The 576,716-nt window shown below is 44.6% G+C and overlaps 1 protein-coding gene across 1 annotated transcript; it reads right to left on the bottom strand.

Annotated features, from left to right (window-relative positions):
- Window positions 1-112,430: 112,430 nt before the first annotated feature.
- Window positions 112,431-566,101, bottom strand: PHLDB2 (pleckstrin homology like domain family B member 2). Its single transcript, XM_078657711.1, has 18 exons — window positions 565,940-566,101; window positions 484,381-485,736; window positions 443,820-444,182; window positions 419,533-419,697; window positions 399,189-399,326; window positions 374,577-374,705; window positions 357,495-357,650; window positions 304,364-304,474; window positions 282,616-282,714; window positions 244,075-244,215; window positions 206,649-206,748; window positions 203,219-203,263; window positions 193,728-193,932; window positions 163,946-164,036; window positions 149,721-149,867; window positions 119,545-119,764; window positions 113,502-113,587; window positions 112,431-112,832 (listed from the first exon to the last, which is right to left on the bottom strand). Exons 2-18 carry the CDS (start codon window positions 485,719-485,721, stop codon window positions 112,692-112,694), a joined length of 3,678 nt encoding a protein of 1,225 aa, XP_078513837.1. The 5' UTR covers window positions 485,722-485,736; window positions 565,940-566,101; the 3' UTR covers window positions 112,431-112,691.
- Window positions 566,102-576,716: the final 10,615 nt, after the last annotated feature.

Raw genomic sequence — 576,716 nt, 5'->3', positions numbered from 1 at the left:
CAGGCAGAGCCAGGCCGGGCACCGCGCTGCGCGGCAGGGAGTAAGTGAAGGGTCAGGGATGCAGGTGGGGGCTGCATCGCTCCTCGGAGTGAGTTCAGGAGACTGAAGCTTTAATCTGGTGTCCGGGCCCTTTGAGGCCTAGAAACGGGGACAATGCGGTGAATATAACTTGCACACTGTAAAACGTGGCAACATAGGCCTAATACTCGTTGCTTTCACGAGAACTGGAAACTGGCATACTAGAGTTGGACACAACTATAATTGCGTCTTTAATCGATCATAGGGGGATATATGCATATCGATCATGCACATATAACATAGGATGGGGAACACGTAGGCACACATGACAAGGCAAAATTCAATTTTCCTCATTGTGGAAGCTATGATCTGATGGGCCTGGGTGCTACCCCCTGCCTTTCTGTGACATGTCTCTGGCAGCAGCTGGCCCTTGTCCACTTACTGGTCTGGGTTCTGTGCTCATGAGGTCTGGTCTCCAGTGTCTTCTACAGTGCCTGCCCATCACCGGCTTTCCACTGTCCTGTGAATTCAAGCTAGGGGGGAGCTGGCCTCACTCAGTCCTGCGCAGCAGTTTCCCCTGTCCTGCTTGGCTTCTGGCCTCACTCAGTTCTGGATCGCAGAGTCCTCTGTCCTGCTCGGACTATTCCCCCAAGACCCCACATTCCAGCCTTCAGCACACGTGGTCCAGGGTCTTGACTGCCTTTCTTGACTGTCGTGTTGTAGTATTCTTTGTCAGAATGTCTGTGTGTTCTTAGAATAAGGGTGCATGCGTGGGGTTCCAGGGAGGGACAGTTGATGAGGGAACGGCGATATGTTGTGATCGTCTTTGCGGTGCTTAGCAGAGTTGCCAATAAAGAACTTGTCAATGATCTTAGAGTAAGAGTCATCTCTACAATTTTGGCGACAGAGGATTGGGCAACTCTGCGTGGACCCACGGAGTTTGAAGAGAAAAAGTGAAGTGAAGTGAAAAGAAGATACGAGTTTGAGGAGAAGAAGTGAAATGAAGTGAAAAGAAGATACGAGTTTGAGGAGAAGAAGTGAAATGAAGTGAAAAGAAGAAACTGACGACCATTGAGAAAGGAATGCGTGATACATGAAGAGATAAACTTTTGAGCGAAAGAAGTTAAGAGGTGAGGAGGACGGGACAATTGAAAAATAATTTGATACTGATTGAGCGCATGTACATTAAGCTAGCGTACAACGTGATAAAAGCGGAATTGAGTGGCAAAGGGAAAAAAGAGAGGAACTGTACCTAAAGGAAACGTGTTGGCGCGTGGAGCGTGATTTAAAAGCAAACTTGAGTGCCATCGGAGCTGTCTCGTGCGCAGTCTGTGACGGAGGGATGCAAGAGCAGTTGTCACGCGCAAGCGCAAGGACAGCATAGAAGACGTCGCGTGGAGAGGAGGACTACGCGAGATGTGCAGCGTATGACATCATCGCGCTCGGCGGCCATTTTAGGGGTTTGGGAAGTCGTACATTCATTATACTAAAAAGTAAGACTAAGAAAAGCGATTTGACATCGGAAGAAGACTGATTTCAAGGGGAAACACATCAAGAACGGATTGAAGCTTGAATTCATATGTGTTGAAGGAGCAAACAACAGACAATAGAAGGATATCTTTGGTAATAAGATAATTTAGAAAGGAAACGAATGTTAAGCAACAGGGAAGCAGTTTAAGAATTGGAAAGTCGTTTAAAACACCGTCAATACCATTAGAGGCAGGAAACTATTGTTAAGCATCAGAAAAGCAGTTTAAGAGTTGAGAAATCGTTTTAAAGAATATAATTGCAACAATTAAGTAAAAAAAAAAAAGCAGAATAAAAGGAAGGGGAAGGAAGAACAAACTCTAACAAGGAAAGGAAGTTTATTGGAAGTGTAATTTATACTTTCTGAAATGTGTGCAGCACAAACGTTTACATTAACACCACCAATACCATTTTTAACGGAACCTGGTGAACCTAAAATAAGATGGCAAGAATGGAAAGTGTATTTCAATAATTATATGTTCACTATCAAAAATGAGGAAATGACACCGGAAATAAAAAAAGGAATTTTGCTACATTCCTTAGGACCAGAAGGAATCAGGCAATATATGCGGATGCAAAAGAAGGAAAGAGGTGAAGATGAAACGGATGTATATGAGAATGCGTTGGGCGACTTAGAGAGATATTATGCGCCAACTGTATGTGTGGCAATTGACAGATACAAGTTTTTCAGGAGGAAGCAAGAACAGGATGAGAAGATTGATGATTATTTGAGCGTATTGAAAAGAATGGCGGAGAAATGTAGATTTGGACAGATAGAAGAAGAGTTAATAAGAGATCAAATCATTATGCTCACAAACAATAAAAGGGTGCAAGAAAGATTATGGACAATGGGAGATGGAACATTGAATAAAGTGCTAGCAGTAGTAAGAAAGGCTGAAGTATCTGTCAGATGTGCGAAAGCAGCCCTGTAAGAAGAGAAAGGAAAAGATAGAGAAGAAGTGTGTGTTGTGAGGAAAACTATAAGAGCAAGCGGCGTTGGTGCAGAAAGGAAAGATAAATTTGATGAAGAGAAGACGGAGAAGAAATATTTTCAAGCAACAAAGAATGAATATAGAAGAGAAAGCACAACCAATTTAGCGTGTTTTAGGTGTGGAAGTTATACACATTTAGAGGACAGTCAAGCATGTAGAGCAAGAGATCAAAAATGTACTGTATGTGGATTAATTGGTCATTACACAAGAGTTTGTTATAGAAGAGATAAAACTACAAGGATAAAGTATGTGACAAGGGGAGAAGATGAGTTGAGGAAACAAGTTAAAGAAGACGATTCAGATGTAGACGATGACGTATTTATGATAAGAGATTTTATTTTGGATGAAAAAAGTAAAGGGAGGAGTAAACCCCAATGTGAAATTGAAGTGGCAGGGGTAATAGTGATGTTAGTGGCAGATTCGGGATCGCCATATACTATTGTTAATCTGGATATGTGGAAGAGGAAATTTGTGAAGGAGATTGGTGTAGATCTAATGAAAAGTGACATAAATCCAAGAGGATTCACTAGGAAAAGTATTCCAATGGTGGGGTGTAGAGATGTGACATTTGTGTTTAAAAGGAAGGTGGCAGAGGGAAGAATGTATGTTGCAGAAAATGGACCAAGTGTTTTAGGATGGAGAGATCAGGCAAGCTTAGATATAATACTTAATCCTAATGCAAAAGAGCAAGTTATGGTGTTGGGTGAGAATGATGATTTAGTGGAGGAAGTTAAAGATGATGATTTGACGGGAGAATTTAAAGGAAAGTATAGTGATATGTTCTCAGGAAATTTGGACGTGTTTATGGAATTAAAACATGAGATAAAATTAGAGGGGAATGCCGTTCATGTAAATTATAGAGTAAGGAACGAACAGTTTACAGAAAGGAATGAATTGAGGAAGGAATTAATAAGGTTAGAGACTTCAGGAATGGTGGAAAAGGTTGAGTCATCGGTATGGATGGGTGCGGTTTTAACACAAATTGATGGTGAAGGAAAAGATGTTGTTTTTGGATTTGCATCAAGGAGTTTGACACCAGCAGAAGGACTTAATTCTGCAACAGCAAGGGAGGCCCTTGGTTGTGTGTGGAAATTGGAATATTTCAGAACAGCAAGACCTTTAAAGATATTACAGGATTACAATTACGTGATTAAATATGTTCCTGGAGTACGAAGTGAAGTTGCGGACTGTTTGAGTAGATTGCCCCTACCGATTAAAGAAGTACCTAGGAGTGAGTGGAATGAGTGTCAAATTGTTGTGGTAGAGGAAGAGTTCGAGAAGTCAATTGAGTGGCTTCTGCATTATGGAAAAGATGGGTTGATGGAAAAAAAAAGATAAGGTTTTTGAAGGTTGGAGTGAAGAGAAACTGAATGCAGATGAAGGAAGGCGCTTTTGGAATGTGAGAGGTGAGTGGAGTGTAGAATCAAGATTTGTTTACGGAGGAGGGGAAGCCTTACCACCCAGAACCTTGAGGGGAAGAATAGTAGGTTTATGTCATGAAGGACATTTTAGAATTGTTAGGACAATGAGGAGAGTCTGGTGGGCAAGTGTTGAAATTGAGTTGGGTAGGATAGTGAGGGAATGCAGGGAGTATGCTGATTCAAATAAAAGTTTAACAAAGTAAAGACCATCTTTGTCACCTGAAAGATGTTTTGAGATAGAGTTCATGAGAGTTATGTTATGTTATGTTATGTTAATAACTTTTATTGGGCGCACAGCTGCCCCAGCAAAGGGGCGTCCTGGCGCCTGATCAAGTGCCACAACACAACAAATCGGTGCTGAAAAGACAGGGAATCAGTTAGCAGTGACGAACAAATGAGTTTTTATGGCACGTCTAAAGAGAGTTAGGCTGTTAAGGGCACGAATATGGACAGGAAGAGAGTTCCACAGTCCTGCCGCCAGAACTCGAAAGGAACGACCTCCCATCCTAGTCAGTCTGAACCTGGTCTTAATCGCCAGATGAAGAAATTCCGACCTAAGAGCCCGCGCAGGAACATAGGGGGAAACAAGACCCGCAAGGGCTGGGGGAGAGGAGAGTTTCAAGATCTTAAATGTAAGACAGAGAGCCTTAAATTTAAATCTCTGTCTGACCGGCAGCCGGTGAAGAGAGGTCAAGACTGCAGAGACAGAGCAGCGTCATAAGATGACATAAGATGGATGGATAGTACGTCACCGGAAAGAGTTAAGGGGAATGTTGTAAAAGCACTACAAGGGTACCAGAGAAAGTGACAAGGGGAGGAAGTGTGTTTCCCAAGTGTCTGTATGGCATGTGAGTCGAATAACTAGTGTAAAATATATAAAACGGAAGAGGAGGATGTTGGGGGAACTGCTATGTTAATTAGTTTAGTTTATTTTCCTTTGTTGTATATAGTTTATATATAGTTTTCCTTTGTTCTTTTATTATTGTTAAGGGGGAAGATGTGTCGTGTTGTAGTATTCTTTGTCAGAATGTCTGTGTGTTCTTAGAATAAGGGTGCATGCGTGGGGTTCCAGGGAGGGACAGTTGATGAGGGAACGGCGATATGTTGTGATCGTCTTTGCGGTGCTTAGCAGAGTTGCCAATAAAGAACTTGTCAATGATCTTAGAGTAAGAGTCATCTCTACATTGACCTCTCTGCACTCTTCGGGAAGCACACCGGGTCCCCCCAGAGCTGCGTCCTCTCTCTGTGTCCCCTTTTACCTCTCCTGCTTGCCGGGCCGCACCTTCGCCTCAGCGCTGCAGCGGGGAGGGGCCGCGAGCGTCAGCGCGCTCCTCTGGGGCAGGCCGCGCACCTGGGGACGGCCAGGCTCTCGACGGGGCACACCACTCACTCTTCTGCTGCACTGGTCTGCCCTCCAGGCTCCTCACCTGTCCTCCGCAGCCACGGGCCACCCCCACCAACACTACCACAGTAGTGGGGCCACGCGCAGCACCAGAGCGGTCCGCGGGGCACTTCCCTCGTGGTGCGGGGCCTCTGAGGTCCAGACACGCACCGCCGATGCCGACCCGCATTGCAAGGGCATGCGCGGGCTGCACACACCCGCCTCATCGCCAATGTAAGTTTGTGGGGGGCAATAGGGGTTTTGAAGGGGGAAGGAGCTCACACAGTTAAATGAGGGGCCTGAAAGACAGGGGACAAAGAATGGACACAAACACTCTCAGTTATGGTTCATGACGTAAGCCACGAGCGCTGAAGTCACCAGTTATTTAGCCTCCCTCGTCCGCGCCTGGCCCAGGGAGTTGTGGTGGCAACATATTACAGAAACCGGGTGGCTCACTACACTGTACATACCAGGCTTAAAATACTTTAGAGGCACTGTCTGTACTTCTGACACAAAGGTAGTGCAAAATCTTTTTTCTAGAGTTTTCAAAAACTCGTAAATCTGTATGCACTTGCAGTTTTAAGAAAAAAATCGGATTTTATTGCTCCACAATGTTCGTATTTAATTTCAATCTGAAATATTACAATATTTGAATATTTTATTCTGTGCCTCCTTTTACTATTGTATTAACATGAAAATATCAATAACACAAAGGGCCTGATTTAGATGGTGGTTGGATGAGCATCCGTCCGCCATGGTAATGGAACCACCTGACATGCAGTCGGCATTTCCACCCACCTATTTACAATGCGACCACCGTGTAGGCAGTAAAAAATGCCCCTTTCCATTGCGGCTTGTGCAGCAGCCCGGAAAAGGACTGCAACACAAGCTGCAATGGAGAAAGGCATTTTGCAGACATCCATGTGCCTGGCACACGGTGCATGGATGCTTGGCGGGGCACCACATATGCCGACCTGGCCCCATAGTGGAGGCCCATGGGGAACCTGTTAGGGTTCCCAAAGTCCCTTTCCGTCTGCCTTTACATGGCAATTGGACTGCCATGTAAAAGCAGAGGGGAAAGGGACATCAAAATCCTTACGGCTAGGCCTCCGTAGACACCTCCCCCATTGTAAGGATTACAGTCGGACTGACGCACTGAAGGCCTCCTTGACTCGGTCAGAGTTGTCGGTCGGCCGCTCCGACCGACCGCACCATAATACGGTGGTCGGACCACTATATTGGCTGATGGGCGGACTGCCAACTATGGCCTGTTAGTGGCAGTCTGCCCGACATCCTAATTGGGCCCAAAGTGTGCTAATTTTAAGTGGGAATAAATAAATCAGAACCCCCAGTTCATCACGATTTTCCAGTTCTCAATTTTGCCCCGAAATTAGCTGAGGTGTCAGATGCAGGCAATTGTCTACAACGAAGGAGCTGTACCAAGCAGATGAAATATTTAATTGTGTTAGTTAAAATAAGTAACAGGGTGGCAAAGTCAATGAAGTGCTCTAAAACATCATCTATGGGATATCTCATTTCCCACACACTGCATTTCCTATAAACACCGAGTGCAACGTGAGACTGACTTAAACCTTTAAACTACATTTCTTCGTTTCATCTAGTGTCAAAAGATTTTGCAATATCAGCGTTGACCACTTTAAAATATAATTCGAAATAAATATTATTTGATGCTACATCAAACAGCGCTTTTCCTTGCTGAAAAGTTGGGCCATGTTTCTGTAGGGTTCTGCCAGGATGATGTTGGAAGGCTACAGAAGCATGGCATTTATAAGACAGTGGTGTTTTCAAGTCTGATCATGACATGATGCCATGTATGGGGCTGCAGCATTCAGGTCCATGGCAATACATCAGATATTGAGCGTTTGGCAAATGTGGCATTTGTGAGGAAGGCTGACCACATGCTTACTGTGGTTTTGAGCCAGATATGAGGCTGTGGGGCGGTACTTGGGGCAGGACAAGGAGGTGTGTCACTATTTGGGGAATGGAGACTGGGAGGACAACCATGCAGTACAACAAGGAATGGCATAGCAGGTGGGGGATACATCCTTTACAACGCAACTTTTAGCACGCAGTGCCTTTACGACGCAACTTTTACAACGCAAACCATTACAACGCATTGCGCTGGGGGGCACTCTAGGATAGGGAATACGTTTAATTTACTGTCCAACACCTTCCCTAGTGTCCAGGGGACTGGAGTTGGCATAGTAAATTAAACTATTCACTATCCAGCACCCCAAAGCGCTATGCGTTGTAAAGGTATGCGATGTAAAAACCGCGTTGTAAAGGCATGCGTGGTAAAAGTATGCGTTGTAACGTCATACATCCAGCAGGTGGTAGTGGCAGGCCTGTGTCGAGGTTCCCGGAAAAGAAGTGTTATTGGGGGGGTGCAAGCCACCTGGGATGTTTTGCTGTTGGACTTTTGAGAGTAGTGTATAACATGAATTGTCTTCTTTGAGGGGTGGGGAAAAGAAGTGCAGATCGGGCAGGGTTTGTCACTGTGGGTGTCTGCAGCGAAGCTTAGGATTAGCCTTTAGAGAGTTGGCAGAAATATATTTATATCTAAAAAAAATGCTAGTTTAAATATACCTATTTGAAAGTGCAGTAATCTGCTGAAATAGTTTGCATCTTTGAAATGCTAAAAAGTAAGAAGAACTAGTGTTATGCTATATGTATTTGTATAGCGCTTCCTGCCAGTTGTAATGCCCCATAGTGCTTTGAGGGTTTTTGGCGCTCTTTATGCTCTGGGGTATTTATTGACCAGAGGGAAAGAGGCCAATTGACATTGTATTTGGTTGTGCCTCTTGTTTAGAGGTGAGTCATATTGTAAAAAGCCAGCGAGATTATAGTAGACCAGCATATTGTTTGACGGGTGGGCAGCTTTTACCTGCAGACCACTACCTGCAATGTAGGATTCTACTCATATGTAAACATATGAGAATGTGCATTACAATCTTAGTGCTTTCACATATTAGTGTTTTTCCCATAAGTCACATTTGTCAACTCACTAATTACTTATTCCTCACTAAGCTGGTCTTCCGAGTCCTTATGTAACCTATTAATATTACTGGTTATGCAGAATTGATGTGTGCAATATAATAAAACAATGAGCAATGATCATGTTAGTTTTCCATGTAAGGTAGACCCTTTGTGGGCCATAAACTGTCAGAGCAGTTATAGTGCCTACCTTTATGTCTTTACTCCAACGTCGCAATTCTGAGGTTGCCTCCAAATGTAGGTTGGTTCCAAGGCAGCCCTCCAGACCACTACACTGTCCTAAAATGGGAAACCTCCCAGACTATGTCACTACACAGACATCATTAATTTGCTCTATTCACAACAAAGTGTGACAGAAGGAAACAAAACGTATGTAAATAAAAATACACAAAATGCTGTAAAAACCCTATTGTGTGCTGCAAATATTGTGTATCTCCGGCACAAAATCCTGGAGGGTTTGAAGTACGTGACATGAACTGAGTGGCCATTCAGTTTATCAGGTCAAGTACCCAAAAGCAATGAAAAACAAAATAATAATAAAACATTTTATCATCGTTTTATTTTTCACTGTCTGCCAATGCTGCCGAGACCAGGGTGTGGCTAGCCTGTCTTAAGCAAGCCACACAGACGTGCACACTTAGAATTTCTCCACAACGGGGTGGAGAAAAGGCACGGGCTCCAAGTCCTTTTGTGAGTGCCTAATCAGGCCAATCAGACCAATCCAGGTGCTGCTCTCACAGCATGAGATCAGTGTCTGGATGTGGTGGTAAGTCTGGGAGCCTGTGTTGGCCCAGGGACTTCTGGAAGAGAGGAACACCGAGCGACCGGCAGGGGGAGCGGCAGCACGAGAAGCAGGTAAGTGCTGTTTTTTAGGTTTTGACCTGGCGATCTGCGCAAGAGGTTCGCGCAGGCGAAATCTATTGTTTACAATATTGGCTCTAGGAACGTCCCCCGGCTCCCATTGGCTAGCTCCATAAATGGAGGCTAGCCATTGGAAGCCGGATCTGTCCGTCAAGGCCTGACCAGATTCGGGGGCGTTCCCGCGATTTTTCCCCTCTCCGCCTCTGCGATGTCGTCATCGCGGCGGTGGGCGGAGTTTCATATTTTTTTTTAGGGTTTGTTTTTGTCATTCCATGCCGACCACGGCCGCCGGAGGAAGCGCAGGTGAGTGCTTGTTTTTAAATCTTGCCTTCCCGCCCCCTCCTCCCGCTGTCCGTGTGTCTGTTCCGCCCCCTCCCCGTGTGTCTGTTCCGCCCCCCTCCCCGTGTGCCCGTTCCCGCCCCCCTCCCCTTTCACTCTCCGTTGCTTGTTTTTAGCATACCATAGTTACACAGACGTGTGCACAAACGTTTGTGAGTAGTGCATCGGTTAGTCGATTTTTGTACTATAGTATGCCCAGATGTGTGCCCAAACTGCTTGTACTACAGTTATTTAGATTGCACATCACCGATATTGTCTTATGTCTGGAATATCTTGTCTTCCCACTCACACAAGATGCTCATTAGCAGACATGGATGGGCTGCAAAATGGAGTGGCATGCCTCGAGAGGAGCGCCTTACATTTGAGCATCAGGGACAATTTCTTCATTCTTGCCTTCCCACCCCCCCTCCCGCTGTCTGTGTGTCTGTTCCGCCCCCCTCCCCGTGTGTCCGTTCCGCCCCCCTCCCCGTGTGCCCGTTCCCGCCCCCTCCCCTTTCACTCTCCGTTGCTTGTTTTTAGCATACCATAGTTACACAGACGTGTGCACAAACGTTTGTGAGTAGTGCATCGGTTAGTCGATTTTTGTACTATAGTATGCCCAGATGTGTGCCCAAACTGCTTGTACTACAGTTATTTAGATTGCACATCACCGATAATGTCTTATGTCTGGAATATCTTGTCTTCCCACTCACAAAAGATGCTGATTAGCAGACTTGGATGGGCTGCAAAATGGAGTGGCATGCCTCGAGAGGAGCGCCTTACATTTGAGCATCAGGGACAATTTCTTAATTCTTGCCTTCCCGCCCCCCTCCCGCTGTCCGTGTGTCTGTTCCGCCCCCCTCCCCGTGTGTCCGTTCCACCCCCCTCCCCATGTGCCCGTTCCCGCCCCCCCTCCCCTTTCACTCTCCGTTGCTTGTTTTTAGCATACCATAGTTACACAGACGTGTGCACAAACGTTTGTGAGTAGTGCATCGGTTAGTCGATTTTTGTACTATAGTATGCCCAGATGTGTGCCCAAACTACTTGTACTACAGTTATTTAGATTGCACATCACCGATATTGTCTTATGTCTGGAATATCTTGTCTTCCCACTCACAAAAGATGCTGATTAGCAGACTTGGATGGGCTGCAAAATGGAGTGGCATGCCTCGAGAGGAGCGCCTTACATTTGAGCATCAGGGACAATTTCTTAATAAGTGCAGAGGGCTCCTAGATGGGAGTAAGGAGTCACTTCTCTGCGACTCGGCAGCCCATGAAAAAGTGCTCCCAGAATGAGAAGACGTGCACACATTGGCAGACTTGTCAACTCACCCGCATCTGACCTGTGCCAAGGTTTTTTCACCGCCTAACAAACAAAATGTTTCCAAAGACTTCACTATTGTTACTAATGACCACTGTCTATGAGGTTGCCCGAGTGGGCGAAGCAAAGGTATGCAGTCCCAGAGTGCTGCTGGAGAGTCATGGGGGCATTGCATCTACTTTGACTCTCATGGCGTCTGCTGACCAAGTTTTCCCCTGTCAGTTAAATACTAAACCCTCGCGCCCACCATAACAATGCAGGATGGGAGAGGAGTGGGGAGTGGCCAGAGCAGGTGGATTAATTTACAAATATATTCGAAATTCTCCCTTCTTTATTGATGTGAGCACAAACACGCATATACTCACAGCAATGCATATTGAAAAAGAAGAACTACTCAACATATGAGCTCTTACACCTGTTTTTTCGATTATCAGCCCTCATGTCTAACAAGTAATGGGATCTTAGGTGAGAATGATGGCAGCACATTCCTGGGAGAGAATAAAAGTGACACGTGGAAATGCTTGATTTACTCAAAATCACTAGCAGTGCATTCCATGCTATCGTTTTAGCTCATCACTATCATTTCAGAAACAACCAATCACTTGGGCCTTGGTTTTGCTCCTCGTCCCCCCCCCCCCCCCCATTTCTGTGTGTGTGTTTGTGCTCTGTGTGTGTGTGCAAATGCAATAGGTCTCGCATTTGTGAGAGATTAAGGTATTGGCATTGTAAATGACAATGCCATTTATTTATCTGTTTTCAAAACCAACACATAAATACAAAATTTGTCATTTACAATGCCAATAGCTCTAACTTTTACAAAGGCGAAACCGTTGCATTGTAAATGCTTGTTAATTATTTGCCCCACGCTGCCCCTCCACTTTATTGTGGCAGCAGCCACTGCTGATTTCATTACATACTGTCAAGAGAGACATCATGAAACGAAATCGCACTGTACTATGCAGCACTTTTTCAGTGACTCTCTTCATCCGTGCCCTTTCAAACCCACAAGTAAACAAGCATTTGCAATGCAATAGGTCTCGCATTAGGAAAGTTTGAGATATTGGTATTGTAAATGACAAATTTTGTATTTATGTGTTGGTTTTGAAAATAGCTAAATTAATAGCTTTGTCATTTACAATTCCAATAGTTTTAACTTTTGCAAATGTGACACCTAGAACATTTGTAATGCAATATGTGTTGTCCTTACGTGACAGATGTATTGATATAACAAATAACAATGGCTTTTATTTTTTTAATAATTAATACTTAAATAAAAGTTATTGTAATTTATATTGGCAATAGCTTAAACTTTTGTAAATAACTTTTGTGAAGATTATGTTCAGTGTATTTTATTGTGACGAAAATCTAAGAACAGAAGTGAAATATTAACATCTTTTTGTGACAGTTGTTGTTGAATGGTTGCACAGATTGATGCTGTGGCGGCGACGAGTGATGCTGTGGCGGCGACGAGTGATGCTGTGGTAGCGCATAGTGATGTTGTGGTGCCCCTGAGTGATGCCGTGGTGGTGCTGAGTGATGCGATAGATAGAGGGAGGGAGGGCGATAGATAGATAGAGGGAGGGCGATAGATAGCAGTATGCCTGGTGGATAATGATTTTTACCACTGGCGTTTCAAAGCTTAAGACTAATTAAATCCATGTGAAAACCAGGCTTGTTATTCTAAGCTGTCGCTCAGAAGTTGCATACAGAGCAGTCGGGACTTACTCCAGGGGGTGGTAAGGGAATTGGAGCTCGCATTCAGTGACAATCGTGTGATCACACTCAAACTCACTCAGTGTGCGGCTGATAAATATCTTTCAGGTGCACTGATTCAAAGGGGGTTTAGGATAAAACCCCTAAAATGTCTTCAAATGTCTCTGGGCGTGCAAAGTGTCACACAAATGTGATAATGTAAATGTAAATGTAAATGTAGTTGAGCTTATATAGCGCACAGCTACCCGCAGTGGGTTTCCCGGCGCTTGCTTAGGGAACCCTTCCTGGTATTCCCCTGTGAGATAGCAGGGTATCCACAAGGTGAAAGTCAGGCATCCCGCCGCGAGGGGCCGTTGTGGAGATTAAGCAAGCTATTGCCCAGAGTCGCAGAGTGTGAACCCGTGAGTCGAGGAGGCACCGGGGCGAGAATTATCGAGTCCGTGGAATTTTTAGCCCAAGACCCCGCCGAGGCGGGAAATTAAACCCTGGTCCAGGACCGATCTCAGCTTCCGGGTCTGCTGCCTCTAACCCCTGAGCCACACTTCTCCATAATGGAGAGCTGCCCGCCCTCATCACAAACGTGGGAGGACTGGCTCTGCACAAGTGGTTCACAAAGAAGGCCAAATAAAATCAAACCTGTGGGAGGATGTGGAGTAATGGTCAGAGCCTCCGACTTTGGACCTGGGGAACTAGGTTCGAGTCAGAGTGTGGGCTCAACATCCTGTGATTCTGGGCAAATCACTTTATCTCCCCGTGCCTACTAAAAAAATTATAATGTATACTAACGTAGATGGTGCTCATATAAAGTGCTCCAATACCTTCGGATCCAGTTCGTGATGAAGGGTTAAAATCACGCTCTACCATCTGATCACCAGAAAGAGCATCCCGTAGCTGTCTTGATAGCGAAATATCACCCATGGGCCTGCCACTGAGACCCTGAAATATGCTTAAAAACCCTCAATTCTTGCTAGGCATGATCAACAATACCAAATCCCGCTAACTACCTGAATTCTGGGGTTATAGGCCCAAGGCTGAGGCCCAGAAGGCATGTCTTGGCCTAGCAACATGCAATAGGCCACAGTAAGGTTAATAATACATTTCTCTGCTGCACTGAAAATAACATGGCGAATTAGCTTAAGGTGAAGTAGCAATTTTCCACAAAGGCCATCACCCACTCAACTCATGCACAGACTGGTGTCCGTTGGTACAGCTTCCTGAAGACATTGCTTAAACTAATATTTTGAAACATAGCTTGCACAAAGTGAAAAACGGCAACCTATCGCAATACTAAATGTACGTGACCAAAATGTACTTTCAGAAATGTACAAGTTGTTCTAGTTCAAAATGTACGTGACCATAATGTACTTTCAGAAATGTACAGGTTGTTCTAGTTCAAAATGTACCGAACAAAATGTCCCTTAAAAGAGGTCCATCCGGTGTCCTAGGACACTTGTGGTCAAACTGCCAACACTGAAAGGGCGTAGGCCAGTGCGTCACCATAGAACCTTGGTTCCTCAATTTCAGGTATTTCAGACTCAACTGTCAGATTCTAAGGCAGGACTTCCCTGCAGATGCCTGGCATTGAGCGTGGTTTTGTCCTCCGGCTAGCCGCCTCTCTGAGCTGGGACACCGGCGCCTCTCTCTCAGGTTGTTGATCTCCCAGGGCAGAGACCCCTTCTGCTCCTCTATTTCTCTGATCTAACCTTTTAGCCATCTCTCTCTCTCCCCTAGTCATTATGGGACTGGTCTCATTCCTAGAAACCACCTGACTCTGAATTTAATAGCAAAATGGCCTATTTTTGAGCTAATTCTAATTGTACCTTCCTAGCCTTGATCCACTCAGGGTCCTGATAAGAAATGTTTAACTTAATAATTATAGATCTGCCTTAAAATATTTTACCTGAATGCACCAGAAATCTACGTCAATGTGCTCAGTATCATAGGATCTTTTTATCAGCTGTGCTCATGTTCATTTGTATACATTTTATTCCAGTCTTGCCTTGAGATATTTTGAGCATTTGTCATCTAGCATTTGCCCCAGACGGAGTGAAGTCTGGATCCTTTGTAGTAACTTGCCTTAGAGACAGAATTAATATGCGTTTATCTTCCTGCTTGTAAGCTAATAATAAAATGTGCCACTCCAAACTTGAAATTCTGGTATTTTACAACTTTATTCCTCTCTCTCAGCGGAGTGCTGTGAGGGTGATTTGCGTCCACACCTGAGGTGGTGACCACTGAACTAAAGGGTCAAGAGCTACCCTTTATTAGCTGGCGCCCAACCCATCGTGCCTGAGGCCATTCCTGCGGTGGATCTGGTGAATTTCCACGAGCTACCTTGAGGGGTCCCCGTCGCAGTCACGTGCTTACCATTGGTGAGTCAAGGAACGTTTTATTTTTTCCCTTGAGCTTCCGTGGTGTTGGCTACTTGGCTGTGTGCGGTCCCCTTGTGGCTAGCTCTGGGTAGGACTCAGACCCCCCCCGCAGCATTGCCTATGGTCACGATTCACGAACCCTCTATGTATCTCAGTGGTCCCGTTTTCCACGCTTCCTCGTAAGGTGCCCTGCTCAAGTGCTATTTACAGTTCCACGTGTGGTTTGTGGCTTATCGCCTTCCTGCTGCTTCGAGCACGAAGGGAGCGAGTTGCGGTCTACTTTCCTGTGGTGTCACCTACCCCTACGTTCATGATCCCTCTCGGCAGTTCAAGTCTGTCAGCTGGGTGTATTCCGGCAGGTCCGGAATCGGGTTCAAGTCCCAGCCCCCCTCTTGTGGGGATGTTTGCGTTCCCTCCCTCAGTTTGAGTCTGAGGTGCTGGGTGTTTCCTGGGTGTGTCCAGGTGTTCGGCTTTGGGGTGTGGTTGACACGTGATTGTGTCGTCTTCGACATGTGTCGCCTTGGTCACATACTTCTTTTTCCTTTGATGCTGCTTGCCACCACCTACTGCGGTTTTCTTGCTAGTGCCCTTACTTCGTCTATGCTCCTGCTCTACACCTGCTTCAGCTCATTACTGCTCCTAAGTGCTGGCTCTCCACTATACTGCTCCTAAGTTCTGGCTCTCCACTGCACTGCTCCTAAGTGCTGGCTCTCCACTGTACTGCTCCTAAGTGCTCTCCATTGTACTGCTCCTAAGTGCTCTCCACTGTACTGCTCCTACCCTAAGTGCTCTCCACTGTACTGCTCCTAAGTGCTCTCCATTGTACTGCTCCTAAGTGCTCTCCACTGTACTGCTCCTACCCTAAGTGCTCTCCACTGTACTGCTCCTAAGTGCTCTCCACTGTACTGCTCCTAAGTGCTGGCTCTCCACTATACTGCTCCTAAGTGCTGGCTCTCCACTGTACTGCTCCTAAGTGCTGGCTCTCCACTGCACTGCTCCTAAGTGCTGGCTCTCCACTGCACTGCTCCTAAGTGCTGGCTCTCCACTGTACTGCTCCTAAGTGCTGCTCTGCACAGTACTGCTCCTAAGTGCTGGCTCTTCATCTCAAAAAACGGCCCAAACCCCCCCCCACCTCCCACTGCTCTGGTCTGTGAGCCAGCCCCGCCCTGACCTCCAATGTACGCCCCTTCTTCCCTCGACTTCTCTCACGATCTCTTCACCCATGGTCTCATTGTATTACTGTGCATCTCCATTCCACTCTTAAATGCCTTCTGTAAAAACACTCTGCCACTGCACAAGCCTCTGAAAGCCTGCCCTCCGCGCACGAAGGAAAAGGAAATGCTGTGTGCTATCTGTGGCACTGTCTCTGCATCGCCAGCCCACTTCCTGCCCTGGCGCCGCGGAGATCAGCTCCCCCGCGCACCCACCCCTCCTCCCTACTCTGACTGCACACGGTGCCCTGCCTCCGCAGCGCTGCCTGCCCTGGCGCCGCGGAGATCAGCTCCCCCGCGCACCCACCTCTCCTCCCTACTCTGACTGCACACGGTGCCCTGCCTCCGCAGCGCTGCCTGCCCTGGCGCCGTGGAGATCAGCTCCCCCACGCACCCACCCCTCCTCCCTACTCTGACTGCACACGGTGCCCTGCCTCCGCAGCGCTGCCTGCCCCGACAGCGCCGCCTTCTGCCCAACACCAGCAAACAGTCTCCCTTTTTTTTACACGCTTCTTCTATCTCTCTTCCTTGCATCCCTTGCATCCCTCCTCTCTAACTTGCCTTACACTGTCTCTCTCTCTCTCTCTCTCTCTCTCTCTCTGTCTCTTGCTCGTTCCTTTCTCTCTCTCTCTCTCTCTCTCTCTCTCTCTCCCTCTGTGGCTCGTTCCTTTCTCTCTCTCTCTCTCTCTCTCTCTCTCTCTCTCTCTCCCTCTGTGCCCTTCCCTGCCTCTCTCTCTCTCTCTCTCTCTCTCTGTCTCTCTCCCTCTGTGCCCTTCTCTATCTCTATCTCTATCTCTCTCTCTCTCTCTCTCTCTCTCTCTCTCTCTCTCTCTGTCTCTGTCCCTCTGTGCACTTCCCTGCCTCTCTCTCTCTCTCTCTCTCTCTCTCCCTCTCTCTCTCTCTCTCTCCCTCTGTGCCCTTCCCTGCCTCTCTCTCTCTCTCTCGCTCTCTTGCTCGTTCCTTTCTCTCTCTCTCTCTCTCTCTCTCTCTCTCTCTCTCTCTCTCTCTCTCTCTCTCTCCCTCCCTCTGTGGCTCGTTCCTTTCTCTCTCTCTCTCTCTCTCTCTCTCTCTCTCTCTCTCCCTCTGTGCCCTTCCCTGCCTCTCTCTCTCTCTCTCTCTCCCTCTGTGCCCTTCCCTGTCTCTCTCTCTCTCTCTCTCTCTCTGTCTCTCTCCCTCTGTGCCCTTCCCTGCCTCTCTCTCTCTCTCTCTCTCTCTCTCTCTCTCTCTTTCTCTTGTGCCTTTCTCTCACTGTATATCTTTCTTGCCACTCTTGCTGACGTTCCATCTCTAGTCTCTCTTGTTCAGCTTTGCCATGTTCCTGCCTCTGTCGCTTCCCTTAACGACGGCAGATTGTTGGCCTTACAGACTCTGGCGATCTCTACAGATATTTCTCTGGCGACCTCTACAGATATTTCGCGTGCGCCAGGCCTTTGTTCAGCGTCTATGCCACTTCGGACTTCTGTGTTCTTGCATTATGGTAATTTTAATACCTACATACTTGTGACATCTGTGCTCTGCCATTAGTGAGATTTTAATATCTAGCTCTTCGTTACATTTTCAGTTGGGACATCTGACATCTGTGTTCTTGCATTATGGTAATTTTAATACCTACATACTTGTGACATCTGTGCTCTGGCATTAGTGTGATTTTAATATCTAGCTCTTCGTTACATTTATCTGTGCTCTGGCATTAGTGAGATTTTAATATCTAGCTCTTCGTTACATTTTCAGTTGTGACATCTGACATCTGTGTTCTTGCATTATGGTAATTTTAATACCTACATACTTGGGACATCTGTGCTCTGGCATTAGTGAGATTTTAATATCTAGATCTTCGTTACATTTTCATCCAGGATGCATCCTCTTTATTTTGTTATCTGTTTTGTTGATTATTGAACGTGTTGACTATTCATCTTGTCTATTTTTATGTTTTATCTATGTTGCCCTGCTCCATGTCCATGTGCTTGCTTTATGTCAGCAGCAGCTGCTGTGCTTTGTGATTCCCCTAGGTCTTCCCATCCTACGTTCCATCCCTTCCTTCCTAGTGTCCCTCTGTCCCCACAGTTCTCTGCGTTGCACACTCCCTGCTGTCCCCTCCCTTCAGCGTACAACATTCATGGTAGCTAGCCATTTGCTCGTCCACCCCCCCCACCCCTGCATTGCGCTCAGTTTTGTTTTTGTTTTGCTTTTGACAATCATTCGCTTCACTGACTGATTGCCAAAAGGGGGGGAATATTACTCCTCCTCCCCTGCCTCCCTCTCTCTCCCTCGCCTACACATGGTATGCCTTATACCCCCTTATTTCCGTAATGACCACCACCCCCCCACCTATTCTTCATTGCACTATTCAGTTCCTCCACGGCAGGCCCGAAGTAATTCACACCACCGCTAACAACGAATTCACTTCCCTTAACGACGACCTCCGCACTATACTAACAAGCGCCTGGACAATTTTAGGAGTTAACCCTACGCCAGGCACACAGGTTAACATCTCTACCCAAACTCTTGACATCCTCCCAGACATATCTCTTACACCACCATCTCCAGACGCTATCGACCCTCAGCAGCTGTATACAGTGGAGGCATCTGATTTGTCAACTCTGTTCCCCCCTCTCTCTCTCCCCCTTGAATACCTAGGCTATCAAAACAACACAGCTAACACACCCATTCTCATCACTGACGACGAGTCTTCAGTAGATTCCATACAGTCAGGTGCTACATCTGAAGTAGCGTTTATCCCACAGGCAGAAGGGCAAAGTCCAAATTTACCCCCGGCCTCCGTCTCTAATTCCTACCCCTATCTCCCACAGTTTCAAAACGATACATCACCCCTTTTAAGAGCACTACTATCCGAGTACCCATAACATACTGAGGGCCCTGCGCTCTGCCACACCCACAGAACCCATCCTACTATCCCAACTTCACATAAAGGAATGAGTAATTATACAACTAACCATATCACGATATTCCTGATAAATAATACCGTTGTAGGCATATCGGATGGCCAACCATCTTGTTTCATCCATGTCACACCCCTTATGAGTTCTGTTCTTCTCACAATATTTCAGGCACTCAATATTGACTACGCCTACCCTCGCCAAATAACCCTAGCTCTTGCACCAGCATTTTCACGCCCCGCCGAGCCTGCAGTAAAGGCTCTCCCACACAAACAGTTTCACGCCCCACCGAGGCCATAGTAAGGGCTCTGAACAGTGCACCACCTGCGTGCTGCTCATAGGAAACAAGCCCCATGCAGGCTCTTCAGGCAGTATATGAGAAGAGAATATTCGGTACTTCTGTGCATAAAACACCAGAGTGGATATACATACGGATACGCCTACTATCCCCAGGCTTAGAGCTACCCACAGTATTCGAGTCCTCCTGGCCACGGAACCCGCTGCAAAGCAAAGTTCGCTATACATTTGCCCGTTATAATCTTGAGTTCCCTGACTTCTCCCCAGAGGGGAGATACAGAGGACCAGAAGAATTAGATTTAAGATATATACTCTATAATATTGTCTGTAATGAAATAGGAGAGGAACTTATCAGAGATCTGCATCCTCACGTCTGTACCCCTGAAAACACCCAGGCCGTGTTTGACTGTCCCTCCGTTCCAACCTCCGCCTGTACCCCACACAATGGTGCCCAGCATCAGCACATGCATTGAATAAGTTTATGAATAGGATAGTGAATTCAACTGTGTATAAGACACCCACGGGCTATTATATATATTTTATTTTGCGCCTTGCAAGTTGGGAAGGACCGACCATCCTATCTAGCATTTTCCCCAGACACCCACACCAATCTAAAATAGCTGACGCTTGCTTTGGAGGCCAACTTCTTTTCCCCGGGTGCACTCCCTTCCAGAATATTGAATTACAAAGCACCATATATGACTACATCCTTGAGGCAGTAGCAGGCGAACTCATACGGGACCTCTAGGACCACACAGGCCGCATCGTCCCCCATTGCAGAGCCCAACTTACTTTCACACAAATATTTCATTATGGCAACACCACTCCAACATGTCCTGAAAATGTTTAGTGGTCAGGAACAACGCATACTCAAACATTGTAGGGAACTTCACAAGCTTACTAAAAATATGACTTATCCATGGCCCTCAGAAGGGAGTTTTGACGTAACTATCCTTGAGCACGCCACCACCTTCCTAAACACCAAATACTCCGGCTCAAAATTACAGAAAAGGAAGGACACCTTAGCTCTCTGGCGTATTTTTAAAGAGGACAATACGCCACAACACGCCACCCAGCCCACGGCCCCTCCGGCGCCCCCACCGTACCAAGCCAGTGGCATGTACCCCGCAATAGTATCCGCTGAAAATAAAGAACTGGACCTACAGTGTACAACTAATGATATGGCAACTATAGGGTATAGTCAACTCCCAAGTGATTTCCTGAACACACACACCAATTTTGCACGCCACAGTGCCAGGGTTACCAGGGCAAATAAATGCGCAGTTTTCACTACAACTGAATCCCACTTCTGTCTCAGCCCTGCCTGTCGAGGAAGGAGAGGAGGCGACCAACAATGTGTCCGTCACCTCATCAAACAACTCACGCACGTTATCTCACCACTCATCCGACTCGCCTCGCCAAACACTCCCTCACTACCCCGATCTGAACAGCCTCCGTGACACGAATGCTCCACAACTCCCGGAGCAGGAGGCCACCTCGCGCTATATAAAATCGCAAAAAAAAGCATTTGTGCGCCCTCCAAAGCAGTAAGTGCACGAGTTTCAAGCCGGCTAGAGCACCGCCTCCTTTCACCCGTAAGTGGTTGATAGAATGCGTGCCACTAAGCGTGGTGTGTAAGCGCCGATCAGGTACCATGTAGGCACATTCCTCTTCCGTGGGAGTCTCTGCCTATTACTTCGGCTCGGGCTTCAAGAATGTCAACACGTTAAGTGCTGATGGCAGCGTTTGGAACTTTCCTTTGAAATTCAATTCAAGTGGGAGCGCAAGGTCGGAATTCAATACAAGTGGGAGCGCAAGGTCGCAAAACCAGACCGGCCTCTGGTTCATCGACATTCTCCAATATTGAAGCGAGGGAGGGTGTGCAGTAGCAGCATCACACACACAACCCGCTGGTTAGGATTAACATAAAATAATCAACGCCTGTCCGAAGTGGTATAATCTGGGTATAGGGCATTGAAGTGGCTTTACCCAAGAACTCGCTGTGAAGACAGCGGTGGTAGAGGATCAGGCGGAAGGCGCCATATCGAATCACACAGCGTGGAGGAGAATGCGAGTATTGACCCCACTCCGAGGGCGGCGCCTCCGAGGCGCCCAGTGAAAAGTTCCACTCTGACAAATAAATATTCCATCAGGGCGGGGGTGTCAGGGTCCGCCCGGTGCATCTTCATCCGGAGGGCCCGGTCTGGGCTCCCTACACCTCCGCTAGAGTGCTCGAGGTGCGCCCCACTGCCCAGGATAACACACTTGCTCGGAGACAGGCACCAGGAATTCCCCACGCCCGGTCGGGCACATTCCACAAGACATGTACGGTTTAATTGTTTTTTTTTTTTTTACCCCGTAGTACTTACACTGTTACTCCATCCCCTTAGATCGCTGTGGATGCCCCCTCTCCCCTTAAACCGGATCCCATCGTGACAACAGCTCGAGGCAACAGGACATTAAAGCTTTGCAATATGGATGAAATCGACTTCATCATTGGGCCACAGGTAATGAATTCTAAACACGGGAGACGGGATATGAGCAATCATAAGCAGGCCAGAGGCATTCCTCTTGGCATGCTAGGAGAGCTTCAGACTGCCAGCCAAGCGCCTAGACGCAATGCAATACTCGCAGGAAGATCTGAAAGGAAGGGGTGCAGTTCTGCAAGATTTTATTCTCATTGATCATACATTTACTCACAGCCTCGGGAGAACCTGCCACGAGCCTTCTGCATTAATTTCTCACACGTGTAGGCACCGCTTAGCATTGCAAGTCCTCTGCTGAATTAAATACGTGGCTTCATTACCACACTCTTTTTGTTCCTCGAATAATACTAGGTTTAAAGACACCGAAAGAAGGATGAAGTTGCGCTTAATCCTGTGGCTGACACAGGGCTCAGCTCCAAGTGCCCACTTTTCTAAGCGCCTCACAGATCCAACGCTACACCTGGTCCTCCACACCCACCTCATGTAGAACAAGTAAAATAACTTCACTACGCAGCACCTTCTCGGTTGCGCAACCCGTGGGTTAAGAGCCACCCGGCCTCTACCACGTCACGTCGCGCTCTAGTTCGCTGCGGTCCCATGACCAGGCGCGCACAGTCTCATCTCCCCGGATTCCTGTGCGCGCTCTTATCAGCCGTGGTGGTCGCTCTGACTGCGACAGACTCCCTCCCGCGAATAGAGGCTGCCTGAGGAGATTACCTGCCGAGAGAGGCTGCCAAGTTACACCCGGGCAGCGCCGAGGTCTTCGCTCCTTCCACAGCCCGAGTGAGTGGGTGGACGGTCACCGCGAGTAGTCCGACAGACCCGGTGAGTGGGGAGTGGGGGGAAGCGCCTGTGTGTCTGCGCGCGTCTGTATGTGTGCGCTCGAGTGTGTGTGTGCGTGTGTCTGTCTGAGTGCCTGCCTGCGTGTATGTATGTGTGTGTTTGCGCACCTCAGAGAATCTGAAGCAGGGGATGTGCACGGCGCCGGCCTGGACGTGCGCGTCCACAGACCCCAATCGGCGTGCATGTCCGAACCCTGTCTCAGATTCCCTAGAGACGGGCAACTATAGTTGTCGAGCTGGACAATGCTTCGCATTGTGCTCCAGCTCGACCTAAAAAATCATGGAAAGAATTCATCAAAGTAAACATGTCAGCCTTTGCCATAACCAATGGGGCAGTATTGCCTGACAGAGTATAAAGGGGAGAACAGGAAAGGCGACAGGTAACCAGCTCTATTTCCTTGCCCACGACCTCTCTGTCATGCAGTAAAGCATCCATGGTGGCAACCGTGCTTGTGCATGCCTTAGTGGCAACCACCAGGGCTTGTGTTGTCCCATGTGTACCAGAGTTTAGCCAAGTACAAACCCAAGTACTACCCCTGGGACCAGATTTTTCACACAGCTCCCGTCTGAATGGTCGAGAAAGTCAGCCAACCTTAACAGGCCTGTTTATTGCTCCCCCAATATGTTTCAACTAGGATAGAGCAAGCATGGTTCCACTCCGTGGTATCACTCCTTATCCACTAAGAAATATCCAATTATGAGTGGCCAAGAGGACCAATGTAAATATCCAGTAGGTTAGGCAGCAGTATATACAAGGTAAGATGGTGCAGGTTCTACCATATCGAACAGACAGCCCGGATACGGTAAGAGAAGAGATCCTGCATCACAATATAAGGACTCCGGTCAGCAAACTCATGGCCAGAGCCCAGAACCAAGAGGGGAGGCCTGCCCAGCTTTTCCGGGCTTGGATGGGCCCACCCTTTGCCCATGCACAGCTCACGCTTTGGTGGAAGGAGGGTGTCTTCAATCGTGTGGCACAGGAAAAACAGGGGCAGGAAAAACAGGTCATGGATTCCTCTGGATTCTGGGACACTCAGTACCCTACACCAACACCGGCAACCCAGCCGGAATTGCCAGACACTTACGTACACTGGGCACATCCGTCTAAAAATAATTCAACATTTATCAGTGAGAAAGCAGATTCAAAGTGTGCTTTTTTTAATGCATTGTGTATATATATATATATATATATATAAATATATATATATATATATATATATATATATATATATATATATATATATATATATATATATATATATATATATATATCGCAATCAAATAGTGGCTATTTCGGGTGTATTTTTGGAGCCCAGTTAGATAGTGGTTTATGTTCCATCTTGTTTAAAGTTGGTGTTCTAAAAAAGGAAACAACGTTTCAGTAATCTGCAATTTAAATACTTTCATGTGGTGTCCTATTATTGTCTCTTATAGCAGGTACTGATTACATGCACTTTAATTCAAAAGAGTGTGCACTGCTCAAGCATGGTGTACTTCTAAATGGCGAGTACGAGCACTTCTCAGTAGCAAACCAGAAATCCACACTTTTATATTTTCATTCAAGCTCTGCAAACGTGAACAATAAAAGGCGTGCAACTGCTATAAACGATGCGTTTTAAAAATACCACGAGTAAAAGAGGAATGTGACTTTTTTAAATTGTTATTGAAAGACTATAGCAGCCACGTTTAGGCACCAGTGTATTTTATTTGCTCCACGCATGCAAAAACATTTTTACAAAGTAATATCTCCTGCCTCCCAATACCGGTCCTATTGACTTTGCAAATACGGCCTCAGAAAATCATGACCACAAACACATTCCTAAACAACCGCCGCCACTATTAAAATACACCATAATTAAAACAATGAAGCTGCGAGCGTGCTTTAAAAAAAATATATTGGGAAATAAGAATTAATTTCTTGCAAGAAGAGGAGCTTCGTTTTCTGGCCTGGCTCCACCTATCTCTCCTCATGAATCGTCTTTGAAGCCACCTACAAATCAGAGAGTTTGAGATGGCTGCTTCCCCGACACGTCAGACGGGTCATAAACTCCCCAAACGCCAAGTGCGCAGACAGGAAAAACAAGCCAGCAACAAAACCATTCTGTACACAAACACATGCAATACTTAGAACAGAAACAGAAAGCAGCCCATGCTGATCGAGAGGGCGGGGGCTGCCCGCGCATGCACGCTCCGAGCCCCGGCGCCAAAGCGGAGTGCAGAGTGCGGCATCTGAAGTCCCGGGTCCCAGGAGGGGGCCCGGGTGAAGACCAGCGCTGCGGAGGAGACACGGAACACGCCGAAAGAGCCCGGGGGTGGGGGTGTGTACGCGCGTGTGTCTGTGTGTGTTCGAGTGTGTCTGTGCGTGTGTCTGTCTGTGTGCGCGTGCGTCTGTTTAAGGGGGGGTGCGTGTGTGTATGCAGTGTGTGAATGCAGTGTGTGTGTGCCTGTGTATGCGTGCGGCTGTGTATGTGCCCATGCGTGAGTGTGCCTGTGTGAGTGTGTTTGCGCATGAGAATGAGGCACGAGAGGGGCACGGCGCCGTGCGCGCCCACGAGGTGAAATCTGCGCTCTGCGCTCGTGCCCCTCTCGTGTCTACATTCCCAAATATGGCTGACAATAGGTCTTTCGCTACGCTCGACCTAAAAAGGTATCTCAACATAGGCAGTGAGAGACTAGCAAGTGGGGAGATAAGACCTCTGCCCAGCTCACTCCATTTCTGTTCAGAGACCAATGGCCAGCTGTACAATGAAAACGAGCTTAGGGTGGACTAGAGTCTTACCTTTGGTGAATTCCCTTGCACTGTGACTGCACTTCACTTCACTGAGGGACCTGCAATTTCTTAATTTCTACTACTGCTTTTATTGTATTATTATTTACCTACGCTTCTGCCTCCACATATATCATTTTTATGAAGAACATATCGGCAACTATGTTGAAGTATCAACTACGAAATCCCTAACACTTTTCAGGAGTTGTTGTTTACCAGTGTAAGAAAGAAAATTAGACATTTTGGCATCCATTGTGATATCAATGTCAAATAATCAGTAGCCATGAAAAAACACCTCATTCGCACTAGCCCCCCTCTGTGATTCGCCGTGGCTTAATTTGTAAAATGATAACTGCCAGGGCCCTTGTCAGGAGACCACTTCCTCTTACACCACCCATTGCTGCTGTCAGCACTGCCAATTACAGTGACAATATAATAAACTAACCATCTCAATACTACAAGTTTGGCAGCTCTAACTATTCCAGGCCCCCAAAGCTATAAGAATGGCTTTGACTGCAAATATTAGGCATTTTTAATGTATAATGAATTAACAAATAACTGTTGTTGTTCTTCTCTCTAAGTTAGAAAAACAGTGCCACCATGTGGCGGACTGTCATAAGTGCTGGTGTTGATAATTAAGTGCGGGTGCGGGGCACCGGAAACCACCAACTCAATTTAAGCACTGCCAGAACACCAGTTTTAAAAAGTGAATCTTTTACAGACTCCATACTTTGTTGTGTTTCCCTCGATAGCCTCCGGATTTATAAATGGTTGCCTCAAGTACCATGCATCATCAGACCTAACTGCCCATGTACTATGCCTCCCTGTTTCACCAATGTCCCACTTTGTAATTAGCAATCCCAGACTGAGGAGCATTTTCAGACCCTGATAAGCCTCTACATCCTCTGGAAGACCAAAAAGTGCAGTAATAGGGATTGAAGTCAGTGTCTATCCGGCACATTGGTTAGAGGGCTCAGCAACTTCCCTCTAGATTAATTTGACAATGTGAAATACAGTGAGAAGGAAGCCTCACTGCCAGAGAGGCATAGGCAGCAGTTAGGAGAGAGATTATGTCTCTTGTTACACAACCACTGTTGTAATAATTCTGCTGAAGACAGTCAAATTGTACCAGCCCTACCTTTGTTGAGATTGCTAGTTCTTTGAGAGAATCCTTGCATCTCTCCATTTTTCCTCATTAGCTTCACCTACATCCATCTCCCAGATGCTACCCAGCCCTAGAAATGAGTCTGAGTAATTAACTCTAAGTGACTTATTTTGAGAAAAAGTGGTTTATTGTATGGTGTGGTTGTGCAACCTTACTGTGTGATAAAGACCCGGGGCCTTATTTATGAAGGCCTTGCGCCGCAGGTGCGCCACTTTTAAAATGGGAAAAAGTGACGCACCGGCGGCGCAAGGCCTTCATAAATAAGGCCCCCAGTTCCTAATCATATTCTGTAAGGGTAGTATGCAAAACATTAGCTCAGTCCTGGGTAGCTGTGGCTCAGAGCAGTCAGGCTTTGAAGGAAGGAACAGGGGTAAAGCATTTGGACGTGCCATAACACTTGAATAAGAAAAAATGCAAAAGAATACAAATATGACACTCATTTATAAAAACAGGTTGTATTTTTATCTTTAAATAGACACCTCAACAACAAAAATCCCCTGGAAGGTTCCAGAGTCCTCTCTAGTGGGTGCTGCCTGAGGACTGAAGACTCGACTGAAGACTCAAGCAGCTTTTTTTTTTTTTTTTTGGGAGGAATTGCTGGCAATTGCGCCCTCATCCTTCGGTGTTTTTTGGTTTCTCCCGGACGGGTGGCAATCTTCTGGAGCGATTTTAGGAGCGGCTGCGGGCGTTCCCTGTCACTGGTTCCGGTGTGGAGGAGGAGAGAGTTTTCATATCGGCCCGGCTGGAGCGGGCAGCGCAGGCTGTGCATCTGAGTCTGGACGACAACAGAAGTACATTTGCTCCCTCTGGTGGCTGGTTTGGAGAGTGCGGGGAGAAAAGAGGATTTGAGTAAATTCTTTTTGGATTGAAGCATATAGCGCAAAGGGGGAAAAAACGGAGCACAGAACTTGAATGTGAGGCTGTAAGAGCAGGGCCGTTTCTAGGTGTTTTGCCGCCCTAGGCGAGAATTGAAAAATGCTGCCCCCTCCCTTTTACTACCATCACTCTCTCCCCCCCCCCCCCCCCCCACGCCATCCAGGCTAGAAGAATCAATTAACAGGTGAGGCTTGTGAGTACCAAGGAACATCACTCCGGTTCTATGCATGCTGATAAGCAGGTGACGCAGCCCAGATATAGTGTACCGAATTCACCCACCATAACTTGAATTCACTTTATTTTATTGAATGGGCAATCATTGAACTACAAATACAGGGCCCTATGACGTGGATGCGTGTTCGTGCAGGGTACAGATGTGTGTTTGTTTTTAGGTGAATTTATTGTGACTTTTAAGCTGGGGACCAGGTTGGAGTCTGGCGGGAGGCCCAATCATCCTGTGAATCTGGGCAAATCACTTAAGGGCAGATTTACAATTACTGGCGCATCCCTGCATATCGGCAGGGATGCGCCAGTAATTGTGCGCCGCAGCTCCGCCACCCTTGATGCGCCGCATTTACAATGTGGCGCACCATGAGGCGAAAACGGCACAGATGCGTCACGCATGTGTGCCGTAAAAGCGGCGCATTGCTGGAGTTGCATCATAAAGCAGAGACAGACTTACCTAAAAAGTGGATCTGTCTATAATCATTCAAGGACCACCAATATTGGTAAAACAATGGGGCACCTGGTGCTGTTTCATATATGTCTGAATTTGGAGTAGTTGCAAAACATGTCCTAATGAAAACGACAAAACCATAATTTAGAATGAAGAATTGTTATGCCATATCCCCAGTAAAGTCAGGGCCGTTTCTACCATTAGGCAGGACTAGGCAGCAGCCTAGGGCGGCAAAAGGGGGAGGGCGGCAAAAACATGAGTTTATGCTGACCCAGGCTGGTTCATTTGTAACCAGCGACGCATGTAGCCTGTGCTTGGTAGAGAAAGCGTTTCTGAAAACATAATGTAGTTAACGAAGACTTTAAAAGGGGCGACACAGGAATCTGCAGACACCAAAACTCTGCACGGTCCTTTGTGTGCCTTTTATTTAATAGAGTTCTGTTTTTTGTACAGTGTCTGTCAATAAGCTGTTTATGATATAAACAAACCAAGATGCCTTTCGAACCGTTGAAAACTAATATATCTAAAGGACAAAACGTATTTAGCTGTAGGCAAAACATGAGGTTTTCTCTTTTCATGAACAGCGCGGACATCGACGTGCCTGTTGATCTCTTAAGAGATTCCTTACATTCGAGACACAGGTAAGAACTAGGCCTTTAGGGTGCGCTCGCTTTTTGCTCACATGTGCAATTTATATCGAGCTTTCAGGTCACTATCATCATGTTTAAAAGCAACTCTGTGGGTTTTGGTGCTTTATGAGCATTTCGAGTGAGGGGCTTATGTTTGGCAGCGGTAAACAAAGTTTTGCCTCTATCACTACGCTCGCATGTGCAATTTTTATTGAGTTTTCAGGATGCTCCTATTATGTTCAAAAGTAACTTTGGGGGTATTGTGCCTTACGAGCATTTCAAGTGAGTGGCTAATGTTTGGCAGCCTCGGTAAACAAAGTTTTGCTTCTATCACTACGCTTGAACATATAGCTGGTAGGCAGTTTTCCAACATAATATTTATCTCTCTGCACAGCCTAGCATTGTGAGCCATTGTGCTTAATTAGTTTTTCCAGTGAGGAACACATGCATGGGTGTTTTTAGGAAGCAAAGTTTCGCTTCCACTACTTTGCCTGTACATATGGTTTACGTGCAGTTTTCCATCTTATCTCAGCACAGGCACAGAGCAACTTTGGGGTTGGAGTGTTTAACCATTAAACATCCACATCCCCGTATTCTTTTGTGCATGACATTGAGTAGGTATCTTTATTACATTTTAACAGCTGCGACATATAGTGTCATTTCTAGATATCTTCATATGTGTAGACTACACAATAGGAAACGTTATAGCAATTGATCCAGCTGTTTAGCATTTGCATACGTATGGTGTCTCTGAAAATTTTAGGTATATATAATAGTCTCATGACCTCCGTTTGCTTATGTTTGGCGTTACAGGCTCGAAAAAGGAAGAACATTTTCTATGAGAAATAGGTTATAAATTTTGCAGTGGGCCTCATCAAGGAATTACCCTATTTTTGAAACCAGCCAGCGGGATAACGAGTTTCATATTTAGGATTCCCAATAAGTCTCAGAAAGGTAATAGTTGGTCAGAGCTCACTTTTGTTATTGCCTAATTTTTCTTTGTAAGGCTCTAGGCTAGATTCTGTTTCACTTTTGCTTTTACCTTTGTTGCAGACTCACATCTTTGAGCTTTATCGTTTGGAGACTTAGCAGCAGGGCACACAGTCATCATCTTATGATCATAGGACAGTACTTTCATTCAAGCAGACAAATTGATCGTCCACAAGCACTAAGGTAATAGCCAGGTGCAGTCTTATTAGCTGGACTTTACTGGGATATGGCATAACAATTCTTCATTCTAAATTATGGTTTTGTCGTTTTCATTAGGACATGTTTTGCAACTACTCCAAATTCAGACATATATGAAACAGCACCAGGTGCCCCATTGTTTTACCAATATTGGTGGTCCTTGAATGATTATAGACAGATCCACTTTTTAGGTAAGTCTGTCTCTGCTTTATGATGCAACTCCAGCAATGCGCCGCTTTTACGGCACACATGCGTGACGCATCTGTGCCGTTTTCGCCCCATGGTGCGCCACATTGTAAATGCAGCGCATCAAGGGTGGCGTAGCTGCGGCGCACAATTACTGGCGCATCCCTGCCGATATGCAGGGATGCGCCAGTATTGTAAATCTGCCCCTAAGTGATTTGCCCAGATTCACAGGATGATTGAGCCTCCCGCCAGACTCCAACCTGGTCCCCAGCTTAAAAGTCACAATAAATTCACCTAAAAACAAACACACATCTGTACCCTGCACGAACACGCATCCACGTCATAGGGCCCTGTATTTGTAGTTCAATGATTGCCCATTCAATAAAATAAAGTGAATTCAAGTTATGGTGGGTGAATTCGGTACACTATATCTGGGCTGCGTCACCTGCTTATCAGCATGCATAGAACCGGAGTGATGTTCCTTGGTACTCACAAGCCTCACCTGTCAATTGATTCTTCTAGCCTGGATGGCGTGGGGGAGAGAGTGATGGTAGTAAAAGGGAGGGTGCAGCATTTTTCAATTCTCGCCTAGGGCGGCAAAACACCTAGAAACGGCCCGAGTAAAGTCCAGCTAATAAGACTGCACCTGGCTATTACCTTAGTGCTTGTGGACGATCAATTTGTCTGCTTGAATGAAAGTACTGTCCTATGATCATAAGATGATGACTGTGTGCCCTGCTGCTAAGTCTCCAAACGATAAAGCTCAAGGATGTGAGTCTGCAACAAAGGTAAAAGCAAAAGTGAAACAGAATCTAGCCTAGAGCCTTACAAAGAAAAATTAGGCAATAACAAAAGTGAGCTCTGACCAACTATTACCTTTCTGAGACTTATTGGGAATCCTAAATATGAAACACGTTATCCCGCTGGCTGGTTTAAAAAATAGGGTAATTCCTTGATGAGGCCCACTGCAAAATTTATAACCTATTTCTCATAGAAAATGTTCTTCCTTTTTCGAGCCTGTAACGCCAAACATAAGCAAACGGAGGTCATGAGACTATTATATATACCTAAAATTTTCAGAGACACCATACGTATGCAAATGCTAAACAGCTGGATCAATTGCTATAACGTTTCCTATTGTGTAGTCTACACATATGAAGATATCTAGAAATTACACTCTATATGTCGCAGCTGTTAAAATGTAATAAAGATACCTACTCAATGTCATGCACAAAAGAAGACGGGGATGTGGATGTTTAATGGTTAAACACTCCAACCCCAAAGTTGCTCTGTGCCTGTGCCGAGATAAGATGGAAAACTGCACGTAAACCATATGTACAGGCAAAGTAGTGGAAGCGAAACTTTCCTTCCTAAAAACACCCATGCATGTGTTCCTCACTGGAAAAACTAATTAAGCACAATGGCTCACAATGCTAGGCTGTGCAGAGAGATAAATATTATGATGGAAAACTGCCTACCAGCTATATGTTCAAGCGTAGTGATAGAAGCAAAACTTTGTTTACCGAGGCTGCCAAACATTAGCCACTCACTTGAAATGCTCGTAAGGCACAATACCCCCAAAGTTACTTTGAAACATAATAGGAGCATCCTGAAAACTCGATAAAAATTGCACATGCGAGCGTAGTGATAGAGGCAAAACTTTGTTTACCGCTGCCAAACATAAGCCCCTCACTCGAAATGCTCGTAAAGCACCAAAACCCACAGAGTTGCTTTTAAACATGATGAGAGTGACCTGAAAGCTCGATATAAATTGCACATGTGAGCAAAAAGCGAGCGCACCCTAAAGGCCTAGTTCTTACCTGTGTCTCGAATGTAAGGAATCTCTTAAGAGATCAACAGGCACGTCGATGTCCGCGCTGTTCATGAAAAGAAAAAACTTCATGTTTTGCCTACAGCTAAATACGTTTTGTCCTTTAGATATATTCGTTTTCAACGGTTCGAAAGGCATCTTGGTTTGTTTATATCATAAACAGCTTATTGACAGACACTGTACAAAAAACAGAACTCTATTAAATAAAAGGCACACAAAGGACCGTGCAGAGTTTTGGTGTCTGCAGATTCCTGTGTCGCCCCTTTTAAAGTCTTCGTCAACTACATTATGTTTTTCAGAAACGCTTTCTCTACCAAGCACAGGCTACATGCGTCGCTGGTTACAAATGAACCAGCCAGGGTCAGCACAAACTCATGTTTTTGCAGCCCTCCCCCTTTTGCCGCCTTAGGCTGCTGCCTAGTCCTGCCTAATGGTAGAATCGGCCCTGTGTAAGAGGAGATGTGGAGGGAGGAGTAAGGAGATTTCAAGACTCAGAGGGGAACTGTGTTCTTTTGGTTATTCACCTACCGGGTCGCACTGCATCCTGCCTGCTTTGCGGGGGTCTTCATAGCCTGCACACACTCCACCGGGCCGCGCTGCATCCTGCCTGCTTTGTTGGGACTCCCATAGCTGGCGCCATCACACCACCGGAATACCACCCCCAGGACCGCTTGCGGAGGTGCTGAAAAGGACGCTCGGTCCGCTGGGCCGCCTCCTTGACATTTTGTACATCATACTATTGTTGTGGTGAGCCCTAACAGCTCCTACCAATATCATCACTTGTGCATAATCCTTTTTTGAGATATTGCTAATGGCCAAAAGAAAGTCACTTACAGGGAAAGGGGTGGTGGGCACGCTAGATGCCTTCTTGAACAGAGCAGAGTCAGTCCTAATGCATGAGATTGCCAAAACAGAGCGAAGGCTTTCTCTAGATCCCCTGGTTACAGGGACACCAACTGCTTTGCATGCGCAGGAAGTAGACTCACCTACCACCCCTGTTGTTATATCTCCCATTCTTGACTGTCCAACACTGGTAGCTCCATCTCAAGATTTTGTTTATTTCAATAAAGAGGGCGCTAGACCTAAGGCTATCACCAGGGCCCAAAAAGCTAAAAGTTCACGCTCAGCCCAAATGAAACCTCCGGGCAAGAAAAGAAAATCAGTGAACAGCCTTGGCCTCCCAACAAAAGAAAGACTACGGGTACAGGTATGGGTTATCCTAATCTCCCCGAGCCGCCTTCACCTCTACCGCCCCCGGAGCAAGCTTTTGCCCCGGAGACGGCGGGAGTTGCTCTGGCCGCGGTGGGAAGCAAGGATTTGTGTTAAAAATTGGAAGACATAGTTAGGGTGATCATGTCCCCCCGATGGTGTCACTTGCTAATATGGAAAAAAGACTGGCCACTTTAGAAAAACTATGTACGCCCATTATTCCAGTAAATTCCCATCTGGGCTCAGTATTAACCATTGTTCCGATAGTCCCCTCAAGTACTACCGTCCAGCATAGAGTCCCAGGGTTTCCTCCATGGCTAGGTAATCCCCCTAATGCTATTGCTTCCTCGGCTACTAGTGGAAAGCCTGTTGAGAATACTCCTTTGCAGCCTCCTCCTGGTGGGCTGGTGCCTTCAAATAGGAACGGCTACAATGGCCAGCAACAGAGGCCTTTGATCCCTGAACATGTTACATCTAATTTTGATCGCCCTGCATCAAGTAAAGAGCTAGCCACTCAATCAAGGATGGCCCAAGTGCAACAGAGGGCAGATATAGTGGGTCTTAATGCTCCAGGCACATTCCATTTGCCGCCGGAAGCTAATTCATTAACTGTAGTCCTAGCAAATGGTCCCACTTTACGTCAAGGGGAATTTGAGCACTGGTCAACTTTGCGTAATAGATCTCTTCATTTTCTATCTGGGAGGATGGGCCTGTCAAACAAGCTTTTTTCTAACTTTAAGATGGCCCGTAGGATAGACTGGGAGGGTGGTTCTGTAAAATCTTTGGAGGGGGACTGTTTTGTTCTCACTTTTGCCTCACCTCTGCTGGTTCGTACAATTCTCAGTAGGGTGGCTTTTCTTCCAATAAAGTCGCAGGGGGTCAACATAGTATCTTTGGGGTTTTTCTACAAGCCTGACAGATTTCAACAACCATGTGTGAGGGTGCTTGACGGTCCTTTGCCACATTCTGGTTATTCTATACCAGTTAGAAACTTTTACGAGCCACTTTGTAATCTAGATGCGGTTGACTGACTGTTTATCCCCACCCCTATTCAGTGCGACATCGCGGTGGTCACTAGAAATAACTCGTGTGTGGGACCCCCCCGAGGGGCAGATTGAGAGTTTGGAGCATCATTCTGAAGCTTCTAATATAGTTTCTAATCATCCAACAAGTCCAACTCATGGTAGTCTAGATGCTATCTTGCGCAGGATAGAAAAGAGATCTGTCAATGCTAGAATCAATCCAACTACCATGGGAGGGTTGTTCAGCCGTAGAAAAGAATTATCTGACATTAACATCATCTCTTGGAATATTGCTGGGCTCCGTGAAAAGGCTACAAACCTAGTATGGGCTGGATATATAGAAAAAAACAGATATCATCTGCCTTCAGGAAACGTGGGCGTTGGAACCCGTTCATATTCAGGGTTATTTGACTTTTAATACTCCGGCCGTAAGAGGTCTAGGAGGTCGGCCCAAGGGAGGATTGTGTACGTATGTATCCAACTCATTATGTCTGGACAAGATCTCAACTAAAGGGGGGATTGCTACCATCAGATTGTTGAATTTTCAGTAACAAGCACAAAAAGAATCCTTATGGTGAACTTTTATAATAACGTTTCTGCAGAGAATATGTGGGCCGAGTTCTCTTGTATTGCCGAGAACCTGGATGCTATTTGTACCCTGACTACTGTGGACTCTACTATTTGATGGCTGGGGGATTTTAATTGTGCATTATGTAGACCATTGAGTTAAAAAATCTGTGGGTACCCGATGGATCAGGGGGTATCTAATTGTCATTTTATACATTCTACGCTGGGCGACCACCTTAATTATCTGATGTCTCATTACTGTTTGGGTTTCGCCAATGAAATAGTTTCTTCTCCTATTCCAATGTCTGCTACTTTTAATGGAAGAGGCTTATCCTCTATTATAGATTTCATTTTGGTTTCACTCACATTTGCCTCTAGTCTGCTATCTTTTGATATAGGGACTGTGGTCTTGAGCGATAATTACCCGCTTTGCCTTAAGTTCCACCTGCAAGCTTTTGGGCCCGTGAGGAATAAAACTGTTAAGAGTATGTCGGGCACACTGGAATTGAATAGAATCAATGGATATGCTATTCGCTGGTCGAAGGTTGAACCTGAAGTATTGACCAAGCGGCTAATCTCTACCCATAAAACTGCTTTTGATATCTGCCTCAGTGAGTTCTCCTTTCCGGAAGAAATCACCTCCTCTTTTAATGAGATAACTAATGAGGTCAAAAAGCTATTGTCTGTCCAACGTGGTTCTTCCCCTAAAACAACTGGTTGGTTCGATAGCGCTTGTACTAAAGCGTATTCCAGTCTTAAACTGGAACTTCATAAACAACCCAGATCACAACGGGAGGTAAAGAGGGCAAGAGCCACTTACAGGAAAGCAATAGCAGATAGAAAGAGATCACTGAGGGAAGAAGCGTGGGGGGAGTTACATGAGGCCGCACAAAAAAAGGACTTTGCGGCCTTGTGGAAAATCTTAAGAACTTCACCCATGATAGGGGATGGGAGACCTACCATTGAATTGGCCATTTCAGAAAAGGACTGGATAACCCATTACTCTGCCCTACATAATGGTCCATCTCTTAATGAGTATCCACTTCCGCAGTCCCCGTCCACATACAAGGGCAACCTTCATGTTACTCTGGAGGAAACTATGTTAGCCCTTGAGCGTAGTAAGGGGGGCAAGGCCCCTGGTCCCGATGGGGTTCCAGTTGATTTGTTTAGGTCAAATGTAATGTTATGGGCCCCTCTTTTAACACAGCTGATTAATACCAGTGACGGCTCGACCTTCCCTAAGACTTGGTCTGAATCTATCATCGTGCCAATCTTCAAGAAGGGAGATCATCAAGATCCTGTTTGCTACAGACCGATCTCCCTTCTTGACTCTATGGTAAAGGTGGTTGGCCGAGTCATCCTCCAACGGTTACAGGATTGGGCAACTGAATTCAATGTTTTATCTGAACTGCAGTATGGGTTCCGGGATATGTTCCTTACTGTCGCTACCTTACATAATGAAGGCAAAGGAATATATTTCATTGCCCCGCGCTGTAATTTTCGTCACCCTCCCCACAGTTACCACTTATTGGTGGGATGACATACGAATAATAGTAATTTTTCTTGACGGTTGCATTGATAGAATGAAGATGTTTCCGTTTTATTCTTGAGCTTAATTTGATGAAGTTGATACCGTACTTAGTATCTGTCACTCTGTGACCGTGTATATGAGGGACAATAGCCAAATTGATGCCATACTCATATAGGAATATGCACTCATTTTCCTTAAATATGAACCATCGTTATGAGTATCTATTCACTTATCCTGCTGTGTATGGTTTCCTACCAACAAGTCGTATATAAGAACAATTGACTTGCCGCTTTAGCATTAACACAGCAATACATGTCCTACTTCAATGGACTAAACAGAATCCCCTTATTACCTATACAGGTAATTGGGAAGCATAACCTTTCACCATCTTGTTCTGTGCCTATTTCGAATCCATAGGATCCACAAACTATAAATAGGTGTGTAAGTCGTAAGAAACTTTTTAAATTTCACTGAGAGAATGCCGGAATTAATTATGTACAGTGTAATATAATATCTGTACTTTTTACCTTAATGTTTAGATAACCATTATATGGTATTGTGGACACGTGTGAAGGTCTGAGGTCTCTGTCTGACCCGCCAAAAGGTAAAAAACACTTCTGTTAATACCTATAGGCAGGATCATTAGACATAGACAAATGCCTCTTGCCATAACTTTAGCCGCTAGGATGCAAGTTCAGTCATCCTTAGTTTAAAATATCTATAGACCTGATATTGGGTTGTAGCTAATATATAGTGAGGCTGTCCCTTATTTTTCTATGTTATAATCTTGAGAAGGGGTTTAATAGTCAAGATTCACTGAGGTTTACGATCTGGTGTCTGTTTGTTCTGATTCTGATTGCTATGCAACTGACATATATTGATAAATGTGTTTGACAGTGAATAGAATGATTGAAAGTTTTGTCTCAGATTTGAGGACGCTGTATAGGAGCAATATTGTATATAATGATGTAAAAGTGTACTTTTTATTATTGTGTGTATCTTATGCTATGTATCATATTTCTTATTTCAGATATTTTATATGAGTTGTGGGAATTGAATTTTTAATCCTGAAGAAGGTGTTGGCTTTAAAAACAAGTGCTAAACCGAAACGCGTTGATGCATTTTGATCTGTGACACATTAAGTTTCTGGAATACAACTACTCCAATTACAATATTAGCATAGGATTTGGAGTTTGATTAGATTCTTTGACTAATGTACTCACCTCATTTTTTATTGGAATCATTTTCCTTATTATTTTTCCCACTGTATGTATATAATTGTATGTGTATTTTTATTGGTATAACACTGCATACTATGTTTTTTAATATATATTGAAATAAACTGTACACCTTTTAATTTATTATTATTGTTGTTATCATTTTGCTCCGTATCTGTTGCTCAAACTAATGTTGTGTGGAATGATGTGAATATAAGTGCTGGCTACTTGTAAGTTCATCCAAAGGGGAAACTTTTCTGACAATTTGGGTTCCGGGAGGGCCTGGGTACCCTTGAACAAAGTCTTAATGTTAGTCGGGAAGTACACACAAGCAAAAAATGGGAAACTATATTTAGTTTTCGTTGACTTGATTGCAGCTTTCGACCCTGTTGTCCATGCGAGGCTATGGGAGACCCTCGCCGATCTTGGGGTGAATCATGGCCTAATCGCTTTCCTGCACAGTTTTTATGAGAGAGCTTCAGCTAGTGTTAGATTTGGGGCGAAGGAGCAATGTACATCGGGATTTCCTGTTAGAAGAGGGGTGCACCTGGGCTGTGTGCTGGCCCCCTTTCTTTTTAACTTATATGTAAATGGTATGGCTGACGCACTTCTTAAGGGGGGCTCAGACTTTCCGCAAGTTGGTGGGAGAGGAATTCCTGCTCTCCTCTACGCCGACGACGTGGTCATCATAGCGCGCACAGGCATGGGCCTACAAAAAGCCCTGACTAGTTTTAGTGCTTTTATGGGTGACATGGGATTAAAAATAAACCTCTCTAAGACCTTTACAATGAATTGTGTATCTGGGTCTCGGAGCACTTCTGGCCGAGACATTTTTCTGGAGGGAAGCAAGATTGCTAATACAAGGACCTTTTCATATCTAGGTATCCTTTTTAGCTACAAGGATACTTGGAGCCAAGCAATCGCCCAGAAAAAATTGTCCTTTAAAAGATCCATTAGTGCCTTGACCACCTTTACCAAAAGATTAGGGAGGAAACCACCCAGGGAGCTTTACAAATATACAAGGCTCAGTGTGTATCGGCTGCGGTATATGGGGCTGTTGTTTGGGGCATTTCTAATCCCACCTCCCTGCAAACAGTAGAAAATCTCTTTCTTCGTTTTATTCTTAGTGTTCCACCTGGTACGTCTTCTTTTGTTTGCCATGAGGAGTTGGGTCTTTCATATAAAATTGATCCCATACTCCTTTGGCACAGGATTTGGTCTAGTGAACAGACCCAATTAAACCGCGATATCCTGCACGATTGCATGAAGCTAGATGGAGCATTGAAAATTCCTTGGCTCAGGTATATATTCCAGTTTGCCAAAGATCTTGGTCATCCTGTGCATTATTTAAAACCGAACTCAATGACCCAAATGTCAAGGAAATCCCTGAAGAAAGATTGTTTGGCTATATTGGGATCTGCGAGATTAGCGGTTAAAGCTCCAAAACCCACAGTCACCTACCATCAGCTAAGGCTTACAACCTTACTTAAATTTTGTCTCCAAAGATCATGACAGAATGTTATTAATGAGATTCCGGTTAGGAATAGTCCACAGAATCTTGACTATCCCGCTAATGAATGACTGGTCAAGAGAACTCCCTCGGTGTATGTGTGACTCTACATGAGAACAGTCTACCATTTACTTACGTACATTTTTTAATGAATTAAGGAAATTCTGGATACTTCCTATTCTGAGTTCCTTCGGTCTACGACAATGTCGTCCAGCCCTCGTGCGATTGCAATATTTAGAGAATTAATTTGTGGCTTGGAGGGTTTCTAGCTTTTTGAAGAAAGCTGTGTGGCTGAGGAAAAGAATGTTTTTCCCTTTTAAACCTTTTTTGTATGAATATTTTAAAATGTACAGTTTTATCATTCCCTTGAGATCTGTATTTTTATATTGTGATTTATCTTTTTTATAGATTTTGATGTTTGCTTTTATGATTATATGAATATGATCGAATAAAGCTCGATTTGATTGGTTCCAAAGATATGGATTTTTAAAGAAACAATAAATCACAGATTTTCAATTAGAGCAATAAATTATTGTAATCTACCTTGAATAGCACTTTTGGGTTATCCAGGACAAGTGGCTATAAATGGTTAGACAGGGAGCAACTCACAGGGATGAATAAAATCCGGTTGAAAAGCAGTTGAAGTAGTCTCTAGTACAGTTCCAGGGACTATGGGCGAATCGCAATAGGAATCAATAGAGTGGTCCTGATGCAAGTAATGCAGGATGCTGAAGACGCTCTAGGAGACTGAGCCGGTGTTGGGAGTCTTCTTGGGGCCACCCCTTTGTCAGAGAAAACAGTGTTGCGACTTTGGCCACAGGGGTCGATGCCCCTGAAGTCTGGCCACCCAAAAACAGTTATCACTGGTCCACTGGTCTCCAGTGAAACCAATGGTTCCTTTAACTAGCAGTAACTTCCTTGCAAGGCAACCAAACTGCACTCTATTCCGGGTCCAACAGACTCAGGTGCAACTTTTAAGGGTCAGGACTTAGTCTTCCAGGCAGAACTTTGGCTGCCAGCGGCAATCTAACAGTCTTGGCAACCAACTCACCAAGGCAAGATTCTTCAGCTTTTATGACCCTGTGGCTGTAACAGAGAGTCGGCCAACCAACTTTTGGAAACACCTTCTCTGTCTCAAGCTTGGAAGACTTTTCTGTGAGCAGGACACCATACGCACAGCCCTCTCTTTATTTATGTATTTATTTTTCCATTTTTTATAAAGCGCTTTCGTGTAGTTCCCATAAAACCTATATATGATCTGTGCGTTTAGACAACATACACTGTTGGACTGGTGTCAGACTGATTCTAGACACCCCCACCGGGTAAGTTGGCCTGTGTACCAGCTAGCTCACAGTGCCTCTACTCCTCTTAGCAGGGAGAGAATAGTTCTGGGCAACTATTGAACATGACAACCCTGATCCCTCAGGACCACGGAAACAGTGCACTACTTTTCGCTCAGTCACTCGTGCTCACTTAGTCTCAGAGAAATACACAGAATAAACTGTATGGATGCATTTATTGAACAGTTGTTATTCTAGTGTAAAATAGGTGTGCTGAAACAACCATTAGACAGTAATAGATATAAATGATTAGAAGCAGTAGGAAAGTAAAAGGATGGTAGATTTCTACCACATTGCTATAACCATGAATACAGGCAAGTATATAAAATACATGACAATATAAATGCGTACTCCTACGATGCTACCCTAACTAGATGTACCTAAGTGTACCTAGCATGGTGTTAAGCCAAGAACATCTCTAGGATGAAGTCAACCCCATTACCTGAAGAGAGAGAATGTGGGACCCAGTCTTGGTCTCGAGTTGGACACCCCCGCAAGGGATGTTAGACCACTGCGAGCTGGGGTATCTGCATGCAGGAACCTCAGCGTCTCGCGTCAGTGTGTGTCGGCAGGGAAATCCCGATGATGTCTCAGCAAGATGTGATGTTTTTATACCCAAAGGTCTCCCCGGGGTTCTACCTTGCTGTGCCACTTGTCTGACAGAGGATGATGTCGGGAATGAACTTTATACATAGTTATTATACAGGAGATGGTAGTCCTGCTGAGTTTCCAAGAATCCTCATGCATAATGTATGAGGTTTTTACCAGGGAATATCCCCTGTTCTGTGTGCAGTGTCGTATCTAGGTAAAAGGTTAGTCCCCAGGAACCGTTATGTGTGTAATGTAGGGGAGAGTATAGGTGAAAGGTTATGATGTTACCTGAGCCTATGTTCGAGTACCTATGTGGAATATAACAACCACTCGTCATCCAACTGGGTGACATAATTAAATTCTAATATACTATCAGGCTGTATAGGCACTGGTACGCAAACAATTACTGTAAAACAATAGTTCTACTAAAAAATGTTTTTAAAACATTACAAAAATTCTTTAAATTGTCACTCAAGCAATAGCTCTAATGTGCCCGTATATATCGTTCAAACCACTACAAGCATTTAAAAGCCATGCAGGTAATAAAAAGTGTCAATTTGTTTTGGAGTTCCAAATTGAGGTTGTTTAAAAAACAAATTTTTCCAGGCACAGGATGAGCAAAATATTTGTGTCCTGGCTGGTAGACGCAACATCGCTGTTTTCTGCCTTCGCAGACGACGACCCTTGTAACACCTCACAGATCATGTCAATTGAGCACAGATTATCTTCTGTACTGCCTGCAGCTGATGCTGGGGCAGCCTGTGCGCCATCGAAGGCCTTGGTGTCAGTGGAGGAGTCAGTATCCATTCCAACAGGAGCAGAGACTTCCTGTGGCGGCTCTAAGAATGCCACCATCAACATAGGAATACGCTGGGGACACTGCAGAACATGGGACGTTATCGGGTCCAGTAAAGCATCAATGCCCGGTTGCGCAACTGATGCAAGTGTCAGACAGAGATCCAACACGCACTCTTCTCCGCAGAACAGGCACCGGAGAACAGGTAGGATACAGTCCATCCAGACTGGTCTAAATGACCAAGAGGCGCTCAGTTCCCGTAGGCGAGGTGTGCCCAGATGTTGTACCATGCGATCACAATATTTACACTCTAGGAGTGCTTTCTCCATCTCTTTGGTGACTGGGACGTCCATTGCATAGCAGAAAAGTTACAGTCAGGATACCTGCTATTAGAAACAGGATCAGCGGAAGTCCTCCAAAAATGCTTCAGAATACAGAGTGTATCAAGTTTGCTATAACTCCGAGGACCGTCTGAAAGGTGCTTAACAGTCCCGAACCTATGGTCTTAAATAGGTGAACTATACCTGTCGTATCAGACATGTTAAAGATACGTGTGGACAAAGAGAATGAGTTTAGATTGAAGGACAGGAAGTTGTGGCGCTCAAGCGTGTGTGATTACTGAGTATGTCTATTGATATAGCAGTTACGCGGTGCAAACAGGTCAGGGGAAAACAAACCCAGACAACAAACAACCCCTGCACTAGTATGGGGAGGCCTATACCAAACAGGTTTCATATGAAGAGAAGATTCACACGAGGGGTGAATCCGGACGGGTGCGTCCCAGAATCAGAAGCAGGGATCTGAAATCAAACGAAGGACCGCATGGATCAGTGCGGGGAGTGACACGTCATGGCTCCAGGTAGCGGGTCTGATTCTGGGACGCACCCGTCCGGATTCACCCCTTGTGTTCTTACACATCTAGCAAGGCACAACCATTTCCACAATGGTTTTTACATTCAGCCGGCTGTGATTAGTTCACCGCCATTGCGATCACCAACACAATAGGATCTACAGCCCTGATGAGTCACATCTCCTACACGGTGTGACGAAACACTTGTCGGCTGGCTATTATCATATGTACTGATCAAGATTGACTTATAAATCTTCTCTACATACGAAAACCTGGAGTTTGACCTTCATTCATACTTATGAACATTGTTTCTAAATGTTGGGTTCTGACAACAGGACCGTTTACCATATAAGCGTGTGCACAGGACTTGGTTTTTATGTTAAAGATACGAGTGACCATTTCTGTGAAATGAAAGGGGCAGTTTGTACGCATGAGTGCCTGTATCTCAGCAGAGGACCTTGCGATCTGGAGATCAAAAGCCTCCCGGGCTGAGGTTAAGGGCAGGGTTTTCTGTAGAAGCATGGCTTTCATTCTGCTCAGAGTATCAAACCTTTTAAAGGAAACATTCAACGAAGGCCATAGTGGCGCCTCCCTGACTGTGTGTGTCAGAGGAAACAATACTTGCATACAGCAAGTAACCCTGGAGCTCACGGTGACGAGATATGCGATGCCCGGAAGCATCCCACAACAGCCTTGATCGTTCAGCATCAAGTAACTCCCCTTTGAAAGTAGCCTGAATACTGGGGTAATCACGACTGCTGGGGTACCCCTCAAGTGACAGGATAGGTTTGCTACTGAACCATTGCAGGCCCCATGCAGCATAATATCCTGGCATATGAGATCCACTTAAAGCGTTCTCGCAGTTTGTACCGCATAGAAACACTTCCAGATCCCCACTCCTGCATCAAAATCTGTACGGTAATTCCCAAGATTCCTTGATTAATCGCTTCATATCTGCCTGCCTGTTGTTGTTCTAGACAGTACTGATAACTGGAAAGTCTTGACCGGTAATGTTATATGGCCATGGATCAACCACTCTGTGGACGGTGATTCTGCCACAGTAAAAGGTCATTTAATCCAGTTTTTCAATACGCAACATTGTATATTTCACTCTCCTCTGTGCCATTTTCATCTGTTTTTCCGTTAGATTATTTGCAGAAAATAGTGACGTACTGTTGCTAAAACGCCACATAACTTGCGCGCAATGATTGCAGAGTCTAGCTCAGTAACATAATAGAACGTAATTGTGATTGCTCGCGCTGTCGTATGGACAAATGTTGCCCAGTGAGTAAATCCTGGAAGTTAACGTAGTCATGCCATTGTCAAGTATGGCTTACGCCTTTTCTAAATTAATCCTATCTATTTCTCTTAGTCTCTCCGCTGCTTCTTGTTGGGAGATTTTCCAAATTTCGTTATAGACAGCATAATAGAATTTTTTTTGGACGTGGCTTTCTGGGACCTAATAAAAAATCCCATAGGTCCACATCCTCTGTAAGTAAGGATAAGTGTTGTTTCACCTGTGTTAGTGTTGAGATTTTTAGCCATTCAAGGCATAACTTCCCAACACTGTATGATGTCACCACCCCTGGATGTTCTCTTTGTACATAGCGTGGGTCTGGCCTGTGGATACTAAACCCTTAGGTGGTACCCCTGAATCTTTCTTAACATCGGTTTGTGTCTGTGGGCCAAACCAACCATCTCTCCCAATTGGGGTCTGAACTATTGTATTGTAAAATGCCATCTAATGTAGCCCCTTTCCGTGATGTTAAATTACCCTCGGTATGTGAGCGTGTTGGAACCCGAGGTGTGTTCAAATCCTTATTCCTGGCTATTTCAAGACAGGAAATCTGTTGCACAGTATTGTTTAGAAATATCATTTGCCGAGGAATGAGGCATGCTCTGAATAGCGCTTCTGTTCCCTGGACTTGCCAATCTCTAGAACCCCTGACTGATTTTGAGTCTATAGTGTCTTTCCATAAGTCGAAACCCTGTTCAGACAGTTGGATAATAAAGGAAGCAGAGTAAAAATCTGTTTGGTGTTAGTCAGAATTTTTTTCTGAGCTTATGTCGGTGCAACTTTATAGTAATATGAGGTAGGGTCAGAAATTTTAAACCCTGAAAAATATGAACATTTCTGTGCACAAGTTTTCAAACTACTTTTCGGTGGTGTCGGGCCATGTTCCCATTGGTGATATGTGAAAACATTCCTAGTGGTACTGGATTTGTGTAAAAAATGATGACCATAAAGTTGCTAACAATACATTTCTGTTAAAGTCTGATGTGTCTTCTAATATTTCATTACTAGAAAACGCGGCAGATTGTTCAAAATCAGACAACATATTGTTCACAGTTTCAGAATCCCAATCATCAGAAAATGTACTGGAGGTAATGATATAATTTAAGGAAATTTTAAATAAATGAGGTATTTTTAAAAGTTTGGTCGGACCGAATATATCATAATCAACCTTGTCCCATAATATACTACCAGGTATAGGAACTGCTGTAATGTTCACTGATGACAAGTCTATTTGTTCACGATGTGATGAAACATTAGGTTTCAGGATAAAGTTCACTTTTGATGCAGCAGAGCTTTGGCGCAGATAAGTTCCATTAATAAGTAAGCAGAAAATAGTTACTAAGCCTATCCAGAAAAGAAAGAGCAGTATACCGGTGGTATTCCAAAGTTCTAGCCAAGGTGACACCAGGTATGTTTTTTTAAGAAAAATGAAGAAGTCTTTTATTTGTTGTTGACGAGATATTGAGGCTGGCGTCATTTCAGGTTCACTTGGATCCAACGAAAAGGTATCAAAGTCTATGAAATAGCCCAATGCAGTTCGATCTATTTTTGGTAGTTCCACAAGTTTTGTTGAACATGTAGATGGCTCTTGTTGAGGCATGTTCATTTAGACATCAGTGTTAGGTAGAATTGAAATTTGTCTTTCATTTTTATTTTGAATTTCTGTTTCAAGAGAAACAAGGTCCATGGCATTGTTGCAAAGTCCATCATTCCGTATAGGAGACTCTTCAAATGTGAGGAGCCTTTCAGTCTGAACTTCCTGTATAGTAGCAAGAGGAGGGCGTCGCCTACTCAGGAGCCCACTAGGCATACTATTCAGTATCGGCCACATAGTGTGGTTTGATCAGATCAATTGAGACAACTCTCTTCTCCTTTTTTCCGGCAAGAGGTGGCAGAAGTACAGTTCTTGTTCCTTCAACGGCCAGGACAGGTACAAGCTTTCTATACGATGGCCCAAATTCTTTTTTGTCCACTATTTTTTCCCTGACCAGATCCCCGACTTTAGGAATCCAGACAAGTCTTGCCGTGACTAACTTGACTTCCCCAGTGGTGGTCCACTTTACCTGCACATTACTCTGTAGTGCTGTGGATTCAATTCAGATCCTGTAAAACAGCCAAACGTTTATTGATGTCAAAAGGTTTTTCACCCACCACTGTGCCTTCACAATCGAGGTCAGGTACTCACATTCTTGTCCCAAAAGGGACCTCATAAAGAGTGACACCCCCTAAAGAACTTCTTGGCATGTTATTCAAAGCCCGTTGTACCCCATACAAATGATTGACCCAACTGCCACCTGCATCCAATACTCTAGCTGCTAATGATTGCTTTAAGTCCCGGTTTTTCCTCTCCACAACCAAATTTCCCTCTGGATGGTACAGTGAGGAGAACCGCAGTGCAACACCCAAACTTCCCATGGCTTCCTTGTAAGCCCTAAAGCTAATCGCGGGGTCCCGGTCAGAATGTAATGTGCCAACTGCATATGTCCCTGTAAAGACTCGCAAATCTTTGATAACAGTTCGAGCGTCACCCGAGTGCTGAGGCCATACCCATAGGAATCTCAAGCAGGAATCCACTGTAACCATGATCTACTTGTAAGCCCCTTCAGATTGAAAGGGGCCGCAGTGGTCCAAATGGACACACAAGAGTGGTCTGTATGATATTTGCAATGCTCTCTGTGCTGGACATGTTATGGTGGAGCCCTTCATCTGTTAACAGATGTTGCACTTTAAGATATAGACTTTGGTCTGCTTTGTTAACCCGGGCCACCAATAGCGCTGTTTTAGTAAAGGAACTGTTGCCATAACTCCCGCGTGTGCAGAACCCAAACCCTTGTGTGCAGCTAATATTAAGCCCAATCTGTAATACATGTTTGGTATTACTCTATCTCCCACTCCGGGAATATGAGCACATGGAACCTTGTTTCATCTAACTTGTAGGAGTACTTGAGTGGAAATGTATTCGGTACAGCCGAGTTATTGAGTGTAGCAATGACAGCAACCATAATGTCTCCGTCTATTCTCGTCTAGCTGGGGCTATACGTACAGCTATGGAAGCAGTACGTATAGCCCCTTTTGCAGCTTCTTCAGCCAATGAATTCCCTTCAACTTGAACGTCATCACTTTGATGACTCAGCGTGTGTATCACATGAGCTCTTGGTAGTTTGTTTTTCAACTCAGCTATCTGTTCCCATAGCATTTTGTGCTTAATTGTACCACGTTTTGAGCCCTTAAACCCATTCTGACCCCAGTAGTGAAGATATTCTTTGTATGATAGTACAGAGTAAAAAGAATCGCACACAATTAGTGTCAGGAATTCTCGATCTGTATTTATCAGTGCCAGTAATAGAGCTTTTAATTTTGCCAGCTGAGCTGTGCAGTCTCCTAGAAACTGTGTATTTGTAGAGCTTGTATGGAACTTTCCGTCCTGCATACGACCTTTTACAATCGCACATGCGGTGCTGTATTGTTGCTTACTTCCAATGGCAGGCTGAGCAGATCCGTCTGTAAGTTATGTATTCATACTGAGTTAGAGGCATTATTTCATTCGGGAGAGGATATTCTTGTTCATATTGCAAAAATGCTTGTGTTATTAGAGATGTTCCTGTGGTCATTGTCTAACTAAAAAATCTGGTCTTATGAGGTCGTAGAAAGGTTCAACCCTTGCCGTGTAATCCAAAATGTATGTTCTGCCGAAATTCAGGAATCCCAATAGAGGTTGGAGCAGCGCACACTTTTCTAAAAAGTTAGCTGCCAAGCTTTTCCCTTCAGTTGAGAGCTCATATCCCAAAAATAGGACATTAAGGTGGGCTATTTTTATTTTTTTTACGTTGAATTTGTAGTCCTCAGAGGCGAATCCCAAACTTATGGTGCTCACCCTGGTCAAGTGTTCCTCTAGGTCATCATCCGTTAGACAAATATTGTCTACAAAGGACAATGCCTCTTCATCCCGGTTCTGAAGTAACTAAGTTACCTTGTCTGTTCTTATACCCCAAGGGGAGTCGACAAAATTGATGATGGGACCAAAGCACTGAGAATGCTGTCAAATATCTGCTCTCAAGCGCCATATTATGGCAGAAGAATCCATTTGAGATATCAAGTGTTGTTTTATATTTTTTCCGCACATTGTTATTCATCAATGAGGCACTGTGTGTACGGCAAAGGTTTTTGTGTATGAGTTTAGATGTCAACAGTCTAAAACTAGACAATACGAGGTGTCAGGTTTCATTACAGGAAACAAAGGATTATTCATTGAAGAGGTGCAAGTTTCAATCACACCCTGGTATTCAAGTTGAGCTAAGATCTCCCTGACCTGTTCTTTCGGTTCCTGTTTTATTGAATACTGTCTGTAGAGTTGGAGTAGAGTTTAATGGTATCACATGGTGGGTTGAATCTTTATCCCATCCAACATGGTTGGGATATAGTGCAGGAGCAAGGGCCACCGCCCACTCCCGCGCCTATGTGTGCTTTAAGTATTGGGGAACAAGGTTGGAAAAAGCCAGCATAATTACCGTTTCTCCCTTTGAGCAATCGATAACAATAGTGGGCAGCCAATCTCTTTCAGCTAAAAGAATGTCGTAGCCAAAAGTCTGGTTCTCCCAAAAGAGACCTTTAATGTTTCTGGGCTTGTCCCCCTCCATTTGGAGTGTTATTTCATGTAAAGTATGTGGGACACTTACCCTAGTATCAGGCGTTTCCACTGTGATATGTTTACTCAAGTCTGCTGTCATACGAAATTCCATCAGTTTCTGACAAGCTATTGTTACTTCTGCTGCGCTGTCTTGCATCGTTAGAGCCCATTCCCCGTTCAGTAGTTGAGTCCTCAGAATTCTGGGCATGTCTAAATTTGAGATCTGCTACTTTCTTATTTTTGAATTGAGGCATTTCTTCTTTTTTGGGAGCGTGGTCTGAAGTGCGTTGTGCGTGTCTGGACTTTGTACGCTCTTCTTGTCTGTGTTCTGACCATCCTTCCCTCTCTGAGTTTTTCGATGAACCCTGAAAGGAACGAGAGGAACGTGTGTCAGTGTCCGGATACCTGTCAGGTTTTCTAATGTTGTCCCTATTCCTAAGGTTATACCTCCTTTCAGAGGAGACCTACCTCTGGATTGAGATCTATTCTTTTTATTCTTTTGTTGTTTGTTATTATCCCATTTCTTCTTTGAAGAAGCAGGTGTTTGCTCAAAGGTTTCCTTTTGGGGACTACCCATCAGTTGAGGTTTTATTGCTCTAGCCCTCAAACTGTCTCTGCCCAATTCTGCATGAGCAGTTTCAATTATTTTAGGTAATTCATGTTCCTATTGTAGAGGAGTGAATTCCCTCAGGCGCTGGCAAATTGCCACCGATGCTGCTTCCCTGTTAATATTTGATAATATAATAGCTGATACCTTGGCAAAATTACCTAGTAACTTCATCCCAAAGTTCAGAGCAGGTTCTGCTACATACTCGTTCTGTATTTGTCCTAATAAATCTGGTATCACTGCTAATTACGGGGTACCATGAGTCCTGGGATATAGGGCATCGAACACTGTACCACAAGAGGTATAATCCTCTATCTGGGGTGTTATCCCCATGAGGAAGCAAATTGTTAACATTCTGTGTTTTTCATGTGGGCTGGTGTTTGGAAATACCGCCTCTAGCTGTGTTATTTTTTGAGCCACCCTGAATAGCATTTCCTCACGTTTAGTGGGCATTTTACCCATTACCGCGAGTAATGTTTATGAAGTGCTCGGCTACCACCAACGGTGGTGTCCCGGCGCTAAAAGTAGCAGCGTGATCAGACAGGGGAAAGGAACTAGCTAGGGCAAATCAAACAGCCATGTTTTCAATACCTTCCTGAAAGTGGATTCAGATTCTGCTTTGCGCAGGTGATCAGGCATAGAATTCCAAAGAGCGGCTGTTCTTACTGCGAAGGCTCGCCTACAATCCTTGCTTTGCAAAGGGAGGAGTGTGGAGAAACATCTGAGAGTTTGATTGCAAGGTCCTGGTCTGGTGATATTTCTGAAGTCTCTGTTTCAAGTATCCTGGACCTCTATCTCTTGAGGCTCTATAGGCAAGGGACTGTACCTTAATTTGGATTCTCCTTTTCAATGGGAGCCAATGAAGGCTGCACAAATTAGGAGAAATGTGATGTCAGAGGGGCACATTTCTGTGTAGCGTTCTGGACTGTCTGCAATCTCTGGGTAAGATAAGCAGGGAGACCCAGGTACAAGCTGTTAGCAGTTACTAAGATGCAGTAAGGGTATGGTCTATTGTAGCCCGACAGTCCGTCTGCAGCAGGTGGAGGAATCTTCGCAAGGTTTTAAGTTTCAAAAAACAAGCTCTGGAGACTTGACCAGTCTGGGCCTTGCCCGACAGTTTAGAATCAAATTTAAGACCTAAATTTCTCACTGAGGTGACCGGGATGGGAGGGGGGTTCAGCTGCGCCGGCCACCAGAGATCTTCCCGTGGGGGTGAGGGTTGATTAAAGAACATCACCTCTGTTTTGTCAGCATTTAATTTCAGACAATTGTCTGTCATCCAGGAGTCAATCTTGGTGAGGCAATGCCTGAAGAAGTCAAATGCGCCCTTTGCAGTGTCTTTGAATGAGAACACGAGCTGCGTATCATCAGCGTATGAGATCATTCTCACCCCACAGTGTTCCACTACAGATACCAAAGGAGCAAGATAAACATTAAACAGGGTGGGGCTCAACGCCGAGCCCTGAGGTACTCCACATACCGTGGAGCAGGAAGAGGAGACATGAGGGCGCAGAAAGACCTGCTGAGACCGCGCATCAGGAAATGAGCGGAACCAGTTCAAGATAGTTCCCGAGATACCCAGCTGTGCCAGTCAGTCTAAAAGGATCAAATGAGAGACCGTATCAAAGGCTGTGGACAGGTCCAACAGCACAAGCATGGCACAGCTACCATGGTCAAGGGATTCTCGGATGGTTTCTGCCACTTCCAGCAGAGCAGTCTCAGTACTGTAGCCCGTTCTAAAGCCCGACTGGGATTCATGAAGAAGGTTATTGGACTCCAGGAAATCAGATAGCTGTTTCTGAACTTCCTTCTCCAGAATTTTTGCAGGAGCGGGCAGGAGCGAGATAGGCCTAAAGTTCTTAAGTATGCCAGGATCCGCATCTTCCTTTTTAAGAATAGGCAAACTATATGCTTTTTTCCTTACAGAGGGATAGCTACCCGATGTCAGAGAAGCATTCCAGATACAATTTAAGTGGGGATTGAAAAAAGGAGTCAGCAGTTTGGAAGATCTGGCTGGACAAGGATCAAGTGGCGAACCTGATTTGGTTCTTACCAGGTCTGAAAGGGACAATTTCGGACAAAAAGGCCTAATTCGGACCAGGAGCTAGGAGAATCGGGAAACAAAGAAGTGGTAGTATGAGACTCTGGCATAGAGAAGGAAGAGTATATGGATTGAACCTTCTCCTGGAAAAAGTTTGACAGATCTTTACATAAATTGGCTGATGGCGTAATAGTACTCACTGCAGCTTGAGGTTTCATAAAATCTTGCACAATCTTAAAAACTTTCTTGGAGGAGTTGTCAGACTCTTTAATTTGGTTGGCTAAATAATTCCTGATAGCCAGACGTTTGAGGGCATGACATTTTTTTAGTGCTGTTTTATAAACACTCCTCGCATCCGAGTTATACGTTTTTTGCCAGACACTCTCCAACATTTTGCACACGCTTTTCTTTAAGCGAAGTTCTGAAGAGAACCAGGGAGCGGAAGGCTTTTTTACCGTTTTAATAGGTGCAATGATATCAAGGGAGGTGGTAACCCACTCATTAAAGGTGGGTGCATCCACCCTGGGATCACCGGTCAGCAGAAGTGGGGTATTCTGAAGGGAGGAACCTATAGACTCGGTGAAACCCTGTTCCAGTTTCTCTTCTTCACATACTCTGGCCTAGAACTATATTTTCCACAATTTCACGACAGGCTAAATGGAACCAATCAATGGTCTGACCAAGTTAATGGCACGGGAGCCTCAACCTTAAGTGTGGGATCATTTGAAAAAATAAGATCCAACATGTGACCTGCCCAATGTGTGGGGGCTGTGACCAGCTGAGTCAAATAGAGTCCCCCAAGCATATCAGCCACTTGGAGTGCCACAGTTCAATCCACATTGTCCATATGGACATTTTAATTGGCAAGAACCGTAAAATTCCCATGTCTCAAAGAGAGATCGGCTATAATGTCACCCAACTTAGAAAGATGGAGAGAAGCTGAGTCCGGGGGTCGATAGACCAAAATGCCCGCAAGAGTCTGCCCTGGTGAAATTTTAATGGAAAATGACATGGCCTCAATTAACCCTATGTTCTCAATTTTTTTGCATGAAATCTCCCACATGTCTTTCAAGATAATAGCAAGTCCTCCTCCCCGCCTATTATCCGCATGATTGATCATGGAGATCTTAAAGCCTGCAGGTAACACAAGCAAAATGTCAGGGTTGGATGTCTCTCTTAGCGAAGTCTCTATTAGGAACATAAAGTCCCAGAGATTGGACTCAAGGGAGAGCCAAATGTCCTCTGTACGTTTGGGGAGCGACCAAGCAGGCTCTGATAAGGGGCTTATCATCACCAATACCAATAACTGGTGACTTGGCACCAACTACCTCTACACCCTGTTTCACCTCTGACCCCCAAACTCATAGGAGCAGGACTTGCATTGGTAAGCCTGATCCCAGTTTACCAAGCGGGAGTCGGGGCAAATAGGATTGGCACAGCGCATCACATTCAGAGCCAGTAGCTGCTTTCTTGTCCAAGTGGTTCTTAAACAAGGGCCATTTAGGGCAGCATGGCTGGCGCTGGCCGCAGTCCAGACACAGAAGGGTGCAGAGAGCAGAGTGCTCGCTGCAGGCGTCCGTGTAGCAGTGGCCATAAATAGGAGAAAAACCAGATCTGGCGAGTGACTAGAGCGCCAACCAAAATGGCGTCCATGAAAGGCCCTACCCCTGGTGGAAAGATGGCCGCCAAGTAGGCAGAAGAAAGAAAGAGAGGTTACAGCATCCTGCAACAGGCAGCGATGCCATGACAAAGGCACAGAAGTAAACAATACAAATTAGCAGCAATGGGTAGGTAAAACACAAATTTTAAAGCAAGTTTTAAAAGCAGTTAAAAAAGTGCATAAGCGCTGTTTGTGTCAAGGACAGAACCGATAGAACACTGTCAGCAAAAGCGTCTGCCCCAGCCCTACTGACCACTGCTGCACGTCCGCGTAGCAGTGGCCATAAATAGGGGGAAAACCAGGTCTCGCGAGCGACTAGAGCGCTAACCAAATGGTGCCCATGAAAGGCCCTACCCCTGGTAGAAAAATGGCCGCCAAGTAGGCAAAAGAAAGAAAGAGAGGTTACAGCATCCTGCAACACGCAGCGATGCCGTAACAAAGGCACTGAAGTAAACAATACAATTTAGCAGCAATGGGTAGGCAAAACACAAATTTTAAAACGTGTTTTAAAAGCAGTTAAAAAAGAGCATAAGCGCTGTTTGTGTCAAGGACAGAATCGATAAAACGCTGTCAGCAAAAGCGTCTGCCCCAGCCCTACTCACCGCCTGGGGCTGGGGCAGAATGTTTGTGGTGTAAATTTAGTTGTTGATGTTTGAGTCAGACCTGTTGGTGTAGCCGTTGCTCTCTGAACTGTGAGTGTCCTCCTCATGAACTGTGTCATGTTTCTCTAAAGTTGTATTAGTTCTTTATGAAGTGTAAGTAAGTCTCCTGCTGGCATTGTTTCAATGTCAGGATGTGGTGTATATTCTGCTAATACTGGCCATGTTGCTCCGTCTCTTCCGAGTGGACCGAGTCTTACTTTATTTCTTGTATGGGGTAGGGCGCCTTTAAACCAGTATAAATGCTCCTGGTAAGTGAGCAAAACTTCAATGTCCTCGTACGGACAATATTCGTTCGTTATGATAAAAATTGTGTTCCTCTATCAGATATGATTATCTGAGGGACTCCATGTGCACGAATTATGTGTTGATTAAATAGCTGTACAAGTTTGGGGGCAGTAGGCACAGATTTTAATGGAATGAAATGACTCATTTTAGAAAAGGAGTCTACAAACACCAATATGACTGTATTGCCCTGACTGGAAGGTAGGTCTACAATTAAATCTAATGACACGGTATGCCATGGATGTGGTGCATTGGGCAGGGGATGCAATAACCCCTGTGGAGCTTGCCGATTAGGTTTCCCTTTGATACATATCTCACAAGTTGAAACATACTGCCCCACCTGAGCCGCCATGCCAGGCCACCAAAAATATCTCCTGATTAACTCCAACGTTTTCTTCACACCTTTATGCCCTGCTAGCCGATCATCATGACACCCTCTCATGGCCTTCTCTTGCATTTCTTGAGTGGGAAGATTTTTCCCTCGAAGTATGGGAGACCATCAGTCACTGTTCTCTTGTCGTCCTGCTTGACCCATTCTTTCAAATTTTCATCGGAAAAGGCCTTTTGGATTTCCATTGTGAATTCCTCCAAGTGGATAGCTCCGATGATTTTGTTCGAAGGAATAATTGGTTCTTTCAGTGGAGTTCTCACTTCATCACATGAATTCACCCTGGATAAAGCATCCGCTCTTCCATTTTGGGCTCCTGGTTTGTATGTTATCACAAAGTTGAATTCTGAAAAATACAAGGACCATCTAAGTTGACGAGTGGTAAGGGTTTTGGCAGATTTTAAGAACTGTAAGTTTCGGTGATCTGTAAATACTGGTACACAATGTTTGGCTCCCAAAAGGTAATGATGCCAGTCTTGGAAAGCTTCTTTAACTGCTAACAATTCTTTGTCGGCTATGGAATAGTTGACTTCGGTATCAGACAGCTTCCTTGAACGATAGGCCACAGGATGGAGTTGTCCCGTTTGTTTGTTTCTTTGAGACAATATACCACCGGTTGCAAAGTCTGAAGCATCAGTTTCCACATAGAAGGCCTGTTCTGGGTCTGGGTGCATTAAAACTGGAGCTGTGATGAAAGCCCTTTTTAGGTTTTGAAAGGCCGTTTCCGCCTCGTTGGACCAATCAAACTTCTTTCCTTTTTTCAACAATTGAGTGATTGGCGAAACCTTGGTGGAGAAGTTTGGAATAAATCCTCGATAAAAATTGGCAAAGCCAATGAAGCTTTGTATTTCTTTCACACTTCTCGGAGATGACCAATCCTGGATGACTTTAACCTTGGACATATCCATCTCTACTCCATCAGCAGACAGGACAAAGCCAAGGAATTCCACTCGCTCCGCATGAAATGGGCACTTCTCTTGTTTGACATATAAATGGTTTTCAAGCAGTTTTTTCAAAATGGCTCACATGTCGAACGTGATCCTCCACGCAATCTGAGAAAATTAATATGTCGTCAATGTAAACCACCGCTACTCTGTCTAGGAACTCACGCAGGACATCGTTGACCAAGTGCTGGAAGGCCGCTGGTGCGTTGCTTAAACCATATGGCATAACCTGATATTCGAAAAGGCCGTATTTAGTCCTGAACGCGTTTTTCCTCTCATCTCCCTCAGCAACTCGGACCAAGTGATAGGCCCCACGTAAATCAAGTTTAGTATACATTTTGGCCCCTTTAACCTGATCAAGAAGTTGTGAAATGAGAGGTAAGGGGTACCGATTCTTGATTGTCACTTGGTTCAGAGCTCTGTAGTCTATGCAGGTACGCAGGGTGCCATCTTTCTTAGGTCGAAAAAACAAAGGCGACAACACTGGTGATTGAGATGGTCGGATAAAACCAATTTTCAAGTACTCATCCAAATACTCCTTGAGGTGAATGTTTTCTGCTTCGGTCAACGCGTAAATATGACTGCATCGCAATGCTGCCCCGGGTTCCAGCTCAATCTTGCAATCGTATTCCCGGTGAGGAGGGAGTCTTTCAGCGTTACGTTTGTCAAAAACACTGGCCATGTCTTGGTATTCCTTGGGAATGTTCTGTGTTTCCAGAACACAAATGCTTGTAGTAAGCTGAGCTAATTCTCGGGCTGGAGATTCTTCGGACTTAAGCTTGGTACCCGCAAAACAGTTCTTCAAACAATGTTCAGAGTTCATTTCCACGGTTCTTCTCTCCCAATCAATAGTGGGGTTGGGTTCAGTCAGCCACGGCAGTCCCAAAATTAACTGAAACTCTGGAGCATCTATAAGATTAAATCTTATAAATTCGCAGTGACCCTGCAACCCCTCCAATTCCAACGTTTCAGTCTCATCGGTGATTGGGCCGGAGGTCAAGTTAGTACCATCCACCGCCTTCACCACTTCAAAATGTTTTTTCTTGATGGCCTTGACTCCAATTTCTTGAGCATATCTCAAATCGCAAAAGTTCCCCGTTGCGCCGGAATCTATCATTACTGACACCCCATTGATTTCTCGCGATCCAAATTTGACTGTAAACATGAGTGTTAAGTGGGGCGCCGCTGATTGCAAAGTGTTCACCAGTTGTTGATGATCTGGAGTTGGCTGTTCCATACATCTCACCAGGGCAACTCCCTCTAATGATGGGATTTGTCTTTTAACCCCAAACTGACCTTGGGCTTTTTTGGACACTCTTTTACAAAGTGACCCGAGGCCCCACAATACAAACACAGATTGTTAGAATGTCGTTTCTCCTTTTCTTCTTTCGTCAGGGGACCTCTGATAGAACCTATCTGCATAGGTTCTTCTCCAGTAGTAACGTCTGTCTTGCCTTCAGGCTTTATGCGGTCAAGACGGGGAATCAAGGTCCTGAAGTCTTTTTTCTTCTCAGATCGTCTCTCATAAAGTCGATGATCTATCTGTAAAACTAGATCTATTAGTTCCGAAATTTCTTGCGGTCTCTTTGGTATCTGAGCTAGGGCATCCTTTAATTCGTCCTTCAGACCACGATAAAAAATGGCTGAGCGCTTGCCCTCGGGCAAGTCAGTCTCCACAATTAGTTTATTAAATTGGGCGATGTATGCCACTAAATCGTGATTCCCTTGCTTTAGATCCAACAACTCGTTGTCTGTAGCTTGGTTGGCGGTGCGCCAATCGAAAATTCTCAAAAATTCTTTCTTGAAGAGTTCAAAATTGTACAGAGCAGGGTCATTTCTGGAGATTAATGGCATGGACCAGGCAGCCGCGTCACCGCTCAAGTAGGACAGCATGAACGCAACCTTCGCTTGATCCTCTTTAAACACTACCGTTCTGCATAAAAAATGTAAGGAACACTGGGTGAGAAATATTTGGGCCTTATGGGGGTCCCCACTAAATCTCTCAGGGTTAGCTAAGGGAATAATTGGAGCCACCGAATGTATCACTTGGGTTGCCGCTTCTGCAGCAGATTTACGAGTAGGATCCAACCCCGGTAAAGGAGTAGTACCCGCCAGAAATTCCTCCATTTTGTGTTTAATTTGTTGAGTCTCTTGTTGGGATCTTTTGACCTCATCTCTAAGGACCCTATTTTCCTCTGACGTACGAGTTAGTTGATTTTGTAACCCTTCTAGAACCCCCGCTAAGGATTTTAAATCCAAACCTTCAGCCATGCCGGCTCGGGTGGATAAAAAGGGCACTTCAATCTGTCAAGGTGCCAAGGAATATCCACAGGAGCCGACGATGGTCCCAATGCCCCTCCGCCTCAACCACCACTCAAAGGTATAATCAAAGTGATGTCTAAAGCAGGGGGGAAAGGGGAAGTGGAGCGAAAAGAGAGACTGCCTCTGTTCTGAAGCGTCGCAGCTTCTTCTTTAGTGGTCTTGGGGTATTGTAGTGTGCACCTAGAAAAAAGGCATAATATAACAAGCAACCTTGTTCACATCATACCTAAACCCTGTCATGCTTTTGCTAATGTTTCTTACCCCTTAGGGCCTAGGCTATTGCTTCTCTCTTATGGTAAGTATGTTCTTATAACAGATCCTGCAACAAACACAATAACAGTCAAAAACTCTGTAACTCTACTGTTGCTCCCTCAACCCCCTTTGGTTCCACTCATTACCTGGTGCTGTTATAAGTAAGGCCTTGAATTGCTTCAACTGGAACTACAGGTACGAAGAATTTGATGTCTTCCCGAAAGAAAAAGGGCCTAGCTATGAGTAAACTAACAGATAACAAAAGTCTGTAGCGACAAATTATGCTTCCAGCATACGAGCGAATATTGCTTTTCAGTTCAAAGTTCAGGTAATTCCTAACGTTGAACGACGACAAACACCTTCCGAGTTACTTCACTCGAAAACGATTTTTCTACCTTCGGACACTCTGAATCCCTCGTTGCGCATGCGTAATTCTTTCTTGAAACCTTTCGGAGTCTTTTAATCGTGAAACAGCTTCGAGTTCCAATTGTGAAGAAAGAACACTTCTTCACTCAGGAACGGTTACAGTTGAAGTGCGCAGTTCACCTGTGGAACGCGCATCTCGTTAGCTCTACTGCTCGCGTGCTCTGAGACGCTAGAACGGTAACCTGACCTCAACGGTGGCCATTCTGTTCCGCCATTTAACGTTCTGGGTTTTCCCAGCACGGACAAGCATTGTTTTAAAATTAAGAAAGATACTATGTGTCTCCTTCTCCATCGCGGGTATCTAGCCTTCTCTTTGAAATGGGGTCGAACCTTAACTCTTGTGCTAACACGGTAAGTTGTAGCCACAGCAGTCGTGACACCTTCTGTGTAGTAATGAAATGTCTTTGTTCATACATTTGCCTGTGGGATTGTAACCCATGAATAGACTACCTATTTTCTAAATGATTTGTGTGCCTCAATCATGAAGGTTACTGCCCACCCCTAACTGTTAAACCATATAAAGCTAGTTTTAGGGTGATGGCATTTCTAACATTTTCTGTAATTTGTATTGCATCTGCATCTTCTTCGGCAGAGAGATTTAGCTCATGTACAGGGTTATCCATTTGCTCAGTCATTGTTTAAGTAAGAAGAGTTTTTCAAGGGAACCAAGATAAGGTGTTATGCACAAATAGGAACAATGTGTCCTTCAAGCTTGATTAACCAACAGCCAATTAATAGTATTTTTGTACCCTCCCACTCCGGACGTCTCTGGGGAAATGTGAGTAGGGGACTCTGAGAATAATACAAATGAACTACACAGATTTGACTGTTAAATAAGTATTCATCCAACGTTGGTGGCACCATGTTGTGAAGTCCCAATAAAACCTATTTAGGATCTGCGCGTTTAGACAACATACACTGTAGGACTGGTGCCAGACTGATTCTAGACACCCCCACCCGGTACGTCGGCCTGTGTACCATCTTGCTCACAGTGCCACTAGAAACTCCTCTTATCAGGAGAGAATAGTTCTTGGCAACTATCGAACATGACAACCCTGGTCCCTCAGGACCATGGAAACATTGTACTTCTTTTCGCTCAGTCACTCGTGCTCACTTACTCTCAGAGAGATACACAGAATAAACGGTATGGACATTTGCCAGTAAGCATTTATTGAACAGTTGTTAATCTAGTGTAAAATAGGTGTGCTGAAACCACCATTAGACAGTAACAGATATAAAAAATTAGAAGCACTAGGAAAGTTAAAGGATGGTAGATTTCTACCATTTTGCTATAACCAAGAATACAGGCAAGTATTTAAAATGCATGACAATAAAATGTGTACTCCTACAATGCTACCCTAACTAGATGTACCTAAGTGTACCTAGCATGTATGTAGGTGTTAAGCCAAGTATCCCTCTAGGATAAAGTCAACTTCATTACCTGAAATGAGAGACTGTGGGTCCCTGTCTTGGTCTCGAGTTGGACACCCCGCAAGGGATGTAAGACCACTGCGAGCTGGAGTATCTGCTTGCATGAACCTCAGCGTCTCGCTGCAGTGTGTGTCGGCAGGGAAATCCTGATCTCCTCTACTTGTCTCAGCAAGTTGGGGTGTTTTATACCCAAAGGTCTCCCCGGGGGCTCTCCCTTGCTGTGCCACTTGTCGGACTTAGGATGACGTTAGGAATGAACTTTATACATAGGTATTATACAGAAGATGATGGTCCTGCTGAGTTTCCAAAAATCCTCATGCAGAATGTGTGAGGATTTTACCAGGGAAAATCCTGCTTTCTGTCTGCAGTGTCATATCTAGGTAAAAAGCCAGTCCCCAGGAACCGTTAGGTGTGTAATGTAGGGGAAAGTATAGGTGAAAGGTTACAATGTCACCTGAGCCTATATTTGGGTACCTATATGGAATATAACAGTGCAACACTCAACATGAACGGGATATCGTGGCACTATGGCTAGCCATGTCACATAGGCTGAGGTACTGTATAAGGAAGAAATAGAATAGTTTTATTTTGGAAAGAGCCAAGTTTGAGCTTCTTTCTGAATCCAACATAGTCATCAGTACAGTGGAAATCTAGAGGCAGTAGATTCCCCTGTTCTGTGGCTAGATGGGTGAATGAATGTCCCCCAGCTCTTTTGCTTTGAATCACCTGCAGGTGGGAAAAAAGATGGTCTGACATCTCAAAGTGGAAACCATTATCATAGTCCAATGTGCCTACCACAAGGGCTTGGACTATTGTTCCATACCAATCGAGTAGAATCCAGTGGAACAATTTCCTAAGAAGTTATAACAGGCCGTAACATTTGCCACATGTAGCAATAATTTGCTCCTACATTGTTAAGGGCTCATGAATCAAGAACCCTAGATTTCATGCCACTTTTGTTGGTTTAGGTGCGGAGAATCAGGGCTACTGCTTTGCCCTGATCTACTTCCAATATTATATTGTCTAAGACAGCTCTCTTTGATAGCCCAATGTGCAGCGGGTGCAGTCCAGTCTTTGGTACAGTCTGTCTTTTCTAGGTCCGGGCAACAGCAGGGCAGTCCTTCTTTGGTCCTCTCTCCAGTACAGACGGGATTTCAGGTCTGGGTGCCAGGGATATCATTTTTATGCCCACTTTTTGCCCTGGGAGATGTGGCGACTACTAGCTAATAGGCTAACAGCTGTCTCAGAAAGTGCCATTCTGCCGAACAGCGTGATGGCCGGCCAAATATTCTCTTGGTGTGTGGAGCTCCCTAACCCATCCCAGAGGTGTTGCTTCCTGGGGGCAACAGGCTCATGGAAAAAGCAATTTGCCAATGTTTCCCTCACTCAGTCTGAGATGCCAGCCTGCTTACTAGAACTAAAGAGCAGCCCCTCTTGTGTCTGGATACCATTTGCCCTTCACAGATGGCTTCCCTTTTAAAGTTTGCCTTTTGCACTCACACCCTGCTTAGCCATCCTGCCAGGAGGAGGTCACCCATCTTCCCATGTCATGATCCTTTGTGTTCTTTCAGAAAGTCTTTCACACCTCTCTCCAGGAAGGTAGCAAGCTGTCTTGAGGACAACAGCTTGTGTGAAATCGTAATGGTCACCGGAAAACTTTGGGCAACAAAGTGGCAAATTTGTAAATTTCCACATTTGTAGAAAATTACATTAAATTCAACTTGAGCAACACATTTTTTTCAATACAATTCTTTTGCTACTTTGAAATACTATATTTACTTTTTAATGTACAGCACCCTGCCTTAGCGCTCATTAGGCCTGCCTTAGGGTGACATATATATTTAAACGGAAAGTTTAAATTTGCCATTGTTTTAAATGGCTAAATCAAATTAGCAGTGCAAGACTGTTATGCCAGCCTGCAATAATGGGTCGAGAGTTGTGCTTAGCTTTATCACACTCATGGTGGCACAATATGTGCCAAAACACAAGGAGTGACTAGGAGTGCTTTTTTGTCCAGCATAAAAGCTCCCTCAGTGTATTTATATAATCACCAGGAGTATGCAGTTCCTCTTAAGTAATAGGAAAGTCGGTCAGAAGAGTACTGAGCAAGCAGGTCGGGTAATCTGATTGCTCACAAACAAGGGCTCTCACACACCCAGATGTGTGTCATGCTTCATCATCATCAGGCAGCTCCTCATTGGGTCAATGCTGCAATGCCCAGTGGGCCCCTCAAGGGGGCTCTTTGTTGGAGGTCTTGTAAAATAAGATGCCGATGGGAAGGATGAGTGGCGGTGCACTGCGTGTAGAGTGGTTTAAAAATAGCTAAGAGGTACCAAAGGGATTTTTAATATGTGAGTCCTCTTGTTATGAATACAAACAGTGGGCCCTGATTCTAAGTGATTGTTTGAATTTAGATTATGCCCAAGTGATCCCTTGGCTAGCCTGTTTAAAATCATGTTGTGAAGAGATTGGCCTTCCGAACCTCTTCAAGGTACCAGAAACTTGTTGTAAGATCTTTGCCTGTTGAAGGTGCAGAGAAACAGATGGGGGCAGGAGAGTTAAATTATCTGTCACTGCTTATAATTTGTTTTCTATTCAGGAGGGTCCACAGTTTGATTTGTCCTTAGTTCATAACATACAGCATTGGTTTGTGGTAACCAGATTTCGGGACAATATGTTATCACAAATGGTGAGTTACCATGACAAATGCTATTCACTGGTGAGTTTCTCCCTTTGGCCTTGTAATTGTGTCTCCTCCCAATCGAATTTACATATTGTATTCTTCTGTTCTTTTTAAAGTGTTTAATTTTAGACAGTGTAGACCGGCTTTACTGTTTATGCAATTGAATAACCCCTTGGTTTGTTGTGCAATGGTTTCTTTTATTTGGCAGATCTTAAAAATTCAGAAATGTGCTAGTTCATGTTAATACTGCATGTCTATTAGTTTCTCTGATTACTAGTTTTTATTGTGTAGTGGTTTTTAACTCTGCAGAGGATTGTTTTAATGTAACATACATGTCCGTTTTACTATACACTTTTAGGTTACTGAAGAGTAACAAATAAAGTTTTATTGATTGATTGATTGAGTTCCAGACCCAAGTTAAATTTCTGGCAAGTCCTCTGATGTGCTCATCCAGTACAGGCGCTTCCATGTTTTGTTCCCTCTCTCATCAATGCCTCTTTACAATGGCATGGAGGAGACACTGGCTGCACACTACATTTTCTTTGAGGGATACCCTTCTGAGCCCAAAAGTCTAGAAGCATCATCATTTCTGGAGGACAGATATCATTTCCCCAGTCCGAGGACCAAATTCTGAAGTTTCATCATCATGATCAATTTCTCATGCTCTTAAGGTATTTGACAAAATGGTCAGCCATTAGCCACTAGGGATTTAGTCTCTAAGTTCTCATGACTTCTTTCTCCGCACTACATATTTGGAGTTCAAAAAAGAGGGTGATCAGAAAGGCTATGCATACACTTGGCATAAAACAGTAATCAAGACTTGAAAAAGTGGGATTGATTACCTAACAGAATGTTTATGCTTGTTCATCTGGGTGATGACTCCACCATATGCAAATAGAGCTAGTGATGTCACAAAGTTCGTTAGTGGGTTTTGTAAGGAGATGGCGGCACCCCACATCTGCCAGGAAATCTGCCCACAACCCAATTTTAGCCTCCCCCATGACCAAAAAACACTACGACCTAGATAAGGAGGCAGCAGATACAGTCTACCTTGAGCATTGCTAATCAAGAAGGCACAAAGAGAGGAGGCTTGGTTTTGGCACCAAGCCAACATGGCCTGGATAACTAGCTCCCGCTCGACTGGTGCTCTGTGAAAGAGGCAGGCCGCCAGACCGCCTCCTCGTGAGCCGAAGAAACCGATGGCTGCTGTGGCACCATGGCTTGCAACACTCTCCAGGCCCTGACGTTGAGCCTATATGCCAGAGCAGGTCCTACCCTCCCTGTCCTGGAATCAGATTTGGGGAAGAGAAGCAGTGGTCTGTGGGGATAAAGGGCATGCTGCAGAAAGGGCTGGCACTGCAAGCCCAAACGGGCCCTGGGAGAGAGTTGAAGGTACAGGCAGCACCCCCACACCCCATGGCAGTAGGGAGCTCAGGAGAGGGTGAAGAGAATCCTGGGATGGAAGAAGGAGCCTCTCAAGGCCACGTTGAGACCTAGCTCCTCCTGCCCTGTTGCTGGGTTTCTGATGACAGATGAAGAGGCGCAGAGCCCACGATTGAGGAAGAAACCCGCTGGACAGAGAGATCACATCGTTGAGGAAGGACAATTCACTAGATGGGGTTTCCACAGGGCGGCAGCAGAAAACTGCAATGATGCCATCATCCTGAGGAGAGGGGACCAAAAGACACGCCCGACCACCGGTATAACTGGCCAAGCGACAATGGTGCATGGGGAGAAATTCCCAACTCCTGCTGGAGCCATGCCTGGAAAAATCTGCAATCCGGAGCGAGGAAGTGAGGGGGGGATTGTGAGAGATGTGCACATGATGGAGGCTCCAGAAGTGGGTGACCTGGGGCCCTCATTGAAAGATCTAATGCAGGTAGTGCTCAGAGACATGCAGACCGCCCCAGAGGGGAAAATAGTTACAGTGGCCCTCAACATAACCCTTATTCAGGTGGACTTCCAAAAGATGTCCACAAGAGTGTCTGCTAATGAACAGCTCCTGAAAAAACACTCATACTCACAAAACATTTTGCAAGGCGAGGTTAGGCCCTTGGGTGAGGTCATCCAGCGAGTGCATGCTAAGGCGGAGGACATAGAAAGGAGGTCCCACTGAAACAATATGTGCCTGGTGGGTCTACCGGAATTCAGAAGAGGGAGAGACCCAGAGAGCTTCCTTGAAGGCTTCGTATGCAACATGGTGCAGCCGGACCATGGATGCTCATCGCCAAAATCATGAGCTACAGAGACAGGAATAGAATTCAGCATGGAAAATAGACTCCCGGGAACTGACAGACTTGCAGACTAGAAAGCTGGCAGCAGAAAATATGGAAATCAATTTTAAATAAAACACAGGCTCGATTGCCTCAGCAATAGTAGTATGGGAGGCTTATGTGGCAGTGATGAGGGGTGCCTTAATCTCCCACATACTAGGGAAAAAGAGGAAGCAAATAAAGGTGGTGATAGCCTTAGAGACAAATTAATTACCAACTAATGGAAATACATACAGCAGCTCACTGAGGATTTCCACAGGGCGGCAGCAGAAAACTGCAATGATGCCATCATCCTGAGGAGAGGGGACCAAAAGACACGCCCGACCACCGGTATAACTGGCCAAGCGACAATGGTGCATGGGGAGAAACTCCCAACTCCTGCTGGAGCCATGCCTGGAAAAATCTGCAATCCGGAGCGAGGAAGTGAGGGGGGGATTGTGAGAGATGTGCACATGATGGAGGCTCCAGAAGTGGGTGACCTGGGGCCCTCATTGAAAGATCCAATGCAGGTAGTGCTCAGAGACATGCAGACCGCCCCAGAGGGGAAAATAGTTACAGTGGCCCTCAACATAACCCTTATTCAGGTGGACTTCCAAAAGATGTCCACAAGAGTGTCTGCTAATGAACAGCTCCTGAAAAAACACTCATACTCACAAAACATTTTGCAAGGCGAGGTTAGGCCTTTGGGTGAGGTCATCCAGCGAGTGCATGCTAAGGCGGAGGACATAGAAAGGAGGTCCCACTGAAACAATATGTGCCTGGTGGGTCTACCGGAATTCAGAAGAGGGAGAGACCCAGAGAGCTTCCTTGAAGGCTTCGTATGCAACATGGTGCAGCCGGACCATGGATGCTCATCGCCAAAATCATGAGCTACAGAGACAGGAATAGAATTCAGCATGGAAAATAGACTCCCGGGAACTGACAGACTTGCAGACTAGAAAGCTGGCAGCAGAAAATATGGAAATCAATTTTAAATAAAACACAGGCTCGATTGCCTCAGCAATAGTAGTATGGGAGGCTTATGTGGCAGTGATGAGGGGTGCCTTAATCTCCCACATACTAGGGAAAAAGAGGAAGCAAATAAAGGTGGTGATAGCCTTAGAGACAAATTAATTACCAACTAATGGAAATACATACAGCAGCTCACTGAGGATTTGCTGCATGGCTTACCAATGCTCAGGGAAGAATACTGAGAGCTATGGAACAAAGCAGGTAAACTGTTAGCGTGTCTGAGGAGAAGGGAGGTGAGGGCACGTTGGATCCACAAAATAGTCTATGAGGACAGGGAGGAGATGGTGACGGTGGATGGTATTGCTGAGACGTCTGCAAAACACCTCGGGAACCTGTATAACCCAATAAAACACCATCTCCATTTTTGCTGATGACATTTGGTTATACCTGGCAGACCCACATAATTCCATACCAAGGGCACTGGATATGCTGGGCAAATTCAGGAGGTATACTGGAGTAGGTGTTAACTGGCATAAATTAGTGGCATTACCACTTTGGTTTTGGTCACTACAAGACCGGTGGTCCTACCCACTTTGATAGACCCCTTCTGGCTTTAAGTACCAGGGGGGTTTATATTCCTCTAGACCCAGAGGATTTCCATAGGCCACACCTCGGCCGAGTTCTTTCATGACTACAAAGGAGATGTAGGGCACTGGAGGAAGCTCCTGTTGTCCCCGATGGGCAGAGCAGCTCTATATAAAATTATAGTGCTGCCCAAATTCTTGTAAATGCTTCAGAACTTACTATACAGGGTCCCGCAAGGGGTATTTCAAGTCGTACATGCAGTCACACGGACACTACTGTGGGGCAGGCCACCCCCCACATTGCACTGCAAACACTGACAAGAAACCCATATGAGGGAGGGCGGCCTCTACCTGACCTCCAACTTTACAACTGGGTGGCACAACTTCTAATGTTGAAAGACTGGGTCTTTTCACCACTGCAGGAACTGTAGTTGATGGCTGACAGAAAAGTGATAGAACCGCAAGGATACCTATGCAAGCTATATAGCGGAACTTGCCAACCGCAATGGTAATAAACATCTGGAAAAAAAGAACAAAAAGACTGGGGTGAAGGGGACAGATGACCTCGTGACCCCATTGTGGGATTCTGACGCACTTGCAGAACTAAATAAGCTGGAAAGGAAGAGGCAATGGAACTTAATAGGGATAACTAAACTGGGGCACGCAAGGCCTTTGCTCCTGAGAATCCAACATAACAAGGGACATTAGATAAACAAGCATTTGCAATGCAATAGGTCTCGCATTAGGAAAGTTTGAGCTATTGGTATTGTAAATGACAATTTTCTTATTTATGTGTTGTTTTTGAAAATAGCGAAATGAATAGCGTTGTTATTTACAATGCCAATAGTTTTAACTTTAGCAAATGTGACACCTATAGCATTTGTAATGCAATATAAAAGTTATTGTAATTTATAATGGCAATAGCTTTTGTAAAAAACTTTTGTAAAGATTATGTTCATTGTATTTTATTGTGGCGAAAATCCAAGAACAGAAGTGAAATATTAACATGTTTTTGTGACATTTGTAATCAAGCTTGAAACATTGAGAGAACATATTTGAACCAGTTGTTGAATTGTTGCACAGATTGATGCTGTGGTGGTGCTGAGTGATGTTCTTGTGTCGACGAGTGATGCTGTGGTAGCGCATAGTGATGTTGTGGTGCCTTTGAGTGATGTTGTGGTGCCTGTGAGTGATGCTGAATGATGCTATGGTGATGCGATAGATAGATAGAGTGAGAGCGATAGATAGAGGGAGGGGGCGATAGATAGATAGAGAGCGATAGAGGGAGGGGGCGATAGATAGATAGAGGGAGGGGGCGATAGAGAGCGATGGATAGAGGGAGGGGGCGATAGATAGAGGGAGGGGGCGATAGATAGATAGAGAGTGATAGATAGAGGGGGGATAGATAGAGAGCGATAGATAGAGGGAGGGGGCGATAGATAGATACCCACGCATACGGATCTGGCAGGCACGTGTTCTCCGACATCACTCCTAAAGTGTGGAACTATCTGCCACTACACATAACAGCCTACTGCTCACTTCTTGGGCCCGCAGGGCATGTTTCAGAAGAAGGAATTTACTTTTACTGTGGAGTGGCAGTACCCTGTGAGTGCATGTGTCAGCTGGGCAGTGCCAGCAGACATGTTAGAAGTTTTAGCAGGAACCAGGCCACAAAATATCCCGGCCACACCCAGCACGAGCTTCTGTTTCCAAATATAAAGAGAGAAATCCCGGGATGGCACGTGGCGCCATCTAGCGGCAGAGCCAGGTTATCTGCCTCAGCATTCAGAAACAGGGAAAGTTTCAAAATATAGAACTACATTTTGCAGCATGAGTGTCGGGCGCTTAAGGGTCGCTGAAATAATATCTTCCAGCCTCTCTCTTCTGACAGACCCAGCACCTCCCAAGGGGGGCGCATCTGAGGAAGGTGCTATACTTTTAATGGGCACGTACAGTACTTCACAGCGGGGACACTATGTAATACACGGGTTATTACATGTATTTCTCGGGATGGCTGCAAAGTTTGCATTTTTTTAAATAGAACAACGCCTAAACTCCTTAGCGTGAAAATATATGACGTCAGGGAGGATCGTGGAGTTCTAGACGTGCGTGCCACGCACCGAATGGGCGCCCCTGCATTGCTTGGACAGAGCGTGTCTCAGGGGGCGGCTGTACTTTTAATAGGGCAGGACTGAGACGTTTGCCAAAATCAGGGAACATCTCTCTGTTCAATTCAAACGCTCACCCAGTTTCTTTCTGTCTCTGTTTCTGTCTTTCTCTCCCTCTCTCTCTCTCTCTTTCTGTCTCTCTCTCTCTCTTTCTCTCGCTCTATTTCTTTCTTTCTGTCTTTGTCCTTCTCTTTCTGTCTCTTACTCTCTGCTTTCTGCTCACTCAGGCATCATTTCTTTGGGGGGGAGGGGGAGGATATCCTTAAATTAAGCGCTGCCTGGACTACAAGGGTAGAATGGCGTTTCTAAAAGTCCCAGGATACTTGCGTTTTCAGGTAAATGATTTAGGTTAGAAGTCTGGGGCTCACCAGCTGCAGCAGGAGGCCTCTCGTCTGCGAGTTGACAGCCGCTTCTAAAACTTATTCTACGTCATGTGATAGCTTTTGTGCAAGCACAGCGGCAAAGTCCAATAAAGAGCTGCATTTGAAGAAGAAAAAAAACAGTCAGAAGATCTGTGGAAAGCAGGGTCGTGATTGGGCGGGAGCCTTTGTGGGACCTACAGGTGATGTGAATGCATCGAGTCGGATGAAGAGTCCTCGCACGCTCGCCAGCGTCTTAGGAGGTCCCACTTTTTATTAAGGAAGTTCTCCACAAATTGACAAACATGCACGCTTTAAAGTGCCACACTGCAGGCTTCAAAGTGCCACACTGCAGGCTTTAAAGTGCCACACTGCAGGCTAATTTGAACTTGTCAGTGTTTCATTTCCCTCTTTTATGCTGGCTTGGCTGGTTGTATTTTATCATGCTGAGTTGAATTTCTTTGTTTATTAGTTTCTGGAAATGTGACGTTCTTTCGTTGATTTGCCATCTAAGCAACAGTGTAGCTCATTTATGACACTAAGCGTGGCATCGAGGCGCTGCAGTTCGTGGGTACCATTCCACGCAGCTCGGCGCTTTTCAGGCGACCCCCGTGACAAGTAAAGAAGCCTAGATATGTTGTGTTACGAAGAAGAGAAAGAGCGAGCAGCGCAGGAAGAAAAAGAAAGTGTTAAAAAGTAACTGTATGAAAAGAAGTGAAATATGAAACAAGGAGGAAATTTAAGCAGACCAGTAAATAGCCAAAACGTGATGCCAATATTGAAAGTTGGCACGTGCCACTTCTCCGAAACACTCAGATCACAAGTCCTGAACACCCAAGAGCCTGAGGCAGGAGAACATACGCAATAATCACAACACACTCTTGTGCACACATAAAGAGGACTCCAGAGCAAAACACAACCAGCAACACAGAACAGAAACAGAAAGCAGCCCGGGCTGAGTGAGAGGGCGGGGGCTGCCCGCGCATGCGCGCTCCAAGCCCCGGCGCCAAAGCGGAGTGCGGCATCTGAAGTCCCGGGTCCCAGGAGGGGGCCCGGGTGAAGACCAGCGCTGCGGAGGAGACACGGAACACGCTGAAAGAGCCCGGTGAGTGGGGTGGGGGGTGGGGGGGGTGTACGCGCGTGTGTCTTCGAGTGTGTGTGTCTGTGCGTGTGTCTGTCTGTGTGCGCGTGGGTCTGTCTAAGGGGGGGTGCGTGTGTGTATGCAGTGTGTGTGTGCCTGTGTGTGTGCCTGTGTATGTGCGCATGCGTGAGTGTGGCTGTGTGAGTGTGTTTGCGCATGGGAATATGAGGCACGAGAGGGGCACGGCACGGTGCGCGCCCACGAGGTCAAATCTGCGCTCGTTCACCTCTCGTGTCTACATTCCCAAATACGGCTGACAATAGGTCTGAGGTACAAAAGGGGGTGGTGATGGACGGAGCATCTGAATCAATCAAACACTCACACCCAGTCAAAAGATCTGGGTTTAATCCATCACCGTTCTTTAGCCCACTCTGCCACCCCAGTTCAGACATGGCTATATGCAAATCAGTCTGACCCTGTGCCTCCTGGGAACAGTCCAGCCTGAACTGCCAAGCCATGTCTTCCCTGGACCGGAAACAAGCTTCCGAGGACCGGTTTCTGGCATTCCAGCCGTCTTCAGCCCGGCTTGCTTGAATCCAGTGGCAAAGTGAGCAAGGGACTCACGTCTGAGCATACCCTGCCACACTTATGGCGGCCAAAAGCGGTACAAAAGGGGGTGGTGATGGACGGAGCATCTGAATCAATCAAACACTCACACCCAGTCAAAATATCTGGGTTTAATCCATCACCGTTCTTTAGCCCACTCTGCCACCCCAGTTCAGACATGGCTATATGCAAATCAGTCTGACCCTGTGCCTCCTGGGAACAGTCCAGCCTGAACTGCCAAGCCATGTCTTCCCTGGACCGGAAACAAGCTTCCGAGGACCGGTTTCTGGCATTCTGAGGGTATGCTCAGACGTGAGTCCCTTGCTCACTTTGCCACTGGATTCAAGCAAGCCGGGCTGAAGACGGCTGTAATGCCAGAAACCGGTCCTCGGAAGCTTGTTTCCGGTCCAGGGAAGGCATGGCTTGGCAGTTCGGGCTGGACTGTTCCCATGAGGCACGGGGTCAGACTGATTTGCATATAGCCATGTCTGAACTGGGGTGGCAGAGTGGGCTAAAGAACGGTGATGGGTCTAACCCAGATCTTTTGAATGGGTGTGAGTGTTTGATTGGTTCAGATGCTCCGTCCATCACCACCCCCTTTTGTACCGCTTTTGGCCGCCATAAGTGTGGCAGGGTATGCTCAGACGTGAGTCCCTTGATCACTTTGCCACTGGATTCAAGCAAGCCGGGCTGAAGACGGCTGTAATGCCAGAAACCGTTCCTCGGAAGCTTGTTTCTGGTCCAGGGAAGGCATGGCTTGGCAGTTCGGGCTGGACTGTTCCCATGAGGCACAGGGTCAGACTGATTTGCATATAGCCATGTCTGAACTGGGGTGGCAGAGTGGGCTAAAGAACGGTGATGGGTCTAACCCAGATCTTTTGACTGGGTGTGAGTGTTTGATTGGTTCAGATGCTCCGTCCATCACCACCCCCTTTTGTACCGCTTTTGGCCGCCATAAGTGTGGCAGGGTATGCTCAGACGTGAGTCCCTTGCTCACTTTGCCACTGGATTCAAGCAAGCCGGGCTGAAGACGGCTGTAATGCCAGAAACCGTTCCTCGGAAGCTTGTTTCCGGTCCAGGGAAGGCATGGCTTGGCAGTTCCGGCTGGACTGTTCCCATGAGGCACAGGGTCAGACATATTTGCATATAGCCATGTCTGAACTGGGGTGGCAGAGTGGGCAAAAGAACGGTGATGGGTCTAACCCAGATCTTTTGACTAGGTGTGAGTGTTTGATTGGTTCAGATGCTCTGTCCATCACCACCCCCCTTTTGTACCGACAATAGGTCTGAAGCAGACAACAGCAATCAATGCTTCGCATTGAATGCAGGTCTGCTCGACCTAAAAAGATAACCTCTTACAAATGGGCCCCAATAGATCATAAATTGTATTTGGATCACACTGATTTTTGACAGGCGATTGCTACTGTGTCTTGTTTAGGGTCTATGTTTTCATTTATGTGTTTTCCTGCACTCAAGTGTGTTACAAAGGATTTTGCATTGTATAAACTGTGATTTTTTATACATTGTTTTATTTACATTTACTGTATTTGTTTTGATACTTTTTAAGTGATATTGGAGAGTAAAACTCCTTTTAATAAATGTATGTAAACACTACATTTCAGGTGTGGGATTATAATTGAATTTCTTGTATGCCAATGATTTCAGCTGTAGGATTTTTAACTGCTAATACAAACTTGATGCCAATGATAAGGGATATTGAAAAGCTTTTTCTTTCATTTGAGACAATATATAGCCAATGGTGTGAAGGTGTATAGAGTGAATGGTGTGTGGAACTTACATCCAGGGATTTTGCTCTGCTTAATAATCTGATACCATGTAAACAAGCAATAGTTTAGCTTACATTTCTTTCTTTCAACACAAAGGGATGGAATAACTCAGTGAAAAAAAGGATGGTTTCTGAATATATTTACAAGCTGAAAGTAGACAAAAGTAGGATTAAGAAAAGCTATCCTTTTTAGAAAAAGTTGGATTGACAACGCTTTGTGTTCCCCAGCTAAGGGAAAGAAGAGTGGAATGGGTACACTCCCAGCTAAGAAAGAAAACGTTGCAGTGATAGCTGTGGAGGTAGATGGCGATAATAAAAAGAAATAAAAATAATACTTGTTTAGATCTTACCACAAAATTGAGTGTCATTCCTTATGATGCCACTGTAATTATGGGCAGTGACATTAATCTACTTTCTGACAGTAATATAAACAGGCAGTGCAAATGAAAATGCCGTTTTGGTTTAGAAGATTCAGAAAAGGGGGTGGTGATGAACAGAGTGTCTGAATTAAGCAGACCACTCTTACCCAGTCCAAAGATCAGGGCTTGATCCATCACCGTTATTTAGCTCACTGCCCCATCCCAGCTCAGAACCTGGCTATATGCAAATTAGTCTGTCCCTGGCCCAGTGCATCATGGGAACAGGGCAGACCAAACTACCAAGCCAATTCTTCACCAGAAAGGAGACAAGCTTCCGGGGACCGGTTTCTGCCATTTCAGGCGTCGTCGGCCCGGCTTGCTTGAATCCTGATGGAGCAGTGAGCAAGGGACTCATGTCTGAGTATACCCTTCCACGCTTATGGTGGACAAAATGATTCAGAAAAGGGGGTGGTGATGAACAGAGTGTCTGAATTAAGCAGACCACTCTTACCCAGTCCAAAGATCAGGGCTTGATCCATCACCGTTATTTAGCTCACTGCCCCATCCCAGCTCAGAACCTGGCTATATGCAAATTAGTCTGTCCCTGGCCCAGTGCATCATGGGAACAGGGCAGACCAAACTACCAAGCCAATTCTTCACCAGAAAGGAGACAAGCTTCCGGGGACCGGTTTCTGCCAGTTCAGGCGTCGTCGGCCCGGCTTGCTTGAATCCTGATGGAGCAGTGAGCAAGGGACTCATGTCTGAGTATACCCTTCCACGCTTATGGTGGACAAAATGATTCAGAAAAGGAGGTGGTGATGAACAGAGTGTCTGAATTAAGCAGACCACTCTTACCCAGTCCAAAGATCAGGGCTTGATCCATCACCGTTATTTAGCTCACTGCCCCATCCCAGCTCAGAACCTGGCTATATGCAAATTAGTCTGTCCCTGGCCCAGTGCATCATGGGAACAGGGCAGACCAAACTACCAAGCCAATTCTTCACCAGAAAGGAGACAAGCTTCCGGGGACCGGTTTCTGCCATTTCAGGCGTCGTCGGCCCGGCTTGCTTGAATCCTGATGGAGCAGTGAGCAAGGGACTCATGTCTGAGTATACCCTTCCACGCTTATGGTGGACAAAATGATTCAGAAAAGGGGGTGGTGATGAACAGAGTGTCTGAATTAAGCAGACCACTCTTACCCAGTCCAAAGATCAGGGCTTGATCCATCACCGTTATTTAGCTCACTGCCCCATCCCAGCTCAGAACCTGGCTATATGCAAATTAGTCTGTCCCTGGCCCAGTGCATCATGGGAACAGGGCAGACCAAACTACCAAGCCAATTCTTCACCAGAAAGGAGACAAGCTTCCGGGGACCGGTTTCTGCCATTTCAGGCGTCGTCGGCCCGGCTTGCTTGAATCCTGATGGAGCAGTGAGCAAGGGACTCATGTCTGAGTATACCCTTCCACGCTTATGGTGGACAAAATGATTCAGAAAAGGGGGTGGTGATGAACAGAGTGTCTGAATTAAGCAGACCACTCTTACCCAGTCCAAAGATCAGGGCTTGATCCATCACCGTTATTTAGCTCACTGCCCCATCCCAGCTCAGAACCTGGCTATATGCAAATTAGTCTGTCCCTGGCCCAGTGCATCATGGGAACAGGGCAGACCAAACTACCAAGCCAATTCTTCACCAGAAAGGAGACAAGCTTCCGGGGACCGGTTTCTGCCATTTCAGGCGTCGTCGTCCCGGCTTGCTTGAATCCTGATGGAGCAGTGAGCAAGGGACTCATGTCTGAGTATACCCTTCCACGCTTATGGTGGACAAAATGATTCAGAAAAGGGGGTGGTGATGAACAGAGTGTCTGAATTAAGCAGACCACTCTTACCCAGTCCAAAGATCAGGGCTTGATCCATCACCGTTATTTAGCTCACTGCCCCATCCCAGCTCAGAACCTGGCTATATGCAAATTAGTCTGTCCCTGGCCCAGTGCATCATGGGAACAGGGCAGACCAAACTACCAAGCCAATTCTTCACCAGAAAGGAGACAAGCTTCCGGGGACCGGTTTCTGCCATTTCAGGCGTCGTCGGCCCGGCTTGCTTGAATCCTGATGGAGCAGTGAGCAAGGGACTCATGTCTGAGTATACCCTTCCACGCTTATGGTGGACAAAATGATTCAGAAAAGGGGGTGGTGATGAACAGAGTATCTGAATTAAGCAGACCACTCTTACCCAGTCCAAAGATCAGGGCTTGATCCATCACCGTTATTTAGCTCACTGCCCCATCCCAGCTCAGAACCTGGCTATATGCAAATTAGTCTGTCCCTGGCCCAGTGCATCATGGGAACAGGGCAGACCAAACTACCAAGCCAATTCTTCACCAGAAAGGAGACAAGCTTCCGGGGACCGGTTTCTGCCAGTTCAGGCGTCGTCGGCCCGGCTTGCTTGAATCCTGATGGAGCAGTGAGCAAGGGACTCATGTCTGAGTATACCCTTCCACGCTTATGGTGGACAAAATGATTCAGAAAAGGAGGTGGTGATGAACAGAGTGTCTGAATTAAGCAGACCACTCTTACCCAGTCCAAAGATCAGGGCTTGATCCATCACCGTTATTTAGCTCACTGCCCCATCCCAGCTCAGAACCTGGCTATATGCAAATTAGTCTGTCCCTGGCCCAGTGCATCATGGGAACAGGGCAGACCAAACTACCAAGCCAATTCTTCACCAGAAAGGAGACAAGCTTCCGGGGACCGGTTTCTGCCATTTCAGGCGTCGTCGGCCCGGCTTGCTTGAATCCTGATGGAGCAGTGAGCAAGGGACTCATGTCTGAGTATACCCTTCCACGCTTATGGTGGACAAAATGATTCAGAAAAGGGGGTGGTGATGAACAGAGTGTCTGAATTAAGCAGACCACTCTTACCCAGTCCAAAGATCAGGGCTTGATTCATCACCGTTATTTAGCTCACTGCCCCATCCCAGCTCAGAACCTGGCTATATGCAAATTAGTCTGTCCCTGGCCCAGTGCATCATGGGAACAGGGCAGACCAAACTACCAAGCCAATTCTTCACCAGAAAGGAGACAAGCTTCCGGGGACCGGTTTCTGCCATTTCAGGCGTCGTCGGCCCGGCTTGCTTGAATCCTGATGGAGCAGTGAGCAAGGGACTCATGTCTGAGTATACCCTTCCACGCTTATGGTGGACAAAATGATTCAGAAAAGGGGGTGGTGATGAACAGAGTGTCTGAATTAAGCAGACCACTCTTACCCAGTCCAAAGATCAGGGCTTGATCCATCACCGTTATTTAGCTCACTGCCCTATCCCAGCTCAGAACCTGGCTATATGCAAATTAGTCTGTCCCTGGCCCAGTGCATCATGGGAACAGGGCAGACCAAACTACCAAGCCAATTCTTCACCAGAAAGGAGACAAGCTTCCGGGGACCGGTTTCTGCCATTTCAGGCGTCGTCGTCCCGGCTTGCTTGAATCCTGATGGAGCAGTGAGCAAGGGACTCATGTCTGAGTATACCCTTCCACGCTTATGGTGGACAAAATGATTCAGAAAAGGGGGTGGTGATGAACAGAGTGTCTGAATTAAGCAGACCACTCTTACCCAGTCCAAAGATCAGGGCTTGATCCATCACCGTTATTTAGCTCACTGCCCCATCCCAGCTCAGAACCTGGCTATATGCAAATTAGTCTGTCCCTGGCCCAGTGCATCATGGGAACAGGGCAGACCAAACTACCAAGCCAATTCTTCACCAGAAAGGAGACAAGCTTCCGGGGACCGGTTTCTGCCATTTCAGGCGTCGTCGGCCCGGCTTGCTTGAATCCTGATGGAGCAGTGAGCAAGGGACTCATGTCTGAGTATACCCTTCCACGCTTATGGTGGACAAAATGATTCAGAAAAGGGGGTGGTGATGAACAGAGTGTCTGAATTAAGCAGACCACTCTTACCCAGTCCAAAGATCAGGGCTTGATCCATCACCGTTATTTAGCTCACTGCCCCATCCCAGCTCAGAACCTGGCTATATGCAAATTAGTCTGTCCCTGGCCCAGTGCATCATGGGAACAGGGCAGACCAAACTACCAAGCCAATTCTTCACCAGAAAGGAGACAAGCTTCCGGGGACCGGTTTCTGCCAGTTCAGGCGTCGTCGGCCCGGCTTGCTTGAATCCTGATGGAGCAGTGAGCAAGGGACTCATGTCTGAGTATACCCTTCCACGCTTATGGTGGACAAAATGATTCAGAAAAGGAGGTGGTGATGAACAGAGTGTCTGAATTAAGCAGACCACTCTTACCCAGTCCAAAGATCAGGGCTTGATCCATCACCGTTATTTAGCTCACTGCCCCATCCCAGCTCAGAACCTGGCTATATGCAAATTAGTCTGTCCCTGGCCCAGTGCATCATGGGAACAGGGCAGACCAAACTACCAAGCCAATTCTTCACCAGAAAGGAGACAAGCTTCCGGGGACCGGTTTCTGCCATTTCAGGCGTCGTCGGCCCGGCTTGCTTGAATCCTGATGGAGCAGTGAGCAAGGGACTCATGTCTGAGTATACCCTTCCACGCTTATGGTGGACAAAATGATTCAGAAAAGGGGGTGGTGATGAACAGAGTGTCTGAATTAAGCAGACCACTCTTACCCAGTCCAAAGATCAGGGCTTGATCCATCACCGTTATTTAGCTCACTGCCCCATCCCAGCTCAGAACCTGGCTATATGCAAATTAGTCTGTCCCTGGCCCAGTGCATCATGGGAACAGGGCAGACCAAACTACCAAGCCAATTCTTCACCAGAAAGGAGACAAGCTTCCGGGGACCGGTTTCTGCCATTTCAGGCGTCGTCGGCCCGGCTTGCTTGAATCCTGATGGAGCAGTGAGCAAGGGACTCATGTCTGAGTATACCCTTCCACGCTTATGGTGGACAAAATGATTCAGAAAAGGGGGTGGTGATGAACAGAGTGTCTGAATTAAGCAGACCACTCTTACCCAGTCCAAAGATCAGGGCTTGATCCATCACCGTTATTTAGCTCACTGCCCCATCCCAGCTCAGAACCTGGCTATATGCAAATTAGTCTGTCCCTGGCCCAGTGCATCATGGGAACAGGGCAGACCAAACTACCAAGCCAATTCTTCACCAGAAAGGAGACAAGCTTCCGGGGACCGGTTTCTGCCATTTCAGGCGTCGTCGTCCCGGCTTGCTTGAATCCTGATGGAGCAGTGAGCAAGGGACTCATGTCTGAGTATACCCTTCCACGCTTATGGTGGACAAAATGATTCAGAAAAGGGGGTGGTGATGAACAGAGTGTCTGAATTAAGCAGACCACTCTTACCCAGTCCAAAGATCAGGGCTTGATCCATCACCGTTATTTAGCTCACTGCCCCATCCCAGCTCAGAACCTGGCTATATGCAAATTAGTCTGTCCCTGGCCCAGTGCATCATGGGAACAGGGCAGACCAAACTACCAAGCCAATTCTTCACCAGAAAGGAGACAAGCTTCCGGGGACCGGTTTCTGCCATTTCAGGCGTCGTCGGCCCGGCTTGCTTGAATCCTGATGGAGCAGTGAGCAAGGGACTCATGTCTGAGTATACCCTTCCACGCTTATGGTGGACAAAATGATTCAGAAAAGGGGGTGGTGATGAACAGAGTGTCTGAATTAAGCAGACCACTCTTACCCAGTCCAAAGATCAGGGCTTGATCCATCACCGTTATTTAGCTCACTGCCCCATCCCAGCTCAGAACCTGGCTATATGCAAATTAGTCTGTCCCTGGCCCAGTGCATCATGGGAACAGGGCAGACCAAACTACCAAGCCAATTCTTCACCAGAAAGGAGACAAGCTTCCGGGGACCGGTTTCTGCCATTTCAGGCGTCGTCGGCCCGGCTTGCTTGAATCCTGATGGAGCAGTGAGCAAGGGACTCATGTCTGAGTATACCCTTCCACGCTTATGGTGGACAAAATGATTCAGAAAAGGGGGTGGTGATGAACAGAGTGTCTGAATTAAGCAGACCACTCTTACCCAGTCCAAAGATCAGGGCTTGATCCATCACCGTTATTTAGCTCACTGCCCCATCCCAGCTCAGAACCTGGCTATATGCAAATTAGTCTGTCCCTGGCCCAGTGCATCATGGGAACAGGGCAGACCAAACTACCAAGCCAATTCTTCACCAGAAAGGAGACAAGCTTCCGGGGACCGGTTTCTGCCATTTCAGGCGTCGTCGGCCCGGCTTGCTTGAATCCTGATGGAGCAGTGAGCAAGGGACTCATGTCTGAGTATACCCTTCCACGCTTATGGTGGACAAAATGATTCAGAAAAGGGGGTGGTGATGAACAGAGTGTCTGAATTAAGCAGACCACTCTTACCCAGTCCAAAGATCAGGGCTTGATCCATCACCGTTATTTAGCTCACTGCCCCATCCCAGCTCAGAACCTGGCTATATGCAAATTAGTCTGTCCCTGGCCCAGTGCATCATGGGAACAGGGCAGACCAAACTACCAAGCCAATTCTTCACCAGAAAGGAGACAAGCTTCCGGGGACCGGTTTCTGCCATTTCAGGCGTCGTCGGCCCGGCTTGCTTGAATCCTGATGGAGCAGTGAGCAAGGGACTCATGTCTGAGTATACCCTTCCACGCTTATGGTGGACAAAATGATTCAGAAAAGGGGGTGGTGATGAACAGAGTGTCTGAATTAAGCAGACCACTCTTACCCAGTCCAAAGATCAGGGCTTGATCCATCACCGTTATTTAGCTCACTGCCCCATCCCAGCTCAGAACCTGGCTATATGCAAATTAGTCTGTCCCTGGCCCAGTGCATCATGGGAACAGTGCAGACCAAACTACCAAGCCAATTCTTCACCAGAAAGGAGACAAGCTTCCGGGGACCGGTTTCTGCCATTTCAGGCGTCGTCGGCCCGGCTTGCTTGAATCCTGATGGAGCAGTGAGCAAGGGACTCATGTCTGAGTATACCCTTCCACGCTTATGGTGGACAAAATGATTCAGAAAAGGGGGTGGTGATGAACAGAGTGTCTGAATTAAGCAGACCACTCTTACCCAGTCCAAAGATCAGGGCTTGATCCATCACCGTTATTTAGCTCACTGCCCCATCCCAGCTCAGAACCTGGCTATATGCAAATTAGTCTGTCCCTGGCCCAGTGCATCATGGGAACAGGGCAGACCAAACTACCAAGCCAATTCTTCACCAGAAAGGAGACAAGCTTCCGGGGACCGGTTTCTGCCATTTCAGGCGTCGTCGGCCCGGCTTGCTTGAATCCTGATGGAGCAGTGAGCAAGGGACTCATGTCTGAGTATACCCTTCCACGCTTATGGTGGACAAAATGATTCAGAAAAGGGGGTGGTGATGAACAGAGTGTCTGAATTAAGCAGACCACTCTTACCCAGTCCAAAGATCAGGGCTTGATCCATCACCGTTATTTAGCTCACTGCCCCATCCCAGCTCAGAACCTGGCTATATGCAAATTAGTCTGTCCCTGGCCCAGTGCATCATGGGAACAGGGCAGACCAAACTACCAAGCCAATTCTTCACCAGAAAGGAGACAAGCTTCCGGGGACCGGTTTCTGCCATTTCAGGCGTCGTCGGCCCGGCTTGCTTGAATCCTGATGGAGCAGTGAGCAAGGGACTCATGTCTGAGTATACCCTTCCACGCTTATGGTGGACAAAATGATTCAGAAAAGGGGGTGGTGATGAACAGAGTGTCTGAATTAAGCAGACCACTCTTACCCAGTCCAAAGATCAGGGCTTGATCCATCACCGTTATTTAGCTCACTGCCCCATCCCAGCTCAGAACCTGGCTATATGCAAATTAGTCTGTCCCTGGCCCAGTGCATCATGGGAACAGGGCAGACCAAACTACCAAGCCAATTCTTCACCAGAAAGGAGACAAGCTTCCGGGGACCGGTTTCTGCCATTTCAGGCGTCGTCGGCCCGGCTTGCTTGAATCCTGATGGAGCAGTGAGCAAGGGACTCATGTCTGAGTATACCCTTCCACGCTTATGGTGGACAAAATGATTCAGAAAAGGGGGTGGTGATGAACAGAGTGTCTGAATTAAGCAGACCACTCTTACCCAGTCCAAAGATCAGGGCTTGATCCATCACCGTTATTTAGCTCACTGCCCCATCCCAGCTCAGAACCTGGCTATATGCAAATTAGTCTGTCCCTGGCCCAGTGCATCATGGGAACAGGGCAGACCAAACTACCAAGCCAATTCTTCACCAGAAAGGAGACAAGCTTCCGGGGACCGGTTTCTGCCATTTCAGGCGTCGTCGGCCCGGCTTGCTTGAATCCTGATGGAGCAGTGAGCAAGGGACTCATGTCTGAGTATACCCTTCCACGCTTATGGTGGACAAAATGATTCAGAAAAGGGGGTGGTGATGAACAGAGTGTCTGAATTAAGCAGACCACTCTTACCCAGTCCAAAGATCAGGGCTTGATCCATCACCGTTATTTAGCTCACTGCCCCATCCCAGCTCAGAACCTGGCTATATGCAAATTAGTCTGTCCCTGGCCCAGTGCATCATGGGAACAGGGCAGACCAAACTACCAAGCCAATTCTTCACCAGAAAGGAGACAAGCTTCCGGGGACCGGTTTCTGCCAGTTCAGGCGTCGTCGGCCCGGCTTGCTTGAATCCTGATGGAGCAGTGAGCAAGGGACTCATGTCTGAGTATACCCTTCCACGCTTATGGTGGACAAAATGATTCAGAAAAGGAGGTGGTGATGAACAGAGTGTCTGAATTAAGCAGACCACTCTTACCCAGTCCAAAGATCAGGGCTTGATCCATCACCGTTATTTAGCTCACTGCCCCATCCCAGCTCAGAACCTGGCTATATGCAAATTAGTCTGTCCCTGGCCCAGTGCATCATGGGAACAGGGCAGACCAAACTACCAAGCCAATTCTTCACCAGAAAGGAGACAAGCTTCCGGGGACCGGTTTCTGCCATTTCAGACGTCGTCGGCCCGGCTTGCTTGAATCCTGATGGAGCAGTGAGCAAGGGACTCATGTCTGAGTATACCCTTCCACGCTTATGGTGGACAAAATGATTCAGAAAAGGGGGTGGTGATGAACAGAGTGTCTGAATTAAGCAGACCACTCTTACCCAGTCCAAAGATCAGGGCTTGATCCATCACCGTTATTTAGCTCACTGCCCCATCCCAGCTCAGAACCTGGCTATATGCAAATTAGTCTGTCCCTGGCCCAGTGCATCATGGGAACAGGGCAGACCAAACTACCAAGCCAATTCTTCACCAGAAAGGAGACAAGCTTCCGGGGACCGGTTTCTGCCATTTCAGGCGTCGTCGGCCCGGCTTGCTTGAATCCTGATGGAGCAGTGAGCAAGGGACTCATGTCTGAGTATACCCTTCCACGCTTATGGTGGACAAAATGATTCAGAAAAGGGGGTGGTGATGAACAGAGTGTCTGAATTAAGCAGACCACTCTTACCCAGTCCAAAGATCAGGGCTTGATCCATCACCGTTATTTAGCTCACTGCCCCATCCCAGCTCAGAACCTGGCTATATGCAAATTAGTCTGTCCCTGGCCCAGTGCATCATGGGAACAGGGCAGACCAAACTACCAAGCCAATTCTTCACCAGAAAGGAGACAAGCTTCCGGGGACCGGTTTCTGCCATTTCAGGCGTCGTCGTCCCGGCTTGCTTGAATCCTGATGGAGCAGTGAGCAAGGGACTCATGTCTGAGTATACCCTTCCACGCTTATGGTGGACAAAATGATTCAGAAAAGGGGGTGGTGATGAACAGAGTGTCTGAATTAAGCAGACCACTCTTACCCAGTCCAAAGATCAGGGCTTGATCCATCACCGTTATTTAGCTCACTGCCCCATCCCAGCTCAGAACCTGGCTATATGCAAATTAGTCTGTCCCTGGCCCAGTGCATCATGGGAACAGGGCAGACCAAACTACCAAGCCAATTCTTCACCAGAAAGGAGACAAGCTTCCGGGGACCGGTTTCTGCCATTTCAGGCGTCGTCGGCCCGGCTTGCTTGAATCCTGATGGAGCAGTGAGCAAGGGACTCATGTCTGAGTATACCCTTCCACGCTTATGGTGGACAAAATGATTCAGAAAAGGGGGTGGTGATGAACAGAGTATCTGAATTAAGCAGACCACTCTTACCCAGTCCAAAGATCAGGGCTTGATCCATCACCGTTATTTAGCTCACTGCCCCATCCCAGCTCAGAACCTGGCTATATGCAAATTAGTCTGTCCCTGGCCCAGTGCATCATGGGAACAGGGCAGACCAAACTACCAAGCCAATTCTTCACCAGAAAGGAGACAAGCTTCCGGGGACCGGTTTCTGCCAGTTCAGGCGTCGTCGGCCCGGCTTGCTTGAATCCTGATGGAGCAGTGAGCAAGGGACTCATGTCTGAGTATACCCTTCCACGCTTATGGTGGACAAAATGATTCAGAAAAGGAGGTGGTGATGAACAGAGTGTCTGAATTAAGCAGACCACTCTTACCCAGTCCAAAGATCAGGGCTTGATCCATCACCGTTATTTAGCTCACTGCCCCATCCCAGCTCAGAACCTGGCTATATGCAAATTAGTCTGTCCCTGGCCCAGTGCATCATGGGAACAGGGCAGACCAAACTACCAAGCCAATTCTTCACCAGAAAGGAGACAAGCTTCCGGGGACCGGTTTCTGCCATTTCAGGCGTCGTCGGCCCGGCTTGCTTGAATCCTGATGGAGCAGTGAGCAAGGGACTCATGTCTGAGTATACCCTTCCACGCTTATGGTGGACAAAATGATTCAGAAAAGGGGGTGGTGATGAACAGAGTGTCTGAATTAAGCAGACCACTCTTACCCAGTCCAAAGATCAGGGCTTGATTCATCACCGTTATTTAGCTCACTGCCCCATCCCAGCTCAGAACCTGGCTATATGCAAATTAGTCTGTCCCTGGCCCAGTGCATCATGGGAACAGGGCAGACCAAACTACCAAGCCAATTCTTCACCAGAAAGGAGACAAGCTTCCGGGGACCGGTTTCTGCCATTTCAGGCGTCGTCGGCCCGGCTTGCTTGAATCCTGATGGAGCAGTGAGCAAGGGACTCATGTCTGAGTATACCCTTCCACGCTTATGGTGGACAAAATGATTCAGAAAAGGGGGTGGTGATGAACAGAGTGTCTGAATTAAGCAGACCACTCTTACCCAGTCCAAAGATCAGGGCTTGATCCATCACCGTTATTTAGCTCACTGCCCTATCCCAGCTCAGAACCTGGCTATATGCAAATTAGTCTGTCCCTGGCCCAGTGCATCATGGGAACAGGGCAGACCAAACTACCAAGCCAATTCTTCACCAGAAAGGAGACAAGCTTCCGGGGACCGGTTTCTGCCATTTCAGGCGTCGTCGTCCCGGCTTGCTTGAATCCTGATGGAGCAGTGAGCAAGGGACTCATGTCTGAGTATACCCTTCCACGCTTATGGTGGACAAAATGATTCAGAAAAGGGGGTGGTGATGAACAGAGTGTCTGAATTAAGCAGACCACTCTTACCCAGTCCAAAGATCAGGGCTTGATCCATCACCGTTATTTAGCTCACTGCCCCATCCCAGCTCAGAACCTGGCTATATGCAAATTAGTCTGTCCCTGGCCCAGTGCATCATGGGAACAGGGCAGACCAAACTACCAAGCCAATTCTTCACCAGAAAGGAGACAAGCTTCCGGGGACCGGTTTCTGCCATTTCAGGCGTCGTCGGCCCGGCTTGCTTGAATCCTGATGGAGCAGTGAGCAAGGGACTCATGTCTGAGTATACCCTTCCACGCTTATGGTGGACAAAATGATTCAGAAAAGGGGGTGGTGATGAACAGAGTGTCTGAATTAAGCAGACCACTCTTACCCAGTCCAAAGATCAGGGCTTGATCCATCACCGTTATTTAGCTCACTGCCCCATCCCAGCTCAGAACCTGGCTATATGCAAATTAGTCTGTCCCTGGCCCAGTGCATCATGGGAACAGGGCAGACCAAACTACCAAGCCAATTCTTCACCAGAAAGGAGACAAGCTTCCGGGGACCGGTTTCTGCCAGTTCAGGCGTCGTCGGCCCGGCTTGCTTGAATCCTGATGGAGCAGTGAGCAAGGGACTCATGTCTGAGTATACCCTTCCACGCTTATGGTGGACAAAATGATTCAGAAAAGGAGGTGGTGATGAACAGAGTGTCTGAATTAAGCAGACCACTCTTACCCAGTCCAAAGATCAGGGCTTGATCCATCACCGTTATTTAGCTCACTGCCCCATCCCAGCTCAGAACCTGGCTATATGCAAATTAGTCTGTCCCTGGCCCAGTGCATCATGGGAACAGGGCAGACCAAACTACCAAGCCAATTCTTCACCAGAAAGGAGACAAGCTTCCGGGGACCGGTTTCTGCCATTTCAGGCGTCGTCGGCCCGGCTTGCTTGAATCCTGATGGAGCAGTGAGCAAGGGACTCATGTCTGAGTATACCCTTCCACGCTTATGGTGGACAAAATGATTCAGAAAAGGGGGTGGTGATGAACAGAGTGTCTGAATTAAGCAGACCACTCTTACCCAGTCCAAAGATCAGGGCTTGATCCATCACCGTTATTTAGCTCACTGCCCCATCCCAGCTCAGAACCTGGCTATATGCAAATTAGTCTGTCCCTGGCCCAGTGCATCATGGGAACAGGGCAGACCAAACTACCAAGCCAATTCTTCACCAGAAAGGAGACAAGCTTCCGGGGACCGGTTTCTGCCATTTCAGGCGTCGTCGGCCCGGCTTGCTTGAATCCTGATGGAGCAGTGAGCAAGGGACTCATGTCTGAGTATACCCTTCCACGCTTATGGTGGACAAAATGATTCAGAAAAGGGGGTGGTGATGAACAGAGTGTCTGAATTAAGCAGACCACTCTTACCCAGTCCAAAGATCAGGGCTTGATCCATCACCGTTATTTAGCTCACTGCCCCATCCCAGCTCAGAACCTGGCTATATGCAAATTAGTCTGTCCCTGGCCCAGTGCATCATGGGAACAGGGCAGACCAAACTACCAAGCCAATTCTTCACCAGAAAGGAGACAAGCTTCCGGGGACCGGTTTCTGCCATTTCAGGCGTCGTCGTCCCGGCTTGCTTGAATCCTGATGGAGCAGTGAGCAAGGGACTCATGTCTGAGTATACCCTTCCACGCTTATGGTGGACAAAATGATTCAGAAAAGGGGGTGGTGATGAACAGAGTGTCTGAATTAAGCAGACCACTCTTACCCAGTCCAAAGATCAGGGCTTGATCCATCACCGTTATTTAGCTCACTGCCCCATCCCAGCTCAGAACCTGGCTATATGCAAATTAGTCTGTCCCTGGCCCAGTGCATCATGGGAACAGGGCAGACCAAACTACCAAGCCAATTCTTCACCAGAAAGGAGACAAGCTTCCGGGGACCGGTTTCTGCCATTTCAGGCGTCGTCGGCCCGGCTTGCTTGAATCCTGATGGAGCAGTGAGCAAGGGACTCATGTCTGAGTATACCCTTCCACGCTTATGGTGGACAAAATGATTCAGAAAAGGGGGTGGTGATGAACAGAGTGTCTGAATTAAGCAGACCACTCTTACCCAGTCCAAAGATCAGGGCTTGATCCATCACCGTTATTTAGCTCACTGCCCCATCCCAGCTCAGAACCTGGCTATATGCAAATTAGTCTGTCCCTGGCCCAGTGCATCATGGGAACAGGGCAGACCAAACTACCAAGCCAATTCTTCACCAGAAAGGAGACAAGCTTCCGGGGACCGGTTTCTGCCATTTCAGGCGTCGTCGGCCCGGCTTGCTTGAATCCTGATGGAGCAGTGAGCAAGGGACTCATGTCTGAGTATACCCTTCCACGCTTATGGTGGACAAAATGATTCAGAAAAGGGGGTGGTGATGAACAGAGTGTCTGAATTAAGCAGACCACTCTTACCCAGTCCAAAGATCAGGGCTTGATCCATCACCGTTATTTAGCTCACTGCCCCATCCCAGCTCAGAACCTGGCTATATGCAAATTAGTCTGTCCCTGGCCCAGTGCATCATGGGAACAGGGCAGACCAAACTACCAAGCCAATTCTTCACCAGAAAGGAGACAAGCTTCCGGGGACCGGTTTCTGCCATTTCAGGCGTCGTCGGCCCGGCTTGCTTGAATCCTGATGGAGCAGTGAGCAAGGGACTCATGTCTGAGTATACCCTTCCACGCTTATGGTGGACAAAATGATTCAGAAAAGGGGGTGGTGATGAACAGAGTGTCTGAATTAAGCAGACCACTCTTACCCAGTCCAAAGATCAGGGCTTGATCCATCACCGTTATTTAGCTCACTGCCCCATCCCAGCTCAGAACCTGGCTATATGCAAATTAGTCTGTCCCTGGCCCAGTGCATCATGGGAACAGGGCAGACCAAACTACCAAGCCAATTCTTCACCAGAAAGGAGACAAGCTTCCGGGGACCGGTTTCTGCCATTTCAGGCGTCGTCGGCCCGGCTTGCTTGAATCCTGATGGAGCAGTGAGCAAGGGACTCATGTCTGAGTATACCCTTCCACGCTTATGGTGGACAAAATGATTCAGAAAAGGGGGTGGTGATGAACAGAGTGTCTGAATTAAGCAGACCACTCTTACCCAGTCCAAAGATCAGGGCTTGATCCATCACCGTTATTTAGCTCACTGCCCCATCCCAGCTCAGAACCTGGCTATATGCAAATTAGTCTGTCCCTGGCCCAGTGCATCATGGGAACAGTGCAGACCAAACTACCAAGCCAATTCTTCACCAGAAAGGAGACAAGCTTCCGGGGACCGGTTTCTGCCATTTCAGGCGTCGTCGGCCCGGCTTGCTTGAATCCTGATGGAGCAGTGAGCAAGGGACTCATGTCTGAGTATACCCTTCCACGCTTATGGTGGACAAAATGATTCAGAAAAGGGGGTGGTGATGAACAGAGTGTCTGAATTAAGCAGACCACTCTTACCCAGTCCAAAGATCAGGGCTTGATCCATCACCGTTATTTAGCTCACTGCCCCATCCCAGCTCAGAACCTGGCTATATGCAAATTAGTCTGTCCCTGGCCCAGTGCATCATGGGAACAGGGCAGACCAAACTACCAAGCCAATTCTTCACCAGAAAGGAGACAAGCTTCCGGGGACCGGTTTCTGCCATTTCAGGCGTCGTCGGCCCGGCTTGCTTGAATCCTGATGGAGCAGTGAGCAAGGGACTCATGTCTGAGTATACCCTTCCACGCTTATGGTGGACAAAATGATTCAGAAAAGGGGGTGGTGATGAACAGAGTGTCTGAATTAAGCAGACCACTCTTACCCAGTCCAAAGATCAGGGCTTGATCCATCACCGTTATTTAGCTCACTGCCCCATCCCAGCTCAGAACCTGGCTATATGCAAATTAGTCTGTCCCTGGCCCAGTGCATCATGGGAACAGGGCAGACCAAACTACCAAGCCAATTCTTCACCAGAAAGGAGACAAGCTTCCGGGGACCGGTTTCTGCCATTTCAGGCGTCGTCGGCCCGGCTTGCTTGAATCCTGATGGAGCAGTGAGCAAGGGACTCATGTCTGAGTATACCCTTCCACGCTTATGGTGGACAAAATGATTCAGAAAAGGGGGTGGTGATGAACAGAGTGTCTGAATTAAGCAGACCACTCTTACCCAGTCCAAAGATCAGGGCTTGATCCATCACCGTTATTTAGCTCACTGCCCCATCCCAGCTCAGAACCTGGCTATATGCAAATTAGTCTGTCCCTGGCCCAGTGCATCATGGGAACAGGGCAGACCAAACTACCAAGCCAATTCTTCACCAGAAAGGAGACAAGCTTCCGGGGACCGGTTTCTGCCATTTCAGGCGTCGTCGGCCCGGCTTGCTTGAATCCTGATGGAGCAGTGAGCAAGGGACTCATGTCTGAGTATACCCTTCCACGCTTATGGTGGACAAAATGATTCAGAAAAGGGGGTGGTGATGAACAGAGTGTCTGAATTAAGCAGACCACTCTTACCCAGTCCAAAGATCAGGGCTTGATCCATCACCGTTATTTAGCTCACTGCCCCATCCCAGCTCAGAACCTGGCTATATGCAAATTAGTCTGTCCCTGGCCCAGTGCATCATGGGAACAGGGCAGACCAAACTACCAAGCCAATTCTTCACCAGAAAGGAGACAAGCTTCCGGGGACCGGTTTCTGCCATTTCAGGCGTCGTCGGCCCGGCTTGCTTGAATCCTGATGGAGCAGTGAGCAAGGGACTCATGTCTGAGTATACCCTTCCACGCTTATGGTGGACAAAATGATTCAGAAAAGGGGGTGGTGATGAACAGAGTGTCTGAATTAAGCAGACCACTCTTACCCAGTCCAAAGATCAGGGCTTGATCCATCACCGTTATTTAGCTCACTGCCCCATCCCAGCTCAGAACCTGGCTATATGCAAATTAGTCTGTCCCTGGCCCAGTGCATCATGGGAACAGGGCAGACCAAACTACCAAGCCAATTCTTCACCAGAAAGGAGACAAGCTTCCGGGGACCGGTTTCTGCCATTTCAGGCGTCGTCGGCCCGGCTTGCTTGAATCCTGATGGAGCAGTGAGCAAGGGACTCATGTCTGAGTATACCCTTCCACGCTTATGGTGGACAAAATGATTCAGAAAAGGGGGTGGTGATGAACAGAGTGTCTGAATTAAGCAGACCACTCTTACCCAGTCCAAAGATCAGGGCTTGATCCATCACCGTTATTTAGCTCACTGCCCCATCCCAGCTCAGAACCTGGCTATATGCAAATTAGTCTGTCCCTGGCCCAGTGCATCATGGGAACAGGGCAGACCAAACTACCAAGCCAATTCTTCACCAGAAAGGAGACAAGCTTCCGGGGACCGGTTTCTGCCATTTCAGGCGTCGTCGGCCCGGCTTGCTTGAATCCTGATGGAGCAGTGAGCAAGGGACTCATGTCTGAGTATACCCTTCCACGCTTATGGTGGACAAAATGATTCAGAAAAGGGGGTGGTGATGAACAGAGTGTCTGAATTAAGCAGACCACTCTTACCCAGTCCAAAGATCAGGGCTTGATCCATCACCGTTATTTAGCTCACTGCCCCATCCCAGCTCAGAACCTGGCTATATGCAAATTAGTCTGTCCCTGCTTAATTCAGGCACTCTGTTCATCACCACCCCCTTTTCTGAATCATTTTGGTTTAGAAGGCAAGTTGGCCGCTGACAGCCCGTAGGGAGAAGTCGCACTCCCTTCTCTCCCACGAGGAACTGGCGTTTTTCTTCTTGAGGCACACTGAGGCTTAAAATAAGCACTCATGCAGGAAAGAGAGTAACAAAATTATTTGAAAATATTCGAAGATGGTGAAGAATGCCTGAGAGCTGAAACGACATCGTGGCAGGAGAAGTATGCTCCGGGGTTTTGAACTGCATTTTATCTACCGAAATGCTGTGGGCTCTACGTCTGCTATAGCCTGGGTCTCCGCTACTGCTGAAAAAAGACTGGGTCGTGTTTCACGGTTGCTTGAATTTATTTGTGACAGGAGCAGAGTTTGCTGGAGCAAGCTGAGCAGGCTGAGGAGCGTGATGGCCCCGAAAATTCAGAAAGCCGCAAAAGACATTAAAGAGCAGAGAGAAGATATGGAAAAGTGGCATTAAGTGACATAGGGGCTCCGGCAGCTAATTTGAGAACGAAAACATACTCCCGGAGGTTGGAGGAGAGAACGGCTTTGAAGGATGTTCTGCGGGAAACTGATGCTGTTAAAAGTATGGACTATATAAACATACAATTTGACCCCCACACCTGTAATTTGTGCTTTTTATTTAGAAAAACAATAATCAGGACTATTTCTGATTACGTAGGCTTATTTATTTTGGCCCTTGCTTTTTTATTTTTGTATTTTCAAATCGAGAAATTAGATATGTACGAGAAAGACACTAAACAGATAATCATTAATCAAAGTATAACAATTCATGAATGACAATACATTATTTACAAATACGTTAAGTCATACAATACAAAAAGAACATTCAGATGAAAAAAATATTTTGCACATTATTTACAGTGATGATATATATCGAAATAGTGAAAAACAGAAGGAATTATTTATAGTGATAATACGTATCGAATAGTGAAACAAGATGATGATTCTTTTGAAAGAATCTACATGAAGGCTGGTCGATATAAGTAAATTAATATTATATCACAATCATTGCTTTATGTTTTTTTGGGGAGCCTTCTTACTGCCGACGCGTTTCGACCTGTTAAATAAATCAACGCGGTCTCATCAGGGCATTTTCACTTTGTTCCTTGCTCTAAAAGAATTTTTGTGCAAAAAAAGGAAAGAGAAAAAACGTCTTATTTCTGTTCCATTCTTTCAAACCCATTTGCCCATTACTAACGGGTGTCTGAGACACTGATATACCTTAAGCACGAGTGTAGCTGGATCCAGGAGGTTCAACAGCTCCCTTTTCTTAATTTATGTTGATGAGAACTCTGTGAAAAGAGTAGTATTCTAATCAAGAGGCTGGCTTAGAGAAGGTACCTGCACTGGTTTTTAGTACATATCTTTCCTACCTGTGGGCAGCGCCGTGTGTCTTGGCGTCAATTTCTTATTGCTCTTTTTTGTCTTTGGGTCTGTGGCTTGCGTGATTGGCAATTTGCGTGCCTGGGCGCCCCTGCATAGAAGGAGAACGTTGTTTGTACTTCTGATCGGATTACTGTAATGTCATGCTTTTTCAATGATTGCAATCAGAATACCTTGTGGGGGGAGCGGCCCTCGCTCAGCGGATGTTTCTATTTCTTCAGGCACCCGCACCGTTCAGCTTCAATCTGCTGTGTGACAACGGTCTGCATTACTGAATGTTTTACACTCGCATTGCTTTTTTTGATAAATAGACGGTTTGCAGCAACTAATTCTTACCTTTGGGAAAAGCGGGGAGTGAATCAAATTCAGGAGTTCTCACTGCGCTGTATCCTGCTCTGTGCATCTGGCGTTTTGCAACAACCGCCATGTTGCTGTGGGCATGAGTTATAGTTTTGGTCACATGACCTAGGAATTCTGGGATACGTAGTTCCGTCATGTCAGACATTTCCATAACTTCCAAGGCTTCCTCTTGTGGGAGGAAGCCTTGGAAGTTATGGAAATGTACTTGGAAACTAGAAAAAGGCCCCATCGGGTGGCAACAACGTACATTCTCCAATTAGCGGAACTAACGCTGAAGAAAAATTATTTCCGCTTTAACGATGAGTTTTTTATTCAAATCAAAGGTACGGCCATGGGTTGTCCCTATGCGCCGGAAATGGCAGTACTGTATTTGGCAGAATACGAACACAAATTTGTTGAAAATAACAATCCTTTCAAGAAACACATCAAACAATGGTTGCGATACATTGATGACGTGTGGCTCCTGTGGCAGGGGAGCCACACTGAACTAATGGAATTCCACCATTGGTTGAATAATAAACATCACAACATCAAATTCTCTATTGAATCAAACAACAACAGGATGCCTTTCCTTGATGTTGAAATCTCCAACGAAGGTGGCCACTTGAAAGCGTCTCTATTTAAAAAAAAAAGACGGATAAAAATACGATCCTCCACCACGGGAGTGCACATCCCAGAAACCTCCGGGCTAACCTCCCTTATGGACAGCTCCTTAGAATCAGGAGGAACTGCTCTGAAGTAATTGATTATGACCGACATGCCCAAACATTTTGTGGGGAAATGACCAACAGAGGCTATCCTAAAAAGCTACTTAAACACTCCTACAAGAGAGCTAGATACACACCGAGGGAGTGTCTGCTAATACAAGATAAGCAAAAACCTGAATTAGACAAGATGGTTTGCGTCACGACCTTTGGTCCAGACACTCACAAAGTGAGACAAATGACCCTCAAAAATTGGCATTTGTTGGAGGAATTGGAATGCCCTTTTCCGAAGCCCATATTCGCCTACAAAAAGAACCAGAGTATAGGCCAACAATTGGTTCGTGCAGATGTGCGAATACAAAACCCAAAGAGTGATCTACTGGCCAAATGGGGCCTTAAACCGATCGTTGGCCATCAAAGATGCGGTAACTGTGTTTCATGTGACACAACGATAGAAGGAAGTGATTTCACCCACAACAACATCAAGTGGAAAAATGTTGGATTTTCCAATTGTCGGTCTCGTAATGTGGTGTATGCGATTGTATGTCCTTGCGACAAAATCTATATAGGCAAGACTAGCCAACAAGTCAACACTCGCATTACACAACACAGATCAAGACTGAAAAATAAGGTGGCGAATGCGCCCATGGTGCAGCATTTTATAGAGACTAACCACCGCGAAACAGAGTTCAAATGGACAGTGCTATATAGCATTAACCAAAGCAGGTGCCCGCCTGATACTGAGAAAGTGCTCCTTACAAAAGAAGCGTATCTGATACTAAAATTCAATAGCACACAAAGTGGGTTAAATACATTGTCTGAGGTCTCAAGACTTTAATTACAAAAAAATTAATAATTAATGTCCTTGGTCAAACTGGCCTGCAACATGCACAGACTAACGATGGCATAGTGCTCTGCGCGAGTATCAAGGGGTTGATGGATGTTCCTTTTAAATGGCCCTTCACAAATAGAATAACAAACAAAAACTCTGACATGACGGAACTACGTATCCCAGAATTCCTAGGTCATGTGACCAAAACTATAACTCATGCCCACAGCAACATGGCGGTTGTTGCAAAACGCCAGATGCACAGAGCAGGATACAGCGCAGTGAGAACTCCTGAATTTGATTCACTCCCCGCTTTTCCCAAAGGTAAGAATTAGTTGCTGCAAACCGTCTATTTATCAAAAAAAGCAATGCGAGTGTAAAACATTCAGTAATGCACACCGTTGTCACACAGCAGATTGAAGCTGAACGGTGCGGGTGCCTGAAGAAATAGAAACATCCGCTGAGCGAGGGCCGCTCCCCCCACAAGGTATTCTGATTGCAATCATTGAAAAAGCATGACATTACAGTAATCCGATCAGAAGTACAAACAACGTTCTCCTTCTATGCAGGGGCGCCCAGGCACGCAAATTGCCAATCACGCAAGCCACAGACCCAAAGACAAAAAAGAGCAATAAGAAATTGACGCCAAGACACACGGCGCTGCCCACAGGTAGGAAAGATATGTACTAAAAACCTTTGCAGGCACCTTCTCTAAGCCAGCCTCTTGATTAGAATACTACTCTTTTCACAGAGTTCTCATCAACATAAATTAAGAAAAGGGAGCTGTTGAACCTCCTGGATCCAGCTACACTCGTGCTTAAGGTATATCAGTGTCTCAGACACCCGTTAGTAATGGGCAAATGGGTTTGAAAGAATGGAACAGCAATAAGAAGTTTTTTCTCTTTCCTTTTTTTGCACAAAAATTCTTTTAGAGCAAGGAACAAAGTGAAAATGCCCTGATGAGACCGCGTTGATTTATTTAACAGGTCGAAACGCGTCGGCAGTAAGAAGGCTCCCCAAAAAAACATAAAGCAATGATTGTGATATAATATTAATTTACTTATATCGACCAGCCTTCATGTAGATTCTTTCAAAAGAATCATCATCTTGTTTCACTATTCGATACGTATTATCACTATAAATAATTCCTTCTGTTTTTCACTATTTCGATATATATCATCACTGTAAATAATGTGCAAAATATTTTTTTCATCTGAATGTTCTTTTTGTATTGTATGACTTAACGTATTTGTAAATAATGTATTGTCATTCATGAATTGTTATACTTTGATTAATGATTATCTGTTTAGTGTCTTTCTCGTACATATCTAATTTCTCGATTTGAAAAAACAAAAATAAAAAAGCAAGGGCCAAAATAAATAAGCCTACGTAATCATAAATAGTCCTGATTATTGTTTTTCTAAATAAAAAGCACAAATTACAGGTGTGGGGGTCAAATTGTATGTTTATATTGTAATAGATGGTCCAGCCCCCTACACGACCCAGGACCTAACTCCTTTTGCTCTAGCGTTAAAAGTATGGACAGCGCTGTTAAAGCGAGAGAAAAGGAGAAGAAAGACAAACAAAAGGAGAAAGGTGCCCCAGCCAGGAAAATTAACGTGAATGCAAAGAGCGGCGAGCACACAGCTTTGAGGCAGCCTACTTACCTGGAGGCGTTTTCCCCTGTGCCGCCCCTGAATGCAGTAAAGTCTAGCGAGAACGTGCGGTCTCTGCTCCCATCTCCTGCCTTGACTCTCTAACCAGCTGATCGCACTCAGGAGGGAGGGGACGGGACGGATCTGCGAGGCGCTACAGCTCGGGCTCTGGAAGCACAGGGGAGAGAATCGGACAAGGAGCAATGGAGCGAACAGGCTCTCATGGAGAACACCGAGGAAAATGAGGCAAGTACAGAGCGGATGTTGCCACCAAATGGAAGTCACCCGGTTGACATTATTGAACCCCCCCCACCTCCTGCTTTCACTTCAGACAACGCAAGGGCAGCCTACTCTTAGTGGAGTACAGCATTTAGAGAGTGGGAACATGGAAGAGGCTTTATCAAGTAAACCATTAACTGATGTGGGGAGTGACCGGGCAGGATCTGACGGGGGCGGCGGGGCAGAAATGCCAACCCAGAAGATAATCAGGGACCCAGTTAATACTCTGAATTTAGAGGAACAAGCTGCTGGGGGAGAGGAGGTGGATTTGTTTAAGAATCCCCAGATTAGTGGGACTTTGCCTGATTTTAGCACACAAGCTGGTGATATTGCTCTACCCCCTGGATCGCCCAGTGATGACTGTTTCTTCTCCCTCAATGAGGGGGAAGAGGAGGGGTCCGATACAGGTTCTGAGACAGGCTCTGAAACAGGTTTAAAATCTACAGATGTCGAAAGCGAACTGGTATCCTCCGGACGGGACTCAGACACTTCAGAGGTTGAAGGGGATACAGTTCATGCACGTAGGAGCAGATCGAAAGTGGCTATAAGCCCCCCACAGGCGGAAGTGGTAAAGAGATTAGACTGGGACTATTCTGCTACTTCACAGCTATATCAAGAGGGGGCAGGGTCTATGCCACTGCAAGAGCACTCACACGGCCAAGGACAGGCCTCGGGGTTTGACTTGTTACTCTCTACTTTAAAACAGATGCAGGGGGAGGCCAGATCAGAGAGCCGCAGAGCAAGGCAAGAGAGCAAGAAGATACAGGGATCCCCGCGGAAGATGAATAAGTTGTATTCGGACTTAGTGGGCAGAGTCACAGAGGTGGAAGAAAGAACTGGGAATCTGGAGGACGAGGTTGGCAAATAGCAAGAGTTTAAGCAGGACCAGGAGAGGACTACATCAGATGTATTATGGAAACTCGAGGATTTCGAGAACAGACAACGGAGGAATAATATAAGACTTATTGGTGTGGCAGAGGGGAAGGAAGAGCAGGATGTGAGGGCTTATGTAATTGAATTACTGAGAGGTGCGTTACCTGATATAACTGGGTGGAATTGGGAAGCTGAAGTCCAGCGGGCACATAGATTCCCGTTTGCACAGACCAAGGGCAGCACCACAGGCAAACCAAGAGCAATACTGATTTATGTAGGCAATTACCTTTTGAGAGAGGAAATTATGGCAGAAGCAAAGTCACAGGCCAAATGTCACTATAAGGATGTAGAATTCTTTGCAAGGCCCGATTTCTGCCACACCACAGTGGAAAGGAGATGGCGGATGAGGCAGTTAATAACTCCATTTCGTAATCTAGGGTGTGAGGCATATTTAATGTTCCCCAGTCGACTTAAAATTATCAGGAATGGGCAGTTTAGGATATTCTATTCCGAGATTAAGGCTCAAGAATATGTGGCATGGTTAAAAGAAAATGGAGTCCGGCCAGGCACGATGGCTTTAGTGGCGCAAGGCACCCGAAAGTCACACCAGTGGATTGATTATTAGGTAGGGTTAAATGTTGGTTTAAGTCAAGTTGATATGGAAATATGGTGTGCCAGCAGCATCAGCTGTGGGGGAGAGGAGGGGGGCGATTATCCTGGGGGTCACAGCTGTCACGCATAGGTCTCATGGACCTATTTGCCAGTAGGGGGGGGCTAGTTAGGGAGGGTTTCCAGGGGAGGGGGAGGGGCTCAGGGGTGGGCACAGGGCACAGCACAGGGGCACAACATACAAAATCAAAGAAAAAGGGGGAATTGGGTTCTGCAGTAAGCAGCCACAGAGTGAATCTTTTGCGAATGAAACTTGCAGGTGGAAGCGGTTAGGACAGCCACCGGATGTATTGTAATGGGTACCCAGATAATATCTTGGAATGTATGTGGTCTAAATGAGAGGCAGAAGAGACAAAAGGTCTCCATTTTATTAAAAAAAATGAGGGTGGATTTCTTACTGCTCTAGGAAACACACATCATGGCAACTGAAATATATTTGTTAGAGCAGCTAGGGCTTTCAGTTTTAGCCTTTTCAAAGCAGGGCTCGAGAAATAGGGGAGTGGCCATATTATCAAGATGTAGGGATATTCTAATAAGGAAAAAAATGGAAGATGTATGGGGGAGGTGGGCTCTGGTAGAATGTCTGGTTGGGGGAGAATGGATAACTTTGGGATCAGTGTATGGATCTACGGGGGACGATCCAGAGATTTTTGAGTTCCTTGATGTGGAGCTGGCTACCTGGGCCCCTCGAATAGTGCTTGCGGGGGATTTCAACATTGATGGAGCAGGGGGGTTGGGCTTGGGGATGGGGTTAGGAGCTCATTCTATGTATCAAGGGAGGAAAAGGAGGGTCTTTCGAGCACTAGGCAACCTAGTAAGGAATAATGCCCTAATAGATGTCTGGGATAGACTTAAGCCAGGGGAAAAGAGATACACATATTTTTCTGCACCCCATAGGGTGAGTGTAAGACTAGATTATTTTTTGGTTACCAACGCATCCCTGCCTGCAGCTCAAATAGAGAGGTTACCACGGTTGTTATCTGATCACAATCCCCTAGTTTTTACCTTGGCTTTGTCACCCTCCAATAGCGAGAGGAGAGCATGGACTTTTGAGAGAGGGCTTATGGAGGATGAGAATTATATACAGCACATGACACAGTGGATTGAGGGATACTTGGAGATCAATAGGGGTAGCGCAGCAGTAGGGATTGTATGGGATAGCTTAAAGGCACGGGTAAGGAGGGAAACTTTGAGTTATAGTGTAAATAAACGGAAGTTAGAACAGCAGAGAAATTTGGTATTGCAAAGAGAGATGATTCTGGCTGAGGGAGAGTTGAGTGACTCTGCAGCGGCAGGTATATCAGTTGAGCAGGCACTTACTAGATTAGCTAAGATAAGAATGGAAATAGAGGAGGATCTAGCAATTAGAGCAGCTAAAATCTATACAGCAAACAGAGAAAAATGTCATGAGGTTAGCGAAACGGTGGGTCGCACCCTAGCGGTACAGGCAAGACAAAAGGCTGCGGTAGGAGAAGTAAGGGAGATTAAAGATAGGGCAGGGAACTTAATCACGGATGCACAGGGGATTAGGGAAGTGTTTAGACAATTTTATGTAGAGCTATATGATGAACAGCAAGGGAAGGACCCAGGGGAAATGGCACTCTACCTGCAGAATATACCTGTGGTGGGCTTGGAAGAACAAGAACGGCAGATACTGGATACCCCCCTAGACTCAGAGGAGATAAAAGCGGCAATGATGAGTCTCCCATCTGGGAAGGCAGCGGGGCCGGACCAGATACCATTGGAGTTCTACAAGGTTTTTTGGAAAGTCTTGGGTGAGGATTTGATAAATGTAGTACAAAAAACACAGCTGGGGGAGTCCGTGCCAGGCTCCTGGGCCGGGGCAGAAATTGTCATTATATTAAAGAAGGGGAAGCCATCTAATGAACCTGGCTCTTATAGACCCATAACACTTATGAATACGGACACAAAGATTTATTCAAAGGCTTTTGCAATAAGATTCGCAAGTGTTATAGGAGCGTTAGTTAGCGGTAATCAACATGGCTTCATTCCAGGGCGGGGAACTACTCACCACACCCGAAAGCTTATCACGCTATTCAACACCATGGAAGTCACAGGGGACCCGATGGCGGCAATGCTCTCAGACGCTGAGAAAGCATTCGATCGGGTCTCCTGGGATTATCTATGGTGTGTTTTAATTAGGGCAGGGTTTGGGGAGGGTTTTGTTAATGCAATAAGAGTACTATATAGGGACCCTGTTGCATCCGTTAGGGTAAACGCAGGCTTAACTTTACCAGTTCAAGTTAAAAGGGGAACAAGGCAAGGGTGCCCATGCTCCCCTTTGCTGTTTGCAATGTATCTGGATCCATTGATTCGAAGGATGGCAATGAACGAGAACATACCTCCATTAAGAACATATAGGGGGGAGTGCAAGATACTTGCATATGCCGATGATGTGGCGGTTCTTACACCAAACCCCACGGAGGCTATCGTACATGTTGAATTGGAGGCAAAAAGCTTTGGCAGGGTGTCAGGATATTCCTTAAATACTTCCAAAACGCAAATAATTAAGAATAAGAATCTGGTGTGTCAGGATCATCGGGTGGTGCGGGAAGGTATATATCTAGGGATTATAGTTACGTCGGAGCTAGATAAGGTAGTGGAATTAAACATCATCCCTATTATAACTAAAATAAGAAGAGATCTGGATAGGCTCCATAATCTGCATTTATCACTACTTGGCCGAACAAATATAATAAAAATGTTGGTTCTACCAAAGTTCTTGTATATATTTAGGGCAATCCCATTGTTATTTAAAAATGTCTGGTTCAAGAACCTAGAGGTTATGATTAATAGATTTATTTGGTCCAAAGGGAAAACTAGGAGAGCAATGCGGTATATGGCATTACCAAGAGAACGAGGGGGCTGGGCATTACCAGATTTGAAACTGTAATATTGGGCAGCTGCCCTGCAGTATATGGTTGGCATGATAGGCGGAGCGGAGGCAGAAGGGGAGGATGATTTAGGAACTGTAGCAATTTTTGCCCTGCTGCTGGGAGGAGAGGCGGAAAACGTGATGCTGAGACAATTTGATTCAAGTTACTTTAAGAGGACGCGTTTCAAGACGATAATGGCTGCGCATAGTATTTGGAAGGCTTTCAGTAAGAAATACGGCTTAGGTAGATACAATAGATACACCAGAATGGTAGATAATCCAGCATTCCCTAAAGATATTTTTTCAGATGCGATCTTTAAAGAATGGGCTAGAAAAGGAATCATAAAGATTGGGGACGTTATGGGGACACAGGTTATGTTACAGTTTTCTGAGATTCAGTTAAAGTATGGGGTGGATACAATGCAGTTCTTTAAGTATCTGCAAGTAAGAAGTTTTCTGGCAAATAAAACAGGGGGGCCTATGGGGTTTGCATAAAAATGCTATAATGGAGGTGGCACAGGGTGGAACAAGCTGTACTATTAAGCAGTTTTATTATGAGTTAATTGAAACTAACCAGGATGACTTGGAGAAATGGGGGGAGAGTTGGGCAAGTAAGTTGGAGGTAGAAAGGGATTGTTTTAAAACCTCGTTAGAAATGGGCATGAACGTTTTGTGTTCTGCAGCCCTCCAGGCGCAGCATTACAAAACATTGTATCGGCTATATTACACCACAGCAAAGATAGCGCAATGGGGGGGAGTATCGGGGATTAACTGCCCTAAATGTGGAAGTTTGCAGGCGGATATTATCCATATATTTTCAACATGCCCACATCTCTGTATGATTTTGAAAGGGATTGAGACATTTATGCAGAGGGCACTAGCCATACCACTTAACTTAACGCCCTCGATAATTATGTTGGGCGTGAAGGCGGATGGTACCCTGAGTGAAGATGGGTACTTTGTCTTCGTGGCTATGGCAGTACTAAGATTGTGTGTTGCTTCAGCGTGGCTCGACCCAGTACCACCGACGTATCAACAGTGGTTAGCTAGGATACTTAGGAGATATAGTTTGGAAAAGGCAATTTACGCTAGAAAGGGAAGGAGGGGGAGGAAGCTTAGATTAAAAATCTGGGAGCCAATAACTAGGTGGAATAATGAGAATAATGATATTTAGTTCCTTATCTCTTTTTTCTGTACTGTTTTTTTCCCTTTCTCCTTGTTTTGGGGTCTTTCTTTTTATGGATAAAATATGAGTAAAGGAGAAGGTATGAGCGCTTGAATTATAATAAGGGAAGCAGAACATATATTGAGATCTGCCATGTATCATTACATTTTTTTCTGGTGGTTGCTGTACTTGTTCTCTGGTTCTCTATGTATGAATATGTTTTTTTTTGCTGTGGTGTGCCCTTTACCCAAAAAAATGGGGGGGGGGGGGGCTAATTCAATAAAAAAAAAATGCAAATGCCATACCTCAAGTTGTCTTAAACTAATGTGCAAAATTAGCATAGCGGGAACTTAATGATGAATGGAAGAAACAACACCCTGACACCTGGGAGTTTACCTTAAATAGTTTCCCTCTTCAAACATACTCAAGAATAGACTACCGCATGATAGATAACAGTCATTGCAGTCAAATTAAAGAGACGAATGCAGAACCCATACACATCTCAGACTATGCGTGTATGAATAAATGTATGAAGGAATTAATAATAACTTTTGATAGTTAATTACAACAAAATCAATATGAAAGGAATCAATAATTACAATTTAAAATACATCTATATGTCTCACCTTAACAACCAATTATTGTTAATATTAATACCACAATAACAGAAGTTAATCCAATTTTTGTGTAACTTTTGCCCCGCTGATTTCATTGTGTTTATGACCTTTTTCTAAAAACACTTTGATACAGTGTTCATTAATTTGATAAAGCTACTTATTACATCACCATCTAGGCTATTGAAGCAAGCCTCTATTGCATTGTTGCACCTTCGCACTTTTAGGCAATGAAAAGATGGTGTTAAAACCTCCTGGTACTCGTTCAAAAAAGTAGCACAACAGCAGACTAGGTGAGCCAAAGTTTCATTCTTAGAGTCACAAAAATGAAAATAGATGTTTGGCCTCTTGAATTTCCATGGCTGTGTGACTTCTCCCAAATCAAAGACCAAATTAGACTTGAACTTGTTGAATTCTCTGTTCCAATGGCAGTGCCACTTGATGTCATAATCGAATATCATTTGAGTCATAGCTCAGAAGTACTATCTTGTGGTGAGTCCTTTGTTTAAATTTGATATCATCTTCTATTGTGGATTTCAAGTTGATGCGTTTTAACACCAAAAAAAATTCAAGCTTGAAATGAAATACCTAATTCCCATGGTGGCTTTGTCTTAAGATCTTTACTTACCTCATTGTCTATTTGATGCCGGGGACTATGTTTGCAAGACCTACTGAGTTAGGTTCTTGCCTTAAAATGGCTTTTAAAAGTTTTTTCTTCAGCAAATTTTTGTTTGCACCAATATCTTAAGTTCTTTGTATTTTGTGCCAGAAATTGATAGATTAATTTAAACTCTAAGCAGATTTGTTCTTGTGTGCTTAAATTCATTAATACAAAAATAGTTTTATATAAATTGCTATGGGTCTTATAAAGCCATATATCAAATCTTCACAGAAATGCGTTGAGTCTATAGATGAGTACTCACAATAATGTCCTTTTATTGTATCCAATAGAGGTATTATTTTTGGTTAAGCCAATTTCTTTTAAATAGTTTTAGAAAATGAATTTTCAATGTACTCGTTTTAACTTCCAAAGTTTAAAGATGTTTATTAAATGAGACGTTAGCTTTGAAATCTACCTGAGTTAATTGTATGAAGATTTGATTTGGTTTGTCCTGGAGGAACAGCATCTTTTTGGTATGTGGGTGACTCAAAAACACTACCACCTTAGTTTTATCATGATTTATTTCCAACTTGTTAAATGTACAGTATATATTTTAGTTTTTAATGTATGTTGGATGTCTATGCTGGTATAATCAGAAGTGCAGTATCCTCTGCATATTGCAGTATACTCCTGCTTAACCCATTTAATGTTGGAGGAAATGCTCTAGGTTTCCTTACAGTTGAGTCAATGTCACCATATATACATTGACTAATAGTGGTGTTAATACACAGCCTTGTTTGAGGCTTTTATTTATATATATTTTGTTTGTCAGTAAAGATTTGTCATCTAGCTTTATTTGAATCTAATTTTTGGAGTAACGTGCAATAATTGCTTGTAGCAAGGTTTTCAGAATCCCTCATTTGGTTTGTTTTCTCTGTCAGTAAAAAAAACCTATCTTTACTTGGATCCAATTACTGGAATAACATGCAATAATTGCTTGTAGCATGTTGTTCAGGATGCCCCATTAATTTTTTTTCTCCTAAGCAATTATTTATCAGTACTGTCAAAAGCTTTTTTTAAGTCAACAAAACAGACAAACAAATGGCTGCCTTTGCTAGTGCCCTATGCGTTACCAATGAATGAGCTACAATATTATCTGTTGTTCGGCAGTTGGCTCTCAACCCAGTTTGTAACCATGACAAAAGGTTCTGACCTATTGCCCAGGCACAAAGCACTTCTAGGAGCAGTTTTGCATTACATTTAGAATCAACTTTGAGCAGGGCTATTAGCTTGTAACTTGAGGTACCTGACTTTCAGCCATATTTGTACTTGGGTGGAAAATCACTTGTTGCCATGATTCTGGAACTATACTGGTCAAACAGCGGGAATCGAATAATCTGAGCAATAGTTAAGCTAATAATTTTCAATAGGTTTAAACATTGCAAGGGGTTGCCCAATAGGTCCTGTTGCTCCATCTGGCCCATTTGTTATTAATATTTGCAAGATCATTTCTGTGGTAGCGCAGGGGACTTGTATTGAGTCAATTTGCTGTAAATAAATTGATGATTTTGCAATTGAATATGTTTCCTTGCTCTTAGCTCTAGTCGATATTATGTACTTTGCTACTTGCTAGTAGCTAGTTAGACTACTACTTTCCTCTTTGGTTATGTATAATGAATTCACATAGAACATCCCTTTGCTTGATTTTACATGTTACCCAAGAGAATTGTTTGGGAGTAGTTTATTTTGCTTATACAGAGCCAAATTCTCTTTAGTTGCATGTTATACTGACCTTATGCATTTTCCTTTGCTTTTCTATTTGCTTCCCATATTTCTTATATTGACAGCCAAACAACTAAAAGGAGACTCAAAATTAACCGTAGGAATTTTAAAACAAGATTAACCACCTTATATGTCAGTACCTCGGTGAAGAAGTGCTACAAACTACCTATGATGGGTACTGTTCTATTGTGAAATAGTTTTCATACTACTACAATCCATATGAGTACATATTTGAATTAGATCAATGGGCCATTAAAAACTCTACTCTTACTGCAGAAAAGAGAAAGTATGAATTCCAATATATTGGAAATAAACAATCCACTACAATGATACAAGCAAAAACATCAACAGTCAGTGACTCTTTCCATTGTGAATTCTATACAAAAACTTGTAAGAACTAAAGAATTGGGAAACTACAACTATATCAAGCGCTATGCTTCCTCCATATGAAGTTCTCAGTTAGGTACACTTAGACATGAGCTTACAGAATCGATTGCCCCGGCTATGGAACCGTGATAACCATAATGATAGCTTTAACAATAGAAGGTCTGGTAAAGCCTCACGTCTCTAAAACCGGCCCTCACCCTTCTGGCCCTCTGGGAAAATGCCTGGTGCCCGCTACGGCCAGTCCATGCCCTGAATGTAACTGCAAGAAATGTGCCCTGTAGTGTAGTGCAGGGCCGGACTCGCCATTATACAACTCTGGTATTTTTCTAATGGGCTGCAGGTAAAAGACAATGGTTCCATTTTAGTCCTGGCTTCTTGCAGTTTGGAGCTGCAATGAACATTTTTGCCTAGGTCCATTTTGGTTTCCTGTCCAGGCCTAAACACAAGAGCATACAGGACATCTCCACAAAAATGCGGGATCTAAAAATGTACATTACACAAATAAATGTGCGCTGTGTAACAACATGTATCTTTCCGAATCTGAAAAAAAAGAATATCAATACAAATAATTAATAAAAAACATCAAAGTAATTTATTTCATCATGCATAAATAAGAATTAATGTAACTGGGAATCCCATCCATGAGTTAACCCAGTGGAAAAAGATACATAAATGTAGATGATCACATTGCTTTAAAAACAGAAGATATCATTACTTTAAAAAGAAATTGACAATTCAATTAGTCTTGCGTATCCAGGTTATCAAAATAAAGGACACAGATTTAGAAGAAATATAGAGGCTGGTATGGTTTTCAGAACCTCCAGAAGCTGGCAAGGGTGTTGACAATCACTCTGTAATGATGACAAAATTCTATGTCTTGAAATAAGTGGGACAAGTTCTTTACAGTGATGTACCTACCACTCACCACCAATATAGTGGTGGCAACCTAAACTTCAACACATGTAAAAAATGTAATCTTTTTATATGTTTTGGTTTTACATATGCGAAATATAAATATAAAAATAGCATCTGACTCTTCAGCAATGTGTACAGTAGGCAGTTAACTTAGGGGTGAATCCGCATCCTCCGGGCCAGCGGAAGCCACCGCCGGCCCGGAGGATGCGGATTCACCCCTGCGGTGAATGAAAAGACCCCCGCCCCATTAGGGTGGCTGGGGGGTCATCGGCGGACGGGAAGACCGTCCGCCGCTTTTCCGCTGCGGTCGCCTTCCGACTCTGGCGGAAAAGCTCTAATACGGTGGCGGTGTCTATCAGACACCGCCAGCCATATTAGGATGAGCTTCAGGACATGCCTTGCCACCACGGAAAGGCATACGGTCTTTCCTTTGGGGGCCCGTTGCGGGCCCCCAGGGTGAAGGGGGGTGGGGGGTGCACATGGGGGTACCGCACGGTGCCTGCCGCTTTGTGCATGCACATGCACAGCATGCATTTTTGACCTTGCGGCGGGTGCTGCTTCAAGCAGCACCCGCCGCAATGTTAAGTATGCGGGATGTGACCGCCAGGGTGGCGGTCACATTCTAATTCCACCGGAGGGACCGCCGCTGGCCCTGCGGACAGTCCCTCCACCTCGGGGGTGGCGGACGGACGCAGGTCCGTCTGCCATCCTAAATGGCGCCATAGTTGGGTTTTTTGTTATATCTATTGGGCGGAGGTTCAGAGTACGATAGCATGAATTTTGGGAAAATGTCAAAGGCTGCTGTGCCAGCATGAAGTAGTCCACTCTCAGATTAAAGCTGGTCTCCTTCATAACTTGATGTGCTTTTGTGTGAACTAATTTTTGTGCTAAAGCTCTCTTGTCCCTTGTTGACCGATACAGCATTCAATATTTATTTACGGTGACACTCATAACTCCTTAACCTGTTTCAAAATAAATAATTTTATTGTTTGCTTTATTTGCCATGATAAAATATATTCCTACACTTTAATTTTAGTATGTTTTTAAAAAGGGTGGGCCCGATTCACAGAACTAACCTAAGACAAAATCCTAAACTTACTACCATTTTGGTATTCAAAGAAGGCACTTACTCATTTTGATATTCACCGAAGCCACTTACTCATTTCAGTATTCACAGAAGTTAGGACTCCTAACTTTAGGACTTCTAAATGCCGTCTGTGAATACTGAAAGTCTTAAAATTAGGATTTTTCTCAGTTTAGTAGTAGTAAAATTAGGACTCCTAACTTTAGGACTCCTAAATGCCTTCTGTGAATACCGAAAGTCTTAAAATTAGGATTTTTCTCAGTTTAGTAGTAGTAAAGTTAGGACTCCTAAATGCCTTCTGTGAATACCGAAAGTCTTGAAATTAGGATTTTCTCAGTTTAGGAGTAGTGAAGTTAGGACTCCTAACTTTACTACTCCTAAACTGAGAAAAATCCTAATTTTAAGACGTTCGGTATTCACAGAAGGCATTAAGGAGTCCTAAAGTTAGGAGTCCTAACTTTACTACTACTAAAACGAGAAAAATCCTAATTTTAAGACTTTCGGTATTCACAGAAGGCCTTTAGGTGTCCTAAAGTTAAGAGTCCTAACTTTACTACTCCTAAACTGAGAAAAATCCTAATTTTAAGACTTTCGGTATTCATAGAAGGCATTTAGGAGTCCTAAAGTTAGGAGTCCTAACTTCTGTGAATACCGAAATGAGTAAGCGCCTTCTGTGAATACCAAAATGAGTAAGTGCCTTCTGTGAATATCAAAATGGTAATAAGTTTAGAATTTTGTCTTAAGTTAGTTCTGTGAATCGGGCCCAAAGATTGCACATGTGGACATAAATGCTGTTTAAGGTTTACACTGTAAATGAAGTATGCCAGACTGCTAATTTCTCAGGCACATATTTGAATCAAAACAATGGGGTAGATTTACTATGTCTTCCTGCAATACAGTACAGCAACAAAAATTGCAGCGCCGTCTTGCGTGAAAGGGAGAAAGCATGATAGCACCATATCTACTAAGATATGGTGCTGTTTCTATCAGCCCCTACGCTGCATGCACAACACCCCTGTACAATAGTGCAAGGGTACGTGCGTGATGGCACAAATAAGTTTTGTACTGAAAGGTTTTCCTACTAGTACAAAATACTAAGCTGTGACGTAGCTTAACTCTTTCCCACTTTGTATGTATGCTATACAGTGCAGCTCCCATGCAAATTTAGAAAACGTTTGACAAAGTAAAACCTTTATCAAACTTTATGTCTGCCTCCAAGCAGTGCTAATTTTTGGTGCAAATTTCTGTGTTTCTTTTTGAGTAGATTGGGTTTTGCATCAAAATCCATGGGTGGTTGCATGGGAGCATCAAATACACATAAGTGATGGGAGGAATGCTTGCAATAAGTCTAACCACTGGCAATTGTTCGGGGTAATTTTCCAACCCATTGTTCCTTTGCTCACCGTGCCACTTCAGTTTAGGCTCTGCCATATGCAGATCAGTCTTCACCCAGCTACAACAGGAAAAGCCCATCCCAAACTGACCATGGAACACCTGCCTGATGCAAAGTAGCACAAAGTGTTACGTTGGGGCTACTTTCCAACACAATTTTGAGATTTAAACATGACGCTAAGTGTTATCAAATCCGCTCCAAATTAGTTGTTGCTCTCTTTAGACCCACTGTACGACTTCCCAAAAAATAATAGAGAGATAAAAGTCACGTCATAGGTCTATTGTGTTACCACTATCTTGCAGGGGGGGTAAAATGCAAGTTTAAACAATACAAGTTATAATACTGCAAGAATTCTTCCCAACTATAATAGCTGCATGAATACGCACAAAAGGCAGTTTTGATGAAAAAATGATTTAGAAAGTCAGAAAAGTAAAGTCTTCTGAAATCCTGATATGGCACATTGTAGATCGTCTTCATTCAATGACTGACTGACTCTTCATGATGCCAGGCAGTGACCAGCTGCACAGTCTTCTCAGTGCGCCCACTGGCACTGATGCCTACAAATGGTGGACTGTTAGAGTCATTGGTCAATGCGATGCACACAAATTGTTCAAATACCCACATGACATAAAGGGCAGGCAAATGACATCCAAAGACAAGAATAGGGAAAAGTGGTTATGGAAAACAAAGGCACGCAATATAGACACAGCTGGCATAGACTGATGGAAATAGTTCTAAAACAATAAATCTTTGGTTTTTAACAATTGACTTTAACTATAAATAAACATAAATACCACTTGTAAACTAGACGTTATTGCGTAAATGCGACATCTAATATGCAACATGTAATAATATAACAATATAACATAGGTGTGGTTTCCATTCTTTGGCATGGAAGATTGAAAGTCATTACACAAACGTTCATGGAGTAGAGGACTTGTATCACACTACCCTCTATGTTGAAAAGAGATACAGTAGCAAAAGTGTAGACATTTCTACAAAATGAAGCAGGACATAGGCTCAAGTGAGTTAGAACGTGGGACACTCTTTTGTTAGTGAAAATACATTTTAAGCCAATCACTGTGTGGAAGAAAAACCTAAGTGAGCTGCATCGAATGCAGGTAGATTATCAGTTACAATGGAGGGATCTGTGGAAAATTTGTTTGTTCATTTTTTGGAGGCCAAGCACTGTGAACTTAAGATTCCAATAGAAAATGTGTTTGTCTTCTGTGGATGATATATTCGTATTGGAGAGAAGAAGGTTGGTTTGCTACTACAAAAAACTGTTTCAAGTCATATATTAGGCCAGGTGAAAATACTGGCCGAATGGGAGAAAATTCAAACTGTAGAGGGTCTGCAGCGTACAACCTAACAGGAGAGATGCCAGTATATGAAAAGGTACGCCTGCAGGAGAGAGTAAATAGTAGGTCTAAAGTATGATGACAGTTTACACACCTTTGTTTTCCGCAAACCAGAAATTTTATATTTAGGGACAATGATTGAGGCTAAACATGGTGGACAAGGACGTATTTCATAACAGAGAAGGTGGCTGCAGCAGAGAACTGTACCAAATATAGCAATAGAGAACTGTTTGCTACACAAGCATCAAATCATCTTTTTGTGGCACCCTAGGGGTTTGCTAATACATGTCTGAAAGGATACGGTGAATCAAGGTTATTTTGTGCTAGTTCTGTGAGTACAGACCATTGGAGGTGACCGACGATTAGTAAAGCCCAGTTTCTGACTATATTTGGAATGGAATATGAGGAATTGCATGTAGGTAAAACCTCCTGACAAACTGGAAACATCTGTGTGCAGTCTTACCGAACTCTTAGGTTTCAAGATACAAACTTGGTACCAAGAACAGAGTAGGAAATAAAAAGTACACATATGCCAAAAACGACCCAGGTGACTTGTGCTCCCTATATCATGCTGCTGATAATTTCTTTGAATGGAAGTAAATCAACCAACAGGTCAGGAGGAACATTCAATTATCAATGAAAACTATGGCAACATGTTTAACCAAATCAGAAAAAAGCATATGTTTAATTATATCTATCACACGGAAGCGGAATTCTGAGAGCAGAGGAGTAAGCAGGTGAAGTAAAGCGCAGCAAAGAGGCACAGGAGTGCGTAGCATGGACAGCAGGAGCACAGGTGACGGGCAGCTGGGGGCCTGTTGAAGGCTTGCTGGGGAGCTGTTGTAGGCTGGGTCCTCCCAGTCTCTCCGGGTCCCAGGCCCAGTGCTCTCCCCACTTGACCCACGCCTGCTTGCAAGCCAGCCAGATGGTCGGCCCTCCTGTGGCTTCGAGACAGCGGGATCACGGACCAGAGGGCCTGGCGCGAATCAGTGCTGTAAGCTTGCAGTGGCTCTGAGGCATCTAGGGAATAGTGTGTGGGTAGGCATTAGGCTACAGGGTCCCTGTGGGGCGTGGGGCTGGACGGTGATAAGACAGTGTGGCTAAAGGGTTGGTGGCATGCTCACACACCTGTCCTGGCCATTATCAACTCGACCAGTGGTATGCCTGCCTGCCTGCCTGATTGTAACCCCTAGCCTGTCTGATTTGCTTAGCCCCTGCCGCCCCCCCCACCTTTCCCCCCACGCTATACAGGGCTCTAAGGCATTCTGCAGGCAGGAATTCGATTCAATCGGCTACATATTCAATTACACTTGTAGGGTGAGTCTATACATTATCATTTTCAATGCGACACAACGTGGCAGAAACAGACAGCATTGGGTCTGATCTCCTTGTTAACACATCAAGTTGAAACCAGAACCCCTCTCAAATCTGCACCCGTATGTCATGTAGTTTTGGATAAATCAAGGTATGCTCTTTCCCCTCAGATAAAATGAATTGCAATTATCACACACAAATCTGTGCTTTCTGGTGTCATCTTTTGCACATAGAGTATGATTGTCTGCTAGAAGGATGTCTTCATAGAACACCTCGTTTCATTTACCTGTACAGTCAGAATTTGTAAATTATCCAGGGAGGCTTTAATTTACTTCAATCAATATTGTTTTGTTACACTGGCACACAACCAATTATCCTTGCTCCACCTATACATTGCTACTTAGTTTCTCATCAATATCTGCTTAACCATGTTCTTTGGAGCTCTGAATCCGTGTTACAGATGCGTGGAAAAGAGTCACAAGTGTTAATTATGAACATATATAGGTGACACGTATGGGCAAAAACAAGGGAATTTACACTCACAATCCATAAATACGAATTCACAGAAATTAGAATTTCCGGAGATTTCATTGAATTTTTTATTTTTTTTATCAAGGTGGAAAATCCTCCAGGGGCCGTATTACAGGTCAGGTGCACTGTTCCACTCTATGCCTTAATGTGTTCTTACTAGTGTGCAATTGTGCTTGCACTGTGAACAGAGTATGAGTGAAAGGCTGATTAAGGCCTTAGGACTGCCTTTCACTGCAGACAGACATCTAGGCTTAAATGGAACTACTCAACTTGACTGCAGGGGTGGGCACCAAGGCACCCCTTTCCCGACTACCAAGGGACTCTGCCGCGGACGGGCTCATATTTTGCACTGGTGTAATACATATGACAGAGTGGACCATCCAAGCATCCGGAGGCCCTTTTGTAATACCAAAGTGCACCAGGGGTACAAACAACTGCCAAGCGCACCCACTGCACCCTTAGGGAACTATATATCATACGGCCCCAGCTTTGCAGACTTTCTACAGCTTGACGTTTAGGAGTGTGAGGGAATATTTGTGATCCCAAGGGATGACAGTGCTGGGAAGGTGTTATGTAATGGCATGTTGGCCCACTTACAAAGTTGTTATTTCTAAGTATTCATAAACATTCTCTGTGCATTTGTCACTCTGAATGTACACATAAATGTACAGTACAAACAAGTTCAACTAATTGGGGTTGCAGGGTACACGGTTTTACGCACTACCACGTGTTGACAGGTCTGAGGAAACAAATATTTATACGTGGAAAAATATTTCTCAAGTGGACAAAAAAGTGGAAACAAGTGTGCAACTGTACATATGGCCTGATACTAAACTTGGGAATACCAGCCAACAGACATCTGCATGATTGTGAGGATAGGACATGGTATTATCAGATATTACTAGACTGACTAGAGAGTTATTTATGAATCTCAAAAAATAGCAACTCTACACTTATTGTAGACACAAGCCTACAGTTCATACGATTGATAACTTAGACTAGCTTAGACTAGTACCTCATCAGTCTTTTAATATACTTAACAGCACCATCTGCATTTTGTAAAGTGCACACAAGCATTGAAGGGTTTGGCGCTAACCTTAAGCAAGTGCTTTCTTAAACAGATACCCTCAGCCTTTCCTAATCAGCAATCCAGTCTCTCAGAGGAGTCACAGTAAAATTGGAGTCAAGCTTTGTAAAGCCCAAAGTGTGTGCTATAATAGTGTGGGTATGTGAAAATATAATGGAAGTCAGAAGAAAGAACCTTCTTGATCATTCATTGGATCCCTACCAAAAACATCGACCACTCAGAGCTCTCAGTCTACTACATAATATGTACTACGTTGTTGGGACAGTTAATCTATGTGAACAATTCCACCAACCTATACCCTTCTCAACTCCAGCACTCTGCATCTACAAACTCACTAGTGGTGCTATTTTTAAAGCTGGTATCCAAAGGAGGTCTGCATGTTGTTGTTCTTGGTACTAAGCTATTTACCAATATCTATATTATGTCCTTGACATCAAGTGAAATTGATGGAACCTCAAAAGGTATAATTATTCTAGTAGACTACCCAGTGGCCCTGTGTCCCCTTCCAAAGAATATGACTGTCTCATTAGCTCAAAATATTATTCTGTGTGATCCAAACAATCTGTCAATAAATTGTGGAATGATTCTGTTTGTACTAAAGGAATGTGCTAATACAAATCACATCTCTCTTCAGCACAATAAAATTAAAATATATACAGAAATTAAAACATTAACCACAGACAACTTAGTATTGTGTAACATGATTCGTTAGCACATGGGTGATCACTCTTTTATGAGGCATTACTGTGACTGCCTGTCACTGATTAAACAAAGAGGACCATCGCCCCTACACATGATCCCATCGTTAATCATTGTGGCCAAGGTACTGGTAATTGGTGAAATGTTCAATCTATCTACCAGTCCACTGAAAACCCCACCACGGACAAGCCTGCCTGTCCATGGGCATTAAGGCGTAGAAAACTAAATAATTATACAAAATAAAATATAGGGTACATAAAAATGTATATGGAAACATTTATAAAAAAATAAAAAATAGTTCACACGTTGTAATATCAGGTGTTGTAGAGTCAAGTCTTTTGCTGCCATAAAGTCCACTGATGCAAATTCTTCTTTGCCTGCTGGGCCTTCAGAATATGCATTTCTGCATGATCGTTGTACTGATTTCCAAATGTTATCATAGAGAATAGCTGGTGTTGTTTGGCTGACTCCAATAGTTTTTGTACAGAAACTTGGCAAAGAAGATCTTTAACTGCAATTGTATTGCACTATATCATGAAGTACGTGTATCCTTCTGCCCCTGTTACAATAACGTCCATCCATATCCTCATGGCTTCTGGCGTCGGTGCAACCATGTAGTATATTCTGTCATGCGTTTTCACACTGAACGTGAACAATGGATTTGGACTCTAGAACACAGAAAATATAGTCAAGTGCTTGTTATCGAACAAGAAACATACAGTGCTGCACTATTGGCGTAAACAGCTTCCCAGTCCAAAGTTTTCTGAATTTCATAATTTACAGATGTCAAGTGTCTGCTCATAAAGGGCATAGTTTACATTGAATAAAAGTAATAATGTCTTGAGCACACTTTCTGCGAGTCTCCATTTCCAAGTTATATTTTCAATGAAATTACACTATGCATATCATAAAATAAATACCAACCAGTGTTTTTTAATTCTCAATGGCTGGTACTCAAATTGTACTGTAACAAGTATAAAACAAGTTTTTCTTGGTTTAACCAGTTACTCTTGCTTAACTTATGAATGTGCTTCTTTTTATCTCTTAGTTTCCATTTATTTAAGATAGTTTCATTGTACACAAACTTAGCTTATATACAAGTGACACTCTCCGTCTTTCACTTCCACTCATTCTCAGCTGAGACCGCAGATAGAAAACAATGGATCTACCTAGATAAAACATGGTGTCTCATCTCAACCAACCAATGTACTGAAAAGTTCTTGATGAATAACTATCCAAGGCTCCATTTACTTGAAAATGAGTATGATTACATCATAAACAGCATCATTTTCGATTTACCTACAAAATAAATCTGCATTAAATCTGTAGATTGTTACCTTGTGTGCATTTTTGAGGTGATCATAATAAACTTCTTCAATGGCTTGGAAATATATAACTCCTTTTAATTTGGTTTCATGCTTATCTGTAAGAAATAATAATGTGATGTAGGACCACATTGATAAAATATTAAAGGTTAAATTGCATTCATAGGGCTTGAATGGGATATCAGTAAAAAGATAAGATTGCAATCTGAAATGTTTCATCCCACACTGTGCAATGACACGTCATTAGCATCATCATCTCACCAATATCAAATGTTTTAGTAAATAAAAATACACAAAACAATAATGCATGTGGTCAATTACCAATGAGCTTAATTTCTTACTCCACTAACTTAGGCTTGAACATTTGATGTTTTACGCCTTTCAGCGACACATTCAGTCTCTTATACCCAAATCACTGCTACATTTTAGCTACTAAGGCAGAGACTAAGTTTACTTACTACCTTGACAGGCTTATTTTCTAACTTTTGTGGTTCTGACTTGTATGCATTATTCACCTCCCATCAACCTTACGTAAAGCTTTTCCCCGTGATTTCCTTATCCGTGTACTTTGGAAGCCAGCTGCAGAGCACACCCCTTTAATTCTTGCAAGATAGTGAGCCCGCTTAGCGAACCTTTGCAAATAAACAAATAATAAGCAGAAGCAAAAAAAAAGATTTGTTGCTAAAATACAATTATATTTTTGGCAGTGATAGAGCAAGGATGATTGTTTTTAAACTTAACTTTGATATTGCATCTTTAGCTGAAAACCTGGAAACCTTAGCATTTGATTTAGTGCCGAGGAAGCCCGAGCCTATATTGCAGAGTATTCAGAACAGAGTATTTGTTAGCCGTCATTGACCACTGTGAGTATCTAGGAGGCATGTCACATTCGTTTCATTCATGACATACTTCTGGTCGGGCAGCATGTTTTTTCTGCTGGCTACAATACCCTCTGCCACTGACACACCCTGATACTACTTCAATTGCATGTGTCCAGGAGTCCCCAAGCTCAAACATGCAGATTGCTAATGTGATCCATGGCTCCTTAGTATATCCCTGAGCTATTTAAAAAAAATGTTTTATTAACATTTTCAAATGTAACATACAATGTGAGCTTATAACATACAGCTGTCAGGCGGATCATAAAAACGTAGTGCACCTACACTGAGGACACTGATAGCCAAGGAGATCAATCTGAAAAGTAGGCCCTTTCCATAGGGGCCGGACGAGTCCATTGTGTCTACTGTAATCTAAGTCGGCTCCAGGTATTCTCAGGCAAACTATGCCGCTCCTGCTGGGCAGTTTTTGTGGTTACCGTTAGGACTCCGTATCGCTATACTGTTGGGTGGATCCGTGCTGGTTAGTAAATGGCAGTCCATCATGTTCTCTTCCCATCCTCCATAACCGATCTAAATTTCTAAGGACAACCTCTAGCTGCATATACAACTTTCTGTGCCCCGTACATATGTCCATCCCAGCAAGCCACTGGCATTTTGTAGGCAGAGTAGGTGAGCCCCATGAATGTACAATATCCCTCTTCACTACTATCAATCCTAGTCATCCAAAGATCAGCTTTTTCCTAGGTAGATCAATGCCTGCCATGATTTTAATAAGAATAAATTGGGGATTATGTGGTATCTCCTCTCCCAGGACAGCACTAAGTTCCTGCAGTATTGTGTCTCAGCATTTTTAAATATTTTGGCACCCAATAGAGTGTGGTAGAACGAACCCTCAGCCTCTTGGCTTCTAAGAAATTAGACTTTTGGGTGAGGGGATCTTCCCCATTTTATGAAGCTTTACCAGGAGCAAGGAGACCCTGGTTGGATCTTTATTTGGATCAGGCGGTTGTGTGATCGTATGCAAACTCTTGGGGATGCATCAGGGTGGCCTCCCAGTCCACATTCTCCATCTCACCCATGACCTCTTTCCATCGCTATTGTGGACCCTCTAGATTTTCTGGGGTATTGTTTATAATGGTCTTGTACAGTGTGGAGACCGCCCACCTGGTCAATGGTTACCAGAGGAGGAGACCTTCCAGGGGGACTGACTCAGGCAGATACTCCCAATCTACCCCTTCAGTGTGGAGGGTGTGTCGTAGCTGTGTGTACTAATATGCATGGTTGATTTCTCCATTCTCTACAACAACCTCAATCCTTGAGATTGCAATATGGTCCCTTCTAGTGAATACCTTATACCTGGGCACTTCCTTAGGTATTAAACCTATCCATAATGTGGTTGCGATCGTGACCCTCCCTTTCCATACCATGTGGGCTCACACTCTATCCCAAGTCGCCAGTGGCACCTGGGCTGGGGTAGGCAGTGACCTTCTATTTTTGCCATCATAGAAGGATTGCTCCCAGGTGGGCCCCACCATGGGGCACCTGTCCAACCAGACTGCTGGGTCTGAAGCCAGGACATGGACCCAGCCAATAATAGTCAGGAGCTGAGAGGCCCAATAGTATGCCCGTAAGTGCGGTAGAGCAATCCCCCACTATACACAGATCTATAGATTGTTTTCCGGGCTTTAAGAGGGGTGGTCCCGTCCCACAACAGTAATCGTATTTCCCTGTACAGTTGTAGAAAGTAGGATTCAGGGATCAAGTAAGAAGTGTCCTGCGTGACATCCAGCAGTTTTGTGAGAGTGAGCATTTTGAAGAGGGCTGCTCTGCCTAGAAGTGTCAGAGGCAGAATATGCCATCTAGCTATGTCGCTGCGCATCTCCATTCTGTCTAGGTTAAACCTCATTAATTGCTCTCGGTTATTAATAACAAAGATGCCTAGGTATCTGAATCCATTGTCCACCACAGATTGGAGAGTCTCAACAGCATAGCCCAGGTTCCAGTTCCCCACCTGATCTAGCACCGCTTTATGCCAGTTGATTCTGTATCCATAGTAATACTGAAGGTGACAAAAATATCAAGGAGGGTACCCAGCCTAGTTTCGGGATCTGAAAGTTATAAAAGGACATCGTCGGCAGATAGGGAGATTCTGTCTTTCGACCATTCCACCATGGCTCCAATATAGCTATCGCTGTGAATGGGTCTAATCCAGGCACATTGGGCTCCACATGCAGGGAGGAGACAGAGAGTGCACCCCTGTGTGGTCTCTCCTTCCAGTGGGAAAATCTCGGACACATTTCCAATCATTCGTACCGTCAACGTGCTTTCCGAGTTAAGGAGGGCCATCAAGCTACAAAAACAGGTCCTGAAAGCAAAATGTTTTAGCAGTAGGGTAAAGTAAGACCGGTGGATGGAGTCAAATCCTTTCTCAGCATCAGTAGAGGTTATGGCCAGGGGGTATCTACCTCCTAAATGGCATCAAGCCAATTATACAGCCGCTTCAGGTTCAGCGAAGTGGATCTGAGAGGCATAAACCCTTTTTGGTCACAGGGAATGAGTGGTGTAATGACTTGTTGAGTCTATGGATCAGTATTTCGGCCAGTGATTTGGTCTCAACATTAAAGAGTGAATTGGGGCGGTAGGACGCACAGTTTGTCCTGGGTTTCCCCTCTTTATGTATTATTGCAATCATTGTGTATCGAAGGTCCAGTGGTAACCGATTCTGTGTGCATGCCTGCTTAAACATTTGTAGTACGAGTGGTCCCAGCAGCAACGCCATTCTTTTGAACAGCTCTACTGGCAGCCCTTTGTGTCCCGGCGTCTTGCCACTCTGTGTTGCCACGAGTGCGTCCGTGAGCTCCTCAAGAGTCATATCGGCAGCTGGCAATTGCAGGTCCTCCTGTGACAGGGTCGAGAGGTGCATTTTTCCCGGGAATCGCTCCATCTGCTGATTGCATGCTCGCGGCCGGTCTGCACAGTAGTATCAAGTGAATTCTTGGGCTATGTGCACTGTCAGTCAGCGTTTCCCCTGTCGGGGTAATGAGCTCCCTACCCAGCATGCCTTTCCTTCCCTGCACCTTAGCCAGGCCAGTAGGTGTCAGGCTTTTCCCCACATCATAACATTTCCTCAGGGTGGACAGGTAATGACTAGAAGTCAGCTCTTCTGCAGCAGCACAGTAATCCTCCCTAGGGGTGGTTAACTGCTGGAGGATGGTGCCTCTGGTAGTGCAATAGCATGTTGTTCTAATGCTAGGACGCAGCATTCAAGGATGGCCAGAGCCTCGTCTGTGGCAGTTTTTTACGGGCCACCTGTGTTTGTATATTGTCCAGCAGGGCCATTTTGTAAGCCTTCCGTACTATAACGGTGGAGTCTACCGAGTCTTTATTTTCCTCAAAGTATGTTTCCTAGTCCAGTTGTAGCTGCTTGGCAGTGTCTGGGTCCAGAAGATTGCAGACATTAAATCTCCATTGTCCCCTCCCACCTCGTCTTCCACAATCTAGGGTGATTAGCAGCTGCCTATGGTCAGAAATACTTCATCCATGGTACTCTGCCTCAGCACAGCATGCTGTCACAGTGGGATGCTGGAGTCTCCACAGTGCCAACACCCTAGTGAACTGGGACAGTGGTATAGACTGTGGGCCTTTGCCTGTTGAGGCCCCGACCTATCTAGGTAATGTGCCATGGTTTTGTTGAAGTCCCCTCCCACCAATGTCAATGTGTTCCCTGCTTCCAGAAGTATCAGACCTACTTTGTCCATTGTTTTGCGCTGTAGGCGAGAAGGGGGCATGTGTTAATTAGGGTGTAGTCCTGTGCACCTCCAGATCTCTGTACCCCAAGAATGGTCCTGTTGGTTTGCCCAGACTCTTGTGGTTTTGAAGGGGGGGATCTTTGTGCAAGTATCGCCACTGCTCTGGATCCCCCGGAAAACCCCACATGTCCGAGAGATACCCATTGGCTAGCACCCCCACTTTGACATTTATTCCAGCACCACTGGTTTTCCAGCAGTGTTTAGGAATATTTAAATGTTGCTTATGATGACATGGGGTGCCAAGGCCTAGGCGACTGGTATAGCTGAACTTGGAGATCACAAGAGCGAGAATAGCTTTTACATTTTGTTGGTAAAGTAAGCATGGGTTTTTTCATTGTGTAAAAGGTACTCCTTGTGACCTCAATGACATTGTTATGAAGGACAGATCTGAGTCCACGGTTACCACTAGGTTTCTCACTTCTCTTGACATAGCTGGAGGGTCATTAAGTTCCTTGTGCCTTATGTCTATAGGTTGGAATTTGTACCACAGTCTGTCTTTGAAGTGTTGTGCTTTAGGTGATAAATCATCATCCATGCATCTAAGGCACAGAGGCCATCTCTAAGTCTTCTCAATCCATCTTCTGGGCCATCTATTTTTAGAATAATATGTGTATCATCTGCATAGTCGTAGCATTTAAGGTTAGGGAAGACAGAAATTTGAGAATAAAGGGCAGATATAAAAGTTGGTGTGAAAACCAAGCTCTGGCTTTGTTTAAGGCAGTGCTTAGTTTGAGGCAGTGGTTTCTGATGCTCGGCACTAGCACTTATTTGTCAGCACCAGCACTTGTGACAGCTGCCACACGGTGGTGCAGTTTATGTAGTTTAAAGATTAGCAGTACAGCAGTTGTTAAAACATTCAGTATGCATTCAAAATTAACTAATACTTGCCGACCAAGCCATTCTTATAGCTTTGTGAGCCTTGACAGTCTGAATTGTTAAATGTGTAGCCGTGTGATGGTTAGTAGTTGTGTAGATACTGTCATTGGCAGCACTAATAGTGGCAGTGGATGGTGCAAGCTGTAGTGACCTCCTGACGAGGGACCTATCAGTTTTTTTTAATTATTATTTTTACAAATTAAGCACTGGTTTGAAGCAATCCATTTTTAGGGTGTGCCATTTCGATCAAAGTTCCCTACAACAGCATTTAACAACTAGGAAAACTAAGTAAGCATAAACAAACTTAAATTCCTCATTAACCCACTTACTCCCCAATCTTTCACTTGGCTTTCCATCCAACACATTGGCACACTCACAGAGTTATTCTGACACTCAATCATACATCCAAATATCACTCATCAAACTACTTATCACCCTCTCACCAACTCTGTTGTATACTATCCACACAGCCTCCTGTTTACACAAAATGATTGCGATTTTTTTCACAAAGACAAAAATGTCTCCACCTACCTGCATAGTAGCAAAATGTCCTCTTGCTTCGGTCAAACACAAACCACCGCTTTTTCCAAGTTTTGATTTTCCCTCCCATCTTTACAAGAAAGCCTCTGCATGTCTTCTCTGTGACCGACACATGGTAGCATGTCTCCACATTGTGACCGGCCGACTCAATGTGACCCCGAAGGTCGAAATCTTCCTTTTTCACTGGCAGATAACGAGTCAAAGGACGGGTCTAAAAGTAAGCCAATCCATAAATTAGTACCTTGCACATTGTGATGATATCTCCTATGTTTGCGCAGCTTCCACATAATTTTTTTAAAAACTCATTTTTTTAACCCATGCCTCTGATCAAGTCAGGCTAGCTCCTTTGTTCCTACAACTTTTAAATTCACAGTTAATATGTAATAATGTATCAATGTTCCTTGTGGGGGTTTATAAAGCGGTACAGTAGGGGATACTTCCAGTGGTATTGTATGTCGTGAAACTTATTTATGGATTTTTATTTTGATGGATTTTTTTATGTACTTGTATGCTTGTATTGTAAAATTGGATAAACGTTTTTATGATGATGTATTAGTACTGCCTCAGCCACACAACTTGCACCAAGTCCTCTAGAAGTCTCCTTTTTGAAACCCAGTTCCCTCTAACATTCTCTATCTTGCCAGACACAAATTAGAGGCAGGCAAGCCAACAAATTAATAAAGAGGACCAATTAGATTGTTAGCACAAATATAGCAACATTATAGTTTACTACTTTAAACAGAAAATGTTTTGTGCAGCGCACAAGTATTTGAATATGCTCTCTTAAGGGATAATGTTAAAATGAGACTTGATGAAATAAAATATTTGCCTAGGGTCAGACAATTTGTTCAAACATGGAAGCTAGGACTGATCGTGGGTTTTCTAGTGTCACATTGCACAACTCAGCCACTAGGTGGATATCAAGTTCTCCTGTTTTGCATAAAAGATTCATGCTTTGCCTTTCATATTTGCAGCTTGGATTATGGCATTACGCTGTGGATGACTGGCAAAAGCCAAAATCAAAGTTTGGGTCGTTTTGGGATCGAGGGTCTAGAGCTGAGTCAGATCAGACATGTACTAATTCCCCATTAATCCTGTTTGGGTTCTGGAGTAGCGTGCTACTCGCCGAAAAGTGCTTCAACAACCTTATCAGGGGTAGCAAGCACTATATAAATGCAAACCCTTCCCTCTTCCATCCTTTTCAATCTAAATAACAAACTAACATGTCCACCCCTCAAATTAATTTCATATTTCCCTAGACTAATTCACCACTAATCCTGTTTTGGTTGCGGAGTAGCGTGCTACTCACCAAAAAGCGCTTTAACACCTCATCAAGGGAATCAAGCGCTATATAAATTCAACTCTTTCCCGCTTCTATCCCTCCAATATCCTTCTCAATCCAAATAAAGGACAGCAAACAGGGGACTCCAAACCCCATCAACCTCTGCAGCAGGAGCCGTGACCTCTACCCAGCACTGCTTTTCGTGCCTGGAGGCGTCCATAACGGGCCATCGCCTCCTGCAGCACGGACCACGCCTGGGCCAATGGCGGGTCCGTACTTGCCCATCACTGTCCGGAGAAGGTCGGGCTGAGCCACCTCTCTGACAACCATTCTAAGGTACTGTTACCGTCAGGATTATTTTTTTTACTTTGGGTATGTGTGACTGTACCAGGACCTTAACGTATTACTACTACAGACTGGGTTAAGTCGCTGAACTTTTGACCTGCAACTGAATTAGAGCAACGCTCCTTTGTCGCTAATTTATCAGTACTTACCCCTCTGAATTACCTAATCATCGATTATCACAATTGGTTGTTGTTTACTTATATTTTACTTGGAATAGATTGGCGTGGGCGCCTAGATTTCTTAGGTGGCCATGGTAAACGTAAAAATTGCCAATATCCCGCCAACATGCGAAAATGGCCAGGCAACCATTTACTCATACCTAGTGAGGGCAGTAAAAATGATTTCTCAGGAGATTGATAATGTTGAGCGCCATCTTTCAATTGGTGGGGGGCTTGGATGTGGGTCCTCTGAGACACCTAATGACATTGTAATCCCCCCAGCTAATGAGAGTGTAACCAAGGATGACAACGATTTGGGGGTTGCCGCTAATCCGCCTACTACATTAAAGAATGAAATAATGCCATCACCCTCTACTATTTCTGTTATCCCCCCTTCACCGAAAAGGAAAAGGAAATGTAAAATTACCTCCGCTGCGATGTAAGTCTCTAAAGGGTCACGCACACTTAAAACCCTTGTTCCCTCTGGTACTGAGGCCGGGCCTACCCCAGGCGAATTCGGGGAACTGCAGTGGGCACCAGTACTGGCTGGGATTACTTCCAGATTAGAAGCTCTATTGGCATCAATTGTAGAGAAATTAGAGGCACTGGCAGTTGAGGTAACTAAAATTGAGACACACCATCTCACACTCCCGTTAGAACAACCTAAGGAGGGCCTGAACAGGAAACTAGTACCAACCGTAAATACATTAATATCTGCCCCAAAGAACAACCCATCACCTCCAAATGCTATGCCTAAGAAGCGACAGACAGTAGGTGCTATATCTGAAGTAATTCCCAGGGACCACACGCAACTGCAGACATCTAGATCAAACATGTTGCTACACCCGCAGGTCTTCCATGAGAATAATAATAACTTGACACATGGTGATAACATACGAGCCCCACTGGTAGGCGAGGCCAGTAACATTAATTTAAGGGTAACCAGCAGCACTGACAAGCTTGCTCCCATTCACTTACCACCAGAGTGTGTACTCTACATGGCAGTTATAGTCAATGTTCCTCCTTTACGCCAGGATCAAATAGAAACTCACAACTCTCTTAAGAATAAAGTGAATCACTGGCTCAATAGGCATTGCTATTTCCTAGCCAGGAATGCCAATGATATATTGCTTGTTAGGAGAGTGCATTGGATTGGCCCCCTGAAGAAAAATTATGTGGGAGATTGTGTTTTAATCAATTTCAGGGAACCTACGTGTACTAAGGGTTTCCTTACGAGCTGGGTACACAGTCCTAACTCTGAATGCAACATGTCACTGCAGCCCCTAAGCTTCTTTTACAGGTATTTTAAGACCCCTGCCCTCGTGATGAGTAAACATAACCTAATCGGTAACAACCCCGTATTACCACACACTTCATCTCAATCCTTGCTGCTATAGAATTGCGACCTGGAACGTAGGTGGGGTGGTGAATAAACAGGGTAATCCTGTATGGGTGGAGTTTAGTAACAGCTTGGATATACTATGTATTCAAGAAACATGGTGTACTGAGCCTATCTACTTCGAGGGTATTATGTTGCTCCTCACGCTGCTCCCTGCTCTGCTTGGCGCTTGTGGTATCGTAGCGCTATAATTCCAGATTACTCTCTGCTAGCTCGCATTGCTCCCACAATCATTAGTGCCTGACTGCTTATTATATTTGTAACGTAGCGCTATATTGCGAAAGTGCGCTTTCACGATCTTTCAATTGTGCTGTGCTGTGCTGCCTTTGCCTTAATATTTCATTTGTGCCTGATTGTGCCGGTGCCACTGCCATTTTCATCGCGTTAATTAAGAGTGTGCCCCAATCCTGTTTCGCTTTTGGCTTGCTGCCATTTTGTTGTTTGTTGTTGTGCCTCCCTGCCCGGCTCTCCACCCCGCTCCCGCCTCCCAGCTGCTCCTCCCTCCCACTGATAGTTTAGGCTCCGCTCTCCCGTAGTAGCGCTGTGACCGTCCTGATCCCTTCAGAGGCCGTTGCTCCTCACGCTGCTCCCTGCTCTGCTTGGCGCTTGTGGTATCGTAGCGCTATAATTCCAGATTACTCTCTGCTAGCTCGCATTGTTCCCACAATCATTAGTGCCTGATTGCTTATTATATTTGTATCGTAGCGCTATATTGCGAAAGTGCGCTTTCACGATCTTTCAATTGTGCTGTGCTGCCTTTGCCTTAATATTTCATTTGTGCCTGATTGTGCCAGTGCCACTGCCATTTTCATCGCGTTAATTAAGAGTGTGCCCCAATCCTGTTTCGCTTTTGGCTTGCTGCCATTTTGTTGTTTGTTGTTGTGCCTCCCTGCCCGGCTCTCCACCCCGCTCCCGCCTCCCAGCTGCTCCTCCCTCCCACTGATAGTTTAGGCTCCGCTCTCCCGTAGTAGCGCTGTGACCGTCCTGATCCCTTCAGAGGCCGTTGCTCCTCACGCTGCTCCCTGCTCTGCTTGGCGCTTGTGGTATCGTAGCGCTATAATTCCAGATTACTCTCTGCTAGCTCGCATTGTTCCCACAATCATTAGTGCCTGATTGCTTATTATATTTGTATCGTAGCGCTATATTGCGAAAGTGCGCTTTCACGATCTTTCAATTGTGCTGTGCTGCCTTTGCCTTAATATTTCATTTGTGCCTGATTGTGCCGGTGCCACTGCCATTTTCATCGCGTTAATTAAGAGTGTGCCCCAATCCTGTTTCGCTTTTGGCTTGCTGCCATTTTGTTGTTTGTTGTTGTGCCTCCCTGCCCGGCTCTCCACCCCGCTCCCGCCTCCCAGCTGCTCCTCCCTCCCACTGATAGTTTAGGCTCTGCTCTCCTGTAGTAGCGCTGTGACCGTCCTGATCCCTTCAGAGGCGGTTGCTCCTCACGCTGCTCCCTGCTCTGCTTGGCGCTTGTGGTATCGTAGCACTATAATTCCAGATTACTCTCTGCTAGCTCGCATTGCTCCCACAATCATTAGTGCCTGATTGCTTATTATATTTGTATCGTAGCGCTATATTGCGAAAGTGCGCTTTCACGATCTTTCAATTGTGCTGTGCTGTGCTGCCTTTGCCTTAATATTTCATTTGTGCCTGATTGTGCCGGTGCCACTGCCATTTTCATCGCGTTAATTAAGAGTGTGCCCCAATCCTGTTTCGCTTTTGGCTTGCTGCCATTTTGTTGTTTGTTGTTGTGCCTCCCTGCTCGGCTCTCCACCCCGCTCCCGCCTCCCAGCTGCTCCTCCCTCGCCCCTCCCCCCTCCCCCCTCCACCATCCACATATGACAGATGCCTTTGCGCGTAGCGGTCGCGCCCAATGCGCGCCGAAGGCGCGCCAAAGGTAAGCCCATTTACGCCCGTCCGTGCCTGGACCGCGCCCAGGGCCAGACCCCCTGGCCCCCGCAAAATCCACTCCGTCCGCATAACGTACGACGCCGCTACCCTCGCAGCCCTTAACCCCGGCAGCACACCACAATGCTACCAAGCCGCCGCAGGACACACCCATGGACCCTTCAGCTGCCACTCCTGCAAGTTCGACTGCATCAAGACCCACACCAAACCCACATACTCCAAACAGGGCTCCGACACTAACCACCTAAAGTACATCTTGCTCAAGACCCGCTCGGTCCACAGACACTCCATTGAACTCTGGAACCTACTCGACACTACATCGCCGGACGTCGCCTTCCTTACAGAAGCCTGGATGAATGCCTCATCAGCGCTTGACATTGCCATAGCAATCTCGGACGCCTACAAGATCATCCGAAAGGATCGCACCAACCAAACAGGAGGAGGCATCGCCATCGTCCATAAGAACACCATCCGCATCATGACCAGTTCCGATGACAACCTCACAACCTCCGAACACCTTCACTTCCAGATCCACACCGACTCCAAGACCACACTGAGAGGCACCCTCATCTACAGGCCACCAGGACCCCGCACACATTTCTGCGAAGACATCACTGATTTCATCAGCCCACACACCCTCCCCTCCGAGGACTACATTCTACTGGGAGACCTCAACTTCCACCTGGAAAAGGAAAACGACAACAACACCACCACTCTTCTGGACAACCTGGCCAATCTCGGACTCAAACAACTTGTTGACACCCCCACCCACTCTGCCGGGCACACGCTCGACCCAATCTTCACCTCCAGCAAGCACATCTCCTTCGATCACACCACAGCTCTCCATTGGACGGACCACAGCTGCGTTCACTTCAACCACAAAAAGACCACGACTCACAACCCCCCACAACCTATTCCCCGAAGAAATTGGAACAAAATTACCACCGACCAGCTCTTCACATCGCTTCACCAAAACCCTCCTGCCAAATCATCGGACCCAAACCTAGCAGCCACCAACCTCAAACAATGGATCACCCACAGCGCCGACGAACTAGCACCCTTGAAAACCCATCAAATCAAGCAAGGTAGCAAAAAAGCCCCCTGGTTCAACGATGACCTTAAGAAATCCAAGAAGTCCTGTCTTACCCTCGAGAAAGCCTGGAGAAAAAACCCAACCACTGACAACCTGGCCACCTTCAAGAACGCCACCCGCAAACACCACCAACTGATCCGATCCACCAAGAAATCAGCATTCAAGGATCGACTAGACAACAACGCCCATAACAGAAAGGAACTATTCAACATCGTCAAAGAATTTACCAACCCCTCCGCCGGCACCAACGACATCACTCCCTCCCAAGACCTCTGCGACTCTCTATCCTCATTCTTCCACAACAAAATCGCCGACATACATAACAGCTTTGAAAACCAGTCCGAAGTCCAGTCCACTCCACCCACCTCCGAACCAAAACCACACTCTAACAACCTTTGCGCGTGGTACCCAATCACCACCGAAGAAACCATCCGCCTGATGAACTCCATCCACTCAGGATCGCCAACCGACCCATGTCCCCACCACATTTTCAACAAAGCAGACTCCATCATCGCACCCCACCTCCGCGATGTCATCAACTGCTCCTTCAACTCCGCCACCTTCCCGGAAAGCTGGAAACATGCCGATCTCAGTGCCCTTCTGAAGAAACCCACAGCAGACCCCACTGAACTTAAGAACTACCGCCCCATCTCACTCCTCCCATTCCCTGCCAAAGTCATTGAGAAAGCCGTCAATAGTCAGCTCGTCACCTTCCTTGAATCCAACAAATCCCTCGACCCCTCACAGTCCGGCTTCCGAGCCAAACACAGCACCGAAACCGCCCTCATCGCAGCAACAGACGACATTCGCACTCTACTGGACAACGGAGAAACAGCCGCCCTCATCCTACTTGACCTCTCCGCAGCCTTCGACACAGTCTGTCATAGCACCCTTATACAACGCCTCAGCAACATCGGAATACAAGGAAAAGCATTGGACTGGTTCATCTCGTTCCTCGCCGGAAGAACCCAAAGAGTCCGCCTCCCCCTTTTAGATCAGAGGCCACCGAAGTCATCTGCGGCGTACCACAAGGATCATCACTCAGTCCCACCCTCTTCAACGTATACATGAGTCCCCTCGCATCCATCGCGCGCCAACACAATCTCAACATCATCTCCTACGCGGACGACACCCAACTGATCCTCTCACTCACCAAAGACCCAAACACCGCCAAAACCAACCTACACGAAGGAATGAAAGAAGTAGCCGAGTGGATGAAGAACAGCCGTTTAAAACTAAACTCCGACAAAACAGAAGTCCTCATCTTAGGGTCATCCCCCTCTGCCTGGGACGACTCATGGTGGCCACCGGCCCTGGGAACCGCACCCATACCTACGGATCACGCACGTAACCTGGGCTTCATCCTGGACTCCTCCCTCTCGATGACCACACAAGTCAACGCCGTCTCATCATCATGCTTCAACATCCTACGCATGCTCAAAAAAATCTTCCGTTGGATCCCCTTCGAAACAAGAAAGACGGTAACCCACGCTCTGGTCACAAGCCGTCTGGATTACGGAAACACCCTTTACGCCGGAACCACAACCAAACTACAGAAAAAACTCCAACGCATCCAAAACGCCTCAGCCAGACTCATATTGGACATCCCTCGTCAAGCTCACATTTCCGGCCACCTGAAAGACCTCCACTGGCTCCCCGTCAACAAGAGAATAACGTTCCGTCTCCTCACCCACTCACACAAAGCCCTCTACGACCTAGGACCCGAATGCCTCAACACTCGACTGTCCTTCTACATCCCCACCCGCCAACTACAAACCTCCTATCAAGCCCTCGCCGCAATTCCGTGCATCCATAGATCCACCATTGGGGGAAGATCCTTCTCCTACTTAGCACCCAAAACCTGGAATTCTCTCCCCACCCAGCTCCGCCTTACACAGAACCACCTCTCCTTCAGAAAGCTACTAAAAACTTGGATATTCGATAAGTAAAGCACCCCCCTCCCCCAAGCGCCTTGAGACCCTCTGGGTGAGTAGTGCGCTATACAAATCTTTGAACTTGAACTTATGTCATATTGGCTGAGTCATCGCCTGCAGGTTGAGCGAAAGGGGGACTTATGATCCTTATATCGAATAAACTCCCGGTAAGGTTGAAGAGGAAATAATTGTTGATTCTCACTCTAATACTATGGCTATCCTTTAGGAGCGGTCATGATATTATTTTGGTTAATTTCTATAACAAAGTTTTTAATAATACTAGGGTAAGGTGGCACTAAACCTTGACAGGGAACTGGAGACCTTATTTAAAGCCATTACCAGTAGCTTTATATTGATATGGACTGGAGACTTTAACGTTCGTACATGCTCATATTCTACTACTCGGGTATGTGGGGTATCTGATGAGACCGGGAACAAATTATTCACATTTCCTCCATAATGATTATGGTAAATGATTACATTCAATGATATCCAAGTTTGATTTAAAGTTACTAGAAGTTCCTTGCAACAACAAGGGGAAAACACTTCCAACGTTTATAGGGAGGAGTTCAGCGTCTTAGCGTAGTCTCAGCTCTTCGCTTACACACAGCAGCGCCAAGACGCTTCGGCATTCGAGAGCTTAATAAGCTTTATTTCATCATCATCATCATCATCATCATATTCTAATATCTGCCAATGTATGGGTGTGGTGCACCTCACCATGGGTAGTTTCCCCGGGTCCCAGTAACCACAACTGTATAATCCTGTCTGTTTTCTTTGGGGCAGGCGTAGTGTGACAACTCCCAGTTGTGTTACTGACATTGTACCAATTAGACCCAATGGGACTCGCATTAAGTGGAATGGTGTGGACCAGACACAATTACTGTCTGATATTTGTATCAAAGGTATTAACTACATAATGAGTTGTCTAGAAGATGTGGTTACCCCAATTCAGATATTTGACAATTTTATTGGCATTACTACCATAATAGATACTCTCCTAACCCACCCTCAAAAAAACTGGGCATATGAAACATAAAGGCTGGTTTGATCACGCTTGTACCATCGCCACCAGGGACTTGAGGCAGTCCCTCAGTAAACGACCCAGAGACAGCTTACTGATTAAATCTCTTAGACTGAGACATAGAGAGGTACTCTTAGCAAGGAAGAAAAAACTGCAGGAAGCACCCTGTTCGAAATTGACCCAAGCAGCAGAGACAGGGGATAGTAAGCTATTCTGGGATACTGTTAACTCGTCTTTTCTACAGGTTGACTCTTTCCTGATTTGTTGTCGCACGTTACTAGCGAGGCATGGGTGGTACTTTTCTCTGATCTTTTAATCCTCTGATAGTACGAACAGTGTCCACTTCAAAGAGGGAACAGTCGGTAGGTCCATCTTTACCTCTGGACATCACATTACAGGAAGTGGTTTGGGCACTGAATGAAAGCAAAGGGGGAAAGCACCGGGCCCAGACGGGATACCAGTTGATGTTTGTAAGCATAATATTAGTCTATGGGCGCCAATTTTAACCAGAGTTTTTAACATGGCTGCAGAGACAATATTTCCCCCCACCTGGGGTTCATCTATTATAGTTCTTATCCACAAGAAGGGCAGTAAATCAGACCCCTCATTACTTGACTCCTCTGCCAAAGTGATAAGCAAAGTGTTACTTAAATGCTAGAAGAATGGGCTTGGGATTGTTCAATACTCTCACCGGCTCAGTTTGGTTTCAGGAAAGGCCTTGGGACTATCGAGCAATGCGTGAATCTTGACTTACTCATAGGCAAAAACTCTTGCACTAAAGGTGGAAGATTATACCTTTGTTTTGCTGACTTGAGCAGCGCCTTCGACCTAGTAGACCATTCTATTCTTTGGCCCACCTTGCTCGGTATGGGCGCACCCAGACCAATTGTAAGCTTCCTGGCCAGACTGAGAACTTGGCATGCAATGTACGTTATGAGCCCCACGGAGAATGTACCAACAATTTCGCAGTTAAATACGGTATTCACCAAGGCTGTGTTTTAGCCCCTATTTTTATTTTATTTATTTATCAACGGGGTGGATCAGACCTTACAAACAGTCCATGCTGATACTCCGCAAGTGGATAGGCACCCCATTCTAGTGTTACTGTACGCGGATGATGCGGTCCTGCTGGTCAGGACCCCTCTGGGGCTGCAACGCCTAATGGATGCCTTTGGGAATTTTATTGCTGCACGGAAGCTGAGCCTTAATAAAAGCAAAACTTACACAATGGTAGGAGGGCCCAGGGCAGGAAAATTTAGATCATTCTTTCTGAATATATCACCAGAGGCTCCTGTTGATTCATTCTGTTACCTGGGTATTACTTTTTCTGGTAATGGTTCATGGTCTTGCGAAATTACCAATGTCAAGAGTAAAATGGACAAAAATACCCATGGCATCTTTAGATTCTCTGCCAAGCTGGGTTCTAGACCAGTTAAGGAGATGACTGCAATATACAAGGCAAGGTTTTTTTTATCTATCACAACATACGGGGCTGGTGTGTGGGGTCACTATGGCAGTAAAGCCTTGCAGACTAAGGAAAATGTTTTCCTTAAAAGTCTGCTTAGTCTGCCTACTTCGGCTTCATCAGAGATTATTCATAGAGAAGTAGGGTTACAATACCTCACAGACGCAGTCGCATCACGCCGCCTATTGCTCTGGCACTCTATATGGTCCAAAGAAGAAACTAGTTTTACAAAAGCAATCATCTAAGACGTTCGAAATTTGGACAATGCCATGATGATCCCTTGGCTAAGGTATATTAATTCTGTATATAGCAAATTTTTTGATATGTGTATCCGCACTAACCTCCTATAAGTTTTATCACTTAGCAAGTCATCCATTAGAGAAACATTTATAAACAACAGGAGGGAAATCATCCGGCTTGCTAGTGAGAGCAGGAAACCAACAGTTATGTTTTATTTAGCGCTTACTCAAGTAGACGGTTGCCAGGACTACTTAACTTATATATATATATATATAATTCTATGCATCGCTTTGTCTTAGTTAGACTCAGATTATGTATTGTCCATCACTTGGTTGCCTTGCCCGCAATGAAAACCTACAGTTCAGACATCTTTTCGTGCCCATGTGATGGACAATGTAAACAGAGCACTGTGCAATTTATGCTGTTCTGCAAATGTTATTCTGGTTTTAGAACGTATTACCTAAAAGCAATTCTGCTTACATATGGCAATGGATCACACCTTGCTGCAGTAACATTTTTGTCCGAGCTTAACGATCCCAGGATCTGTTTTAACGTGGCGCATTTTATTATAAATGCACTTCATACACATAAAAGTATAACTGTTCCTATGTAGCGACGAGCCTTTGATGACTTGATGAAATTGTACTACATCTTTTAACAGATAATTTTACGAGTTCCTATGTTGTGATGTTTCTTAAATTCATGCTGTCTATTAAGTGCCATTCGATATGCTATTGTCTTTTATTAACAATTTGTGATGCAATCGTATTTTATGTATACTTTTGTGGTTGTTTTTACACACCGAATGAAGTTTAATGAATTGAATTGGACTCAAATGTCCACCGCTCAAAATAATTTCATAATTTACTATACTAATTCACCAGTAATCCTTTTGAGTTCCGGAGTAGCATGCCACTTGCCGAAAAAACACTTCGACGCCTTGTCAGGGGTAGTAAGCACTATATAAAAGCAATTATAATTAAAATACAATCTCACTGAAGCCCGACTGAAGCCTTTAGTGGCTCACCCACCTGCAACATACAAAGAGTGCCAGAGGAGTTGAAAATATTGATAAAAATAAAAAGTTCTTTCGTTAGGCATGTTTTCCAGATCCAACCACTAGATGGCGGAATAATGCACAGAATACGAATTTAGACTTAAGTACATGCTGCACATAGATATTGAAAACACATTGCTCATGAGTAAGTCTCCTACTGTCACACATCAAGCAGTGTATTTTGCTCTTTCTTGTTAAGTAATTTACTCGGAAATGTCTTGTAAAGTTACTGAACATGAGCAGAGTGTACTTGCACACTGAACTGTCTAAATGAACATCAAGGGATAAACTATTCAAAAGGCAAGAGCTGGATTGTATAAACTGCTCCAGTGGTGCTAATTTGTAACGCGACAGTACATACTGTTAGTGTGGGGTGTATTGCTCCATGTTATTTGCAGTAGTCAGGTCTGATTTGAAACAGCAAAAAGCAATGTCTGTGTTTTATATAAAATTAAGAATAGTGATTTGGCTGCCCCACATTTGGCAGATCTGACAATTACAGTCAAGCAAAATTTTTCTATTATGGTCAGAGGAAAGTGATTTCTGGTTGATCAAACGAGCCCAGATGAATGATTTCACTAAGCTGCTTTTATGAGGTGCTTATATTGTTGGTTTTTATTTCATTCTTTTGCTGTTGATTAAAAGTGCTTCTTTAGGGGGCGTGGCTTGGCTGCCGCGCAAGATGGCCGGCTAGCTACGGAGCTCCGCCGCACCACCCAGCCTCCGTGAAGATTCCCCGATGTGAAGGGGATTGTTTTTCCTTCTTCTTCCTGCATTTTTGTTTCGGACCCTCCGGAGGACGCACAGAGCGCAAGAGCGGCTTTTCCATTGCCGTTTTTCATCACTTTTCCGTGATGTTGCTGCCGCTCCTCACACGGCCGCCATTTTAGGCAAGCCGCGTTATACCGGACCTCCGCCTCCTCAATGCTCCAGCGCTTCCTCGACTACCAGGACCTGCTTGTCATCATTGCTTTTGAGGGTGAGCATTTGGAGTACATTTATGCTGCAATTTCGTCTCCTCTGAGGCGTTTCTTCCGATTTTTCAGTTATGAGCCTCCCGCTGTGAGACCTGCCTTCCCACGCGCTTTGCCACTTCAGCGCTCGTCATTGGGGGTATAATGCGGCTGTCTCCTTCATTATTTGCTCACTGAATGCCTCACAGCTTTGCTCTTCTATGACAGGTTTTGTGCCTTTTGTTCTCTTTTCTGCAATTATACCGGCACCCACATCATTCAGCACGCTGGCGTTTTCACTGTACTTTACCTGCGCTTCCTCAGGTCTGTTTTTTGGCGCAATCCTGTCATACTCACCTGACGTCTTCAAAGACTACTGCTTTCTTCTCGTCAGCGAACCCAACAGAGATATGTTTTTGCATCTTATCTATCTCCAGTGACTGCCTTCCTTCACTCTACAGTGCTCTTTGACACCATTCCACGCGCACTGAACTTCATTATTGTCTGCAAGAGAGCTCCCTATGGTATCGTTACGCAAACCTAAATTTCTCTTTGATTCTTCGGGGCGTTCTCCGGAACTTTCTTCGCCTACTGGGTCTACATTACCTCAGTCTACTAAAATGTCGACTTCCTCCTCTCAGCGTGCTCCCTCTACTCAATCGACCTCCAGTAGAACCTCTCCACCAGTTCCAGCTGGCAAACGTCTCAAACAACATTCTCCCACACCGGATGAATTGTCCTCCTCATCTCCTATTGATCAAATTTTGGAGGAGCTTCGTGCGATGCGTCCTTTTATCGAAGAAACGAGCAAGGATATGCAGCTTCTGAAAGATAAGTGGGAATCCATGGATGCTCGCCTTTCTTCTGTAGAACTGCTTACACCTGAGGTTCAGTCCAACACGCAACGCATTGTAACGTTGGAAAAGACTGTCCTTTCTCTGCAGAAACACACGGAGGATTTGGAAAATCGCAACAGAAGAAACAACCTTCGCATTTATAATCTGCCAGAAAATCTTGAGGGGGACGATCCAGTCTCTTTCTTCACTTCCTTCCTTCCGAAGTTTCTGGACATGCCTCCTTCCACATCCATCAGTATTCAAAGAGCACACAGACTTGGCGCCAGACACTCTTCATCTGTCAAACCCCGTGGAGTTATTATCCTGTTTTTGAAATTCACCGACCTTCTTTTGATCCTCTCGGCAGCACGTACCAAAAAACAATTGTCTTTTCAAGGTCAGCGGATTTACTTCTCTCAGGATGTCTCTAATGCTACTGCCTCCAGACGCAAGGAATTCCTGGCACTGCGTCCCTCTCTGCGTTCTCTTGGGGCACGCTATGGCTTATTTCATCCTTGTACTTTCAGAGTTACTCATCGGAATAAGACTTGGTCTTTTCAGGAACCTGATGAACTACGTAATTTTCTTCTTCTACAGAATGAGGAAGGGATGGAAGCCTCCTCCCCTCCTTCAAACAGTGGCTGAAATATTTCTGTTGTATTCATGTTCTGCTCTCTAGCTCTCTTTTTGCTCTAGTTCTATGTATTCTCTTCGTCTTTTTTCTCTTGATCTTTTCGTTTTTCTCCTCTTGAATTTTTTCTCTTCTTGAGTCTCCCTGACTACGCTCACCGTTCCTCTTTTTCTATTTCTGGTTATGTTCTCTTATGTATCTTGTTCCGTATGTCCTTAATTAATTTCTCTCTCCATACGCAGATCCTTTCGGATGTCCCCTTCACCATCTTGTTCAATCCTTCGTTTTCCTTTTGTGAGGTCTTGGTGTGGTTCCGCTCCTGTTCCTGGTCCCCCGTCTTGTAACGCATCACCACCTCCCGCCTTCCCTTTGTGTATCTACTCCCTTCAGGTATGTTTATTACAGTCATCCTTTTGGATTTGTACTGTCTTCTATGCCTTCTCTCTTTTCCTTTTTCACCATCCTTTGCTGACCTTCTTTCCCATCCCCTCGCCTTTCCCCTTTCCCCCTCTCTTTTTCCTTTTCCTCCTCTTCTTTTTTCTACCTTTTCAATGGTTCTAATATTTTTCGATTTTTTGCAGTTTAACCTATTGCTCATACAATATGTTTATCCATTTTTCCATTCCCTAGTTGTCATGGCTTATACTGTTTCTAATTCATCTTATTGCATGTACAGTATGTTTTGGCACCTGTTATTTCTACTTAGTGTTATAAGATCTCATGTTTAAAGTCATTTCCTGGAATGTTAAAGGCTTCAATCACCCTATTAAGCGGCAGAGAGTACTTTCCCACCTCTCCTCTTATAGTCCTGATATTGCTCTTATCCAAGAAACACACCTCTCTGACGTGGAGTCTTTGAAACTCAAAAGACTTTGGGTCGGCGATGTTTTCTTTTCACCTGCTTCTCAAAAAAAGAATGGGGTTGCTATTCTAGTTCACAAACGTCTAAAGTGTAAACTGCTCCTTGAGGAGCGAGATGAAGAGGGTCGCTGGATCTTAGTTAAACTGCTTGTCAATGCTATCCCGATTACTATACTGAATGTTTATGGTCCTACATGCCCTGATTCTTCTTTTTGGCCCATGATCACAGCCAAATGTATCCAATACAAGGACGACGCCTTTCTATTAGGTGGAGACTGTAACCAGATTGTGGACCCCTTTTTAGACCGTAAATCTTCTGTTCGTTTCATTCCTCATAAACCTCACAAGCAGTTCCTTGACACTATCTCTCAGGTTCACCTCATCGACTCCTGGAGGATCACACACCCTGACACTTTAGATTTTTCCTTTTTCTCTCCTCCACATTCTTCCTTCTCCCGCTTGGATTACATTTTCCTTTCTTCCTCCTTATCTCAAAACCTTCTTTCCTCTTCCATTGAACCTATTGTCATCTCTGATCATGCCCCTATTCTTACTGTCTTTGATCTTCTTCCCCCTACCCCTAAATCCTCTCGCTGGCGTTTTAACTCTTCTCTTCTCACTGATCCCACTTTCTCTTCTGCATTTCGTTCTTTCACCTCAGAATTTTTCCACTTTAACTCTACGCCTACTACCCCTTTGCACATCCTCTGGGATTCATTTAAAGCCACGGCCCGGGGTTTCATTATTGATTTTGTCTCCAAGAAAAAGAAAGCGTTTCTTCAAAAACGCAAGGTCGCTCTACAACATATTAAGTCACTTGAACACCAATTTTATACTTCCTCTCCAAATCAGATGTCTCCTGAACTTCTTCGTTCTAAAATTGCCTTTAATAAGCTCACCACGGATTCGGCCTCTTCTTATCTTCTCCGCAGTAGTGCTCGGTATTACGGGGGCCGCAACAAGGCCGGTAAGCTGCTGGCTAACTACCTCAAATCGCGGAAGGAACGGACTGTTATTGATGCTATTTATTCTCCTTCCAATACTCTCCTCCATACGGATAAAGATATTTTGGAGCAATTTCATTCTTTCTATGAAACTTTATATACTCCTGAAAATCCCCCTACCCCAGATCTTCTTCAGTCATATTTTGCTCGTCTACCTGCACCTGATACCTCCCAGATCAATTTCTCGACTCTGGACTCTGACATTAGCCTTTCTGAATTATCCACTGCATTGACGTCTCTTACCAAAGGCAAGACCCCCGGACCTGATGGCTTTCCGGTTGAATTTTATCTCCACTTTTCCGACATTCTTTTACCTCATCTTCTTCTCCTTTTTCAGTCCTTTTGTTCCGACGGCCTAGCTCAAGGGTCCTTCCAAGATGCCACTATTTGCCTCATACCTAAGGAAGGTCGTGATCCCAAATTTTGCAAAAACTATCGACCAATATCTTTGGTCAACGTAGATTATAAGTTGTTTGCTAAACTTCTTGCTCTTCGCCTTGATCCCCTTCTACCTCACCTCATAGGGAAAGAACAATGCGGCTTTGTTAAGGGTCGCCTCACTTCAGACAACTCTAGACTATTCCTTAATGTCCTCAGTAAAGCCCCTTCCTTATCCATCCCTCTTGCAGCCATCTCAGTGGATGCTGAAAAAGCTTTCGACCGCGTTGATTGGTCGTTTCTTATGGCTTCCCTGAAATGGCATGGTTTTGGCCCAAAATTCATTTCCTATGTTTCCTTAATCTATTCCATGCCCAAAGCTTCTGTTTTTGTCAATGGTAAACTCTCCTCATCCTTTACTCTTAAACGCGGTGTCCGTCAGGGTTGTCCTCTTTCCCCTCTTTTGTTCATCCTAGCTCTTGAACCCTTTTTGACCTCTATTCGCTCTAATTCTTCCATCTCTGGCTTTCCATATGGATCCACTCAACTTAAATTATCTGCATATGCTGATGACATCCTTCTCTTTATTTCTGATCCTACTACCTCAGTCCCCTCCCTATTGGCTGAGTTTGAACGTTTTTCTTTGGTATCCGGGTATAAAATCAACTCCGATAAGACTGAGATCCTTCCCCTCACTAAATTCTGCCTTCCGCACTTCTTTTCATCTACTGGTTTTACTTGGCAGAGTACCAAGCTTAAATATCTAGGGGTGCTCTTTTCCAATTCTCCCTCAGCACTGGAACCCCCTTTTCCTCTCATGGTGGGGGCGTCTTGACTCCATTAAAATGATGATTGCTCCAATCTTAATTTATTTACTTTCCATGCTCCCGATCCATATTCCGACTCTTTACTTTCGTCGTATTGACTCTGTCTTGTCCAAATTCCTCTGGAAACAGAAAAAAGCGCGCATCTCACTCTCATCCCTTCGTAAACTCAAAGTAAATGGTGGTACTAATTTTCCGGATTTTCGTCTCTACCACAAATCCTTTTCCCTCCGTCAAGCTTCTCGTTGGTTATCGCAGGACATCTCCTTTCTGTCCCCACTTTGGCTTTCGGTTGAGCGTGATCTCTTACTTCCACATTCCTTTAAAGAAGTTCTCCTATTCACCGCTAAAGCTCCGTGTCTTGTCTCCCCTATTTTTCGACATACTTCATCTCTTTTGCGACCCTTGACCTCATCTGTTCCTATTTCTCGTGAGTCCTTTCTGCTATTGCCCATTTGGTATAATTCACTTATTCTCATCCGGAATAGACCCATTGCCTGGCCTACCTGGCGATCGAAAGGTATTATCTGGGTTCATCATCTTTTCGATGGTTTGTCCCCTCGCTCCTTCCCTCAATTTCAGTCCTCCTTCCAATGTCCTTCCTCCTTCGCGAAGAAGTACTTCATTCTTATGGAAACTGTCCTTGAACGATACTATTCTCTTTCTCCTGCCACCTCGCCCCCTTCGTCTTCTTCTTTACTCACCCTTCTTTCTACTCTCCCTAAGGCCTCCCTTATCTATCGATTTTTCTCTGCTTCTGACCCTGATCGCCCCAAATCGAAATTAGAACTCTCTTGGGAGAAAGATCTCGACTCTATATGGCCGATTTCTCTTTGGGATAAGATTTGGGCTAAGTCTCTCAAGACCTCCCGCAATGCCTCTCTCACTCAATCTCTCTTTTTCTTTTATCATAGACTCTACTTCTCTCCACTTTCCTTATCTCGTTTTATATCCTCTTCTAGTGCTGTTTGCTGGACTTGCAAGGCTCCCAATGCAGATTCCTTTCACCTTTTCTTTCTCTGTCCTTCTGTTCGCCTTTTTTGGACACAAGTATGGACCCGTATCTCTCATATCTTTCACCTCTCTCTCCCTTTCTCAGCCTCCTTGGTGTTTCTAGGCAGTCTGTCTGATTCTCTTGACCTCCCACCACACTCGAGAGGTCTCTTTGACCTCATGATTGCCCTTGCCCTCCAACACATTTCTTCTAACTGGAAATCTCTACACAAACTTTCCATGGTCTGTTGGTGGAATTTACTCTGTCACTCCCATAGGCTTGATGTGGCCTTCGCAGCCTTGTGCAAACCCTCTCGTAATGTTGATTTATATTGGTTGCCCTTAACTTTACATTTGGATCAAGTTGCCAAGACAAAACCCTATATGTTTTCCTCTGCCAACTTTAAGCCCCCTTGAATACATGTACTCCGATACCAACTCACTTTCCTTACTCTCTCGCTCATGCCGCTTTATGCTTCATAATATGTTATTTACTGCCTTTTAGACCATATAGTTATCGTTATTTATAGTCATTGGTGCTTTTACTGTACTTTCTTCTGCTATTGTTCATAATTACTGCAATTTTCAATTTATGACTTATTACTAGGTATTTCCTTATTCCCCCCCCCCCTTTTTTCCCTCCCTCCTTTCCCCCCCCCTTTAAAATGCTTAAAATGCTTTGTTCCTCATTTGTATCATCAGCCTTATTTTTATCCTTTCATTATATTCCCTCTTCCTCATTTATGTATGCTGGTGTTACCTTGTTGGATTGATTATTTACTTCAATAAAGCTTTCAAACATAAAAGTGCTTCTTTAGTTTAAGGTTTTTTTTTAACATAAAACCAATACATAATCATTTTTTGTTAGTTTGGTAATCGAATCACAAACAACTACAGCCAAAACAGTACAAGTAAGTTGAAAGTAACACAACTCCCTTCAAATTATTTGTGACTCAATAATGACCACTAGGTTGTATATAGTGATGACTACAGAAGTTGTGTAGCATTGTAAATAACAAGTGTTACGTTTATCTACAGTTCTGTATAAAATGTAACTCCTTTGACTTTGATTAGAAGCTCATTAATATGCTCTTCGATGGGATAAAAGAAGAGGTGATGAGAGGGAGGAATAGAGAGGATGGGCAGGAGGAGCGGTGTAGAGGAGGATGGAGAGATGGATGGGAGGATGCAGAGATGGATGCCTAGATGCAGAGATAAATGGCTAGAGAGTAGGATGAATGGATGGAGGGATCCAAGGAGAGGAGGGTGTATTGGGAAAAACATGGATGCATTGATGAATGCAGCGAAGAGTGGATGGATAGTGAAGGACGAATGGAATGATGGATGGAAAGAAGAAAGATGATGGAGGGAAGGATGCATGGGTGAATGGTTGAAGAAAGGATGTATGGATGCATGGTAAGAGGGAAGGGAAGGATAGATGGACACTGAAAGGAAGGAAAATACAAGCACGGAGAGAAAGAAGGATACATTAAAATGAGAGCAGTGTGGATGGATGTAAAAAGATAAAGAAGGTTGAATGGGTGGAAAAGGTTCAGGAACGATGGAAGTAAGGAAAGAAAGATGGAATATATGCGAAAGATGGAGAGAATGAAGGAAGGACAAAAGACTGACAGAAGGATGGAAAGGGGGAAGGAAATTATTTTCAGTCAAGAGCAACGCCCCAAATGACTACTAGGTTTGCCTGCCTCGGTGCCATTTTTGACAAGGTTCAAATAGGGGGGTATTTCTGGCTGCTCCCTTGTAGACCTATGTTTCTGACATGAGATGGGGGTCTTTGGTTGAGCTCGCTTTCGAATGCAGTTTGCCAGTTTAGTCTCCAAAACCGGTTAACCATGCACAGAATACTGGTTTACTCTTTTAGACCCTTTTTCCCCTAACTCTATGCACAGGTTTTTTATTTCGCAATATGCCTATTCACTTCCCCAGTCAATTTATTTTCACATACAATGGGGCGATTCACAAAAACTCTTAAAAAGGCTAGTTGCAAGCCGTTTGCCTACTCACTGCAGTTTGAGGACTGTTCGGCTCGGTCACAAAACTCCCTGATGTATTCATGCGGAATGCATATTTGGTAATGTTATGCGATTATGTGCATGCGTTTTCCATTCATTCCTAGAGGCTCCTACAGTCTATGTACTGTAGAAGAACCAGTGGCAATTTACATGTATTTATTTAATTCATTTTTTCCTTTTATTGGAACATGCAAACATTGGAACTCCATTCCACATTTTCTGCACCAGTTTAGATTTGGCTCATCGAATTTTTTAGTTTAGAAGTGCAGATAAGTCTGAAAAAGCATTACATTGTTTGTGAATACCCACAAAGTTACAATTGTGTTGGTGTGCGACTCATTCGTAATGCATATCTTTTGACCATCCCACTGACACTCCACGGTTGGTTCCGCTTCTGCTTATTTTTGCACCATTTACGGATGTAATAGTATACTTGCGACAGTATTGACTAAATTATGTTACAAGAAAAAGCTAATTATGCAGCGTTAAGTGGTATATATCATGCTTGTTTTATTTGGTCATTTTTCTACATGTGAACACTGTCGGAGAAAATGTTTCACCCATTAGTATACCAGTTTAACACCCAAATACAGTAATAAGCAACAGACAAATTACCAGTCAACCTTTGGGAAAGGCCTTCCACTGCGCTGCAGCGTGTTAACATGTTTTTAATAACTTTTAGCCCCTTTGAGCTGGAAAAAAAATGTTTTTGTGTAACTCTGCAGATTATGCACCAAATGATAGTTTATGTGCTAAATGTGGCAAATCCGTAATTATGCGGAAAATGCTTGGGCCGCAAAATCGCTTAAATCCTGTGACCCTGACTTTAGGTAATCTCTTCGTGCCTAGATGAGACAGCCACTTGCAAACTTTTAACTTTAGATGCTTTCGACAAACTTTGATATTTAAAGAATCTTTGTGAATGAGGTTACATTTGAGCAAATCTGCATATAGTTTTAATCTCCTCGACTTCTAATGCGGTCTGCTTCACTACTGAGTGCATGAAGCATAGCTCTCTGTCTGATGTAATGAACAAAATGAAGTCTATCACCTCCTGTTCCTCTATCCTGCATGGTTTGAATTATTACTGTATGCCTTTTGTTAACGGATCTTGGCCCTGATGTTAGGGGGCATCCAAAGTGTATGCCTTTTCGGAGTCAGAGTGGCTACTGACGGTAAACAGCCATGACAACGTGGGCTTTACCCCACGCTGCCATTACGACGCTGCCATCACAACGCAAGTCGTTAAAACGACTTGCGCTGGAGGGCGCTCTTGGTAAAGGAATAGTTTTATTTTCTATTCCAACACCTTCCCTACTGTTACGTGGGCTGGAGTTGGAATAGAAAATTAAACTATTCCACAATCCAGTGCCTACAGCGCAAGTAGTTGTAACGACTTGCCTTGTAATGGATGCGTCGTAATGGCAGCGCGGGGTAAAGCCCGCGTTGTCATGACATACATCCCTACTGACCTCTGCACAGTGTATGTGGCGATTTGCAGTAGTGGCAGCATGACTTCAGAGACGAGCACAGGCTTTTTTACCTGTACTCCTGAGTGGAGACTGGCTACTGGCTCTCCACTTTTAAAAGTTCACTTCATCCCCCACTACTGGGGTCCTTGACCTTTGTTGGGTTATTTACCTAACATATAGACTTGTAGGTGGTGAGGTCCATTGTACCACACGTCTGTTTTGCACACAGTAATGCATCTGGTCACTGGAGAGGAAACAAGCCCATTCTCTTTATTTCAAGGCAGCTTTCACCGAACTAATTAAAAATGATACCAACCCCGTTTGATATATTACAACTATCGCTCCTGACAAGTGCTCCAGATGAAGCACAATACACATTGCATCTGAGCAATTCCAAACTTGTTTTGCTGGGCGCACAGAGCATAAAGCTTGTGAATGTGGTGAGCAATAGTGGGGGAAATTCTTGCCCATAGGTGATATGTCACTATATTGAGGTCAGTAGTATTAACCCCAAAAACATGTTGCATTCACAACATAGGCTACCACTACATCATCATAGTAGGTATATATTTACTATTCTTAACTCCATGACTACTTTGCTATACTTATCATGTAATGTAATGTTTAGCTTGATGTAGTGTTTGAAATATTTTTGTCACATGACAACCTATTTCATATTGTTACCCTCTACTTCCTCCATGATTGGAGGAGCCATGGAGCTTTAAAACCATTCAACCTGACTGAGAATCCTTTGACAGTGATTAAGCCTGCTGATAAGGGTGGGGGGAGCGTACTGTGGGACAGCGACGAGTATGACAAGGAAATAATGAGGCAGCTTAATAACCGAGATCATTACCGCCCCATTCTAGACAATCCTACACCGCGCTTACGAGCCCAAATTTTACATTTAACTACTGAAGCGTTGGAAGGAGGGTTATTTCCCAAAAAATAATATGAATATTTGAACACCACTATTCAGAAAGCGCCTAATATATCCGTCCTATTAAAAATCCGTAAAAATAGTGAACCACCAACAGGTAGGCCGATTATAGCGGCATGCGGTTCACTTTTGGAACCTGCGGCCAAGTATATTGATTTTTTCTTACAACCTTTCGTGATTCAAACTAAGGCTTACATTAGAGACACGATAGACCTGACAGCTAAAGTGGAGGATTCACTATTTGATAGGTACAAACAGCTGTTGGTCTCTTCGATATTGAAAGTCTCTATAGGAAGAAGCACTAGCAGTGTTTATGATGGTCCTGGACAAGAGAGAGCGGCCTCATCAGGTGCCTCCAAAATGTATTGCCTCACTAGCTCCAATATGCCTCAAGAATAACTTTTTCGCAATCAAGGATGACCTGTATTTACCGGTCAAGGGGGTGGCTATGGGGTATTGCTTCGCCCCAGAAATAGCCAACCTTGTAATGGATTGCTTTGAGACCCGATACATTTTTAACAAATCAAATCCCTTTAAATTACACACCGCACAGTGGATGCGGTTTATTAATGACATCATGATGGTGTGGAATGGTGACCAGAGTCCTTCGAGAATATTTACCATTGGTTGAACTCCAGAACGACAGATTTGAAGTTCACAATGTCATATAGTAATGAGAAGATCAACTTCTTCGATGTATGGATCATCAACCACGACTGGAAATTGGAGGCGAGTTTGTATACTAAGCCCACCAATCGCCATACGCTATTACATTTCACAAGTGGACATCCAAGAAGTTTGAATGAGAACTTGCCTAATGGGTAATTTCTCAGAATCAGACGTAATTGTACCAATAGGGCAGATTATTTTAGTAATGCTGAAATTCTATTGAACACACTAATGGAGCGAGGCTACCCAAGGAAATTGATAAGATCAGCAATCAAGCGAGCTTGGTTTACACAGAGAGAGGAGTTGTTGACTCCCAAATCCAAACTCGACTTAAACCCACTGACTTGTGTGCTAACATATAACCCCAAGGCTAATCACGCGTATTATATTACGGAACTGGAACCTAGTGAGCCATCTCAATATTCCGAGGGCCTTGTCTTCGCAAGGAAAAGAATCTTCGCAAACAATTGGTAAAATCGGCACACTAATGGAGCGAGGCTACCCAAGGAAATTGATAAGATCAGCAATCAAGCGAGCTTGGTTTACACAGAGAGAGGAGTTGTTGACTCCCAAATCCAAACTCGACTTAAACCCACTGACTTGTGTGCTAACATATAACCCCAAGGCTAATCACGTGTATTATATTACGGAACTGGAACCTAGTGAGCCATCTAAATATTCCGAGGGCCTTGTCTTCGCAAGGAAAAGAATCTTCGCAAACAATTGGTAAAATCGGCACGTCCCTCGCAATCTTAAAAAAACATAAAAGGTATGATGGGACTCGCACCTTTGGTAGGGCACTTTAGGTGTAATAACTGCGCAGCATACCCTCTGACCACTGATTCTAAATGTGTGATGCTGAACGGTAAGAAGCATGTTCAGCTGAATTTTTCCAACTGCAATACTAAAAATGTAGTGTATTGCCTGACATGCCCATGTGGTAAAACCTACATAGGGCAGACAATGCAGCCAGTAGAAATGAGTGTGTTGCAACATAAAACGAGGATACGTTGTAGGACTCAAGGCGCCCTGTTAGTCCAACACTATCTACAATGCAACCATGATGAGAACGACATCAGTTGGTCGGTATTAATGGTGGTCAAATCAAACAACAAGGCGAGGCTACAAACTGTTTTAAATCGACTTGAAGCAGCATGATAGAAAAATATAGAACTGCGGTGCAGGACCTTAATGGCTGTGATGAAATTTGGGATTTTATCTGAATATTACATGATTGTTTGACTTCAATTTGTGGCAATCTTCAGGAAAGTTTTTTCTTTGGGCTGTTAATGTTGGTTGATGCAATTGTACTTGTGTCATGATTAAGTTTTAACACAACGCATTTTGTTTCTGATTATCTTATCTTGTGATATAATCATGTGATATAGTATTATATTGTTATATCATAATTTTTGGACCGTAGGGTCATTCTTAGTGTTGTAAATTGTGTGCAGTATGTGCTGAAAGTAGAGTGACTTTTTCCATAGATGTGACACTTATAGCGGAATTGGGGTGCCAAGATGCCAGCCCTGCCCAATCTTTGTGTTTATTTAGCTGCCAGGCGCTCCTCGGTTCTCCTTAGTTCACCGCTATGGAACTGTAATAAGGATCTCAATTGGAACCCACCTATTTTAGAAGGTTTAGAACTGGGGTTACAGAAATGCAGTGGTATTTGTTGAGTCAGCTAAAGTTTTCGGTGGTGATATATAACAAGTGACTGTTCAGTGAGAACTGCACAGTGTGGGTCTGAACACAAACTACATTGGTGCAGGAGTTCCGGCCACTTGAGTTTTATGTGTTTTTTTCACCCCATTGGATACTGACCTGTCCGTTGCATCTTATTTTCATGAATTATGAGCCCCTATATAATCGTCGGATCCTTTGTTTCCCGCCACACTATTTTTTTCAGCGGATCACAAGTTGAGCACCAATCACTATATGATCCTCTTCTTATCCATTATTTTATTTTTCTGACCCCCAACCGGGATGAGCACTGTTTCAGATTATGTAGTGTTTACAAGTTGCCATGGTATTTACTTTGGCATTTGTAAGTAGTATTTCCTCCACCTTTATTGTCCCGGCAGTAGCACGTGACTGGGTGCGCGCAGAGTGTCTACTTAAGCTTGCAACCCACGGTAACGGTTGTCAGCCACGGAGCGGTGTTAAACCGGCGGGACTGGTTTCATTTCAACCAGTAAGTGTTTTAATGATACGGAGCCTGCGTCGGGTCCCCGAGCCTTGTCCATGTTAGTTCCACTGATGGGGGTTATATTTGGTGTATTTGTGCAATGCAATACCCACCGGAAGATGTTGAGGGCTCTTATTTTCACTTTCACCACATCGAGGATATATTCGGATGCACGTGGTGGTGCCTGACTTACTTCTAGAAGGTCCAGGGGAGCAGAAACTATATAGGTACGCCAATTTGTAAACGTGTGTACTATTTTGTGTGAAACACACAAGATGATGGACGGAATGTTGCGCAATGGCAAAACATTCACCCCCAGTCACAGATCTGGGTTTAATCCATCGTTATTTTGCTCACCAAGCCACCCCAGTTCAGACATGGCCATATGCAAATCAGTCTCGACCCTGTGCCTCATGGGAACAGTCCAGACCGAACTGCCAAGCCTTGTCTTCCCTGGACCGGAATCAAGCATCCTAGGACCGGTTTCTGGCTATCAGCCGTCTTCAGCTAAGATAGCTTGACTCCAGTGGCGTAGTGAGCACGGGACCCACGTCTGGGCATACCCTTCCCACATAGGGTGAACAGCAAAACACACAAGATGATGGACGGAATGTTGCACAATGGCAAAACATTCACCCCCATTCACAGATCTGGGTTTAATCCATCGTTATTTTGCTCACAAAGCCACCCCAGTTCAGACATGGCCATATGCAAATCAGTCTCGAACCTGTGCCTCATGGGAACAGTCCAGACCGAACTGCCAAGCCATGTCTTCCCTGGACCAGAATCAAGCATCCTAGGACCGGTTTCTGGCAATAGGCCGTCTTCAGCCAGGATAGCTTGACTCACGTGGCATAATGAGCACGGGACCCACGTCTGGGCATACCCTTCCCACATAGGGTGAACAGCAAAACACACAAGATGATGGACGGAATGTTGCACAATGGCAAAACATTCACCCCATTTACAGATCTGGGTTTAATCCATCGTTATTTTGTTCACCAAGCCACCCCAGTTCAGACATGGCCATATGCAAATCAGTCTCGAACCTGGGCCTCATGGGAACAGTCCAGACCAAACTGCCAAGCCATGTCTTCCCTGGACCGGAATCAAGCATCCTAGGACCGGTTTCTGGCTATCAGCCGTCTTCAGCCAGGATAGCTTGACTCCAGTGAGCACGGGACCCACGTCTGGGCATACCCTTTCCACATAGGGTGAACAGCAAAACACGGTCCTCTAGGATGCTTGATTCTGGTCCAGGGAAGACATGGCTTGGCAGTTTGGGCTGGACTGTTGCCATGAGGCACAGGGTCAAGACTGATTTGCCAATGGCCATGTCTGAACTGGGGTGGATTGGTGAGCAAAATAACGATGGATTAAACCCAGATCTGTGACTGGGGTGCAATTGCCATTGTGCAACATTCCGTCCATCATCTAGTGTCTTTTGCTGTTCACCCTATGTGGGAAGGGTATGCCCAGACGTGGGGCCCATGCTCACTACGCCACTGGAGTCGAGCTATCCTGGCTGAAGACGACTGATAGCCAGAAATCGGTCCTAGGATGCTTGATTCCGGTCCATGGAAGACATGGCTTGGCAGTTCGGTCTGGACTGTTCCCATGAGGCACAGGGTTGAGACTGATTTGCATATGGCCATGTCTGAACTGGGGTGGCTTGGTGAGCAAAATAATGATGGATTAAACCCAGATCTGTGACTGGGGGTGAATGTTTTGCCATTGTGCAACATTCCGTCCATCATCTTGTGTGTTTTACTATTTTGTGTGGTCATTTTTTATACTTGCAACATTTACATTTTAAGTTAACCTTGACTTTGCAGTGTACCCGATCTCAGCGAGTGGTATTTATATTCGTGGTGTGAGGCCTGTGTTTTGCTAGGGGGTCCCTCCCCAGAGACTCAAGCCTGTGGAAGGCCCAGTGAGTGTATTTCTCAAGACTTGTTGACTTTCCTTGGATTCTGAATGCAGCACATCTTTCTGGGTGCTTTCAATAGTTATGTGCATCACAGATTCCTGGTAAATAGGTGGCTGTCTCTCTGTGTTCTATTAGGACCGGGCTTCCATTCACATCCTTTTCCCGGGGGGGACTGGGCATGCCTTTGCCCTGTTGGGGCACCTTTGCATGCCCAGATGATCAGCACATCCTGTGACACACGTAGGCAATTGTTTTTAATGTTTATTTTTGGTTTTGGATGACTTTAGGTTGTTCTCTTCACCCTAGTCCTGATGAGGCCCAGAAGGAATAGATACAAGATTATCTGTTTTATGAACAATTGATATGTACTTGAACAGTTGATATGTACTTTATTTGCACAAGAGAGTATATGTATGTATTTGTGTAGATGTTTTCTGTTTTTGTCCATGTTTAATTTTTCAATAATACTATGGGGAATTGTTTCAACAATGAAGTCTGAGTGGAATGTGGTTTTTTGATGCAGTAGAAATTAAGACGGGATGATGTACCTTGAATAGGGTAATTACTTGTACCCTATTAGTAATTTTGAGATATCTATTCCTCCACACTACCTTTTTGTGTAACGGGAGGGTGATTTGGGCAAACCTCTTTGATTCTGCAATTTTGATTGGCTCTGCCAGCCTCCTATGCCTGCATTTGGTAGATCTCTGGCGACCAGGCACTGAGGAGGTTTAAACAGCAGATATGGATCTTAGAAAAGAGCTATAAGTGGAAACTCTGACGTTACATTCTTCCTTCCGACCAGGGCAATATCTTGGATAGCCTCTAGAATGGCCATGCTGATTGACCTGGAAATAATCATTGGCATAGCCAATATGTCTCGCCTATGAAAGCTATTGGCTTTGGCAATGTTGTGTAGCCGTTCTGTACAGCAACACAGATGCTTTGAAGTGTGGCTTAAACTAATTAAAAAAAGATCTGTGACATAGAGAGGGCTAAAGCACATTTATTTTTTAACGTGCATTAGCGCTGGTTGCACCGTAGTCCTATTATTGCTATTTATAGCCATGCTGCACAGCAGCCACACTGCTATACAGCTTGGCTACAAATCATTGCCAAAGTCGGCAAAGCCCACGTTGTATAGCATGAACAAAAAGTAATTGTTATGCCAATAGTCTCAAAGGCAAGATCTATTGGCTTCATCAATGCTTGTGAAGTCTCCGCTCAACACCCCTGTGATTCTGAGCAAATTAGTTGATCCCCACGTGCGTGAAAAAGAAAAAAACATATGACATTTAGCAAAGAAATTGTATCGCATGAAGAAAACAATGGAGCCCGTGTCTTAGTGAAAATACATCTGTTCTCAGAATAAAAGTAGATAACATCTGTTACCACAATAAACATCCAATTCACAGGAGAAAGGTTTTTTTTTAAGTGTGTTTGGCATAGTAAAGTGTAGCTTCAAATGGGAAGAGGTTCAACAAGGACGACGGGGAAGAAGAAAAAATAAAAGTAGTCCCTCAATCACAGCATGATTAGCGGAAGGACAGCAATTAAGATGAAGCCATCAGTACTTGGTCCATACTCCAGTTGAAAGAAGAGGAAGTGAAGCCATCACACACAGGCCGATTAGAAGGCAGCAAATAAGAGTGACAATGAATCCAACTAATGTTAAGCAATGTGTGGGCTGCAAGCCTTTTGTTGTATACAATATCTCTCGCAAGCAAGAGCGTAGCAGCGCATGCCCTGTCACAGGCAAGACCTAAACAACCGTTGGATATTTTTCCTCGTTAGGCCTCCCCTGGGAAGCCGTATCTTTTTGGCACATTACCAGGTTTTCCAGTTATGGTAAATCTGGGAATGTGTCAAAAACATATGAAATGCTTTTCCAGGGCAGATATGCCAACGCAGTGATGTTGCTTTACTCCAGATTTATGGAGCCACCCAGGGCCACACAAAGTGGCCTTGTGTGGCTTCATAAATCTCATTTAAGTTTTGTGTTGCGTATGTACCGCATTGCGTGGTGCAAACACCACTCAAACTGGGTCATAAATAGGCCCCCAAGTTGTCATTTTGGTGGGTGACAACTCCAACAAAGTGTCAGACTTAAGACACAGCAGAGAGTTTTATTTGTCAGGTCTTCTCCTCTATCCAGTCTTGCAGTAGGTCTCTGGATCGGATGGCTTTATTTTGGACAGAAAAAAGGTTTACTTTTTCAGCCACATTTCCCATGTATCAAAGGTCATGGGTTTAGTGTGGTTGTCTATGTTTTTTTACCTGCCCAGTGTTGAAGCATGCTCTGCTAGGTCTATTTCTAGGCAGAGCACAGTATTTACAACAGTGTGTTGTTTTGCGTTCGCACACAGTATGCATCTGTGACTTGGGAGTGTCAGTCCATTTCTTTGTAATGTTCTGTGCTGACAGCTAAAGAGCTGGTACTTCAAGTTACCCCCTAGAGTTGCCAAAGGAAATGTTGCAATTTGAAAATAATGATAGAGGTGTCCGTGATACAGGGTGCACTATAACCAAGTACAAATATTTCTTACTTACCTGAGCTCTTTGCCTTTCGCGCATTTTAATTTCTGTCTCAACTAATTTCTGCCTCTGGCTTGTCTCTTCTTGCAGACGTTGTTCGATGTCCTCTCTGCGACGCTTTTCTTCTTCTAAAGCTTGCTTCTTTGTTTCCATTTCACGTTCCTGGAAAAGAAAAGCAAACGCCAAATGTCTACAGACTACCAATATATCTCTTGCAACACTTCACATTTGAAATGGCAGAGGTGTGATTTGAATAGCTATATAAAAAATGTTGCTATTATTCTCCTGGTCTTCAAAACATAGACACCATGTATTGTATGTACGTAATGAATTTAGTAATACACAGTGCTTAAATTGAGCCGGTGGTTTCCGGTGCTCGGCACTGGCACTTAATTGTCAACACTAGCGTTTGTGGCAGTGTGCCACAAGATGGCGCTGTCTGAGAGGATCACAACAACAGTCAATTATAATTCAGTATACATTAAAATGACTATTACCTGCCGTCCAAGCTATTCTTATAGCTTTGGGCCTGGAATAGTCCGATTGTCACACTTGTAAGAGTATGATGGTTAGTAGTTATGCTGCACAGACAGGGGCAATGTGTGGTGCAAGCTGCAGTGTCCTCCTGATGAGGGCCCTCCCACTTGTTTTTTTACAAAGTAAGCTCTGGTAATGCACGTTATGATAGATGACAAACTCTTGAACATTTTTGAGGAACTCACTAATGGAGAATGATAGAGAGTTAGAGGGAGAGAGAGAGAAAGCGCCCATATAAGTGTGTCAATATGTGTGTACGCCCGCCGATATAGTGATTATAACTTTGTTTTTCATTCTGGAAGTAAACTGTTACTTTTCAATATGTTGCTGTGATTCTTATGTCACTACTTTTTTGGAATATGTATTGAACTGAATATTACTTAAATCCTAATAAATTATTTAGGAAAAGGTTATTTCTGAACATTGATGTAGCTATTCAGTGCTGACGGATTTCGTTAGACATTACTTTACGTTTCACTGTATTTTTTCAAGTACATTGTATTCGTATGGTTACCAGAGATTCCTAAAAGCTATCTATGCGTTTTGAAATGTAGCAATATGCCTACTTGAACGTTCTTAAGAACCCCAACGACACACATAGTAGACACTATTTTATTTTAATTTTATTATTTTTCATTTATGTTGTTTATGTGTAAATCAATATACTTTTAACTATTTGGCTCGCCATAGATTTGAAAATATTATTGTCCTGTATACCAGGCTAATATAATAGTAGCTTAGCTGCCATGTGAGTTATGAGTAAACCATCCTAATAAGCACGCGGTGCAGGATCACTATATATAGCTGTTAAATAAATATAAAGAAATGTAATCTGCAATGGAAAATTATAGATTTGCAATTTTTAATATCATAGCTACTATTTAATTTAGAGTTGGGCAAAGTTTTTTTTTTGTATTTTAGCCGAATAGGCTGTGCACTGTTTCTTTTTTCTAATGAGTGACTAAGGATGCCTCCAGATAACACACTTACATTAATTCTTTGGAAAATAACAGGGCTACTCTACCACCTCAGTTAATCTTTATTTAGAAATGCTGAAAAAAACATAAATTTTTATTTCGCAATTATTACATTATATTGCTTACATCAACATGCACATGGAAAATAACTGTACTCGCTTAATTCTTAGAGACCACCAGTAGATTGACAGTATGTATTCATTGGTGGTCTGCTGAATACTGTGTGTCATTCTTATTACAAGGTACATTAGCCAAAATGAAGTTATACTTGTCTTGATTAATTACATAGGCCTTCTAATGTTAGATCAACTGATTATTGTTTTTGGACAAAACCAGCCATTTTGTGGCAGCAAATAGCATCAATTCACTTGTAAAATGTACTGAATATTTATGTGTTTTTTAATTGGGCTTACTATTATACTGTGTAGAATGACAACGGTACCATCTAGTTCTTAAAGGGCAACATCTTTAACTTTTGAATGTAAAATCCTAATAAAATGTAAGCACATCTTTATTGTGGTCCTACAGATTTTTCTTCTCCATGTGCAGTTTTCAAAAATGTTTACCAGTGCCATTTTTGATAGCAAGGCTCCAACACACCTCTTCCTAATGTGAGTCTGGTCTCTCCCACTTGACCCCCAAACCTGTGACTGTAATGACTGGATCTAACACATTGGTTAAAGGAATTGCCTAAACATCTGAGCAGTGTCACTACAGCAGTGCGGTACAAAAGGGGATGGTGATGGACGGATGGACGGTGATGGACGGAGCATCTGAACCAATCAAACACTCACACCCAGTCAAAAGATCTGGGTTTAATCCATCACCGGTCCTCTGAAGCTTGTTTCCGGTCCAGGGAAGGCATGGCTTGGCAGTTCGGGCTGGACTGTTCCCATGAGGCACAGGGTCAGACTGATTTGCATATAGCCATGTCTGAACTGGGGTGGCAGAGTGGGCTAAAGAACGGTGATGGATTAAACCCTGATCTTTTGACTGGGTGTGAGTGTTTGATTGGTTCAGATGCTCCGTCCATCACCACCCCCTTTTGTACCGCTTTGGCCGCCATAAGTGTGGCAGGCAGTGGCGGTGGGTCCATTGGGGGCGTTGGGGCGTTGCCCCACTAGCCACCGTCGTCAGGTCACGCATTCAATTAAGTATGTGCAGTGCTGCAGTGATTCAAAAATAAATTATCGGTCCTAAGAAGCGCACTCACAGTCTGCGTGCGTCAATGAGAGCCAGCTGTAAAGGGACAAGCCCGACAGAATCGTACATCGCGGAAGGGTGTGGGGCGGGGCTGCGGGACAGTGAGTGACAGCCTCAGGGCCAGCTGAGCAGAAATAGGAGCGCTGCGCAGCAGGCAGCACCGTGTGTGCGCATTTTGGACTAGTCATTTTTTACGACTGGCCCACGCATGCGCACACGCGGTAGTCCCTTCCCGCCTCCTCCTCCCCTCTAGGTCGCAGACAGGCAGGGACCCGGGTCCCCCGGGTCTCATAAGGACAGTATTCACCCTGCTCTTTATCCAATCCTGGCGCTGTTAAGCTGCGTCAGGATTGGCTATGTATACACATTTGCACGTGACGTCACTGCGCCTGGCGTACCACAACAACACGACGAGGCAGAGTCACGAGGCGAGGGAGAGTGTGCATTATACAGACACTGCACTGGTAGTAGACCTCCTCATATAACCGACCGTAACGTAAGTTTTTTTGTAATAGTAGTATTGAGTTGACCAGTCAATATTAATACTAAGAAGTGCGTGTGGTGTGCGGTGTGCGTGGCGGTGGCAGTCAGTGATCATGAGGATATTAGTAGATTGATGAACTGGCTGGCAGTGGCACTGTCTTGACACAGATTTAATTTTATGCGCAACTGCTGAAGCCACAGCCAGCCCGTTATCTAGGCCTCGGAGGAGGCACCCCTGAGCCCCGGCTGCCGGCACCTTCCCCCACCCCCCTCATTTTCAGTGTCACCCGATATCTGCAGCGCCGACGACAGCGCGGCCGCTCCTGACTCCTTGGCCTGTGTTGGGGTTATTTATTTATTATTTATGCGTTTTTAAATATTGCGCGGAGTCGGGGCCTCCACCTCAGTGCCACCACTCCAAGGCCACGTAGATAAGCAATCCGGCCTCCACATCTCTCTGCCTCGTGGTTCGTGCACAGCAGGCTTGGCCCAGCCCTTGTGTTCAGGCAGTTCCACAGTCCCCGTCAGGGCACTCACAGTCATCAAATGCTACCAGGCAATGCTGCTCGGTTCAAAACAGGCCTCGGACTTTACCCGAGGGTGTCAGACTCAGAGCGCTTCACAATAGGAACAGAACTGAAACATGAGAAGTGAGAACGTTACAACAAGTGAACAAATTACAAAAGCAAAAGTAGGCGAAAGTGACAATCGTGAGCAAACAAAAACACAATTCCTCATATAACCGTAACGTAAGTTTTTTTGTAATAGTATCACCAGTCAGTGACTGTGTACAAGTGCGTGTGGTGTGCGTGGCGGTGGTCCAGGCAGTCAGTGATCATGATGATAGAGCCCTGCTCGTGAGGCCCTAGAGATGTTATGTAACACTCTGGAGGAATGGCCTGCATTGTAAATTACAATACCGGTTGTCAGCACGTGTAGCAAAGTAAACATTTGGCTCTTGAAACCCTCCACGACTTAGTCACAGTGCAAAGGCTACAGTACATTTTTATCTTTTAAGCATAGAGGGAAAGCAATTTGCACGAAATTACATGATTATGACTTACTTGGTACGTAGGTAGTACTGGGCTGTGGCGCTTATATGATGTGTGAGGAGAAAGCCTTTGGCAGCGCCGTAATGCTCAATTACTGTTTAAAAAGCTGATGTAGTGAGCTTTCGATAGTCGAAAAAAATGTCATAGTTGTCCGAGGTTGGGCATGTGTTTACCTCACAATGCACTGTCTGCATTTCGAAATTGGCGCTTTTATAGAATAGATCTGATTGTAGTAGCTGTTGGACTCCTGTTTCTATTGCAGTCGCTCTGCTACAGATGCCAATGCAATAGTGCACCACGTGTCAACCAGGAATGCATGGGGTAAACACATGAAGTCAAACTATTGAAAAGATATATATAATTATTTTTGCACTTTTATAAAGCGTATATTTGACTCGAAAGTATTGGAGCACTTTACATGAGCAAGTAGTTACATTACACATGGACATATTCACCTATTTAGATGATAAAGGACTGACTTGTTAATTACAGCTAATAAAGCAGATTTGCACACCACAGTAACCTAACTGTTGAACATATTTAATGCAGAAGGATATGGGGTATTTTGTTATGTGTTTAATTATTTCAAGTCTACAGATTCACAATTGCTTTCTAAACCTTCTTGCACTCTCAATGTTGCCTTAAATGCTCTATTTGCCCATTCTTTTTTCAAAAACTTATTGCGACGTAGCACTCATCCACGACTTTTCTGCCCTACCACTTTCAAATGTCACCAGCCGCCACTGGTGGCAGGGTATGCTCAGACGTGAGTCCCTTGCTTACTTTGCCACTGGATTCAAGCAAGCCGGGCTGAAGAAAGCTGTAATGCCAGAAACCGGTCCTCAGAAGCTTGTTTCCGGTCCAGGGAAGGCATGGCTTGGCAGTTCGGGCTGGACTGTTCCCATGAGGCACAGGGTTAGACTGATTTGCATATAGCCATGTCTGAACTGGGGTGGCAGAGTGGGCTAAAGAACGGTGATGGATTAAACCCAGATCTTTTGACTGGGTGTGAGTGTTTGATTGGTTCAGATGCTCCGTCCATCACCACCCCCTTTTGTACCGCTTTGGCCGCCATAAGTGTGGCAGGGTATGCTCAGACGTGAGTCCCTTGCTTACTTTGCCACTGGATTCAAGCAAGCCGGGCTGAAGAAGGCTGTAATGCCAGAAACCGGTCCTCAGAAGCTTGTTTCCGGTCCAGGGAAGGCATGGCTTGGCAGTTCGGGCTGGACTGTTTCCATGAGGCACAGGGTCAGACTGATTTGCATATAGCCATGTCTGAACTGGGGTGGCAGAGTGGGCTAAAGAACGGTGATGGATTAAACCCATATCTTTTGACTGGGTGTGAGTGTTTGATTGGTTCAGATGCTCCGTCCATCACCACCTCCTTTTGTACCGCTACAGCAGTGCAGCGGCATGCAACTGGATAACTAGCAGCTCATGACTATCAAAATGGCAGCAATAGCAAACTGCATTTCTAGTGAAAGAACACAGGGAAAAGAAATGCCCAAAGTCTGAATGTACACTCCATATCACAGTATTGATTTTAAGATTGCATTCCTTCCAGTTTAATTAAGGTGGCACTTTCATACAAGAGAAGAATTGTATTTTCTCAAGAAAAAAAGTGCAAAGTAGCTATGTATCATTTTCTCCATAATCACTACACCGCTATGTTAGTGACGAACGTCTTGATAATTTAACTAGGCAATAGCGAAACAGGCAACATGGAATCTAAGATATATAATCACCTTATTTCTCACCAGCCCTAACCAGTGCTGGGAAACATTGAATAAGCTCATCACAGAGACAGAAATAATTCAATTTTAAAACCACAACTATAAATATTGTAGCAATTTTCCTTCAACAAATTGCAGAACCTTGCCTATTAGTCATTGGTCACATGTACTCATGCACAGAAATATTACTCAATGTTTTCCGGGTTTCAAAATGTTGCCACTGCCCGTCTAATTTAATGTCCTGTCCGTGAAGTAACATTGAATGAGTTGGAAAAAGCGAAGTCTAGCTTAAGCCTGTAATAGATTCCAAGCAGTGCTTAATTCCAGCCATAGTGGGCCAGTGCTTAATTTGATCAGATGCTTTCAGGTGCTCAGCACCGGCACTTCTTTCACAGGGCCGAGGCTACAATTTCTGACCCTGCAAATGGTGGTCTCAATGTTAATTGTTCAAATTCAAAATAAAAAGAATAACATACATTGCATGGTGACTGGCAGGTAAGTGTTCATAGACAGGCCAGCATACGCCTGTCCAGGCAGGCATGATTGTGTATCACCACGTTAGTGATGATGTCATCACGCCGATCACAAATCCAAGAAGTCATCGACAAATAATGGCTTGTATTCTATTCCCCGAGCCTGCTGCACCCTGCCACTGCCTGAGCCCAAGCCTCCCATTGGATAATTGTAGCTGGGGGCTGGCTCATGACGGAGTTGAGGCAAGGAAGCTGCGAGAGCGCATTTGGAACTTGGGAGTGAGGGCTCTTGAGGAAGAATAAACAAAAGTAAGTGTGGACTTTCCACTTGCTGCGTAGCCAGAGTAGCATATCCTGCAGCACTGCATAGCTGCTATCCTCAACGTGCTCGATGCTGCTGTGGACCAACACAACTTTTGTGCGCCATGGCATCACCTGTAGAATCTGTGCGCTGCACCACAGCATGGTAATTGCTGAACCTGCATGAGTCCAGTAGGCACCACAGCCATACTTACTGGCATTGGCAGCATTGCGGCTGGGGACAATGCCTGTGCTGTAGCAGGCAGGGTCACAGCAAGCTGAGCAGTGGATGCCGATGCCGTCGCCATCCCTGGACCTACTAATTACAGGCAGCACTAGCAGTGACATCACCTGCTGTGCTCGAGCAGCAGGTCTGTTCCACAATAAACCCAGTTATACCACACTGATTAATATATGCAAAAAAAGCATTTTTATTTGGTGTACAATTTGTTTTTGCACTTGGTGTAGGTAAGAAAGTAAAAAACGCCATCTTTCACTTCTTTAGGAATGACAACAGGAAAACGCAGAGTTCAAAATAGCAGGGACATGTACAGGTTGACGACAGGGGTCTCAGGCAGCAGCAGTGTTATAGATGAGAGAGAGAGCAGGAGTAAAAAGGAGAAAGAAACAACAGGAGAGGAGAGAGATAAGACGGAGCTAATTTGAAGAAAAGGAGAGCACATCAAATACAAAGAGAAAGCAGCCATGATGTGAAGAAGAGAGCATTAAGAAGAGAGAAGATAGAAAGAAAGGATGTAGAGGACAGGACAGGGGAAAAAAAGCAGACAAATGCTAAAACGGAGACACAGCTAATCACTGCTACAAGAGTGACAGTAAAGAGCCAAGAGCGAGGGGAGAGAGAGCAGAGCACCGATAAAAGTGAAGAGGAAAAAGGGCAGGGCTAGAATGAATAGAGGGCAAATCAGAAATACAGGTAATAAGGTAACACACCAGGTGTGAAAACAATGATAGAAAACAATTAGAGAGGTAAGAGGATAGACTCTTAGAGCAAAGACTTAGGGGACAGACAACAGATCAAGGTTAGAAGATAGAGAATGAGGCAGTAAGAGTGTTGAAAGTGGGGCTCACCTGAGGAAGAAGTGAGCTGTGGCCTCCTTGGCAAATTTTTCAGCACCTGCACTTCTTTTTTTACAAATTAAGCACTGGAGTGGGCCACCGGCACTCATTGTAGGGGACCGGCACTGATTTTTCTGCATCAAACATTTTCCCGAGAGCAAGAGAGGGGAAACAGTCAAAGCAGAAATAAGGAGGAAGATGAACACCTCCATAAAAGGAGAAAACAGGAACATGCACAAGTGAGATAAGCGGCTGGGAGTGTCTGGCAGAGGATTAAAGAGGTCTTCTGTGGGCTTCTGAGGAGAGCGTTAGGCACCAGCACTCATTCTCTTATAAATTAAGCACTGGTTTGAAGAATGGTATTTGTAACCACAAATGCTGTTGTACCTAACCTAACACTCACTACTGTTTGCTTTGTTTGTTCCCATAGTATTTATCTCATGATGCCCTCCGATTTGAACTTGTCCCTTCCTATTTCATTGCATGTGAATATTTTGAATCATAGCTTTATTTCCCCTATTTTCTGCCTGACTTAATTGTTTTACTATCTGTGTAAGTACTGTCTTGAACAAGGATGTCATTTTATTTTTAGACTGCACAGCCTTCCAAAGACTAAAGTGGCATGACTTCACTCACCAAAAACTGTACATAAATACATATAAATAAGACCACCTTGCACAAATATAACCTGAAATCAACAATTACGCTGGCTAGGAAATTTATGGCTAGGAAATTTAGGACAATACAGAGAAGGGCTAGAACATGATGTTAACTGTCAACATCTCTAAGGAATAAATGATTGCGAATATGGCAAGTAGTGAATTTAGCATTCTCCCTCATTCTAGAAAGTGGCCTTGCAGTTTATTACTTGGAGGGAGGCAATTGTCCTTATGATTGACTCTGGATTTGAATAATCAGAAGCAGTCACACCCATCTGCTGGTGTCACTGTACCTCTGATCACTCATAGAAAAAAGGGACAGCTGGTGTGTATCACTGTCCTTTAGTGCTGGGCGCCGTACCATACAGAGGCCCATTCCACAACAGAATCTTTTGTCACACTCCTGTAACTGTTTCAAGTACACATGTGTTGACAGTGGAGGATCATTTAGTAATCTGCTATTACTCGAAAGACTAAATGTAATTATCCCTTGTTCTATCCATTACTGCTTAAATATATGTTTCTTTGGCCTATTCTGCAGGGTCATACCCAGACTTTTTGCATTCACCCTCCTGTTTTTTAAACCCGTTTTTGTGGGCTTTTAGGACTCAGCGCATTTTACCACTGCTAACAAAATCCAAACGTTATCGTGCGCTCTCTCTTTTAAGAATGTTAGAATTGGCTTACACCCAAATGGCACATTTAATTTATTTGTAAGACCCTAATAAAGTGGTACTAAATGTCCCAGGGTCTGTAAATTAAATACTACCAGTGGGCCTGCAGCATTGATTTTGCCATTCACTTAAGTAGCCCTGTAAAACATGTCTCAGACCTGCCATTGCAGCCTGTGTGGGCAGTTTTAAACTGCCAAGTCGAACTGGCAAAATAAACCTTTTAGCAGGCCCAAAACCTCCTTTTTAATACATATATATCACCCCTAGGGTAGGGCTTGAACAGCCCAGAGTGCATTGTCCTGTGTCTTTAAAAAGTAGTACTTTTAAGTTTTACATGTCCTGGTAGTGAAAAAACCCTACATTCTTTCAAGACCTTCCAGTTGGGAGCATGTAGCTAATTTGAGTTTGCTGTCTAAAGAATTGTAATTATAAGCCTTCTTTAATGGTAAATTTGGATTTTTAGATACAGTTCTGAAAATGCCGTTTTTAGAATGTTGAAATTTTCTTGTCTTAACCATTTGGTGTAGCTGGCAGTTGGTATATGTGTATTGCTTCCAGACAGTGAGACAAGAGAAACTAGGCATTGTCAGGATGGGCCGCTTTGAGTTGATGAGGGAGAGGAGGTTCCACCTACCACACTGCACACCACAAAGGCTCTACCTGAGCAAAGGGTTTGACACTGTACGTTTGTGACCCCAGTCATGTTGGGGCCAGGATAGGGAGGAAGAAGATGCCTGACACTTTAGGGAGTTGGAAACCCCTAGATGCTTTCTAGACTTCAAAGTGGGCACCTGGTGTAAATATTGGACCTTCACACCTAACTCTTCAGTACACTTCTGGACCTGTCAACTCCGCCAGGAAGAAGGACTGCTGTGCTGCTGAAAGGACTGCCACTCTGCTGGACAGGTGCCCGGAAGGACTGCTGCTCTACTGTGCTGATCGGCTGACCTCTTGCCTGGGTGAGAAGGAATGGAACCTGCATTTCTAAACCCTGGACCCCAGAGTGACTCCAAGGGGCTAGTTGGCTGGCCTCTTGATCAGAAGCCTCAGGAAGGGAACAGAATTCCAACAACCTTGAATCCAGCACTTGAACCCTGCCATCCCAAGAGGTGCCACCACAGTCCTGGACCCTTGGAAGTATGCCAGAAGGTGCTCTGCTAGCCCATCTGTGAATTCAGTAGAACCGACGAATCTCCTTCACAGCGTGGCACATCTCCTGCAGAATCAGTGCGTTGCCTTTGCTGCTCTGTGGCGCATCACCCTCGGAACCAATGCATTGCCTCTACTGCGCAAATTTCCCTGAAGCCAAGACTTCACATCGCCCACTGCAGCCCATAGGTCTGCAACTGTGGAACGCATCTCCATGTAAGGACATTGCCCGTCCAAAGCAGCCCATCGGAATCACCGCTGTGCAAAGCATCTCAAAGCAAGGACATTACATCACACTTTGCAGCTCCCCGGAACCACAGCTGCACGACGCATCCTCAACACGGGACTCCGCATCTCTTTGCAAGCAGAAGCTTGTGGCTTTTTGGTGCTGTTTTCACTTAAATCTTTAAAATTGCATATCTCTGGTTCTACTGATTGGATTTTTGTCATTTCAGTCTTGAGTTATTTAAAAAATATACTCTATTTTTCTATTTTGATGTTGGAAATTTCCTTGTTTTGAATTTTCACTTTATTACTTTTTGAAGTGCTGCATAAAAACTTTACACATTGCCTTTAGGTTAAGCTTGACTGCTTTTGAGCTAAGCTACCAGATGGTTAAGCACAGGTTAATTTGGGGTTTGTTTGTGACTTCACCCTGACAAGGATTATGGTTGCTGCTTTAGTAGGGTGTCACCCCCTCAGCCAGTAACCCAATGTCTTACAAAGCCCAACCATTGTTGAAAATGTGTTCCCTTCTCTTAAATGTCCACGATATGTATATAATAACCTGTGTTCCTATGTTTACATGAAAATTAATAAAATGTGTCCTGCTGCATGGTCTTAAACATTCGTAATAAACTAAATTAAGTTTTCTGTGTATTGCTTTTTTTGCTGCATTTCCTACTTCATCGATACAACATGTTTATAAAAAGAAATGCACTAACCCCAGCATTCCATAATGAAGTTTTCTCAGTGATAAATTCCAGCCTCCTTAGTGATACCAGGACAATATCTTCCATCTGTCGTTCTTTCCTCCAGTATTCTGTGTGATATCTGGTACCCACAACTCACTAAGATAACAATGTGTTTCTTTTTGTTATAAGCAGAATCCACATCTGTTTAATACGGAGCCTACACGTCGCAATACTCTTACAGTTCCTCTATCTGGAACTCTTGAGAATTGGTAGGGACACTCTTCCTCCTGCTGCAGGACTGTATACACCCCATTTCTTTTCACTTCCTTAGTCAGATTTTGCTGATCAATAAATAGTAATCAATTGTTCGTAGCCTTGCTCACTATTTTCAACATTCTTCTTAAGCCCTTTCAAATACTGTATAGAGTTTAGACACGTCTTTATCAGTGTATACTATATATATTATACACGTTATTCATCACTGCTTGAGTAAAATGCACTTAATAAATGCACGAGTCAACTAATTTACAGAAGTCAAGCAATCTTCCTATACTCATACCCTGCGCCACTGATTTAAATAATTATAGCTTTAAATTGCATTAGAATTGATTTGATTCTCTCACTCGCTTGCTCTCTAAACACACACACAAGCACACAACAGATAGACAGATAGACAGACAGATAGATAGATAGATAGATAGATAGATAGATAGATAGATAGATAGATAGATAGATAGATAGATAGATAGATCGATCCTGCTTCAACTGACGTGGTGCTGGTGTGTACTCTACTTGAAGGAGTGCCAGGCACATTTTGAGTACCTCTTCTGCAGACGGATTACTGTAAACCTTCATTTATGCTCACAAGAAGGGCTCTGTCATACATGCATCCATTTGGGTGGATATTTGTTATAGCACCTAACAAGGTTGAGTTGACAGGTTTCAAATACAGGACTTTTGTACCAGAGCTCCTCTCCTGCTAGGGTGTGCTTTTTTACCAGTGATGTGCTTCAGCCAAAGGTAGCTTTCGTTTGGTGTTCTTGAGCCAGGATTGCACATTTGTGCAGAGTGATTTCAAATCCGAGCTACTCTGGTGCCAGGACTGCTTATTGTCAGGGTCACTCTTCCTCTGGACACGCTCTTCTATCACTGCTATGCCTATAACACTGCTATTTATTGTGCCATGAATGCTATTTATTGTGCCATGACTTCTCATATTGTTTTTGATATAGTGTTTCATATGCAAAGTTTCTGTTTCTAATCCCTCCAAACAGCAGGGTCTACTAATAGGTAATGGTGGTAATCAATGTATCGAACTTTGAAGGAACTCAACATAGTTAGGCTTGCCAGGATAAAAAGGCATGACTAAATATCCACACTGAGTGCTTAACTCACGGAGCCATCTATCCGGCTTGAAGTCCAACACACGTTGCTGACACTCGTGGCACCCAGAGACATTCATCATATCTAGTGACCGTCTATATAGGTTTCCTTTACACCTCATACTGTGTTTAGTGAGGCATTGTGTGTTGATGTTTGACCCAATGAACATGAGGCAATCAATACCAGTACACACAATACTCTAACATTTCTCTTTCTGTAATTATTTCTGTCTATTCCCTGTGACTATCTACAGAGCTCTCATGGTTCCCAGGTTCATATGGGAGTAGCTTAACCAGTTGTTTTTTCTTTGCAATCTGGGATTTAACATTCTGAATTCAAATGGGATGATCAGGATTACAAATCCCAGAATGCAAAGAAATTACCTGGACATAATTTGTTACTGAACTGAGGAAGGGGAAGCCTGAGCTCGCTCTCCACCCTCTTCTCCATGCCCTCCCCTTTCTCTCTCTCTATCTCTCTCTCTGTCCATTCTGTCCTGTTCGTTTTCTCCACCCTTTATATTTCTGTTGCTTGGCCCTCTTCATCTTTCTCTTTTTTCATTCTCTCCTTTTCTATTTACTCTCAGGTGCAACAGCAGTCAGTGGTGTAAACCGAGGCCCAGCCAGACTATCTGTAAAGTGACATTGTTCTCTTTGGTCTGCAAGGAGGGGGAACAGACCTTTAACCTCATGTTATCCATACCCGGTACCCACGTGTAAAATGTCGATCTTCAGCACTATGGTTATAGGGATTCACGGTTCGAATCACACAGTAAAGAAGCTTATCATGTGCACTGTCATAGAGGAATGGAAGGGAGACAAAGTTGTCATTTTATTCTATTAAAGGGGACATCTGGGGAATAATGTCACAATATATACCACAACCCCACCTGAAGTCATCACACAAAGCAACCTTTTAGAACGCCTATTTTTGGTGATTATTAGAGATGCGTAAATGAGTAAAGAAAACTACTGTTTTACTCTACATTGGATGGCCTTTTTAAGATAGACTATATAGTGAAAGCAGGGTGCCTTAATACTAACCTCTGATGAAAGTGAGGTGGGATGGTTATGGGACTTCACTACACACCAGGGTGGCCATTTGTTAATGGTGAGAGGAGGTGCAGGGTAAAGTGAAGGAAGATAATTTGAACACCAAGAAAATAAGTCTATATGAAATTGCAAACCAATGGGTATTTGTTTAACAAATTCCTCAGGGCAATTTTACTGTTGAAATATTGTTCAGCAACATTTTTATCTTTGATGGAAATGCCCAAACCCTCTAGGGAAGGTAAGTAATCCTTAGTAAGTAGACCCTTAATTTCTGGATTAATACCTGAGTGCCCATCAAGAAATGCCTGTGTTTTTGTCTAAATTCCATGAAAATGTTGTTGTAAAATGCCCCCATTAGCACCACTTAAAATAAAATCTGAAAACATTTTTGGGGGGAATCTACCTTCACAAGCACCTTATGAATAATCGGACTGACTCATTTGCTATTATCATTTCAAGATGTGCAAAGTGGGGGGTACTTATTTTTTCTGGCTACTCCCCTGGACTAATGAAATTATCACAACTCTTTATTTCACATCAACGTCTAGAAAAAGATGAAAACTGAATATGTTACCCTTGATTCAAGTAATCGAGTCTTTTCAGCTTGTGCCTCTCTCAAAAGCCTCTCCATCTCTTCGATTCTTGCAACATTTGAAGTGCTGGCGCTAAAAACGGAAATATCAAAAATTCTTGTGAACAAATAATCCAAATGATTTCTTCCATTCCCCTTTTCGCTCGTATATGTACTTTACAATGTAGTTCATTTTCCATGAATCAGAATATGTGCAACAGACACAGTATGATGTGTCACAGAAGTATTTAGGTAGCAAGATATATCCTTACTACAGCATTAAGCTGACAACAAATTATTGACTTTTTTACTAAAGTTGTTTTAAAATTATTAGTAACATCTATGGCAGGAAAGCTTGTAGTCAGGTGCAAAAAACACACCTACAAGTGTTAAGCCTGAGCAAAGGCATTGCATAAGATTTTCCCCCGTAGTTGCAATTAGACCTAAATGTATACACAGAGACCCTTGCTGCATATTTTTACAAATTCACCGTCTTTTATTTGACTCTAAATTTCTGCCTTTTTCTTTTATCCACATTTTCCGAGCCTCCTTTTTCATTTTTCTGTGACTACCCAATGTAGGATGCTGGCTTTTTAAATGATATATATCAAAATAAGATATATCATGTAAAGAGTCAAGAAGTTCCCTTATGAGTGGACATTGGGCTTGCTAATGCAGTTCCAAGGTGCTCTATCAGGGAGCAGTGTTGTTGAGAATCCTTAGGCTTAACACAGAGTGGAAGACATCTGCAAATCCCACAATAGTCAATAATATCATGTGGGAAGTGGACATAACCCAACCCCAAAATTCTTAAGCATGCCAACACAAAGGTGGCTACTTCTGAAAAGTGTTGTCCACCTCATTTTAGCCAACCTTACGGGTGGTACTAACCTAGGGGTGGTACGCCTACCTGACTAGCTAATTTTCCCATTTGTCCAGGTGCCAAAGGAGCACTGGACAAGGGGGTCATTTTCCTCTCCTGTGAGGGGAGCCAGATTAGCATTTCAAAGGCAGCAGCTCTTTGTAGCCTTGCCGCCTAGGAAGGCTAATCTGCAGGTCATCCTGTGGGAGGGGGTGTGGCACCCTCTTCCCAGAAAGGCATTGTTTCTGACCTCCTTAGAGCAAAGGCCCTCACCCGGGGGGGGGGGGGTTAGTGGGCAGTAAACTGTCTTGGTGGCAGGCTAGCATAGACCATTAAGCTGACACACCATAGTCTGATAGGTTTTCAGGGGGTACCTCTAAGGTACTCTCTGGATGTATGTATTATGAAATCCATACAGGAATCAGTGTGGGCTTATTAATATGACATCCATATTTTGAGTGAAGCCGTCATGTAGCTGGGGAACTCATTTTCACCAGTGTCCAGCACATGTTCTAAAATGGCTTCCCTGTTCATTTATGTTGGCAGTAATGGAACTGACCAGCACAGGGGCATATCTGCTTATGCAGGTATGCCCTCACATGTAGTATTAAACACCTGCCTTTGGGTTGGAAGGTCTGCTCTAGTAGTGACCCACAAATACCTCATGTTATAGAGAACAGTGGTTCCTATTCTAAAAGAATAAACAAGGGGAGATAATCATACACTAGATAGAAAGTATGTATTTTGTCCAGCCGGACAAGAATTTATTTTCATAATAGTTTTCAATTAGTAGCGTTTAAGAAACAGTCAATAACAAGTGGGCACAGCCGTGACCCACAAAACACAAGACAAAGCAACGAAAAGGATTGGCCAAAAGGCAAGCCAAAATGGGTCTGTATACTTGTACTCAGTTTACACAGACATAGATTAACTTATAAACGCCATTGCACACTCTAATACAGCTCAATCTTAGTGCATAAGGTGTATTGTAGTGCATACACCTTATTGTATAGTGGGGGGGTGCTGCAACACAAACCCAGTTTCCCACACAAGCCCACAGGCCAGGCGACTCAGCCAAACCTGGGAGAGTCTGCCTAGTTTGTCATGAGAGGAAGAGCAAGGAAACAGGCTGGATTGTTTCAGGGCCTAGTCTGCCTTACATCTGTCTAGGTCATTCCCTCTGGGGAGCTGACCAACCTCAAAGTGTTAGGATCCAATTTAAAATGCCCTTTGTCTACTTCTTTAGAATTCTCAACCACTCTTTTTGTTTTGGGATCAGAGGTGTCCATCTCTGCTAACTCTATTTTAGCCATGCCAACCCCCAGCTTACCCAAAGAGGTTACCCACAACTTGAGTAACCCCACCATGACCAACAGGGTCAGGGGGCCTAGCTTGCTATTTGACATACGGTCAGCCCACCATGCCAAGGACAGTGCAGCCATAAAGGATAACATGCAGCAGAGGCCACTGACAACTGACAGTGCCTAGAACCACACATTTCGCTCTACACTGATAGGTGAAGGTGCCAACTTGTAGGGTTCTTTGGGTTCAGGTTGTCTGTCTGCTCTTTTAGATGGGGCTTTACTACATCCTTTAGCAAACACCCTTCTTACACTCTCTTTTCTGTTAGCTGAGGAGCCACCATACCATGCTTAACAGTGCCTGACATGTCTGTACTTCTTGTGGGCCTGGTGGGGCTACACCAGGGCCACTTAGGGAGTTCCCCCTAGCTGGAGCAAGATCTCCTTGGCTCACTGGAATGTTAGCTAAAAGTTGCCCACTTTTCCTACACTTTCTTTTTTTCTTGTTTTCTGGGGCCTACTTGCACTAGCTGCAGGTTCAGTACCTCAAGAAGCAATCTTAGTTAAGGATTAAAACTGGACCAGTACCTGGATTTGGCTCAGACCAACCTCTGGGTGGCCATTTCTACGGAGACAATCATGGTGGAGGTCTATACTGACTATAACCCTTCTACAACTAAGGTGCATAGCTATTTCCAGGGTTACTAAAGGCACAGGCCTAGCAGTGACCTCCCCTGAGATAGCCCATACTATTCTAGCCTCTCCTACGACATACTGGTTTGAGTGTACCAACCTGTCATGTACAACAGTGTGACAGGTATCTCTCAGGGGCGTAGCTGGGATTCGGTTCACCAGTAGGTGATTGGAAGTGTCTACTCCCTTATGGAGTCTCCAACTAACCTTTTGGGCCCATTTTCCACCTAAAGGCTAGTAGGACCTCCTCATCTGAGGAATCATCCTCATAGGCTAAACTAGCAACCTCTGGAGATACACTAGTGGGTTTGATTTTAGGACAGGAAAGGTCCTTGGCTAGGTGTCCTGTCTGTTTACAGTTGAGGCACCAAGCATTCTTTGGGTTCTTACCCTAGTACCCACTTTTGTTTTGTGAGGTGTCTCGGGCCCACCCTACTGGACAGGTTTTTGGGGGCCTGCAGGGGACTCCTTTTCTTTGTCTTTTCAGTGGTCCACCTTTTTCCCTTGGGGAGGGGGGCTTAGCAACCCCTTGCTTTTGGTCACCTCCTCCATGACTAGTTTTGAACACTCTTGGTTTTACCCAGTGATCAGCCTTCTTCCCCAACTCTTGGAGACAGACTGCCCCCAGGTCCACCAGTACTGATGCAACTTTTCACAAACCCAATTAGTCAACAGATGCTGCGCCCGCTACGTCCCTACCCCCTCCCTTCACTACAGCTCTTCTGTTAAACACACGGTCCGCAGTTAAGCACCAAACAGAAGGTCAGTTGCAAGACAGGCAATAGTGTGCCTGCAACGAGCATCCTCAATTTCCTTAATTCTTGTTTGGGCGGGCGTGCATCCATAGCGCTGCATTAGCGTTACTCCCAACAAGACAAAAGTGCGCTTGCAACGTAGATAATCTCTTCAATTGCACCTGTTCAGCATCGTACATCATGGATCAGCAGGGCACAATCAGATAATCCACTCGAGAGAGGTTTCCACAGTTTGACTCTGTTCCCTGCTACAGGAGTAGCGAATCAAGGTCCCTACTTCCTTTTGGACCCCTGCGTGGAGTGACATACCTTCGTGGCCGCAGAGGAGGCGAGAGGCGCGGCGACCGGGACTGCGAGGACCAGCATTCCTGCAAACACCGACAGCTGGTTACTCTTCCCGGCCGAGCCGCGCCCCCTCCCAGTGCCACGCCTCCTTGTTAACCATAAGCGGGCCTGTCAACGCGCATCGCGGGACGCGCGCGGGTCGTAGCCCGGGGCGAAGCCCGGGCAAAGGCTGGGCCCTCTTAGGCCCTCAGAGGCCAGAGGAGACTGGGCTGGGCCTACCCTCTTGTGTTTTTTGCAGGCGCACTTGTTCGATTCTGCCCCTGTTCCTGACTCGGGTATCAGATACTCGATATGCCCTCACCAGCTTTGGATGGGTCTATTGTGAAGGCGGGGGGAGTTAAAAACAGGACTTTGGACATTTATTTTTCACGGACACCGGGTGGTGGGGATGGGGATAAAGACACTTCTCTGGCGGAGCGTAGGGCCGAGCGACGTCGCTCTATTGAGACTTTGAAAAATAGGCCCTTGATTGAAATCTCTATCTCCCAAGAGGGTGAGTCTTCCAACATCAGCGAGGAGCCACTATCCCAGGATGGCGTCCCGCTCTTGTTGAGGAACTGTATTATTAGCCCCTGTCCACCCATTGAGCAGGCCCCTAAGGTTACCCATCCCACCAGCCCTAGTAGTGCAGCCATTGATCTGACTTCCCAACCTATTCCACCACTTAAAGCATCCAAAATTGGGAAAGGTAAGCCGAAACTAGTTGCTGTGGCGAAGCTGCATGGCCCCCCCTAATAAGCGAAGAAGGAAGACGAGGGGAGGGCAAGGCAAAACAAAAATCCTTCATTCTGATTTTGGGAAAGCCTCTAAGCCCGCTCCAAATCCCGGCAGAATGATGGTGGATGCACGTAATTCTCCCCCCGACGAGGGTATTAATATTACTGATCTTGCTGAAGCCCCTGTGATTAATCCGTCTAATGCACTACCCCCTGTCGCTCCTTTAGGAAATCTGGAATTCCTACTTAGATCCTTGCTCCTGCCTATCAGCGAGAGCATAAAGAAAGTGGAGATTAGGCTCACTATTCTAGAGGCTACATTGAGTAGTATGAAACCATCGGTTACTACCCGAGACAGGTCCTCTGAGTCCAAGCCCCCTTCCACCTTACACCCTATTTCACAAATTCCCCCATGTAATATGGGACCTCCCTCGGTGACCACTGCTACCTCCCTTTCGTACCCTCCTATGGCCAAACCAGCCCCGGTCCTTCAGAGTAACTTTAACATCTTATCATCACAACCTTCAGGTCCAGTCCCCCACGTGACAAAGAATCTCGTACAAACAAATCCTTCTTTAGCAACAACTAATTCTAATCCGCCCACGAATAACATATCAAGCAGAGAGTCGGGTGAGCAGTCAACACAACACTCAAAAAGACCAAGACGAAGGACAGTTGACCTACCCCCGGAATCAGCTCCATATACAATTGTTATGACAGGAGTCCCAGAGTTAGCAGAAGAGGCCAGAGAGAATTATCATGCTTTAAAAAACAAAACCATTTATTGGTTGAAGCAGAACAGACCCCTTCCCGCACATGTAAATGGAGAAATCCTGTCAGTAAGGCGCCTGGGTGGGCTCAAGACCGAAAGACAAAAGGGGAGATGTGATAATTATTAATTTTAAGGACCATAGGGCGGTAAGAACCCTAGGAGACTGGTATGAGGCCATAGGCGGAGATAATATTTCCACACACTACGTTAGCTACTTCTATCCACGAGAACTGATCAATAACCCTAAACACCTCCAAACAAGAAGACAGCGTCCACAGTGGAGAGAAGTAGGCTATCAACCTATTCAGAATCACTTCCCTAGTTATCCCCCACAATCACTTTATTCCCAGACATACTGGAGTAACTCGAATAACAACTATCAAACATCATTACCAGAGTTTAATATTCCGATATTTAATCCCTTCTCAACACTGTGTGGTCTAGAAGGAATAGATTGACTTGATAGCAATCTCCCCTCGATTCAAGACCAGACCATGACAAAAGAAGCCACTCTTTCTGGTAATATCATCCTAAACATCACGGTTGAAAACTATAGTATTGAAGGACAAAGTCAGTTGATTCAATCCAATCAACTATGTGACAGGGAGGGGGAAAATCCCACCAGTGGGAATAAAATTAGCACTACATCTACTTTACTTCATGAGGAATATAACCGGGAGGTGGAGGCATCTGTGCCAAACAAGGAAAATAGGATAAATGAAACTCAGGTCTCCGGCAGGAGAGTAGAAAAAATTCAAATTATGTTTTGGAATTGTGCAGGTCTCCGAGATAAAATTCAGGATGGAAGTGTTTTAGAGTTTACTAAAGATTGTCAAGTCCTAGCTCTCCAGGAGACCTGGCTCACGAAAGAAATGCACCTGATAGGGTATAAAACTTACTTTTCAGCAGGAATCGCAGGAACCCATGGGAGACCTAAAGGCGGGTTGATAACTTATATATCGGATACTATACCAGGCATGGTAGTTACTGCACTTAGCCTAGAACCTTACTACCAGATCTTGAGATTGGTATTCAAGACAAAGAGGACTATTCTTCTTGTTAACATTTACGATAATCTAGCGGAAAACGAGAGAATAAAAATATTGGGGGTTTTACATAAGAAACTGATTAGTGACATGAAACCAACACAAGGGCCAGGACCACCGAGTATTGTTTGGCGTGGCGATTTTAACCACCATCCTTGTGAAAGGCCAAACAGCAATATCTGTGGCATGGGGTATGAGACAGAAGAACAAATTACCCATTTCAGTCACTCAGTGGTGGGAGACTTCTTAAATGAAACCATGTCCAGTTTGGACCTAGTAATATTAAACCAAACAAACCCTTTACTTGGGAAGTTGGACCCTACCTACCTCGGAAGGGGAAGTGAAACAACAATCGATTATATCCTCCCACAGCGATTCTTGTAAATAGGACCCTGAATTTCAGAGTTAAAATTAACACACTAAGCGACCATTCAGCTTTAACTTTCGAATTAATTTTGGACCAATGCCAGTTATCAGCCCAAACCTTAATGTCCACCCTCTCCCAGTATAATATACAACTTACAAAAATAAATGGCTATACCCTTGGGTGGGGGAAGATCGATCCAAATGAGCTGACAAATAAGGTTGTAATTGCAGCACAAACAGCAATACTGAAGTGCTTAGATATCGAGGCAACCGATGAGGAAGTCCTATCCCACTTTAAGGCGATCCTAAGAAAAGTAAATGAACACCTTACTGTGAAGCAGAAAGGGACCATGGAAAGGAAAAAAGGATGGTTTAACCATGATTGCTCAGCTGCCCATAAAAAGCTAAAGAGAGCATTAACACAAACAATAAGAGATCAAGAGGAGGTCAGGAACCTGAGAAAAGTGTATAGGTTGGCGTGCAAAGTGAGAAAAGAAGAGTTAAAAAAAGCATTATGGGATCAGCTGCACGAAAGCTCACTAAACAAAAATAGCGAATTATTTTGGAAAGTGGTAAAAGCACCTTTCCTGATGGATATAAAAGATCAGCCAAGCATAGAAGTAGCTATCGAGGGACAAACCTGGGTAAATCATTTCGCAAAGATCTTTGGTAAATCCCCACCAGTAGCCCCCATAGAAAGAAACAACAGCCTAAATCAGGATAATCCATTTCCAATTCCATTGGCATTCAAACTACATGAGGTAATAACTGCAGTGAATGCCAGTAAGAGTGGAAAAGCCCCTGGTCCGGATGGGGTTCCAGTTGACTTTTTCAAATTTAGATTAGATCTTTGGACCCCGATCATAAAAAGGGTGTTTGATGCTACAATGAAGTGTGGACTACTCACATCCTGGACCCAATCAATTTCGGTGCCCATTTTTAAGAAGGGAAATAGAGAGGAGGTGACCTGCTATCGATCAATCTCCCTCCTGGACTCACTGGGGAAAGTACTGGGCAGAGTGGGTCTCCAGCGCTTACAGGAGTGGGCGGACGATACCGGGACCCTCTCGGATATCCAGTATGGCTTCCGAGAGGGCCACGGAACAACGGAACAAGCCCTGAACCTGGCCTTGCTGATGGGGAAATATGTCTCGGCAAAGCGCGAGAAGTTGTACATGGTATACGTCGACCTCTCTGCAGCTTTTGACTGCGTCAGTCATGCAAAACTATGGTCAGTATTGACCAACATGGGAATAGATAAGGTTCTTGTGACCTTTCTCAGAGAACTCTACTCCAACGCCTCCTCTAGGGTGCGTTTTGGAGTACGGGGTGAACTGTCAGAATGTTTTCCTGTAGAGCGCGGCGTCAGGCAGGGATGTGTCCTTGCCCCCTTCCTCTTCTCCCTCTATACCAATGGTCTTGAGGTAGAGATGGTGAGGGGGGATTGGACTTGCCCCGTGTGAAAGATCGACTGGTGCCCGCGCTCTTGTATGCAGATGACGCGGTGATCCTAGCACGCACTCCACGTGAGCTACAAAAATCCCTGAATAGCTATGCAAAATTTATGAGTGACCTGGACCTCCACATAAACATCAAGAAAACTTATGTCATGGTAGCTGGCCGGGTCAGGAAACATGGAAAAAGCATCTTCCTAAATAAAGAAAAATTAGAATCTACCCCCCAATATCCCTATCTGGGAATTACGATAGACGAGAAGCACAAATGGAGAGCGGCCATAGAAGCGCGTAAGCATCAACTTTTGCGCTCTATTGCTGCTCTTATGAAATTCGCCCAGAAACTAGGGAAAAAGCCCCCGGCTGAACTACTCCAAATCTATAGAGCCAAGTGCCATTCCATCGCACTTTATGGGGCGGGCCTATGGGGCCACAAATATACAAAAGCCCTCCAGGTAGCGGAGAACACTTTTATAAGATTTTTACTGTCAGTCCCTAAAAGAGTCTCCACTTTTGCCTGCCACGCAGAATTGGGACTACCACATATTGAGGACCTGGCCAACATTGAACCTGTACTTCTCTGGCGCAGAATATGGGTATCAACAAAAAACACTCTCACCAAAGATATTGTTGCGGATTGTATGACTCTAGATCGTGTTGAAAAAATAGACTGGCTAACATACGTAAAAAATCTTCTCACTGACCTAGGAATGGCCAAGTATTACCACAACCCTGAAACAATCGTTGGAATTCCTAAAAAAGAGCTCAAGGCAAAGGCGCTGAGCCACTTTGAAGAGCTACGTATTACTGTGGAGATTAAGAAACCATCTGTACAACACTCTCTAGCAGTCATGATGACTTTGGAAATGGAACCATATTTAACCTATGTTGATTCGCAGTTTGAACGATACTTATTAGCGAGATTCAGGTTGAATATTTTTCACAGGGCTGTAGCATTTCCAAACAGAAATAGCTGGGAAGAAAGTTTAATGGCCTGTCCATGCGATGAACTATCTGAACAGTCCACAATCCATACTGTATTGTTCTGTAAATATTACTCCGCTCACCGCAGGCGTTGGCTAACCCCCCTGTTGAGAATTTTAGGCCTTAGAAAATGTCGTCCCGCCATGTTGTGGCTTCAATTTTTAAGTTCAGAATATGTATGTAAAGTCATTAGCACTTTTTTAAAATGTATTTTTAAACATAGGCTAAATCTCCAAAACAATAATTATTAAATTATCTTGATCAAGTAATTAGTGTCATAAATTTTAAATGAACTGAATATGCACTAGTATTGTTAAAACGTATGTAAATGAAATGTATAAATGCTTTTATGGTTTTTCATGTAAAACTGAAACCGAATAAAGATTTTACTACTACTACTACTACTACCAAACAGAACTCTTTGACCTATTAGATTCCAATTCCCCGGATCTATTGTTTCTAACGGAAACCTGGTATCGCTCTGACTCCCTACCGAGCGTACTGGCGTCCCTTCCCTCTCATTATTGCATGTTTCGTTCCGACCGGCCGGAGGGCAGAGCCGGTGGAGGGGTTGCCTTGATCGCCCGTAAGGGAATCCTTTTGCAGTCACTCACCTCACCCACGATACCAACAGCTGACTACTTAGTAGTACGCTGTACTTCCTTTAAGATTCATTTCCCCTGTGTATTAGTTTATCGGCCACCCCAACAATCCCTTGGCTTCCTTCCCGCCTTCCAAGATTTACTGGCTACTTTGGCAATTAACAGTGCCTCTGTCCTCGTCTTGGGAGACTTTAATTATTGGCCTTCGGACCACGACGAGGATGCTACCTCTAAAGATTTTACCCAATTGCTTCTTAGTTTGAATTTTATTCAGCACGTTCACGCTCCCACCCACAACCGAGGCCATATCCTCGATCAAATATGGACTCTAAATATTCCAATTTCTCATCCTACCATTTCGCCCTGCCCATGGTCTGACCACTCCCTGCTTGCTTTCTCATTAGACCTGAGTCTTGCTAAAACACGCTCTGTTACCAAAAACTCCTGGGCTAGGAACTGGAGTCGAGTTGACATTCCATCTCTGTGCAACTCACTAACTATCACCTGTCCAGACCTATCGGCCCTAACCTCTTATTCTCAGGTCACCACTTTGGACCGCTGGCTTACCAAAGCCTGCGACCCAGTGGCTCCCCTTAAACAGATTTCCATCAATCGCACCCACAATGCTAATAAGTGGTTTAGCCCCAATCTTAAGGTCAAGAAACGGGAGCTACGACAGGCCGAACGAGCATGGAGAATAACATACTGCCCAACCCGCAAGCAACATTACACTTCTATGCTTAGGGAATATAAAAAAGACATCTTGGCAGCCAAGACAGAATACTTCTCAGGCCGCATTCTAGCCGCGGAAAATCAATCACGCGAGATTTTTGTTACTGTCCACGAACTGGCATCATCCGAGAGAACCCTGCCCAAGATCTCCCTCTCCCAAACTCTATGTGACTCGCTTAACGAGTTTTTCATTGAGAAAATTTCGAGTATTAAAGCTAATATCCTTCCCCCTTCCCCCAATTTTACAGACCCCCAGCCGATTGGCAATCATTTTTCTATTTCCCATATTCCTGCTTTGACTAAAGACTCCCTACTTCCCCTACTTAGGCGTGTCAAGTCTGGCTCTCCAGCCGACATCTGTCCGGCCCGCATTCTTTGCCAGATCTTTTCTGACTGCCCCTACCCTGCCCTTACTCTTTTGAACGATTCTTTCACGGATGGCCTTGTTCCTGCTCCTTTTAAAACTGCAACTATTATCCCCATACTAAAAAAATCCGGAGCGGACCCTGCCTCCCCGGCAAATTATCGCCCTATATCCCTTCTCCCGTACCTGGCAAAAGTAGCCGAGTCTCATGTCACTCAGACGCTCAGCTCCTTTATTGAGGCCTCCAGTTACCTTGCACCCTGCCAGGCGGGCTTTCGGCCCCGTCATTCCACCGAGAAGGTCGTCATCTCGGTCATGGACCAACTCAGACAGGGACTTGACACCAACTCCCCCCAGGCTCTGGTCCTTTTAGATTTGTCCGCCGCTTTTGACACGGTTGATCATGACATTCTTCTATCCCGTGTCAAGGCGGCGGGCATAGGGGGACCGATATTGACCTGGCTGGGCTCTTTCCTGTCCGACCGCACCCAGGCCGTTCATCTGGCCGAATTTTCCGCCCCGCCTCGCAGAGTGCAATGTGGTGTCCCCCAGGGATCTTCTCTTTCCCCTCTTCTGTTTAATTTTTATATTTTCCCCTTATTTCTGCACTACAACAAATGGAGGTCACAGTTTACAATTATGCTGATGACCTCCAACTCATTTTTAATTTCTCCTCCCCAACATCTGATGTCGCTAGCTTCCAGTCCATTATGCTGTTTATCCGGGATTGGATGAGTGCGAACCATCTTAAACTCAACCCGGATAAAACAGAGCTTGTCTTGACTGGAGGCAGCGGCAACCCTTGGTCTCCCTCTTTCTGGCCCCTTTCCCTTGGTCCTTCCCCCATCCCTTCGGATTCTGTTAAGACTCTTGGAATCACACTCAATCACCATCTCACACTTCAGTCCCACATTAGTTCTGTTGTTTCTTCCTGTTTTTTTACTTTGCGTATCATAAGGAAAATCTCCCGCTTTTTCCCCCCCCCCTGCACTTAAACTCATCTTAATGGCTATGGTCATGTCCAAAATTGACTACGGTAACATCATTTACAACGGTGCTCCTGCCTATGCGCTCCAACGTCTCCAGCTTGTGCAGAACCAGGCAGCCCGTTTGGTATATGGCCTACCCAAATTTCATCACTCTTCTCCGCTCCTTTTTTCCCTTCATTGGCTCCCTATCAAACAACGGGCCCTTTTTAAACTGGGGTGCCTCAGTTTTCAGGCTAGGGCGGGTACTGCCCCTGCCTTTATTAATTCGACTATTACGAATTATTGCCCATCCAGAGACCTTCGTTCATCTTCCAAATCTTTATTAACCATTCCCCGATTCAAGAAATCAAGGTCGGGTGGCCTGAAGTTTTCGGTCTTGGCACCCACTTTTTGGAATACCCTCCCGCTTGTAGTCAGACAATCCCCTTCCTACATGGAATTCCGTAAGACCCTTAAAACTTTCCTATTACAACAAGCTTTTAGTTCTTAATCCTGCACCTCTTTACCCTCATCCTATCCCCCCCAGCGCCAAGAAACTGTATAGTGAACGTGCGCTTTATAAATCCCTAAAAATTCAAATTCAAATTCAAATTCATAAATGAAGTATACAGCCCATTATTATTATGCACATTGCTACCTTTCTACCAGCCACCTAGTGCCTTCACTGAAAAGTCTACCAAATCTACCCAGGTATGACTTTGGGTTTTTCGAGTCTCCCTCAACCGGATCCTGTATTCTTCAGTGGTGAGCCCAAAGCCCTCAATCAGGACTCAGCATCTACCTCATCAAGTGTCAGGAGCTATCCCTACACTTTCCTGAGGATAGCTCCCATAGCATACACCCCAGTCCTTTTTCAGCTGTCTCATTTTACAGGCCGTCTCAAGGGCTGTACACCATTTGGAAATAATCATCACCCTCTGAGTATTTCGGGACATTCTCTTTGGGAATTTAGGGTCAAATGTATCATCCTTCTCTCCATATATGATTTTGCTGCCACCAGAGATGGGTCCTAGACAGATCTCACCTCTTTCCTTTTCTATGGCCAAGAGTTTTAGCCTCTAATGACTCTTCACTAGTTTCTGAAGATCTGCATCTTCAGTGTCTATCTCTTCTGGGGCACTACTAGTAGTGCTCCCAGTGGCATTTCTTTCTGTAGGATTGCTGCTGTAATCATCACCAACGTCCTCCATCTCAGCATCCTCTGTCCCCTCTCCCAGAGGGATTTCTTCCTCTGCCATGGTCCTAGCATTTTCTGCAAGCAGTTTTTCAGGATGTGCCTTCATGGGTCTATCCACGTGGTGAGGTTCCATGCTTTGCAGAGGGTTTTAAGTCTATCCAACATAAGGTTCTTTTAGGGCCCCTGGTTGAGCTCCTGGGAAGAACCTGCTACATCAGTCATGGTTTTGACCTAGTTGGGACTCTCCAATACACTTAGAAAAAATGCTAAGTACTTCCTAAAGGCCTAACTTACTTCAATACGTTTTACATTCTAAACAGTTTTGCAGAGGGACTTAACCATCACCCCAAAAAGCTAGTTTGAAACAATTTAGGACAAATTTGAAATTGACAAAAATAATTTTAACTAGAGACAATTTTGCATTCCTTAGTGGAATCACTTATTAACCAAGTCGTACTGCAGATGTCAGGTTTTATATCCCACTGCTGCACCACCAGTGTAGGAAGTTGGCTCTTTACATGTTATATCAAAATGGGATATATCATGGAAAGAGTTCAAGGGTCCGGACAGGGGGCTTGCTATAGCAATCCTAAGGTGCTTTAGTAGTGGGTAGTGTGTAAAGGATACACGATGATTCTGCAGGAGCGTCAGGAATCCGAAGTATAGTCCACAGCCTTCCCCTGCAGCCTTCCGACTCTATCAAACACTAGAGCACAAGAGGCGGAACAGGGGAAAACAGGGAGACAAAACAAGGAAAGGTTGGGGGTAACAATTGGGTGTTGAGGCTCTTCAGACTGGTCGTCTCAACCTTCTTGTGGGCTTGGCAACAAGAGAGACTGTAATGCAAAAGAGTAATATTCTTGGGTCTGAATAGGACAATCACATTCGCAATTATACAACATAACCTTTCATACCTAGCTGGATGTATGTTAATGTCCCTGAATGGATATGGAAGAACTTCTGGTAATGGATATATCTGGAGCTGCAGTGAAGAAGGCAAAACACTCATAAGTCTAATGACTCTATGTATTCTAGTGTTATGAGCGATTAAAAATATACTGCTCACTCTGGTTTCTGTCTTAACTGCCACGAAGCACACCCCAAATGTTGGATTGAATACAATAACTCGGTTGCCAATATCCTTGATAGTGGGAACAACATCTACAATAAACAAAACAGGAAATCAAACACTACAATACAATCTTCCTTATATCAATACAATGTGCAGCGCAATAATGCGCTGTTACCGTGATTCTGGAACGTGTAGCTGTAGCCCAATCCTCACTGGTCCACGCAAGATACCAAGTTCAAATAAGTGATCTATCGTAAGAGCTGAATGACCCCAAGGAATTGATGTGAGAAAGGACGGGCAGGGAAAAACAAAGGTAAAGAAAAGACCCTAACTGACTAATATTAGAGCACCAGGAACAACCCGGCCGTCAGCGGAGCAGAACCCGGCTGACAGCGGAGCACCCCGGTATAGGAGAAAATAAAGGGGGAAGGTTTGCCCGGCCCGTCAGCGGAGAACAAGCCCGGCTGACAAGCGGAGCAGAAATGAGGCCAACAGAAGGAAGAGGAATCCCACCGGATGGCGGAGATAAACCCGGCCGCCGGGCGGGATACCAAAACACTGGGGAGGCAATAAAAAACGGAAAACGACACGGAACGTGTCAAAATGCACAAGCGCAGTGGCAAGGCGCTTGGTAAACAAGAGAGAAAGACTGCGGAGGCTCGGAAAAGAACCAACGGAGCCAAGGACTCTCTCGGGCAGGAAGAACGCCAGGACGTAGAAACGGAAGTCAGGCACAGGAAGTCAGGCAGCAAAACGGACCCAACGGAGCTAGACGCAAGAACGTGAAGCGTCGCTCCATGGGTCAAGGAATCCTAAATAGTGCACAGTTAAAGGGACAGCGCACTGGGAGGGGGCTTGAGGCATGACAGTACACTCCCCCCACAACAACCCCCACCCGGTTTTGGCTTGTCAGGGTATCTTTTATGGAACGCCCTTAACAGTCGAGGTGCATGGACATTAGAAAAGGGTTCCCATGTACGCTCTTCCACACCGTATCCCTTCCAATGAACCAGATACTGGACCGTACCCCTCACTCTACGGGAATCCAGAATAGTCTCGACCTCATATTCCTCCGAGTCCTGCAGAGTTAACGGAGTAGGTTTTATCGGCAGTTTAGTCCCTGGTTCAACCGGCTTTAGTAGGGAAACATGGAATACCGGATGAATCCTGAATGAAGGCGGAAGCTGCAATCTTATGGCAACAGGATTGATTATTTTTTCCACCTTATAGGGACCTATGTATTTGGGATTGAACTTGCGTGGACCCCCAAGAGCAATGTATTTAGTGGAGAGCCAAACCTCGTCCCCTGGTGTGTATATGGGTTCTAATCTTCTGTGTAGATTTGCCCCTTCTGTGTATCTCACCTTGGCCATCTCAAGACTCTCTAATGCCTTCCTCTGTATCTCAAGTAACATCTCTACTCTATCTGCAGCAGCAAGGGTTGAACAATCTGTGGAACAACCTGAGGGCAGCAATTTAGGGTGATAACCATACAAGCAAAAGAATGGTGAGACTTTGATAGAGGAGTGTGTGCTGTTGTTATATGAGATTTCTGCTACCCAAACCAACTCATCCCAATCCACTTGAGACTGCAACACCTGATTCCTTATGTATTGTTCGAAACACTGATTTACTCTCTCCGTCTGCCCATCTGACTGGGGATGGTGACTTGAGGACAGACGAACGTCTATCTGGAGCAAAGAACACAAACTCTTCCAGAACCGTGACACAAATTGGGCTCCTCTGTCGGAGACCAAGGCAGAAGGAAAACCATGAAGTCGCACTATGTGTTGCATGTATATGGAGGCCAATTCGACTGCTGTGGGTAAATGCTGTAACGGTACAAAATGAGCCATTTTGGTGAACATATCCACCACCACCAGCAACGTATTGTTCCTTGCCTTAGTGATCGGTAGTTCCACTATAAAATCAAGGGACACCGTATGCCAGGGACCGGGAGGGGATAATCAGTGTAGGCTCGATGGGATCTGTAGGGGTTTCGAATCCCAAACGTGATAGAGCATCTGCCTTCCCATTACGTCTGCCTGGTCTGTACTGGACAGTGAAGTCGAACTCACTAAAGAACTGAGACCAACGCAGTTGTCTCATGGAAAGTGCCTTTGCCGACTTGAGATATTGGAGGTTGCGATGGTCGGTGTATACCACTGCGGGATGTCTAGCACCTAGGAGATACTGCCGCCACTCTTCGAATGCCTTCTTGATAGCTAGGAGTTCCTTATCCCCTACCGCATAATTGTATTCAGCAGGGGAGAGTTTGTGAGAATAATAGGCCACCGGATGACACTCACCGGATACAGCATCTGCCTGAGATAGAACACCTCCCACTGCCACTTGAGAAGCGTCTACCTCCACCACAAAGGGCAGAGCGGGGTCGGGATGATGTAGCACCGGGGCACTGGTGAAAGCATCTTTTAGCAACTGGAATGATCGCTCTGCCTCACAGGACCAGACGAAAGGAACCCCCTTTTTCAACAACGATGTAATGGGTGACACCAAGTCTGAGAAATTGCGAATAAATCTCCTATAGAAATTGGCCAGCCCTACAAAACTCTGGACTTCTTTGATTGTACGCAGAGCCTGCCATGCCAGAACAGCCTCCACCTTGGAGGGATCCATGCGCAGGCCCCTAGGGGACACAATATATCCTAAAAAAGGGACCTCTTGAGTGTGAAAAGTACATTTTTCTAACTTACAATACAATCGATTGTCTAGTAAACGTTCCAACACGTTGCGTACATGCTGTTGGTGTATCTCCAAAGTAGAGGAAAATATCAGCAGATCATCAATGTAGGCAATTACATAATCATCAAGAATGTCTTTCAAAACTTCATTTATGAAGAATTGAAATGCCGCCGGGGCATTACAGAGCCCAAAGGGCATTACAAGGTACTCGAAGAGACCATACTTGGTGCAGAACGCCGTTTTCCACTCGTCTCCCTCCTTGACTCGTACCAGATGATAAGCGCCCCGCAAGTCCAACTTGGTGAAGTACTGGGCTTTGCGTATTCTGTCAAGGAGGGAGGCTATAAGAGGAAGAGGATAACGGTTCTTGATGGTCACTTCATTGAGCTTCCTGTAGTCGATACAACATCGCAGGCCCCCTTCCCGTTTAGGAATGAAGAACAATGAAGAAGAGGCCGGGGATCGCGATGGTCTGATGAATCCCTTCTCAAGCATAGAGTCGAGATATTCACGTAAGTATACGTTCTCTTTTTCAGTGAGTGCATACACTCTGCTACAGGGTATTCTGGCTCCTGCCTCGAGATCTATACGGCAGTCGTAGACTCGGTGTGGCGGAAGAACTTCTGCTTCCTGTACATCAAAGACTGCCTGCAATTCGTGGTAGTAGGGTGGTAGAACAGGACAAGCCTCAGTACTCTCCGTGGCTGTGTGTGTCTCTCCCTTAGTAGCCCCTACCACAGGCCCCGGAACTACAGGAGGAAAGGATATAGTGGATGTTTCCCAATTGATGTCAGGGTTTTGCGTTCTTAACCATGGAATACCCAGAAGCACCGGGAACTGTGGGGAACTGATTAAGTCAAACGTTAAGTCTTCATGGTGGTCAGGTGCTATAACCATGTGCATCGGGTTGGTGTGATGTGTAACTGGACCAGAAAGAAGGGGACTGCCATCGATGGTAGTGACATTACTGGCAATCTCCTTTTCTGTGCTGGTTATCATGTTCTCCCTAGCCCATTCTCTGTCCATGTAATTTCCAGAAGCCCCAGAGTCCACCATTATCAAAACGTGTAAACCAAGAGTGCCTTGTGTGAGATATGCTGATATGTATAAGTGATTAGTAGGAGTGTATGTATAATCGGAAGAAGAGACTGTTAGTCCAGACCTACCTGAGTTCCTCGTCTCACAAGAACTCAGGCTGACTAGTTTCCCGACAACTTGGACTGAGCGGGTTTAACTGGGCATTCTCTTAGGAAATGTCCCGCTTTCCCACAATATAAACATAGCCGAAGCGTTCTTCTCCTCTGTCTTTCCTCGGAAGTCAGAGGTCCTCGGACTATGCCTATCTGCATGGGTTCACTGTCTTCCGCGGCTTTTTCTGGGGCACTCTTTTTCTCCTTCAGAGCAACATACTTCCCTTTCTCCTTCTTTCGTTCATGCAACCGATGGTCTATCTTCACCACCAAGTCAATGAGAGCGGTACAGGAGGTAGGAAGATCAACTATCTGGGACAAGGCGTCTTTCAGTTCCTCCCGCAACCCCCGGTAGAACATGGTACTGCGTTTTTCCTCAGGCCAGTCGGACTCAATCACCAACCGGCGAAATTTAGTAATATAGGCTACCAGATCCTGAGTACCCTGTTTCAGTTCTAATAATTCTGTATCGGCAGAATGTGTATACATGTGTCGATCGAAGAGTTTACGAAATTCCCGTCGAAATGCTGCATAATTATGTAACAGGGGGTCATCTCTGTCTACTAAGGGTATAGCCCAATCAGCTGCAGAACCACTGAGGTAAGAAATTACAAAGGCTACCTTAGCCTGATCAGAGGGAAAACATTGAGCTTTGCAGGAGAAGTGTAGTTGGCATTGACTAAGGAAAGCCGCGCATCGCGCTGCTTCTCCTGCAAAACGCTCTGGGGGTGCCAGAGGTATCGAATGCGGAGTGGTCACCTGCACAACTGATGTCCCTCCTCCTGTAGCGCCAGAAGTATGCTGTCTCTGCAGGGTGTCCATTCTGGCCATCAATGTCTGAGTCTCAACCTGCAGATTCCCCAACATACCTGCCACATCAGCCAGTGTGACCGCTTCGAGATCCATGACGCTCAGGCAGAACTAACCCCTTGGGCTTCACGTTCTGTAAAGGATACACGATGATTCTGCAGGAGCGTCAGGAATCCGAAGTATAGTCCACAGCCTTCCCCTGCAGCCTTCCGACTCTATCAAACACTAGAGCACAAGAGGCGGAACAGGGGAAAACAGGGAGACAAAACAAGGAAAGGTTGGGGGTAACAATTGGGTGTTGAGGGTCTTCAGACTGGTCGTCTCAACCTTCTTGTGGGCTTGGCAACAAGAGAGACTGTAATGCAAAAGAGTAATATTCTTGGGTCTGAATAGGACAATCACATTCGCAATTATACAACATAACCTTTCATACCTAGCTGGATGTATGTTAATGTCCCTGAATGGATATGGAAGAACTTCTGGTAATGGATATATCTGGAGCTGCAGTGAAGAAGGCAAAACACTCATAAGTCTAATGACTCTATGTATTCTAGTGTTATGAGCGATTAAAAATATACTGCTCACTCTGGTTTCTGTTTTAACTGCCACGAAGCACACCCCAAATGTTGGATTGAATACAATAACTCGGTTGCCAATATCCTTGATAGTGGGAACAACATCTACAAAAAACAAAACAGGAAATCAAACACTACAATACAATCTTCCTTATATCAATACAATGTGCAGCGCAATAATGCGCTGTTACCGTGATTCTGGAACGTGTAGCTGTAGCCCAATCCTCACTGGTCCACGCAAGATACCAAGTCCAAATAAGTGATCTATCGTAAGAGCTGAATGACCCCAAGGAATTGATGTGAGAAAGGACGGGCAGGGAAAAACAAAGGTAAAGAAAAGACCCTAACTGACTAATATTAGAGCACCAGGAACAACCCGGCCGTCAGCGGAGCAGAACCCGGCTGACAGCGGAGCACCCCGGTATAGGAGAAAATAAAGGGGGAAGGTTTGCCCGGCCCGTCAGCGGAGAACAAGCCCGGCTGACAAGCGGAGCAGAAATGAGGCCAACAGAAGGAAGAGGAATCCCACCGGATGGCGGAGATAAACCCGGCCGCCGGGCGGGATACCAAAACACTGGGGAGGCAATAAAAAACGGAAAACGACACGGAACGTGTCAAAATGCACAAGCGCAGTGGCAAGGCGCTTGGTAAACAAGAAAGAAAGACTGCGGAGGCTCGGAAAAGAACCAACGGAGCCAAGGACTCTCTCGGGCAGGAAGAACGCCAGGACGTAGAAACGGAAGTCAGGCACAGGAAGTCAGGCAGCAAAACGGACCCGACGGAGCTAGACGCAAGAACGTGAAGCGTCGCTCCATGGGTCAAGGAATCCTAAATAGTGCACAGTTAAAGGGACAGCGCACTGGGAGGGGGCTTGAGGCATGACATAGTGTGGCCGAGCAGCCAAAGGCTTAATACAGAGAAGTGCAAGACATCTGCAAATAATGCACAATAATCAATAAATGAAACACATGACTCAAAATGGAGATCCACACTAATTTATAAAAATATCAAGTATCTTTGTAAATGTTTAGGCATCCGAAGAAAATCGATAATTCAGATAAGTACGTTTTTAAAGAGAAATACTTTTCAGTTCAAAAAGTCAACACTTTCTGAGTTCTGTAAAGTTATCCTGTGGGAGGAAAATCATATGCGGTTTACCAGTTCTTGTCAACGACTTACGCGACCCTTCTCCAGGAGTTAATGTGAGTAGTGGGCAAGTTCCAAGGCAGCACCAGCAGAACACCGTCAGCGCCACTTAGGTGGCTGGGTGCGTTGGTGCCAAACAGGCGTTGGGTGCCCAATGTTACTATATGGAGACCGGTGCAGTGAAAGGAGGCTGCAGGTTTCGACTGGGGGCCAGTCTTGTGAAACCAATGAGTGGCTTCAGTTCTTATCAAAAAAGGGGGGGAGTTAAGGTAGTTGATCAATGGATCAGCGGACACGGTTTACCACACAGGGTGGTGGAAGGTCCAGTTACAGCTTGTGTCCGTATATTGTACTAGGAATACAAAAGGGAGGTTGCTGCACTGTTCCAATGGAGAGTGAGAGAAGAGTTAACTGGCATGACCACAGATGTCAGAGTAACATCCTGGGGCATCCATTTTGTTGGATGTAATTGCCTCACACACCCCACCATCTACTCGAGCTCGGCGGAGAAGGGTAGGTCTGACTACGCGGACACAGGAATATGGAGCTAAAACCCTGGGCTCTTCCTTGATGTTCAGTCCCGCCGACCCCTCATGTGGCATTCAATCCTTAACCATTAGGCATAGGAGTACCCACAGAGGTAACGATTGACACACATGACACTAGCATGTTTTCCCTTGCACTTTATTAAGGTCCTGATGAATCGCGGGTGACTAGACCCACAGCGAGAAACATGTCGACCAGCATCACCTTTAGTCTCATCTAGGGTCACTCGACCTAACCTGCTGACACCTAGTGAGCTAACCCCACTTTTTTAACTGCAGCCAGGGGACCCCCAGAATAAATTGAATTCCGGTACCCCTTGCTACATTTTAATATCCCTCACACCATTACACCTAGCCCAGCCCACACACCCCCACCTCACCATAAGGCTGTTGGAAAAAAGATCTCCGCCAAAGAGCCCCTCTTTGAGGTGAGCCCGTCGGGGATTGCACCGCCTCCCCGACGAGGAGCAACCGCCGATGATGAAGCATGACATCCTTCGGGGTGTGTGAGGCAATTACATCCAACAAAATGGATGCCCCAGGATGTTACTCTGACATCTGTGGTCATGCCAGTTAACTCTTCTCTCACTCTCCATTGGAACAGTGCAGCAACCTCCCTTTTGTATTCCTGGCTTCAGTTCTTGCAATGTTGGGGGACATGGAGATTCTTTTGGTCCTCGTCGCCCCGGGACGGGGCATCCGGGTGCACAGGGTCTTTGGGGTGTTGGGTTTTTCAATCCGGCAACACTCGTGGTTGAGGGTGCCTGTCGGATCACTGAAACAATATCAACGTCAAGAATATCGAATTACAAAAATATCGAGGTAAAAATATAGAATACCAAAATATCGACCTCCTATCTCCAAACAGGTAAGTACAAAAATATCGAATCAAAAATATCGATGTAAAAAATATAGTTAGTCAAAATATCGAATTTTTTAAAATGCTTTAAATTAATTAAAAAATAATGAAATAATAAATATAATTAACTTAAACATACTTAAAATACTTAAATAACCTTACAATTAATAAATAATTAATGTAAGTAAAAAAAAACATACAAATTGATTTGTTAATACATATATATATATATATAAACGTAATATTATTAAAACATTTACAATATTTTTACCGTAGGATAGCGGAAAGGGTAAAATTTACGATTACCACTCCAGTGAGTGCAACAGTAGGGAAAGCAATGGATAGCGTAGGGGTAAAAATTACTATTCCAACTCCAGAGAGTGCAACAATAGGGAAAGCGTTGGATAGCGTAGGGGTAAAAATTACTATTCCCACTCCAGAGGGTGCAACAGTAGGGAAAACATTCGATAGCGTAGGGGTAAAAATTACTATTCCCACTCCAGAGAGTGCAACAGTAGGGAAAGCGTTGGATAGCGTAGGGGTAAAAATTACTATTCCCACTCCAGATTGTGCAACAGTAGGGAAAGCGTTGGATAGCGTAGGGGTACAAATGACTATTCCCACTCCAGAGAGTGCAACAGTAGGGAAAGCGTTGGATAGCGTAGGGGTCAAAATTACTATTCCCACTCCAGAGAGTGCAACAGTAGGGAAAGCGTTGGATAGCGTAGGGGTAAAAATTACTATTCCCACTCCAGAGAGTGCAACAGTAGGGAAAGCGTTGGATAGCGTAGGGGTAAAAATTACTATTCCCACTCCAGAGAGTGCAACAGTAGGGAAAGCGTTGGATAGCGTATGGGTAAAAATTACTTTTCCCACTCCAGAGAGTGCAACAGTAGGGAAAGCGGTGGATGCGTAAGGGTAAAAATTACTATTCCCACTCCAGAGAGTGCAACAGTAGGGAAAGCGTTGGATAGCGTAGGGGTAAAAATTACTATTCCCCACTCCAGAGAGTGCAACAGTAGAGAAAGCGTTGGATAGGGTAGGGGTAAAAATTACTATTCCAACTCCAGAGAGTGCAACAGTAGGGAAAACGTTGGATAGCGGCAGGGTAAAATTTACTATTCCCACTCCAAAGAGTGCAACAGTAGGGAAAGCGTTGGATAGCGTAGGGGTAAAAATTACTATTCCCACTCCAGAGAGTGCAACAGTAGGGAAAGCGTTGGATAGCGTAGGGGTAAAAATTACTATTCCCACTCTAGAGAGTGCAACAGTAGGGAAAGTGCTGGATAGCGTAGGGGTAAAAATTACTATTCCAACTCCAGAGAGTGCAATAGTAGGGAAAATGTTGGATAGCGGCAGGGTAAATGTACTATTCCCACTCCAGAGAGTGCAACAGTAGGGAAAGCGTTGGATAGAGTAGGGGTAAAAATTACTATTCCCACTCCAGAGAGTGCAACAGTAGGGAAAGCGTTGGATAGCGTAGTGGTAAAAATTACTATTCCCACTCCAGAGAGTGCAACAGTAGGGAAAGCGTTGGATAGCGTAGTGGTAAAAATTACTATTCCAACTCTAGAGAGTGCAACAGTAGGGAAAGCGTTGGATAGTGGGAGAGTAAAAATTACTATTCCAACTCCAGAGAGTGCAACAGTAGGGAAAGCGTTGGATAGCGTAGGGGTAAAAATTACTATTCCAACTCCAGAGAGTGCAACAGTAGGGAAAACGTTGGATAGCGGCAGGGTAAAATTTACTATTCCCACTCCAAAGAGTGCAACAGTAGGGAAAGCGTTGGATAGCGTAGGGGTAAAAATTACTATTCCCACTCCAGAGAGTGCAACAGTAGGGAAAGCGTTGGATAGCGTAGGGGTAAAAATTACTATTCCCACTCTAGAGAGTGCAACAGTAGGGAAAGTGCTGGATAGCGTAGGGGTAAAAATTACTATTCCAACTCCAGAGAGTGCAATAGTAGGGAAAATGTTGGATAGCGGCAGGGTAAATGTACTATTCCCACTCCAGAGAGTGCAACAGTAGGGAAAGCGTTGGATAGAGTAGGGGTAAAAATTACTATTCCCACTCCAGAGAGTGCAACAGTAGGGAAAGCGTTGGATAGCGTAGTGGTAAAAATTACTATTCCCACTCCAGAGAGTGCAACAGTAGGGAAAGCGTTGGATAGCGTAGTGGTAAAAATTACTATTCCAACTCTAGAGAGTGCAACAGTAGGGAAAGCGTTGGATAGTGGGAGAGTAAAAATTACTATTCCAACTCCAGAGAGTGCAACAGTAGGGAAAGCGTTGGATAGCGTAGGGGTAAAAATTACTATTCCAACTCCAGAGAGTGCAACAGGAGGGAAAATGTTGGATAGCGGCAGGGTCAAATTTACCATTCCCACTCCAAAGAGTGCAACAGTAGGGAAAGCGTTGGATAGCGTAGGGTTAACAATTACTATTCCCACTCCAAAGAGTGCAACAGTAGGGAAAGTGTTGGATAACGTAGTGGTAAAAATTACTATTCCAAATCCAGAGAGTGCAACAGTAGGGAAAGCGTTGGATAGCGGGAGGGTAAAAATTACTATTCCAACTCCAGAGAGTGCAACAGTAGGGAAAGCGTTGGATAGCGTAGGGGTAAAAATTACTATTCCAACTCCAGAGAGTGCAACAGTAGGGAAAGCGTTGGATAGCGTAGGGGTAAAAATTACTATTCCCACTCCAGAGAGTGCAACAGTAGGGAAAGTAAATACTTCATATATAAATAAAAATAAATTAAATATTATTACCAATTACAAATTAATTAAACATAATTATCAATTAATCAATTAATTAAAAATAATTACCAATTATATTTTAATTAATTACCAATTAAAATTTTTAAATAACAATTAATTCAAAATAAATACCAATAAATAAATTAAAACATTAAATTATTTATAATTAAATAACTTCCCACCCTATTCCCCTATAAACCCACAACCCGTTACAGAAAATAAATTAATAAAGTTAACATAATTATCCATTAATCAATTAATTAAAATTAATCACCAATTATATTTTAATTAATTACCAATTAACAATTAATTAACAATGAATTCAAAATAAATACCAATAAATAAATTAGAACATTTAATTAATTATAATTAAATTACTTCCCACCCTATTCCCCTATAAACCCACAACCAGCTACAGAAAATAAATTAATACAATTTACATAATTATCAATTAATCAATCAATCAAAATTAATCACCAATTATATTTTAATTAATTACCAATTAACAATAATTAACAATTAATTCAAAATAAATACCAATAAATGAAAAAATGTAATTAATTATAATTAAATTACTTCCCACCCTATTCCCCTATAAACCCACAACCCGCTACAGAATTATATTACGCAAAAACTAAATACCAGAAAATTAATTAATTAAAATAAATTATAAAAGAAATATACACTTTTCACACATATACTAACATAAAAAATCACTTTAACAAATTGGATATTATTAAAAAATTGAAATTAACTTACTTAACTCAAATTCGATATTTTTGTTGTCTATATTCTGTCCATTCTATATTTTTGTTGTCTATATTCTGTCCATTCGATATTTTTGTTGTCTATATTCTGTCCATTCGATATTTTGTCCATTCTATATTTTGAATTCGATATTACTGCTATTCTATTCGATATTTTTGTAGTCTATATTCTGTCCATTCGATATTGTGTCCATTCTATATTTTTAATTCGATATTAATTCGAAATTAATGCAAATCGATATTAAAAACTCGATATTTTGATTGTATACCGTGCCTGTCAATAGAGGCTGCAGGTGATGTTGGGAGTTTTCGAGGGGTCACTCCATAGTGGACTAGGTACCTTGAGGGCTTGGGGACCACGCTGACAGTTGGTCCACTTCAGCATGGGCTGGGGGCTCGGGTGCAGGGGTGCTTGGCGGTGTCGGGTTTTGGCGGGACTGGGGTCCTCTTGGTCCTTCTTTTGCTGTCCGCAGGATGCAAGGGACATTTCTGCTGTCCTTTGGAAGGTCTTCGTTCCTAGGTGAAGGCTGGCAGGTCTCCTGGGCCTTGGGACCCCAGAAGCTGCAGGACAATTTGACTTGGTGCAATGGCTGAAGTCAGCAGGCAGGCTGGGGCTTCTGGTCTTGCTGTGCGACTCTTCTCGCCTGTCTTCTTTCTTCAGGTCATCAAGATCTGTTTCTCTGGTGCCAGGGGCTCCCCTAAATATTGGATTTAGGGGTATTAAGGGAGTGTATAGCTAATGGGGGGCTACTGACCTTTGGGGGTCAATATGCGCCGTATATGACTACTTCCTGTGGGAAGTGGGCTTTACCCTGTCCCAGAATTGCTAAGTATGCCATCACAAAGGTGGCTACTTCTGTAAAATCGTGTCCATCTCACAGTAGCCCATCTTAGGGGTGGTATTAGCCTGAAGCTGGCATGCCTAACCGACTAGCTAATTTTCCCACCTGTCCAGGTGCCAAGGGGGCTCTGGACCGGAGGGCAGTTTCCTCTCATTTGAAGGGAGCCAGATTCACATTCCAAAAGAGGCAGCTTCTAAGAAGCTCGCCGGCCCAAGGAGGCTAATCAGCAGGTCACCCTGTGGGAGGGGTGTTACACCCTCTTCCCGCACAGGCTTTTATTCTGGGTCTCCTGAGAGGAAAAGGCTCTCATCCTTGGAGATCAGAACAGCGTCTCAGTTAACTAGTCAGCAAGGACACCAGAGGCTGGTAGGCTTTCAGGGGGAAACTCGAAGGTGCCCTCTGAGTGCATGAATTGGTAAAGCCTGCACTGGCATCGGTGTGGGTTTACCAATTTGAGATGTTTGATACCAAGCATCCCTATTTTCAGAGAAGCCATCATGTAGCTGGGGAACTAATTTTCGCCAGTGTCCCGCACATGTTCTAAAATGGCTTCCCTGGTCACTTGTACTGCCCGTAATGGAACTGACCAGCACAAGGGCATATTTGCTAATTCAGGCATTCCCTCACATGTAATACTAGGCACCCGGCCTTGGGCTGTCAAACCTGCTGTAGGGTGACTTACAAGCATCACATGCAGTGGTAAGAGACATTGCACACAGGGCTGTGTGACATGTGTTTTCACTTTTGTCTGTACCAACACATGCAGCCTGCAATGGCAGTCTTGCATGTGCTTGGTGAGCGGCCCCTTAGGGTGGCTCAATTTATGCTTCAGCCCTTAGCGGCCCTCTTTACTACCTAAGACTCTCGGTACCAGGGGGCTATTTACTAGGGACTTACTGAGGGTGCTAACGGCTCTGCCCATTGGGGCGAAAAATTTCACAGTTTTGGGAAATAGCTCTGGCACTGGGGACCTGGTTAGCAGGAACCCAGTGCACTTTTATTCAAATTCCCATCATTTACCAGGCAAAAAGTGGGGGTGACCATGTCAAAAAGGGGCACTTGCCTACATTATGGCGTTGGTATGTTTTTGTAGTTGGCTCACACCTGCCTTCTTGAGTTGTTTCCTCAGGAAGGGTAGGAAAGTGATAAGTCAACAGTAGGCTATGCCTCAGAGTGCAGCATTGTCTTTTTCGGCAGAGAGAGCATTTGTCTTGTTTTGAGTAAACCTGGTAAATGTTTTGTGTGAGCGATGTCACTATTATGTTGAGAACTTCACTTATGCGTGACTTTTTGATGGTAGAAAAAAAATCACCTTTATAATTTGTAGCTTTCAATATAGTTGTGAGGATGCTTCCGAGGTATTGTTTGAGTGGTGTAACAGATGCTCATTTAGATGGCACTTTTGGTGTGTCACATGCGGGGGTTCAGTGGATGAATAGTTGTTTATAAGCAGATATGATGTGTTGTTTAATTTCATCTGGCCCATAAATAACCAATTGTTGTCATTTTATGCAAGGGTGCTTTTACGTATGTCCCTGCTCTTGTAGTGGCTTCAGGGTGATTCTCTCTGCTTGTCTCATTCCTCCTCTGACTCTCTTAATTTGTAGGTACTTTACAGTTCACCCACACCCACTGGTTTATAGAGGGAGTGGCAAGCTCCTCTTCAGCATGAAGGCTGAGAGTTTTATGCAGCTTCTGATTTGGGCACCACCACTCACTCAACTCTTTGTTGATACACTTAAGCTGATAAAGTAAATGCCACCTCCTGGCCTCTCCTGGAGCCAGCACCAGAAAAAAGAAGGGTGTTGATATTTCGATGGAAATGACAGCAAACAGAAGGCAACTTTTGCAGAGAGAATACAACAGCTCTTACAGAGCATTGTGAATGGAAGTTGTTGGGGTAATGACTCCCCGCTAACATCCCTGAGAGACATTGTAAACATCCTCATTTACTCTACTTACAGTACAGCACACATTTTTTATTCACCCACTATAAAAGAGATTAAAACAGAGACACATATTATACATTCACTGATTTTGTATGTAAGTTGCTCGCTTACCACTGTGCTTTAGTGATTTTAAAGGTGGTAGAACAGTTAGGTGTTATTTTAATTTGCAATTCACATCTGTGGGCGAATTCAAAGTCACAATTTTGAATCCTTTAACAACAGTTTGTGCCCTTCATCCTTAACACGCCAATGCAATCAGTAGCACTGGTCTTTGTTATGACATCACTTTTTGTTTACAGTGCAGCAAGGCAGTTGAACTTTCATAGGAAGTGCAAAATATAATATAAGGGATAAAGTACAGCCTGCCGTACAAGTCACTAAAGAGCTCCATAGGCATATAGAGAAACAAGGCCTAAGGCTGAGTTCCTTTATAAGGTTATGGAACTCTGAGTTGACTTGAAATATCATTACCATGTACACCAGGGGGTACTTTATCCCATTTAATACCTTCATCATCATCTTTTCCACAAACCACTTAAAACCTTGATGCGTAGCTCTTCCAAATGAAAGAGTGGGCATGGTTGCAAACATGAGGAATAAAAAAAAACTTTAGCTCAAAATTAAAACATCAAAGCCTGTTAGATATTTGTTGCAAACAGATATTAGAAAAAGTTCAATGCAAGTCACTTTTATTTTAAAACAAACAAGCTGCAGTAGCTCAGAATGCGTAGAAACATGCAGAAAGATTCTAGCTTTTCTCTAACTATTTAAGCAGTGCAAAAAATAAACATGTCCCCTCTGCTTATCATTGTAAGTTAGAAAAATAGAGCAGAGGACAATAAGTAACGTTTTGTTTTCGTTTGCTTTAAACAGCTGTTTCAATTATGCTCCATGACCTGGCCTGCCTTTCATTTTGGCTGCTGGCAGCAGGCATTGTGACGTCCGAACTTTACTGTGATAACATATAATAGTCAAGTTATGACGTCTTTTCCTTATAATCCGTGACTGGGTACATAACAAGTCGCAGATCATAAAGAAATTAGATACTGGCATTTATATAGGAAATACAGAATACCATGTATTATAAAATAATTATATGATGATGTCAGAATCCTGTCCAGAGCCTAAGCCAATCCACCCACCTGCATTCCTAAACCTGAGCAAAAAGTAAGCAGTGTAATATACATTTGCATAGTCAAATATCAAATAATAGGGGTATATCAAAGAAAATGCAAACATCTGCAGTGCACTGTTTTCCATTTTAAACTGAAGAATGTGGTTTTCCATTTCTATTGTTTTCTAAGAAAAATCACTTAGTTCAAACACATAAAATACCGCAGGACTTGAAATGTTCTTCGCTGGCACGTCAGGGGGGATGGATTCGTTTGAAGTTTCCAGAAGGCATGCTTACCTGGAAATGTTGTCTGGCGAGCACGCAGAGACGCTGGTTTCCATGCTGTCAGAGCTGTCCAGGCTCAGAGTATCAAAGGCCTGGCTCTTGTAACTGTGATCAGGGTACCGGAAGTTATCCAAATATACATTGGATTCAGATGCTGCTCTGCTGTAGAACTCGGAAGGTTTTTGTCTTTGTTCACACAGCTGTTCCGATTTTCGTACTGGGAAGAAAGCCATTCAAGGTTACTTTTCCTACCATTGAAATAGTGCCAGCGTTTAAAGAGCTGCATGCCAAAATTACAATCTTATAAATAATTCACAGAAATATAGGTGAAACAATAAAAGAAGAAAAGAACACGTGGAACAAGGCATTTTTTTGTGATTTGGACATCACTTGAGTTTGAACCCCAAAGATGTGTAATTAATATAATTTTACAATCTGAGTGCAATTCATACTTTTGAATATGGGGGCTAGATCTCATACCATCCGAGGCATATACACAAGAACAATTTAAGATTTCCCATGCGTGATCCTGGAGAGAGGACAGCACAGAGGAATGATGACAGCTTTGTTTTCAGAGCCTTGGGCCTCCCCTGGTCAGGAAGGTAGTGGGCGGAGAAAGAACTGTAAGGAAAGGCAGTGGAAGAGTAGGAGAGTTTAAGAAGGGCCTTGCTTGGAATGTTTCACTTGCTTCCAAAATATAAATTATCAGGGATTTAATTGTGCTCTGTTCTGCTCTTGGAAGTTCAAATATTTGTGCAGTCTTGTGCAAATCGTCTTTTTTTCTCATTTGCAGACTCGTCAAAACTCTAGATGATATACAAAGTATGGCTCCAACAGTGGTCACCAGAAAGAAAGAGGGGAAAGAAGAGGCCCTGGACGGATCCAGCCGGAGGCCCAGCACTTTTTTCATGCCCCCTAGCTTGTGTTAGAAAATATTCTATAGATTTTCAAGCAATCATTTCCTGTTTACTAATGATGAGGCCGCTAATATGTCTATACCAGTCAATAGTGCAAGATGCTAGAGCTAGAGCGTTTTCACTCTCCTTGGCGGATATTTTTTGCACTTAGAAATAGATTCTCATTTTCATTTTCCTTATTTTCATTTTTGTACCTGTTTTGGAAAACCCAATAAAAATAAATATGAAATAAAAAATTTTGATTCTCAAGCTATGTTGGGCCCTGCATGACTTATTTGACCCAGGCTCTGCAGAGACATCTGATATGCCAGGGGCCAATGGCTCTCTCTGGGAGATTTAGGATTTGTGAAATAAATTGTTGACCTGAAATGTCTCAGAAAAAATCTAAGGCGATTTGAGAGAGTTCTAGTGAAGGAGGTGTGGGAAAGTGAATCAAATGTTATCTGTTTTCTGAGGTGGTGTCAAGTGGCAGGAGGAAGCATTAATGGAGTAGCATGGAAATGAAAAAGTCACAAAAGATGTTTTTAGCATGTCAATAATATCTTATCTCTGAGGATTAGAAGTGCATTTAAGTTTCTGTTTAGACCTGGGCAAAGTTATCGACTCTACCGAGGTCTATATACCACCACTGCCCCCAGCCATGACTGGGGAACAGCAGGTCAGTCATCAGCATGGCAGTGTAAGAAAGACCACCATTCTGATCTCTCGGTTCTGCCTGGTGAGTATGCAGTGTTGTACATGTTCATGAAGTTGATGACACAGTCTGGAGGCTACTTCGACAGCTTCACACCTGTGGAATCCATGGGACTGCCCTGCACACTGTTGTGCATTCACAGCATTGCAGGGGGAATTGTATTGATGCCCCAGATCTGAGAATTACCTTTCCAGTAGTATGCAACTGCCTCCCAAATAAAATATACCAGTGTCTCAAATCAACACATTCCCCTTTTGCCATGGGGAGAAAGAGAAGTTGGTGTGCACCTCTAGGATGGTGATCCTTGGGATTGCTTAAGTGCTCTCCAGTGCAAGAATAATGGAACTCTAGGGCTTACTACCTTCACGCTATGGCACACGTGCACACTAAGCTAAGGAGTGGAGCCCTAGGGGCTTTCGTGATCGGGGACTGGGGACATTTGGGCTCCTGTCAGCTCAGTGCTTCCAGGCACAATCACCGTCGCAACACCATCTTTTCTGGCAGCCTGGCCATATAACTATCAGCCCGTTATAATTGGGTAGTCGGTGTGGCATGGCAAGAAACAGTGGAGGTGATTAAGCCAATCGATTATCAGAATATTCACCTCTGTCCCACCCAGGGTTCCCTGTAGGGTGTGTGTTGTGCGCGCACCCACTTTCACTTACCCGAGGACCCAATGCTGATTCTGAAGCAAGTACCCTTTAAACACGTTTGGGGGCGGTAATGAAAAAGATCAGCCTGCTAACTCTTAGCGCATCAGGGCACAGGCACATCTGCCTCAGCCTTATACGAGCTAAGGAAGGAAACGTTTGACATCCAAATCATGCAGTAAACAGCACCTAAAATATAACAGACTCTTCAGAAATCACTTTTCCTTACCATGCGGAAGCTAATATGTTACATTAAATCACTACACTGAAGGGTACTTATGAAAGTGAGAGTTTTTAAATGTGAACTTGGAACCATTCCTGCCCCACTCTTGTAACAATCCAGTGGTAGGTCTACATGTTTCAGCAAGCCTTTATTTAACTTGCTTTCCTCAGGACCAATAGAAATGTGATGGTTGTACTAATAGTGAGTATGTGGTTTTAAAATGTGTTGCACGCACTAAGGTGCCTTACGTGTGGGAGTGGGGGATTCCCTCTCCAAGCATAAGCTGTCGTTTTGAAGCAAATGCCCCTTTAGCGATACTCGGCAGAGGGAGGGACCGCTAATGGCGGTCTCAACCCTTCAGAAACCTGTTCTGCTGCGGCGGTTCTCCATGTAGACCTACCACTGGATGCAGGAGTTCATAATCACCACTCCACCTACATCCACAGCCTTGTTTTTAACGCTACCAGAGGCCCGGATATTAAAGTTAGCCCTATGGGCACTGGGACCACTGGATAGTTTTTAACCTGTTCACTTATCACTCCACTTTCACTGCACTCTCAGTAATATAGCAGCTCCGCTGTAACACAGGGTTTGAAGCACACCCGGGACACACTCAGTGTCACTGGTTGGCCCTGATGATGAAGCATGCCACCAACTAGCTTGGTGGGTGAGGGCTTCATGAAGGAACACAATCTGTTCCCCTATACCTACAGTTCTGAGTCATTTATTAACGATAGACCAGTCCCTTATTGATTACATATAAACAGAATTCAGTGCCTGCAGCAGGTGAGTGGGTGGGTGGTGCATGAAGGGTGGATTTTGAAATAGTGGAGATAAAAGAAAGTATGTGCAGGAGACAGTGAAAAAACAAAACCGAAGAGGAGAGAGATGATTTGTGAACAGCATATGGAGGATTTCAGAAAGTAAGGAGAAAAAGGGTGTAAGTGTCCAACAGATTGAGAGACTACAGTGAAATGTGGTGTGTAGGGCAGACATTTTCAATTCACATTATCACAACAAAATCATTGTTACTCATTTATTTCATACAGCTAAAATGCATTGGCAAAGATAATAGGTCTGGATTGTTTTAGGCATCGGTCTAGTGTGTTATGTGTGGATGTAGTAACAAACAACTCCCACAGGTACCCAAATACTGATAGATTTGCACCTCTTCTCCCCTCCTTCGGACATGCACATAGGGTCAGTGAGACAGGTTCAAATACTCCCTACAGATACTGATGGTGGAGAAGTACATCTGTGGTACACTGCATACTCCATTGGTAAGGTGTGGGACCAGGAACCTGGTGTGATTTTAGTCTCTTAGGTTTCTAGAGTGATGTTTCAGTCAGAAGAATGCCCTAGGGGTTACAATCTGATGCTGTGTCTTCACTGTAACTGTCAAAGTCTGTTGGCAGGTTTTAGGATTGTAAAAATGTAAATGTAAATTCAGTATTTGTAAAGCGCACAGCTACCCGGAGGCTTCCCGGCGCTGGGGGCCATTGGGAAGATTACGCGAGCTATAGCCCAGTCACATGGTGCAGGGCAGACCCCTGCCGCCGGTGCCGGAGATCGAACTGTGATCCTCAGCGTCCGGCGTCAGTCACCCTGGCCGCTGCGCCACACCTCTTCCCTGACAGTCTCCTGTCCAATTCCTATTGTGTAAAAGTCTGTCATCCTCATTTTGCAGTGCTATCATCTATACTACAACAACTACATTTAAATGTGAGTGTTAGAGAAATAACCCTTTTTTTTATTGGAAAGAATCTTTATCATATTTTTTACAGGCTACTTGCTGTATCATTGCGATCTTCCAAAGGATTATCTCTGGCTTAGTCCTACCTATGAAGTTCCTAGCTCGCCCAGCTCTTAACCTCTAAAAACACGTGCAACATGAATGCCAGGGAAAAGCTGCATCACAGAAGGTGTAACAAACAATGCAGGTTTATAAACCCGCACAGCGTAACAAATGCTAATAAACAAACATGTGAGAATATGCCTAGTTGGCCTAAACTGGAACCAGGTAACTATTGCTGGCATAATCGATTTATTGGAGCACATAGACGTGGCTGCAGTGCACAGAGATCTTACAATGCTGCACACAGAGGAAAAAAAATTAGAGGGGAGATTGGCTTCATTTCATAACTGGCAGCCCAGAAAGCAGATGATAGATCATCTTTAGAAGGAAGCTCTATCCTACCTCTGTCTAAGTACACATGAAGCCTTTAGACCTCAAACAGAGTTTGATGGGTAGCCCAAGCATATCCACCCAAATCGCAGGGGCCATCTGTCCACCCTCTCATTGGAAGGCCACCTCCCCAGTTTAGAGATCCCCGCAGTTTTGGTGAGAATCTCTTTCCCAAACAGGCATTCTTCACTGTGGCAAATACACTTTCAGCAAAAGTAAATACCAGGGAAGTCGCTATGTTGTTGGGGCTTGCTTTGTATTTATAATCGCTTTTCAGAAAGACAAAAACAAAAACACAGCAGGGGTCTGTTTCAGAAAAGCAAACTCCAATCAAGGTTACTTAACCCCTTTTTATGATTGAGCTGAGTATCCATACTTTCACTACCTGGGGCTGTATTATAGAAAGGGTGCAATGTCTAGGGTTTACTGGGTAAAGATAGGGATAGTGTTCCCTGTTACAGAGAAGGCTATGCCCCCAAGGTAGATAAGAACTCGCGGATGCCCTGGGGGCAGCGCATTAGGGAAAGGAGGAGTGGATCTTTGAAGCAGTTAATCTGTAGGTGGTTCATGACCTGCAATTCATAGTGTGGGAAAACATCCCCTTGTAGACTTGTGCACCCTCCTGCAAGGGGATTTCTGGGGGATCCCTGGGTGGATGGTGCACCGCTTCTTTGTGGCTCACAGTCAGTGTGTCTCCTGGTGGCCTCTTTGCCTCTATCCCTGTGTCTATAATATGGAAAGGGAGCAAAGTGCAAAGTGTTTCCTTTCTTCATGTCAAATCAAGTTCTGTTCTAAAATAAAGCATTATCTAGGAATTGATTATTAATTGAGTATTACTGTGTGCTAACTGCTGGCTCATACCAAATTATAATTTCTTACTCTCACCAGTACTGTGACCCTGAGACACCTGTGGCAAATTACAGTATCCACGCAATGTACTAAGCAGTATGTAATTGCTGATCTAAAGCCCCAAGAAACGTTCTCTATGTGTGCCTCAATGCTCAGACCTAACAAAAACACTCTTTACCATATAATACTTTCCTACAATAATTGATCAAACTAACATATTCTTTCAAAAAATAATGACCCTAGTAAACACTGATCCAAGTTAAGGCTAACAATTCTTAATCCCCTCTGAATTTTTCAAACTCTCTGGTAAAGATTTGGGAAATTGACAGTAGGAAGGACAAGAAAAAGCTGAGACGAATTCTGGGAAAGTAACATTCATGACAGCAGTTCATCATTTTTCCAAGAAGCTAGAATAAACGTGTCCATTCCCACATGGCAGTAGGTCCCCTCTACTATCTCTGGTTAAAAACTTGGGAGTTCTACTGGATGTTGAACTCTCAACGGAGCCCTGGAGTTCGACCATGATGTGTGTTTTCTCCATAATACATCTCCAGCACATGGGTCATCTCATTTACTCCTAAGTAGCTCAGGCTGCACTTGTATTTATTTCCTAAATAGACCACATAAACAGTTTCTAAGTGAGTCTTCCATGCATATTGGAGCAGGATGTTCAACAAGCTGTGGCATGACTGTTCCTGAGATAACACTGCAGAGGGTACATTACCCAAGCAAGAGTGTATCATCACAGGCTCGACATCTGTAATTATCTAAGTATGGATTGCAGGGGTTCAAATATGTCCACAATTTATTTTTTGCCAGATGTCGTCAATATACAGTCTCTGGCACGTTTTCCCACTGATTATGATCTTTCAAAACTATTTCTGATGTCTCTTATCCATATTTCTCTGGGAATTCACTTGGAGGCAATGGCTAGGATGCAACAGAACACATATAAAGTATAATGAACAAGGCAATACACGACAAACATGATGGGTGGTTAATTCTATGTTTTACCCTATTACTTATTCCTCTATATTTGTAATCATCTTTTTATTGAGTTTTATGATAAACACAGTAAACAATTGTAACTTAGTCACACCATACATTGTCTACTAAATGTCTAAACAGGGGGTACTAAGCTGTCTGCATATTCTCTACAACATATGACTTATGCGGTCCTTAGACCTCCTTAAACACATACACATCAGTATTATTCACTGTTACAAAATTGCTGCCAATTCCCCCATGAAATGAAATGAAATGAAATGAAAAGACCATTTGTAAAGCGCGATGGCTACCCTTAGGCGTCCCATACTGCTTGTGTTTACTGGGACAGCCCAGTGCTACATATGTAGGTTTCTCCCTAACACAACAGAGACCCGAAGCAAACTCCCTTTCAATCAGCTCAGGGAGGTTCCTTTCCAAAACACTGGGGCGGCACTAACAGGACTCCAGAATGGACTGTGGATGATCCTGTCGATGGATGGAAATACAACCCTTGCCCTCGTTTACCTCTCAGTAGCCTTTGACACTATGAATCATGCTGCACAGGTGGACAGGCTTAGTGAGATAGGAGTTAAAGGGCTAGCTTTGGAGTCATTCTGGTCCTTTTTAACAGGAAGCACTCCAACAGTACCCATGCCTCCTTTTTCATCTACCACCAAAAATATGTGCTGTGTAATCCCCAGGGCTCTTCTCTAAGCCCTACATTATTTACCATTACATGCCTCCTCTTGGTGATTTGATCAAAGACTATCACCTGTTTTATTTGCACTATGCTGATGATACATTGCTAGTTTTGAGGCTGGAGAGCAAAGAATATGAAGCTTGCATTAACTTTCATTCAGCATAAAAATATGGTGGGCTAGATATCCAAATATTGCTTCAAGTTGTACTAGGCCAAAACTAAGTTATTACTGTTAGAAGCCTCTCCCTCTATCTAATCTTTGGGATGGTTACCAGCTACATTGGAAAAATGTCCTATTCCACAACAATTAGTTTAAAAAAATGTAGGGATCGTGTATGATGATGAACTTTGATTCCACACACAGGCTGGGAAAGTTCCATACTCCTCTTTTCAATATCTGAATGTCCTAAAGAAATGTTTTCCTTTTCTTCCTAAAACGGCATACCATCCCAATCTTTAAGCAGGATAAGGTGCGCGTCTCAACTATTTCAACGCTCGTTACTTTGGCCTCACTGACTATACTTCAATAACTACTGCTGGTACAGAATAATACAGAAAGCATACTACTTAACTTGCACCATATACATCTATTGCTGGTCACCTACGGATTTTACACTGGCTCCCAATATAGCAGTGAGTTATTTTTAAAAGCCTCAGCCTTTGTGTTAAAGCCCTTCACGACTTAAGACCTCTATTCAAATGGTATTTTCCTGGTACTCACGATTGAGGACTCTGTGCTCGTCATCAGCTTTTCTTTTACAGATCCCCAAAATTGGGAAATCGTGCCAGGGTGGTGGATCCTTTGCTTAACAGGTAACTAAAGCTTGGAACTCTCTACTATTAGAAGTGAGACATTTGACACGTTTTCTGAACTTCAGCAAACAACTTAAAACCTGATTATTTAGGCAGTAAGGTTGATGCTTGGTTATCTTGTCTGTAATTTGGTACAGGGAGCATTTTTGGCAATAACTTGCTCTACAAATGCTATAAATATGTAACAAAAACATTTGACTATGAGTAAAATGATGAGTCTACACTTGTGAGCAAGGGCTGACAGAATCCAGACCTACTCTGAGCCAGTATTATTTTACTGAAAGAAGAGCTCCCCTTCCTTGTGCCATAACTGGTTTTTGGGGTAAAAAATTCCATCTTGAGGCTTTAAGGTGTTTCAACTTAATTTGCATGTAAGGACTAGTCTGGCTCCAGTAGGTTGGTGGAAATGGCCATGTGAAGGATTAGAGGGATTGTGGGAGATACCCTGCTGAGGACACTTTCCTGCAAACTGTGAGTACCGTGAAATCAGAGTGCACTAACATGGACTTCAGCTATTTGTATGGAAGGGAAAAGGCTGATGAAAAATCTCAGGGCCACTGGAATAATGCAATTGTGCGGCAGCGCCGATTTTTGCATAATTATAGATTTGCCGTTTTTGCCACATAATCCATCATCTGCTGCATAATCTGCAGATTGTAACAACAAAAAATGTTGTTTGTAGCTCAAACGGTTCAAAAGTTACAAAACATTCAACTACTCATCTTGCTGTGCAGTGGAAGGACCTTTGCAACCTTTCTGTTGCTTATTGCCATATTTGGGTGTTATAATGGCACTAACATAATGCAGCCGGTGCCCATAGAGTATTACCAAGTTTAGAAATGACGAAATAATGAAGTAATACTATTACTAAATGTGTTGCATTATGCTGAATAATTTGCTCTTTCTTGCTGCATAAATCACTCAACCCTGCCGCATACTTTGGCCCTCTCCTGTCGCATAATTCCAGTGGCCCTGTTCATTAGTCAAAAATTGTGTCAAAATGAGTCAAAGTGTGTTTACAGACAGGAAATCTAGACCAGAATTGCCAGAACTTGAGTGCTCAAATCTAAGTACCGCACTCTGCAACTGCAAAGCAGGTTTTGAGCCACATTAGTCGACTTAAGGAAAAAAATGAGGTGGGTGAATGGAGGTGAGGAGTCATGCACACAAAGACCTCCACACACAGCTGAGGTGAAAACTGAACTATTGTCTACTAGGACACCATGAAAAGAAGTATTTTCCAATGCCTCCCCCTCAGCTTGCTTTTCCTATTTGTCTTCAGTCTATGACAAAAAATGTAACTGGTTCTTAATTCCAGGGTTGATTTCACATACATGCCCTGAGCATACACTCTATTTGTTTTTAAATATGTGTAGAGATAAAAACAGAATTAAAAGATAGTAGTGTAGTTTTCAAGCAGAGTGCACACTCTATAGAATATCAAATTATAACATGTAGGCTTTTCATGACAACAGACTTAATTACCTTTTTTTCTTGAGCCTTTGGGATGTCTTACTGCTCCAGAAAAGACTTTGCATTGTTGAGAAAATTGAGGGTAAAAAAGAGAAGACATCATGAATGCATTCATGCAAAGGATACAGCAACAATACCAAAATGTCTATTACAAAATTGTTTATTGGGATACTTGATCCGAGCAAAAGTTTTAAATATCCTTAAATGTATACTTGTAAAATATTGTCGTTTGTATTTAGAAAAATTGTCTGTAACTTGATGGCCTACGATTCGACACAGTATTAAAATACAGCTATTGTGCAGAAAAGTCTCAAAGTATAGATCTTCATAGTTAAAATATGGATGTGGACAATGTATAGTTATAGTTCCAGTTGAAACATTTTGCTTTCAGACAGAAATCACAAAATGCATGTGAGATATTTCACAACTAAGCCAGACAGCAATCCAACAACTCCACAACAAAAGGAACCCCTTAACTCCTATCTGACTATGAGCTGAGCATTGGGACTCATACATTGCAGCTGCCCAAACCTGCCTTTATTCCATTAAGTAATTAGGGTACTTACAAACACCCATCTTTCTAGAAGAAAAAGAGAGATACGAAATAGTGAGGGCAATTATTGGTCAAAGGCAAGTATGGCATACTTGCTCTATCACTGTTTGCTCAGTTAAGACATACATTGATGTAAATAACTCAAAATGGTAAATAAAAAGAGTACGGAGAGCCCCAGTTTCTGTCACTGCGGCCAAAAGCTGCAGTCATGATTTACAAAGTTGTCTATGAGAACTTCCACTGCCCACCCCAAATAGCTCCATAAAAGAGACCAAGCCTTAAATCCCATCAAGAAACCTAATGACCGCAACCGAATACATTTGTAGCCTATCTGTTAGAAAAAAAGCAATAGGAAAAATATTCTTTGCGGCAGGACATTCAAGTTTGGTGTGCCCACATACTCACAATCCAAACCATACCCTGACTTAATGCACGCTTGAAAAAAAGAAAACATCTTTCTTCCATGAGCAACATTGACCATGCTCATTGGCTTATTCCTGAAAATTCTCTAAACGCATCTCTAACCACAAGCATTAGAAACAAGTCCCCAAAAATGTTCACCCTCTGTACTGATTGTCTACACCTCTCACCAACAGGAGGCAACAAGTGCTTAGATACTGGAGGGTATAATGGTTATATAAAAACAAATATATGTAAAGATACTTGGTGTCAATCGGCCTCTGAGGCCTTTCGATGTTGCAAACAATGCAGCTGAGGCATGATTAGTTTAATTTTTTGGCCCGGATAGAGCAAGAATAGGATAGAACAATGTGGGCCAGAGGGAACACACAATTTGGAACAGCCTTAACCACTAAACCACATCAATCTCTAAGTTAATGGTATTTCAGTTACTGCAGATGCTGGATTCTCTTTTGAAAGTCTGAGGGTGAGAGATCTGAGCTCAATATAAGCTGAAACATTGGTGAGTATGTGCTTGTGTGCTACAATATGCCCATAAAGCAACACTGTGAAACCAGCGCTTACATGCTGTGTAATCGACTGTGCCTGCACCTTGTCTTTAAGATAGAGAGTCAGACGATGAAACCACCACTCTAGTCAGAAGCAGAGGGCAGCTTTTAAGGGAAGCATAACAACAGGTTCAGGCAGCCTAAATTTCATTTTCTTTTTATTTTAATCTTTAAAAACATTTAAGGAAAATGAATTTTTATTTCCAGGATTTACCAAAACAAGACTGCATTTCATTCATCCCTGAAAACAACATAGTACTTCTTTTTTTACACTATATAGGTCCCTTATATCTTAGTGTGCTTGAGAACATTCATTTGAAAATAGATATCTCACACCAGAACATTTACTGAACACCAGGTTGCTGTTTGCAACAATAGACACAGTAAGCAGATCATTCAGTTGTTTAAGCCTTGGCAATGTTCAGTTACACTTAACTTCACCATATTGGTGACGGTCATTAATTTTAACTTAACATACTTAGTAAATGCACTTATTTATGTTTACTTTTTTTACTTTATCTTCTTCAAGCAACAAGGGCAGTGCCCTATGTTTTATCTCAATTCTATGAGGAGGTTTAGGCTGGGTTCTGATACACTAGCATTTGAACACACACTCTCTCTCTCTCTTTGGTGCGCCTTATAAATTCTACTGACTGACTTGGGTTGAAGGAGCTGTTTGGGCTACAATAAGTAAAAAACATTTCTTTCTGGTCATTATGAAGATGACAACATGCACAAGCTGAATTGGATGCCTACTACAATTAGAACCCTTTCATGCTACATAGGTTTTAGAGTGAGCTTCTTGATCCATGGGACATTAGCTTATCTCACATTTGAAAGATGTTTAGGTCACCTCTATCTTTCGAGGCCGGGTAAGACGGTCAAGAACTCAGTCCTTCATTCTGTCCTACCTGTCTGCAGCGCATTTGAATCTAGAAATGATCTTTCCTGGGTTATCGAAAGGGACCCGAATAGGTTATTTATGTCTCCATGATTACAGAGTCTCAACCATCCTTTTTGCATGAAATTAGAGGTCGTTGGCCTGCATCTGACTAACATGTGGAGGGCCCTGGACAATATTTTAAGCAATGACAACTGTCGGAGCTTCTGGGTTTGAGAACCTCAAGGGATTCATGACAGAGCTGGCCAGCCTTGTGTATTCCTCATCAAAACTGCAAACGCCATTTGGCTACACAAGCTGCCAGCCTGCACTGAAAATTTGTTTAAGCCATTACAGGCTCCAACACAGGCTCTTCCGGCACTGCTTCATACATACATATATAATGTCCTCTAAACACCCAAACGTGAAATGCAATCACACAGTGCAACCAAGAAGACCTATATATTAGCCAAACATAGAAAGATTTAGTATGAGAATAGTCTGGGTATTTTACATGAAAGTATTAACTTATAAAGTGACACCCACACCTAAACGGCCCAGATTTGAGGTTCTCAGGGCCCCAATGAAAAATCTACACAGACTACCAATTATCAAGCTTTTTAAAGAAAGTATTATTTTCAGTCTCCTTGCATTGCAGTATTTACTAGTTATGTCAGTGCTTAGGTTGTAAAATGATAAGTGCAGAGCCCAAGTTTTTTCTCAGCAGCCTACAGCAGGAGTGCCGAATAATGTGTTTGCTGAATATCAGGTCTGCTTAATTGTAATTCCACGTCATTCGTCTTTATTCCACCACCCTATACTTTCTTTCACTTTACGTATCCCTTCCAGGTCCTTTTCATCCATGTTTCCTGCCATTGTCACTCTTTTTATTCTCCCCTTTCCATCACTCTGTCCCAAGTTCTGACTCAAAGTCTGAATATGACCAATAAGTCTGAATTCCTAAAAATGAGCGCTGGTCCCCGCAACCTGCAACCACCAATACAAACTAAGCATCGTTTCATCTCTTATCACATGGTATACCTTTTTGCATCCTCTGAACATCGGTATCCTTATTCATTGTGGTGAGGCTGTGTGGCAAAACGCTGCCACAACTGTTGCTGAGTCCCAGTGGTAAATGAGCCTGCAAAAAAACATAACAGACAAGATCAGCCCTGAAACTGAAAAAGTAACTTAGCAATACAGATTTAAAAAAAAGAACGGAATATAATTTGCATACAAGATATTCACTCTCTGGTCGACCTACGAGGTTCAAGTCCTTAATGCAAATTGCGCTTGGAACTCAATTGGACATCATTATTTATTTATCATCTATCAACTAACATCAATTATATTTCCAATTGTTATAACACAAACTGACCACACGCAAGAGTTTAATACTGGAAGTACTGATATCCAGACTTTTCAGGAGACTGAGCCTGGGCTTGCCAACATGAAATAAAATGATTACACTGCAAAGATTACCACTGTTGGAGAACCAAAAATTTGTGCAAAACTCTCAGTAGAAAAATAACAGCCGTAACAGCCGTGAAGAAGACCTGTCTCGATTTTCTCCTCTAAGTACACTGAATTGTTCTTTGACTCTTATTCTATTTCAGAGCCCCCATACATCTATTCCATAGTAAAATACAAGTAGCAACCTGCCTGGTACATAGATATAAATGGAGCGTCTAATCAACAGTTTCAAATCGCAATTTTATTTTATTTATTTTATTTTGAGAGTTTTATACAGCGCGAACAAGATCTTTGCAGATATCAGAGCGCTTTACAAGTAAAAAATACAAAGTAGAATATACAAAGTAAAAATACAAAGTAAAGAAGCGAATATACAAAGTAATATATGAGGTAGTTAGGTACAAGGTGCTAGTTACATAGGTAGGTCAAAGGACATGAGGTAGGTCATAGGTGTGGTAATGTAGGTACACTGAGTATAGACAAACAGTTGTGTCAATAGCATAAAGTGCAATAGCAAGGAGCATATACTTGCTTAAGCGTCTTTAGAGTATCTAGAGTTTAAAGGTGGGCCTAGTTGAGGTGGGTGTGTGCAGGATGTAAAGACCCACAGGTGCGAGTAGAAGGGAAGTAAGGATCGTTGAGGTGGAGAGGGTAAAGTGTGCAAAGTCAACCAGGTGCGTCAACAATATAACAGTAAACATAATCAACCAGGTGCATCAAACATTATAACAAAATACAAGGAGTGAGCGTATACAATACGTAATTCGTTAATACAGGGTACAATAGGCCATGGACGGGCAGGACTTACAGCGCAGATTCATGAGTGATACGTAGAAATAGGTCATGTGTATTTTGCCATGAGGATCGCTTTAACTTCCTTCTTAAAGATAGTGTTGGAGGTGATGAGCCTTGTTTCAGGAGGGAGTGAGTTCCAGATCCTGGGCGCCATTCCTGAAAAGGAGCGTTTATACGTTTTTTCCTTCCGAAATCTTCGGGGTTTCAGCAACAGATTGCTTGTGCTCCTAGTAGTTCGGGAGCCACCCGAAATTGTCAACTTTTGAGTGAGGTAGGCGGGTGAATTCAGATGCACAGCCTTGTGTGTCATGCATGCGATTTTCAGTTGGATTCTGGCTTCAAAAGGTAGCCAGTTCAGTGATTTAAAGTCCGGGGAGATATGTGAGTGTTTTTTTGAGCCTGTGACGAGTCTCGCTGCGGCGTTAAGGGACGCTCTTAGGGGTGCCGTCGTAGTTAGGGGGAGCCCGCAGAGGGCGGTGCAACCGTATTCTATGTGCGGGATGACTATAGATTGTACTGCAGTTTGGAAGTCTTTGGCAGGAAGGAATGGTTTAAGTTTTCTCAGGGTATTGATTTGGAAGTTCGCTCCTTTGGTTGCCTTGCTGATGTGCTGCTGCATGTTGAGATTAGTGTCAAGTGTTATGCCTAAAGATTTTGCAGAGTCTACTACGATGGGCTGTACATTTAGAGCCGTTAATTGCTTAAGCCATGTTTGAGCCGTTGATATTTTAGCGGGAGGTGAGATCAGGAGAAACTCGGTCTTCAGAGCATTGAGTTTGAGGTGATTCTCTGCAAGCCAGGATTGGGTGTTACTGATCGTGGTGTTCAGCAGCATGATGTCCTTGGGAGATTGTATTTTAAGATAGAGTTGGGTGTCGTCGGCATACATGTGAAAGTGCACATTAGAAGCCTGTAGCAACGTGGTGAGAGGTTCCATAACTAGGTTGAACAGTGTTGGGGAGAGGGAGGATCCTTGAGGGACGCCTAGCGATACTGGAACCGGAGATGACAGCAGGTTGTTGCTTTTGATTCTTTGTGTCCGGTTGTGTAGAAATGAGGTGAACCACTTTAGCACAGTCCCTGATATGCCCATTCTTGTGTTTAACAGTTCGAGTAAGTTCTCATGTTTAACTGTATCGAATGCTGAGGAGAGATCCAGAAGGATGAGGAGACAGGTATCGTTTTGGTCTAGGATTTGGAGGGCATCGTCCACTATGTGAGTCATGGCAGTTTCGGTGCTGTGCCCTGCTCGGAAGCCTGACTGATGAGCGTTTAGGAGATCAAACTTATCTATGTGTTTAGTCAGTTGTAGTTGAACGCATTTTTCCAACAGTTTAGCGAGAGTGGGAATGTTTGTAATAGGGCGGTAGTTGTTTAGATCAGTGGGGTCTGCTGTTGGTTTTTTTAGTAGCGGTGTGACTTGGCCTACTTTGAGGGCGTTGGGGATGGATCCTTGTTGAAGAGAGCTATTGATAATCTTAGACCAGAGTGGGAGAAGCCAAGGGGAGAAGTCTTTTACAGCGCTAGCAGGAAGGGGGTCAGAGAGGTGATTGGAAGGTTTCAAGGCGCTGAGCAGTCTGCCAATTTCTTCTACGGAGTAAGTGTCAAAGGAAGACCAAGTAGCATTGTTCTTTGGTTGAGGTATTGCTGAGTGTCGGGGGTTGGAGTACAGGATAGCGTCATTGAGGAGATCGCTTCTTATTCTCTCAGTTTTTTGGGTAAAGAAGGCAGAGAAGTCTTCGCAGGAAGGAGTAACGTCCATGGAGCTGATTGTCTGGGGATGCTCTTTGGATTGAGTTCTGACTAACTCAAACAGTTTTCTTGGACGGTTTTTAGCTTGGGCGAGCTGGAGGCTGAAGAAGTCTCTTTTTGAGCGTTTTATTTTCCTGAAATAGGCGTTTCTCTGTTTCTTTAGATTTTTTAGGTGTACTGCAGAAGGGGCTGACCTCCAGGTGCGCTCTGCCATTCGCATCGCCCGTCTATCCTCATTGAGGCTTCCGTCATACCATGGGTTGGAAGTCTTCTTGGACGAGACTCTTTTCAGTTGCATGGGCGCCACCTCATCGATTATTGTGGACATAGTATTGAGATAGTGGTCAGTCAGAAGTTGAACGTCTGTAACGCCAGGAGGGGGAAGTAGCCGATTGCAGCTATTAGGTGGTAGGGAGTTTGGGTTGAGTTTCTTCAAGTCTCTTTTCCACACTTTGTGCTTAGGGGGTTGAACTGAATTAAGTCTGGTTTTTTCCTTGATGATGAAGGAGACAATATGGTGATCTGACCAGTCGCAAGGTTGGATTGACTCCAGTTGAATAGCGCCCTCTTTGGAGATGATGAGGTCAAGGGTAGAACCTCTCTTATGGGTCGGGCTGTTGCATATTTGGTTGAGATCAAGTGCGTTGAGAAAGCTTTTGAGGCTGTTTACCACTGTGTCACTGTTGTCATTCCAGTGGAGATTGAAGTCACCAAGGAAAATTTGGGTGTGCTGACGTCCTGAGTTGGCTGTAATTGTGTCCATGAGTTGTTGGAAGAAGGAGAGATTGTCCCCAGGAGGGTGGTATATAATGTGTAGTGAACATACCGGTTTGCTTTCGCTGATGATATCAAGGCAGAGGTATTCACAGGAAGTAAGAGAGGAGACGGTCACTTTGGAGACTGAGAGGTTGCTTCTGTGAATGCAGGCAATTCCACCGCCTATCTTTTTGTCCCTGTCAAGTCTAATGATACAGTAATTGGGGGGGACTAGGATATCCAGTATGGGTGTGGAGGTGTCAGACAGCCATGTTTCAGTCAGGATGGCTAGGTCCAATTCCAGGGACATGATGAGTTCGGCGACCTCCGTGGAATGTCTTTGGGCCGATCTGCAGTTGAGAAGTATGCATTTAAGGCTAGGGGTGCATAGGGTGGAGGAAGATTCCAAAACGAGGGGTACATTAGTGAGGTTGTTGGGGACAGCGCCTCTGTTGTTATCCTTTAGGTGCCTGAGGTCGTTAGATATAATCGTTGGGATGGACATATTGTTGGTAGCTAGTGGCTTTTGGGGAGCCGGGTCGTAAGAGTGGAGAAGGGTGTGTACGTCAAGGTCAGAGATCGTGTTGGTGGTGCGTCTGGGGCGATTGGTGGTATTGCAAAAAGGGGTAGAAGTCCAAGTTGGGGAAGGATGTGTGATGAGGCGAGAAGGAGGTGTGGAGGAAGTGTTGTTAGGTGTAGGGGAAGGAGGAATATTGCGCTTGGTAGTAAAGAGATTGCAATTGTTATTGCGATTGTTGGTGTTGCGAGGGGGGATAGAAGTCCGGTGTGTGGAGAGTTGTGTGGTAGGGCGAGAAGGCGGTGAGGGGGACGTGGTGTTAGGTGTGGGAAGGGTGGTGATGGGGGGGGGTGTCTGATGGGGTGTGTGATGAGCAATGAATCGCATCTAGCCCAATAATTCAATACATGACATCCCTCTAGAACAAATATATAGCAACAGTGTATACATAGGATTTTGTTCACAATATCAAGTGGTTATTATAGTACAGTCACCAAAATGTTGTTTAACTGTCAAAACACCAATGGTAATATTCAAAACTGTGTATATACACACTGCGGATACCCAGGAGCAATCCCTAGCACCGCAATCGGACTATCAATCACACAACGTACACACCGAACAGATCACACAGTCCAGTCTTCCATACATGTACAACAGAGATCAATAACATCCAAAAGGGTTATTATACTAGTAACAACAGGACCAACAGACAACAAACCCTTGTTTTGTACATAAATATGTTTGTTTCAAATGCTTATTATACATAGGCCAGAGGTCACGTATTATGTCTTAAATCACTCGATTCTTCAATGATAGAGTTAATTAGATATTCCGGTCCTTGAGTTCCAGTCCAAAGTAAGCTCTGACACGCGTTTTGGTGGAGACCTGAGATATTGGTTGCACCTTCCTCAGGGCAAATAAGGAATCAGAAAACAAACAAAAAGGGGGAAATGGCCTGGAAGGAATCCCCAAGGGGGTCCTGAGGGAGATAATGACAAAATTCAAGTGAACGGGCAAGGAAGTACAGTAAACACAACATACATGTAGTGCATGAATGACGTACTAGAATCAAGAAAAATATACGATACCATAAATGTGAAAAGAACTAAACTACCAGTGAAGATAATATAGATAAAGCTATAAACGTTTGCCACTAAAAAGACAATGTAAACATACCACCATCCGCTGCTCAAGGGACCAATAGACACATAACAGTGTGGAGCTAACAGGAAAGAAATTCAAATCTGATACATGTAGCAAGCAGAAGGATGTATCAATGGTTGGGCCAGTGCCCACAAAAAGTACTTACAACTGCAATAGTATTTAAAACAAAAAGAAGAGCATTCTGGTACAGTAAATGAATATCAGTAAAAGAACTCCTGGAAAGGGAAAACAATGAAGAAATATGCACATGGATTAAGAACCAAAGGATAAAACTGAAGAAGGTCCTGCTACAAAAGTACAGGATGAATTATATATATATATATAGGGAAACTACAATGTCTACCTTGCAAGTAGAATAAGAGGCTCAGCGAATGGAAAGTTACTTCAAAGATTCACTGTTAAATATGCAAGTGGATCTTCAATATTCAGAGAGGATAAAAGGCTCATACACCACTATATTAAACCTATAGAGGAAACAACCACATAAGTACTCACTGTACCTAAAGGAAAAAACAAAAGCACATACGCTACAGCCTAGAAATAGGGTAATTCATCCACAGTGAGAGCCTTAAAACATTTCAGTAAACAACTTAACTGAAACTAGATAACCAAATCTCTGGGCACATTCCTACATGCAAGAGGACAGTAACGTGCAGTGATCGGATAACCCGACTTGATTGTCATAATGACAAGAGTTCCTTCTATGACTAGAGCGGAGAGGCACCCGAAAGATATCCCTGCTACCACAACTACCCAACAGCCCCAATAGGTGCCGAGGCTGGCATCGGACCACCTGTTTCGATTCCTGTGATACCATAAGTTCCTTCTGTAACTGTCGCTAGGTTGCACCAACTGGTATCCCTGTTACAACAACTTCCCAATGGCCCCAAACCATACCTGTATACGGTGGCCTTTGGAAAACTGGTGAGGAGGGATACTGCCGTCCAGGCATATGTTCTTGGGAGAACCACTGCTTGGGTGGACACCTAGTTAAAGAGAGCTGGTTGGACATGCAGTGCGGAAAGGGTGGGGAAAGTATTAAAAGTAAAGAGAGGACTTTAAGCCAAGTCCAAGCTCAAGCAGGCACCATCTTACAATGATCACTTCAGACTAATCTATAAATACGGGTGGCAAAGAAGAAATCAGGAAAGGTAAAAGGGAAAAAGAGAAATCTTCCGGGAGGCCACGCACTATTCAAAACTGCACTGAATATTAAGTTCTTAATCACTTACAAAAAATAAACACAAAAAAGGTGTGAAGTATGTATAACAACATGCATCCTGTCCTGGTAAAATCAGAAAGATAAAGAGCAAAGAAATCTCTGTCCGAAGAGGGCCTCAACATAGAGGAAAACGTATAATGGAAAACATTTCATGCAACAGCAGGCCAATATAAGGTAAGCTGGCTACCAAAATAAAGGTAGAGGGATTCAAGCATAAGTAAAATATTAATAAAAAAGATATTTAAAAGAAACAACTAACGATGAAAGGTTCTAGTTCCCATGTGGTAAGTGAATGCTAAGAATGGAAATTAGCACCCCAAGTTCAAATTATTCTCATAGCAGAACTATAAATGAGAAGACCTTCCAAAGAAAGGGACAAAAGTGCAAGAAACATTATATATCATTTTTCCACGTAGTTGTCTCAGTAAGGCTTTTTTATGTGAGTCAGGATGAAAAATCCAGAAGGCTTCTCTTTTTTTGCAGTGAGTTAATCATCTTTTCCTCTTACTGGGACCAATTTTTCAAGTATGGTCCACTGAAGTTCTTTTTCTAAGTAGCCTTATTCTTGCCAATGCTGGACAAGCGTCATTTATCCTTTGGTTGCGGATGTTGGACTTGTGTTCCCCAAATCTGGTTCGACATTCCTGTCTGGTTTCCCCAAAATACAATAATCCGCAGAGGCAATGGATCAAATAGATAATGTTGGAGGTCCTGCAATTCGTCACGTTTTTTAAGAAGATCATTCTGTCCCCAATGCAGATTTTGTCGGATACAATTGCATTGTCACATGCGTGGAATGTTGCGCATTTATGATTGCTTTTGATGGGATTAGCTCCCAAAATAGATTTTTGGCAATATTGTTTGTGGTTTACAAATTTAGCTTTGACAAACAGGTTTCACAAATTCAAATTTCTCTTAAAGGGTCTTGGTAGATTGTTGTTATCAGAGAATTTTTTTTAAAGATGCCATTGGGAATTCACTTCTTGTCTGATTGTATTATCTAAATTGGAATGGCGTGTGACGCAAACCAGTTCCTCTTCAACCTGTTTGGCCCTGGTCTCAAAACATGATATCCCTTTTATAGTATGTTAGTCACTTAAACGAGTCCCGAATCAGACGTTTAGGATAGTCCCGGTCCAGGCTTTAAGTGCCTCTGCATGTCTCAAAAACTCAGGGAGATTCGTGCAGTTCCTGTGAAGACACATGAATTGGCTGAAAGGAATACTCTGCTGCTGACAGTGGGGATGAAAGCTGTTAAAATGAAGAAGGGTATTCCTGGCAGTAGGTTTGATATATAGTGACACCTGAAGCTGTTGTTTATGATGATCATTCCAGATGTCCAAGAATTCCACCTTTTCCTTACTGATCTTCGTGGTAAGTTTAATATTTTCATCACATAGATAGATCTATTGACAGAATTCCTTGAGCTCCTCTTCTTCTCCTCTCCAGATGAAAAATATATTGTTGATAAATCGGGACCAGAATAGTACGTTCTCAAAGAACTGAGCTATTTCGTTGTAGATTAAGTGCTTTTCAAAATTCTCAGTTCTGCATACGGGGAGAGCAGGCCGCTCCCATGCTTACCCCTTTTGTTTGCTGGTATAATTGTGGTCGAATTCAAAGAAATTTTCGGAAAGAGCAATCTCCATTGATGCCCTCTGATAGTAGTAAGCATTGAATGACCTCAATGGCCTGTTGTTGTGGTACATTCGTATACAGGGCCTCTATGTCCATAGTGACCAGGTTGTCTCTCTGAGCATTGAAAAGGGCACCCTCTATTTTTGAAATAAAGTGGCCCGTGTCTTTGATTTATGCCGGTAGTTGGCACACTAATGGTTTCAGGAAAAACTATATATTTGGACAGCTGCTGCACCGATCGTGTATACAATCGGACGTACGGTAGGATCAATTGTATCCTTATGTGTTTTAGGAAACCCGTCGATGACAAGGATGCGGGTGTGGGACAGTAGAAGGAATTCTACCGATTTCTTACATATAATTCCTTCAGCAGCCGGTCTTTCAGTGATACTACATATTCTGTTGTTTAACCTTACCTTCGGGTCACCTCTCACTTTAGTGTAGTGTTCTAGTATTTCCAACATAGCTTTCATTTTGTCTTTATATTTATGAGTGTCAAAGATCACAATACCTCCTCCTTTATCACACGGTTTGATTGCAATGGCATTATTTTCCTTCAGTTCTTTTAAGGCTTGACTTTCTTGCATTGATAAATCATGTGGAGGTTTTGGGATATATCTCGTAACTTTTTAGATCTTAGTAACTAAGGCCTTTTCAAAGATTTCCACTTCTACTCCCAATCTATCCAGATTGGGAATAAAGTGGGATAGAGGTTTAAGGCATGAGCGAGTATCTTCCATAATGATGTTTTGCATTGTGATCTTTTTTTTAAAAGTCTAATTGAACAAAAAAATGCATCAAGATTTTTAGTAAGTTCACATTTGTTGATGGACGCTGAGGGAACAAAAGAAAGCCCTTTAGTAAGAAGTTTTTCTGTTGAAGAGTCAATCTGCACTGTGGACAGATTAAAAATTGGGATAGTATTTAATTTCTCCAATATTGTTGTCTCCTTGTCTCAAGATATTGTTGTGGTGGGTCTGAGTCTAGAAATCACCCCCTCAGTTGATTCCGAAACCTGGGTAGATAGTTCCCTCTTTTTTTGTCTAAAAAACGATTATTAGGAGTAGCTCTGTCATATTGTTCCTTCCTGTATGTATGAAACTGATTGGACTGCCCTTCTCCCTATGAATCAGTAGTGTCAGAGAAGGTGATAATTTTTTAACTGGTCCACGTCTGTTGGTCTGCTTGGTAGGGGCCTTCCCTAGGGGTAAAATAATAATAATTTTCGGTTAGGAATGGGTTCTTGGGAAAAAAATCAAATGTGCTTCATGAGTTTGTCTTTTATTTCTTGAAATTAGCATGCGATTCGGTCCTTTTGGTTTTCTTCTTTACATTGAGCAGTTTTATCCAATCTTCATTAAGACCCTTCAATAAAGTAAAAAGTTTATCGCCTGTGGAAGTTTGGCATAACAATTTCACAAAATCTTCATCACTAAAGCCAAATGTTTTAATGCTCTCCATGGTGAGCCAAAATTCAATACAAAATAATGTAAAAAAGTAGTAGCAAGCACAACCCCAGCCAAGGAAAAGGTTCAATACAGACGTAAAATGAGAACAGACCAAATAGCAAGAAAAGATAACACCCAGTCAAAGAGAATTTGTGAAAAGGGAAAAGTTTGGCTAAAAGAAGAACATTATTCAGTGATAAATCCAATACTCCTACAAGGCAAAACATGTAATCCCTCACAGCAACATGCTGTAGAGCAATATATCTAAAGAGAACGGTCCCTTGTAATGCTAAATACTCTGTCAGGGAAGCAGGGGAATGAAACCACAATAAATACAAGTAGCAACCTGCCTGGTGCATAGATACAAATGGAGAGTCTAATCAACCGTTTCAAAGCACAATAAGTCGCTTCTAGCCCAATAATGTAGTACATGACAACTCTTAAGACCAAATATATTGCAAAGGTGTTCTCATTGGATTTTATTCGCAATATCAAATGGGTATTATAGTACATTCGCCAAAAATAAAGTATGTACACATTTTCTTCAGCTGTCAATACACCAAGGTTAATATTCAAAGCAATGTATATACACCAATTAAAACCTTGAAGCTGCAGCAAAGAGGACATATCTATGTTTTTAACTGCTGTATATTCCTCTGCAAAATTCAATGGACCATGTGCTTAATGGGCATGAGGGGTGCCGATTATATGGCTCAATCGGAATCAATTGATCATAGGATCTGCCTCTGCCCTAAGTTACTAGATCTTTTGAAGAAATACCTACGGTCAGCATTCAGAGAAACTAAAATATAGACAATTCACGAGGCAGTAAAAAATATTTTCAGCTCACAATCTAATGCTTTTATAAGTAAGTGTATGACATTTTCAGATCATGCCCATTATCTGAACCGAACGCTATACGCTATTAGATCTCCAGAAGACATATTGATTCCCAGTACAGAGCTAAAATAATGGACATTTTACAGGACAGTAAATCATGTTTTAGCACCTAATTTAATGTTTCCATTGGTAAATCCATGACATTTGTTGTTTATGCTTGCCGTTAATTGAACCAAACTGTATAAGGGAAATTTCCTTTCAGTTATGAACTGTCACATTTTAAACTTCACCTTTGTGCATATTATTAAATCATTTATTTAAAGGATGTATTTTATCGCCATATTTGTATTGCAATTTTCAGATTAATTATATAAATGATTACCCCTCATTTAAAATCATACTTTGATTGCATATGTGAACACATGTATTGCCTCACTAACAAGACGTCACCATGCCCATTATTAGAGATATAAATACAGCCAAATTATCAACCATTAGTAAAGCCAATCGTGTAGCTTTGCCAATGTTTGGTTTATTTTGTCCTGGCTGTTGTTAAACCTTATTGATGGGGGAGCTCCAGGGCCCTTGCCAAATAGAAAATGGTAACCTTAAAGCAAAAATAATGTTTTTGTCTCAAAAAGCATACATTTCCATAGCAGCCCCTGACACTGAAGGAAACTACTGTGTGTGTGGATATGCTCCTTGTGAAAGAGCTGAATGCTGTCACTCACACTGAAATTAGCCACTGGCTGAAGTGGCTTGAACTAGTGTGCGATGCTGGGCACTGTAGTGGGTGGAACAACGTGAATGATCCAACAACACACCAATGGATGAAGAGGGCTGGCTGAAAGCCCCTATAAACAATTATATATTATTATATTTTTAGTAAAATAAAAATCTCTTGCCTAATGGAAGACATAAAAATGAAAATTATGACTTGTCAGAGTCAGGAAAGACTACAGTATTGTAAAATGTTTTGCCTCTAGGTCACCATGATTAATATTGCGTACAGTTTATTACCAACTCTTAATTTGTTCAATACACAGATTAATTTGGAATTCAGCAGCTGCCACTTTAAAACAGACTCACCATTGCAACGAGCACAAATTGTCGCCCTTGCTTGCAGTGTAAGCAGAGACGTCACAACTGGATGGTTATGGAGTTTAAACTATCATTTCAGCCATTTTAGTGCTCTCTCTCTCTCTCTCTCTCTCTCTCACCCTCTCACCTTCTCTCTTTTTTTCGCTTTTTTTCTCTCACTCTATTTCTCTTTGTCTCTCTCTCCTGCTCGTGCTCTTTTTAAGACATTCACTACGGGTGCACCTAAACCCACAAAAAGCAATGATTTGAAATCCGAAAACAAATATAAAAACTCAAATCACATAAAATATTTCGATTTCCATCAGGTCTGGACATATTCATACAAAGTAGTCTTTCATCAGAAAACATTTTCCTTATGCGGTATGTGCACCCTCTGCCAGGTTTTGAGATTATCATGGGATTAGCTTTATAAATATGCCCCCTGGTGAGGCTTAAGGCATGTTCTTATATGGTTACAATCATACAGTGTGAGCAATGCAGTCTGGCCCTATGCCCGATCCGGCGATGACAGGCTGGGTTCTAGAATGCTGCCATTTTATGGGAGGGCGAGTTAGTGCTGTGAGAGCTTTAAAGCGCACATTCCCGTTCAGCGATGTCTGTGTGGTTTCAGACAAAGAACTTGGAGATAAGCTATTTTAATAAGCGAGGGAACCCTAAAAATAGAAAAAATGTGACTCCGGGATCCCACAATTGAAGTAAAGGGGTGGCATCAGAGAGAGGCTTTTACATTTACTTTTTTTTTTTTTTTTTTAAAGGAACCTCTAACGCAAATAAAATGGTAACAATGCTAAATATGATATTAATACTGTTCTGACGTACTTAATTATCGCAAGCAGGCTGCATTTTGATTAACACATGAGGTTAAGGCACCTGCTGCGGAGATCTTTGTGTACACAACCAGTTCTGTGGTATAACAGTGGTAAAGGTGACCCTGCACTTTCTGGAGAGAACTGTATGCCGGCTAGTTGCAGCTTTACCTCATAAAATAGCACAGAGGGTTAATGTTACCGCTTCAAAGCATAGCATTTAATAGGTAGGTGTAAGGCTTGTATTTTATGTACATAGCTCAGCAGGTTATTGCTTCTGTTGCAGACATCCTGCTATGTTCTGTAGAGTAACAGCTATAATCTTTTGTAATAAAGCTTAGTGAGTTTTCAACTCTTATCAACCAGCTGATGCAAGTTGAAATTAACAACTTGCTTATGTTCGGTAAATGTCTGCCTGGTGAATACTCTAAATATCTGCAGATTACTCACATTAGAATACTCCCCAGGCACCAGACTGGATCCGAAAAGCTTTCACCAGCAATGCTCCCACGCTTGACCACGACTGCCCCGAAAGTGACAGAGCAGAGCCGCATATAAGTGCCAACCCTGTGCACTGACGTCAGTATTGCTTGTTTCTTTCCGACCCCTCAGACATGCAGCGTGAATAATTGGTAGTACCAGTGTGCAGATTCCTAACTTGGGACCTGTCTTGATGTTAAAAAGAGGCCACTCCACAAAACGGGGAGCTAGGAGGACAATGAGGATTCTGTGGTTAGATAGAGTATCCGTCAGAAAGAGTGTTTCCTATGGTATGTAACTTGTTCTTCTGATGGATACTGCTAGCGGCAGATTCCTCAATGTAGAATAGATACCAAATGAGTATCTTATCAAGTAGAGGGTCTGTGAAAAAGTCTTGCAGGATTGAGTGGACAAAATGTCCTTTCCATCAGACCAGGCTGTGAATGCAGAAGTGCTTTGTGAATGTATGCTCTGTCACCCACATCGCAGACCGGAAGATGTCAAGGACATGCACTCCGTGTGCCAACAAAGTGGAAGCAGTCTTAGTTCTGGTGGAATTGGCTCTTAGACCATACGGTGGTTGCTTCTTTGGTAGCGCATAGCAGATCTTAATGTAAAAGGAATTCACCTTGACAGGATCCTCTTCTGCACATCCCTCCCTTTCTTTGCCCGGGGGACCCAAAAAATCCTGATTGTACACAGTGTTCACTTGGTATGATCAATCTAAAAGCTTGAAGCACTTTTGGGGTTGAGATGATGAAGCCTCTCTTCCTCTTTCAAAGGGTGAGGAGGGTTAAAAAGCATATAAAGGGAGAAAGTTAGTCAAATGCGGAAAGGAGCCACAACTATATGCAAGAGAGCGTTCCGAGTTCTCAATACCAGTTTGTATGGAAAAAGGTGGTGTAGGGTGGATGCACCAAAAGTGCCTGAAATTCACTCATGCAATAAGTGGAAGAGATCACAATTAAGAAGATAGTCTTCAAAGTCAAGAGATGGAGTGAGCAACTGTACATCGGCTAAAAGGGCATGCACATGAGAAACGTCAAGACCAAATTAAAGTTCCACTGTGGCATTACAAATGGTTTAGGAGGAAACTTGTGTCTAAAGCCTTTTTTAAACCTCATCACAACAGGTGATTTATGCAAGGATTGTTGGTCCTGCAAATTCAAAAAGGATGAAACCTTTAAAATGTCTCAATGCAAGGCCTTGGTGGGCCAAAGGCAAACAAAAGAACATTTGAATGCTTGGATTGTAAAGGGTCAATCTGGTGGTTACCACTTCGAGCTACAAACCTGTCCCAATGTAGGAATAAATGGACTTTGTGGAACGACATCTGGTGGCAATGATGATATCCACCACTTCTGGTGGCAATTCAAATGTAGTCAACTTTCGATCCTCAATCTCCACACAAAGAGGTGTAGATAGTGTAAATGTGGGCAGATGAATCGTCCCTCTTGCTGAGACAGGAGGTCCTCTTGATGTGGCAGCCAGAAGGCTGGTGCTTGTACCTAGAAACTACAGGAAAAAAGCTCTCTTGGCCCAACCTGGGCCAATAAAATGACTTGGGCCGGATTGTTCCTGAGAGGTGAATTCCGAGTTCCATTTCAGCCAAAGAGCATCTGCTAATGAGCGTTCTTACAGAAACTCCAGCGTGCTGAACCTTTGAAACTGAACATTCTGAAATGTGGAGATAAGATCTAGCCAAGGTTCTCCCCTGACACTCCAACCAACTTCAGAGGCACAAAGTGTTAGACCTGTCATCCTTGGTGTGGTCTTATCCCAAAATGTTTGCCTTCTGGCATTAGCACTCTGTGCATCTTACCACTGCAAACCAGTGCTAAAATGCTTGTGTTCTTCGATGAATGCGGTCAGTTGAGCATTTACAAGTCTTCCAGCGATTTTGGCATTGAACGGGAGCAGAGAGATTGATTGATTGATTGATTGAAGAGTGGCTCACAGAGTCCAATATTTATACCTTGTACCAGCCTTCGAAGTGGGGAAAACTTCTATCCGACCCCACATCTGCTTCTGAAGAGTTCCTTCTTTCCCCTGCCCAGGCTCCAAGTTGTCTAGGGTGAGTATGCTGGAGACAGCCCTTTGAAATGTAAGTGGGTACGGTAGGGGAACAGCTCTATCTCACCTTTCCTGGCAGGATGGTTCATCCTGCTAACTCCTATTCCCACATTATCTTACTTTCTGGGAGGAATACACAAAGGCCAATTGCCAACATATTCACGGTTGTGTGACCCAGGACAGAGGTTGCAGGCACCAAATGCCTAGGACACAAAAAATGCCAACTTTCTCAAAGTAGCATTTTTAAAATTGTGTCTTAAAATCCAACTTTACCATTAGAGAGGTTTTTAAATTACAATTAATTTGAGACTAAACATGATATTTCCAACTGTTCCCAATAGACCACCACCCTGGAATAAAATGTTGGACCCTGCCTCCCTCAGGGTGGTTGTGTTCCATTAATCACAATTTAGAGTGGGTTGGTGGCTGTTGTGAAAGGGAAAGTTGACTAGTGATAGGCGTCAATCCCAAGCCCCCGCCCCCTTCGTACATTATGTTTATGAGTTAGCGGAATGTGTCTAACTAATTACTTACACTTACGCATTTACGTTTATGTTCTCATTATGCAGTTATTCACTTATGCGTGTGATATTGTTTGCAGTGTTCTTAGCTTAGCATGTGTGCCACCATTTTGGATTATTCTCTCTATGTGCAAACTGTACTTGCTCATTCCCCCTCCCGTAGGAATAGGAGTAATTCCTCGTGTCAGCATATATGCATTTCTTGGTTTACTGTAGCTGAAACTCCTGTTAGCGAAACTCCTTATCAGGCCGTTCTCATGCGCTGGGGATGTAGCGGCCTGGCTCTGTGTCCTTGGGAGATGATAACAAGTGTTGCTATTGCAGGTGCAGATGCCTCTTGTATGAGACCATTGTCCACATCCCTGGTGGACCAGTACTTTTCCATTATGGGCGTGTTTTACTCTGCCTTCTCGTAATATAATGTATCACCATGATGATGTGAGTCAGTCCTTCTCGGCACACTCTTAGGGGTGAGGTCGATATAGGGCCCTCTCATATGGGAGTTTGTGGCCTAATAAACTTGCTTTGTTTATTCTTCTCCACTGTCCGGCTGACTTATTTTGGGTAACTATAGGTGAGTGAGGTAAGTCACTCAAGTGGTATTTTGGCCACGCTTATCAGATGGCGCCCGAACAGGGACTCCGCGATTAGGATCTTTCTCACCCGTAAGTGGGTAGCAGAAGGCCGGAGACCCCCTGGTCGGCACGGTGGGTCCGGGTACCCACTTTGATGCCGAGCTTGGTTCTCGCAGCGCTGCCCCACCCTGCTGATTGGAGGAGGTCTCGGTCCATGATCCTACGCCGGAGTCCGGAAGGCGGAACCTTGGAGCTGACCGTGTTGGTCCAGCCAGCCGGAAGTGGAGAACGGTAGAGGTCGGGACCGCGCACGGAAGGTAAGTGGTCCGACCGGTGATTGAGGGGCCGGAGTGCTCCGTGAGACCGGTGTGTCTCTGGTGTTTGGAGGAGCCGGTGTGCTTCTGGGGCTAGTGTGCTCCGGGAAACTCAGGGCGTGGATAGCGCTCTGACAGACTTGATGGAGATTGGGGAACGAGGGTTTGTGAAAAATCCGACTGGATAGTACTGCGGGTTGGTGAGCGGCTTGCTGCGCGAGGATTTTGGGCTCGCCCGAACACCTAATGTGGTGATTTACGGGAGAGTGCCGGGTCCCGCGTGGTGTGGCGCCTGCCGATTTGTAGTGCTGCCCGGGAAACGGATTGGTTTCCCAGTCTCGGAACAGCGAGTGTAGGCTGTTCAGTCTGCGGTAGTGTCCAGGTTTCCCAGGACTTGGTCGACGGGCCTTGTCCCATTTTTGTAACACGTGTTTTAGTACGGATTCTGTTTGATTAATATATGCATATGATACTGTGAATTTTTCCTGTGTTGTTGTGTGTTGTAGGATTACAAAATGCCGTGCTTTAGTAAATTGCGGTGTTTCGGGTGTTGCGATGAGGTTTCAGATGTGAGATTGGCTAAGAGCCAACCTGCCCCTCAGGAAGGTTCTCCAAATTTCGACATGTACGTCAAACACGGCTTGCCTCCTATTTTGTTTTCCTCTTTATGGCATAAGTATACAATGGATAATGTGGATTTGCAGTGGCCCCTACTAGGCTCTTTCGATGCAGAAAAATTAGACTATTTACAAGACAAATTATTTGCTAGGCGCAGCCGCCAGAGTATGTTTGATTCTTTGCGAATGTGGCAGAAGGAGGTACGGGAACGGCAGATAAGGGAAGAGAAGGTTGCTCAGAAAAGATCGGCTCAGACTATGGCGCAGAAGGCGAGAGAACACACTAAGAAAGAGAATGAGCTGCGGATTGAGCGCGCAGATAGGCGTTTTAGGTTGTTGGAAAATAAGTGCTATGTGGTAAAGGAAGAGGACGTAGACGAGATGGAAGATATTTTGAGCGCCCGACCTCCTCCCCCATATGCTCCACAGTCACTGTACCCCGTGCTCGGAGATTCCGCCCCACAGGCGGTGGTTTCAGTTCCCCAAGTCGGTGCCCCTCCCTTGTCCGGTACACCTGCTTCCTCTGCAGGGGGACCTACTTCCCCTTCTACCACGGCACCCTTGCTCCCTTTCTCGGCGGCGAGCCCTGCGTCTGCTGCGCTATCCCCGGTGTTCTCTGCTGGCCCTGCTATCCCCACTGTTTCTGCCAGCGCCACCCCTCAGAGCGCGTTGCGAACACCTGCTAGAGGAGCGGAGGGAGGTCTACTCCATCAGGTACGAAAGTTACTCACACGCGCTACTATACCCCTAGACGAGAAAACAATGGTAGCTAATCAAGCTTATCAATGGGCCAGGAATAACATTTATTCATTAGAGGATATTTGGTCTACTATGAAGGATTATGAGCCTTTAATGCAGCAGCACGCTTTGTGGCACATGTCAACGACCCTAATAGCGTTATGGGAGCAGGGATATGGCGGTGAGGCGCCGGCGATTCTTCGCGATATTAAGGCTCATGCTTACAGGGCTAATACTGGAGCGGGGGAAGTGCTCCGTAGTCTGAGGTATTTGTTGGAATACAGGAATGAGCTAACAGTAACAGGTGAGACTCACTTCCCGGGGATACATCCAATGCGTGAGGTACACCCTATATTTCACCCTGAGGTATCTGAAATAATAGACCCGACCACCTTGACAGTAACCAGACCACGTGTAGATGCTCATTTCCAAGAACAATGGGTGTATACGCCCTGGAAAAGGAGCGAGGTATTAGCTCTGAAGGCGCAGTTACCCGACTCTAGAAAAAACCCAACGGCTTATTACAAGGAATTAACAGAGGCAGCATCCTCAACAGTAATGACGTTAGCAGATATTGAACTGTTTTTCGGATTATTGGTTCCCGTGGATGTGTGGAGACAGGTGAAGGGTTCGGAACATAGAGAGGAGTTAGGCGGGACTTGGGCAGAATTTACAGATTGGGATAAGGAACGTAAGCCAGGCGAAAAACCGAAACCTGAGATACTAGCATTACCCGGGCGCATAATTAAATATATGCATTCACTCATTCCTCCTAAAAAGGTAGATTGGGATAAGTTAACGGCTTGCAAACAGAAAAAGGATGAGGCAGTTTCAGATTTCTTCACTCGCTTTGAGGACACGTTTATGGATTTTAGCGGGCAGGATATCTCTCAAGATGGTGGGCTGCGTCTCTTTGTCAATAGATTTGTTACGAATTTACTGCCAGAAATATCGGCCCGACTGCAAGCGTCTGAAAGTACATGGACAACATCTACCCCCTCAGGCATCTTAAGCATGGCTCAGTATTATGAACATAGAGAGAATGAGAATAAAGACAGACAGGAAAAGAAGGCGAAAGATTTGAAGACGAAGGTTTTGTTGCAGCAAGTAGCGAAGGGCAGAGGACGGGGAGCCCCGCCCGCGTCAGGTGGTCGAGGAAGTAGTTTCGGGAGGGGAGAGAGAAGAGAGCGTTTGGGACCCAACCAGTGCGCTAACTGCAAACAGGAAGGGCACTGGTGGAAGGATTGTCCACTACTGCGGTCCCAGGCTGGACCTGGTAGGGGGCGAGGTCGGGGAGAAGCGCCTAGAGACAATAGGCAGTCCGAGGAGGGTAGGAGACCTGGAGGAAATTATTTTGACGGAGGAAGGGATAGACAGCATTCTCAGAGGGAGGGCGATGATGGAAGGGATAGACAGTTCTACAACGATGCGTACGCCGAGGATGATTTCACAGGATTTTCCTATAACTAGGACAGCGTAGGGCAGAGTGAGGGACCTGTTTCTGTGGATGTTGATCAACGTGGGCCTTATGTAACGGCAGACTTGTCGGGATCCCATCAGAAATTTTTATTGGATACAGGTGCTACGAAAAGTTCTGTAGCACGTTCTCAGGTTCCAGGGGCAGCTCTGTCTGGCAAGACTAATGTTTCAGTGGGATTTTCTGGTACCCCGGTGGTTAGCCCCATCTCTAAGCCATTGACACTTACGATTGGCCCCTTTACAGTTGACTCCCCTTTTCTTTTGACTTCGAATTGTGGTGAGAATTTGCTGGGTTTGGATCTGTTAAAAAGATTGCATGCTACGATTTACTGCTCTCCGGATGGTGTGTACCTTACAATGGGTCCTTCTGTCGCGCGTGCGCAGCAATGTTTTTCAAAGGATGAACTCAGGGATGTCCCTCCGAGCTTGTGGGCCTGTAGCGATACTGATGTGGGTAAGATGGACATTGCACCGGTGTCCATAAATGTTAAGGTGGGAGCGAAGCTGCCTCGCATACCTCAATATAAGATTTCTAGAGATGGAGAGAGGGCTTTGTTGCAGATTATACAGGATTTGATTGGATCAGGGGTGGTCGAGGAGACAGACTCTAACATTTGTAATAGCCCGATACTTCCGATACTGAAAAGGTCCTCAGGTGCCGAGGGTGAGAATACACCTGATGTCTATCGTTTTGTGATTGATTTACGCCATGTTAATAAGGTAGTTGAGCCACAGTACCCAGTGGTTTCTGACATTACTACCATTTTGACTATGATACCTCCGTCAGCAAAATATTTTTCAGTATTGGACCTTAAGAATGCGTTCTTCAGTATACCCGTACACCCAGATAGCAAGTACCTCTTCGGATTCTCATTGGCCGGACGCAGTTTTAGATTTACGAGAATTCCTCAGGGTTATACAGAAAGTCCCAGTATTTACAGTCAAGCATTAAAAGCACAGTTAGATGATTTGGAGCTCCCACAGGGAAATGTCTTGTTGCAATATGTGGATGATATTCTCATCGCCTCCGACAATGAGGAGGGATGCCGAGAGTCAACAGTTAAATTGTTACACCATTTGGCTCAGAAGGGACACAAGGTGTCTCTCCCTAAATTCCAATATTGTCGACAGGAGGTTACTTATCTCGGTCACCTCCTATCGAAGGACGGGAGAAGGCTGACACCAGAGCGCATCAGGGCAATAACTAACATGACAGTCCCTAACACACAGCGAGAGGTGCGCGCATTCTTGGGAATAACATCGTACTGCCGTCAGTGGATACCTAATTATGCTTTACTAACGAAACCCCTGCTGTATCTGACCACGAAAGACGTGTGTGAACCCCTACCTTGGACACCTGCATGCCAAGAAGCGTTTGAGTTGTTGAAGACTGCTTTATGTTCTGCACCCGTTTTGGGAACACCCAATTACCAGAAGCCTTTTGTACTCTATGTGCACGAGGCGGAAGGTTGCGCGTTGTCTGTCTTAACACAAGATTTTGGAGGGAAACAGAGACCGTGTGCTTACTTCTCTGCAATGCTCGACAATGTGGCAAGAGCGCTTCCGAGCTGTCTAAGGGCTACAGCGGCTGCTGCAGTCTCGATAAGACAGTCGGCAGGGCTCGTACTGGGTTCAGCTCTTACGGTAATGGTACCACATGCAGTGGACATTTTACTAAACAGAACACAGACGCAGCATTTAACTAGCGCTCGTCTGACAGGATATGAGATGACATTATTTGCCACACATGTGACGATAAAAAGATGTGCTACCCTGAATCCAGCAACACTGTTGCCCCTCCCTTCGGATGAGGAAACTGGTGAAGTACATGACTGCCTGTTCCGAACGGAGGAGGAAACAAAAGGGAGAGTAGATTTGACGGACAAACCCCTAGATAACCCTGACGGAGAGTTGTATGTTGATGGGTCCTGTTTTAAATTAGCGGACGGCACCACAACAGCAGCATATGCAGTGACGACATTACACACAGTGGTGGAGACTTCTAGAGTCCCGTATAACTCAGCTCAGGCTGCAGAGATAATAGCGTTGATGCGTGCATGTGAACTGAGTGAAGGATTGGATGTGAACATTTATACTGACAGCCAATACGCCTTTGGCATGGCTCATAGCTATGGAAGATTGTGGGCAGAGAGGGGATTTTTGACATCACACGGACAACGCATTCAACACGGCCCATTGATATTGCGCTTGTTGACGGCTCTAACGCTTCCCAGAAGGCTGGCAGTCATAAAGTGTAGCGCACACAAAGCAGTGGTTGATGATGTGGGACAGGGAAACGCGTTTGCAGATCAGACAGCCAAAGAAACTGCCAGGAACAGACTCCCGCGAATGTTTGTGGCTGGACCGGCTAGATGTGTACCAGACATTAATATGTTTTCAGATACTGTGCAGAGTGTGCGAAACATACAGGAGAAAGTGACTGAGGAGGAGCTGAGGGAATGGAAGAATGGAAAGGGACAGCTGGACTCGGATGAGTGTTGGACGGATGTGACTGACAAAAGACGATGGTTGCTCCCAAATGCATATGTCCTTCCAGTGGTGACGATGGCCCATGGACCAGCTCACATAAGTGCTAAAGGAATATGTAAATTATTAGACCCCGTATGGAGTAATAAGAACATTTCCAGGGTGGCCACACGCATGGTACAACAGTGCATGATTTGTCTACGACACAATCCTGGGAAGGGAACACCTGTCCCTGTGGGTAACTTTGCACCCCCAACATACCCCTTTGAAGTAATACAGATGGATTACATTGAAATGGAAAGAGTGAACAATCTTAAATATGTACTTGTGGTGGTGTGCGCATTCAGTAGGTGGGTGGAGGCCTTTCCAACAAAAGACTGTACAGCCATGTCGACAGCTAAAATGTTGATCAAGGAATACTTCAGCAGGTTCGGGTTACCTAGGGTGATCTGGAGTGATAACGGTACATCCTTCAATGCGGAACTGATGAAAAACATATGTAAGGGATTACAAATCTCTCAAAAATTCCACGCAGCCTTACACCCACAGGCGGCGGGTTTAGTTGAAAGATTTAATGGTACGTTGAAACTGAAAATGGCCAAGATACAGGAAAGTACTGGGTTGCGGTGGCCAGACGCTCTTCCCCTTGCTCTACTCTCCACACGAGTTACAGTAAATTCCAAGACAGGTGTTTCTCCCCATGAAGTTGTATTCGGCAGGCCAGCAAATGTGTGGGGAGTTCCTAGACCCAAATGTTTCTCAGAGATAGAATATCCTATGTTGACAGACTACTTGTATGCCTTGACTAAAGATCTCCATTCTGTTCACCAGCAGGTAGCAGACACACTGAAGCCGCTGCCTGAGGGGCCCGGTCACGGCATCAACCCAGGGGACTGGGTCGTCGTTAAGAAGTACCAGCGGAAGTCCTGTCTGGAGCCCAGGTGGTCTGAGCCGAGGTTGGTGCTGCTCACCACCCGCACCGCACTTCGAGTGGACGGTCGTAAGGCGTGGACGCATGCCTCTCATGTGAAAAAAGTTCCACTGCCTTTACCCTATGATGCCTGGGTAAGAGGTGGCATTGCAGATCACGAAACAGAATCGTTGCCTAAGTATCTCCCTTTCTCCGATGCTGTGTTGATTGGGGAGGAGCACGACGACAAAGTACGGAAGCCAGTCCTGAGTACGAGTAGCGAGGCTTCTATCGGTCACGGTGCTCCGGTGACCGAAGCCACCTCTTGTCCAAACGACCCACCAATTCTGTTTTCAGACCACGAAGTGCGAGGGAGCACTCGCTATAACTTGCGGCCCAGGAAAGAGAGGCAAATGCATTGAGCACTGGAAGAAGGGCTGAGATAGGGATAGGAGTGGACTATAGTCGATAGGTTAATGTAGCAATAGGGATGGACTGCTGAAAGGAGCCCTGGTGCACTTCTGAGACATTGTTGGATGGAACATTAGAGTCAAACGTGGGCCCAAGTTTAGTGCTCCTGAGTCACTACAGTTGTGTGACTCCGTCGAGGGAATAGGGTTTTGCGAAGCTGAAAGCCTGCCTATGAGGCTTTAACGGACATAGGGAGAACAGCCCATCGAAGGGTGAAGAACCCCTCTGGCCGGTTTTGGAGTGTCTGAACTTTTAGTAGTGTCCTTAGTTTTTGAACTTTTAGGATATCCCTTGCCTCGTTCTTTAGCAGAAATGTACCCTTTTGGTCGTCCAATACCCGATGAGGAACAGCCTTTTGCTGCTCCCCGCAGACCGGAACCAGATTCACCATGGCGTGCCCTATCACGAAAAAGTAAAATTGTGGTTATCGTGGTGCTCATTATTGTCTTCCTGATCATGCTTGGAATACTGTTTTTTCTAGACAAAGCTTACCCAGTCCACAAAATGGTCCCTACCCCTTCTCCCTTACCAGAACATAATATGGTTACTGTCGATTATGGTGAACAATGTATGAGAAAAGGTTACCGTGATAATGTCTTCATAAAAACGTTACATCATGCACACGCAGTATACAATGTGACAGATTGCTGGGTATGTGGGTTGCTCCCTTCTGCAGCGTATAAGAAGGACAGGTTATTGGCACTGCAATTGACCCCTGTGAATAGCTGCGTTGGCTGGTATACCTTGATAGGTAGGGTGAAGTTTTTTCAGCAGCCGGACTCTCTCACCCCACGACTCCCTGACAGTAGGTCTACACTGACGATGCGGGTTCGCCCTTTGCCTCCCTCATCCCTTGGACGATTATTTACTGATGGACGTTTTGACCAAACATTCTTAGAGACTTGCTCGAAAAAGTTGGACAAGTTTCTGGTACCTAATGACACCGATAAGGTACGAGAGAGTTTTCTACAGTTAAACTCTTCTCTAGCATACCGACGCCCTCCTGCTACAAACAGTAGCGGTCATTCTTTAGTGCCCCTAGCAGTAGTGGGACCCTCACCTTATTTCTGTATACAGGGTAGAGGTCCGATAAAGGTGGGTGATAGTGTTTGTAATGTGACCACCTCGATTAGGTTGACCCTTAGCCCTTCGCTTGTCACTCCCCCTAATGTCTACTTTGTGTGTGGTGATAACGGGTACCTGTGGTTGCCTGAGGGTTGGGGTGGGACATGCTACCTGGCGTATTTACTCTTTCCTGTTTATGTAGCACCTTCAGATTATCACAAGACACATAGGAGGTTTGACGCGGGGCAAGGACAGCGAAAAAGGAGGGATCTTCAAGTTGATGACGTCGATCAGACTGACACTGCTGGGCAGCAGTTTAACGACTTTTCTAAAGGTCTGTTGCCATTCTGGGGCCCTATTTTTAATAGTAGATCCATTAGACGTCTTTCACGGGTTATGGAAAAGGTAGTGAACACTGAAGCTGATATTGCAGCTAACATGTCACTAGAGATGCAGGCTATGAGATTATTTACGATTCAGAATAGAATGGTTCTTGACGTCATCCTGGCAGATAGGGGTGGAGCTTGCCGCGTCATCGGGACGTCTTGCTGCGTATATATTCCTGACTCCGCCCCGACTGTTAACTTGGCTGTGCAGAAACTTCATAGGTTGGCTGCTGAACTTCATCAAGATAATGGTACCTGGTCCTTACAGACATGGTTGTGGGGTCTTTTCTCTTCCTGGGGTTGGAAAATATTCATGGTCATTATAGGTGTTGTAGGTTTTCTACTGTCATGCTGCCTCTGCGTTTACTGCCTTCCTCCCTGTTGCTCCATGTGTGCCAGCAATATGAAGAAGTCTACGAAACGATTGAAACAATACCCTGTCTCCAATGCTGTTGAGCTTACTGATGCGAATTGGTTAATACTGATTGATGATGATGTTATGGCTTAAGTTCCCCTGCCCATAGATTTTTGCTGTAAAGGCCCTCCTTTTGGTTAATAAATGGAAACAAATGTGTTAGCCACAGTCCGCTAAAAGGAGGGTCTGATAGGCGTCAAGCCCCCGCCCCCTTCGTACATTATGCTTATGAGTTAGCGGAATGTGTCTAACTAATTACTTACACTTACGCATTTACGTTTATGTTCTCATTATGCAGTTATTCACTTATGCGTGTGATATTGTTTGCAGTGTTCTTAGCTTAGCATGTGTGCCACCATTTTGGATTATTCTCTCTACGTGCAAACTGTACTTGCTCATTCCCCCTCCCGTAGGAATAGGAGTAATTCCTCGTGTCAGCATATATGCATTTCTTGGTTTACTGTAGCTGAAACTCCTGTTAGCGAAACTCCTTATCAGGCCGTTCTCATGCGCTGGGGATGTAGCGGCCTGGCTCTGTGTCCTTGGGAGATGATAACAAGTGTTGCTATTGCAGGTGCAGATGCCTCTTGTATGAGACCATTGTCCACATCCCTGGTGGACCAGTACTTTTCCATTATGGGCGTGTTTTACTCTGCCTTCTCGTAATATAATGTATCACCATGATGATGTGAGTCAGTCCTTCTCGGCACACTCTTAGGGGTGAGGTCGATATAGGGCCCTCTCATATGGGAGTTTGTGGCCTAATAAACTTGCTTTGTTTATTCTTCTCCACTGTCCGGCTGACTTATTTTGGGTAACTATAGGTGAGTGAGGTAAGTCACTCAGGTGGTATTTTGGCCACGCTTATCACTAGGAGGACTGATGCCATTGTAGGCCTGCACATTGTCAGATCCATGTCCCTGGCCTCGAAAGGACTGGGGTGATTGCAGCAGTGGCTAGGGAGGGAGTCTAACACTGCCTATACACCTGCCTACAAGAGTAGCCTCTGACTATTCTAAACTGGTGAGTAAACTACCTCTCCGGGGTCAAAAGACCCGGAGAGTGTGCCACGGCTCTTCTTTCTTTGAAACGTTACGAGGAAAAATCAGTTTTTTCTCTGAACAAAAGGCATGAACCATCAAAAGGCATATCCATGAGAGAAGCCTGAACATCTCTAGAAAATCCTGTGGAGTGCATCAATGCATAGCGGAGGAGCACCACAATGGAGCAAACCGCCCTTCCCAGACTATTAGTAGTATCAAGGACCAGCATGAATCCTGTATTGGGCCATAATTTGTCCATCCGGAATAGTTTAAGCCGGGGAGGCCCCAATTCTTCCGGTATCGCCAGAAGGATCTTGCTGGCTATGTCCCAGATGGCATGCATATATTGGCCCAGTAAGCAGACTGCATTGATCAATCTCAATGCTAGGCTAACTGAGGAAAACCTTTATTTTCTAACACCTCAATCTCTCTAGACTACCTGTTTGGATGGGTCATAGGAAATGAATTGGGGTTCAGCTTGCTAGTTGAATCCTGAACAACCCGTCTTTCTGGGGTAGGATGGTTAGTGAGTAAATCAGTGTTGCCAGGTACCTATCTATGACATCTGGCCTCTTAACCGGTGGGCAGGAACAGGGCGCAGACTAGTTGCCCATTAATGTGTAAGTGAGGGCCTCATTAAAAGGGAGCAAGGGCTGGCCCGGTGGTAAGATTTCTGTAATGACCTTTGTCTTAATCTCAACAGAGGACACTTGGATGGCGAATTTAACTCAGTATCTGGGGAAGTACAACACCCCTGGCCTTTTGTAAGTTAATATAAAAATTGTCATCATCATAGTGAGTGGGATCTTCCCCATCATCTCTGGGTGATGTTAAGCTTTGGTCAGAATCGGAGCCAACAAGACAGTTTAGTCTCTGATGTCCCATTTTCCCTAGCATAGACATAGGATCACAGTATTGCAACCAGTTGCTCATACTGAGACATTGGTTTGGATTAATCTGCAGTCGTTTTGGGGGTCAGATATCAGAACCAGAACTGGATCCTCCTCTGGCACCTGTGATGCTGAAGATGAATACACGCCAAGAATCAGGAGACTCTGGCTCGTTTCCCAGATGGAAGTTGGGTTTAGATACCCTGCGGATGCTGGTGATTACATCACAAGCATGAGATTCTAATGAAATTTGGACAAGTACAGGTGTGCCTTATATAGGAAGTTCGTCCTGACTTGTGTGACACTTTTGAACTATATCAACAACATTGGACGACCATACCCCTATTGGTTTTGTTATTTGGATAATAACATTTGGTTTTCTTGTAACTTGAAGAGATCTGAGACAAAGATCCCCATAACCATCACTCCGCTACTGAACGCGGTGTCCGGATTTTCCTTAACAAGCACTGGTGTACAAAAAGATTGAAGAAAACGGACGATCCATCTGCGAGCAGATCCACGCTCACCGAGGGACGCTCTCCCCTAAAGGGAGCCCCAAAGCACAGAAACAGACGACCCAAAATCCAAAAGGAGCGCATGAAGAAAAGTTTTCACAAACGCGGTGCCAATAACAGATTCCCCAAAAGACAGTCAGACAGCCAGAAGGCTGTGGAACCCGGCCTAAAAGCAAAGCTACAGCCATTAGAAGTGACAAGGCCCTGATGAGACCCCGCTTAATGAATTAACGGGATCGAAACGCGTCGGCTTGGCTTATAAGAAGGATCAAAAAACCAAACCGGACTAATTGCTATGCAGATTTATTGATTTAGATTTATTGATTTGTATCGTATTAGCCTTCTTTCAGACTCTTTGTCCTTCAACTTGTCCATGAGAAAATAATTTCTTTCATTAATAATTTGTTCATGATATTAAGTATTTTTGAACAAAATGTTGTAATGTCTAATTAATGTGCAATGTATTGTTTCATAATTTAAATTGGACAATTCTTTTTGTCATTTATCGTTTTACAAATTTGTCTAAATGTCTATATGTATCGTGTTTTTCTTATACATGTAATGATGAACCTTTTTGTATTTGGAATTCATAAGTAAAGGGTGAAACTAAATAAACCCACATAATCAGAAATAGTCCTGATTAATGTATTTGCAAATTAACGCAATCAAAAAAAGTGTGAGGGGAGCAAAATTGTATTTTACTGAAGATGAAGGGACCGGCTTAGGTCATGGAGGAAGGGTGGAAGTCCGTACTGGAGTCGGCAATGAGCCCATAATTGGTCCAAGTGGGTTTGACAGCACTGAGGACGAATATGCTGCTGGTAAACACACTGAAAGCCCCCTGAGGATTCTTTGGGCTCAAAGGTATGCCAAAAAGAGCTATAAAACACCACATATCTGCAACATGGTCGCATTTAAGTATCAATTTGCTGTGGTGTCGCCAGTGGCCCAAGGACTTTATGGCATCCCGGGACCAACTGTGGAATCAGCTCTGAAACCGAAGATCTATAGGAAGACCGACTAACCCTGTGATACCTATGTGCCTTTTCTTTGGATAGAAATTAGCAGAATGGGGTCAGTTCCCCTTCGCGTTCTTGTGCTTGGGTTTGAACTTCAATTTTGACTTACCAAAGAAATGTAACTACAAAGTTGACCTCTTGCAGGAGCAACCTCAGGAGTGGGAGCGAGTCAGTGTTCTCGACTTGGAGCGGGACTTGCGCATGGCCAGCAACTTCTTCTTGTGTTTGAAGATGTACAGCTTTCCTCGTCAGTCTTAGATTGCCTTCAAGTGCATGAAGGCACACATGTTGCTTGACCTCGAGTCATGCTCCAATCACCAGCCCCAGAAACACATCCATGTGGCTCAGTGACCAACATCTTTTACTAAAGTGATGCATTGTTTTCAACCTGCAGTCTCAGGAAGAGATTTCATTCCCCAGCACACTGGATTTCATTCTGATTTAGGAGTTGTCAGAAGGCAAACATAATTGGGAGTGGACCAGTGTAGGAAGGTGCCAAAAGAAAGGAACTGACATCAGCGTACAGGGTAGGTGCTTATATGCGGTTCTGCTCTGTAATGTCTGGGGCAGTATGGACTTAACTCTGGGGAAATATTCCTCGACCCAGTCTGCTGCCTGGGGAGTATTCTAAGGCGACGAATCTGTGGTTAGCAGTATCCATCAGAAGCATGAGTTTAACACATTACTGTTTTTGTCTTAATCTTTTATTCTTCTAAGGTTGCTAAAAAAGTTCATTTGGGGAGTACTAAAGACTTATTAGTAAGAGCTTCAGAACACATTATGAGTTTTAATTACTCATATAGACACATACATCTAACACTCATACAGTGCATACAAATCTTTTACCTAAGAATGTTAGAAACTCAAAAACCTGACTCCAGTCATAATCTAACGCTTGAGCACACATGAAGTGGAAAGCTGATTGGTATTCTATCCTAGTAACAAGGTGTTAGGCGGAACTTGGCTCCCTGTCTGAAGACATGTGCAAAGGTAATGTTGATTGTTTTTTAAGTGGGGCATTTGTTTTGGGCCCCACTAGAACTGAAATTCCGACCCTGTAGGTTGAGTCACTCAAAGCAAACAACATTCTGGTGCTGCTGAATGTGTTCCTTTATCAGCACAAGAACTAAGTCAGAACATTTCAGTGAGGTAGTCAGATGCTGAATGCAGCTCAATTATAACTGTAGGGTCCAGGATTCAGATGGATCTCCCTCATTTCCAGCACTAGTGAGGGAGCATTCATGTGAACTTGAGAGAGAGGCTAGCTGGGGTTTGAAGGGGGACAGAAATATCCTCCCTCTTCCCTATCAGAGCTTGGTCTATGGGCCTCAACATATTCCCTCAACTGAGAAGACTTCAGCAAGGTATTTTCCAGCAATGGGACCAATGGTTTAGTTAAACACTTTTTCATGTTTCTGCCCCAGCAGAAAACTCAAGTTATCTTGTGATAGAAAATGGTCAACATAGTATTAAGACGCACATATCTCTCTCTGCTGCAGTGATCATGGACTGGGCCTGCTGGAGCAATACAAGGAACTACATGTTTACCCTTTAGTTATTCTAGGAGCCTACTTTGAAATAATTGCCAGCAACCATTTTGGTATAACGGTTGCCTTGGTGAGCACACTTGTGCTGCGGCTCTGAGACTGTATGCGCTGCCTGCTCTTTGGTGTATGAATGCTGTAGATGACTTACTCACACTGGCTTGCCTCTGAAGATGGGAGAAGTGGTGTGGAGCCCAGATGCGGGCTGACGGGGTGGCCCATGTGGATTGCGGAGTGGTCCTCCTGAGTGACCTGCTATGGGGGAGAGATGTAACAGAGTCGTAGTGGATGAAGGGCCAGTGAGATGTTGTCAGGGTAGCATAGTCTCCCTTGGTGCTCCATGAACTGATTACCACCTGGATCCTTACTTGCTTAAGTATATAAAGCCTAGGCTGCACTTTTGGGAGTAGGGGATTTGGTTGGCAGACTTGGATGGCTGGATGCTAGTCAAGCTGGGTGCTTCCTTCCCCACCCTGCATGCTCAACGCTGAATGGACATATGCTTGGAGTGCTTATGGGGCTGCGGTAAGAGACTGGAGCTGTGATGACAGATGATTGCCTGCGAGGTTACTGAACTGAGAGCTGGAGCTAAGAGTGGGATGGCACAGTAGTAGACTGAAAGTTTACCCATGAAAGGGGAACTTCCTCTGAAGAAAGTGGTGAATGAATCCTATTGGACTGCCTGCATCCTGGTGGGGAGGATCTCAACACTTGATATTTCTGACCCCTAGATGATTGTCCCACCCCTTAGAGAGGCCTGGGCGGCCTGTGGGTTTGGCCCCAAGCTTGGGCCATTTTGTCCCAGAGTGCAGAGGAGCGCGATGTTGGATGGTTAGTCCTCAGTGCTAGCCCCCATTGGAGATAGGTTACCTCCCTTTGGAGGGAGGTCTGACCACATGCGGTCTGCTGACTGACTGAACAAGCTGGGTTCTTAGTTTGCAAAGCTTCCTCTAGCTTAGTATGAAACACCTGTAGACTGTTGCTGCTGGCACGTGGTGAGTGGCCACTGTGATGTTGGTGGCACTGGATAGTTGGCTGGAATAGCCTGATGAACTGTGATGTACTGGGTTTGCATTGACACCTCCATAGTGTTTCCTGAAACATGCTGGCACAGCTCTAGTGGACTGCAGAGCGTTGGTTAAGGTCAAGATAACAAAGGCCCAGGAGGGCAACACCATAATCCAATACACATTTCTGCAGCCTGTAGCTCAGAAGGTGATAAGACAAGCAGTGGTGCACAAAACACAGGAACAGGAAATACCCAAAGAGGAATCTTCTACAGTACACCTTCTGGTGGCCATTCATGGATCAAGAACTGTATTGACCTGATAAACGTGGTGATCTAAGAAGCAGACAAGACCAGCTCATTGCTGTGCTATTGATGCCTTTAGTGAGGTGAGCTTTGTACATAACATGTAGAGCTCAGCTAGCGACTCACAGTCAGAGGTGAAAGTGCAGAAGGACCATATGGGAAAAATGACAACAGTGACTAAAATTCTGGCAAGCAGGCGGAAGATGGTGAGAACTGTCCAAGGTGTAATAATCTTCAATTCCTTGGCTTTCTGGAGTATGCAGAGAAAGGCGACACAAAGAGATATTCATGGAAAATTGGTTTAATCAAGAATTAAAACCACTGGGCCTGTTGAACCTGCTTATGATGGAGAGAGCTCAAAGAGCGTCGATGGCGAGCTCTGACAGCTTTGACAGTCCTTATACTTAGCCATAAGGATAGAGTCTGCGTCCTGAATGCGGTCTGAGATGATGCATATTTAGTTTTCGAGAATCATAACATTGCCATCTACCCGGCAGATACTAGAAAAGTGCAAACCCAAAAGATATCTTTCATGGAGGTAAAGCAGAAACTCAGCACTTTGAATCTGCAATTTATGCTCCACTTTCTAGCATGTTTGAAAGTAATTTCTCAGGGAAAGTCCCTTTTTTGAGCTGCCTAAGGAGGTATGGATTTGGCTTGAGAGATGGGACAAAGTGGATCAGCAGGATTACTGAACCTCCTCTCTTTCCCATGACACCCCTGTCCGTAGAAACCAATGAAAAATGGGAGTAGATCGACATCACATTGTCATCGGACTAGATGCTGGTGGTTGACATCTAGGGTGACAATTCAGGTGGATGGTACGATGGGAAGAGATGGAAAGACCTCCTCTGGTAAAAGTGGAAATCACTCTGGCTCGCCCGAACAATGTGAAAAAGGGGAGATAAACCTGATTAATATAAAACCATCACCGGTATAATGGTGTTTACTACTCATATGGCAATGGTAGATGAGTGGGTCCGGTCTATGTGGTGTTGGGGCTGTGTCCTTGTCTTGACTAAATAAGGTTCCTCTAATGATTTATAGCAACTTCCCCCTCCTGCTGTGCGTGGAGGGAGGTAGGTTGCTCTGAATCATTAATTTGTTTCTGACAAGAAATGGCGGTTCTACATAATACAGCTGGGAAGATGGTGGATGGTGGGAATTGCATCATTTTCATTGGCTTTGATTGAGTTAGGCATATACAACCCCACCCCCCAGGTGGTCTAGTTTGAGCCACTAGAGCTGTTGGGACTTGAACCAGTTGTGGAGCCTACACGATTAGGAAGGCCTCTGGATGGATGACTTCTGTCTGCAAATAGTATACTGTGTTAGTTAAACTGGAGTTGGGGGTTTGAATTTGATGATTGGGTGGGATTAAGGCACAATTGCTCTTGGTGGTGGAGGGTTTTTTGGCACACCAGGGTGGACTCTTAATTGTGGGATTCTCAGTCTGCCTTGGGGTGGGCGAAAGTAATGATATTGAAGATTTATTTTGTTTAGAATGAGAAAGTTCATAAGATGTACAAGACCATTCTGGAGTTGCCAAGCAGAGTTAACTAGGATGGTGGACCACTGGGATGGGATGAATAAGCCTGGCTTCACCTCCAGCCAGTGTGGGTTATGTTACAGGTCAACTTCTGCAGCACAGTCTCTACAACGCAAAGGACATTAATAACAAGTAATGTAAGGGGACTGGATTGCTTCCCCAAAGATGGGTCACGCCAAGAGTGGGTATTAAAGGTTGTGACACTGACTGACTTATGCATACTTGAACCATGTTAGAGAGTATAGTGTCCAAATTCTTTCAAAGAAATTACGGTTCCACGGATGCCAGGGCTATGGAATAGGAAGTGTATAAAGTTGCCCCTAGAAGGGAGTGCATTGCAAAGACGTTCAGGTTAAAGGGCAACTTTAACAAACATTAATTTACCTAAAACAGACACAGTTGATTCTTGATAAACAAGCAGTGACAGCTGCTATAGATCCCAGCCAGTTTAGTGAGGTTAAAAGTCAGATAAAGGGCACATGGGAGAGACTTGAGAAATATACGCATGCACAGTACAAACAGCAACTGTTTGAAGAGGGTGAAAAAAAGGGTAGAAAGTTGTTGTGGCTGTTGAAGAGGGAAAGACCGCACACACATATATTGACACTTCAGCTGGATGTGGGGTTAGACATAGTGACCAGAGGTCAGATTAATGTGACCTTTATGTAGTATTGGCAGCCAGGGTTCACCTAACTGAAAACACTGTTGAAGGAAGGTATAGATGCACATTTGTTAGACATAGATTTGGCCCGCCTTACAGCCAAGAAGGGTCAGTTCGAAGGGCCCTCTTCAGATAGAAGAACTAAAGGAAGCATTAGAGGGGATGAACAGAGAAAAAACCCCGGGTGCAGATGGCATCCCAATGGAATTCTATCAGGCCGTAACTCAGCCCTTCCTGGGCAACCTGCTGAATGTGTTTTTGATGGCTTACGAGAAGGGTGCTCTCCCGCTGTCCCAGAGGGAGACTGTGATGGTAATTTTCCCTAAACAAGGCAGGAATCAGTGCCTACAGGCTTCCTACCAGCCACTGTCAATGCTAAATACTAATGTGAAGCTGCTGCATAAGATATTGGTGAATAGCCTCTTTCGAGTTCCTACTACTCTTGCACACCCTGACTAGATGCCGCTTGGCCCCAGTCAAAATGACACTTCTCCCAAAAATCCTGTATGTCATGTAGACATTGCCCTTACAACTGCCACCTCATTTACATGACAAGATTCAATGTCTTACAGAAGACTTCATTTGGGAAGGGATGAAGGCTCGTATGCCGAGAAAGCATCCCTACATTCTGGAATCGGAGGGTGGGTTGGGAATCCCACATCTCCTGTGTTACTACCAGGCAGAGCAGCTGCGCTACATGGTGGAATGGTGCGGGCCAAAAACGGAAAGGCATTGGTGCATTGTGGATCAGGCCGAGGCTAGTATCCATATCTGGAAGGTTCCCTAGCGACCGAGACATCACCGACCGGCTGGTTTTATTGCATTGCTGTTTCTTTGATCCACATTGGGTATGTGGGATAAGGTCCAACTCACAAAGAAACTATCCACCCCTATTTCCCCTCAGACACCTATCATAGGAAATCCAGACTTTCCTCCGGCACTGCACGGCTCTGCATTTCTCCGCTGGAGGATAGGTGTCTTCTTTGATGAAGATGGCCTCATGGACGTTCCGCAATACAAACTGCATATGGCCGCCCAACCAAGGCCTCTGGCAATGTACTGCCATCTGCCAATGGGTCTCTCACCCCCTGATTCACCCTCAGTCTAGCAGGCCCCTTACCTCCTTTGAGAAATGGCTTTTTACACCTACATCTGACAAATGCCTCCTTTTGGATCTCCAAGGTTTTTTTAACACACCTTCCACCCCTTCTAAATCACCTGCACAGCGACACTGGGAGGAGGAGTGCGACCGCACATTTACCACTAAAGAATGGAGTGATATCCTCCACTGTGCACAAGCTTCTGCACCCAATACCTCAAGGAAGGAGTTGTTTCTCAAAATTACTGATTATTGGTATTATACCCCTGTGAGATTTGCCCTTGTGGAAGAGGGGCAGCAATTACATTTGCTGGCGCTGTGGAGAACACTTGGGCACTCTCACCCACATTCTTTGGCACTGCCCCAAGATACAGCCCCTTTGGGTGGCGGTTCTGGAGGCGTGGATGAGATATACAATACTGACATTCCCTGCTTCCCTAGCTACATCCTAAAGGGTCTACTGAATCCCTTGACATACCCCCTCAAATCTGTGAAGGAACGAGCTATCACCTTACTGCTTGGAGCAAGCAGCTTCTCCTTACCTGCTGGGGCTCTGACTGGGTCCCGACGAATGTGGACTGGTTTTATAAACTGTGTGAAGTAATGGGAATGGAGAAACTGATGGCCACTGTGGCTAATACCTTACAACATTTTGATAAGGGTTGGGATTCCTGCATAAAATACCTCTCAGACAAATTTAAGGAACTATCTAGTCCAGCCTAACTCTGTGTCCTCAGACTGACCATCCCCACACAGAACCCTGATTGACACACAGAACATATGCTCCTTTAACATGTGAGTTAGATTTCTCAGACTGTAATCCTTGCCTGACTCTCCCTGTATGGACCCTCCCTGACACTTTCTTTTGTTTTGCTTAGGCTCCCCCCTATCCTGGTATCCTTGATTGTTGCCATGTTTGGGTTCTTGTAAGCCCCATCAGCCAATAGTTGTACGTGGGTTTGTTGTATACTATGCTTTAAATCAATAAACAGATTTAATCCATGAAAATTCAAGTGAATTAGAAGGACAATTATGTTTATGAAATGTGGAATATCTAAGGTAAAGCGATTCATATGAAGTTTAGTTGAGTTTGCTGAGCAGTGGAGATGATCCTGTGCCAAAAAGAACTACACTGAGGTTCACTTTTGGAGGTGAAAAGGCTTGCCAAGTAAACTGGCTACACTGGTCAGACACTGCCGAACTTGTATCTGTTCCCCAGCCCTGTTTAGAGGCACCATCTTGTCCAGAACTCAACCATGGACCTTAAATATTAGTCCATCTCTAGGCCACAGTCTGTGTCCATCAAGGGCCTTGATTCAGGACAAAGCAGCGGGTGACATATTCACTCATCTTAGCTCCACCACTGCTCTTGAGTGAGTTTAACAGGAAGGGAATCTCACTCATTTGCTGATCGTGAGTGTCATTAACTGGTATCATGTTTTGCTCATTAATAGTGGGCTCATATGGAGTAAATCGCAGCAATAAGATTTGACTCCCAGCCTGCCGCCTCAGCCCTGCCCATTTCTCAGGCTCTACAAAAGTTACTGCCTAGGCTGACAATCAGCTCTCTTGGGGTTTCATCATGATCCACTTGCCTGCTCTCCTTGAACTCTTAGTCTGCCCCTTACATTCACATTCCCCCTAGCATTCAGCCTAATGCCCTTGGGTATCTGGTGGGTAGATGGAAGTTAAATAAAAAAGGGTGGTGCCAGAGGAAAGAGGGTAGCATCAGAGACCTAATATAATATACAAAGGGAAGAACAAGCAGAGAAGCCTTGGCAGGCCACATGGACCCTCGCATGATCCCATCTCTGGCACAAGTGGAGAATTAGATGTCAAGGCCAATGAAAAATGCTAAGCTTAATAGAGAAAATACATAAAGGTGAATTCAATGCCATGGAGAAGACCCTGATGGCGCATGTGCAGTACATGCACTCATGTATCCCACACATGGCAATATATACCCCTATATATGCTACCATTGAAACCATCTATTAAGGAGATTTAGAGAAATAATTGTGAATAATTGAATTTACCTATTAACTTTATTTGGAGCCGAGGATGGTTTAAGAAGATGAAAGATACAATATCTTTATTTTTGGCTAAATAACTGTTGTGTTGTGCCTAAATCTGTAGTGGTTGCTTTTATGATGTACCCTTACTAACATAAGTTCTTTCAGCAGTGTTGGACAACAAAGAAGAGAGTGCAGATTTTTATATATCCAACAACCACAGCAGTAGCCTAGCAAAGCTGCCATGGGCCCTGGTGCAAGCTTGGAAAATGATCCCTTTGGCTGCTATTGGAGTAGTAAAATACAGAAATTATCAGGGTTCAATAGGCCATTCAGGGCGCTGGGCCCCAGTGCACTGCACCGGCTGCACCAAAAGTACCAACACTACTGAACCACTGCCATTTTACACCAGAAAATAGTGCATAACTCAGGTAACACAACTTGCTTTCCTGGCAGCAAAAGGGATGCTTAGGTATTCATTTAATCATTATACATGTTTTATAGGTTCTGTAGATACACGTGTCATACATTTCAACCTTTTGTTAGTTTCAGGTTTCATTCAAACTCGAAAACCCAAACTCGATCCCACTTGACATGAACATGTTAAACAAGGCCGCTGTTCCCCTTTACTCCTTAAACATAGTATCAGTTCAGCACCACCGTGGCTAGCTAGACTACTTAGTGATCTGCAAATATGACTATATTTCTTTCGTCTACATGGAGCCCTGCAATATTTAAATATGGTCTTAAAGATACAAAGGTAATAATATCACTTACTTTTGGTGGAATACTTCGTCCGAGAGTGGAACTGCCACAATAAGGTGAAACAACTTGGGTTGTTTTCTTACGAGGTAGTGTATCGCTGAAATGCATGCCAGTTGTATACTGTTTTTTTCTTCCTTCTTGACTTCTAAAGTGCTAGTAACAAATTAACCAAAATTTTATTTTGATAATACATACACTTTTTTGCAATTATTTAATATTTAGTTTCAAAACTTTAAAATAATATGACACAAATATGTCTCAGACAATCCGTCAATGACTATTAACATCAATAGGTTGACCATCTTGGTATCTGTTGTGTTATGAATTAATGTAAGCAATATGATGGGCCCCAATCCCACCGCCATCTTATAATATCAAACCGATCATATGTTTCCAACTATATAAAATTCCAACCTGAGTCCACATTGCACTATCCCATCACTCTACTACTAAAATATCTGTTACTAAAGTCACCATCCACACATTATTGTGAACTTTGTATAAAAGGCTTCTAAGGTATGCATTATCCAACTACTTTTCATGATATATAGCACACCCTTACACGTTGCGATGTTATTCATTTAAATTTTTACACTCTTCCTTCCATTTTCAACTGTACATCATTCCATGACAATCCTCTAATGACAGACACAACATTTAAAACAGGTCTATCTAGATTATTATAAATTACCTGAAGGTATCATAAGTCATTTCACAACCCGTCAACAGTATTCGTATGACTTTTCAATAATGGTTCCCATATTGAATTATATATATCTCGTTGGTCATTAAACCTGTATATAATCCTCCACAATCAGCCTCTGGGTACTTTATTAAGTCATTCATCTTGTGTGGGGATAGTAGGCATCCCCCAGTGGTGTAGTAAACAGGTCTTAACTATAGCTAATGTTATTGCCAGCCACCTCCGAGCATGTTTCGATGATACTAAGTCTTCAGGTATATCATGAAGAAGAGTCAAATGGCTCGAGGGGGCCAAGTATACATCTGAGGTAGAGGTAAGCGTGTGCCATACATCTTGCCAATTAGGTTTTAAGTGAGACAATCCCATAGGATATGTAGTAGATGACAGTGAAGTGCTCTACACCTCCAACATTAGTAATCTATTTAAAAACTGCCCCATAGTAAACATGGGGATGTCCAAAGCCAATTGAACAGCACTTTAAACCAAGCATTGGCATAGCCAATAGGTCTCGCTTTTGGGACCTTATAAGTATTTAGTTATGCAGCACAATATCCTTGGTGAAACAAAATTAACTGTTGCATGGTTAAACACTCATAAGGTCCCAAAGGCGAGACCTTTTGGCTATGTCAATGCTTGTTTTATTAGTCTTTACAGAGCAACAAGACATTCTCCAACTTACCAGTTGCATTACACTTGGTACTTGTGATAAAGGATTTGCCCCAATTTCTAATCTTGAGTCAGAAATCGAGGAAAAAACGACCTCTGAGGCTGAAAACATAAGTTGCCTTCCTCCCAATCCCCTCAAAAAATCCTTGCCCACTTCCATGCCACCACAATTGTTAAAACAGGAAAGTAACAAGTAAGACCTCCATGTAGAACGTTTTTGAAAACTGATATATGGTGTCGCAGGGATTCTGCTCCTACACAGAACTGTGCACAGAGACCTAGGACCTCAGTGAATTGTGGTGTACCAAAAAACTCACCTTAGTGCCTAGAAACCCTAACCAGCTAGCATCAGTGTCACATTAGCTCTTCGTCCTATAGCAAAGGAACCAATGATTAGACAACCCAGAACATGCGACTTAGGTTATACTCAGGAATGGTGCGAAGCAAGAACACTCTTTCGTTATACTCTCATACCAATCCACAACAGGAGACAAGGGCAAAGTTAAAATATTTATTTTAATGACGTGCTCTAAGATGCAGTATTTTAGCTAACATAAGCAAACCTACAATCAAAAATAATATGGTCAGCATTGTTACAATTCCATAAAATACAAAGGGAGAAATCATATTACAATAATGGTGAAAATAGGTCTTATAGTGGGGAGGAGTCAAGATGCGGGCTGATGCCGCCGTGCGAAGGAAGCAGTGCAGAGAAGCTCCTGATACCTCCGGCGTTGTAAAAGAAAAAATGGCTTATTATAAAAGAAACCCGACGAAACTCTGATGCAAAACAACACAACATGAAGTTATTGAGGTAGAAGATTGCGTACCTCGCTTGGGGGTACTGCCTTGTGGAGGAGCAGCCAATTGACGAAAACGATTACGCGTTTTTGAAAACGCCGATGCTGATGCTCCAGATTTACTGCCGCTGGGGGTGGCGAACGCTGCCTGGTGTGGAGATTCTTGCGGATTCGTCCGCTTGGTGCTCGTGTGACCAGTTGGGCGGGCCTCACCTTACTCTCAGTACAATTCGGTGTTTGTTCAACGGAGGAGAGACAGCTGAACGGGAAGTTGGAGTACAGGCAGGACAACGAGGTGATGGCGCCGAAATTGAATACCCGGTCGACTAGGGCCGGTAAGACGGCAAAAATAGATTCCCCTACGACAGCCACAACTACAACCTCAAAGGTAACGATTGGGGATACCTTTGGCATAGACAATGGGGTTAAAGTGGCTGGGACACCCGCAGTTAAGGGGGCAACTATGCAGACAGCAGCTAAACAGCTGATACGTCCCTCTGCATTTACTACAGAGTTGAAAAACCGTGATATTCATGGTAATAATATAATTCCAACTGGGTCTTGTACTGAGGAGGCAGATAGTGCTGGCGAACTCCAATAAGGGCTAACAGAAGCACAAATAAAGGAGCAAGCAATTACACAAGCTAAAGAAGTTATATTACCGGTTGAGAATCCTCAAAGCAAAGTCATTGATCAGAGCATACATATCTCTCAGGTGCTCCTCGAGAAAGGGACGGAGGTATCTAATGTATCTGAAGATTTTGATGAAATTGAAGCAGTTACCATTATAGAGGTTTCAAATGGAAAAGGCACATATAGAAAAGATGGGGAAAGTACTATAAACAATGAAGGTGAAGGTGAAGCTAGAACTGATGAAGATTTTACTATGGCTCCAAATATTTACGATCCTAATCACACTATTGCTATTGATGTAGCTTTTTTAGATACATCAAAAGAAATTCTAACAACATCAAATTCAGGTCAATCAGGGTTGGTGTTTGGGGCAGAGAAACATGCTTGTACAACACCTGAAGTCATAGATGCAGATTGTGCTCTCACGTAAGATTTAGAGGAGGCAGAAGAATGTTTAAATGCAGAGTATGAAGAGATACTAGATGAAGAGGAAATGGAAACTATACTTAATAAGGCAAACAATCTCAAACCACCAGGTTTAAAAAAGGGGAAAATGGAAGCCAAAGATAAACTGAAGAAAATTGTTAGCAATGCTGTGACTAAAGACCCTTCTACAATTAACGTGGGGAGAAAAGTGAATAGGGACGAGAGTGCTTTAAGAAAATGGATGCAGCAAAGGGTGTTGTCAAGTACATGGCTAAGAGCCTATCAGGAACAAGCTCTGATGAAGACTCTAACTCTAGAGATAAAGTGACTGTATCTTCGGCATCTGGGAATTCTAGCTCACTTACCTTAGAGCCTACCACAATTTGCCCGGATGTAACAACATCAGACATGGTTGCTGGGCCTATAGCTACAGATATAGCTACCACTACGAACACCGATATCTTGGACCCCACTAGTTGTACGTCTATAAATACTGCACTCGCTACCAACATCTCCACTAGTTTGCAACCAGGTACCTCAAACCCTAGCTCTGTGGCGATGGACACATCCATAGCTATTAGACTGTTGGATATCCCGGAAGCAGTTGTTGTTGCTACTGCCAATACTGATAGCATTCTCCTCTCGCCAACTCCTCGACTTTAGACTCTGATCTCAATGTACTATCTTGTTTGTCTTAAGAACAACCGGTGTTGGTAGAAACAGATGGGGAAGACCATCCAATGGGCTCTTCTTTTGATTTGATCATGCAGACTTTAATGGCCCAAAGACAAGAAGGGCAACAATATTTTCTGCAGTTGCGAGAGGACAACACTAAACTGCAGACATTTATGGTGGAAGTGTCCAATAAATTAGGAGGGGTAACACAGGAGATAGAAGACTTAAAACAGAGAGTAGTGGAGGTCGAAGAAGGTGTCAATAGATCCGAATTACTAACTAACTCTCATATAGCACAAATATCCAAACTAGAAGCAAAAGTGGAGGACATGGAGAATAGGGCGCGAAGACTTAATCTCAGACTTTTTGGGATCCCCGAGGGGGCAGAAGGAGCAGATCCTAGGTCCTATGTAGTAAAACTATTCCAGAAAGCATTTGTAGATCTATCGGACTGGGACTGGCACTCCCAGCTACAACGCGTTCATCCACTACCTCTTTTCCAGAAGAATAAAGATAATAGATATCCAAGACCTTTTTTGATCAATTTTGGAAACTTTTTGCTGGGACAAGCAGTGTCTCTAAAAGCTAAGCCTAACAAACCTGTAACTGTTGATAATCTTACATTTTTTGTACGCTCAGATTTGAGTAAAGGCACTCTGGATAGACGCTCGGAGCTTCGCAAGACAATTGATTCTTTCAAAACCATTGGATGTACAGTATACTTACAAGAGCCAGCCCGCCTTAAGGTTATTAAAAATGGCCAAGTATATTTTTTACTGATGTCAAAGAGGTGGAGCAGGCTTTAGTTAAATTTAGCACCTGAATAAGAGAAAATGAGGCAGTAATTTTGACTATAAACTGTGACCTCTTTGCTCATATGATGTAGTATAGAATAATTAGTAAAGTGTGAATAGCAAATGAATCTCAGGCTGTGTGAACGGGTTTTTGTCATGGTTATTTGCTCACTTATCTTTTCCCCACAAAGAAAAATGTTGGTTATGTTTCGCTATGGAGGTGGTTGGTGTTAGCCTCTCTGCCTGCTACTTTGCTATGCTGCTACTCCAGCGGCAGCAGGACATAGAGGGGTGCTCTCCCTTCAGGGACTCTAAGATGGGAGGGGCTGCGGTCAATGGTGGGATAAAAAGGGAGAACATTTTATTGCAAGAAGGAACGATGGTTTATTCTGACAACATTAAGTCAAACTTTTTTTAAATTTTTTTTTCATATAGAGGAAAGCTAAATATATGATGATAAGATACGTTTTTGATTAGGTGTATAGTCTGGAACGTCGCTGGTCTCAATAGTAAACAAAAGAGGAGACTTGTACGGGAAGAATTAAATATGTATAAACCTCACTTAACGTTAATTTCAGAAACTCATATTGGGTACCAAGATAGAAAGTTTTTGGCTCAGATGGGTTACGAGCTTGTGGTCTGTACAACTCTAGGGGCATCTATCCGGGGGTGGCTATTTTAAAGCAAAAATATTTAAAGATGGAAATTACAAACACAGCATCTGATGCACGGGGGAGGTGGGCAATTGCTCAGGTGCAATTTGAACACAAGAAATATGTTTTCTGTTTGATATATGCGCCTAATATCGATGAACCTAAGCTATATGAACAGCTAAGTATAGAATTATTGGAATGGGAGGGGGAATTACTGGTTATGGGGGATTTTAATTGTGTTATGGACTATAAAATTGAATCAACGAGGCAAGGTACTACAATGAGGATGCGCAAAGTTAGGGCTGCAATTGTAGAACTCGGTAGGCTACATGATTTGAAGGATGTCTGGCATTCTAAATACCCTAATATAGCAGGGTATACATACTATTCGGCGCCTCCAAAGCTTGTTCTCAAATAGATATGGTGTGGGCAACCGATCGAATCATAGAGAACTGTAATATAGAACTCTGCCCGAGAGTCACATCAGACCATAACCCTATACTGTTAGAATTTAATATCACTGATCAGAGACAAATAATCCGACAATTTACATTCCCCAGATACTTATTTGCAGATCTCCACTTTGTTGCACAACTAAAAGAACATATTAAAGAATTCATAGAATTGAATACTAACTCTGCAATGATTAATATAGTGTGGGATGCTTGTAAATGTAGCATAAGAGGTTTCGTCCAACAATATATCTTAAAAAAATGCCCAAAATCGGAGAGATATAAAATTAACTACCTCTAACATACTACTAGTGGAACAACAACTCGTCGAGGCTCTTACGCAAGGGAAGGCTAATGTGGAGGAGCTAAGAATTGAATTATTGAAATTACAATCATCAATAAAAAAGACGCTAAGGGAGAGATACAGTGCAAAAATTCATAAATACCAGCTAGCACAATATGAAGGAGGGGATAGAATTGTTAAAGTCCTAGCATACAAAGTAGCAGACAAGAAAGCCAGAACAATGATTAAAATAATTAAAGGATCTGACTCTTGTAGCTATAATCAAACAGATCAGGTTTTAGATTAATTTGCAAAATATTATCGGAATTTATATACACCAGAAATAACTCCTACTATAGATAATATCTCTCAATACCTCAATAAACATATGACTACTCAACAAGATAATGAAACTGTTAAACATCTTAGCTCTAAAATTACAAAAACTGAAATAAAAACGGCAATCTTAGCCCTAACCTCCGGAAAGGCAGCAGGAGAAGATTGCTTACCCATAGAGCTCTATAAAATATGCTTTCAGGAACTACTTCCGCTCCTAGAGTTAGTAATAGATTCTATTGGTGAATCAGGAAAGGCCCCCACATCATGACAAATTGCTAAAATAGTCTCTTTTCTTAAAAAAAATAAACCGCCAGAAGAATGTGGCTCATATCGGCCGATCTCTTTGATCAATGCGGTTGCCAAAGCTTTCGCAAAAATATTGCGAATCGTTTGACTCCTATTATGCCTGAATTAGTTATCATCCAACAACATGGGTTTGTGATGGGAGAGACACCACTGCCCATATTAATATGGCCATTACAGCGTTCGATGTCACTTCGTCTAATCTCACCCCACTCGGAATGGTTATGTTGGATGCAGAAAAAGCATTTGACTGAGTGGGGTGGGAGTACTTGTGGGTGGCATTAAGGACGTATGTATCCATGGACAATATCTTGGATGGATCCGCTCGTTATATGACCATCCAACGGCTAAGATCAGTTATGCAGGAACAGATTCGGCGAATTTCTTGATAGAGCGGGGAACTAGGCAGGGTTGCCCTCTGTCACCTTTGCTCTTCGCCCTTTCTCTGGAGCCATTTTTAAATTAATTGGTGGCTCAAGATAATATTATCCCTGCACAACATGGTGGGAAGAGTCTAAAAATAACTGCTTTTGCAGATGACATAGCGATTTTTACTACCGATCGTGTAAAAGCCATTCCAGAGATAATTAAAGAAGCGGCAAATTTTGGAGAAGTGTCAGGCTACAAATTGAACGTGAGTAAAACTCAGGTTATTGCCAATTACAAACCGACAGAACCGATTTTGGGGCTCTGCCAAAATGCAACTTATCTAGGAATAAGGATAGCGGCTGAGGTGGATAAGGTAATAACATTGAATTACGATTCGCTGCTGAAGGAAGTTACTCTTATTTTAAAAAATTGGCATAAGATACCACTTAGCCTAGTGGGGCGTATAAACCTAATAAAAATGAAAATTTTGCCTACATTTTTATATTTATTTAGATCCATTCCACTTCAACTTAATAATCTTTTTTTTTTTAATTGGATGGTATCTGTAGCAGTTTTGTGTGGGGCTATAAAAAAGCGCGTAGATCAATTAAACTTTTGAAGTTGCCAATTGAAAAGGGAGGTTTAACTGTTCCTGATTTTAGGTTATACTTTTATGCTACTTTCTTTAGTCGTATACGCAGTCTCCTGAAAAATGAAAGTTCGCTATTTTTTCATCAATTTATGTTGGGACCCGATTGTAATCAATTTTTATTTCGAGTCCATGATCCAAATTATTTCAAAAGAGTGAAATTCAAGACTGCCAGACATATTAAGAAAATTTGGGATCAGATTATGACTTTAGATAAGATTTCTTTTTATAATGCTGAACTTCAACCTTGGGGGAACCCAGGATTACCCGGTATTTTTTCAGATGGAGTAGGGTCCTTATGGGCAGGGCACGGCATTAATACATTGGGGGATTTCTATGGTTCAAATGGCTTCTTAAGCTTTGCTACTCTTAAACTCTTATATAAATTAAATGATGGTATGTATTTTAAATATATTCAGATCCGAGATTTTCTAGTTTGAAGAATGAAAATTGAAGAAGTAGCTCATTCAGATACTTTAAAATGTTTGTATTCGCACAGAACAAAGTCACTTATAAGTAAGAGTTATAGTTATTTCGTTTTGGGTAAGATAGGCGACTGTGGGAAAATAGCCGCTAAATGGTCAAATAGATTAGGAATAAATATTAGCCCTAATCAAATTTCATCTTCACTGTGTCAAATTAATCGGGTAGTCCAATCATCTAACTTAAGACTTCAGCTATATAGAACTATTAATCAACTTTATTATACACCACAAAGAATTGCTAGTTTGGCTATCAGGAAACCAATCAAATGATCAAACTAAATGTCCGAAATGCAATCTTGAAGCAGCAGGTATCGAGCATATGCTTCTTTCATGTCCAGAGTTAACCCTTTTTTGGAAGGGAATAACGGATGCTCTTAGTTATAAACAAATTATAACTCCGCCACTTTCTGCGCATTTGATCTTATTAGACATTCAATACGTTTATTGTCATTATAAAGACCTGATATCTATAGTATATGCTTGTGCAAGACTAGTTACAGCTAGATCCTGGATCTTTAAGGAATCTCCAAACATAATGGAATGGTGGAATTTGATTAATGAAATCTACACAATGGAAATAGCATTAGCAAAACTAAGAGGTCCCATGGCTTTGAAAGGGAGGGAAAAAATATGGGGAACGTTCATTTAAGTATGAAATATGGGATGCAGATATGTGGTAAGACCAGCCTAAACTTGAATTTGTATTGGTCAAAACACACTCTGAAATTATGTATTGCTGTCCTCTGTTTTATGTACAAAATGATAATTTATACTTTTGTTTGTTTATGCTTTATGGTGTAACTTTAATGATGATGCTCTTCTTGCAATAACAATAAAAATCTTATAAAAAAGAAAATAGGTCTTATAGTGCCTAATATTACACCCTCCCTAGATAGGAACTATGTTTTATAAAATATAGACGGTCTCTTAGGCTTGCTTGGGGGGCCCCATACCTCTAGAATCAGCAGAAGTGTATCACATCAGGATCTGCAAAAGCTCTCAGTCTCTCTGGAATAACAGCTTCCTCCAAGTGTGTGAAATCATGCTTACAGTGCATTATTAAAGGCACCAGAATCACGTTGGCTTGCAGCTGCCGGTATGTTATGGCTAAAACGTGAGCCGATCAGCCCGAACAACAGCTACCTTGTTATGATAACCTTGGAGTCTTTTAGCACTCTGTGTGCAGACTAGAGTCACAATGTAAGTCTAGGGAGGTTGAAAACAAGCCATTCTCATGTGAAGCATTTCACGCAGCCTAACTTACAACAACAGTTATATGCAGTGTCGTGTGCAAAAGAAGCAAAAGTATAAAATGGCGTTTAAACTTCTAATAAGCCTATGCTAACATAGCAGTGTGAGTAACAAGGCCCAGCCCTCACTACAATGGAAGAGGGACAATGAAAGAAAATGTTATGTTAAGACCCAAGCAAACAGCAGCCCTAATCCTTAAACAATAGCTGGTATGAATGTGAGGAATGAGAAGAGAGGAAAATGAGGGAAGGTGTAATGACAATAAATGAAGTGAAGGTGAGGTTGACATGAGGAGATATTATGAGAATGAGGGGAGGGTGTACTATGAAAAGATGAAGAGGGGCGAGATGAGTTGAAGAAGCGAGGATGAGTTGAGAATGAGGCTAGGTTGAACACAATGCTTAGATTGATGCAACACTGGGTGGAGGCCACATTGGGTGGAAGAAAGAGAGATGTGTGTGGTGTGTATAAGAATGTGTGAGGCTGAAGATGAAAGGAAGGTGAAAGGAGGGTGAGGTTGGAGGTGAAGGTGAGACCGAGCAGATGCTGAAGTGAAGTTAAGGTAACTGCGGATTGTTATTGACTCAGTACTCACTTAGGGAATCAATCATCCTGGAGCTGGCATGTGGGATCCTTCAGAAAGAGTGGAGGTGGATGCTCTCAATTCCAGAATATTAATATTTGTACTTTATAAAAAATTCACTAAAAGGACAAACATCAGTGCTACTGATACAATTTCTGCCTTGGCACACATTAGCTGTATTACACTATTAGCACCTTTAGAAATACACTTTTCTGTAGTTGTGCTTCAGAGCAGACTATATAAAATCTATAATAAAATTTGAAAATGCCAATCGATGGAGGAGACTGGAGATGGAATCTGTTTAGGTGCCAGGAGCAGGAAAGCGTTGCAGAGGGAAAGGGAAAACAAGAAACCGAGCGGGATGTGCATCTGTAATGATAAAAGATGAAGCAGGGCAGCCAGGGACAGGGGGCAACAATAAATGGAGCGGGAGCTGCAGCTGCAACAATAAAAAAATTGAAGCGCAGCAGACAGCAACAAAGTAGTGTTTACGTGAAACCTTTATGGCACGCATCACGTGCACAGAACGGTCTGAGACAGTGCTAAAGTATTTTGAAGGGACGGATGAGAGACGGGGAGGGGGCAGCAAGCAACAGAGCAGTGGTGTGGCCACAATAATGAACACGCTGAAAGTAAAATCATGTGCCCGCGACGGTCCGTGGCAGTCCTAAAGTAACGTGGAGGGAGGGGTGAGGGACGAGGAGGGGAGAGAGCAGCAAGCAACAGAGCGGGAGGTGCATCTGTAATGATGAAAGATGAAGCTTGGCAGCCAGGGACAGGGGGCATCAATAAATGGAGCAGGATCTGCAGCTCCAACAATGAAAAAAACAATGCGCAGCAGCCAGCAACAAAGTAATGTTTACGTGAAGCCTTTACGGCACACATCGCGTGGACAGAACTGTCTGAGGCAGTGCTAAAGTATCGTGGAGGGACGGATGAGAGACGGGGAGGGGGCAGCAAGCAACGGAACAGTGGTGTGCCTACAATAATGAACACGCTGAAAGTAAAATTATGCGTATGCGATGGTCCGAGGCAGTGCTAAAGTAACGTGGAGGGAGGGGTGAGGGACGAGGAGGGGAGAGGGCAGCAAGCAACGGAGCGGGTGGTGCAACTGCAATAATGAACGCGCTGAAAGTAAAAATAGTTCATCAGACAAACTATAAATAAACAAACTAGTAAGACGACATGTAACAAGGAAAAACCCATGGAAGGAAATCAAACAGCAAAAGGCGGAACAAAGACACCAAAGGGAACACTACAAGGAACCAATGTAACAAGCACGCGAGTGGTGTGTGCTGGCGCGCATGCCCATGACGGGAGAGGAAAGACAGGAAAGCGGGAGAGTGGTCAAAAAGAAAACAAGCACGCGAGCGGTGCGTGCGTGCGCGCGTGCCCATGATGAGAAAGGAAAGCCAGATGGTGCCTCTGCTCATAACTGTGCGCGTAACTGCACGCTCTAGGTCACACAAAAAGCTGTGGTCGGCTTTTTAAAGCCCACTCACTAAATGTCTCACCAGTTCAGCGCATGCGCTGGCTCAGACGAGACCTAAAAAAGGAGAACTTCAGTTTCCTTCTGTTATCAATTTATCATAGGGTACCATTAATACTGACCATTTGATTCGGTGTAATCTCATTTTAATACAGTCCTCATGTGTGCTCTGAGTATGTCATGTGTGGCCTCGGAGTTTAATCTCCTTATCTGCATACTATAAATCCCCCATAGCACCTCTGTGAATTTTCCTAGTTTGTCCACATTGTGTCTGAGGGGACTGTTTTAGAGATGAGTTAAAAAGAAGTATCCTACCTTTCAGAAATTGTTACAATTGGCCTTGTATTCAAAGTGAGTATTATCTAACCTAAGTTTACCTGCTATTGCCTAAAAAGTTTTCCAGTTGTCTCCTTGGATGATCAAGTCGTGTTATATTCACATCATTCCACTTTTGTCAAACAGTCGAGGAGCTTGTCATTGCATTTCCCTCGTTGCCCCATTAGGTGTGTCTGTATGCAGCCAATAGTCCACCTTAAATATTTTTGGAGCCGTTTTCACCTTTGTATTATCCTAAGCAGAGGCAGGTTTTTGGATATTCCATGCAAGTGTTTTTAGGCATATAGCCCATCAAAACCTCTCTCACACGTCATCATTACGTCTTCCAACCCGATCCAGAGTGGAGGATCCGGTTAGAGTCCAACTATGTTAATTGCCCGCAGACACACGCAGCCTCTGCCCCTGGGTCTGGAACGCTGTAGGTCTCGCCGCCATCACCACTCTACGGCGGCTCGAGACTACAGCTCCCAGCGGGCTTTGCGTGGACTTCCGGTTTCCCGCTGTCTTCGCGCCCGGAGGCGCTACAAAGGCGGGACAACCCCTTGGTGGAGCGGGGGTCTACTGGCCACACTTACCTTCTGGACAGCACGCCACACGCAGCCTCTGCCCCTGGGTCTGGAACGCTGTAGGTCTCGCCGCCATCACCACTCTACGGCGGCTCGAGACTACAGCTCCCAGCGGGCTTTGCGTGGACTTCCGGTTTCCCGCTGTCTTCGCGCCCGGAGGCGCTACAAAGGCGGGACAACCCCTCGGTGGAGCGGGGGTCTAATGGCCACACTTACCTTCTGGACAGCACGCCACACGCAGCCTCTGCCCCTGGGTCTGGAACGCTGTAGGTCGCGCCGCCATCACCACTCTACGGCGGCTCGAGACTACAGCTCCCAGCGGGCTTTGCGTGGACTTCCGGTTTCCCGCTGTCTTCGCGCCCGGAGGCGCTACAAAGGCGGGACAACCCCTCGGTGGAGCGGGGGTCTACTGGCCACACTTACCTTCTGGACAGCACGCCACACGCAGCCTCTGCCCCTGGGTCTGGAACGCTGTAGGTCTCGCCGCCATCACCACTCTACGGCGGCTCGAGACTACAGCTCCCAGCGGGCTTTGCGTGGACTTCCGGTTTCCCGCTGTCTTCGCGCCCGGAGGCGCTACAAAGGCGGGACAACCCCTCCGCGTCGCGGGACGCGCGCGGGCGACGCCGGGCGGAGCCCGGGCAGAGGGCGGGCCGTCTGTGGCCGTCCGGGGACGCCGAAGGACGGGACGGGCCACCCCTCCTGGCCCTTATGCTTCTGATACTACATCCAGGTACTGTACTGTGGGCATAGGGAATCTGCTCGGGGTTGTGAAGCCCGTTAAAGCCACCCCTTAAACCTCTACGGCAGCTCCCAAGAGGATTGGCAGAAACCTCGCGGGACATTGTTGAGGCGATAAGGAAGGAGTCCTCAAGGGAACGATGTCCACCCACCCCAACACCCGCTCGACGGGGAACAAGTCAAATAAGAGAATAACCCCTAAGTTAACACGGGGGGAAATAAAGGAGGCGAACCATGCAAAGGGGAACAAACCCACAGCAATTGACTTAATGTTAAAGAAAGTCACAGGGGAAATTGAACGGATGGAACGGAGTTTATCCTCCTCGCCCAATCTCAATGCCATCACTCAAACACCCTCTAGAGACGTTCTACTCATCGATAGCTTAAACACCCAGGGCAGTGCATCACAAATAATTAATGACACAGTGGATGTCCCTTGTGCACAAACCTCAGGGCCAGAATCCCCTGAACTTAATGACACACCCCATAGGAAATCAAGGAAGCGTGGGGGGAGGAATAAGGGTCAGCAGAGGCAGAGGAAAGCACTCCCAAGAGCCAATTCCCCAATATGCCTTCATGAATATAAATCATTAGAAAATAACTCCCGAGCAGAAACTACTCCCCCAGGGTGGATCGAGACAGTAGTCATAGATATCAAAAAACAGCTAGAAACCTTCATTGCGGCACAACTAAAACCCATAATAAGCAAGGTGGATAAAATAATGTGTGAGCTCTCCAAACAATCTAAGGCATTAGAACACACACTCGTAAAAACTTCCGCTGAACCACCCCAACCAACGGAGGTAGCCTTAAATGATAAGGCAAACACAAAGAGGGCCCAAAATAACAACTGTGTTGGCCATGTCCAACAGGCTATAGTTCAGATTCATGAGGCCCCCAAATCTGTCCAAAACCCCAAAGGGGGTACAAATGATAACTCTAGAGGGAGATACCAGCAAGGCGTGAATAACACTCAGAGTGAGAAACCTCCCATACAACCACTAATGCAATGGAGACAAGACGACCGCCCGCAGAGAGAAGGGAATCATAATCATTGTTACACAGACCCTGACCCCTTTCATAACATCAATACTCAGGCACCACACATAGATTTACCGCCCGAGGCGAGTCCTTTTGTAATAATTTTTGCAGGGGTCCCAGAAAATAGGCCCAATGAGAAAGAAACACACCCACAACTGCTCTCCAAAATATCTAAATGGCTGAATATCCACAGACCCTTAAATACTGGGGAAAGAGGAGAAATATTAAGCGTAAGAAGGGTAAACTGGGTTGGGGGGAGAAAGAAAGATATCAGAGGAGACTGTATAGTCGCAAACTTCACGGACACTAGCTTGGTAGAGTACATCCTGAAGAATTCCAACAGGAACCAAACCAGCACGATTTGCGCCCTCCCACTTGGGTATTTTTACCCAAGGACCCGCAACAACAATCGTGTGGATGATGAGGGAGGATGGACGCTGGCTAGACCACAGCGCCCATACATATCCAGACCAGCAAGTCACCTCGAACAGCCCTACTCCCAGCGTGATTTCTCCCAATGGAGAAACAGATTTGCCCCATTTCAATCACTAGAGGACATAGATTGACTCATACCTACACTAAAGAATATTACAGGAAGGCCGGCCACTAGTAGTTATCTTGGCCCACAAATAGGGAATATAGGGGGGAGCGAGGAGAGTATACTAACTAGGGATCTAGACTCACCCCGGCCCCACGAGGAAAAGGGAAAAACAACCAAATTAGATTCACCATCAGATGGGGAGGAGAAAGTAACTGAAACCCATACGGTAAGCGGCAAAGAAAAGTGGGAGGGCCTGACCATTCTATCGTGGAATGTCGCAGGGCTGGAAGTCAAACTAAAAAATAAGGAATGGCTAGAATTTATAAAATGTTTTCATTTGATAGCGCTCCAAGAAACATGGGCAAGGGACTCGGGCCCATGCCAACTGGAGGGTTACAAATGTTTTTTTAAACCTGCACAGGGCACAAACTCGGGCAGAGCAAAGGGAGGCTTAGTACTATACGCAGATTTAGATCTGAATGGATCGTGGTCATATTCTGACTGCCCATCAGATAACATACAAGCAGTTAGACTCTCACATAAGGGGGAGAGTCTACTGTTCGTGAATTTTTATAATTCCGGGCCGGTGGAGGGAAATTTCCCAATTTTAGTGCAGCTGGAGAGCTGTCTAAATGAGGAATTAAATCAAAGGACGACGGGGTCAGAACCAACTGTCCTGTTGATGGGGGATTTTAATTGCCACCTATGCCCCAAATTACTGCCCTTAACTCCCGATTGGTCAGCTTGTCCTTTAGAAAAGGGCCCCCACTTCTCACATACCAAAGAGGGCATACTACTGATGAAGTTATTAGATAACTTTGCCCTCACCAAGGTCATGGATCTATCCGCTCACAAGGCAGGTGATTCCCTAATACCAACATTTAAGGGTAAAGGCGGGGATCCATAATAGATTATGTGATGATATCCGCCTGGGCGAGGGAAAGGATCCTAAACACCAGGACAGAGTGGAGTCCCTTCAGTGACCACAATCCCATTATAACAGAAATTAAAGGGAATGACTTCATTAGAAAAGATCCAGGGGTGATTCATCAAATAGAAATTCAACCAACAGACCAAGGGAGACGCCTAAGGTGGTCAGTGATCAACCCCCAACAATTCTATGTTAAATTAGTCGATGAAGGGAAATCCCACATAGAGACCTGTCTAGATCATACAATAGAGGGCAGAGGAGTAGTAGAGGCATTCGAATCCTTAACCAAAACTGTAGAGAAACTCCTGACAACCAAGAAGCCCGTAAACCCGCTATCCATGCCTAGATGGTTTGACTCTAACTGCTCTAAAGCGCTAAGAGATTTAAAACAGAGCATGAAAAAGATACAGAGGGACAAAAATGAAATCACTCGCTGTAGACATTATTATAAAACCCAGGTTAAGATCAGAAAAAGCACCCTCCAAAAAGAAGTCTGGGCAGACTTAAGAGAGGCCGGCGAAAACAAGGACTACACCCAGTTTTGGAAAATTATAAACAGACCATGTTTTCACGATGCAAGCTCCCCAGTCATCAGCTCAAATATCCTGCCGGAACAATGGATTGCCCATTTTAAATCCTTGTACAACTAGCAGGATGTAGACATTGGTGATGGTAATTGGAGGGGGCCAAGGGCGGAAACATTTGAATTATCCCTGGATGAAGTTCTCAAGGCAATCCTAGGGTTAACACGAAACAAAGCCCCGGGCCCGGATGGAACCCCCCCTGATCTATTTCTTAGTAATACGGATCTATGGGCCCCACTGGTAACGAGAGTACTGAATGCAGCCATCAAAATAGGTCTGCCGAGATCATGGTCCACTGCGGTGATTGTCCCGATCTACAAGAAAGGCTGTAGGGACAGCCCGCAGTGTTATAGACCAATCTCGCTCATCGACGTCTCTGCCAAGGTACTAGGGAGGGCACTCCTAAACCGCCTACTGGATTGGACCGACACCCATAACATCTTGGTGGACACCCAGTATGGGTTCAGAACAGGTAGATCAACCACCGACCAGTGCCTCAACCTGTACCTTCTCACTGCTAAGTATACCAAGGCATCTGAAGGTACCATGTATATGGGGTTCATGGACTTAGCAGCGGCGTTTGACAATGTTAACAGAGCCAAACTATGGTCGCTCATGTTCAATCTGGGAATTGATCCGGATCTTATCAACATTCTGAGGGAACTTCACTGGAACACCACTGCCAAGGTCCGCTACAGCGCGGGGGGGGGTGAGCACCGATCCCTTCCTGTGCTCGGGCGGGGTGAGGCAGGGGTGTATCCTGGCACCTTTCTTGTTTTCCCTCTACATAAACGGCCTGGAGAGTGACCTGATAGCATTGGGAACTGACTGCCCAAAGGCGGGTTCGCGTCACCTGCCAGTACTTTTGTACGCCGATGACGCGGTCCTCCTAGCTCGAACGGCGGTTGGCTTGCAGCTCCTAATCAAGGGTTTCGCAGATTTTATGAAGAAACTGGACCTCTCTGTAAATATGACAAAATCCTTCATCATGATAGTGGGGAAAAAACCACAAAAGAAATTTGTATTCAAACTGGGGGATCATGTCTTGGACACTGTTAAAACATTTCCATATCTGGGTCTTTTATTCGATGAGAAGCTAAAGTTCGCCCCGCTGATAGAGGAGAGGGCGAGGAGACTTGTCTCAGCCAATGGAGCTTTGTTAAACTTTGCTCGTCGAATGGGACGGTGCTCCCCAGAGCAGGTGTTGACTTTGTACAGATCAGTCAGCATCTCAAAGACCATTTATGGATCAGAAGTCTGGGGTTTCAGAGATGCACAACTAATCCAAAGCGAGGAAGGGGAATTTCTAAAAAAAACTGTTAAAACTTCCGCTGAGCACCTCTGCAGCAATAATACACAAAGAGCTGGGAATCACATACATAGCGGACTTGATCAGACTGAGACCCATACTGGCCTGGATCAAAATCTGGCTAAACCCCAACGCGGAACTATCCAGACAGATTATCCAGGATTGTCTGACGAAAGACAAATGCCTCAAAATCCCCTGGCTGAAATACGTTAAAGATACTTTGGGGGAAATAGATGAACAAAGATTATTTCTGGACCCATCCTTGGTGGACATATACTCCAGTCACTCAGTAAAGGGGCAATTGTTGGACAAATTTAATGGCAGGAGGAGGGAGCTTGACTCTATTAAATCCTCGGTAGTCGCTCACTCGCTAGTCTCGAATCAAGTTGGCATGGAACCATACCTCTTTTTATTGTATAGCCAGCATGAGAGGTTTTTAATGACTCGTTTTAGGCTCAATTTGTTGCACCATATTTTAGCATATCCATCGGGGTTCACTCAAACAATTGAGCAGAAGGGTGCCTGCGGCTGCGACAATAGGTCTCCGCAGGACACCCTTCATTTTGTACTATTGTGTTCTTTTTATAAAATGCCGCGTCAAAGATTTTTAGTAGGGGTTTTAAAAGACTCTAATATCATCCATGCCAAATCTGCCTTACTGTTCCTGCAAAGAGCCACTGAAATGCGAACTTTATGTGCCACTATAAGTTTTCTAAAAATTGCTTTTAAACTGAGAAATACAAGGGGATGTTGAAAGGGGTGGGTAAGGGAGGTATCTTATCTTCTTATGCAGGGTTTTGTACCTCATCGGCACTTGGTCCTATTACTTACACAAAAAAAATTCTTTTTTAACGTGATGTCCCTTTTCCTTTTAAATAATGACACGTTGTTCAGAATGTTTTCACTTGAGATTATGTACTATAATTATTATGTATTTTCATGATGGTTTTTAACCTTCGAAATAAATAAACAAACTGAAACTGAAACTGAGATATGTGGAGGGCTAAGTGGTACAATTTTAATCATGGCAGCGCAGGCCTCCAGATTTCTTGTGTGCATACAGTTTACCCATTTTAAGCCAGGGTCCTTGTCAACCCCATACAACACTTTTGCATCCATGTGAACTAGCATCTTCCTATCGGCTATAACATGTAGCATACCTAGTACATAATTGTACTGTGGAGCAAACACTGCTAATAACTTACAAATTGCTTCACAGTGATAGATTCATTTGAGACCATTTTTCGAATTCATGACAAGTCTTTCCTATCAAAGGTTTGATATTATCTTCAGCCATACCAGACAGTCCTTTAGCTAACAAGATCCCCAAGTGCTTTATTGTTTGAGTCATTCATCGTGTTGGAAATTCTGTCATACTGGCATGGGTTGTTGAATGGGACATTGCTAGTGCCTCACACTTGCCCAGTTTACTTTATAAACCGAAAAAGATGAACATAAGTCAATCAGAGACAACTAAGCCGGGATGGTATTGCCTGGATTTGTGACTGACATGAGGATATTGATTGTGTATTTGAAGGACTTTATAGAGCCCTCACTAGTTGTATGACTTTAATGTCATCCATAGCTCTTATAACTTTTGTAAAGGGTTCCAAAGGTATCAAATATGACGGTGGAGAGAGAGGGCAACCCTGTCTTGTGCTCTGCTTGATACTGAAAGAGTTTGATAGGAAACCTCCGTAGTTGATGTGAGGAGTGTGGTTATTAATCAACTGCTTAACTTTCTAAATGTCTGATTCCAGGCTGAATCTTTGCTTTCTTCTGAAGTACCCCCATTCCACTCTATCATACTCTATCTGGTTCAAGGGAGATGGCAAGTAGCTCTTTATCACAGTCTTTAGTAAGCCAGAGTAAATGTGAGATCTTCCTTAGATAATTTTCTGAAGATCTTCGTGGCAAAAGTACTTTGGATTGATGTATTATAGAAGTTATAACCCTACGGAGTATATTGGGCCAAACGTTTTGAGAGAATTTTAAGATCTACTTTCAAGAGTGAGATTGGCCTAAAACTCCCAATTGCAAGTGGGTCCTTCCATTCTTTGGCAAAATAGTGATAATAGCAGCATTAGATATATTGGCAAAGAACCAGCTGTTTCTGCTTCCTTGAATGCAACTAGAAGCCGAAGGGCTTCCTGAATCTAACATGTATAATAGAATTTCCCAGGAAATCTCTCCTTCCCTGGGTATTTACATGTAGGCAGCTATTGTACCGCTTCATCTATCACCTCTAAAGTTATACTACCGCTAAGTAGGGCCCAGCCCTCATCACTCAGTCTCAGTACTCTATGTTTGCCCATAAAGCTTTGCTTGTTCTTTGTCTCGTCTCATCCCTATTTATTATAAAGTTCTTCATAGAACCTGGCAAACGAGTTGGTTATAATTTCCAAATGTATCAGCATTTGTCCTCTCTTGCCTCTGACTACTTATAATGCCAGTTGCGCTTCCAGCTGTTGTAGATGGCATGCCAGCATACTGCCTGCTTTCCCACTCCACACATAGTGCCTATGATGTAACTTAAGCAGTGTCTTTTCAGCTGCACAATTAGTTTGCGTCCACCATCTTTTCTGGCATGCTTACTATATGAGGTGATCAATTGCGGAATCTTTTGTTCCAGTTTTTCTCACGTAGCAATAGCTGTCTTATGTTTGCTCACCCTCATCATTTGTCCTATAATGGGTGCTTTTCCTGCCATTCCTGACATCTGATATCTGAAAATGCATAATAAACATTCAGTACCATCAGGCTGTTTCCGCAGTGATTTAATAAGCTGGGATAAATTGGATTACTTTATTGGATTACAATGGATCACTATGGATTACAAAGAATAATATGGTTTATTTCGGAGGAATGTCTTCCTATTGCAGCAGTGCAGCAGCAGGGGGCACAAATGGTGCCCTTGTTGGAAGGATGCTTTTCCTGCCTCCCATAGAAACTGAGCTGAGGTAATGGGGGTAGCTTTCTTCTCGCTATAAACTTTGATATGTGAATTCAAAGTTTTTTTCCTCTGCTTGTCTGTACTGATTAACCTGTATCCTGCACCTGCAACCTGCACTTGCAAACAGAAGAAGTGGGAATCACGGTGCCCAGGAGGACTCCTAATAATACCTGGGAGTGATCAGATACACTATCATGAATGATGTCTTTATTTGGCAGTTTAGGCAGATTGGTTCTGACTACCAAAATCTAATCAATGCAGCGATACGTCCCGTGAACCTGAGGTAAGAACATAAGGTCTCTGTTCTGCATGTGTGTCAATTTCCATGCATCATTTAAGTTGTCATCTTGCGCCATATTTTTCAACATCACCCTATCAACTTCATTATTTACGACTAGAGGCCCACTCATGTTCACCAAAGGAACCATGGCTAGGTTCCAGTATCCACCCATTATCAAGCCTGTGTTACAAAATTATGTCAAAACAAGGGACAGTTTCATGACAAGACTCTTTTTGTGTGAATTAGTCAAGTAACTGCTCCCACAATAAATAAATAGTTTATCACTTTAAGTTTGGCAAGGGTGAGGAAGGTTTTTCCATATTTATATTGCTACTTTGCATCTTCTGGTGGAAAAGGTGTGGGCTATATGGGATTGATCTCCAGTGTCGGTTCGGCTACAAGTGATCACTCTTCCTATCCACTGCCTTTTCAATTTATCAGCCTTTTTCTATGGAAGGTGAGTCTTTGGAAGTAATGCTATGTTAGTCTTTTTATTATTGAGCTAGTGTAATACTTTTTTGATTTAATATAATAAGTTAAACCATTAATATTCATTGTTACCAGCCATAGTAGCATGAGTGTAAATTTTCAGTTTGTGGGGAGCCAGGGAAATTGAAGATGGTGTAGAGAGCACTAGCCTGCGCTTAAGTCAGGCCACGTATATCTGCCTGGTATATTGGAATATTACTTAACCTCTTAAGTCACTTAGGTGAGGTGTCTAGATGTAGAGTTCCACTTGCTATCTCTGTAGACTCCTATCACCTTTTAAGTGGACACCTGCTTCTAAACTTTAAACTACAGGTTTAACCCCCATCTGACCCAGAAGCCACCAGGCCCACCAATGATACAAACAGTCCAGATATTTAACAATTTGGTGCAATAAGAATGGACCTCCTAGCAGAACAATTTCAGTTTGATCTTCCCCTTATAACAGTAACCCCTACTTTCCCCTCTTCCATGTGCAGTAGGTAACTAAAACAGGCATTCAGCCTGCCTAGCGGACCCTTCTGTATTTTACAAATAGATGGGTTATTATAAATGACAGAGTGATCAGGAATATGATAGGGCACTCTACAACTGAATGCTAAGGTACAAATTGAATCATACCCCGTATTACCACCCATACAGTGCCAATAAGGTAACTTGTCTCAGTCGTGGTGGTTTTCCTGAGGGGATAGAGTGATTTATCCCTCTCGCTTTATTGGTTTCCATCAATTTATTGAGACACTTCCGATCAGACTCCGTGTTGTAAATGTGCTGACATCATTGTGTCCTGGAGAGTATGGACATGTTGCATAAGTGTTCTCAGTTACGATGGGAGAGACCTCCATTAAGGCCATATTTATATTGTACACACAGTTACCAAGCTCCTCAGGCTCAAATAATTCTGATGTTTTCCCTCCTAAGGACAATCGGAAAAGGGATGAACCTGCTATCTGTGACCTGAGAACAGACCTGAAGGGACTACAAGCTACCTCTTGTACCCAGAAGGAAGAAGTGGACGGCAAAGGACTTCAGGGCTCACCTCCTGTTAAAGCTACATGGACACAAGACACTACAAGACCTTTTTCCTGCAGCTATCCAGCTGACCAGTGGCAAATAAACCTGAGCTGGAACCTGCTGTTTGGCTTTTGCCTGACATTCTGTTGGTCTAAGTGCCTTGCCTGAGGTCCTGGGGGCTTCAGAAGTGTCCTCCTGCGGTGGATTGGGACTTAAAGGTCTAAAGTCAGAATGTAAAATCTATGATCTGGGCAAACCTGGTTCATGTATCCGACCCATGCTCAACTGCAATCAGCATCAAATTGAATCAAGGTCCTTTTCCACCATGACCATTGACTTCCATTGCACTTTATGTTTCTTGGCGCTATTCCTACTTTCAAAGTTTCTATCTATGGTTCCCCTTATTTGTTATTGTCATTTTGGTGTAACATTCTCTTCACCCTTGTTCAAGTGGAAAATTACACAGCAGGGATACTTGCCTTCTCTTGCTTCCTCAAATTTCAATCTTGCCCTGTTAGCCCCAAGCATGCCTCTTCTCAAGCTGCCGTGCCACAATACTGTTACTGTTATTTGTTGAGACTGTCCACACACTCACTCTGGGGCACTGTTTTTTTTGAGAATCCACCATTTCACATTTTCATTGCACATGGCCCAAAAGAATACCAAACACATCTTCACATCTTTTGGCTTATCTGTATTTCAGCTCGGGAGTGCAGGGTTGAAGGTCAGGCTCAGTCAGGTCCCCTGCTCTCTTGTAATAGACAAAATTACACCACTGCTTTCGCCTTTCTGTCTAATCTCTAGTTGCTCTCCATTCCCACCAACAATTTCCAGAGTTGTATCAGTGTCCAAAATGAATTTTCTGGGAGACAGTACATTCCTCTCCTGCTGAGCCCATAATATAGCCTCATAGCCCGCCGTAGCGGGCTATACCGGCTATTAAAGGCCCGCTGAATCGTTAAAGGCCCGAGCCGAAGGCGAGGGACTTTAACGAAACAGCAGGACTTTAATAGCCGTATAGCCCTGCTACGAAGGGCTATAAGGCTATTAGAACATTCTGCCACTAGAGGGCAGAATGTTCTAACAAATTAAACAAAGGGTTCTCGAAGCTCGAGGGGATATAAATCTCCTCGAACTTAGAGAAGCCTTTGTAGAACATTGGAATGTTGCTCTGCGGGCCTTTACCGGCCCGTAGAAGCAGGGAGCACTCCATTGTCAATGGAGCTCCCAACATTCCAATGTTCTAATCAACATTCATTGGCCCTTACATCTGTGCAATGTAAGCCCTTTGTCTTTCAGATCATCCGGAGCAATTCAAGGATTAGCCATCTTGGTTCCATGGTTAGTACCACCCCTGATAACACCACAATCATACATTGAGCTGCCAGTGTTTATTTTAAGGGATATGTAGCATAAGTTTGTAATTTGTGAAGAAAATAAATAAAGTACAGGGCCAAATCGTTTTTTTAGGATCATGCCTTTGGTAGTGGCAAAATCTGGGTTGCTGGATACATAGCCTATCTAGTTTTTATATTACTTCATGCCTATTGTTTCCATCACCCAATACCTTACATCTCTTTATCCCATTCTTGCAGGTTATTTTTGATTTCAACATTCTCCCTTTGTCATTCTTTCACATCTTTCTCTTTCTTCTTTCTCAATTTTTTCTCAGTTTCTATTCCACTGGGTCAAAGTATGATCATTAAAAGTAAGTCCCAGTGCACAAAAATGCATGTGAGTGCCCACAACTAGCACCAATTAGTCAGTGGTGGTACGACAGTAAAGGAGTTGTAGAGAGCGAGAGAGACAGTGAGAATATAGTTGGCAGAATGCCTTAAACCAGCATCATAACCCTCCCTCTAAACATACGTATGCACTAATCATTTAAAGATAAGCACTGGTTTATGAAGGTATGGACAAAACCTTGAAGGATGCCATGTTTTATGAAAAACTCGGATAATTGCAAGTTTCATTGAAGAAAAAGGATAATAGGGAAAAGGGGAAAATAAATTAAAATTAATTTTGTTTCATATGTATCTAGGGAGATCAAGTAAATTGAACACTGGCCCTGTATAAAGATAACCCAAGATTGACATATGATGGTTGATGATAGTTCCTGTCACAGATATGCAACTTAGCTGAAAGTATGTTTTATAAAATGGAAGAAAATTATCAATAACTTAAAATGTACTATTTAATTCTATCCAGTGTGTGAATATAAACAATATTTCACATATTTTCTCATTGCAGTTGAAGCCATAGTAAGTGATAACACACCATGCCAGGAAAATCAACTTATCTTAAAAAAATGTGGATTACAGCTAGGCTTTGACATCTTTCTAGCATGGTAGACAGTTCTGCTGTCTACTGACTAAGAGTATGAGATCTGTGTTTCCTTCAGTTTCACATGTAACCCACTCCAAGGTGATTCTCCTTCATGATGTAGGACTGAGAATTTATTTGACATGAGCGGAATGGAAAATGAAAGATGGTGGAATATAGAAGAAAAGATATACATCCTGATAAACGATACACAATGTTGTCAAACAGCATACCCAGATTAGAACTTCATGTATGCCTATGGTTTTGATCAATTCTACTAAAACTTTGATTACACGTTACATTTTGCCACAATTTCAACCATGTTCTTCTGTAGGTGAGACAAGACTTGTGTGGCATGCAATGAGAATATTTCAAACTTTTATGGTTGCCCCCTTCAGAATTGACTGGAAAACCTCTGACTTTTTAGTAATTTTGAATTGATATTTACAATGCACAATTGGCCTCGTTGTTTCAAATATTCTTGGTTGGAGAGAGAATCTGTTAAAACCCACCTGAGAGAAGTCAGGCTTGGTTCACTTTGTTGTTTAGAGAACTTTGTTGATGGTTATTTACATAATTGCAAGTTCATTAGCCACAACTACAGCTATCTATTTTAACTGTATCTGTACAAATTCTGATATACCATATTGCCTATATTTGTCACAATAGAAAAGTAACCATCCAAGACGTATGATGCTGAAACAAATTGGGGTTACAGCCAACTATCTCTTCAAATACAACGAAAAGGTTAAATTCTGGTTGGAGTAGTTTTGCAGGTTGAAGACTTTTCTGGGTTCACAAGCTGTGCATTATTCCACCATCTACTGGTTGGGTCCAAAGTTGGCTCTTGGCAGTCCTTTGTTTTGGCATGGCATCGTTGAGTCATTAACCATATGGTTCGCTATCCCTCCCTATATGACGTCAGATGCATGTCCTGTAAATCCTCCAACGTAGCCACCATTTTCACATTCGTTTTCCAAACATGTTCTTTCCTTTCTTGTTTATGCGACTTTGAGATTCTGCTTTCAAATACATTCCGCCTGGTGGAGGTAGGTGGGCCGTATGAGAAATCAGAAAAGACTTCAGGCTGCCAAACTACTCTTACTATTAAGTAACCTTTTCATTTGGTAGCATGAATCTTTTCGGGACACACATGCTATCCATTGATTATATACAGTTATTCACTTCTGTCGGGAGGCTGGGTTCCTCTGAGCATGTGTGCAAACAAGCGGTTTAATACACATTGTACCACTTGGGCCGCTTTACTGGCTTTGATGTCTACACGTAATGTTTTGTGAATGTAGATACTGAAGACCCTGTGGCTGTAGCAGAGATATCGTCCAATGACATGCTTCTCAGAAAAGCAAGAGTTGCTTTGTTTTCCTTGTTGAGTGCACTTGTGGCCTTTCTTCGAGCATGGCTCCTGCTGTCTAGTTACATTGTTGAATGGTCTGTACAATCCATCTTGCAGTTGTTCATTTTGTGAGGCAAAAGCCCTACCCAGTGTGGGAGAAAGATATGAAGAATTGCTCCTCATTTCTGATTGTTTTTGCGGATAGTACATAATCGCCCATATGTCATCCAGTGTGTGTAGGGCCTTTTCTGGAGGGATTTTGGATACTGGAAGAAGGCCAGTAATTGCATGGCCTGGTTAACATGGAAATGTGATACCACTTTTTGTATAAATCTTGGATTTGTTATAATTACCACTTTATTCTTAGTTATTTGAAGATAGGATTCCTTTGTGGTAAAAGTGTAAATGTTACTCCCTCTTCTAAATCATGTGATGGCAATCAGGAAGGCTGTGTTATCTGTTCATTTTGGACTGACTCAAACTGTGATTTCATCAGTTGTGTTCGTACCACGTTTCTTGGATGAGATACCTTATTCGATTGCTTTAGGGATTGTTTTGTCACTGGTGTTATGAAGGCGCTTTTCCCTATTACTCCTCTTGTGTATGCTACAGTGGCCACTAAATGGATACTTAGCGAGGCGTAGGAAAGGTGTGAGGTATCTAATCACCATGGTGTCCTGCAACCAGTCTCTACGGTCTCTGTTCAGTGTTACACCAGTGTATGAACCTTGTAGTAGGCCATCTTGCTTCCCTAATTATTTTTATCAACCTCACTGGTAGGTTTAGCTACCCAAACCGTAAGTCTTAAGGGGTCATGCCACCAGACTGTAGGAGCCTGATTCTGTGTGAGACACTTGATCCCCTTGAATTGTTAAGAGGTTGTGATGTGCCAGGAGCTTTATGATTTGTCCCTATGATATCTCCACTAGATCAAAGAACTACGTTGGTCTCGCCGACTGCAGGCTATGAGAATATCAGTTGCTCCTGTTTGAACCGTTGTATACCTGTGGTATCAACGGTAGTGGGGGAAAAGAGTATGCAGGTGTCCCTGACTATTTTATTGATAGGGAATGATTTGTGAACAAGCCCACGTGTGGTATGCACCACCAGTGGAAGAGTTTGTTGTTTACTACTTTTTCTTTTAACTCCCATTCATATGTGGTGTCTGTCTGCCTGCTTAATCTGTCTGTTTCTATGTTGAGCTATCCTTGTATTGCCACTAGTGAGATCCCTTTCTCCATCACCTATTCCCAAATTACTTGGGGTAGTTTGGATTAATTGTGTGACTTTGTTCCCTTTGTTTGTTGCGGTGAACCATTGTTGTTGTATTGGCTGTTTTGATTGATACTATCCTTTCCTTGAGATGTTTATGGAAAGCTTTCAGGGCTAGTGAAAAAGCCCTGAGTTACAACACTTTTATGTGCTGTGCTACCTCTATTGGGCTCCATTGTCCACCGAAGTATAGGTTTAGCACGTGAGCTCCCCATAATGTGTGGGGTGCATCTATTGTAATGGTCGTTAAGGGGATTGCTGGTCTGATACGTTTTTCCTTCATCTTGTTTCTCAAATTCCACCACTACATTTCCCTTTGTACTTGACCTGTAGCAACCACTAGATTGCCCATGTTGCTTGTGACCATTATTGCTATAGCCACTCTTGAGGTATTCTCATTTGAGGTCTTATCTGGGGTATCAAGGTGATGCATGAGGCCATCATGCCCATTGTTTTCCCCACTCCTCCCTGTCAGATGTTGACCCTTCTGGTAAAGGTGCATTTGATCCAACATTGCCTGGACTCTTTTGGTCAGTGGAAAGGTTCTTGTACTCTGTGAGTTCAAGACTGCACCCAGAAAGGGCTAGTCTCTTTCTGGTTTTGGTAATTACTTCTCATAGTTGAAGGAGAACCTCAGGCTGAGGAGTGTCGTTTTGACTTTTATATGCTGTTCTTGCATTACTTGAAGGTACTTGCCTTTACTAGCCACTCATCCAGGTAATGGTACACTTGTGTTCCCCATCTTCTGAGGAGTGTTTTTTTATCATAGCAAGACACTTTGTGAACACTTTTGGTGCTGATTTTATTCTGAAAGGAATACCCTGAATTGGGAGTGCCCCTTGCCTACTACAAATCTGAGGACATTTCTCTGTCCTCTGCTCAATGATATGTGCAAGTATGCATCCTTGAGGACTATGGTTGTCATGGGGACGACATCCTGTACTGCTGTCATCTAAAAGTTTTGGATTTTGATTGACCTGTTGAGTGCCCATAGACCCAAGATAGGTCTTAAAATCATGTCTGACTTTGGTACAAGTATGTATGTAGTGTTTTTCTCTTCCTGGCATCATTTCTGTTGCCCTCTTTCTTAAGTGGTTTTTCATTTCTAGTCATAGGCAAACTTGTCCCTACCTGTTGATATTCATTTTCCTTAACCCCTTCGATGCTGCAGACGGCCCCCACCCGTCCCACGTGATGGTGGGCGCGTGCGGGGGCCATCCGAAACCAGCCCACTGATTAGGATGCCGGTACAGCAGCGGAATTCGCGCAGCGGTCAAGGTTTTAAAGGTATTGTGGGAGGTATGTTTTTTAATTCTATGCAATAACCATGCCAGATGACCTGTAGTATTCATTTTGTCGGAGGTGATCTTTCCCCATTCTTCTCTGAACCCTCTGATACGACCTGCCAAAAGTCTTCTGTAAGAGTTTTTCCTCTGTGCAGTCACTTTGCAGGGGTTTGTCTCTGTCTCTAGGGGTAACACCTCTTCCCTCGCTAATTCCTCAAAAGACGTATCTTGCAAATAATTCTGACTGCATTGAAGTGGAACTGTTGTGGCAGTTGTCTGTTGTGTGAATGTGGCCAGCGCACTGACAGGGGGCATGCCTTTCCTTGCGGATGTTCTTTTCCTCCGCCACATGTCCTCACGAAAGGCCCCCCTCTATTACAATGACCCCACAGCTTTTGCAGTGTCATTGTCTGTTTTCATGTGTGCAGCACCTCATCCATTGATTTCACAAAAAGACTGTTTCCTGTGATGGGCATGTTGATAATGGAAGATTGTACTTCCTGCTTAAACCATGATACTGTCAGCCAGGCAATTTCAGCACAGGGTTGTGGCAGTGCATTATTTCCTACTAGCTGTATCTACCGTGTCCAGTAAGGATTTGAGTTAGGTACTGGCAATGGCCTTACCTTTGTGGACTAGACTATTTTCCCTTTTTGAGCTCTTCAATTAGGTGCTGCATGAGTTCCTCCACTTCATCCCATGGTTGGTGGGCGGACTGATGGAGCATAATGTTAGAATTTGCAAACTGCCCTTGTGCTGGTCCTGACCTTAACATCTTCCTGCCTACCATGTCCACCCTTTTTAGATCTCGCCTATGCAGCGTGCATGCGCTGCATAGGAGGTCCTTTAGCCGTCGCTCTGCTCATTTTCAATCACACACTCGTGCTTGTGGCGGCATCCACCTAGTGGGAGCGAGCAGTAGCGCGCGTGGTAATTGACAACATATGTCTCTTGCACCGCTGCTGCTCGCTCCCGCAAGGCAGCACAAGCATGAGTGCTTGTCCCTTACGCTTCTTTTCATGAACTTTCAGGCGCACACTTGTTTCTAGCCAGCTTGTGCGTTTGGAAACAGCGGCGTGTTTATACTTGTTTATCATATACCTCTGCCTTTCCTGCTCTATGTCCTTTCATAACGACTAAAAATAGGATTTCATCAAGAAAAAACAGAATGGAACCGCTCTGTGCTTCAGTCAGAAAATGCATTTTAAATGAGCGAGTTGGATTTGAGCTCCAAAGCAGATAAGTACATCTATTATTCTTGGTTTTATCCTTTTCTTGCATATGTGACAATATTCTTCTTCAAGGTCTCAGGCATACATGTAGTATCGCAATACAATTTTTAATATGTAAAGGCACAAAAATGTGTCACTCTCTCCATTACCCGACTTCTACCTCTACGTAAATACAAAGGCCATTTTGTGCGTCTGTGCGATAACATTAGTGCCTTTGCAATCTGTTTAGAAATTGTTTCCCACCACATCTTAGCGCGGTTCTGCTTAATCTTGTGATTAGCTTGAGAAGCGGTAATACGTTTTGCACTATGTGGCAACCCCTACTCAAATACTGTCACAGCCCTTCTCTTCTCTTGTTTTTTTTTCTGCTGCGCCTTCTTCTTTGCATTTTCTGTAATTCATCCCCTACCTCCATCCTGTCACCTCTCACTCTTTTTAATAACATAAGGAAAACCAGCAGTAACCTATGCACAAATCAAACATAATAAGACCTTATGAGAAAAAGTAATTTTCCCTTCTTTTTTACACACTGCTCCCCTAGAACTCTGAGCCTTGACAAAGCCAGTGGCCTGCGTGTCAGCAAACAGGGAAATGTTTTAGCTGCTTATCTAAAACAAGGTTGCTTTTACTCAAATAAAATAAATGAAAGAAATCATAGAAGCTGCTCAAGAATAGGTCTTGCATAAACATTTGCAATGCAATAGGTCTCGCATTTACGCGAGTTTGAGCTATTCACATTGAAAATAATTATGCCTTTTATTTTTGTTTTCGTTTTTAAAACATAAATAAAAGGCATTGTCATTTACAGTGCCAATAGCTTAAACTTGCGTAAATGCGAGACCTATTGCATTGTAAATGCTTGTTTGTCCAGTGGTGGACCTTTTCAAGTAGGAGAATTGGTTCTCTTCACGAGCTATTGCCATGACACAAGTCTGTTAGTACATTTTTACATAAGTAAGAGGTTCTCTTGTAAAGCACCTATATTTAATTCCACCCTTGGAGTGATGTCCTCTGAAGCTGCTAGTTCTTTTATGGCCTTGTTACCCTGGTCAACGATGCAGGGAAGAAATGGGAGGAATTGGTACGTCTTCTGGTCGGATAGGAGTGTCTCCAGCAGGAAACATGATTCCACTTGCTCCTCCTCTTCCAGTTGCAATCCATAAGTATTTGCTGCTCTCTTTATAACTGCATTACATGCAGTCATGACATTGGCTGGATGGGCGGTCTCAATGGATAGGAGTATATCCCCTCTCTTCTGGTGAGTCAACATGTATGCCTTGCCCCTCTTCCGTTGACTCCCCTGCTTGTGAAGGGCCATGTTTGAGAAACTGTTCTCCATCCTCAAAATGGAAAATCTCCTCCTCGATATCCTTCTTAGGTTCTGGTGTGAGTGATAGTTCCATTTCAGTAACCTCCTGCTTTGTCTGTTGTTTCTTCTGCTCAGGGTTCAGGGGCAACTTTTTTTTTTTTTAGAGAGAGTTGTCAAACTCTCTCTTTTTGTGCACAACGGCTTTCATTTTGACCTCGAGCGACCTCCTTTTTTTAATCATTTCAAGAGATTTTTGTTTGGCACCAGTTGTTTCACGCCTTTTCTTCAGCGTCTTCGTCGGTCCATTTGGCCCTGAAGAAGTCTTGTACTTCCCATGCTCCTGATCCTCTTTTGAGGCCGAAACTGATTGCGATTGTCTACCTCAAACGGTATTCTTTGACTTGGATCCATGTGTTTTTCTCGGCCTGTGTGTGCCTTCTGGTGCTAAATTTTTCAGCTTGTTATCAGTTGCGGCTCCTCGAGGGAGTGCTGCGGGCGGTGGGACGGGGGAGGGGTAGGGTGGGCGGTAGTAAACTCCGGAATTGCGCTGAACGGAGTCAAGTAAAGAAAGAAATAAATAAAATGAATTACATTGCATGCTGCATCGCAGATTTGGCATTGCAGCGCGTGCAATGTAATTCTATTGGTTTATTTGTTTCTTTACTCAACTTTGCTCTGCCCATTTTTGGAGTTTACTTGGGGCAAAATCTAACTGGGGTGTGCTCCATACCCCTCTCTCATTCTCTGACACGTGGTCATACATGGTTTTGGTCTTCTTACCTCTTCTGTGTTCATTGATGCCTTTCAGTTTTCCCCTCTCCCATGACATCCATCACTTACTCTGCTGTCGTTGACACTGTTTAAGGTGATTTTCAGTGAAAAATTATCCTCCCCAGGGCAGTTTCTTTCTTCTTCACTACGGAGCTCTCTCTAGTGCTTCAAGACCCAACTGCGGAAAAAAGAATCTTAAGATGGCGATAACGTTGTAGGATTTCCAGGCCGTGCGTATGACGTCGTACAAGAAGTGACATAGCACCAAATGGTCGACGACTTGATGACGCCCAGGCAAAAAAAAAGAAGATAAAAACAGACTGCAAACAGATAATTCCCGATGGTGGAATAATTCACAGCATTTGAATCCTAAAAAGATTCACACTGCAAAACCTACTCTGTTGACTGTTGGAGAGAAATTCTTTTGATCTCGAGGGAAATTGTAGCAAACACTTGTCGATGTTGTGTAGAGAATGGAACAGTGTAAGCTTCACTGAAACTTTGCTTTCTGTGCTAGTTGTCTGTTGTGTAGAAAGAGGAATACTATTCTTGGTAAGAATTTTTAAGACTTTATAATTACATTCAGGGATTAACGGTTGTATTTCAGAATATCGAGCTGAAAAATATAGCACTACAAAAACATTGTAGCCAGAATATTGATTACCAAATATCTGGATGGCAATTATATATAAATAAAGACATATAATGCATAACTCTACATCTACTAACCTTAATAATATATTAATATATATTGCCAAGGAACATAGATGTGGAGTTAATAGTAAATCTATGCTTCCCTAAAATACTTTTCTTCAATGTTTTTTTGTTGCAATATTTTTGCAGTACGATATTTACAAGTCAATATTCTGGCAGTATACAGGCATAGCGTAAGGAACGCATTCATTTTGCGATTCCTTATTAGCGAAAAATTAGGAATCGCTAATAAGGAATAGCAAAATGGTATGCAAGAAGAAATCACTTTAAAAATAGCGATTTCTTAAAATTCCTTAATTGCGATTCGCAAATTGCGAGTCGCAATTAAGGAATACCTCCCCATTCATGGGAATAATTTTCAATTTGAGAATCGCAATTAGCGATTCGCAAAATGAGAATGCGATTTAAAGGGTGCAGGGGTGTCCAAAGGACACCCTGTTGAACCCCTGAAATTGATCTGTGCACATATGTTGCGCACACATATGCCCTTAGGGCATGTGTGTGCGCAACATGAAACTTTAAAAAATACACTTGGGTGCATTTTTCCAAGTTTTTGCAAATTACCATGAAGTTGTACTTCATGGTAATTTGCGTGCCCTATTAGCGAAATCGCTATTTTTTAAACTTTAATGCATTGCATTTAAGGAATCTCAATTGCAAAAATACCGGTTGCAAAGGGACAGATTCTGAGAATTTTCCTTTGAGTTTCCTTTGGCGGTCTTGTGTTATTTGGTGCTACCTCTAAAAAAGAATCTCTTCCATTTTTCAAAACAGGTATAGAATACGTAAAACCATTTTAAAAGGCCTGGTTCTTCCACAGAAGACTTTGTTGGTGTCTTATGTTTCTGTTCTGTCAGTGTGCTTACGAAGGACTTCAATGCAGTGACTGGAACCATGGAAAATAAGGCGACCTTCCTCTCGCAGTGAGAATTAAAATGAAATCATGGTACGCCAAGCTGAATAAACAGCGATTTTACACTTGTAAAGGGAGGACATTTTAGGTGATATTTTAGCGCTTATACTTTGCAAAGGCATACCATATTGCAGGAAGGGATCCATCTGTCTCTGTTTATACTGAACGCGTTCAGGACTTTGAGTAACAATGTGAAGTCAGGTTTGTACCTCAGAAAAGAAAACAAGGAGATGAGCACTGTTTCCAAGCTGAAAGCAAGGCAGACTATATATTTAAAGTGGGTCAAATAGGGTATTTAAAAGGGTAAAATAGTCAGCAATATGTAATGAGGCCTAACAATTTCCCGTCATCGTACTTCCTGCATAACAGTAATGTACGCTCCTTCCTGGGAAAAATACCGTTCTGAGGCATCAACTATATTATCAGACAAAACCATTGCCATGTTTAATTTTCCTCATTTGAGGTAAAAAAAACAAAAGACTAATAAAATAATGTTTATGACACCTGTAAGCCTGGACTTCACACACTAAAGACAGAACTTTTTTTATAACACAGAATTGTGCAAGATACCGTTTCAACAAACTACCAAATATCTACTGGTTGTCTTCAACGCAAGTTCCTAAATCCCATCTTAAAGATATCTAAAATTGGATCTGGTAAAGCTAAAAATATGTCACAAAGAAAAGAGATTTATGCAACCATTGTGTCTGCATGATGAGAAACTTAAAATGATGTCACAGAATAATAAGGCCTGTTTCCTGGACGGTTTTTATGTGAGGAAAGGGCTTCAGTATGACCAATGGAAACAGCAGGTGCCTCGTAAGTATGGTGCCAGAGCTAAAATTCAACTGTCATGGTTGTCTCTTGCAAATCCCTCATTTTTCTTCAATCACAAAGTCAAAAAATTCAAGCCGCACACCCAAACCACATTTTCTTATATATCCAATGAATGCAGCATAATCCAAACATACAAATGAAAGCACAATACCAACATAGTGGGTCATTTAAACTCTGGCGGGCAGCATGCCAGGTGGTTGGAGACCCATTTTGGTCCATTTAACATTGATTTTGCTTTTCAGAAACAAACCCCCTAAGCAGGGATATTTGTTTCTGAAAAGCAAAGAACAATCCCCTTGATGCCCAGGGAGGGTTTCTTCCAATGCCTAAGGGCCATTGTCTGTGTTCTCTTCCCAGGTCTGCCATGCCAGACCCTCTGCCATTAAAAACCTGGCTGTTCCCCCTAACTCTGAATTTTAGCCTTGGCACCATACTTACGAGGCACCTGCTGTTTCCATTGGTCATGCTGAAGCCCTTTCCTCACATAAAAACCGTCACATAAAGCTTCAGTTAATGCACCAAGGGAAAAGAGAGGACATGATCCAAAAGGAGAACTTTATATGAGGTCCTCTGTATTCATTTCTAACATGACCTTTCTGTCTTTTATACTTTATCAGTCAGGTGTCATTAGGACAGCTATAGAGTACATTTTAAAGTGTTTTCTTCTAGCATTTACTTATTTTGAAGTATTCACTTCTAAGCTAAAACAAAATCCCGGCTTTCTGCCATCAAAGACATTAAAATATCAGTCATGTCGGTATAGAACCGGCCAGGTAGCAATCCTAGTAATGATACTCAGGAGTAAAAGAAAGTAGTAGAAGGGAGCATCAAAGAGGCCACATGGAAGAGAAAGAGACAGGTATTGGATGGTGCAAAGAGGACTGGACACAAAAGTTTAAAACAGAAATAAGTAATAAGGAGGCGACAGAGAGAGAGAGAAACAGTAGTTGCAACATAGTCCTTCATGCTTGACAAAACAAGCATGATTAGGCGGAAGGATACATGTATTAGTCAATAGCATAAGGAGAGAGAGAGAGAGAGAGAGAGAGAGAGAGACTTCACTGAGCTGAGGCAAGATGAGATGGACAAAGTTCCAGGCCAATGGCTGAGAGACACTGATATATAGAAACAAATGGTTGAAAGGAGGGGTCCCAAAGCCCATTTTATGTATCTTGTCAGCAGTTTGTCTAGCTCACTGCTGCACTGTGACAACCCAGACCTAAAAAGGAACAAGCATTTACAATGCAATGGTTTTGCCTTTGTTAAAGTTAGAGCTATTGGCATTGCTCTTGACACTCTGAAGCTCCACTCTGAAGCTCCACTCTGAAGCTCCACTCTGAAGCTCCACTCTGCACTCTGAAGCTCCACTCTGCACTCTGAAGCTCCACTCTGCACTCTGAAGCTGCACTCTGAAGCTCCACTCTGCACTCTGAAGCTGCACTCTGAAGCTGCACTCTGAAGCTGCACTCTGAAGCTCCACTCTGAAGCTCCACTCTGAAGCTCCACTCTGAAGCTCCACTCTGAAGCTCCACTCTGAAGCTCCACTCTGAAGCTCCACTCTGAAGCTCCACTCTGCACTCTGAAGCTCCACTCTGCACTCTGAAGCTCCACTCTGCACTCTGAATCTGCACTCTGAAGCTCCACTCTGCACTCTGAAGCTCCACTCTGCACTCTGAAGCTCCACTCTGAATCTGCACTCTGAAGCTCCACTCTGAATCTGCACTCTGATGCTCCACTCTGAATCTGCACTCTGAAGCTCCACTCTGCACTCTGAATCTGCACTCTGAAGCTCCACTCTGAATCTCCACTCTGAATCTGCACTCTGAATCTCCACTCTGAATCTCCACTCTGAAGCTCCACTCTGAATCTGCACTCTGAAGCTCCACTCTGAATCTGCACTCTGAAGCTCCACTCTGAATCTGCACTCTGAAGCTCCACTCTGAATCTGCACTCTGAAGCTCCACTCTGAATCTGCACTCTGAAGCTCCACTCTGCACTCTGAAGCTCCACTCTGAATCTGCACTCTGAAGCTCCACTCTGCACTCTGAAGCTCCACTCTGAATCTGCACTCTGAAGCTGCACTCTGAAGCTGCACTCTGAAGCTGCACTCTGAAGCTCCACTCTGAAGCTCCACTCTGAAGCTCCACTCTGAAGCTCCACTCTGAAGCTCCACTCTGCACTCTGAAGCTCCACTCTGCACTCTGAAGCTCCACTCTGCACTCTGAAGCTCCACTCTGCACTCTGAAGCTCCACTCTGAAGCGCCACTCTGAAGCGCCACTCTGAAGCTCCACTCTGAAGCTCCACTCTGAAGCTCCACTCTGAAGCTCCACTCTGAAGCTCCACTCTGAATCTGCAGCTCCACTCTGAATCTGCAGCTCCACTCTGAATCTGCAGCTCCACTCTGAATCTGCAGCTCCACTCTGAATCTGCAGCTCCACTCTGAATCTGCAGCTCCACTCTGAATCTGCAGCTCCACTCTGCACTCTGAAGCTCCACTCTGCACTCTGAAGCTCCACTCTGCACTCTGAAGCTCCACTCTGAAGCTCCACTCTGAAGCTCCACTCTGAAGCTCCACTCTGAAGCTCCACTCTGAAGCTCCACTCTGAAGCTCCACTCTGAAGCTCCACTCTGCACTCTGAAGCTCCACTCTGCACTCTGAAGCTCCACTCTGCACTCTGAAGCTCCACTCTGCACTCTGAAGCTCCACTCTGCACTCTGAAGCTCCACTCTGCACTCTGAAGCTCCACTCTGCAGCTCCACTCTGAAGCTCCACTCTGAAGCTCCACTCTGAAGCTCCACTCTGCACTCTGAAGCTCCACTCTGCACTCTGAAGCTCCACTCTGCACTCTGAAGCTCCACTCTGCACTCTGAAGCTCCACTCTGCACTCTGAAGCTCCACTCTGCACTCTGAAGCTCCACGGCCCTACGTGTGCCTTGTTTAATTGGTCTTGTCGTTCTTTGATTTTTATTGGATGTTTTTATGTGTTGTCGATCTAATATTTGCAGTTTGTCACACACATCGTGCAGGTAAGCAGGATCAAGGGCAGGACGTAGATGCGGGGGGGGGGGGGCCAGCGCGGGTGAGCCCGAGGGATCAAGGTCAAGGGCAGGATGACAAGGGACAGAGGGCGGCAGGCAGCAACGGCGGGTGAGCTCGGGCAGAGAAAGGGCAGGATGAGGTGGGTTGGGTAAGCGCTGACCAAGCAGCGCCAGTGCACCTTAGCGGGCCCCGCACCTTTCACGAGCACTGACTCAGCTCCCTGGGGTCTTCACTCCCGTAGGTCACCACCACGCGTGCTCTCACAGCCCGAGCTACCTGTCACACACGGAAGAGCGAGGGATCGTGGACTTTACTCCCCCTTTGAGCCCGGGGAGAGCGAGAGCCGCTCTTGGCACTGATGCCTCCGGCGTGATCATTGGGCTATCAGGAGCAGCCCCCGTGATGCTGCTGTCACTGACTGATCGCCCCCACACCTGATGTGTGGGTTGCAGAGTATTTTGTTGTGCACGCTTAACATTCTATGGTGCATAAATTGATGTGTTTTGTTTTATTTCTGACTGTTTCCGTGTAATGAAGACTCTCGTTAATGTTGCATCAGAGAGAAGCGGGAGGGGGCGGGAAAGGGGGAGGAGAGAGCTGACGACGGCCGGCCGGAGCAGAAGACGGGCACCAAAACAAGCGGGAGGGGGCGGGAAAGGGGGAGGAGAGACGCTGACGACGGCCGGCCGGAGCACGAAGGCGGGCACCAGGAAACAAGCGGGAGGGGGAGCAAGGGAGGTGCCGGCAATGCCGGAACAGAATCGGGGGCGTTCCCGGCGTCGCGTGACGTCGGCAAAAGCCAAAGAATGTTGGGAACGCCCCCGAATCTGGTCCGGCATTGACGGACAGGCCCCTCGTCCAATGGCTAGGCTCCATTTATGGAGCCAGCCAATGAATGACGAGGGCCGAACCAAAGCCACACTACAGATCTCATCAGGATTTCGCCTGCGCGAAAAAGATGCGCAGAGCGCATCTTTTTGGCGAGGCAAAACCTAAAAACACGTGCTGCTTGAGCCATAACCAGATCACATGCAATAAGTCATACAGGATTTCAAATTAGATTTCAACATTTTAGCTGGACATGAATTGTCATCCCTATCAGTATCACTTTCTTTTTTATCAGTACATAGTGTAGGTGGAAAACGTGCAGTTTACTTATGATCAAACCTTGTTTATCTCCTTCAGACAACTGCCATTGACAGGAAAGTGCTTTCCTCCTGTAAGATTGGAGTATTTCTTTTCCACATTACAAAGATTGTCTCTTTCCTGTTAGGGTACGAAAACAGAAAACGTTTAAACCGAGCAGTCAAACAAAACTGACAGCTGACATTATTACACCAAAAGAGTTGTCTTTTGAGAACAGACCGCACAATGATCATATTTGGCTGTCAGGCAAATCAACAAGTCATGCACATTTGAGGACCTGTGGTACTGTGCTGTGACAAAAAAATAATTTTATACGTAACTTCCATGGATTGTGAACTTTATAATTGAGTAATTGAGGCATATCTTATTTCCATGGCTCCGAATGCCAGAAGTGTGCTATGAAGCCCTGTATACAAAACAAGATATCATTATTTTAACAAGTCAACACCTCAGCTCCATGATTTTTGCTCAGACTGAACAGGTAAAAAAGCTATTCTGAAATAATAGCCAAACTACAGGAGGCACCCAAGTTGATAAAAAAATATTTGCCTCCAACTTCTGTGTGCCACCTTGTTACTCCCCGTTTCAAAAGAGCCAGATTAGGTGGCCGGTCTTTTATGGTAAGAACTGCCCATCTTTGGAACTTCTTACCCGAGTTCATAAGGAAGGCTAAATCGGAATCTGCCTTCCGCAAACTCCTAAAAACCTGTTTTTTTAGCCTCCCCCAGCACCTGTAACTTTTGGCAGTCTGCTTCCTCTTCCTGTTCTCCACAATTAGCGCCGGGACACCTCCGCTGGAGGTAGCTGTGCGCTCTACAAACTTCAAAATAATAATAATTAATGGTTGTACTCTTCTTTTTTTACCAGCCTCGTTATCTAACAGGTGTTTTCAGTCTCTGTGTATTTGTTTAGTAATTTTTGCCATAACAAAGTAGAACTTTAAGTAGATTCAGTCAGTTTTGTAACTTTTCGAACCATCATTTTTATGGTTTCTTAAAATAGTTTTTTTTTTTTTAGAAAGAGCACCTATTACACAGTAAGTTGATATTGCAACTAATATCATATATTTTGATATAACATGTATATTGATAAAGGTGAGAAGTTTTAAAAATTCATAATATATTGTTTTAAATGTTCCTTTTGTTGACGTTTCTTTTATAGAAAATGGATCAAAGTTGAAGAAATTCAATTGGAGCCCAAAATAATATATTTGCCCTGACGAGGCAACAGCTGTTTTCGAGACGTGTTGGTATTGTCATATTGCTATAAACAAAAAAAAAGATTGGCGAAAAATGTTTTGTATCAACTTGCGGTTCTACCTATTGTTTGGTATATTGTAGATTCTGGACAGCGTGTGGGGTGCAAACACTACCCTCTTCTGGGAAGCACTAGCGCACAGTTCCATTTCAACTATTTCAAGAGTTTGTCAAAGATTCTGATCAAAAGTTGGTAAGATTTGTAATAAGTGATGAAAACAATTAAAAAAGAAAATGTGCATCTGTTTGAAGTAAGCTACCATTGTTCCTTAGTGCCTGCAGTCCACATTAAGAGAGATCTCGGGACATACATCACATACAAAATATGCAAGTAGCTGGGAGAAACATCCTTTACAACGCAACTTTTACCACGCAGTGCCTTTACGATGCATCTTTTACAACGCAAACCATTACAACGCATTGCGCTGGGGGGCGATCTAGGATAGGGAATAGGTTTAATTTACTATCCAACACCTTCCATACTATCCATGGGGACTGGAGTTGGAATAGTAAATTAAACAATTCACTATCCAGCGCCCCAAAGCACTATGCGTTGTAAAGGCATGCGTTGTAAATACCGCGTTGTAAAGGCATGCGTGGTAAAAGCATGTGTTGTAATGTCATACATCCAAGTAGCTGGATATTAAGACATATGTCAGCTACTTACTACAAAAATACATTTGCGGGTCAATGGGCACCTGTATGAACTGTGGAAATAGACAAGTGATTGGTCGCAGCCTTTCAGCCCACCCACCTTAAAGTACAACACTTTAAAACTGATATATTCACCCAAGCGACCCCATTTCCACAAAACGGAAATGGACTTTGATGAGATTCTAATGGCAGAGGGCAACGTCTAGAAATACTAATTAACATACATCGCAAACTGTAGTAGGTTTATTGACTAAAAAGTAATAAAGATTTACACAAAAAGAAAAAAAGCAATACCATATACAACAGCGATATTTTTGCTAATGATAACTTCGAAATGACTAAAATGGTAAATCCACAAACTGATGTTAGAAGCTTCTCCGGCAACCACTGGAAAAGATCTTTTGTAGCCAAAACGACCTGAATCTGTCTCCTTTGCTGCATCAATGTGAATAGTGTCGTCATTTTAAACATACAGTATACTGGGCAGCCTGCTTCGCACATCTCAAGAGGTACGTGCTTTTCATTCCCATTACAGATGTTCTGCCCTGATGGAGTGAGCCAGCGAGCGAAGTTTAAAAAAACGCGTAGCTTCTTACTGCACGATGTATCTTACAAGCTTGCTGATAATAGTATTCAAAGTATGTGAAGTATGCCATGACACATCTTGCTAAGCTGAAAATAATGTGGGCAGATAGAGCCAAATTCTCCACGGGTGCAGAAACCGCCCTTGACTTTACATGTCAGTGTTATCTGTACCAAAATCCACTTGTACAGATATTTTCCCAGCATTTTCCCCTAGTAAATAATAGCTAGTATGACCTCGTGGTATGTACCCGGGAAAAATAGCGAGGTGTGGACTTTATGACTCCCAGAAATTACCAGATGTAGTAAACTTCGCACTATTCATATTTCCGACCACACAAACAGGTGTTTGTGCAAGGGTTGAAATTATCCAGGCCTCTTGTCATCAGAGTCTAATAGAAGGGATGTATGGGCCTCTCTCCCCTAAGGTGAAATACCTGGGGGTGCCAATAGCAATGCTGGCATAGAGAGAAGGAATTTGCTAATAGGATTGGGGCCTTTCCAACTCTGCAAGCAAGCAGCCAAACTCAACATCATGTTGTATGGGTATGGCAATTTGCGCCACATAATTTTGACCTCACAAGGTGGACTGGCAGGGTAGCTTGGGGCTTGCCAGCTCTAAGCAACTCTACGGTACAGATGAGAGTCACAGGATTCCCTTCTGTAGAGTCGGAAACCACCCTTGTGGCAAGATGAGAGTCCCAGAGATTCTCCCCAGCGGGATGTGCATGGGTGTTTATTTCGCCAGCACACTGTGCAGTGTTTACTCTGTCCAGAGAGAATAATCAGTCATTCTGTTATGGTTCTAGGATGCTTAAATGTTCAATGTCTGAGTTTAGCAGCAGAATAAAACAATGGAGAGTGTTGCCATTCATTAGAAGAATCAGGTTTAATGTGATATTACTACCGAATACATGTTTGTGTATGGGCAATAATGAGAAGTTTGCACTTGGGGTGATAAAAGTTATATTAGGGTGGATATGCTAAGTTAGGAGATGGCTCATTATGTTTTGGAGCAGGAAGATGGTGTTTGCTAAGAGCTGTTAAAACATGTTTTGTTAAGAGTGAACTATTGCAGGGAGACATCGTTTACTTTGCATGCGTTACATCGCATGCCATTACAACTCGGTCGTTACATCTCATACAATTAAATCGCAAGTTGTTACAAAACTTGCTGCAGAGGGCAGAAGGTGCTGGATTTACAATTCAACACATTCCCTGCTGTTGCATAAACTGGAGTAGGCATAGTAAATTATACTATTCCTAAATCCAGTGCGCCCCCTACAGCAAGTCGTTATAATGACTTCCGATATAATCGTATGCGATGTAACAACGTGGTCATTGTAACAACTGCATTGTAATGGCATGCGTTATAATGGCATATATCCCTGTTGCACTGTGTGGAAACAAGGTGCTTATAGGCAAAACCTAACATGGATTGACCTACATTTTATGTAAAGGTCTTCTGTATATGCGAGGGACATTTGGTTACATAAAACAAAGGGTGAAGTTTCAAATTGAATTAGAACATTGGAATGTTGGCAGCTCCATTAAAAACAATGGAGTGCTCTAGGCTTGTAATTGCTGGTAAAAGCCTGGAACTCCAACATTCTAATGTTTGTTCACAGCTGCTGCTGTGAACAAAAGGCCTCACAAAGCCCAAAGGCTCCTTGAGGCATTTATTTTATAAATTAAAACACTCTGCATGATAGGGGTGTAATGTTCTAATAGCTTCAGAGCAATCTCTAGCGGGCTCTACCGGCCGTTACAGGCCTGCTCCCTTGTTAAAGGCTCTAGCTGAACGCTGGAGGAAGACTTTAATAGCACTAATCAAGACATGCCCCTGTTTTATGAGCTGGAAGACATTTAGTGCCTGTTGCATACTGTGGTACATTAATACACAAATCACTCTTCATTTCATGATTAGATCTTGCAGGAGGAAGTCCCCTTGGCTGCTGAGGGCCATTGGGGACCAAGAACCCCTCCTGTTACAACCAGTAAGCCCCACACAGGAGGATTGCTGAGAGGTCTACGGAGACCCCATCACCTCTCTCTACCCCTCTGCAATTGTTAGGAATGAGCATTTAAATAATCCTTAGGAATTCACTGAAAAACCAAATGCTAGAGGGCCGTTAGAATTAGGTTCTGAATTTACATGCACCAAACCATAGAAATTCAGCTGTTATAGTTATACAAGTAACTATAACTCGTGGCCTGCTCTAACTATAACTCGCACTCTCGCCACACAAAGTTTCTCATCAATAATTTTATTGCAAATGTTGCAGTGATAATACTGTAGAAGGTGTCATCAATGATAAAATATGTGAGGTAATTATATGTGAATGGCGAGGGTGCGAGCTATAGTTACCTTAGGGCACAGTTCTTCAAACTTGGGGCGCGCCCCCCTGGGGGGGCGTGGATGGGTTCCCAGGGGGGCGCAAAGGCCTCTGCCAACACATATAAATGAAGACGCCTGGAAGTGCAGTGATGTTTATTTGCTGCATTTCCAGTCTGTCTCCATTTACTCAGAAGGCCTCAGAGTGCCCCGGGGCCAGAGTTCAGTGGGTGTGCTGCTGGGGGCTCGGCTGGGCAGTGTCTGGAGTCTTGTTAAGACTCCAACACAGCCGAGTTTTCACAGGTCTTTAAAGACCATTAGCATTCATTTGGAAACTGGTTACCTAGGCTGAGTTTTTTTACTTTTTCCAGTACCCCCTGGGCCCCGACTCTGCCTATTACTTACATTTGCATTTTAAACTTACTGCTGTAGTGTGAAAATGCATTTCATGAAAAGGAATACAAAAAAGGGTTGCCACTAGAAAAAATGCCAGTCATGTATGTTTAAAGAGCCTGCAAAGACCTTGCTTTACCACTAAATAGGGTCTTAAATAAAAAAAAGTATGTATTCATTTTTAATGTGACTTTCTGTCCCTTTTATTTTCAGTCATGAATCATTCAGGCAGCCCTAGAACACATTTAAAAGTACTTTATATTTGCTTTTCGAAGTACGCACATATAAGTGCTAAAAATAGGGCTTTAGGTGACTGTTTATTTTTGTGCCGTCTGCAACATCAAAATAATGAGCTGGCAACCCTAATCATAAGACTGGAGGTTTGTTGCAGGATCACCACTTTATTTATTTCCTTCTCCCTCGATTCCCAGATTAATTCCATAATAGCAATAGTTTAACTTATGTCAGAAACCCTGCGCCCGGCCAATAACATGGTGATTAACTTCAAGTGTCTGGGAATTCACCCTTCATTCAGACAACTCATTCCTCATTCTCACCCTTCACTTTCATGCTCACCCTGCACTCACAGCGCATAGTTATGGGTTTCCCGCATTTGCCACATAATCCATTGTCTGCTGCATAATTTGCAGATTAAAAAATGCAGCAACACATGTTACCTCACAGTGGAAGGCCGTTTCTTTTTTTTTCAAAACTCTTTTTATTGAAAGATCACAATATCAACGCAGCCCTCCGAGCCCGGAAGGCACTGCAAGCAGATCATTCCAACAACAAGTGGAAGTCCCTTTCTAAAGGTTGACTGGTCACCTTTCTGTTGCTTATTGCTATATGTGGGTGTTAATGTGGTACTTATGAGGGGTGATAAAGGCCAGGACAATGTAAGTAATCAAACTGTATCTTATTCAGATATGTTTGTGTCTCCACTATTCCAGATCCCAGCTGATAACTCAGTTACATTACATCTTAAAAATAATAGATATTTGCCACCATAAAGCTTTAAGCAGATCCCTTGGAATTATTCAGCAGAAGAGAACAAAATTATGCGGCAGGTTTGACTAAATTATCCAGCAAGAAAAGGTAAATTATGCGGCGCAATGCGGCACATTTTGTAGCTGCCATTACTTCATTATTTTGTCATTTTAACTCACGATAACACTGTCAGGGGAAACATTTCACCTCATTAGTACCAGTTTAACGCCCAAATACAGCAGTAAGCAACTACAAGATTACCAGTCTTTTCAAAGGGCCTTCCACTGCTCCGGAACACTGTCACGCTTTAAGTAACTTTTGTTCCGTTTGAGCTAGAATCAAGTTTTTTGTCATTGAAATCTGCAGATTATGTAGCAAATGCAGTAAACTGATAATTATGTGGAAAGCGCTCCTGCTGCAGAAACTCATAATTGCAGTGGCCCTGGCTTTAAGTGACTCAATCAATTAATGGCTGATAAGAAGTCCGGTTTCTTTTTTAACTTTCTGCACTACCACCACCCACTTCGATTTCAGGCACAGGCATGTAAAAGTCAGTATTTCGATTTCAGTCACAGGCATGTCAAAGTCAGTATTAACCACTCAGGGGAAGTTTTTAGTGTGAAAGCTGAGTCCATGGAGTGGCTGGTAGAAGGCTAGCAGGGTTGCATTCAGATGCAGAGCCCTAATCTTCTCGATCCTTGGGGCCTCACAGAAATGGTCTAGGAGACAGAGGAAAGGATCGAGATTCATAGATATTGTCAAAGAGAAGGCCCACAATGGGGAGCACTCTATGCAAACTCATTTTTTGTTTACAAATGGCAGGGACCGCTTCTTTAGAGAGATACCCAAAGAAGGGGCCAATAGAAGTGTTTTTTTTTAAGGGACATTAGTGAAGCTGGTACTGCTGCCAAATGTGCAAGGGGCCACTGCTGGTTATCATAAAGAAGCAGAAGGACTGAGGCCCAGGAATTTGGGGGGCCCATGGCATCACAATTATGACAGTCTACCTTTAAAAAAAGGGGCCTCCGAGCGTATTGTTCTTTCAAGCATTATTACAGAGGTGATGATCCATCATGGTGGGGAAGAGGTAAAAGAGGCAGAGGAGATACCCTGCTACTCAGGACTGCAGTTATCATTAGTGCAGAAAGTATAGTTGCATTGGGGTCAAAGAGTGTGAGGGGCTCACAACACCCCAATTATGTGGAGCAGTTTGTTTGGGATATCTGTTTTTGTTTGATGCATTTGCTGTTTTATAAGTCTCATATTTGGTGCGGTTCATAAGTGTAGGAAGGTGGCTACCTGACTATGGTTACCCCAGGTTTTTTTGCCTGTGTTTAGCTGGTTTTTTTACTTAGTTGACCTGGTTCCCTGCTAATCAGGGCCCCAGGCCATCTGCTCTCTCTGTAAAATGGATTCCATGTACCCTAGGTACATACCACAATTGGAAATGGACTCCTTGTCAGCCCCTGTATAATGCACTATAGGTGCCCAGGGCATAGGAGCCACCAAGGCCTACCAGGGGCTGCAGCATATCTTTTGCCACCCCTGGCTGGTTCTTAAATTGACACAACTGGCTGATCACTCAGCTGGGGTAAGGTGGTGTAATCACCCCTTGCTTAGATATAGTATACCTATATCTAAACCTATATCTGGACACATATAAACCTGTGAGCCACTCCTATGGAAGGCCTCATCAATCCTGGAGGCAGAGTGCTTGGTTTTATGTGAGATGGAGCTCTAGCATGAGCTGAGCCTGTCTGCAGCTGTCGGGAACAACTCCCTAAGCTGTTTCAGGATAATGCCATACCATATACTCTTAAGTGCATTATAATCCTCGCGGTTAAATAGCAACTCTGGTTTGGCTTTATCAAAATATGTCATGTAAGGTGTCATACGATTTGGAATACTATCCCCTCGCCAGTTCTGGCGACGGGGATAGCATTCCACCCCTCTAGAGGGGTAAGACATGTTACTTTACTTAAATGCGGTTAATTTCTAAAAGGGCCTTAGATCCACAAAATGGATGCCCCTGCCACAGACAAGAGTCTGACCCCCTGAAGCTGACCGAAACTCAGCCAAATGGGGCCTGGACAAAGGGTTTCCTGTCGCAGGAGGGTGTTACCACCCTCCAGACAGGAGATAGTGGATTGTAGCAGGGAGGTCTGAAAGAAACCAGACACTGCCTGGGGCGCACAAGGCTGCCTCTTGCATAATCCGGCCAAACCGGTTCTGGGGCACTCCAGCCCTAGTGCCAGGGCGGCCTGGATCAAAGGAAGGGGGTGTATCCACCCACTTCCTGGGTCCCACCCATAGGAGGGGACCTAGCAGGTAATCCAGCCCCCAAAATTAGTATAAGACTGGGAGCAGTGCCAATGCACTTCAGATTATCCTGAAGAAACATAAGAAACGAATTCTGGACCCTTCGACATCCTACTCGACGTAGAAGCCCGAAGAATCTCCCTTGTGGTCAAGGAGTGACCACCCTGTGCAAACAGGCACCATCCAGCTATCGACGTCTACTTTGTTGCAGTTCCCGCCGGAACTCGAGCAACAGAGATCGACGAGATCAAGCCTGCCTGCTTTCCAACAGCCCGATCCACAGTCCCTGCAGAGCTGAGACCCGTGGAGGCGACCGGAAGCGTGGGGCACGCCATCTTGAATTGACCACGAGACGCTGACCGTGCAACCCACGAGTGACCCTCGAAGCTGTACACTGGGGTTTAAGAAGCCCCAACCCTGAGCCACTCTTGCACCGAAGCTCACCCCTCTACACTCATCGAGTGCTGCGTGGGGCCCTTCTGCTACTTTTGGCTCAACGCGTTGGCCCGGTCACTTGCCAGCCGGCCAGTGGCCCCTGTGCCAACGAAAACTTGAAATCGACCTGTGAATCTGGTTGCTCCAGATCTGCACCAGCTCCCCTGAAAAGGAGCCCCCACTCTGACCCTCCTGGTTCGAGTGAGAAGCAATCTCCCGGTTCCGCGTGGATTGCTTTTGCCAAGTGTTGTTTGCTCCAATCCTGAAGCCGACAGCGCCGACGGCGAGAGCCTGCATGGGACAGATCGTGACCTGCTCCTGGACGTCGTAGATGCCCCAGAGCCCACGTGACAGCGGAGAGAAGCTCCTCGACAGCGACCTGATTGCGCCCGACATTGCCTGGTTCCGTCCTGGTTCCACCCTGGTCACTGCTGAGTGACCCAGACTCTGTCCCCTCTGCTTTCAGGTACTTTTCGACTCGAGTCCACCCTTGGACTCCACCGGACACTTCTCTTTCACCCCGCCTGCAGCCCTTTCAGCTTCAAGCACCAAGAGCCTGCGTGACGAAACCCGACTCAACTTCGACCCTGTGCACCCGCTTCCTGTGGGTGAGGTAACTTTGCTCCGCCGGTGTTCCCACACTGGTACACATCTCTAGGGTCTGTGTCTTAAGTTTTGTTCCTCTAGGTTCAGCGGAAGTGTCCTTAAACTTTAACTTTACAACTTTTACGCACCATTGGTTAACATTGGTGCACGCGTGCGCTTTCCGCACTGCTCCCGAATCCCGTGGGCCTCTCCCGACTTCAGCACTGCTTGTCCTGACTGCTCCCAGCGATTCCCTAGGCCCTAGGCCTAACCACTGTTCGATTGGTATCTCTTATACCACTTGTTTAGTATATGGTTTGAGTGGCCACCCGCCCTCATCCATAATTGTGCAACTTTGTATGTTTAAACTGTGCTTTTGATTTAACGCTTGTGCCCCTTTATTCATAAAGAATACTGGGGATTGTTTTTAGTAATAAACACATATATTTTTATAATATATACTTGTGTGGTGTCCTTTCATTTGATATTACAGGATTGTATGTGGTAAAACAGCTCGCTTAACACGACCTCTTAAGTTAAGCCTTTAGGCTGCTTAGTCCATGCTACCCCTAGGATAGCTTGTCTAACACGGTTGACTTACAACCTGACACCATAAGGGATTGTTTGGTCTGATAATAGGTGGTTCCAGAATTGGAAACATCACCTATCAGGCCAACTTCTCACATTGGTGAGCAGCGGTGCGGATTTGAGCTTGCTGTTGTTTTACCATTGCAATCTTTTATCAAATTGAAAGATCACATCAAGTACCTCTAGGTACATATAAATCAAAAGCTTAGCATATTAAGTTCTACTGAACTTAGTAGTTGTAGATTAAAGGGATTAGCACACCCTGACTACAACTCACTAGCAAGGTACAGTAGGAAAACACTTAGTGTAGGTAAGTGCACCACTTACAACTCACTAGCAGTCATGTCTGACACAGGAAAAGCCTCAGGGTCTGCTCCTGTGACAGTTGACCTTACCAAGGCAACTTCCAGCTATGACAAGTTAACCCGAAAGGACTTGATTGCCTTGTGCATATCAAGAGGGTTAAAAAGGGGCAGAAGTCCCACCTGTCCTATCCTGATAGCCATTCTAGAGCAGGATGACTTAGAAAAGGTGAATGAAGTTACCTTAGAGTCAGGAGATGGAGTGAACCCCACTGTAACTGATAACCCTCAGGAGGAAGAAGGAGAAGAAGGAGAAGAGGGGGAGGAGGACTCAGATGTAGAGGACCCAGAAGATCAGGATCAGAGGGGTAGCCAGGTTATAGTTGCCAGGCTTAGCCAGGCCAACTTAAACCTACTTGGGAATGGAGAGGGCCAGCACCTCCCCAGACCCTATAACATTCTCCCAGGCAACAGAAGGGTGAGATCTCCAGCAGGGGACTCTCATATTTCTAGTGCCTCAAGAGAATCTCAGAGAGGCATGACTGCTTCTCAAAAGCTAGAGCATAGGGCCAGAATGAGGGCTGTCAAACTCCAAATAGAGAGGGAGGAGGTAGCCTTGGCTCAAGCTAGACTTGCCTTGGCAAGAGAGCAAAAATTGTGTGGCTTAGATGCCACTGGTGGCAGCAATATTCCTAAAGAGAAACCCAGGTCCTATGATAGTAGAAACCTGACAAAGATTGTGCCCCCCTACAAGGAAGGGGATGACATCCACAAGTGGATAACTGCTCTTGAGAGAGCCTGCATGGTACAGCAGGTTCCTGAGGAACAGTGGGCAGCAATCTTATGGTACTCCTTTTCAGAGAAAGGGAGAGATAAGCTCCTCACTGTTAGACATGAGGATGCAAACAATTACAAAGTCCTGAAGAGTGTTCTGATAGATGGGTTTGGCTTAACCACTGAACAGTACAGGTTGAAGTTCAGAGACACCCAGAAGACACAGACTCAGGACTGGACTGATTTTGTTGATTGTGCAACTAAGGCTCTGGAGGGTTGGCTACATGGCAGCAAAGTACATGACTTTACGGGATTGTATAATTTGATTATGAGGGAGCAGATCCTAAATAATTGTCAGAACCAGCTCTTACACCAGCACCTGGTGGACTCTGATCTGACCTCTCCCCAAGAATTGGGAAAGAAGGCAGACAAGTGGGTCAGAACCAGGATTAGGCCTAAGAATCAGGACAGTAACCAGAAGAAGGAGTCTACCAAGCCTCAAGATAAGGGTGGGGATAAAAATAAAGAAAAGACTTCCCCAGGGCCCCAAAACTCCAAGAATGGGGGTGGGTCCCAAGACACTTCTTCAACAGAGAAAAAGCCTTATTGTTATGCCTGTAAACAGGTTGGGCATTACAAAACAGACAACTGTTGTCCCAAGAATAACAATAAAGAAAATATACCTCCAAAGCCAGCTCCAACACCTCCTGTTACTGTCAGCAGTAATCCCCCAGGAAGTGGGAGCACACCCAGCAATCTGGGTGGGTTTACTTTTGGAGCTCAGGTGGACCCTGGCCTATCCAGGTCCCCATCACCCAATGATCTTGTTTATGAGACTGGCATGGGGTTTGCCAACTTCTCTGATTGCCCAAATACTTTGAGCAAGTATAGACAAGAGCCCATCATCAATGGTTTGAAAGTTGAAGCTTTTAGAGACACAGGGGCTAGCATCACCATGGTGGCTGACTGTATAGTCCCCTCTAAACAACTTTTACCTGGTGCCACATACCAGGTGACAAACATTGATGGCCTCAAAACAACTCATCCCATGGCAGTAGTGAGTCTCAGCTGGGGAGGTGTCATTGGCCCAAAGAGAGTGGCAGTGTCATCAAACTTGCCTGTAGACTGCCTACTTGGTAATGATTTGGAAATCTCAGCCTGGGCTGAGGTTGAACAGGAAACCCATTCTAGAATGGTAAATTCCAATGGAAAGGTTAGTGGGGCTGTAATGGCTACAGCCCCAATTCAAGATGTCCTTCCTGAAAAGGTTGGTAGGACTGAGAAACTCTCTGCCCCATCTTTAGCAAAAGCTCTTCCTGAACAGAATAGCAAAGCTGTTATGATAACAGCAGAAACCCAAACTGAGTCTCCTCCTGAAAAGGTTGGTGGGGCTGTGATGGCCACAGCCCAAACTCAAACTGATATGTGTGTTGTGAAGCCTGAAATGATGGATAACTCCACACAAACTGAGAGCACAGAGGAGGACGAGAAATCTCCCCCTCACCAGACTTTAGGAAAGGATCAGCCTCCTCAGGGAACTGATCTTACCCCTGATGAAGGAACTGCCCCAGAGGTGGTTGGGCCTAGCCTGACAGAACCTCTGATGTCAGTGGACCCTTCTCAGGTGGGACCCAGTCTGGAGCAGGTAACCTGCCCCTCTCTACCTTGCCTTACTCAGCCCAGGGCTACAGAGGACAAGAAGGACAGTAAGACCCAGAGGGTCCCCTGTCAAATAAAGCACCCCCATCAACAGATTAGGGGCACCAAAACTAGTAGCCCTAGTGAGGTGAAAACTTTAAAAACTCCTGAGGGAGCCCCCTTAAAAACAGTTAGGGACCTCCCACAGGTGGATTCTGTTGGGCGCAGCCAAACCTGGGACCCAAGGGGCCCAAACCTGAACTGTCCCTCCAGCAAGCCAAACAGAGGGACCCAGCCTCCAGCTTTAGGTAGCCAGAGGTTGACCCTGAGAGCACAGTGCAACTCAGTTAAAGTAAGAAAGGCACACATGGTGGAAGATAATTGGAGGAAGAGGAGCCCTAAATTAGTGGAGCCTCACTTCAATACTCCATATCCAAACCAGCCTTTAACTTTGCATAAACACACCCAAGGTAGTGATTCCCTATGGTGGAGACCCTCTAATACCCAAAGGGTGAGGGACTGCTTAGTGGACCATGAGACAGGGGGTACCCATGCTAGTGCAGGTACTTTCTTATATGGCCACTCAGGCAATATAGGCTTACCTGGCCAAGGATAGCCTTATCTCCTTTCGTTTGGGGGGGGGGGGGTTATGTAGGAAGGTGGCTACCTGACTATGGTTACCCCAGATTTTTGTGCCTGTGTTTAGCTGGTTTTTTGACTTAGTTGACCTGGTTCCCTGCTAATCAGGGCCCCAGGCCATCTGCTCTCTCTGTAAAATGGATTCCATGTACCCTAGGTACATACCACAATTGGAAATGGACTCCTTGTCAGCCCCTGTATAATGCACTATAGGTGCCCAGGGCATAGGAGCCACCAAGGCCTACCAGGGGCTGCAGCATATCTTTTGCCACCCCTGGCTGGTTCTTAAATTGACACAACTGGCTGATCACTCAGCTGGGGTAAGGTGGTGTAATCACCCCTTGCTTAGATATAGTATACCTATATCTAAACCTATATCTGGACACATATAAACCTGTGAGCCACTCCTATGGAAGGCCTCATCAATCCTGGAGGCAGAGTGCTTGGTTTTATGTGAGATGGAGCTCTAGCATGAGCTGAGCCTGTCTGCAGCTGTCGGGAACAACTCCCTAAGCTGTTTCAGGATAATGCCATACCATATACTCTTAAGTGCATTATAATCCTCGCGGTTATATAGCAACTCTGGTTTGGCTTTATCAAAATATGTCATGTAAGGTGTCATACGATTTGGAATACTATCCCCTCGCCAGTTCTGGCGACGGGGATAGCATTCCACCCCTCTAGAGGGGTAAGACATGTTACTTTACTTAAATGCGGTTAATTTCTAAAAGGGCCTTAGATCCACAAAATGGATGCCCCTGCCACAGACAAGAGTCTGACACCCTGAAGCTGACCTAAACTCAGCCAAATGGGGCCTGGACAAAGGGTTTCCTGTCGCAGGAGGGTGTTACCACCCTCCAGACAGGAGATAGTGGATTGTAGCAGGGAGGTCTGAAAGAAACCAGACACTGCCTGGGGCGCACAAGGCTGCCCCTTGCATAATCCGGCCAAACCGGTTCTGGGGCACTCCAGCCCTCGTGCCAGGGCGGCCTGGATCAAAGGAAGGGGGTGTATCCACCCACTTCCTGGGTCCCACCCATAGGAGGGGACCTAGCAGGTAATCCAGCCCCCAAAATTAGTATAAGACTGGGAGCAGTGCCAATGCACTTCAGATTATCCTGAAGAAACATAAGAAACGAATTCTGGACCCTTCGACATCCTACTCGACGTAGAAGCCCGAAGAATCTCCCTTGTGGTCAAGGAGTGACCACCCTGTGCAAACAGGCACCATCCAGCTATCGACGTCTACTTTGTTGCAGTTCCCGCCGGAACTCGAGCGACAGAGATCGACGAGATCAAGCCTGCCTGCTTTCCAACAGCCCGATCCACAGTCCCTGCAGAGCTGAGACCCGTGGAGGCGACCGGAAGCGTGGGGCACGCCATCTTGAATTGACCACGAGACGCTGACCGTGCAGCCCACGAGTGACCCTCGAAGCTGTACACCGGGGTTTAAGAAGCCCCAACCCTGAGCCACTCTTGCACCGAAGCTCACCCCTCTACACTCATCGAGTGCTGCGTGGGGCCCTTCTGCTACTTTTGGCTCAACGCGTTGGCCCGGTCACTTGCCAGCCGGCTAGTGGCCCCTGTGCCGACGAAAACTTAAAATCGACCTGCGAATCTGGTTGCTCCAGATCTGCACCAGCTCCCCTGAAAAGGAGCCCCCACTCTGACCCTCCTGGTTCGAGTGAGAAGCAATCTCCCGGTTCCGCGTGGATTGCTTTTGCCAAGTGTTGTTTGCTCCAATCCTGAAGCCGACAGCGCCGACGGCGAGAGCCTGCGTGGGACAGATCGTGACCTGCTCCTGGACGTCGTAGATGCCCCAGAGCCCACGTGACAGCGGAGAGAAGCTCCTCGACAGCGACCTGATTGCGCCCGACATTGCCTGGTTCCGTCCTGGTTCCACCCTGGTCACTGCTGAGTGACCCAGACTCTGTCCCCTCTGCTTTCAGGTACTTTTCGACTCGAGTCCACCCTTGGACTCCACCGGACACTTCTCTTTCACCCCGCCTGCAGCCCTTTCAGCTTCAAGCACCAAGAGCCTGCGTGACGAAACCCGACTCAACTTCGACCCTGTGCACCCGCTTCCTGTGGGTGAGGTAACTTTGCTCTGCCGGTGTTCCCACACTGGTACACATCTCTAGGGTCTGTGTCTTAAGTTTTGTTCCTCTAGGTTCAGCGGAAGTGTCCTTAAACTTTAACTTTACAACTTTTACGCACCATTGGTTAACATTGGTGCACGCGTGCGCTTTCCGCACTGCTCCCGAATCCCGTGGGCCTCTCCCGACTTCAGCACTGCTTGTCCTGACTGCTCCCAGCGATTCCCTAGGCCCTAGGCCTAACCACTGTTCGATTGGTATCTCTTATACCACTTGTTTAGTATATGGTTTGAGTGGCCACCTGCCCTCATCCATAATTGTGCAACTTTGTATGTTTAAACTGTGCTTTTGATTTAACGCTTGTGCCCCTTTATTCATAAAGAATACTGGGGATTGTTTTTAGTAATAAACACATATATTTTTATAATATATACTTGTGTGGTGTCCTTTCATTTGATATTACAGGATTGTACGTGGTAAAACAGCTCGCTTAACACGACCTCTTAAGTTAAGCCTTTAGGCTGCTTAGTCCATGCTACCCCTAGGATAGCTTGTCTAACACGGTTGACTTACAACCTGACACCATAAGGGATTGTTTGGTCTGATAATAGGTGGTTCCAGAATTGGAAACATCACCTATCAGGCCAACTTCTCACAATAAGCTATAGAAAAAGTATTCCTGAAATCATCTCATAAGCCCCGCTCCCTGCACGCAGCCATGTCCCTCCCGCTCCCCCAATCCTTGCCATAAAGTTTTGTAGGGGGGCCCAACCTCAAAACATTTTGCTTAAGGGGGGCTCAGAGTAAAAAAGTTTGAAGACCTCTGCCTTAGGGCATGAGTGATAGTTACTTGAAATAACAGCTGAATTGCTATGGTTTTGTGTGTATAAATTCAGAACATAACTATAATGTCCATCTAACCTTTGGCTCAGTGAATATATATATATATATATATATATATATATATACATATATATATATATATATATATATATATATATATATATATATATTATTCACAAAAAGCTCCACGCTTAAGGCAGCACTCCACGAAGGTAAGTTTCACAAAACCTTTAATTTCAAAAAGCGGCATGATTGCACAGCTGTCTCTTTCCTTCCCAACGCGTTTCAGTGCTAACAAGCATCTTAATCATGGGGCGGCATGTGGCAAGACCTGGATCGGACCTCTGCATTCAGTCCCTTTAATGGCGTTTGTTCTCCAAGCACGTCAGCCCTTACAGCACGAGGGTGTCAGAGAAACGAAGCGGGTGAGCAGCACAGAGACCCACTGAAGGGATGTAAAAGAATGCAGAAAATCGGCTCAAGTTCTGGCGAAACACTGGCCATACTGAAATGGGATTATTGGGACTTCTACTCCTGGCGTATTGTTTACTGGAGAACAAACGCCATTAAAGGGACTGAATGCAGAGGTCCGATCCAGGTCTTGCCACATGCCGCCCCATGATTAAGATGCTTGTTAGCACTGAAACGCGTTGGGAAGGAAAGAGACAGCTGTGCAATCATGCCGCTTTTTGAAATAAAAGGTTTTGTGAAACTTACCTTCGTGGAGTGCTGCCTTAAGCGTGGAGCTTTTTGTGAATAATTTAACCGCGGCCTCTCCTGCCGTAGGAGGCTAGCACCGCCACTGAACTGGACTGTGTTCTGAAAAACAGACATTTGAGGTGAGCAGATCTAGAGTGTCGCTGGGGTTGAGAGTGCTCTAACAGGAGCTGCTTTCCACCTAAACTGAGACCTACCCAGAGTTCTCTCCTTCTGTTTGGCATAATTTATGCGTCACTCTATGCCTGAAAGGGTTTTGTTTTGATATATATATATATATATATATATATATATATATATATATATATATATATATATATATATATATACATATATATACATATATATATATATATATATATATATATATATTCACAGAAAAAAACGAAGATTAAAGTAACTTTATAGTGAAGTGAATATGTCAGTGACAACATTAACATTTTGAACTCAAAACACCTCAGCAGAGCTAATGATAACATGCGCCCCCACCATGCACTGCTTACAACCTCACATAGAACATCACTCATGACATTTTCTATGACATCCTATATCACATTACTGATAACATCTCATATGACTTCATTGATGAAATCACTGATGACATCATCCAAACTTATTTTGTACACATTGCTCTATAAACTAGTATAGAGGCCTTAAACTTAAAGTAAGTACAAAATAGCCTAGAAGCATCATTATTGCCATCACAGATACAAATTCCTTAGGTGTAACTAGCATGTATTATGTGTAGCATTGACTCTCTAACTTACACTTCACAGGTGGCCTAGTTCACAATAACAATCAACTACAGATATATGGGAAACCCTTATAATACATGGTGTTTAATCTGTACACGAATGTTCAGAGAAAATTAAGTCCCTCAAGATAGTCAATGTCTCTTCCAAAATTAATAACCTACTATACGGACAGCCTTTATCTGTTTCAAACCTCTCACAGTCACCGAACCTTCAGTGAGAAATGAAGTTGATATGAGTAGAAAAGTGTTTACTGTCAACAATGTTTACTCTATGGAGAGAGTTTACTCTTTACCACACTGTTTGCAGACAGTGAAATTCTCATGAGAAATAAACCAAAGTGTATTAAAAAGTATCTACTAACAACAGTGTGCACTCTATGCAAAACTTGTCCATAGAGACACTAGTCACTAAAAATGACTACAAACTGTAGATGCTAAGGTCATAGTACGTGCAGTTTTTCAAACTGTGCTGAAAACTTTACAGGTACACCATCTTTTGAAGCTAAACAAGCATATGTACATAGGTTAGTACCTGGAGCACACATTCTTCTGTGTTATCTATACATTGCCATTCTGAAATGATTCTGTCTAATAACTCAAGGCTACTTACAATACCAAGTACATACTACATAGAATCTTGGCCATGTTGAAAACATTTTGTACAGAGCCAAAAAAAGTATGTCGGACATACTCGACACAAGTCGTCAACTGTCATCATTGTTTGAAATTCCCCAATAATGTTCACTGATTGAAATACATGGTGTATACATATGTTAAAGAGTTGCACCAGTGGGCTTTTGGTGCTGGATGTGGTGACACCGGTAAACGTATTCCTTCAGACCCCAAAATATGATGTAAAACATATATATATCTTACCTACTGGTGGTTGCCAGTAGGTAGTTGTGGTTGGGACCTAGTATCCATAGGAAAAGCATATTTTGATTGACCTATAACTTTGGTGCTGTTTGATGAATCTTCGCAACATTTTTAAAAACTAATGGGCCACTCACTTCAGCTGTTGTGTTGAAAGTTTTGGGGTGATCCATCAAGCAGGGGCGAGAAAAAATGGGGGCCCCAAAACACTTTTTCTCCACGTTAATTTCCATAGGAAACTTTAGACACGGCTACAGCCCGAACTGCTGAACGGAATTACACCAAATTTGGCAAAAGGTACCTCTTGGTTCAGAAAGTAATCTTTTTGTTAAATGCTGTAAATCTATTCAGCAATTCCCGAGAAATGTAAAGATTTCTCAGATATACAACTGTGGCCGCGTTGGATCCACAAACCCTCCCAATCTCTTGCCTGAGATCTGATTGGCTGTCAACACTTCAAACCAGGAAGTGTTGGCAGTTATTCCAAAGAGTATTAATATTTGCCCGACATCTTGCTGCGGCAGATTCGAGATCTGAAATATCCTTACATTGTGAAATTCCGTGTCAGTTTTTCCTCAACCAATTTCAATTTAGAATATAATTCCTGTAATTCTATTTTAGCTGTTTTTTGATAATGTATACCAAAACTCAATACTTCTCCTCTAAAATAGGCTTTAAAAGCATCCCACAGACCTGCTACAGGAACTGATTGTTTATTATTATTTAAAAAAAAATTGAATCCATCTCTGCATATGCTCCTTTAAAGCTGTTATCAAGGAGCAATTTTCTATCAAATGCGAACTTCTTGGGGTGTAATCGAGAGAAAGCGCTGGAATTTCTAGGACTAATGGAGCATTATCAGAAGTAGGAAATATATGTACCTTCGCCCCGGTGAGACATGCAGAAGACAAAAAAAAATCGAGACGTACCAGTTTCTGATGAGGAAAGGAATAAAACGTATACCCAGGCGCTAATGGTTGGAGACTATCCCATGCTTCTAAAAATCCATGATCTTTAAACAGATTAAATAATGCTTTAAACACTCTAGGTTTTCGACACGTATATCCTTGTGTCCCCCTTTGTAATTCTTTATTAACCAAATTAATATTAAAGTCTCCCCAGAACACCAAAGGGACCGGCCACAATGCAAGTTCAATATTTAATTCTTCCAGAACTAACGATTTATCAAGGTTAGACCAATAAATAGTACATAATGTAAATTTGGTACTGACCAAAACGCATTCCACAATTACTCACCGCCCAAATTTGTCAGCTAAAACATGGCCTGTAGTTTGAATTGCAGATTTAGCAAGTATTGCAACACCCCGTATCATTGACGATTGTTGTGATCCGCAAGGAATACAAACCCCAAATCTCTCAACATTTTGCTTTTCCCCCAATGAACATACATCTCTTGAATACAAAGTAAGTCAGGTTGAATCAAACGCAATTCAGCAGCAACCTTCTTCCTTTTATTATAATTATTGAGACCATAAACATTTATATATATATATATATATATATATATATATATATATATATATATATATATATATATATATATATATATATATATATATATATATATATGCACAAAAAGAGTAGTCAGTTACGAACTGAAATAAGGACGCACTCTCTCGCATGTGTGTTTCGAAAAGCTTTACAGCGGCTTTATTTTCCTTGCCAGTCCCAATGCGTTTCACCTCCTCCAAAGGCTTGATCACGGGATGAGGTGACCAGACAAAATGCTTTCTTTTATGCTCGTAACTGACTGACTCTTTTTGTGCATGTTAAATCGGCTGAATCCTGCCGAATGGACTCACACCGCGCTGCATGATGAGCACCAACGTCAAAATGGATTAAACTGCATTTTGAATATATATATATATATACTAGCAGCCCGTCCCGACGTTGTCCGGGTATGAAATAGAATGTGTGTAAGACAACATTTTTTGTTTCATTAGAATCGGGAAACTCTTCTCCAGCTACTGCTGCACAGTCTTAATCTACAACCACCCAGAGCTGAGAGCAGCCACAACCAAGAATGTTCACTGGGGTAAGAGATGTATCACTCATTCATTAGTAGATTCTAAAGACAAAGTTTGTTTCTCTTCTCCTGATTCTTCTCATCACTAAACTGTATTTGTAATTATATCTATATAGCTCTTACTAACCCTGACGAGGTGTTGAAGTGCTTTTCAGGGAGTAGCATGCTATTGGGTTCCCCACATTTCTACTGTGTGCAGTCTAAATCATGGACTGTGGTGGAAGTTCTTGGATGTTACAAATAGACTTCAGGAGAAAGGTTGAGTATTTATCCCCTCAGGTTAAGTGCAGGGGCTAAAACAAAATGTTAAATTTAAAGGGACTACACAGTTGCTCATTTCCTTGACATAACTCAACACTAATGTAAGGCCGGTGACAAGGCAGAGTAGAACTTGGCGAGATGAGTACTGCTCAGTTAATATACCATCAATAGTATGTGGAGTGGTGTGGCTCACTGGTTAGAGGCGGCAGACCCGGAAGCAGAGAACGGCCCGGGACCAGGGTTCAATTCCCGACGCGGCAGGGTCGTGGACCAGAGTCAGCGGACTCGATAATTCTCGCCTCGGTGCCTACTCTAACCAGGGATCACACTCGGCAACTCTGGGCATTAGCTTGCCTCATCTCTACAACGGCCACCCACATTCGCCGGGGATGCCTGGTTCCACCTTGGAGATACCCAGCAGGGACCATCTCACAGGGATAGCCAGGACGGGTTCCCCAGTGGTCTAGAGCGCCACGACGCCTCAGGGCAGCAGTGCGCTTTACAAGACACATACATTTACATTTACACTATGTATATGGGTAATAATTCGGCAGGCCTTTTAAATTTACCTTTATTAATTCTTAATTAATTATACTGTCTAGATAGGCGATCTTCAGTAAAAAAGTTAAATCAAAAATGAAAATATAAATTGCGCAATAAAATTAGAAAATTAATTGAAATAAATGCTTACTTGGTGAAGCATCATTAATAAGTGGTTCTTCTCCTTCAAGAAATTGTCTTGTTCTTTCTGGGCCTGCTGGATTATTTGATTTGCCTGCTTCTTTAAAGCTGAAATCTTCTCCTGTTAAAAATATGAACAACAGTTATTAAGTCACACTGGGTCTTCCAATTCTGTATGAACTCTATCAACAATATGTTCTACTGCGATTATATAACATTTAGATTTTAGATAGTATGAATTCACAACATAATGTCAATATTAGTAATTACCTCCATACTCAAATATTTTTTTTACATGTTTATAAGAAAACAAGCGGCTGCCAAGTATTCAGGTCATGTGCTTTCAATACAAATGTTACATTTTAAACACCTGGCAAAAGCTCATAGAGATTCAATAGAACATCATAGTTGCACTTACAAAGCGTATAACAAACGCTTTTACGCTTTAACTTGCTGCCCATTCTACCTAGCATTTAAGGATTTTTCATTCGCTTTTGACAAGGTAAGTTGGACTATACGTTTGATGCTTTTACTTGACATACAGTGGGATGCCTCGCCTGTACATTTTTTTGCGACCATGCATCAACATTTATCGGCTAGGATTAGATTCGGACCTACAGGGGAACTTTCAGACTCAATTAAATTGCATAGAGGAGTACATCAAGAGTATGACCTTGCTCCAATTTTTTTCTTTATATATTAACAAACATAACACGCATTTTAAATTGGGTACGCAAGATGTCCCACCAGTCAATTCTGTCCCTACCATAATGATTTTGTATGTGGATGATACCATACTCCTTGCACCCACTCCAAATGCCTTACACTGTTTGATTATTGCTTTTACTCAGTTTATGTTGGGCTTGGATCTAGCAACATACTTTTCTAAGTCACATACTATGGTTTGCAGTGCAAAAGGCATTACACTTCCCACTTTATCCATCAATGACAATACATTTGTCGGTGTGTTTAGTTTCCAATATTTGGGGGTAGTATTTGAGTCCAGTTTATCCTAGGCTAGCAATATCTGAATCGCAGTTTGAAGTTTACCCAAGCAATGAGCTCTATTTTTAATGTGAGCTATACCTTGGGTGGCAAGTCAAGGGGACGTCAAAACTGAGGTGAACTTATTGCCCTACCATTTCCAGGAGGAACTTTGCTGACCTGTTTGTGGCTTCGCGCTGGGGATTGCTGCATTGCCTCTTTCCCTCTGCCTCGCTTCTCTCGCCCCGTGGACCGCGTGCTGCCCAGGACTCTCAATCCCAGCGGGCAGCGCGGTCTCGCGAGAGGCCAGAGACACGCCCCCCGCCCCCGGCTCTACATAATCTGCCGCAGACCACCGCGGCGCGGGACGTCAAAACTGAGGTGAACTTATTGCCCAACCATTTCCAGGAGGAACTTTTCTGACCTGTTTGTGGCTTCGCGCTGGGGATTGCTGTGTTGCCTTTTTCCCTCTGCCTCGCTTCTCTCGCCCCGCGGACCGCGCTCTGCCCAGGACTCTCCATCCCAGCGGGCAGCGCGGTCTCACGAGAGGCCAGAGACACGCCCCCCGCCCCCGGCTCTACATAATCTGCCGCAGACCACCGCGGCGCGGGACGTGCGCGGGTTCGCCCGGGCAAAGCCCGGGCCAAGGGCGGGCCCGTCCACGCCTGTTGTAGCCCGGAGGAGGCTGGGCTGGGCCCGGTCCCTTGGTTTCTTTATTTAGGGCATTTCCACACTCTAACTTTGAAATTGTCATTGTGTCCCCATAGATCTTTCATTGAAAGTCAGTCTAAACACCAAGAAAGCATGGGCAAAAGAAAATTACCAAGCCCAAAAGGCACAAAGAGTAGTCTAGATACCCAACAAACCATACTGGATTATTTAACAGGTGCTGTGGGCGTCCTAGATAAACAGATTTTATCTGTGGAGGAGTCAGTCGAAGGGACATCTTCCAGACTGAGTCAGGAGTCGTTTACCAATGAGGCAACCAATGGGTTGACCTCAAGGGGAATGAATCCAAGCAATGTAAATGGTTGTATTCAACATGGCTCGGACGATTTAGAACAGATTATCAACGATTCCCCTACACAACCTCCCCCAAAAAAAGTTTAAAAAAACAATTCCTAATGGGAAAGCAGACGTCCAGATAGTGGACATCCAGAAAGATGTCACTCCCATCATAATACATTACTCCCCAAAACAAAAAAACAGACAAAACATCTTAACCAAGGCAAAAAACGGGTAGACCAGCAAAAAACCTTGGCAAAGCAAAAGCCAAGGGCTATAAATTCTGGGATAAATCAATATGACTGCAAACCCGAGATCCAAAATTTGACATCCTTAGTGGAGAGACTAGATATGTTTATAAGATTAAGGTTGGACCAGTTGGCATCTAGAATGGACAATATAGAAAATGTGTTGAAAATTAAACATAAAGAAATGTTCCTAAATCCAAACAACACTGAGTGTCCCACTAACTTATTAAATACCCATATAGAAGCTACAGCTCAATCACCTAGGGCTAAAACAGCTAGGAATTTCCCTCTAGTCATAGACACAATCTTACAGCCTAACTTAGCGCACAAAAAACCCATAGAAAAAAAGACTCATCCTTCATTGGAAATACAGGATAGCACGATTAACAAAAACACATTACCTCCACAAGCAAACCCACAACAGGCACTACCCTATTCGAGCCCAAACAAGTCTACCCTCCAAAGGGCCTTAAGGAAGATACATTGGCCCCGGATACCCTCCTTGATCTACCTCCAGAAGCTACCCCCTATATTATTGTTCTGGGAAATGTCCCTAACAACCAAGTGCCCTCGGAGGAAACATGGACATCACTTAAGAACAAATCATTACACTGGCTGAGTGGCAGGGTTGGCTTACATAGACACCTATTCAAGAATCTCAAGATGGTTAGACGTGTAAGGTGGGTGGGGTCGCGAGAAAAGGTTTTAACAGGAGACTGTATAGTATTGACATTTGGCTCACCACTGCTAGTTAACGAGATACTAAGAATCGGAGTGAATCATACAGTGGATGCTATTGGGATAAAATACAACCTCTAGGATTTTTTTACCCCCCTAGAAGAAATAGCTATCCCCAAAGTAATTGGAGAAATCCTCCCATGGATCAGTGGGTACCCTATCCCACACCCACTTGTAATAGATTTAAAATTCTCTCAGGATTAGATGATAATGAATGACTGGAACAGGATTTAGGTTATACCGGAAAGGGAAACCTAGTGGAAGACCTGAACGGAGCACCCTTTAGACACCTCCAAGTACAGCTCCTCGAGAATAACCAGGATCCATCTAATCTTTTTGGCAATTCTCTAATTAGTGTGCAGCCTTTATTAACCGTTAATTCTGAGGTCCCCACCCCAAATGATAATTTGTCAGGGAGTGGCCGATTAAAACATCCATCTAACTCAGCTATTTCCACGGCCTATAACAACTGGGCATGAACAGAAACCTTACAAACTTAACATAGTTTTTTGGAATATAGCGGGTCATCTCTCAAAGACCACGAATGATAGGTGGCTGGAAGTGGTAAGGGCACATAATATTGTTTGTCTCCAAGAGACTTGGCTTAGTACCCCATTTCATCCAGAGGGTTTTAAGACCTTTTTTCTCAGGCAATACCATCACCCTGGGGGAGAAGGAAGGGGAGCTTAACGATATATGTATCAAATACTTTGACTCTAAAATAATTATTGCCTCTGAGCCTTGAAAGTAACTATCCGATTTTAATGTTAAAAATAAATAAATCAACTTGTTATTTTTTAGTAAATTTTTATAATAACTTGAATCCAAGTGACTTAATTGAGGTTTTAAATAAGGTTTCCTTTTTACTGCAGGAACTCCATACAAAGTACATAAATAATTCATTTGAATGAATTTGGGCAGGGATTTTAATCTATCTCTCTGTAAGAAGCCCTGTACTAAAGGCTGTGGTATACAAGATGAGGAAGGCGAAAATTTGACTCATTTTTTGCACACTAAATCTGGTAACCGGATGAATGAGATTATTTTGGGTATGGAGCTGGGGTTCGCAAATGAACTCTCAACCTATTCTGTAACTTTTTCTCCTACCTTTCATGGGAGAGGTTTAAAAAGTACAATTGATTTTATACTTGTCTCGTAAAGTTTGGCACCAGTGAATGAGAAATTTGACACAGTGAACAATGCAATAAGTGATCATTCCCCTATCACCCTAACTTAAAATCTTCCCAATAAAATAGAGGAACCTATTGGACCCAGAGAGATTGAAATTGGATAGGCTGAATGGATTCGCATTAAAATGGGGGAAAATAGATCAAGAACTAACTACAACCAAAATAGTCAAACATGCTTTTCTTTTAATTGAAACTTGTCTAGATTTTAATTCCCCCCGAACTAATTTTATCCAATTATAAACATATAGCTAAAATTATAGAAGAAGAGCTATATCGCAAACATCCAATTAACAAAAGTCCCAAGAAAGGTTGGTTTAATCATGAATGCACAAAAACTTTTTCTGCACTAAAAGTAGCACTAAGCAAATCCAATCGAGATAGAAAGGAGATTGTTAATTTAAGAAAAGCTTATGTGGTGGCTTTAACCCCTTGCATGCGGCCGCGTTTCCCCCTCCGGTGCAGAGCCCTAATGAAAACGGGCGTGGTCATGACGGAACGGTTCCGTCATGAGCACAGCTCAACCATAGCTCATGACGGAACCGTTATGTCATGGGCACCGAAGGGGTTAAAAAAACGGAAAAAAGAGTTAAGGAATGATTTATGGATCCAGCTACATAATAGCTGCAAAATGAAAGATAGCTCTATTTTCTGGAAAGTAGTCAAATCACCCTTCTTGTTACAACAAAAGGACATTCCAAAGCTGGATGTAGCCATTGATGCCCAAACATGGGTTAGTCACTTCTCAAAGATATTCAGTGAAGACACGGACGCAAACATTGAACATCCTGAGTGCGTCGGTAGAGTAACATAGCCCTCAGAAGTGACCTACCCATTCCAATTAACCTTTACTCACACGGAAGTATTAAATGCCATAAAAGCTTCAAAGGCAGGAAAAGCACCGGACCCGATGGGGTCCCCGTGGATCTTTTTAAATTCAACCTTGACCTTTGGTCCCCAATTCTTACAATAGTTCTTGAAGCAGCAAAAAACGTGGGACTAATTGACTCTTGGTCCACCTCAATATTAGTCCCAATCTATAAAAAAGGCGACCGTCAAAATCCAGCATGCTATCGCCCGATTTCGCTGTTAGATTCTTTTGGCAAGATCGTAGGCCACATATTATTAGAGCGGCTTCACGACTGGTCTGCCGAGCATAACATAATTTCTGACCTGCAATACGGGTTTCGTGAAGGATTGGGCACAGTCGATTAGGCGTTAAATCTAACACTACTTATGGGAAAATATGTCCAAGCTAAACAGGGGTATCTCCACATGGTATATGTTGATTTGACCGCAGCTTTTGACTGTGTTAGTCATACAAAGCTGTGGTCAATCATCTTGAAAATGGGAGTGGATCCTATACTGGTAAATGTTCTGCGAGAGCTGTATTCGGAGCAACAGCTAAAATCAGATACGGTACTGCGGGAGAACTTACTGAGTCCTTCCGGATAGAGAGGGGGGTCAGACAAGGATGTTTTCTGGCCCCCTTCCTATTCACTCTTTATAAAAATGGACTACAAGTAGCCATGTTAGAAGGGTCTAAAGATCTCCCAACAATCTGTCGTCGGCCTATTCCAGCATTATTATATGCCGACAACGCGGTAATTCTAGCCAGAACCCCCATTCAGTTACAGCGGACTTTAAGTAAATACTGTACTTTTATGAACAGCTTAAATCTTAAAATAAATATAAAGAAAACGTATACGATGCATGCAGGGCCTTGCCCAAAGAAAACAAAGGGTATATTTGTAGATAACATCTCACTAGAAAGTTCTACATCCTATCCCTATTTGGGTATACTAATAGACAACAAATTTAAGTGGACACAGGCCATTAATTCCAGGAACTTATTATTTATGAGGGCTACCACCGCCTTAGTGGCATTCGCGCAAAAAAATAGGCAAGAAAGCCCCATTGGAGATGTTGAAGATGTATATGGCCAAATGTACAAACGTGGCAGTTTACAGCTCAGGGGTGTGGGGACATGCTACAGTGGAAAACTTACAGAAAACTGAGAATGCTTTCCTAAGATATCTCCTTGCAGTCCCCCGAAGTACTTCAACCTACGGATGCCACTTAGAGTTAGGCCTGGAATACTTAACAGACATCATACAAATTCAGCCAATTATGCTAGGGCATAGAATTTGGTCCATAGAGCAGTGCCTTGAGAGGTATTTTTCGACTCCGCTATCAATATCGGAGTTGCCCAGAATTTTTTTTAAAAAGATCTCACTGGCTCACTTAAGTGAGCTCCGACTCTCAAAAGAAATAGCAAAAAGCTAATTCCAACACTCATTGTCTATTCAGACTGTCCCTGTTTTGCAACCTTATCTAACATACAGTATGAATCCGCACGAAAAATTCCTTTTGACCCGCTTTGGATTCAATATTTTCCATAGGTTAATTTCTTTTCCAGAGCAAAATGATTGGACTATAAATCTGCCTGTGTGTCCGTGTGATGATACTTCTTCACAATCCACAATTCACATATTGTTTTTTTGTAAATTCTATATTGTACCACGAAAACGTTGGATTGTGCCTCTATTGAGACAGATGGGCATTCGTGTTTGCCGCCCTACCCTTTTAGCACTGCAGTTTTTGGACAATGAAATGTATACAAAAGTGATAGCTCGCTTCTTAAAATTTTGTGTAAATCACCGTCCTAATTTGGATTGAATAATGCTATAGAGGTTCCCTTTCTTATATTAATTATATTTAACTTCCCTTCATAAATATTTGATGAATTTTGAATCAAATTAACTTACGATCGAATTGATTGATGTATAAAATATGATTTTTATGACCTTTTATGTTTTTTTTTACAAATTATGGAAACCGAATAAAGATCTTTGACTGACTGGCAAGCCAATCTCTGCTCTTTTGGAAATGTATCAAATACAATGTGTGCAAATTGCGAGTATGGGGACGGTATATGGGACTACGCTGACTGTCAGGCACTCCAGATGGAGGAAAATCGTTTTTGTAGGCGTCTACTTTCATTTTCTCATTCATCTTTGCGCTATTTATGCCATAAAGAACTAGGCCTGGTGTATCTTGAGGATCGTTTCAAGCTGGGACCTCTTATTTTATAGCTCTTAGTCTGGAATATTCTCTAGGCTACTTTAAATCCAGCAATAATGAGAGTTTGTTTACGTTGTGATTTTGGGAAAAATCCTGGTAAGTCGGTCTTGGTCCCCCTCCACATCTCTAGGGAGTGCTTTAAGTGGCAGTCCTTGTTCAGAGGATCTGCAGCACACCCGTTCTTTTCTCGTTAATTGAAGCTCTTCATATTTTTCACTTTCAGCGTGCATACACTCCTGATGCACTCCGCTCCTTTTAGTGCACGATTAGAACAATATCAACACGGGGATTGTGACTCGTGGCTTACGAGTCACTGAAGGAGTTGCACAGCTTTATGCACATTTGTGGTAAATTTGTATCACGTACTCACTAGTGAACCCATCTCATCCATTTTGTTTCGTTAATTTATTCATTTTTTGTCCGTCACGTCACAGAAAACAAAGTTCCATATTTTCACGCGTGTTTATTGCTCTCGGATTGCCCATTCAGGCCTATCCATAGGCACGTAAAGAAAACTTAATCAGTCCATTACATATCTTCACCCAATGCATTTCGGTCTCATGTTGACCTTTCTCAGGGGTATCTATGATTATTAAGAATGCATATATCAGTCCCACATTTTTTTCAATATTAATTAATAAACACAAAATCATTATTTACTCAAACTCATAATTCGTCCTTTTTACAAAAATTATAACTCCCGACTATTCAACTGTTTGCCTTCTGTGCACTTCCCCAAACGTTACCCCTGCAACCATAAACACCCTCCTCGTGGTTTCAACAGAATCAGTTTCCGAAAACACTTTAGATCTCATAACCCATCCTCCTCGCATTCCCCAAGTCGGTTATACTGCGTGTCTTACTCTCCCCTGCTCCCCACATTGTACCTGTAATCCATTCGTTGTAATTCCAAGCGATAACCGCTCCGTGTGGAACGCCATATTGCCACCCACCTTTACTCAAAACTCCCTGTTTTTCACCTGTGTGTACTGCCCCCACGTGACTCACTTGCTCCACCCTCAAAAGAAACTAACCAATAACCTTACACAAATCCTCGAAACGTTCCTGTTCAACCCTGTTTAACAGTACATACGATACTATTTTCATGGTAGTACACACAGGTGAAAAACAGGGAGTTTTGAGTCAAGGTGGGTGGCAATATGGCGTTCCACACGGAGCGGTTATCGCTTGGAATTACAACGAATGGATTACAGGTACAACGTGGGGAGCAGGGGAGAGTAAGACACGCAGTATAACCGACTTGGGGAATGCAAGGTGGATGGGTTATGAGATCTAAAGTGTTTTCGGAAACTGATTCTGTTGAAACCACAAGGAGGTTGTTTATGGTTGCAGGGGTAACGTTTGGGGAAAGTGCACAGAAGGCAAACAGTTGAATAGTGGGGAGTTATAATTTTTGTAAAAAGGACGAATTATGAGTTTGAGTAAATAATGATTTTGTGTTTATTAATTATTATTGAAAAAAATGTGGGACTGATATATGCATTTTTAATAATCATAGATACCCCTGAGGAAGGTCAACATGAGACCGAAATGCATTGGGTGAAGATATGTAATGGGCTTATGAAGTTTTCTTTACGTGCCTATGGATAGGCCCGGATGGGCAATCCGAGAGCAATAAACATGCGTGAAAATATGGAACTTTGTTTTCTGTGACGTGACGGACAAAAAGTGAATAAATTAACGAAACAAAATGGATGAAATGGGTTCACTAGTGAGTACGTGATAAAAATTTAACACCAATGTGCATAAAGCTGTGCAACTCCTTCAGTGACTCGTAAGCCACGAGTCACAATCCCCGTGTTAAGTGGCAGTCCACCATACCGCTCCGCCGACAGTCGTTTAAGTATTTGGAGATCTGGGTGTCCTTACTCCCCAAGCTCACCTGGGCTCTTAATGTCACCCCCCTGGTGAAGCGGGTCAGATCTGACTTGTCAAAATAGCACTCACTGCCTCTGACTCCCATGGGAAGAGTCGCGTTATTTAAAATGATGATCCTTCCCAGGTTCCTGTACATGCTTCAAAACCCTCCCCTTAATTTCTCGCGAACATGGTTCTGGGAGCTTGACACCATGGCTTCCAGATTCCTTTGGGGCCGCAGCCGTCTCAGGGAGTCACACAGTCAGTTGGATAGCGGACCCTCCTTGCCGAGTGGAACTGGACTAGGATTGCATCTTTCTTTCACGGGGATACCTGACCTGAACCGGATTGCTTTTGTGGGTGTGGGACTGCGAGTCCCAGCAGGCAGAGCGCACTGACCATCACGCGCACCTGCGACTCTTCCCGCCCCGCTCCGCCCCTGTTGCTGATAACGGCTCGCAGCCCCCGCTCCGCGGGAGCCGCTCGCAGCCGTCTCAGGGAGTCACACAGTCAGTTGGATAGCGGACCCTCCTCGCCGAGTGGAACTGGACTAGGATTGCATCTTTCTTTCACGGGGGATACCTGACCTGAACCGGATTGCTTTTGTGGGCGCGGGACTGCGAGTCCCAGCAGGCAGAGCGCACTGACCATCACGCGCACCTGCGACTCTTCCCGCCCCGCCCCGCTCCGCCCCTGCTGCTGATAACGTCTCGCGGCCCCCGCTCCGCGGGAGCCATTTGCAGTCGTCTCAGGGAGTCACACAGTCAGTTGGATAGCGGACCCTCCTCGCCGAGTGGAACTGGACTAGGATTGCATCTTTCTTTCACGGGGGATACCTGACCTGAACCGGATTGCTTTTGTGGGCGCGGGACTGCGAGTCCCAGCAGGCAGAGCGCACTGACCATCACGTGCACCTGCGACTCTTCCCGCCCCGCCCCTGCTGCTGATAACGGCTCGCTGCCCCCGCTCTGCGGGAGCCGCTCGCAGCCGTCTCAGGGAGTCACACAGTCAGTTGGATAGCGGACCCTCCTCGCCGAGTGGAACTGGACTAGGATTGCATCTTTCTTTCACGGGGGATACCTGACCTGAACCGGATTGCTTTTGTGGGCGCAGGACTGCGAGTCCCAGCAGGCAGAGCGCACTGACCATCAGGCGCACCTGCGACTCTTCCCGCCCCGCTCCGCCCCTGTTGCTGATAACGGCTCGCAGCCGTCTCAGGGAGTCACACAGTCAGTTGGATAGCGGACCCTCGTCGCCGAGTGGAACTGGACTAGGATTGCATCTTTCTTTCACGGGGGATACCGGACCTGAACCGGATTGCTTTTGTGGGTGCGGGACTGCGAGTCCCAGCAGGCAGAGCGCACTGACCATCACGCGCACCTGCCACTCTTCCCGCCCTGCCCCGCCCCGCCCCTGCTGCTGATAACGGCTCGCGGCCCCCGCTCCGCGGGAGCCGCTCGCACCCGTCTCAGGGAGTCACACAGTCAGTTGGATAGCGGACCCTCCTCGCCGAGTGGAACTGGACTAGGATTGCATCTTTCTTTCACGGGGGATACCTGACCTGAACCGGATTGCTTTTGTGGGCGCGGGACTGCGAGTCCCAGCAGGCAGAGCGCACTGACCATCACGCGCACCTGCGACTCTTCCCGCCCCGCTCCGCCCCTCCTTATAGCCAAGCCCATTACCGCGCTCGCGGGACGCGCGCGGGACGGTGCCCGGGGGGAAGCCTGGGCCAAGGGCGGGCCCGTTTGTGCCCGTTCGGGACCGGTCTGGACCGGACCGGGCCACCCCCTTACTCCGGCTATTGATTTATTACTCTCTAACATCGTAATTCATGGCTGGACGTGAAACCAGGAGTAAGTCGTTGTTGACAGCTGGAGGGTCTACAGTGGGAGATATGGAAACATTTCTGATAAGAGCTAACTCTATTATTGACACTGAAATTACTGTTTTGGAGAAACGTTTGTCCCAGGAAATATCGGCACTGAAAAGATCTTCCTTGGGAACCATTGCTCATGCTAAAACGCCTGAGAGGCCTCTAGATACTGTTACTATTGTTTCCTGTGTGGCAGGTCAAGCTATTATTCCCGAGGGGGATGAACAAGCTACCCAGGATTTGGACATTTTAGTTAACGAGATATTGCCTGAAGTTAACCATATACTTGATAACCAGTATCTAACACACCTTTTTCTGATGTTACTAATAACAATACCCTGTCACAGGGTGTTAGAGAAGGAGCTATCTCTAAAAGGAAGAGGGCTTATAACAAGAAAGCTGGAAGTAAGACCAAATCAGCTAGGCTACATCATGATACCAATTCCCCCTCAACTCTAATTGAAGGGCATATAGTACCTACAAAGGGTCCAGTAGTCCCAACCCATTCCCCATGTTTTAATTTGCCTAGCAAAGATGTATCCATCGAAAGTTTGGGTGCTTTATTTAAATCAATTTTATTTCCTTTAGAAGCCAAAATGGAGCAAATTGAACTCAAATTGTCAAATATAGAGAAGGTTACATCTGTCATATTAGCTAACTCTAATAAGTCCTGTAAGCCGAGTGTCATTCCAGCCTCTGTACCCCAAACCCGGGGGCCTGCGGTTCAAATTGATAGTGGGGCCCAAATACATACACGTATACCCCCAGGTCCTCTAGGCCCTAACCCGGTGATCCACGTTCCCCCTAAGCAGGTATTTGCTCCTTTACCGGGGGACGGTAAAGCTCATGGGAAAACCAATGATGGTAAAGCAGACCTGCCTTCACTGGTAAAGGAGCACAGAGCCTCTAGACCACGCTTACCAGACCTTCCCCCTGAGGCAAATCGCTTCCTGGTAGTTTTGGCGGGAGCACCCACATTAGAAGAAGGGGAAGAAGAAATCTTTAGCTCCCTAAAAAGTAAGGTAGTCAGGTGGCTTAACTATAACAGACATCTGCCGGCCCACCTTCATAATGAAATTATTATGGTAAGAAGGGTGCCCTGGTTGGGCAAAACAGTTAAGACCATAAACGGGGACTGTATAACTGTTAATTTTAGAGACACCAGAACTGTTTCCCATATCTGTGCTGGTTATAATAGATCTTTTGATTCCCCTATCCAGAGCCTTCCTCTGTCCTTTTTCTTTCCACCCAACAGTATGCCCCTTGGAACAAGAAGGGATCACTGGACCAGGGTTAAGCGGAAGGGGTAGAACTAGAAGATATGAAGAAAGAATGGCCCACATGGCCTCGAGCGCTCACTTCTGTGATTATAACAGGTTCAGTTGCCTGGATGCAGTCGACTGACTACCCCCAGTTGTTCAACCTTTAACACTGCCATGTTCTTCTGCTCCTGCCAAGGGTAAAGTACTAACGGAGGGAGTTGTTGAGCCCCACGGAAATACCCCTGTGGAGTGCTTGCCAACGGTCGTAGCTTCACCAGGGATACACCAACTATTGCCCCTTACTACCACTTACTCTTTAGATCATTTTCAGGATGCTGATCCATCGCATTTAGTTCTCTCATTGGTCTCCACCACCAATTATGAGGAGTCACCATTAAACCCATTACCCCCAGGGGATTTCGTGATCCCAGATGTTGCCCCCAGTGATCTGGGTTATAAAATAGCAAGCTGGAATATCGCCGGTTGGCGCCAGAAGGAGTCGTCTCTTGGTTGGAGGGAGACCATTTTAAACTATGACATCCTCTGCTTACAAGAGACGTGGTCTACGGCCGAGATCCATTATGATGGTTTTGTGTCTTTTAATTGTCCAGCGCAAGAATCCACTATGGGCAGGGCAAAAGGCGGGCTGGTGATTCTACTGTCCATCAATTTCCCAATACGAGTGAAGTCCCATTTTATTATTGGATTCCATTCGCAAGTTCTATGGCTGGAGCAAACCGGGGGCCGAGATATTCTGTTAATTAATCATTATAACAATATGTTCGACCCTCGAGTACCTGTGTTGTTAATGATCTTGAATCTGCTGTCATGAAAATTGGTAGGACTATTCATAATTCTTATGATATTATATGGGGAGGGGATTTTAACATCCGCACATGCCCTCGCTCTTTTACAAATGTATGTGGTTTCGATGGGGCAAATGGGGAGGATCGGGCCCACTTTGTCCATACAACCTATGGTGATTCCTTGAATACTTTCATGCTTAACTTTGATTTGTTAATTCTCCAGCCTGCTGCTGATAGTATAGGTAATATTGTTCCGACCTTTGTGGGGAGGAATTCAGCCTCTGTTATAGATTATTTGTTGGTCTCAGTTAACATTACCTCGTACTGTACCACGCCAGAAATTGTTGATCTCGGCCTTAGTGATCATAATGCCATTATCATGTCGACATCTATCTGGGGGTCAAAGTCTACAGCTAAGAGTGGGATTGTTGACGAAATAATGCCCTGTAGACAGAATGGTATCAGGATCAAATGGTGCGGGAACAACTCTGATAAGTTGTTGCGCAAAATATCGGCAGCTAGCTCTGTAGAGGTGCTTCGTTATTTAGATGACGATGCAGACCCATCGTGTACTATTGCCGTATTTGAAGAACTTAACAGCATCCTTAAAAGGACCCTCACTATAACTAATGTTAACACTAAGAGGGCTACTGTAGGATGGTTTGACAGAGCCTGCACGAGATCTCTTCAAATACTGAAGAAGGCTCTCTCAAACCATCCTAGGGACAGGGAAGCTGTAAAACTCCTCAGGGCAACTTATAAACCCCATTTCAACCTTAGAAAACAGGAGCTAAGGGAACAGGCGTGGGACAATTTAACCAAAGCGGCGGAGCTGCGAGACAGTAAGCTATTTTGGAACACCGTTAACAGCCCTTTCCTCCAAAAAGAGGAATTTCCTGTTCTAACGGCTTGCGTCAGTGAGGATAGTTGGGTCCAATATTTTACTGGAATCTTTGATCCGGCTGGGGAGGATTATGTAAGCCCCAGTGCTGATATCAGTTGGTCGAAGCTACCTCTCGAGATCACATTGTTAGAGGTTGATAATGGTATCCGTAATAGCAAGGGAGGGAAGGCCCCGGGACCGGACGGCGTTCCGGTTGACTTATATAAGACGGATCTATTGTTATGGACCCCCCTCCTGACCCAGGTCTTTAATATATCTGTTATAGAAAGCACCCCGTCTACATGGGGTGAATCCATTATTTTGCCGATTTACAAGAAGGGAGATGGAGGAGAGGCCAAGAACTACCACCCTATCTCCCTTCTTGATTCTTCACTTAAAATAATGAGTAGGGTCCTATTGTTACGCCTGGAGGAGTGGGCCGAAGCTAACGGTAGTCTTGCGGATTCACAATTTGGATTCCGCAAGGGCCTCGGCACTATTGAGCAGTGCATTAATTTAGAATTAATCATTGGTAAATACACGAAAGCTAAGCAGGGTTCTTTATTTCTCTGCTTCGCAGATCTTACCAGTGCTTTTGACCTGGTGGATCATGCTTTATTATGGTCCACATTACTTAAAATGGGAGCCCCCGCAGCAATTATTTATTTTCTGCCTAGACTATATAACAAGCTGTCAGCCCAGATTCGTTTTGGTCCAGCGGGGGAATGCACTAAGAAGATTAAAGTCAAATCCGGAATCAGGCAAGGTTGTGTTTTATCCCCGTTACTTTTCTCCCTTTTTATAAATGCCATGGACTCTGATCTGAAGACGGTCCAAGCTGATACCCCCCAAGTAGAGGGCCAAGCAATTCTGGTACTGCTCTATGCAGACGATACTGTCTTGCTCTCCAGAACTCCTGTTGGTCTCCAGAGACTAATGAATTGCTTCTCTGATTTTATAGAGGGGAGGAAACTTAAAATTAATAATTCTAAAACTTTTATTATGGTATGTAGGAAAAAGGTGAATAAACTTAGACCGTTCCAGTTCAGGGACCATACAATTGAAGTGGTAGACAAATTCTGCTATTTAGGAATTACATTTAGCAACAATGGCACGTGGGCCTCTGAGATTCTTAATGTTAAGGCCAAGATGGGTAAGGGGGCCTCAGGGTTTTTTAGATTCGTTTCTAAATTAGGCAGTCGTCGTCTACCTGACATACTAACTGTTTATCGACACAGATGTGCCTCAGTGGCACTCTGTGGTTCAGGTGTCTGGGGATATTGCCAACAAGGGGATCTGCAAGTTGCTGAAAATGTGTTTTTAAAGAGGCTTCTTTGGCTTCCAACGTCGGCTTCCAATATGCTAGTTCATAATGAAGTGGGGCTGGAATATTTGACTGACTTAACAAGTTTGAGGCCCCTTTTGGCCTGGAGGTCAATCTGGGCCAAGGATGAAACTGGCTTTACTCGGAGTATAATACAAGATTGTCTCCATTTGGATAAATTTAATCAGATCCCTTGGCTCAAATATGTTTTGACTTCTTATAAAGACATGTTTGAATTGGATGTTTTTAGGGATCCTGTAAGTGCCACTACCATTTCCAAACAGGAGCTCAAACGTGTCTTCTTGGGGGTCAAATCTAAACTGCGTGAAGAAGCTTGTAGCCAGTATACCTCCCATTTATTCTATAATTTTAATAATCTGGTTGGTCCTGGCTTTTCAAAGTATCTAACTATTATTAATAAACAATCTCACCAGTTTGTTCTTACCAGGCTGAGACTTGGTATTGTCCATAATTTGGTGGCATTCCCCCAGATGAAAAAACATACGTCTAAACCTTGCCCATGTGACGGAACCTCTAAACAGAGCACGCTGCACTTTTTGTTAATATGCCCCTTGTATTTGCATCTTCGTATAATTTATCTCAAACCCCTTTTTAAGAAATATTCTGTGACCACTGTTACAAATGCTATGAGACTCTTATTTGCACTTGATGTCCTGGATGTCTGCTTTTATACTGCTACTTTTATCTTAAAAGCAGTGTCCAACAGAAAAAGCTTGGAATTCTAATCTTGTACTTTCTTGTATCAACTGCTGCTAGCCATTTATATTTCTCCCCTTGTGTAATGTATTGAATCTTGTATTTTACTTCAACTGTTTTAACACAATTTTACTGGATCTGTATGTAATATATTGTGCACTTTTATGATTGTCAATTGAATAATCGAATAAAGCTTTCAAATCGAATCGAATCGATTCCTTTGGGTGGGGCAGGTCCCGATTGGCGCTGGGAGTCTGTCAGATACCGTCCTTCGACAGGGGTCTAGGGATGACCCACTTATACTTGTATTTCCTGGTGACGCGCTTGCTCGTGCTGCATGATTGGTTTAACGGGGGTTGGTCTGATCTGGCTTATAGACTGGAACTTAGAGAGTTGGGCTTGTCCACCCTCCAGTCGAGGATGTACGGGGCGCCCGTCCCATCTCACCTGCCCGACGTGACTCGTTCGGCGTTTCTGGCATGGTGGGCCGCACTCCGCCACACCAAGTGGACACGTACTCTGACCCAATGTACGCCCTTGTGGCAAGGGAACTGGCTCGGGAAAGTCAGTGGGCTGCAGGGCTTCCGGTCTTGGGACCTGATAGGTATCTCGCAGTTGGGTGACGTCTGGGTAGGTGACCATATGCGCTCCTTTTGGGACCTCCAGGGAAGATACTCTTTACATCACTCACAATTTTACAGATATTTGCAATTGCGTCACGCCCTTCAGGTGCACCTCATGTCTTACACTCGTCTCCCGGACCATAGCCCGCCTGAGGCACAAATCATGTTGGGGGACCTGGGGAGGGGGGGCATCTCCCACATCTATCGAACACTTATTAACAATACCCCCACCTCACTTGAGCGGCTGCGGATCCAAGGGGAGGAATGGGTGGGCTCCCTGGAAGAAGAAGACTTGAGCGATGCCCTTATGGCGCCTAGGACAGTCACGGCCTCAGCCAGACTGCGCATGATACAGCTTTACTTTTTGCATGCGGCCTATATGACACCGGCTCGTCTGCACCGCGCGGGGTTCCAATTGTCCCCCGCTTGCGCGAGGTGTGGCCACGAGCCAGTGGACTTTTTCCATGTGGTGTGGTCATGTCCGCGCTTGGCGAACTTTTGGGGAGACAAAGAGGAGGAGCTCACTGAGGTGCTGGGGTGGGAGATTCCTCACGACCCAAAGCATGCGATCCTGGGCATCACGGATGGGTTGGACGGGTCCAGACACAATTTTTTTTTTATTGAACAGCAATGGTGGTGGCGAAGAGGGACCTAGTCTCTGTTTGGAAGAATCCTGACCCTCCTACTGTGGGGAAGTGGCGGCCGGGGGTCGACTGGTTCGCCGCACAAGAAAAAACATTGTATGCAGCACGTGGCTGCCCCAAGAAATATCGTAGGGTATGGGGGAAGTGGCTGAGGGGCTTCGCGTAGTTTGACTGGGGTTTTTCCGAATGCAATCCCTTTTTTGTCTTGTACGCAATGGTCCCTTGGATTGTCCAGATTATTGTATGCATTCCTTCACTGTCACGGAACTTTGATGATTGGCTGTTTTTTCTTTGTAAAATCAATAAAAATGTGTTTATCAAAAAAAGTTCCATTGGAACTCGTAATACGACGGACGGGATCAGGGCCCGACTGGCAATAGCGGTCACCGGGCGTTTCCCCGGTAGGCCGCTAGGGTGGGGGCCAGTTTTGGGCCCCTGGGGACCATTTTTGTTACCGGGGGTCAGCAATATCTCCCCCCGTAACAAAATCGGCCGAAACGGGCCTTCGCACACTGCTCAGCAGCACTCCCCTTCACCCAGAGGGGCCAACTGAGCAGTTTGCCAGGGCCGGGTTCTGTTCCCTGTCCGGCCCTAGACAGGATATCCGTCACGTTTGTGACGGTGTAATCCGCCCGCAAAACTCATAATCAGGCCGTAAGTGTGAGCCTGTGTGACAAAGTTTCAGCCTAAACTATTCTGCATGTTCTATTATTCTGTAATTTTTGTGTGTTTCTAGTGCTCAATTTTTGATACCTCTTTTAACGGAGTACACATTTAATCAGTGCAGAGTAGCTCTTCAATTTCTGCAATCGTTACCTAATGAAGATGTATGCTATAGAGTAGGGTGCTTCTTTTTATCAGCTCTGTGTTGTCATAAATGCATACATTTTAATTAACCATCTTTATGTTTACTGTTTTATTGATGTATGAACTCATACTTTATTTTACTGTAAATGTGTGTATTGTTATTAACTATTTTATGATTACTATTTTATTGATGTATGAACTTATTTATTTACTTTTATGATTGTCTTGGACTTTCGAATAAAGCTGATACTTATGAAGATAGTTTTAATGCGCATCAGAGGAAAATGTGATTATTGGTGCAATGGAAAGGCACTATTGGGAGGCAAGATGGCGGCCGTGTAGTGGTCGGTTGCAGCGCTGGCGGACTGGGTCTGGATCTGAAAAATAGACCCCCCCATCGATACTATCAATGTTGCAGACTGGCGTTTAGATCAAATCAAGGAAGACTTATGTGGGAGCGGAGGACTTACTGTTTGCTCTGATCGACCCCCGTGAAGCTTGTGTGATTATTGGAGCGTTCAATCAGCAGGCTTCTGACTCACTGGAATCGATGGAGTCAATGGAGCGGAGGAACAATGGCTCCAAAACCAGCGGCAGGAGCAACATCGAAAGTGGCGGCAGCGGCGACTCGTAAGCTGCGAGGAGAGGCAGCTACAGAGCAAGGTGTGTCGGAACAGAACCGGGGAGAAACGCCGCAGAAACTGCAGACACCGCCCCAATACCTGCACAGGATAGGGAGAGGCGATACTACGGCCAAGAATCAGCCGGCGGCTCCTAAGATAGTGGAGCTGCTGACACACGGCAAGGAACAACATACAGAGGTAGCAGTGGCACCAGAAGAAGCCGTGACGGCGCTGCGATCAAAGAAGGGCGCAAGAAGGATACCTCCAGACGAGGTGAGCCCGGAAGAAACTCGGGTCCTCCCCCAAGGGTGTATGAGCAAAGAAACAGAGCTGACATTTAGGCGCTATTACTACGGTGGCTCTCCCGGTTTGCTCCGCTGGGTAGAAGGGGGATGGTGTGCACGTGGGTGACATGGTCAAGACGGGTGCCAGTGAGTTGGTGATGGAGGAGGCTGCTGTGGTGAATAGCGACATACTTGTCCTACAAAAAGAGATTGTACCTGGACGGGCAGCAATTGAAGTAGATCAATGCCATATCTCAGGGTGAGGAGCTATTGGGGCGATGGGCTCCTCTGATGCCCTACTAAATGGAAAAGAGAAAGACAAAGAAAAAATGGAGTACGAAAAAGATAAAGATCCTAGTGACTTTTAAAAAAAGTTTCTGAAGGGGCTGAGTGGTCTGAAGATGAACGGAGCACGTCTCCAGGGGACAGTAATCTTGACTCATATAGCGACCCCGACACCCTTGCAACCAATAAAAGGCCTAATACTCAACCAGGAATTCAAGGTCGAGGTATAAAAGATTTAAGATGGGATTACTCATCTGCCACCCCACTCTCGGGGGGGACTTAACCCCAAAAACATCACAACCCCCCCATCTATGTTGGAGGTAATCCACCAGGCTATTCTCTCAGATAGGGAGGAAACACACCAGGACAGTCGTAAGGCACAGGCAGCAATGAGGAAGATGCAGGGGGTGGTAAGGAAGCTCTCCAAGGCCTGCGTAAATGTAGGAGATAATGGGCATTACAGGGAATGACTTATAGGATGTATTCCCCCTGAGAATTCGACCCTTTGTATCAATATTCTTCAGCACAGTAAACAAGCAGGCCCTCTTTGAACTATTCGTTGTCCGCTTGTTTATGTATATATGTCATAAGGACTGGTGCCCTCTAAACTAAGCAGTTGGAGGCATTCCACTTTTTATATGGTGTCTTCGTTTGGTATAGATGTTTATCATTTATTTGTATTATGTCTTTTTGAATTTTGAATGTCTATGTATTGAAGGGGTAAAAAGTGTTACAGCGGTGTTGTTTTTTGGATAAGATGAAATGCTATGAAAAATGTAAAAAGTAAAAATTGTGAAATGAAAATTGTGCTCACTTAGAATTTGTTTGCTCGGTTTTGTGTAAGACTGCGAAAATAACCTATCTGGTCATTCTTTTGTTCAGCAGCTTAGGAAAGAGGCATGGCTAGAAAACGAGAGGCTGATAGGGCAACTGGTAGTAGGAGAAGAGCAACATGGAAATGATATCTTGCATGGAAAGGAAAGGAAGGAGAGCCAACAGAGGATTAGCACTATCAGAGCAGAGCTTCATAAGCAGATGGCTAAGAAGGCAGCTAGCGAATACCAGGCCCACAGGTGCAAACTGTATGAAACAGGAGAGAATGCTGGTAAAGCACAGGCTTTACGGATTAGGCAGGGAATTACAAAGAATGCAATTTCAAATATACAGGAGAATGTCCAGGATTATACAGAACCAACGGATATCCTGAAAGTCTTTAAAAAATGTTATCAAGTATTATATCAGGAAGAGACGGATATTGGTATGATGAGTGGAGAGTTCATGGATGAAGGTCCTCAGCTGGATGACTTAGAAAGCGAAGCTTTAGATAAAGATTTGTCAATTAGTGAGGTATGCGAGGCATTACAAGAATTAGCAACATGTAAGGCCGCAGGGCCAGATAGCATCCCACTGGAAGTCTACAAGAGTATCTCGAGTGAAATAGCCCCAATACTTTTAGACTTATTTAGTGGGATAATATGCACTGGTCTAATCCCCGAGACCTGGAAAGAAACAAATATTGTTGTATTCCACAAAAAAAAGGGAAACCAAAAGAAAATCCTGGGTCTTATAGGCCAATATCCCTCATAAATGCGGACACCAAGATCTACGCCGAGATTCTTGCTAAAAGGCTGGGGAGGATCATTGGTGGTCTGGTCTCCCCCTGGCAGCATGGATTCAACCCAGGTCGAGGGACTTTTTTAAAAATTGTATATTATTTGTAACTTTTCACTGTTTTAAACTAACGAGCATTGCCTTCGCCCTGCGCTCAGCGCCCTGACAGCTGACGCGGGAGGGTGATTGGAGCAAAAACGGGAACGCCATTGGCCGATTGAAGGGCACGCCCCCTGCTCTGAGACACGCCCCTTCCTTTATTTCCCATATGAAGGATGTGTCCCTACAGGAAGCGCAGCGGACGAGCGCAGCGGGCGCGTCGAATGCGCGCCGAAGGCTCACCAAAGGCGAGCCCGTCTGCGCCCGTCCGCGACAGGACGGGACCAGGGGCCGCAACCCCTGTCTCCCCAACTGTAGGCAGATCAGGCAGACCTTCGTTGGTTTACTCGCGAGGTGAGCTGCTTATGTTTAACACTCTTCCAACAGCCCCCCTTTGTGCCAAAGCTGGACCTTCCCACACCATGGGCCCCTTTAGCTGCCGCCATTGTAGATGGACTTGTAACCACTCGGAGCCACCCTCATTGGAAGTCACACCTACACAGGACTACACATGCATCTATGTTAGTGCTAGGTCCCTCCCCAAACACTCGACTGAGATATGGGACATGTTACATGATAGCAGACCTGATTTTGCCTTCATTTCGGAGACTTGGCTCTGTGAGCATAATACCCCGGATATCACTGCAGCCCTTCCCACTGGGTACAAAATCATTAATCTAAATCGACAAATTAAGAGAGGAGGCGGAGTGGCCATGATATTTAAAGATAGTTTTTCATGTCACCATGAAACAGTCACTCAATTAGGCAAACATGATGTGTTAACCATCTCCATCTCTATCAATACTCAAGTTATCCTTGGATGTGCAATCATCTACAATCCTCCAAAAAGTACAACTGACTTTAGCACCCAACTCCTCGAACAAATCCTTCCGTTCTGTCTCAACCACAAAAACATTATAGTCATTGGTGACTTCAATGTTCATTTCGATTTAGCCGATAATTTCCTAACTAAACAACTTACCATAGACATGGAAATCCTACAATTATCACAGAAAATAGCTTGCCCCACACACAGAGCGGGGCACATGTTGGATCTAATATTTACAAACATATTGAAGACCAACATTACGGATATAACCCCTTTGACATGGACAGACCACTATAGGATAGATTTTACCTTAAACCTACCTCTAAAAACCAACAGACCGCTAGCCCAGTTGGCCAACTCCACTAAATGTTGGAGCAAATTCTCTTTGGAAAAATTCAAGGAAGATTTTTCCTTTTTTTCTAGCTCTGAAATGACATGCGAAGAAAAAATCTGCCTCCTACGAGGAAACATAGAGAAAGCACTTGACCACTGTTCACGGACTCGCGCATCCAATCGATTGAAATCAAAAACCTCCGAGAAATGGTATGGCCCAGACTTAAAAATTGAAAAAAGAAAATGTACCTCACTGGAGCATAAATGGAGAATAAGTAGAAATGTTGAAGATAGAGCCATTTACAAACATCAGTTGAAAATATACCACACTGCCATACGCAAAGCAAAGAAAGACTATTTTTCTCAAAAATTTTTAGAGAAAAAAAATTTGTCCAAGGAGCTTTTTAAAATTGTAAAAGAACTTTGTAATCCTCCTTGTCTTACATCCAATCTGACTCCATCACAAGAGAACTGCTCTAAAATTAGTGATTTCTTTTGTGATAAAATTGATAAAATATATGCCTCTTTCACAAACACCGCTCAGGCCCCTGTGGAGTATCAGATTGACCCCACTTTGCAAACCAACTGCTCTACCTTTGGCCCATTCTCAGAAGATGAGATCACTAAAGCCATGTCAGAAATTAAATCTGGCTCACCATGGGATGTTTGCCCACACTTTATCTTTTCCCAACTGACTCCCATAATTGGCCCCGCAGTCACTGAAGTTCTTAACCAGTCTCTGGAGCAAGCTGTTTTTCCAGAAGTTTGGAAAAAATCGGCAGTAATTCCATTACTAAAAAAGGTGGGTGCGGATATTAACGACCCAGCCAACTACCGCCCCATCTCACAGCTCCCCTTTTTATCGAAGGTTTTAGAAAGACTGGTAACAAAACAACTGTCAAGTTATCTAGAGATCAACAAACTTCTCGATGTCTCCCAAACAGGTTTTAGATCTAATAATAGCACAGAAACAACGCTTTTGGCCGTAATGGACGACATTCGTATGCAGGTCGATAAAGGTAAAACGGTTGCCCTGATACTTCTCGATTTATCAGCGGCATTTGATACCGTGTCCCATAAACTGTTAATCCACATACTTGCCGCAAAAGGAATACAAGGTAAAGCCCTAAACTGGCTGGAGTCTTTCTTATCAAACAGATCCCAGTCTATTTGTTTAGGCAACTTTACCTCTACCCCCCGTAAGATTAAATATGGAGTTCCCCAAGGAGCTACATTGAGCCCAACACTGTTCAATGTATATGTCTCCTCTTTGGCATCGATTGGCAAGAAATGGGGCATTAATATCTGCTCCTACGCTGACGATACTCAGCTGATGGTTACCCTAAATGGAGATAATGACGCCAAAAGTAGATTACACAACTGCCTGTCAGAGCTATCCACTTGGATGCACGGTCATTATTTAAAACTGAACGCTGACAAATCAGAAATTCTACTTTTTGGTGGGGCCAAACAGCTCTGGGATAACACCTGGTGGCCAACTTCCTTAGGTTCCCCACCAATTCCCACATCGTCTGCTAGAAATTTAGGAATTCAGATGGACAACATTTTATCAATGAAATGCCATGTCTCCTCAATATGTGGCAAAGGATTTGCCATATTAAAAAGATTGAAAAGAGTTTTCCCCTGGATCCCACTTGAATGTAGACAGATCCTAGTCCAGTCGTTACTAGTTAGCAGGCTGGATTATGGCAACTCACTATTTGTAGGAATGTCGGACTACTTATTTAGAAAATTACAACTGGTCCAGAATGCCGCAGCAAAAGCAGTCTGTAACAAGAGAAAGTTCGATTCTGCCACAAGCTGTCTAAGAGCTTTACACTGGCTGCCCATGAGACAAAGAGCCATGTTCAAAATGCTATGTATTGCCTATAAAACAATTCACAATATAGGCCCTTACATTCTACGAAATAGAATTAAGTTCTATGCTCCTGCGCGGAACTTACGTTCGCAAACCTCAGCCAAAGCAGCCACTATTCGGATTAAGCTTTCCAGAATGGGCGGATGTGCTTTCTCACACATTGCTGCGAAATGTTGGAATGAACTACCGATCAGCCTCAGACTCACGGATTCCTATCCCACCTTCAGGAAAAAACTTAAAACCGCACTATTCCCTACCTCAGAATAATCAATAGGCTCCCAGGTTAATGCCTTGGTTTTACTGTTATTTTTTGAAGCACCGTGATATCCTTGTAGGATGAATGTCGCGCTTTACAAGTACACCTAACAAATAACAAATAACAAATAACAAATAACAACCAATCATATTAGACGTGCTATAGCTCTGTTTGATGCCCATGCTGCCATGGGGGGACGGATGGCCATGATCCTCCACGAAGCGGAAAAGCCTTTGACCGCGTGAAATGGAAGTATTTATGGGGGGTACTGGAACGTAGGGGTTTTGGCCTAAAAATTCTGAAGGCACTTAAGCCATGTATCGGGATCCAGAGGCCAGAGTTCAGTAATGGGAGAAAGCTCAGATAAAATCTATATTACAAGTGGGACACGCCAGGGGTGTCCCTGCTCACCCATACTCTTTGCGTTGTATATTGACCCGTTGGTGCGGCGATCCAGGGTTGTGTGGATATTAAGCCTGTAACTATTAATGGGTTTGAGACTAAACTACTGGCGTACGCCGATGACCTGGCTGTAATTACCCCAGAACCAGATAGGGCTATGTCCACACTCGTCGGGATTGCAAGAGAATTTGGCCATCATTCAGGATATTGTTTGAACGAGAGTCAGACCCAAATAATCTGTACCAATAACATTACTAAAGTTGACTCGAGATATGTGGAATCAGCAGTCTATCTGGGAGTTATGGTTAATGCAGAGACAGACTTAATTATTAAAGATAAGTTTACTCCACTTTTAAAATGAAGTACGGTAGATTTGAAAAGAATTGATGCGTTACATTTGTCCCTAATAGGGAGGTCTAATGTATTGAAAATGACCATGTTTCCCAAAATCCTTTACCTGTTCCGCGCTATCCCGCTTATAATAGAGGAGGGTCTGATAAAATCAATAGAGGCAATCTTTATGAATTTTATATGGCAATACGGTAAGATTAGGCGATCATTGAAATTCATGTCTCTTCCACAGGAAAAAGGAGGGTTAGGAATCCCTAATGTCAGGTTTTATCAGTGGGCATGTTTGCTAACCCAGATGGTAATACTATTCGATCCAGCCACAATACGCCCTGGGGTAATCAAACTCTCCCCTCTATATATGAGTTGTTATTGGGCAGGGAGGCCGTGGGATTGTTATTAAGGAATACGGACCAACGGTACTTCAAGAAAATGCATTACAAGGTCTTAGGTAGTGCATGGGGGGTCTGGAAACTTGTACAAAAGTCATTGGCAATCCCGAAAATCAACTGTCATATGCCACTGTGGAAATCTAATATCTTTCCACAGCTTAGTAATGATGGAATATGGAAATGCTGGGAGCAGCAGGGAATCAGAACAGTAGGAGATGTTATGGAAGGGAATGCTGTGCTGAGATTTGAGATTATCCAACACAGATATGGCATCTATATTAACCAAGGGTTTAAATGTGTTCAGGTCTTCCAAACGTTAAAGGCCAAGAGGCCCCGGATTTCCCCTGGAGATAGAAGCAACCTGCTGGACTATCTGTTAAATGGCGGAAGTAGGATCAAAATGGTATATAGGTCATTAATGACTGGGATCCAAGATGATATGGAAAAATGCGAGGTCTCTTGGGCCTTGAAACTGGGTGATCCAGATGTGGATGTGGATAAAGCTCTGCAACTAGATAAGAAAGTATTCCGCTCCTCGAATCTAAGAACATTTCAAGACCCTGTGTATATGCCCACTAAATTATAAGAGTGGGGTAAAAGGGAAGACAATAGATGCCCTAGATGTCTAGAAGGGCCGGCTAACTTACTACATATGTTTCACCAATGTGAGAAATTAAACTCAATTAGAGGGGAAATTGAGACATTCTGGGAGGGGCTGCTAGGTTTGAAGATTAATCTATCACCTACCCTAATGATAATAGGAAGCGATAGTAAGTTGTGGCTGAAGAATGAGATGGAAGTCTTTGTGTTAATTTCTGTTGCGGTCCTGCGTATCCTTATATCAGCAGGATGGAAGGATAAGGCAGCACCATCCTTCCAGATGTGGCTGACCAGACTTTTGGGGATACACAATATTGAATCCTTCCTATATGAGCACAAGGGTAGGAAAGTACGGGAGATGGGGTTAAACATCTGGGCTCCACTTAAAAACTGGAGGGATTCTCGAATATGAAATGAAAGTAGGCAGTTACAACCCTGATATGAATTAGTACTGTATAATGCTCTCTTTTTCTCATACCCTGGGGTCAGGAGATACCATTTATTGTATGTATATATGTATAATAGCTGCTGTGTAGAATGGTTTTTATCATCAATATGAATTTGTATTGTGTATGGGGTCAGGAGATATTATTTATTATATGTATCATTATTTTGGATCTGTATTGCATATGTCTGTCCTAAATAATTATGCAATATTTAAATTATCTACTGATGTTTGTACCGGGAAAATTCTCAATAAAAAAAAAGAATAAAAAAAAAAAAGGAAAGGCACTATTGGCTATGAATTACTGCAATCTGATAATATAGTATAAGCAATAAACAAAAACGAATGACCCAAAAATATTTTTAAAAAGTAACAAAATGAGGATGCTGTGCATTAAAGTAAATTAAAAAAAAAGCTCTATGAAGCGCCCAGTGTTGACCACTTCAAAGCACTTTGTTTTTGTTTACTTTAAGGCACGTTGCACAGCAGTCCGTGCTGCTGAGTAATATTACTTAAATCAGCACAGATGGTTTGAGGGAGGCAAGCAACCCATTCCTCTAGTGAGGGGATGTGGTGTAACGGCCAGAGCTGCCAACTGGTGAACCGGGCTCAATTCTCGGTGTTGGCTCAACAACCTGGGATTCTGAGCAAATCACTTAATTTTCCCATGCCTAAAAATCTAAAATGATTGTGTCCTTGTGTAATGTAACTGGTGCTGACGTAAAGCGCTCCAATACCTTTGGGTCACATTAGCACTATATAAACCTGGGAAAAAACCAACAAGAGGGACGAGGGTGAAAATTAATGGGGTGTGAGTGGGTTAAAGAGAACGATGGCGGGGGTTGCTGCAAAGTTAAAAAGAGTGCATGACGGGGCCTGTGTCCAGTGTAAGGACACTGGCCTCAGGAGGCATAACTTGGTTTATTCTACACTTTAAGGAGATGCAGACTGAAGCACAGGAGGAATCCAGGAGGAGGATGTACCAACCAATAGGAAGCAAGGACACAAGAGTGCAAAAAATGTCATTTGTCATCGGGAAACAAGGCGGCCGTAGGCTAACGCGGCTCGCACGTCGGCAGGCAGTCTCCTGAGATCTTCGTCGTTACCCTGGCGGGTGGCTGTAACTGAGCGCGGTTTTCTTTTCTGGCTGTTCTTTGGATGCCGCTTTCTCCGTTTTAATTCACCGAGTGACGCCGAACGCCAAGAACGCTGTACTCCGGTTAATGTGCCCGCCACACACGCTATCGCTCCCCGCCTCTCTCCCACTCTGGGGGCGGGCAGCCGTGGAGATCAGGGGCGGCCGCTGCTCGGAACACGCACACGGCAGCTGCAGTACTCGGCGGGTGGAAAGGGGAAAACTCTTTGAAAGCAGTATCGTTTAATGAAGAAAAGCGTGATATAACGAAAGCTGCAACAGAGAAAGCTGCAACAGAGAAAGGGAGCTACGAGCTGAGTGCACAGAGTTTGGAGTGTCATGATTCAAGTAAGGTCTTTGACTTATTTAAAAAGGGTGCAGAGGCAGAGGTGAACAGTGCGCTGCACAGTGCGCTGTGTAAATCCCCACCATACTCACAAACAAGAGTAACCAGGAGTAAAACCAAAAATAAGGGGAAAGTGGTAGGCTTGGAGGGGGATAAACTACCGGTCCCAGAAGGCACTTGGGGTGAGCTTCAAAAGAAGGTACGGGCAAAAAAAAAACTAGATATAACAAAAGAAATATACACCACCCAAAACCAACCCCAAAGTAAGAATAAGAGCAAAAAAGCAAAAGCCCCTGGGGATATAACCCCCTCCCTGCGAACATATTTTAAGGCCCTACCACAAGTATTACAGATCACGCAAGATATGGCTGCTGCTTTGGAAAACACTAAATTAATGCAGCGTGAGCACGAACAGCCGGAAAATCAACAAGCTGTATCTGCCCCAGGATCAAGTGCATCTTTAGTTACCTCATTAGAGGAGGTGACACTGGAAGCAGCTGAAGCATCTATTAGGCCCGAAGTGACCGAAGTGCCTTTAATAGGAACACACACAGCGAGTCCTAGCGATAATCCTTTCCCTGATCAACCAAAGGAAACCTCAGGAAAAGAGGTCCTGGTAGCTGTAGCAGGGAAGGAGAAAATAGTAATTGCTCAAAACTCAGACTTGGTTTTTGGCAACGCACTTGAGACAATAGTATCTTCTATTGCAGCAATGAGGGAAGAGATAAGGCAAGACTTTGTGGTCTCCAAAACTAATCAAGCGGAGATAAGGGTAACCTGCGAGGAGTTGAGTCAAAAAGTTGATAGTCTTGGTGGAAGAACGGAAATGCTGGAAAACTCGGTAAGCGTTTTGACCACAAACCTGGAATCAGTAAGCTCTAAAGTACGCACTCTCCAAGGTGAGGGTGAAAACAGGAGAGAAAGGATCGAAGCCTTGGAGAATTATTCTAGACGTAATAACATCCGACTCCTAAAAATTCCAGAGGGGAAAGAAGGAAGCGATCTTAAATCTTTTATAGTACAACTACTGAAAAGTTCTCTCACATTGGAAGAATCTAATGAAGTACTTGATAGAGATATCCAGCGAATTCATAGAGATCCGTTCCGTCTAAATCCAGCAAGGACCAAACCAAGGAAAGTCCTAGTTAATTTTTTGACCTACACTGTCAAAGAGAAAATTTTAAACCTTGCCTTGAAAGCAGGCACTATGAAAGGCCCTGATTTCTCGTTTGAAATACGATCAGACTTATCCAAAACCACGCTGGACAGGCAGTGGGAGCTTGGAAGGCGCATGGACTCCTTTAGATCATTCGGAGCAACAGTACAGATGAGATTCCCTGCATTTCTCAGAGTCATGTATAATAACAAGATGCACAATGTTAGATCTATACATGACGCTGATGATCTATTAAACTCCATTAAAGACCACGCTCAAGCTCAGGCTCATAAATAAAAAAGTTAACACAGCCAATCTCAGAACGAACAGACACAAAAAAAAAAAAAAAAGGGGAAGGAGAAAAGGAATTCAAGTTAAATAAACTAAAACAAAACTAAAACAATAAACTACTAAACAATCAAAATGGATGTACTTCATCCAATTGCGCACTAGGTTTATTAAGGGGATATTAGAGGGTGAAATGGAAGGAAAAAAAATAAAAAATAAAAATATATATATATATATATGATATTGAAGTAATTTACAGACCAAACCTTGAACTAAACCCTACTGTACTATATCGTACCTTATCTTCATTAATAGAACTACAGCCTTTCATCTTTCTCATCTCTTCCGTTTACTTAAAGGGAGGTAGCGACGAAGGGTTAAAGGAGGCTGCGGAGCGGCATACATCTGGCTCAACACCAAGCCAGAAGAAATAAGGGAGGGTTTTTCAAGGGGGTGGGTGGGGGGGTTGAGGGGTAAAAAAATGGAAAGTCCTCATTTGAAAAGTCACGTTGATGTTCCAACCCTAATTTATACTCTAAATCAAATATCTGACACGCTTAAAACAAAAAATAATAAACACAATAAAATTAAAGAAATCAATGGAAGAACGATGCCATAAGGGAACAAAAATAAAACATGACAACAGTTAATTATATGTCCTGGAACGTAAATGGCCTGCGCGTGAGAGGGAGAAGAGAGCGCATATTACAATATCTAAGGGACTCACAGGCGCAGATCATTGCGTTGCAGGAAACACACCTTCTTAAATCAGAGGCGGTTAATATATTGAAAAAACAAAGGTGGATAGACACATTCTGTTCCACAGACCACAATGCAAATATAAGAGGGGTAATATTTATATTTAAAAAATCAGCAAAAGCGCAAATACAGGAATATAAAGAAGACAATACAGGGAGGTGGTTAATAGTTAGAGTCTCTCTTGATGGTCAAATGAGGACACTGATAGGATATTATGGCCCTAACTCAGATGACCCATCACACCTGGACGCTGTAAGAGATCAACTAATATCAGTTAAGGAACCAATAATTTGGATGGGAGACTTTAATATTGTTTTAGATCCTAAATTAGACAAATCAACCAAATCTAGAATTTCCAGCACTGTCAAATTCAGAGATACCCTCAAAAACATCATGACACACCTGGGCCTGGCGGACTTATGGAGAGAACGAGTCGGCAACAAACCAGGCGTGTCTTTTAGGAACAGTCATTTCAAACATAAATCTAGAATCGACTATGTTTTTTTTTAGTTATTGTCTAAAGGACATACTGGAGTCGATCGATTATATACCATCACATCTCTCAGATCATTCTGCAGTAAAATTCACTTTAAAATCTAATAATTTGGTTAACCACCCGTCCTGGTCTTTTGACCGGACATTGCTGCTTGAGGAGGAAGAGGTCAATTTTTTGTCTACCGAATCTTTAGTCTTTTTTTATATAAATAAAGACTCCGCATGTCCAACAGCTGTCTGGGAAACTTTTAAAGCCTTTCTAAGGGGGCAGATTACTAGTAGAGCCTCTTATAGGCGGAAAATATATATTCAAAAAATAAAAAACCTAGAACAAGAAATGAAACTTTTGGAATCTAAGATCGATCCGTCTCTAGTAACATCCAGCGATCATGAGAAACTGGCTGAATTAAAATCTCAATTAGAAAACATCTTACAGGAGAGAATAAATAAAAGATGGGAAGCGAGTAAATCCTCTCAATTTGAATTTGGAGAAGCTGCAGGGAAGGTACTGGCGTGGAAAATAAGAGCAGAAAAAAACCTCAACTACATCAGAGAAATCAAGATACCTGGAGAACAAGAAACAAGATCCACTAGCTCAGAGATAGGGAGAGCTTTTTTTGATTTTTTTGAGGAGATCTATAAAGAGAACCTCCCCAACGATCAGCAAGCAAGGGACAATTGGCTAGAGGCCATAACCCTCCCAACTTTATCAATAAGCCAGAGCAACCTCTTGGAGGTTGAGATCACTGAAGACGAGGTCAAGAAAGCAATCCGCCACTCCAAAAAAGGAAAGGCGACTGGTCCGGACGGATTACCTGGAGAAATTTATAGATCTCTTGAGGATATAGTTGCCCCCGAGCTTATGACACTTTTCAATGGCATATTGATACACGGGAAGCAGCCCCCAAAAACTTGGGGAGAAGCTATAATCGTGCTCATACCGAAACCGGGGAAACCACCATCGGACTGCGGGTCATACAGACCAATATCATTACTCAACAACGACTACAAACTTTTCACAACAATCATCTCTACAAGACTGGCTAGCATCATTGGAAAAATCGTTCATCCCGAACAAAAAGGTTTTATCAAGGGCAGACAACTAGCGGAGCTCACATATGAAGCTGTGGGAGCTATAGATATCGCTACGGCCTTTTCTCTACCACTGGCCACATTAACCCTGGACTCAACTAAAGCGTTTGACAGAGTCAACTGGTTATATCTTAGCGACGTTTTGAAAAAATTCAACTGTGGGGAGAACTTTTGTAGGATTATCAAACAGCTATACAGTACTGCCTCTGCCAGGTTATTGGTTAATGGATCTCTAACCGAAGCATTTAATATAACTAGAGGCACAAGACAGGGCTTCCCACTTTCCCCTCTCCTATTTAATCTATACATCGAACCGTTCGCTCAGCTTTTAAGGGACGGGGCTAATATTCCATCTTTTAGCTTTGGAGAGTGGGAAAGGCGGGTAGCAATGTATGCAGATGACATTATGATTTTTACATCTGACCCAGTTAGTGCATACCCAGTAGTCATCCAACGGGCGGAGGAATTTGGACGAATATCGGGATATGACATTAATTCCAGTAAAAGTGAGATAATGGTTTGGAATCTACCTAACATCCAGCTGGGGGCAAAAATATCGACATCGATGCGCTACTTAGGAATCAGAATAACCCAAGAAGTGGCGAGTATTGGGCAAACTAATTTGGAAAGGGTACACACTGAGAGTAAAAAGCTTTTAAAATCTTGGTCACATCTACCACTTTCAACTATAGGTAGGGTGAACTTGGTTAAAATGTGTATCCTCCCAAAATTCCCCTTTATTTTCTGTTCTATTCCTATTGCCTTTGACCCAAAAATGATCGAAAAATCTCAAAGAGAAATAAACTCTTTCATATGGAACTACAAAACCACAAGAATTGCGTGGAAAAAGTTAAGGAGAAGGAGAGAGAAAGGGGGCCTTGCATTGCCAGATCTACTATATTATTCATGGGCATTTCAGTTGTCACATTCAAGAATGCTTTTAAAGATGCCATCCAATCTTGCAACCGACTCTATGTATAAGGCTATGTTAATTGGGGCTAATCTAACATCGGATAGCTTTATGTTTAAATTCGGATGTCAGAAATTCTTTAAAAACATTAAATTAAAAATCGCACAATCATGGGCTAAAAATTGGTATAACATCAGAAAGAAACTGGGTCTGTCATACTATTCCAACTATGCTCCCATTTGGGATTCACCAGGGTTGCCACTATGTCTGCGGGACAGTCTTTCCACTATATTAGAACAAACAGGCATCGTAAGATGGGGTCAACTACTCAAAGAAGGCAACCTTATAGCATGGGATGAGTTACACAAACTGGTTGGTGTAGGGCTGTCAAGATTTAAATATATTCAACTAAACAGCTGGGTGAGATCTCAGACTCGTACAGACGCCAATTTAGGGAAAACAAGCATAATAGAACAAAAATTGGTGGAAAGAGCTATGGGGGGAAAGGAGGTAACTACCTGGTATTGGCAGCTGTTGGAGGAAATTGATGGGGAATTCCAACTCCCGGATGATCTATGGGAAACGGCAATCGGCACCTCATGTGAGGAGAGATGGCAAAACTCTTTCACTCTATTATACAAAACTGTAAAGCCTTCATGGCTAAGACGAAACCATCTATTCTCTGCACATCGTGCATATATAACCCCGTTGAAATTATCTAAATTTTTACCAAATAAAAAATGTAACAAATGCAATTTGGCAGGGGCCTGTGACATACATATGTTTTTCGAATGTCCTGACATCCAAAAATTCTGGATTGATGTGAAGGAAACGTTAAACTCTATCCTAAATACATCTCTAGAAATAACCCTCCCTCTTGTCATCTTTGGGTTGGAAGATAACATCAAAGGAATGGCAAGGTCCCTTCTCTTCTATGCAATCTTTCTGGCGAAAAGACAAATTTGTATAAATTGGGTAGAGAAAACACCCCCATTATACTCTCAGTGGCTTTCCTCCTTATATGAAACATCTAAAATGGACCTTAAAAGAAGAACTAGTAAGAAGAACTTGGCTTTTTGGAACCTTCTAATTAACTGGAGATGAACCCGGGTTTTTTTTTGTTTTTTTCCCCCGGGTCCAATGATTATGCCTCATTTACTCCTGGACCAGGGTTAGTCAAGTCTCGATAAAGGTCCTACAGGTTGAAATATACCTTGATGGAGCAAAAAGCAACTGCAATACTTCTTATGGGACATCTCTACTACCTATATATCAAATCACGTCTATAAGCCGTGCTAGGTGGTTGGTATGCTCCTTATTGAAGAAAAGGCAAATGAGGACACACAAAAAAAGAAAAAAAAAAGGACACAAGAGTGATGGGGGAGCCAATCAATAGTAAATGAGTGTAAGTAATGGATGGCGCTAAGCCCCTCTTAAGTTTTTTTTTCTTCACAAGAGATTTTGCAGGAGCTTTGCAGGCAAAATCAAAAATCTACTACAGCCCAGATACAGTAGGAGCGCAAATATAAAATCCAAAAGGCTTTTTCAGCTTGATTTTTTTGTTTTATATCAGTTCAAACACATAACATGTATGCGAAAATTTGAGCTTAGCCCTACTCCTCCTTGGACTCATTGAGACTGAAGACTCAGCTATGTGGGATCCCAACGCCTCTTTTGTTTGCCAATATGTGTAGTTGTCTTCACCTAGGTGTTGAGTGTTCGTGCTGCTCCTGAAATCCTGCAGTAGTGTCTTTCTTAAGTCGGAGGATTCTGGCGATATTAACATGTAAATAGGGTCCAGCATTCCCATAGCCCTTTCACTGTCCTTATGAGATAAAAGTAAACATGTCCTAAAATGCATTGAAATATACAGAAACCCTGGAACAAAAATGTTTTATCTCAACTTTATACTTCATTTTAGAAAGGCGTCATATGTGACGTTGATTTAACATTGAGTGCTCTGTTGATGTGATACAGTGTACTATTTAGCTTTTTGTAAAATTGAACAAATAAGCAGTGTTAGGACAGAGGCGAAATCGATCCATTGGCTTTAATGCAGTATGTGTAACAAGGAAACCAGGAGGTTCAAATCCTGGCTTATATAATGTGTTGCACATTTTACAATCAATGTATTTGGTGGCTTGGCTCGTGGTTTGTCTCTCAGTGCCAAGCCAGAGACCCTCGCTCAGCTCTCCTTATCAATTATCTGGATAGCCCACCTCTGAGTGCAACTAAGCTGACACTGAATTAACAGCGTGTTGTCTAGGAAAGTCTGATGTTACCATTCCAGTCCCTCAGAGCTTGGTCAGTTTCTACAAAACAAGCATTGCCAAAGCTAATAGGTCTGCTTTAGCCCCCAGCATTTAGGTTTTGGCAAAGCTTCTTTCTTTATGGTTTTGGTAAAATCTTATTGTTTCAGGAGGAGGGGGAGGTGGAGGTATTGTGAAAAATGTGGATGACACAACTACAGGCCATTGGATGAAGAGGGCTGGCTAAAAATATATTATATATGCATATCACACCAGACCTAAATAGTCCCTGGAGGATGCTTCACTGTTTCTAGGTGCTAAATCAATGCTGCGTGAAAAACCTAAATAATAGTCCACAACGTGTTGTCAAACTTTATTGCGGTGAAACTACATTTTCCATTTTATGTGACGCTTCTGAATAAATCAAATTGCACTTTTTTGTGAATACGTTTAAGATAGTGAGTGTTGTGGGGGTGGCGGTGCAGACAATGACGTCAGCAATGACAAATGGCAAGAAAATTAACCCAGTCATCATACAAGATGGAAAAAGTGTTGGGGGGAGACAACCTAGTCCACTTTCACAATGTTGAACTGGTGCAACAGCCAGAGGGCACCTCCTTGCTCTGCCTCTCTGGGAACTGTCGGCTGTCTTCTGTGCACAGCTATAGTCTCTCTAGGAGCGTAAAGATATGCTCTTAAACAGCTAACAACGTGAAGAAGGGGGGTTAGGCTCAAGTGCACCTGTGGACCACACTGTGATGGATAGTGTCAGGGTGAAATACACTGTTGACATCACCAGAGTGAAAAGTGGAGCTGTAGTGCGCTATGGTACTACAGCGCCCTTTAGTCCCTGAGGCGCTAAATGGAAGAGGAGGCAGTCCCTGTTCCAGACTGTGGTTTGCAGCTCAATACTTCAAAGCTGTGTCTGTTTTATGTCTGATGGTAGCACCCGGGGAAGGGGGGGGAGCACAGACCAGTTTAATGCGTAGGGGTGTGGGTGAAGAGATGTCACATAAAACAGAACCAACTAATAACCCTGAAAATTGGGAGATGATGTGGCTTAATGGCCAGAGCTGGCGATATAAAAGTTTGAGTATCGAGTCTCGGCGTCAGCTCAACATCCTGTGATTCTGGTCAAATCACTTAATCTTCCAGTGTCTCCCATGAATGAATGTGTCCTTAACTAGTGCTCAGGAAAAGCGCTAGAGTTGATAATTAAGTGCCATGCTGAGCACCGGAAACCACTGGCTCAAATTAAGCACTGCACGCATGGGGTTGGATCCCATCCTCGTTGCCAAAATGTTACAAAAGATCCTCAAGGAGACATACAGTTAGACGCGTAACAAAACACCCTCAAGAAATTGGAAGAACAGTTTGGGGAAAAGATTAATGTTGTATTAGAATGCCATACATTTTTTCCAGATTGCAAGGAAAGAATGAAAATGTGGTTATTTACATTGCAGTTCTAAGAGGGTTATCAGCCACCTGAGATTTTGGGTCACTTATGGAATGATTTATAAGAGATCAACTAGTGAGTTCCACAAGAGATATTAAAGATCAAGAAAAACTGTTAGCAGAAAACCCAGACTTAAACCAAGCTATAGATATAGCTAGAAGCATAGAAGATAGAAAATATGATGTTCTGTATGAAAGAAATGAAGGAATCTGTAGACACTAATGAAATAACTGATAGTAATGTACGCAAGGTTTCTGGGAAAATGGACAAAGGTAAGGTGAATAGTATAGATGTATAGTCTGTAAAATGATAGGTTGAAATGTTATAGATGTGGAAATACTAGCCACTTAACTAAGAACCATATGTGTCCAGAAAGAGGGGTGACATCAGGAAGTGCAACCAAAAAGGACATTTTGCAAAGGTATGATATGGGAAATAGAGTTAACCATATGGTCAATGATGGAAGACCTGAAGTAGAAAGATATTGTATTCCAGATGCTAATAGGTTGAGCTATCCCGAAACCACATATCATACATATAAAATATTACTGGATGGAGCTTTTTTCACTGTTTTTGCAGATTCCCACTCTTCCCATATGTTGATAAATGAAACCAGATTTAAAGAAAAAAAATTGGACAAAGATTATACTATGTTACCTTCTGATGTCAACTCTGGGGATACAACAAGGACCCTACTCCTCTAGCTGGAATGTCCAACATGCACATAACCTTCAAGGATAGGACTACTTTAGAAAAAGTACACATTTCTAAACAAGGCTCCAACCATTTAGAGTGGAAACACCAAAGGGATTTAGGGTTAGATTGGACCCTAATGCTGTTTAGCAAGTGCATTTAGTCGATAGATCTGTCATAGGCATGGAGGAATGTTAGAAATTCCCTGAGGTTTTCATGGACACATTAGGATTGCTAAAAGGTTTCCTACGCAAAATGAAACTCAAAGCCTATGCTAAGCCAGTAATACACAAGGCACGTCCTATGCCATTACTCACGAGAGAGCCACTTAAGAAAGAACTAGACAGGCTAGAAGACAAATGGGTCATTGAGAAAATCGAAAGTGCAGAATGGCTAGCACCTATTGTTATAGTATCTAAGGAAGGAAGGAGGGAAGAGTATCCGGTTGTACATTGATCTCAGAGATCTCAATGTGAGAATATGGATTGACAGGCACCCTCTCTTAAACATCAATGATATGTTAAGTGTCATCGAAGGTACAAAGTATTTCAGTGTAATATCCCACTCATCCACATACCGCAAGGTTTTTCTTCATTCAAACTCAAAAGCCAAAACCTCCTTCATAACTCCCTGTGGAGCATACCAATTCTGCAGGATGCTATTTAGCATAGGCTCCACTGAAGCAGTTTTTCAATGCGTAATGCATCACATTTTGCAGGGAATCAGTAAAGTCTTCTGTTTTCAAGACGACATTTAATTGACGGAGTCTCCAAAGAGGGACATAATCATATACTTCAAGAAGTTTTGAGCAACCTAAGCATTGCAGGATTTACCATACAAAAAGGAAAGTGTAAAATAGGGGTCGATTCAGTGGAATATCTTGGGCACACCATTTCCGAAGACGGCATTAAACCAAAGGTTAGTGGATGCTGTCAAGGTTTCACCAGGACCTATCACAAAGGGGAGCTAAAATGATTCTTGGGATTAGTGGAGCAAATGTCCAAATATATCTAAAACTTTGTAGAACATGTACACTCCACATGAGTCTTACTTAACACAGGAGTTCCATTTGATTGGAGTGCTCAGTGCCAAACCGACTTCATAAAAGTCAAGGAAGCCATTTCTAATGTCCCCCCACTTAGCCATGTTTTATGCAGAACCTAAACCACATTGACAACTGATGCCAGTATGAAAAGTCTATGTGCGTCCCTTTCACAAGTATCTGACGGGAAGGGAAAAGTAATAACATTTGCATCCAGAACCTTAAACGAAGCTGAGCTTAACTACTCCACTATAGAAAAGGAAGCATTGGCGTGTTACTGGGCCTTAACTCATTTTAGGTTTTATTTGTGGGACATACCATTTGTCTTGAGAACAGACCATAAACCCCTAATTCCCATGTTTTCTTCAAAGTGTATTGAGAAAACCGCTCATGCATCTCTAAATGGGATTTAGGGTTACAAGGTTACAGTTTTATTATGGTGTTCCTCCGTGGTGTCAGAAACCAAATTGCCAATTGTCTCTCTAGAAAGCCCAAAGCATATGAGGATTCACAAGTAAACCCCCATGTGGAATCTATTTTATCGATTAAGATTCTAGCCATTGATAATGTAGAATGGGAACAATGTCAAACAAGCATTTACAATGCAATGGTTTTGCCTTTGTTAAAGTTAGAGCTATTGGCATTGCTCTTGACATTATTATTATTTTTTTTTTTTAACATAAATAAATGTTATTGTCATTTACAATGCCAATAGCTTAATCTCTCGCAAATGACAAACACCCACACAGAGCCCCCCCACACACACCCACACAGAGCCCCCCACACACACACCCACACAGAGCCCCCCACACACACAGCCACACAGAGCCCCCCACACACTGCGAGCCCCCCCACACACACTGCGAGCCCCCACACACACTGCGAGCCCCCACACATTGCAGGCAACAGAGGCACGTAAACATCTCTTAGGCGTAAGGCATTCTGAATCATAATTTGAGTAAGCTGAGGTGGGGTTGCTTTTGGAGAATTGTATGCTAGGAATGTCATTCTATTGTAGAAGACCAAGGCAAAAAAAAGTAGAAATAATATTTCAACAACAATAGAAAATGTAAGGGAAATATATTTGGAGTTTCAAGATCATAGTTCTGACCTATAGAGAGAATATTTCAACTAGGAAGTTAAGCTACTTTGTTTAAGGATATCCAATTCCCTAAATTAACACTTTAGAAAATACTGGAATAAATAAAGGAAAATCTGCAGAGCCAGTTGGTTTTCCGGAAAAGATATACTAGTTATTAGAGGAATAATGAGTTACTGTAGTTCAAAAATTATAAACACAATTTGTCTCTCTCTATGTGTATCTATCTATATATATTTTTTTTTTGAGAGAGATATATATATTTTGTATTACTAGCATCATAAAAGTATGTTTGGCATTGACTTACTAAAATGTGGAGAAGCGTACAGTCAAGTACACAAAATCGTAGGTTTACACTGATACAAATGACACAAGTCGAGTTGTGCACGTGAAGTGCAGTGTTTTCAAAAGTGTGCTTTGCGACATTCCTAACAAAAAGATAAAGATCTGCCTCAGCAAGAGGGTGGGTGTTGCCCAGGATCCTACATAGAGGTGCCTGTTGCCTACAAAGCCTGGATCATTTCTTGCCTCCTACATGCATTATTTTTATGATTTTTCAGTGATTCCAAGTTTTCCATACATGCTATGAAGCATAGACTGCATAAAATGCGGAACATGGAATTGTTTAGGAAAGGGGTAGAGGATCAAACAATGGAATGGAATTCCTATAAACGACCCTTCGCTTGGGTAAGTAACGCCATAGGCTGGCAGATAAAGTCTCTGTAAATTTTAACCTTTATGAATGTGCAATCCTACAAGTTTAGAAAGTGCACACGTTCTATTGGCTAAAATATGTAATTTGTGAACAAGTAATAATCTCAGCTTTGACATAATTCATGTGAAGTGTGGGTCAGGAAACCAGTGCCATTTGCCCAATATATAGGTCGTAGCTATTGCTTTGCCGAGTTTTCCCTTGTAATCTGCGCTTCGAAATAGTGACTCAGAGAAAGTGAAAGTCAGCTGCCATATTAAACTTGTACATCTCAAAATAGCACTACAGAATACTCACCGGTCTGAGGACTCGCACCACCTCCTTGAGGACCCCCTCCACGTTCCGCACCGAACACAGCACCAGCGTGCAGACCACAGCATCCGCGGAGCCGCTGGCCACCGCCGACATGTCTTCCCCAGACGCCACGAGGAAGAGCGTGAACCGGACGTGGTCATTTTCTGCAACGCTCTTGCCCAGGAAGCGCTCGATGTCTGGGTTCGGATCCGTGCACGTGACTCGGCATCCTGGCGGGAAAAACTGGAAATTTGTTCCCGTTCCGCTTCCGACCTCCAAAATGTTGAGCTTCCCCCCGGGGCTGGCGAAGTCTAGCATATTGGTGAAAAGAGTCTTCTTGAAGGAATGCATCTTCCGGTTGTAGACGTGGCTAAATGTGGCCAACACGTACGGAAACATCTTATTGGCTAGTGGCTGCCATACTCCTAAGAGAGCCAAGAGGTGCACTGGCAGGGTCAGCAGCATGATGCCCCCTGAAGGGTGGCTATGAGAAGGCCCATGTTCGGAGCCGAGGGCGCCGCCGCCTCTGAGGTCTGCGCTCTCGAGCTGATGCGTGTCTGAGCTGCGCTGGATTTACTTTGTAGGAATAATGCACACCATATGCACAGATGAGTCCACATTCAGGTTACCGGTATGTTTTTTCGTTACAAACAAGGGTGTTCCATAGCACACAAAGCTGGAATTAATAGTATATATTTTGTACACGATAAATAGATTGCCAGTCATGTCCAGAATTATTCCTTTATGCAAGGAAATGTAATTAATTAATTTGTTTTTTTATAAAGAAGTAACGAATAAATAAATATTTGCTACAAGTCGATGCTCTAGAGTTTGTACAAGTTTCGCCTGGTGTGCTCGAAAATTAATCTAAAACGAATTCTTTCAAAGGCTGTGTCCTGAATGGATACACTTGCAATAATGTTTAGATCTACATAAGTAATTCTTCATTTTGCACAGTGACGCGTTTGTTTTTTCTGAGAGTGGAAATATTCAGAGTAACAGCTAAACCTCCTGGATTTTGTATAGTACTGACCTGTAAGGATGTGAGTTTGGAAGCTGAGCTGTCACGTACGGTCACTTTACCCCTGAAAAAGGGCAACTGCTCATCAAATAGGGTAGTCTGGGGCTCCAAGAATGGCCACTTTCAAAGTCAAGAATCACAAAGGATTAGCCGGGACAAAGGGAACACGTGGATGCTTTATTCAGCCTGGTTCAGGGGGTGACAGGTCTCAAAGAGAAGCAAAACAGGAACCGGGCTCGGAAGGGCACAACATTCCAAGACATTTCAAACACTCTTGAAGGAAGCATGGGGTGCAAAGGGTGGGGCTTCAGCAGACAGATGCAGCGTTCACCGGGCTGTCCCTATACTGCATTATCTTTTGGCATTGTTAAAGGGCTGAAACTTTGCAGCCAGGATTAGATTTCTCCCGGGTTGACCGTATAAATACATTGCCACTTTTGGGCTTATGATGGTCTCGGATGGGGGAGGGGCGTTGCAGCCAGGCCCCATATAATACACTAGTACGTTTTGGGGGCGGTGTAAAGGGTTGGATGATTCAACAGGATGTGCCGAGAATTCACTGGGCTCTAATGTTTGGGGTTTCTGCACTGAGATAACAGCCATGCCTCGGGTGACTTTAGAACATACTATTTTTTACCTTAAACACAAAGGCCCAAGAAACACACTGATGCAAACCCACACCAAGCGTCCTTACCACGGTATATCTTTCTGATAAGCCCATGTTACCCAATGTCCACCTTCTAGAAACTACAGACTTGCAAAAGTGCAAAGATAATTTCATTTTTATGAGAAAGTGTAGCACTCGAGGCATGTTCCGTGGAAGAAAATGTGTATTTAAATGTAAGTTTCCAGATCCTAATACAAGAAATGAACTAGATGTTGCCCTAAAGTAAAATGAAAACTCTGCGAATTAGAAAAAAGTTTGTTCTAGCCAATGTTCTTCTTATCCCTGTGACCATCTGCCCTTAACAACCTCATGCAAATTACGTGCTGGCTGACACCACTGAGGCTCCTGGGTGAGCTGCTGCCATTTCAAAGGGTTCAGGGTTTGACACATTTACAATGACCTCCGGTAGTGCCCGAGTGCCTTTGATATGACAACTCCGCCCTCCTTTGATAAGCATCAACACCGACAACTACCCCATTGTCTGTTAGGGGGGGGGGCGCTCTTCCAGTCCACCAAGAAAGTCTCCCTTCTGTGCCTCACAGGAAAACATGCGTTAAAACAGTACATTCAATCTCTTCTGCATGCAGTATTGTACAACATGAAAAGTATTTCCACAGGTTTGAATAGTATGCCCCTATATTGTGCCCCATGTGGCCTATGTCCAGATGATTATATAGGAGAAGCCCGTCCCCCCTCAAGTTGTTCTGTGTGACTCTCAAGTGCGTAGACCTGTGCAGGGGCCTTCGCGCGCACTCCTTGTCACTGTATAATCCTCCCGGGCATGCTGGTACAGTGTGAGCTGCTTCTGGCTTGCAGGATTCTACGGAGCTGGCCTCGTGTTCTCATGACTGTGCCAGGGGAGCCTCACGTCACTAGATTGGTACAGTATGAACCTCACAGTCCTGGAATCTCACAGCGTGAGCCTTCTCCGCGGGACTGGACAGAGTGTACAATGTGAGCGCCTAGACATAAAACGTGTACTGTGTGAGCCCGCTGTCCTTACCATCGTCCGGCAAGAGGCCCACGTCTTTAAGAATGGACGTTAAGAGCGAGTAGCGAGGCCGTGTCTAAGGGTGTTCCGTACGAGCCTCACATCCACGGGTGGGTGCACTAAGGTGTGTCCAGGGTGCCAAAAAAGGAATCCGCTTAATATCGTGCACTGTAGTAATTTACTTTTCGAGGTGAGATGACAACTAGATGTTGTTTAGCTGCGTCTGCAGGAGGGTCCCCGTCCCTCTGCAGGCCTCGGAGGAAGGAAGGGTCACTGGGAGTTCATAGCAGACAAAAGAGCGGCCGGATCACAGCGCGTCCCCACATTAGCATTCTGGCCTTTGATTCCAACTGGCCCAACAAGCGCCCGTACAAAACACCAAAGCCTCAGTGAGCGCTCAGCCCCCGGATTAAGATGTCGCGATGTGTGCCTGGCATGAAGATGCATGTCAAACAAGGAACAATGGCTGACCTGTGCCTACAGTACCGTGCCCGCCCTGCCCACGTCAGGCCTGCAGCAGGTTTGCGCTCTCAGGGGGAGTGTCAGACAGACTCTTAGTGATTTGCGCCCACAAACCGAAAGCACTAATGACGTCATTTCTGCTCCTGCTAATATTGGAAACCAATACCAAGATATTAACTTATTGTTATATCTTGGAGAGCGCTCCGTACCTGGCCAGCAGAACGGTTCCAATCCAAAGCACTCAAACCTCATTGAAACAGTACGTTCCCAGAGACGGCATTTTAGGTCAAACTAGAGATAACTCCCAGTTTTATCATCCTCATAAAAACGTGGTTAGGGCTAAAGGTATTTAAAAGCACGGGGCTGCGTGTGGCCATGGCAGAGCTGTAAAGCTTGGTGGTGGTGGTGTGGAGTTAGCAAAGATGCAAAAAAGCCATCGGAGTAAGAAATAAGCCTTTCCCTTCGGGGGAAAGATGTTCGGAAAGTTTTGTTTCCGTGTATACGGAGCACAACCCCAGGACCATTATTTTCCTTTACTATAGCTATGTGTGGTCCTGGGCACCCCATACATTGCCCTGGTGCCCCTGTTTACTGCGATGGTTGTGCCTACTGAGAACCGCCGTGACGAGTGTCTATAGAGGAGTCCTGGACTACAGTGTTCCGCTTGTTGTAAGGCTGGCGATGCGAGCAAGCGTGCTGTATTGTTGTGGTATCACCCTGCGCCGGCAGCAGCAGGGCCGGGTTTTCAGGTCATTGTTTTCTCGTCTCGCCCTCTGTGCCGCTCGCATTAGCAGCATAGAGTGCTGCACGGTGACAGCAGAGGCGGCAGCGCCAGTACTAGAGGGCTATTTAAACCCTGCTAGGCGAGCACTCTCCCATCACATGACCCGCCGTTGGCTGTTTGGACCTCCACTGCAAACCGGAGCAGTCAGCAGCGCCCGAAGCACCGCGAGTACACAGGGCACCTGGGCAGGGGGCGGGGTGGCTGCTGGAAAGCTCGCAGCGCTGCTGCTGGCTGCCTAGCGACGCCGAAGGTGAGCCGCTGTGCAGTGGCCGCTTCATGGTGTTAACAGGAGGCGGCCGCTTCTCACTGTCCCTGCCAGGGCAGAGCGATCTCAGGCTGAGCCCCTGAGCTCTGCGGCAGGGGAAAGGACGCCTCTAACCATTAGTACCTGTGCATCAGGGAGAGAGCAGCGCCACTTGGAATACCCTCGCGGCGCTACGTCTAAGGATGTCAGCCAGGCTCTTGTTTCTGAACGCGGACGGAGCTCCCACCCACCGCGTTTTTCGCCAGGAGTGGAATGGTGTATATTATCATGCCAGTCGTTCTTAGGTGGCTTGCTTTCTGCATCTTCGGCCGGTGCCGCCACTGCTGAAACAAGCGGGAGGGGGCGGGAAAGGGGGAGGAGAGACGCAGCGCCATTGCGGCAATGCCGGACCAGATTCGGGGGCGTTCCTGGCTTTCGGCTGACGTCGCGTGACGTCGGCAAAAGCCAAAGAATCTCGGGAACGCCCCCGAATCTGGTCCGGCATTGACGGACAGGCCCCTCGTCCAATGGCTAGGCTCCATTTATGGAGCCAGCCAATGAATGACGAGGGCCGACCCAAGCCACACTACAGTTCTCATCAGGTTTTCGCCTGCGCGAAAAAGATGCGCAGAGCGCATCTTTTCGCCAGGCAAAACCTAAAAATGATGCCACCTTAACTGCTGTCAAATAAAACCATAACCAAAGATTAGCCCAAGAAGTGCAATGAATTACCAGATAACTCCAAAATATCATCCTTCTCCAAACCGGAAAGGAATAATGTGTTAAACGTAATTCTGGAATAATGGAGGATTGTCGTGCTTAGAGTATGGCCAATGCAGCCCTGCGTCCTGAGGCCCTCATTCCTATAACTGAGGAGCGAGGGAGAGAAAAAAAGCTTCCAGAGAAAATGCTAGATCCAGGGAAACCGGGAACTGTCATCCTCCATGTTGGCAGTCAGATTATAAAATAGGTTAACCACTCTCTAATTCACAGCTTTCCAAACTCTGTGGCGCGACACATTACTGTGTCGTGCCCCAGCCGTAGGTGTGTCACGGGATGAGATGAGATGACTTCTGCAGGCAATCGGCAGAGTCGAGCTGCAGGGGCTCTTAGAAGGGGTGAAACAACAACAAAGCCCCATTAACATGCACAAGGTCTTTAACGACCTGTGAAGTGCTCGGGTACGGCTGTGAGCGGGCCCGGGATGCCACACACGACGGGGGGGATTGAGTGGGGGCTGAAGCCCTGTAATGCCAATGGGGGGGGGGGGCATTACATCATCTGCATTATTTGTCGATCCTACATATCTTCGTATAAAAAAGCCAGTAACATTTAGGCCCTAGATGTTACTGGCTTTTTTATACGAAGATATGCTTATGTTATGTGTGGTGCATTTTCTTCTGTCTTTTGGTCCTCCGTTGTTTTTGTTTTACACCATCACTGCTCAGGTCAATATTTGTGGTATTCTCTTTGCCGAGCAGAAGGTGAGCTTAGGCCAAGTCAGAAATGACCGAAAATGAGGAACTAATTCTATTTTTAAGAGTACTCGTTTTATTGAAGAAAAACATTTCTAGTCACGTGCTTTCCCCACTTTCTTTAACAGATTGTAGACATTAATTTCTATAAAAATGATTAGTGATGCTGTATTTTTGGGTCCCTTTATTTCCTCAGTTTTGTTCTACCTGTAAATAGTAGTGGTGTTCCTGCATATGGGACTTTGGCATCTTCTGTATGTGTGTTCTGTGCATTTAAATACATCACGCTTCATCTCCTTCCTCCGCATCACTGTCACTTCACTCTCTTCTTGTGCAAGTACTTCCTTTTGTCGCCTCCACTTTACCATCACCTCTCCCACATACACAAACACACAATACTTTTTCTATTCATTGAGCGCTGCCAATGTTTTGAGAGCTGTGTACAGGGCCAGACTGGGAGCTCAAGGCAGCCCTGGCAATTTTCTAGGACCGGTCCTGGGGGAGTGGGGGTGGCGGGGTGTTGGGGTTGGCTGGCTGCCTGGCCTCTGGGGAAGCACTGCCTGCCCTGGCAGGCTGGAAACGCTTGTATGCTGCTTTTGTAACCTGGGGGGCAATATTGTAGCGCAGCTGCAAACTCGGCCCCCAGTAACAAATCGGCCCCGGTGTGTGTGTGTGTGTGTGGAGGGTGTGTATGGAGTTGTGTGTTGGGGGGTTGTGTGTGTGTGGGTGTGTGTGTGGGGTGTGTGGGTGTGTGTGTGGGGTGTGTGTGTGGGGGTTGTGTGGGGGGTGTGTGGGGTTGTGTGTGTGGGTGTGTGGGGTGGTGTGTCTGTGGGGTGGTGTGTGTTGGGTTGTGTGTGGGGTGTGTGTGGGGGGGTTGTGTGGGGTGTGTGTGGGTGGGGTGTGGGGGTGTGTGGGGTGTGTGTGTGGGGTGTGTGTGGGTGGGTGTGTGTGTGTGGGTTGGGTTGTGTGTGGGGGTGTGTGTCTGTGGGGTGGTGTGTCTGTGGGGTGGTGTGTGTGGGGTTGTGTGTGGGTGTGTGTGGGGGTGTGTGTGGGGTTGTGTGTGGGTGTGTGTGGTGGTGTGTCTGTGGGGTGGTGTGTGTTGGGTTGTGTGTGGGGTGCGTGTGAGTGGGTTGTGTGGGGTGTGTGTGGGTGGGGTGTGGGGGCGTGTGGGGTGTGTGTGGGGTGTGTGTGTGGGGTGTGTGTGGGTGTGTGTGTGGGGTGTGTGTGGGTGTGTGTGGGGGGTGTGTGTGTGTGGGGTGTGTGGGGGGGTTGTGTGGGGTGTGTGTGGGGGGTGGTGTGTCTGTGGGGGGTTGTGTGTGGGGTTGTGTGTGAGGTGTGTGTGGGGTGGGGTATGTGTGTGTGGGATGTGGGGTGTGGGGCCCGAACCCACCATAGGTGGTTCGGGCTCGCTCGCTGTGCTTCCTCACGTTACCGTGTCCTTGAAAAAATTTTCACCAGAAGTTGTGTCACCAACATGAAAAGTTTGGAAAGCTGTGCTCTAATTCAATATGTAATATGCATTTTCATAATTGTACTTTTCATGTATTTAGCTTTTTACTCTGATATAATTTGGTTAACTACGAGCCAATCCTATATGTATGGTACATTTTCATAATTGTGCTTTCCTTGTAATTATTTTTTGTTATCTTATATATGGAGATGTGTTGTAATCTACATGGTACATTCCCCTTCTTTTCTGTGCCACCTTATTTCCTTTCCCCTCTTGTTCAGTACCATTGTAATATTCCATGCTTTAATTTAGAATCCTCATGTGGAGCTTTCTATAGAATGTTGGTGAAGTGAAGTGCGAAGATGAAAGCAGTTGGTTAGAGGACTCCTGTTAAGTCAATAAAGGATTTTACTTACTTCTTCCGGTGTAGATCTTTTCTAACATGAGTGTAAAGCTGAGCACTGGAGGGTAGAAAGAAAGAGTGGAGAGAGCAGACAGGTGACCAGTAAAAGTTTAAGAGGCAGAGTAGAGAAGGAAGCACTGTGGGGAGGCTGCCAAATGAGAGAGTGAAAGAGAAAGATTATAAAGAGACAGATGACAGAAGTCTGTGTGTGTGTGCGCGCAACAAGAGGGAAGAGGGTGGAAAATAAACATGGGGTGAGTGTGTTAAAGAGAATGACGGTGATGGGAGGAGTGCTGAAAAGTTAAAAAAAGAGTTCCTGAAGGAGCCTGAGGCAAGTGGAAGAACACAGGCCACAGGAAGCGGTACTTGGTCCATGCTCCATGACAAGGACAAAAAGACTGAAACCATGAGAAAGCTGGAGGTGAGGAGGAGGTGACAACCAATAGGAAACAAGAGTGACATGGGAGAAAACCAATGGCAAGTATATTTAAGTAATGGGTGGGCTATAAGCCCCTTAAAAAAATCTTCATAAGAGATTTTGCAAGCACAGAGCGAGCACTATGCAGGCATAATCTAAAGTTTGGCAAAGTAAAATATTGGCTCATCAGCCCTGTCACTGAAGTGCACTTCTTTTTAGGCTAACATGCACATGTGGTCAGGCAAAATGTCATTTATCACAGTACATGCAGCACAACCAATGGCTGAAGTGGACTGAGGCTCATGAGCCATGCTGTATGTGATGGGTTGCCAAATGAAAAATTGATTGGTTGGTGAATACACCAGTGGACGAAAAGAGTTAACCCAAAGCCTCTCTATGTAAGTATATGTGTATGTTTTTTTAATTATCTTTTTTTATTACATGAAGCTGTGTCAGACCTTACAAAGTGAAAGAGGACTGCTTTCTATGTACAATGCCTCTATGAGATAAATATTTTATTGTGTGATGATTCAGTGTACCTTTAAGATGTAAAGTAGTTCATCGTGCATTTCAAGGCAAGCACTTCATAGGAGGCAGAAAGATACACCAAACATACAATAAAGGGAGGTGAGAAAAATACTTCAGTGGGCAGAGCAAACGTCCTCTGAAGAATTAGCAGCAATAGGTTGAATCAAAAACTGTGCTGTGAACCAGACCTAAAAAGGTGCTGTTATGTTAGAAAAACACTAAAATACCACTACCCACATTTAAAATAAGTCCACGATATTTCAAACAACGCTCCATGAAATCACAGAATCCATAAAAAAAGTTTAATCATAACGTTCTTGCCACATGGCTATTTTAATTGCATTTTATGTATTTGAAGCAGATGTCTTTCAAAAGTCCACAAAATAGAGGGAGACTTGGCACCACACAGACCTCTGAAGGTAAAACCATTCCCAGATTATGGAAAGCACTGCATAAAAATGTGATATACTGTTCTCTATTTTTTCAGCTAGGAACCTTTTGAAGATTGATATCACAGCTGTGCGCTGCAAAACGTGGGAATCTCAATGTGTCTCCTTTGAGGATTGTAAAGTAACCAAAGGCCTTCTCCAGTAACCAGAGAAGTGCAAATCAGAGTGCAATTTAAACTCAAAATAACCACCTGGATCATTCACATCCAGCGGTTGCATTAGGAATATCCAGAAAGAGCATCCGTTTTAGGCGATCAGGATGGAGCATAAAACCTTATGAATTATAGAGGAAATCAACAGATCTTGGAACTAAAATATTCCAAACTCAATTTCATTAATACCTGTCACAAGTAAGAAATAAAAGCATACAGAATGGCAAACTCTACAGTCTTGAGTTCAGAACTAAATACCCCTGGCACACTCAATAATAATCAAACCACAGGATGTTCTAAGTGGCTTCCAAACAGTAAATCTCACTCTTCTGGTCTACTTAATGTATAATCTCATTAATCATCTCAGGTGCACTTAACAATGCAGGGTATCAAGCTGCTACTTTCTCTCTCTTAGGAATCCTGAAAGTTCCTCAGCAGGTAAACAGTTTCTAAACCGTATTAAAAGCATTATTTGACATGTAGAGGGTGAAAGAACTTCTTTAACGTTTTTAATGTGTGCTCTTCACTGAAATGTTTAATTTTCCATATGAAATGAGGTATCAGATATCAATAAATCACACTTTTATATCTTGCCGACTTTCATTCAGTCTGTGTAAGGTAGTCAGTACTTTCTATTTATAGAGGCCGACACAACAAGCAATTAAGGGCCAGCTGTACAAAGCATTTACCGGTCGCAAATGGCCCATCAGTGCGATTACGACTGGTAAAATGCATTTTGCCATGTACAGAAGGCAAAATGTGACTCAGTAACTTGTTACTGAATCGCATTTTGCTTCTGTGATTCGGTATTAGGAAGGGGCATGTTAAGGACGTCCTTTCCTAATTCCGAATGGCACGGGTATGTATGAATATTTCGCGACCGGAGATGCGGTCATGAAACATTTGCAGTTACCATCAACCCCTTCCCCTTTGTGAATCTGGGCGTCAAATTTTTTTAAGAGGAGGCAGTGGTCCCACAGACCACTGACTGCTATTAAAAAGTGAAAAGGTAGTTCAGTTTTTATTTTTGAATTGCATCCCGTTTTCCTTTAAATTTAAAAAGCAATCACTGACATGTGGTCAGCTGACCCCAGCAGGCCACCATCCCTGTGATTGTAGCCATTCACAATGGGATGCAAATTGCGACCTGCCTCATGAATATTGATGAGGCAGGTCCATTTGCCAGCCACTGTGAATCGCTAACAGTGTCAAACACACCGTTTTACATCACAGGTTGTCATTTCCTAATTGCAAATTGCTAAAATTCACTATTAGGAAATTGTAAACATGTGATTTCGTACATCAGGCTCTAATTTTCCTGGACTCCAAGTGGGCAGCCTTATATTTACTGGTCCTCTCGGACCATTACTGCTGCAGCAACTAGAAAGACTTCTGCTCTTACCATTTTCCAGGAGTGCCTATGGAAGCTTCTTTGACTAGATTCTGGTCTCGTTAAAGTTGTCACTGTATCTGAGTTGTCAACGGGCTTCCGTCGACCATAGCTGTGATTTCCAGCTTGGAGGTTTAGAACCCAATGGCTCTGGTCACATTTGCGTCTACATGGAACTCAAGTGGAGCGTGATGCCCTTCAGATGGCTTTTCCCACCTCAAGATGGCATCCATCAATGGTAAACTGACGTCTCCATTCTGCCATAGCAGATTTAATGCTCTATCTACTTCATGCCACTTGGCTCTTTCGAAAAGTATTTTAATCAGACCACCACAAGGCAATTGTATTGCAACAGTTGGGTCAATTTTTGCTATCTATTGCTATCCCTTTTTTGTATGACCTGAAAGTGCAGCTATTGCCAGACCATAAGTAGTCGAAAAAGAGCTTTTAGAAGAACTACTGAAAAGGGCCTTGGCTCCGCCCACATACTGAGTACTTTGAGTATAAGATTTAATAGGGCTGAACGTGTGTGCTGCTGTTGAAAACGAGTTTCCTTTCACCTAAGATGCCTGCTGCAACTAAATATAGCAGGAGACATGTAGCACGCTGGGGAGATTTATTTTGCGAAAGCAGAGCAGTGTGGACTATGATTTGCAGCCCAGATATGTGGTGCAACCTTTACGTTCAACCCCACACTGCGGTGCAATCAGCCTACACCCTCAGATGCTCAGAGGTTCAGAATCTCTGATGTCCCCAGGAGCCAGACGAGAACATGCTATGTTTTCTAGCAATCTTGCGGCACTTACAGCAATCACTTATCTTTGTGTGTTTTATATTCATGTGGGGCATTCAGAAAAAGAAGTACCCACTCGTAATCAGCTTCAGCAACACCACGCACCCGGAAGCACAATATGCACTTGTGCTGTGGGGCGGCACCTTATTTGTGTTTCAGATGCTGTTGTTTAGGAATTCTGGCCAGCTATGAGTAAGGGGACCATAGCCAGGAGGGTCTTAGCTCAATGGGCAGTGATGAACTTCTGAAAACTGCGTGAATGGATGGAAAGCCGAGCCGAGGAAGTAGCCACAAGAAGGCTCTGTGCCCAAGTCTGCACAGTGCAATCTGTCAAGAATGTAGTGCTGTAGGTGAAGCACTGAAGCTCAGTAAATAATATTACTGAAAAACAAGGATGCAAAACTTGTTCAGAATATCCTCAGCTATGTCCTTGGCTTGCAGCTTCGGCTCCCACACTTAGGGCCCAGTAATAGCGGTTTCCAGATCACCGTGGTTGAACTTCAACAACAGTACTGCAGGTGTGAGTGCAGTGCCTCGGTGCATGCAAGGTGAGCTGTGTGCTTTTGTGAGTGCAGAGTTCAGCACATTAAAGCCAGCCCTTTTGGCACTGCCAGTGCTTGTTTCCCTTGCTTCAGATTTATGCTCTCACTCTCTTTCACTACAATGCCTTGTCTGCGACTTTGTCATGAAGAAATCCATAAGGTCCCCATTCGCACTGGACCTTCGCTACAGATGGATGCCAATGCGACCTCCTCTGCACTGTTGGAGAGACTACCCAGAACAGAAGTGTGGCTTGCGGCATGATTCTATTATAGTGTCTATCAGTCATGAATGTGACATGAGGGTGTTACATCAGTTGATGGGGTCTGGGGTTGGACATGTTTCCTGCTTGAAGATGCATATGTCTAAAAGGCCGGTATAGTGTTACGTTATAAATGTGTTGCAACTCATGCATGCACTAATATTGATGAATATTGTAAATCACTGCTGAACTGACTAGGTAAATCCAGTGGTGGCTGCCACAATACTAAAGTGGGGGGGCCGCGAGAATAATACTTTTTTAAAACGTACCTAACGACGCGGCTGCCCTGGTCCTTTTCTCCAGCTCTCCTCCCAGCATGCACTGGGGCGCAGGCTCCCCACCCAATCCCGACGCTGCTCTCAGTAGCATGAGAGCAGTGCCAGGATTGATATGAGTGGCCCGGTTTGCTATTCAGACAGTGCCTAGGAGCCTATGACGTTTTTTCAACTCAGATGTGCAACTCTACTGGGTTGGAGAAACCTAAGGGCACATGTCTGTTTGGCCGGCCAAAGACAGCTGCCAAAGAGACATGCGCACTTACAGTGAGCCTACTACTCTTCCCTGCTATGCCCGGCCCTGCCCCTCCCTACACTGCTGGCATCGGCTCAGTCAGTCAATGGTCATTTTATTTTTTGTTTTTGCTTGATCGCTGACTGACTGACCAGTGGGGTGATGCTCCTCCACCATTGTGGAGTAGTTGACCGGGGTAAATCCAGACTTAGGGCCTTATTTCGTATTTGGTACATGGGCTAGAATTCACTTTGATTGACGTGACACTCCCCACATTTGTGACTGAGTATCCCACGCGCCAAACTCTAAATAAAGTCAATGGCTTACCAAGCACTAATGACGATCAAATAAACAATTGAGGTTTTGCAGACTGCAGTGACCATTAACGCATTTAAACTACTACTATTGAAGTTCTTGTTTTTACCTTCCTAAGGACGCACGTGCGCTGGTATTCTGCAACCTCGCGCAACAATTGTTGGGTTCCGTTCTCCTTCTCCTCTTCCAGACGGCTTTCGAGTTCGAGATGCTGAAATTCCAAATCTTCAAAATGCTTATTTTCTATATCCAAGAGATCAGCGTCCTTGAAAGAAATGAACACTTTTAATCCCAAAGACAAAAATATGCCTACATGAATTTGTCAAATTTCAATTTTACTATAGAAGAAAAACGTAAGTATATGCTTGACATGGTATGTTACACCTACAACGCAACTTTTACGTAGCATTCCGTTACAACGCAGATTTTACAACGCGGGATCCATTACATCGGATGTCATTACAATGCATGGCATTACATCGCAGATGCTATTACAACGCATACTATTACATCGTAAGTATTGGTAAGTATTTAATTTTTTTTTAATTTCATTTAATATTATTTAATTGATTTAATTATTATTAATTATAAAAAAAATATTTATTTTTGTTTTTAAATATTATAAATTAAATATATTAATTTAAGTGATTTTTTAAATAAGTATGAGTATAGGAGTATATGTTTTGGGGTACTGAGGTATATGTTTTGGGGTGTTTGGGTATTTATAGGTTTTAGGGCAGGGTTTGGGTTTTGGGGTACAGGGGTGTTTTTAGGTTTTAGGGCAGGGTTTGGGTTTTGGGGTACAGGGGTGCTTTTAGGTTTTAGGGCAGGGTTTGGGTTTTGGGGTACAGGGGTGTTTTTAGGTTTTAGGGCAGGGTTTGGGTTTTGGGGTACAGGGGTGCTTTTAGGTTTTAGGGCAGGGTTTGGGTTTTGGGGTACAGGGGTGTTTTTAGGTTTTAGGGTAGGGTTTGGGTTTTGGGGTACAGGGGTGCTTTTAGGTTTTAGGGCAGGGTTTGGGTTTTGGGGTACAGGGGTGTTTTTAGGTTTTAGGGTAAGGTTTGGGTTTTGGGGTACAGGGGTGTTTTTAGGTTTTAGGGTAGGGTTTGGGTTTTGGGGTACAGGGGTGTTTTTAGGTTTTAGGGCAGGGTTTGGGTTTTGGGGTACAGGGGTGTTTTTAGGTTTTAGGGCAGGGTTTGGGTTTTGGGGTACAGGGGTGTTTTTAGGTTTTAGGGCAGGGTTTGGGTTTAGGGATAATTAAATTATATTTACCATTTTAAAATTAATTGAAATATATTTAATAAATTAAAAATTAATTGAAATATATTTAATAAATTAAATTAATTATTTTAATTAAATTAATTAAATTAAATAAATTAATATTATTATTTTATTTTAATTTCATTATAAAAAATATGTACATTAAACTAAATAATGTTTTTAATTAAATTAAATTAATAACAATTTTTATTATATTTACATTTATTAAATAGATATTATTTTATTAAATTAAATTAATGACAATTTTTAAATGTCTTTTAATTAAATTATTTAAAAAAAATTAATTACAATAAACTAAATAACATTTTTAAAAAAAAGTCAACTTACCTATACTTACGATGTAATGCCATGCGTTGTAATAGCATCTGCGATGTAATGCCATGCATTGTAATGACATCCGTTGTAATGGATCCCGCGTTGTAAAATCTGCGTTGTAATGGAATGCGTTGTAATACAACGCGTTGTACTGACACCAATCCGCTTGACATACATCTGGCGCTATGTTTTTTTAAACTACAGAGTGCTACTTTTCTGAAGTGTGAGCAAAGTGAGGGAGATCATGGATATTCCAGCTGACCTTAACCGTATTATATTTCTAAAAAAACTTCAAAGTAACTTGGGACATATAGTTTGGGAGGACAGTAATAGAGCAGCAGCACTTTACTTAAATATGTAGGCTGCCTAGCCATAATTAACTTGTCCGGTTTAGTAGTTATATTACTGACTGTCTCCATATGTAATTATGAACATCAATTAATGGCCAGTCCGAGTGGAACAGCATGTCTAAAAATAAACTGTTAGCCAGATGGAGATTATACACTTTTAACCATCTGAAGAATGTTCCATTTCTTCATCAGTGTTTATTGGAACCCTGATTCTGTCGAAAACACATTTAATTTAACTTGCTTCCTTCTAACTGACCTCAAGCAGTAATAAACTTTTCATTGCTTAAAAAGATCAAGGACACAAAACATAATTATATTCATTGCATTTCATAAAATTCATTAAGTCACTCTGTAATAATTACGTGTGCCCTCCATTTATACAGACAACACCACAAATCAAGTTTTTCATGAACAGCAAAAACGCAATGTTTACATCTGGAGGGTGGGGAAAATATAGTGACTTTTGATTAGAGCCACATCATCATGAGCTGTGTCGAATCAAATCCAGAAAATACCAAAAATAAGTTGATAGCGCATAATATTTTAATTCTTTATCTAGATATGTAGGCCACTTTAAGTTACAGTTCAGAATATACTTCTAGCATAGATCTCAACGTATGAAGTTGATCCTGTCATTGTCCAGGTAAATGCCTGTTGAGTTATTTCATAATATTTATAAAGGTCTACTCTAAAATACATTTAAAACAAATATATATTTTTAAAAAACGAGTAGGAAAGCTGTGGGTGAAGGGTGATTTGGAAAGGGGACACCAAGATCTGAGGAGAGGTTCATATGAAACCACATATCATTTTCTCCCAATTTTCTTTCAATCAAATGCCATTTAAGTAGAGAAGTGTGCATAGGCACTAGAAGTATAACCTTTACATGGTCACATGAAACAGAAGTACATTTTGTTCAGAACAGGTTCAACCACAGTTCCCCCGCCCAATACACAACAATGATTGGCAGAGCAATACATCTTACCCTTTGGTCCTATTGGCTTTTCTAGTGCTGTATAAGGGGGTGGTGCATTGCGTAAAGGGAGCACACATAAGGGAGAGAGTAACATGGAACGTGGGGGTCGATGAAAGCACATAATGGAGATAGCAACACAGAGCACGGGGGTTGTGGCTTGGGGACGCACACGAGGGAGATAACAACAAGGAGCACAGAGGGGTGGAAGAAGCACATGACACAGAGAGCTGGAAAACACATGCACTATCATGGAGTGCTTAACAGAAAATAAAACAGGAGGTCCCTCAAGGTGAGCAGTGGAGGGATACAAGTTAGCCAAGCAAAAGGATGGTAAATGGGCCATGGAAAGCTATTGAATAAGAAGCAAGTATATAAAAGTGACAATAAAGCCAACAAATATCAAGCAATGGGCTCACTGTAAGTTCTTGGTAAGACCACAATAGGTATTTTGCAAGTGGGCAGCTTGCGCTGTCTAGAAGGAGAGACCTAAAAATAGAACGGTTTTACACAGAATCTCTGGTAATTAGAAGATGTGCTCCAGTCTATTCACTTACGATTAGTGCATCTAACTTTTTAGAGTTCTCAGAAATGTTCTTTGTGTTAATGTTGTTTTATAGAAGTGAAGCAATACAATAAAAATAAGATTAAGTATATATATTTTTGTCAAACTTGCATGTTTCAATGATAGGCAGACGGGCATGCTTAACTTCAGTTCAACAAAGAGTACAATATGGAGAGTGTACAGTGTTATTTCTATTGTTTTTACTTTTAATTTCTTAATTTGAATTGTGCCATGCATCACGGTGCTTTCTATTTCATTGTTTGACTTTGTATGTGGTTCAAACGTACTAATTGTTTTCCAAATAAATATGTGATATTTAAAATTAGTTGTAAAGGTTCGATAAAGTTCCAAATATTTGTTTTTGGCCAATAACTTCGGAAAATAGAGACACTGGCTGTGATATATGATAAAATGATACCCAATAAAGCGTTTTTTCCAGTATTCATTTATTAGGGTAGGCCTTGATACATTCACCATTTTGGAGTTTGTTTGATGTTTGATGGGTTCTGCAAATTGGTTTGTATAGTTTGTGAAATGCATCATAATTATTTGAAAATCTTAGTTAATCAATATACTGCAATACTGAGAAAGAAACAAATTGACAAACACGCTTCCTTCAGTATTGTGCTTCGAGAAATCATGTAAATACTTAAGGTTTTGTGGTTGGTGTCAATAAGAGGTTTTGTATATAAGCATTTTTTATTATGATTTATTTAGTTAGACACAAATCTGAATAAAGCAAATATTTGGAAGGTTCGTTTGAGATTTTTCATTTCTTTCCCTTTTGGATGTGCCAATAAGGGTGTCTACAAAGCAAAATGTGCACTAGGGCAACTCATGCACCATTTGTAGATACGAGTATTGACAGGGCAGCTGTCACACAGTCTTTGCTAACAACATACACAGAGTGGACGTTGCGTCTGACCCTTTCAACCAGTGGCTGTGTTTGACCAGCCTCTTTCAGCCATTGGCTTGAGACTTTCTCAATCACATCTTGACTCCTTCCAGTGGAGTATCCATTGGTTATATGAGTGTATTCTTTCACCTCCTACTGAGTACTTGTATTGCCCTACATGAAGAACTACTTACAGCTACAACCCTCTCTATCCACTTCTGCTGGCCTTCTATGTGTATCTATCTCTAATGCTCCAATGATATATGCAAATTCGGCGACTGAGTTTCATCTAGCATTAAGTCATAGTTTCTTTCATAACTGCATTAGCAGAGAGGCAAAGACATCTTTAAGTTTTGATATAGCAGCACTTACGTACTAAGCATTAACCAGTGAACTGGTATTACTAAAGAATGCATGAAATTGCAGGGGGCTAGATGTAGCCTCGCAAATGCTTACTCTGCCATGCGGTGCTTCCGTTGCTTTGCTCACATGGCTAGTATCATATCAGTGTGTGCTTGCTGCAGGGATTCTTGCTTTCTACAAACTGGTGTTTGTACCACCATTTTGGAACAGGAGTCACTCCATTCTCAAACATAAGAGGTGAACAAGTTGTCCCAAAGTAGCCCTTCTTCCATGTCTACGACAACCATGGATGCAAGCCAGCGGTGCAAACCTTTGCTCTTCTGACGAAGGCAGGCTTGGGGAGCTAGAAACTTCCGCGCCTCAGACGACACAAACTCCAACCTCACTTTCGTCCGATCCTAATAAAGAGCTGGAGAACTAATATTATGTTTGGGTGGTTGAAGGTAATTGAGCCTTGAATACGAAATGTGGAATTCACAGCTTTTTTTATGGCGGAGGCTGTAGGAAAAGCACAAAATACCAGGTTAATTCCTCCTGCTAATGCATATATGAAACCTTTTGTTTCACAAAGGAATGGAAACTTAGGTTTCCTGTTTAATTACTGCAGCATAGCATTTTTATTGGCTTAAAAGATCAATGCATTATTAACATCTTATTCAACGTTTTTGTTTTCTTCAAATATCGTCTTACAACAACTGTGTACTCACTGTCTAATTCAACTAATCAGTTCCGAACTCCTCCATGTTAAATTACGAATATATTAATACTTATATAAAACAAGGAAGGGGATTTTCAGTTTGTTTACTTTATTACATTAGAATCAATTTTAGAGGGTGACTACCTATTTTCTAGTAAATACCGTAATTAATCATACTCATTTCGAACCGAATTGGGTGGACAGATCCTTTCAAAGAAATGCTGCTAGAGAGTATTTCTTTTTTGTTGTTTGTACTTGTTTTTTGTTTTATTCACTGTGCACAAAAGGCTACTGTTTTAACATCTTTTGATTGGGAGAGGTAAGTACATGGTCCGTCTTCATGTGCTAAGCCAATTTCCCATATCCATGCTAACTGAGAATGGATATACATATTTAATTGCAGTCTAGTTGGTAGATGTACAACTGCACACATCAATGGGGTATAGTGTGTGTGTTTGTGTGAAGTTGAGCCTGTTCTGTGTGAAGGCGTCTTGCACTGCTGCACAATCTATAACTAATCTATACCAAATCTGTTTGGGTAAGTATAGCTTGCACATTTACTAACTGAGCTGTAACTAACCCCTTTATCCGAGGTAAACTTCTTCCCTGCATCCTAGCTGTGTTGTTAGCCTTTGTTTTACACCTGTATGTTCGGGCAGCTCACTGGCGTTGTTGCAGCTGCCTGTGCTATGTTCCATGGAAGCTTGCATTACTGCTGCCCAATGCTGTGCCTACCGGCATTATTTGGTAGTAATGCCTAGTGATGGCTACAAAACAAGTTCACTACACAAAAGCCAAAACCTTGGCTTTATAAATCCTCCTACGGCTTGGTTGTGAATAGCGAGCAGCAAACTAGTGGGCTATTGCTTTTCCCAAGTTAGCCATTTTTATGCCTAGAGCTGATGATTGAGGAATGAGCGGGGAGCCAACAGCACGTCACTGCATTTCTTAGATTTTGGATGGGACCACGGGTCACGTGTTTGTCCCTCTCAGCTTTTGGTAGGAGTGCACATGATTTAAAAAAAAATGTTGTTGAGGATTTTGTCCTTATTGTGCAAACAATACATTTCAGTAGCCACTTGATACAGCTGGAGGTCAGTAAATTATACGGTGGGCACATGCTTCTTATAATTTAATATGCCGCAGTACTCTTGTAAGAGGAGCAGCATATGTGAGTGTTCCAGAATGTAGGGTCACACACGATGTTTGTTAAGGCAGTCACACAGGACCCAGGGTTGGGGGCCAAAGAGTGCAGGCCAACCTCCGGCATGGTCACGTAAAGATGGAACAGGCTCAGGTGAACAGACTCTGAGATGGAAGGCCATGGCTCAAGCTGCTGCCAGGCAGGAACGTGAAGGCCCGGTTCTTGAGAGTTTGGTGGGTATACTCAACACTCATGGGACTCAGATGTTTAAGGCAATCTCTTTAGAGGGGTTAAAGCGTAACCAATCTTTGTGGGAAGGTTGGCTGGCCAATGGCGCATCTCCGACATGATGGCCATGGTAGGTACCACAGTCCATCCATCACAACAGGTTTGATCAAGTACTGAGTATGTGCTCAGAATGGGGACACAGATATGTTGTGGGTGGTTCCTGAGGCAACGTGCTATGTGACTTGCATACCTCATATTGACTTGTTCACCTGCTAGGAACTGGACTGCACTCTGCCTCTCATCTCATGGCCAGAGATCATATACTTGGAAGAGTGCATGATAGGAACTGAAAACTGCAGATTAACAACACATTTTTCTTTAAGAACATGCACAAAGTCAATCCTACAAGTTAGGTTTTATATCAACGCTGTACATCCATCTATTTCTCTAATTCTCTTTAAAGTCTGTGCTTCTTCTTGATATCTTGATTGAAGGGGACAGCCACATTCAAAGACACCGTCCCTTAATTACAGAAGAATTTTATCCACCTGGATGGACAGTGTTTCTGTTCTGATGGAAATAATGAAAGGGCCAGGAGAACATTTTTAGGAAGTCATGTGCCGGGGTGGGATGGGAGAAGGGCCAGCTGTCCTCTTTCCAACCAGCTGAGTGCTCTCTTCCTAGAGGGCCAGTGAACCCCGGGGTGGAAATGTGCCTGCTGAGCAGAGCAGCCCATATGATGATAAAAGGAGAGGGCTTCTGTAGCCTCCAAACCTGAGGGTAAAAGTGGGTATGCTGAACCCCTTACGCACAGTGCTCTGATTTAGACAAGCAAAATGTTGGCATAATTGTGGTTGGTGTGATCTCTTCCCTATTGGATCCATAAACACAATATGATCTTTTTAGATGACAATCAAGAGGGCTAGAATTTTCAAATAGAAGTTGATACAAATGTTTCCTCTCTCAACTGTGTTAATTTGAAAGTGAAAAAAAGGTCAATTGAATATCATTTCCAAATTTTTGAGTGGATGCTTCAGACCAAGTTAGGATGTTTCCTACTCAGGCATAATTCTGATTTTACCCTATTCAAGCATATTAGGCAGCCTGAGATTCTGGTAAAATAGAGGCAGATCCCTGAATTCTCTCCCTATTATGGAAGAGTTTTGTCTCTTCTGCACAAGTTTGAAGTGGCAGTTTCAGGGCTCAATGCTAACACCAAAGGTACATCTGGAGTACATAATATGTAAAGAAAATAATAATAAGTGCAGCAACCTAAAGATTTTCTTAGGAGCCTGACATATGTGATCTGGAATGCCAGCTTTGATGAATATCAAGGCTGGCTCGCCTATATTTCACCTCAGTCCTTTTTTTTCCAAGAATTGATACTTTTTGCCAACCTATCTCATTGCAGGTACATTTCATCCTTGCTTTCTTTCGCCTTTTATAACTAATTTCCTAACTTGCAATCCCTGCTTCTTTGTTACTTTCATGCCTTTCTCTGGACAAAAGACTGATGATGAAAAATGAGCGATACAAAAGTGTGGCAGGGTATGCTCAGACGTGAGTCCCTTGTTCACTTGGCCACTGGAATCAAGATAGCCTGGCTGATGAGGATTATGAATCCGAAACCGGTCCCAGGATGCTTGTTTCCGGTCCAGGGAAGACATGGCTTGGCAGTTTGTGCTGGACTGTTCCCACAAGGCACAGGGTCAGACTGATTTGCATATAGCCATGTCTGAACTGGGGTGGCTGAGTGAACTAAAGAATGGTGATGGATTAAACCCAGATCAGTTGACTGGGGGTGAGTGTTTGTATTGTCAACGCTCCGTCCATCATCCCCTTTGGTTTTTCTTTGTTCGCCCTAAGTGTGGCAGGGTATGCTCAGACGTGAGTCCCTTGTTCACTTGGCCACTGGAATCAAGATAGCCTGGCTGATGAGGATTATGAATCCGAAACCGGTCCCAGGATGCTTGTTTCCGGTCCAGGGAAGACATGGCTTGGCAGTTCGGGCTGGACTGTTCCCACAAGGCACAGGGTCAGACTGATTTGCATATAGCCATGTCTGAACTGGGGTGGCTGAGTGAACTAAAGAATGGTGATGGATTAAACCCAGATCAGTTGACTGGGGGTGAGTGTTTGTATTGTCAACGCTCCGTCCATCATCCCCTTTTGTTTTTCTTTGTTCGCCCTAAGTGTGGCAGGGTATGCTCAGACGTGAGTCCCTTGTTCACTTGGCCACTGGAATCAAGATAGCCTGGCTGATGAGGATTATGAATCCGAAACCGGTCCCAGGATGCTTGTTTCCGGTCCAGGGAAGACATGGCTTGGCAGTTCGGGCTGGAGAGTTCCCACAAGGCACAGGGTCAGACTGATTTGCATATAGCCATGTCTGAACTGGGGTGGCTGAGTGAACTAAAGAATGGTGATGGATTAAACCCAGATCAGTTGACTGGGGGTGAGTGTTTGTATTGTCAACGCTCCGTCCATCATCCCCTTTGGTTTTTCGATGAAAAATGAGCCTCGGTGCTCAAAAATGAGTTCCGGTGCGCACCACCTGCAACCACAGCACAGCTTTTAGACATTGAAAAAATGTGTGAGAATGTAGTACCTTGAGGGACCCAACATGTGACTGCTACATTCTTTCCACACATTAGCATATTTTGGGGTAGTCATGTAATACCTTTCAAATCAAAGGCAGTACAGCTCACTTCCTCATTCTACGGACTTGTAGTATCCTGTGTCCCCATCCCCTGTCTGTCTGAGCTGGTGTCTGGAATGCTGAGACTGAATTATGTAATAGAATGCTGGTGTGTCATGTGGGTTGTGGAAGCTAGGAGATATGAATAGTTGGAGGGGGACTGAAGACCTGACAGGACCTAGCTACTGTTGCTGTATCTTTAGGGCCTAAGATCTATAAGTAAATATTTAGACTTGGATATCTAAGCCGGTGTTTGCTTAGGACAGGTCTGCAGACATTGAAGTAGGGCTACCCAAGGCCTCCTGGTTAAGTTACAAAAAGAGAGGAACGACTATCTCCAAGGATATTAGAAATAGAAATGAGACTGTGTTGTTCGAGAGTATACTGTGACCTAAAGTCATGAGAAGATGAAACATTGCCTTTTTGGCAATTGTGCACAAGCATGGCAGAATACCCTGAGCTCTAAACCGGTGGTCCATCTGCTCTATGTACAGTCGGGAGACCATCATGTTTCCGACATACTAGTGAAAACCCTATACTGATGGTCCAACAGAGATGGGGCAGTCCATGTAGAAGCATAACACCATGCACCGTATTTAAAGTGAATGGTCTGATGTATTTATTTTCATTTCTGGACCACCAGGAAATGGTGGTTCCACAAAAAAAGAAAATGAAAGTGAACTGACACCCTGGAGAAAAACATACTCCCACTTTGGGAGTTTCTTTTTGAAACACAAAAAGGTTTGCTGAGCTCAGCCACTCAGCAGATTTTTCATGCCTTCAGAGAAGCTGCCATGGCAGCAAATCCTCTGAAGGCACAGAGATTTCCGCAGGGCTGGCAAAACTATACAAATATGGTGGGCAGTAGTCCAGCCATGGTATAACCTCCACAACCTTGATGGATGGTGGCCTGCCTGCGTTCTCTAAACGAGGCCCTAAATATTTTATCCTGGTCCATTTAAATAAGTCATCTAGGGTAATGTGCTATGTAATGAGTGCTCTAGGAAACTGTTGCAACTATCTCACTGGTATCTGCAGCAGTGATGGAGCAGATGGCCTGTTTCTGTAGTATGTACCAGTTGTCCTGAAGGTATCTTTCATATGGGACTTTTTCTGGCAGGTTAAAGATTTAAGACGGAGTGAGTGTTAAGATGATGTCTGGACTGGAGTCCTAAAATAAGTTTTATGTAACTTTTACTGATTAATAACTAGCAATTGACCAGGCTCAAATAAATGTGAAAAATCACTTTTCACACTGCTGTTGTAGAAGCTTGGTAAAGCAACAAAGTAGCTTATTGTACTACAATAATCCATAACAATGAAAAAAACTAAATGTTGTACATTAGTAAACAGGTCACAATCACAAGCAGAATCAGATTACTAAAAGTCATGACAATGCTGTTTTCTTGCCTTGTGACTCGGATATTTGTTCGCCGCAAGAATGTAGAAACCCGTAGTGTCTGTATGTGTTGTAAATCTCAGCTCAACCTCATAATTATGCCTCTTGGGCCTGGCAGACCAGCTCTCAAGTGAAATAACAGCTCAAAATTTCAAGATATAAACTCAGTAGGAATTAAGTACCACTAGTTTCTAAAATGTCCATCAGGATACATTTAAGCAATTTCCTTTTAGGTTGTTCTGACATTTGAAAGCAGATTAAAGAGGGTGGATGTAGTCCTTTTATGGAAAGGCACAGAGCATCAATTAGGAAGTGTATATATCAGCTTCCATTACTTTTTTTTTTATTTTAAACTCAGAAATTTCAGTAGTTTTAGTAAAAAGGCTTTCTGGTTCTCCCAGTCCATACAACTAAATGTGTATAGCCATTAAGGCAAAGATAAATACCTGACTGGTAGTGAGCCCCAGCTTGTGGATTGCCACCCAACAAATGTTTTTGGATACATGCTTTAGTTTCCTAAGGGCTGATAGCCATGCATGGGAAGATGTCCCCTTGCAGCAAAGGTTCTTATCTATTTCAACTGGTGCTGAAGCATTATATTCCATGGATATTTATGTGCAACCGCTAACAAGACAGCACCGTTACACACATCAGATAACTAGGTCCATGTGAAATTTAAATTACTCTTGCAAAATGCATGAAATTTCACATGAAGCAATTTTCTGACATATTTTGCACAAAGACTCGTTCAAGCAGACAGTGTCTCTCTGAGAGATAATTTTTGCTTGAACCAGTCTATTGGTTTTAGTTATACATTTGTGTGAAAATCGTGCGAGACCCCCCAGTTCACGTTATTAGTGTAATTTCATGCAGTACCGTACAATTTTAACTAAATTTTACAGAACAAAATTACACAATTTTTCATACCACTAATAATGACCACGAAACAGAGTGAAGTACATATTAGGAGTTACAATGAAGCCAATGGAAAGGAAAGGAACCACTGAATAGCGCATGGACTTCCATGCACCCGAAAATTGTGCAGTGGGAGCGAGACAGGATCTGTGAGGATGGCTACAAGTCTAGTCGTGTTTTAACTGATCGCCCGGTGCACTCCAGACCAAGGAGTTTTTTCTGCTTTAATCATTTGAAAGATTTGCGTTGCAAATGTTGTATTCCTGGGGTTGCTCAATAGATTTCCATTGTTTGTAATTTCATAAGGATCCTTTTCATCGTAAGCTAATTTCAGTTCTCCTTCGAATGTCATGTTATAGCTTTTTTTTTAATGAATTTGGGTTCCTAAAATTGATTTCAAAATGTGTATCTTCTTATTGCACACTGTTAGCGACTCATACCCTTTCTTCTTTACAAAGCTCTTTTAATGGAAGTTTATTGAATGCTTTTTTCATGAAATCTTAATACAATGTTTCACAGATGAAGGTTTATAAGCCCTTTTGATGTTACAGTACAGCAATAGGTCCTGAGGTGATATGATAAACCAAAACGAATTGAATGTGCAATATTACCACCGTCTATTAATAGTGTTACAGGAGCTGTAGTGATACATCTCAATATTTTATACAGACAGTCTAATACAGTTGAAGGCATACAATATGCAAAATATTAGGTACAGCAAACACTGTTTATGTATAAATGAATAGAGAGAAAAACACTTTTTACATTATATTGGATAATTCCATACAATTGTCTAGAAGCAGTACCATACCAGTAGCTGCAGGGAGATTAAACATGTTGACCGGCCCTCAATGGCCTCGTTTTGAGATTGTAATATTGTAATACTGCATCCAGATTTACTGATACCCTTGGTTACATTAAGGCTGCCGCAAGCAGTTGCTTTGCAGCACAAATGCAAGTTGCAGCTAGATGGCATCAGATTGCAACAAACAGCCTTAAAATAGAGGAAACATAAGAAAATGTGTCAATTTTATCTGGGCTGTGAAAATCCTTGCACCTGAACTGACAGCAAAGTATGACCTGCTGCAGGTATTCAACTCAGCTACAGCAACTTTCTCCACTGGGAATGTATCCATCATTTTTGAGCCACAGAACATTTAGATAACAAGGCATCACTAACCATGTGCTAGGATAAAAAAGTGTTGCGCACCGGGAATAAACTACTACCACCTCCTTTGCTGGAACAAATCGAATTGACCTACAGAGGGTGCTTTTATTTCCCCAAATTTTGACCTAGAAGATCTGGAATTTGCCGTCTCTCCATTACTGAAGATTTTAGGCCTCATTCGAAACAAAGTAGTCAATCCCCTGATCCTTTTGCACACCTCCCAAATGTACCTGAATAAGCTCAAGTTCCTATTTAAGCAGGCCCTGGGTGGGTTCTTGTCTCACACCTCAGCTGGTGCATGTTATTGCAATAAGTTCTACACTGTGAAAGGGATCGAAAGACTAGATGGGCCTCCTGTATTACTTTGTTGTCTCTCTGTATGTACATGCATTCACTAGAAGTCCTCGATAATGCTTCACAAGCCGCAGAGCACTAAAATAGTTCCGGAAAGCAAGTACTTCCGCAACTTTATTTAATCATGCTTTTTGAAAGGCAGCAACTTTTACTGACCTTTAGTTTTGCTATAAAAGAATTTGCATCACAGGCATATCAACAATACATGGGCAACAGCTGTAAACTCCTGTAGATTTGCCTCGATAAACGCCAAGTGTCACCTCATTGTTCTTGCTCCTGATAAATTCCTCAAGCTTCAGAAACATGCACCCAAATTGGTGACTAATTCGAACACAAACAAAGCTTTAAAAAAAAGGTTAATCTAATCAATGTCTCATCTACCAGTGTAGAGTAGCAGCAATGAGTAGAGAACGTGCTGGATTGGATATGGCTAATTGGGTGCACAAGCCTGACAGGCTGTGTTAACAAGTATGGCTAGCACCTGTAGTGAGGGTACTTGAAGATCAGGCACCCGGTGGGATCTGAGAGAACCGCACTTAAAATGTGAAGCACACTCTAGACGGCTGGAACTAGTATTTGATTCACCATGATCGTCATCATTCTCAGAATATATGACCACTTCTGCTGTCAGAGCCTTATATTTCAGAACGAGCAGTGTTATGAAAAAAGTGATAAACTAAGTTCTCTTTTCTGATCAAAGTTGTGATCACCATAAGGGGTATATTTTAAAAAAATGCTTTGTTCGACATGGTCAGATAATTTGAATGGATACTTGAAAAACTTGGTATTGTCACACTTAGTCTAGGGATGATAATGTATTTCACATATAAACTGAAATGCATTCCAGCTATAGATTACATCCTTTTATCTAATCCAGTGCTGTTTGACTGGATATGTTATTGGTTTTTTTTCTGGCATGTTATTGCACTTTTGTTAAACATTCAAACAGTGCAAACTACTTTTTTAAAAATCATATTTGAAAACATAATGGCATTTAGGAACCATGCAAAGTTAGTGATATTGCCGCAACCAAAGGGGTCGCAGTCATCAGAAATCTTCAAAACTTTACGTAGCTTTAGATGCATCCTGAGTGTGATCAATTGACTGAGCTACTGCTGTTACTGCCTTGTTAGTGATTAGCGACTATACGCCACAATGTGTGACGCTTTGCTTGGTCCATACTGTGCTGGGTGTTACTGTTTTTCCCTTTCTTTTAATGTCCTTTTCCTGATACAAACAAATAAATAAAAGTTTTTTTTTAAAGGGTGGCATTTATTAATTGCTTTCTCATACCACTTAGAAAGCTTCAAGCACATTCGCAATGTATTGTATCTATCTCTTAATATGTTTTGCCTCCTCTCCCTAGCTTGCCCAGTGGAGTTCTCTTTTCTGTTTTGGATTTACCTCAATCAGGGTTTTGCTGTCTACGTCTAAGCTATTAGTGGTGTAGTCATGCTAAGATGTGGGTAGCTTAATTGTTGTGCTCCAGGGACTCAAGCGGCACATGACTGATGAGATGAAACAAGTCAAAACTGGCCTGGGGTGTCGTGGCCTAGAATTTCCAAGTAGAATTTCCAAGTTAGCATTTTGGTTGATTTGGGTCTGATTGGTCCCTTTCTATCACAGCCAAACTAAAGGCAATTCTATGGAATGTACCTACAATAATTACTAGCAATTCAAATTAATTCAAGCATTACACCTATTGTATTTTTGCTGACTATGTGAGTCTTCCTGTTGAACCTTTCTTGAGGCCCAACAAGGTCGAAGCCATTTGGAGGTTGTTTGACCTTCCTTTCATAGGGTACTAGCCTAGCAGTTTCAGCTGTACATTTCCTGTTGGGGCTGGACCAAGGATGATTTGCATGTGGTTGGTCCAATCTTGTAATGCCACAGGCAAGCTAAAAAGTAATGATAAATTATGCTCCTAGAGAAATTACTAGTGGTATGCTCCTAGAGTAATTATCAGTGATTCAGAATGCTTCTAACATTTCCATTCATCGTGTGTTTACTGGGTTACCCTAAGTGATGTAGGTATGCCTAAATGTTGATCTCTCGGTGCCCGTGTTCTAGAGGCTTAAGCTAGACCTTCCTGATAGGCCAAAAAATGACAAAAATGGTCAGAGGTTGCTAGTGTTTCCATTCACACAAGAAGTGTTGGAGCAGTTTTGGCTGGACAGTTCAGGTCAGAGCAGTACCAGGGCTGATCTGCATATGGTTAGTTTAATTTAACCCTGGCGCAGGCAAGCTAAACATAATGGTATGGAATGCGCTCCAGTTTCTACCTCTGCTTAGGATGAATTAATAATTTCAATCCGTCACTTTGTCACTGTTTTATAGAGTCACTCTAAGGGTCTCATTACACAGACTATTTTAATTTAGATAGGGCAGTAAACTCCGGATACCGGCCCCAAAGGACTTATGGGGTTTACGGGAACACCATGGATCTGTTTATAGTCACCAGAGATTCCAACTTTTTAATGCAGCCAAAACATGTAGGTAAAAACTCCAGGGCAAAAAGAGTAATTACTGCGATAATCAAACCAAGAATTCCGGATTTCTTCAGATCCCCTGCATCTGGGGCACATATAATGAGGTCCTAATTGGTACGAGCATGTCCTGGGTCTCTTGCTCGATGTGCCATAGAACCCCAAGCTGTATCTCACTGATGGGTCTTGACGCGGCCGAAATCAGCCCGAGGGTGCTTGTTCAGAGGGGGTAAGGCTGAGCAGTTCATAATGGACTGTTTCTACTAGAGCAGGACTAAGGCAGATTTACAGATTGTTGGCATACTTGAGCAATGACAGGAACAGGCTGAAAATATGGTATATAGCGAATATGGGGCAATTACCAATGATTTAGAATTAGATTAATCCAAGCAATTCTATCCTGGTGGTTATATGAGTACGGCATGCTCTGTAGAAATAAATAGGTTATTCTGGTAATGCCAATTCAGAGTTTGTTCCTCATTCTCATTCCATCATCCCTGGATAAGTCTAGGGCACATCTACATTGTTAACATTGGAGCACCTGTATTAGATGCTCTCTCTGCTGCATCCTTGTCTTCACTGTCTCCACCAATGAAATCTTCATACTGAGCAGAAACATGGTGGAAGGCCTGCATTCCCCACCAGTGCTCAAGAACAGAAGCTGCAAAATGGAAATCTCTGTCTCTCGTTTGGCCAACACAGAGGTCAGAATACAGACAAGCCACGAGAGTGGCGACAAGAAGGAAAGTGACAATCTTACGCAACTGCTGCATATGCAAACCCTGGTGGGCCAACATGCTAAAGAGACACTAGTGTGATATCGCAACACTTACGAATAACTAAAGACATACTTGCATTTGTAAAGTAAGAATGTCTCACACGGAAACTCAAACCAGTGCTAGAATCATGTGCATAAAAAGGTTTTTCATGCAGGAAGTGCAACTAATTGTTCCACTATAGGTAGAAACAAAAGAGCAAGCCATGCTTATACTTTTCTGTACTTGGGCTTGTGAAGTGCATCATTTGTTATAAAAGAAATCATTTAGTTTGCAGTTTGGTATGAGAGCCACTTTATTCCCTCAGAGGGCAGTTGACACTGCCAACTACTTTTGAAAGTCCCTCTTGAAAAAGGGCCCCCAGCAGTCCAAGTAAAGATTCCCATACACATGCTATTCAACATAATGGAAAGAGTAATGTCCTTTTTTGAAATGTTGTTTTATACGGCAAGATATGAGCCCACTGCCTATAACAAATAGATTTTTACACCATAAGCCATATCTACCGATGCTCTGTTATCATCAACACAAATGAGACTGTGGCTCCAAAATGGTTGGTCTGGGAGTTCTTAAAATTGACTACAAACCCTCTTCAGTTGCTGCTGAAGTTGTTCTCTCATGGACTCTGGGCAATTGTCAAGCTGGTTCCTCTGCTCATAGTAAAGCTTATGAATCCTCTCTAGTTTTTCCCTCTCGGCGTCAAGCTTTAATTTTTCCTAATATTTTAACAGAAACAAAACAAAATATGGATTACCTCAAGCAAAGGTTTAGAAACCAATGATATATGATCATGTTAATCACTGAACTTTTCATTTACTTTAATTCAGAATACCTAACTGTTACATAATTTATTTATTAATGTGAAAGTTTTTTTAGCACATACATGACCAGAGGGTATCGAAGCGCTGAACAAAGGGGAACTTTCCACCTGCAAGAGTGGTTACATAGATTCATGCTCAGTGAAATACATATTTCATGCATAAAAGAGAGAAACATCAACATGTAGTAGGGGTTACATAGAATCACATTATACATATTCAGTTAGGCATATTTCTCCTCGTTACGAACTTCGGTACATGTTCCTCCGTCTGAAGTATCTGATTCACCACGTTCAAATGTTTGACTAGTGTGATTCCTAGAGGTTTGGTAGAGTTCATTATGCTGGGACTACAGATTAGTGCATCTAAGTGGGAGAGACACATTCTTGGATTGGGGGGAGTTCCCTGGAGCAGCTAGTAGTAGGAATTCTGTCTTCAGTGTGTTGAGTTTTAAGTGGTGTGGGGCTAGCCGGTGTTGAACTTCCTTTAGTGTTTCGTTCAGATGAAGGATGTTTTCCAGGGAGCATATTTTCAGGTAGAGTTGCTTGTCATAGAGTGTAGGTGGTAAGAAAAGTTGGCCTCTTGTAGAATTGCGGTCAGAGGCTCCATGTTGGGACTGAATGAAATGGGTGATAAAACTGTTCCTTTGGGGACTCCTTAGTGTATGAGTAATGTTTCATAGCACACATCTTGCAGTTTTGCTAGTTTGGTTGTAGGGGTAAGAGGTGAACCATTTAGGAACTGTACCTTCTATGCCCATGTTTGCTTTAAGTGTGTTTAGTAGTCTTTTGTGGTTGACGGTGTTGAATGCTGATGATATGTCCAGTAGTATAAACAGGCAGGAGTTCCCTGTGACCATCGCCTTGAAAATGCCATCTGTGACATTTAGTGTAGGCGGGTTTAGAGTTTCCGTGCTGTATAATGCTCTGAAACCTGACTCGAGGATGTTAAGTAGATCCTGTTTTTTTATGTGTTGGTTGAGCTGTGTCAGTATACATTTTTTGATATATTTTGTCAGAAATAGGAGGGTTGCTACAGGCCGAAAAATGTTCAGAACTTTGTGGACAGCTCCTGGGTTCGTGAGGAGTGGTGTGACCTCACCTACTTTCAGGCAGTCTGGGATTGTCCCATGGGATAATGATGTCTTGATTATTTTGGTCCAAAGGAGTGAGAGGAAGTGTCTGAGTTCCTTGACTAGTATTTAGGGTAGTGGGTCAACAATGTGGGATATGGAATTTAGGTCTGAAATGATTTTAATGAAATCACGTTGTCGGTTCATATTTCTTGCCATAATGCATTGTTCTTCAGAAGTTCTGGTCATAATGTCTGAGTAATTCATCTGCCTTGGTCACTTGTATTGACTGTTGAACTGTGTGGGGTGTTGAGTTGTTGCAGTTGTGATCAGTGATAGATCGTTCAACACTCTTGATCTTATCTGTGTAAATATGTTTTTTGTATTTGCTTCTTTCATTGCATAAGAGTGTGAGGTGTGATGCTGGGGGGTTTGCCTCCATCTTCTTTTAGCTCATCTGAGATATCTTCTTACTATATTGATTTCTTCATTGAACCATGTGCATGATGGATTACTTCTAAGTCTTTTTAGTTTTGGAGGTGCTACATGGTTGAGTATGTCTGATAATCTCCCGTTTGTAGTGTACTTTTAGGTATTCTACCATGTGTTTTCCTATTGCTGGTAGTGCTTTAGCACGTATCTTGACTGTTAGCTTGTTAGTGTCTATTTGTTGGCTCTCCCTTACCCAGCGTTTAGGTCCGTGAGGCTTTCCCATTGTGTCTATGTAGATGTAGATGGAAGAAGATGATATGGTTGGCAGACCGGTCTGCTGGTAGGATTAAGTTGAGTGTCAAAGTGTTGGTTTGGTTATCATAAAATGGCCCCCTTCACATGGATTGTGTTGTCACAGTGTTGTCTTAGGTAGTTGTTATCAAGGAAACAATTGAGAATAGATATTGGGGTGTTGTTGGTGTCATTCCAATTTACTTTGGAGTCCCCGACAAATATGTTGTTGGTCTCAAGGGGGTCTGCTGTGTTAAGAGATCTATTAGTTGTTTACAGAAACATTGTTGGTCTCCTGGAGGATGGTAGATGATATGATCTCGTATTATTAGAGCCTGTTGCAGAGAGTTCCACTCCTAGATATTTTGAAAGTGTTGATTGTAATGTGTTTCTGTGTTTGACTCCTATCCCACCTCCCTTGTGACCCTGCAGATCAATGCGTTTTATTAAAAGTTGGGGGGGAGGGACAAGAAACTAAAGAGTGGTGAAGCAAAATCATTCAGTCATGTTTCTGTCAGGAGAGTAATGCCAATTTCCTGTGCTAGATTCATTTCAGCTATGTCTGTTGCATGTATGATTGTTGACCTGCAATTGTGTAGCATACATTGGATGTCTGATTTAGTGGTCTTCATGCTTTTGTCTTGAAGCGTTTGTTTAGAGATAATTTGATTCTGTATTCCTATAGATTCTTGGGTTCAACTTTGTCTGTAGTTTCTTATTTGCACAGATATTGTGAATCTATCTTGTTGTAGACCTTTTGTAGTTGTAGCATTGTATGATTCGAGGAGGTTCTCTATTTCCTTTTGATTTGTTGTACGCTAGGGTCTCTGTATGATGGCATGTAGGAGGATTGTTGTCCAGGGGGTCTTTGAATATTCTGAGTGGTGGTTTGGTTTTGAGCTCTTGGGAAGAGTTAAGTTTGTTGACTGTCTGGATGATAGAGGTCAGGGTAATGTTAGATGGGAGTGTGTTTGCCATGGTTTTTATTTATTTCCATCCTTAGGTGTTTAATGTTGTTTTCCGTTTTTTCTGGAGTATTCGTAACCTCTTCCAGGACAGCGTTATTGTCAGAATTAGAATAGAGATTGGGTGTAGTGTAGACGTTGGTAGGTGGTGTCATTAGTGGAGTGTGGAGTGGTGTGGCTCACTGGTTAGAGGCGGCAGACCCGTAAGCAGAGGACGGCCCGGGACCAGGGTTCGATTCCCGACGCGGCAGGGTCGTGGACCAGGGTCAGCGGGCTCGATAATTCTCGCCTCGGTGCCTACTCCAGTCAGGGACCACACTCGGCAACTCTGGGCATTAGCTTGCCTCATCTTCACAACGGCCCCCCAGACCGCCGGGGATGCTTGGTCGCACCTTAGAGATACCCATTAGGGGCCATCTCTCAGGGTGAGCCAGGACGGGTTCCCCAGCGGTCGAAGCGCGGAGATACTCCTCCGGGAGTTGATTCTAGCGCTATATAAACCCACAATTAATTAATTAATTAATTAATTAGTGGTGATTATAGTTTGCAAAGTGGTATTATGGATTTGGAATGGAGGAGGTCCAGCTGTTGCAGTTGTGCTAGTCATGTCACAGTAGTTTAAGGTAGGAGCAGTGTGTAGTGGTATAGTGTTGGTAATGGTTTGTGTGTATTGCACCGCTTGTGTAGATTTTAGCCCAAGATCTTTTGTTGTGTTTTGTGAAGGTAATTGTGCATGGTGTGATCTCGTTGTTTTGGAAATTACTTTGTCTTGTGGTGTAATGAGTGCCAAGTTGAGTATAGGTAGGTTGTGTTTTGTTGTCATTTCAGGAGGGTATGTCCATGTTTTTTTTTATGTGTGAGTCACTGTCTCTCTTTGTTGTGCATGGTTAGGCGGGCAAGGGATGTCATAAGTGTTCGGGCCAGGGTTTACAATGAGTGTTAGAGTGTTGAAAGTGTGAAGATATGGGTGTGAGTGAGTGTTATAAAGAGGGAGAGAGTAATAGTTGAAGTAGGTTGATGAGATGTGTGTGTGGAGGATAAAGTTGTTTGAGAAACAATTGTTTATCGAGGATGGTTTAGGTGTATGGTGTAGGTCTTTAGATTTTGAAGAGTGTGTAATATAGTGAGCATCATATATTTATTTATTTATTTTATTTATAGAGTTTTATATAGCGCAAACATGACTCTTGGGTATCAGAGAGCTTCACAGTTACATGAGGTAGGTTTGAGATACAGCTTGTACAGCAGCATTAACAAATATATAAATAATATTCCTGTACATGTCTATCTTCTCAATTTCAAATGAAATTTTTGGGAACTGATAAGTGTACAAGGTGTAACAGTATTCCTATACAAAAACGTCCGATGTGTCTTTTTCCGTGATTTCTACATCAAAACGAGTCCTGAGTAGTACAGTACTGTTAAAGACTATTTTCAGCTTAACTGGAGACTTTATCTTTACATACGTTGCTGTTCTGTGTTGGTAACACCTATATCACGGTGCTGGTGATGAACAGTCTTGCCTAAGGAAGGAACTTGCTCATTAGGAAGATCTTCCCTTCCCTCTTGGATTTTGCCGTGTTTGGAATTTTTCTAATGTTTGGTGGGAGTGAGTTCCAGATTCTAGGGGCTGCTCTGGAGAAAGCTCTGTCATATGTTTTCTTCTTCTGAAAGATGGGTGGTTTCAGCAGCAGCTCTCTGGCACTCCTGGCTGGTCTGCTTCTCCCTGATAGCTCAATTTTCTGGGCTAAGTACCTTGGTGTTTTGTAATGGAGCGCTTTGTGGGTAATACATGCCAGTTTAAGTTGAAATCTGGCTGCGTATGGTAACCAGTTTAAAGCTTTCAGGTGTGGGGAGATATGGTCGTATTTCCTAGATCCGGTAATGAGTCTTGCGGCCGCATTGAGACACGCTTTTAGTGGCGCTGTGGACATTTTTGATAGACCTGCTAAAGCTGTACATCCATATTCAATCCTTGAAATAACTTAGGACTGGGCTGCCAATATGAGGACCCCGCGTAGAAATGAGTGGTTTCACTTTTCTAATATAGTTCAAGTGAAACTAGGCACTTTTTGCTATTGCGATTTGATGTGGGCTTACATGTCAGGGTTCTTATCCAGCATGATTCCAAGCGATTTCGCTGAGTCAACTGAGAGACACTGTGATTACTAATTTCACTGTATTTGTTTACACCATCACTTTTTTAGATTGCATTTTCTGTTAAGATTTTTCTTATTTTCCTTGACCCAATTTTACAATTGGTTACCACACAGAATACGTGGCTGTTACCTTTGGTAGTATCAAATATGTAACATTTAAACCTGTTTTATGCTGGTCGATAGCATTGTTTAATGAATCACTGACTTACTATTGACCGTACCAACATGGCCGCGAGCGGTATTACATACCGAGCACTCCTATACCACTAAGACATGCACTGTTTTTTGTTCGGACAGTACCCTTCTGATGATGCCGTTTATATTTATCCTAACACGTTGTTAAACATCCTTTAAACGTGTTTAGATTAGGTAAAATCCACGATTGAAGTTACCTGGGTTACGTAGGTAATTTCATATTACGCGCGTCATGCGCATGCGCGAACACACACTAACCCGATTGAGGTTGAGAGCGGCGGTTACTAACTACGCGTCCCCACCATCCGGTGATCGGTGAGTGCCACATGGCGACTTGTTACTTAAGCAGCAAGCACATAGTACGCTGACGTTCACACCAAGTATTCACACGATGTAGTTCACTGCCTCGGTCACACGGATAATGCACACGGCACCTGGTTTAAACTTACGGTACCAGATAATACCTGCATGTTATTCTATTTCATGAAATCAATGCCCGGGGCTTCAACCCTTTATTTACTTGATATCTTTACTCGGGCCACATTTGTTGACTTGTTTGGCTTCCACTTTCACTTTTCTAGTCCGTTTTTCTTTATCCACGTTTAAACCCACCCTTAGACGTTTTATAGTCACTCCCTGAGAATAACACTTTACGCTTGACACAGACTGTGACCTGCTTCCGTATCATTAATTACCCCTCGTTCTGATTTTACCCTACAGATATGTATTTCCCCTGATGAAGTGCGTTTAGCACGAAATGCATTGGGCATTTGGATGAACTTGTAGTTATTTGCATTATCAAATGGAAAGTTGATGAATTTTCACAAGGCTGTGACGTAACAGCTTTACTTTGGAAAAAATTGAATAACAAATTAATAAAATCAGTGCAACAATTGGATCACTTTGGCATACCTTTTGATAAAATTGAACTGGAATTAAAGGAAGTGATCCCCCCAGAAGAGTGCGACTGGGCAACCTGTCAAACCAGGCAGCATTCATTTTATACATTTATAACTCCCCAAAGGGCAGAGGGAGCAGACCAGTCAGCACCTAAAAGTTGAACGCATTATACTTTAGACCACCTAACAGAGTGCCACGCCACCCTCCACAGTTGATTCTTTTTAGGCATTTAACGGGGAGTGGGTCATTGTAGTGGTTACTAGGTTTGATATCCGAGAAAGTTTTGACAATGGAATTCTGGTCATATAGCTTGAAGGTGGCCCATTGTGCCTTGTTTTTCACCCTATCATGATCGTTTGTCGAGGTAGCATTGTTCAGTGTGGGTGGTTGGTTGGGAAGGTTGTCGGCTGCCATCCTGAGCACTCTTTCTAGCAGGTTGACCTTGTCAGTGAAGAATGTTGAGAATTCTTTGCAGCTAAGTTGAGTTTTATTAGTTTCTTGGGCAGATTTGGCCAACTTATTGGATTGTTGCTTTAACATCTCAAATAATTTCCGTGGTATGTTTTTGGCGTTGTCCAGTTCCGATCTAAAGAATTCCTTTTTGGAATTGAGGACCCTTTTGTTGTACTCGTTTCTGATTTTTTTGAGAGATTTCAGCTGGGGGGATGATGGGTGCTGTCTCCATTTTCTTTCTGCAAGTCTCAGTTTTTGCCTATCTTCATTCAGTGTCCCATTAAACCATGTGGTTTTATCTTCTCTGTGACTCTTTTCAGTTTTAGTGGCATGGTGGAGTTGGTTATATTCGTCATTGACGTAGTCTATTGATCCGTGACTTTGTTCACATTCAGCAAGTTGTTAGGCGGATTTATGTCCTTCTCACATCTTGCTACTAGTAGCTCAATATTAGGGTCGTTGGTGTCCTGAGTCCACTTTTTGAGTTTGATAGGCTCCGTGGTCTTGTTCCTTTTCAAGGTGGGTATCAGGAAGGGTATGGTATGGTGATCCGACCAATCGCAATGAACAATTGAGTGGATTGAGGTATCCTTGATTCTCGAGATTAGCCAGTCTAAGGTTGCCCCTTTCGAGTGTGTTGGCTGTGTGCAGGCTTGTGTAAGGTTTAGATCTGTTAAAAAGTCTTTAAGTGCGTTGACCTGTTTGTTATTATTGTCGTCTCACTGTAAATTAAAATCGCCTAGGAATATGTTATTAGATTGAATGTTAGAGTTAGCTGTGATGATCTCCATTAACTGGTCTATGAAAGTAGCATTTGAGTTTGATGGGTATGGTGTGGTCTATGGTGTGGTTCATTGGGGTCCAGTGCAAGTTGTGTAATGGTTCGAACATCATTGCTGTTTCCTAAGGATGAGCTGCATGAAAGGGGTGTACCACTATATCTGGAAGGCTGGGTTCTTAAGGGTGATTTATTCACGGAGTGTGGTTAATTTAAGTTTGTTTTATCTTGTGTGATAGTTCTGGTGAATGAGGCAGGGTGCTTGATTGATTGTGAAGAAGATGGTTCATGTGGGGATGAGTATGTTGTGTTTGTGTGTCTCTGCATTAAGAGTTGTGGGGGTAATGTGTTGGTTTAGATCTTGGTGGGGCCACGTGGGGTGCAGAGAAGTGAAGGTTAAAGATTTGTAGGTTGTGTTCAGCTGCTTGGATCAGGATATTGCCATTTTTGTAAACAGATATGACAACTTTGCCTCTGAAGCTTTTAGAGGGTGAGATACTGAGATAGTACGGTATGGGATTCTGGCTGATTTGGAGACATGTAACCTATTGATAAGGATGTCTTTCCATTTCGTGGACCGAAGTGCATAGAATACCAGTTCCATTTATTGTATGCCTAGGGTTTCTGGGAGGTCTTTGAGCAATTTGTTTTTTAAGTTCTTCGCTGCAGCTTTGGATAGGTTTGCTGGGTTGATGATTTTGAAGTAGTTGTGACCATTTTGTTGTAATCAATTGTTCGAGGTAAGATCCATTAACAGGGTTTTCCTAAGGAGGCAGTGAAGAGGAGATAGGCATACACAATTTTTTTCAGATGTATTAATGTAGTTCACTAAGTTGGAGATATGCTTTTTTGTTTGGAGTTCTTGCATGCAAATCTTGTGTCCTTGACCTGTGCCCTTGTGTTTTTGATCACAACACTGAACTATGGCTCATCAACTTTTAAATACCTTCCTATATCCTCTACTTCTTATCATTCACATTTATTACTTGCCTTTACAAACATATGCTGATAATACTCCATCTGTTCAGCAAACGTGCCCAGTATGATAAACATGACTAATGTATAAGCCTGTCCTTCTTCAGAAACAAATTTGTAATTTCTGAACTCCTCCGACCACAGGACTTCCCGCACAGAACAATCCAGTTAAAACATGTTTCTTAAAGCTGATTCTGGTACATTTACCCTTTTTATCCAGATAAGGGAAAACTATAAATATTGGAGTTCTGATAAACTCTGGATTTTAGCAACCCCACCTAGTCTGGACAACGCTGATAAAAAAGACACATCCTTCATGTAACACAGATCACTGTATCGGCCACATCTGATGTACAAGTTGGTTTCCACACAGCTCAGACTGAAGGGTGAATGGAGTACTCATCCAGGGAAATTATTCTGTCTGCATGCCACCACTGGACTGCATAACAGACTTAGTAATGTGAAAAGCAGGACTACTAATTTTGGCGCCCACTTGAGAACTGGGAGGGAATCTTCACCACAGAAATGTTGGCACAATTCAAACATGAACCTTCAGGAGCAGAGGGGGCAGACAGTACAGGACAAAGTGAATATAAAAGCAGTTAATAAACCGATAGTAATGATAATTTCTTTTCATCCTTTCAATTTATTTGTAAGGAATTTTAAGCAGATAACAGAATGGTACACTGTGTACGCTTTCTTCATTTCAAAGGATCGAAATACTAGTACATTTTCTTTGGCCTTGGGAATTAAGCAAACTTGAACCATAATGTCCTCTTTTTAATTTTCTTCTTAATTTGGTAATTGAGCTCATATTATCATATAATGCATAAACTCATATTATCGCACAACTACAATGAATGATGCTGGCCATCCATCGCTTGTGCCTGAATTTCTGATACAAACGTAGTTAACACAATACCTGACAAAGGATTTTGACTTAAACTTTGAAATTCCATTATTTCCTTTGTTGTATGACTATTGCTTCCCATTTGTGCGGGGAGACACTAAAGGCCGCATTGCCAGAGCGCTATATACTCGGGTGTTGATTCTGCGTCCTCCACCCCTGAATTAACGATGCTTCCCTTTAACTCCAAGGAGTTGAAGGTGATTCCAAGAGGAACTCTGAGAATTCCTGAGGGATGAGAAATTACTAGAGGAATCATTAAACTCCAGATATGCTTCTCTCATCAGGACCTCAATTTCAACTGACTTTCATCCATGTAGAAAGATCTGCAAAGGTCCTGCGAATCTCATGATTCCAATGAGGACAGTAACACCTGTTGTTACCAGCCTCATCTGAATTAAAATGGACCTAGTAATAGGCTCTAGTTGAACCACCAAAACAATTCCAGCCTGTCAGGCTTTCCCCTCATCTTATGCCAAAAATGTTTTTACCTGAATTCAAATAATTTGGAAAGTAAAATTTCTCAGACCCAATTCACAAATATTTTGCTGTCACTTACTCAGGGCTTACTCCTGATTTCCAGATGCGGGCCAGGAATAAGCTAAAAGCACTAATTGCTTACACCTTAAGTTTATGGGTAAACCAGGAGTACTAGGAGAGTGAGTCACACCTCATAAACTAATCTTTGTGAATTGCGCCCATTACGTTTTCGAAATTCCTCCCCAAACCACCACAACGTTGATTGTAATTATCCCATTAAATGGTTGCACATATCTTTATCCCTTAGTATACAGTTTTAAAGTGAGACACGGAGACCAGCTACTCCTTGAGGTATATGCAAGGAGATGGTACACGTTTAGAAGAGAGCTGCCACTGAATGGAGCACTGCAGAGAATAGGGACACCAAACAATAGTAACCCTAGTGGAAGAAATGTTTAGCAGATCCGACTCTAGTATTCCCATTCCAGAAATCTGAGATTGCACACACTCAAATTATGGTAAAGAAAGCATTAGAAATGAAAGTATTAGTTAAAGTAATTGGCAAATGTGCAGATTGCTGGCACAACCAGTTAGCACATATTAATCAATAATGTACAGCCCAAAAAAATAACCGAACAATCACTCAAGCTTTCCTTCCTGACACTCTCAAAGTTTAAATACACAGAGATTCAAAATATATCTTCTATGTTCACTATCTCTAAGTGTCATAGATAAAGACTGAAGCAAAGCCAGATGCATGAAAAGATCAGACGTGAAGACCTGAATATGGTTAGGACAATGAAACGGTTCTTTCTCCTAGATACTGGTAACTGCAGTTACAGAACATTCTATTAATGGTAGAATTCTTTGAGCATAACAGAATTTAGAGCCCACTGAAATCCTAAACTGTTGAGTTTAAATGCAATATATTAAAAGCTACTCTTACTCCGTGGTCAAGTTCCATAAATAGTAATTGCCTACAAGTATGTTGTAGACGATGAGGATACCATGCCCACAGACGGATGTATGTCAGTACAACGCGATCTTTTAGATCGCGGTACTTGACAGCGCGGATTTAGGAATTTTATAATTTTAGATTCCAACACCAGTCCCCGTAACAGTAGGGAAGGTGTTGGAATATAAAATTACAACATTCCTTATCCCACAGCACCATCCAGCACAAGTCGTAGTAACGACTTGCGTTGTAATAGCTGCGTGGAAAAGGTCGTGCAGTGTAAACACCACGTTGTAAACGACGTTTCCCCCACAGACACATGGCCTCATCACCTTTTTTATGTGACACATTAAAGTACTACAAGAGAAAGCAAATAATCAGCCCAGCCAAAGAGGATAATCGCCTCTTGACAACAAACAACAAACATAATCATAAGATTAATATCTAATACTGCTACCAGCCCAGCTATAACAACCATGAGCAAAATCATTATGAAATCCATTAACAGTGCTTCATAGTCATTCTAAAATTAAATCTACTGGCACAACATAGACAACCCATATAAAACATTAGATCTGCATATGAGAAACACCAGACAACATAATCAAGAATTGTTGCCAAGTAGATGTCAGATACGGCATCAGAGACCATGTGGAAAACGATCTTGTTTCCTTACTCTACCTACCTGAATACTACTGTTGTTAAGTTACTGGATTCCTGTTATTAAATTATTATTAAACTTCAAATCTGAATTTCATGTCGATCTGCACACATTACAACTTCCTTAATAAACAATGCAATTATTAGTAGTCAGGTGTTACTATGCCCTAATTTTATAAATTACAAAAATAAATATGTGTTTTCCATATCTTGATAAAGCATTTGTGACACTTTTAGTCTTTTGTCTGTGAGATATTTTACATTTTTAAATTTAGGTATGATTTTTTTTTTTACACAACCTATATGCTTGTTAGAAATGTTAATAATTTTAGAATGCATGTTTTAACATTTTAAAAGTAATCAATAGGGGTAAGCCTTTTCAGAAATTGTTAGGGATTTTTCAGAAAATATTTATAGGAAGTGTTCCACTCCTTCTTCCTCCTTTTCCTCCCTTTTCCATATCTTTACATATTATTGTGTTTATCAGTGAAGTACCATTGCCTGAAGCCTGCAAACCCCCTCCACTGATGATAACCTCCACATGCAAAATGCACACTCCCCCTCTCTAATATGAGTTTGTGTTTTTTAGCTAGTTGTACAGTCTTTTGTCGCTGAGGCACGGCACAGTATTTGAGGGGATGATGATGTAGAAATGAGCTGCAGTATACAAGATAATTAAGATATACATAGATAACATATTTAAAGGCTTCAGAGCAATGCTTACATATGGTACTATACCACCAACATTTGTAGTACCGAGAATACACAACTAACAAAATTCATCGAAGAAAACTCCATTCTCGAATCCTCCCAATCTGGATTCTGCAGCAACCACAGCACAGAGACCGCTCTACTCGCTGCTACAGACGACATTCGCACACTCCTTGACAAAGGACACACCACGGCCCTGATCCTACTTGGCCTCTCGGCAGCGTTTGACACCTTCTCCCGCCGCACACTTACCGCCAGACTCCACACCGCCGGCATACAAGGAACCGCCCTCGACTGCATCCGCTCGTTCCTCACCGGCAGAACACAAAGAATCAGACTGCCACCCTTCCTCTCCGAACCCACGGCAATCAACTGCGGAGTACCCCAAGGATTATCGCTCAGCCCCACGCTTTTCAACATCTACATGGCCCCCCTCGCCGACATCGTCAGACAGCACAGGCTCAGCATAATATCCTACGCCGACGACACCCAGCTCATTCTCTTCCTCACCAAGGACCCCATCACCACCCGACTCAACTTCCAGCAAGGAATGAAGGACGTCCCATCTTTTAAAGAGCGGCAGATGCCTGAAGCACAGCTTGGAGAAGACAGAGGTTCTCGTCTTTGGGCCTTCCCACCCCCACGGACCATGCCCAAAACCTCAGTATCGTACTTGACTCCTCCCTCTCCATGGCCCGACATGTCAACGCCGTCACATCCAGCTGCTTCAACACCCTCTGCATCCTCCAAAAAACCTTCAAATGGTTCCCCCCCGAATCAAGAAAGTCCGTAACCCACACACTCATAACCAGCAGACTGGACTACAGAAACACTCTCTACCCCGGGATCAGTAAGTCTCTGCTCTGCAAGCTTCAGACAATACAGAACACCACAGCCAGACTCGTCCTTGGCATCCCTCGACACGAACACATCACCCAACACCTGCGAGACCTCCACTGGCTCCCCGTTGAGAAGAGAGTTACTTTCAAGATGCTTACCCACACCTAAAAATGCCTCCACAACACTGAGCCCTAATACCTCAACGAGAGGGTGCCTTCCATGTACCCAAGAAAAGACCTCTGATCCGCTGACCTCGCTGAAATCCTGTGCATCCGCAAAGCCAGAACAGGTGAAAGAGCCTTCTCCTACATCATGGCCAAGACCTGGAACAACCTCCCGACCAACATCAGAAGCGCCCCCTTCCTGAACAGCTTCAGGAAAACACTCAAGACCTGGCTCTTCGACTGACCGGAGCTGCCCGTCCCCCACGACATCTTGAGACCCTCATGGGTGAGTAGCGTGCTTACAATCCCCCATATTGATTGATTGATTGAGTAAGTATACACAGATCTACACATAAGTGATTGCTCAAAATCAACTAAATCAAGAAGATTTTATTTTCATCAGTATCTTGCTATGGGTTACACAAAAAGTTGTAGTTTAAGAAACCTAGAATAGGTAATTTTAGGTGGGGATTGACAGAGGTCAGGCCAATTTGTATATGGTTCCTCCATGACTCAGGGATGCTTTCCAACTCTGGGTTTCAAGTGATATCATAGACAACTCAAGATTTGGTCCCATTGTCCATTTGACGTCACTTGGAACCTCTTGGTGGAAAACAACCCTGTTATTGACTGCAAACAATCTATAATTCTATATGATCAGTTTATTCTTGAATAGCTCAATATACTCAAAATATGTATGTATCTATATATGTATTTTGTATTTCTATAGCACGTACCTCCCCAAAAGACAACGGAGAGCACACCATGGTCAGCTACAAGCATACAATCAATGAATAATAGGAGAGGAAGCAGGTTTGTGCGCTGTTAATGGATTGTGATCTAGTGTTCTTTAAAGCAGTGAGTCATCAACTCTTCCTAAATTGGAGCAGTGTTATCTTGATGGATACAGGGGTGGGTTTTTTTTCAGATCCTGGGTTCAAAGATGGAAAGTGCCAGCTGTCTTTTCTCCTTTTTACCCTTTTCAGTCTGCAGTCTGATGGTGTTCTGGCTGTGGGTGTGCCAAAATCCACCAGAGATGAGGAGCCTGCCTGCATGATAATCAGCGATGCTAGTTGTGATGACTTTATAAATTATGCAGCTGTCTTTTTATGATGGTTCAGTCTGGCAATTGAAGCCAGTGAAGATCCACTAGGATGGGAGCATTGTGATCATATTTCTTCAGGTCCAGGTTGAGACGTGCTGTGGCATGTAGAATACCCATAAGGGGGGGCCAGTGTGGAGTCTGGAAGGCCATGGAGTAGGGCATTATCACCATCTAGATGCAAGAATGCGAGTGTTTTAACAGCGATCCTGAAGTCCGTTTCTAAAAGAAATGGTTTTACTTTGTTTACAAGAGATAGCTAGTATGAGGCTTTGTTTTTTTGACCATGTGTTCCTTGATGGTGTCCAGGGGGAATCCAAGTGACTTGTCATTCGGTGAATGTTGGAGTTCAAAGCCAGCAAGGTACAAGTAATTGAGCCAGGTTTGTACTGTATCTTGTTTACTGCTCTTGCGAGTAAGAGAAATTCTATTGTGGTTGAGCTGAGCTGCAGGTAGGCACTGGACATTCAGTTCTGGATGATGTGCAAGCAGTGCTTGAGGTGTTGGTAGGTCAAAACACTGGAGACTTTCAAGTAGCATTGTGTATCCTGTTTGACCAAACAAAGGGAGGCCTATTGAAGTACCCTACACACGAATAAAGGCTGTTGAGTAGGCAAAAGACATACCAAAAATTGTAAATACTGCCAATCAAAACATTCTCAGATAAGATACGTATTTAAAAATAATGCGTTACAAATCATTTCAATCAAGAAGTTTGTGGGAGAAACAAACTGCCGAACCTTCTTTCACCAGCAGAAGCTTCCCAACTAAATGTTATGGCAAAAAAAATCTATGGTTTGGAGGCAAATTCATTTACAAAAGGTTTTACAGCAGGGACTATTTAGCCGAGGTGGGTATGAGCAACGTACATAAACTTTGCAAATTGAACCATGTGCCCTTCACCCAATTTCATAGAAAAATGTATAATTCTACTCACCTCAACCTAAATCTAATGTAGTTGCCTTGATTCACTTATTACTTTTCTGAACTTGCATTTAGACATACTGGATGCTGCCTTACAGCCACAATCTTATACTTCACCAACAGCATTAAAGGAATCTGTTTAGAATGCACCAAGTTTCCTAATGAACCTTAGGAGACAGAAAATACTGCTCCCAAAGGAAAGATGATGCACTAAACAACATGATAGAAAAAATGAGTGCTAATTTAGAAAGGATTTTACAAATATGTTTAGTAGCACTACTGCAGTACACCTTCACACACTTGTAAATGCAATTCACGATGGTGCAGACAGAGATCTCCACCTATGAAAGTTTTTTCTCCTATGTGCAGAGTTCTCTTTCACTAGTGGGAAGTAATATGCAAAATTAGTTCTCCTCTTTAAGTATGTCTGAAAAAAGGGAATATACATCGTGAAGTAGGAGGAGGAAAGAGAAAATTAAGGAACAATACAGAGACGCTACCATAAAAACACAAAAAAAGCTAGTGGTAAAGGCAAATGGTTAGACAGCTGATCTTTTGACTTTGTCAAAGTGAATTTTGTTTGTGAGTCATTTTAATATGAAGGCAATCAATAAATGAAAACAAGCATTGTCTAAAATCCAAAATGAATTAAAAATGTTATGTAAAAGCAAACACTGAACCAATACCCCCAGCACTAAAGGGGACTGCTGATTGTTAAGATGTGTACATTGTACAATAGCAGATGGGGCATTATTTTTGTGCATTTACATTTTTGCGCATCATAAACAACGTGCACAATGTAGTTTTAAATGTCATTTTACTAATGATTACACATGTACACACTGGTATGGTGCTATTATTTTTTAAACACATTTCCTATTACATATACAAGTGTGTATTCCTGACCCTTGTTAACTAGACCTTCATTGGGGCCCGGCAGCCATGTTTTCCAAAACAAATGTTATTTCTGCAGCAAGGAGAGTCATGTTTGTGTATTTCCACAGACATTGTTCTTGCTGCTGATCTCCAAGCTTCCCAGCTTCAACACAACATTGTATCTTATGTCAAGGTCCTTCCACTTGCTCACTGTATCCTATTCATTCATAACAGCTTGATGTTGTTCATGTATCTACTTTGTTCTGCCATCTCCGGATTACATTAGCATAGAGAAGGCAGAATCAATATTCATGTAGTGGGATAGTGCTTAGGTGCTAAAGCAATGTGATGTTGAATAAAATTGTGCTCTGATTTGTTAACAATATGATACATTTGCCCACACCATAATAAATCTACAATTTCAATTCTGTTCTATGAGAACATTTCCTATAAAAATCCTCGATTTTGGTGATAAGCCAAAAAACTTGTCCGAGCTACTGGGGATGTTATCCTTTTCTCTATTGAATTTGCTTCCCATTTAGGACTTTGAATATTTTTTATTTTGCACATCTCTGCAATGCTGTATTTGCTGAGAGCCTTCATGGCAATAATTCTGTACTGCAACTTTTGAATTCTGTAATAAAACACTTAAAATTATTCCACTGATCCAGAACTCAATTATATTGATTGGACCCTTTACTTAAATAACTAAATGTTTGATATTTTTATGTGTTGGAAGGTGCCTTACCTCGAGGACAATTTGTCTCATGAAATTTAGGTTTAACACTGTATCTGATTCATCAATACATTGTCTTATTGTTGAGGCACATTTTTGGGGTGTAATAATTGTGTGGATACGCACCCACACAAAATGCCGTTACGCACATTCAAGTAGGACAGTGGTTAAAGTGGGCTGGCCCTGTGCCCCATGCTGTATGTTGTGGTGGGCGAAAGCAAAATGTGAGTGATATTACAACAAGCTAGTGCATGAAGAGCGTTGAGTGAAAACACCTTTAAACATAAATAGTATATGTAGGAATAATAAATATATATATTTTATTAAAAACAAAAACATCTTTGTTAATGCCAGACATAAACACACCTAATGGAAGCTAGTTGTATTTTAGAAAAGCTACATCCACTTCTTCTCCAGTACTACTACAGCCCAAACAGGATCAAGGCTACTTCAAGCACCCTTGAATAAGCTTCACACCACAAATTACCACACAGAGGTACTGCAAGAAAATCACACAAAAATCGGTAGAGCAAGGGAATAACATGACCAGTATAAAGGTCTACAACTAAAAAAGAAACTAAAGAAAAAGCGTAAAATCACTATACACATTGCATACATTCAGATACCTCACAATGTATAAAAGTGTTAAAAAAATCTAAAAAAGAATTGTAATAAAAAACATGTAACAAATAGTCATATTACTTTCAACATTGCATACACCCTTTCACATCACATTGTGCAAATGTTGATTATTTTTTAAAGAAATTTACATATATGCGTAAATGCAAACGTAAGTCTATGTACACAGGGATCTAATTCCTGTACATTTACTTGAGTTTACCTTTGAGTTTACAAACTGAGCAACTAAATAAAAAATATTGTGCTTGATTTACCAAATTACATTTCTAATCACAAAGCAGACTAAATGAAAACGATCAAGTAAAACGCGAATTAGTCACTTCTTGACAGAATAAAAGCACAACTTATCATTTTTCAATCTTTTTCATAAAATAAGAGTATGGTTCAGATTAAAAATATGACCATTTCAGTCTGTTTTAAATTAAACCGAGGCTTGCTTACGGATTTTGTTACTTCATTTACTAGAGAATACAGATGGCAGATCCACCTGAATAAAAGGTTGTTACTTCATTTACGGGAGACTACAGATGGCGTTTCCACCTGGACAAAGTGGATAAGTGCAAGGGGATTCAGAGCAGCTGCCAATGTCAGTCTGAAAAAGTACTTTTTAAAGGAGAAATGATGAGCTGCAGCTATGAGGTAATATTACAAATATAGTGGATGCATGGCATTGAATAACATTACCAATTTAGGAAGGAGCAAGCTCTTTTTCAAACCCAGACCAAACGAAGTAGGGTCCAGGAAATGGTAAACTAAACATTTCATAAACAGGATAATCTGCTTGATTTGTAAAAGAATAAGTGCTAGGGCCCACATTTTTCTTAGACGCCTGTGTCCGACCCAGGTTCATATTGGGGTAATAGAATACTAAGGCTGTCTGGTTTTGATTCCACCTCAGGCCTCTTTCACCCACCAGCACACACTCCCTGCCCCTTTATCTCACTCCTGCATGCTATTTTCCATCCTTGCTTTCTCTCTTTGTCACTGTTTTCATTTTCTGCCTTTCTTTCTCTTGAGTCAAAGCATGATGATTAGCAATAAGTCTGTCTCCCCAATAAAAAGCACCTGTTAGTTCCACCAGCAACAACCGGCTCAGACTAAGAACTGACAAGATAGGTTTGAGAGTCCAGTACCAGAGTGAAAAAACAGAATGCTGCATGGTAAACAGGGGCACTGCAAGGGGGCATATACAGAACTGGAATGCGCCCAAATTCTCGTGGCTTGAATAATAGCAGAAAGGGGATCCAATAATCTTTGGAAAAGGCGAAATTGACTTAACTCCCCAGTGATTCAGAATTCACTGGACACCACGGCTTAATGGTTTGCTCCTGATCTGAGGCTGGTACATCTGATCATCACGGATGTGTTAGCCCATGATTTGCAACTACAAACATCCAATTGATAATACTAAATATATTTATAATGTGCAGAACATATTGTGGAAAATGTTACTTACCTGGACTCATCTGTTGTTAACTTTAAACACGTGTATACTCCTCCCAATTAGTGTTCAGCTTTAAAATTGTGAGTTATGTTTTTCAAAACATTTTGGAATCAGACATGGCCAGTATGAGACACTTTTTCATCACATCGTGGTCCATAGTGTGTAAGGACGCAGACTCCACTGTTTACTTCTTTTGCCCTTGGGTCTAGATGCAAGATCCAGTGATAAATGCCCAGTGGTGATATATTTCTTTCTACTTCCCCTGTGCCATTTCACACTAAGGAGATTTCAGGCCTCTCAGCAATTTTCATGGGTCTTGAGGGGAAGCATTCCTCCCTGACATCATCTCTAGAAAACACCCAGGGATCACAGGGGCGCAAGCTGACATGACGGTACCAGCAGCATAACCTTCTGTTAGGGTCCTTCCAGATGTGCATATCACTCACACCATAGGTACTCGCCCCACACCCTTTCTGCTCTGTACTGCTGGCACCAAGATGGCAAAACCCAGTGTGAGCCACAGGCACAATTGGTGGACAGCCTCCCAACATAAACAAAACTCCCAACCAGTGAAAGTTCTAAGATTGCTGCTTAAATATTGAAGGATGTGTTTTGATTTAAAAATTAAAAATGTAAACCTGCCAATAATAGTAGTACTCAAATAGGCTAGACTGCCTTTCACCGTGGAAGAGGTGCAGCCCATACACATGAGTGTGTCAATATGACCCAAGGCTACTCCCATACGCCACGACTCCACCGCTATTGATTTATCTCATGGTTTCTCATAAAGAGCCAAGACTAGGCTCATCACATTAACGTGTTGACACCTTGACGGAGGCCTATGTGGTACATTAACGTGGACCAAAATTGTGTAGCCTGTGGTGATAATAGTCTTGGAACCACCCATGCCTCCGCCTTGTGTATAAGACTGCAAGAATAACATACTGTGTACTGTCTTCTGTGTCGTTTGTTTTGAAATGATCCATTAACATCCCCACACACCACTTACTACATTTTCCTGTAATCATGTGGCATCATCTGTTGGCTAACCTTATTTATCATTTCAAATTGATAGACGCAAACATAAAAAGTAAACAATTTCCAAAACTTTGTATAATACTCCTTTTTTAATGCAGCTAGCTCTTCCGCTTTGAAAAGCACATCTAAACATATGCACCTTGTGATTACGGCATAGCATATAAGGCTTGAGCGTGTGTTGATTTATTTTAACAGCCCCATTTTTTTCAAATGTTGTCTGTCGGGCGATTCTGTTTTTAGCTCTCATTTTTGCAAGGGGGGCTTTAAGCTGCTCTGTGCGACGGCTGCTCTCTCGTATTGTAGGATCCCACTTTGCTCTCATGGTCAGAGCTAAGCTTTCTGATCTCAGGTGCCATTGTTCTCTCGAGTTTTAGGGATGTCATTACACTAAAGTGTCTCCAATGTAACAGTGTGCCATTGTGTACTAGGTACGTTTTATGAGGCAGAGCTGCAGAGGGGTCCTGAGTGACAAGTGTTCAGGGCTGTGGTGCTCATATGTCCCTGAGCTATTAGGAACTGAATGCTATGACTGCTCTCATGTGCCGGCAATATTTAGGTGTGCCACAACAGATCATACATAGTGGCAGAGTGAGCTAAAGAATGATGATGAATTAAACCGAGATCAGTTGACTGGGTGTGAGTGTTTGCATTGCTCAAGCGCTCCGTCCGTCATCCCCTTTGGTTTTGCTTTGTTCGCCCTAAGTTGGCAGGGTACGCCCAGACGTCGTTCCCTTGCTCACTTTGCCACTGAATTCAAGATAGCCTGGCTGATGAGGGTTATGAAGCAGAAACCGGTCCCAGGAAGCTTGTTTCCGGTACAGGGAAGACATGGCTTGGCAGTTCGGGCTAGACTGTTCCCATGAGGCACAGAGTCAGACTGATTTGCATATGGCCATGTCTGAACTGGGGTGGCGGAGTGAGCTAAAGAAAGTTGACGGATTAAACCCAGTTCAGTTAACTGGGGGTGAGTGTTTGCATTGCTAAAACGCTCCATCTGTCATCCCCTTTGGTTTTGCTTTGTTCGCCCTAAGTTGGCAGGGCATGCCCAGACGTGGGTCCTTTGCTCACTTTGCATTGGATTCAAGATAGCCTGGCTGATGAGGGTTATGAACCCAAAACTGGTCCCAGGATGCTTATTTCCGGTCCAGGGAAGACATGGTTTGGCAGTTCGGGCTGGACTGTTCCATGAGGCACAGGGTCAGACTGCTTTGCATATGGCCAAGTCTGAACTGGGGTGGCGGAGTGAGCTAAAGAAAGATGATGGATTAAACCCAGATCAGTTGACTGGGGGTGAGTGTTTGCATTGCTCAAATGCTCTGTCTGTCATCCCCTTTGGTTTTGCTTTGTTAGCCCTAAGTTGGCAGGGTATGCCCAGACGTGGTTCCCTTGCTCACTTTGCCACTGGATTCAAGATAGCCTGGCTGATGAGGGTTATGAAGCCGAAACCGGTCCCAGGATGCTTTTTTCCAGTCCAGGGAAGACATGGCTTGGCAGTTCGGGCTGGACTGTTCCCATGAGGCACAGGGTCAGACTGATTTGCATATGGCCATGTCTGAACTGGGGTGGCGGAGTGAGCTAAAGAATGATGATGGATTAAACCCAGATCAGTTGACTGGGAGTGAGTGTTTGTGTTGCTCAAACTCCCCGTCCGTCATCCCCTTTGGTTTTGCTCTGTGTCTGGAGGCATCCTCACTACTGCATTGGCCATTACATATTAGGAGTCCAGTTATTGGTCATGAGGGCAGCAGCACATCAGGGTTGGGGAAACAAGCTTCCTAACTGTAACAGATGTTTTACAAATAGATACCTCTCATACATTTACAAGCTGCATATTATTCTGCATGTTGCTGATAAGATTCGAATTCAACTTTAATGTGTTTAAATGAATTACTGGGTGGCCATGGGTGGTGTATATATGTTACAAGACCATCCCGATGCCACAGCGCCACCTTCAGATTGCTGTGCTTTCCTGGCCCCTTTATTCAGCAGTTTGACCTTAAGATAGTACACATTTATTACTCTTTGCTAGGCTGGTATGTAACAGGATAATCTCTAATAGACATTAAGATGGAATACTAATGATACACTTAGGTGCCTTGTCCCATTATAAACCTAGTGTAAAGTCACACGTTGCAGTTGAGTATCCAGTATCTCAGTGTATGTTTACATACCATGAATAAAGCATCAAGTAAGCTTCTTTTAAGGGAAGTAGTGCAGAGGATGAATAACTCTTGATCACATTTCTCAGCAATGCATTTCCACTCTGGGCATTTTGATGTGTTAAGAATCATCAGTGTTATACCGTATAAATATGTGTATGTACTTCAAACTTACTGCTCTACAAATGTCCCGAAATAGATTTTTTACTAAAAAAAAGGGTTGCTATAGTTGCTTTCCCCCTATGTGCCTAAGAACCTTACAACTGCTACTTGATAACATATATTAATGAAGTTCACAAATTGCCTTGAGCTATGTGCCTTCTGATAGTTTTACTTTTGACAGCCTGCTCAAAAGAGACATATTTTGTTTGTTGTTGCAAGTTTTTTATAATTCTATTGTGAATTACAATAACAGGGGGTAGCCATTTCAATACCATCCTACTTGCGATTCGTGACGATTAATACAACCAAATTTACAAGTCAGACAAGCTTTCTCGCTCACAAAAGTTGTTTAGTACATGTTAAAAAACAATGTTGCTGTTGCAACCCTGTGACTCCAAGCTGTTTTAATAGATTGGACCTTATATTATTTCTAAGGATCCAGTTGAAATTAGAATTGTCCGGTAAACATCCTAAACGCTCTCAGTGCAACTGACTGATACAAAATAAATCATTTTAGCATCCATCACTTAAATAAGAAGGCAACAATCGAAATGGGTAATATGCCTAAACGTTTCATGCAAAATGACGAGCCCTCATGCAAAATATGATGCAACTCCTATTGAGTGTGATGGTGGGTTGTTACGTTATAAAAATAATAGCCATATTAAAAAACACACACAATTTAAAACAATAATGTTATTTTCTCATCTATGTAAACAAAGTACATTTTAAGTGCTTAGAAAATTTATTAAAAGAAATGGGAACGCTATCTTGAAGAGAAGACAAAGGTGAGAAGCTCATGGCAGTTGTGCGTTGATTTAAAATTCTTATTTGTCCTGTTTTGTATTCATTGAATGTTTTGGTACCTCCCTTTCAACTATCCATTATTATAACAGTTTATGTTAATTTAAGGTTATACATGATTTATATTTTGCGTTATTTTTTTTGTTCTTGATACCTTTCTCATCTTTATTTTTGATTGTTTTCTAGTAGACATCTAGTAGACACCAGACGGAGTGGGTAAATATCGAAGTTTGATGGCAGAATGTTTGAATTCAGAATTGCGCACAAAAACATTGTTGAACTCCTGTTGAAGGAGTCGAATAATTATGAGTTCATTTTAGGATAACACTGAAGAAACACAAATATATCTTGAATAAATTGTGCGAATTAAGCGCAATGACAATATTTACTGAGTGGCCCTGTTGTACTTTGGGAGTAGATCAAATTATCTAAACTATCTTTCATAAGATTAATTAATTGTCTGGTCCGGGGTTTCTAAGGAGATACATAGAAAAACAACAAATATTCACATATCGTTTTGGAGAGTGTGGTAATTCAATTCTTTTAAATCCAAGTATATTGTCATTATATTGAAGGAGAACATTGAGCATACACAAAGCAGGGACTACTTTCCTGGTCCTAGAATGTTACACTTTCAGTACAAACACTGGCCAAGGATAAGCCAGGCGAGATGCTGAGGAGGGGAAACGGCCACAACAACGCGGCCGTCTCAACGAAAACCTTAACCACGCATGCATTACAACGCATGCGTGGTTACAACGAAAGCCTACGTTTACTACGAGGTACGTAGTTAAGGCATGTGTGGTAAAGGGTACAATTAAAAAAAGTGGGGTTGGGGGGGCTTCCCCCCGCCAAAAAAACACTAACCTTTAGTCGAGTTGTGCAGGCAATCGGCGTATTAGAGGAAGGAAACGGCCGTTTTTTATTTACTACGTATGACGTCACCACGGAAAAATACGTGGAGAAGAATATGCGTGAAAATAGCATTCCGCTGTAAGGTATGCGTGGTAAAGGCATGCGTTACAACGGAGTTCGTTGTAAGAACATACAACCGCTGAGGAGTCTTCCACATTCACCCTTGTGGCCTGCTTTTATTCCCAAACGTGTTCTCAAATTATGCAAGTGGGACTCTGTTTTTTCAGTCTGGCTTTTTGAGGAGATAATTGAACACGTTGCATTTACAAATAGGGTCATACATTGTCGGTGGTATGGGGATCCACCTTTAAAGGAAGACTCCCAAAGACGATGTCTTGGACACAGTTGAGGAGATGCGCAGAGGGATGTTGCTAAAGGGTTTATGAGTCAGTTTGATAGAATCTGATCCTTATTGCCAAAATAGGATTTCATTACATCAAAACATGGCATATACATTCCAAATAAAAATGTCATTAAAGTATTTTGTCAACAGCAACATAAATACATAGTTCAAAACAGAGAGAGAGAGTTTGTGTGTGACAAAGAGAAACTAATAGAGAATGTTTGTCCATTAACATGTTGTTAAATATACCTTAGAAATATAGAACATGTAAGCAAATATGAAGCTATATTTTCATTTTGTACCTTTGCCTTTTCACAAATTGCAATTCTGTCCAGCTCTGCGATCTTCTTATTAAGCTGATGCAACACATCCTTTTCTTGCTGTAGTTGAGCTGCTTCAGATTCTTGTTCCCCTTCCAGAAGGGCACACTCTATATTCATCTAGGACAATTTAAAAAGTCTGATCATTTCCATGGCCCAGTCCTTTCTGTAATATTTTAAGACACCCGCATCACATTTTAAACAATTTACAGTTTTATAATTTGATTCAGCAAATCACATAACCGTTGTGTGATACATTTTACAATTTATGAGACCGACATTGACTGGGAAAGTCACTGCCCTGTACAGTGTGAAGAAAAAATAATACATCACGATCTTCAACCATGTCACTGTTGTGGGACTGAGCACTGGAAGCTTTAGGAGCTCTTTAAGTTGCTCAGGTTCATGAGTGCGAGTAGTTATGTAGTCCAAATTTTTGCTTTGCATTTTAGGACTTGTTGTAATTTTGAAATGCAAAGCAAAAAACCTGGACAGAGCAAGATTTCCTTATGAGTGGACCTGGACAACTTGGGAGCTTTGAGCATTTACAGAACATTGTCCAAAATGCAACTGTAGTGTGAGGTTTAACGTTTAGCAGGAAAAGGTGTGAGGGTACAAAACTTTTACTTCATGTACAGGAAATGTCGAAGGCAATTTATAGTTATATACAACTCATCCAAAATGCGGCCACAAGGTTCCTTCTTCACCTCCTCCTATTAGACCACATGGCTGAAGTCCTGCAATCAAACCACTGGCTCTGTAGCTTAAGAGCAGTGTGTAAGGTACTCTACATCATCCACAGAGCCTCACAAGGAAATTGACCACTATACCTGGAAGTTAAAATCGAGTAATGCAAACAAAATAGGACACTGCGCTCAAGGCTAGCACCACAGATCACAATGTCACATTACTATAAGAACTCCATAGCAGGCACCACCTCCTCAGTACAAGAATGCCTGCACTGCAACATACTGCTAGAAAAGGTTTAAAGCATTCAGAAGTGTGTACAGTTCAGAAGAGAGTTGAAAACTTGGCTATTTCCAAATAGGGACACATCGCGGTCCTCCGTGCTGGTAGGTGAACCGTGGGAGCGGATTACCCCCCTCTGTTGGCGGGGGATGGAGAGTCTTTGACTCAACGGATCAGGAGAGGAATCCCTGGGAACCGATTCAGCCCAGCTGGGGCTTAGTGTTGCTGATGCAGCCTACCTTTGGAATGGCAGCTGGGAGCATGCTGCGCTCGCCACTAGCAGATGTCACCTTTGCGCTGGTGAGTGCCTGACGCTGGATCTGTCCTGGGGTTGGCTGAGGGACAAGTGCATTCGGAGGGGGCTCTATGGACGGTACCAGAGGGGGCTCCAGCAAAGTGAGCAATAGTGTCCCTTCTCTTTGAGGCCTAGGGGAACCCCTTGTGAAGACCTAGTGGTAGCCTGCTGTTAGTGGTGGTGCAGGGTGCCGTATTTGACTTTACTCTTGACTGGTGGCACTTCTTCTATGAGGTTACAAGCGTAGTGGGGCCTCTCACTATTGGATTGTTGATTACACACAAAGATGTTAATAGTGCTATTATAATAGTCCCATGGGTAAGGACCCGGGTCCCAATGCGGTCCCAAATGACCATTTCAGGGATAACATTCATCTATGGGCACCTATTCTCACTAATGTCTTGCATGCTGTTGCTGTCATGGGCCCCCCTAGGTCATGGCCTCACGCCACGATAGTGTCGATTTTTAAAAAAGGTTTACAAAGAAGTGCTGCTGCCCTATTTTGTTAATGGATTTCACAGCCAAACTAATGGGAAGGATTATTACATCGTTTGGAATCTTGGGCCAAGGCCAATAATGTCATTTTGAATCTTCAATATGTTTTTAGACCAGGTGTGGGGACATTAGGACAGGGCTTACATTTTTACCTTGTTACCAACAAATACTCAGCTGCACAGAGTAGTTTTGTATATGACACTTTTTTGAACCTTAGCTTGGATTTTGATCATGTGAATAGAACTGTGGGACATCTTGATGTGGGGGTGGAAGCCAACATCTTCCACTCTTTAAGGCAATTGTATAGTAATGTTTCTGTGAGTGTCAGGTACAGCACTAATGGGGAGACAAATAAACTCTTCCAGATTGTTTGAGGAGTCTGATAGGGTTTTGTTCTGCCCTCCCCCCTTTCTGCTTCTATAATACATTAATGACTTGGAAAAATATCTCGTAAACTACCCTGTGGATGTGCCATATGTTGGTCCTCACCCCATTGCTCCACTCCTATATGCAGACAATGTCGTCATTATGGCCCAGACCACGCTCAGTCTCCAGAAGCTGTTGGATAGGTTCTCAAACTTCATGACAAATCTTAATCTTAGAATAAGCCAGTCTCAGACAAACACAATGGTGTTCGTGCCAAAGAAATTAAAGAGCAATTCATTTTTTGTTAGCTGTTCCACGATTTGCCCTGTTTCTACCTTCTCCTATTTGGCTGTTCTTTTTCACAATTCAGGTGGTTGGTCTACACTAGGCCGAAATAGGGCAGCTATGTTTGGGTGCAGTATAGAGGCACTTTTGAAATTTGCACTTAAATTAGGCTACAACCCCATAAGAGAGCTTGTTATGGTTTATAGAACCAGATGTCTCTTGATCACCACATATGGTGCCAGGCTGGGGTCACTGCAGGAATATGATATGATACTGAAAGTGGAGAATAGATTTTTGAGACATTCGTTGTCGGTCTCTCAATGTAACTCCACCTATTTGTTCCATGCCGAATTGGATCTGTATTACATAAACCACATCAGACTCCACCCTGCCCAAGTGTGGTTGGCAGTCTGGTCCAAGCCCTCAAACAACTTTAAGCGCAGAGTAGTAGAAGACATTCTACTATTTGGGCTTGGTACATACAATTCCCTGGCTCATGTATATCATTGAATTACTTTGCTCCCTTGGTATCCCTGACCTTTTTGATAATCCCAAGTGTGCCTATCTCTTTCAAGCATGCCCTTAAAGAGAGATTCTTTGATTGAGGCCGTTCATTGAGAATGCACAAGGAAGTCAGGAAGGCCTCCGTCAGCAATTACTCTATGCACACTACCAACCCATTGGCTGACTCATATTTGGTTTGTGTCGCAAACAGTTTCCATAAGCAATTGTTAACATGTCTGAGATTCTACCCTTTGCACTGTATGGTTGCCTTTCAGTCACTGACTTCATATCAAGTGATTTTACCTTTATGCCTCTGATAACCATTTTGCTTAAACACATTGCACTTAGTGTGTTTATTGTAAGTATTATGTTTCCGCTAGACGTCATTTATTGCTTCCTATTCTGAAAGATGTGCATTTTAGGCACTGGAAAGTAGCCATATTTTATATTCAGTTGTTACTCTCTTTGTACATCTTTAGGGCTCTGGTGACATTTTTACTGTGTGTCTTCAAATTGCAGAAAGTGTAGAACTGACCTTCAAGTTTTTTATCAGTAATTATTTGAATATATGTATTTTAGGATTGCAAATGAACTTATTTTTATTGTTATTACTTGCACTTTTATGGTTCATGCATCTAACCGTATAAAGAAAGACTTGACTGGATGGGACTGTGTTGGATACCCTGACTAGGAAAGCCTACCTTTCCAGGGTGACAGGTGCAGGTGCCATAGAGGTTTGTGGGCCCGATCCTGCATGGTGAACTCCATCGAGTGGGGGACCTAAATCCTCCCCCTGCACCCCACTTACTACTCTGGTTCTTTTAACTTTTATTGGGGGAGGGGGACTGTGGAGTGCGGAGTGATTACTGCCTCCTGGCTCCCCTTAAAGACTTGCCCACCATCTGGACTTGGCTATAGCCCTGAGCTGCCCTTATGACCCCCTCTGTGGATGTACCCCCCTGGAAACTGCTGTTATTGCTCTTCTGTAGCCCAACTTTCTGTCCCTCTATGCCTATTGTACAGGGGTAAGCTCTCTGGGGGGGGGGGGGTGATTGATCACCTCTGAGCTTCAGGGCACCTACAAAGCTCCCTCTTCCCTGTAAAGGTTGCTGCATACATGTGCTGACTTAAGGAGGCATCTACATGCTGGACTAAACATGAGATTTCAGTGCTTACTCTTTTGATTGTCTCAGTTGCATCATGGGGCGGGACAGCACCACTACTCAATACATCACCCCTCGCCAGGCCACTCAGAGAATCACTAGACAGGAACGGCGGCATGCCGGAACGCTCCCTGTAATGTCAAGACGAAACTGCACATGCCGCTGAAGAGTGGCACTAGAAGGTCCAATGGCAGGGTTAGCCATCACAGTGAATCTGCTCCAGGCAGATTTACACAAGGTGGTGAACAAGGTGGAAAATGCGGAATCCAAAATTGCTTCCCTCCAGACAGAGGTGTGACGACCTAAACAGCAAGTGGCATGGCCGACGACGGTCACCTAAACCTTCGCAGGTCAAGTTGAAGACGCCAAGGGTTGTTCATAGAGGAATAATCTACTCCTGTTGGGATTTCTGGAAATGGCAGAGGGCCATACTGCAGGGGGCTTCCTGGAGCACTGGGTGAAAAACACACTACTACCTGGCGGATTTTATGATTTTTTGGTATAGGTAGGGCACAAAGGGCATTGGCACAAGTGCCCCCACCAGGAACCCCTATTTGCTCGTATACTAAATTACAGAGACAGGGAAGTAATCTTGAGAGCTGTCAGAGAGGCACGCGTTCCACAGTTCAAGTCTAGAAACATTGCAGTTTACCCTGATTACACACACAAATTGCATGAGCACTGCAAATTGTTCTTAGAGGTCAAGAAAAGGCTGCATGCAACAGGCCTCAAATATATGCTTCTCTACCAAGCTAAACTTCATGTCATACTGGCAGGGAGGTCACACTTTTTTGAGATCCCTGAGGACATCGGGCCCTGGATGGATAGGTCAGATAACCCACCTGTGCGCCCTCTAATTACAATTGAGTCTTTTCACACTTCTGGTGAGTGATGTGGGCACTGTCAACCCAAACCAGAGGCTTTTCAGCCTGCTGTAGGGGGCACTGGTTGCAATGTGATACGGGACAATTGCACCATGGACACCGCGGTATTGGAGCCTTTGCAGGTGCCGGAGACGAGACGGAGTGGCCCATCATAGATAAGCGAGGTCTCATATGTTCCCTCACACAATAACGACATTCTTGCTGACACTGTCCCACCTTGATGGATTGCTTACAGTGCTCCTGACTACAGGGGCCTGCCCTGTGGGCTGACCTGCTATGCATTAGGGGGAGGGGTGGGAAGGTGATTGACTGACCTTTGTCTGTTTGAGGGATAGTTAATGTTCAGGGGATTCTTTTACCGGAGGCCACGGTTAGATGCGGGAGATGGCCCTAACTGCTTCACAGCGGGAGATGATTGCTTGCATGCAAGGGATCTGCCTCTCTCAGGTGGCACGTGATCTCACTGGTAGTGACTGGTTGGCTGCAAAACCAGTGTTACATTGGAGATGTTTGCTTCTTCTAGTATATTTGTCTACGGTCTAGTGCCGGTTGTATGTGGTGGGGACGGGTGCTTCTCCTTCATGTTGAGGGTTTTCTTTGTGGGGAGTTGGGCAGCGATGGAGTACATCCTAACACTTTGATTTCTTTGAGCATGTATGAAGTTGTGGTGTTTTAATCCTACTTGGTCGGGGTTGGGGGAGGGGGTTTGTAGTAAAATGTGTTATTTTTTGTGGGTTCATTGCTAATTTGATATGGGGATGGGTGTGTTGTTCTGCCTACGTGCATTAAGTCATAATGAGCACAGCTGGAACTTGTAAACTCCTCTCATGGAATGTACGAGGATTGGGGTCATATAAAAAGCGCTATAAGGTATTATCACTCCTTAACCCCTTCTGTGCTCATGACGAGCTCAGCTCGTCATGAGGTACACCTCTCGTGTGCTCATGACGAGCTGAGCTCGTCATGAACACACCCATTTTCATTATGATCCAGCACAGCAGGGGAAAAAGTCAAGCAGCCAAGGTATTAAGAGGCACAGTGTTGACGTTGTGTGACTGCAAGAGAACCACTTTACAGATGTGGAGGCTGCAAAGCTAACCAGGAAATGGAGGGGCCAGGTGTACTCTGCCAGTTATTTGTCTTTCTTACAGGGTGTCCTAATTGCCCTTTGCCCTGTCCCACATAGAGGTGAATATAGAGGGATGTTATCTATTACTCCGGGGCAATTTAGATGGGGTGGAGGTCACCACTGGCAACACATATGGGGCCAATATTGATGATGAGTCCTTTTATCTGCCTCTGCAGGATGTTATTTCCCCTGCTATGGATTCCCAAGTGCTGTGGGCTGGGGATTTTATTGCATAATGAATAGTGCTACGAAACCTAAAATCATCCACCTCCTACTAAACCTAAAATGACTTCTGCACTACTGGAGGTTACAGCTCAACTGTGGCTTTGTGATATTTGGAGGGCTTCCCACTCCCACTCTATGGAATATACATGGTACTACCCAACACACGGTACCATCACCACACTTGACAGCATCTTACGGCCTGCTCTCCTGGGTTCTAGAGTCCTAGCGGTGATGCACCTTTCCAACTATCTTTCTGATCATGCCCCTGTATGCTGTGTGATTGACTGGGGAGAGGTGCTTGGTCACTGTACACTCTGCCATAACAGAATTGCTATAGCTCATTTGGTCCTCTACACATAGCCAGGCAATAGAGTGGGAGGTAATTGAAAGCTGTGATACAGGGTCGCTGCATAGGCCTCTCCTGTGTGGTGCAGCGCATGTTACAGGCTGAGCTCATTCAGATGGAGGAGGAACTGGGGCGCATTCAGCAACTCCCTCCAGATGATGTGGAGGGACGTGGTGGGAAGTGCTGGCCCAGTGACAGGTAGGAACTGTGCGGGGTAGGCTGGAGAAATACACCCTGAAATCTTAACGTCAGCTGCTCCATATGGAGGGGGACAGTTCTGGGCAGCTTCTAGCCAGGGTACTGTGCCATGCGGTGGCCCACCTTCTCATTCTTTATCTTAAGTCCTCTGAGGGGCGGGACGTTTACACACAGAGAGGTATTTTGGACATCCTTAAGGACCAACTGGAGCAAGTGTATCGTAGTTCACGCCCACCCGACCTGGTGTGAATTGCTGGTTTCTTAGCTGCCCTTCCTATCCCACGACTAGGAGCTGCTGCTGCCCAAGAATTGGACGCAGCTCTTACTCTGGAGTGAATCTGGACTGTGCTTGTCTGTCTGCCTATAGGAGCCAGGTAGTGATGGCTTCCATGCCAAATGTCATCAGGCCTTAACCCCCATACTCATGCAATGATTGCTGGAGGTGTACCAGGAGGCCAGGAACACTGAAGGGCTACCTCCGTCCATACAGGATGACTGCTTCTCTTATGGTTTTAAAACCTGGATCCAGCGCATCAGACCCATCTGCTTATTGCTCCATTACAATGATTAATACAGACACGAAGGTGCTTTGCAAAGCACTGGCCCTTAGAATACAGCCAGTGATTTCCCAGTTAATTAATTATACCTGGGCGTAGTACCACTATGAACTTACAGCAGCTGATGTATATTCTTCATGAGGTGGAAGGCAGAGATGAGGAACTAGTAGTTGTCTCCATTGACATTGCCAAAGCTTTTAACATGGTTGACTGGTACTACCTTATTAGGGTGTTAGAGGAGATTGTGTTTGGTGTACACTTCCAAGCCTGGGTGCACCTCCTATATACCGATCCAATGGCTAGCATTTAGGTTGGCCGACAAAGCTCAAACCGGTGGGTAGTGGGCTGGGAGAAACGTTTGGGATGCCTATTATCCCCCCTTCTCTTTGCTATAGCACTGGAGCCCCTAGCCATCCAGATTCGACAGGCAATACCTGACTGGTGAATCAAAGTGGGGGCAGTTATCTATCTGGTGTCCCTCTATGAGAATGACACCTTTATCTATCTCTCGGCCCCTGGAGGTCCCTCCCCCTCCTATTGCACTACTTGGATATATTTGGGGAGCTGTCAGATCTTAAAATGAACCATAGAAAATTGTTGTTCCCACTCTGCACCTTGGATACCAATGCACTGACCACCCTGCCAGATTTGCCCCCTGAAGCATTCTAACTGCCGCTGGTGCGCCACTATGTAATGTAACAATATAAAGGGTGTAATTTAAAATAAGGCAGACATAATTACTTTGTCAAAGGGTCAGAACACTAAAATATAAAAGTGGCTTTATCAAGGGGTCAATACTTCAACATATATAGAGCAGACCTCTTGTCTTTGTCAAATAGTCACCAAGAACCAAAAACAAACGTATATTTTATGAATTCACACGTAACAATGTTTAATAAAAGTGATGTTCACAAAATATTTCTAATAAAGCCTTTAAAAAAGAAGCATTTACATGTCAGGCTACAAAATGCAGCCATTGAACCACCGCAAGAGTTTCTCACACTAAAGCTAAAGAACATACAGCTACAGCTTGAACTGTTTTTTAAAAAGATGGTAGTCTCTAGTGGGGTCGTCGATTCAATGGCCCAGGAGACTTATTGTGTTGTTTTAATGTTGCTGATGCATCAGCTTCACTCCCTGCAGTCCTCTATAAAATAAAAACATACTTGGTGGATCCCATAAATATATATTTTAAAGCCTTGGAGGGCATTATGGGGCCCAGCTACTCCGCTCATTTCAGATTCACTTTTATTTTTTTTGGTTTTACTGGGGAAAGGGACACGTGCCCCCGCGCCTTCGCCATATCATGGCCCCGGGGACTCAATCACTGGGGACCAATTCCTTTTTTGGGGGTGGGAGGGCATGTCACTTCCCTCACCGACCTATCTACCATTGTTGATTTTTTTCTTTTGTGGGGGACCATTTAAATGTCCCGGGGGCCCATTCCCCAGAGCTGATATGTATTGTTTGAGGAAGAGAGCAGGGGAACTCCATCTCCCAGGGCAGTCCCTGCTGGGCGGGAGCAAACAGATGGAGCTGGCTCCTGCCACACCACGAAGGGTGCAGGCTGGGCAGCCGGTAAGGGGGTGGGATTTCCTTTGGCTCCCTCCACACCCCCATAGCCAGAAATTGCTGTGGGTGTCCGGGGTGGACACTGGTACACACATCCAATGTTTAAATGTATTGTAGATCAGGGGAAGGGGCCCCCGGAGCCTCTAGAAGGCTTAGGGATGGTGCCCACCTGCCCCTTTATCTACAAATGTAATGAGGCCCTGAGCTTTGGGGTTGCGGGGGGAGGGAAATCGTGCACAACCAAGCAGAGGTTCATTCCTTATTTGGTGTCTTGTGATCCTGTATTGGTGTACATGATTCATTTATATCCAGATGAAGATCAAAGAAAAAAATACTAGCTAACTGTCAGTTTTCAGATATACACAATACCACAAATTATGTGCCACACTAGCAACCAGGAAATACAAATCTTAACTAGAGATCGTGAAGATATACAGATCTTGCAAGGTAGAGACAATTCATTTTGTAGTATGTTTATCTAGGGACCTGTATCGATACTCCTATTTCTGACCCTTGTCCGGTTATAAATCACTAATATCCCTACAACGGCACAGAAACCCTTTTCATAAATTAGTCATAGCGCATGCTGTCACATTAAGCAAGCACTATTCCTCCAGCCCCCTAGAAAGCACACCGAGTTCTTAAACAAATCCAAGCCTCGAGCAACCTGGGAAATCCCCGCCTGCTATGTTTTGATTTAGTCCGAGAACTCCTGTAAAGCACTGCAAGAACGATCAGTTCTTAGTGACATCTTTATTGACGTCTTATATCCATCCTTACGTGAAACCCAGCACCTCTCAGGTATAAATATACCAACGTTACCCTAAGCAAAGACACGGTGGTGATGAACCTGGAGCAGAGACTACTTGCCGGAGAGCCCAGCTGATGCGAGAGCCCACGGACGCTGCCACTCCCCTTTTGACGCGCTGAGGAAGACGCTGTCTTTTCTCTTGCCGAGAAATCCAGCCTCCACGTTTCCAGCCCACCTTCGCGGGTGACTGGGATACCGAGTCCTGAGAAAGAAATACCAGCCCTCCAGCCTTCTAAATCCCAGGTACTAAACTGACTAAACCCTTACAGAGAATTCTTGAGTCAGATTCTTGGCAAAACAAACTTAACTTAACTGCTACTTACTTGCTCCTTCCCACGTATTAGGCTTAGGTCAGGTACACCGGGGTAGGCGTAATTAGAAGCACCAGTTGAGTACGATTAGTCAATGTATATATGTATGTATCTATTTTATCCATTTTAAAGTATCATATGGCTAAGAAACCATATCCATGCTTTTACAGTATTATTTCATAATCCTGCTTTTACTATATGCATTTTACTTAACTCTAAGTATTGCAATTGTAGCGATTCATTTCTCTTGTATGAGAAAAGAGACTGATCAATAAATAACACCTTTTATTGAAAACGCCCGTCTCTTCTTTTCTCTACAATCTGGTGAAACTAAGTATGCACGTATTGACTGAGTAAAATAGCTGTCTTTTGTTTTCACACGACTCTAGAGATATACTCTTAAATCAGGGAGAGCAAAGTTGTCATGTTCTATGGTTGTCAGAAACTAAATCCCTTCTTGTCTATCCAGGGAGGTTAAACTCCTCCTTGCCTATTCGAGAAAGTTTCTAGTGAACTCTGAGCTAGCTGGCACACAAAACTTAAGTCTAATATAGTCAGTAGAAGACCTAGTTAACCTCTGTCCTACGTCTATACTATTGAAGATATTATTCCAATGCGCATAGCCTATTGGGAATATAGGAACTACACTACATGGCGCCCAACGTTTGGTAAGGCGATAAATCTAACGCAAGACATTAGAGTAACTCAGTCGTGCTTTTTCACACAGACCCTTTCTCCCGTAAATACTCCAAAGACGTCTGGAGTGGGTCAAAGGTTAAAATCCGCCAAACTTAGTAGGAGGAGACTCCTATGTATGGTTTTTGGTTTATTCAACGTTGAAGGATACAGTGTTCCAAAATATTGTGCACCTAATCTTTGTTTCCTTGAAACTTGATCTGCAACAAAAATCTTCCTGTCAGTAAAATGTCAGACAACGAAGAAGAAAGGGAGGCAGCTTGACTAGCAGCTCAACTCCTAGCGGATGACACAAGTCTCCTACAGACAGACCCAGATGCAATACTCATCCCGGTCAACATAAGAAAAACTATAACTTTAAAATTTATAGAAAATGGACTGACATCGAGAGGTGGTACAGTCATATTCATAATTGAGGCACATGAATATCGGCAGACAGAGGTATTCTATTCATGGATAAACTTTCCAGCAGCAAACGCTGTTACACACGACTTCCACTATTACAAAATAGAGGAACCCCCGAATGAGTACACTCCTTTCGAGGAGGTGGAAATACCATTAAAATACCAAGAGCTCCTGCTCTGGTTTAAAGGCGCCCTAAAACATAATAATCACTTCACCAGGCTCGGTCCACTAGGTAGACCAGGAGCAACATGGCCGGTACTAGCCAACACATCACATCTTGACATTAATAAAATGTCAAGCGAAGAACTCTTAGTTAAAATAAGAGAATTAACACAGGCATATAGAGACTTGGTTCAATTTGCAACTGAGGATATAACTTTCCTCCAGAAACTGAAAGAAACAGATATAGCAGAACAGCCATTTGAACTTGCCAGAATCATAGAAAAATCCTATGAAGAACTAGGAAGAGATAGTTTGGGTGGGAAACCAGTGAAACCCCAACTAACTGAAAATCCTGAAAAGGTATTTATTAAAAATAATCTAAACACTCCAAAAAAGAGCTGGGATGGAAATAAACAATCCACTCCCAAAGAAAAAAGATTCCAGTCCAGAGGAAGGTCTCCTCGGCGGAGAGAAAGATCTCCGGACCAAGGACACAAGTCTCCCCAGAGGGAGCCCTCTGAGAAAAGATACAACCTTAGAAATAGGGATAATTTGAAGAAACCTGATAGATATCAAGATATTGATACACGTCCCTCTCGATCTTTTCAGACTTCCTCGCAGAAATCGGAAAGAAGAAGACGGTCAGAACACAGGGAAGAGCACGTCAAGTCCAAAGACAAGGAACCTGCTCATCAAAGTAAAAAGTTACAATTTCCAAAGAAGAAGGTAGCCAGTATTAAAGTAATCAAACATGCCGAGGATACTGAGGACACAACTGAAAAACGGAGACTGGGCTCAGACAATGCTAGACAGCGCAGCAGAAGTGAGCATAGCTCGCAAGATCCTGATGAATCATCTGGAGACAGTGGACACGAATGAATACATTCAGGTGGAAACTGCAGATACCAGAGTTAGCAAACCTCATAAAATATACGAAATAACATTACGTATAGAGGGAGATAAGACTAGGAAAATAAGGGGTCTATTTTGGGATAATCTCTCCAAAGGCTATGACATCCTTTTAGCTGAAAAAGACTGGCCACCGGAGTTTGTCAGGGAGTGCCCTCATGGCGAAGAAATGATTATGCCTGCCTTCTCAAATCACATTCCAATTCATAAAAAATATACACTTGCAAGAAAGTGGGCAGTAGCCCAGGCTCCTGCATTATATAAAAACCATGTGGGTTGGGATGAGGACTCTTTTCCTCAGAAAATCCAGTTAAAATCTCAACCAACTGCACAGAGGCAGTACCCAATTAAGCAAGAAGCTAAAAAACAGGTCAGGGAGATCTTAGATCAACTTGAATACCAGGGGGTGATTGAAACTTGCACCTCACAAATGAACAATCCTTTGTTTCCTGTCTCCAAGCCAGACGATTCATATCGTCTAGTTTTGGACTACAGACACCTAAACCCATGTTGCAAAACTTTTGCAGTACAAAACTCACACAGTGCAGCACTAATGAATAGCATAGTGCGCAAAAAATACAAAACAATATTAGACATCTCTAATGGATTCTTTTGTCAAAATATAGCACCTGAAAGCAGATATTTGACCGCGTTCTCAATAAATGGCTCGCAGAAAAATTTCTGTCGTTTGCCACAGGGGTTCAAGAACAGCCCAGGATTATTCTCAGCGAGAGTAACAGAGTTACTACAAATGTATGATGATGAGGCATTATCTTATGCCGAAGACATCTATCTAACAGATGATGACTTGGATACTCACTTGAAAAGAGTGAACACCATAATACTTGGGTTCGCAGCAGAGGGTTACAAATTCAACTTCAAAAAGTCAAGAATTGCCCATCTAACTGTCCTGTTTTTAGGATATGAATTATCAAGTGAAGGCAAAAGCCTGGCAGACAATTTCCTAGAGAAATGTGCTGTAATCCAAGCACCAAGAACGCTGAAAAACTTACAATCAATTCTAGGTTTCCTGAATTTCGGAAGAACTTACATTAAATTATGCAGAGAGGGTTAAACCTCTCTATGACCTAATAAGACCAGATTTTAAAACAATCAATTGGACTCAAAAACACGCAGAAATTTTGAGATCATTACAAACAGACATGTTAGCTAAAACAAAACTGCAAACACGCGATAACACACGCAACCTTGTGATTCGAGTCATCCCAGGAAGATGCGGATTCACATACCTAACCTCTAATGAGGGAGAAACGGTACCAATAGCATACAAATCACATTTGTACACAGAAGCTGAAAAAACATTCAGCATTAAAGAAAACATTGTTCATGCGGTTCAACAAGCTGTAGCAAAAGAAAGAGACCAAGCTGATGGCAGACGGATTACTGTTAGAACAGCAGAATCAGCCTTTGAGGCATTAACAAGCCCATGTAATTTACCTACTGTGGCACTAAATCCAAAATGGATACAATGGGAAACCTCTCTTGCTACAGACAAAGTGAAATACTATTTTGACCCGGAAATGAAAAAATTAAAAAATCTAGAATATGAAAGAGAATATCCTCTGCCAATCGACATTCTGCCCATACGACAGTACGCCTGTGTAATATATACAGACGGACATGCACAACCCTCAGTTTGGGGAAAACATGCCTATAACACCACTTGCGAGATTGTAAAAAAGGTGTGGCGCGGAGGTAAATTGAGACCTCTGTTAGCGAAAACACACTCAGTGGAAAATAATTCAGAACAACAAACTGAAATAATAGCATTGAAAATGGCGCTAGATAATGCGAATCACGAATTCCCGACACTAATAGTGAGCGATTCATATTACTGCGTCAAATCATTCAATAACGACTTGCAGAAATGGGTTCAAAACGGTTACAAAGATGACACAGGTGCCACAATAAAGCAAAAATCGCTTTGGGAACAAGTAGTTCTCTCGCAGAAAGAACTACCAAAGACTCACGTGATACATTCACTGAGTCATGAACGTGATGGCGTTCACGTTTCAGGTAATTCATTGGCTGAGACAGCCACAGCGGAAGCAATTAAATCGGCTTCCGTAGCTACAAAAAAGCGTTCGGAAAAATACATTGACGGGGAAACAATGCTGGCGGTGAAAACGTCATCAAAAGGCGACTGCTCAGCACTACCCATCAACTATCCACTCAATTATACATACATAATCGATGCAAACTCCGTTCCTTTTGCTCAAATCCCTGGAGTGGGGGATAGAGTAATTCCAAACACGAACAGGAGAGTCTTGTTAATAGCAGACGCACATATGGGTGAAGGTCTTAGACACCTTAAGCTTGAGGATTCTCTTGAAGAATCACAATCAATATACTGGTGGCCAGGAATGAGCCTGCAACATCACAGTTTTGCGAAAAACTGGCCAGACTGCAACAGAGATCGCAGTGGCGAACGAGACGGTGTATTGCCATGGCATTTCGCGTAAGATAGGATTAGGCTATCGACATAAAATACCCAGTATGAATAATGCGTCATATTAACATATAGAGACTATCTTTACTTAAAATGTAGACCCCAGCTTTCGGCTGACGTCTGAACTGTTATATAAAGATTTGCGAGTCTATAGTGGCATATACGCAATGGGCATGCTACATTCTGACCAGGGTCCTGCTTTTAGCTCTCGAGTTTATAAGGAGGCCATGACCAGCATGGGCATTGCATTGCGGGACTCTTATCACTTCCTTCCTGAGGGAAACGGGATGGTGTAAAGAAAAAACCAAGGCATAGAGCAATCTATAACGGCAAAGGTATTAGGTTCGGGGGCTGGGTGGGTCAAACATTTAATAAGTGTCCAACGTAGTCTTAATAATCTGCCAAGAAATTCTCTAAAAGGTCTCAGTCCGTACGAACTATTGTTCGGAACTAGAATGCTAATCCAGGACCTCGATAGTCAAACTTCAGTGGTGAAAGAAAAATGCTTTGATATCAAAGATCGTTTGGCTATTTTACAGGACTTAAACGAAAAAAGAAAAGACCTGAGCAACATAAAGTTGAAACAACAGCCAACAACCACTGAAGAGAAACCACCTGTCCCAGCAAGGCCTGTCTGGATTCCAAAGATTGGGGATCTGGTCAGAGAGAAAATCTCGGTGAAGAAGGAATTTGGGCCTTCTTACAGAAAAGCAGTACCTGTCTTAGCTATCAACGGAACAAGATCAGTTGTACTACCGCCCCTTGCTGGTAAAAAGGAGCACCGAGTTGTATCCATCGACCTGGTTAAACTACAATCATGTGGCCAATAATAAGTAGTAGGCCAAGTGGACTCCTAAGAAGTAGCAGAACACCAAAGTTTGCTACAAACTCAGAGGTTCAAACTGAGAGACTAATCACATTTGATAAACCTGCAGTAAATCAACAAGGACTATGCAACAAAGCCATGGAACTTAAACCTCTTGAAACCCAAATCGCAATAATGCATCAAGAAACACCAGTCTACAATGACGTAGCCACAGACTATGCTAATGAAACAAAGAGAATTCCAAAAGCAAAAAGAAATCCAGAAGCAATTGAAACAATTGACAGAACTGCATCAGGCTACTTCATCAACTTCGATGACTTTTCTGAGGATCCAAGCGAACCTGAGGAACAGCCGACAACATCAAAGACTTTTAAAGACAAAGCAAAATAACTCTTTCATCAACTACAAGAAACCTATCTGATTTCTCCATGGATTGAATTTTGGGTGGCACAAGGTGTATTTGTCCTCATACTTTGGCTCATCATGGTACTATGCTTGGGACATTTCATTGAGGGAAAATATGTTATAATGGACACAGCAAGTCAGAATATCAACTTGGTCCTGAAGCCACACAAGTCTTCACACATCGAGAAAAGAGAACTTTCTTCAGTAAACTACACTACATGGCTATGACTGTACCACCTCTCGATGTCAGTCCATTTTCTATAAGTTTTAAAGTTATAGTTTTTCTTATGTTGACCGGGATGAGTATTGCATCTGGGTCTGTCTGTAAGAGACTTGTGTCATCCGCTAGGAGTTGAGCTGCTAGTCTAGCTGCCTCCCTTTCTTCTTCGTTGTCTGACATTTTACTGACAGGAAGATTTTTGTTGCAGATCAAGTTTCAAGGAAACAAAGATTAGGTGCACAATATTTTGGAACACTGTATCCTTCAATGTTGAATAAACCAAAAACCATACATAGGAGTCTCCTCCTACTAAGTTTGGCGGATTTTAACCTTTGACCCACTCCAGACGTCTTTGGAGTATTTACGGGAGAAAGGGTCTGTGTGAAAAAGCACGACTGAGTTACTCTAATGTCTTGCGTTAGATTTATCGCCTTACCAAACGTTGGGCGCCAAGTAGTATGTTTATCTAGGGACCTGTATCGATACTCCTATTTCTGACCCTTGTCCGGTTATAAATCACTAATATCCCTACAACGGCACAGAAACCTGTTTCATAAATTAGTCATAGCGCATGCTGTCACATTAAGCAAGCACTATTCCTCCAGCCCCCTAGAAAGCACACCGAGTTCTTAAACAAATCCAAGCCTCGAGCAACCTGGGAAATCCCCGCCTGCTATGTTTTGATTTAGTCCGAGAACTCCTGTAAAGCACTGCAAGAACGATCAGTTCTTAGTGACATCTTTATTGACGTCTTATGTCCATCCTTACGTCAAACCCAGCACCTCTCAGGTATAAATATACCAACGTTGCCATAAGCAAAGACACGGTGGTGATGAACCTGGAGCAGCGACTACTTGCCGGAGAGCCCAGCTGATGCGAGAGCCCACGGACGCTGCCCCTCCCCTTTTGACGCGCTGAGGAAGACGCTGTCTTTTCTCTTGCCGAGAAATCCAGCCTCCAGCGTTTCCAGCCCACCTTCGCGGGTGACTGGGATACCGAGTCCTGAGAAAGAGATACCAGCCCTCCAAACTTCTAAATCCCAGGTACTGAACTGACTAAACCCTTACAGAGAATTCTTAAGTCAGATTCTTGGCAAAATAAACTTAATTTAAACTGCTACTTACTTGCTCCTTCCCACGTATTAGGCTTAGGTCAGGTACACCGGGGTAGGCGTAATTAGAAGCACCAGTTGAGTACGATTAGTCAATGTATATATGTATGTATCTATTTTATCCATTTTAAAGTATCATATGGCTAAGAAACCATATCCATGCTTTTACAGTATTATTTCATAATCCTGCTTTTACTATATGCATTTTACTTAACTCTAAGTATTGCAATTGTAGCGATTCATTTCTCTTGTATGAGAAAAGAGACTGATCAATAAATAACACCTTTTATTGAAAACGCCCGTCTCTTCTTTTCTCTACAATCTGGTGAAACTAAGTATGCACGTATTGACTGAGTAAAATAGCTGTCTTTTGTTTTCACACGACTCTAGAGATATACTCTTAAATCAGGGAGAGCAAAGTTGTCATGTTCTATTGTTGTCAGAAACTAAATCCCTTCTTGTCTATCCAGGGAGGTTAAACTCCTCCTTGCCTATTCGAGAAAGTTTCTAGTGAACTCTGAGCTAGCTGGCACACAAAACTTAAGTCTGATATAGTCAGTAGAAGACCTAGTTAACCTCTGTCCTACGTCTATACTATTGAAGATATTATTCCAATGCGCAGAGCCTATTGGGAATATAGGAACTACACTACAATTTCAGACAGCTTGCTTGCATATCTTGGAACTATGCCAAGTGGTCTGTTCAAGATTTCTATGTGTGCATGAAGTCCAGATCTTAAATTAACTCAAACTGGAAGGTGTGTCATGCTATAAAATGTTCACAGGAACAGCAAGGTACTTACCCAATCTACTTTGCAAGTCAGGCACATGCATGGTTTGTGTTCAGAATTGTTTTCAAAATTTTTTAAGCATCCTTCTATTAGTGGTAAAAGCAACAACTCATGCGTTGGATGCATAGCAACATTTTTAAAATTTTGCACTTCTTCTCTTAAAACTTATAATAAATAAGTTGGGCATCTGAGTAATGTCCTTGTGAAAGTAGTTGTAAGGATCATGTGAGTTGTGGACAAAAGACAAAAGAAGAATAAATAATAATATTGTTTTGAAAGCTTTATTGAATTTATAACATCTTTGTATTGAATAAATGTGCTTGTGAAAAAACACACCCCTTGTGCTCATATATGCCAATTGTGTTTTTATCGTTTTTTGTGCTTTAGAGAATAATTTTTTAGATGGGAAGCCAAGATGAAGTTGCCGGATAATGAAGACGGCCACAATCTAATGAGGAAAAGCTTTAGCCGAGAGATAATAATCAATGAGTTAGAAACATTACATCCCGCATACAGTGGCCTAGGAAGGTTCTCATTGACTTTAAAGCAAAAAAAGGAAACTGGGTTCCCAGGTTTCCAATCCCTCAACTGATTCCACTCTTAAACCTCCTGGCATAATCCACACAGTCCAGTCACCATCTATGTGCCAGGAGGCGGAGGCAATATATTTTTTACGTTACTAATTATGAGAGTGATTCCCATATCTATTACCAGTAAAAGTGTCTTCTTCTTGTGTACCAAGGTGATGAAGTAGCAGAAATGAAGATGTTATCCAGGAGTCTCTGAAATGTATGCTATATAGTTAGATTACCATAACAATTATAACGGGGATGCAAACTAGCTGGAGAGGGGCATTGCAATAACACTTTAACCGCATGCGTGCGGTCGATATTCTGCTCCTGCGCTGAGAATCTGTAAAGCCCTTTATTCATGACGAGCTGGGCTCGTCATGAGCGTGCGAGGAGGCTACCTCATGACGAGCCCAGCTCGTCATGAGCGTCGAAGGGGTTAATAGATATTGTAAAATGAAAATAAAATGGGTAACAAGTGCTTTATGAATGCAAACCTTTCCTCCCCCTTTATCCCTCCGCTATCCTTCTCACTCCAAATAACTGACTAATATCCACCACTGAAATTACTTCATATTTCACCATATTAATTCACCACTAATCCTTTATGGTCTTCCTGAATAGCGTGCGTCAACACCCCATCAGGGGTAACAAGCGCTATATAAATACAAACCTTTTTCCTCCTCTATCCTTCTGCTATCATTCCAAATCCAAATAACTGACTAACCTATCCACCACTTAAAATGTACTTGCATGTTTCACTATACTAATTCAACACTAATCCTCTATGGGTCCCGAAGTAGCCTGATACTCGCCGAAAAAGAGATTTGACGCCTCGTCAGGGGTAGTAAGCGCTATATAAATGCAATTACAATATAATAGAATACAATAAGGCGAAGAGACAATATACAACGAAGAAGACATTGCCATGTGAACAGGATGTCTCTTGCTTTGCAGACCTTGTGACTCTCTTAAATTGGTATTCCATGGCGTAGGTAGCTCAGGCATGTTCCATCGACCACAAAGTTGACTAGCTTTTGACTTACTGTGATCTACAAAGCCACACACCAAAAAGGATGAAACCCCTTATTTTCTAACGTGATAGAATGTCCCAGTACATTCACTGAAGTTATTTATTTGATCTATCATTTTTTCACTCGCAACACTGTTTGAGATCAGATGCCCATCCAATAAAAAGGGGTCTCTCATTGGCCTTTCACTTGACCATGCTCCCACAAAAAAACAATTAGCTTACCTCGTGGACAACCATTCAACATACAAGGCTGTGGGGTGAAGAAACATGAACACTGCTGCAATATAACAAACAGTGTCAATATCCATAATGGCTTAAAGCACATTTAGTGCCTGATTTAGAGTTTGACAGATGGGTACTGTGCCACAGACATGACGGCTATTCCACCCACCTTATTACAAGCCCATTAGGATGCAATGTATTGTTGCTTGTTTCCAATGGAGAAGCTTTAAAACTTCAATTCAAGATGTACTTGAGTTCCTGCTCTATGCACACATCAATTTGATTTTTAAATGATTGCCCCATGTATTAGTACACAATCATGATCATTATTTCTTAGAAAAACTAAGGTTTTGTATAGAAATCCAAATGAATGCACATTTATTTTTGGAGTACTGTACCTCTCTTGAAGATTCTTCCATCTGGTTATTTAAATCTTTTATCTTTTGTTCCAGTTCCTCAAGGTTATTTATTCTCAAAATTCGCTCTTCTTCCAGTTGTGTCAATTCTTCCTCCACACAAGCAAGTTCTTCTCCACTTTGATCATCAGTTGTGCCTTCTATGGCCTGAAAAAGGAAGTAATTGCACACAGTTATCTTGTTAAATTACTCTATCATTGTTCTTATTTCTCGCACATTTGTGAAATAGACAAGAGCTAAACAAGAAGGCAAATGTGAGAATTAATTTTAGAAGTATTTTTGGATAGGGGAGAATTTACTCAATTGTGTGGGCCATTGCTAACTTTCATACAAGCACAGACGGGTTAAGTATTTCTATGTAGGAGGACAAAATAGCCTGGAGGCAACAAGGGTGTATAGAAATGACTCCTTTGTGGTTCCATTGGTGAGATGTATGCTGTTCTGAGGTCACAAGTAACTGTTAAGATACCACATTGTGTCAAACAAGCACTGTCAATGCCAATCAATCTTGCTTACCTTTACATACAAGCAAGAGCGGTTGGCATTGCTCATACTTGATTATAGTAGTCTTCAATGTCTTTAATGTCTGTCAAGACTGATGTAGCTTACACATTTCTGCTGCAGTTTTTCTAGTGACTACTGAGTGCCACTGAAGTGGAGCAAACTGGTGTTGTTTAAACGTGGGTCTGTTTTCTTGGATACAATGCTGCGCTTGTACCAGGGTGAAATGACAAATCTACCAACAGCCAAACCAAAATGCTCCTGTGGGCGGGTCAATTACAGAAAGGGAATAAAGCCACAAACAAGAGTAAGGCAACGGAAAATGACACAAAAGCCATCCATTCTTAAGCAATGATTGGCTATCTGGGGTTATATATACAAAGCTGTCGCTGATAGACAGCTGAGCTCTCTGTGCCAGCACTGCAAAAACATCTTCATTTTCAGAAGACCAATCTGGTATGGTGAACATTTTACAGTGCTTTTGCTGTAGTTGCGATGACTGAAATGCCAACAGAGACCACACAGATATGGCTTCAGCCCTGTGGGGGGAAAAGGTTCCTGTTCCTTCCAAAATTAGAAACAATATTAAAGAAGTGTAGGCTAGAGGTCAGCAATTTGTCAGACTTCATTTGTGCTACTTTGTTTTCTCATTTTTTACTTCATTTCTATTTACATTTTTACCAAACACTAAACGGGTTGATTTCAGGCAAGGCAAATAGGATAAGGACCACCTCAAAAGACTGTTACACAGTAATAAAGCATGTGTCTTAATATACTATGAAAATGGCAATAACTGCACCACAAGATATCCAACCCAAGCCTTGAATGTTCACTCAATGAATTTCAAAGTGATCTCCCTGGTAGATATTTTGATTACTATTATCTAGATAGGTCAATGATGCCCATGACTATATGGCTTACATAGATCCACTATAGAGACCGGATTTCATTCAAAATAAAGCCTAGGCAGACCGAAGGAGCTGGACCAAATACATTTGTGCCCTGCAGGAGCAATGCCAGAGATATACTCAGATTTGTCAATACAAAAGGAAGAGCATAGAGCTATCAGTGAGGGTTAAGAGAACTACAAAACACATGACATTCTGGGGTTTATTTAGAGTCAGCCAAGTAGGACAGGGCATGTAGAAGGGGTTCAGGTGGTAAATCTGGGTTGCAAGATTGGCAACACAATGGGGATGTGATGGTGTTCAAGGGCAGAGAGGAAGAAGGGTTAGGAGGGAAGCAGAGACAGAAGAGGGCAGAATAAGGGAGACAAAGGGGATAAGGGAGAGGGAAAGGAAGGAAGATGGAATCATAGGATTTGAGACAGTCCTTTGGGACCCCAAGAGCCTCTTTAGTTTGATTGGCCTAGCAGGGGCAAAGTGATGCACATAGGCAAAGGAGGTTATTACAGCGATGTGGATGCCGGAAGAGGCGAAAAGGTTCAGGGGTACCAAAATAAAAGAAGATTGATACAATGTGTTATTTCTAACAATGGCAATGAAGCTAAGCTGGCTTGTTTTACAAGGATGCTGGTGACAGAAGCAATGCAGTGTATGAGTGAAGCAGTAGCAATAGACACGAAGGCAACATATGCTGGGAAAATCGGGATTTTTTTTTTAAACTGGAAAAGAGAGGAAGAAAGAGTAGAAGAGAACAATATGAAGGGAAGAGATCAGGGCAGAGGCAGGAGTAGTGGGCCAAAGGAGAGCAGAAAAAAGTGGGCAACTGACGTCTCTGATGGAGAGGAATTTGTCAATGATGAATTGTTTAAAACTTTGATGTGTTCCCGGAAGGGTGGCTTTGACCCTGAATGGTGGAGCCAGCACAGGTGGGGGAAAGTTTAGTTCATAGCATTGGGATGTGAAGGTCTCTTGTGAAGGGGAAACATCCTTTACAACAAAACTTTTTCCACGCAGTACCTTTACAATGCAGGAATTACAACACAAGTCGTTACAACGACTTGTGCTGGAGGACGCTTTAGGAAAGGGAATAGTTTAATTTACTATCCAAAACCTTCCCTACTATCCACGGGGACTGGAGTTGGAATAGTAAATTAAACTATTCACTATCCAGCGCCCCCCAACGCAAGTCGTTGTAACGACTTGCGTTGTAAAACCTGCGTTGTAAAGGCATGCGTGGAAAAAGCATGCGTTGTAACGACATACATCCCTTGTGAAGTAACTTGGCAAAATGGGACGGTTAAGAAGAGAAAGAAGTAACCTACTAAGGAAAAATATATTAGGACAATACGCCGGAGAGCAGTTTGAGAGGGGACTGGTAGCAATTTAAAGGAATACTGAGCTTAATGGATAGATTCTGTGCTGCTGACTTTTGAAAGGAGGACGAGTCAGGGGGTTCAGTTTTGTTAGTGAGACTTTCGAATTAAGTCAGTAATGCTTTGTGCATAATTACTCTTAGCACAGATCTGTCTCATTAAATAGACCTTATCTACACTTAAAATAGAATCTGTCATGATGGTACCGCCTCTCCGGATGTACGCACAAAGGCACACTATTTTAAAAGCAACATTTAAAAGTAGAGCAGAAACTGAACTCCAGCTTTGTTGTTCTTTGGGGTCTATGTTTAGGAAACTGGGTCTGGGATAACGTCCCAGAATGTGTCAGGGAAGGAAAACACATGCGTGAGCACTTACGGTGTATTTTCTGCCTTTGCTTCAATAACAATTGTGATGACAGCTGTTTTCAATTTCAAAGACAACTTGTGTAATTTCATGGATTTCAGGGTGGTGTGGCATCCCTTTCGGGACAGCGTATATATATCGGCGATAACATTATACCGATTTAGGGAAGGTTTATGATTTTAGACAGAATTAGGCAACACATTTACGCATTTCAGAGTAATAAACTAACATCATCACGGTGCTGGCCTCCCTAAAATTCAGAAAGACTAAGGCATGGCCTGATTTACAGGACTGTACACCTAATGCAGACGGATCCTTGTATAGCAAGGAAAGGCTGAACTCAGAATTACAATGGATAGGGATGTCAGTTAATTTTGTTGATACACACATGCTTCGTTGCATCACTTGTGACCTCTTTCTTTTCTGTCGTCGGTCTTATAAAGAAAGTTTGATCCCTTCAAGTTCAAAGATTTCATGGTAAAGCAAATGTTTTCAAATCGTGAACTGTTGTGAATAGAGCTCCTAACCCCGATTGTATAAAATATTGTCTGGCTCAATAAAACATATATTTATTGTCACAGTGATGTAACAAGCGCCCAGTCTAGAGTGGCTGGACTGGCGGCGTTAATTCCATGAAAGGCCTCCAGGAAAAGTACACATACTGCGTGTAGCATGCTGCAATGTATCCCCATGCAAGTTATGGATAAAAAAATGTGGATGAGCCCTGTACTTAGTCTCCAAAGCTTTGGGGGACACTGGCAATGGCCACAATTCGTGGTGGAATTTAAGCAATCATCAACCGACATTGGTGAATAACCGACATTGATGAATACCCGACACTGGGGAATAACAGACAATGGTGAATTTTTTGTCAAACAATACTCTATCACATGGAGCAGAACACTTTTGGTAGATAACATCTAGTGTGCTGACAGATAACCCTATACATGGAGGATTTTCAACTGCCTTCCAGGAGGCGTTTTTAAATTCGCCAACGTGGTAAATGGAAAATCTGCTGTCCAAACTTATAATCAGGCTACTCTTTTTTTCATAGTTTTTAACGAGAGATAAAAAACCTTTTTTTAATACAACTCCCTCATGTTGAATCTTTTTATTTCCTGGACTGCTCTAACACTGCTGGCCAATGGGTCGTCAGTGCATAGTCTCATGACCTATGTGACTGTTTTCCTGTGTGTCCTTTGAATATCATACTGACCTTGTATTTACACAATGCAGTCAATTCAATTCAATTAGCGTATTTCAGGTTTCAATGAACCCATAAAACATGCATAGCCATAAACAACAACATACATAACACATTATGAGCATACAAGTTATAACATTAAAAAAAGTACGATTATAGAAAACAAAGCTGCCATAGTATATTGATCTAATTACATAAAGTGCAAGTGCAAAGGCAGTATCATCAACGCATTGATCTGTTCAGAGCACTCGCGATTTTCTAAAAATCCAAATGTATAAAACAGAGAAGATCAATGGCTAGGATGAGATAGCTGCTAAAATCGTATAAGACATTACATGGTAGTAAGTGGTTGCAATGGCCTGACGGTCGTCTTCTTATTAGCCAGACTGCATAGAGATACCTACTCACGGCAAATACAATACGCCCATCTATATTTGTTCTTAATATCCTCGAGGCTGTTAGATAGCTTGTGAGCCCTAGGTTGTTGTTACAAAAGGGCCAAAGTCATTTCCTAGGAGGGTGTTTGTACTGGGGGCAGACAAACAATAGATCTTCAACATCTTCGTGAGGTGCTCCGCACCTGCCGCAAGAGGAAAGATCTGCCAGATGGTTGTTCCAGCTTTTGGTATAACGCCCAATCTGGAGGATACCCAACTTAAATTTAATGAATACGGTCATAGCAAGACCTGGTCTTACGTCTTCAAGGTAAGGCTCAAATGCTGGGTTAGGTTTCAGCTGGAGAAAAGCTGGCATCAGCGATCCCAATCTGCCATCACAATGGTACTGTTCCATTACATATGACCAATATGCTGCTTTTACAGTTGATTTTGCATTGGTGGTACTGACAGACGGAGCAGTCCAAAGTAGGCTCATGCCTAGCACTAGAAAGGTCTTCTTTAAATGAGATAGCCGTTTGATAGATTGGGAATTAGAAATGTTCATGACCTCAGGTAATTAATTACGATATGGTTACAACTCTGGAGTACGCCACAGGCGCATCCAAAAAAGCAAAGGTTGTAGGTCTGCCATTTGACTTATCCACTTGAGACCAGTTTCAAGAACTAGAGGAATAATAGGGGTACTCTGCTGTAAGTTGAACAGAGATCTGAGGAACAGGTTTTCTTTGGTGGTCACCTATTTTTCCCCTCAAATTCCCAGATTTCTGCCCCATACAGAGCCGCACTCTGGATCTTTGCACAATATATTTCAATGACTGGTGAACCATATCCTGGTGTCGTGCTCTTATATCTTTTAAGCACAGCATGTGCTCCGTGCAAAAGAGAAGCACTTGCTTTGCCCATATGTGATGCCCAGGTACTGGATTTGCCTACTGAAATACCAAAATAGTTACATTTATCCTCGCTCTGTAGGGGGATCCCTTCTATGCTGAAACCACCTCAATGGGATCTGTGGGGGTTGAAGCACATATACTTTTTTAGGTCTCGTCCTTTTCCATTGCGAAGCAATGGGAAATGGGGGAGAATTCATGTGCTCCATCGGATAGTCAAACCACCACTTTTTTCCGTGGCGTTTTCTTCGAGTGCACTACAGGCACGCACATTTGGCCCATACACTTTCATGGCCATCTGTTCCTGTTCCTAATGGCCCTCCCCCAGCACAGAGCGCGCATCGCGGCCGCACAGCACATCAAAGGGCTTCGCCCAGCGTGTGCTCTGCGGCTTCTCGGCTTCTCCTCCCCTAACTTCCTTGCATTTCTCCTCCCCCTCCCCAGCCAGCTTCCCCCAGGCCAGAAAAGTACATTGTCATCACACTGTTTGTTTCATTCAGTTCGTTACCTCCTTTATGCTGTCTATACATAAAACAAACGTATTTGCTACTTTTTACCAGTCTTGGTAAAGCCAACAGGTCCAGCATAAAAGCATTTGTGAATGCAGCTAAATGATTTGCCTACATGGGCTACCAGCTGCGATACAACGGAAGCACAGTGAATCACACATGCTTTCATCCATCCCCAGAGCACTCTGATCTTTAATTGGCAATCGGTAGCAACATGTAAAACCTGTAAAGATTTACAGAATACTATGATTGGACATTAGGGCCGAGAACATACCCTATTTATTAATTGCACGGCACTTTTAATTAAATTACGAGTTATCCTCTAATCAAACGTGGCCACAGGAGTTCTCTTTTAATGCTTTTCTCACTAAACAGTTACCTTTCTGTCTCTCGCGCCTTTTTCTGTTCGTCTTTCTTGCTCAAAGTTAGTCTTCTTGGCTTAATTGCTTTAAATTGACGCCCCCTTTATGATTCTCATTTTCGCTGTCGCTCTGTTAGTCAACATTATGCGTCCCTTGATCTCTCTTCTCTTTTTTTGCTCTCCTCTTCCTTGCTCCATTTTACTTCCTCGTTCGCTTTTCCCCCATCTCCTTTTCTATCCCTCTCTTCCTGGGCACCCCTGGTAGAAAACTGACTTTTGTTCTAATTCATTGCCCGTGGTCAGGCCCGTGTGATATATCCTGTTCTCAGACAGACCTGGACTTCTTTTTCCCGCTGCCTCCTACCTTCGCCTCTGACTGTGAGACTGCATCCCAGACGTTTGCATTCGTCTTAAAATGTTCAATGTGCTTCTTTATTTAAATAAACGTTATTAATCTGTTGATATGCACGTTCCTAAGCAGTCACTGTCACCCTCGAATTTTTAAACAGCTCGTGCTACCACGTAATTCATAAAAGAAGGAAGATCGATAAATTCATTCAAAACTGACCCAGAACATAGCGTTCAGCTATACCCAGCCTTAACCAACGCAAACATTCTGCCGTCAGCACAATCACTACATCAGCAGGACACACAATGACAGTCAGAGGAGCTGCAATAGCTAACGTCATTTGCATGGTGTCGCAAATTCATCATTCCTTCAATCAACTCACCGGACCCCCCCCCCACAAGCACTCCCTCCCCGCACCTCTTGTGTCCCCACAGGGAGGAGCAGTGCAAGCTTCCCTCACACACAGAGCAGGTACAGCACAGGCAGCTACAGTGCAAGCTTCCCTCACACACGGAGCAGGTACAGAACAGGCGGCAGCAGTGCAAGCTTCCTCACACACAGAGCAGGGACAGCAGCAGTGCAAGCTTCCCTCACACACAGAGTAGGTACAGCACAGGCGGCAGCAGTGCAAGCTTCCCTCACACACAGAGCAGGTACAGCACAGGCGGCAGCAGTGCAAGCTTCCCTCACACACAGAACAGGTACAGCACAGGCGGCAGCAGTGCAAGCTTCCCTCACACACAGAGCAGGTACAGCACAGGCGGCAGCAGTGCAGCACAGGCAGCAGCATTGCAAGCTTCCCTCACACACAGAAAAGGTACAGCACAGGCAGTAGCAGTGCAAACTTCCCTCACACACAGAACAGGTACAGCACCGGCAGCAGCAGTGCAAGCTTCCCTTGCACACAGAGCAGGTACAGCACAGACAGCAACAGTGCAAACTTCCCTCACACATAGAACAGGTAAAGCACAGGCAGCAGCAGTGCAAGCTTCCCTCACACACAGAACTGGTAGAGCACAGGCGGCAGCAGTGCAAGCTTCCCTCACACACGGAACAGGTACAGCACAGGCGGCAGCAGTGCAAGCTTCCCTCACACACGGAACAGGTAGAGCACAGGCGGCAGCAGTGCAAGCTTCCCACACACACAGAGCAGGTAGAGCACAGGCGGCAGCAGTGCAAGCTTCCCTCACACTCAGAGCAAGTACAGCACAGGCGGCAGCAGTGCAAGCTTCCCTCACACACGGAACAGGTACAGCACAGGCGGCAGCAGTGCAAGCTTCCTCACACACAGAGCAGGGACAGCACAGGCAGCAGCAGTGCAAGCTTCCCTCACACACAGAGCAGGTACAGCACAGACAGCAACAGTGCAAACTTCCCTCACACATAGAACAGGTAAAGCACAGGCAGCAGCAGTGCAAGCTTCCCTCACACACAGAACTGGTAGAGCACAGGCGGCAGCAGTGCAAGCTTCCCTCACACACGGAACAGGTACAGCACAGGCGGCAGCAGTGCAAGCTTCCCTCACACACGGAACAGGTAGAGCACAGGCGGCAGCAGTGCAAGCTTCCCACACACACAGAGCAGGTAGAGCACAGGCGGCAGCAGTGCAAGCTTCCCTCACACTCAGAGCAAGTACAGCACAGGCGGCAGCAGTGCAAGCTTCCCTCACACACGGAACATGTACAGCACAGGCGGCAGCAGTGCAAGCTTCCTCACACACAGAGCAGGGACAGCACAGGCAGCAGCAGTGCAAGCTTCCCTCACACACAGAGCAGGTACAGCACAGGCGGCAGCAGTGCAAGCTTCCCTCACACACAGAGCAGGTACAGCACAGGCGGCAGCAGTGCAAGCTTCCCTCACACACAGAACAGGTACAGCACAGGCGGCAGCAGTGCAAGCTTCCCTCACACACAGAGCAGGTACAGCACAGGCAGCAGCAGTGCAAGCTTCCGTCACACACAGAGCAGGTACAGCACAGAAAGAAGGGGAAGGGGTTAAGTCAACAAGGACTACAGGTAGAAAGGGCGTGTTTTATGCACCGCTTGCAAGTTGTCAAAACACATAAATTGAAGGCATTGTCATTTAGAATGCCAGTAGCTCTCAAAATCTCGCAAATACGAGACCTATTGCATTGCAAATGCTTGTTAGAGATATCAACTTCAAGACCCCTTTTATTACAAAAGAGTGTAAATTGATTCAAACAATTTTGTATACCCATAGGGGTGTGAGAAATCAATAAAGTATCATCAACTAATAAAAGCGCTGGCCACATAAGCTAGGGGAGTCACAAATGCAATCAAGTAAGTACTTGAGTACACCGTTAATATGTGGCTAATAAGCAGCACTGGCGGACTCTACTCTTGGTTAATTCCCCTTTGGGGCCCAATCTCACCGGTGGATAGTTTGAGTCATGCATTCTAGTTATTATGTATAAGAAAGACGGGTCCAACCCCATCTGCTCCACCATTTGCCATAACTTAGTCCCCATCAACAGCTGTTTTGAGATCCATGAATTCCACATAAAGATGATCCGTAGACAGATGGAGATATTTCCATTGCATTAAAGTGAACCAGAAGATTTGGTCTCTGGTTTTAGTCTTGTGTCTGAAACCAGCTTGCAGGGGCGAACAGGATACTCGCATCACTTATCCAATCCTTGACCTTTTCCAAAACCTGATCACAAAATATCTTTTGTAAATTGTCAATAAGACTTATGGGAAGATAGTTCCCATGGTAATTATTCCTGTCACCTTTCTTATATATTGGGAGAACTTCTGCACCTCTCCATGCTTCAAGGATGCTTGCATTTTACAGAATAAGATTAGAGAGCTTATTAATATAAGGGACCCATACTTTCTGTTCTGAGCTGTAAATATCGCCTGGGATTTTGTCAGGCCCTGGTGCCTTCCCTGGCTTGAGTTGATTGACAGCTCTTCTAGTCTCTTCTAAGGTAAAGCTCATAGTCAGATCATTGCTATACACCTTGGTGCCTGCTGCCCCTAAGCTCTCAGTTTTCTGTAAAATAGGGGTGTTATTGTACAAGGTGCTAAAATGTTGTTCCCAGATGTGGGCTGGGATATGATGTTCCAATTGGTTGGTATTTCATAAGCTGCCATTAGCCATTATGTACTAAAAGAATCTAAAGTCCCCAGATCTAGATGCTTTAAGCAAATCCTCCCAGGTGTTGTCTATCCACTCTTGTGTGAACTTGGCAATAATGTCTTCCAACCTGACTCGTCTTATTCTATCAAAGCTACATCACCTTGTTTCAATGCTGCTAGTAGAGCAAATTTTGCTTCTTCGCACTGAGTGTTGAACCAAGAGGAAGGATTGGTGTTGGCTGGGTTAGTGTATTTGATTTCAGTGAAGCATAACGAGCAATGCAGTCAATGCTGTACCTGATCACCAAAATGAGACTTATGTCGTCCCAATAAAGTAATGCTTATGTTTTCATTGTCTGAGTCATTAGGGCATCTTCAACCTCAGTGTTTCTTAATCCATGGGGATGTCTATCATCCACCTCCTCAACTCCTTCAAAGTTTTAGGGAATACATTCTCCAAACAATGCCTTTGTTGATCAGTGACTGCAGGTGAACTGCTCTTTCTGATTAATTCCCAGTTCTTTTGAATGTGTCTGCTTCTGCCATTATTCTACATATATGTGTGAATCACTGTCAGCAAACTATTAAGACTGTCTCCTACTGCCATATTTAAATACACTTCTGTGAGATATGGTTCTATACAGCCATCGAAGGATTCTGGCGACAACGTAAAGCCGAAGGAAAAAAGCTGAGTATTTTGTAAACCAAACCAGAAGCCTATTTTTTGTTCTTTATAAAGCACTCAGGTAGGTTTTTCTTTTTTTTAAACAACATAATATAAAAAAGCAGAAACGTCTCCAGAAATCAGATATTCTTTAAGCTGCTGCAATCAATGTAGACTTGCCGTTGGGCCTTTACTGCAATTAGAATGTTCATAATGTGCTTAGCTTTCATGAAGTGGGTTTTGGTGACATCATAAACTAAGAGTATGAAGGCTGAAGGCCAAGTGATCTGTAAATGTCACTAAAACCATGAGATGGCATGATAGGACCACCATATTTGCTCGTAGGAGAGCCTTTTTTCCCTGTGTGATTGCAAAGTGGTGACTTGAGTATGGCAGGTGGCATTAGTAATGGTGTGTTAAGCACTGAACACCTTCACTGGTGTATTTCTGGGCGTTTTAGGATTTGTGTTCGCCAGCCGTGGCCCATGGAGGGAGTTGCGGTGGGGCAGGCAGGTGGGGCGGGGGAGGGGCAGGGTGGGGGGTGATAAACAACGGAATCTGGATGATTGCAGGTAAGTAAACAATTAAATTAATAAAACGAGTTTCGTAGCACGCCCTGCATCGCATTTTGCAGGGCACGGAACAAAATTAGTTTTATTAATTTAAGTAGTGAGCATAATCGAGATTCTACTGTGTCAAATTAGTTCTTTTTTGTTGTTTACCCTCATTTTCGATGCCTCATAGTGCCTCCTAATTGCCTCCCCTTTATTGTGGATTTTTTCCCAATGCACCAAATTCCTGATTTCGACCAAGATCACGAATTTTAAGTTCATATTCTTCAAAAACAGCAATATATTGATGTGGGCCTTTTAAGCCCACATAGCACCTATTTTAAGCTTAAACATTTCAGAAACTACTGAATGGATTTGCACCAAATCAGGGAAGCACGCTTTAGGAGCAAAGTTTTACTTCCATATTTGATGCAAATCTGTTCAGAAGTTGTATGTGTGATGAAAATTTCCTATCGCTGCTAAAATGGAAAAGCACACTATTTTTAACCACCGCTTCTAATTGTTTTTTTCCCTCACAGAACTGAACATAAATTGTCATGGCAGACCTGAGCTTCAAAAGCCATTTTTTGTTATCTTACAAATGCTGGCACGGTTCAAGGAATCTATGATACATTTTAACCAAAAAAAAGTTAATCTGAGTTGTGTTCAATATGGCAAGTTTCTTGCAGATTGGTTAAGTGGCAAGTGGGGAGGGCAAATAAATTACTTTTCTCATTTTAACTCCGGAATCTTTGCTCAATGATGCAGAAAAGACAGCTGGACCAAACTTGGCATGAACCTAGAACTTTACGGAAGAATGTGCTTTTGATTGGTTTGGTGTACATCTGTTCACTACTTTTAAAGAAAATGTTATTGCTAAAAAGTATTGGGTGGGATCGAAAGGATTAAAAAGTTATGCATATCTGCACAGTTAGTCCGTGAACTGCCCTTGAACCTGGGTTGAAGGCAGTTTGTGGACCCAAATTAAAAAAATAATTACATTCTAGGGAACTTTTTTCCTGTTATTCATTTCAGCCTCACAAACTCTGAGCCAGGTTCATGACCCAGAAGGCTCTGATTGGATGGCTGCAATAGATCATTTTCTCTTACATCCCCATTACAGGATGCAGAAAACGGTTCCCACATCCTGAAATTTGATATCTGGATCGTTAGTTTGCAAAAAGTTCTCAAATCTTGGTTTGAAGACAGTTGACAGACCCAAATTTAAAAACTAAATTTGATTGGACAGGGAAACCTTTTCTTCTTATCCATTGTATATGTGTATTCACTGAAAAAAACAAAGGTTAAAGTATCGTTATAGTTAGGTGTTGAAATGAGTAAAAAACGAATACTTAACAACCAAAAATCACAGAAATTTGCCAGATATAACTCGTGAGCTAATTGTAACCCCCTCCAAGCACTGCTTATGACCCAAATATTAGTTCAGTCATGACATATCAAATCACATAATGACATCACTGATGACATCTCAAATGACATCATTTATGACATCATCCAATGAATGCAGCAGTGTACTATTTGCTTTTTATACTGGAAGACATTAAGGAGCTACACCCAGACTTCTATCACGTATGTACTGCTGAAGGGCATAAACTCTTGCAACATGCAGGATATAAAGCCTATCTGTTGAATCACCCACATTTAGTAGAGATTATGCTAGTTTTTTATTGGTTTTCAGGTGCATATGAAAAGTAATGTCTTGTAGACATTAAGGCAATCATCAATGTATAAAACTTTTAATAACATTCAAAAGTGTGTTTGGTCATTATTTACCTTAATGAGATGCACATAATAAAACCCTAATATGACATGGAATTAAGTCAGCGGCTTTACATCTGTGATTTAGCCACTGGTAAAATATATTTATAAATATACCCTACACATATTCTTGAAAGGAGCAGAATGGTAAACATCATTACAACAATGCTTACAATCTTTCAGCCACTTGAACAGTTGTGAGTCGCTCATAGATTATGCATTCTTCAACCATGTAGAATGTCTCATAATTTTAATTGAACTTTTGTTCTCAAGATGTGCACAGAAATCCACAGCTGAATAATGTATTGTAAACACAAGTTTTTGTTTTTCTCACATATTTTGGCAAGAGGGCTTTCATTTAAGCCACAACCTGCTTTAATAAACGTTTGCAATTCACACTAGATGTGTTTGTTTAAATGAAGTACTGTTTGCACTTAAAATTTAGTTTGAAGTTAAACTGTGCACCATATAAATGTTACTATGCTGAATCAGAGCTGTCTCCAGGACTACATTATTTGTATTTCATAGATCCACACATGTACATACAGTCAATGTATATTTTTGTAGGCCCTTTACTACTTAATTTATTTTCAGAAATGATTTAGTGATTTATAGAGTAATTTGAGGAGCAGTAGTTTGGATGATATGATCAGTGATGGCATCAATAATGTCATTTGAAATGTCATCAGAGATGCCATCAATGATATCCTTTAACATGTCATGAGTAATGTAATGTGTGAGGTCACAAGCAGTGCATAGCAGGTTTGCAAGTTAGAATTAGCTCACTGAACTTTAGCTGTCAAATTATTGTTTTTTTTTATTTTTGAGCGTTAGTTTGTTTACTCATTTCAACACCTAACTATAATGTTTCTTTTAAAATTTGGTTTATTCAATGAATTCTTTTTTTGTAACATAATCTAATATCTTATTAGCATATCTAATTATACTATCACTTTTACCTTAGGTTTTCTTCAGTAAATATCAGTTTTTTTTCAATGTCAGGGAAGATCATAACGTCTATTTAACCTTAGTTTTTTTCAGTGAAGTTGTGGAGTTTAAAAAAAATATTCAGCCAAGAACTCCACTACACAGAGATTTCAGCCATTTGAAGCAGTGGGTTGGCACAGGCGGTCTGGCTTCTGTGGTCAGCTTGCTGCCCCCTCTCATGCGTTCCTCCTATTTGCCCTCCTTTCTCTATCTGCTTGCTCTTCCCCCACCTCCTGCCCTCCATTGTCAGCTTGCTGCCTCTACACTCAGCCTGCCTGCCCTCTATTCTCTGTCTGCGTGCCCCGGGCCCCTTTCGGTTACCCTCTATGGTCAGTCTGCTGCCCCTGCAACCCTCCCTACAGTGTGGTCTTTTGTGCTGCAACGGCCACTCACGCTTGCCCTGCATGGTTAGCTTGTGGCTGCCATCCCAGCCCTCTCTACCTAAACTCTGCTGTCTGAGTCAGTGCCCCAACCCCCTCCCTTCGGTCATGCATGCTCCGATGTGCTACTAATACATTCCCGCTTACCCTCCAAGATTGGTTGCTGTTCCTGTTTCTTCCCTCTCCACTGTTGTACGAGTCTATGACCCTGCCACTGCCCTTCCGCTTGGTTACGTGCTTAGCTTGCTGCCCCCACCCTGATCCCCTTTGCCCGCCTATGACCGTGTGTCTGCCCCAGCCCCTCTCTCTTGCTTTCCAAGTTCCATTGCGATGCTACTGTCCATCCTGCCTGTCCTGTCTGCCTGTCCTGTTTGGTCCATTGCACTGTTCCTCCTGCCTGCCCAGTAGGGAAACATCGTTTACAACGCGGGGATTACATCGCGATGCCATTATATTGCGGTTTTTACAACGCAAGTCGTTACAACGACTTGCGCTGGATGGCGCTCTAGGACAAGGAATAGTATAATTTACTATCCAAAACCTTCCCTACTGTACGTAGACTGGAGTTCGAATCGTAAATTATACTACTCCTAAGTCCAGCCCCCTCCAACGCAAGTCGTTGTAACGACTTGTGTTGTAAAAACGACTATGTAATGTACCGCGATGTAAATGTATGCATTGTAACGTCATACATCCGCCCAGTATGGTCAGCTTGCTGCCACTGTCCATGCCCCCTCCAACCTGCCTTCCATTGTCTGATTTCATGTCCTTATCCACTCCCTCCTGCCCTCCATGGTCCATTGCGCTGCCATTGCTCCTCCTGCTCGCCCTCTGTTGTCTGAGCCCAGACACTAACCCCTCCGTTATGCACTCCATGGTCCTTTATGCATGCCCGTCACCTCCCTCTTGCCCTTCCTTGGTCTGTTGTGCTGCCACTAACACTCCTGCCTGTAGTGCAGTCAGTTATGCTGCAACTGCCCCTCTCACCGGCCCTGGATTGTAAGCTTGCTGCCCCAGCACCTGAACCCTTCCCACCTTCCAATCCATTTTCTCTCTGTGACTTTATTCCCACACGGCTGCCCTTCACTGCGTTATGCTTTCACTGCCGCTTGGGGCACTCCAGTAGGTGGGGGGGGGGGGGGAAGCACTGACACAGACACCAAATTAGTGTGATAAAGGCCGCTTTATTGGAATCAGGTGCACCTAAACAAAACCCACCTGGCCTGTGCCGAACAAAACTAATGCTCGCTAAACAACCCCCCCACCCCTACCCCTAAACGTATCCCCAACATTGCAACAACATATCCACATCCGCTCAGCAACCTACCCCCCTACCCCCCGACTGCAATGACCTCAGTGACCTTCTTGACCTCAGCCCCCCAGTTGCCCATACAACCCCCAGGCCTCCTGTGGATATCCCCCTTTCTTCATAGGAAAACGCCACCCATAGCAGCACCTGTTCCAGCGACAACACAACTCTTAATGCCCTAACCTCCTGGTGCACCATCAACCAACACAACCCCTCCGCCAACCCAAGACCCCTGTTGGCCCTACAATGGAAACAGCCCCCCCCCCCCCGCAGACCACCATGCAACAGGGAGGGAGGGAGGGACAAAAATTTAACGCTGGCACCCCGGCAGCCGTGTCACTAACCACAAATGGTGGAGGAATGCACAAAATGTCCGGTTTTATCCCAAACCGCCCAAAAGGAGCCCAAACCGCCTTACCAGCCCAAGCAGCCCAACTACGGTAGCCACCAGTGCTCCTATCCCCCCCCACTGCCCCAAACTTCCCAGGTGAGGCAAGCCTCCTGTGGGTCGGCTGCCCCCCTCAAATCCCCATTGGGGCACAACAGTAGGTGGGGGGGGAAGCACTGACACAGACACCAAATTAGTGTGATAAAGGCCGCTTTATTGGAATCAGTTGCACCTAAACAAATCCCACCTGGCCTGTGCCGAACAAAACTAATGCTCGCTAAATAGCAACTGCCTGACAACGACCCCCCACCCCTAAACGTATCCCCAACATTGCAACAACATATCCACATCCGCTCAGCAACCTACCCCCCTACCCCCGACTGCAATGACCTCAGTGACCTTCTTGACCTCAGCCCCCCAATTGCCCATACAACCCCCAGGCCTCCTGCGAATATCCCCCTTTCTTCATAGGAAAACGCCACTCGGAAGTCGTTTACGACTTCCGACCCCCCCCTAGGACTCCTGCCTCTTGGGATATCTGAGCACCCCTAAAGCCCGATCCAGCGCCTCCTTCAACTGCACGATGTACAGCTCCATTCCATACCGTGAAAGGTGTACCCCATCGTCCCTGAAAAAATACACCGCTCCATAGCACAACTCCGGATGCTCCATTCTCCCCACCCCTTCTTTGGCACAGAAATCCCTCATCTCCCGGTTAATCTTCCTCCGGGCCCTGTCTATAGCTCCTGGGCGCTCAGCTCCCCTCCACACCCGCCTGGGGATAAACTTGGACCAGATGACATGACAGCCCGCCCATTGCCGTTTGATTTCCCTCCGATCCCTCTTCATTTGTTTTACCAACGCCAGCCCCTTGCACTGCACCAAGTCGTTCTCACCCAGATGTATCACCACTACATCCAGACACACACCTCCCTTCACCACCGTATTCAGCACAGGCAACAACTCATGCCACCGCCTACCCCCTTTGCCCCTCCAATGACAACGATACAGTCCTGAATCCAAGCCCAAATTGAGTGCACGATGACGGTCCCACTCCGCCTGTTCTGCCCTCTTGACAAATGAGTGTCCCACAATATACACATTCAAAACCGCCACCTCCGGCCCAGCCACAGCACCTGGAAAGAGACACATATTAAAAGTCGGACTTCAAAGATCTACACCCCCTCCACCTCCCGCAGTCTAACGTATGTTCAGTAACAATCCGACTTCCACCTACCCAGCTTCTATATCTCCTCCTTCCCCCACCCTCTACGCGCCGCCTCCGTCGCTGCGCCGATCCGGAAGGAATGTGTCCCGAACGCCCGGGGGTACTCACCCAATTCCCGCAGGGAACGCCGCAGAACCCACAACGCCTGCGCCGCCGTCACTCTGTCTCCCCCACCTCGACCAAAAACCTCCCCCTCCGTCTCTCGCCGGATCGCCAACAACCGATTCCCCCATGCCGCGGGACACACACCCTCCCGCTCGCTGGGCCCCAGAACCACCCAAGTTCCCACCCCTTTCTGGTCCGTTTTCGAGCGACGCAGCCGCACCGCCACCTCCCGCGCTCGCAACTCCACATCCTGCCACACCACCCCCGGCACCCCCTTCGTGCCCACCAGCTCCGACACCCGAAACGCTCCAAAAAAGAGCCAAGCCATCAGGGTAGAGAAACGCACTGCCTCGCCCCGTCCCTGCACACCGACGGCAGTGCACCAATGATCCCTTCCAACAATGCCCCCCAGATAGGCCGCCTCAAACGCACCTCTGCGCCCCTCTCCCTCGCCGACCCTTCCAACAGCCGGGCCCCAAGCTCCCCCGCCGACGGGGAGTAGCCCCACCACAGCTTCCCCATGAACGCCACTGCCAACAGCTTGCCCACAATCGTCACCCTCGACAACCCCTTATCCATGAGTGCCAACATGAACCGGACCACCTGCTCCTCGCGCTGCCACCGGTCCCCGTGCCTTACCGCGCCAGACCCCAGGAATTCCTCCCAGGCTTGCTCGTAAGACTTCCATGTAGACACCGCGACAGACGTCCTCACCAGCTGAAGGACCCGGGCTCGCCCACCGACCACATCTCCCTCGGAACCGGCATCCTGGCCTCCTCCGCCTCCGTGACTAGCCCATGGAACCTCTCCCACTGTGAACGAGACAAAGCATCCGCAATGTAATTGTCCACACCTGGGACGTGGCGCGCCTGAAACAGTATGTCATTGTCTAAGCAGCACAGCACGAAAACCCTCATCAACTTCAGCACCTGCGGGTCCCTCGCCGATTGCCTATTCACCACCTGCACGACCGCCATGTTGTCCACCCGAAACAACACGCGCTTGTGTGCCAGCTCCCCGGCCCAAACCGTGACCGCCACCACCAACGGGAACAATTCCAAAAACGCAATGCTCCGCCCCCCTGCCTGCCACTGCGCCGGCCACTGCTCCGCGCACCATTTTCCATCCCAATACAGACCGAAACCGTCAATGCCCGCCGCATCAGAGAACATGGTGACGTCCCACTCCCAATCCTCCGCCGGCGCCATAGGCACTCCGTTGAACCGTTCCACGAAAGCCCACCACATGCACAGATCCTCATTCATCCCCACCGACAGGCACACATGGTGATGAGGCAATGACAAACCGGACAGCGCCAACCCCAAACGCCGGCAGAATGTACGCCCCGCCCGCACCACGCGACAAGCAAAGTTCAGGTGCCCCAACAGCACCTGAACCTCCCTCACCGTCACCTTCCGTTTTGCGAGCATTCCGTCCACCAACACCAACATCGCCGACTTCTTATCCTCCGGTAGGCGTGCTTCCATGGCAACCGAGTCGAGCTCAATACCGAGAAAGGACACCACTGAACTGGGACCGTACGTCTTCTCTGGCGCCAGGGGAACACCAAATTCCCCCAGCAACCCGGCCAAACCGTCCAGCTGCCGCTGGCAGTCCGCCGCACCGGGCCGCCCCACCAGAAAAAAGTCATCCAGGTAGTGCGTCACTGACTCCGAGCCTGTGCGCCTGGAAAAGACCCACTGCAGGAAGGAACTGAAAAAATCAAATAGCGAGCACGAAATGGAACACCCCATCGGCAGCGCCTTGTCCACGAATATGAGTCCCTCAAACTGAATCCCCAGCAACTGGTGATCCGCCGGGTGGCCCGGAAGGAGCCGGAACGCCGACTTAACATCGCATTTTGCCATCAGAGCGCCCCTCCCCGCCGCCGTAACGAGCCTCCGCGCCACGTCCACCGACGAGTAGGTCACCGACGCCAATTCCGCCGATATGTAGGCATTAACCGACTCCCCCTCCGGCCAGGACAGATGTTGTATGAGCCTGAACGGCCCTTCCTCCTTCTTGGGCACCACCCCAATGGGGGAGATGATCAAGCCGGGCATCGGCGGCTCCGTGACCTGCCATCCTCCCTTCTGTGACCTCCTTGAACAATTTCACCCGCACAATACCCTTGTGCGTGTTCATCGACTTCAGGTTGTCCGCCCAGCGGGCAATCCGAGGGCCCTCATAGCCCAGCCGAAACCCCTCCCGAAAACCCCGACGCAGCACCTCAGCATCCTCCGCCCGCGGATATGCCGCCAACCAAGGCTCCATCCGCCCACCCTAACCGGCGTACGAGCCTTTTCCCAACGCTCCGGCTCCCCCCCTCTGCCCCCTCCCCTCCCACCGCCCTGCCCACCCCCGATTTGGGGGCCTCCTTGCGCTGGCTGCTGTCCCGGTGGGCCCCCGAGCCCCCAGCAACGCATCGCCGGGTGCCGGCGTCCGCATTTTGAGCACTCATGCCGAAAACGGCATGCCGCCGGCCCGCACGCTCCTCTATTGAAGTCCCAACAGGCCCCAATCGTGGCCTGGCCGGAGGACTCCCCCTGCCCCCCCCCCGGGTGGGGCGAGCGGCAAAGGGGGGCGGCCCGAGCGGCAAACCGCTGGCCTTGTAAATGGTGCGGCCAAACTTGGCCCCGCCCATCGTCTGATGGTACAAGTCCGCATCCAGCTCCCCCCAAAGCGCCTCCGGGTCAGCCGCCATGCGCGTCCTGAACTCCTCATCATAGTGCGACCACGCAAACCCGCCGTATGTCACCTGCGCTCTCCGCACCACATCCATGTATTTGAAAAGCGCCACGGACCGGTCCGGAAACTTCTCGCAATACACACTCGCGTATATGAGGAAAGCCGCCGACCAATTGTCCAGCCTCAGCGGCACCTTCGGGCGCCTAGCTAATTCCTGCTCTTCTTCCTTCGACCCTTCCTTAGACGTCAATTCCCTGTGGAGAAGCTTCAATATGTCAATGTACTCCCCCTTCCAAATCTTGTCTTTCGTTGCCAATGACAAGTGCGCACCGAGCGGCTTCGCCAGCCCCATGTACGGCAACTTACGCACCGGCACCACACAACTCTCCTTCCCCCCACCGGTCGTGTCTTTCCCGCCGCTCGTCGCCGACTCGCCCCGCGCACCCGTCTCGCCATCCGCCGCGCTGTCCGCGCCCACTCCCGCGTCCTGCACGTACCTACCCCGCACCAGCCGCCAGCCGTCCTCACCTTCGCCCCCGTCCCTACAGAGACCTGCACACAGCGCCGCTTGCCACTCCCCGCACCGTCTCCCGTCTTACCTGGCGTCAAGGTCGGCGTCCTTGCTGGATCCCGCCACCTAACCAGAGGAGCTGAGGGGGCCGTCACTCTCGGCACATCACGTCGCACCGGGACCTGTAAGATACTGCCAACAACATTACTCGCCCCCCCTTCCTCCCGAATCTCCCCTTCCTCCGCGGACTCCCCATCCGCCTCCACACAATCCCAGCCCCCCTCTGGGGGGTCCAACCGGCTCAAACCTGCTCTCTCCCGACACACCCGCATCAAGGCACCCAAATCCACACTCCCACGCCTGTCCACCACACACGCATCAAAGTCAGAAACATGCGCATCCATCCTCATTCCCCCGCCCCCGGCGGCCGTAACAACCCTTCGGGGAGGGGCCTGCTGAGAGGACTCCCGCCTCCAGTCACCGCCCTCAGGAGCCAAGTCCCTCGCTGGAGCACGGCCGCCCGTACCAGACAGAGCCGGCCCATCCTCTCGGTGGTGTGGAGCCGCATGCTGCTCACCCGAGCGCCTCGCAAACAGTTCCTGCCAGGGAAAAAAGGTGGAGTCCAGCATACCGGGGTGAAAAAACCCGCCGTCCAACCCCCACGCGCCCCCCCACCCCCAACCCCCCCACTACCCCAACCCATCAATGCCGCCCGCCCCCACCCTGCTGAGTGGCCGCCGCGCCGCGAGGGGACCCCCCTGCCCCCCAACCCCCACCCCCATTCCCCCTCCCAACCCCCCAGGCCACCCCACCCTCCAGACCCCCAGCTGGGCCCCACCGTCCCCCCGAGCCTCCCCTTCCCCCGCCACCACAAAACCACCACCCCCCTCCCCGCGCCACCTCCCCCTGTCTCGCTACTCCCCCCTGGCACCCCCACACCACCCCGGCCCACCCGACCCCCCCACCCCTCCGCGTCCCCCCTCTCCTCTCCCACTCCCGCCTGCCGCACCACCCCCCCTCGGCCTAGCCCCCACCCCCCCTCCCTTGCAACCCCTGGCCCGGGGAAACTGGCCTGCTCGGGCCCACCATGCCCCCCCCTCCTCCGACCCCGAGGAGCCCCAGTCCAGATCCGTGTCCGCCCCCTCCCCCCACCAGCTCTTCCATGTCCGACTCCTCAATCAACAAAGGAGAGGTCACCCCCCTCTTCTTCACTCCTCCCAGTCCGGGGCCCCCCTAGGTCTACACTCGACGCCCCCGCCGCCCCCCCTGGGACTCGCCCCCCCGGCACCTCAGTGGCATCCCCCGCCCCCGGCTCCCCTGCCCCCCTCCCTGCCTCCACATCCACCGTCAAGTCTCGTACCTCCGTGGCCTCCCCCCCTCCCCCCGCCCCCCCACCACCTCGTCCTGAACCGGCGCTTCACCCGCCGCCACCGCACCCCCTCCTTCCCTGCCCTCCATGAAAGCCAGCTCTGTCTTTTTCCCCCGCCGGCCCGCCCTCGCCGCACCTCTCCGCGCAGTCTTCGGCGGCGCCGCCGCCACGTGGTGCCCTCCGCCCCTCGCTCCCCCGCCCCCCCTCCCGCCTCTCTGAGCCGGCCGCGGTCGCGACCGTGGCGGCTCACACGCCCACACAGCTGCCGCGGTGCCGTTGGCAGCGCGCCGCGGCAGCCTTACCTGCGCTTCGGGCCGGACCATGTCCAATCGCCCCGCCTCACCTAGGAGCTGCAATGCCTCGACCACCCGGGGATCCTGCGGAGCCGCCATCACGCTCGACCGCTCACCAAACCGTAAGGAAACCGCCGTAACAAACGCCGACCACGCCGCCTGACCACCGCTGTCCACGCCCACACCACGCACGCCACAGGCCGCAAGACAAAATTTTTAACTCTGGCACCCCGGCAGCCGTGTCACTAACCACAAATGGTGGAGGAATGCACAAAATGTCCGGTTTTATCCCAAACCGCCCAAAAGGAGCCCAAACCGCCTAACCAGCCCAAGCAGCCCAACTACGGTAGCCCACAGTGCTCCTATCCCCCCCCCCCTACTGCCCCAAACTTCCCCGGGTGAGGCAAGCCTCCCGTTGGTCGGCTGCCCCCCCCAAATCCCCATTCTGCCTACCTTGCACAGTCAGCTTGCTGCTCCTGCCCTATCCCCGATGTCCATGTGCAGGCATCGCTCCCTCCCTCCTGCCCTCCATTGTTTGTGTGCTGCCACTGCTCCTCCTGACTTCCCTGCGTGGACAACCTACTGCCCCTGCCTCCTCCCCTTGCCCTCTGTTATCAGGGGTGTAACGCCGGCCCACGTGGACCCCGCGGTGCGGGGGGCTCCCAAGCTCCATGGGGTCTTCTAAGCACAGCACTCTGGCTGCAGAGTTCCTGATTTAGCCCCTAGGGGGCCCCTCCACATGCCTTGCAGGGAGGCCTCCTCAAGTTTCGTTACGCCAGTGTCTGTTATCTGTGTGTGTGCTCCTTCCCTCTTCCTCCTACCCTTGTGCTGCCTCTGCCCTCACACGTGTGCTATGTGGTCTATTGTGCTGCCACTACCCCTGCCTATGGTCCTCCTGAAATTAATAAAAATAAGATATAACGGGGCAAGATATGGGCACCCTGACCACTTGGACATTGTGAGGGGTCCCAGAGGGATCACCTTTCCCGCCCGAATTTAATTTTTTTTAATACGGAAGCTCTGGGGATGTGCTGGCTCCTGTGAGAGTCCTGCGGGATCTGAAAATATATATTTTTAAAAGGCCTCTGAGTGCAATGTGTGGTTTTACATTCAAAACAAGAAATGTTTTGTCTTCGAGACTGTAGTTGTTTCACTTAGGTCAGGGATTAACATTTCCCGTGACACACTGTAAGTGGGTTAATTACGTGTCTTCATTCGAAAACCATTCACAGACAAAATAACCACAAGAAAAAGCCAAAAGGCTGGTTTCCAACGCTAGACCTATTGGCTTTAACAGTGCTTGTTTTATTCTGTGGTACTCTGCTCTTGAGAACCATGTTTTGGGGGATAAGCCAACGATTTCCCACGCCCTGCCTGTCAGCAAAAACAATTCCATGAGAAAAGATTTTTGGCAAACAAAAAAAATACCATAATGGCTGTTGGCAATAACAACTGAATTTCTAGTAGTAACAAAGCACAATAATAAGATAAAAGACATCTCCAATGCATGCCACACAATACCGAATACGATTGCACCTAGACATCACGTCATGCGGTGTGCCCCCCACCCCCCGGAGTTTCTGTGCACATTCAAGTATGTTTACTAGTAATTGTCTGTCAGCCCTTACTGCGGTCGCTCAGACAAGTGTTGTAACCTTGTGGTGCGCGTAAACCATATTATTATATTACTTGATGACATCAACATAAGTTCCTTTTGGATGAACACCAACCAAAACTTAAGGCCTAAAAACGAGCAGTTTTCTGTCGAATAATCAAATCACAAGGTGGTGCGTTCATGGCATATTATAAACACTGTCAAACATTCCAGGAATTGTTGCTTGGTAGTTATGACCTACCTACTCACAGTATTTCCAGTGAATGCGGATAAGTTTTGTTGTACCGCGTATTACATTTTTTAAAAAGAACAATGTGTCCTCAAGTGAAAGGTACATTTTCATTTCAGTTAACATGAGAAATTTAATTTAGTATTAAGGATACAGAATTTACCTTTTCAGTTAACATGAGAAATTTCATTTAGTATTAAGAATTACATAATTTACCTTGGGCGCGCCGGAATACAGTGAATCACCGTAAGAAACTCTCGGTGAAGCGGGAGAATGTAATTGCGGCCTTGCTGCGTCACTGGAGTATTCATTACTTCTAATTCCTTTAGAAACAGCGAAGGCAGAACGGCTTTCATGAATGCTGCCGAGATCAGAGAAGGAGGCGCTACTCCCGAACATATGGTTCTTATCAGCTTTTTTCTGGCTGGAATGTGACTCTTCAAACACGGAGTCTTCGTCTGACATTTGGAGTCTTTCAAGCTCTTTGTTAATTGTTTGGACATCTGCAACAGTTCTGGTGGCCGGGGCGGCGCTGTCATTTGAACAGAGGTTGAGGATGGTTTCCAGGCGCTGCCTTTCCTAAATGTGAAAATAGATTGAGTTGCCCGCAGTTAAAACAGACTTTGTTTTCATTTGTTCAATCATATGCTCTGTTCAAATGAACATAGTCAGTTAATAAGTAACATATTGTCTCTAACTGGGAAACAACCTTTACAACACAACTTTTACAACGCACTACCATTACAACGAAACTTTTACAACGCAACATCCACTACATCGCATGCCATTACAACGCAACCATTACAACGCATGACACTACAGCGCATACCACTACAACGCATGTCATTACAACGCATAACATTACAACGCATAGTACCCTTACACTATCCAACACTTACCCTACTGTTGCACCCCCCTGGAGTTAGAATAGTAATTTTTACCCCTACACTATCCAATACTTACCATACATGCAATGTAATGTTATGCGTTGTAATGGTATTCGTTGTAAAGGTAGTATGCGTTGTAATGGAATGCGTTGTAAAGGTAGTTTTTAAAAATTTGTTGTAATGGCATGCGTTGTAATGGAATACGTTGTAGTGGATGTTGCTTTCTAAAAATGCGTTGTAAAGGTATGCGTTGTAAAAGTATGCGTTGTAACGTCATACATCCCTCTAACTTATCGAATCATACAGCCATCTAAAAGCGCATCAAACTATTGCTCAATGCCCAGAAATAATATCACAATAGAGTAAGCATCGCCAATATAATTAATTGTATTGGACAAGGAAAAAGAACAGCAACCACGGAGAATTAGAAAGGCAAACTGATTTGTTAAATTGCCTCAGGACACTTGAGGTGACCCTCTGGCCCCGAAAGAAGGAGAACAAACACTTGCCGTAAAAAGTCTACCGCAATGATTGCAAACAATACTATGCCACAAGCAAAACGCGTTATGTTTGGACGTTATGATAGACATGTTAGATACAAAATGATGTATTGGTTCCAGAGACAACTTTAAATATATGGGTAGAGTGGTTTGTAAAGTCGCCAAACCCACAGAAGGGAGCATGTTAGAGCAATCGGGGTAAAAAGTCTGACAGAAGATGGAAAACTGGGGTGGAAAAGGACACTGGCATAAAGTAAAATTATTATTATATTCACAAGTTCAGTTCACCTATGGATGATAAAGGCACCACTATACTCTGGCTATTTGTGACAATCATTGGGTGATAGAATTTCACCCACATAGAGTGGCATGCTTCATTGTAAGAAACTGTAAGCCAAATACTTCTCAGGAGAGACGATTTATATCCTCTTTTGAAGTGATTTCTTCCAATATTTTCTGCCTTAGTTTGCAGTTCAAAGAGACAAACCAGATTTGAGGATTTCCCCAAAAACATTATTGGCCAATTGGCAACCTTAGTCAAACATCCCCATGCCCTCTTGCTACCAATTGCCTGATAGATGGATATTTTTCACTGTGCATGAATGAAATACTGACTGCTTTACCCTGGGGCACGCAATACATCTGGCCCAGTGATAGGAAATTGAATTCCTGTGTAACAGTATTTTTCGATTAAAAATACAATGTGAGGAGATACCTCAGAAGCTTCTAGTCATGATCTACAAACCATTGCTCAGGAAGCAGAACAGTTTTTTTTTTTATTGGAGTACATTTTGAACAACAACAATAACATTGACAAGAATTTATAAACCAGATAATTCTGAATCCACTAAAAACAAAGAAAAACAGCTAAACGGTCATTATTCCACAGAGACAGGGTACACAGGCTTATAGTAAAGTGCATTGTGCATCTTGAAATCAAACTATCAAAGATAAGCATGAGGAAAAAAAATGGCTATGGTATATAGACCAGCCTAAAAACGTATCAGGATCCCCCATCAAAGGGTCCCAGATTTGGATTGTAACCTAGATAGGTATATGCATTAAAGAGAGTGATACTCAGTAGCCTCTTTCTAAAATAGGAGTGCAACACCCTCAGAGTCTTAAGCCAGGTAATTTTGAAGTACAGCATGTTGATAATACAAGTGCAGGGCACAGTAGCCTTTCCCGATGGCAGATATTCTGGAAACCTAATCCCCAAAGCCCACAGCTCTCTACCCAGGACCTTGATTAGTTGTGGCATAAATGCGGGCAACTAATATACCCGCAGGCCTGGTAGGGAGATACCCCTTTCAGTATGCTGGACCTAGGCTTTTTATGGCCCCTGATAAATGTTTGTCAAGATGCCTCAATCTGACAGAAAAAAGTGTTGGGAAGATAGAGAGGTATATATCTGAAGTGATATAAATAGTGAGGTAAAGCAATCATTTTAATCAGGTTACACCTTCTAATTATCCCTAGATGTAATCTGTTACACTTGTTAAAGATCTCTACCATCCTCGTGAAGGTTTGATCAAAATTATGCTCAATTATATCTTCCATCTTTAATGATAGTTTGACACCTAAATATGAAGCTGAACTTACTTAACGCTTTTCTTGCCCTGGGGGAAGAGTATTCGCTAATACCTACATCTTATCGAGATTACGTTTATACCCTGAAACAGCACCAAATTCCCCTGCTATTTTTTCTATTGCCGATAGGGAGGCTGCCGGTGCAAAAGTCAGGATAGCCACGTCGTTTGCGTAGGCTAGAACCTTAAGCTCAAGTTGATGAATAAACAATATGAGAATGTCATTTGACCTCTTCAAAGCTTGAATATAGGGATCGATATGGAATGCAAAGAGCTGGGGTGAAAGGGGGTACCCTTAGCGATCGTCATGGGGGGCAAAAGATTAGCCGAGAAGAAAACTCTAGCTCTAAAGACCTTGATATAGTTGCTGAACCAGGGCAATGAACTGCGGGCCAAACCTTGAGGCACCCATAATTTCCCAAAGAGAGGGACAGAGCAATGATGGATATATTCTCTTTCACAGAGGTATCACATCCCTGTATAAACTCATGCTGGTTCTCACTTACCTAATCAGAAATTACAGAGGATTATCTCTTGGCCAGCTCCCAGGTATAGATCTTGGAGTCACCATTTATCAAAGATATTGGGTGATATGAGCCACACAGCAAGTGGGCTTTCCTTTATTTGTGGAAGATAGCAGTATTAGGCTCCACCTAGGTCCCAGGGACCTGTCCCCGTGACTCAAAGGAATTAAAGAGATCACAAAGGTTAGGTACCAGCATTGTGAAAGAGCTAAATAGAATTCAAAAGGAATTTAATCCAGGCTGGAGGCTTTCCCCCTTGCCAACTGGCTGACTGCAGCCTCAACTTTGGACAGGGTAATCGGGTCCTCTAAGTTGGACCATTGTAGTCCAGGCAATTCGCAATTGCATCTGTGGAAGTGACCCCATCCTCACTGTATAGCCTTTGGTAGAACTAATGGAACTCCTTCCATATGAGCTCATGATCACTGACTTGCACTCCCTTGTCGTTAATAATTTTCAGTATGATATGAGCACTAGATCTGTCATTAACCCTGAAGGAGAGTATTCGCTCCATTTCTTCACTATTTTCAAAGGTGGTAAGTTGTTTAGCTCAGCGCTTCTTAAATGCCTTACCGAGTAGTCTTTCCCTATGGGTGGCCTGTGCAATTGTTAGTTGATCTGAAAGTGATAAGAACATTCCCCAATCTTGACTAATTACACTCTCTGCCAAGTGGTGTTTCATAGAGGCAAGGGAAGAATGTATAGAAGCCTCTGCCTTACCATGCTTCTTCCACAGATATGAAGTGTATTTTAAGGTGTACCCGCAACAGAAGACTTTAAGTGCTTCCCATACCGATAGAGTAGAGACCATTTCATTATTCTCCTCCAAAAACTCCCTCACTTCCCTATTCATTGAACGAATAAAACCTTCAACAAGAAGAAGTCTGCTGTAAAAGGTCCAGGTGCGAGGCCCAAAAGGTTGCAAGGAACACTCTAGGACAGCGAGTTATGGTCAGAAATAACCCTTGGGTTAAGAAGAATGTTGAGAAGTGGTAACAAAGAATGGCTAGCAGGGAACATATAAATCTGTGAAAGTGAATATGAGGGGCTGAATAGAATGTAAACCAGGACTTCCTAGATAGCAGCATTGCCAGACATCTGCAAGGGCATAATAGGCCATTAATTGCTTCAAAGAGCTCCATTGAGCGCTTTTTCCCATTAGGAACTGTAGTCCATGCCCCTACACAAGAGAAGGTCAGGGGTGAAGGGTAATATTAAAGTCACCACACACCATCAGAGGTTCAGCTCATTGACATAACTCAGCAAGAACATCATTAAAGATCATGGGTTCTTCCACATTAGAGCCATTGACTATACATAATGTAAAATGAGCACTCTTCTTGGCGATCACCATGAAGAGACATTGGCCGTCCGGAACTAAACTATGCCTAGTCATAGCCCAGCTCTTTTCTTGCATCAAAAGGGCAACTCCCATCTGAGCGAGGGTAAAACAAGTGGTACTGTGGACTTAATAGCCTAAATCATCTAGCAGAGAGATTTGGGTCTTGGAAAGGTGAGTCTCCTACTAGCAAATATTATACAGAAGCAAGTAATGTAGTTCCTTCCTTATTAGTTTACTTTTGTGGGGCACCTTGATGCCCTTCACATTCCAAGAAAGGATATGTACTAGCTGGACATGGCTATCATCAAGATTAGCCTTTATCATGATCTATCCAATGCCGGACAGACACTGCAAAAAGACAAAAAGATATCCTCCAACTCTGAGAACTATTCTCATTAAAAGTCAGAAAGCTATTTTTCTCCTCCAATTTTTCTTCTTTTTCCTCCGCAACCTCTGCCCAACTTTTGCTCCTCATTTTAGTGAAAAACCCAAACCCACTTTATGACCCAGCCCCCGTGAAAATCTCCCACAGCCACCCCGACATGAACCCCACCCACCCAACCAAAGCCCAAGCAAGGACCATCTCCCACCCCCTGAAAGAAAAGATATCCAAACCTGTAAGTAGCCATTAAGAGTGAAGCCATCCCCGAGGGGCCCAGAACCGAAATCAAAAAATCATGGACGATGACCTGAACGTTCAGAATCCCTATGAATAAAAAAGAGAAAGAAGATAGAAGCAAGAACAAGGAAAAAGAGAGAGAAAAAAACCTCCACCACGCCCCCTTTGCTTTATATTGCGAGCAGATATGAGAAAAAAAAATGGGAACACTTTTGTGAAGTGTATATCTACCTAAAAAGGAAAAGTCCACTAGAAGAGGTTGGTAGTTGGGGTGTAGAAGAGTCTGTCAACATGTCATTAAACTGGCTGCTATTTCTGCAACTACTCTACAACCCTCAGGGCTTTAAAACAAAGATGTACTTGAATTTCATACTTCAAGTGCAGGATAGCTGGCTCCATTAACAAAAGTGTCCCCAAGCTTTTGAAGAGCAAGGATATGCTCCCAGAGTTGCCACAGTTTAACACTGTCATGTGGCAAAAATCAGAAAGGACAAAGAACTCAACTCGAGAAGCTATGATCGGTGACCTTGGACGGGCTGCCCAGAAAATCTCTTGTCTCAATAAAAAGTTACCAACATTAATCAGTATTGCCCATTGAGAGCAAGGCAGTGGCCCCTCCTAAAGTGGACACAATGGAAAAAGATGAGCTCTTTAGATCATGCTGTCCATGTCCCAATTGTAGCACTCCCTGAAAAGACGGACTATATATCCTCGTGGGACTTCCCCTTGGGCACCTTCTGAAATGCCAAGGACCCTAAGATTATTCGAATGGGATCTGTTCTCCACGTCCTCAACCCTAGATGAAAGTGTAACCAGCTGAGACTCATGCTGTGAGGATTGTGTTTTGACTTCCCCCAAGACCAACTGCAGAGCTGCTTCAACGTTACCAAGCCACGTGTAGAGAATATCCATATTCCTAGAAAGTTTCCACAGGACTACTTGCGTCTTTAGGTCAGCAGTTTTTAGTGTAAGCGAGTCCTTATGCTACTCTTCCATGTATTGTTTCAGGACCTCTTAAATAGACAAGGGAGGGGAGACTAGCTCAGTAGTGGGAGCAATGGAGGAGGCCCAGGCTTTTCTACTGCCAGCTTGTGTTGGCGGAGAGGCAGCAAGCGAGGTTGGAAAGGTATCTGTCTCTGAGACCAGGGGAGAAGGGTTTGTGGGGGTGAGCTCCGTGCCATCAGGATCCCACAGTAGCTTATCTTCCGTTGCCAAAATATATGTTACGGGATCAAGGACACCCTGAGAGAACTTGTGTTGCCAGGTCTTCAATTTGAGTGGTTGTAATGAAACCAGTCCCAACCTCCTCCTCCTGTCCATTGTTATTCAATGACAAGTGACCCCATAAAACTTTGACTGACTGTCAACCAGTCCTTGAGACTGCGCATCAGGGCAGTACCCCCTGGCTCATGGTCCTCTGGATTAGAGTTTGACAGACTCCCCGAGTCTGAAAATGAGAAAAAAAAGCCTCAAGGAGTTCCTGTGGGGCATGCAACTACAGCTGAGATTGTCGATCAGGTGTACCGATGCCTACGTCAGGTTGTCCTGTTACAGCTACAGCCACAGGGCCCTCTGACATACCATAGGAAGATTGATAAATATTTGTCTTCTGGGGTAAACTCTGGAGAGTCTCAGGTTAGTTGCAACATAGACTGTAGCTGAAGCTGCTGCCGCTGATGGCAGCTCTCCTGAGCCAACAGCGATGAATGAGAATGTGGCAATGGCTAGGGTGGTCGACCTCGGAGCTGGGGAACCGGACTCGAATCTTGGCAGGGACTCTCAACTCACTTAATCTCCCGTGCCTAACAAAAATGAATGTGTCCAGCTGTAACGTAACTGGTGCTCATGTAAAGTGCTCTGATGCTTTTGGGTCCAGTTTGCGCTATATAAAACTACAAACAAAAAAAAACTCCTCCCCGGGAGCGCTCAATGTCACCTTCTCCCCAGTTGTATGAGCAGCCAGCTGAAAGGAAGATATTTAATGATCTAGGGTTCTCTAGGATGAAGTTGAGAAGACTGATACCTGATACAGGTAGGGACCATACTGCCGAAACATCCATTTGGCTTGATTTGACCCCCAAAACTTTATCCTGAGTCTGCAACTTGCCCCTCTTAACGACGGGCCACATGATGGATAACTGTGTCCCCTACAGTGTTATGGCTGCTGCAGCTGCATCCCCCAGGCTGATTGATTTACTGACTGTGACTTTACCACGCTGAGCCTCTTCCTACCAGCTATCTGTGGGCTATTGATATTGGAGCGGGCTAAAGAATCTCCCCCATACAGTTGATTAAGCTAGTATTTTGGATGAATGGAAACTGGGGGGTATTTGCCACAGTAGGGCATGCCTCCTGAGCCCTAGGTTTACCCAAAGATTGAGATATCTCTCCTCCCCAGGCTTCAGCAGCAACTGTAGAAGTAAGAGCAAGGATAGCAACAGTTGAAACAATGTTGCAGGCAAGCATCCAGGATTTCTACAACAGTACTTTACACTGCTGTGCAAACTAAACACCCACTTTTCCCTGAACTCGATGGGATTTAACTAGTTAGCAATCTCGCCAAAGCTAATTCTGAACGACTCTCACTCAGAACAATATAATTTATACCAGACCTCCCTGAAGAGAAAATACTAACAAATCTCACTGAAATTGAAACAATGACACCATAATGACACCATAAATCCTTACTATTAATGGCAATATAAAAAATGAGAAGTGGAGAATAGTTTGAAAAGTATTTGAAAGCAGCGGGGGGGGGGGGGCGGTAAAAAAACACAATTGTTCAGCGGTGGCATTTGATGAGTAACTGGATTTACTACACTTACGAGTATTCAACCTTCTGCAGCATGCATTTTAAACTCGAACCAGAAACATGTCGAATATTCAAATATCATTAAAAAAACATGCTGCATGTATTGTAGTTGAATGGAACACATTTTTAAAAAGTTCACTATATCTTTGTCATCTAAATACTGTTCTGCAAAGCTATTTCTTTATATGAGAGTGTCGTTTCTTCGGGGCTACGGTGTGGACCAGTTGTAGGATAAAGCTGGGACACTGAATAAAAGAGGAACACCTTTTATTACGTGAAGTGTGCATATGTTTGTTTTGTTTTCTGCTGAGAGCAATATCGTAAGTTTTATGCCAACTCTTTTAATATGTTCCTGCACTTCCATGCAAGACTCATTGTTGTTGGTAAATAACATTGTCAATATGATCCAGTGAATGCATATGCTTTTCTTTCCAAGGATCATGTTAATTTTGGGATCTCTTTTTGATCCCAGTGAGTGAAAACGGCAAAATAGCAAGATAATACTCCCACATAACCTGCAGCATAATCAACTAGTCTGAAACCAAAAAAGAAGTATGACAAGAAACATAAGGAAAGACTTGTGGAAAGTAGGAGTTCAGATAAAACTCTAGCTAAGGTCCAAAAAGCTCTCACTTTCAGCATAAAGGATTGCAGATTGCAGATTCTTGAGACCCACCTGCAGAATGCATGAGTGCCCCCACTCCCGAGCCTCCCCCCCTCCCCTGCGTCTTTCATATCTCACAGATATTCATTGGCCTTTCTGCTGAATGTGGCCCTCTTTAGGGTTGGTAGACACCCTTACAAAATAATAGAGCGCTTTTATTAGTTTTCTGGGAGCCAGCATAACTTTAGCAAAATATTTGGCATGGCTTTTTAAAAGGCAAAGGCCTATTTATAACGCGTAACAATGCTGGCAAGCATCTCACGCTTATGGTGAGTTAACAGGGAAAAAAATGCCTCCAAGGCGAATCAGATGGAATTCGGGGATTTCAGAAGCATGCAGTTTCCCAAACTCTGAGAACAAGCAGTGTCCGGCAGGATCGCCTGAGCGAAGGGGAGGCGGGAGATTTTCCAGGGGGCTTCTACAATCTGGGACTGCAGATCCTCGGCCTCTAGCACTGCTTGCAGCCATACGTGTCTCATGGTATGAAGCTCATCAGAGCCACGTTTGGCCCTCCTTCATGGGTCAGAGAGAACATTTCAGCCAGGGAACAATTTGCAACTAGAAGACAAATTAATCGATTTTAGGTTGTTTTAACATATGTATCTCTTTGGCCTCTGTGTGCAGCCATACAAATTATATATTTTTTTGTCACATTCCGGGATATGTTTTGTTGAAAATCCTGCATCACACTCTTTGCTCCCTGAGAATATTGTGGCTGATTCACAAATGCATTTAGGACTATCTACAAGAGTACTCCACAAGCACTCTTTTAGGTACTCTTACATCACTTTGTTAGTTGGGCCCAAAACATCTAGAATTGGATTAAATAAGGAATATTCAGGTCATATTCATATAAAACTAGGCTAGACAGAAAGAGGTGTGCCCTCTTTGCAATTTTAGTAACAGGAGTTTGGAGGTTTTGGAGCCAATTCACAAAGACATTTAAGAGCATGTAAAAGAGTGCCCCTGTAGTATTACTTCCTGTACTCACGCTTTTGTGATTCGGCCCCATAATCACAATGCCCTCAATACTTTGTTGCTTTTCTTATGTTATGGGGATTTGTAGAGTGCACTATCCAGTGGCTGCTCCCCTATTAGGGCAGAGAAGTGTCTCCCAGTTCTGTGAGTCCATTAAAAGCAAAGTCAATCATGAAAAATGAAATGGTAATAAAATAATGATATTTCCATTTTATTTTTTATCCTGCAGGCTGTCACTCGAACCGAGTCTTAGTAGGGTGGGGCTTCCTTGCCAGCAGCTTCAGCAGCGAGGAGGAGTAGTGGGCACGGTAAGTGCACATGTCGGTTTTGCCGGCTGTTTTACGACGGCCAGCCTGACATGCGCACTTAGATCTCTCCAACACAAGCGTGTTGCACAGTTGGGTGGAGAAGAGGCACAGGATCCCAAGCCCGGACTGAGCACCAAACCAGCCCTCTCTGGCCAATCCCAGTGCTTCTCTCATGCTGGGTATTAGTATTACCAGCATGAGAACAGCATCTGAATTGGTGTGGGGGAGCTCACAAGGGTATGGGAGCATATGCACCAGCCATGAAATGGCAGGACAGTAATGGAGCAGAGCACTGAGGCGAGGCGTCGGCCAGTGGGTAAGTACCCGTTTTGATTTTTGTTTATTCTCCCCATGAAGCTTCACCACTTTCCTTAGACAGCAGCCGCCACTGGCACCATCACCCAGGAGGGTATTCTAGTGCTGAGCAGGTGTGAGTTTAGGCACACATAGGGCCTAGTGGGACCACTGGAAAAGCCAGGCCCTCAGCTTCTTGTGGAAATTGAGAAGTGAGGAGGAGGCACTTATGTGAAGTAGCAGGCCATCCCATGATTTAGGAGCAATGCAGGAGAAGGCCGCGACCACCTGATTTGGTTTTCTGTATGCACAGGATTTGTGCAAGTAGGAGTCTAGACGAGCGGAGGTATGTGGAAGTTTTGTGATAGCAGATGCAGTTTTTGAGGTATTCTGGACCAGTGTTATGTGGTGTCTTGAAAGTGTCGGTAAGGAGTTTGAATTGTGCTCGTATGTGAATGGAGATTTGAGAGTGATTCTGGACACTGAGTTCTGAATGGTCTGCAGCCTTCTGGTGAGTTTTTGTTGATCCCAGCATAGAAGGTGTTCCCATAGACCAGTTTGCTTATGTCCAGGGCATGCTTGATAGTTTTCCGGGTTCTGTTTCTTCGCCATTTGAAAATCGTACTCAGCATTTTAAGGGTATAGAAGCATGAGGTGATGGTAGCATTGACATGGGTGGTAATATCGAGTTCAATGAAGATCCAGAGGTTCTTGGTGTGGGTGGTGGGGATGGATGTCGCTCCTAGCTCTGTTGGCCACGAGGTGGAATCCCATGTTGATGTGCTCTTCCCTAAGATCATGATTTCGCTTTTGTCCGTGTGTAGCTTTAGACAGTTGGTCTTCAACCAATGGGCAATTTCAGTCATGCAGGAATTTAACTTAATACGGGTACTGGTTGTCTTGTCCTTGAGGGAGAGAATGCATTGCTTTATAAATAAATAAATAAATAAATAAATAAATAAATGTCATCGTAGTAAGAAATGACTTTGATATTGTCAGAGTGGATGGTGCCGGCTAGAGGAATTGTGATTGTGTTGAAAAAGTTTGGGCTCAGGGAGGGTTCTTGTACAGTTCCTCAGATGAAGTCCGGGGCATCCGAGGTATACAGTGCCAGGCTGACTGAGTGATCCTGCCTGTCAGGAAGGAGCACATCCATCTGAGTGTGTCTCCTTGGATTCCCATGTTGTGTAGGCTTTGAATGAGGATGGGGTGGGAGACTGTGACACATGTTGCAGAGAGGTCTAGGAGGATGAGGACCATCGTTTCTCCTTTGTCTAGAGTCATGTGGCTGGCATCAGTGGATCAATGTTAAACAAGGAAATATTGCCCTAAATGTCTGGAGCCTGTCAATCTAAAAAGGGTGGGTTTTCTAGAGACTGTAGTCCGAACAATAAATTATGTAAGCACAGACATTATGAAAACATTGTTACAGGATCATTGTTTATGGTACACTGTTCCATTATTGACAGATATCATACTTAAAACTACATGGAAGGTATAAAATATAGATATATTATCTAATTCTGTATGACCTAAGGATTCTATTGGTGTAAGGCATAACTCCCTTGCCTTGACTGACGTGCAGAACACGTTAACATAATAGCTGTCCAATCTTTAGCATTTGTTTTCCACAGCGTCGTATTTCCTTTTTAATCCCTTGACCCGGAACATAACTGCCTAGGCTTGACTCCCCATCTGTGTTCTTCTCAGTCACCTGATTGGGGACAGATATATATGGGTTTTCCAGGAGCTCGGAGTGTCCACTGCCAATAACTTGGGTGCAGGGCATTTGGGAAATTTGGAAAGCAACTAAAGGTGAAACACTAATTCAGGATACCTATGCACGAAGTAAAACATCAGGAGGAAGAGCTGGCACTCATCTTGATAGACCTGGCAAAGGCTTTTGATCCAGTTGATTAGGATAACCTCCGAGAGGTCCTTAAAGTAGTGGGATTCGGGCCCGATCCGCTGATGGGTTAAAATACAATATACTGAGCCACTTGCACAGGTGAGGCTAGGGGAGGTTGCTCAGAGGAATGGATCTTGGGATGGGGCACATGCCAGGGATGCCCACTCTCGCCCCTCCTCCTCCTGGCCATTGAGCCCTTGGTGGTCCGGATGAGGACTGAGATGGAACAGTTGGAATCAGGGTGGAAAACACAACTCATGTGTTCTCCCTCTATGCGGACGACGCCCTTTCCTATGTGATCTCGCCCAGAGAGGCCATACCCAGACTCCTGTAGCACCTGGAGCGACTCGGGGAGGTCTCTGGATTGTTACTCAATCCTAATAAATCCCTGATCTTCCCCCTGGCATTCTTAGCCACCATGCCCTTAGAGGGTCTCCCAAACCTAGAACTCAGAAGGGAGAGAGCGCACTTCCGCTACCTTGGGGTCCAGATTGCTCAAGACAATGCCAGTTACTAACCCTAAATCTAGACAGGGTCTTAGAAGCCCTGAAACACTCAGTGACCTTTTGGAATACCTTACCGCTCTCCTTAATGGGCAGACTCACGGTGTCCAAAATGGTGATGCTACCTAGATGCCTCTATGCGCTCCACAATTTACTGTGCCCAATCCCACCAAAGAGGGGGGACTGGAGTACCCACACTTTGACCTATATTACTTTGCCACCCAGTTACAGCATGCGTCCCGCTGGTTTGCGGAAAGGGACAATGAGGGAAAAAGCCTCCTGCATAGACCCAGAGACACTTCCAGTAGCATTGATGCGGGGAGAGGAGTCGGGGGCGAACTTACTTACATTGTGCGCCAAACTGCAAATATATGGCAGCAATATGTGGAAACAGTGCTGGAACATGCACCGTTCCACAGAGAGCTCCCCATATGGATTCTGGCCCCTATTAGACACATGGGCGCCCATATGTCCTTCCATGCTTGGAGGGATGGTGGATGTGAAGCCCTTGCAGACCTCTACCCGAATGAAACATTCTTAAAGTATGAATAAGCCTGTGATAGCTTCGCCCTGGGGCAGGGTCTCTACCTACATTATATGGGGATCCTGGAGGTGGTCAGGTTACCTGGCCCTCATGCCCCGTCATCCCGCAGCCAACAAGTACTCTGGCCCTGCTACTAACATGCGGATCCGGGGGCACAATGATATCACTTCTTTACAAAGCCATGAGGCTAGATTCAATGGCCCAGTCCCCGCGATCAAAGGCAGCATTGGAGAGGGATCTCAATCAACAAATAGAGGACAGAGCTTGGGCAAACATGTGCCCGCTCACACACAGTTTCCTGCAACACAAGGTTCAAACTGATACATTACAATTTCTTATACCACACCTATCTCACCACGGTGAAGCTAAGATGTATCTCACACCACAAAGCTGACACGTGTCCCAGGTGTGGAATAGAGGAGGCAGATTTCCTACACCTTGCTTGGTCATGTCCTGAGTTGCGGCAGTTCCTGTTGCAAGTGGTAGAAAGGGTGCGTACAAGCACAAGTCTCCTCATAAGAGAGGAACAAATCCAGTGCCTTTTGGCCCATGTACAGAAACCCAAGACACAGAAAATAGCATATAAACTGCTGATGGTCCTGGCCAGGCGTAGAGTAGCTATAACCTGGATGGGGCAGAGAAGCCCAGAACTATCAATATGGCTTAGGGATGTAAGTAAGTGGGCCCTAGCGGAGGAAATACATACGAAACTGAGTCGGACAGATGATAAGATCAAGGCAGAACTCACTGAATAGAGGGAACTGTGTAACTCTGCCCTCAACTCAGATGAGTCTGAGACAGAGCAGAAGGAGAATTAACCCACTGAGAGTGAGACGGATGCAGATGAGGCTGAACGGGGAGTGTAGTACGAGGGAGCAGGTTAGATGAAAGCCAGCCCTATTGCTTACTGATAAATACTACGATGGCTTTGTAATATCCCTCCTTGTCACTTGTAATAATGCATGTACACAGAAAGCTGGCCTTGGAACCTTAACTGTTGTGCGAAAGTGGTCTGTGTATTAATGCCTGCTGCAATGCTTGTTCTAAAAAATATCCCCCAAAAAGTTTATAAAAAATAAATAACAATTAGGATACCTAATTGCAAGAATCACCCTGAACTCTATGGAGACAAACCACAACCACAGATTTATAAAGTACATATTCTAGGGTTTCAATCAGTTTCAGTTTCAAATTGCTTTATTCGATTTTTGTTTAAAATCATAAAAGCGTTCAGTTAAAAAATACAATCATGATTAAAAAGAAACATACATATGAAGTCACAAATTATCTGCAAGTTAAACAATTAAAAACATTTGCTCACCCTGTAGAAGTGAATATATTGGTAATAACATACTTTACAGGATTCATGAAACAGTTCTTACAATACATCAGTACTTAAGATTGTTATATATTAGATCAATACTGTTAAGCGCGGGGATACTACGATACTGCGGTACGCAAACTCCTCTGCCCATCCTAGTATTATCCTCAGCCACGAGACTAGGGGCTGGGATATATGAAGTGCTTGGGTAGAAATCGTGAAGGTCCCAGATAGATATCGGGCCATCACCTTCTCTGGGTGTCCATGTTTTGAGGTATGGAACAATATGTCTACTCCTAAATCTTATTAGTACCAGGTCACCAGTGATGTCTTTTGGGAGGGGACCTAACCAGCCCACTCTCCTCGCATTCATGATCCTTCCGTCAAGATCATGGGGCAGGGGTCTATTTTTTGTTAGCCAAAACTTGACCTTATTTAACAGGTCATGTTGTCTCTCTGTTTTTCCCTGTTTGAGTTGCGGGACTCCCGAGAGGACGCACACGAATGGAGCGGCCTCTGGAGGTAGATGAATTCGAGAAACCCTATTGCGGTCTACTCTGGTATTGTGCACTATAGTGGTTTTAAGAGGGGCTTTAGGAACATTTGGGGGCGAAGAGGAGGAAACTATTACTTGGGTTTGGGAAGCTTTGTTTTGTATAGTTGGTTTAGGTACGTTCGGGGGGCAATTGCCAAGGGATGATTAGATGTTGCAACTGTGGTAGAAGGTAACAAATTAAGTTTAATTGTTTCCTCAATCCCTGTCAGTCTATCCCCCAAGGTGTTAATTTTGTCAATCAGGGGGTATATGATAGATTTGATCAAATTGTTCGATCATAGACAATAAAGCCATCTGGGAAATGGGTGCTAGGTCGTCTGATTTATTAGCCACCTCTGGGTTTGGGGGGGAATTGGTAGGAGACAAAGTAGGACTAGAGGGCCCATTTTGTAATTTTAGTATTTTAGATTGACTCGCATTATATTTGTCCCCGTCATGTTTCCTTTTGACAGATGTACCCAGAACGTGTACTGTACTTTGTATATTGGCTTTTGTGAAAATAGAGAAGGGTTCCAGCACACTCTCATTAGGGGTTGACGGGTTAATGTTGTTTGGCGGAGAGGGTAATCCTGCTGGGGCATACCTAGTCTTACATAGACTGTTTAGTTCCTCCAACAGTGAGAGGCTACACCCTGTACTGGTTATCTCAGAAGAGGATTGATTACTGGTTAGGCTGTCTATGGGCTGGTTGGAAATTTTTTCAACATCTCTGCGCGTAGGTAACAGTGTACTAATTGTATTCATGTCTTTCGTCCTAGGGCAAGAATCCGACCAGAGAGCAGTTTTAGTGGTAACCCCCTTGCGGATCATGGTATGGAATGGAGGTAAACAGGTTAATAGAGTTTATAAGGCAGGTGCTAATGTCCAGTACGAAAAAGTCAATCGGTAGCTTTACCTCCTCATGACATGCCAAGGGGGGTGGCCCGTCCCGTCCTCCTCAGGCCTCTGAGGGCCACAGAGGGCCCGCCCTTTGCCCAGGCTTAGCCCGGCGCTTCCCGCGCGCGTCCTCGCGGGACGAAGGAGCAGGCGAGTCTTTAAGCGCCTCCTGGCGCGTGGAAAATCCGCGATGTGCCCTGTGGCTCCTGGGGCTTGCAGTCTGGCAAAGTGGCGCTGGACCGGCGGAGCGAAGCCCGGCCGGTCGTTGAGGGCGGGGTGCGGAGCTAAGCCCGGCAGCGAGGGAAGGAAACACCTACACGAACACCAAAGGACTACGCAGCAGGCGAGTCTTTAAGCGCCTCCTGGCGCGTGGAAAATGCGCGATGTGCCCCTGTGGCTCCTGGGGCTTGCAGTCTGGCAAAGTGGCGCTGGACCGGCAGAGCGAAGCCTGGCCGGTCGTTGAGGGCGGGGGGCGGAGCTAAGCCCGGCCGCGAGGGAAGGAAACACCTACACAAACACCAAAGGACTCCGCAGCAGGCGAGTCTTTAAGCGCCTCCTGGCGCGTGGAAAATGTGCGATGTGCCCCTGTGGCTCCTGGGGCTTGCAGTCTGGCAAAGTGGCGCTGGACCGGCGGAGCGAAGCCCGGCCGGTCGTTGAGGGCGGGGTGCGGAGCTAAGCCCGGCAGCGAGGGAAGGAAACACCTACACGAACACCAAAGGACTACGCAGCAGGCGAGTCTTTAAGCGCCTCCTGGCGCGTGGAAAATGCGCGATGTGCCCCTGTGGCTCCTGGGGCTTGCAGTCTGGCAAAGTGGCGCTGGACCGGCAGAGCGAAGCCTGGCCGGTCGTTGAGGGCGGGGGGCGGAGCTAAGCCCGGCCGCGAGGGAAGGAAACACCTACACAAACACCAAAGGACTCCGCAGCAGGCGAGTCTTTAAGCGCCTCCTGGCGCGTGGAAAATGTGCGATGTGCCCCTGTGGCTCCTGGGGCTTGCAGTCTGGCAAAGTGGCGCTGGACCGGCGGAGCGAAGCCTGGCCGGTCGTTGAGGGCGGGAGGCGGAGCTAAGCCCGGCCGCGAGGGAAGGAAACACCTACACGAACAGGGTTTCAATCACTGAGCACCGGATTGCACCAACCTGATAGGCCTGCGGGTAGAACATGCTGAACATGATGATTGGCAGATTTTAAACTTTTTTTAAAAACATGGTAATTCCTTCAAGTCTGCCTCAGGCAAGAACATATCCCTGCCAAGGCCTGTCCCCAGTCTGTCTTGTTCTAGGTCTCCATGTATGGGTTTCCTATGGGGTCAGTATGCCCACAGGTGATGACTGTTGAGCTGGATGGAAACATTTCACATCCATATATTTTTAATATTTACTCATCATAAGGATTCTATTTCTGTGTGCCAGATCTCCCTCACCTTGATCTGCTGGCAGAGAGATCACTCAGAATAAGACATTTGTCAATTTTTGGGCATTTATTTTTAAACACACTGTAATTCTGTCCAGCGGCCTGTGTGCAGCAACATATCCCTGCCAAGGCTTGACCCCCATCTTTGTTTGTTTGGGTTTCAAGAGCATAGTGGTACCAGGGGCATGCATGGGCTATCTATTATGGGTTCAGGGTACTACGTTAGAAAAAGTAGGTAAAGTGTATTCCGGTTTAGGGCACATGTCTTATGGCCCCCTAACCTTCATCGCACAGAAATATAGCCCTGCCCAGACTTGACCACATTGTTGTTCCTCTTGGTCTCCTGAGTATAGGGGTACAAGACATGAATCGGTGTCTATGAGATCAAGGCACCTATAAGTGATGGGAAGTATGGAAAGAAACTGAAAGAAAAATGCCCATTTATGGTACTTGATTTTTGGACGCAGGTATAGCCTGGATTTTATGGACATATGCATGACCATATATTTTTAACATCTCTCTGCTTAAAGTTTTTACGTTGGGTGCTCTGCCTCCCTCACCTTGATTGGCTGGCACAAAGATTGTCCTGAATATGGTATTTCCCAGATGTAAGCATTTGTTTCCAAAACGTGATGATTCCCTCCAGCCCCTTTCATACAGAAACATATTCCTTCCATGCTTGCCCGTGCACCTTTGTTCAGCTGGGTCTCCTGAGTGAGGCGGCATCAGACATGTATGGGGTTTCTATGAGTTCAGAGTCTCCACCGGCACTATACTGGGTGCAGTGCCTTTGGGAAATTTGGAAAGGAACTGAAAATTTGCAGGTTTCAGGTTGGTCGCAGTTATGATCCCTCAGCTGCATGGAAAGATACAATAACTATATATTTTTGACATCTACATATTTCAAAATATCACTTAGTTCCAGTTTTCCATTTCCCTGATTGGCTGGAGCAAAACTTAAAATATGACATTTGAAAGTGTTTCAGCGATTTCTTTGCAGGAATGCAGGAGGATATGCATGTCTTGACCCGCATCTGTGTTCTCTAGATGTGAGTGTGATGGTACAAAATGACAACAGATTTCCAATGGGTTTGAGCACGAATCCACACACTAGGCATAACAGAGTGTTTTTTAAATGGAAGCTTCTACAGGGGATTACTGGGGTATTGGGGCCTGTGGTTATTTGGCACCCAAGCAAACCTACTCACCCAAGAGATTTCTAGAAAGTAGAGATCCAGGAGTATCCAGGGTGTTGTGACTTGTTTGATTTGTGGCACATTTGATTACCCAGAATACCCAGCAAATGTCAATATATATGTAAACAAATCACAATTTATTTACTATTCTAAGACAGACAACTGCAGCACTTTTAGCATGTCTCAACGCTCAACTTTCCCACACTTCTCCTGATAAAAATTGAACCTTACAGGTGTTTGTGGGCCTATTTAACAGTTTCTATCTCCCTTATTATGGTAGAACCTAAAAACTAGAAATTAGGGCTAGGAAATGTACAGAATATGTACATAAGTATATATCATGCCTTGATTCTTCATCCTGTACACTATTATGTTCCCTGTCCCCAACATACTTCTGTTCTTTGCTGCCATTTTGCTACCTTAGGTATTCTTGCCGTATTAGTGTATAATAAACACCGTTAGAATCCAAAATGTAGGCCATGTTTATGTGCCAAGAAAGGGGGTGAATGTAGGGGCGCTTGCGGTGTCTCTGCCAGGACTGATTTTCTATTGCCAAAATGAGCCCTTTCGTCGCTATAGTGTAAGGCTGGCATTCATGGATCCCTGTTGGTTTTCTCTGCTCCCCACCACTGATAGGTGTACTCTCCTGGTCTGTGGACAAGAGACATTTACTTGCTGTGACCAAAAAAGATGCTCGGCACACATCAACCCTGACTCACTCTCACGTCTGAGAGGAACTTCAAACCCACCTGGCTAGACAATTCCAACCAGCCTCCCGCTGTAATCTACAAATATCCTTTTAATCGTATGCCAAATTTATACTATTGGTTTTGGCACCATACAAGTCCAAATATAAAGTGAGGTAACCCACCCTTAATCAATAGGCATAAAATGCCGCTTTGCCCTAGATCCTTGTTTTACTATGCACTGCACTCACAGGAGTATTTATGTAATGGGTGAAGTGGGCTGGCTGAATGCCCCTGTAAATAAGTTTATTACATATATATTTCCTCACGCCAGACCTAAAAAATAATAGTACAGTAGCTTCTCCACGAAATTGTGACCATCTCTTTTAATACAGAGACTGTTGCTTAGGCCCCTTTTTAAAGCTATGAAATTTAGACAAGCTTGTGTTGCACTTATGTATTTGCAGCTCTTGCCCAATGACCACAATCTTTTTGTAGTCACGAATTTCCTGAGGGCAGCTTTTAGATCAATCAACTCAAGATACGACTGACGCTTGGACCTTGCGACTTTGCACAATATTTGTAATGAATTTTTAATGAATTATAACTGTTATGAATCTCTTTTCATAGTATGTTTTTTAAAAATCTTTTATGGTTGTGCCTACTTCCGAATAAATATTCTGGGGCATATTACCAACAACTAGCGATAATTATCGCTGTGTTGGCTTAGCAGGAATATTTCTATCGCCGCCCTTCACCTGTTTCTATCGCTGAGATACCTTGCTGTTAGCAAGGTTTATTTCAGGAGCGATAAAAAACATGCGAAATGCGTGAATATCGCTGTCAATACAGCGATATTCAGGCATTACCGTGACAATGCTCTTAGCCATGTTATCCACCTCTCATTGGATAACATGGCTAAGAACTGGTCAGGGCAGGCGTTAGCTTTTGGAGATATTCGCGCTTAGCGCAAATATTTCCAAAACTACGCCTGTGTTGATCATAGGCGATAGCGATTGCAGCGACTGTTTTCAGTCGCTGACATTTTGGCACGCCCACTTTGCATGGCATTAGCGATAATTATCGCTGACACATGCAAAGTGGGCCCCTAAATGCCCGCTATCGCCTACAAGTTGTCGCTAACTGGTGTTAGCGACAGCTTGGTAATAGGGCGATAAAATGATCGCCGCATTAGCGGGGAAAAAGTCTCGCTAAAGCGGCGATAATGGCCCTTGGTAATATGCCCCTCTGTTATTTATTCTTATCTTTCAATACAGCGCTAACTGTTGCTGAACTTGCATCCAAAATGCTTCTTTCAGCCCATGGCAACACAGCTGCAAAGTTGTAGTTAACATTTTAGAGGCTCAGCATGTTTTCTGTACAAGATGTTATGTGTGTCACATTTCACATTTCCTCTGGGAATAAATATCCCTTTGCGCAACCCAGAGTTGACGACACTCTGATTAGCTGCACAGCCAAAGATGACAAAGCAGGCCACATCTGCTTCGTATTAAGCCTACACGGAGAAGAATACACACTGAAATTGGTGCCTGGCTCGCAGCAAGAGTCTGGGTAAAATGAGTTTGTATGAGAAAGAAAAACAAGCGGGGCAGAAATTAGAAAAGAGTGAAAAGGTGCAGGAAAGAGAATTAAAAAAAAGGGGGAAATAAAGCGTGAGAAAAGGAGTGAAATATTTATTTATTTATTTATGTCATTTGTAAAGCGCCTGAATCACCTCAGATGGGGTATCTCCGCGCTGCGGACGGGAAAAGATAGCAGAGACAGTATGATGTCATAAACGAAACCTGGGCTTAAGATTTGTATTTGTTTTCAACAATATTCATAAAGAGACATTCACAGGTTTTTACATTCGTAAACAATTCACCATTATTTCAAAATAGTCAATAAACTGACCTCACACATTTTTATTGCTGACAACCTCCTGGAAAGATGTATTGCCCGGCCTTTAACCACCACAATGGCCCTATGGAGCAATTTTAGCAATCAACTGTAAATAAACAGTGATTGTTAACAACCGCAACAAACTAAATTGTAAACCAGCAAAAGTTAGAATTATTCTTACTTTTAGTTAGCAGTAGGCAGATCAATTAAGTCACAGGGTTGCAAAGCAGTCTACTAGTTTTGCAAGTAGCAACACATTAGTACACATGTGTACCCCTAATGATAGGTCGCCTTCAAACATACCTACAGACCTTCCTTGGTAATCAAAAATTGGACAGCCAAAGGCTACGCCTATGCAACACCTATTGGCTTTGTCAATGTCTTTTAGCCATGTTATACAACAGCGTGGGTGTGCAGAATGGCTAAAAGTAAAGTTTGAAATAAATGCTATGACATGGCCAGTGCTGGCGGCGCATCATAGCGCATTATTTTCCGATGGTTCGGGCAAGGAAAGACACTGGAAAGTGTGGGGGTACAGGCAAGCACCTACGACAGGGGGGTTTGTGGCAGCACAGAGCAGGAGTGGGTGATAGGGGAAGAAGCAACATGTAGAAGAGGTGGGTGGGTGGGGGGGGGTGAAGTACCACGGACAGGAGTGAGTCGGAGGGGAAGAAGAAACAGTACCTTACTCACAGCACGAGAAGTGGACAGACACTAATCAATAGGAAGCAATCTGTTCCTGGTCCATGCTCTACAGAAAGAAAAAGAAGTGACACACTGCATGCACTGGCCAATTAAGAGGTAGAAAATAAGAGTACCAATGAAGCCAATGAATGGTAAGCATTGGATGGGCTTTAAGCCCTTTATTCTAAACAATACCCCTCGCCCTCGCTGCGAAAGCGTATGCACTGTCATCAAACAAGACCTAAAAAACCCAGTCACACAGTATAAAATGTTCAATACACTGCAAGTTCATTTTCTTATTTATTTATACATTTGATTTCATACAGCGCAGATATTATCCAAAGGTGTTCTAGTGCTTTACATTAGAAACAGAACACTAGATGAGAAACAAATTACACCAGCTTCAAATATTGAGTAACAACATGTAAACCGGTATGGTGAGAAGAAAATACCATACAACTTCGAGATAGAGTGGAAAGCATCAAGGTTAGGGTCAGTGCAAAATCTAAGGCCACGAGTGGTGGTAGAAAGAAGAGAAGTTAACTAAAATGTTTTGCATATTTGGCTGAGCTCGTAAGATATGCCGCAAACCAAGCTCTAATTTGGATATATTTTTTAATTTGTAGTTTCAAAATGACTTTGTTCACGGTTTTCAATCAATTATAACTTGGAAACATTTTTATCTTTCAGATATAAATTATGTCAAATAACACCCACAATTTTGAATATTCCTGGTCACATAAATATTTCTAGTCACAATAATAAATCCCTCCATAGGCTATAATCAATGAAAACTGCAACACTGAGACAATGTTACCAAAATGTGCTTTTCAGCTATGAAACAAAATATTTAGCACATGCAACAAGAGAATGTGGGCGGGGAGTGGTTATTACATGGTCTTTTTTCCATTCAAAATAAAAATGCGGGATTATATACTTTTTTGGGTAAAATCTCTTGCATTCTCACATTCCAGAGGTACTTGCACTCTTGTCTTCAGAGCATGCTTACAGCCTTCACTTTATCAAGGGAGACCTCACCCGGAAGTATTGACAGATTTATAACTCTTTCTATATTCTGATAGTAGGGGTGCATGGCCATTCTTAGTGGAGCGATTTGTCTGGCTAATTTATATAACAGGCAAGTCTCCTCCATTCTCCTTATGTTACCCTCCAGCTGCTTTTTGATACCAGGTCGCCAGTGAGGGCACTATCACACTTTATATGCCCTATTAACAAATCTACTTTCCATCTCGGTGTGCCAAGTTGCATACTCTGTACCAAATTAGGTCGTTATTTTTCAAGTTGTATATACATATAATATAAATGTAGAGTGTGCTCATAAGACAATGGATGTCTCTAGGCATGTCATGGATGCGTTGACATCAGTTCACATCAATAACAGTCGAAGCAAAAGTAGCATCAGAAACCAGTTGAGCCCTCAAAAAGACAACATTGGATTGGTCACTTAACCCACCCTTAGCTCATGAACAAATTGGGTTGATCGCTTAACCCACCCATACCACGTGAACAGACTCCTATTTGCAGCTAATGACGTAGTAGACGAGCAAAGAGTGGCCAGTCCAGAAAAAAAATTGAACTACAAAAAGAGCCCTGTTTGCTTTTGTTAATGCTTCTGCCTTCATGTTCCCAGGGGTAGCAAGGTTAGTGCCAGGGGTACAAAAGGACAACCCAGTGGGAGGAGTTGCTACCAAATGCAGCCTCTAATTGATGTAATGGTTGTTCGACTAGGCAAGAAATAGAGGAGGCAGCTGTATATAGTTCTTGTGAGTGGTCTTAAATGTGTATACTGAGGTTGCATGCCTTAAAACTGGGGTGACAGAATTCCATGGCCGAGGGCCCATGCACTCAGGCACTTCCTTTTTTAATTTAAACTAAAAAGACAGCATTCATTCATAGTTGCATAATTTTTTTTTAATTCATTCTAATGGGGGCCATGCAGTAAATCCCAAATTGGTTAGTTACAGTTTCATCGAACTAAACTTCATTTCTTTCCCCATCTCCGAGGGCCAGATTTGTACACCATGGAGTGGCCTATTTACTATTTTTATATTATCCAACTCTTTTGAAGAACTAATCAATTTATCTTCATCCTCACGCTATTTGCTGGGACACACCATGCACTAACATACAACAAAACAAGCTAAGATTGAAATCTTAGCAAATATGCAACACAGCGCACACATGTCATTAATCAGCTATTCCTATACCCAACAGCACTTACTAGCACCAATTACCGTGCACACACAGTGAACGTGTGCACACACACACACACAAGCACATGCATATATCACATCCTATAAGAGCTGAACCCAATTGGGTACATTTCATCAGATATTAAAAACATTCATCCACAACTCATTGAGGGTCACACATTCTCCTAAAGTACTAACATATCCATTCACATCCCAGACAGCACAGTTTCCCAAGGTGAATTAGATTGTTATTGTAATGGAAACCTCACAACTGGAAAGTCACCCAGGACTACCAAAGGAGCAGCATACTGGCCCTCTGTGGGGCGTGGGGCATGGGGCAGCTGACAGAGGGGCAGCATGCCTGATTTTTACCCGAAGCCTGTCCCTCACGAACAGGTGGGACAGTAAATGGTGGTGGCAGGGTGCGACTGAGCCTTTGTCGACTGTGATTGCTAAAAAACTTTGTGGTGTGAAGTTGCGATTTTAGCATGCCCACTTGAACCCCACCATCAATACTTGTGAGGTGGGCAGTCTAGGGTCTTTATGGGACTCCTCCATGCTTGATTTGTGTGTCTGCTGAGAGTGGGGCGCTCTGCCTGCTTCCTCTTCGGTCTCGGGGCTGCTGGCGTGGGGATGCTGGCAACAGGACGCTCTGCTGCTTTACCCTGGGATATTTCCCTCCAGCATACAGAGAAAGAGGGGAGACAGTCAGTAAGAAGGTCCTGAAAGGGGAAAGGTTCCTGCCTGTCTGGTTTGGGGTCTTCTGTCTACCGCCGTTCCCTGTAGTCTGCACTGGGCCACTCTCACTCTACCCACTGCACCTGTCACCAGTGGGGACAGGGCAGACGAGGGGTCTATCTGACACTACACTAGGGGAGGTAGTGTATGCTGCCTGTCTCTGCTGGCATCTACCTACAGTGTGCAGGGAGTACAGAGTGTATGCGAGTAGTGTATTCTGCATGACTCCCCTGGGGTTTGTCTCCCGAATAGAAAGAGCAATATGGGGTATTGATATTTATTGCTCTATCTGCTCTCAGAGGTCTCACTCCTGCAAAGGTGGGTAGTAGAGGGGCTTGGCAGTGGGGAAATGACTGCGAGGTCTACAGACCATGATGAGGCGGCTGGTGGGATAACATGGGAGATGGACCTACAGACTGCTTTTCTTGCATAATTGAGGTAATGAAGGCATTCTTTCTTCTGTTCAAGTTCCTGCCTGCATTGCCTGAGCGACACAGTACTTGCCCAAACTCCTGTCAGCATTACCTGAGACACAGAATCTATATCTAAGCCTCTACCTGTAGTGCAGGAGTCTGTGCCCATTCTTGGCCCTGGAAGTGGTCACTACAACCGGTAAGAGCTGCCGGTGGGTATTTGAGTGACGTGAGGAAATTTTAAAAAACATTCCCAAGTATTCTCCAGAAGATATGCACATATCTGTATCTGAGTCAACAGGCTTCCATTCTCCGAACCACCATTATTCTTTTTGCAGCACGGATTTTAATAAACAAACTGTATGGAAATTATTCTTGGACTCAAACACAGCGAAGAACTTTCCATTTGTACGCACAGTGACTTTGTTAACCCCTTCCATACGGCCGCGATTCTGCGCCTGTGCGGCAAAATCGCAAGTGGGCGGGTTCATGACGGCCCCCAGCGGCCATCAGCACACAAGCGCCGTAGTGCATGACGGCTGGGGGCCGTCATCAGCATGCAAGAGGTTAATGTAAGGTTCCAAACCTTTTTGTTGTGGGCGACAGGAAAGACCAGTTTATTTAACTGTACAGAGCCGAGGGAATAGGTTTTGTCGTGAGTAGTGGCAGAGGGCAGGTGTTACTTTTCGCAGGAAGAAGATGCACATTTCTACACACTGCAGGCAAAAGAGACCAGGGCACAGATGTATCAAACTTTCATGCAGTGTAACACAGCAAGACACCTTTCTGCGCTGCGTAAAAGGGAAAGGGTAGGAAGCACTGTATTTAACATTACACAGTGCACTCCTGTCCTTTTCTAGCAATGGCGTACAATGTGCTGCCTTGTGCCAATACTGGCACCCTTACATCATGGAGCAAGGGTGCCTGTGCTGCAGGTAGGATTGTTTTTTGTGCAGGAAGGGACACCTTCCTGTACAAAAGCAATCCTGAGAGGCATTTTCCTCTTTCTATGTGTGAGGCAGAAAGGCCACAAAAAACAAGGCGAAATAAAGATATTTCCTCCCCTGGGGAGGCATAACATTTTGATGCATTTCTAGGTCTACCACTAATCTGGGAATGCACCAGAATCTATAGGCGGATGCGTGGGAACACCCATGCTTCCCCCATGGAACGCCTCAATAGGGCAGAGTAATGCAAGGCAGTGATGTGTGCTGCTTTGCTTTACTACATATTTACCAATCCAAGCAAGGTGTCCTTGCGTGGCTTATAAATCTCACTAAGGTTTTGCGTCTCCCTTGCGTGGCGTAAGGGTTGCCTAAAACCTTGATAAATCTGGCCCCAGGTTTTTCGCTTTAGTAGTAGGAGAGATATATTCTGCTGGTGGGATGATCAGGTTTACAAAGCAAATGGGAGGAGGGTATTGTCTTTGTGGTAGGAGAGTACAGTTTATGGTCTTTGTAGGAGACAGAGACCTTTTATCGTGACGTTACAGTGCATACAGAAGAGATCATTTGTAGGTCTCCACGGGACCATGCGACTAGAGAGCCTTTTCACAAAGGCAAATTTATACATAAGTAAATCTACCTGTGTAGATTTACTCCTACACTTTGTAGTAAATGTAGCTATTCACCATTTACAAGTGTAAATTTACTGCAAATTGTTGACTGAAATGCCACAATCTTTTTACTTTGTAGGCAGGAAATACCAGGCATTTGCATTTAGTGATAGGAGAGGCCAGTGTGATCTTTGTTTTTGGAGATAGTTTTGTCTTTGCAGCCTTTTCTGCGAGGCTTTCATTTCGATGCCAGCCCTGTCAGATGTTGGTCTAGGGCAGCAGAATTCTGGTAGTTTGTATTAATTGGAGTGGACCCACTTTAGTGCACGTGGCACTTTATATGCTGATTTCACTGTTTAGATGTTCTCTTTTATAGTAACATTTTGACTTAAAATACTTTTCTTCCTAATGGAAAATAAATGACTGCACTGCATTGACTGCCTTTAAAGCGTTCAAAAGGTATGTTTTCTTTTATGTTTTGTCTTTAATATAGCAAAATGTGATCCCAGAATGGGCCTTTGCTCTTTGTAAAATATTTTATATTTTGATGGAAGACATTTTACGTGATACTTTATATATTGTAGGATTTGCTATTTCTGACTCAAACATTGTGATAGTTTTCTACATGGGGCATGGGGATTACACAGTTTCTGCTGTTTTAACTTGTAATGTTTCTTAGTGGTGGATCAATTTGCACTACAGGTTCCCTTTACAAAATGTAACGTTGATTAACTTTTAGTGAGTTGAATGGTATCTTACCACGACATTAAAGTGTTTGCACATACAGAATGTTATAGCCACTTATTACATGAATGTAATTTATATTCTATGATGACAGTCACGTTATGGTCATGTATTATTGGAATGTTGTAACCTTTCTTCTGTGTTGCTATTGCATGTAAAACTGTCGTTTTTTTTCTCTGTCACAACCAGATTTGTGTTAATTTTCTGTCTTCTTCATGACCTGGTTTTCAAGTTCAGAAACCTGGTCACTCTAATTGAACATCATCCAGTTCTCAACTTTTCCCAAAAATTGGCACTGTCCACTCCTTGCAGACCGTAAAAAACAAGAATTGCTCAAAATAATAGTATTGTCCTTAGCTAATGCCCTATACGCCAGCAACAATAGTCGCACAATATTGTGTATTGTAGACCTGTTTACAAGCCAGGTAATTATTCCCTTCTTAACCATTCAGCCAAATGGGTGAGTACCTGCCCTTCTGAAAACCTTGCCACGCTATTCCAAGGGTGCTATGATTCTATAAATCAATGGAATGTTGTAACAAGTCTTTCTATGGAGTGGCACTGGTAATGCTCACCTGATCAAACAGCCTATTGTCAGCTGTGGCCTCTCCATTAGGGCGGATGTATGTTGTTACAATGCATGCTTTTACCACGCATGCCTTTACCACGCAGGTTTTACAACGCAAATCGTTACAAGGACTTGCGTTGAGGGGTGCTGGATAGTGGAATAGTTTAATTTACTATTCCAACTCCAGTCCCCGTGGATAGTAGGGAAGGTTTTGGATAGTAAATTAAACTATTCCCTATCCTACAGCGCCCACCAGCGCAAGTTGTTGTAATGAATTGCGTTGTAATACCTGCGTGGTAAAGGTACTGCGTTGTAAAAGTTGTGTGGTAAAGGATGTTCCCCATTAGGGCGGAGGAGCACCGCCCCCACCCTCAAATAAAACGATAATAAAATGGGTTTTAACCCCATTTTATTATTGTTTTATTTTCATCCTCCCTGGACCTGCCCACAGGACTCTGACAAGTTTTGGGGGCGGGCCCAGGGGGAAGACACTGCTGGTGGGAGAGTGTTAGTGCACTGTTACAGTGCGCATGACGGTTTGGCCGTCTCAGGCCAGTCAAACCGTCCTGTGCACTGAAGCTCTCTCAAGCCCCAGCTGCGTTGCTGGGGCTGGAGAGAGCAGGCACAGACTTCCAGTCTCCTTGGAAGTGCAAGTGTTACAGAAAAGGGTATACCCAAAAAGAGTCACTGGGACCAGGGTGCTACATCAGTACAAAAATGGGGGGTCCCGGAACACTGGTTTATAAGCAAGAAATACAACTAGATATACATAAAAAAACAAATGTAGTCACATTTTTTAAGGTGTATTGTTATTTAATCAGAATACGTCGTCCAATATATATTATACACAAAAATGCATGTAAACATCATAGAAATGAGTGCCCCAGAGGAAGAGGAAGGGAGGGTGTCAGTGGAAGGAATAGTGCAAGGTTTAGGGAAGTGACAAAAATGAAGGTCAACAGATCTTATTAGACAGTTAACACTTCTGGCTTCTGGAACGAGCCACATACACAAAACATAAATGTTTGTAAAGTTCAAATTAAATACACCATGCTTCTAAAAATACAATAAATATCACGCTTAGGGTAGAAGCTGGTAGGCAGAAAGGTTGTCGACGTTTCGACCCCACAGCATGGCAGTGGAAGGGCCACTACTGCATATAGAGACTGCTACATAGCTGGATAACCTTTTGAGCTAATGAGATATAGAACACTAGAGAGTGGCACTCCCAAGGCACAAACGGTGTGTTATCATAATATAAACATTACTTATGCTATCTATGTTTTTCATTAGAAAGTCTATTAAATTATGTTTATGTTGGGACCATTTGGTGCTGTTTCTGTACCGCAAATTGTTTCAGTGGTACCGCTCAAAACCTGAATGGATTATTACGACTACAACAGCCAACGGAGAGCCAAGTCTAGTACATTGCCAGGGAATGCAACGTCTCCCGTCTCATGAGAAATACAGTTGCTGTTATTTTCAGGTAGATTTCAACTTTACTTTCAGAATATTTTCTGTATTGCTCCACTATTGCAGGGTGTGTATAAGTACCTAGGCACAGTGTCATGATTTTCCCGGTGAATACAGCACTGAGTCGGCTGGTAATCCAGCCATTTTACTTAGAACACTATTAAATGCATATCTAATCAACAGAAAGAGCATTAAGTAATCATTCTATGTACATCTATAAAAATCATATTTGTCAGAGGTGCTAGTTTCTGGAAGTTTGGAAGCACTTTCTGATATGACATACATGTCTTGAAATTGATCCCAACATTTTGCAGGAATTAAATCCGCTCAGAAAGATGAAATGAGGACATAGACGGCTTGACAGTGATCGTCTTATGGCTACCCAATGCACAATGTATGGATTGTTGGAGCTCTCATAGTGCAGTTATCCAAAGAGGGCATTCGCTCGTAGGTGTGTGGCTTCTTACTTGGCGAAAACCTTGTGTGTACATTTGAAGGCAAATAGCAGTTGTTTGTAGTCAGAATTATTTCTTTCCGTCACTAACCGGTGGTATTTGTGTGCGAAGGGTAAAAGGAATTGTGAGAGCAAATAGCCTTTAGGTGGTCTAGAGTCAAGCAACCACATTGTTGCAGAACTAGGACATTCCCATACAGAATAAACAATACACATGTTTATTTCTGGACATATCGTATCAAATAATGTATTTTATTAAAGGTCATGTCTTTCTTGGGAACTGAAAATGATAACATGTACACTGCTGAATGAAAACATTCCAAAAGCCCTCCACAATTTGTAAGACAGAAAAGAGTCTTCTGCCAGGGAATGATAGCAGTTACAGCATGCCGCCAGTCCAGAATGGTGGAGATTGAGTGTACAGACTCAGACTAAACACAGTACTCACATGTCCACTATCCAGCAGCCATTTTCTTTGGTTATGTCTCGAACAGCCTGGTGAGACAGTTCTATGTCCACCGATTGTGTTGTCTTCGGTGATGTAGAGGCGTGATGGAGGTAGCTGTAGTCTGCCCTCTACCAAATTGTTGGGTAGAACAACGTCTAAATCATATAGTATTATGGCCCTTGTGGATGACCTTTGTACATTCAAACCTTATAGTATTTGGTCAATTTTTTGCCAGCGGCCTTGTTGACTTATCAGCCTTTGAAAGACTGGACCTTTCAGGAGAGTCCTGCAGCCTCTCCTGATATCTACCTCTGAATTAACTTCCGAAAAGTGCCACCAACTCCCACTTTGGGTGTTGAAGTCTTGCATGCATCCCAATGTGAAAGCTATTGCCAACAGCAACGGCGCCAGGGGCCAGGCACTCTGCCCGGTCTTTCCCAGGTAACAGGGGCAATAAGGTCATAACCTACTCAAGGGCAGAGATCCTGGAGTTAAATCCCAATGGCCATTTTAAGAAATGCGCTGTCATACTGGACCCCTCTTTGGGAGGTCAAGCACACTGTCATCATTGTAACCTCAGACTCACCAATGAATTGGTGTCGGGGTCTAGCCCCTATACAGCGCTCAGAGCAACGGGGACTGACAAATCCAGCTTCAGGACTAACATTCCACCTGGTCATAAATCCAGGTCTATTAAAGGGGCATTGTTGAATGCTCGGTCCATGACTAAACATAAAAAAGAAATAGTATTAAACATTCAGACCCAAATTTCTAGACTGTCTCTTTGTTACGGAGACATGGGCCAATGAGAACGCTGGCCTGGACCTCGTGGATGCTGTTCCCCCTGGGTACATAATTCTAAGATGCGACTGCACTGAGTGTAGGGGGGGCGGTGTTGCCCTGGTGGTCCGTGACTCTCTGAAATGCACCCAACTATGATGGAAAAGGATTTTGCTTCTCCGGTGGAAGCTGCCTCCTTTAGGATCTCGTTGTCCAAAAACCACACTTTTACAGGTCTGCTAGTGTACCGTTCCCCAGGCCCTAGACCCAGGTTTTTGGAGTCTTGGTGCAAAATTTTAGAGCCACTTGTCGCTACTTCTCATACTATCATTCTCGGAGATTTTAACTATCACCTTGAGATGGAGCAGGGCACTGACACACTGCACCTCTTAGAACTTATGTCATCTTTCGGCTTTGAGCAATTTGTTCAGTTTCCCATGCATAAAGCAGGTCATATCTTAGACGGCGTTTTCACCAATCATTGCAACTTAATAACTGAAGAGGTAAAGCCACTTAGCTGAGTCGACCACTCGTTGATTCTGTTTAAAGTTTGCCAGAATCCCTCCACTGCTGTGGAGGACAGCTTCCTACCAAGGCACATTCACCACAGGGGGCTGAGCAAGATTTCTGCTCCAGATTTGGAAGTGGCTTTGGCCTCTGCTGGGACTGGGAGGCACAGTCCCTTCCCCCATACGGCAGAGGGGTTTCACAATTGGATTACTCAAGATATTGTCACACCTTTTAAAGAGTGCACCTTTAAGATAGTTAAACCTACATCTCCATGGTTTTCTAATGGACTTAGATCCCTCAAAAGGGAATGTCGCAGACAGGAACACAAATGGCGGCTAGACCCTTGTATTAGGAAGAAAGCCAAGCAGAAAGCCCTGCTGCAGAAATATAAGCGAGCCATCTTTCAAGCCAAAGCTCACTTCCTCACTAAGAAGATCCTTGCTGCAAACTATTCCTCTTGCACCTCTTCAAGGTGATCAAGGAGATCTACAAACCTTCTGGGATGCGGGAGTTGTTCCCCTCTCAAGACCTCTCTGATAGAATAGCTACCTACTTCGAGGACAAAGTCCATAAAATCTTCAGGGAGCTCAACAATATGCAAATGGAAGAATCAGAGGGCGTGAAGGTCATGCAGGACCAGGGAAGGGGGAGCCCCCTCCTACTTTGACAGCATTTCCCAGATTACTGAGGAACAAACTTTGGATTTTCTTATGGGTCTCAAGTCTGGTTCCCCCTCGAACCCTTGTACGCCCCTCACTCTCAAGATGGTTCCCAACATGGTTGCTGACTTTCTTTGCAAAGTGTTTAACAATATCCTCTGCTCCGGCTGTTCACTGGACGCTTGGAAAAAGGCAATTATTACAACCCTCCTTTAGAAACCCAATGCTGACCCCTCTGAATTGAAAAACCTTCGCCCCATTTGTCTTCTTCCGGCCCGCTAAAATGCTAGAGAAGTTCATCAACATTGAGTTGATGAATTACTTGGACTCCAATGAGATCTTGGATCAGTCACAACATGGTTTCTGCACCAATTACAGTACCAAATCCGCCCTCATTGCTGCCACTGATCACATCCGCATGCAAGTCTATCAAGGTGGGTCAGTAGTGCTGATTATACTCCTGTCGGCGGCTTTTGACACCGTCTTTCCCACTTGCATGGTCCAATGTCTGAAAGAGGTGGGAATCTCAGGTAAGGACCTGCAGGTCCTCCATTCCTTCCTGACAGAGACAACTAATGCTGCTAGTTGTGGGGGTTTCAGATCTAAGGCTTTTAGCCTACCCTGTGGCATTCCCCAGGGCGCACCCCTGAGCCCCACCCTCTTTAATGTGTATGTGGTCCCACTGGCCAAGTTGGTCAGATCCTTTGGGTTTCAGGTGATCTCCCATGCTGATGACACGCAGATCATTGTTTCCATCTCCAATGATCTGCAGTTGGTCGCCTAGAAATTTAACCAGTGCATGGCCAGCATTATCAGATGGATGCAAAATAACTCCCTCAAGATGAACGCAGGAAAAACCGAGGTCCTAGTCTTTGGTCCCCAGACTTCAATCTGGTCAAATACCTGGTGGCCGGGAGCTTGCGGTCCCCTTCCTGTTCCTGCCAAAACAGTCAAAAACTTGGGGGTCATTTTTGACGCTGGTCTGACTTTTGAGACTCAGGTCAGTTGCACTGTCAGTACTTGCGTTTACATTCTGAAGATTCTCAGGAAGGTGCTTCCGTATATTCCACCAGCACTCCACCGGCCTACGGTCATTTCACTGGTTACTCCCGCATTGACTATTGCAATGCTTTGTACCTGAATACTAGTACGGCCTCCCTGAACAGGCTTCAGGTCATACAAAATGCGTCTGCCAGGCTGATCCTGAATATCCCGAAAAGGCATTCAGCAAAGGAGGGGCTTCGCACTCTACACTGGCTCCCTATTAGGAAGTGAAACTCCTTCAAAGCCTTGTGTACAGTTCACAAGGCTCTGCATAATATAGGGTTGCAACAGCTGAAAAACATGTTTAAATGGTATATGCCTGGGAGGACCTTGAGATCTTCATCCCAGAGAAAACTGGATATCACTAGAGTTCACAAATCCAGATGGGGTAGTCACTCCTTCTCGGTGGCGGCGGCCAAACTCTGGAATACACTACCCTTTTCGATCTCCCATGTGGAATCCTTCCAGTGTTCAAAAAACATCTGAAGACTTGGCTTTTCTCAGTTTAAGATAAGCAAGAGGACCGCTGCACTCCAGGGTAATTACAATAGTCTTTGGTAAATGCTGGAAAATTTAGATATGCGACTTCGAGATGATCACCTCCTGGCCATGAGGTGCTAGGCTCAAAAACATCCAAGAAGAACCTTACGTAGTGTAAGGTTAAAATCTCGAATCCACCAGACGCGATGAAAAACGCTGTGTAATTAATCACGAGGTGAACGATAGGTATATTCCAAAATAGAGGAGTTTATTGTTAACTGGTCTTCATGTCATATTACGTCATATGCTGTGCCATTCAGAGTTTGTACATGTTGTATTCCAAGTGAAATAATATCAAGGATGAATATCCAACTAGGTATATCCGTAAACTCAGTCACAAATGCGACCCCAATGAATGTATGTATCGCTGTACAGGAGCAAAAAGGTCTCATCTGTATAAAAAATGTGTAAATTGAGAAGCTACGACTTAACAAGAAAAAGGATACAGGGTGCTATGGTTTTTAAAAAAAATGGTTCAGCATATGACATAATATGACATGAAGAGCAGTTAACAATAAACTCCTCTATTTTGGAATATACCCATCGATCACCTTGTGATTAATTACACAGCGTTTTTCATCGCGTCTTGTGGATTCGAGATTTTAACCTTACACTGCATAAGGTTCTTCTTGCATGTTTTTCTCAGTTTAGCCAGCTGCCTCTCATTCTCCTCTCCTCTTCCCGTCCGCTCAGCGCCTTGGCACCTTCGGGTTTTAGTGAGCTTTATAAATCCCTATCCTAAATCTTTGTTATCTGTTCACCCATATTGCATGCCACAGATATGGAATGATATAAAGCTAGTAAATGTTCTACAGTCTTGTTTGTGCTTGGTAGAACTTACCCTCCTTGAGAAACTTCCCTAAACATGCAACCATGTCCAAAAGTGTTTCATCACATAAAGCATTGAATGAGGAAGTATTTGTTGTCCTCACCATTAAAGATTCTCTTGTGCAAGTGAGTTCATTGTGACTCTAGACATTCAGGATGCATACTTTCATGTTATGATTCCTCAGGAACATCTGAAATACTTCAGATTCCCTGCGAATGGCAAACCTTTTCAGTTTGCAGTGTTGCCATACTGCACAAGTCTACTGCCAGAGTGTTCACCAAGGTTATGAAGCCTCTTCTAGGGTTAATGCATAGGGAGGGTGTCATGTGTCATCCTCACCTGCACCACTAGTTCATTTTCACTTGATCAGAAGTACAGATTATCCAGGACAGAGGCTTAGTACTGAAGACTTCAAGATCATGGTTCTCTGGTCATTTGGGAGAAGTCACATCTAGAACTCTCTCAGGATATGGAGCTCACAGGGTCTCATCTCTGCACAAATGTGGGGAACGTGCTCCTGTCTCATAGAAGTATACAAAAGATTAAGACACATACTCTACCCACCATGAATCAATCATCATCGACTGTGAGATCTTTCAAAAATCATTATAGGCTTTTGCATTATGATTCTAAACATTTTTGGAGGGGTTTAAAAATAAGTATTAGCCTTCTAAATCTATTGTCATGTGTCTGTAGATATTGTGTTTATCATCATTGGTGTCCTTTGCTTTTATCTGTAAAAATGTCCCCGAACTTCTCCTTCTCGGGTGTGCAGATTTATTGGCCCCCAAGATTTAGTGTGCAGATTGTGAACTCCGTTGGCGAAGATCTGTCACCTTTCTGCATGAAATTTGCCACCTTCTTGGGCGAGTACAATTTGCATATAGATAATCACAAAAATTCCTTGGCTGGTTATTTGATTCAGGCACTGACGACTTTGACTCTTCATTAATCTTCCAACTCATAAGGCAGGCCACGTAATTGATTTTGTGTTTTCTTATTTGGACCTGACTATAGTGGGGTCCCCTATCCAGTAGTTTGGTCGGATCACTATCTTAGAGGTGTGGCACCGCGGCCAGGGCGACTGACTCCGGAATATGGGGATCACGGTTCGATCCCCGGCACCGGCGGCAGATTAGCCCAGCACCATGTGACTCTGGGTAATAGCTTGCTTAATCTTCCCGACGGCCCCCAGCGCCTAGAGACCCTAACGGGTGATTGTGCGCTTTACAAAATGTGGATATATTAAGTTTTCTATGCCTTGAATAAGGCCTACGGAACTAGCAAATCCTAGACTAGCTTGTTTTTGGAATCCGGCTGATAAAAGGGAGTTTCACAAGGCTTTGCGGGATTCAAATCTGTTACTCTTTGGCCATACAAAAGATCATTGGTCTTCTGTTTCCAGCTGGCTATCTTTCACGGGGGATGATGTGGCTCCACCCGAGGTATTCACTCCCCTTAAAGAGCAGTATCAGTATCATGGTTTTCTTCCGACTTAGCACAATGTAATAAAAAAGCACTGTTAATGGCTATAAAAACAATGACGCTTGAGATTCAGTCCGGAAGATAAGGTTATATACAAACAGGCTCTTAAAGTATTTTGTAAAAAGATAAAGATTACACAAGCAGCATTTCTTGCAGCTCGATTGAGCTTGTGAAACTTTCAAGATTGTGAAACAGTTTCTTTGCCCTAATGCTTGCAGCATTAGGATACCAGCTTCCCAAGAACTTTGTGATTAGTTGGCCATCCTTTTTGTTGAAAAGGTAGAGAATATTCAATGTTTAATTGTTCAAATTGATTCAGCTTCTTTCTCGCTGTTTGACATCTCTATATAAATGCTTTCTATTTAGGATTGCCTCTTACCTGCTAAATCATTTGCACACAGTGCAAACCGCAGCGGCCAGGCTGGTACTCAGACTGCCCAGAACTAAATCGGTCTAATTCAAAGATCTTCATTGGCTTCCTATCAAAAAAATATATTACCTGCAAAGCACTGGCGTAGAGTAGTGTGGTATGGAGTTGAGTGGCATAGAATGGCATAGAGTAGAGTGGCGTACAATAGAGTGGCACAGTGTGGGATGGCATAGATGGTAGTGGAAATGAGTAGAGTGGCGATGAGTAGAGTGACACAGAGTAGACTGGCAGTGAGTGGAATGTATTAGAGTAGACTAGCGTGGAGTGGCATATGATGGCATGGAGTGATGAAAAGCAGGGCAGTATGGTGAAGAGTGGAATGTCATAGAGTAAAGTGTCATAGAGTGAGATAGAATAGAGTGGCTTAAAGTGGCAAATTGTAGAGTAGCGTAGAGTGTCATGGAGTGGCATTGAGTGGAGTGATGTAGAGTTGAATGGCGTAGATTAGAGTGGAGTGGCATAGAGTAGAGTGGCACAGAGCGACGTTGAGCAGAGTGGCATAGAGTAGCATGGCATATTGTGGTGTGGAGTGGGATAGACTGGTGTGGATTAGCGTAGCATTGAATAGAGTGGAGTGGCATAGAATGGCATTGAGTGTGTAGAGTAGAGTGGAGTGGCATAGAGTGGAGTTATGTAGAGTTGGATGGTGTAGAGTAGAGCGGAATGGCATACAGTGGAGTGGCATAGACTGCAGTGGCACTGCTGGAATGGCTTTGTGTGGAGTGGAAAAGAGTGGAGTGGAGTGGAGTTGATTTGAGTGCCATTGAGTAATGTGGTGTAGAGTAGTGTGGCACTGAGTATAGTGCCTTGGAATAGGATGGAGTGGCATAGAGTATCATTGAATAGAGTGGTGTAGAGTGGAGTAGAGTAGCATAGAGTGGTGTAGACTGAAATGTAGTGGCATAAAGGAGATTGCAGTGGAGTAGAGTGGTGTAGAGTAGAGCGGTTTACCGGCATGGAGTGTCATAGAGTAAGTAAAGTGGTACAGAGTGGAGTGGCATAGAGAACAGAAGAGTGGCATAGAAGAGAGTGGCAAAGAGTGAAGTGGTATGCAGTGGCCTAGAGTAGCGTGGTGTATAGTAGAGTGGCATAGAGTGAAGTGGCATAGAGTGACATTGTGTGAAGTGGAGAGACATAAAGTGGAGTGGAGTAGAAAGGCGAAGAGTAGAGTGAAGTGGAGTAAAGTAGAGTGAGGCATAGTGGGAGTGGCATGGAGTGGGATAGAGTAGTGTGGCGTTGTTGGAATAAAAATGTTTTAGCTGAAATTGTTTGTCTTAAGTTAGTATTTGCGGCACCATTTTATATTCAGCCGCCATTTTGAGCCATGGTCAAAACTAACTTCTGTCTCACTCTCTTTGCCCTAGCTGAAAGCAGCTGAAATATTTTTGTTTCTCCAAGGTTGAGCTTTGTTGTGCTAATGAATACATGGCTCAAAATGGTGGCTGTATATAAAATGGTGCCGCAAATGCTAACTTAAGACATATAATGTCAGCTAAAACTTTTTCATTCCAGCAGAGTGGCCTAGGGTAGAGTGGAGCAAAGTGGAGGGGTATAGAGTAGAATGGAGTGGAATAGAGTAGAGTGTCATAGAGTAAAGTGGCGAGGGTTGGAGTGTAATAAAGCAGAGTGGCACAGAGTGGAGTATCTTTGAGTGAAGAGGAGTGGCGTAGAGTGAACTGGTGTACAGTGGCGTAGAGTGGAGTGGCATTGAGTAGAGCCGTGAAGAGTAGTACAGTTGTGGGTGTACGTAACTAAAGCGCCAATAGAGACTGCAGATATGGTGAAAGCAGCATAAACAAGAAGCTGTATGTCTGTGTATAAAGTAGGAAAGCATATTGAACATCCAGGTATAATACTAAAATGCTCATAAAATCAAACAAATGGTTAATTTAAAAAAGGCAAGGAAAAACAATGACGAGGAAGAACATATGGACTTGGTCCATCCTCCGGTTAGGAGATAACGCAAGAAAGGAAGGACTTACACCAGCTAAGCAATCGAAAGATTGCACATGAGAGTGATAATGAAAACAACTAATGGCATGCTACGGGCAGGTTGTAAGCCCTCTGAATTGTAAACAATACATTTCACAGCACAGCGCATGTGTTGTTTAGGTGAGACTTAAAAGTGGATCAACTTACAAAAGGATTGTGACAAGTTCGGAGAGGAGCTTTGCACATTGAAAGAGGGGCAAATAAATTAAGACAGAGAATTAGGCATTTGACTGGTCATGTAACACTTAGCGTGGAAAACTAAGAAAAATTAGCACCTGGTATAGAATCCTAGGATTTCTCCGGCCAATCAAAGTGCTTAGAAAGCTTCCACTAACTTTAAATGTTTGCCTGCCTTTTAGACTCAGTGGGAGGAACAAGAAGCATGCAGACACAGTCTGTGTGTTTATTTGGTTGCATTTGGTGAAATTAGGGGCACAGGCTTTAATACCAGTATTGCCCATATGATGACAAGCATTAACAGCTGTTAATCCTCCTCCTCATTATGGTCCTTCACCTTTGGCTTGAGTCCGTAATTTCGGGGTAAGACATTAGCAGCAATTAACACTATCTGATTGTATTCACTGTTAATTCCCTGAAGATTGGGCAGTATCTGATTAGTAAGCACAACCAATGGAATGTTGCGAGCAACAGAGCCAGTGAGATTACAAGCAAAAGAGAACAGGGTGGTGGCAGATTTATCTGGCAAACTCATATGCAGATAGTATTACTGATCTCGAAGAAAATCAGCAATTATAGTAATTATTGTGTCCAGTCTTATCCTCCCTATGCGCCCAGGTTCACAGTTGGTGTAAAGGTCAACATCTAAGTAACTGACTGGCTCCATGGTCAGTAAGGCTACAGTAACCTGAGAAATATTGGGAATACTGTTTAAATTAAGCTAAGCAACAGGATAATTAAGACAAGAGACCTTATAGAAATGCTGTCACTAGACCTTATAGAAATTCTGTCAAGAGACCTTATAGAAATCTATTGAAGTTGTGTTACCAAAAAAAGCACAATTAATAGGCATCATCGGTGGTTCATTTTTTGCTCGTTCTCGGTATGTGTAGCCAAATCTTTGAAGGTTGTTGATATATGCACCTATCTCAGAAAAATGTAAGGACAGTTTTAGGATCAGAGACATCGCTAGTTAATCAGAGAGGTTTTATATCTTACTATGACAATATGGCTGCAAAATCAGAAACGTTTTCCCTGTTAGGCTATCACTCTGACTAGCATAACAAAATGATGAAATGTGCAAGTCCGCCACTATTTTGTTACCTTTGGACAATCGTTTAGCATAACGTGCAAGATGTGTGTGTTCAAAATGATATATGAGAGGGCTCTGCCTCTGTCTGAGTACACCACCAGCCCACTAGAACACCACACCTGTACCCAGTGACAGCCTTTAAGGAACATACCATTATTACTGGTGCAGAAAATAAACAGTAAACAATCAGAATCGGCAAAGTTACTCACTCTTGTTGAAAAATGATACGGCTGTACAAGTAAATAAAACCTGTAACGTGACCATGGAAAAACTGAATTAAAGTGCAAAAAGTGAAACAAAATGGTGGTAAAAAACAGATAATTATTTTGCCAAAAAGCTTTATAAAAAGTTGGATACCAAAACATCAACTTCATACCATTATATGTGTCATATCCCTCCAAGTTTAAAGTATCACAACTTAAAAGGAAGATGTAGAAAAACAGCATTACAGCATTTGTGAGGTTTTAAACGTGGTAGGTAATTTGTAAGACACATTTACATGTTGTGCAGCGTAATTGTTAAATGATTACCAGACGTTCGATCTCTTGTTCCCTCAGCCTCTCCTCTCTCTGCTTTCTGTGGTAGTCCAGGAGGTCCTCGCCTTCCAAACCAGACCCAATGCTGTTCTTTCTCTCCCGCAAAGAAGGCGACAACGCATTCCCAGTCAGCTTGGGTCTCTCCAGATCTGCTTTGTCGAACTCTTTCGAATTTGAACCATTTCTCCCCACAGAAAAAATGCTGTCCATGTCAACCGCAGGAAAGAGGTGAGTGGGGTTAGAAACTTGTAGCCCGAGCCTTTCAAACTCGTCACTTCCACAGGACGAGGAAGACGCGAGGCGCATTTTTCTCGCCACCCGGGGGCTGGACGGAACACTTAGCGTTGAGCTGGTATAATGAGTACCGTCTGGGGTAGAATTTCGTAAAGGAGAAACCACAGAGGTAGCCGAAGACAAATTAAGGTAATTATCAGTTTCTTGTCCATTCTGAGGTAGATTTTTGTCGCCAAGAGTTTTTCTCCTAGTCTTGTCTAAAGAGGGTTGTGGTGGTAAACTGAAAGGCACCCCCTGGTTTTCCGCAGATTTGTACAACCTAGGGAGGGATCTGCTGTACGCACCCATGTGGCTAAGTGAGCCCCCCACATACTTCCTGGCACTGGGGCCCACAGTGGCTTCATTGGCAGCCATTTTGTATTTTAGTGCTCTTGGCTGAAGTGTGTGGTGGTCTGGGCCATTCATCCTCCTGACTTGCTTTGGACTCGAGGGGACGCTTGTGGCTCCTGATCGGCTACCAGAAGAAAGAACAGTTTCACTTCCTGATCTTCTGTTCCACATGGGAAGAAGGGAACCAGTGCTTTTCCTTCCTTCTGCTAGCCCGGAGTAGGCGTTATTGTAGGATTTACTTCTGTCGTTGTGTTTCATATATGGAGGCATTTCCAGGAGTTGGTATGAGATTTCTATGTCACTGTGGGGATAAGCACCAATATGCATTCTTCGTGGACTGTACGTGTGGTCCTGGGGAGAGCTCGGACAAGAAGGGGTAGATTTTGTGGAAGTGGTTCTTTCTATTTCATGATGACCATTGTAAGAAAATGGTGTGCTCCCTTGTGTCTTGGCAGAGGACAATGGGTTTCGAACATCAGAAGCCACTGATAAAGAACGAGGGCTTTCTCGGCCAAACTGAGACAGCGTGAAGTAGGAATCAGAAAAGTCTTCAGGCATGTTCCTTCCGGGGCTTGAACTATATGTATACTTTTTCTGTGTATGTGTGTCCATAATGTTTTTTACGTCACCGTTAAGAGAGTTCATCCCAGGATAGATACCTAAATTTGGTCTTTGCATATCCAAATGTTCCATGTGACTGTATTCTGCCATATTTTAATTAGAAACCTAGAAAAATATAAAGATAAACCATCATTAACTGGATGTGTTATTGCTAAATAAACAATAGGAACTATAAACGTGAAATTAAAGTTCTTAATTTATATTATATTTAAATATGCCTGTGCATTCTAAAAAATATAATACATTTGAATAAAGTAAAAGCAAGAAACAGACGGGATTTTTCAGCACAATGATTCATCAAAAGTATTAATTTGAAAATAATTGAACTTTGTACCAAAGTCATACACATACAGCAAAAGGCGAGTCATGCATCTAATAAACGTTTGATGAAAACAATAGCAGTAATAGATCAGACACAGCAATTCTACATGCCAATCGACCACCTAGGTTGAAAATATTTGTTGGCATTTTCCCCCAAGATCAGTGCTCCACTCATTGGACAGTGGCATAGCAAGGGTGCTATGCGCCCATATGCAAGCAAGAACAAGCTTTGGCAATGCCAACTCGTCTGGCTTTAGATGCCAACCTTTCAAATGTGTTACGTGCTTGTTTTGACATGGTTTTTGCAAAACCAAACAGTGGGGAAGCTGGCAGGCCTTTGTCAATCCAAAACACATTGACTTAAAGCAAATATATTTTGGTGTTAAAAAGCACACGTTGCCACAGTAATTCCTGGCATTTAAGATCACTACTTTGTGTTTGGATATGCTTCTTATGAAAGGGCAGAATGTCATCACTCACAGTTAACCAATGGCTGAAGTTGGAAGACCCATTGCGCTATGCTGTATGTTGTAGTGGGCGGAAGTAACATGTGAATGACACAATAACAGAAGAGGGATAGCTGAAAACTCTCAATTTTATTAACATTTAAAAAATGGATCTCCCATGTTTGGCAGTAAAAAACAACTATAATTAGGATGCAGTGGCCCCTCACACCCCCAAACGAGGTGCCGTTGTATCTGCTGCACTATTGCTAGCTGATCCCCTGCCTGGGGAACACTTGCCCACTATGCATGAGACTGGAAAAAGATTTACTGAAGTTTAGAAGAGTCCTGAAAACATATCTCCTCCACACAGTTTATAGGCTGGATTCCGCCGACCCAAGCCAGGTCTAAAAGGTCACAATGTAAAGTAACACAAGACAGCGCTACTTGCTCTGTAGCGTTACATTGTATTTACTATACCACGCAAATTGACTGCTGGCCCACTTACTTTGTCTCACACCTCATTTAGACACCGCGCAGCCGAGTAGGCGCTGTCGCGGTGCTCTAATCAAAACCGAGCTGCCATCTTGGGTGAAGTAAAGGGTGACGGTCCAGTAGGCTGGCCCCTCCTGCACTCACCTGCTTGATATGGCAGTCCTGACTCGGCCGCGCAGCGGGCGCGCCAAAGGCAAGCCCGTCTGCGCCCGTCCGCGACCAAGACGCGACCGGGGCCGGTCCCCCTGTCCGTCTGAACAGCTATGAATGTATGACCCATAAGCGGAAGGAGATTTTTGCTCGGAGGCCCCCACGATGCCCTTACCACCCACTGCCTCCCCTAGACCTAAAGTGCCCGGTTTATGAATGCAAGGGCTGCGGTTTCTCTCTAACTCATCACGAAAGACAGGATAGGCAGCCCCATACCCATGGCTCTGCTCCTTCTCGTGGTCCAGGATCTTCCCTGACCCTGAGAGCAGCACTACTCAATTGCAGATCTTTGGTCAGACACGCTTTCGACATCTGGCAGTCTCTCCTGGACAATAAATGGGATCTTCTTTTTCTCACCGAAAAATGGCTGAGTGATACAACTAACCCTGCCTTGACTCTGGCTATTCCGGAAGGCTACAGTATCATCTGTGCCAATAGACTTAATGGCAAACATGGGGGCGGGGTGGCACTCATCTATAAATCGGAATGGACTTTTACCACTCCCTTATACGATCAAATTGACTGCATAGAGGGTCTTCCCTTCTGTATCAAGCTATCGGCTTCTACTTCTTGCTCAGGACTTTTGATCTATCGCCCCCCATTCCAGTACTTTGCATCTGTCTGCCCTGGCAGACTATATCATCCAGGCCAGCACGCGATATGCAAATTATACGGTTTTAGGGGATTTCAATCTTCATGTGGACGATGGCTCCTGTCCGCATAGCAAAAGCCTGATTTCTACTCTGGCTGCATGCAACTTAATTCAAAGGGTGGAGTCACCCACTCACAAATCATGTCACACACTAGATTTTGCTCAAATCTGGCGGATATCCGGGTGGAGAATTCCACACCGGTAGTATGGTCAGACCACTTTCTTATCCCCTTTTCGATCGGTTTATCTTACCCCGATAGACCCGTCCTGACCCGAAGGTATCTGGGAGAAACTGGAGCCGAATCACTGTGGATTCGCTCCAGGAACTCTTAAAAGACTCCCAGCCAATTCCAGCCTCAGACCTAGACACCTGCATTGTCAATCTAGATGCCTGGATTGGCCAGGCCATGGATTCACTGGCCCCCTTGAAACCTATTAAAACCTTTAAGTCGGCACCGTCAGCCCCCTGGTATTCAGATGATCTCCGTCAGAAAAAAGCCTCCTGTAAAGTTCTTGAGCGAGCCTGGAGACAAAAGTACTCTTTGGAAAGTAAGACTGAATATAGGACAGCCCTTAAAGAATACCGTAGAATGACTGTGAAACATAAAAGAGCCTACCTGGCTACTCGAATTAAGATAGCCAGTAGTGGATCCAGAGAGATCTTTAGCATTGTTAAATCTTTTACAGACCCTCAAGCATTGAATCGGAGTCACCCCTCCTCCCAGTTTCTCTGCAATCAACTCTCGGAATTCTTTGAGGAAAAAATAGCGTGAATTTATGCCTCCTTCCCCGCTAATGATAGCCTTGACCTAGAGGTGGTTCCGAGTACCCAGAACCTCCAGACTCTCTCCCTTACGGAATTTGCAGAAGTTTCAGAAGAGGCCTCCCTTCTAGAACTATTCAAATGCAAATCCGGATCACCTAATGATCCTTGACCGGCGAAGCAATATAAGGCTTTGGCCGTTCTTTTGAACCCTTATCTCAACCTCATATGGAATGATTCCTTGAGGGCTGGAAGATTTCCTGATAAATGGAAACACGTTCCCCTAGTTCCTATTTTGAAAAAGCCTAATGCGGATCCGGATAATCCAAATAACTACAGGCCGATTTCCCTTTTGCCCGCCCCGGCAAAGATTCTGGAAAAATTGGCACATTCTCAACTTGCCAACTATATTGAGTCCCATGGGCTCTTGCATAACTCTCAGCATGGCTTCCGGTCAGGCCACAGTACGGAGTCGGCCCTGATCGAAATGGCCGACTCAGTGAGGTGGACGTTGGACCGTGGGTCGAGGGCGGTGTTAGTGCTGCTGGACCTTTCAGCAGCATTTGACACCGTCTCTAATAAGATTCTGCTGAAAAGACTGGGTGCCTTGGGCATCGGGGGAACTGTATTAAAGTGGGTTGCTTCCTTCTTGTCAAACCGCACCCAGCAGGTATACACTCCCCCCTACACGTCCTCTGCTAGGCCACTTAAATGGGGAGTCCCTCAGGGCTCATCGTTGAGCCCGCTCCTTTTTAATGTGTATTTCACCCCACTGGCCGAAATGATCGCACGAGCCGGTCTTAAATCTACCTCCTATGCGGATGACATTCAGCTCCTCTTTACATTTGACATGTCAACATCCACAACTTTTGACCTTTTGAAATCATGCCTCAGGATTTGAATTTTGAATTTTAATGAATTTCTAAAGCGCTCTGTTACCGGGACGGTTTCCTGGCGCTAGATAGCGGTGAGCCGGTGGGGTCAAGGGCGGGAACTAGACTGCTGGGGGTCTGGGAAACAGGAAGGTTTTGAGGAGTTTACGGAATTCCACATAAGAATTGGAAGCTCTGAGGGCAAAAGGTAGGGAATTCCAAAAAGAAGGGGCTAGGACCGCAAATCTCGTCCCCCCAGACCTCTTCTTCCTGAAGCGAGGGACTGTCAGTAGAGCTTGGTTGGAGGAACGGAGCTCTCTGGCCGGGAGGTAAGGAGATATAATCTCACAGAGGAAGGCAGGGGCGGTCCCAGATCTAGCCTGGTATGTCATGCAGCCCAGCTTGAAGAGAGCCCTCTCCTTCACCGGTAACCAATGCAATGATTGCAACAGGGGAGTGGTGTGGTGAAATTTAGGGAGTCCATAAATCAGGCGAGCAGCCTGATTTTGTATCTGCTGGAGTCGGTGAATCAGGTAGTCTGGGGCGCCGTTATAGACCACATTCCCATAGTCAAGGCGCGATAGCACCATGGCCATGAGGATGAGCTTAAGGGCAGGGACGGAGAAAAAACGGGAAACCTTACGGATAGTGCGAAGGGAAAAGAAGCAGGAGGACACCACCGAGTGAACCTGGGTGTGGAGCGAAAGCTGGGAATTGATGAAGATGCCTAGGGTTTTGACCTTGGGGACCGGGGGGGAGGGGGACCGAGTGAGTCAGGCCAGAAAGACGGGGACCATGGACTGCAACCACTCCCAGTCAAAACCAACTCAGTTTTGTCGGGATTTAACTTGAGGTGGTTGCAGTTCATCCAGTTTTGGATGAAAAGCATCACCCTCTGGAAATTCCGGGCGGAAGAAGGAGAATGGGAAAGGTTAAAGATGAGTTGGAGGTCGTCGGCGTAATTGAACACTGAGACCTCCATCTGCTGTAAAGAAAAAATGAGGGGTGAGATGTATAAATTAAATAACAAGGGGGACAAAGAGGAGCCCTGGGGGACGCCGCATGTCACTCTGCGAGGAGGGGCGGCAAAGCCTGCCAGGTGGACTGCCTGCTCCCTGTCCGTTAGAAAGGATCGGAGCCAGGCATGGGCTGTGCCCCCAATGCCCGCCGCCTCGACACGGTTCAGAAGAATGTCATGCTCCACCGTGTCGAACGCGGCGGACAGATCTAAGAGGACCAGGGCCTGGGGGAGGCAGATGTCAATGCCCTCCCTCAGTTTGTCCATCACCGACACTACCACCTTCTCGGTTGAGTGCAGTGGGCGGAAACCTGCCTGACAAGAGGAGAGGCGGCCTGTGGACTCCACAAAGGAACTCAGAGTGCGGGTGACATGAGCCTCTGAGACCTTCGCCAGATAAGGGAGCAGGGAGATGGGGCGATAATTGGCAGGTAGAGATGGATCAGCGCCTGCCTTTTTTAAAATAGGGATGATAACTGCTGATTTGTGGGCAGTTGGGACGGTGCCAGTAGTGAGGGAGTGATTGATTAGTGTGAGTGGGGGGGAGTAACAGCTGGAGAAGATCTCTTTTAGGGCAAATGCCGGGCCGATGTCGTGCGGTGAGCCCGATTTAACCCGAGCCAGTAAGGGGAGAAGAGTGTCCCGTGTCAGAGGGGGGAAGTGAGTGAGAAGTGGGGCAGCAGGAAGCGGGTCCACAGTGAAGGGAATAGGAGGTGAGGGAGGGATGTTCGCCTTGATGAGAGCCACCTTCTCTATAAAAAAGGAGTTGAGGGAATTACATAGTGATTGGGACGGGGGAATTTTGGAGATCACCCTATCGGAGGCAGCGAGCTCGTGCACCGTGGCGAATATTTCCTTCGATTGATTTTCAGCTGCCAGGATTTTACCAGAGAAGTACTCAGCTTTAGCAGTTAATATATATCGTTTATATTCCTTGAGTACAAGGCAGTACTTGGCTTTGAGAAGGGGGCAGTAGGTGCGTCGCCATGCTCGTTCTGCTCTGCGCGCCTCCAGCTTCTTGACTTTCAGAAGGGGGGAAAACCATCTGTTAGCAGCGTGGGCTCGCTTAATGGCTACTTTCTTAAGGGGAACAATGCTATTGCATGCCTTTTGCAGCCAGGTGTTAATGGCTGTGAGCTGAGTGGGAAGAGATAGATCACAGAGCTCTGGGCAAGATGCCGCGAGGGAGGAGCAGACATCAGGGAGGTCGGCCTTGTCCCACTTTCTAAACCAGGTGTTTTTGGGCAGGGGGGGTTTAGGCGGACGACCAAGGTTCAGCGCAAAGGAGATGAGGAAATGATCTGACCAAGGACAGGGCGAAATGATGGGGGAGTTGGTAGGGATGTTAAGGGTCCATATTTGGTCAAGCTGATGACCTAGGATATGGGTAGGTGTGGAAAGCTGGGGAAGGAAATTGAGGCTAGTGAGCAAGGCAGAGAACTCCTTAGATCTAGCGTCCTCGGCCGGGTCATTAGGCCAATAGTTTAGATCCCCGAGGAGCAGGACTGCTGCGTTGTTCACCACTAAGGTGGCCAAGAGTTCCTCAATGGAACTGAGGAATTGGGGGGTGGACTGGGGAGGACGATAGATCAGAACACAAGTCAAGGGAACCCCAAATGAAGTAGAGCGGACTACTAGACAGTCCACAGCGGGGATAGGGGAGGAGGGGAGTGTCTGAAAATGAAAATCGGTGTGAGTAATCAGGGCAACGCCTCCTCCTGTCTTTCCCCCAGGGCGATCCATTCTGATGGCTGAATAAGTCGGGGGCAGCATGGCTAGGAGGCTCGGAAGAGAGTCATCCCTGAACCAAGTTTCGGTGAGAAACAATAGGTGGGGTTGACGAGAGTCGAGCAGATGAAATAGCTCAAGCTGGTGCCCGACCGCAGACCTGGTGTTCAGAAGGATCGCATTAATGGTGGACTGAGAGGGGGGAAGAGGGGAGGAAGCGGGGGAAGGTGACAAGTGAGCGAAGGAGCATATCAAAATGGATGGATATGAACTCTCTGAGACTTAACGCAGAAAAGACTGTGGTTTTGTTTTTTAATTTACCTTCCCCACTAGAATCTAGCTTATGGTGGCCGGAAGATCTGAGCCAGGCTCCCATACCCAAAGACTCGGTTAGGAACCTGGAAGTTCACTGGGATAACAATCTCTCCTTCGGACCCCAGGTCCAAACAGTGGCAGCATCCTGCTTCGCTAAGATTCGAATAATAAAAAAAGCTCATAAACTACCTTCCAACTGATTGCCGCAAAACTGTGGTACATGCCCTGATAACCTCCCACCTCGATTACGCCAACGCTTTATACGTGGGCCTTACGGCTGGTCTGTTTCACAAGCTTCAGACTGTTCAAAATGCTGCGGCTCGCCTGGTGGAGGGCATTCCTCCTAGACATCACATTTCCCCTCACCTCCGTAAATTACATTGGCTTCCCATTGCAAAAAGATGTGAGTTCAAAGGTTTGACACTGGCCTATAGAGCCACGAAGGGCAAGGGATCTGCTCACCTTAAAACCAGCTTGCATCCCTACTGCAACTTCAGAACATTGAGATCTAATTCCCAACTTCTTCTTGTGACCCCCAGATTTAAAAGAACCCGAATGGGAGGTAAAACATTCGAAGTCTGCGCCTCACAGCGCTGGAACAAGCTTCCGCTGCCCCTACGCTCAAGTCGGTCCGAACTTGAATTCCGTAAATCCCTCAAGACCTTCCTCTTTGGTTCCTAAGTTCTTATCTGCGTCCTCCGCTACCTGATCTATTAGCGCCGGGACGCCCCGTTGGGGCAACTGCGCGGTTTACAAAACACACAAATAAATATATGAACACTCTAACTAGTACACAGACACACCTTCCATAATACACCCACAGACAATATCAGATACTCTCACACACTCCATCATTTGCCTAAACATCCACTAATCAAATAGTACACACCATTATACACCCACAAAGCCAGTGGTGTAACACAGGCCTCCGCAGCCCCCACGGTGCAGGTGGGACCACCGAGCTGCATGGGGCCCCCTGAGCACAGTACTCAGGCCTGAGAGCTTCGAATTGAATCCAGAGCGGGGGGGGGCACTCCATGTACCTTGCAGGAGGGCCCCCTCAACTTTCGTTACACCACTGCACAAAGCGACCATTGTATGCCAGCACACCCACTATAACACAGCCACTCACTCATTTACCTACTATAATGCACTAACCCCTTCATAGAGTCACACACCGACCACCATATGGCCAGTCACCTACCATTACACACCCACATACCATGATATACCAGCACATACAGCATGGGGCCATATATGTGATATTTTGATAAAGGGTTGGTGGCCCAATAATTAAGTCTTTCTTGGGAGCAATTGCATCTGTATTAAGAAGGAAATTAAGCTCTTTCCCGCCATCAAGCTCAAGATCGAACAGAACAGCCCCCACTATTTTTGAAGTAGGAGAAAATGGTTAAAGAGTTACTGGATGTATTTTTTTTACCCTTACCATCACCAGGGTCGCAGGAATCTCCACCCATGTGCTACTTGGCCAGACAACATCATGGATCCCATTCCTCACCTTGGGCAATTCATACTGTTTGGTTACCCAAAAAAGCCTTCATATGGCTGCAGTAGCAGCTCGTGTCCTGGCAGAGTAGCGGGGCGGGGGAGCGACGGACAGCAAAAAACAAAGGTGGCACACAAAAAAAACATTTACCTGCTGCAACGCAGCATCTCCACTCGTCTGCTCCGTCCTCACCAGCACAGAATCCCCTGCAGCCAATCTATATGATGCTCTCATGCTGCTGCCGCATAGAAAAAGAACAATTGATAGACAGAATGCTGAACAATGTCAAACATTCACCCCAGTACAGAGAGCTGGGCCTAAATCCATCGGTTTTGTTTTCTTTTGGATTAACCTAGATCTCTTGACTGGGGGAATGAGTGATTGGAAAGTTTCAGCAATCCGTCCATCATCTTCTTGTGCTTGCTCTGTTCGCCCCATGTGGCCTAGGGTATGGCCAGGTGTTTATCCCTTGCTCGCTGTGCAACTGGATTCAAGCTAGCCTGCCTGATGAGGGATGATATCCCAAAACCGGTCCCAGGATGTTTGTTTCTGGTCCAGGGAAGTCCTGGCCTGGCAGTTCAGGCTGGACTGTTCCAATGAGGAGCAGGATCAAGACTGATTTGCATATGGCTAGGTCCAAACTGGGGTGGCATAGTGAGAAAAAGAACAATGGATTAAACCTAGATCTCTTGACTGGGGATGAGTGGTTGAAAAGTTTCAGGACTCCGTCTGTCACATTGTTGTGTCTGGAATGCTACTGACAGCTTGAAAGCAGCGTCAGGATTGGCCTGAGTGCCAATGATTTGCGCTCCCAGTGAGACAGGGAACCTGTGCTTGCTGTCTCTAACCTGGCAACGCAGCTCGGGTTGGAGTCAGCTTCAGTGCGCATGTCTATTTGGCGGTCCTGAGGCAGCCAACCAAACCCCCATACGAACTGACAACAGTGCCATGCCCACCACTCCCCCTCCATGACGGCCCCCAATTAGACCTCCCCAAGACTCAGCTATTAAAATTAAAATAAAACGATAATAAACACATTTAATATCGTTTTATTTTTTAAATTTTGAGGCTGGTAGGGGGGGCAACGTACTTCGCCATAGCTGAGGAACAGCCGCTGCTGTATTGCTGTCTTTCTTTTTACGACCTTCCACTTCTGACAGAATGGGACGTAAGAGTATATGACAAAATTCAGTTTTCCTGCCACTCAGATATGCACGTCCGAATCCCAATTGCTGCATTGAATTATATTAGAAGGAAACCCTGCCTCCTAGTACAGTGCTGTAGTAACTTCCAGAAGGCTTGAAATCAGCCAGTAGGTAGGGCAGGTCAAGTAATTTATATTTGCCTAGTGATGATGGGAGGGTTTTACACTCGTCTAGTAGTGAATGGAATTGGGAGATTAGCTGGGAAGTATGTTAAAATGTAAATAAGTTTCGGATAAGAAAGCATTCGACAGAAAGGCAATTGAGATAGATCAGACACGTCAAAGTTGGTCCAAGGGGTCAGATTTTCAGGATAACAATGGATTACTTAAATTTTTCAAATGTGTATATCGTATATGTAAACTTACTGCAGGGGCGTAACAAAGGCTCCCGCCAGGGGCGGCCTTAGGCATGTGCAAGCTGTGCACCTGCACAGGGCCACCAAACCCCATGGGCCACCACGCCAATATATATCCTTAATATAATAATCCTTTGAGGATGGATACATATTTGTGTGGCGTCCCCGGCAGGGATTAGGCGGCCTCCGGCTCTGTTTCACTTCCAAACACATCTGACCCCCCTCTTCACTGGCCTCCGCGCACCGCCCCGCCCTGTCCCCCTATTCCAGGGCCCCCTACCTACGCTTCCTGCCCATGGCCGACATGAGCCTAGAGCCGCCCCTGCTCCCGCAGCCCCCCGGCCTATCAATATAGGTAGAGGCCCCCTTATCCCCTACTGATGTGATTGTGAGAGAAGCCTTCAGCATATCTTGCAGGGGACCACCTCACATTTTGTTAAGCAACTGACTTACTGTATGTCAAAATGCAGGAAATTTGGTATTGCTCCAGCCTTTGCACCAGCTGAGCACCATAGACCATTTACCTCGGAGTGAAAAAAAGTTACTTTTTCATAAGGTGTGAGGTCATTTGCCACAAAGTATATTTTTGATGTTGCTGGGTTGTTTGCTTATGCTAACAAAGGGGATTCAATATATTACGTTTGTCGGAGGAAATGCAGATATCCGCAGACACGTTTCCAAAGGAAACACAGGAAGCCGTCCATTAACTTACACCTCAACACATATGGTGCTAAACCTTTGTTGACATTGTTTTACAAATGAAAATAACGTCTACGAACAGTTGCAGTAGCACTTGTACTACCTGCTCAAGTGGGAAAACACTTATTTTAGCAGATTCTGGAGTACAAAAACACAAATGTAAATACACTCAATTGTTGCAAACACATGTTTCCTGCTTCACTTACAAAATGCTTGAGGCATAAGAGTTCGCACTTTGGCTCCAAGTCACGGAATGCCACAAAAATGAGCAGGGGAATGCTTTGAAGACAGGGTCTACAACCGCAGACATCTTTTCCCATTTTTTTTAAGTAAGAGGAATGGCAATTTTAAGGTGGCTAACAATGCATTATGTGGATGCAATCTAACTGTAAAATCTCTGTCTCTGTCTAACTCTATGTTTTACATTATGTTGTAGTTATAATGGCCTGTATTAGACTTCATCAAGTGGCTCTAGCTGCCATGTGTCCCTACATTTCCTGTCTGAATAAACCAGCCTAAGATTGTTCTCACATATTGCATGTGACTGCAGATGTTCCTTCAAAACTGCAGATTTTTATGACTGGCGTTATACAAGGCAGTTTGACTTTATTAACATTTTTATGTGCATTTTGCTTTCTTATAGGGGCTTTCATTCAGCTCTCTTAACCACTGGCCTGTTATTGTGTCATTCACATTTTCCTCCACCATCATACCACGAATCAAAGGGTTAGATTAATGCAGGCATTGGCTAACTTCACTGTGAGCACGACATTCTGCTCTTAGACATGGAGCCCATCCATTCACACAGTATTTGCTTTCAGTACCAGGAATACTATGGCAGGGTGTGCTTTTTGAGACCAAAACGATTTTTGCTTTTAGCTAATGTTTCTTTTTAGATTGGTGAGAGCCCGGTAGCTCTCCAACAATAAGATTTTGCAAAAACCATGACAAAACAAGTATTGACCATGCCAAAGGCTGGCAGCTAGTGCCAGATCTATTGGATTTGCCATTGCTTGTTAGAAAAGTATCTTGGTGCTCCTTAAGGTCTTGAAAGGCAGCACTGAAAGTGTCTCAGACCAGGACAGTGCCTTGACAGAAGTCATTTGGGAGCTCACCCCAAGAAACTACAAGGGTTGTCTAAGAGTAGGAGGCTATAACTCTTTAAATTGAATGTTCTCCCTAGATCCTACCTTCCACCGGGTTTTACTATAGGCCATTAAGCCTATTGAGCTGATCTGACAAGTCAGTGTGTGGGCCATTTTTCTGCCTATTTGTGGGCCTGTTTTATGGTCTGGTGGGCCGGTTTTTACTGCTGATTTACCTGAGATGACCGCAAACATTGCCTGCTGCAAGCACAAATGCATGCAATCTCCCACACCTTGCGAAACACTTAGGGGCATATTTGTGACTTTTGTGGCACAGGGCAGCGCAGCAAGTCACCTTCCTGTGCTGTCCTGCATCACAAAAAAAGGGCAAGATTGCCGTATTTATCCAATACGGAGCATTCCTGTCCTTTTCCCTTGTGCTGGCGCCGTTTTGGCAGACTAGCACCAATGTACCATTGTGCAAGGGCGCTGATGTTGTAGGCAGGATTGTTTTTGTGCAGGAAGGGGCACAAAAACAATCCTGAGAGGCTTTTTCCTCTTTCTATATGTTCTGCTAAAAAGGAAAAAATTAAAAGAAATAAAGATATTTCTCCTTGTTATGACTCTCCTGGGGAGGCACATCTTTTTGGCGCATTCCCAGGTTTACCAGGTTTGGAAAATCTGGAAAGGCGTAAAAAAAAATGGGAGTTGCGTGGAAACACCCACGCAACGCATATGGAACACCTCCCTTGCGCAGAGAATTGCAACTCAGCAATTTGCCCAGCATTGCATTACTCCAGATTTTTTAAGCCATTCAAAGCCAAGCAGAGTGGCTTTGCGTGGCTTCAAAAATATGACTAATGGTTTGTGTTGCTCTTCCACCACATTGCGTGGTGAAAGAGCGATGCAAGCCAGGTCATAAATATGGCCCTTAACGCGTTACTGTAAGCTCAAAACTGCCCTGATCTGCTAATGTGGGTCACTTTTTCTGATTCACTAAAATGGAGACACTTTTATTTTGATACCTGGGATTATTTGTTGTCCCAGTGCGACCCTGACTTCCACCTACGATTTTTAAAATATGTATTAATTCCATAATTTGTCAAAATAAAACAAAATACTTAGGTCTAAAGTTCTCGTAAGAGTTCCACGCCGGCGCTGCTGGATGCTTGGATCACCAATTGCCAATGCAACCTAGTTTTGTTTCCACCTAATGCTTCTTTATGCAAAAGCCCTACACTTCCTCCCTCCTTAGCTCACTTTTTTCTTATGTAAGAACATATTTTTTTTTACATTTTTGATCATACAATTTATGAACTTAATAACAGCGGTTGTCAGGCATTCATTGTAGAAGTCGATATTTAATCATGTAGAAGCATTTGCAGATAATACGTCTTAGGTGGAAATCAGACAGATATATGAGTGCTAATGTGGTAAGAGCAACACCTAGCGACATTAAATTCACTGGGGCGAATTTAACTGGACTGTGACTGGAGTGGACTGATCCCATCTGTGGGTGTCGAAGCCTATGTACCACTGTCTTTATTGTTCTGCGAGCTGCTCTTAATGAATTTCTTGCTGTTTACTATGCCAATAAAATTGATTATAAAAAAAAATTCACAGGGGTGGCAAGTCAAAATGAAAATTGTTTTTCCAATGGTCTCAGATCTTACAGTGCTTGCAAGGGAATCCTCTCACCTGATAGATCATTTGGCCAAGAAACATTCAATCAAGTGGAGGGTGGTCTCTTTATCTCACCATTGCAGGTTACTGCACATATTTGCTTTCTCTGCTTGTCACAGTTTTTCTATCTTTGTCTCTTTCTTCCTTTTCTTCGTTTTCTCTTTTCCTTTTCTCCTTTCTCTCTTTACTACTCTAGGTCAAGGTCTGATCATGAAAAAATGTCTATCCCCGAAAGTTAATTCCAGTAGCCATCTCCTGCAATCACTTAGGTGCCAGCAGGTCATTTTTGACTGGTTATGCTGTGCTGGTTTTAGTTGTCCTGTGAGAAACAGACGTGGTAAAACCAAGAGCTCCTCTACATGGAGCTTGCTGTCTCAGTGCAGCCCATCTTTGCAAGCACTGGAAGTATTCATAGTTTTCAGCTCTTGCAAACTTAAATGTTGAATCAATCTAATCTCATATAAGCCTGGCATAGTAAGCGACATTGGAACATCCACCCTGCAGCTATGTACTATGGGATAGGAACCCCTAGATACATCTATTGAAGGGAGCTTTTCCCAGTGGCTAGTCATTGGAATACACAGAAGGTGTCTTGGTTTTCAGATCTTAGAACTGAACCAGATGTACACAAGATAACAGCACATTGAACAGTATACATACACAGGTCTGCTGTAGGCTCTGTAAATAACAAGCAATACAAACTCTGCTCCCGATATTAAAGCAGCTCATGGCATGTGTATCACGTTCATTTTGCATCATAGATGAGCAAAAGAGAGAAACAAAGTGCCAGATTGACATTTTCGGACTCATTTTAAATGTACTTCATTGTTCTTATGTAGGTAGATTTACAGCCTCCACCAAGGAAGAGGTTGACAATCACCATAGATAAAGTTGTTTTCCAGGGTTGCTGAGGATTTTCCACAAGAGTAGCCAGGGTTGGCTTCGAAAAGCCACACTCTTAAAATCAGGAATTTGACCAAAGTATGTCACTGGCGACTAAAATTCTGCAAACAAAGGTGAGGATCAAAGTAGGAGTACTCTGTCAGTCTTCATGTAGTAGTGTCCATCACTAGCTGTGGAATATAGTAAAACAACATGGGGGACACAGTAGTAACCCTTTTCCACAATTCAGTCACTTTGGAATTAGTTTCTGCATCCATGTGTGTGCAAGTGAATTTCAGCTCTTAGCAGTGCTAATGGGAGAGTCTGGGGTATGTCGTCGCCAATGGTAGACAAAAACTGAAAGGTTAAACTGAGGGATGGGTTGATAGGGAATCTGTGTGCGGTTTTCTGCCCTCCTCACAAATGTGCAAGCATGGGCCGAAAACAGCAGGGTGCAAATCGATAGTATGTGCAATTTTCCAGGTAAATAATCACTCACTATTTTCTGGTGAGTGTATAATAGTGGCTCCTCCTTTTGATGGGAAATTGCTCTTCATAGGGAAAATGCTGCATAAAAATGACAATAAATGCAGGCGTTACTTTCGGTGTTATGCATCTGGATGTATCTATATATGACTGTTGGTGAGTGTGTTTATGTGTGTGTGTGTGTGTGTTTACAAGTGTGTGTGAAGAAATCTATGTTAACAAGTATATCACTAATTAGCGCTGAAATAAAACTGAGAATGTATCTTCAGATTGAGAAGTCCCCTTTACAACTGCTTGGCTAATTACAGAGACGCTTACTGACATTACACCCTGATGTTGGAGAGAGCTCAATTACGCATAGAAAGGAATAATAATATCTAGGTGTCTAAAGAAACTTTCTGCATGATGAAAACACTTCAACGCATCATTGCACATGTTGGATTGTCATAAAAAATACAAGCAACAACGTTACTTATTCTCTCTAATTTGGATTACACTAAAGGATTATACTAGGGGATTCAATTTAATCATGAGAAGGCTGCAGAGAATTCAGAATTCAGCAGCAAGACTACTTCTAAATGTAAAGATACAACCATGCCTCTCTCCTGTCACAAGAAGATTCCCTTGCAAGCTATTACGCATCACTCACAGAGAGATAAATGGCAAAGCCCCAATATCACTTCGGTCATAAATCACCAAATAATTCCTACCAATCACCTACGCTCCAGGCTGGCACCTGTTTGAATAATTACAGCTTTCCTGAAGAAAGCATTTGGTGGTGCTACTTGCAACCTTTAAGCCATCAAATTATGGAATTCCCTACCTGCAAAGATTAGAGCCACTGAGAACCACTTGGAGTTCAACAGAATTGTTAACATTTGGTTATTACCCATCAAAGACTCTGTATGATGTCATTCATAAAGACGAGTACCGACAGAAATTCTGGCCTCTCCGTCACTGCATTCCCCTCTAAGATCAAGGAAGAACCAATTTAGCACAATTCCTACATAAATATCCCCTTACTAAGAGCAATAGTGTATCAGATCAACCCAATCCCCCTATAAACATGCCAGCTAGGCCTCAATCTCAAACACGAACAAAACTGAATGAGCAATAAAATTGCAGAGATTGTCCACTCGTTCAAATCTTACTGGTCAAACCCAATGAACCAGCTATCTAGACTTTCACCACACATAACACAGTAGCACAAAATAGAAAGAGACAAATATGAAGTCTAAAAGACTGGGAACAATCTTTGCTATTAATGTTACCTATCAAAGGGCAAAGTTTTAACACCATTGACAGCCAAAAAGAACATGAAAGACGCTACAACATACTGCTCCTGCCCACATGTGATACTATCAAGACGTCTCCCTACAGTTTTTATAAGCTCAACTTGAATGCTATCTCTTAATCTCCCTTTCATTATATTTCCAAGACTCTGTATTTAAAAAATGACCTTGACTTATAACCATTGATTGCTTCCTCTACTTCCTTTATATGAAATGACCGGGTCCTTACACTCCATCCTCTGTGTGCCTTACTTTCTCTGAGTGTAGCCTATTCAGTCACATGCATGTCTGCCTTACTCTATATTTGTGTATTTCTGCAAACTGGAGACACCCCACTTCATAGATCGCAACCTCTCCTTCTTTGAATCCAAAGTCCTTCAATCTATCAATAACTAACCTCTTCTAGCCTATCTACACATCCCACCAACCATTTCCATAAACTCAGCCTAATGATAATAACTTTTCTTAACTTAATCTTCCACATAGAAACTGAAGTAAATGCATGGGATGGGTTTCAGTGCCTCGTCATGGATAGTAAGCGCTATATAAATGCAATCACCATAAAATACAATACATTGAACATCCACACACATCCTACATCTGCACATCTTACTGTCTCCACCACCATCTGCTGCAAATTTGTGATTTTTTTGCTATTAAGGCACCACATTAAATTGTGTAAGTTGCACAAGAAGAAGTGGGGTAGCAGTATGCAAAGATGTAGCATGCTGAATCTTAAAAAACGCACACCGCAGTCAGAAGCGCGTCAGGGTTTGACTTGTCAACCTCAATTTTTGTTATATGTTCTCAGACATCTTGCCTTAATCAGCACAGATTTAACACGAACATTAAAAAAAACAGTGAGATTCACCAATTAATCATAACTGACTTGAGTATAACTTGCACTTCCGTAGATTTCAGATGTCATCAGTGATGTAATAGGCAGCCATAAGCAGTACTTCATAGCGATACAAGTTAAATGTACGTGAGCTATGTATAACGGGTGGATTTGTTTTTAAAACTGTCGGTTTTTGATTATTAGAAGACCTATGTTTAACTCCACTTTAATGTTTTATTATTTTTTCCCCAGTGAATTTCTAAGTTTTTTTAACGTTAGTTAAAATCTTACAACCTTAGTTATGTATAACTCATATTACGATACATACATACATAAGATTCATTTGTGTCCACCCACCACCACAAATTGCCTTTGGCCATACATGGCGGGGAGAGGCCACAGGGTCTGTGGCCAGGCCCTGTACCAAACCCCCGTGGGTGGCCATGTATCCATAGGCAGCCAGCTGGCGACAGACCCCTACCCCACATTCTCACGCACAGGGGCACAAGAGGGACACGTTTTTTATGCTTTTGTGCTCAGGGAGGGTCCCTCTCGGACCCCCCCCCTCCCCACACATACTATAATATAATATGATATATATATAGAGAGAGAGACGAATCGAACTACAAAACCTGCAAATGTGAAATGCTAAGGTTTTTCTGGGGTGACCATGTACAAAAGCAAAATACAAACCCACCCCTCCCCAAAAATAAGGCAAAAATCGAATTACAAAAACAGCACAAAATGGAAAAGTGATTGCATGACAGGAAAATTGGGATCTAAATTTGTGGAGCAAATTATGTTTGTTTTCCTAACTGACCATTTGCTGCGAGACGTGTTTACTAAGAGTTTCTCTGGAAATAATTAGAGGTGCTTAAACATCCTAAAGTTGGAACGGAAGTCTTCGGCCGTACAGAATTCACACAGGATTGCTTGAACGCCCCAGGCATGTCTTAATTTACTCCAGAACAAAACGCTCGGGTCTTTCTTTGTTCGAGAATGTTGCATTTCGTTATTAATGGGAACACGACGCACCTGCAGGTATTCTCAAAGTTATGCCCAACAAAACATCCTCCAGCGGACACACTGGAACCTAATTTCCCTAATATGGCCACCAAACACACCCTTTCCATACTTGCATACACAAATATGTCCCACTCCTATGATTCTCTTTCTTCCACAGTGTGTTTATCGTCATTCAACACCTGAGGCCAGATATCAGCTGCACTCTGTGGGGTGACGAAATTATGTGTCCAAAATCATTATTTTGGCCGGTAATTAAACCTCTGTATATACCAGTATGTTTTTTGTTGTTGGCCGTAATGGGGTATGACCACGCAGGCACCGTTATTGGATGGCAAATGGGAGACTGGGGGGGAGGGGAGCAGTGCAGGTGAGAGTTGAGTATACTCGTGGAATTTGGGGTCAGGCAGGGCTTTACGTGGACCGGGTCTCCCGGGTGCTGAGCACCGGCAGTTTTTTAAAGGGGGGCTCGAAACAGGTCTCTATCGGCCTCTGTTTTGTGCCATGGCACAGGTGGCACATCGATGTCCGTGTGCTCACACTGCTCACTTCTCTAGGATGACCAGATCTTGAGAACCAAAAACCGGGACATTTGGAAAAAATAGAAGAAGGACTACGCTTTTTCATCCACAAATGGAGCAGAATGACAGCTGTCATCAACATAGGATCACAGAAGCTGCATTTAGAAAGTAAATAAAATGTAATTTCTACAACCAAATTCATACCTGTTAATTAAATTGCTTACTAATAACAGCTGCTAACTAGCAAGGCTTTACAACACCCACAAAAAAAGTGTCTCTCACTGGTTTCAGTCAACCCCCTCTAGAAACTGGAACATGAGCAAAAATTGCCCAAATCTGCTGGGACAACTAGTGGGAAAAAAACGGGACTGTCCGGGCTAATCCTGGACGTCTGGTCACCCTACACTTCTCACTTGTGAAGAAGTTAGGCATTACGTCATGCCAGGTGAGTGTTGTAGGGGGAAGGGAAATCCTTTAAATCCTTTAAATCCTTTAAAGAGAGCAATTTCCTCTCTGGATTTCCCTTCTCTTTTTGAAACGCAAGAGCAGCAACATTGTCGTGGTGTCACCAGGGCTTTAAGTGGAAGCTTTTTCAATGTTATATACAAGCCATAGCTCCTGCTTATTTATCTTATGCAACTAAGAACCATTGACAAAGCCAATAGTCCTGACTTGTTGTAGTTATAATGTTACTTGTTGTAGCATATATCTGGATGCAATGACAGACACAGCAAAATACAAGTGAGGTGGCACACTATACTCAGCACAGATATTTAGCTTAGGTGTTGTTAAGCCACGCACTTAATTACATCGGCCACGCCCCTTTGAGAGACCCCCCCAGTTTTTTCATCCCACTTAAAAGCCCTAAAGGCAGGGCAAGTTCTAGGTCAGTTGAGGGAGAGAGTTTCATGATCCTCTATTGCCCAGGTGCAGTCCAGATGGGTTGGGGGTCGGGTGGTGCCTCTGTCCCCCATCCCTTCGGCTGGCTTGTAACCGAGGCACCAGAGTTTAAATAGTTTCTTTGACACTTTCTGTATCTGGGTACAGATGCGGGTTGCTTGGCAATAGCGTAAAGCCAGCGTCAACTAAAATGATCTGCCTTCACTGGCAGCATTTCACCCAAATATTTGAAGTTGTGCGAGTGATTCCGCAACTTTTTACATTATCTTAAGATATCACAGGAAACGGCAGCAATTGACCTGTGACGTTGATGACATCACAGGAAGTGACAAGACACATTTGAGAGAACTGCACCGAATCACTACACTGCATTTATAAGGATGTTTAGTTACCGACCACATTTCTAGCTGGGTTGCTGTCTCATCATGTGTCAAGGGACTGATCTATCTATCTACCTACCCACTATGCTGCTGGTTATATCTGAGCTTTGTCTTCCTGTGTCAAAGAAACTGATCATTAGAACTGGATGCAATCAAGAAAATGCAAATCGGGTGCCTTAATTTGATACAAAACATAAAAACTGCCCCTGTGCGACCTTTATATGACATGGAAGCTGCTGTCAAGGGTGCTACCTGTATTCTCAAGGGTGATACCACAACATGACAAGGGTGCTGTATTCATGTGGTGGGGCAAGATGCTGCCATTTTACATCAGGGTTGCTGCCATCAAATACCAAAGACCTGATTTAGAGGTTGGCGGATTGGATACTCCATCACAAACATGACAGATAATCCGTCCACCGTATTACAAGTACATTGCATGCTATGGCACTTGCAATAAGGCAGATGGGACACCCATCACAGCTGTGACGGTTTATCACACCCAGCAAACTCTCAATCACGACCCAAGTATTTTGGCATCCTGTGCTAGGGGCTGCTCAAAGAGCATGCGCTAGCATCAATATCAGGAAACTAACAGGGGAGGGGATGTGGCGTAATGGCCAGAGTGGCCGACTTTGAAGCAGGGGAACCAGTTTTGAGTCTGGGGGGAGGCTCAAGCATCCTGTGATTCTGGGCAAATCACTTAATCTCTCCCTGCCTAAAATGAATGCATCCGTCTGTAACACAATTGGTGCTCATGTAAAGCGCTCTGATTCTGTCAGGTCGAGTTTGCGCTATATAAAAATGCAACAACAACAAAATTCACCTGCTAGTGGATCGGTGGTGCTGGGTAACATCGTATGCATGTGGATCAAAGGGTCTGGGCGCTGCCATTATATTCCAGGGTGGGCTGAAAAATAGTTGCAGCAGTGCTTCCATCGTAGCTGAAGAGGGTGTAACCATCATATCCTAGGTCTGCCGTTCCCTCATGTGCCAGGGCTGTGCTTCCATCGTGTGCCAAGATAGAGCAGTTACCAATGCCATCACCATAGTACATGAATAGGACTATTGTAGTACTACCAAATCTACTAAAAAAGTGCAGTTTGTGAATAGGCCCCTGTGGTACAATACACAGTAATGTTATGCAGCCATGTCAGGAATGTATTGTCACCTATTGCTAGAGGTGCATCAATTATGAAGTAGGTATGAAGTCATCACACAAGGGTGTACTAGCATCATATGCCAGAGGTATTCTGCCCTCATCTACCAAGGATGAAGCAACCACATACCAAGACTGTATCATCAGTTACCTGATGCCATATTATGACTCCTCCTCTTCCTTTGTCTATTACATCCATTCTGCCTGGAGAAAAGGGCATTGTAGAGGCCAGAAAGCTTGTTAGCTCTCTTGGTCTCTCCCTCATTCCATATTGTGGTCAGTTTCTCTTCCCTACATGGCCCACACATACATCATTCTCAATGAGGAAATGAAAGGGGGACTCCTTCTGTGCCTATTTCTTCAGTTATATCATCATGTGGCAACAGGAATATTTTAATTAATTGCCACTCCATGGCCAGGTAAGCACCTGAGAAAAAGGGTGCTGATGGACAAGAACTCCCGAAAGCCGACAGCACTCTGAGAACAGCCCCATCTGCTTGCCCTGAAATCACTATGCATTCCTCAATTTCAGAGAATGGGATGAAGGAATGTTGTTGCAGGTGCTCAGGACATATCTAGAATCAGTTTTCAGTCAATAACAAACAATCAGAAAACGTGGCCCTTTTTTAAGGAAAATGGTGTGATAAAGTTTAAAAAATAATTATTTAACAGGTCTAAGGGCTCTCTATGAATAGTCACTGCTAAGTGTCTGGATATCCCTTCTTGGTTAAGGCACTTTAAAAATGTTCTGAACTAGACAGGGTTTATATGTCATGGAGACGGTTAACCCCAAAAATCTGTAGTAGCTAAGGAGGAAGTAAATGTGGCCCAGACTAGAGGGCTTTGGTTGGAGAACATAACTTTACCCTGAAAAGTGAAACAGAAATTGAGCCATTAGTGAAAATAGGCAGGAAGTTAAAGAAGCCACGGGGAAAGTTAATGGAGACAGTTCTGAATTGGGTACCAAAAGGAGATTGAAAGGAAAAGGGTGGTCTTGGAACAGGCAGATGGGGAGTGCCAGATGGAAACCAAGGATTAGTAAGAGGCATCTACGGATAAGTGCTGAAACGGGTACCAAATGTGGGCCGGTCTTATGAAAAACAAAAATATGAGCCCTCAGCTAAGGGAAGCTACATAAAAAGCGCATAAGTCCATAAGAGTGACCAAGGAAGCTGGGCTTAGAAAGAAGTTGAAGAAGCTTAGTAAGTATAATCCTGTGAGTTTCTAAGGAGGGCTTTGGGGAAATCTTTGTCCTGGCTCTCGTGAAAAGGCACAGGGTCAGACTGATTTGCATATAGCCATGTCTGAATTGGGGTGGCAGAGTGGGCTAAAGAACGGTGATGGATTAAACCCAGATCTTTTGACTGGGTGTGAGTGTTTGATTGATTCAGATGCTCTGTCCATCACCACCCCCTTTTGTACCGCTTGTGAAAAGGTAGGCACATCGGGAGTGCATGATGGGAGCCCATACAGAGGGGCAGGTTCAGAAAATAAGTGAAAAGTGGCATTGATTAGGACGAATACACACCTCCTTAGTGTCTGTGAATTATGCTGTGAGTGGAGGAGCAAAGTCACACATTTTGCACCACTGATCAGTCACCCTGACAGGTCAAAATATGAGTTCCCAAATAATGGACATTATTGGTTAAAAAGGAAAGTACAGCTCGGTCTAAATAAGGCTTTCAGACTTGTTGAGTGAATGTTGGACGTGCACCCATGTTGCACTCAGGTGCTATTTAAAGCTAGTTCCTCTGATCTGGTGTGACCAACTGAGCTTGGGCGGCTCAGAGAAATTCATAGCTCAAAGTGTGAGAATACTTTGGGATGTGCACCCTTGTGCAATGGTTAGTGGAAAGAGAAAGAGAACAGTAATCCCCACTCCCCCAATGGTTGGGGAATTTAGGTGTGAAAAACAGTTGGACAGGAGCTACTGAGAAGGTTCCCACAAGCCATCTTTTAATTAGCTGGGGCACTTGTTTTTGTGAGGCATTGACCTGAATGAAGAGAAGAGTTCAAAAATATCGGAGAAGAGAGCGAGGAAACTGGAGGTAACTGTAAATGCAGAAAGGGCCTTGAGCCAAAAGAAGGTAAGTACACGTCCAAATAAAGCATTGCAAAAGGCAATAGGTCTAGCATTGGTTGCCAGTTGTTTGTCTTTGTCAATGATTGTTTTGTTTTGTTATGGTTCTCGCAAATCTTTATTGTGGTGGAAGCAGCCGGTCCTCACTGATGAAAAAAAATCATTGACTAAAATCAAGAACATTGTTTGGGTCTCCAAAAGTACACATTGCCATAGCAGTCACTGACACTGATTGGAACTACTTTGTATGTGGATGTGCTCCTTGTGAAAGGGCAGAATGTTGTAACACACGCTAAAGTTAGCCAATGGCTGAAGTGGTTCTACCAATTATCCCATGCTTTACGCTGGAGTGAATGATATAGAACATAATAACAGACCAATAGATGAAGAGAGCTGGGTGAAAACTCCTAAGTAAGTATTATACATATAACTTTAGTAAAATCAAAAGATCTTGGCTAACATCAGACCTAAAAAGACACAGGGACAGTTGACAGGCCGATCTCTGCCAAACTAACACACTTTATTCCATCTTATTTGCTAGCCTGAGCCCCTTGGATATACTTATCTCTCACCATGACCAATTCAAATGCCTGCTCCCTTGAGCCAGGGCTATGTCTCTTGTGCGTTTATACACGAAAGGTTAAGTGTTCACACCCCATGAAGCATCTGCCATGTGTGTGGCAGCCTATATTTCTGAAGCTCGTACAGAGCTTACCTGACAGAAAACACGGAAAAGGACCACTTTTCATCATTACGGTCAATGTATAAGGTGGATTGTTTGAAATGGCTGAAAATATGTGGGTAAAAGAGGCACATTCGAGACACTCATTCCTGCTTCTCTACTTAACGTAAGAACATTTATTTCCTTTCAGCACTTTGTAAAACCGTATTTGGGTTACTCTAGACACTATGGGCCAGATGTATTAAAATTGGATTTTGCGGGTCTATAATAGCGAATTTTACAGATTCGCTATTATAGACTCGCAAAATGCAATGTATGGAGGTTTCAGCGATTTTTCCTACACATTCCTTATTTGCGAGTCGAAAATAAGGAATGGCTTTCCCAATCATTTCTATAGGCCTAGAGGCTTCTGTACTTTATTTGCCAATCCACTACCCTTGTCCAATCATTAAAAGCTCTTTCGATGCTATGGATCAAGAAACACAAACTTGTAATCATAATGCTCAGAAAGCACAGGCTCGAGTATGCTTAACTTAACCCCTACCATCCTTTGTCAAATGTAAAGCTTCTTTATTAAATCTTGAGAATGTGGAAAAAATAGCCCTTTCTCCAGTACAACTATCTTAGGCGTCTGACAGTCTGGTTGCTCCAGATCACTGACATGTTATCACCCACAGCCCTGAATGAGTTACTCGTTTTCCTTGACTCAGGAGCTCGTTCTGCTAGACTTCTCCGCCATATTCAACATCATGGACCATCTCATGTCCTTTGGGGGTGTGTATGACACAACCATGCATGCCTAAACCATGCAGTCTTTGCAATGACCGCATCTTTACCACGCATGCTTTTACCGTGCATGTCTTTACAACAAATGTAATTGGCAAGGCATGGTTGGTAAAGGTAAATGTGTGGTCAAGATCCCACCTCAACACCCCCTGCCTTGAGCCCTGAAATTCGGCCCTCCTGCATTGTTATCTACCTGCCCCCGCCTTATTAGGTACCCCAAACCCCTTCACTGAGCCCCAAAACCCGACCCCTAGCCCAAAAAAATGACTGCAACCCCAGCACCCCTACCCTGAGTCGTAAATTTGCCCCAAGCCCTGAAAACTGCCACTTCCCACCTGCCCGGAGTCCTAAAATTCGTCCCACTGCCCTTAAAACTACCCAGACCCCAGTTCTCCCTGCTCTGAGCCCTAAAAACTGCCCCCTCAGATTCCCCTAACCATATTAAAAGAATCTCAGATCCCCCATTCCACTTGGGGATCAGCCCTATGAGTATCACTGGAGTCTTGAGCAACACCAACCCAACCCAAAATCTAGGGGGAGGTTGTGGGCTGCCGCTACTTCTCCGGGGCCCCTACATTTAGCCAACCTTGTAAGGGCTACTCTTAGTCCTGACTTGGACCACAAGTGAGTTGGTACATTCTCTAGTAAACCTGGCTGTGGCATTAACAACTGCTATATTGTTATCCAAAATTCTTTTGGCCCTCTGACAGCCCTCCAAACAGTTCTTTCTCTGGCCCAGATTTTATCACAAGACAGCGCAGTAACAACATGTTCTGCACTAAGATACACAAGGGGCAAACCACAGTGCAGAGCCATACCAATGAAGATTGGCCTGCTCCTGCTCCCATCCCCTGTGCTGCCGTTCTATAATCCTGCTATGCGGGACGCCCAGCCTAGCAGAGGTCACTGTGAGCATACCCTTCCAGTACAAATTCCTATGTCTAGACAAATACAGCAGAATCCCACGCATTGTATGTGGCTGTACACTTAGGCACCATGCAATGCATGATATTTTTGAGAATTGAAAACATTTCTCCTGTAGCTCTTGCTTCAAGGAGGCATTTGTTTCGATGCGATGCCAAATCTGGCTATATTAGTACATCGGGGGTTGTGTCAGAACCCATAGATGTTCGCGCTGATCTGCCCAGTAACACCCCCTCAACACAAAGCGCCACCAAGGAGCGCAAAATGATTTTTGTGCAGAGAAAAGCGCATCTGCCCAAAGCAAGATGCCTTTTACGCTTGAAATTAACTACCACGTACCACTTATCCCCTTTTTGCACCAATGCAGGGAGGGCCTTAGTATTTCTGGGCTTACGCATGCTTCATGGCTGCTTCAGATGACAGGAATGCTTTGCATGGTTGCAAGTCAGAATATCATGAAGAAAAAAATATTGACTGAAATAAATATTGTGTCCTGGATATCCTGTGAAAATATTTTCCCTTTGGGTGTAGGTTTTGTAGAATTTATGCCAATGGGGTGATATTGTTGTAAATTATATTTAGGACAATATGCTTATGTCAGAGACATTCTGAATAGGTTATTCTGCTACCATTCTAATTTGGATTTTTTTCTAAAATGACTGCCAGCGCTAAAGTTGAAAAAATAAATACATGGGCCCAAAAATTTCTTAGGATCCCTGCAGATTGCCATAGCTAGAAAATCCCAAGGCTCCTGAATAGCAAGCCTGCCTGATTGTGACACCTCCTCATGCCCCTTTCTTCCACCACCCAACAATTCGTGACTTTATCTTCTTTCTTAATTTTCTGCCTCTATCTCTTGCTCTGGGTGAAAGTCTGACGATGAAAAACAAGTCTAGTTCTTTAAAAAGTGTTCTTGTACCCATCTCTGGCACAAATTAACCCCTTCGCTGCGCGAGTCGGCCAACGGCCATCACGAGCACTACCTCGGTAGTGCTGCGCACGTCCGTTGGCCGACGCGGCCCTGCTCACTCTTTCAAACCACCGCACCGTGGCGGAATTCGCGCCGCGGTTAAGCAGCGCTTGACCCCACCAAGCAGTATCCTGTGCTGTGCATATGTGCATCTTAATACCCAGAGAGAATTCAACCAGATCAAACGCAGACAGGATGCTGACAGGTAAAATAACGTGTTTCAGAACTTGCAACCTAAATAATATCCTTGCTCTTCAACCTGTGCTTGAGAACTGTGATACACAGTACTGGACTGAGCCTCCCATTACTAATTAGACTCGAGGGGACTTAGGGGCATATTTATCAAGGGGTTGCATCACTTTTGTACCACGCAAAGTGGAGCAAAAGTGATGCAACTCCTAAGATGCGATTTATCAAAACACACAAGGCCACCTTGCGTGGCCCGAAGTGACTTGATAAATTCAGAGTACTGCAATACAGGGCAAATTGCTGCGTTGCATTACTCTGCCCCAGGAAGGCTTTCCAAGGGTGGTGCGGGGGTGTTTGCGCAACAACTCATGGATTTGTACACATTCCCAAGTATACCATTACTGGGAGACCTGGGAATGCGGAAAATGCTACGCCTTCCCAGAAGAGGGCTAACGAGTAGAAATATTAGCATTTCTGCTTGTTTTTTTCCTCTTCTTATATGTGTTGCGGAATGCAGCACACATAGGAAGCTGACAATGCCTCAGGGATTGTTTTTGTGCAGGAAGGTTTCTCTTATTGTACTAAAACAATCCTGCCTACAACGCAGACACCCTTGCTTCACGGTGCAAGAGTGCCTGCGTTGGCGCTAGGCAGCACATTGTGAGCCAGTGCTGGGAAAAAGGCAGGCATTGTATTAAATGAGGCTTATTCCTGCCCTTAACCTGTATCGCAGCGCAGCAAGGTGGCTTGCTGTGCTGCGTTACAGTTTTATATATATGACCTTCTTTTACTAAAAAACAGTGCAATGCAGCATTGCAACCAAAGGTGGTGCATGAGTTGTGTAGGGGGAGATCAGCACAGAGCTATATCTGATAAGATATGGCACTACTGCTTTTTCACCGATGCTGGCACACAAGCAGGTTTCCTAGCACCACACACACTTTTGTACAATAATGCGATGGTGTGTGTGATATCCTTCCTGTACAAAACACAATGCATAGACAAACTTTGAAACGTTTCACACATTCTATGTGTGCTCGACAGTGCAGCACACGTCCAATGATTTAAGTTAGGAGAATTTAAAAGACTTCTCTTATTCCTCAAAGAGGGGTTATATTTTGGTGCAAAGCCCTGTCTAACAATAACAATAGACAGGGATTTGTGTCAAATACAATGAGTGGTAGCAAGGGAACACCCATGGGGTGCCCCCTCTTCATGCTATTTGTTCTACTTTCAGGCTACTTTCAAGCACAAGAAATGTTGGCTCTAGAAAGTAAAGGCAGAAACCATAACCTCTCTGTATGTACTGCGGTGCCCGAAAAACCTTTAGCCGATGACCGGTGGAGCTGTCCTGCGCAGCTATTGAGGAGTTTGGCTCTTGTTCACCCCTCGGCCGTCACCTAACCAGCCGGATGTCGGACACTGTTTTTCCTTGTCTCCCCGTTGTGCCTCCTACACCCTCCCCCTTCTCTTTCCTCCATTATTCTCCGTCTACCTCCCCTATTCCGTCCCTCTCTCCTCTAATTCCTCTCTCCCCTTGCCTATTTTTTTCCTCATGTTTATGCTATGCTTTTGTATTCATGTAATTCCTGTAACTACGCTCCAGTAACTGATGTCACTTTGTAACCATGTTCTGAAACAATGTTTCTTCCTCATATAAAGCGCTCTGATACCTCCAGGTCTAGCCAGCGCTATATAAAACTCAATAAATAAATAAATACTTTAGCAAGACTTTGCCCCGGTTTGTGGCACTTCGCAGTGGCACACCTTCTTGATAATTCTACCCCCTGCTGTCCTAGGATGAGTCTCTGCTACATGTGAAGCAACCAAAGGCAACACACAGTGCCCTAAAAACTCCCAAGAATCCCAATAAATAAGTACATATTACAGCGAATGTCCTCTTTGCAGTATTTCTCTGTCTGCATCCGCAGCAGGGCGGGGGCTCCGACTCGGCAGCAACGAGAAACGATTCCATCATTTAGGACCAGAGAACGCAGAGGCGAACATCTGGTAAGGGCGCTGGCTGGGCAGCGATTCAACTCCCTGGAGGCATCACTCACCACTCTCTGTTTACCTTCCAGACATCGGTATTTATGTGAGCCGACGCCGGGTCGCTGACTTTCATTTCACCCCTGTCCTGCCCCAACCAGTAGATTTTCTGTCTATTAAGCTGCTCTAAAACATGCTGCCCATGCAAACCGCTGGCTCCTTCAGAAAATAAACATTGCAAAATATGTTTGTTTTCCGTTTACAAGTTATCAGCCCTAACGAGAAGGTACATCTATGTAAATCTGTAAATTCATCTGGCTCAGAAAGTCACGGAGCAATTTAGAAAGCACATTTTTACAGTTGCTTTTAAGTTAAATCTGTAATAATATGTGGAATATTTCTCTTCAAAACCACTACGGGCACACAACGTCACAATTCAAAACGTGCGAAATTCCCCGATGGAATAATTACACAGATAGACTGGATTTGCTGCATCTTTGTTGCGCAAGACCGATCTACCACACGAAATTGCACATAAGTACTGCAGATTTATGAAGGCCTTGCGCCGCCGGTGCGTCATTTTTAACATGGGAAAAAGTGACGCACCGGCGGCGCAAGGCCTTCATAAATCTGCCCCTTGGTTTTGCAGTTTTGGAGACGTTTCAGAACTGTACTGTCTGCTACTTTGAAGTTCCATCAGTTTGCGATCCATCATCACGAATTGCAGAACCAGTTACTAAATTTTGTGTTTCGTGATATTTTTAATCCTTTTACTCCCCCTGGTTCATGGAGCACAGATGCTAAATCCAAATCGTGCAGAACAAAACTAAAATATATTTGCCCATAGCTCACTCGAAAAATAACAAAACCAGATGTAAAAGACAATGGTCCTCATTACATTACATTTTCAGCTGGCATGTTTGTGTGATAGCATTTGTGGCACTGAAATCAGTGCACAGAAACACAGAAAGTACCACCAATAGTTGTATTACGCAAAGTGCCCCAGGAGTGCAACAGGTTTGTGTGTCTGCTTTCTTCTCCCGGGGCACATTGGTTTTACAGAAGGAGAAGCAGACGCTTGCACTGCCCCAGATGCATTGGTTTTACAGAAGGAGACACAGACGCTTGCACTGCCCCTAGACACATTGGTTTTACAGAAGGAGAAGCAGACGCTTGCACTGCCCCAGATGCATTGGTTTTACAGAAGGAGACGCAGACGCTTGCACTGCCCCAGATGCATTGGTTTTACAGAAGGAGACACAGACGCTTGCACTGCCCCAGATGCATTGGTTTTACAGAAGGAGACACAGACGCTTGCACTGCCCCTAGACGCATTGGTTTTACAGAAGGAGACACAGACGCTTGCACTGCCCCTAGACGCATTGGTTTTACAGAAGGAGACGCACACTCTTGCACTGCCCCTAGACGCATTGGTTTTACAGAAGGAGACACAGACGCTTGCACTGCCCCTAGACGCATTGGTTTTACAGAAGGAGACGCACACTCTTGCACTGCCCCTAGACGCATTGGTTTTACAGAAGGAGACGCAGACGCAGACTCTTGCACTGCCCCTAGAAGCATTGGTTTTACAGAAGGAGACGTAGACTCTTGCACTGCCCCTAGAAGCATTGGTTTTACAGAAGGAGACGCAGACGCTTGTACTGCCCCTAAGTGCATTGGTTTTACAGAAGGAGATGCAGACGCTTGTACTGCCCCTAAGTGCATTGGTTTTACAGAAGGAGACGCAGACGCTTGTACTGCCCCTAAGCGTATTGGTTTTATAGAAGGAGATGCTGACGCAGACGCTTGCACTGCCCCTAGACGCATTGGTTTTACAGAAGGAGACGCAGACACTTGCACTGCCCCTAGAAGCATTGGTTTTACAGAAGGAGACGTAGACTCTTGCACTGCCCCTAAGCGCATTGGTTTTACAGAAGGAGACGCAGACGCTTGCACTGCCCCTAAGCGCATTGGTTTTACAGAAGGAGACGCAGACGCTTGCACTGCCCCTAGGCGCATTGGTGTTACAGAAGGAGACGCAGACGCTTGCCCTGCCGCTAGACGCATTGGTTTTACAGAAGGAGACGCAGACGCTTGCCCTGCCGCTAGACGCATTGGTTTTACAGAAGGAGACGCAGACGCTTGCACTGCCCCGGGACGCATTGGTTTTACAGAAGGAGACGCAGACGCTTGCACTGCCCCTAGACACATTGGTTTTACAGAAGGAGAAGCAGACGCTTGCACTGCCCCAGATGCATTGGTTTTACAGAAGGAGACGCAGACGCTTGCACTGCCCCAGATGCATTGGTTTTACAGAAGGAGACACAGACGCTTGCACTGCCCCAGATGCATTGGTTTTACAGAAGGAGACACAGACGCTTGCACTGCCCCTAGACGCATTGGTTTTACAGAAGGAGACACAGACGCTTGCACTGCCCCTAGACGCATTGGTTTTACAGAAGGAGACGCACACTCTTGCACTGCCCCTAGACGCATTGGTTTTACAGAAGGAGACACAGACGCTTGCACTGCCCCTAGACGCATTGGTTTTACAGAAGGAGACGCACACTCTTGCACTGCCCCTAGACGCATTGGTTTTACAGAAGGAGACGCAGACGCAGACTCTTGCACTGCCCCTAGAAGCATTGGTTTTACAGAAGGAGACGTAGACTCTTGCACTGCCCCTAGAAGCATTGGTTTTACAGAAGGAGACGCAGACGCTTGTACTGCCCCTAAGTGCATTGGTTTTACAGAAGGAGATGCAGACGCTTGTACTGCCCCTAAGTGCATTGGTTTTACAGAAGGAGACGCAGACGCTTGTACTGCCCCTAAGCGTATTGGTTTTATAGAAGGAGATGCTGACGCAGACGCTTGCACTGCCCCTAGACGCATTGGTTTTACAGAAGGAGACGCAGACACTTGCACTGCCCCTAGAAGCATTGGTTTTACAGAAGGAGACGTAGACTCTTGCACTGCCCCTAAGCGCATTGGTTTTACAGAAGGAGACGCAGACGCTTGCACTGCCCCTAAGCGCATTGGTTTTACAGAAGGAGACGCAGACGCTTGCACTGCCCCTAGGCGCATTGGTGTTACAGAAGGAGACGCAGACGCTTGCCCTGCCGCTAGACGCATTGGTTTTACAGAAGGAGACGCAGACTCTTGCACTGCCCCAGATGCATTGGTTTTACAGAAGGAGACACAGACGCTTGCACTGCCCCAGATGCATTGGTTTTACAGAAGGAGACGCAGACGCTTGCCCTGCCGCTAGACGCATTGGTTTTACAGAAGGAGACGCAGACTCTTGCACTGCAATCAGGCGCATTGGTTTTACAGAAGGAGACGCAGACACTTGCACTGCAATTAGGCGCATTGGTTTTACAGAAGGAGATGCAGACGCTTGTCCTGCCCCTAGGTGCATTGGTTTTACAGAAGGAGACGCAGACGCTTGCACTGCCCCTAGACACATTGGTTTTACAGAAGGAGACGCAGATGCTTGCACAGCCCTTAGACGCATTGGTTTTACAGAAGGAGACGCAGATGCTTGCACTGCCCCTTGATGCATTGGTTTTACAGAAGGAGATGCAGACACTGACACTGCCCCTAGACGCATTGGTTTTACTGAAGGAGACGCAGACGGTTGCACTGCCCCTAGATGCATTGGTTTTACAGAAGGAGACGCAGACGCTTGCACTGCCCCTAGACGCATTGGTTTTACAGAAGGAGACGCAGACGCTTGCACTGCCCTTTGATGCATTGGTTTTACAGAAGAAGACGCAGGCGCTTGCACTGCTCCTAGGCGCATTGGTTTTACAGAAGGAGACGCAGACGCTTGCCCTGCCGCTAGACGCATTGGTTTTACAGAAGGAGACGCAGACGCTTGCCCTGCCGCTAGACGCATTGGTTTTACAGAAGGAGACGCAGACTCTTGCACTGCCCCAGATGCATTGGTTTTACAGAAGGAGACACAGACGCTTGCACTGCCCCAGATGCATTGGTTTTACAGAAGGAGACACAGACACTTGCACTGCCCCAGATGCATTGGTTTTACAGAAGGAGACGCAGACACTTGCACTGCAATCAGGCGCATTGGTTTTACAGAAGGAGACGCAGACACTTGCACTGCAATTAGGCGCATTGGTTTTACAGAAGGAGATGCAGACGCTTGTCCTGCCCCTAGGTGCATTGGTTTTACAGAAGGAGACGCAGACGCTTGCACTGCCCCTAGACACATTGGTTTTACAGAAGGAGACGCAGATGCTTGCACTGCCCCTAGACGCATTGGTTTTACAGAAGGAGACGCAGACGCTTGCACAGCCCTTAGACGCATTGGTTTTACAGAAGGAGACGCAGATGCTTGCACTGCCCCTTGATGCATTGGTTTTACAGAAGGAGATGCAGACACTGACACTGCCCCTAGACGCATTGGTTTTACTGAAGGAGACGCAGACGGTTGCACTGCCCCTAGATGCATTGGTTTTACAGAAGGAGACGCAGACGCTTGCACTGCCCCTAGACGCATTGGTTTTACAGAAGGAGACGCAGACGCTTGCACTGCCCTTTGATGCATTGGTTTTACAGAAGAAGACGCAGGCGCTTGCACTGCCCCTAGGCGCATTGGTTTTACAGAAGGAGACGTAGACTCTTGCACTGCCTCTAGACACATTGGTTTTACAGAAGGAGACGCAAACGCTTGTACTGCCCCTAAGCGCATTGGTTTTACAGAAGGAGATGCAGATGCTTGCACTGCCCCTAGAAGCATTGGTTTTATAGAAGGAGACGCTGACGCAGACGCTTGCACTGCCCCTAGACGCATTGGTTTTACAGAAGGAGATGCAGACTCTTGCACTGCCCCTAGACGCATTGGTTTTACAGAAGGAGACGCAGACACTTGCACTGCCCCTAGACCCATTGGTTTTATAGAAGGAGACACTGACGCAGACGCTTGCACTGCCCCTAGACACATTGGTTTTACAGAAGGAGATGCAGACTCTTGCACTGCCCCTAGACGCATTGGTTTTACAGAACGAGACGCACACGCTTGCACTGCCCCAAGACGCATTGGTTTTACAGAAGGAGATGCAGACGCTTGCACTGCCCCGGGATGCATTGGTTTTACAGAAAGAGACGCAGACGCTTGCACTGCCCCTGTACCCATTGGTTTTACAGAAGGAGACGCAGACGCTTGCACTGCCCCTAGACGCATTGGTTTTACAGAAGAAGACGCAGACTCTTGCACTGCCCCTAGACGCATTGGTTTTACAGAAGGAGACGCAGACGCAGACTCTTGCACTGCCCCTAGAAGCATTGGTTTTACAGAAGGAGACGTAGACTCTTGCACTGCCCCTAGAAGCATTGGTTTTACAGAAGGAGACGCAGACGCTTGCACTGCCCCTAGACGCATTGGTTTTACAGAAGGAGACGCAGACTCTTGCACTGCCCCTAGACGCATTGGTTTTACAGAAGGAGACGCAGACGCAGACTCTTGCACTGCCCCTAGAAGCATTGGTTTTACAGAAGGAGACGTAGACTCTTGCACTGCCCCTAGAAGCATTGGTTTTACAGAAGGAGACGCAGACGCTTGTACTGCCCCTAAGTGCATTGGTTTTACAGAAGGAGACGCAGACGCTTGTACTGCCCCTAAGTGCATTGGTTTTACAGAAGGAGACGCAGACGCTTGTACTGCCCCTAAGCGTATTGGTTTTATAGAAGGAGATGCTGACACAGACGCTTGCACTGCCCCTAGACGCATTGGTTTTACAGAAGGAGACGCAGACACTTGCACTGCCCCTAGAAGCATTGGTTTTACAGAAGGAGACGTAGACTCTTGCACTGCCCCTAAGCGCATTGGTTTTAAAGAAGGAGACGCAGACGCTTGCACTGCCCCTAGAAGCATTGGTTTTACAGAAGGAGACTCAGACGCTTGTACTGCCCCTAAGCGCATTGGTTTTACAGAAGGAGACGCAGACGCTTGTACTGCCCCTAAGCGCAATGGTTTTACAGAAGGAGACGCAGACGCTTGTATTGCCCCTAAGCGTATTGGTTTTATAGAAGGAGATGCTGACGCAGACGCTTGCACTGCCCCTAGACACATTGGTTTTACAGAAGGAGACGCAGACACTTGCACAGCCCCTAGGCGCATTGGTTTTACAGAAGGAGACGCAGACACTTGCCCTGCCGCTAGACGCATTGGTTTTACAGAAGGAGACGCAGACGCTTGCCCTGCCGCTAGACGCATTGGTTTTACAGAAGGAGACGCAGACTCTTGCACTGCCCCAGATGCATTGGTTTTACAGAAGGAGACACAGACGCTTGCACTGCCCCAGATGCATTGGTTTTACAGAAGGAGACGCAGACGCTTGCCCTGCCGCTAGACGCATTGGTTTTACAGAAGGAGACGCAGACTCTTGCACTGCCCCAGATGCATTGGTTTTACAGAAGGAGACACAGACGCTTGCACTGCCCCAGATGCATTGGTTTTACAGAAGGAGACGCAGACACTTGCACTGCAATCAGGCGCATTGGTTTTACAGAAGGAGACGCAGACACTTGCACTGCAATTAGGCGCATTGGTTTTACAGAAGGAGATGCAGACGCTTGTCCTGCCCCTAGGTGCATTGGTTTTACAGAAGGAGACGCAGACGCTTGCACTGCCCCTAGACACATTGGTTTTACAGAAGGAGACGCAGATGCTTGCACTGCCCCTAGACGCATTGGTTTTACAGAAGGAGACGCAGACGCTTGCACAGCCCTTAGACGCATTGGTTTTACAGAAGGAGACGCAGATGCTTGCACTGCCCCTTGATGCATTGGTTTTACAGAAGGAGATGCAGACACTGACACTGCCCCTAGACGCATTGGTTTTACTGAAGGAGACGCAGACGGTTGCACTGCCCCTAGATGCATTGGTTTTACAGAAGGAGACGCAGACGCTTGCACTGCCCCTAGACCGCGTGCCTGGTTGAGAACGGTCGCTCCCTCCTGCCCTCGCTGACCCAGAGCTGCCTGGTATCGTTATCACTGCGCTGCTGAGCCTTCTAACGCTGCTCTCCTCACTTCCACATTCACCTGACATAGCGCTGCTGCCCTCGCTTAGCGCTCGAACGTGCCTGCCTGATTGTGCGCTACTTTTCATGCAAATTTTAATGTTGTGCAACCCTTGTGCCTGAAAGCTGCATTTGGTCACTGTTGGGATCGTGCTTATTCAATTCTGTTCCTCGCATCAACAAAACCACCATGGGAGGTAGATCCTTCTCCTACCTGGCAGCTAAAACCTGGAACTCACTTCCCACTCACCTTCGCCTTACTCAGAACCACCTAGCTTTCAGAAAGCAACTTAAAACGTGGATATTTGACAAGTAATTCCCCACCCTTCTCCAAGCGCCTTGAGACCCTCTGGGTATGTAGCGCGCTATATAAATTTATTGACTTGACTTGACTTGACTAGACGCATTGGTTTTACAGAAGGAGACGCAGACGTTTGCACTGCCCTTTGATGCATTGGTTTTACAGAAGAAGACGCAGGCGCTTGCACTGCCCCTAGGCGCATTGGTTTTACAGAAGGAGACGTAGACTCTTGCACTGCCTCTAGACACATTGGTTTTACAGAAGGAGACGCAGACGCTTGTACTGCCCCTAAGCGCATTGGTTTTACAGAAGGAGATGCAGATGCTTGCACTGCCCCTAGAAGCATTGGTTTTATAGAAGGAGACGCTGACGCAGACGCTTGCACTGCCCCTAGACGCATTGGTTTTACAGAAGGAGATGCAGACTCTTGCACTGCCCCTAGACCCATTGGTTTTATAGAAGGAGACACTGACGCAGACGCTTGCACTGCCCCTAGACACATTGGTTTTACAGAAGGAGATGCAGACTCTTGCACTGCCCCTAGACGCATTGGTTTTACAGAACGAGACGCACACGCTTGCACTGCCCCAAGACGCATTGGTTTTACAGAAGGAGACGCAGACGCTTGCACTGCCCGGGATGCATTGGTTTTACAGAAAGAGACGCAGACGCTTGCACTGCCCCTGTACCCATTGGTTTTACAGAAGGAGACGCAGACGCTTGCACTGCCCCTAGACGCATTTGTTTTACAGAAGGAGACACAGCCTCTTGCACTGCCCCTAGACGCATTGGTTTTACAGAAGGAGACGTAGACTCTTGCACTGCCCCTAAGCGCATTGGTTTTAAAGAAGGAGACGCAGACGCTTGCACTGCCCCTAGAAGCATTGGTTTTACAGAAGGAGACGCAGACGCTTGTACTGCCCCTAAGCGCATTGGTTTTACAGAAGGAGACGCAGACGCTTGTACTGCCCCTAAGCGCAATGGTTTTACAGAAGGAGACGCAGACGCTTGTACTGCCCCTAAGCGTATTGGTTTTATAGAAGGAGATGCTGACGCAGACGCTTGCACTGCCCCTAGACACATTGGTTTTACAGAAGGAGACGCAGACACTTGCACAGCCCCTAGGCGCATTGGTTTTACAGAAGGAGACGCAGACACTTGCCCTGCCGCTAGACGCATTGGTTTTACAGAAGGAGACGCAGACGCTTGCCCTGCCGCTAGACGCATTGGTTTTACAGAAGGAGACGCAGACTCTTGCACTGCCCCAGATGCATTGGTTTTACAGAAGGAGACACAGACGCTTGCACTGCCCCAGATGCATTGGTTTTACAGAAGGAGACGCAGACGCTTGCCCTGCCGCTAGACGCATTGGTTTTACAGAAGGAGACGCAGACTCTTGCACTGCCCCAGATGCATTGGTTTTACAGAAGGAGACACAGACGCTTGCACTGCCCCAGATGCATTGGTTTTACAGAAGGAGACGCAGACACTTGCACTGCAATCAGGCGCATTGGTTTTACAGAAGGAGACGCAGACACTTGCACTGCAATTAGGCGCATTGGTTTTACAGAAGGAGATGCAGACGCTTGTCCTGCCCCTAGGTGCATTGGTTTTACAGAAGGAGACGCAGACGCTTGCACTGCCCCTAGACACATTGGTTTTACAGAAGGAGACGCAGATGCTTGCACTGCCCCTAGACGCATTGGTTTTACAGAAGGAGACGCAGACGCTTGCACAGCCCTTAGACGCATTGGTTTTACAGAAGGAGACGCAGATGCTTGCACTGCCCCTTGATGCATTGGTTTTACAGAAGGAGATGCAGACACTGACACTGCCCCTAGACGCATTGGTTTTACTGAAGGAGACGCAGACGGTTGCACTGCCCCTAGATGCATTGGTTTTACAGAAGGAGACGCAGACGCTTGCACTGCCCCTAGACCGCGTGCCTGGTTGAGAACGGTCGCTCCCTCCTGCCCTCGCTGACCCAGAGCTGCCTGGTATCGTTATCACTGCGCTGCTGAGCCTTCTAACGCTGCTCTCCTCACTTCCACATTCACCTGACATAGCGCTGCTGCCCTCGCTTAGGGCTCGAACGTGCCTGCCTGATTGTGCGCTACTTTTCATGCAAATTTTAATGTTGTGCAACCCTTGTGCCTGAAAGCTGCATTTGGTCACTGTTGGGATCGTGCTTATTCAATTCTGTTCCTCGCATCAACAAAACCACCATGGGAGGTAGATCCTTCTCCTACCTGGCAGCTAAAACCTGGAACTCACTTCCCACTCACCTTCGCCTTACTCAGAACCACCTAGCTTTCAGAAAGCAACTTAAAACGTGGATATTTGACAAGTAATTCCCCACCCTTCTCCAAGCGCCTTGAGACCCTCTGGGTATGTAGCGCGCTATATAAATTTATTGACTTGACTTGACTTGACTAGACGCATTGGTTTTACAGAAGGAGACGCAGACGTTTGCACTGCCCTTTGATGCATTGGTTTTACAGAAGAAGACGCAGGCGCTTGCACTGCCCCTAGGCGCATTGGTTTTACAGAAGGAGACGTAGACTCTTGCACTGCCTCTAGACACATTGGTTTTACAGAAGGAGACGCAGACGCTTGTACTGCCCCTAAGCGCATTGGTTTTACAGAAGGAGATGCAGATGCTTGCACTGCCCCTAGAAGCATTGGTTTTATAGAAGGAGACGCTGACGCAGACGCTTGCACTGCCCCTAGACGCATTGGTTTTACAGAAGGAGATGCAGACTCTTGCACTGCGCCTAGACCCATTGGTTTTATAGAAGGAGACACTGACGCAGACGCTTGCACTGCCCCTAGACACATTGGTTTTACAGAAGGAGATGCAGACTCTTGCACTGCCCCTAGACGCATTGGTTTTACAGAACGAGACGCACACGCTTGCACTGCCCCAAGACGCATTGGTTTTACAGAAGGAGACGCAGACGCTTGCACTGCCCGGGATGCATTGGTTTTACAGAAAGAGACGCAGACGCTTGCACTGCCCCTGTACCCATTGGTTTTACAGAAGGAGACGCAGACGCTTGCACTGCCCCTAGACGCATTTGTTTTACAGAAGGAGACACAGCCTCTTGCACTGCCCCTAGACGCATTGGTTTTACAGAAAGAGACGCAGACACTTGCCCTGCCCCTAGGCGCATTTATTTTACAGAAGGAGACGCAGATGCTTGCACTGCCCCTAGACGCATTGGTTTTACAGAAGGAGACGCAGACGCTTGTACTGCCCCTAGGCGCATTGGTTTTACAGAAGGAGATGCAGACACTTGCACTGCCCCTTGACGCATTGGTTACATTCTAGTTCTATCTCGCTGTTGCTCATCGACAGATGAATTCGTAGGGGCGTGGAAGGGTTAGTGGTCGGGTTCGGAACGAGGTGCATAAAACAGGCATGGTGCTTTGAGAGTTCCCTTGTATTTCATTGTAAGTGAAATCTATGTGATGCAAATTGATTTTTCGAATTGTACAAACTACAAAACAGACTTATACTGCCTGTCTAAGCATGCCATGAAGGTTTCTAAATATATATTTGACATGAAGTTCTGGTATAAACAATTGTGCAACCTGAGTATGTTTTTAGGTGTTCAGCTTGAAAGTAAAGTACGGTCTACTATATAGTTCAATGATCTGTGTTCTGCTTATCATAGTTTATTGTACTGTTTTGGAGGGAAGAAGGAAGGAAGGAGTGAAATCAACTGTAACACACGATTGTGCGAACACTATTGTATTGTGTAAAGCGCTCTGATATCCTTCGGGATCAAGTTTGCGCTATATAAAACTTTATAAGTAAATAAATAAATAAGGAGACGCAGATGCAGACGCTTGCCCTGCCCCTACACGCATTGGTTTTACAGAAGGAGACGCAGACTCTTGCACTGCCCCTAGACGCATTGGTTTTACAGAAGGAGACACAGACGCTTGCACTGCCCCAGGACGTATTGGTTTTACAGAAAGAGATGCAGACGCTTACACTGCCCCTAGACCCATTGGTTTTACAGAAGGAGACGCAGACGTTGCATTGCCCTTAGACGCATTGGTTTTACAGAAGGAGACGCAGACACTTGCACTGCACCTACGCGCATTGGTTTTACAGAAGGAGACGCAGACTCCTGCACTGCCCCTAGATGCATTGGTTTTACAGAAGGAGATGCAGACGCTTGTCCTGCCCTTAGATGCATTGGTTTTACAGAAGGAGACGCAGACGCTTCCACTGCCCCTGGAAGCATTGGTTTTACAGAAGGAGAGGCAGACACTTGCACTGCCCCTAGGCGCATTGGTTTTACAGAAGGAGACATAGTCTCTTGCACTACCCCTAGAAACATTGGTTTTACAGAAGGAGACCAGACGCTTGTACTGCCCCTACGCGCATTGGTTTTACAGAAGGAGATGCAGACACTTGCACTGCCCCTAGACGCACTGGTTTTACAGAAGGAGACGCAGACGCTTGCACTGCCCCGGGACGCATTGGTTTTACAGAAGGAGACGCAGACGCTTGCACTGCCCCTAGACCCATTGGTTTTACAGAAGGAGACGCAGACGCTTGCACTGCCCCGGGACGCATTGGTTTTACAGAAGGAGACGCAGACGCTTGCACTGCCCCTAGACCCATTGGTTTTACAGAAGAAGACGCAGACGTTGCACTGCCCTTAGACGCATTGGTTTTACAGAAGGAGACACAGGCGCTTGCACTGCCCCTAATACGTCGGCTTCAGGCGAGAGCCTAAGTGGGGTTGCGTGTATCTATCTTCGCTGTTGTAAAGCAGGCTGCATGCCGCTTATACCGTGAAAAACTTGCAATCAATTGGTTGCCCCCAAAGCAGCTGTAAACCTGTGCCTAACCTGGAGCAGTGCATTACTGATAGGCAGCCATACTTTCTTTCACAGTCCAGTGGCACCCAGCTTGCACTTCAAAGAAGGACAAACCGCCGCTGCAGGTGGGTGTTTGGGGTCTCCCTGGTTTCAACTCCGGAGTGCTCCCTTGAGGGGGTGCACTGACTTTGCACCACCTCTTTCTGGTGCACAGCCATTGAGCCTCCTGACATCCTCTTTGCCTCTTCGCCCATGTCCATAATATGGCATCCGGCACCTGCTTAGATCCAAAGTATTACTCTCATTAGATAAGGTCATACACCCCCAAGCAAGTGAGGGACAAGCCCTTAAGCTAGCACTGGCGTTATCTGCATTACAGAACTGACTGCACAAGCCTCTGCTATCCTTTCTAAAATGCAAAAGTTCACCTGGGACACAAAAATCAGGTGCATACGACCGACCATTGCCCTACTGGGCACTTCATATAATATAACACCATGGGACATTACTGTCTTCAGGGTAAAATACAGCCAACACAACATATTTCCAATCAAACAGCAGCCAAACCACCCTAGAAGATGTCAAATAACATGCTTAGTGAGGGGGAAAAAAACTACTTGCCAAAAGGTACCTTAAATTCTCAGCAACACATCTATGACCGCTGAAGAACAAATCACAATTAACCGTCATGTTGCAGAAGTTGGTTATGGGGGTTAAACATTTCATGGCAGATTTTAATGTGGGATCTAAATTCCATCACTTCTAGGCTGTATTTTCTTCTGTAATAGGAACTGTCAGAAGTCACTATAACTTGCGCCCCCAGCATGCATCGTTTTGAATCAAGGATATAGTTCAAATGTTGCAGTGATGTTATCAATGATGTAATAGAACATGTCATGAGTGATGCGATATGTGGGATAATTAGCTGTGCATGGCAATGGCAAGAATTATAGTTACCCTAGGGCAAGAGTTATAGTTACTTGAGATAATTATAATTGATGAATGTCAGTGGCTTTTTGAGGTTAAAATAATACATTATCATTGAATTTTTCACCTAGATATAGCATCACTCTAACCTTTGTTTTTTTAGTGAAATTCTAGGTTTTTTTTAACATGAAGAGATATTATATTACTGTACGTAAAGCCAACCCCCTACCGTACACAAACTTTGGTGCAGTGGTAAGTTGGTGCACAGGGCCTGGGTTGTGGCACGGCCAAGCAGCTAACACCCCACAGGATGCTAACCCCAAGCTGTGCTGGGCCGCATTGAAGAGTTGGCAGCAATGTCTGGCCAATTGGCGAAGCCCTCTCCTCAAGCATCTTCGAGACTCCGGTGACCCCATCCACCAGGGCCTTCTTTTTTCAGGAAGGGGGGCATGCAGCATTCTTCTCAGTCCACTTTGGGAACCAATCCCCCGGGGCCTTAGTTTTTTTTAAGTGAAGGGGGGCACACGGCCCCTCTCCAAGCCATTTTGGCCCCTGGGGACCCCATCTCCAGGGCCTTTGCTTGTTAATTAGGGGAGGGGAGTGCGCTGGCCCGCCCCATTTTTTAAGTTAAAGGGAGGTAGCACACTGCTCTCCTCCGTGAGCCAATAGTGGCCCTGGGGACACCATCCTCCGGGGCCAAAAGATATTTGTAAATGGGAGGGGGCGTGCAGCCTCCCTTGAGTCACAAGGGAGTCAGGGGACCCAAACTACCAGGGCCTTTAAGTGGAGGGGGCGCACAGCTGCTCCTGCCCACTCCCTGAGCCACTAAGGGCCCATGGGTCCCCATCCCCGGGGACGGTTTTAAATTAAGGGGAAGGGGGGTGCACAGACCCCCCCTTACCGAGCCATTAGTTGCCAGGGGATCCCATCCACCAAAGGCAAAAGACATTTGTAAAGGGGAGGGGGAGAACTTCACAGCTCCCAAAACCACAAGGGACCGGGGACCCCATCCCCGGGGCCAAAACATCTATCTTAAGGGGGAGAGGTGCATGGCCCCCATCCCCAAGCCTCTATGGGTCCTGGGGCCTTCTTTTATTATAAAGGGGAGGGTGATGCATAGCCCCTGTCCCCATGCCACTATAGGCCCCAGGGAACCCATCCCACAAGGTCTTCTTTTATTATAAAGGGGAGGGCTACCAAAGCAAACTTCCTCATGCCCCTATGGACCCGAGGCACTCCATCCCCTGGTGCCTTTTTTATTATAAACGGGAGGAAGCCACACAGCCCTGCCCCATGCCCGTATGGACCCCAGGGACCCCATCTTCTGGGGCCTTATTTTTCTTTTAAAAAGAGAGAGTGTAGCTGTCCCAGGGACCCCATCATCCTCAGGGATCTTATCTACTTTTAAGTGGGTGCCCACCTGGGGCACCCACCAAGTACTACGTCGGGCGAACGGGGGAGTCCCAGAACTCTCGTGGCCCCAGTGATCCCCAGCCGATTCCCTACATGCACCCCTCCTGTGTGCATCAGGAGCCTGCATTACTCCTGCCCGGCGGGAGCACCTCTTTTTGTTTACTCCCTCTGGCTTTGGAAGCTGCTGTGATCTGGGCGTTGGCATAGTATATGAGCTGGGCCCTTGGGGATTGGGTCACTGGGGGCTTTTAAGGCTCGGGGAGAGGGGGCCACATGCCCCCTCCTGTCTAATAGCGATCTTGTCCTCGGGGGATGGGGTGCACAGGCATCCAACCTCATGCTGCATTGAAGAGCTGGCCCAGGGTCTGGCCAATTGGCGAAGTGCCCCTCCTCAAGCCCCTTAGAGCCCCTGGGACCCCATTCCCCTTTTAATTTCTGGGAGGGAGGCCCGCAGCCCTATCTCTGATCCACTTAGATACCAGGGAACTCATCCCCCGGGGTCTTTGTTTTTTTAAGTGAAGGGAGGTGCACTGCCCCTCCCAAAGTCACTTTGGGCCCCAGGGACTCCATCTCTGGGGCTGTTTTAATTTTTAAAAATGCATTAAGGGGAGGGGATCGCACAGTTCCGATCCTCAAGCCAATAAGGGTCCCGGGGACCCGGTCCACCAGACCATTTTTTAAGTTAAAGGGTGGGGGATTCAGGGCCCTTTTCCCGAGCCAAAAGTGGCTCCAGGGACCGCTCAGGACTAAAGGATATTGTAAATGCCAGAGGAGGTGCACGTCCCCTCCCCTGAGCCAAAAGTGGCCCCCATTCCCCTGGGGCAAAATATATTTGTAATAGGGAGGGTGTTGCGCAGCACCTTCCCCAAACCACAAGGTGACCCCATCCCTCGGGGCCTTTAAGCACAGGGGGACATGCCACCACCCTCTGCGAGCCAGTAGTAGCCCCGTGTACCCCATACCCTGGGGGCAAAACATATTTTAAGGGGAGGGGCGGGTGGCCTCTCTCCCCAAGCCACTGTGTGTACCAGGGACCACATGCTCCCTGGGCCTGCCTTTATTATAAAGGGAGTGAGGCATAGCCCCCCATCCCCTTGCCACTATGGGCCCCGGGAAACACATCTCCTGTGGCTTTCTTTTATTATAAAGAGGAGTGAGGTAAACAGCCCCCCTCCCCATGTCCCTGTGGACCCTGTGGATCCCCTTCCCTGGGGCCCTTTATTTTCAAGATATCTACTTTCAGGTGGGGGCCCAGGGCACTCACCAAACAGAATGTTGGGGGCCACGGGGGGAGCTCCAGGGCCCCTGCGGCTCCACATGGCTGACTTCATGCACTCATCCTGGGAGCACCAGGAGTGAGCATTGCTACTGTCTTGCAGGAGCAACTCTTTTTCTTTTCTCCCACCTGGCTGGAGCAATCTGAATTTCCCTGCAAGAAAGAGCAAGGGCAAGAAAAGTAAGTCAGCTTCCACCTGGTTAGAACTGACTTACTTTCCCTACCCCCGCTGGCAAGAAGATACTGCGTCGCAGAGGTGGGTTACTACTGTGTCCCAGAGGTGGGCTACTCGGGACACAGTGTGTGAGATAGACTCTATGGAATGGGGCCCCAAGGCCTTTTAAAGCTCAGGGAGGGGACCATGTCCCTCCATACCCTTTCATGGTCATCTTGACCCCAGAGTTTGGGGTCCCAGGGCCTTTTAAAAATCGAAAAGTGGTGCACATAGCCCCCCTCCTCTTTAATATAAATCTTGGCCCCGGGAATGGGGTGCTTGGGGGCCTTAACACGCTTGGGGAGGGAGACACATGGCCTTCCTCCCCTTTAATATTAATCTCTGCCCCAATGGATAGAGTTCAAAGGGTCTTTACAGGCTTGGGAAAGGGGGGATATGCATGCCCACCTCCCCAACAAAGCATACTTGTGACCCTTGGGACCTAGCCCACCCGAGGGTCATAAAAAAGTGTTTAAAAAATGGCAGCTGATTTTTATTTTTTTGCAGCAATCTCACTGGTGTTTTGAGGAAATGCAGCAAAACACCAGTTTTTTTTAATGTTGACCTGGGGGTGGTCTCCCTGGGACCACCCCCAGGTCAAGGGGGTAAGGTATTCCTACCATACCTCCCAATATCTCATTTTTATAAACAAAACTCAGGACAGGGAATTAAGTCCCCAAGTCCTGTAATGCCTACCTGCAACATTTTTCTAATTTTGCAGGCAGCCAATCAGAGTGCGGAAAACAGACTCCTGCAGGAGTGAGGCAGATTAAAGGAAAAAGAAGCCCCCTGAGCAATCAGAAAGCTTTTTTTTAAAGTGGATACCAGGGTCTGTGGCGAGAGCCCCTTGAACTCTACTGTCCAGATATGAAAATATTTTTGTAGCTTAATATCTCATAAACTACTGAAGATATTTTCTCCACATCACAAAAAGAATGCTTTTTGGACCAAAATCTAGCTTCCTGCCAAATTGATGTAGTTCTGTTCAGCAATTTTTCAGCAATTTTTGCAGCTGCCTAGAAAGTCTATGGAAATGCATGGGGAAATTTTGTTTTGGGGCCCCCTTTTTTCTCAGCCCCCGCTTGACAGATCACCCCAGATGTTTCAGGAAGGAGCTGAGGCGGACAAACAATTTTGGAGACAGTTTTGAGAAGATTCATCAAACAAGGTTTAAGTTATAAGCAAACCAAACGGCGCTTTTCCTATGGAAACACAGGCTTACCTATAACTAAAAACATATATATATATATATATATATATATATTACCTACTGGCGGTCGCAAGTGGGTAGTTATAGTTAGGACCTAGTTTCCATAGGAAATCCCCAACATTCTATTGGAAATAACTCCGGCGCCGGTTGAGGTATTTGTGTGTAATTTTCCAGAATTTTGGCCAGCTCCGCTCCGCTCCTTCCCTGAAAGTCTCGGGTAGATTCGTCAAGTGGGGGCCGAGAAAAAAGGGGGGTCCCAAAACGTTTTTTCCCCATGTTCATTTCCATAGGACCTTTAGACACTGCTACAGCCCGAACCGCTGAACGGAATTACACCAAACTTGGCAAAATGGTAGAGTCTGGTACGCAGGGACCCCCAAGGCAAAAAGGGACCCCCAAGGCAAAAAAAAAATCAAAAAATCGCGCACCCCATGATTTCTCCCACCCCCTCTCCCCCCCCCCCCCCCCCCCCCCCCCCGAAAAAAAATATTTTTTTGCCTTGGGGGTCCTTGTGGGAACCCCTGAGCAGGCCTAGGGGGTCAGGGTGCTTCTACCCTGCCCCCTTTTTGAGTTCTAAAACTTTTCGAGCACAAGCTGCATGCTCATTTGCTTTCAACACTACAAACCAGGAAGTGTTGGCAGCCATCTTGTGCTCGGTAGACCGAGGCACAAGAAAGCAGAAAAACAAACGTGTAGAACACAAAAAGGGGGCAGGGTAGAAGCACACTGACCCCCTAGGCCTGCTCATGGGGTCCCACAAGGACCCCCAAGGCCAAAATGTTTTTTTTTTTTAAACGGTATGTTTATTTAAAAATTACCCCCCAGGGGGACCAAATTGTGGGGGCATAGTGATAAAGAAGTGTGGGGGGTGCCCAATCCCCCCCCCACACTGCCCCGGGGACCGCCGCCTTCCGGGGAAAAGCAACGCAGCCCCCTGGCGCATACTGGAGGCTCCTGGCTCCTGGTGGGCTAGTTGCCTCCCAGGGACCCCCAGTATGCAAGGGGAATTAGTTCCCCCTCTGCAAACGCGCCCGTGGGCTGCGCTGCAGAGAGGTGTAAAAAAGGGTGTGGACTCATTACACCTCTCTGCAATGCAGCCCCCTGGGGAATAAGGAGGTTCCTGGTGGGCTAGTTGGCCCCCAGGGACCCCCAGTATGCAAGGGGAATTAGTTCCCCCTCTGCAAACGCGTCAGGGGGCTGCGTTGCAGAGAGGTGTACAAACATTTTTTATCAATTTATATTAAAAATATGTAATGTAATTTAAAAAATAATATATCTAAAAATAAAAAATTTATAATAATATAGTAAATCAGTATAAAAAATATAAAAATTATTACATAAAAAAAATTTCATTTACAAAACCATTGAAATTCACTGAAAAAAACATAGGTTACAGCCACGTTATAGTTAGGAATTAGCATTTAAAAAACCTTTGAAATTCACTGAAAAAAACGTAGGGTTCACACACGTTATAGTTAGGAATTAGCATTTAAAAAACCTTTGAAATTCAGTGATGTCATTTGAGATGTCATCAGTGATGTCATGAGTGATGTCACTGACTATGTCATGAGTGATGTAATATGTGATGTCATCAGCAGTGCATTGCGGGCGCGCGAGTTATAGTTAGCTGTACAAACTATAACGGGGGAATTTCAATGGTTTTATCTGAGTGAAATGTCCAGCTAACTATAACATGTGTCCAACCTACGTTTTTTTCAGTGAATATATATATATATATATATACATACACACACACATATATATGTATATTTATATACTTATATACACATATATATATATATATATGTATATATACACTAAAAAAAGTTTAAGGTGACACTATGCACAGTGTTCTATTAATGATGTCATAGGAAATTTAATGAGTGATGTATTATGTAAGATCATAAGCAGTGCATGGTGACTGCATGAGTTACAGTTACTCCAGTTACATATAGTTGCTGAATTTCAGCGTATTTTTAGAGTTTAAAATGTTAAGTTTTAACCAGCATTTTGACCAAACTATAACATCACTTTAACCTCTTCAGTGCTGCGCGAATTTCGCTGCAGTGCTGAAGGGTCATAAATCATATTGGCTCATGACGGAAATGTTCCGTCATCAGCACCGGAGCACCGACGCTGATGACGGAACCGTTCCGATGGAAGGGGTTAACCTTTGGGTTTCTGAGTGAATGTCTGACTTTTTTTTATGTAAACCAAGAACAAGAAATGATTGCCATACTTAAGTATGATGTCACTTCAGCCTTTGTTTTTGCCAATGAATTTGTGAGTTTGTTTTAAGTAAAGTAGAAAGGGGTGCACTTCTAAGTAAGGCAGATCTACCACATTTGTGTAATGGTCAGAACACTAAAATATAAAAGGTAGGCCTATTTCCTTTATCAGGAGATCAGTCAGCACTTTACCATATATAGATGAATAAAATATATACTCTCTAAGGTAAAGTGCATAGTTCTATATAAATAAATTACCCAAAAAGTGCTAATACTTGTGCTGTTTTTCTAATAATATTTAATTGGGTGTTAAAAGCAAGCGAATGAGTTTTATCAGTTACTATTTTAGACGCCGCCCTGTTTGCAACTTCAAAAGTATAATTTTTCATGTCAATCAGTTTGGATCTTTGATTGTTACATTTAGTAAGGACAGTGGATCTCTTAAGTGTGTTGGATTTAAAATCTATAATTTACAATTCTAAAACATAATAATTTATTAGAAATCTGTAAAATTCATCTAAATTGATCTATATAAAATTCATCTACAAAAAAGGTGTGCATATCTTCAGTGTTATTCAGTCCATTAGGTGTCTTGCTGTCGAGTTCTAAAATGAATTGTGTTTCTAGCTGCTTTAACAGTCGTTCCATGTTCCCCCCCTCTTCGGAGGACTGGAATTGCATCAATTACATAATATGCTAGGCACTTGACGTCTTTATTATGTACATCCTTAAAGTGTCAAGCTACCGGATAGGATGAGTCACTGTTCATGATTGCCCTTAGGTGCTGCAGTTATTCTGACATGCACTTGCAGCTTAGTACTTCCCACATATCTAAGCCCGCAGGTGCACGTCAGAACATACACTGCATGATCTGTCCTGCAGTTGTAATGACCTCTTATGGCAATCTCATTTTGACCAAATGGAGTTGTATAGCTTGTGGTGTTACTCAGAACTTACAAGCTCGACACAATGAACATTTAAAAAAACCTTGCCTGTGTTTTAACCAAGTGCCAATAGTGCCTAGCTTTGGACTGTTCTTGGCTAATCTTGGCCCCATGGATTGTGTTTTTCTGAATGTCATATTGGGGTTGCTGGGAAGTCTAGCGCCAAGGACATTGTCCGTAAGGACAATTGGCCAATTTCTCTTTATTATAGCTCTTTTTTCCTTTCTTGTAGACTATATGTTGTTATCAGTCTTGGTGTCTTTCATCCTTCTCTTTTATTTGTAACAGCAGCGATGTTCTAGTTCGTTTCTCAGCTTTATCTACTGCCTCAGTCAGTATCCTTGCACTGTAGCCTCTCTTTCTTATAAGGGCCTCTTTTTTGCAGCTCTCGAAATCCTTTGTTGAGCTACACATACGATTTAACCTTAAAATTTCGCCATATGGGATACTCCTGATAAGGTGCTTTGGATGCGCACTGCTCACATGTAATGTTGCATTTCCTGCTGTCGGTTTTCTATATAAAGTAGTTGCCAATTTTCCTTGACTAACATAGACACTTACATCTAAAAATTCAATATTAGAGCTGCTTATCTGAGATGTAAAATTCAAATTCATAGAATTAACATTGATTGTTTCAACAAAATGCCTAGCACTCCCCATGTCACCTTTCCATACAATAAAAACAACATCGATATAGCGTAACCAATGAACCACATTTTGGGCAAAAATATCATGGTGATGTTTCATGAGGACCTGTTCCTCCCAATAGCCTACATGCAAGCACGCACAGCTGAGAGAGAAAGAGGCCCCCATTGCTACTCCTCGTATTTGTCTGTAAGCATCTTTGCCAAACAGAAAATAATTGTTATGTAAACACCAGGAAATAAGGGAAGGTAACATCTTGTTGTGTTGATGATATTCTCAAGGCCTAATGTCCAGGAAATGTCGGACACCATTAATACCTATATATATATCACACAAAACAACCTCCCCAAAATCATAAGAGAGGCAGCCGGCACTCAAAGTAAAAGGATTGCATCCTGTTTATTCACTCATTCGATATGGGCACAGGACCTCCAGAGAAGCGCGTTTTGGCAGTACCTCTACCTTTGCCAGCTACCTCTCATGATTTTGGAGTGGTTTATTTATTTATTTATAAAGTTTTATATAGCGCGAACTTGATCCCGAAGGATATCAGAGCGCTTTACACAAAACAATAGTGTTCGCACTACTGTGTGTTACAGTTGATTTCACTCCTTCCTCCTTCCTCCCTCCAAAGCAGTACAATAAACTATGATAAGCAGAACACAGATCATTGAACTATATAGTAGACCGTATTTTTCTTTACTTTCAAGCTGAACACATAAAAATATACTCAGGTTGCACAATTGTTTATACCAGAACTTGTTTTGTGTGACATTTTCAGCGCCAGTGGATGTGCTCGCCGTGTATGTTGTAGGCAATAACATTAAAGACATCAACTTTACAGAAAGTAAATTTACCATCAGCAGTAATTGAGTGAGCAGATTCCACTGGCAGACGATTGCTCCTCCTATAAAGTAATTTTACAGTTGGTAGCAAGTACAATTACCACAGTGGTGTCCCTCTCGCTGGGATCAGTGTAAGCAATACCAGAAACAGAAAACTTGACATGAACGTAGGTTAGCAAGGATTTGGTCTGACTTGCCCAATTACCTGTCCTATTAACAGTTTTCACATGTCAAGTATTTACATTTGAATACAAATGGTGATTGTATTACGCCCATTAACTCATATCACCTTGGTTGGTCTTCTGGGCCTGCTGCCACCATAAGACAAAGTACAAAATCTCAAATGATCAACTAGTTTTTGCTAAATCCTTCATACCACACTTCTGCCTTGTCTACTCCCTGTCAAGAAGAGGCATTATTATTACCCTAACTAACGGATACTCATTGTACAGAACTTTGGAAGGCTGGAAGGCTGAGTTGGCCCTGCCGGTGTGTGTTAGCAGCAAACATAAATCTCACTGAGCCACCCTATCCTCTCTCTTATGCACACACGAAGTAGGCCTACAAGGCTTTAGGGGCTACAGAATAACCGTGTGAATTAAGCAGTCAGTCAAAAAGCTTTATTATCGGTCAAAAACCATAAAAGCACATATATACACAATTTAGAATAAAAACAAGCCATTAGACAACAATAATATGTGTGAATTAAGCAATAAAACTGTTGTGTTTAACTGGTAAAAATAGCCACATCTCAGCAATAAATAAAAAAAAATACATAGTCCTTTTCCTGTTACTATCTACAGTGATGAATTTCTTACTTTTGAACAGCGCGGAAACGTGCTGATGTGGGTGTTCCTGCTTAAGCGGCACAGATGCTTGTATGTGCGTCAAGACCAATATCACTAGGAAGGACCCGGAAATACCGAGGTTGATCAACAGGATGCCTCCCGAAAAGGGATGCTTCTGTATCATATCACTATGAAGAGCTCCTAAGCTTCCCTGGTCTGCCATTAGTAGTTCATCCGGTCCAGGTTTTCTTATTTGCATTCCCGGACTTGTACTCCTGGTTTCATAATGCAAGAATATTTATTTATTTATAAAGTTTTATATAGCGCAAACTTGATCCCGAAAGATATCAGAGCGCTTCACACAATACAATAGTGTTCGCACTACCATGTGTTACAGTTGATTTCACTCCTTCCTTCCTCCCTCCAAAACAGTACAATAAACTATGATAAGCAGAACACAGATCATTGAGCTAATAGTAGACCATACTTTTCTTTACTTTCAAGCTGAACATATAAAAACATACTCAGGTTGCACAATTGTTTATACCAGAACTTCATGTCAAATATATATTTAGAAACCTTCATGGCATGCTTGGACAGCCAGTAGAAGTCTGTTTTGTAGTTTGTACAATTCGAAAAATCAATTTGAATCACATAAATTTCACTTACAATGAAATACAAGGGAACTCTCAAAGCACCATTCCTGTTGTATTCACCTGTTTCCGAACCCGACCACTAACCCTTCCATGCCCCTACGAATCCATCTGTCCATGAGCAACAGCGAGATAGGACTAGAATGTCCGGACCACCAGCAGGTCGGTAAACTCTGCAGCATACCCCTTACCAGGGGCGGATTGGCAAGGCGGGCATTCGGGCATGGGCCGAAGGGCCGGTGCCTCACTGCCCTCTGTGGGCCGTTTTTTTTCTCCCCTGTCCCAGTCCACAGAGAGTGGACTAGGAAAGGGGAGAAAAAAAAACGGCCCACAGAGTGCACGGAGACAGACAGAGAAAATGAAAGCAGCCTCGCTGTGCGGCCGGACAGCGATTGTCAGCTGTGGCCTCTCCTTCACCCCTGCCCTGCCAAGCAATCAAGCTGAGGCTGGGCTGGGGAGGGGTGATTGTTTGCAAGAATCAGCCTCCCTGGGGGCCAGGTGTTTCCAGGCCTTTGAGCCATTTTCACCTCGGCCCCCCTGGGGCCCATGCAGCCCAGAAACGGTGTTAGTCTTAACACCTCGCCCACAGCCCTTCACATTCAGGGCATAGTGGGCGAGGAAGAATGGGTCTTGCTGTGGGGGCCAGGTGATGTTTGGATTTTTTTTATTTTATTTATTTATCTATGCGATTTTATATAGCGCGGACTTTACCCGAAGGTGTCAGAGCGCTTCACACTAGGAACAGCTATAATACATGAGGAGAAAAATTACAAGTGGACAAATTACAAAAGCAAACGTTAAGTTACATGAATCAAAAGTGACAATAGTGAGCAACCAAAATACATGAGGTAGCAATCGGTACATTACAGGAGGAAAAAGTGATATGTGTGCAGGTTACAAAAGCGTACAAAGTACAAGTAGAGGTATAATACTGCAATAAATGGCAGACACTCCAGCACAAGAACAAACGTTACGTAGGCAATGGTGGCACTTGTGCAAGTATCTAAAGCAAACAAAAGTGAGAGGTAGCATCCAGTGTGATACCAGAGAAAAGTGACATGTGCAAGTTACAAAAGGGTACCATACACAGGTACAAGGGTAATACTACAGTAAATGGTAAACACTCAAACTGCCAGAACACACTGGGAAGGCACTTCCCATGCACCAGCTTCACCTCAGCCTCCCCCCTGGCTACCTGGCTACCTTGGATGACCCAGAAAGCTGTGTTTTGTGCTCCCCTGCCAGGACATTTTCCCGAGGCCTGGAGGGCTGATTAATTTACTAATTGCAGGGGCCTTACCTCTGTTCATGTGCTCCTGAGCTGAAGGTCTGGGGAGGGCTAAGTAGGTTAGTAATAGCAGGGGCTTTGCTGCTTTTCAGGTGCTCCTGTGCTGGAGGGCTGGAAAAATTTTGTGACAGAAAGGGGCCTTGCTATTTTTTTTTAGTTGCTTAGCATGTAGGCCATTGTCACCTTGGTCCTGTGTCCTGTGCAAGAACAGTATCCTCCCACTTTCGTTCCTTGTCTGTGCAAATGGTGTTTCATGAAAGGGCACGCCCATTGAATGTGGGCCACGCCCCTTAAATATGGGCCACGCCTCTTGAATATGGGCCACTTTTTTCGTCAGTGCCCGGGCCGAATTGTGATCCCAATCCGACCCTGCCCCTTACCCACCTCAACCTCTCTTAGACAGAGCAGACATCAAGAAACACAAGATGCCAGTGCGCCATAATGTTAGCTTTTTCTATTTATTTCGTCAATTTACCCCTAGATTGTTCAAAAATAGGAGCATAAGTGGATTGTTTTTTTTTTTGCCTCTCCGTATGATCTTATCTCAAGGTGGTGAGAACAAGAAGAGGGTGATGCCTGGGCATTTTAGGTTTATAAGCCCAGTGCCCATCCCTTCCTCCATCATAGCAGAGATTTCCACCCCTTCCTGGAGCCTTCTGCTTATCTGTCAAAAGCAGTGAAGTGGGCAAAGTAGCAGAGGAGATTATTTTGATTTGTGTGCCCAATTAGATGCTGATGTATTTTTTGCTACTTTTGTTTAAGTTATAAATTGTTTAAGTAACATTGTCACTACTTTTAAGTTTGAGTTCTTGGTTAGATGGTGATTTATTCTTGTCCCTGCCACAAATAATAATAACAATAATAATAATACCAGCTTGCATGGCACAACTGAAAAGCTTGTTATGTAAAAAACGTGTTTTACATGTAAAAATGTTAATGTACGCATATGATGGTCACTTTTACGTAGCCACGTTTTTTTTTCTTTTTCTTTTAATGGCACAATAAAAAGTATTCAGTGAGCACCTCACCAAGGCGAGCCCTATTGGCTTTGCCAATGCTTGTTCATGGATGAAGCAATCATTTACTGAAAATCTAGCGCTTCCGAGTACCCACTGCATCTCACAAAACATATATTTAGGTCTATTTAATTGTACATTTACTAAATGCTCATAATGTTTAGAGTAAATTTTGGATTTGAGATTTTAACCTGCATTCTCCTGCATCTGAGTGATTTGAGTGGGCAAACTGGTCATCAAACACTAAACACAAAATCACCTTCAAGGAATAGGAGGTGGTCACACTATTGGCGGCGCAATGTTGTAGTAAGTTCTTAACTGAAAGAGAGGCGGCAAAAGATTTTTTTGTAGTAGTCATTTGGTATAATTGTCCATCTTTGGACTTCTCAGGTGGTGAAAACGCTGGTGAGAAACTGCACCGGCGCCAGTGCAATCATCAATTTACAACTGACTTCAAAGACACATGGAAGAAAAAGTGAAGAAAACAACCGAATCACTCTTTTAATATACTATTCGGCTTTTATTAACATTCTAGTAGTCAGTATAGAGGTGAAAGCAGAGGAAACCATTTCACTTATGCCAAAGAGGCCAATGTATAAGGCCATCCCGGTCAACACAGCATCAAACCAAGATTTCAAGCTGTTTTTCACTCTGTAGCTGCATTTAGAAATCATGTCCTCGTGAGAACTCTGAAACTGCTGATTGTGACAGTGAGTGCTTGCAGCTGACCACTCCTTACAAGTGCTTCCGGTTTCTTCCGCGTTCCCGTTGCGGGCAGGCAGCAGCACTCTCCCAGCTGTGACCACAAATCCCTCCTCTCCGAGTCTGCACTAGAGAAGCGCGAAACTAGCGCTTGAAGTCCCTTACCTCTCCATAATGGGATGCAGGTGTTTCAATTGCCCAGCACATCTTCATTTTAACGAAATTAGAATAAAACGCATTGTTTCGTTTCAGTTTTTTAAGTTGTACGTTTTGATTTGATGGCCAGAAATATTTCTAGAACCTTTAAGTTGCTACATACACTTTTTGTTATCTTGTTTTGGCCAGTTGTTGCTGTCTGTTGCCGGACATTTTATCCCGTACTTTAAGATATACTTAGAGTGCCCTTTGTGTTACCTCATGCTCAAGATTGGACGATTTTCTTGACTGTCTCAATTCTCTGCTCCTTGTTCAATTGCTTGCCTCCCTTTTCTTTTCCTGAAGTATTCTTAATTCTGAGCTATATGCTACCTCTGCTGACATGAGGGAAATATTTTCATTTATTTTGCTTTTAGCATTCTATGAGAGTGCCTCGCTGTTCTTGCTTTTTCCTCCCCCAACTTCCTGGCTCCCACTATATGCTGTCCACCCATCCCACTTTTTTCCCTGCTCTCCTCTTACCTCTTCCCAGCTTGTCAGATTGCCACCACCCCTTCCCTTCCCGTCCTCAATGCCTATTTTATTTTATTATTGTTTCATTCTGTTTGTGAGGGTGATTTAAATGTTGCACACAACCACCGCGCATACTTTTTTTCAGTCAAGTCTAGCAGTGCACATGCGCTGCTCTGTGAGGCATGCTGTATCCTGTGTATGGGCATTCAGGACCTCCATGCTTTAGATTGGCTCCTTCATATGCCTTTCAAAAATACTTTGTTTTCATTGGTTTATAGGTTATATTTGTCCCTCTTTTTGCTGGTTTGGTCACGCCCTGCAGACTGCCTCTGTTACTTGCATTATTTCACGATGGGCCATATAGGTTAGTGTCGCGCACTACTTGTTGTGTTAATTTCCTGCTCGGTGAAGCGCATACCCTGCAGCCTTGATGTGAAGCACTTCCGTGCCTCAGGCAAGCTGTTTATTACCAAAAAGCTGTGCTAATGCGTTGAAGGTGGAGGGGAGTTTTATATTGCAGCTTTGTGCTAATGTTCCTTTCTGTTTGGAGAGCTCCCCTTTCCTTACTCTTGTCAAGGGCGCAGCTGCTGGGACAGGGGAAGCCTCTATCGTCAGCAGCCAGTGGCTTGTGTCCGCCTCTACTGCCTCTTACAAGTGTGTTCTTGGTTTGGATCCTGGGCCTTTATAATGTTAGCCTCTGTTGCTGCCCGTCCCGGGGTGTAGCTTTTCCAGTTCCTCTACGTCTTCTTGCTGGACCTGGATAGCATCGCCTGCCATAGCTGGCTTGTCCCAGTCCTGGCTCAAACAGCTGCTCCCTTCGTTTTTGTACCTTTTTGTGCAGTGCTGCTAGCTTCTTCTCTGTCCTAGTGGTAATTACACATTCTTAGTCCTCTAGACAGTGCTGCAGCTGTGTTTCTGGTCACAGTGGTAATTCCCCATTCTTAGTTTTCTAGGCAGTGCGGCTAGCTGCTTCTCTGGTCATGTTGGTAGCTCTTCATTGTAAGTCCTCTAGGCGGTGCTGCTAGCTGCTTCTCTAGTCACAGTGGTAATTCCTCTTTCTAAGTTGTCTAGACAGTGTTGCTAGCTGCTAGTCTGGTCCCATTGGTAATTCCTCATTCTAAGTCCTATAGACAGAGCTGCTAGCTGCTACTCTGTTCCTGTTGGTCATTCTGCATTCTAAGTCCTCTAGGCCACAGCTTTCCAAACTTTTAATGTTGTTGACACACTTTTTAGACATTCCTGATTTAGTGACACAGTAATGCGAGCGAGCGACCCAGAACCACCTAAGAGGGGTTCGGTTGGGGGGTTCTCCCCCGTGAAAATATTGAAAAAATAGTGGGCAAATGGTGCATTTTCAGGCAAATTTGAGAAAGTAGGAAGGTTAAAAAAGCAATTGTGAATCTGTTCTAACAAAGACAGTGACTGGTAAAACTGGGTGTAAGGTTAGGTTTGTGCCTGAAACAAGAATATAATCATGCACACATTGACACATGCCCCAGTTATTTACGGCACAAAATGGGTGGTTGCACGCACTGTCAACTCTTTCAACCATGCACAAAGTCTGCCTGCTGCCAAGTATATGAAGGGCCATGTATAATGTTACATTTCAGTGTTGAAGGTTAAAATGACACATTTTCACCTTCCAGTATAGTTTGTGAAAATAGTTCATTTTCAAATATGAATATGAAGAATTATTCTTCTAGGTTTGAGTAGAAATAAAATATGTACACAAAGGTATATACATTGCATAAACCTTATGAGGGAGCGAAGGTATGTTACTGCTTCTTATCTTCTGGCTGTCGGGCTAGTGCTAGTTCTTATTGCTGTTATGGTCTATTTGGGATGTAACAAATGCATTTGTACTAAAATGTAAAGAAATTAATGGTTTCAGGTTGGGTATAGGAAGAGAAGAAGTTCGATTTTCCGTGTGGAATAAGTGGCTTTATTAGTGTTAAACGTTGACAGTTAACATTATTACCTCAAATATTTTGTCTGTAATGCAACTGGTGCTCCTCTAAAGCTATATGATACCTTTGGGTTGAGTTCGCCCTATATAAAACTACAACAACAAAAAAGTTATTTTATGTTTAGATTGAAGTGAGATGGTCAGGGGTGATGTTCCGGTTTTGTGTGGATTAGTGTATTTCTGGGATCACAGCTTCCTTTGTTTAGACCCAGATTCTTCACCATCCGCCCGAGGTTAGGGCCATGTTCCTACTGTTGCTCACTGGAAGTAGGAGTGTTGGGCTTCCGGTCACACTGAGTGAGTTCTGTGGGACCTGGGAAAACTCGTGCCAGTGTTGAGTCTTCCTTGCGATCTCCGTTTCCAGCTCAGCAGCCCCTCCCATTTTAATTGGAGACAGCCTTGTTAAGCGTATCTGTTCCCTTCAGCCCCATTCTCCCTGGGATGCCGGACGACCCGCTCTAGTTAGAAGACAAACCGCATCCTCTTCATTGAAAGAAGCTTCGTTCTTCGGAAGTAAAGTCTTCACACCCGTGCCTGTCTCTGTAAAGAACTCCATGACTCGAGTAAATACACAACAGTCTCTTGCTTACGTTTCCTCTCCGGACATCTTTTCTGTTTTCCCATTTCTTTACCGCCCCCCCTCATGCCTGCCTCTGACCCACTTGTTTTCCCCTCTTCTCCTGTCCCGGTCTAAAGGAAAACAATTCAAACTCCCTTCGGTCTCTGAGACTCTCCTGTCAAAACTGCGCCATACCGAGCGCATGGAATCGGAAGGGCAGAGATGGCTCTGTGGACTGACTGCGCATTAGACCTGCCCAGCAAAGAGAGCGAGGCTGCGTGCACACGCTCGTGTACCGCTCTCCCTCTCCTTCCTCCACATGCTGTCGGGCGTCACTAGCATGGGCAGTCCTGCTCAAGAAGTGAAATTTTACCCATCTCGTTGACGTTGCGCGACTCACCCACACATTGCAGGCGACACAGTACAGTGTCGCGACACAGAGTTTGGAAAGCTCTGCTCTAGGCAGTGCTGCAGCTGTGTCTCTGGTGACAGTGATAATTCCTCATTCTTAGTCCTCTAGAGAGTGCTGCTTGCTGCTTCTCTGGTTCCAGTCGTAATTCCTCATTCTAAGTTCTCTAGACAGTGCTGCTAGCTGCCAATCTGGTCCTGTCGATATTTCTTCCTTCTAAAAATTCCAGAGAGTTCTGCTAGCTTCTTCTCTGGTCTCATCTGTAATTGCTCATTCTAAGTCCTCTACATAGTGCTGCAGCTGCTTCTCTGGTCTCATCAGTAATTCTCACATTTTAAGAACTCTAGGCAGTGCCTAGTGTCTCTGGTCATAGTGGCAATTATTGGTCCCAAATACTCAGAAGATATCAGCCTGCTTTGCCATTGAAATAAAAAGAAGTGAATTACAGTGGGCAAGGAAGGTAAAGAAAAGATTGGAAGACATTGCAGGAACCTTAAAACTAGAATTAAAAATAGCTGAAGCCCCAATCTCTAAAGCAGAATTAAAAACAGCCTGTAAAAAAGAATCTAGATTGGTGGACTTGAAATATGTAAGGAACAAACGCTCTGCAAAATACATTTTAGATTCATGGGAAAATATGAAAGTATTCCCGTATTTATCGGCATTACCAAATGCCCGGTTACGATTACTACTATTAAAGTTCCGGGCTGGATTTGCGTTATGTAAGAGCTGAGAAATGTGAAACCCTTTTAGATCAAGAAAATATTGCACATGCGGCCTGCCATTTCATAACCTAAACGTTGATGTTTTAATTGAGTGTCGTAATTTTTATAGGCCACGTTGCTTGATTTTAAAACCTCTTTTAAAAAAATATAGTATCAATTGGCGAAATAATGCACTAGAACTTCTCTTAAGGATGGAATTTTTTGATGTGACTTGTGCATTGGCTAAGTTTCTTATGAAATGTTTGGATTATTGTTTTATAGTGTAAGTAGCAGGGGTTTGGAGCTTTTAGTGTATTAAGATGAATTGGTATTTATATGTTACAGTTATATAAAAAATTGTATTGCTTTTAAGGACTGTATGTTTTAAAGCCGGTGTCTAAACATTAATGAAGCATGGACTATATAGTGGCAATTCCTCATTCTTAGTCCTCTAAGCAGTTCTGCTAGCTGCTTCTCTGGACCAGTTGGTAATTCCTCATTCTTAGTCCTCTAGGCAGTGCTGATAGCTGCTATTCTGGACCCGTCAGTAATTACTCATTCTAAGTCTTCCAGACAGTGCTGGAAGCTGCTACTCTGAACCCGGAGATAATTCCTCATTCTAAGTCTCCCAGACAGTGCTGCTAGCTGCTATTCTGGTACCGTCGGTGTTTCCTCATTCTAGTCCCCTTGACAGTGCTGCAGATACATCCTGGTGCCATCATAAATTATCACATTTTAAGTCCTCAAGGCAGTGCTGCAGGTGTGTCTCTGTTCCCAGTGGTAATTCCTAATTTTTAGTATCTAGGCATTGCTGCTAGCTGCTTCCCAGGCCCCTCTGGTAATTCCTCATTCTTAGTCCTCTGGACAGTGCTTCTAGCTGCTTCTCTGGGCTCAACAGTAACTCACCTATTCAAAATACTCTAGGCAGTGCTGCAGCTGTGTTTCTGCTCAAAGTGGTAATTACTTAATCTTAGTCCTCTAGGCAGTACTGCTAGCTGCCTATCTTTTCTTGTCAGTAATTCCTCACTCTAAGTCCTTTAGAGAGTGTTTTAGCTGCTTCTCTGGTCTCATCAGCAATTCCTCATTCTATGTCCTCTAGGCAGTGCTGCAGCTGTGTCTCTGTACCTAGTGTAAATTACTCATTCTAAGTCCTCCAGACAGTGCTGCTTGCTGCATCTCTGGTCCCGTTAGTAACTCCTCCATTCTTAGTACTCTAGGCAGTGCTGTAGCTGTGAATCTGTTCCCACTGGTAATTCCTCATTCCCAGTCCTCTATACAGTGCTTCTACCTGCTACTCTGGTTGTGTCTGTAATTCCTCATTCATAGTCCTCTACAGTGCTGCAGTTACGTCTCTGTTCATACATCCACTACACTCCAAACCAAAACATATAGGTAAAAGACATTGTCATTTAAAACGCCAATAGCTCTAACGCTTAAAAATGTGAGAACTATTGTATTGCAAATGCTTGTTTTAGGTTACTGTTTAAAAATTAGTCTGCCATTTTTGGAAACTATAACAAAACGAAATCCAAGATGGATGCTGGTGCATCATCATGCATCACGGGCAGCCATCTTTAAATGTGTTTTCTTTACAAAAAAGCATTCCAAGATGGCCATTCGTGTGTGTGTATGCAAACTGACGCACCGATGGCCATCTAGGAAAGACTTTTGTCATTAAAGTATATAAAAAGCATTCAGAAATGGCCAAACATGCACGAACATTCATTGGCCTTCATTCTGATACACCAGAGGGCATATGGACATTTTTTTAGCATTTGTACAATAGCAAAGCAGACAAGCAATGGCAAAGCCAATAGCTCTGAGCCTGCTTATTACAGGTGCAACCCACTAGATTTGTCAATTCTTTTTGATGTAGTCATGTTTCATTCTCTTCTCCATTAAACATGGTTCATTTGTTGCAGCCAGTGTGGTTCCTTGTCATACCCAACCGCAAAATGACTCTGCGGACTACTTTTCATTGCACTCTGTGCGCGGGATAGCCCGGGTGCAAGTATGTGTGTGTAGCCTAAAAATCGCGGGTTAAAATTCCTTTTTTTGGGGGGGCTCAGGCTTCCATCATTTTGATAGTTGTAAAAATGAGTTCAACTGAGTTGATTGATAGTAACATGTGAGTTAAGAGCAACTAACCATCCATCTGCTAGTGTGCACCGTAGAAGTGATTAGCATTATAAAAATGTTTTATTACACCTTGTATAAATGGGAGATCCTATTTAACGCATGAAAGTGGCATACACTATAATTCAACAAGCATTTGCAATGCAATAGGTCTCGCATTTGCGAGAGTTTAATCTATTGGCTTTGTAAATGACAATGCCTTTCATTTATGTTTTAAAAACCAAAACATAAATATAAGGCATTGCCATTTACAATGCCAATAGCTCAAACTCTCACAACTGTGAGACCTATTGCATTGCAAATGCTTGTTCACTTTGCAAGCGGACGTTGCCTCATTTGAAATTTCCGGACGTGCTCACTGGACTCGTCTGCTATAATCGCCATAAAAACAAGCACCACCAGGATTCCACACAAGGCACGAGCCACTAAGTGACGCAAATGTGCGCACCTGCCTTTGCGTGAAATCCCGGCGCCAAATGAAAACAGGCGCAACCAAGGAACAGAGGGTAAATAGTACCCTTGTTTCATGGCCAATGCGTGAAACTTCCTTGAAAGGGACGCATATTGCTGATTTAGCCTCGGGTGGGTGCGCGTGTGTGTAAAGAGTGGTCCTGGAGGGTGTGCATGGAGCACACACTTATTTGCCATTACACAATAATAAATCCTCTTAAGCATTACACAAAAGTGACATTTTTCGCGAAACCATCACCAGTGACGTCAGCAAGTAACACGGGGAAAATTCAGAGCTGCGCAGTATTTGCAGTTCGCACCAGCGCAGCGCTACTGGTTTCCGTGCCGTGTTGCACACATCTCAGAAAATGTAGGCATGTGAACGGTTTCCGATGAAGATCGCATCAAGATACACGGGCCTGCTTCACCCCCACCCTTCGATTCATCAGCAGCAATCAGTGCCCATTGTTAGATGTCATTCCTGAGAAAGGTTTAAAACTTCTGACTTCTGCAGACAAAGCTTCATAACGCAGAAAAGGACATATTACTCTGAGCAGAGCTGCATGTAGGGTTCAGGAGCTGCTGTGTGTGTTCCCTGAATACAAGTTATTTAAAGTGACCCAACGCACAGGAGGTCCGGGGTGTGCAGTGATGTAAAACAGATTATATAAATGCAGGTCATGCAATGACCCGTCAGACCACGGGTGGGGTTGAAGGCGGCGGGGGCGAGGGGGCGCTTATGAAGCCCCTCATTCAGGATGCTTTTTAAATCCCACCCTTTGCTGTCAGCAGCGCCTCTTTCTCTGCCAAGCGACGCGCTTCACGAGGCGCGCCCTTAGGGCACGTCCCCTCCGGCACCCGCCCACAGTGGTAGCCGGGGGGCGGCCGGGCGGCCAATGGCAGACGGCCGCCTCCCCCTCTCTCCAGGGTTGATCACTTCCGGGTCCCGGGTGACGCACATCCGGTTTGGGCGAGGGGCGGAGACCTCGGCCCTATGTAAGGTCAAGATCCCCTGACCGGGGTCTCTTCTCCCGTCGCCCCTGCTGGACTGTGTGGACCCCGCTGCTGACCCTTGGACTCCAGGCCGAGGCTTCAATTTAACTCTTCCCGCGTCTCCCGTTGGATTGTCGAGGGAGAGCGGCACCGAGAGAGGGGTTTGGTTGGAGGACTCCGGCTATCGAGGGAGTGCAGCGGTCGTCTGGATCCGGTGTCGGGCGCAGAACGAGGAGAGAAGGGTGCCGTGCACGTGGCCAGGTAAGGAGTCGGGTGCCTCAGGGGACCTCGCGGGCAGCCTTGTTTCACGGGCGGAGGGTGTGTGGTGGGTCGCTAACTTGGTTTCCAGCTCCGCTCTCGGGGTTGCGGCTGTACGTGGGGTTCCACTCGGGGTGCGGGCTCCTGCCGGGCGGTGTGGACGGTGGCTCTGGGGCACGGGGTGCGCAGGCGTTGAGGCTCCAGGCGTGTAGGTCGCTCAGCGGCATAGCTGGTAGGGGTGAGGAGAGTCAGGGAACGCCTGCAGCGCAGACGACGCGGCCAGATTAGATAAGCGAGATGGCCCCCAAGAAAGGAGGGCATAAGAGGAAGGGCAATGACCCGGAGCTGGCCCAGATAATGAAATTACTGTTGCGCAAACTGAGCAAGGACACCCCAGACAGCGATACGGGGAGCGAGGACGAGCAGCCTGAGCCTGTAGTGGAGAGGCCACGTAGGGAAGGGGTAGCGCCTAGAGCGGCATTCCCCCCGCTGCGGAAGAAGGGAGGAATACCTAAGAGTAACAGGGCAGAGAAGGGCAAGAAGCGTGGTCAGACACACGTAGTGGAGGAGCAGGACGTGGGATCAGTAGGTCCCGTCCTCTGCCCCACCCCTATGGTTCCCGAGGTAGTTGTGGCCCCCACCTCAATAACAGGGGTACCACAGTCCATTGTCCCTCCAGACCCGGTGGGGGCGCTGTTGACCGAAATCAGGGAGACACTACAGACACTAGCCCCGGGTGGGGGCACGCCGGTTCCGCCTCCGCCGCAGCCGGTGGCCGCAGGGGCAGGAGTGCAAGACCCCGTAGAACGTCTGCTAGCATCAGTGGCTACCCTGGTAGGGCAATTGTCGTCTTCAAGTAAAGGGGGAGATCCAGCAAGTGCAGGGGCGACAGCGCCATGGGCCCCTCAGCAGGCAGTAGATCAGGGGGCGCTGCAGACCATTCAGAAGCAGCTCGCGCAGGTAGCAGAATTGCGCAAAGCGACTCCAAGTGGAGCGAGTGGATCCTTATCCCAGGCAGCCACGCAGACGGCTGGACCCTTAGGAGGTAAGCTAGGTAACGGGGTTGGGGGGGCCAGCGAAGTTGGGGGATCCCTGGGAGGAATACAAGGGAACGTGCTGTCCCAATCAGGAATGCTGGCCACTCATGTGTCCCCAGAAATGCGGGAAAAAATTTGGAAGGGCGCTTACATTGACATCTTCTCCCTGATCAGGCCCAATAGGAGGGATATAGACCTCAGGGAGAGAGAAGGCAAGGAGGGGTCCTTTAAAGAGAGGAGGCCCCGGGTAGAAGAGACTCTGACCAACTGGCTTTTTGGGTTCCATGTTTTTGTTTCAGTACTGTTGGAAAAGAGACAGGATTTAGCTATCCCACTGGTGTTTTATATGAATAAAATTGTGAAGGCGCATGCTACTCAAGGTAACTTGGTATGGTTGAACTATGACAGGGATTTCCGCTGGGCCAAGGAGCAAAACCCAGGTATTGGATGGGACCAGGTAGAGGTGAATGCCTGGTTGGAAAGTACCAGCTGCAGGGAGCAGCCTGCCAGGCAGCCCTTTCGGACATCCCAGGGGGGCCCAGGGGAGAAGAGAGGAGTTTGTTGGACCTTTAATAGCAAAGCGTGCACCTACCCTCCCGGACAATGCAAGTTTAAACATGCCTGTTCCTTCTGCGGCCATCCCTCCCATCCTGAGTTCAAGTGCAACAAAAAAGCGAGAGAGCGGGGAGGCGGGGCAGCGGCAAGAGATGTTAAACCCCCGCAGGCCTGACCTGCCTACCCCCGTAGACATTGTACGTTTGACTTATTGGCTCGACCGGTACCCTGATAGGGGGGCGGCCTTGGTTTTGTTTCAGGGTTTTTCAGTTGGGTTCCGGATCCCTGCGGTGAATGTCCCTCCCGTTAGTCGGTGCAGCAATCTGTTGTCCGCCAGGACTCTCCCGTCAGTAGTAATTACTAAGGTAGAAAAAGAGTGTTCGCTGGGCCGGGTAGCTGGACCTTTCCCCTCCCCCCCCTTGAAAACTATGTGTGTTCACCTCTGGGAGTAGTGCCAAAAAAGGAGCCCGGGCAGTTCAGGATGATCCACAACTTGTCTGCGCCCAGGGGCTCTTCAGTGAATGACTCTATTGACCCGGCACTGTGTACAGTGACATACTCCTCATTTGATTCCGCTGTTCAGAAGGTCAGGGAGTTAGGGCGAGGGGCCTTGTTGGCTAAAACGGACATAGAATCGGCCTTCCGCCTGCTGCCGGTGCACCCGGACGATTACCATTTGCTAGGCTTTCAGGTCCAGCACCAGTTTTATTATGACAAATGCATGCCTATGGGATGCGCGGTATCTTGTAAATATTTCGAGACCTTCAGCTCCATGCTGCAGTGGGTTTTTTCGTACAGGTCTGGGTGCACTGATGTGGTGCACTACTTGGATGATTTCATGGTGATGGGCCCGGCGGGGTCTGGTAAGTGCGCGCAGGCGCTGGACGAATTGGTGAACATGTTCCAGGAATTCGGGGTCCCCTTGGCGCCCAGCAAGACGGTGGGCCCTGAGATGTGTATGTCCTTCTTGGGGATTGAAATTGATACTGTAGCTGAGGGAGTGCAGATTACCCCGGGACAAGGTGGTGGCATTTTCCCGGGCAATTGAGGCGGCCTTAGCAGGCCCGAAGGTGTCCCTACATCAGCTCCAAGTCCTGGTAGGGCAGTTGAATTTTGCACTTCGTATCATCCCAATGGGACGTCCCTTCTCCAGGTCTATCGCCCGCGCCATGGTGGGTCTTACCCAAAAACACCACAGGGTGCGGTTACGGGCTAGTGTGAAGGAGGACCTGAGGGTTTGGCGTGGTTTCCTGGCGGATTTCAATGGGCGGGTGGTGTGGCCCGCCCCTCCGGTGACCAGTGCGGAGCTGGGCCTTTTTACAGACTCGGCAGGTAGCATCGGCTTTGGCGCCATCTTGGGCGCCGCTTGGTGCGGGGCGGTCTGGCCTCCGGCCTGGCACAAAAGTGGCCTGACAAGGAACATTGCCTTCCTGGAGCTCTTCCCCATCTGGGTGGCGGTGACTATCTGGGCTGAACACTTCAGGGATAGGGCGGTGACCTTCTGGTCAGACAACATGGCGGTGGTAGAAGTCATCAATAGGCAGGGAGCTACCTGCCCCCATGTGCTGCGCTTGTTAAAATTGTTGGTCCTGGCGTGCTTAAAACTAAACTTAACCTTCAAGGCGGCACATATACCAGGTATTGATAACCATGCAGCTGATGCTTTGTCTCGTTCCAAGTTGCAGGATTTCCGGAGGTTCCACCCACAGGCAGAGGAGCGAATGACGATATTCCCTACGTCACTGTGGACAATTGGAGCCCCGCTTTAGCGGGGCTGGTAGGTGCCTCCCTGAGTGAACGCACAAAACAGTCGTATCAACAGCAATTTAATGTGTACTTGTGTTTCGCCAAACAGTCAGGCTTTCCAAACGTTTTTTCTACAGAGGCGGTACATGGTTTCCTTCAAAGGCTAAGGGATCAGGGGAAGGGGGTGGCCTACGCAAGGGCAAATTTGTCGGCCATCGCCTTCTTTGCCAAGGTAGCAGGGGTGCGGGACCCTGGGTCTTCCTTTCTCATCAGAAAGGCGCTGACAGGGTGGGCCAGACTGGAGGGACCAAGGCGGGACTGTCGTAGGCCACTGGATCTCCCTACCTTGTCGGAAATATTGAGGGTCTTACCGTCTGTGTGCGATTCTCCGTTCGAGGAGGTCTTGCTAGGAGCAGCCTTCTGCTTAGCCTTCTATGGGGCCTTCCGCCTGAGCGAATTGGTAGGGTCCTCTAGATTGGACCATGGGGGGGGCTTGCAGTTCCGGGATCTGGCTCTTTCCCCGGGGGGGTTAGTAGTACTGCTCAGGCGTTCCAAAACGGACCAAGGGGGGAAGGGTGCCCCCGTGCATCTCCGGCCCGCCCCTGGGGTGGCAGCATGCCCGGTAGCCCGGATGCTGGCTTACCTGCCTCTTCGTCCCGAGGGTGGGGGCACGGCCCTGTTCATACACGAGAATGGCCACTGTTTGTCACAGTTCCAATTTAAAGCGGTTTTCAGGCTTGCCCTGGGGGTACTGGGTCTGGGGTCTGCCGGGTTTTCTTCTCATTCCTTCAGGATAGGCGCCGCTACCTTAGCGGCAGGGGCGGGCCTTTCTCCCAGCGCTGTCAAGGGTGTTGGGCGCTGGGCATCGGGATGCTACAAAAGATATGTGAGGCCGGACTTGTTATGACCAGCCTTGGTCATCCCTTGCTTGTTGATGTCTAACGGTGTCCTCTTTCTCCTTCTGATTAGTATGCCCGAGTCGGTGGTCTGGGTCTTGGGGCACTCGTTCGTGCGCCGGGCGGCAGTACGTGTGCAGCAACGACGGGTGGTGAAGCAAGCAAGCTTGGGCGAGGTCGAATTCGTGTGGCATGGCATCGGGGGGATGCGGATCCGACACTTAAGGCGGACGGTGGAGGAACTCAGAGCACAGAGGGGGAACAAGTCCCCAACTTGGATTGTGATACATGTAGGGGGCAACGACATGGTGGACAGGGGACGCTTGGCTGTCAAGGAGGCCCTCCTGGCTGAATTCGCCTGGCTGGGACACGTGTTCCCGGCAGCCACAATGGTTTGGTCGGGCATGCTCTCACGCAGGACATGGGGACCGGGAGTCCGGGTCAGGTCTTTGAACGTTTCAGTGAGAAAGCTGAATGGTGATCTGGCGAGGTTGTGCTCAGCTACGGGCCGCTTGCGCTACATTCAGCACCGGTTGATCTCAGGAGAAGCAATGTACCACCAGGATGGGGTACACCTGTCGGACTTAGGAACGGACACATTCATAAGTGAACTTTGGGCATTTATTGCGAACGCAGGTGGGGAGGGTGTCAGACCTGAGGGCCTTGGCCACCCTTGTGGCGGAGTACAGACCTGCGAGCAATAAACAGTGATTCAGGGGAGGCCGCCTGGCGGACTCCATAGGCCAGCTCTGAGGGGGGATATGGGGAGCTCTCCGCGGGGAGGAAGTCACCACCGGCTGGGGAGGCTAGGGCGACAGATTTCGAGCCTCCCGGGCGTCCCAGGGCAGCCGGGTGGTTGAGAGGTGGGCCCTGGTAAGGACGGACAAGGAACGGCGGGCCTACCACTCCAAGGGGCAGGTGCACGGCACCTGGCGTAGGATACCCCGGCGCGAGATGCGAACCAGATGGTGCTCCTCCCTTAAGGCTGGGGGGAACAGGAAAAGTACAGGTGTTGTTGGAAATGAATTTATGAATATCAATATGCATTGTGTATGCTTGTTATGTTTATTCAAATGTGGAGAATTAAACATGGCCTTTTTTACCCCACCAAAATCTCTTGGTTATTAAAATAAAAGATGTGGGGTACTGCATGTTGGTATCAGGTTGAGGGTGGCTGGGGCAGAGCTGGAGGGTACGGGTCCTATGCCAAGCGACGCGCTTCACGAGGCGCGCCCTCATGTCACGTCCCCTCCGGCCCCGCCCACAATGGTAGCCGGGGGGCGGCCGGGCGGCCAATGGCAGACGGCCGCCTCCCCCTCTCTCCAGGGTTGATCACTTCCGGGTCCCGGGTGACGCACATCCAGTTTGGGCGAGGGGCGGAGACCTCGGCCCTATGTAAGGTCAAGATCCCCTGACCGGGGTCTCTTCTCCCGTCGCCCCTGCTGGACTGTGTGGACCCCGCTGCTGACCCTTGGACTCCAGGCCGAGGCTTCAATTTAACTCCCACCCACCCGTCCCTGATTTTTAGTGGTTTAAGGGAATGTTGTTGCGGAGTACAGACCTGCGAGCAATAAACAGTGATTCAGGGGAGGCCGCCTGGCGGACTCCATAGGCCAGCTCTGAGGGGGGATATGGGGAGCTCTCCGCGGGGAGGAAGTCACCACCGGCTGGGGAGGCTAGGGCGACAGATTTCGAGCCTCCCGGGCGTCCCAGGGCAGCCGGGTGGTAGAGAGGTGGGCCCTGGTAAGGACGGACAAGGAACGGCGGGCCTACCACTCCAAGGGGCAGGTGCACGGCACCTGGCGTAGGATACCCCGGCGCGAGATGCGAACCAGATGGTGCTCCTCCCTTAAGGCTGGGGGGAACAGGAAAAGTACAGGTGTTGTTGGAAATGAATTTATGAATATCAATATGCATTGTGTATGCTTGTCATGTTTATTCAAATGTGGAGAATTAAACATGGCCTTTTTTACCCCACCAAAATCTCTTGGTTATTAAAATAAAAGATGTGGGGTACTGCATGTTGGTATCAGGTTGAGGGTGGCGGGGGCAGAGCTGGAGGGTACGGGTCCTATGCCCCTTGCAGGGCTGTCAGCTAGAAATGGAAAGCCGAGGAGCAAGGAGCTTGACAGCGCAGCCCCCAGCAGGGATGGAAGCCCCGTGGAGATAGGAGGGGGAGATGGGCGGGGTCAAAGGAGGAGCCGGTAGTGTAGCATGGATATCAGTGGGCCTGGTGCAAGGAAAATAGCACCAATTATCAGGGTTAAATGGCCCCAGGGTTCTGGGACCGGTGCCACTGCACCTGCTGTACAAATAGAAGTTAGGCCTCTGGGCGCCACGTTTCTGCTCTCCGTTTGAGTGCATTGAAGAGGTGACATGGGAAACAGCCGTTTGTGCGCTCTGCCTCCTGAGATATGTGAATTAGTAGGTGCAACTCAGCTCTTCATCATAGTGAGGTCGGTAAAAATGCATCCATGAGCAAGACAGCGTACATTATTTTTTAAGATGAATTTTGCATATAAGAACTTAGAAGTAGTCTGGTTTGCGCAGGCGCTATAGAGGGTCAAAATTAATAAAAATGAAAGAACGGGCCATTACAACGTCAGTCCTGGCACGAGCAGCGCCCACGGGAGCACAATTCATGCACTACTTTTGTTTGTCGTGAGAAACGAAATCGGACCTACTTGTGAGGCTTGCAGCAGAGGAAGCTCCTTTTAGCGGCATATTTATATAATCTTTATTAAAGCGGTTCTCCTTTCAAAGAGGCGATGGTACCTTTTGTGTCTGGTAACACTACCCTCCTGTGTTTACCGTGCCCACAGCAGGGTGCCAGGAGAGGAAATCTCCGCTGTAAACAAACATCCCCTTCTATTGTCGAGGGTATTGTGCGTGAAAGTGTCACAAGAACTATCTGTGCTTTGATCCGCAGCCGCTGAAGCTCAGCGGGCTGCTGCACCTGCGGCTGCTGCTTGCTGCGTGCGATCTACATGTCGCTGCGTCTACGCTCCGGCGCAGCCTTTCATCTTCCAGTGGTTGATGAAAGTATGGCTAGTGGGCTGCGAAATGCTAATGCTGCTTACTGGAAGTGCTTTGATGCTACAGCCACTAATTGAAACATGATAAATTAGCCAAGGTTCGTCCCATCAACAGCCAGCCCTTAAGCAACGAAAACCTGTTCTCTTCTCAAAACAGTACCCGACAGTGGCAAGAAGATACAAGCTTGGTTTGCAAACTAACAACATTGTGATTTTGTAAATATGTGCTGACAGTTCAGCTGCTCCGCAGCACAGCGCACGTTTGAAAGAGGTGCGTGACACATTAACATGCCTTCTGCATTTGAGTGTGTGTATCTTCAATAATGCGCCAGCGCACCCCGTTTCAACTACTTCGGAGCGCTTTGCGCACGTTGACACAGCCGAGTTTATTATTCAACGTAGATATCTGGAGCACTAAGCTCTCCGAATTCTACAAGGTTAAAGAAAGCGATCATAGTTTGTACAGGATCACACGGTTTGTTCAAGTGGACAAATTAGGATCTGAGGCAATGCAGTCTTGCACAGAAGTCGACCACTTTTCAGCTGAAATACAACGGTCTCTCAACTGGGACGCGGCCGCTAAAGTTAAAGCATGCCGTGTTTGAAAGTGAAAGCGGCAAGAAACCCATTAAAGAAAAGAGGGCTTATGAACTAAAACAAGCTGTCGCCATCACGCTTTCACATTAATGACAAGTGATTGCAGCTCAGTGCCTGCCTGTTTATCAGGCCGCGCGCTGGTATGCAGACTCCCCCTGCATTCCAGAGAGGCGCGCGACGCGATCTGGTCTGCATTGGCATGCTGTGGAGAGAAGACCTGGCCGCGCGCACAATGTTATCCTATGGGGAAACGCTGCGCGCGGCCAGGTCTTGTCTCCCTTCGTCTGTCTCAGACTGCTGAGACGACGACTATAGTTCTCGCTTGCGAGAACACACTTTCAGCGCGTTCGTCGTAGGCGAGACCTAAAAAACGTGCTGAAGTGTAAGTGACGGCTGCTTGGCTACAGCTTGGGGATTTTGCTTCGTAACATATGAATAGGCATTTTACTCCACTATACAGGGATCCATATTGTCAATGTGCACAGATATATTGATGCCCTAAGTTGCCCATCTCTATCTTCAGCCATGAGTGTCCAATGTTCCTATCCTCAACGTTCAAAACCCTCACCGATTGTTGTTTGGCCCACTGCATCTGCACCTGCTCCCTGCTCCCTGTCCTTTAGGTTTGGCTTCTGGCCCACTACATCCCAGAACCATAGTCTGTACTTCTCCCAGTTCTTGGTCCCCAACACCCATGTCCCCCAAGATCAAACACCAAAATCCCCCTACCCAGTTTGCACCTCTCTAGCACAAGGATACTGAATTCCAACCACTTCCATTCTAGAGACCCTGACTCCGATTCACTGATGCACTTGCAGATCAAGGTCAAACAATGTAGCACAACTGGTTTTGCATGGAATATAGCGCCAAATGAAAGTAGTTGCAAACAAGTTTGCAAAAGGAAATTGTGTGATATGTCCTCATATCCTTTCTGTAGTTTTTGCTGAAAATGAAACTTTTTACATGATTGATCCTTGGACATTAGCCTACGAGAATACATTGGTGGTGGAGGATGTGCCTCAAGTACAAATTTCATGTGAAACATCCCTCGCTTGCCTTTTATTCCGTGGCTTAACACTAAGTCTTGTTTAATATCATATAGACACTGCATTATTAGTGATTGCTTGACTGATGATATCATTAGCATGCAATTTGAGTGCCGTTTGAACAAAGTTGAAGATTTTCGCACAGCGTTAACTTGCGGAATTCTTGCCAAATCTGCACAACTGCATTTTGTTCTCTACATTTTCCACGTCCCTTTATTCTATGGAAAGAGTCGTTTTAGGATAACGTATGTTGGGTAACATGGAGCACAGGGCAGAAATCCACAGTGTCTACCTGCATTGAACATTTTTTATTTCAAAGTAGCTATGCCTAATGAAGTGCCACAAAAGGACAAAATACCATTGGGCAGGCATGTGAGGCACAACAAAACATAACATTTAAAGAGGAAAGAAGCAGGCCAACTAAAAAAAGAGTTCTCTCTAAGTATAAATAACTTGAACAGTAAGAACACATGTAAGAGAACCAGTCCTCATGGGATGATACAAAATTCCAAAAGGAGGGACTGCTAAGTGTATACACCAATGAAAAGCAAGCATTTCTAAGGGACAGCAACAGAAACCAATGAAAGAGATGGGCATTTTTTCAAGGCCATATCCTGGATACAGTATGTCTTGAAGAGACAACGCAAGCGCTGGTACGCAAGACCTAAAAAAGACTTGCTCATATGTTTAATATTAAGTGAAATCACTTTGCTAAGTATCATTATGTTGCTCTATCAAAACCCCGAAGAGGAAATGTCAAATGTTGCTAAATGACCTTAATTAAAGTCTGGAGTCCAATGCTCATAACCACACAGGATTTTTTTTTAAATCACTTAATTTGATATATCAATAATAAAATCAGCAATGGTGTCGCTAATTTGTTGGGTTAAAGCATCACATAAGATGTCATAAGAACTAACACTCCCTATCAAGCACATACCCACTCCTATTGCCAATTGCTCTCTTTAAAAAAATCATAATAACTTTGAAACAGGCTTTCTTACTGAGAGCTCCCAAAATCTGGAACTCGATCCCTTTAGCTATCTGGACAAATCTCTTATATGCCATCCTCAGATGATCAATTGATATCACTAATTTTTTAGGTCATCTCCTAGTGCAGCGCGCATACGCTGCACTAGGAGATGACCTTTTGAAATCGGGCTGCACTTTTCCTCACACTCGTGCATGTGGCGGCATCCACCTGGCAGGAGCGAGCAGCGGTGCGCTGGGGCCATCTGTTAGTAATTAGCGTGGCTGGGCGCACTAGTATACATTTGCCTGCTTGCGTTCGCTATAGCTTTCCCTTTCTTACCGGCTCCGGGGGTTCTCTTTCTACTAAACATTTGCATAAACTGTTGTTTAAGGCGTTCCATACACTGCCGTGTGCGCCCACATATCACTACCTCGAGTTCACCTTCCAAGCACATTTACAAAAACCCTATTTCGGGGGGGGGGGGGGGAGGGGGGTATTCTTACATGCCAAGCGGCCAACATACATACTGTGAGGTAAAAACAAAATGCACTCTGGATAAATAGGAGCATGTGGCGCCATCAGGGTCAGCAGCAAACAACATTATTTCAATAAAAGACGCACGTATTTTACAGTAACTACAAATCATGTGGCATTTATGGAAGATTTCACCATGCCATCCCTGTATTCTCAGGTTGCTTTGCGTCACCTAATGATCAAAAGATAGCGCAATAGTACTTTCGAAACTTCAGGAATTGTGGCACAAAAGTGGGAAAAGGAACACCCACATTCTTATATGGTTTAATCTTGAGCTGGAGTTCACACAATGTGCGCAGAAAGCTTACGACAGCATGGTCACGAACTGACACATATGCCAATAAGCTAATTCTCACCACTGTGCACAGCATTAGCGACTGAGAACACCACCGGAAATTGCGAAATCTGACCCAATATGACGCCCTTGCTGCAAGAGAGCTGTGTTCAGAGAAAGAGCCAGATGTGCCAGCAATATCGTCATGCCTTGCACCGCCCTTCTACAACCGAATGCTACGGCGTGCCTGCAAGCACAATGCAGAGCGGGCAGCTAGTACAGGCAGAGAAGGAAAAATGAAATGCGGTTCAAAACAAAGGTTGGGATCCCTCCACACACCTAGAATAAGGGTAGTATTTTTAATACAAGTCAAGGTTTTATGCAGTACATGTTCCACTTTGTAGTATGTAGTAACATGGAATCACGGAAGGGTTCCTATCCGTTACCCTTCAGCCAATCTCATCAAGAGCGCTCCTTATTTTCTCAAAGTTCATTCTACATGGTTGTGCATATTCGAACGTAATCATAGGTATTGAATTATATCAAAGAAAGTAAAATCAACATTTCCATCAAGGAAGTACAGAGGAAGTATAAGCCAAGCTTACTACAAAGGAAACAAGCATTGGCATAGCCAATAGGTCTCGCCTTTGGGACCTGAAAAAGGGTTTAGCCATGCAACAGTTGATGTTGTTACACCAAGGATAATTCTGCTGGATACCTAAACACTTATAAGGTCCCAAAGGCGAGACCTAGTGGCTATGCAATGCTTGTTTGTACATTTTCATGTTACAATTTTCAAATGCGTACTGTCGATGAGACGATTGTTCATAACTCATTTGGTACATTTCTTGTATTTAAGGCATACTAATTTCGCCTCTAACAGCTTTCTTATCCATTATTCTTGTAGACCAGTCCATTTTCTAAAGTGCTCTGCTGCTCTTCAGGTTTTGTTTAGTCCTGTGGACAATCATTCCCGAGACCATGCCACATTTGCAAACAGGGGGTTTGGTGCATTCTCCTAATGGGGCAAGGATTTGTGCCACCCATGGCATACATGCCTAGCCAGAGGATAGTGATACTCTTTGGGCCAAGATCCATCTATCCATTAAATCTCAGTTACTAGCAGGAAAGAAATATAAATCATTTGGCAGAAAACTACTGGGGGAAAAAGAGACCGAAATGTCTTTTTTAGAGAAGACACCTTTAAATGAACACATTTCATAACTATTACAATATTCATAATTGACCATAGTATTTTATTACACAATATAGTTTGATGAAAGCTGCAATGACTAAAACATGATACAAGCACATAAGCCTAAATATATGAGGACTAGAATAATAAAGTCACTTCTCTAGTTATACCACATTAAAACCACCCCCACAGTGTAAGCAAATGTAACCTAACAATTACATATAGTGATATGGTGAAGAGCACCACACCTATGACCTGTGGAAAAAGCCTTTCCCAAATATTCTAGGTCTGGAGTTACGATAGTAGTTTATCTAGACATAGAATATTGTTGGAGAAAGATTACCTACATGTCCAATAGTTAGAATACCTAAATAATGCAATTTCCAAACATCTGCAAACTGTAATCAGTCCTTTGCATTCTACAACAGGAGTGGTGGTGGATGAAAGGCATCCTGAAGGGAGAGCCATCTATGGCTTTACTACCGGGTGTATCAGCCATCATAGTACAAGGGATGATGATGGACCAGAAACCCAATATAGAATAACTGGCCTGCTCCCATTTCTGGCAGCATCAACACTTAGAAAGAGTATCATGCAAACCATGGAGGTTTTTTCACAAAACTGCAAGTCAAGTTTCCCTAAAACACTGCGTAAAACCCCTCAGCTTGTAAGGACTGCTTAAAAGCTGGGCACTGAAAACGTACATCACTTTGGGGGTATACAGCCACTTGTACATATGAATAGTTTACAGAAATGTTACCATAAAATATGTGGGTGCCAGATGGGCATGGTGAATATGGTGACATTTTAATTGTCAAGATTTTCCTCAAAACGGTCTCTTCTTAATACAAAGTCAGCCACTTTGTGAGGGAAACTCTTCCCAATGGGGCCATGTTTAAAGGCATAGGACCTTCCATCATCAGTCATACCTTGGGGGCTCACCAATTAACTATCCACCATAAACAGACTAAATAGACTCCAAAATATTTTCAAATTAAACCATTCAACCAAACATACTAGGTAATGTAAGGATTCTGTTTTGTATCTAAAACGCTACATCAAAAGATATTTAAAAAATGTTTTAATGACAAACACTCCATTTGCCACAATTTGCGCAAGGACGTTTTCACTCTGTGTAAGAAATTGGAGTATTATTTTGCATTGGTGACTATACACATCATGGATTAATCACAACCTTTGTCAGGGTGAACCCTCTAAGTAACTAAATTTATCTTGAGCTCAACCCCTAGTATGGATGGCCCAGAGCAAACAGGTATTAATTAGGGCAATTTGTAAAGTATTTCTGCAGTACCAAAACTGTAATAAAGTCAAAATGCAGCACAACAATAAAAAACCTATAATGATTTAGAAAAATAGGGTAAGATTCAATAAACAAAGTTACACTAATGTGACAAAAATCCGGTACAGGGAACCAGAGATATGCATTTTAAAAAGTTTTTAGTAGAAATCATGTCAAGAAGCACCAAGTGTCAATGATAGTCAATGGGAGGGGTAGAAAAGGACCTTCTTCTCATTTTGGGCATTTTCAAGTTAGCGAACGTCTTTGGCTGCACTAAATTGGGCTTAAGGTGTGGGAGTGGTAGGGATTGTACTATGTTTATGTTAGTGTCCTCCCACATCTAACAACAAAATCCAGTTTGAAGCTGAGCCTGCCACAGTACCCCAAATAAACCCAGAGACAGAAGTCTAGTAGAACAAAGTCTTGTTTCAATATCCTCTTTCCCTCCATTCAAGTGCACCCCAAATGTTATATGTAAACCCAGTAGACTTGTCAAGCAGGCTTCGACCTCAAGAAAGATTTGATACTGTAATGTCAAAAAGGATGCTTGCAGTGATTGGAAACTGTCTGACCGGTGGTACAAAGGAAAATACTTGACCCGGTGTCAGCTAATAGTTGCTTGTGGCAGGGGAGGTCTCTTTGAGTTACTCAGCCCACTGGCCATCATTTCAGGAGAACAACAACATCGCCCCACACCCACAGCCTTTACCTTGCTCTGGGAGCCATTTTCACACCTCATCAAATGCCAATTACTTTCTGGCCGAAGTGGGAGAGCAATATCAAATGGGCCTCCAGCGGCTTAGGCAGGGAAAAGATAACTTTCTAAAAGTACCTCTTCCTTAATATTTATGAAAATATCTGACCACCATCAAATTGAATGTTACTAACTATTAAAAATAGTTGTTTAGCTATTTGTCTAGGTATTTCCTAACCAAAATAAGCATTACTAAAGGTAATAATGTAACACAGTGTTTTCCTACGGACCAGCAAGTCTTGCTTTAGTGAAAATAACTTGTGGGGCTTTTTAACTGTATGGGCATGTTTAACTTTACATTCTCACATGTCCTACTGGTAAAAATCATGGACCCTGCCTTATGGACAATAACGAATACATAGGACTGACTTATAAATATTTAAAAGGAAGATTTTGATCTATCAAAAGGGGTTATTTTGACAGGTCGAAATAGCAGGTTGAAACTGCAACAGCCAGGCTACAAATGGTAGGCCTGCAGTCATGTTTGTACTTTCACTAAAGGGAAGGTCACAAAGGTAGGCCTGGGTGGTGAACTCTGCTCTGTTTGCAGAGTTTTCTACACTCCGCACTCTGTGGAGCAGCGGTGTTCCCAAAAACTCATTGAGCAGAGTTTTCTCCTCTTTCGCCGACGTTATTGGCGAGCGAGAAAAATCCAATGCTAGACAACCTCCCAGCGAGATTTCTCAATGCGGGCAGTCGCTTATGGCCATGACTGCTCGCATTGAGAAACCATCCATTTATGTGGAAGACGCTGCTCCAAGAGTAGAAAATCTACTTTATCTTCAGAAAGAAGCAGCATCCTATTGCACTATGCCTGTTGCCATTAGGGCTGATTTTCCAGTGCGGGACAAAAACCCTGCACTTAAAATCAACATGATGTCGTGACCTAACACACTCTGCTGCTTGAGGAACTCTGCATAGCGCGGCAGAATTTTTTGGTTACTTTGGAGAGTTCCGTGTAGTGGAACTCCACAAACTCCACCTAGGCATACACAAAGGGTCCTGCAGTCCTCTAGTGGCATTTAACTTACAGGCCTTGCGTACATCTTATACTGTATACTGGGGACTTATATGTAAATTAAAAATGCCAATTAGAAGAATATCAATTTAATCATGTTGAAAGGAGGAGCACTTACACTTTACCCCTGATTAACAGGGGTAAAGTGCACAGAATTCTTGAGCCAGCAAAAATATAGAGCCCAGTAAAGGGTGAAAAATACAGGGCGACCATCAATAAAGAGGGATTTTCCTACACCCTGGAGACTGTACTTGATCACAGGGTGCTTGACATTCTTGTGCGAGTCAGGATTCCTCTACTCTTCTATACAACATTACCTGCTCAAATCTATTCTTATATAATTACTTCCTGAATGAGGTGCCCCGCCTCCCATCCACGCACAATGTGAGCAAGCACAAAAACAAACGTTAATAACTTTTTGGCCCCTTCCTCATTTAAAGAGGACTAGTACATTAAAAACATATATTTTCATGCTTCACTGATATAACACTTGACTTTATGGGGTTTGGTAAACCATTGCAGGAAGGCATTCTCATGCCATAGGTGACCATGGGCTATGGTGGCACCAGCAGGCACGGATCCTTACTACTGTGCTCAATATTGGCCTACTTGACGCGCTACATGCACGAAATGATTCCACCACCAGTGTCGCAACAGGCCATGGCACGTATCCACACTGAAATCTCTCCGCTGCTAGCAAGAATGATCCTGGTACCTGAGTTGCCCGCAGGCCAAAGGTGCCCTGGCAGCATACTTTCCATCCAGGCACCTACATAGCCATATCAAAATTGTTTGTGTGTAGTTGCAGACTACAGCATATACCATTTGACCCTCACTCTATATTTTACGGCCAGGTGCTTGCTCCCCCACAAAAAATGTTTTTGGGGTTAAGGATACCCACCCTTCCCCCATCAGAAGCGTGGCCAATGGATCCCAGAGTGCAAAGTGCTGGTAGTTAAGATTAAGCCATGACCAGGAGTAAGAGTTACACACAACCTGGACTGGACCATTTGCCAATTATGACTCGACGCTCAATCTGTTGAACTATTTAACAAGTTTATCGTCTGTATAGAAACTCATATACTTTATGGTCTGATTGGCTGACAAAAGCTTAGTGACTCATTCTAAAGATATCCCTGGAATTCTAGTGGCACCCGCTTTCTTTCTCAGGAGTGTATATCTTGATGATAATAGCGTGAAATATCTCAGCTGGATTCCCGCAGCTGGTTCACGCCCTGATATTTAGGGGGCTTCTTATTAATGTTGCTTTAAAACCTTTGGTACTTGAAATCGGACACTGGATATCCTCTCTCCGGCCCACGTGCTCAACATCTGTGGCAAACCACGCCTCTGCTCATTCACTGCCAAATTAGTGGGTTTACAATGTACTTGATTTTTTTCTCAGTTTGAAAAAAACACATTTCTGTCTTTGTACTGCGGTGTCAAATTTTAGATTATTCCATAGAGTCTATAGAACATATTCTGCTGTTCTTTCCTGTTTCCTGGCAGGTCCTTCCAATACCCGATGGGTGACATGTTAATTTTGTCTTCCCACGTGCCCTACTTAATAATGCTCAACGTACTTAAGGGGGCTAAAGTGAGAGTCAGTTAAGAGTTGGAACCTTAACAATGCCGTGCGAGTAGGGAACTGCCCTTAACCGGCCATGGCTTTTTATTCACATCATTTGACCAGTCTCGAGAACTACATAATCTCTAGTGCTCGTTAATTAAAGACTTTAAACCTCTAAGCGCGTGCTTCTTTCTCTAAACGCTTCCTCGAGTAGTGCTAATACCCTGTCTTTTTCTGTGTCACCCTGTAATCATTCTTTCGGGAATGTGTCACTAACAGCTCACGAGCCCGAGGTATTGTAAGCTTCCGTCCTTTTAAGCGCTGGTTTCACGGATGAGGACAAAACTACGTGCCATAAAAAATCAGCACCCTATAAGAGCCGACCCTACCCCCCTGAGGGCACAGGGGACCGCGGCGTCTATTAGCAGGACTCTTTCAGCGCTCTGACAATGCCCTCTTCCGGTCGTCCCCTCCCCGCCGGTAACAACTGGAGAATACCCAGGAGTGCTCCAAGGAACTCACACCAGACGCATTAAAGCACCGCATATCCGTTCCCTATTGTGCTAACTGCGTGTTCAGTTCGCTACCTGTGGGGGAGCAAGGGCGCCCCCAAAAGTACATCTCACCACAAACAGACAGTGAGAGGAACCGACGTTTAACAAAGTAAGCAAAAAGAAGACATTTTCCAGCCAGCAAACTTTTCCATCACAAAGGCACCACAGTCAACCAGGGCACATTGTCTGGGCAAAAACAATGCTTCGCTCTGCGGAAACTGCTTTTGTTTTTTAGACCACACGGTGCCCGCTGCCCACCCACCAAGGCTGCCCACCCGCCACTGGCAGTGACTGACCTTTTATCCTTCTACATCGAGCGGATGCAGGGATGAAACAAGCCGCCTGGATCAGGGAGTTTTACACGCAGGGCATGCTTCGCTCTCCAAGGCATGCTTAGCCCTCCATGAAGCACAGAGTCCAGGCTCGGCAGAGTGGTTCTGTTATTTTTTTCTCGCGTGTGTTTTCTCGCTCTGAACTTTTCTCCTCCCGCAGCATTTCCCTTCACCGCCTCTCGCTCCCCCTCCCGCCCCTTTAGTTTAGTGCAGACCAAACATCCTCTCCTTGTCCCAGACGCGGTAACGTAGAGTCCGCATCTCAGGTTTCATTATAAAGACGGGGCTTATTAATGACTTTTTCAGATATGATGCAGGCTGGCCGGCCACTCAGGGACAGCCTTTTCAGACGCCGTGGATTTATGAAACGTCACATGGTTTATGTTGCGTGGGTAACATATGGCTCCCTCCCTCCAGCGCGCGAACGGTTTTACTCGCAGCCTATCCCGCCCTCTGAAATTACCCATTCTTAAAAGTGTGTTTGGATTGAGTCGGGGGCCCCACAGTCTGCTAAAGTAATTGGTTAACCAGCATTAACTGGAGGGATAACAAAGGGGAGCATTGTTGCGCTAGTGATTTTCTTGCACAGTTACAGTGTGAGTTATTTTTCGAGTCACAGCACATGGCGTTCAGCACCCGAGGAAAATGTGTCACGATAGTGAGCGCTTTCCCAGTCCCCGGCCTCAAAGTAGACTTGAGGCAGAAAAAAAGGGTTTCCCATCTCCCAGGACCTGTGGGGCTTTAATTGAATCTGGCAGCTTCTGCTGGGCCGCCGGGCCTCTCATCGGAGGTTAAAGTGCGGTGTAACGAGATGCCTTGTGTGAGTTCAGACACTATTATTGATTTTCGTAGAGGGGCCTCCATACGCTTTAGGGTCGGGTCTGTGTATTGGGTTCCACCCAGGGCAGCCTGCATTGCTTTTAAGAACCGCGCAAATTCATTAACGCATCTCTCTGTCTACCAATAATAACAACAGTGTCTGGAAGATATTGGGCACCTCATGTCATTGATAAGCCCATACATTGATTTTAGTCACAAATCATCATCAATTTCTTGATTCGATTTTAAAAATAAAATACAGAAATCAACAATGCGCCAGGGAGCATATTTTCTAAAAATGCGCACAGCGCAGGGCAGCAACCACAGTTGCTGCGCTGTGCTGCGTTGCGTGAAAAGGATGCAGATGAACAGCGCCATATCTACTAAGATTTGATGCTCTTGAGCTCTCTACCTGTTCTGGCGAACGTGAGGCTGCCTAGTGAAAATCCAGGCACCGTTGCAACATGCTCTTAGCTGTGCCTGCGTTACAGGCAGGATTGCTTTTGTGCCGTAAGTAACACCTTTCTGCACAAAAACAGTCCTAAGAGGCAATTTCCTCTTCCTGCAGAATGCATCATGCATAGAACGCGGAAGTGATGAGGAGAAATAAACATATTGCTTCTCGTTACATTTCTCTGTGGTAGGCGCACCATTGTGGTGGAATTCCAGGTTTACTACCTTAAGTAAATCTGGGATTGCGTCAGATTCTATGGATAGATGCACAGGAATGCCCATGTCCCCACATGGCATGCCTACCACAACAAAATGTAAAGCAAGCCAGCTCAAGCAGTTGTATTGCATTACACGTCTTTTCAAAGTCATGCAAAGCCACGCAAATAGCCCCTTGCATGATTGTGTCACTTTCAAAATCCCATTTAAGGACTTGCGTTGGCTTGCGACAAACTGCGTCACACAAGTATCACACGAGCACTTAATACATCTGGGTCCTGGTGTCATGGCTGAAAGGAGAGCAGATTTCTCACATACCTGTCAGTGGGTTATAAAGGCGTTCAGACTACATGCACCTCCAATCCTTGACATCTGCACATAGCGATGGACACTCACATATGTGCCATTGTTTACAGGTGAGGACAGAATATGTGTTTGTGTGTGTATGTGTGTGTGTGTGAGAGAGAGCATGGTGAAGGGGAGGTGTTGCATAGAAGTACATGCTCCTCCAATCCTTGACATCTGCACATAGCGATGGACACTCACATATGTGCCATTGTAAGTGAGTACAGAATATGTGTTTGTGTGTGTGTGTATGAGAGAGAGCATGGTGAAGGGGAGGTGTTGCATAGAAGTACATGTTCCTCCAATCCCTGACATCTGCACATAGCGATGGACAGTCACATATGTGCCAATGTTTACAGGTGAGGACAGAATATGTATTTGTGTGTGTGTGTGTGTATGTGTGTGTGAGAGAGAGCATGGTGAAGGGGAGGTGTTGCATAGAAGTACATGTTCCTCCAATCCCTGACATCTGCACATAGCGATGGACAGTCACATATGTGCCAATGTTTACAGGTGAGGACAGAATATGTGTTTGTGTGTGTGTGTGTGTGTATGTGTGTGTGAGAGAGAGCATGGTGAAGGGGAGGTGTTGCATAGAAGTACATGCTCCTCCAATCCCTGGCATCTGCACATAGCGATGGAAAGTCACATATGTGCCATTGTTTACAGGTGAGGACAGAATATGTGTTTGTGTGTGAGAGAGAGAGAGTGTGAATGGTGAATGGGAGGTGTTGCAAAGCAGTACGTGCAGATGGCCAGAATGAAAACATAGCAATGAAGGTGAAAGAGATAATGTATGAGATATGCGAATGGAGAATTTCAGAAAGATGGTCGCACAAAACTGGCATACACGCCTAACAGAGTGAGAGACCGTAGAGGAAAGTGGAGTGAAAGGGATAACGGAAGTCACTGCAACACTCTGAAGACCATTACCTGTTCCACAGACCTAAGTCATTTTTAATTCACAGGCTCACATTTTCAGATTTGAAGCATTTTCAATACATATTATTCCATAAAACTATAGAGTACTTAATTACCTGATAACACTAACAAGCTCCGAAAAAGCCAATAGCACTGGTTTGTTTTTGGAATATGTTTGTTGTTTTGTGATTTGTGTGGATGCGATAACAGAGAAATCAAAGAAAGGCATCCAAATACTGGTCAGGTGGCAGCTCTAGGAGAGAGAAAACAAACTTCCCAGGCAGTAGCCCGAGGAGGGAATAAGAGGCAGTAGGGTACTGGGAGACGGTCACCTTCCAATCAAATATAGTGAACACAATAGAGACCGCTCCCAGCTATAGACCAAATTAAATTGGCAGCGAGGTGCCTAGTGATAATAAGGCATCTCACAAAAAGTGATGGACTGGCATCACACTCCACCAGGTGTCATGCTTCATCATCTGCCAGTCCTTGCCCTCCAGAAACCGCGTTTGGTGGAGGGCGGCATGCACCTGGAGACAGGGATGCACTTCTAAGTGAGTGGGGGCCCGAAAAGTGAAAATTAAAAGGCCATCACAGTACACCCATAAATCCTTTATTCAAAAGGGAGCCTGTGTGGGGTTAAAAATAGAAGGTGTGGTGAGTAAGGATCCTATCATCCTGTAGTGTCCTACTACAATGATACACGGACACTTACTTGGTTATCTTCAACCCTTTATTGGCACGTCTATTCAGTTCCCCGTCCCTACTCTGTCTAACCCTTTCCTGTCCTGTCCCCACCTCTTCCCCTCTGCCCACCTAGCTCCGCCCACCCCAGCTACTGGACTGCTAACTCCTTTACATCTCCCCCTTTCTTAATAAAGCAACAAGTGAAAATAGAGATTAGTCCATCTCTGTGATCAGTCTCTTGGGAGGCTGCACGTGACGGCGGGGTCTCGCTGATGTGGACACGGCTCCTTCAGTTGAGGGTTCCTTTACTGATGAATGTCCGGTGTCAGGTGCGACAGATTCAGGATTGTCTCGGTCTTCAGGTGTGGGGATCATGGTTATATTTTCATGGTCTTCAGGAGAGCACTTCTTGAAATGAGAAGCGTTGCGGGTGACTCGCCGGTTCTCTGATTCCGCGGTCACCATAGTGCCTTTTTGTTGGGTAATTGTTAGAGGCTCATCCTTGAAACGACAATCAGTCTTTTGGCGTTGTTCCTGTCTGACAAGGACTCTGTCACCTTCCCTCAGGGAGGGGGACCGGGCTCTGCGTTTGTGATCCGCATACTCTTTCATTTTGTCTTTGCGATGCTGGTCTGTTGCGGCCATGTCTCGGTGTTGTTGATCCGAGAGGGGCTTCCTCAGTGCTCTGTCCCATGTGGGGATCCGATTTCTCATTGTCCTCCCGAGCATGAGGGTTGCAGGGCATTGGCCCGTTGTGGAGTGGGGAGTGGTTCTGTAAGCACTGAGGACCTCGTTCAGCGCTGACTGTAGATCTTTCTTCTCGGCCGTGGCTTGCTGGAATGTTCTCTTAATGGTGGACATGAATCTTTCTACAGTGCCGTTGGCTTGGGGCCAGAGTGGTGTGACTTTGCGGTGTTGAAAGTCCATGTGTTTCGCGAAGTCGCTGAATTCATGACTATTGAATGGGGGCCCGTTGTCCGTCTTGATGACCTTGGGGACGCCCCATGTCGCGAATGTTTCTTCAAGTACCTTGAGGGTGCAGGCGGCACTGGTGGATGATATAAACTGGGCCACTGGGAATCTGGAGTATTCGTCCATGATGACGACTACGTACTTCCCGGATTGCAGGGGGCCATAAAAGTCCATGGCAACTTCTTGCCATACCCCATCAGGCAATGGGGTCATCTGTAGAGGTGCGGGTGGATTACTGCGGCTGGTCAGTTGACAGAGGTGGCAGTCTTTCAATGTGTCTTCAACCATCTGGTCGAGGGCTGGGAACCAGACACGTTCTCTCAGAGCTCTTTTGGTGGACACGACCCCTCGATGGCCTTCGTGGGCAAGGTCGATTACTCCTTGCCTCAGTGCCGCTGGGATGACTAGTCTGTGATCTCTGAGAAGGAGGTCGTCACCGGTTACAGAGAGATCGTCAGAGACATGTCGGAAGGCTTGGAGTTCTTTCTTGACAGCGGGGTCTTCCTCTTCCTCCTGCGGGTGGTATCTCCATCTGTTGGTTTGTGTACGCTTCATTACTGCTTGTAGGATGGTGTCTTGATTGGTCGCTTCCCGAATAGCGTGCATGGGGATGGCCGGTGGACAGCATGACTAGTCACAAAGTGAATGTATTCTTCCGCGATGGAGGGCGCGGTCTCTGAGGAGTCTCGGGGGTGGCGGGACATATAGTCAGCTGGATTCTCAGCCTTCCCCGGTTTGTGGATGATTGAGAACGTGTACTCTTGCAGCCGTAAGCCCCATCTTTCGATCCTGGGGGGCATCTTGCACTTGGGATTCCCATAGATCGTGACAAGAGCCTGGTGATCGGTTATGAGTGTGAAGTGTTTCTCGTATACGAAGATGTGGAAGTGTTCGCACGCCCACACAACAGCCAGGCTTTCTTTCTCTGGTTGGGAGTACCTTTTCTCAGGGTCGGTTAGGCTCCGACTGGCATAGGCGAGGATCCTCCTCTGATCCGACTCATGATCGTACTGTGCCAAGATGGCTCCTAAGCCCACAGGGCTTGCGTCCACAGTGATTTCTGTTTTCCTCTTGGGGTTGAAATAGGAGAGGCAATCAGCCGATTCCACAGCGCGTTTGATATTCTTGAAAGCACGTTCACACTCCGGGGTCCATATGAATTGCGTGCCAGCTTTCGTGAGGAGCCGCAGTGGATGACTTACAGTGGCGTAATCACGAATGTAGCGGGCGCAGTAACTCGCCATTCCGAGGAAGGAGCGCAGGTCGTTGACGTCAGCCGGACTCTTGGTGTTATTGAGCGTGGCGATCTTGTCCGGGTCCGGTTTCATGCCACTAGCCGAGAAGATGTGTCCAAAGAATTTCAGGGTCGACTGATGAAATTCGCATTTCTCCTTGTTGAGGGTCAGACCGGCTTCCATCAGGGCGTGACAGACACGATCAAGAGCGATGTCATGCTCTCGCGCGTCCGATCCGTAGACCAAGATATCATCACTGTAATTAATGGCGTTTGGTACGTGGTGGATGACGAGTCGTATGGCCTCCTGGAAGATTTCAGCGGCTGATGAAACGCCAAAGCTGAGCCGTTTGTACCGGAATAGACCAAGGTGTGTGGCAAATGTCGTGATGGAACGAGAACTGTCATCTAGTTCGAGCTGATGGTAGCCCTTGTTCAGGTCTAGTTTAGAAAATACTGTTGCCCCGTTGAGCGCTGTGATCATGTCGCTCAGGAGTGGGCCGGGGTGTCTCTCCCGTTCAATGGCCGTGTTCGGTAGGCGCATGTCCACACAGAGACGGACCTTGTTGTGGGTTCCTTTCTTGGGGACGATAACCACCGGGGACACCCAGGGAGTGGGGCCCTCAGTGCGTTCAATGATGTCAGCGTCCAAAAGTTCCTGCAGTTCATTCTCAACCGCAGATTGCAAGTGAAATGGCACCCGTCGCGGGTGTTGAGCCACCGGTTTCATTTGCTCGTTGATGTGCAGATGTATTTGCCGGCCTTTTAATTTTCCCAATCCTTGGAACAGTGACGGGAATTTCTCAGCGCAGTTCGAGCTTTCATTAACGTTGAAGAGGATGTGCACCAACCGAAGGCGTTCAGCGGTGGGAAGGCTCAACAGACAGTCAGCTTCGGGCCCTTTAATGACGTGGATGACTGCTGGGATGGAGACGTCACCATACGTAAGGGTGGTGTCAAACTTGCCCAAACATTGGAGTGGTTTCTTCGCCATCCAGGTGTAGACACGGACAGGCGCGAAACGCAGACGAGGTTTTGGATTCATGCGGTCATGTTCAGCAACTGATATGTAGTTGAGCGACGCTCCACTGTCCATCACGAACTTAGCAGCGTGGTTGCCCACTTTGATGTCGAGACGTGGATAGCGTTTAAACTGATCGTGGTCAGCAAAGTTGACGTATTCAACGGTGTATGACGACCGCCTGGATGAGGACGATCTGGAGTCCCTTGACGGAGAACGACGGTCCCATCTGGAGCGTCGAGATTCGTGACTGGAGTGTGAAGATGCGGGAGATCTAGGTGGCTCTTTTTGAACTGCTCTGATGTGATGACGTTTGGCCTCCGATCGTGAGGGCCACTGCGAGCCATCGCGTCTGTCATTATCACTGCGTCTTTCTTTGTGGTAGTCCCCACACATGGCCTCAAAGTGGTTGGACCGTCCACATTTTCTGCACCGTTGGCCCATGGCAGGGCAGGAGTCGATGTGAGGGTAGTCATATCCGCACCTGAAACATCGCCTCGTGCGTTCAGGACGTCGATCCCTCCTCTCAGATTCTTTCTTCCTGTAGTCCGGGCGTCGCCTGGGCGAGAATCTGGAGCGCCGTGACCTGTCTCGTGGGCGACGTCTTCCACTGTCACGCCGATCCTGTCGTCCATGTCGTCGTTCAGTGACACGGTTGGCGTGTTCACGGCTGGTACTGGGTCCGGTTTCGATTTCCGCCGCGTTTTCTTCAGCTTGGTCGTACAACCGTGAGTTCTCTTCGATGTCTGCTAGTTCCTGTGGTTTTCTTAGTAATCGCCGTCTCAGCGATTCCGAGTGACACCCAGTGATTATTTGAGATTTAATGGCTGCATCCGGCGAGAAGTTTGCAAACTCACAATATTGGGACTGCCATCGTAGTCGATGTATGAAGGAGCTCAGTGGTTCCTCCTTTCCTTGGCGCTGCTGGTGAAATTTGTGTCGCTCGTAGTCGACGTTTCTCTTGTGCAGAAAGCGGTTGTTTAGGACATCTCTCACTTTGGCATAGGTGTCACCGTCCGCGGTTGGGATTTCTCGTACAATCTTGCTTATTTCACGCCCCCCTAGATTGCGAAGGGCTATGATCTTGTCTTTGTCTGGTTCAATTTTGGACCCTTCAATATAGTCCTCGAAGTCCTCTAGCCATTCTTGCCATTTTAGACCCATGCTGCTCCCTGTTGTGACTGTCAGCGGCTCAGGTGCTCGCAAGTGTGTGCCTCCCTGAACTTCCTTTTGCGCGGGAGGATTAGACATCTTGGCGGTGGGTTTTCTGGTGCTTGACTTCGATTTTGTTCCACTGACTGGTGTGCGTTTCCCAGGATTGTTCTATTGTGACTGACAATGCTTGTTTGTTTCTTTTAGATCCGCTAGGTTCACTGCCACAGCCGGAAAATTTTCACTATTAGTGCTCGTCTTTGGTTCTTGCCTGACTCAAAGATGGCCGCCACACAATGACTATGGAGTCTGTCCTCAAGCCTGCCTGACTCCAAGATGGCCGCCACCAGTCATCCACGAGGTCTGAGCTCCTCTTCACTCTCAGTCACACTCGGTCTCTTTCGGTACTCACCGAGGGTCCTTCCTTCCAGCAACCAGGATTTGGCAGTTCCCTTTCACCTTCTGGCCACTTTCCACCATTCAGGTAGGCCAATGCAGGTTCCCGCGTCTTGCTTACCGCGGCGTGCCGTTTCTCACGCATCGGGGGTGAGACCCGGTGTCGGCGGCATCGGCGCTTTTGTCCTGGTGCCTCCGCGAGTTTCGCTCGCTTCTCGCTGCACTCCTCACTTGTGCAGGACACTTCAGGAAGGCTGGGGTAGGCTCCCAGTCCCTTCCTTCTTGATTCTCTGCTTCGGGGCACACTCGGCACACTCCCGGATTTGGCGCGAACAGAGCGCCGGACACCAGAGGGGCAGCGCCTTGCTTTTCGCTGCTCTGACGTGGCCACACACGATCTCCTGGTCGTGAGCAACTTCTCCACCGCTGGCCTCAGGCTGGAGGCGGCGGCAATCACGGGGCACAGATGTCGCAGCTAGCGGTCGCGTCTGGCTGGTGTCCTGGACGGGTCAGCTTCCTTTCTTGCTCTCCAGTGTTGCTAGTGGGTCACCTTATCCCATCCTCGTCGCCAGTTGTAGTGTCCTACTACAATGATACACGGACACTTACTTGGTTATCTTCAACCCTTTATTGGCACGTCTATTCAGTTCCCCGTCCCTACTCTGTCTAACCCTTTCCTGTCCTGTCCCCACCTCTTCCCCTCTGCCCACCTAGCTCCGCCCACCCCAGCTACTGGACTGCTAACTCCTTTACACATCCCGTCACCACTGTGAAATTATTTTAAGAAATAGGTCAACATGTTTCTGCCGGTTGTCCCTGTGGGTACATGGCTTTCGTCAGGACCATAAAGAAGGGGCTCCAATCTTACCAAACGTTGTTGGCAGTACCACTGTATGGGTGTGATCACTAATCACTCTCCACTGACTGGGTCCATTAACCCTTCAAGAAGGACGACTTGCCCCATGAGAGGGGGGGGTTTGGAGTTTTCAGAAAGTCCCCGTGGTCACACTATGTGAACGAAGGAGCATTTTCTGTCCGATCACCTACAGCGTGCATGTCTCCACCTCCCCAGGTGGCAGCTCTGTCATGCACAGGATTTTAGGCCTCTTGTTTCTAAGCTTTATTCTTAATTACATAGCCACGCCCCTTGGGAAGGATTTCTAGTTGTGCTTCCTAGGCCAAACTTCTTTTAGAGTCCCACACACCTTTTTCATTCCACTTTAAGTACTGAAAACACCACTATACATAGGATGAAAAGGGACAAATGGCATGCAACAGATAGTGGCATTGTGAATTTACAATCAGTATTTGTTAAAGCACCTGACATAAAATTAATTTGGCTCAACCACACATAACCTCATGAAGTTATAGGAGGGCAGACAGAATGACCTCTCAGTTTACTACAAAAAATAAAGAAATGAGCTGACGGGTATAATGAATACCTTTATTAGATCTCTTGGCCACATAATATAGATTTCATATTGGATTGACCCATTGTCCATAATTTGCTGAAAGGATGTACCAGAGCAATCTGCATAACCCATCCCATGCCACTTGTCTTGAGAGTTGATCAAGCTTATTGGATGCGAGCTGGAATTAAAACTAAATTAGATGTACATGAAGAATTGTCCTGTCAGCCAAAGCAAACACTTTGCAAGTATTAGCATCATCCAGCCTTCAGTCCTAGGAGAGTCACCCAGGCCCTTGCAGCCCCAAACCGACCGTAGGGGAGTTCCCTGCCCTTCAAGCGGGCCCCAACCCTTAAGGAGGCACAATTCAGCCTAAAGCTAATGGATATCTGTGAGTTATTGGAGACTCAGGCCCCATTAGTTACATTCCGGGGGGGCATAATTTTGCTTCATGCCACTCTTCAGTCTGAATATGTTATTCCTTATTCCACGTCCATGCATAACACATTTCCTCTTTCATCCTTCCCATATGTCTATTGCTCAGTCCCTGCATCTTAAACTATGTTTGAAATATTTTTATCCCCACCCTTTAACAGTCTCTATACAGTGGCTATGGGACCTGCCTGAAACAGTCTAGTTTCCACTTTGTCTGGGTCACAGGAAATACCTGCCCGGCTGCAGGAGACTATCATATGTCATGTCTGGGTCTGGAAAATGTGTTTGAGTGGGAAACACCACATATAGAGAATAATGTGGCGACTTGGCCAGAATAAAACGCAGAGCCCTTAACTTATACTCTGTGACAGTGTTTACTGTCTGCTGCATCCTAGTCCTTGCGTTTTACTCTATTATCATGATTAGTATCTCTATATTCTCTCTGTATCTCTATCTTCTCTTTTTATCTCCAACTTCTCTCCCTGCTGACGTATCACCTTCATTCCCTGTTGATGTCTCACTTTCTCTCTGTATCTCCACCTTCTCTCTGTATCTCCACCTTCTCTCTGCATCTTCTGCTTCTCCCTGAATCTCCACCTTCTCTCTGCATCTCCTCCTTCTCTTTGAATCTCCACCTTCTCTCTGCATCTTTTCCTTCTCTCTGCATCGCCCCTTCTCTCT

This window comes from Lissotriton helveticus, chromosome 8, assembly GCF_964261635.1.
Source record: "Lissotriton helveticus chromosome 8, aLisHel1.1, whole genome shotgun sequence".
In the NCBI taxonomy this organism is placed as follows: domain Eukaryota; kingdom Metazoa; phylum Chordata; class Amphibia; order Caudata; family Salamandridae; genus Lissotriton; species Lissotriton helveticus.
The sequence above is the reverse complement of the archived record's forward strand: the minus strand, read 5'-3'. Positions and strand labels throughout refer to the sequence as shown.

Coding starts and splice junctions, on each gene's coding strand:
- PHLDB2 (XM_078657711.1), bottom strand. CDS start 485,721: ATGGCAGAATACAGTCACATGGAACATTTGGATATGCAAAGACCAAAT. Junction 282,715..304,363: donor TATTAATGATGCTTCACCAA/GTAAGCATTTAT, acceptor GTACCCTAACAG/GAAAGAGACAATCTTTGTAA. Junction 244,216..282,615: donor GTCTGAAGGAGATAAACAAG/GTTTGATCATAA, acceptor ATTTGTTACTAG/CACTTTAGAAGTCAAGAAGG.